Source organism: Micrasema longulum, unplaced genomic scaffold (genome assembly GCF_059751315.1).
Source record: "Micrasema longulum isolate JH-2025_06_02 unplaced genomic scaffold, ASM5975131v1 h1tg000469l, whole genome shotgun sequence".
Classification (NCBI taxonomy): domain Eukaryota; kingdom Metazoa; phylum Arthropoda; class Insecta; order Trichoptera; family Brachycentridae; genus Micrasema; species Micrasema longulum.
The window spans coordinates 706,709-1,277,235 of record NW_028277667.1 but is presented as its reverse complement, the minus strand read 5'-3'; the positions used below and the strand labels follow the sequence as shown (position 1 = coordinate 1,277,235).

Sequence of the window (570,527 nt, the reverse complement as noted above, 5' to 3'; positions counted from 1 at the left end):
TTAGCCTGCATAAAATACCCGGTATACGACTTAACCTTAAATTTATTTTGAAAACTACAGATATATGAAATTTAATATGATTTATAAAAATAGTGAAATTTTGTCAGTTTGTAGAGCGTTAAAAACTTTACGAAACTGCATCATTAAGTAAAATCCGCATATTTTCAAGTTAACGTTTTTTGCCAGTATACCCACGATATTATGTTAAAGTTTTGAGGGCTGGAGCTCCTACCCTAGTTGGAGATTGACAGAAGACACGAGGTTGCTGTTTAATGTGTATTTATTACATGGCAAATAAGATACAGAACTTGGTTGTGTAGTGCGAGCGTAGCCGCAATGATGGGTTGAAGAGACTGCACTTGAACTATATGCTGGAACTGAGTGACTGCGTTGAGCTGGACGTGTTGGGCTGAGTGATGCTGAACTGAACTGGGCATTACTACGCTCCGTTCTCTCTTTATAGACTGCGTTCTTTTTTGTTCTCCATGGTAGGGACGATGTTAGTGTACTGCAGGACAATGCTCTATCTTAAAATGCAATACTGTTAAAGTTGCATAAATTGTTGTATTGGATTCTACAGAAACTGATGACTTGCTTCATCGGTTGTTGCGCTATAATTTCAGGTAAACTTATTTAGCCCATGTGGGTGTCGCGTGGGTGTCGTGTGGGTGTTGTTGTAATGTATTTTATAAAAAAATAGTTATACAAATAACACATTAACTTTAAGAGAACTTAAACTTAACGTGTTATTATTTGAATACGTAAAATAAAAACACAATGCTAAATGATACAAATAGTTTTTTTTTAATATTCACTTTCTTCTGTTGATACTCTACATACCGAAATAGGGTTACCACCTTCAAAGAGGTGTGTTTAACTGGGGTGTTCTAGCCAGTGTCCAATTTAATATTACATACACTTTACAAAATATATAACTTATTTACAACTTGATACCATTTATAACTACACATTTACATAATTTTTTTAATATATGTTTATTGGGTGAGGACAAGAGAGTTAAAATATGAGTAGGAAATGGGACACTGATATCAGAGAGGTCGGAGGTCTGATGAATCTTATCCTATTTTATTTTAACAGTGTGTACTTATTATTAAATGTAAACACGAAGGTATTATTTGCAAGCCTGGCGAAATCCAATTTTCTTTATTTTGAGCAAATCACAGAAAACTGATACTCAAAAAGTGACAATTCACAAAAAAAAAAACTTTGATGTTTGAAAGCGCCTTTACACGCTGCCCAATACATTGGCCAAAGAATTTAGGTCGACTATTTGAGGCAGGCAGAGTTGGCACACAACAAAAGGCGCTGGTTGAGCCCTGGCCATCACATCCACACGTTGGTCCAGCTTTTAGTACGCAACGAACTACCGGAGAGGCAAGCTTTTTTTACAATCAACATCAATAGGCACAAACCTACGTACAAAAATAATTTTGTGACAAATGACAGAAAGGCATCGACATAACGCTAGCCCACAGCAACAGTGAGATATCTCTGAAGAACCTATTCTCAGATAGTCGGACTTTGAGGTGTGCGAAGGGTCTGATGGAATTAAATTATTTTGTAGACAAAGAATACTATATTTTCACATAGGTTAACTATCTAACTTCAATATTTTATTATTTTAAAACATTAATTTATTTAAGTTATTGACATATCTGCATGTGTAACTCAAAATCGGAAATTTCAGGTTTATCTCACTGTTGCTTTGGGCTAGTGATATTAATACACATAGAACATGCCCCGAGCCCTAAAAAATGATGACACTAAACTCATGCCCAAACGCTCAGTCACGCCCAACGCGTATTTAGTCGTTCTTCGACCGCCAATCACGTGAGATATCTGTAGTCTGTGATCACGTGTGACATTTAGAACCGAACCAAAAATTAAATATGCCCGCCAGTGCCATAAAAGCGTGTAAAGTGTAAACGTCAAACTACGCCTAGCGGCACAATTGTGAAGCTCTTGTTCAGTGTAGCCACTTTGTCATTTACATTTCCGCTAAAATTTTCAAAAAATCCATCAAATTCCCCAATTCCTGTTAAAACTTACTTGGATTTCCGCTGAATTTGATAACTTTTTTTTTACAAACTAAAACAACTACACGACTTTTCCAAAATCCAGTGTAAATAAATAAATAAATGGACCGAAATTATAAGGTGTTGAAGGAAAGAACCTCATTGGGATCCATAAAAAACTAATATCCTCTCCTATCAAAAATGAGTATCCTCCGATGTTTGGTAGCATATGCACGATAGTTGAAAGGATAAACAAGAACATTTAGCAACTGTGGGTGGGTTTTATTGTCACAACTTTTAGTATTTTACTCTATTGGCCGCGTTAATTTGTCAATGCAAAAAGGTAGATAACTTTTCATGCCAATGTGTGAAAACTATCAAAATGGTATCCCTGGCAACCAGAACTGTTTTTTTACACTGGATAGAAAACAAGACCATCCGTGTGGCATTGTGTGGCATGCTAAAAATCTAAGTTAAAATCATTGTAATAATGATAATATTTTTATATCAAATGTAAAATATTTACATATGTTTTAATATTTCGTTCAACTGGTACAAAGGTATTGTTTTTACCACATTTTCTTTTTATGCAAAAGGTGTTCATTTTATTATATTTTAATACAACTTTTATATTATAATGATTGCAAAATCGACTATTATTAAAAAACGACATCTACCGTCATGATAATGTAATTATTGTGTCCAAAATTTTCATAATAAATATCTCAAAACATGTCAACATCTGTTGCAACAAATTTTAATCTCAAATCTCAATAACTTCCCTAGGGAATGAAATACAGCCTTGTCTACAAACATTAGGACATAGTTTAAAAAAATAAACTTGTTTTTTGATTTTGGTTGGAGTAAATTAATCTTGAATATTGTGTCTATTTGAATGAACACCTGGGCCCCGATTACAATGGGAAGTTAACAGAGTTATCTTCGACTGTCTATAAAGAAAAACCGATATTTGTGTACGAAAATGAGTATATTTGAATGAACATTTAAAGTATATTCGTCGGTAACCTATAATTTATAAGACATCAATTTATATTTATTTGTATAACATGTTTAGAAGGAAAAATTGTATGTGTATTCTAACTTTTCATACAGAAAACTTAATTTTACTTTGTATATAAAATTTAAGATAAATGTTAACTTGCCACTGTAATGGAGACCCTGGGGTAGTATTCTCAACCGCTCTCGCGACTGTAGAAAACACTTTTATCTTGTGTATTTTGTATGTAAATACATGAGATAAAAGTGTTTTCTATGGCTGCGAGAGCGTTTGGAGTGGCACCCCTGGACTGGAAGGATTAACATGTTCGCGGTTGTGGCAGATTAAAGCTAGTGATGGGATTCAAAAATTTCAAGAACCGGTTCGCTCTCTCCTACCCCTACGCCCCCTCAAAAAAAAAAAGGTTTTTTATTTATTTGTTTTTTATTCTGCACATAAGCAAATTTCAAAGTTAATTAGCAATAATGTTACAGAGTTGTACAGAGCAACTAGGTTTCTTAAATGAGCTATGAAAAAGGCACTAGATTTTCAATTGCATTTTTTTAGGTATTTAATTTTTCTATCTCATTCTGGCCCTGTGAGCCTGCCCGGGGGACCGGGCAAGTTATGGAAAGGAAAACATTATTTACTTGTACATTTTTTGAAGCGTACATCTTTCACTTTATTGTTTTTACTAAGTGCAATTACTTAACTAAATTTTTCCACTTATTTTTTTCATCTTTTCAATAATTTTTCCGCTTCGTAAGGTTAAACTATTTTTACAACTACCCTGCCTGCAAGTTCCGGGAAGATTAGGTCATCCTGCATGAGTCAAGTCCCCCTATAACGTTCCCCCCGATAACGTGGTACCCATATCAAAGTTATAGGGGGGTTTACTGTAGTTCTTTTTAATGAATTTTTTCATGCATTTTCCATAAACTTCGCCCTAAAATTAAATGCTCTAATGTTTACTGCTTGTAAGAAAACATTTTTATATCAAATTTCCCATAGCACTGAACTTCCTCATTATCAGCTGTAATCAAGGCTTATAGAATGTTTTTTATTTTTTTATTTGACAGAATAAAACTTAAAGATGGAGGATAGCGGTTCTGAAAATGACGACCAATCAGAGCTATCGGCTAGAAGTGGTAGTTCAATGTTTCATGGAGTAAGAAAATATTGTATTTTAATTTTTTTACTGTTTCCCTAACAAAAATTAATATTTTTTTTATCGAGTTAGCGTTTATTTTGCAGAACCTAAACCCATATTCCTGCCATTGGTCAAATAACACGCCCATGTTGTGGGCTTATAAATTTGAATGGTTTCAAATAAAAAATAAAGGGAGTTATAATTTATATGTTCCGATAATAAATTATTAATTTGAACGCCTAATACTTTTTGCTTCAAAAAATATATGCGTAACAAGTAGTTTGAATTAATATTGTAAAATCAAAGAAATTATTATTACATATTTATTTATCTTAAAAATAATGCTTCACAAAAATCGCACTTTTCCCTCTTTCCAATTGTTCCAAGAAGCCTAACTTTTAGATAGGTATAAGACAAATATATTGTTTTCAATGTTTAAAATATATTATATTTAAGAACCAAAATGTATTTACAAGTAATTTAAATAGATCAAGTCAAAGAAGGAATCGTGTGTTAAAAATACCGCACTGTAAAATGAGGCTAGCACGGACATATATATTTTATAGGCCCAAATTTTTTTATTTTTTTTTTACTGATAATATTTCGTTGATCCCAAACTTTCAAAATTTTCCTTCTTTTAAAAAACACGCACTATCCTGGATTCAAACTAAAGATATTGACTCTTTTTTTCTATGATATATTTTGTTGCCCTTTGATAAATAAGGAATACTTTTATGTTTTTAAAATATTTTTTATTTCCTTTTTCAATTATTATAAAATAAAAAAAGTACCTTCTAATCTTTAACAGAATATTTTCTTTTCTCTTTCTTATATTACACAAAAATATTATACCTGTCTATTTATTATAGGAGCAAATATTCAAAAACATATCTTGTATACCCACGAACAGGCCATGCCTTAGTGGGATTTTTGTTTACTATTTTTACTGTTAATATGTATTTTATTGCTATGTAATTATCCTTTATTTTTTGAATACTCTGTTTTACCTCTTATGTATATTGTAAAAATAAAACAAACATAAATTGTTTCATAATTAATCCGAATCATATTACATTAAATTAAATGTGTTATCTCAGAGTAATAATTAACTAGAGAAGTCCTTTAGCTCTATTGCATTGCATACAACCAAAGCGTTAAAAATTTTTTGTTAGGTTTTTAGTTTAACAACAGATATGTAACGGCCGGTTTTGGTTTTTGCTTGCAATTCTCAACTCGAGTACCTGCAGCCCATTGTATTTATTTGTTATTTATTTATTGACGGACTTATACAGTCCATTCTAACAACGGTAAATACGATTTCTTATGATATATACAGGTACCTACTAATCAAATAAAATACAACTAAATAAAATTAAAGCTTTGACAAAAAAAACAAAATTACTACTTCAAGACAAGATCCGGTCTATCTTAGTGATTTTTTAAATCTATAAAGACTTACACCAAAAAAGTCCAGATCTTGTCTCGGGTTTACAATACGACACAATCGGTACATTGGTGCATGCAAGCCATAGTTTGTGCTGCGCTGATCAAGGAACAGCACATTATTATTTCGCATCCGGTGGATTGAAACATTGAATGCCACTTGTTCCAGTAACGATGGTACATCAATTAAGCCATTCAGTATATTAAACATAAATATGGAGTCAATGTTATTTCTACGTTTTTGTAGACTTGAGATTTTTAACATTGACTTCATTTCTCCGTAAGTGTAGTCTCCTCTCTCAAGGCCAATCATCTATGCTACTTTTCTTAGCAAACGATGTTCCACCGATTCGATATGATTTAAAACAGGACGAACAAGTTAGCAATATAGTGTTTTAACTGTGTATTGCTGTAATATGTAGCTAACTTCGTAGTTAATAATCATATAATGTTTTTTCTTGGGCGACTCTAGCCAGCGGGGTGTTATTACTCTAACAACGTATCACAAGAACTTTCGTATTCCGAAGTAATTATTAAATTTAAAAATTGTTTGTTGATAATGCACCGATGATTGTTTTTAGTCGGAGTTTAATGGAGATCAAAGTGAATGTAGTTCTGTTCACCGCGATTCTGGTGTCAGGGCAGAACTTTACAAGTTATCAAGGGAAATAAAGTAAGTATTTTTAATTTATTAAGTATAGTGTAACAATGAAAGCACCCTCCCTTTTTCCAAAACTCTTCATAAAGACTTGTGTCTTTCTTCAGTTATTTTTATTGTAATAAATAATTAAAATATCAGAGCATAACATTGTTTCTTCTATTACATTCAGCTGGTGTAGGAGATCCTTGCAAAAACAAAAAAAAAATGCTATCTCAAGGCAACAGTGAGATATCTCTGAAGAACATATTCTGAGATAATCGGACTTTGAGGTGTGCACAGGGTCTGACTGAATTAAATTATTTGAAGTAGATTATGAATACTATATTTTCACATAGGTCAACTATTCAACTTGAATATTATATTATTTGGAAAACATTAATTTACTAACATATCTGCATGTGTATTTCGGGTTCACGTGACTGTTGCTTTAGGCTAGCGATGTGTTTTAAATTGACACCAATTAAATCTTTTCTGTATGACTACTGTTCCATGGAAGTAAATTTCTGTTTTACTGCACAAATTTTTCAGATAAAAAGAAGTAAACATAAATTAATATAATACATAAAATTCTCTGATTTATTTGTTGTTGTTCTTTTTTTATGAGAACAGTATTGATAAATAAAGTAAATACATAATATTCTAAATACCTACCTTCTAATAACATACAAAATGATAAATCAAACCATACACGCGTTTGTCTAATATTAATACGTCTACGGCGAGAGGAAAAGTTATTATACCTCTACGCAAACAGCGCACTAAATTTGGTGAGCGCGCATTTGCGGTCGCAGGCCCTATGGCATAGAATGCTCTCCCAGCAGAGGTGCGAGGCTGTGAAAGTGAAGTGATGTTTCGGAAAAAACTTAAAACCCACTTGTTCTCTAAATCATTTGAATAAATCCGTAGCACGTGACAACAAAATAAATTATTTTAATTAAATTACAAATTTAAAAGCTTCAATTAAATTAACTTAACAATAGAATCACCATGTAAAGCGCCCTTGAGGTATTTTATTACGAAAATGGCGCTATATAAGTTATCCACAATAATATATAAAAGTGAATTGAATAGGAATGTTGCGTCTCATAAAACGAAACAATACGGACCAAAATGGACACCAAGTCGTTAGAACAATAGACATCATCCCTCCAGAATGCCCTTCCAGGAAATATCAAGCAGCCAGTAGGCCACATGGCGGTGGTATTTACCTACTATCTACAAAAGCTACTCTTCGGAGACCTATCTTTATTTTGTTAATAATGTTGAAATAGTGCTTTATTTATTTAGTATTTTTATTGCTTACTTTTTGGCATGAACACTTGACAAATATTCTACTATGCTGTATGTTTGCATTTATTGAAAAAAAATAAATTATATCAGTTGCTAGAATTCATTTGTAAATGTTATCAACTATAAAACACCTAAATTTTGTAAATGGAGTCTAGAGTTTCAACCATCCATGCGCTTAGTAGCTGCAAGTTGTGCTCTAATCTTACTCAGTTTTATTATTATTATTTACTTTTTTTTAAATTTCATTAAAACATGAAATTTCTTTGTCAATTTTGAAAAATGTGTAAATGGGGGCAAAATTTCTTACCGTCTATGCGCTCTGTAGCTACAAGACATGCTGGGATATTCATTGTACAGCGCCCTTGAGGTGATTTTCACAAAAATGGCTCTTTGTAAATTATCCTTCTATATGTATATATAAATATAAGTAAATATTCATTTTTTTATTACAGATTGTCAGCTAAACAGAGCCTCTATCTTGCTGCAGTTCTCCAGGATACTGTTTGTCAAATTGTCATTTTGAGTAAGTCATCATTTGAAGCATTTCTCAATAGTCTCAATATATCAAGTGTCTGGTGCTCTGTGCCAACTGAATCCACAATATCTCTGATTATTTTTGATTGATTTCTTAATTACAGTGTTTTCTTTCCATTCAACCTATAGATAATTGCAACAGGGAACTGTTGGAAGACATGCTAAATAGAGCGAATGTCAAAAAATGGACTCCACAGGGAGACAATGTCCCTCCGGAAGATCGGCTGGAGAAAGTGGATTTGCAAGAGCTTGCTAGTGATAGTCACAAATTAGCTAAAATGGAAAGTGATAGGTAAGAGTTTGTTTCTGCTGTAAAATACAGTCCTGTGGGATGCTGATACAACTAGGACTGTGCTTCCTTCCGAGCGGAACGCACACATTCTCCTGTTTTGTCCTCCCTTTACGGAGGTGGTATTTGGATCCTCTGACTCTGATCACCCAAGGAGCCATAGCCAAGAGCCATTCATAGTAAATATCCGTGTTGTTTATTATGTTTGTTGTGTTAGTAATGTTTGCTGTGTTACTGTACTTTTAAAGTCATTATTTTTGTATACGTTTATTTGTGTAAATTGTTTGTAGATATAGATATTTTTGAATAAAAAAAACAGAGACATTGAAGGGATCCTGAGGGGTGGGGACGGCGTGTTGGCCTCTGTCCATACACCCTCCTCCCCCCTCCTTAATCTGCATAGAGTTTGTATTCCTTAGGAATATTTATAATAACTTTCCTCTATGCGCAGCTGACTGAGAGTCCCCCAGGACTTGATAACAGCTGCGGGTGGATTGTGGGCTTCAGGATCCCCCTTAAGTATAATACAAAGGTTTTTGTATGTCTTAGAAGTGTTTCTTAGAACATTTTTAAATGTGACATTCCTTTCACTTTTTTTTAATTCTGTACAATACACATTCCGTGCATATGTAGATTGGAGGGCTTATTGCTTCAAGCAATATCTCCCAACCAACCAAAATGTAAGTTAGTCAAGGTTTGTGCTTATTATTGCGTCAGTAATTTATACATCAGTTTGATAGTTATTTGTTTACATTCCCCACGGCAATCAAATATAATTGAACACGTGACAAGTATGAAGTCGAAGGCATAATTGCCTTCATTCACTAATGGACTTTTGTTGTGATCAGACATGGTGCTATGTTGAAAAATGCCATCGTGTGTAATGAAAAAATGCTTTAAATACGTTGCAATTATGATTAATATTTAAACTGATTCTACACTTACACTTAAGCTATTCTTCATATGAAAATGAACAGTTAATTAATAAATATGAATGCTAAAACATATGCTAAATAGTAAATGTTAATCAGTGTGCAAAATGATAATTTAAACCAGCCATAAATAAATTCCCTGCTTCTCAATTTATGCTAATACATCTGTTTATTTTTTATGTATATTTTTTATTATCTCTTGTATAATTCCGATACTCCTATGTGGTTGCTAATCCTGGGACCTTAGTAAAACACTAAACATGAAACACCGTCCTTAAAGTCTGTCGATGGCATCTTTCGGCTTTATTCGGTGGAATTAAGGGACGCAAGAGTTCAGGCTAGCAAAAGGGTCTCCTAGAGGCGTCTGGTGATGTCCACACGCTCCATTTAGGAGCGGATGTGGATAGATGAGAGGGAGAAATTTCTTATTGTACATTAATGGAATGATACATTTACAGGAAATACATAATGGAAACAATTATTTCCATATACTTGGATCTTAAGAACAACGGCAGCTTCCCAACACTTCTAGTCCAGCTGTCTGATCTCGCAGCCAAAGCCTACCAAGCAATCACGAGAGAACTGCAGTACAATAATTTCCGAACGTATGTAATAAACTTGGAGTAACAACGCACTACAGCTATAGAGATAATATTGCGCTCTATTGCATAGATCATAATCATATGAGGATCGCTTAAGGGAGCTCGGGTTAAGTTCACTGGAAGAGCGGAGGCAGCGTGGTGACTCGATTGAAACGTTCTAAATCTTAACTGAGCAATATAATGTACCCAAGTTGAAATCAATGTTCACTTTGAATGAAAATCACCATCTCAGAGGTCATTCATTGAAACTAAACACTACCTCCTTCTCATCCAACCCCGGGAAGAACTTCCTGACAAACCGAGTCGTGGAGAAATGGAATGGCCTTCCTGAGAAAGTGATTGGTGCTAGTTCAGTTAATGTATTCAAAAACTGCCTAGATGCACATATCAATTTATAATGTTTAATAATCATGTACACTCGATATACATGCATTAGCTTAATAGCTGCTAGTGTATTATTAATAATAATAATAATAGAACAAAAGTGTTCCAAATTTTTGGTTTAACAACAGACGTATAACGGACGGTTTCATCGTTGTGTTTGCGATTCTTGACCCTAGTATCTACGGCCCTGCTGTAAACTATAGTTAACTTCGTGATTGATAATCCTAGAATGATTTTTGTCCGTATGGGCGGCTCTGTAGCGGTAGCGCGTTATTACTTTGAGGAAATAAATTATTTCAAAGACATTCACATAAAAAATAACTATTGGGGTCTCTATTCATTAACCCCTGTCCACACTTGGTCGTGTATAGGGCGCTGTCTTGGTATACTGAATGCAGCGTACATCGGTTATATATTGCATGAAAGTAAGGTTCAGGTGCCAGCCCAGGAACATGCCAACCACTACACTACGAGGCGGACTTATCTCCATTGAATGTATTCATCCAGGATTCTAATTCTATTTTACACACAGAACTGTATTTTTCATCCGCCCGGACACAGAGACTCTATTAAGCACTATTTTTTTGTTTCTATGTTAATTGAGTTGCGGATTTTTTTATTTTAAGATCTTTCTTGCAGATAATGGTCTCTGGAAATTATCGAAGAATTGTTGAATGACACAATTTAATGTTTGTCCTCCAAAGTAGTTTGTTATTCAAAGAACGACCAGAGAACCTGCAGATGTAAATCTAGCATTATGAGTGCGTTCATATTTTTACCAGCTTTGAGTTTTCATAGTCTATCACCTCATATTAATCTATCTTTATTTATGTAAAATAGTTTTTCCATTTATAACTATGATGTTTTTTGTTTCTTCTGAATATTTTCAAAGGCGCAACAATGACTAATTATGTCTTACGATGCTGAAAATCTGCAGATATGAAAGATACTATCCTCTGTACAATACATATAGTTGATTAAAGGGAGCAGATAACAATAAAGACAAAGTGTATTAATATTAATTTTGTAAGCAATACTCGATGAGTTTTTTTTTAGTAAACTGAAAGAATTCCAAATGAAAATTCGGAAAGATGCAAGTGTTCATAAGAAGATCTTGAATAAATGTGAAGTTGAAATTTATAGGCTGTTGGATGAAATTGATGTAAGTACCTATCAAAAAAATATTTTAATAAATCCTCCGAAAAAAAATGTAGGCACAATTCTTCCAGTCAGACGCATTGGGGTGTAACTTGGTTTTTTCTAGTTTTTAGGACAGTGAAATTTTTTTTTCATTATATTTCGTGTCAAAGGCCATTAACTAATATAGATATTATATATCTTGTTTTTTTATTATTTTTAGTATCTTATGCAAATTTTTCTCTCTTTATAATTTCTATACCAACTTTATTTCTAAACACTGTAGAATCTTTTATTTCTTTATATTATATTTAAAAAAAAAATTATTGTTTATATACTCGTGTTTTATATAACTTTCGTCATAGTCATCGCCCTTTCCACACCCAATGTAGCATAGGTACACCAATTGCAGTGTATCATTTTTGTTACATGTAGGTAAGATGATCAGTCTAACGCTTCAGGTACTAGGCCAGGGACTATAAAATATTTTTGTGTGAAAACACCTTTTTAAATCAATATTTCGTATCAATCATGTCGGGTATCAAACCCGAGACCTCTTGCATGGTATGCAAACGCTCTGACCATTACACCACAAGGCCAACCCTTATATAACTTTTATGTATGTCAAAGTCTTATGGGCGTGAAAAATGAATTTAAAAAAATATATATGTATATACAGGTGTTCTTTAATCACAACCATCACATCCGAAACCACGATGATCTGTATGAGCAAGAAGACATATCGGCACATTAAAATACATTTTTAGAACGACTAAAATCTTAAAATATAGAAAAAAGCAAATGGTTGCTTTCTTCTGCAGAGGAGAAACGGGGAGGGGGGAGCGGGGAGTCTGATACACCGTCAACCGCACGGCCGCGCCCCCCTCGCTACTCCCCTGCAGAAGTAAGCAACCATTTGTTTAATTAAATATTTTATTTTATTTTATTTTTTTAAATATGCTAATATGTCTTCTTGCCTATACTGATCATCGTGGTTTCGGATGTGACAGGGTTTATAGAACATTCTGTTTAATAAAACAAACAAAATAAACAAACCATCACGTTGTTTCCGCGTAAAGGTAGGCAGAGAGGATTGAACACCATATCACTCTGTCTTTACATACTGATCTCGCTCCCTCTACATTCATACATCTTCTCATGCACGCCTATTATTCCGACTTTCAACATGTTCATCTTCAAGTATTTGTTCGATTTGGCCATGCCATATTTTTCTCGGTCTTCCTCCATATCTGCATCCATCAACATTTGCATAGAAAATATTTTTAGCCGTTCTTTCGCTGTAGAAGAGAAGGGAGATGTTCCTTCAGGCGTGATTTAAACAAAGTTTTGCCAGTTTATGCCAGTATTGTGGAGTCCATTTCATTCTTGTTCGCAGGATAGCACTTGGAACAGTGAGATAAAGACGCGCTACATAGAAGGATGGGAGAACGCTCAGATTGAGCAACATTCCTTGGCCATACAGCAGACGGAGGGTGTTCTAGAAGGCAGCGTAACGGGAACGGAACTGCGCATAGAGCAGGAAAATAGAATCAACAATGAAATAGAGAGCTTTATCAAACACACGATCCAGGTAATAAATAGGTACCAGCGATGAGAATACACCGTGTCTAGTGATATTGTCTATTACTGTCCAATTCTAGGATTTTAATCTTTTATTGAGTCGAAAATACTCATCCAGGGTTCTAATTCTATTCCACACCCAGGACTGTATTATTCATTCGGCCGGACACAGACTAAACATAATAAACTGAGGTATATAACAATATCAAGTGAGGGTTATCACTAAAGCCTTTACAGGGGTAATTGGCTACTTTAGTATGTGTAATGTAATGTAAATTCTTCAGTAATGTGATGCTGAATCAGTTTACAGGCCAGCAATGTTGAAAATGAACATCATTTTTTAAACTCTGCAGAGTTATGTATCTGTGTGTAAGTAATTATTTTAAGCTAAATTCAGACTATTCAACTCTTGTATTTTAATTTTTTTTTAAATTTTACCTTTTATTTTTATTTTATTCAGAAAACATACAGTCATACATAGTAAGTATTAAAAACAGATTTTTTTTAACATGAAAAGACCAATTAAGTTTTCATAAATTATGCAAAAGAATTAAATGTGACAAAAAAATAAATAAATAAGAAATTCAATCGAGAAAATAATAATACCGAATGCCCACTCCGTGCCATCCATGCACACACACATGAATGCACATATAAAACATACACAAACATATACATTACATGCGGCACATATACATAGCATAAACCACTTAAGATGCACATTCAGAAACTATCCCAAATAATCGACCCCATGAAGAAATTTTCTGTATAAATGCAACGTGCAGTTAAAAGTGTCTACATCAATACTGAGTCCATTATAATTTGTATAATGCCATTACTCCTGTATGGATGCAAATCCGAACACCTAACCAAAATTCATCTCACTGAACTGTTGAGTTTTGAGAGTGTATGTCTGAGGAAGAAATTAGGTATAAGGTGCATTGTTTTAAAAACAAAATTGAACTCTGAGAATGGACGCACCAGCCTCTAATAATGAGCATCTTGAAGGTGCGGCGGTGGGCTTGACTTGGACACGTATTGCGGTTGCCCCAGGAAAGCCTTAACCAAAGTTGCGTCTTCTTCACACCCGCCGTCCTGGAAGGTCGTCGGTGACAACTTTTCAGCTGTATTGGGTGGAATTCAGGGACGCGGGATTGATGTAGGAGGAGGCAGAGTGTTGGATGGCGTTAGGGTCTCCTGGAGGCGTCTGGTGATGTTTAAAAAAATATGTAATTATACTGTTGGGATTTCAGGATTATTCTGACCAAATTGAGTATTGGATGAAAAATTATGACGATGAACTGGAGCAGCTGGATATTGACATCAGAGTGATGAAAGAGAAGAGAGAGACACAGTTGGAGGCCACTGCGGCACTTGAAAAAATGGTAAGGAAACATAATGACAGATATTTGGACGAAGATAAAAAATCTCTTTGAAAGGGGTTTATTAAAATCTATGTATTTATGAATCTCATGACCTGTAATGCCCATATTCAGACAATATTTCAGATTTGAACAATATTGATTTCGGGATATTGTGTCGCTGAGAGTACCCCTTGTTTATTGAAATCTTAGAGTAATAACACGCCACTGGCTAATAGAGTCACCCATATGGACGAAAATCGTTCTACGATTATGGTCCTTTACTTGTTTGTTGTTAAACTAAAAACCAGTGTCAAGTTGCTTGAGGAATTCAATATACTATATATTAGATATAAAGGCAATTCTATATGTCTAGAATAATTATGTTTGTGAAAGCAAATTATTCTACCGAACCCCAAAAGGAACACTTCCACTCTCAGAAGTCAAACTAGAGGATGGGTCATGGGGTCTACCACAAACTCTGAATTCGGGCAAAGAAATTTCAGGTTTCTGGGCCCCAAAATATTCAATTTGTTACCCGAACATTACAAAACCATGACCTGAATTCAATGAACTAAATTTGTAAAAAAATGGTTACTGAATTTAGGTAGAGAAAAATCTGAAAACTTACTCAAAAATATTTTAAAATAATAAATGGTATATTTGAATATTGTATAACTCTATAATAAATTAACTGGTACGTAGTCATGCTATTGTTTATTTTTGCATAAAAATGTCTGCCTTAAAACAGGTTGTACCTAGTTAGCCTGACTAGACTAGATTAGATCCAGAGAAATCTATTACCTAAGTTTGTATGTAGTAGGTAAAGAAATTGTAATTTTTTTGTTAACAAACCATGACTACTATTATTATCAAACTAAAATTTCTTTGGTTCTATGCAATAAGGCTAAAAGGCTTCTATAGCGAATTATTACACCGAGGTTAAAATAAATGATTCCAGAAAGCCGATCACAAGCGGGAGATGGATGAATGGGTTGCCTTTATTACGGAGAGAGCGCGTTTAAAGGCGTTGGAAGAATTGAGGTTGCGCAGCGCCATTCGCATACAGGCGTGGTGGAGGGGGATCATAATCAGGAGAATGTTTGCCAAACTGAAGAAGAAGATGAAGTAAAAGCCTTTTTCTAATGTCACAAATCATGTATAACTTTATGAAGTAAGGTCCAATCCTGTGAAATCTTTGCCCTGAGTCCTTATTACTCTAGCGCAAGTGATCACAATAAGGTTCCTTATCTTCTTATATTAATTCTCCTTTCCGGTGATTTGTAGCTAGTACACATTGCAACTAATAACTTTAATATCTATATGAAAATAATAAATACTGGGTCAAAGTTTTCGGTATTAATCTGCCACACATTCACATATCAGTTAAAATAATTCATTATTAAATAGTAAATGCTTATAGGGCACAGAAAAAGCATTAAATATCAGTAATCTAAGATAAATCACCAATATAACCAATGTGTCGCAAGTCACGGTGTATGAAATAAAAGAGTATTGAGTATACAATTGTCTCGCTCACTCTTTACGTCTTGCTTTCGATGGTACAGGTATATTTGCGAGGGAGAGAGACAACTTCTCAGGCTGACAGCCAGTGCTATTGCTTGTTGACGGGTTTGATTCCCGGGGTGCAATTTAACGTGGTTATGTAGTCCACAATTTTGAAAAAGTTAGACATTGATGCCAGACCGCTTCCATACAAAAAACTGTATTGTGTAAAAACCTTCTGAAAATGGTGTCGATCACAAAAACAGCATTTCTCAATTTGCAGAAAACACTCACAGCACTAGAAAAATCTTACGGTACTATAAAAATCATTAAAACTGGTCAAATACACAAATAAATTCTTGCTTGTTAGGTAAAAAAAAAACTAATGTATTCATTGTTTATCATTTGTTAAAGTCAAAAACATTCTAAATGTTGTGTGGATTTGATGATTCACAAAGGTGCTATTATCTCAATTTCACTTTTCTATGGCTGGCTGTTTTCTGCATAGCTACGTTCAATTATAAATCTTCGATATCCCCTAGAAAGCGGTTAATTTGGGTATGTTTATTTTTTCCATGCGGCTAATTTTTGCTTCATATATGGCCACATTGATGATTAAACGTCAAAAAATATGAACTCGTGAAATCAAACATGATGATTTTCATTTAGAGCATTTTTGCGACCTTAAGTATTATCCAAAACACTTGATTAGGTTGAATTGACGTATCGTATTAGTTTTATTTCTGTTTTTGAAGCAGTTTTATACACCATTTGACGTTTAATCATTAGTGTGGCCATTATATGAAGCAAAGTGTCATCGCATTAAAAAAATAAAAATCTTTAAATTAATCACTCTCTAGGGGGTGGAAAAGATTCAGAAGCAAGATTGACCGGAAAAATTGGTTGAATAGTTTGCAATATTTCGCTGTTCCTGGAATGGTGTCGGAAGCGTAAGACTGATCACCTTGCCTTCATGTAACAGATGATTAGGAAATGCTGCATTTAGTGTCGATGATGATTGTCCTGTTTATATTTTATTGAATAACTTTGTTTTTCTATCATGCATATCAGGAAACCTTAAACTGTGAGGTGAGTACGAATCATTATATTTTTTAATCTACCTGTGTACGTTATAATAAGAAAGTTCAGTGCTATGGGAAATTGGATATAAACAATGTTTTTTTACACGGGGGAAAAAATTAGAACATTTAATTATAAAGTAAATTTTTTTGTTTTTTTGATCGTGCGGACATTAGTAAAATCAGAGGATATTCTGTTAATGAAACTAAGTAATTTCAGTGATTTTTTATTTTTAATATATTTGGACCCCTGTATTTAGTAGCCTTACTTGTCATGTACAAGGCTAAGGTACTTGGGAAAAATCGTTTTTGTTTGTCTTGGAAATGGGATGTTCGATCACGGATTTTGGCTTTTTACCTTTGTGAGTCCAATCACCATTGTTGCAAAGTCCAAGAACAATGGCGCGTAGTAACTACTATGATTTATTAACTATATTATCTTATAATTGACATATTGTAGAAACTTTCTCTGGACTCTCTCTAAGTTATGAATATTTACATAAGTTGGTGACTAGATTTGAGATGCATGTTTTACTTAATAATGCATGTTAAAATCAAGATCAGTTCTGACATATTTTAAGAACGCCCCCTGGTATATTATAATTCTATGCGTACACAATTAAAAATTAATATCTTTTTACAGGAAATTGGCAAAGAAAGCTGCAGCGGAAGCAAAGAAGAAAAAGAAATAATAGAATCTGCGAGATGTCATAATGGTTATTTGATAAACTTAATTGATGTGGGTTTCATTGCAATAAAATGCGTCAATACATTGTACAAATTGTTATTTTGTTTTGTTATATTCATACATGCTGTGTCCGGGTGGATGAAGAATAAACTTCTCCGTATTAAAGATCTAATCAATGTTCCAGCAAGAATTTCAAATAGTACATCCATATTCATACTAATATTCGGGTTGCCGTGCCGTGGCTAGTATCTCGGACTCACGTGGTTCGAATCCCATTCTGTCATCAGCCATACAGTGCCTCTAACTCATGATTAAACCGCCTCCTCCACACTCCGTTTTGGTTGGCAGCACCAAATATCTTCCTTAATATTTTTCTTTCAAATACTAATACCATGCTCTTATTTTTTTTGGTCATAACCCAGCATTCGACACCATATTACCGGTCTGAGAAGAGTTTTGTAAATAATGGTCTTAGTTTTTCTAGTGAGCAATTTAGATCCCAGATGTTTAAACAAGCCATAATAACATATGTTTGCTGCCGATAGCCGTGCTCTAATCTCGGTACTATAATTGTTATCATTAGTCATTTCAGTACCTAAATATTTAAAAGAGTTGACATTGTCTTTGTGGTGACCCAACAATAAAAATTGTCTGCTGTGCATAATTTATTTGTGACTTTCTTGTTAACAGGCTTGATTGACAGGCGCCGTGGCGCAGTTGGTGAGACGGCTATCTGTGAAACTGGCGTCGCGGGTTCGATTCCCGCTAGTTGCAAGAAAAAAAATCCAAGAAAGATTTTTTTCTCAATTGGTCTGGGTGTTGTGGTGTATTTTTCATTACCTTCTTCCATATCCCCTTTATCCAACCTGCTGACAAGCCTCAAAATAGAGGCTTAGCGGGTTATTCCTTTAAAAAAAAAAAAAACATATTTAGTCTTTTTTTCCTTTTTTTTTTTTTGCACCACAACAGGCCAGGAGGCCTAATTACAGTGGTGAATTACATCACAGAGCACCCAGGCTTGAGAAAAATCACATTTTAATTTTTGTGTTCTCACCGGGAATCGAACCCGGAACCTTCCGTGCGTGAGTCAAGCGTCTTGACCACTACACCACGGAGGCCGCCAGTAGTCTTAGATGTATTTATTCTAGCTTTAAGAAATCACAATCAAAAATACCTATTTAAAATGCTCAACTCATTCTTTGATGCGTCTGAACTACTGAGTTCAATAAAATTAAATATCCCAACTAGAAACCTCAGACAAAACTTACTCTTTCATACCGATAACCATAGAACTAACTATGGTTTTCATTTCCCTATGCCCCAGTTTTTAGGTCTGCCAACAAACATACCAGTCTTGATTTCTTTGATAGCAAGTTGTCTTCTTTCAAACGATCACTGAATCAAATTCAATTATAAACACCTCTCTCCCGCTTCCACTCCCACCGAGTCTACTATGTACCATTGTGTCGTTCTACTTTTTTTTTAAATAATTTTCTTTGTATACATACGTCCTTAAAAATATCATTGGGCGTATATATAAATAAATAAATAAGAGTTATAGATTCCCAATATGAAAATGGAATTTTTGTCAAAATTGTAGATTGGCGGTAATGCACACCGACTGACGAAATATAAAACAATGAAACAAGCAGAATACCAAAAATAACACAACAAACCATCACGCCGTTTCCCGGTAGGCAGATGATAGAATGCCAAATCACACTGCCAAAGATCTCGCTTCCTCCACATTCATACATCTTCTCATGCACGCGCGCTGATTATTCCGACTTTTGACAAGTCCATCTTCAAGTATTTGTTGGATTTGGTCATGCCATGTCTTTTTGGTCTTCCTCTATTTCTGCATCCATCAACATTCGCATTGTAAATATTCTTAGCCGTTCTTTCGCTGTCCATTCGCTCTACATGTCCAAACCAGCGCAGAGCTCCTTTCTTGATTTTGTCAATAACGCTTGTCTCAGCCTTACATAATGTACGGATCTCAACATTTGTGCATCTATCGTCCATAGTTTTACCATACATTCGCCTGAGAGATCGCATTTCGACAGCATTCAGCCTACTTTCATCCCTGTTTTTCCAAGTCCATACTTCGCCCCCATACATCAGGGTCGGGACCAGGACTCTGTTGTGAACTGATAATTTTGCTTCTTGCGACAAACATATTTAAACAATGAAACAAACGGAATCTCAATAATAAATATGTATTTTTAAAATGTTAAATATGTAGTTAAGTATGTACAATTTGATTGATTTGAGTAGTAGATATGTTTTAAGTCAAATCCCAGAGTTTGCAAGCATTATCGATCACTTCCTCCATAGGAGAATTCTTGTGGAACATAAAGTAGCCTTGAACCTGCGCCGGACTAACTGCTCTGTTGAATGCCGTCACCCTGGAAAATGTTCATAAGATGAGTTATTTCTAATGAAATTCAAATTCTTCAGAAAAATTTTTTCAGAACAAACTTACTTTTCAGCAAACCTCTTGGCTTGTATTGCGGACTGCTCTCCTCTGTAGAACCTCAGGAACATGGATTGCAACTGATGATGCGAACAGTGACCGACATGTTCCTTCAGATCCACTCGACCTGGCCTTATCAGAGCGGGGTCCAACCTAAAACACGATAGATCAGTATGAGAATGAGGAATTAAGTTGCTTCCCTAAATTATATTTCAATGTTTTCCTGGGAGCCATTTCACAACATGAAACGATGCTTCCCTAAAAAAATTGACTCAATCAATACCTAATTTTTTATCTAATTAAACCAGATATAAGCAACCAAACCTAAACGTACGCGCAACCTTTTTCCTGCGCAGTTTCGCGTGAACTGGAGACTAAGAAAAGTCAAAATCACAACGCTCCGTCTATTGAGGAAGTTCAGTGGTTAAAAAAAATATACACTAAAAAAACTAAGCAACAAAACTTTATTTTCTAGTAGCCAAGCATACCCTGGAGAAACTTGGTCGGGTAGAGCCAAGGATAAAACTCGCACTCTCTCATGTAGAGATATCTCAGAAACTTCTTTTGGATTTTTTCAATCATAAGTACTTCAGTTCATGTGGCCCCAAATCATCGAGCCACTTTCGAGTCTACTCAGCACCAAGAAGTTGTAAAGAGTTCTCAGTACGCGGGTATTTTCGAAAACCCTGGCACTACGCAGAATGAATCCTAAAATCTTCAATGATTTACAACTGATTGCCTCTATATGATCATAAAATGTCAGGGTGCTCACAAATCTCCCACAAACACCCAGATCCTTAACATTTGATGTTCATATCAGATTCTGGTCATTCATTTAGGCGACAATAACAATAAATAAATAGCAGTAACCATTCTATTCGAGTAAGCTAACCTTTCTAGATAGTTGGTGGTCATAAAAACAATCCTGGCCTCCGTGGAAGCCACCCCGTCCAAGCAGTTTAGGAGTCCACTAAAGGTGACTCTGTTGAGACCCTCGTACGCGGACTTCTGTTGAGGAGTGTCTTCACGAGATATAAAGGCCGCATCTATATCTTCAAGGAGGATTATAGACTGCTGGGGGGCAACACTGAAATATACACAATATTTTATTTTACAAATTCACAGAGAGAATCATAAAAATAAACTAGTATTTTAAAAAAACATTATTATCATTTTCTTATCCACACCCAGTGGTCTATGGCGCAACGCTTTGAAACCCTCAATCAGCGAGTCTTAATAACTGAATTCATAAGGATTAGACTGGATTCTTTTTATTACTGATCGAACGAAGTTTTTCGTTTCGGTTTCGGCCAGTTTCAAAGGTTATGCGAATTTCAAAAAACCTGCAAATTTCATGTACAGGTTTACCCTTTTTCACCCACGATCAAGTGTTAATTAAACAGTCTACCTTAAGAGATGGTTCAGCCGGTCGTCACTGAGGCCTTTGTCAGAGAGATTCAGGACACAAATCGCAAACTCCAACTCTCCGGCGAGGGCTGTGATGAAGGAAGACTTTCCACATCCAGGCGGGCCATAGAGAAGGTACCCTAAATAGAAATATATCATACATCTATCTGTACTCAATGGTGTATCAGGCACTATATCGGTCAACTAAATACAGTGCATCCAGATCAATATTATCGATTGTTAAATAAAAAAAGGGTGGTTAGTCTCACCCTTCAGATGCCGATCCGGAGACAGCGATAAATTACAGTGTAAAACCATCATTTCGTATTAACCTTGCCAGGAATCCAATCCGGGATCTCAAATGAATGGGACTAAAGCAGGGTTCACACGAGGACAATATAGTAGACAGGACAATATTGTCGCACTGCGCTGCGCTGTATCCTGCCATGATCCCACGTTGGTATTTTGTGTATGGAATACTAGTCAACTTAGTAGCAAAGAAGCTTATTTGTTTTAAGGGGGTAACTTATTATTTCTATGATGTTTGACATTTTTACAAGTGGGCATTTTAAATTTGAATAACAGCAAAATTACGTATTACACTATTTATTATTTTATTTGGTAAACAGTAGACAGGACAATATTGTCCTATCCCAGCTCCGCGAACAACCTTAACCGTGCGGGACAGGAAAATAGACAATTCGACCGTAGATCACTAGCAGAATTCTGTGAAAATAAATACACGACGACGCGCAGTCGGCAAATATTTGGAATATTATTGGAATTGTTGGAGGACAAACTAAATAATGAAAATGCACTTTTTCTGCGACATTTTCGCCAGGAAAAATACGCAGGAGTGACACGCACGCGTGGCGATAGCCTACCTGGACAGTGTCCATTGTCTTGTCCTCAACAGATTAGGCAAATGCCCCAACCTACAAGATGGACTTTTCTCCTCTCAATTTCTTTTTTCAGGATTTTCACCCGAGTGTAGCCACTGAGTCGAAAACATCCGTTGATGATTTTTATTCTATTTCACACGCAGGTCTGTCTTCTATTGGGTCTTAACATAAGTTCTGTAACTTAAAGCTGAAATGCTGGAAGTCACATTTGGTAAAATGTTCAGGAGAGCGGTTTGAAGTTGTAAAACTGTTTCAAATGTATCTCTTCAGGTAAAAACACAGTTTATTGCTGTTTTTTTTTGGATTTGTAGGCTTTTGATAAGAATATTTAAGAAAAAAAACATTTTAAGTATGGACTATCAAATAATCATATATATATATATATATATATATATATATACACACTATGGTGATGGTGAAGGTAGAGGTGTAATTTAGTATTTTTTTTTTAAATATATATTTGGACCCATGTATTTAGTAGCCTTACGTGTCGTGTACAAGGCTAAGGTACTCGGAAAAATTCGTTTTGGTTTGTCTTGGAAATGGGATGTTCGATCACTGATTTTGGTTTATTACCTTTATGAGTCCAATCACCACTGTTGCAAAGTTCAAGAACAATGGCGCTTGATAACTACTTTTAACTGCAGTGTGGATATCTGTTAAGGATATTCCATCTTTCCTGCATTCTGCTTCAAGATTATGGCGTTGTAAACTGAAAAATGGGCACTGAAATAACAGATGTTCGATACTCTGTGAAGAAATATCATCGCATGAACAATAGTCATCATTCCGTAGTATTTGCATCATAATTTAGTATTTGCATGTTGGTGTAGTGAGTGTCCTGACGAAGAGACTAATATTTACTAACATTAATTAAAATGTTTGACCACAAAGTTAATGCTTTTAAACATAAATAATAAATCATTGCATCTTCACAGCATGCTAATAAGCTTAATCAAATAACAGAATATATGTAGCGTAAAAGTAAATACGTCGTGGTGTAATGGTCAGCGTGTTGGCATACCGTGCAAGAAGTTCGGGTTCGTTTCCCGACATGGTTGATATGAAATATTTATTTAAAAAGGGTGTTTTCACGCTAGAATATTTCATAGTCCCTGGACTGGTACCTGAAGCGTAAGACTGATCATCTTACCTTCATGTAACAAAAAAAATATCAAAATATGCTGCGATTGGTGTACCAATGCAGTTACCTATGCACAATAAGGTGCGGAAAGGGAATGGTGATGATGATGAAAAGCAAACACTATATCTTGTAGAGCAAAATAAAATTTATGAAAAATAGCTTACCTCTTCTATACGGTATTCCTCTATCCGTATACCATGTGGGGTTATTGATAAACTCTCTGCAGTCGTTCAAGATCCTCTCAGCCACACCACTATCCAGCACCACGCTGTCTATCGGTCGCCGCCTGCGTGGGTGTCCCAAGGGCCTCCACTCACTGCCCATGGCGGTATACATGATGGTCTTACCCTCGTGCTGCTTTAACGCTAGATGCCTGGCTGAAAGATGATGCCGTTAGACGGAGTAAGAAGGCACTGGCCTTTGTATAATGTGAAATCATTATAACTTTTAAAGAGACCTATTGAAATAAACCATTATTGCAATAATGAGTACGAGAGAAGATGAGAATTACGAGTAAGATGAGAATTATTACATGTAGCATTGGAGCAAGGGCAGACAGTCAGGACTGAACAAGTATTGAGGACTACCGAGATGAAGACAAGCTTGATAAGTTGGAACGATTGCATAATTTTTGTGTACGTTATATCTTTAATCTTCGCAAATTTGACCACATAACTGAATCCGCACGCAACTACACTGGCTCAGTATCAGGCATAGAAGGAACATTCACATTTTATCCCAATTCGCCTGTTTATCTGAGAAAGCTCTTCCAACCTCTATCACAACGCGGACTATCTCTTCGCTCTAGTAACGAGAGAACCCTTTTAATACCCCTTCACTGCTCTAATATTCTTGCCTTCTCTTCCGCGATTGTGGAATAATCTACCAACTAATGTTAGAGATGCCCACTTCTTTATTTACATTTAAATCAAGACTGAAAAGTCACTATCTAAATGTTAGTTTTTGTTTAAAATTTTTCAAATGTAAGGAAGTGAGGAAGTAAATATATTTTTTTACAGCATGCATCATCGACCTATTAATAGGTGAACTTATGTTTGCTAGTGATTTTGGCCTACATTTTGAATAAAAACATTTTTTGTTTTGCAATCTGGTTTTATTATTAATTATTGTTTTGTTTATTGTGGAAATAATGATAGAATTACTTTTTGCAGAAATTTCTGAATGTGAGAGAGTCTCCCCCTGTATGTTGTAACCGCATTTAAACAAGTAAAGTGCTAAAATAGGACACAATAGTATTTTAATACTAAAGATATAGATCATTTGTGCTGGATTTAGGGAGCTTCGGAAAAATGAATAATCATACTGACCTTCTTCTAATATATTGAAGTAGACGGATTTATCTCTGCCAAATGCCGTTAGAGTCACAGTTTCCCAAGGAATACCCATGTGAAGATCTAATGTGTGCTGCTCTCTTGTGCGTTCCACTTTGATCCACGTACTTTTATATCTAAAACAAAATATTATTTTAATTAAACCAAACAAGCTTTTCAACCAATGTTTAAAGGAGAAATTCACTCCTCTATATTGCAGGAGGGATGTTGTTATGCCTCTATATAAGAGAAAAGGCTCTACGGCAGAATGCGGAAATTATAGAGTTATCAACCTTTTAAGCGCTGCTGGCAAAATGTATGATAGAATACTGATTGAGAGAGGAAGAAAAGTGACTAAAGATAGAGTGCGGGATATACAAAGTGGCTTTATGAATGAAAGAAGATGTATGGATCAAATGTTTGCTCTATGCTCTGCGAAATATGACTGAAATGAGAAAAATTCCTGGCTAAACACTAAAAGCTTTTCTGCAAATTTGTCAATCTGCAAAAAGCGTTTGATAGAGTTGTTAGAGAAAAATTGTGGAAGGTTTTATCGGAGTGTGGAGTGAACGGTAACCTGATACGGGCTATTGCATCACTGTATAAGGACAGCACAGCTTATGTGAGGGTAAATGGGTGATTCACATCATGGTTTGACATTCCCAAAGGAGTCAAACAGGGATGTGTAATGTCACCAAGGCTGTTCAACGTATACATCGATAACAAATGAATGAAAGGACTGGAAGATTTAAGAATGGGAGTAAAAATGGGTGATTTAACTGTCAATTTTCTTTTGTATGCTGATGATGCCGTGCTTCTTGCTAGCAACAAAGAAGACCCGCAATTATTGGTTACAAAAGTCTTCGGTGTATGCAAGTGTTACTGTATATAAAAACTGATCAAAATGCAGATTTGCGACATTCTATTGGCATTACAAATTACAGTAAGCATGCTGGTTCCACAAGCTGGAAAATAAAATATTCCTAATCTGCTTATAATTAGCTGTTATTTGACCTAATGCCTGCACAGTAGTTAAGTATGTAAGCTGTATAATGTTGTTTTCTTTTTCTTCTCCTTTCTTCTTTTTTTTTTCTTACTATTATTTATGTATCTGTGTGGATTTAAGCATGAATATGTAATATTTTATATGTATTCTACATATATTTTTTAGACACCATAAGTATAATATATTAAATCATGTAAATGAATGCCTCGACACGGGTTGTGCCCAGTGAGGTATTCAAATTAAAAAAAAGTGTTATCTAAAACGTGAAATTAAAAAAAAACGTTAGGTGAGGGGGTCAAATGCAAAACCGCCACTGTCCATGATCACTATTTATAGGAAGATCAACAAAACCAGTAGCCAAATGACTATTTCTTTTAAGTTCAATGTGCAGATTCAACTTAAAATGAATAGTTCTTTCGCTACCTATTATTCCACGGACAAGTTGCACAATGAACTAAAAATAAAAATTCTTTTTGTTGCGGGTTTTGTTAGCCTTCCCAAAAACAGTGATCATGGACAGTGGCGGTTTTGCATTTAACCCCCTCAAGTATACTAATCAAGTGACGTTGATGGTATAATCTTTGAGTGTACACTCTACAGTCTACACTATGCGAGTTAATACATTGTGAAGCAGATATAAAACATTACCTGAAGAAATGTGTCCCAATACTCGGAATAAAATCATATTTTGTATTGACATGACCGGTTTCCTTAAGAGTAAAGGAAGTTTCAACGCTCAAGTGTTGCGTCGACTTAGCGCCTTTGACCGTCATCCAATGCAGAAGCCACTGGTAGGATTTATCTCTACACGGGACCTCTAAAGTTATCATTAATTTACGTCTGAGCACAACCAAAGCGCCGTGAAGACCATGCCTGGCGAGTGCAGCGGAGGCTCCCAAGGCAAATAAACCGGATCCGGCCCCGAAATACGGATTGTCAGCGAGTGTTGAAATATATTCACTAATAGTCATCTTTGTAAACTTAAATTATCCTACTTTTAAGTTATGACAAATGTTTTTACGCTAGATTACATCACTTCATAACTGGTAACTTGCTAAAATTTTGAAATTAAATTTTAGGTTAGGTTCATCTGTCATTTAAAAACAGTACAATACGCATGACCATAAAAATGGTACGCGATGCGCATGCGCGGATATGTTTATTATTTTTTGTTTTCCCGCGATATTTAAATTTGACAGATGTGCTTGACCATGCTGTTGACTCTTCTACCTCCACCTTCATAAAAGCATTGAAATTTATGTACCGTACAAAATGCCAAGAACCACTAAATTCCCATTATGGTATTCTAAGGCTATTATTAAGGTTATAAGAGAAAAAAATAAATACCATAAAAAATCCAAAAACTACAACAATGTAGCTGACAAACACACTTTCAATCTTTTACGATCTCGTCAAATCGTTTGAGTAAAGAAGATTTTTATAATTACATACGAAACACAGAAACAAATATAATCAGTGCCCCAAAATGCTTCTGGACTTATGTTAAAAGTAAAAGAAAAAATAATTATATTCCAAAAACAATTCGTTATGGGGGAGAAATTATTAAAGAAGGTATAAATAATGTGAAAAATTCTCCGAATACTTTCATTCCACATTCAATAATTATAATCAAAATCATATAACAAACAATACTAGAGCAGTAAATGACTTACAGTGTATAAATAATGCTAATGTTTGTGAAAAAATTGTGATTAAACACCTTAGTAAACTTGATGTCAGTAAAGATGCTGGAAGTGATAAAATTCCCACTATCTTCGCCAAAAACTGCGCTAAATCTTTGGCTTTGCCACTAACAATATTGTTTAAATGACCTATTCGTAAAGACATATTCCCGAAACAATGAAAAGAGGCTTTAATAATCCCTATATACAAGTCAGAATGTAAAAATAAAATAAATAACTATAGGCCTAAATTCATTCTCTTGGTATTTAGTAAAATGTTTGAATCTATCGTTTACAATCAGATTTATCCTACGATTAAACAATATTTAAACATTAACCAACATGTTTTTGTTCGTGAAAGATCTGTTTTAACCAATCTAGTGCATTTTACTGACTACGTTCATAAAAATATGGACAAAAAAACACAGTTTGACGTTTTATACACGGATTTTTCCAAAGCATTCGACAAAGTTTGTCACACTACATATAAAAAAAAACTTCAAGCCGTAGTTGTGGCTGGGTTTGTATCTTTATTTAAATTTGCCCCTCAAGAGTTCCCCAGGAATCAATTCTAGATCCTCTTTTTTTTATATTTACACAATGATATTTTTTACTGCTTTGAATTTACCATTTTTTTCTTGTACGCTGACGATATGATTTTTTTTGCCAAAATCGAATCTTTAGAAGATATTAAAAACCTCTAAAGAGACCTAGATAGGGTCGTTAAATACTGCAAAGATAATTTCCTTTATTTAAATGTCTCCAAATGCTACAAAGTGACATTTACCAGAAATAAGATAATAATGCCATCCCTTTACCTCATAAATGCATGCAAAATTACTGAAGTAGACTGTATTTGTGACCTTGGTGTATATTTGGATGAAAAACATACAGAGAAGACAGTAAGCAAAGCTTACAAATCATTGGGCTTTATAATAAGAGTCTGTAAGCCTTTTAACAATCCACAGACACCAAAAACATTATATTTTGCACATGTACGCAGTATCCTTGAATATTGCTCCACTGTCTAGTCTCCTCAATATTCCAAATATATTTCAAGAATTCAAAAAATTCAAAAAAAAATTTTGAATCACCTAAACTATCGTCAATATTTATATTTCAATAACTATAAAGAAGCTGCAGTACATCACAAAATCAATACCTTGCAATCTAAAAGAATCATCAATGGATCAATGATACCGTGTTCCTTTACAAAATATGCAATAACAACTTAGATTGCCCTCAACTGCTTGAGAAAATTAAAATTCGTATCCCTCAACGTACAACTCGGCTGCAACAATTATTTCATGTTGATATTTCAAGCACGAATAAAAATAAGAATGCATCTTTGCCCAGAATTGTAAATAATTATAACACGTTTTTTAGAACCCTAATTAAAAATAAAAATTATAATTTAATCCAACTGTACCTACCTAATATTTGTTTTTTTTTTTTACACTTTAATATTGTAATTATTTTATCTTGTATGAAAGAAGAAAGAAGGGAGGACTGATAGCTCCGTATGGATCCGCCAGCGAAAGAATTTTTAAGTCCGAGTAAACAAAAGACTATTTCTTTTTTTAAAAAAATATTTCATTATTATTGTAATATTTTATTTGATTTTTACGCGTGGAATGATGCGGGGTGGCTTTTTAAAGCTACGCCTTTTTTCTTCTTTTTTAACATTGTATTTAGTAATGTATAGAAAATTATAATTGACCTATAATTTTTGTTTATTTGTAAATATTTTTCCGTCATAATGTTGTTTTCTTTTAATAAATAAAATAAAAATAAATAAATAAAATTATTATATTCTATTCGGTATTATACTGTTAATGATAATGTTTTTAACATCTTTTATAAAGGTTGTATGAGTCTTTTGTTTACATTGTTTTATCTGGTAGTTTATTGTATAATTTCAGTCCATGGTTTATTAGTCTCCACTGTCTTTGTCTTGTTTTAGAAGGTTGTGTGTGATATTTTTTTTATATTCTCGTATTGTGTCCATGTTTACTACATTTTTTTAAAAAGTTTTAGTTCTTCGTCTACAATTACATCAGTGGTTAATTTATGGAAAACTTTTTAAGGATTCTAGTTTAAAGAGTTCAGTTATATTTCATTGCTTAGTTTGTTTAAAGAGTTCTTTAGTTTCTGTTAGAAAAAGGAGATCATAAACTAACTTTAATATGTTATTTTGCTCTTTGTAGTCTGTTTATGTCATTAAGATTACCTTTTCCCCATAGTAGTTGCATAGAACATATTTTAGTTTTTACATAGGCTTCGTACATTAGATTTTTTCCGTTTTTGGAACAAAGTTTTAGATTATATCGAGCTATAACCAGCAGGACAACGGAAGCGACACTTTTGGTGAATCGTTTTTTTTTTAAAGGAATCCTTATTGCCCCTGCACAAGTTTTAATAACATCATAGCTCTATAAAATTAACCTGCCACATTTAAGGATATTTATCAAAAGAAAACAACAGCCATTATAACCAAAAAAACAATATTTACAAATAAATCTAAATTATACGCCTATTATTGTTGTCTATTTATGACTCCGCTTCATTCCACTCTTTTAAAAAATGTGACTTTTAGCGTTTAAATTTGTTGACATATTATTTTAAAGCTAAGCAAAACAACGTAACCGACGACAATGTAGGCGGTAGTGTATTTACACTTATTTCTATTTTTATATATCTGTGGCTTTTTTATTTTCTATTGAATATGTTTTGTAGTTTGAATTGTAAAAATATTTTTTTTATTTTATTGGTTGGTTGGAAGAAATCGCCATTTGGCAATAAGCCCGCCAATGTACAATTACCATTTCGTACGAAAAATTAAATAAATAAATAATTATTTTGCATAAGAATCACATAAAAGACGTCTACTGAATATAGTGTGTCTACAATCTACTTATGCAAGGAAATGCAATGTCAATATAGAAACTAATTGAATCCAAGAATTGACTGTTGAAGCAAATGAACTATGAATTTCTGATGGATGTGATTGGATATAAACTCATGGGAATCCCGCATACCGCATGAAATATTTGGGGGCAACTCCCTCAATATTTCGTGGGTAAATTCTGTTGGAAACAGGGAAAAGATTTATACGTAAAGCTGTATGCGGGTTGTGAAAGCTTTATTAACTGTATTTTAAATAACAATGTTTTGAGTTTTCTAAACCTCTGCAGACGATGACTGGATTCAACCCCCCCAGGAGCTGTTAATATTAACATATTACAACAGAGATGAAGACGAAGAAGGGAAAAAAGAAGTCTAGCCTAGAAGATGGAAGAAACGTTGTCTAGTAAGTATGTGGAATAAGTCAGTCAGATGAATCTCACTCGTATCAACAATGGTTTCCGCTCTTTAACTTCAAAAACATCAACAGACCGCCCGTCTGAAGGAATACAGACGTTCAAATATTGGCAGAATGATGAAGTGCGTAAAGTGGCCACCTTAACCAGGCCATAAGCCCTATAAATGGTAAAATCACTAAACTGTTCTTTCCAACGCTGGCTGATGCAGCAAACTTCCGTCGTCATCACCAAAGTACTTTCGAAACGACCCAAATTTTTACCGGACACGGAGCTATGCGAAGTCACCCTTATAGGTTTATATTAAGGAATGATGACTATTGTTCATGCGATGATATTTATTCACAGAGCATCGAACATCTGTTATTTCAGTGCACATTTTTCAGTTTACAACGCCATAATCTTGAAGCAGAATGCAGGAAAGATGGAATATCTTTAACAGATATCCACACTGTCGTTAAAAGTAGTTATCACGCGCCATTGTTCTTGGACTTAGCAACAATGGTGATTAGACTCATAAAGGTAATAAACCAAAATCAGTTATCGAACATCCCATTTCCAAGACAAAGAAAAATGATTTTTCCGACTACCTTAGCCTTGTACGTGACACGTAAGGCAAGGGTCCAAATATATATAAAAAATAAAAATTTTAAAAAGCCCTGTAAATGTCTAGACAGCTAAAATACTCTACTCCTATTTGGTCACCTTGCTATAATGTTAGTATTAATAGACTAGAAAGGGTTCTACAATAATTAAAAGAGGTTGACTACCGGGTTAAATCTTAACTTCTCTAACTATGCTCGAAGTATGCAATACCATGGAATAAACTCGCTTAAAAAATAAATAATAATGTTTAACCAGTTATTTATATACAAATTAATAAATTAAAATTAAAAAAATAAAATTTTTATTATTTATGGCAAAATACAAGGTTTTTTAAACTTTTCATATTACATTTTATTACATATTTTATTTGTACAAAATATTCCCAATCAGCAAAAGTGCTGGTATGAGGGGATATATAATAACACAATAGTTTAAATAAAAAATCAATAAAATAACATCACATAGCACTCGTCACACGGGCTGTAAGAACTGTTTTATTTAGGTGTTTTTTAAGTACGTACATGTTTTGTATATTTTTTAGATCATTAGAAAGTGAATTGTAAAAATTTATTGCATTAAGCCGGCGGTTGGCAAGCCAATTGTCAAGAAAAGCAGTCGCCATAGTAATTGTAATTTAATTTTCACTTTTTTGTATTTGGTACTCCTTACTATTTTTCAAATGCAATATATTGTATTATTAACATATCGTCGTTGCACATCAAATATGGGTCATGTGACTCGGAGTACATTCTGAGAAAATCGATAAAAACGATTAAAAAAAAAAAAAACTTAACCGAAAATAACACTTCTGTGTATGGACGGCGTAGGAAAGAGAAGAGAAGAGTAAGAAAAAAATATTTATTTAAAATATTAATTACTTTATGCCAAAAAGTCGCATTTTGATGATTTTCTCAGAATGTGCTCCGAGTCACATTTGATCTGCAACGATGATGTAACAAAGAGATGAAGAACATTTTAAAGAAGGTTATATAGAACTCTAGGCATCTACAGGGCTTATGACCTGTCATTGGCTGGTTTAAGTGGCCACTTTACACACTGTGTAACATTCACCATTCTGCTCATATTTGAACTTCTATATTCCATCAGTCGGTGTTTGTAAAGTTAAAGAGCTGAAACCTTTATTTACGTGGGTAAGATTCATCTAATTAAATTATTTTATGTTAACAGCTCCCAGGGAGTTGAATCCAGTCCTTGTCTACAAAAAATTGGACAAACTCAAAATATTATTGATATTGTATTATTTTTTATAGTAAACGCCGATTTTTCGCTAGTGAACTGTATTTATTTATCGAGGAAAATAAAAAACAAACCGACACGAGCGTTGACTTGCGATAACTTAAGTATGTTCATTATTGGTCATTGTGATCGCTAAAATGCTTAGCATGTTTTTAGTTATTTCATGTCGATAGTTATTTGTGATTGAGCTACAGAGCTGATGCCAATAATCCAAGAACGGAAAAAATATACACATTTCAAAAAAAGAATGAACGTGTATTTTGTCGGAAATTTCTTTATTACTTTATCGATACATAGAGAGACGCTGTAGGTTTTTCTATCTGGGATTCCCAGTTTATTCTCGCGAATGTATATTTTGAAATATTAAACATATACGCACATAGGATACACACATAAAGAGTACATAAACACGAAAAGTTGCGGCATGATAATTTATGACTAGATGTTGTGTCAAAGGATCAACATGTGGGTTGATGGAACACTGCGCCGATCATTATCATGATTTTTTAAACATTTTTAAATGCGTTTTGTTTTCATCATCATTCCCCTTTCCACACCTAATGGTGCATAGGGCACTACATCGGTACACCAATCGCTGCTTATTTTGGTCATATTTTGTTCCACGAAAGTAAGACGATTAGTCCTACGCTTCAGGAGCAAGTCCAGGGACTATGAAATATTGTAATGTAAAAACAACATTAAAAAAAAAAAAAATTCATCTCAAACATGCCGGTAATTGAACCCGAGACCTCTTTCGTGGTAGGCAAACGCGCAGACCACTACAACACGAGACATTTTTTAAAATTATTATTTAAATCATTAACTTTGTGGTCAAAAATTTCAATAAATGTTCGTAAATATTAGTATATAACCACTTATCAACCTTTTTATGTCTACCGGTTTCGAGACGTATCCGTCTCTTTGCCTAAGGCGCTATTCTGAACCACTCTCGCGGCCGTAGAAAACACTTTATCGCATGTATTTTGTATATAAATCATCATCATCAGTGGCGCTACAGCCCGTTGTGGGCCCTGGCCTCCTCCAGAATTTGTCTCCATTCGTCCCTGCACCCCGCGGCTCTTCTCCAGTTCGTCAGGCCAATAGCTCTAATGCCACTTTCCACATTATCCAGCCATCTTAATTTTGGTCTGCCTCTGCTTCGTCTGCCTTCCGGAGTGAGATAAAGAATCTTTTTTGGGGCGCGGTTATTATTCATTCTGTGCACATGGCCCAACCATTGTAATCTTTTTATTTTGATGAATTGTGCAATGTTGGGTTCGCCATACAGTGCCTCTAATTCACGATTAAACCTCCACACTCCGTTTTGGTTGACAGCACCAAATATCTTCCTTAATATTTTTCTTTCGAACATAAATACACGAGATAAATGGTTTTTCTACGGCCGCGAGAGCGTTAGGAATACCATCCCTAGGTTCCGATTACAATAGGAAGTTAGCAGACACAGAAAGGCTTCACGGTTTATTCCTTTTAATTTTAAATAAGTAATAAATAGTTAAAATATTACAACTAAAAAAAAAATTAAAACAAACTACCGATTTTCCGATTTTCTAATAGAACATTCTTATTTACTTTGTACTATCTCGATAAAAAAATAATCATAACTGTTTATGAGTCGGCGCGCAAGTATTTCAATTGATCCATTTAACTCCAATTAATGAACCAGCAGTTTTCATCTCAGAGGGGTTTTCTCATCAATTGGACTCAATTGGTAATGATGGCCGGAGTGACGCATTCCTCCGCCTCTCTACTAGAAACCAGGGCTTCTCAATGGGGACTATTTCAATATAATGATAATATTTTTTAGAACTACTCCAGTACCTCAATCAAAAATAACTATCGACGTGCTAATAAACGACGTGATAACAATTTCTCACCACGGTTGTTAATCGTATTCGCCATCACAATGGAGCATACGTGAACTTCTTCTTCTTCTTCAGCATTGTTCTCTCCACTGCTGGATGGTGGCTTCTTCCAAACGTCTCCATTCCTTCCTATCACCCGCTTTCATCATCCACGTTTTACCGGCAATAGAGGCAATGTCGTCGACCCATATTTTCTGTGGCCTTCCAACACTTCTTTTGTTTGCCCACGGTCTCCACTTTATTATTATGGGTGTCCACCTGCCATCATTTTGCCTCGCCAAGTGTCCTGCCCACTGCCATTTCAATTTCGCTGCACGATCCATGATATCCACGACTCCGGTTCGGCGCCTTTTTTCTTCATTTCTTACTGTCTCTTAAGCTAGGGTTTCCTAGGACAGCGGTGCCCGTATTTTAACGGCCGTAGTGAACGGTGATGCAGTGGACAGCCGTCGTAAAGGTGACTAGAGTGTGGTTTTCTAGGAAAACGGTGTTATCAACACCATTTAACACCGTTTTCCTAGGAAACCACTCTCTAATCACCTTTACGACGGCTGTCCACTGCATCACCGTTCACTACGGCCGTTAAAATACGGGCACCGCTGTCCTAGGAAACCCTAGCTTTAGACATACACCGAGCTTCTGTCTTTCCATGGATCGTTGCGTGCATTTTAATTTCTGGCTACTTTTTTGTGTTACAGACATGGTTTCTAGTCCGTATGTTGAACATACGTGAACACCTAATATTAAATGTCAAAATATTTACGTTTCGCGACGGATAATCCTTCTAATAAATTACGAAAATATTGAAAACTGCTATTTTTATTTATTATTTATCATGATATTTATTGCATTTAGCCGGCGGTTGACAAGCCAAATGTCAAAAAAAGCAGTGGCCATAATAATTGTAATTTAATTTTCACTTTTTTGTATTAGATACTCCTTACTATTTTTCAAATGCAATATATTGTATTATTTTCATAGTAAACGCCGATTTTTCACCAATGAACTATTTTTATTTATTTTTATTTGTTTGACGTTTAATCATTAGTGTGGCCATAAATGAAGCAAAGTTTAGGTGCACGCAAAAAATAAAAATCCCCAAATTAATCGCTTTCCAGGGGAAAGAAAAGATTCAGAATACCATCACCGGTATCAATAACAACTCTATCTTTATACCATTTAACAATGTCTTTATATACATACTTTTAAATATATTGAGAATCACTGTATGATATAATTCTATGAAACAAAAAAACATTTATGTGAATATTCGAGAGAAAAGTAATATTAGGTAGGTATTATAAAGCAATTTGTTTTCTGAATACGGCTTTCGGTCAAAGTACAGAAACATGTTTTGTTAATTAACTGAATAATAAAAGAAAGAAAGAACTTGAAAATAGGGATATATCACACACGAAGAATACCTATAAAAACATATAAAATGGATTAAGAATGGTGAATTGTATTTGCGAAATAAAAATGGAAATTGGGGAGAAATGTTTTTATACATAAATGTAAAAAATAAATTTAATAAAAATACGTTGCGAGAAAAACGCGACGTGTTTGGCCTTGGTTTTTGTGACGTCAAGATTCGTGATAATGTTCTAAATAAAATTTAATGGCCAGGAACAAATAAACATGAATCGTGACGTATTAGGGGCGTGGCCAATGGAATGAACGTTTTTGCTGGAATTCAAAATTACAAGTTTACAAGTATTTTTTTGCTATGTAGTAATAATCAGAAATTTTTTTTTTTTACTTGACAGTACTTCATAGACCTTTATTACTTAAAAAAATGAAAAAAAAGTGATATTTCCCTGTTAAGGTTAGAAACTTTTTAGTACACAGACTATGGGATGGGGTGGTGCGAGTGACACAGTTTTAAATAGTGTATTTGTTGCACAAACTTCCATAATTAAAATAATACTCAAGAGTACCGATACATACATCTACTAAAGAAATATTCTACAAATCACAACTTATGACACCAAAGCAATTATACGCTCAAACAATGCTCACTTACAGATACAAAACCATTCTTACTAAAATGAAAGACAAAACCCCTACAATCCATCACATACAAATAATATAATTACTTTATCCTCAACACAAAGATAACTTTAAAAAATACAAACTAATACCACTTTCGAACAAAGGGATTTTGAGAACTATTCAATTAAAATCTATAACCTACTTCCACTATCTATTAAAACAATTAGTTATGGGAAAATGCTGAATAAAGCTATAAAAAAATGGATAGTGGAGCTAGGTAGAAATAAAATGGATTGTCTCATTTGCCTAAACCAATATTGAATCAACTGCTCCACAAATGTATAGCTTATGTTATGTTTTTGTTATTTTATTGTGCGTTTTGTAATATAAACAATATAGATGTAAATAAATGATAAACACAAATACGTAGTGTTTAAGACTGTTTGAAAATTTTGTTTACTATCTCTGTTTATTAAGTCTTCTTTGTTTATTCTCACATGTAAAAATATTTTTTTTAAAAAGTACATTGTTAAGTGCCCTCGACACGTGTGTAACCCCAGTGAGGTCACATTATTTTTTTAATTAATGAATTAATTTATTTAACTTTTTAAGATGGCAATTTTTTCCAACCAACCAATAAAATAAAAGTTTTATTTTAATAATTAAAGTTACGGAACTTATTCAAAAGAAAATAAAGATAAAAAAGCAAAAAATATATAAGCATAAAAATAAACGTATTTGTTTATAAATTACCTTAAATCAAAACTATTACTCAATGGGAAAAAAGAGGAAAGTCAGACGTGATTTAAACATAGATATTGTAAATAGGTGCGAAGGTTTTCACGGTCACTGTTATCAATATTATGTATCTTTTTTGGGTGATAATGTAGATAATGTAGTAACATCTTTGATGGTGGATGGGAGATGATTCCACAGTCGAGCCGCATGGACACTATATGAGTTAGAGAAGAAAGAGGAATTGTGGATGGGTACTAAGAGAGTGCCTTGAGAATTAGAACGAAGAGCCGTGAACCGTGAACTGATAAGCGTTGAAATTTTTCAAGCAGGTACATAGGAGCGTTAGGACTATGTAGTACATTGAATAGAAGTGAGAGGGAGTGATAGTCTCTCCGCTGTCTAATTTTGAGCCATTTCAGTTACCTACGATAATCAGAAACGTGGTCATATTTCCTAAGACCAAAAATGTACCTTATGCGTGTATTCCTGAAGTCGTTCAAGTTTATCGAGTTGCTCACAGCTTAAATCAGTCATGGAAACATCAGCGTAATCTAGAATGGGTAGTAGTAATGCTTGTACAAGAGTGCATTTAGTATTAACACTTTGTATCCCGGAGCCGTGTAAACACGTGATTATATAACCACGCGTTGCGTCCCGGTCCCGTGTTTTCACGTGGTTTACCAGCTGTCTAAAAAAGTGCATTTTATTGACATCTAGTGACTTTTATTAGAACTTTTTCGCAGCTGGTAAATTACGTGACCGGGTCACAACGCAAGGTTATAAAAATCACGTGTTTACACGGCTCAAGGATACAAAGCACAAAAAAAGAGTGTGACACTGTATATGTGCGAACATTGCAATGTGCTCTCTATAAAAGCCAATGTTGGCAAAACTATCAAACAAAAATGATTTATTTAATTGTTTTAAATAAATATGAGAAGTTTCAATCGATTTAATCCAGTATTTTCATAATTACGTCACTTTTAAGAAACCCTTCACAAAGCATGATTTTCACAAAAGTGGGCCGGGCACGGGGTAAATTCTATGCGTATTCTGCCGATACTCAAAGTGTTAATGGGTAAAAAAAATTGCAACCTTCTAAGTGAGTGTAGACTGAAAAATATTGTGCGGCTTAGGTCATTAGTAGTTAATCATAGTTTATAATGGAAAAAAATAGGATTGAATGTATCATTTTATTCAAAATTGTGAACTGTCTGCTTTCTGTATAACTGCGTTCAGTTGTGGGTATCATTAATGGACGGACATGACCGTCGCGACGCGTTGGCCGACTTCCTTATTAAAGTCAATTGAAAAAATGATGCTTATGTACTTCAGTGTCTAGTATTTTTAGCTTACGCGTAAATAATACGATCTACTGCTAACGTTGTATTGGGCGAATCCTTTGAATGTTTAGGGGCATTGTGTCATTGTTTATTTTGTTAGAATTACTGAGTTCTGCTTCCTTTCGTATTTGATACAAGTCTTCGCAAACCAAGTTTTGTAAAATTTCCATTGAAAATAAACGTTGAAATTGCATTTTTCGATGATAAAAACGCCATCTAGGAATATTTAGTTTCACATTTTCGTTTAGAATCACCTTAAAGAAGGGATTGTGGAAGTTTAGGCATTTAAAGTGTGAAAAAGTGGTCGCTTAAACCAGCCAGTGACAGGTCATAAGTCCTGTAAATGCCTAGACTTCCATTTTCCTTATTTAAGGCATTCTCTATCCCTGTTATAATTTGTTAATCATATTGACTCCCTGGGGGGTGAAATTCAATCTTTTGTCTACAAATATTTGTAAAACTTAAATATTGGAATAATTATTTTTATTTATTAAAAGAAAACATTATCATTCTATCATTGTCATTTCCCTTTCCGCACCGTATGGTGCATAGGGCGCCGCATAAGTACACCAACCGCAGCGTATCTTGATCATTTTTTTTACATGAAGGTAAGATGATCAGTCTTACGCTTCAGGTACCAGTCCAGGGACTATGAAATATGCTAGTGTAAAAACACCCTTTTAATCGGGTTGTGGTCCCGTGGCTAGTGTCTCGGACTCACGGATCAAAGGCCCGTGGTTCGAATCCCACTCTACCCCAACTTGATTCCCATTTTCTAGTAGTGAGTTATTTGCAACTCGTTGAAAATGGCCCTCAAAATTAAATATTTGGGTAAATTTATAAAAAAAAAAAAAAGTTTTTTTTTTTTTTCATATAAACCATATCGGGAATAGAACCTATTATATATATATGTATATACTACCGACCCCCCGCCTTCAAGTTTTGGGTAGGTACATCTATATGAAACAAGGGGAAGCATACGTCACGGTACACATATCTACGCTCTAAAATGACATAGCTTCAGTATGACGTCATAGTTGAAGATAAAAGTCTTCCGACCGACTATAAAGGTACACTATCGATACCCCATCAAGTTTTGATGTAAAAATTTGTTCCGCCGAGCAATTTTTCCTTTAATTATGATTTATCAAAATTTTTAATCGTTTTGAGGTTGGAACTTTTTTTCTTAAGAGCCTATTAAAAATATAAGAGAGAAATAAGTAAGTTTTGAAGTCGAATTATATTCCGACATAACTGTCACTTTAATAAAACGAACGCCTAGATGTGGAAATAATGTCGCTAGGTTCTCTCCTATTAACAAATAAGAGTACCTAGGCGCCAGACACAGATTATATGCGTCAGAAAGTTACCACTCTAAAAAAATAATTTAGTTATTATATTTTTCCATATGTTTTACTATCTTTCAGAGTGCATGTATCGAGACGTTATAAGAGCCGGCTTTGTAGTCGATTGGTAGATACATACAGACGATCGTTAAGCGTACCGTCTAGGTGATTTCCAAAAGTCATGCAAAATTCATGTTCAATCGAGCATTTTTTGCTTGAATTGGGATTTATCAAAATTTATAATCGCTTTGAAGTGAGCACTTTTTATTACAGAAGCCTATTTAAAATATAAACGAGAACTATTTTAAGTGTTATTGACGTAAGGAACGCGGACTAATTGTTTGCGGTCATTCCATTGGCTTGTTTCGATCATATGATGTCGATATGGCAAGTAGGTAGAACATACCGAGGTAAGATACAGATAGTACAGAAGTTAAGTATACCGTCTCGATATTTACAGGTGAAGATAGCGTTCATAATCGAGGCACAGGTCAAGTGAACTTATACACAAAATGATCAATACTTTGGTTTACTTAGTTTGAGTCTGTGAGCTTTTTCTGATAATTTATTCATTGTCCTGATATTTTTAAGTTTAGGACATAAAGAACCAAGAAAAAAACGGTTTTGAATTTTAGATTACAGAAATGTTGGTTAGTTCACATTACCTACTATCGGCTTACATTATGGTTGAGTGCATTTTTACTGTTTTATTTATCTTGGGAAAATAAAGGTAATTTTTACATAAATTGAATACAGAATATAAAAACATTGGAAACATAAAAAGGTGTGAAGGTTTTTAGGGTCACTGTTATCAATATGTTTCTTTTTTGGGTGATACCGTGTGTGTTGGATTTGTTCCGACGTTTCGGCTACCATTACAGGAGCCATCTTCCAGGTAAACTGTGTACAAACATAATCCGTACAATCAGTCTATACACATTCTCCATCAGAGTACTCGTAATATTATTTATTTATTTATTATACGGCACAAGTGCCTTTTACAATATAAAATATACAAAATAATGAGTTAGTTAGATACACAAAAGTTTAAAAACAATATGAAAACATGGGTATTAAAAGAAAAATAACAAGAAATATTTATATATAAACATGTATGCATCGAATTAAGAATAGTCCAGAAGGAGCGTAGAATCATATTTGAATACATTGAACTGTGTCCAATAATTCCCCCACTTAGACACACTTTCGCCGCGCGCATACTTGAAGTCACCGGGTTATATTACCAGATCGCAAAGAATATAACCATAACACAAATGTAAGGTAAAAAAAAGCAATTTGTTAATTTCTCTAAAATTTTATTGTGCACGCGGAAACATTGAATGACTCAACAGAGTAGATAAGTAAAGGGGCATTTAATAAGAGTAATTGAATTAATTAACCTTGAACTTAAAATATAAAACAAATTTTATTTGACGTGAAACGGATATTTTTATATCATGTCAAATAATATTTGATGTTTTGAAGATAATGTCGGTCAAACGTCCACCACAGAGTTGTTTAATTCGAGATTAAATTTTCATTGATTCTCTCATTAGATGAGCAAAGTAGGGTAAAAAAAATTACTACCCTGGCAACACTAACGAAGTTTCCATTTTGTTTTTTTGACAATCTGACAGATGGAAAAATAATTTTCATTTTTAAGTAATGCATTTGTTATATACACATTCATTAGCTAATTACACATGAAATGTGATTGCATCCTGTTTCTTTAAGATCCTAGCAGTATTTCTTCACTTTAAAAGGACACAACACGGCATAGTTGATTTCAAATCAGGAGTTGCGTACTGAGCGACGTCTACAAAGAAGAAGAAACGTAAACCTACTCATTTATGAGTAGTTGAGTCGCCTTCTGTTTGATGTGCGTATGCGGTTTCTGGACTATTCTTTATTCTATGCATGTATGTATGTCAGCATACAAAAGATATACAAAATATAAAATAAATAGTTTAAAAATTATTAAACAGTAAGTGTGCATATAAATATATTTTATTCTTCATTTATTATTAACTACTTATAAATTGCTTATAACTTACTTATAATTTTTTTTTAAAAGTAATATAACCCGCAGACAAGCTTCGGCTTTGCGGGAGCAAAAATACAATTATGTATGTTACCAATTTGTTAAAATGAATAAAACTTTTAAAAAAATAAAAAATAAAAATGAACACCAGATTATTAGCATGAGTAGCTTTTGCAAATAATTATATATAATTACTATAGAAAATCATAAAATATTTACAAAACGATGATTTGAATTCACAGAGACTCGAGTTAAAAATGTCGATATGAGAGGTACATTCGTTTCCTAGTCTGTGTATACGCGGTATTGGCGAGTGACAAAGATAGTTGGTTTGAGAAGGGTGACAATAATATTGACCATTTTGTCTAGTTCTACGTATTGGTATATTAATGTTTTTTTAATCCAGGAGTTCGCAACAATCGAAATATGTTAATTAAATTAAGTGAATATTCATAAAATTAGCATGCTGTGATTTAGTCATCATTATTCTCTTTATTAGAGGAAAAAAAATGAATAGTGAAATATTAAATAGGTGCGTGGATTTTCACGGTTGCTGTTATTTTTTAATTTTGTTTTTTTTTCCATACACATATTATTTACAAAGATATATAATTAAAAAAATACACTTTAGAAAAATACATCTTAAAATTAAGCTATAACATGAATTGGAAAAAATACCCACAAACCACAAAGACTTCAGCGTTTGAGCGTAAGCCATTCCTTTTTTAATTATTAAAAAGTTAATAGCATAAATATATATATGGTATGACATGAACATGAAAAAAAAGTAAAGGAAAACTAAATTAACATATGCTTATATTACGAAAACATGATTTATTTACCGAATGCATTTTTAAATATTTTTTTAATAATGTGTATATCTGTTCTTTCCATGCTTTTTACTAAAGGGTACGCGCAGAGTTTTGCTTTTGATCTAATGAAGCTCAGGCGAAATCAAGTGAGGGTTATCACTAGAGCCCGCCCAGGGCACTGCAGATTGAACAAACACCGCGCTAGAACGAACCTTTCCGTAACTTCTAGATGTAGGTTCTGCAGTGCAGATAAGGAAACACCTATGCATATTATATGTGAATGTGATGATTTACATCATAAAAGGAGCCTCATCCTCGGGGGACCACTGGTAAAACCTGAGAATGTTAACACTTTGTATCCCGGAGCCGTGTAAACACGTAATTATATAACCACCCGTTGCGTCCCGGTCCCGTATTTTCACGTGGTTTACCAGCTGTCTAAAAAGTGCATTTTATTGACATTTAGTGACTTTTATTTGTACTTTTTCGCTGCTGGTAAACCACGTGAAAACACGGGACCGGGATACAAAGCACAATAAATGGAGTGAGACCCTGAATATTTATTATTCATACTTTTACGATGTTTGTTTTTTTTTATACAGAATAATGTTCCCTCACTGGGGTGTTCCGTGCCGAGGGAAACATTTTACAATAAGCATGCCTGAAATTAGTTATTTAACAAAGCTAACATAATAACAAAATAAAAACGTAATTTATCTAATGAACCTAATTATCATTAACATTATAAGCAATATAAACTAAAATAATCATAAAAAACATAACCAATTGTGCGAACATTGCAATGTGGCTCTCCATAAAGACCAATAGTGGCAAAACTGTCATACAAAAATGACTCATTAAATTGTTTACAATAAATATGAGAAGATTCGATTGATTTAACCCAGTATTTTCATAATTGGACGTATATATGCAGAAAAGATCCAACTGTCAAATTACAGTGTTGAGATATTTTTAAGGAAATATAAGATCACCCTAGTATAAAATCACAGATAACTACTTGATCTGAAAAATTATTGTTAATGATGGAAATAGTATTTTTCTTGCTAATGGTGTTTCGTTTGTTCTAAATTAACATTTCATTTACGAGTTATATGCCTATTTATGGAACTGGATCATTTTTGCTTAAACAGATTTTAAAATTTTTAAATGCAAAAAAAGTTCAAACTACATTTTGTAAAATAGGTGCGAAGGTTTTCACGGTCACTGTTATCAATATTATGTATCTTTTTTGGGTGATACCGTGTATGTTGGATTTGATCCGACGTTATCACAAAAAACGAATAGAAATGTGCCTACTGCCGGCTGCGACACAGTACAAATTACTAGTACATAAACATAATTATTCTTTCCTACAAAACTAGAAATGTGCCTACTGCTGACTGTGACACGGTACAAATTACTAGTAGGTACATAAACACATACATTTCTCTATAAAACACACAGTTTTCCCTGAAGATGGCTCCTGCAATGGTAGCCGAAACGTCGGATCAAATCCAACATACACGGTATCACCCAAAAAAGATACATAATATTGATTACATTTTGTAAAATTTGGCTACTCGGTTTGTATAGATAAAAATCGGAAAATTTACTCAAAAACCGTCTAAAATAATGAATAGTATAAATCAATATTGTACAGCTCTATATTAAATTAACTAATAGGTAGTAGGTAGTAGGTAGTAGGTAGTAGGTAGTAGGTAGTAGGTAGTAGGTAGTAGGTAGTCATGTTATTGTTTATTTTGCATAAAAATGCCTGCCTTAATACAGGTTGTACCTAGTTAGGCAGACTAGACAAAATCCAGAAAAATCTATTACCTAAGTATGTATGTAGAAATTGTATTTTTTTGTTAAAAAAACAATATTTTTATTATTATATTGGATTTATTATGAATAATTAGTTAATAGACACGTCATTATATCCATGAAATATGCATTTTTTTTTATTTATTTGTCCGTCTATGCAGACATACAAATGTATTTGTAATTTATCATCTTATATCATTAATTTACACACCTAATTGGGCATAGAGCACTTCATTGGAAGCGCATCCAGGGATAATTAAGAATTATAAGCAAATCTTGATCATTTTTGTTATATTTATTTTATTTTATTTATTCATATTTTTCGCTTACAAACTATAAATTAATAATAAAAATAATGTGACCTCACTGGGGTTTCCCGTGCCGAGGACACTTAACAATTTAGTTTTTTTTTATTACATTTGAGAATAAACAAAGAAGACTCACTTAAAAAACAAACATAATTAACAAATATTCAGACAGTTTTAAAAACAAGGTATTTACATATATACGTCTATATTATTTATATTACAAAACACACAATGAAAACCACAAAAACCTAACATAAGCCATACAGTTGTGGAGCAGTTGATTCAGCATTGGTATGGGCGAATGAGACAATCCATTTTACTTCTACCTAGCTCCACTATCCATATATGAAGGTAAGATGATCAGTTTTATGTAATTATATGAAGTAGACGTTGATGCAAAAACTTATTTTACATATCTTTTATACGAAAACATTTTTCAACTACATTAAGACCAAATATCATTGGAATTTTTGTGAAAAATGTAAAATTCTAGTATTGCACTGTAGACCATGTTTTAAAATTGAATTACTACGTAAGTGTTTGTCTAACCGGATGAATTTTTTTTGTTTAAATATAAATAAGATATTCTCTATCGATTTTTACAATAAATTCAAAAGAGATCCAAAGTGAGTTGGATCTTTTCTGCATGTATACGTCCAATTATGACACTTTTAAGAAACCCTTCACAAAGCATGAAATTTCTCAAAAATAGGCCGGGCATAGGGTAAATTCCAAGTGTATTCGGCCGGTGCTCAAAGTGTTAAAGACCTCGCCCCCTACCTACCCGATACTTTACGGATTTGATCTTGGAGGGGGAGATTTAGCAAAACGTAAACTCTCGCCTTCCACACAGTAGCCAGGCTCTTAATTGACCTGGGCTTGGAGGGCGAGAACTATTCACGGAGACACGTCACAATAGATCTTTACAGGTCGCAGTGACGTCAGGAGCTTGCATAGCACTGACCCTCACCACTAAGAATAAGATGTGGCGTTCTGTCTTCTCTAAATTTTTGCATATGCTAGCCCTTAGGGGAAACGGCGTGATGGTTTGTTTTAGATTCGGGAATTTGTGAAGGGGTGTCGCGGGTTGTAGTGGCTGTTCACCCTCTCGAGTCTGGAAGAAAAGTGCGACCAAATGGAGTTGTGAGCTCCTAATATAATGAACGGGCTGATTGTCTCTTGTTTAGCTTCATTAGACACATTTAGGACAGGATCAAATTGGACCGGGGCAGGGACGTTGTGTGGTGTGCCGTGTCGGAAATTTTCTTACCAATAAAATAAACCTTCGTTTAAAAAAAAAACTATTGTTCAAACAAACCATCACGCCGTTTCTCCGTAGGGGTAGGCAGAGAGGATAGAACGCCATAACACTCTATCTTGGCATACAGACCTCGCTTCCTCTACATTCATACATCTTCTCATGCACGCACGTCGATTATTCCTACTTTTGACATGTCCATCTTCAAGTGTTTGATGGACTTGATCGTGCCATGTCTTTCTCGGTCTTCCTCGTTTTCTGCCTCCATCATAATATAAAATATAAATTATTGCCTAACTTTAATAGAATTCCATCAAGAATTGTCAATAGCGAGAGATGAAGAAGATTAAAAATAATTTAAGAATGGTTTAAAGATGTTTAAAAAATAAAAATTAGATTCAACAAATATTTTTGACTAGCAACAATTTAATACGCAATGATAAAAATATTTAAAAAATAATAATAGAGATTTGAATTTTCGATGCACCAACTTATTATTACATTTGATTTAGTTATGACAAAATTCATCGTTTTTTTAACTTTACATATTACATTACATTACATATTTTATTTGTACGAAATATTCCCAATCAGCAAAAGTGTTGGTATGAGGGGATATAATATATTATAACACAATAGTTTCAATGAAAAGTTGATAAAAAAAAACATCACATAGCACTCGTCACACGGGCTGTAAGAACTGTTTTATTTTTTTTAACGTGTATTTTTATATTGTAATTGTAAAAATTTATTGCTGTATACACAAAACTGTTTATTTTTCTATTAGTTCTAGGTTGTTCGCAAGTTAAATTATTTGACGCTCTTGTATTTATTTTATGTGTATTGTAGTTAAAATCAAATTTAATATTTGTCTTCATTTTATTATTTTTCATCTTAAATATCATCTTTACCCTTTTTGTGTAAATTAATTAATCTAAATTAAGCATTTTTGTTATTCTATATAAATCTGTGGTTCTAGTATATTTATATTATTGAAATTTAATGTTACTTTAAGTGCTTTATTCATTGTTTTTTATATTGATTCTTGCATTTGTTTACAACATTGCGACCATATTATTAATCCATGTACAAAGTGTGAAAGTATGAAAGCAATATTTCAAAACAATATGAATGCAGGACCTCTATAACGCGCCGCAGCCCGACGTTTGATCCCAATCAATCTAGGGCATTAACAATTTGTACAATTACTATTAAAACTGCATATAGTCCCAAACAAGTACCTATCCCCAACAGCGCCTTCCACCAGCCACCAGCCATCAGCCACCAGCCAACAGTGCCTCCTACACGAAGAGCCAATCTAGCTCCGCGTCCCTCCATCAGCCACTCCGTTATTCGACCACTTAAGCCATTATTGGTAAATCGAAACTCCTTTTTTATTATTAATAATAATTCCCACTGTTTACAGTTGATTACAATTAAGGTCCGCCTCGGTGTAGACTACTAGTTTGTATTGTCCTGCATTCGAACGTCAAACACTGACAGATGTGCGCGCGGGAAAACACGGAAAATGGCGGCAGAGTGACAGTGAGAAAATTGGGAAATTAAAAACTTCGATTTGGATGCGTTCGCTTAAAATTGTTAATTGACGTTTTTGACACAGATAATCTACGTCGCCGTCGACGCACGTAACCTAAAATATTACATAAATCTAATTTACGGAAAATTACTTTTGCGATAAATTCGCGTGAGCAATTCGTGAAAAAGTGCGTCCGCTAAAACATCAAAATGGTGAACTGTGATTTGTTGATTTTAGTGAAATGTTTTGTGGTTGTGCAGTTTGAAAACGGATAACCTCCACAGTGCTCTAAAACATATCTATGGATTACCTTGAAAAATATATGGTGAGTCATTAATCATTTAAAACTTTATTTTGTGTCATTTTTTACAAGTTTTGATAATTTATTGATTAAAATATTGTGTTTCATCAATAATAATCGTTATTGACATATATTATTTAAGTAATCAGATTGAAATATTAACTTCTTATTAAATATATTCTTTCAACCTAACAGGCAATTACAACGTAAAATATTTATTTAGACAGCGTTTTTTCATTAAAATATTTCATAATTTAATTTGACAAGTATTTAATACTGGTCATAATTTTATACAACAAATGCTTTAAGCGATGGCGTAATATAAATTGGCGTAGTTTAGGGCACTGCATTTGTAGGTACCTAGTTAGGTATTACCAGTATGGATAAGGGTAAATATGATCGAACATCTTTCGGTTGAGAAGGAATCGAACCTCGGATTTCAAAACCAGAGCCATAACATTACTTACGGTATAACCTCTGACTCGGATGATATAATCCATAATATGTTTTTTTTTTTTAATATATAAAAGAAATATATGCGTTCTTATGATTTACCCGAATATTTAATTTTGAGGGCCATTTTCAACGAGTTATAAATAACTCACTATTAGAAAATGGGATTCAAGTTGGGGAGAGTGGGATTCGAACTACGAACCTTTGATCCGTGAGTCTGAGACACTAGCCACGGGACCCAATCACAGTTTATTTACACGGTGTAGCAGTTTAAACTTCGGCCTATTTGCGTACTAAACTTATTCTGTAAATAAAAATTACACGGACCTCATAAACGCCATAGACAATAATTTCTAAAACAATGCGTAACTTTTATTTTTGCGTAGGTACCAAATCCAATTTCGTCGGGTTAATTATTTTACAATACACAAAAGTAAATTCAAACAGGATAATTCCGTGGTCATGTTACATACAGGGCCAAGGAGTAAATACATTTATACATTTGACAACCAATCTATTGTTTTAGTATTATTTTCTTAATTATTATTATTATCTTTATCTATGCATGTCGCCATGATGATTAAAATGAAATCATTGTAATTTAGATTTTTAAATATTATTGTGGTTTGTGACGGCGTTCCCTTTTTTGGTTATCGGATTTGAATACGCTAAATTAAAAGATGGTAAATATTATAAGGTTTAATCGAACTTATCAAAGCCCTTCACTCAAGTAGCGAATGCCAAATCAGAAAAAAACGATGTTATCACAGATTGGTTTGATGTCACCACCGGAGTTCGTCAAGGTTGCGTCTTTAATTCTTATGGACTTCACCCCAAGGAAGTCAATTCCACTAGATCGAGGAATATCCATTTCTACCTCTCAAAAACTCTGCGACCTAAAGTATGCAAATGAAACTGAATGAAATATTATAAGCAATCCCTGTATTATGATGTTGTCGGTACCTACAGTCCTTAAAATGTAGCTTGATGAACATGACAGCTGCCAAACTAATGTCACTAGTGATGGGAAATTACTGATCACTGATCATGTACTGATCAAATCGATTTAATCAGTTTTTTCATGCAAACATGAAACTCTGTTTCCGAAAATTGATATAAAAAAACGGAAAAACAAGCCTATTATTGTGTTATTAAGACAATTATTTACTAAAAAATAAGACATTAAATACTTTTTTTCACGAACAAGAACAAATGAATAATTTTTTATTCGATCGATTTACATTGATCAATTTGTCTTATCTCTAACATTTTTGCAAAATGACGTAACCTTGTAAGAACGTCGTTAATAATTAGGTTAGGTTAATAAATAGGTTTATTTTAGTTTTAAAGCTGATTTTATATAATTATGTTGATTCATATGTCAAGCATTGTAATAAAAAAATAAATTAACATGCCAGATACGAATAATTTTTAGTGTGTCAATATAAATCACTCCTTAGACGTTACTACAAAGTTAAGTCGTCACAAAAGTTCTTTAAAAGGCAAAAGTAAAAAAAAAGCAAAAGCTTACAACTGTCATTCTAATCAAGCTTTTTTTAAAGGACTATACCTATTTAAAAAATGATAATATTGATAAGGGGTTGATTCAAGCATCTAAAATACGATTTTCCCATCCCGCATTCTGTACCCACATGGTCCCACAGTATCCGCCACGCGACCACCCTTATGAAAACACAATTAGGGTCGTATGTTCCTGAAGCCACCTGAAAAAAATCATATCAACGTGTCGAGGACGCCCCGCGCTCTCATTGGATAAGCGGATCGAGATATCTCCAATTTGAAAGGCCGTAAGCGGAAGCGGCCGTGATTTGAAAAGCGACACCCCGCGACTGACGGTTGGGGCTAGAGTCCCCTGCGCGGAGCCCGACCGCAGCCGCCTCGCTCGGAGCGGCGACTCCCCATTGGTCGAGCCGCCCGCGCGGGCCTCCCTCGCCGCAAATATAAATTGACTAACTAAAGAATGATTTCGTTTAGTTGACCGCTGATTAAAGTCATTTAACGCGGGCCGTCTCTGGACGTGGAGTGCGCGCTTCGTCAATAGCCACGGACTAAATGAACCCAAATTGTTTTATATTGAAGTTAATAAATTGGGTTTAAGCTCGCGGCCCTGATAGGGTGTTATAGCAATTTTACTCAATCAACCACAAATTTAATCAACGCCAGTTGACTTATTTGCACTAATCAACTGGACTAAATAATGTACCTCGCGGGGATGTTGATAGATCGTCTCAATTGCCAGTGATTACTATTGATCCGATTCAATTATTGAGATGCTAATGCCGAGTTTGATTAAGGAAAACGATTAATTGAAGTGAATTAACGCGCCACTATCGCAAAACGCACTACTATCAACAATTAGCTATCGGATTAATCGAACGAAATAAATAAACTGATTTGTACGTAAATAAATAAAAAAAGTTTACGCCTTACTATCTAAAAGTTAACGACAAGGACAATTTGCAGTTATCGAAAGGAACCATTTTTAAATTTTAAAGCTAACGAAAATAATAGTTTTTAAAATTTAACACATCAAAAAAACAGTTTTGAAATTGTGAAGTAATCGAGATTGAACGTATTCAAATTTATAAGCCGCAGAAAAGCACGGTTTGTTATTTTATAAGCCACCGAACTGGACAGTTTTTAAAACGAAGATTTAAAATCAAATCAAAATGGAATCAAACGGCTTCGACGACCAGATGTTTCAAGACTTCCCCGGCCAGAGCATGACTGCCCTGCAGAATGCCAACGGGGGCGCCATGCTGGGCGGGAAGGGCCCCATGCACCACGCGGACCGCAGCCCGAGCGGGATGCACTCCATCCAGGTCATGCTGGGCATGCAGCACCACCAGGACCTGATGCTGGGCGTGTCCCCCATGAGCGGCAGCCCGCCGCACAAGCTGGACTGCCAGGGGCACGACCTGAACGTGATCTTCCACAGCCAGGCCCTGGACAGCCCCAAGAGGAAGGACGAGGGCGTGATGCTGCAGCCGGTGGTGGTGAGCGCGGAGGGCGCGCCCGTCGCCGCGACCAAGAAGTCGGAGTCCAAAAAGAAAGGCGACAGCAACGGCGTCAAAAAGAAAAAGACGAGGTATTTGCACTATTTATCGCTTATTACAATTCCATTCCTGTATTGGTACATTAAGATAATTTACTTGCAACATTTCATATTTGCGGAATTTTCGTCTTTAAGATAATGTGCAAAATAGTTCGTAAAATTTATACAGCTAGGCAGACTGTTATCCAAACGGAATAGGCGGCTAAGAAAGGCCATTGCCGACTCGATCAGCCCCAATAACCTGGATTTGGCCTCACTGTTTATTTTCACTGCAGTTTTGTTTTTGTGTTCATTCATTTTAGAAATTTAAAGCCGTTATTTTATACCGTCTTGAAAATTGACAAAAGTCATTAAAAAATCATGTTCAAGCGAGCATTTTTTTCTTGAATTTGGATTCATTAGAGTTAATAAGGGCTTAAAAGGGGTCACTTTTTATCACAGAAGCCTGTTCAAAATATGAATGAGAACTATTATAAATTTTAACTATAGTCCTTAAAATTTAGCTTGATTAAAATGACAGCTGCCAAACCAATGCCAATAGCGATGGGAAATTACTGATCATTAATCATGTACCGATCAAATCGATTTTATCAGTTTTATCAAACATGAAACTCTGTTTCCGAAAATTGATATAAAAACGCAAAAACAAACCTATTATAGTGTGTTTAAGACAATTATTTACCAACAAATAAGACATTTATACTTTTTCATAAACAACATTAAATAAAATATTTTTTTATTCGATCAATTTGTCCCGTCTATAACGTTTTTGCAAAATGATGTAACCTTGTAAGAACGTCGTTAATAAATAGGTTTCTTTGAGGTTTTTTTAAAATTTAAAGCTGATTTAATATATTTATGTTGATTTATATGTCAAGCATTGTATTCAAAAAATAAATTATCATGCTGGATACGAATGATTTTTCGTGTGTCAATATAAATAAATCACTCCTTAGACGTCACTACAAAGTTATGTCGTCACTATTGCTGACAACTGTCACTCTAATCAAGCTATATTTTAAGGACTATAAGTTAGGAACGTGGACTAAACTTTTGGCGTCATTTATTGGTTGGATTCGATCACATGACGTCCAGGGCCCCGATTACAATGGGAAGTAAACAGAGTTATCTTCGACTGTCTATAAAGAAAAACCGATATTTGTGTACGAAAATGAACTTATTTGCACGAACATTTAAAGTACCTTTGTCGGTAGCCTATAATTGAACATTTCAAGAAAAAAAATGTATGCATATTCTGCTTTTTATACAGAAAACTTAATTTTACTTGTGATAAAATTGAAGATAAATGTTAACTTCCCATTGTAATCGGGGCCCAGGTAACACGTCGGGAGAACATACCGAGGTAGATAAAGATAGTACAGAAGTTAAGTATATCGTCTCGGTATGTACCGATAAAGATAGTCTTTTGGCTAGTGTCTCGGACTGACAGATCAAAGGTCCATGGTTCGAATCCCACATCCCACCCTATCCCAACTTGATTCCCATTTTCTAATATTGAGTTATTTGCAACTCGTTGAAAATGGCCCTCAAAATGAAATATTTGGGTAAATCAAAAGAACGCAAATATTTTTTTTTTTCAAAAATAAAATAAATTGAAGCGGTATAAACTATTATTGATGATTATGTACGAAAATGTGCAATTTTTATGAATTTTTACGGACCCAGAACTATGAAAAAAATATTGTAGTAAATATAGCTTTTGTAAATAATTATTTTTAATAACTTTGCGGTATTTTCTGTTTATCAAACATGTTTCTAATATTAACAACTGGTGTAAATATTAAAGGTGTGTTAAGAGAAAAATATATTTAATACGGTAAATTAATAAAAAGTTACATCCCCTACCCCTCATCTCATATCCGTGTCAAATTGATTGTTATTAGAACTCTTCTTTGACAATAAGCTGTTATAAACCGTCTTCATATCGAGGGTTAAAAAATAATTTAGGGGTGAAGTAAATAATGTTTCAGACTATGATAAAAAATACACAAATGGTGTAAACAAAATAATAACCTTACCCTTATTCGTGCCTAATGGTGCATTGGGAACTAAATTGAACGTTCTTTGAAAAAATGTTTCCCTCTCCTGTATTCATAATAAATTAATGCGAAATATTTAATGAATAATAATAATAATCATAGTTTAATAACAAAAATAACAATTACTTTATCTGCTTCGTACACACTAAGGTAATAGATTTTTCTGGATCATGTCTAGTCTGCCTAACTAGGTTCAACCTGTTTTAAGGCAGACATTTTTATGCAAAAATAAATAATAACATTACTACCTACTAGATAATTTACTATACAGTTACAATATTAATTTATACCATTTATTATTTAAGAATGTTTTTTGAGTAAATTTTCCGATTTTTCTCGACCTAAACCCAGTAACCAATTTTTTACTTTAAAAAAAAAATTAAATCCGGGTCATGGTTTTACAATGAAATAAATATTAAATATTTTGGGGCCCAGAAACCTGAAATTTCTTTGCCCGTATTCAGAGTTCGTGCTAGACCCCATGACCCATCCTCTAGTTTGACTTCTGGTAGTGTGGGAGTGTTCCTTTTGGGATTTGGTAGAATAATTTGCTTTCACAATCATTATTATTCTAAAAATATATCTAAGATCTCTAATTCTTCAAATAACTTAGTCGTACTTTTTAAAATTCTTCTCTTGTACCTTGAATTTATAAAAAAAAATGATTTCCTTAATTTACTAAGGAAATAAATCTTTATCGATTTATCAACATTCCTCAGCTAATTGCGCTTCCGTGTGAGTAAAATAGTATCCAATATAAACAGCCCTCATGGTTGTACGAATGTTACCAGTTATTAAAACTAAATATTCATCGCCAGCACATTTTTGAAGTGTCCACCCTCGCGAATAAAAGATAAAAATAAGTACCTAGCACAAAATACAATAGATAACATATGGTCGGCACGCGCCCCCTATAATTTCATTGAAAACTATTTTGAATGTTAAAGTGTGTCGAAAAAATTAATTCATAAAGCTATTGTGAGTACATGATTGCAAAATGAAAAAAAAATACCAACATAGATACACGTGACTATACAGAAAGTTTTTACATTTATTTGATTAATTAATTAATTTATTAACGGACACTGTCCATTTATACAATTTATCGGATTTAAATATTACAATAAAAGAATAGTTAAAAACATTTTTAAAAAAAGAAAAGAAGCATTGACAAACATAAGGGTCATCGAGACAAGATCTGGACTATTTATTAAGTGCTTATTTAAATCGCCGTAAACTTAAACCAAAAAAGTCCAGATCTTGTCTTGAGTTAACAAAACGACAAAGACGGGTCATTGGAGAATTAGTTCTATGCTGATAGATGAACAGTATTTAATTGTTCCTCAACCTACGAGTCGGAATATTGAATTCGACTTGTCCCAGTAATGATAGAACATAGATTATACCATTTACTGTGCCGAACACATATATGGAATCAATATTAGTTCTGTGTTTTTGTAGACTAGAAATATTTAACATTGACTCTATATCAGCATAAGAATAACTTAACTCTATCTAGTCCAAGCATCCACGCTACTTTTCAAACAAGCTATGTTCGACTGATTCAATGCGATTTATGCGATTGACATAGAATGGAGACCAGACCACGGAGGCATAATTTAGAAGAGGGCGAACTGTTTAGCAATAAAGAGTTTTTAATTAATTGACTTTTAAATTATTGAATAATTAAAAACTACAATAAAAAATTACAAAAGGGATGGAGAACATTTTAAAGAAGGGAATATGGAATTCTAGGCATTTACAGATCTTATGACCTATCATCGGCTGGTTTTAATGGCTACTTTACATACTGTGTGACACTCACAATTTTAAATCGTTAATATTAAATACTCCCTAGAGGTAAAATCCAATATGACGAATTTTCGTTTTAATTAAAAAAATTGTTACAGACCATAAAACTGTACAATTTTTTTTTTTTGAATTGTATTATCATCCCTATCGAACTCAGGCAAAATTACCTCTCGTCATGACATTGATCTCTCGCAAAACCCCTAATTGTCCTAATACCAACAGTGGGAACAATCCTGTGCGAAGACCCTAATCGTCCTAACAGCCCCCCAGACCTTAAAGTAGACGAAACGGGTCCTAGAGCATGGCCAGCGCGCGGCTCTCTTGAGTTAGTCTACTATTTAGATTTGTAATTTACCACTTCCCTTCTATGGGACAAGAACAACACAGACGGACAAGAGTATTAATTTATATGACGCCATTTTTGTGAAAATTATCTCAAGGGTCATGTGGCCTAGCCATTGGGCTCGCCTCTCTGAGATGGTTTGGATTAGCTCTCCCTTCTTCGATTCTGCTGAGAACCTCGTCATCAGTGATTTGGTCTCTCCAGGAAATTCCTAATATTCTTCTGTAGCGCCAAATCTCAAAGGCCTCTAGTATTTTTCTATCCCATTTTGGTAAGACACCATGTCTCACAACCAAACATTAATATGCTCCATACATTGGTCTTGGCAAGTTGCTTGCGGAGTTTTAGGTTTACGAGTATAATATTTTACTTAAAAATCTTTGATTTTTGTTAAACGCACGTCTCGCTTGATGTATGGAGGCAGTCTACTGAAAAGAAATTTTTGTTCTACCATCCCAGTAGCTCAATCACAAATAACTATCGACATGCTTAAAAACATGCTATGCAAATGCTCAAATGAGCGACCACAATGAACAATAATGAACATGCTTAAGTTATCGCAGTCATAAGTCAACGCGTGTGTAATCTCTAAGTCAACGCTCGTGTCGGTTTGTTTTTTGTATCTTCGTTAATAAATACAGTTCATTGGCGAAAAATCGGCGTTTACAATACAATATAATACAATGTATTGCATTTGCAAAATAGTAAGAAGTGTCTAATACAAAAAAGTGAAAATTAAATTACAATTACTATGGCGACTGCTTTTCTTGACATTTGGCTTGCCAACCGCCGGCTAAATGCAAGAAATAGCGTGATAAATAACAAATAAAAAAGCAGTTTTGGAATATTTTCCATATTTACACCGGCGAAATTCAAAATTGTGATTGCGCAGCAGGATTATTCGTCGCGAAACGTAAATATTTTGACATTCAATATTAGGTGTTCGCGAATACGATAAACAACCGTTGTGAGAAATTGTTATCACTTGCTTATTATCACGTCGATGGTTATTTGTGATTGAGCTACGGTGATCCTGCTTCCAAGGTACACAAAATCTTTCGCGTTTTTTAGAGCTGCTACTGACATTAGTTGACAATTCGCTTTATTATTTCAAAACAATGAAAAAGTGACCTTAGAGTCGATTTTACGTTTTCATTCAAAACATTGCCTTAATTAAAAGGATAATTCTACAATCCGGATTCCCGCATATCCGAATATCGTGTGGCACTCATTAATGAATAATTCGAGTTTTACTATGTGTAAAATTTTACTCCGAGGTTCGCACCCCGCTCTACTGCAACTCGAGTTATTTACACCCGATTTTCCTTTTCAGGATTTTTACTTGAGAGTAGTCATCGAGTCAAAAGCACTCGGCCAGAGTTCTGGTTCTATTTCACAGATGGACTTATATTATTCACAGACACAGGACACAGACAAGTCATGATACATAATATAACATTACTGTTTTTTTTTAAAAACTCGATATTGTTAATCTTTGGAAGGTAAAATTCAATAAACAGAATGAATTATGTGAGAAAACGCAATATTTTCTGGCAGGGTTGTCAGTTCCCCACAAAAATTACCCCTATGGATCATTAGTCCGTATATCGTTTGATTTAGATAACCCATAGATGGGATGATAGCAACACTGATCTTTTTAGTATCATAAGGGTACTTACATTTATTAGTATTTAGGGGCGAAGGGCTCCAACCTATGTTTACTGTCTGTATGTACAATTTGTTATTAAGTGGATTCCCGTAGAGTAAAAAGACCATTGAGTAGGTCCCTACGTTTTTTATTGTTTTCCTGGCGGCGAATATCAAGGGGCAACTCCATAAGAAATAATTGTGCCTAATCTTTTATGGAATCACCCCATATTTATTTTTTTCTATTGAATCTTGGAAATAAATGTTTGTCGCAGGTGGCGAAAGTGATGCAGACCCTTGCATGAATGGAATCGGTGAAATAAGGATGAATGTGGGCTGAATGCTATCGAAATGCGAACTCCCAGATAAACATAACATTAGTTTAGAACGCGCCTGAAAATACAAACTGCAGAACTACAGTAACTAACTTTAGTTTCGTAAGGAAAATTTGTTAAACGTAAAGTGTGCAACAGGCGCATAAGAAAATTAATTTATTATTATTCGATTATAAAACTACGTTCTTTCGAATATTCAAATGCACTTTCGACACTTTATCAACCCTCACGTGCATGATTTATGAAATATAATCATAAAAAATTGTTTAAGGATGCTTTCGGTAGTAAAATGGGTATAGAAATTAAAAAAATATTACTTTTTTTACCTATATTACAAAATTGTTAAATCTATGTGATCAAGGGGTACAATGTTGAAAAAAACAGTGGAGAGACTATCACTCCCTCTCACTTCTGTTTAATGTACTTCATAGTCCTAACGCTCTTATATATCCGCGTGAAAATGCTTGAAAACTTCAACGCTTCTCAGTTCATGGTTTACCTCTTCATTCTAATTCTCAAGGCACTCTCTTAATACCCACCCAAAATTTCTCTGTCTTTTCTAACTCATATAGTGTCCATGTGGCTCAACTGAGAAATCATCTCCCATCCACCATCAAAGATGTTACTACATTGTCTCTGTTTAAATCACGTCTGACGAAACATCTCCTTTCTCTTCATTAATATCCCCTCCTTTCCTCTTTCCTCTTTTTTCCCTTTTCCCATTGAGTAATAGTTTTGATTTAAGGTAATTTATAAACGAATTCGTTTATTATCTTTTTAATCTTTATTTTCAAAGAAAGATGAAAGCCGAGTAACGCGGTTGAAATGTGATCTTTGAGACGAATGTGTGGAAAATCAATGTATAACAGGGTTACGATCGGTACAATCAGGCGAGAGTGTACATCTGAGTCAAGTATAATTGATAAGATTAAGAAAGGGTCTCTGAGATGGTTTGGTCACGTAGAACGAATGAACGACGAAAGTATGGTAAAACAAGTATGCATGACAAAAATGAACGGTAACGTGAGACGAGGACGACCAAGAAAGACGTGGCATGATCAGATAAATCAAAATCTTAAGTCTGGTCATGTCAAAAGCAGACAGAACCGAAGGGCATGTATGACAAGATGTATGAATGTGGAAGAGGCTAGGATTGTATGCCAGGATAGACGTGTGTGGCGGTCCACTCTCTCTGCCTTCCCCTACGGGGAAATGGCGTGATGGCAGTAGTAGTCGAAAAAATAATCATTTTCGTTCTTATGATTTACCCAAATATTTCATTTCGAGGGCCATTTTCAACAAGTTGTAAATAACTCACAATTAGAAAATGAGAATCAAGTTGGGGTAGAGTGGTATTTGAACCGCGGACCTTTGATCACAACCAGATTTGTTTTCGGTTCGGTTCAGTTTCACGTGTGACGTTTAATTATCAGAAATGTATGCCAGGATAGACGTGTGTGGCGGTCCAATCTCTCTGCCTACCCCTACGGGGAAATGCCGTGATGGTAGTAGTAGTATTAGCACAAATTAACCACCAGTAGAGAAGATTCAGAATTATAAATTTTGTCCGTCTCGTGGCGTGGTTAGAGCCGCCCCGATAAAGCAGTGAATCATGTTAATATGCAGGATTCGGTACGCAGTAGAGGTGTTTGAGTGTGACAGGCAGAAGGGTAGTTATTGGGGACCTACCCCCCGCGTTCTGTGCAACGATGAATACGGTAGGCACTTACAGCATGTGACGGAATGTGTCGAAACATATCGACCGTGAAATTATATGCAACCAACCCTCTTATTAGGGGTTGGGCGTCACTTATAGATAAGCGTGCCGGCTCAAAAGCTCTCAACATGTTCATGTATTCAATTTCTATTCACGCAATGAAGAAGTTCAGTGCTAAGGAAAATTTGATATGTGTACACGGTTTTTAAGAGCCAGACCGCGAAACTTCAGAGAAATATTCCTCATGGTAAGCTTTAAAAAAACTTATTTTCTTTTTCCAAAAAGTAATTTAACCTTTCTCATATTGTCCTAGAAACACCCGCGCGTTACGGTGCTGTGTAGTCACTACACATGCAAAAAATGAGAGATTTTAAATCGTAAAAGTGTAATATTCATCGGCAATTGCTTCAATTATTTATAGTTGAAGTCTCACTTTTCATCATGCAAACGTATTCCCGTATTTTCTCCCTGGATTATTGCACAAGAGCAATAGTTTTTTCACACACTATAGATATTTACCATTGGCGTGTCTTTGTAGTTTTTCTTTTTTGATAAATTGTTTTTTACGGGAGCTAAGCAAAAACCCGCTAAATTTTATCTGCCGTCTTCGGACGGTATACAAATATGGTAAACAATAGTAAAAAACAGAAAAGTTACCGACACAGAAAGTTTCATTTTAATACACTTTCTTAAAAAATAATATAGTCATAAGTTCTGCTTTGGGGCGCGGAAACGAAAATACGAGACCTCGATTTTGTCGATTTTAGCTAGCCATAATCAGTCCTATTTGCAAGTTATCTTTTTTGCACAGTATGCGGCGAGGCATCTGAGATAGTGACAGAAAAATATATTTAATTACCTATTCATCAAAGCTGATCGGTGTATTTTTTTATTTTATTTATTGGGGATATCAACAGTAATACATTTAACAAAAATACAACAAATAAAATATACAGAGAATAAAACCAATGACAGATATCCACAGAAATACATTAAATACACGTACAATACATACTAGTGTGTTTGTGTGAGTGTAAGTAAGTGAGAGGGTGGGTGTTATATTGGAATGAGGGTGAACATGTGTGTAAATATTGCACAAGTGTCAAGTGTCGAAAATATAAATATATTTAAAATATTAAGAATTAGAGATAAAATAAAATAAAATAAAATAAAATAAGATAAAATAAGACTTTATTATTGAAACTAAGTATAAGACAAAAAAATATGTTTTAAGACGCGCATTTTAAATGTTATTTTTTTACAATCAAATGGATCAATAGGGGAAAGTTCAAATTATATTCACTAACAAAACGTATAAGTGGAGAGTTCTGGGCATAGTTCGTACGAACTGCTGGCAGATGAAATAGAGAGCTCGACGTGTGACGGGTGCGGTAGCTGGGGACATTTAATGATAACTCCGACAAAAGAGCCGGACTATCAAGGCGTCCACTAAGTATGTCATGAAGCACCCCCATGTCCAACAGTAGACGGCGATCTTCTAAAGTAAGCAAGTGGTGTATTGGCAAATAAATATCGCCGATCGCAATAATATGTCGATACCGGATGCGTTCCTGCGGTGTTATTCTGAACCGCTCTCGCGGCCGTAAAAGACACTTTATCTCCTGTATTTTGTAAGTAAATACACGAGATAAATGGTTTTTCTACGGCCGCGAGAGCGATTGGAATACCAGCCCTGGTAAAAACAAAACACGATATTTTTTATTTAAAAATAGTAGGAACACGTAAATTAAAACAACCTTTCTAAAATAAGGTAGCAAATCGTATCCCCAAGTTGAGAACATTTTATAAATAAGTAACAGATGACAGGTCGCGTATTCGTAATTATTAATTTAATGCCCCCCCCTCCATACATATGAATACCCCTATTTCAGCTTCTGACGTTTTGTTACTAACACATACAATTGAGATGATAGACATCTACTCGTATATAGGTATTGAAAAATATATATTTGTTAAAGTTTAATCATAATGGAAGTATATATGCGGAAAAATCATGTCTAAATCATGACTGCTAAACAACGATAAATCGTTGTTGTTAATCCGGACAGTAAAAGTCTTACCAGATTGTTGCTGACGTCATAATCCTCTAAAGGGTAAATACATTTAGGAATCTGTTGCACTTTACCGTAAGTGGTATAAAACATTTGCAAAAAATAAAAATAAATTATTACATTATTGATTTGATTTCGCTCGTTACTGTTTTTTTAACAATGTTTGACTATGTCCAAATGCTTGCAGACTGGCTGGAGAGAGAATCCAGCCAGTCTGCAAGCAGTTGGACATACTCAAACATTGTTGAATTACTACCCGGTAAAAGAAGAAGTATAAAAATTGGAAAATTGTTTTCAGGCATTGCCTAGTAGGTGATTTGGTTCAGCCGGATGAATCTCACCAACATCATAAAGGTTTCAGCTTCTTTACTTCACAAAAGTCAACAGATGGAAGAGTTGAGGAAATTTTGATGTTCAAACATGGGCAGAATGGTGAATGTTACACAGTGTGTAAAGTGGCCACTTAAACCAGCCAATGACAGGTCATAAGCCCTGTAAATGCCTAGACTTCCATATTCCCTTCTCAAAAGCGTTTTCCCTCTCTGTTGAAATAAATTAAAACTGTTTTTTTAATTTAGTGCGGTCTTGATAATTTTTAGTTCGTGAAGTTGTTGAATAAGTTAATTCCTTCAAATGTATTTTAAAAATATTATTTTATGTTTCTTTACAGAACAACATTCACGGCGTACCAGCTGGAGGAGTTGGAGCGAGCATTCGAGAGAGCGCCGTATCCAGACGTATTTGCTCGGGAGGAACTTGCACTCAAACTTAACCTCAGCGAGTCCAGAGTTCAGGTAAACAGAGCAAACACATATTGTAACGGTAGATATTCTCAGACGAGAACACAAAAATATTCAACCTAACCAATAATTGTTGATTTTTTTATGTTGTACTCTCATAGAAAAAGAACAAAACTGATTTCTGTTGTCTTCCTCAATGCAGTTGATATTTTGTCATACATTAAAATGGTTAAATTAACCATTTAATGTCTATGGAATCCTATCACTGCTTGCCCACACTTCAGGTATAATAAATGAAAAAATGTATTGTACAGGAAATTCTTTAAACCCTGTCACATCCGAAACCACAATGATCAGTATGAACAATAAGACATGTTAATTTAAGTTAAGTTAAGACAATAATGAAGTTTCTGAGATATCTCTACATGAGAGAGTGCGCGTATTATCCTTGGCTCTACCCGACCGAGTTTCTCCAGGGTATGCTTGGCTACAACAGTTTAAAGACTAGAAGGAATGTGTATTTGACCACACATTTTTATCGATTGTTGCGCGGTATGATCGATAATTCTGAAATTATGATGAGCATTGGTTTGTATGTTCCTGATAATTACCTAAGACAGCGTCAGCATAGATTGTTTCATATTCCGATATTCAGGACCAACCTGCCTATGGTTATGCCTGTTGGAAGGGCTACCGCTATGCTGAACAACATCGCTCTGGATATTGATCTGTTCCATGTATCCGAAGGGGTTTTATGGAGCAGGATTCTTCGACTACTTTGACATGAGTCTCTTTCCTGTATTTTTTTTTTCTTTTTTATAATATGTACGTATTGAATATATTTTTGTAATGTATATGTTATATTTAAAATAAATAAATTGAATTGAATTGAAATTGAATTGAATTGAATTGACATATTGGCACATTAAAAATAATTTTTTAGAACGACTAAAATTTACAAAAATAAAATATCAAATAAAACAACTGGTTGCTTACTTCTGCAGAAAAGAAACAAGGAGGGGGGAGGAGGGAGTCTGATACACTGTCAACCGCGCGGTCACGCCCCCCTCGCTTCTCCCCTGCAGAAGTCAGCAACCATTTGTTTTTTTAAATATTTTATTTAAAAATTTTTTCTTCATTCTAAATATTTTTTTTAAATATGCTAATATATCTTCTTGCCCATACTGATCATCGTGGTTTAGGATGTGACAGGGTTAAAAGAACACCTGTATAATAAAACAAACAAAATAAACAAACCATCACGCTGTTTCGTAAGGGTAGGCGGAGAGGATTGAACACCATATCACTCTGTCTTTGTATACTGATCTCACTTCCTCTACATTCATACATCTTCTCATGCACGCGCGCTGATTATTCCGACTTTTGATATGTCCATCTTCAAGTGTATGTTTAATTGGGCTTTCCATATCTTTCGCCGTCTTCCTCTATTTCTGCATCCATCAACATTTGCATTGAAAATATTTTTAGCCGTTCTTTCGGTGTCCATTCGCTCAACATGTCCAAACCAACGCAGAGCGCCTTTCTTGATTTTGTCAATAATAATGTACAGATCTTGACATTTGTGCATCTATCGTTCATAGTTTTACCACACATTCGCCTGAGAGATCACATTTCGACAGCATTCAGCCTACTTTCATCCCTGTTTTTCCATGTCCATACTTCACTCCCGTATATCAGGGTCGGGATCAGGACTATATTATAAAATAAGACAAATAAATATGATGTATTTTTATTTATAGGTGTGGTTCCAAAACAGGCGTGCAAAATGGCGAAAACGCGAGCCTCCTCGCAAGACGGGGTACATTGGATCGAACTCTCCCAGTTCCACTACCCTTTCAAACAGCTTCACCAACCTCAACACGAACCTCGGAGGATTCTCCCAGAACAACGTCATGAACACAACAGCGCCCATCGACAGCTGGTCCTACCAATCTCCCTACGATTCACATATAAGTCTGATGTCCCCCTCTGGTAGTCCGTACACAGGTTTCAATGCCTCGGCTTCCGGGCCGTATTCATCTTACACCACGATGCTGAATGGCCACGAGTCTCAAATGTTCGCTGCGCCTATGAGAGGACACAACTTCACAGAATACGGATTAGTAAATACTAACAGTCCTCCACCGTTAGGTGTACGGGATTACCCAATAATGGCGTCGCATTCCCCGACTCATCTTGGCGGCAGCAATGTCAACTCTCTTTCCAGCGATGAAGCGGGTAAAATCGATTCCTACTCTCATCTAGAAGATAAATATGTCGGCCAAATGGGCGAAGAAAAATACGTGACATGTGGACTAGCAGAAGACAAATACGTCTCTAACCTCTCACCTAAATACAATTCGCATATGAGTCCGATAAGTACGAAAGTGACACTTCTATGATGAACGGCGATTGCACAGGGTCCCCGGTGAGAAACCACGGAAACATCATTCAAATATCCAATAAAGACGGGACCATCAAAATGGAACCGAACGTCAACCAAACATATGTGACACTCCCCCCTTTTTTGAATTGAAAAACTCTTTTTTGAAATATTCATGAGCGCGGGCGCTCGGTACATTTCAGAGAAGAGTTCTGCTTTAGATTAGATATTTACTTATAACGAGCTTGTACATAATCAAAGAAAATGGTTTCTTTAAGCTTGCCCGAATCTCGCCTCCAATCTAAAATTGTAAAAAGAGTAACATTGCATACATTATTAATTGTACTCATGTTTATTTTGTAGTACTACACATAAATTTATAAGCTTCGTCAAACAGCTTTTTAATAAACATCTCATTTATTGGGTCGTGACAATCGTTTTATCTTCGCAAGAGCATTTTTAACAATGTATTATAATGACATTATACTTATTGATTTTTATGCTGACAACACCAAATTATGAGTGGTTATCATGTGACATTCTGTTTCAGTACTACTGTTTTTAAAATGTTACCATAAGAGGAAACCCACCCCTCCGCTCAAAGAATTATCCTTTATGTATTTATTTTTGTAAGAACCTTTAGACAGCATTAGTCAAAATGATTTAGCCATGATTCAATAAAATATGCACAAGACTTTATATCTCTGTATAAAATTATTTATAAAAGTTTCATATTATGTATGTATCTGCATAACTATATGCTTGCATTCGTTTGTGCCTTATAGCCTAAGTAACATTATTGTGTTATACTTTGTAATGTTTTTTTTGCAACTGTGTAGAATATATTACAAATTACTAAATCTTATTTATGGCAAATAAACGGTAGGGGTATTGCATTATATTTAAATAAAAATAATTGTATTTGAATTCTATTCGTATTTTGTAAATTGCTGCAATTTTGTTCTCTCATTGGATGTAAACGTTATTGTCGAAATACTGGATAATTGTGCTAATATAATAAAATATAACTAATGATAGAACAGAATAACTTATTGAATCTGACACTTAAGCAAAACTTTGAACATGTTTTTCACACATCGTAAATAAATAAAACTAAAAAAGTCGAAATTAATCAATAAAAAAGCAGTATATTCTCAATAATAATGAATATTGATGACTTTTTAGTGAACACATTTCATAAATATATTTTACAATATGTACCTACAGTTACCGTTACTACCATAGAGAAAATAGAAAAGATAGATCCTCTCTTCATTCTGTATAATTTAATTATAGCTTTTTTATGTATCTTAAGAAATAAACGTATTTACTTAAGGCAGGTCAGATGTACATAATTTGAAATAGAAAAATTACTTAGTTGATTAGTTTTAGCGATCGTCAAAGAAAATTAAAAATGGTTGTAAATGTGACCATTATAAAATGTACTTTGCGATTATTAATTAGAAATATATATTATCTTTTGAATACAAAGATTCTTTCTAATTTATAATAAAATGATGAGAATGTCTTGCCTCCAGTAGCTTTATGGTTGTCGACCGTCATTTTGTCAAAAAGTTATATGTTTGAAATAACAAATAAAATATATATTTATGTACATGCCATTTTTGTGTCTTTGAAATGTAGAATTTGTCAGAAAATAGTTGATATTATAAATAAATATTATATCATATTTTTATAGTTAATGTACATAAAAGTAAGTATAAATATGGAGTTTAAAAAGCTTCTAAAATGCAACGAAATCAGAACTGAGCTTCCATTAATTAGTTATTGTAAATATGATTTTTTTAGCATCAAAAAACATTCATGTATGTTTTACATGAAAGAATCCCATTGCAATTTTTTTGTTAGTACCTAACCTAATACCAAAGAGATCCACAAAAAAATCTAATTGTATGTTTTTTTAGTAGATAGTTCTCGATAAAATACCACAGTTAATAATTTTGATACAATTTATAAATCAATCTTCTTGGTTTCATTATCATAATCTTGACAGTCCTGGTTGGGCCTTGGCTGAATCCAGAAGTCTCCTCCGTTTCTCGTCTATCTGCTGCCTTTGTCTTCCAATTTGTTATCCAGTGATGTATCATCGCTGACAGAATCCATCCATCGCATTTTGGGCCTTCCTGGTCTTCTATGTCCCTGTGGCGCAGCGAGCGTGAAGCGTTTTATGGGATCGTCATAGTCTATTCTGATTGTGACTAGCCCATCTCAAGTGGCTCACCTTGATAAAATTGATCAAATCAGGCTCTCCATAGGTATGAGGTGTGTAAAAACAAAGACGGCATTCTCCATTTTATTTTGTTGTGAGTAACATGCAATAAATGTTTTTTTGGTCCTTTATCAGACTGCAAGGATAATGAGGAAATTGGATACAAAAAAGTTTTCTTGCGGGCAGTAAAAATTAAAGCATTAAATTGTACAGCAAAGTTTCTTGAAAATGCACAAAAAAAGAAAAACATTTTAATAAAAGCAAACTACTTCGAACAACGTTACTAGTTCATATGAGCCGTGAAAGATATCCGGTTTACTTACCGTCAACAGACCAATTGACAGAACTGACTGAGAATAAGCGGAAGAGAACCTCTGACGCCACATGCGGAGTAATTTCAGAAATACAATACTTTAAAAAATAATAGCACTGATAATACGATACATAATTTTTTTCTGTTTTTTAAAAAACCACTGAACTTCATAATTATTCCCAGAAGTTAATCTCTGTGTATCAGTAAATTATTAGCTAATTTTAAATTAATGAAGGGTTTTGGTTTGCTTTTTATTCTGTAACGTAAAGAAGACTGCAGTTGTAGCGGAACTAAATACATTGAGCCAAAAATGTTTAAGATACTGCCATTTATGGCCCGAAACCTACGCAGCAGTCAACATTATTTTTGTTTCTCTATCCGTCGCCATATCTATCTCATTTCAGACCGATGGTGGATTGACGTCTTTGTTTTAACACGTTCCATATAAAGGCATATAACTTCCTATTGTATCGACAATGCCAACTGTTTACGAACTTTCACAGGGCCATAGACTGCTCCGAGGATCCTTCTCTCAAATGCTCTAATAGATCTTCCAATGTACTTTGTCGTCACCCAGGTTTCCGAAGCATACTTAAGAGACTGGCTTGAGGCCTGTATTGAAATGAGTAGAACTAAATCCAAGAAGTGTGTCTCAAAATTATGAACAGTTTACTTTACTAAGATTGACAGACGTAATCAATAATAGTAGAATTAACACCTCAGTGTGATTTACATGTGAAATAAATTAATTTGACCGCAATTTATGTTTGTGTTATGAATTTTGAAATGCTGGGATGAACAAATGGCCAGTTCCACCAATTTATAAATAAAAAAATAAAGTACATATATTATTCTTAGGTAAACTTGAACATGAAAATGAATGTCTCTGAATTCACGAGATGGTACTATAATTATAATTTAATATGTAAAATAGTTTTATAACGAGTGCGTAGTTATTAAAAGAAAAAAATACTTCAGAAAATATTTTATTGAGTAATAAAATTATATACTTTTTATAACAGTCTTGAGTTTTATTTACAATTTACATGGAGATTAAATTGTTTTTATTTTATACACAGATAAGAATAGGTCCCACAATGATTTAATTATATCTCGAGCGAATATTGTAATTACGAATTGAAAAACAATTAAATTAATATTTGAAGCTTTAAATTTGTGATTATCCATCTTAAGTCATTTAAAAACTTCTTTAGTTTGTGAAAAATCACTATGTTTGCCTCATGGTCAAATGGTCGGTGCATTTGCCTACAATGCAAGGGGTCTTGGGTTCGATACCTGACATGGCGACATAATATAGATAATTAATTTGAAATGTGTTTACATTAAAATATATCACGGTCTCTGCACTGGTATTTGAAGCGTAAGATTGATCATCTTACCACCATAAGTTGCTGAAAGGGAATAAGAAGAAAATCACTAAAATAAATTTAATGTGCCGACTGGTTTCAGAAAACGACAGTAATTCCATTTTCAAGGCTAAATATTTGCTAGAAATATTCATTTTATTTTTCTAACGAGTACTGCTTACAAAGCAAACACTTACAAAAAACGAAAATATTTTAGTGTTAGTTTATTTTTAAGTCTCGACGAAGCAACAGTTATGTTTTGAATAATGTCAGCCTACTAAATTTATTTTACTGATTATCTTTTATTTTCCATATCTGCTTCTAAGTGAGCACGTAGACCAGGGCCCCGATTGCAATGGGAAGTTAACAGAGTTATCTTCGACCGTCTATAAAGAAAAACCGATATTTCTGCACGAAAATGAGTATATTTGCATGAACATTTAAAGTATTTTTGTCCGTAACCTATAATTGAACATGTTTAGAAGAAAAAATTGTATGCATATTCTTCTTTTCATACAGAAAACTTAATTATACTTTGTAGATAAAAAATGAAAGATAAATGATAACTTTCCATTCTAATCAGAGCCCAGACACTTCGAGGAGAACTTTTCGCTAGGCACCACTCTGGCCTCCTACTGCGTCCCTTATTTCCTGTTAAATAAAGCCGAAAGATTGTCATCAGCAGCCTTCCAGGACGGCGGGATCCCGCAACTTGAATTAAGGTTCTTCTGAGGAATCTGTCCAAGCCAGGTCAACCGCCGCACTCTCAAAACGCTGGTTATAGGAGGCTGCTGCGTCCGTTCTCGGACTTCAATGTTAGGCCTAATATTCTCCTCGGGCACTTACTGTCAAGACTCAGAAGTTTGGTTTTCTGAATTTCGGTAAGGTGCCAGGATTCGCACAGGAGTACAGGCATTATACAAAAGTTTTTTTGACATTTCGTTTAAAGACTAGAGTTGATTTTACACACTACGTATTTTGTCACCCATTATTTCTTAGCATTTGTCGATCCGTACTCCAAATTCCGTCGCCATTGAAACAATAGGGCTTTTCAATAAGATACAGAGTCAACGCTAAAACTTGAGAATCGTTTAACTTAGAATAGTCAATATTTGGCAGTTCCTCTATGTCTATAGCGGGAGACACATCAATTGAGTTCCTCAATTCTAATTCCTTATCGGCCAAATCAGAAATGTCTTCGTTACTGTCGGAAATTTCACCCAACTCATCGAGATCCGTAATGGCGTCCGTGTCTAGGCTGCTGTGAGTTGAAACGTATTTAGAGTTCCGTAACTTTGAAATGGCATTTGTGTACTTCTGTATTATTTCACTGAAAATATATTTAGGTACTATAGGTTTCTTATTTGAGTAAGTTCACATTTTGTAAATGAATATAATCATAATTTGAATATATGTTGGAAGTTAGGAGTGGGCTTTATATCGATGCTGGAATGGAAAAATTTACCAAGCGACATGTAGCAACTTTACAGAGGAGCCAATCGAAGTTTTTTTTGTGAATAAAAAAATATTTTTAATAATATAATTAATAAAAATCTCATGCGTATTATTTTGGCGTGATTCCAACATGGTTTAAATAAAATACGACATTCTTTATTAATCAACAATATTTTGAGTTTGTCCAAATTTTTGTAGACAAGGACTGGATTCAACTCCCTGGGGAGCTGTTTATATTAACATATTACAACGCAATGTAATATGTTAATATAAACAGCTCCCCAGGGAGTTGAATCCAGTCCTTGTCTACAAAAATTTGGACAAACTCAAAATATTGTTGATAAATTACCTGGTCCATGAAGAAGTATAGAAATTGAAAAAATAACATTTTCAGGCGTTGCCTAGTATGTAGGTGAAATAATTCAATTAGATGAATCTCACCTGCATAAATAAAGGTTTCAGCTCTTTAACTTCACAAACATCAACAGATGAAAGAATTGAAGGATTATAGATGTTTAAATATAGGCAGAATGGTGAATGTTAACACAGTGTGTAAAGTGGCCACTTAAACCAGCCATTGACAGGTCATAAGCCCTGTAGATGCCTAGACTTCTATATTATCTTTTCTTAAATGTTCTTCATCTCTGTTGTAATTCTTTATTAATTATAAAAAAATAAAAATTAATTGGCTTACAGTTGCTATATGTCGCTAGGTAACTTTTTTCTTTACAGTGTCTTTGTTTCCAGTGATTGTTGCAACAGAGAGGGAAAACATTAAACTAGCTGGTATAAGAAGTAATTGTTTTCAGGCGTTGTCTAGTAGGTGAAATGGTCAGCTGGATAAATCTCACCCGCATGATAAGGTTTCAGCTCTTTTACTTCACAAAAGTCAGCAGATAAAAGAGTTGAGGAAATGTGGATGTTTACATAGGCAGAATGGTGAATGTTACAGTGGGTAAAGTGGCCACTTAAACCAGCTAATGACAGGTCAGATGCCTAGAGTATAATGACTTTTTGACTGGCAGATTACGCCACTAGAAATTTAGACCAGACTTAGGTAAAGCGGGATTTGTTCTGATGATAAAAAAAGAAATAAAAGCATCACACAAATTATGTGGCATTGTTGAATTACTACAACAACAAACCATCACGCTGTTTCACTGTAGGGGTAGGCAGAGAGGATAGAACGCCATATCACTCTATCTTTGCATACAGACCCCGCTTCCGCTACATTCATACATCTTCTCATGCACACACGCTGATTATTCCTACTTTTGACATGTCCATCTTCAAGTATTTGATGGGCTTGATCGTGCCATGTCTTTCTCGGTCTTCCTCGTTTCCTGCATCCATCAAAATTCGCATCGTAGATCCTTTTAGCCGCTCTCTTGCTGTCCATTCGCTCTACATGTGCAAACCAACGCGGCAACCCTTTCTTGATTCTGTCGATAATGCATGTCTCAGCCTTACACAGTTTACGGATCTCGACATTCATTTTACCACACATTCGTCTGAGAGATCGCATTTCGACAGCACTTAACCTACTTTCATCACCATTTTTCCAATTCCACACTTCGCTCCCACACAAATTACTATTATTATTTTTATTCCCGAATTACTACAAGTTAATATATTTTAGTTTACATCATTTTTATGGCATTATCTTTTTTTATTTCATTTCAGAAGTATATTTTATTTGCAAATATTCATTTTCTATATTTTCTAATTTTGATTTTTTTATCACCATACCGGCCTAACAACGGCCGCAAATAGATGTGGATTATGTACACTAGATTTCAATATGTTTTTATAAGGAGGAAATTTTATTGGGTTGAATGAGGACACATCACATTCGTAAAAACATGCCAATTAATATTTTGGATCAAATCAAAGAGTTAGGAGCATGACTGGGAAATGTGAGTAAACTTACGAAAGGACTATATTGAAAAATAAAACTAAATTTGACAAAGAAATACTTGTTTCTGTACGAGGCTGGAAACTTTTTAAACTTAGCAATAAATAACCTACCTAGAATACAAGACTAAGTGACAGTTGTCAAATACTTCCTCCCTTGTAAAGCCTTTCAGTAGGAAATCAGTCGTGTTGGCAACAGAAACTGTGGGTATGTTTCTGTAGTAGTTGTGTTTTTTTATCTGACCTTTAACCAGATGAAAAGGATGCGAAAGACGAGTCTCGATCGCAACAATTATATCGGAAATTGTATTCATGTCCCCCATTTTCGAAACCGAACTAAAACAAGGAAAAACAATTTTTAATATTAGACACGAAGATATAAATAATATGTTTGCGGATTAATTTCTGAGCAAGAAATCGGTTACAAGAACACCTTTCTCATTCGTTCCAAGAAAAATTACCGACAAGAACTGTTGTAGGTTATTTTTTCTGTCATATAACTGCTGCCGTGAACCAGCTCACATTTGGCCATTATGATTTCTCCTTTTAAAAACAAACAATACTGTTTTATTAAATTCTTAAAATAGTTTAATTTTTCGTGTTTACTTGATTTCTTGTGATAATTTCCTATTTTTTTCATTTGTATTAGAAAAGAGCCGAAAAACTTTTATTTATTATTAGTTTGGCGCGATCTAGATACTGTAAACTTTTATTTATACATGTTAACAATATTTTGAGTTTGTCCAAATTCCCAACAAGGACTGGATTCAACTCCCGTCTACAAAATCAGTCCGTGTCTACAAAAAAAAAATTTGGACAAACTCAAAATATTGTTGATAAATCCACCTGGTCCATGAAGAAGTATAGAAAAAAAAAAAAAAAAAATTTTCAGGCGTTGCCTAGTGTGTAGGTGAAATAATTCAATTAGATGAATTTCACCCGCATAAATAAAGGTTTCAGCTCTTTAACTCCACAAACATCAACAGATGAAAGAATTTAAGGAATGTAGATGTTCAAATATGGGCAGAATGGTGAATTTTACACAGTGTGTAAAGTGGCCACTTAAACCAGCCAATGACAGGTCATAAGCCCTGTAGATGCCTAGACTTGTATATTACCTTCTCTAAAATGTTCTTCATCTTTGTTGTAATATGTTAATTATACATATTAATTAATAATAATAATAAAAACACATGAATAATGCTTACTGTTCGTAATTCGCTTTACAAGTAGTAAGACTTTCAATGCTGGCACATTGCCTGTTCAGACTGTTCAAATGTTTTAACCGTTTCATTACTTTACTTTTATACTGCACGAGCTGAACAATCTGAAAAAAAAAAGAAATTAATTTTACTATACTTATTTATTAAATGCCCAGAGGGCATGTAAGAGCTGTAAGTTAAACTGTAAAGTTTAATTGATACATTATTTTTATTATTAATAATACACTAGCAGTCATTAAGCTAATGCGTGTATATCAAATGTACATGGTTATTAAACATTATACATTGATGTGTGCATCTAGGCGGTTTTTGAACACATTAACTAAACTAGCACCAATCACTTTCTCAGGAAGGCCATTCCATGCCAAAAAAATAAAAAACTTCATACATCATCGGCCCATAGCTTATGGATAGTCAAATATAATGGTAAGCTGCGCACAATCGCATATTTAGAAGATTCGCCCCTGCATACTAGTGACGAATAGTGATTTTATTTACAGGTAAGCTATAAAAAAATATCATATATTTGTACCTACGTAGGAGGTACATAATATAATGTAAGTAGTATGTACTATAAATTGATCTTTTTCTGTGGTTCTGTGTGATACAACAACTCTAATCCATGAAATCAACTCAAACAATGTAACTTCGTGATTATTATATTATATAAATATATTATTAATTACTTTAACATATAATTCATTAAAAAATACCATTACGAATTCAGTCTATATTAGGTATTCAATTGAAATGTCAACTGCCCGCATTGTTCTAGTAATTAATAGTGCTAAAAACGCCCGCGTGGAGCGCTTTATGTCCTGCAATATGACGCATGAAAGTAATTATGGTCTTATGTCAAAAGTATCATCTCAAAGAAAAATAGTCCTTAAGAAACAATGTTTGAAATACTATTTTCCAAATCAAGAATATTCAAATAATTTGTGTAATCTGCAAGTTTAATCTAGGAGAAAAAACCCGCACTGGGGTTAATACATTCAAAATATAGTATACTTATTTGTATGAAAAAATAAGCTGGAATAATCGGCTAGTTTCTTGGCTCACCGCAGGCGCTGGGCGCGCTTTATTCAAATTTATATTTATATTAGGATAAAAATACAAACGGGGGAAATGATTTAAATTAAATGTTATTTATTTATTTGTTTTTCTGTAAATAAAGTTACAATAAAACATTATTATAGTTAGCCGAATAAAATGGTAAGCTGCGCATAATCGCTTCTATACACGGTTCGCCTCTGCAGGATACATAGGCGTATGTCATTGTGAAACCTAGGTTTTGTAGGTACAGTTATTTTCAGCGATAAAGAAAGTCTTTGAAAAGTATTAAAAAAGCAATAGTAAATTAAAAAGTAATAAAAGTAAACGTAAGAAATTCAAGCCCCTACCCGAGTATTGTTACTTATTATCGTATTGTTTCGCTGTATAGTCGACAATCCTGAGATTATGGTGAGCATTGGTTTGTATGTTCCTAACCTAAGACAGCGTCAGCATAGATCGCTTCATATTCCAATATACAGGATCAACCTACCGATGGTTATGCCTGTTGGAAAATGGAAGGTCTACTGCTATGCTGACAATATCACTCAGGATGTTGATCTGTTCCATGTCTCCGAAGGGATTTTGGGAGCAGGATTTTCCAACCACTTTGACAAGAGTTTCTCTTAAGTATTTTAAATATTTTTTAAAAATCAATGTACACCTTAAACTTAGGTTTGTAATGTTATTGAATATACCACTGATTTTCTCAAATTGAACGGTTTAGGTAGGTAGGAAGAAAATGCCTTAATACAATTACTAAACTTCTTTTCTTATATATTATGTGTCATTATATTTACAGTGGATTTTTTTAATTGGCTTTAGCATTGTTAAGATTTTTCTACTTATTTTGTTTATGTAATAGCTGTAAAAATCCCAAATAAAATAAAATAAAATAAAACAAAATAAAATAAATATGCCCGCCCATATGGATATGTATGTAAACTGTATATATGTAAATAAAGTGTTTAAATAAATAAAATAATGACAATGAAACATTTTTTACAAATGATGGAGTACGTCCATACTTCTTTATGTATAAATTATTTGAGACATGCACGATACAGCCATACTCGCTTAGAGGTTAAAATATCATCACTTGAGTAAACCCGCCCATTTAGTAAGAATACTGACCCGATCGTTGCCAATCAAGGCTTGGTACTCTGGGAGCGCTTCTAACTCTACCAATCTTTCTTTCAAGTTTTTTGGATTCATCAGATACAGGGGAAATAGCCTCTTCCCAGCAGTCTCGGGCATATTGTGATCCTGGGAAAGAGAACAGACTATGGCAAAAATTTTTGAATGGAAAATAATCATATTTCTACCAAATAAACATGAAACAAAATGGTTAAGGGTATAGTGACAGGCCGAAGTTTTGGTTTCGGTTTTGGCCGAAAGTTGGCTAAACCTCGGCTCAGCAGAAACCTGCGGTCGGATTGCGTGCTGTACTCGGGCGCATCTTATGGTTCGTGACTCTGAGTTCTAAGATCTTCTATATTTATGTTTTTATAATTCCTTTACAGTTAATAAGTGAAAGTTCCCATGGCGAACATTGAAGAACTGAAGAAAACATATAAGTTTTAAAAAAAAAAAAATATTTAGACCCCAGTATTTAGTAGCCTTACGTGTCATGTTTAAGAATAAGGTACTCGGAAATAATCGTTTTTGTTTATCTTAGAAATGGGATGTTCGATCACTGATTTTGTTTTATTACCTTTATGAGTCCAATCACCATTGTTGCAAAGTTCAAGAACAATGGCGCGTGATAACTACTTTTAACTACATTGTGGATATCTGTTAAGGATATTCCATCTTTCCTGCATTCTGTTTCAAGATTATGGCATTGTAAATTGAAAAATGGGCACTGAAATAACAGATGTTCGATACTCTGTGAAGAAATATCATCGCATGGACAATAGTCATCATTCCTTAATTTAAACCTGTATAGGTATTTCTCATAGCTCCGTGTCCGGTAAAAATTTGGGTCATTTCAAAAGTACTTTGGTGATGACGACGGAAGTTTGCTGCATCAGCCAGCGTTGGGAAAAACATTTTAGTGATTTTACCTGCAGAAGAAGCGCGGTAATGATCCCCCCAACGCTGCTGCGTATTTTGTTTTATGCAGCGTTTAGCAAAGCTAAGGGGAAATTCTGAGAAGAAAGATGCCGTTCTTTTACAAGTTGCCGCTCTTGCTCGTTCATCCGCTCTCTCATTTCCTCATTACCAGCATGTCCTCTTATCCAGCATATTTGAATAATCATCCCTCTGATTTTTACTGTGAATATCTAAAATTAATGGATTTAGCGACCGAGTATCAGTTATAGCTTGAATAATTATGTAGTATGATATATGTATAAACGAAATATGTACGTAAGTTTATAAATGCTTTACGAGTGACCCGACTCAACACAGATTTTCAAGCGAGTCGAGCACGTTCATAGGCACGGGTCGTTCCTGATTGTCACAATAAACTGGGTCTCAGTCCCTAATAAATGTATGTATAATGTTATTAGTGAATAAAAATATTACATTCAAAGCTTTACTACCTTTAATATTTCTTTTATCTTCATCAATGCTCGATAGTTTGTCTTTATTATCGCTGGTTGATAATGAAACGCATCTTTGGCAGTAATCCCGTGGAAATCCTTCATGTTTTTCAAAATCATCAGGGTATTGTGGGGATCGGCGCAAATGACAAAAGGGTTTTTTCTGATCTTGTCATCTGACATCTGTAATTTTGTTTGTGCGATTGTGATGGACTCTTCGATACACGCGAGAGGGATGTGGCGGTATCTATTGTACAATGCCATAATCTTGTCAAATTTTTCTTTGTTAATACAGAGTCTCCAATCCAAGTATTTTTGGAGAACGATAAACCTTAATTCACCTGAAATAATGCGAAGGCTAATCAATATTTGGATTTGGGTACCTGAACACTTAAACATCGACTGAAACGAGGCAGATGATGAATGAGGACGTTCAGTGCTACAGGAAATTGGATAGAAAAAATGTTTTCTTACGCATGGTAAAAATTAGAGCAATAAATTGTAGGGTGTAGTTTCTTGAAATTGCAACAACATCACTAGTTCTTCCGAATCAACCAATGATAGTGTTGTGATAGATTTCCGGTTTACAGAAATCTAATTCACCAATCAGCAGAATTCACCGAAGAGAACTTGTGACCTTACACGCAGAGTAATTTCAAAACCACAACACTTAAAAAAAATCAGCGCTGATAATATGATACATTAAAATCAATTGGCTTCGTTTGAATCTATTGACAAATAAAAATAATTAAATAAATCACTGAACTTCCTCATTGGCGGGGTAGGCCCAGAGCCCTACTGTGGGTTTCCTAAATGTGCTCCTCGCAATGAACTTAGGTTGTGGGCCCAGGAGCAGAGTATAATGCTCTGTCAAAAAGCACCAGTGGCTCAATCACAAATAACTATCAACGTGCTTAAAAACATGCTAAGCATTTGAGCGATCACAATGAACAATAATGAACATGCTTAAGTTATCGCGGTCATAAGTCAACGCGTGTGTCGGTTTGTTTTTTGTTTTCCTCGTAAATAAATACAGTTCATTGGCTAAAACAGGGCGTTTACTATAAAAAATAATACAATATATTGTATTTGCAAAATAGTAAGGAGTATCTAATACAAAAAAGTGAAAATTAAATTACAATTACTATGGCGACTGCTTTTCTTGACATTTGATTTGTCAACCGCCGGCTAAATGCAATAAATAACATGGTAAATAATAAATAAAAATAGCAGTTTTGGAATATTTTCCATATTTACACCGGTGAAATTCAAATATGTGATTGTGCAGCAGTATTGTACGTTGCGAAATGTAAATATTTTGACATTTAATATTAGGTAATATTGTTTATAATTTGTCCATTTACGCTAATGCCATCTGTTAGTTCATTTAGCGTGTCTCTAATTAATTATTATTAATATTAATTATGATTTTAATTGTACTTACGCAAAGTTCTGTTTTCATCATTTATGTCAGAAGGAGGATAAACTTCTTGTGGCCAAAGACTAAAGCACTGGGATAATCTATATCGGACATCTAAATTTGTCGGTAAGCAGCCACACTCTTTCAGCGTTGCAATACTCTTGTTCTTCATTAATGCAAAGTATCTAAATAAAAAACAACTTTTAGAACAGTTTGTATATTTTTTTTTCTGATTGGTTTGTTTTGTTTTCTGTAATGCTATTTTGCTCCCAAAATGTTCAGCAAATATTTAGACAAGACAGCATTGACATATTAATACACTTAGACGCGCCCAATAGAGAAACATATTGAAAACAGTAGTGAAATGAAAACGAAGGCATAGTTAAGAGTTTGTTTATTTTTACCATGGGTAGACCGATCAGAGCGCTGGCGCTGACAGGACAGACATTCAAGGAGAATGCATATTCTGCCAAAAAAGAGTACGCTCCCATTTTTAGCAGTATAAAAAAAATTGTACTGAAATGTTTACAACAAATTACATTTACATATTTTTTATGGATACTAATAAATTTTTTCCTTAAATTCCTTTTAGATTCTTTCCTTTTTATTGGATCTCGGAAATGCTAATATAATATAAACTCATATTTTATTTTATCATATTAAGAAAATTTAAAAAGAATTATTCATAGAAGGGCACTTTTATAATGTTTTTACGTTTATTTTCAATGGAAATTTTACAAAACTTGGTATGCACACTATGTTGATTGTATCAAATACAATAACAATATCATTTTGGTCCTTTTCACAAAATGGTATACAGAAAAAAAAATAACATTCCATATAATTTTTCTAGTATGAGTGCCTGGAACCAAGTTAAGTTTAATTTCAGCCCGTCATCTTTGCATGTGTTATCTATTTTTATTTGTGTACACAGCACGAATGCCTTTCATAAACAAAAGCATAAACACATTTTAAATTTAAATTTCTATTACAAAATTGTGAAATAATACAAAAACACATATTTTCACTACCAAACACGCAGTTTACCCTGAAGATGGCTCTTGAAATGGTAGCTGAAACGTCGGAATGAATCCAACTTACGCGGGATCGCCCAAAAAAGATACATTTTGATAACAGTGACCGAGAAAACCTGCGCACTTAGCGGTTTTTACATGCTTTCACGACAAAATCTGGCATTTTGGTGTTTATTCTAAACCTCAAGCTCACGTCACACCTGGCTGGCGGTTAAAGAACGACTCAACTAAATACGCGTTGGACATGACTGAGCGTCGAACGGGAGCGGTTATCATTCATGAGGGCTAAAGGCGAGTTTATGTGTACTAATAGGCCAATGCAAGACAGTAAAGGCCACAATGGGTGAAAAAAAATGTATCGTGGTAGTGTCACGGAGTCCCCGTGAATTACACCAAATTAAAAAAAGAAAAGAAATTAAAATAGTATTTTAAAAACTTACAACGTAAGGTTAAGTTTGGTTATTTCTTTGAAGCCACATTCTAGCATCACTTTCCCGCGTTTTAAGAGCGAAGCGCCGCTAAAAACCAGAACTCTGGGAGTTTCAATCGCAGAATTTTTATCAATACCAAATGATTCCAGTGCTTTAAGATTATCAGTCAAATGACTTTCCGTCATTTTCGTAAGACCATATCTACGAGCAATTTTTCTGGCGGAAGCATTTTCTATACCTGGAAACAAAATATCGGTCACCCACGAAACAACCATTACTTAAAATGTTTCAATTCAAGTTTTTTTTTTAGGTTAACCAACCGAATGTAGAATGGAGTAAATTAACGATTTGAGGATTGTCTGTTTTTAGGTATCGATGCATTATTTGGCAAATATTATAGCTAGAACTGATTGCTCGCCAGTTAAAAAGTTTTCCGGCAAAAACTGACATTATCATTTATCGAATTATGTTTTGACAGTACGAAATTTCTTTCAAGTTTCAATAACTGACATAAGACATAATTCATAGATTATACCGCGGTTTTTATTTCTTCCTTCAAATTTAGTGCTGTCACTAAAAAAAACCACAAGGAAATTTCAAAATTCCCCACATTTTGAAGTAAAAAAATAAATGGATCTATAAATATTTTTATAAATGTAAAAATCGTTTTGGTAAAATACAAATAGTTTGAGTCCAAGCGGATGAAGAGATCATTTTAGGCTGTGTGAAAGGGAATTAGAATCTTGGACTAGTGTTTTCGACCCAATGAGGTAAAATTCTTAAAAAAGAAATTTAATGGAGATAAGTTTGCAAAGAAGTTTAGTGGTTAGCACGTTCGCCAATCATGCTGAGGTTCCAGATTCGATTCCTGGCAGGGTCAAAGTGAAATATTTATTTTGAAGGTGGTTCACTGCAATATATCACTATTTATGAACTGGCACCTGAAGCGTAAGATTGATCACTTAACCTTTACGTAACCAATGATCGATATACACAGCATTATTATTATTGCAGTACCCTGTGCACCAGTGCGAACAGAAAGGGAAATAATGATGATGATGGTAAATACTAATTTTCGCTGTACAATATTTTTTCTAATATTTATATTTATTTATATATACGCCTAATGGGCATTTTTAAGGACATATTTATACATAGAAAATGATTATAAAAGAAAGTAGAAAGACAAAATGGTATATGGTGGGAGTGGGAGCGGGAGAGAGGTGTTTATAATTTAATTTTATTCAGTGATCGTATAAAAGAAGACAACTTGTTATTAAAAAAATCAAGACTGGCATGTTTGCTGGCAGACCTAACAAAACAAGAAATATTTTTTTATTATTAATAAAACATATAATACAAATAGTACATATTATACTCCCAGGAGTTATTAAAAAAAAACTCGTTTGGGACCGAACAAATAAAGAAAACAGTTTTGTGACAATACATCAGAAATAGTAATAAAACATAATATAAAAAACATAAAACACAGTACTTTACACCATCTATATAAATTACATTAATAACTATCACTATCAAAAAGATTTAAGTAATATTTTTGAATTGCAACACTTTTGGATTTTTTATTCGACTTTTTGTGTTTTAGCTCATTAGGCAGTTTATTAAATTTAGAATAGCGAATATTTTCCAGAGACCTTCTGCCGAACTTCTTTGAGCGAAACTTAGACGCATGAAGATTCCCTGAGTAATGCGTATTGTAATTGTGAATATCATGACCAAATGTGTATTTTAAATTTGTGTGAGCAGAAAAGTTAATGACATTCAAAATTGTATTGGTTATGTCATGCAGTGGCATCACCCTGAAAGGAAGTATTTTTGTCTGTCGGTAGATATCCTTGACATAGGAATCCCATTTTAGTCCAATAATGTTTCTCAGAGCTAAAAACTTGTATTTCCGAGATCTGATTTTGCTGGCGAAATCCCATATACATGATAGAAAGGATAGGGGGGAATGTATCATAGCGTAGTAGACAGCTTATTAACTTTTTTTCCTCTCTTTAACTTTGAATAACTTATATTTTCTCCCTTACCGCATTTAAATTTTCTGCTAATGACTTTATATTGTGAAGAATGTAAATGAAACAACATAAAAATGAACATTTTTAACAATTATTTATTAAATAAAGTTACACTATTAACAATGTTGATACATTCGATGATTCGAATGATGATATCCATGAAACATAATCATTCAGATGCTACCTTGACATCTTTATCCAAATGTTTTTGCCAAATACCGGAACAGGAAAAATGGTGGTCTTTCTCCAAGAAATAAGTCACTAGACCCAATAATTGGGCGTTATTCAAGGAGTGCAGCTGTATGCCCTGAAGATCTTTACTGATATTGTGATACAGGGGCTGAGAAGCTAAATCTAAGCCATTCATCATGTGTGCTCGAGTTTCTAGCAGGTTTTCCGTACATTTTATTACCTCAGCCCTAGAAAAAAGGTTTAAATCAAAATAGCTTTAAAACATTGGAGAAACGAGAATGGGCAGAAATGTATGAATAATTACCCCACAGTAAAACAGTAATTAGTTATGATGTACCAAGAAAGATATTTTAAAGGAAAACATAAAATATTTCTTTACAATAATAAATTGCAGATAAAACAGTTCTACGTCGTCTATAACGGCCATATCAGATACAAACAGCTAATGACGAAGTTCAGTAATACAGGAAATTTGATATGATATATTTTTTTTATAGGCGGTAAAAATTAGAGCGTTTAATTTTACGGTGAAGTTTTTTGAAAATCTATGAAAAATAAACAAATAATGCTTATATAATAATTGTGGATTGAAAAGGTTTCTCTTTCTTCTTTTTTCTCTACTCTTCAATATATATAAATATGTATGTATGTGTGTAAATGTAAATCTTAATCAATAAATAAATAAATTGTTTAACATGTCTGACTACATTTCAAATATAAAAAAAAAGAAATACATAAATTGTAGAAGAACAAATAATATTTATTGATTCAGTTCATATATTATACACAGCACAAGCAATAGGCAATGAAACAAATACAATATTGTTAGTTACACGGGTTGACAAGCACTGACTTTACAGATTGGGAGGCGGTGGATTTATTGTTTCACGACATGGAGTTAATTTATGGTTCTGTGTGGCCAAAACACTACGTACTTTGGAGAGCGGAACTATCTCTTTCTGGTAACTGATGTCTCGTACCATATTCAGAAGTTAGCAAAAGGGCCTAACAGCCAGCATTCATACTTAACTGAGTAGGTACCAGGGATCAACTACTGGGATTCGAGAAAACAGATTATATGTCTGGCCAAAGTACTCGGTTGAAGCAAATAAGGTAAGCGACTAGATGGCAGAGGCAGATCAGTATAACATGATCTTACGGGGTGAGAGTAGTACCAGAATGTTCCACACAAAGAAAGCAGACTGATTAAGCTAAGGGGAACCCTGAGTAGGTGTCTGTACCAGAGAGAACCAAGAAGACAGGTAAGCAAAATGGTAGAAGACGACCCGGATTACTCTGATTTCTAGAGCTAGGAATCTGCCTTATAAAGGTCAAAATTAAGGGAGGATGACATTAGGAGGTGGAGCTTAGGGTAAGCGTGGGTAGCTGACGGAATGTCAGAAGAGTATTGCCTTAGAATGCGATAGAATATGCATGTGTAAGAGAAGTCATTAATACGTAACTCTGTTCAGAGTAGAATAGCAATATGCGAAAAAATGAATGGGTTTAAAGCGGGTTATAATTGTCAAAAGATACTAAAATCGAGAAACGATTGATAATTTTCCTTACGGAGTATAAAGTATCAGTTGAATGTTGGTAAATATTTCTGCAAGGGTAAAGTCATTCATCAGATATTCAATAACTGTTATGATTGAGGGTAATGGCGCGTACGTCCAATAAGGATGTTTGATTAATTCCTTCCTGATGGACTCTTTATTGAAATCGGGTGTGAATATTTTCTTCAGAGCTCGCAATACGTCCACTCCTTTTGTTTTGTCACCAAAGTCTTGTGCATATCTAGAATAAATCAACAACTTACTAAATATTGATATATATTTCAACATACATGGAGAATCTCTTTAAAAAAGTAGTAGTTGGTTTTATTCAATAAGCAAATATAAAAATCACAAAAAATCAAGAAATAAGTGCTGCGTTGGTTTGGACATGCGGAGTGAATGGATAGTTTGCCCGCCACAGACTGCACACAACATCTGAGGACTTAAGTATCCTTGGCATACAAGGAACATTTTCTCACTGCTAAACGAGTAAAGCTGCCCGAGGGAGCTCTCTATAATCTGGTAGCCTTGCCATTTTTGTGGTGAAAGCTGGTAATCCAGAAGCACATAATATCAAACATACTTCATTGAATTGAGGAAAAGAGGAAAGAGAATTCTCCACTCACTGAGAGCAAATGGATAGAATAAAAAAGGTAAAATCACTAAAATGTTTTTCCCAACGCTGGCTGATGCAGTGAACTTCCGTCATCATCACCAAAGTACTTTCGAAACGACCCAAATTTTTACCGGACACGGAGCTATGAGAAGTTACCTATATAGGTTTAAATTAAGGAATGATGACTATTGTCCATGCGATGATATTTCTTCACAGAGTATCGAACATCTGTTATTTCAGTGCCCATTTTTCAATTTACAATGCCATAATCTTGAAACAGAATGCAGGAAAGATGGAATATCCTTAACAGATATCCACACTGTAGTTAAAAGTAGTTATCACGCGCCATTGTTCTTGAACTTTGCAACAATGGTGATTGGACTCATAAAGGTAATAAACCAAAATCAGTGATCGAACATCCTATTTCCAAGCCAAACAAAAACGATTTTTTCCAAATACCTTAGCCTTGTGCATGACACATAAGGCTACTAAATACAGGGGTCCAAACATGTAAAAAAAAAAAAGATAGAATAAAAACAGTTTCTATTTATCTTCTCTGCTTACCCCTACGGTGAAACGGCATCATGTTTTGTTGTTGTTAAAAACATGTACCTATGTCGTCATAACTAACTATTCAATTTTGCCAGATTTCGACAGATTGACAGATTTCGAAGAACGAGGCAATGATGACTATTAAAAAATATTAATGTTTAAATACCATAATGGCATCAAAGTAACACAAAAAAGTATTCTGTTTTGATTAAGCAGCACATAATAATTATTTTTTAAATCTAAGCTTACTCATTCTGAAAAATGAAAGAAAGGAAGATTTGGAAAATATTAATTTTTAAATACAAGCAAAATTGTGAATGTTACACAGTGTGGGAATCATTAAGTCAAACTGCTGGAATTACAGTTTTGTTAGTTGACAGTCGAAGAAGAGGTACTTGGGACGTTTTTAATATAGATTTGATAAAAGTAACCTTTCAAATTCCTTTTGGCTGCTGATTAATTTATGTAGACTTGTGCACTTTTTATTAATCTTCGCTAGTACTTGTACCCTGTCATGGACTTTACTTCTACTGTATATAAAGTGACAAATCTGTAAAAAAAAAGCAATTTGGATTGTATTAAATCATTATTTGTGATTTTTTGAAGATATCAATGAAATTGCTTTGTTAGGTTTTATAAATTTTAACACATAATTAAATATCACAAGAAAACCACTGCATGGTTCAAGATCCGAACCTCGGTTTGTAGTTCAATCACAATGGGCCACCACAATTGTTTATTGTTTTACCGATTCTAATGGAACATCAGCTTAAATTTATAAATCGGGGATTGTTATATTTTAAATATTGCCACACTCGAAAAGAAATCTCGCAAAGTGCAAAACAAATGACAAATAGACGAACTTAAACTCGTCTCGCATTGATTTTGACATTTGGCCACGGAATGATGATAAACTAATCTATCCAATGAGCATGCGCGAGCTTATTATCACGGTCCACTTCCATCGTTATCGGTCAAGTTGTTTATGAACTTTTAATAAAGTATTAAAATAAAATAAAGTAAAAAACGGGAAATAAGTTTTGGTACAGCAGGATTCATAACTTGGAGCTCTGAAAGCTTGGAGTTATGAACAAAAACACAAGTAAAACAGCATTCAGTTAAAACTGATATAACATGTTTTTCATTCTTAATTACACTATCACAATTCATAATAAACATTTTTGCTAGGGATTCTGAAGCCCTTTTTAACCATCAAATGTGTGTAATAATATTTTTTCCTTCTGCAAATATAAGGGTTAATTTATTGACGTTGATTGAATGAATCCTACGTAAAAAAATGAATAAATTATTGTTACCAGTGATCAGGATAACACAAGGAGGCTAAATGCTGATGGATTGAGTTGATAAAACGTAGGTTCCCTCCCTGAAGGGACATTCTGTAAACAGAGGGCATTTTGACTTTGAAGACAATAAAAACTACCGCAAGAAATAAATCCGCCTTTTCCTTCCACCTTTCAGGATCATCCAAGTCCAAGTTTAAGGTCACACAATAGTTATTTTGTTAAGTGAAGAAAAAAATACACAGAAAAGTTTTATACCCTTGGATTTTCTCGAAGTCCAGTGTACACATTGGATGTTTTAAACTCTCGTATTCTATTTTGTACTGTTTCAGAATTCAGTGAGTAAACTAGGATGTTTCTTCTCTGTTCAGCTTCATCGATTTTCTCATCCTGTAAAATAATACTAATTTTGTCTAAAATGATCAAATTTCAAACAGGCAACATGCACAATACAAACAAATTCTCATGATCTATGATGGGTTCATGAGCTACCTGCACCGGTTTAGACTTTCCGAGATCAATGACTGATGTGATGTTGAAACTCCTCAAGATGTCTCCACTTGTTGATGCATTGCCCCCATTTCAGCGTTGAAAGCAGTGGCGGCTTTCCCTTATGTTCATTGGGTCATGGACCCACCAAAATTTAGTGCAATTAGGTTTTATAATATTTTAAAAAAAATATTCATTCAAATATGTAAGGACCTATTAATCTTCACATTTTTATAGATGTTATCTAGAATACTATTAAGCATGTGCGCCGTCAAATATCCGTCCATTATATTTGATTCATCCTCGTATAATCAACGTTGGGATAAACAAACTGAGAAAAGTGTGATGAGCTATGACAGCCCGTGTATGAAGTTGGCACATAGGATGGATTGAAGTTAGGTTCGTACCAGGGATGCCAATAGACGAGCACTTCAGTGTTGGCCACCTGACAGTATTTGGTGGGGTGTGTTCGGTCCTCCACAGTATCTTTCATGGTTAGAATAGCACAGGTAATAAAAACAATAAATTAACAATGACAAAAAGTACTTTGTGAAGATGCTTTAAAATTTATATCACATCAGACAGGTGGGCAACTAAGAATGGATGCGGTCGACGCTTTGGCCATCAATGCCTTATACCATTGATATAATTTATTACTAACCTTCAATATTTTTTTGATCATCAATAAATCTTGGTAATTCTTTTTCAAGAGGACGGGATTTCTAAAGATGATGTCTTTGATATTTAATCCGGCAAGTTCTTTAACTTCAGCCAGAATCATTTTTACATTGGGTGGATCGAGTAAGAAGAGGAAGCCTTGGGTAATGAATTTGTCCGTGTCAAAATTCACCTGTGTCTTGAGCAGGTAAACAATTTCACTTATGTTGGCAAAAGACTTGTGTTTGATAGATATGTAAGTGTTCAAGTGGCTCTCAAATACTTCCTTGGGCAAGCCAACACACAGGTTGAGAAAAATTCCCAATATCTTCATACGCACATCACCTGCAAATTGAAATACTTAGATAAACATCACGAGTCTTCTCGGTACTTTTTTGTGTGTTTTAGGAACTTTTTTACGGCTTTTACTTAACTTAATAATTTAACGTTGTAATACGTTAATTTATTTGCATTTAAGTAGAAAATTAATGCCCCTTGACAGGCTTAGCGCAAAAAGCAATATCTTCCTACTAACTAAAAATGGAATGGTGTAAGTACTGTAAATTGCTAATGATTTGTACTTTTTATTTTTATTTGATATGCATCCATCCGCATTCAATGGTGATAGTGCATTGCATTGCCACACCAATGTTTTGTATGAAATTAATTCAGAACTGGAAGAAATAAACAACACAAGAAAGAAAATGCTTTTTATATTAATGATTTTGATAAAAACAAAATTGGTTAAATTTTATTATTTTGTTTATTGATTAAAGCGTTTTTTCATCTATGTAGGCATCTTCAAGACTGATAAATTGTTGATAACGTTTTAAACATAGATGGTATTTTTTTACAGGTAGTAGATTGTGCCGGGCAGTCACTTGGCAAAACAAAATACCGGGAGTACGACTACTGCTCCTGTTTCTGGCCTCGGGTTGAGACCAAAACGGCCGTAGCTAGCGACAGCGGGACCCGGTGATCCGTGACGAGACAAATTCAGAGACCGTACGCCTGGCTTTGGCCTTTCCTTTTGGTGTTTCAGCCCTGCAAGAAGGGGGACTACCGTTTTTAGGGTGCTATTGCACAAACATTGCCGTTCATTCTGAAGGCCGATCGCTCAGTATCCTGCTTCAGCTGAGAGGTCTGCGGCGCAGACCCTCCTCATTTAGCCCTCCAAAACACTTAACATCTAGAGCATGACTTACACCTTTGACTGATGACTTGGCCCTTTGGCAAGGCCTAGATAGGTCTATAAAAAAAACATTTTTACAAAACCGTTCATTTGACAGTTTGCAAGACATTTCATTGATATTTTTAAATTTTTGTTTAGTTTTGGTGCTCATTTTTTAATTTGGAAAAAAAACTAACACAATTTATTTTATTTTATTTATTTATATATACGCCCAATGGGCATTTTAAAGGACATATTTATACATAGAAAATTATTGTAAAGGAAAGTAAAAGACACAATGGTATTTAGTAGACTTAGTGGGAGTGAAAGCCTGAGAGAGATGTTTATAATTGAATTTGATTCAGTGATCGTTTGAAAGAAGACAAATTGTTATCAAAGAAATCAAGACTGGTATGTTTGTTGGCAGACCTAAGAATTCTGGGCATAGGGGAATGAAAACCATAGTTAGTTCTATGGTTATCGGAATGAAAGATTGAGTTTTGTCTGAGGTTTCAAGTTGGGATATTTAATTTTATTGAGCTCAGTAGTTCAGGCGCATCAAAGAGGGAGTTGAGAATTTTAAATAGGACTAGAAGGTCGGATTTATTTCGACAGTCTTGAAGAGAAGATATATTTAAGGTAGTTACTCATTATACGTATATTGGTCTCTGGATAAGCCCAACCTCCAGCCTATCTTTCTTAAAATTCGATGTTGAACTGATTCAATATTTTTGATGTGAACATCATAATATGGAGACCAGATAACAGAGGAATACTCTAGGTGCGGGCGAACTAGGGAACAGAAGAGAGTTTTAAGGGTATTGATATTTTTGAAGTCAGTTGAGCTTCTGTTAATAAATCCAAGTAGTTTTACGGATTTATTGATAACATGTTCAATATGAATTGTAAAAGAAAGTTTAGTGTCAAGTATAATACTTAAATCTCCTATACTAGACACAGATAATATTTCATCGTTCAGTGAGTAGTCATATATGATTGGATTTTCCAGATGAAAAAATATCATAAACCTTACACTTACTTAAGTAAGTATTTATAATGATTTAAACTTACATAGGTTATCGTGGGGACTTATATCAAACCGGTGATTTTCCATCTGAAGCTGTACATCAGGCCACAAAGAAAATCCTTTAAGCAAATTATCCCAAATGTTACACTCCACTGGAAGAAGTTTTTTTGTCTGAAGCTCCGAGATAGAAAATTTTCTACTTATGGAGACATATCTGAAAAAAATATTGATAAAACTAACAATCTTTATATTTTGGTTTCCAAAAAGTTTTCTTTATTTATTTAAGTTCTTGTAAATACGCATTTGTACATTGGGGAGCTTATTGATTTCATTCAATCAACCAATTAAATGAAGGGTGTTATTTATGTAAGTTTATAATTTGTGTTGTAAATAAAAATATGAGTATATAAATGAATTATTGTCAATACTAGTCTTCAATGGGAAAAGCGAATAAACAGAGAGGAAAAGAAGGGGGATTAAGGAAGAGAAAGGAGATGTTCCTTCAGGTGATTTAAACAGAGGTACTGTAGAAACATCTTTGTGATCTTTTATGGGAGATGATTCCATAGTCGAGTCCCACGGACACTATATGAGTAAGAAGAAGGAGAAATTGTGGATGGGTATTGAGAATAAGAAAGAATAGGTAAATCATGAAATGATAAGCGTTGAAATTTTTGACGGAGGTATATAGGAGCATTAGGACTATGAAGTACAATGAAAGTGAGAGGGTGTGATAGTCTCTCCGCTGTCTAATTTTGAGCTGAGTTGCCTACGATAATCAGATTATTATTTTAAGACCAAATGTATACCAATACATTACATACACTGAAGTCGTTTAAGTTTTAGCAGTACGTTTCATTCTTCATCTTCTTCTTCTTCAGCCTTGTTCTCTCCACTGCTGGATAAAGGCCTCTTCCAAACGTCTCCATTCCTTCCTATCACCTGCTTTCATCATCCATGTTTTACCAGCAATAGAGGCGATGTTGTCGACCCATCTTTTCTGTGACCTTCCAACACTTCTTTTGTTTGCCCATGGTCTCCACTTTATTATTCTGCCATCATTTTGCCTTGCCAAGTGTCCTGCCTACTGCCATTTCAATTTTGCTGCACGATCCATGATATCCACGACTCTGGTTCAGCGCGTTATTTCTTCATTTCTTACTCTGTCTCTTAGACATAAACCGAGCATCTGTATTTCCATGGATTGTTGCGCGCATTTTAATTTCTGGCTACTTTAGGTTAGGTTTCATTATTTTCATGCACTACGTTTCTGTCAAAAATGTTTTGAATATGTCCAAATGTTTGTAGACAGGCTGAATTTCCTCCCTAGGGAGTTATTTAGATCTAAATTTGTTGCTACAGAGAGGGAAAACATTTTTGGGAAGGAAATACAGAGGCTTAGGCATTTACAGGGCTTATGACATGTCATTGGCTGGTTTAAGTAGCCCTATGCACCCCTACACACTATGTAACATTCATCATTCTGCCTAAATTTCATCATCCACATTTCCTCAACTCTTCCATCTGATGATTTTTGTTAAGCAAAAACCGGGGAACCAAGTTTGGTCCCGTGGTAGCATTGTGACTCACGGATCAAAGGTCCCGGGTTCGGATCCCTCTCTACCACAACCCGATTTCCAGTTTTCCCACACAAATTATTTAAGACTTTTAGGAAATGATCTTAAAATTGGAATATTTGAGTAAACAATTGTCACTTTTAAAAAAAAAGATAAATAGAATAAACTCAAAGGAACAATAACGAAGTTATAAATTCTTATATAAAACAAAAAATGTAAGAAAAGCCAATGGCATAAAATAAAATTAAAAAATTCCATGTTTTTTCAATGAAACAAATATGGCAAATCGTGACAAAACCGTTTGAATATAAAAAAATAAAAACAGATAAATTATTATGAAAATAAAACTTTGTTATTAGTGTTACACAATTTTATTATTTTACAAGAACACAACTATAGTTTCGGGAAAGCACTCCTCAACTGATTAATTTCACTGATTAATTTGTTTATTTTTTGTTTAAATTCTATGACATTGTGAACAATATTCTGTGTTTACTATATTAGTTTTATATCACCCGCCGAAGGGAGGGGTGCTCTCCAGAAACTATAGTTGTGTTCTTGTAAAAGAATAAAATTGTGTAACACTAATAACAAAGTTTTATTTTCATAATAATTTATTATGAAGTGTTACGAAGTGAATGCCGATTCAATTGAAAATATAAACAGAATTGATATATCTACGTAATTATTATTTTATTTGATAAAAAAACTTGAAAAACATAAAACAAATAAATAAAAATTCATTTTGATAACTTTTTGTGACGCTAATATTATTAGGTACACACCCCTATCAATATTGTTGAAAGATGAAAGGTTTGCAGAGGGATTTTTTAGCAGTCTTTTAAGAGTATAAAAACATAAATATTATTCAAGGCCATAAAAACGAAGAAGATAAATATTATTCAAATATCAATTGAATTTATGCACTTACTTTGTAAGAATATTAAGATTAATATCCTGGAATCCAATTTCTGTTAAAATTTGCCATCGACTTCCAATTGTTATCGGATGAACATTTAACACGGAAGGATATTTTAATATGCTCTTTTTACTAACGCCAAATGTATCAAGAAGACTGACAACATTTTTTACTCGAGCTTCTTCGATACCTTGGAGTTTTGGATACTGTAACATCATGGACTGGATTTGATATTGAGGAACATCTAAAAAAAAAACACAATTTAAGGTTATTTTTTAGATGACTTGTCAGTATTTTTCATCGGAAACTTTAGGTGATTTTTAAAATCAAAACATTTAATATTATGGGCCTATAAAATATTTAAACCCACCAAAAGTAGTCTGGCAAAATTTGACGAGCGAAGGGGATGCATTGAAAATTACATTTATGCATCTGAAATGTAAGAAATAGCTGGCAAAACCACCACTATTTGATTTAGCGAACAAATTAAAAACTATTTTATTTTTTCGAAACATTTTTATTTTTGCATTAATTTATTCATGTGTAACAAAACAAATAAACTATGTAATAATACCACAATAATACATATTAAATTCTGACATCTGTCAACCACAGATTACTAATACCAGAGATTATACTAATATTGTCAACCATAGAATTTTATTATTATATCCGTCAGCTGTCAAAATATACCGTAGACACGAATATAACGCACCAAAACACACGAGGTATTTGTGAAACGTGATGTTTTTTTTATACTATTAACAAATTTATTATAAAACACGAAGAAAAAAAACGGAGCATCAAACCAACTTTAAGAGCATTCTGACATATCACACCATTTTTCAAATTAAATTTACCACGAAATGATTATTATTGTATATATTTTTTTCATACAAAACGCGTGTTTCATATTTCCTTCGGTGCGTCTTATAGTATTTTTTGAGTATACATAACATTTTGTTGCATTAATTCATTTTTTTTAAATAGTGTATAAACAGTAAAGATAACATATTTCTGAAAAATTCCAAAAGATCGTAAAAAATTATTGTTTTGACTCGGAAAAATACTAAGTTGATATGTTTCAAAATGATAATGAAGACGACCCGAATGAATTATTTTAAAAAAAAAACAGTCTCCAAACTTTTACGATTCTGCATATTAATTACTAAATTACGTATTCATGAATTATTTCAGATTTTAGTATATGCCTTTTATTTAATAATTATTCCAAATAAATTTTAATGTTTGAAAATATTGATAGGGGCGTGTACTTAATAATATTACCGTCGCAAAAAGTTATCAAATTGAATTTTTATTAATTTGTTTTATGTTTTTAAAGTTTTGTTTTCAAATGAAATAATACTTACGTTGATATGCCAATTCTATTTAAATATATTTTATATTGAAACGGTTTTGTCATAATTTGCCACATTTGTTTCATTGAAAAAACATGGATTCCATTTTTTTATTTTATTTTATGCTATTGGCTTTTCTTACATTTTTTGTTTTATATAAGAATTTATAACTTCGTTATTGTTCCTTTGAGTTTATTCTATTTATCTTTTTTTTAAAAAGTGACAAGTGTTTATTCAAATATTCCAATTTTAAGACCATTTCCTAAAAGTCGTAAATAATTTGTGCGGGAAAAATGGAAATCGAGTTGTGGTGGAATGAGATTTGAACTTCGGACTTTTGGTCCGCGAGTCTGCAACACTACCACGGGACCACAACCCGGTTAAAGTAAGATTATGTTTATATAATACTTTGTTGTAATATTTTAGACATGTTGTTTTATCTATGTACTTTTTATATATATTTTACTATAAGAATCCCTTTTCTTTGCTTAGAATTCACTCTCAAGTTTTATAAATACATTTTATGTTATTCTTGTGCATTTTTATACGACTTGTAAATAAAAAAATATATGATACATGTAGCTTGTTTTCAACTGATATTATTGTGTTTTGGTAAAAGGCCATAGTAAAAGGAAATTATTTTATGTTTGTAGTTCCTTACTCCATAAACGTAGGAAAATTGACGCCCGCAAAGTAACAAACATTTGCGTAATGCGGGTTGCTGCGTTTTCAGCGCAGGCGCCAAGGTTTGACGTTTCTTTACTGAGTTGCATTTTCGACAAACCTAAATGATTTCAACATGACTTTTAAGTGCTCAAAAAACTCCCGTGACTATAAAACTGTTGTTTTAATCAAAGTCCTATCCGTGATATTATAATAAATATAGTTATTTGCAATGTTTTCAATTGACATCGCATAAATAATATTGATTCTCTTATCCTGTCCATAAATGTTATTAGAGATTAGTGAAAATCTACGTACGGGTATATTATAAATAAGATCTTTTACTAGCGTCTGATTTTAATGTGCCAAATAAATACAGAAGTTTCGTTGAATACAAGCGTTGTTGTATTAAATTAGAAAATGAAGTCTGTCGCTTTGAGTGTGTGGATTTTTATTAATTTAGTTTGCTTCGGCATGTGCGGATATTTTTATCTGATCTGGTCTCAATACTGGATAAATTTAGAAAGACAGCGTCTGTTTTCTAAGACTCCTACAAAATCTGAGCGTGAAAGATCCCCGGAGGTTTTGTATTATGGAGCGAATCTCAATGGAAAAAAACCCACGAGGTTGAATGTTACTGTGACAGAATCATTTTTACAAAGTATTTACAATAGAAATAAGACTGTTAATAAAAGCGCTTTTTTAAAACCGCTAGAAAGAAGTAAAAAACAAATCAATGTGTTCAAACGGAATGAGGGAAGACCGAGGTTTCCAAATTTAGGAAGGCCGTTTGTCGAACTTGACACGAAGAAATATCAGTGTGAAGTTACTAAACCAGAAAACTGTATAGCCAAGGTTGAACAGTACAAAACACTTATAATGAAGGAATTTAAGAGAATTATTATGACAGAAGGTAATATTTTAAAAGACGGCGCCATCAATCCCTACAATGTGTTATTTGATCCGGCGAAACATGGAAACTATAAAGAAAAGAGCAGTAAAGAGTTGATGTGTGAATTAAAAAATAAACATATTAGGACAATCACGGCTCTTGATGCTCCGTTTGCGGCGCTTGGGTTTGGAAAAAGAATACCCAATCAGCCATTGTTGAGAAATAATTTTTATAACAGCTGCGCCATTGTAGCGAGCTCGGGATCTTTGCTCGGTTCGAATTTGGGAGGATTTATAGGTGAGTTGATTAAGCGTTTATATTCATTAAATGCGGAGGCAAAAATCAAACACAAATTGTTATAAATTATTGAGTTGTAAGTCAGAATTCTTGCCTCCTGAAAGACTAGTGAATTCAGTATCCTTAAGAGGTAACGCGGTCTGACTTTTCTTAATACAAACGTATTGGCATATTTTCTTCCTGAATTATTTTTAATTTATTGAAATAAACGGCACTTAGTGCCTTTTACATATTAGTTGCATATACAATAAAATACACACATGTACGTGGAATAATAAGCAAAATATGGTATTTAAAACAAATTGTTACTAAACAGTTATTTACAAATTAAGGAGCCAGTAAAAAGATACACAGTTTTAAAATTATATTACCAATTACAAAAATATTTTTTAATGAAAATATTTGGTCATAGAAATATTTTGAGCCTGTAAAAAAATTACTTAAAAAAGCAACACATATTAATAAAAAAAAAAAAACAATTTTGAATAACACTAAACGTTAAAAAAAAGAAAACATGTATTATTATTTTAAAAAACTACTATTTGGGTTACTAGTATAAATATACATATAAATACATACTGATATAAAAAAAAATTAGGATGTTTTTTAAAGCTTACCATGAGAAATGTTTCTCTGAAGTTTCACGGTCTGGCTCTAAAAAACCGTTTATAGGTCTTAATTAGTTGCAACAGAGAGGGAAGCCATTTTTGAGAAGGGAATTTAAAACCAGGTTGTGGTCCCGTGGTAGTATTGTGGACTCACGGACCAAAGGTCCACGGTTCAAATCCCACTCTACCACAACTCGATTTCCATTTTTCTAGCACAAGTTATTTAAGACTTTCAGGAAATGGGCTAACAATTTAATTAAAAATATGGAAGTCTAGACATTTAAAGAGCTTAAAATCTGTCATTGGCAGGTTAAAGTGGCCACTTTACACACAATGTAACATTCACCATTCTGCCTGTGTGGATGAGACAGGTCATAAGTCTTTTGAATGCATAGACTTCCGTTTCCCCTTCTCAAAAATGGCTTCCCTCTCTGTTGCGACTGATTTAGTTCAAAAATATTTTTTTTCTCCTAGCTGTAATTTTATTTAGTTGTATTTTATTTGATTAGAACCCGTATTTAGTATAAGGAATTGATGATGATAAGTACCTGTATTTATTATAAGAAATTGTATTTGCCATTGTTGGAATGTATTGCATAAGTCTGTCAATAAATAAATAAAATGAATTTCATTTACATTTTCCAGATTCTCATGACCTGGTGCTTCGCTTCAACCACGCCCCAACGTCTGACTTCAGCCAGGATGTTGGAGCCAAGACGACCATAAGGATAGTCAACTCCCAGGTGGTGACGAAGAAAGAGTTTAAGTTCCTGTCATCTCCTCTGTACCGGAACATCTCTCTCCTGGCCTGGGATCCCAGTAACTACACCGCCACCCTGGCGCAGTGGTACAACAGGCCGGACTTCAACATGTTCCCGGACTATAAGAGGTTCATGAGGAAGACCCCGAAGGCAGATTTTCACATGCTAAATCCACGGAGCTTGTGGGAATTGTGGGATTTCGTTCAAGCCAATACGCCCAACAGGCTGCGGAAAAACCCGCCTTCGTCCGGATTTTTAGGTACGTTTTTTTAAACTGATTTTCACGAAATAGCCTTAAATCGTAAAAGAAAACAAAATAAACCCATAAAACTAATATACAACTAATTTAATTGAGCTCTACGACTGAACTGTACGAAAAAACATGCTATTTTGTAATGACCGACCGAAAAAAATTTCATAAATGTTTTGAGTATATTCAAACATTTGCGGACAGGCTGAATTTCCTCCCCAGGGAGTTATTCAGACCTAAACTTGTTGCAACTGAGAGGGAAAACATTTTTGAGAAGGGAATATGAAAGTCTAGGCATTTACAGGGCTTATGACCTGTCATTGGCTGGTTCAAGTGGCCACTTTACACACTGTGTAACATTCACCATTCTGTTCATGTTTAAACATCCACATTCCCTCAACTCTTTCATCTGTTGACTTTTGTGAAGTAAAGGAGCTGAAACCTAAAGGTTTCAGCTCTCTGAAGCTCATGAATCTCACTCACATGATAAATCATGTGAGTGAGATTCATCCGGCGGCACCGTAAAAGAAGAAGTACAAAAATTGGAAAATGGTTTTCGGCGAATTGAAGAAGAACCTTAAGAATCAATATTTAATATTTGAATGCTTGGCTACAATAGTTTGGAGAAAAGAAGAAATGCATACTTGCTTATGTATTTTTTCCGATTGATCCGTGGTATGACGATCAACATAGGTGTAAAGTAGAGTATTTTTCTTTATGTTCCTAATGACTACCTTAGACATAGACGGCTTAAACTGTTTTATCTTCCTGCTTGCAGAACCAACCTGCCGATGGTAATGCCAGTAGGAAGAGCAATGTCTTTACTCAACCGTATCTCTTCGGATATTGACATCTTTCATATTAGTGAAAAAAAGTTCAGAGAGGATAGCATTCTTTCTCTATAATTGCTGGGTATTTTTATTTTACCATTTAAATTAAAGTATTAATTTTTTCGTTTTATGTATGCATTGAACTTTTTTGTAATGTACATAAACGTTTATAAAATAAATAAATTGAAATTGAAATATTTACCCAGCCGGGAATCGAACACAGGATCTCAAAAATGGTATACGAACGCGCAATATACTACGAGGTGAATTATCTCCACTCGATTAGCATGTTTACGATTTTTTTGCCCAGGGTTTTGGTTCAACTTGACCCACATAACTGTATTCTTGATCCAACAGGACGTTTATGGAACGTATTTTCTCTCTTTCTAGGTCTTGCTCTCCTCCTTCCACGATGTTCATTCGTGGATGTTTTCGAGTACATTCCTTCCGCGCGTTTGACCTCACGCTGTCACTACTACGGGCCGGAAGATGACGCGGCTTGCACCTTCGGCGTGTGGCACCCCCTAGCCGCCGAGAAGGTGCTGGCCTACAGTATGAACGGCGCTACTGACTTCACCGTCTTCCAGGCCGGGTACCTGCGCGTGCAGGGGTACCAACATCTTGACTGCTAGGTGCTGGTGTACAGTGTAAATGTTACCGCGGGCTTGACCGTCCTCCAGGCCGGCTAACAACCTCTTGACGTTAGCATGGGTTTCATAGTCTTTCAGGCCGGCTAGCATATTCGTAAATAACCGACGCGTTATCCGTTCGGGATGCTTCGGTATGACTCGGAAATACGTCTCCCGTTCACGATGTTTCGGAATCGCTTAGGTACTCGTAAATATTATTTCTTCCTTTTCCACACCTAATGGTGGCACTGCATTGCTACACCAATCGCAGTGGACCAGTCCGGGAACTGTAAATCATTCTAGTTTAAAAACATTTAAAAACAAATATTTCGTGTTAACCTTATCAAAAATCGAACCCGAGATCTCTTGCATGGTAGGCAATGCGCTAACCATTATACTATGATGCGGACAAAATTATTAATTAGCACTTAAATTCCGTAAAGCCAAAATATCGCTACCGAATAGCGCCTGCTAATGCCATTCAACGTAAAAATTATAGTTTTCATTGAAGTATCTTGGCTGCGCCATAAAAGTCTTATAAAAAGGGTTGGTTTGTTTCGGTTACAACTGGGGTGGATAACGTGTCAGGTATTTTCATCCGACACATGTGCTATTTACGAAGCCACTTCGGGTGGATTCCGAAACATCCCGAACGAATAACGCGTCGGGTATTTTCGAACATGCGGCCGGCTACCAACGTCTAGACTGCCCGATGCTGCAATAAAATGTAAACATTACCACAAGCTTCATCGTCTTCCAGGCCGGCTAGGAACATCTAAACTGGTAGGTTACAGTATAAACCTTCACACGGGCTTTATAATCTTCCAGACAATAACGTATAATTAAATAGACACGTTACAAGCGCGTAATAAATGACATTTCAATTCGTGCGTAATGCGTTCCTTGCCTCCATTCTCTGACGGAATTTTATCGTGACCAGACGTGATGCTACGCCGAAAAATTCCATCGTGTGTGACGAGGAAATGATTGAATTACACCTCAACTGTAAAAAACAGAACAGAAATTTCGTTTTATTTCAAAATAAAATCAAATTTATTTAAAATCATGTAATGAATTGTGTTTTATATATATACAATTTTAAAGGATGAAATTTTGGGTAAAAATGTTTCCTACGTTGTTATGCCGATTATGGCTCGATAAACCAAAGATTAACCTAACTACATCAAATATTGTCTCTTTTTAAAACAAATATTTGCTTTATCATTATTTTTAATTTTATTATTGATGGCAACGCAAAATTAGCTAAATATGCCATGTGGCTCGTAAAGGAATAACGTGTCTATTTATTTAACGTATATTACTTGCGCATGTAGGGGTCCTACCAATATCTAGACTGCTAAAAAAAATTACTTCGTAAGAGCCAGTTGCAAGGAAAAACGTAAAATTCAAAATATTTTTTTATGATCCTTATAGATAATCATTAATTTGTGCCCGTATTGGCTGGTTCAAGTGGCCATCTTGCACAATGTATAACATTCACGATTTCGACTCGGTTTGAATATCTATATTTCTTCAATTCTTCCACCTGTTGATTGCTGGTGCCCAAGTTAGTGGACATCTTTTGCTGAGGACTTCCCCGAGCACGGAATATACGTCTCCTTTATTGCTTTCGCTTGACGAGGTAAAATTCTCCAATAATTACAGTTTGAGTAGGTATGAGTGGTGGCAAAGTTGGTTTGCAACCAGTTGTCTTTGGGTGAGTCTGCTGCTTTTGGGTGCGCTGCCGGTGACTGGCCTTGAGTGTCACCCGGGAGCGTTCTGGTGCTCCAGAGAGTAGTAACTAACGTTTCCTATCACTGTCGACATAAAGGGGTTTGAACTGGGTGAAGAATTTATTTATTTTATTTTTACTTCCCCTTGTCCCTACCTTGTAGACGATGAGGGGTAGTTTTAGAGCGACAGTAAAAGAGACATTGAAATTTGTAAAGGTGAATATTTGTTCGCGCTTTTTCTTACTGAATTTGGTTAGTAGAGAAAAAAATTAATATAATCAATTCGCAATGAAAAAAATTTTTCTTGCTTGTATGAGTGAATCCGAAGAAAGACATTTAGTCTTTAAAACGGACTCTGGTATGTGGTGGATGCTTTCAATGTTGAATTTAGTGAAATTATTGAATTTATGAAATTAAATGAACATGAGCTATTTTGATACAAGTAAATACAATTTTTGCTACCATTCGTGTTTGCAATATGTGAAGGTTAAATGCAAAACTGCCACTGTGCATGATCACTATTTACGGGATTATCAACAAAACCAGTAGCCAAATGACAATTTCTTTTAAGTTCAATGCGCACATTCAACTTAAAATGAACAGTCTTTTCGCTACCTGTTATACCACGCACAAGTTGCCTACTGAACTTAAAAGAAATAGTCTTTTTGCTGCTGGTTTAGTTAGTCTTCCCAAAAACAGTGATCATGCGCAGAGGCGGTTTTGCATTCAACCCTCAAATATGGTCACGGGGATGAATGACAATATCCGACAAGGCCCTTCATATACTTTACCAAACTCGCAGTGAAATTAGTAGAGAATAATTCAATTAAAATCGCGATATATGAAATATTAAATTTTAAAAGAGAAACTCGTTTTTTGATATATATTTTTTTAATTTTTAGTTTAAGGGAAACTAACAGGAGGACCCGCGGTCTTTAAAATGGCTTTAGATATGTTGAGAAATATACTTTCACCGATGATTTTATTTAAAAAGCTAAAATCTTTTTTGATGTAGATAATGTTATATATCTCTGGTGCAATTTTTTAATCTATTCAGATTAACAGCTGTGGTGTAGTCCTAAATAAAAAAGTACCGGAGCGCACCGCCACCACAATGGTGAAGTTGCATGAAGTGGTCGGAGGGAGGGGAGGGGGGGGACACATGTTCAGACTTTTGCCAGTTATCGGCAATAAATACGTTTGTTGTTATTTAGAATTGTTTGAAGACACTTAAGTAGATGTTTTTTTGAAACGTAATATTTGTTCCTGACCAGAGCCGGAACGCCGCTCCGCTCAGATAAAAAGTGCCGGAGCGCCGCTCCGGCGCGCTCCGGCCCGACTACACCACTGAATAACAGGACATTGGACAAACTCAAAATATCATATTTCACATTTTTTCTGTGCAACTGGCCCTTACAGATATTTGTACAATTTACCTTTTCTGGCAATGTTAGTTTTTAGGATCATCTCGAACCTAAAAATTGAATTAGAAAAAACATTTTTCGCAATATAGATTTTTTTTTGCCTTTAATTTTTTTAACAATTAACCTTCATTATTAATGTTTTTTTTCATGACAACTACCGTGTTTTAGCATTTTGAAAATGCATAACACGTTATAAAGTAAGAAACTTCATAATAAATCAATCACTGTTTTTATTTACTCGTTTAAAAATGCCCTCTTAAGGCAACACAAGTATCTATTTTTTTTTAAAAACCTACCACGAGACTCAAATCAGTGTTTGATTTAATATTGAGTTAAATATTGAATTTAAGATCTATTAAATAAAATGTTCAGAAAATCAGAAAAAAAACCAATTAATTACGACTTATTTACGTGTATTTATCATAACAGATTATAATAATTTTTAGATCAATTTATTGTAATTCAGTTTCTATACTTTTTAGTAATTTTAAACAAAAATGTGCCATTGAAATTAATTATGGTAAAAGGCGTTTATTACAGGTGGTATTATTAAGTAATTAATTTTTAAATATTTAATAGGAATTGTGAAAAATGTATAGGTTATCTAGAAATTGAAATTAAATTTCATGAAATAAAATTAGTGTTAATAAAATTACGGGTTGTGAAATAAATTAGTTTTTGCAAAAAAAACTTGTTTCATTTAATTTTGAAAGCGCGATATTAATTTAAAAAAAAACTATGATTAAAAATCTCCTTGGAAAGGGTGTTATAACGTTGTATAACAAGATGTAAATAATAATAACATCGAGATAGGTATACTGTTATACGGTATACTGTTTAGAATAATCAATTTTTCATCTTTATGTATATAATTCCTCTGTACGTGTGATGTCACCGTACTCTTCCTAAACGGCTTAACCGATTTACTTGCGGTTTTCAGAGAAATATAGATCTTTGCGCTGTGCGTGTTCGTAGATTTTAAAATCTTCAATCGAATATGTAAACAATAAGTTAGGAGCATAAATGTTTTATTCATCGATCTACCAGAGTTGCATTCGAGGAGAAAGCATTTGCAAAAAAATGAAAGATGTCGTTTTTTTTTGTATGTAAAAAAAGTTTGTTTTTGAATGTTTACAAACATGTACGTGTGCATTTGTTTTTTGTGGATCTCAATCAGATTATTTCCTTAAATTCCTTATAATTTCTACCCATTTATTTCTTTTTATTGGATTTTTGGTAACGCTAAAATAATATTGAATTCAATTCATTTTTAAAAATCGAATTCCAACATAAGTACACCCCTTTGTTGGTGAGACGACCGGAATTTGACGTTTGCAAAAAGAATGCCATATTTGAAAAAAATATTTATTTTACGTTTTGGAATTCAATAATAAACAAGTACCTAGGTACCTACTTGAATTCAATATAAATAATTTTTAGTTTTGGAATTCAATCACAAACAAGTACCTAGGTACCTACTTATCAATGAAATTTTGCCAACGTTCGGGCAGAACAGCGTCTGTCGGGTCCGCCAGTAGTTTAAAAAAGTAATCATATCGCATATCCGATAAAAGAGTCATAACTCAAAGAAATCAAATTTTTATTTAACCCTAGGATCGGGCACCGTAGATTAAACAAATGCCTTGTTAGAATGAACCTTTCCGTAACTTCTAGGTGTAGGTTCTGCTGTGCATATGAGGAAACACCTATGCACATTCGATGCGAATTTGATGCATTACATTATAAAAGAAGCCCCATTCTCGGGGGACCACTAGTTAAACTTGAGGATGCCAAAGAGTAACATTTTGCACCGGTTCGTACACTCTATAAAAGTGAGTAGTTATACGTCAGTTGCAAAAACACATTTATGGTTGATGAATTTCTTTAATAGGGTCTGTAAGAAAAAAAGGTTTTTAGGGACCTCTGCTTTAAAAAATGAATAGAAAAAGAAATACATGGTTGTAAGATAACAGCTTTACTTAAGCTCTCCTGGAAATTCAGCTTTTTTAGTTATTTAAAAAATGTATATCAGTGCGGAGAAAGGTCACATTCCTTTTTTAATTTTATTAATTGTGTATGCCGACAATCGGTAGAATTTTGTATTAAAATTTGGTAAGGTATCCAAAATAAAACAGTTTTACTGGATTTGATTTTTCTCTCGTTGTTATTTTAAATATATGTGACGCGTTTCGTCTTGTTAGGACATTATCAAACTGACTAAAATGTTTACAAAGTATCCTTACATACTAACAATAATTTCTGTTCAATTATATAGGTGTATAATAGTGCAATTTATAGGGGTATTTAACAAGTACTGAGGATTTTTATATGGACCAAGAAAGGTAAAGTAAGTATTATTATTGTAAATATTTAAGTAAGTTTGATAATGTTTTAACAAGACAAAACGCGTCACATATATTTAAAAAAAATCTTAAAGTAGAATCAAATCCATAGAAAGTGTTTTTTTTTTAAATACTTGTTATAAATATAAATGGAAATGCTCACTTTGTCTACTTGACATTCTATTATAAAAGGGCTAGTAATCAAATAAAATAATTCCTGTAACGTAAACATACTATATCTTGTATAAAATAAAAATTCCTTTCGAATGACGTATTATTTTTTTACACATATATATATTTTAGGTGCTTATTTTCAATATTGAAAAAAAACGGACACAACTTATGTTAACACCAATATTTATCGTTTATTTTGGAATTGACAGTTGCAGGTTAAAATTAACCAACCGGATCCCACTGGTTGAATGTTATAATTAAAATTTATCCCGTTTTTTTGCATTTATTCCAGACTCCTGAATTTCAGGATGGGAAAATTCTGGAAATTTCTTGAAACAGATTTCCATTCAAGATCACAGATGGCTCTAGTGGTCTTAAAAACATGGCCGGTTTGACATTTCAGCTGATCGGGTATAATGTACGTACGTATATGCAGGTCAAGATTCGCCTACGTGCATTCTGATGTTATAGAGTAAATTTCTTCAAAACTACACCCCTAAATTTCATCAACTGGGCGTGAAAAGTCTTAAATTCAAATAAAACTTAAAAGTGCAGATTTGTTTACTGTTTTACGTGATCACGAGCTGTCAAAAGCAGCCGTGTTGTTGTTTTTGAACCAAAACCAGATGTTTTAGTTTTTTTCTCATTAAATAAATATTTCTCGCATGCGTTTGACAATGTTTTGATTTGTTGACGCATTTACGCGATCTTTAATTTATCTTTGTCGTTAATTTAGTATACTTCAATCAAAAACTCTTCAGTTATAATAGTTTTTGCTGGTTATCGATTCCGCGGTTGAACTTACTATTTGTGGGTGTGTGTCAATAATCATCTGGTATGAAAAATGTAAATATTTTTCAAGCAACAGGAAAATACGCGAATTAACTTTTTTGCTGAGAACATGAAAGTGTCTTTCGCCCTGTGAATTTGGATTCAAACGCAAACATCAGTTGATAACTAAAAATGTAAGTACTTATTATTTATGCATGCATGCATTTGCAATAATTATATAAGTGTATTGTCACAAATTAACGTGAGAAGGCTTTGGCTTGAGCGATAAGGAGATTGAAAGCAATAATTATTACAAACAAGACGGTTAACGAAATTGTTTAGCTAACTGGGTCAGCAACTTTATAAATCGTATTGATACAATAATAATAACATATTTCATACCTATTAAAAATGTTTGAATAGACGTTCGTGCACATAATTACTTGATATTTTGGACTGAGTATTTTTTGGAATTTTAATACACCTACCTTGATTGATGCGTATTTTTTTTCACCGATCAATAATTATGTTCTCATGCCATACGCTTTACGACAGAACTCGTGTTTATTGTTATTGATGTAAGACTGATAACTTTCTGTTTTTATATTACGATTTTTATAAACGAAAATATTTAATTAACATATTACAACAGAGATGAAGAACATTTAAGAGAAGGTAATATAGAAGTCTAGATGGCTGGTTTAAGTGGCCACTTTACACACTGTGTAACATTCACCATTCTGCCTATATTTGAACATCTCTATTCCTTCAATTCTTTCATCTGTTGATGTTTGTGAAGTTAAAGAGCTGAAACCTTTATTTATGCGAGTGAGATTCATCTAATTAAACCAGCCATTGACAGGTCATAAGCCCTGTAGATGCCTAGACTTCTATATTACCTTCTCTTAAATGTTCTTCATCTCTGTTGTAATATGTTAATATAAACAGCTCCCCAGGGAGTTGAATCCAGTTCATGTCTACAAAAATTTGGATAAACTCAAACTATTGTTGAAAATATTTAAGTTTATAAGTGAAAATTCTTGATGGAAGTTCATTGTAATTTATTATATAAATAAAACACGAGTGATACTTTAATCCACAAATTTGGAATATCCAGTGACCGGTTTCATCGCTTTCGTGACATCTTCGAGACTGGTATCTTTATTAAAGAGTTAAATGTTTTTATATACAGTTTTAATAAATAATCTAAAAATAAATAAATTTTACTTATATATAACTTTGAATTATCTATCCTTACCTCTGTTTTATATAAAAACATTTAACTCTTTAATAAAGATACCAGTCTCGAAGATGTCGCGAAAACGATGAAACCGGTCACTGGATATTCCAAATTTGTGGATTAAAGTATCACTCGTGTTTTATTTATATAATAAAACGAAAATATTTTAAAGTCACTGACTTGTAATAAATAGACACGTTATTTCCCTACTAAATAACAATGAGCATAGTTTAAAAAAAAAAAAAACAGTTTCTTTATCTACTACATTCATACATAGGTTATAGAGTTCTCTGGATTGTGTCTAGTCTGGCTAACTAGGTATAACCTGTTTTAAGGCAGACATTTTTATGCAAAAATAAACAATAACATTACTACCTACTAGATAATTTACTATACAGCTATACTATAGAATTAAAAATAGTCCAGAAACCGCATACGCACATCAAACAGAAGGCGACTCAACTACTCATAAATGAGTAGGTTTACGTTTTGACCCATTAGTTTCTTTGTATTTTTTAATTTTTTTATTTAACTTTGTACATAATGTTATTTGTACATTGGCGGGCTTATTGCCAAATGGCAATTACTTCCGACCAACCAATAAAATAAAAGTTTTATTTTTATAATTCAAGTTACAGAACATATTCAATAGAAAAAAAAAATTAAAAAGCTAAAAGTATATAAAAATAGAAATAAACGTATTTGTTTATAAATTACCTTAAATCAAAACTATTACTCAATAGGAAAAAGGAAAAAAGAGGAAAGAGGAAAAAGGAAAGGAGGAGAGATTAAGGAAGAGAAAGAGGTTTTTTCAGACGTGATTTAAACAGAGATAATGTAGTAACATCTTTGATGATGGGTGGGAGATGATTCCACAGTCGAGCCGCACGCACACTATATGAGTTAGAGAAGAAAGAGGAATTGCGGATGGGTATTAAGAGACTTTGTTGACGTCGCTCAGTACGCAACTCCTGATTTGAATTCAACTATGCCGTGTTGTGTACTTTTAAAGTAAAGAAATACTGCTAGGATCTTAAAGAAACAGGATGCAATCACATTTCACGTGTAATTAGCCAATGAATGTGTTTATAACAAATGCATTACATAAAAATTAAAATATTTTTCCATCTGTCAGATTTGTCGAAAAAACAAAATGGAAATTTCGTAAGTGTTGCCAGGGTAATATTTTTTTTTACCCTACTTTGCTCATCTAATGAGAGAATCAATGAAAATTGAATCTCGAATTAAACAACTACGTGGTGGACGTTTGACCGACATTATCTTCAAAACATCAAATATTATTTGACATGATATAAAAATATCCGTTTCATGTCAAATAAAATTTATTTTATTTTTTAAGTTCAAAGTCCATTAATTCAATTACTCTTATTAAATGACCCTTTACTTATCTACTCTGTTGTGTCAATCAATGCTTCCGCGTGCACAATAAATTTTAGAGAAATTAACAGATTGCTTTTTTTTTACCTTACATTTGTGTTATGGTTGTATTCTTCGCGATCTGGCAATATTACCCGGTGACTTCAAGTATGCGCGCGGCGAAAGTGTGTTTAAGTTGGGGAATTATTGGACACAGTCCGATGTATTCAAATATGGTTCTACGCTCCTTCTGGACTATTCTTAATTCTATGAGTTATACAATATTTGTAAATACCATTTATTATTTAATAATGTTTTTGAGCAAAAGTCCCGTAACCATTTTTTTTACAAATTTATTTAATCGAATGCGGGTCATGGTTTCGCAATGTTCGGATAACATATTGAATATTTTGGGGTCCAGAAACCTGAATTTTTTGAGCCCGAATTCTGAGTTTGTGGTACTCATCCTCTAGTTTAAATTGGTTAAGACTTACAAGGAGAATGTAGTGTTTCACTAAAACACCTTATAGAACACTGCTACGTGCCAAAAATTGTAATTAGATATTTTGTCTTTGTGTACTTTGCAATATATTACGTGATAAAGAATGATAACGCAGTATTTAATTAGTATTTTGATAAGTGTCTTTAGAACAGTCTCAATGGGGTAATTTAACATAAGTCGTAGCGGCTCGAATTAAATCGACAACAGTAGTAGCTGCTCGATTGTGGAATAATCTACCCACTTATGTCAGAGACGCCCTTTCTTTATGTACATTCAAATCACGTGTGAAATGCCACTTCCTGAACATTGGACTTTTTATACAGAATAATTACATCGTTCGATCGGAAAAAATTCTTGTTATTAAACGAAATTGCCAATTAATTAGCTAATTTCTCCCTAATACCACGCGGGCAAAGCCGCGGGTAAATGTTAATCTATTATACACGGTTTTTCAGGGCCAGACCGTTAAACTTCAGAGGATCATTCCTCATGGAACCGTTTAAAAAAATCCTAATAAAATTAAAAATTTACAGGACTTATGACCTGTCATTGGCTTGTTTAAGTGACCATTTTACACACCGTGTAACATTCATCATTCTGCCTATGTTTGAACATCCACCAACTCTTTCATCTGTTGACTTTTGTGAAGTAAAATAGCTGAAACCTTTATCATGTGGGCGAGATTTATCCGGCTGAACCAATTCACCTACTATGCAATGCCTGAAACATAAAAGAAAATCAAGCCAGTCTGCAAGCATTTGGACATACTCAAAACATTGTTGAATTAATTACCTGGTAAAAGAAGAAGTATAAGAAATTGGAAAATTGTTTTCAGGGATTGCCTAGTGGGTGAATTGGTTCAGCCGGATGAATCTCACCCACATGATAAAGGTTTCAGCTCTTTTACTTCACAAAAGTCAACAGATGGAAGAGTTGAAGAAGTGTGGATGTTGGATGGAGGGAAAGGGCCACTTGACACGGTGTGTCATGTGGCCCTTTCCCTTCTCAAAAATATTCTCCCTCTCTGTTGCAACGAATTCAAATTTTATTAATATATTATCTTCTTCTCTGGTCTCAATCCTGGGATTGGCTGGCAGCAATTACATTCATTCTTCTCCTCCATTCCTCCCTGTCTTGTGCGGCTCTTTTAAAGTCAACATATGATGAGCAGCGCACGTCCCCTAATAGGTCCTCCAGGTACTCTCAGCGTGGGCGTCCCCTAGAATTTGTCCCCTCGGTTATCCCCTCCATTATGACATGCAGGAGGCTTTCTTGACGTATTACATGGCCGATCCATCTCGCTCGCCTTTTGGAGAAGGTCCTGAGCAGGTGCCTTCCACCTTCGATTCTTTGGAGAACCTCCTCATTTGTAATGTAGTCTCTCCAGGAAATTCCTAGTAGTCTTCTATAGGACCACATCTCAAAAGCCTCTAGTCTCCGTTTATCTCTTTCGGATAGGCACCATGTCTCGCAGCCATACATCAAGATACTCCACACATAGGTCTTGATTAGGAGTATTCTTAGTTTTAGGTCTATATTATTTGATTCTATTATTTTTGTCCTTTTATTAAATGCAAGTCTAGCTTGATGTATACGGCTGTCGACCTCGCTCTTAGACCGACCGTCCCACGTTATTTTGCTCCCGAGGTAGACAAACTCCTTGGTGTTCTTTAGTGGTATTTCCGACATCACTACTCTCATCTGGTGTTGCATTCGGCCTACAGTCAGTAGTTAATATATTAAACATACATATAATGTATGTTATCTTTACATTGTTGTATTAAAATGAAATATATTTTTGTTTTATATGGTACAATTGACTCTGCACTATTTAGCTATTTTGCTGAGATAAAAAATATTATTGATATTATTAGTAATTACTCGTGAAATAACTAGTTTTCTTTGGTGAGTTCTCCTGATCGGTAGGTTGGCTTCCATGTCGTAAAAAAAACATGATATAATTCTCGTTTTATACATAATGCATCAATAATACTATCTCGCCTATATATAATATACGTTATGTATTTAATTAACCATCGACTGATCTAATTGATGATTATGTTGTCAAAGGTTGACCAATTGGCTAAAGGTCTGAAGATATGTCTGACATTAATTTCTCCCTTGACATGATTAGGATCTAAATACATACATTCGGTATTTTTATTACGAGAGTACGAGTGTACATTCGGTATTTTTATTTATTTTAATTTATTACCTCCTTGGAAAACGCAAATGTCAAAAATTATTCTTTTCTCACGTAAAATTCTTATTTATTTTTTATTTTTTTGTCACATTTAATATTTATATCTTTTTAATTTATGAAAACTTAATTAATTTTTTTATGTTAAAAAATTGTTGTTTTTAATACTTATTTTGTATGAATGACTGCATGTTTTCTGAATAAAAAAAAAAATAAATAAAAAAAAATTTTTAAAAAAATGTGCCCATCTTTTTATATATAATTCCTCTGTACATGTGATGTCACCGTACTCATCCTAAACTTCTTAACCAATTTACGTGCGGTTTTCAGAGAAATATAGATCTATGCGCTGTGCGTGTTCGTAGATATTAAAATCTCCAATCGAATATGCAAAAAAAAGTTAGGAGCATAAATAATTTATTCATCGATCTACCAGGGTTACATTCGAGGAGAATGCATTTGCAAAAATTGAAAGATGTTGGTTTTTTGTGTATAAAAAAAGTTTGTTTTTGAATGTTTACAAACAGCGTTTGTTTTTTGTGGATCTCAATCGGATTCTTTCCTTAAATTCCTTATAACTTCTACAAATTTATTGATTTTTATTGGATTTTTGGTAACACTAAAATAATATTAAATTCAATACATTTTTAAAAATCGTATTCCTACATAAGTTCACCCCTTTGTTGGCGAGACGACCGGAGTTTGACGTTTGCAAAAAGAATGCCATATTGGAATAAATATTTATTTTGTGTTTTGGAATTCAACCATAAACAAGTACCTCGTATTTATCAATGAAAGGTTTTTTTAAAATCTAATAGCAGGTAAGCCAGCGTTCGGAAAGGATAACGTCTGTCGAGTCCGCTAGTAGAATTATAAATCATAATTTATTCACTAAATATTGTTAAACAATTGACATAACCACTTACCGACTTTTCTGTGTCTACCGGTTTCGAGACGTACCCGTCTCTTCATCAGGACACCAATTAAAAATAAAGAAAGAAAATCCCACTGTACACCTTCAACATAGTTGTTGCACAGAAATATAAAACCGACATACTGATTTGAAATTTCATATTTTTAGTAGGCAGCCCACAGATAATACTACATTTTGATTGATATCTTTCGGAATTTTCTATTTAAATGATCATTTCTCACAATTTGGTGAGATAGGTCAGTAATGGAATGAAATACCACAGCGAAAAATATTAAAACGGGACCTATCTGAATGTCCATGGATTCAACAGCCATAAAACTTTAAATTATAATAATAATACACTATTGTCTATGTGAAAACCTGAATATTTAAATAATGAACGGAATGTGAAATTTTTAGATTCTTATTTTACACAGGAAAAGAGAAACGCATCAAATTAATTTTGCCATGTTACAAATAAACTGATTACGATATTTTTTAATTTGTAAAAAAATAAAATCAATTTCTCTTCTATACATTTTATTAATACATAACAGTAATTTTAAGAAATATAAATATATTCCCTTCTCAAAAATGTTTTCCGTCTCTGTTGCAACAAATTTAGGTCTAAATAACTCGATAAATGATTAATCGCAAATAACTGATTTTAAATCGGTCACAAAATTTTCAATGGATTTGAACAACTGTTTTACTAAGTAAACAAATTAAAACGACGCTTTAAAAAATGTTTTTTCAGTCGACCGTGACAGGACTCGAACCTGCAATCTTCGGATTCGAAGTCCGACGCCTTATCCATTAGGCCACACGGTCATCTGAAGGAGGCTCCATAAATTACCGTTACAAGGGTAACTTTTATATAGAGGCCTTCGGATCGGTGAAAATGGAAAAACTTTTGCAATATAGACTTTTTAGAGAGATAGAATGGATAATTGCATAAGACTGCTGCCAGACATTGTATAAATTTATTTATTTTAGATGTTAAAATACGAGTAATACGCATAAAGAAATAATAATAACTTAATCGTACAAAGATGAAAAACATTAAAGAGAAGGGATTTTAGAAGTCTAGGCATCATAGCACATTTTAGTGGTCACTTTGCACACATTTTGCCTATATTTAAACACCTGTGTTCCTTCAATTCTTTCATCTGTTGATGTTTGTGAAGTTAGAGCTGAAACCTTTATTATTCTTTGTTCTTTGTCTCTGTTGTAGTATGTTAATATTAGCAGCTCCCTAGGGAGTTGAATCCAGTCCTTATTTACAAAAAAATGGACAAACTCAAAACATTGTTGATGTTATTTGTTAAGTACTGAATTACATTTTTTAAACTGGTAACTCATTTAAGACTAAATATTTCGAATCTACCGACATCCTTCTTAATTCAAATTGTCGCTGTCCTACCGTCCTGTGAGCAAGTGTTATTTTGATAAGTCTTTATCAGATACCTGCATCTGGCCCTGGGGCGAATCGTTCATGTAATCGATTATGCGCAGCTTACTATTATATTTGATTACAATAATAGCGTTTTATAGTGGTTTTAACTATGGTAAAATAAATAAAATAGTTTTTATGGAAGCCCTGCCCTAACAGATTGGAATTAATAAGTATGTATAAATAACACTTAATCTAAACAATCAAAATCTATTTAAATTTACAAAAGGTATAATTATGGCATAATCTAGAAGTCATATAATACATCGCGAGTCAGGAGTGACAACACCGCTTGCTTCTTGAATGCTTACCTTTGCTGTAGGAACCCATCGACATTATCGTTTAAAGAGATTTTGTTTACTGTTCTGAGGACCCTTGGCAGAGAGAAAAAGAATCCGATGTTGGTTTTATAATTTCCCACAGCAATGACAGCATTGGTACGCAAGTTACGATGAGGTACACTATGATTAATCTGAGCAAGATTATCATGGGCATTTATACACTTAGATATTAATTTGTGCAGGAATATCTATCCAGCCAAAATCCTTCTGAATTTTAAACTGAAGTTATGAGAGTACTACAACTATTTTTTAAATGGGAGTTGCATTATATTTTACCTTGCTTATAATATACAAGGTTTTTATTTCAAAAAGAGGATTTTTCTTCTATTATATTACTTTATTTTAGCTAAACTGTTGAAATCAGGAAGGATATTGTGGGGCAATCAGGTACTTCTCAGCATTTGCTCATGTGGAGAGTAAACCACTTAAAATTCTTCAAGAGAAATTGGCTTGTTGACAGTTTACAACAGGCCTTCCGTTCCACAAGAAAAGTGTTCGGCATTTTGTTCCCTACTTTGGTTTATTTTACCAATTGCCTGCAGTATATTGATCATGTATGATACTAGCTCTCGTGTGAGTTCTGTATTACCTTTCACCGATGGGATGTCGCAAAGATCTTCACCCAGACTTCTGCATCGCGCCTCTAGCTGTTGTATTTGAAAGCTGAATAAGGAGCAATGCATCAACAGGTGGGGGACATCTTGAGGAGTTTCATCAGTTTGAAGCGATGCAGGTAGCTCACGAACCTACCGTGACCCGTGAGAATCTGGGTGAGCTCGTAGCCAGCTTTCTGTATTCTCCTGAAATCATAGGCATGGAAAATTGTAGGAAAAAACATTTTTGAAATACTTCTGGTAGGTTCACTCAAATAACGATCGTTCCAGAGCTGAAGGGGCCAGCTTCTTATTTTTCTTTTAGCAAAGCTGAGCGGGAAATAGGCAAAATCGGGGGCTATCTTCTTGAGCGTAGCTTCCTGAGCCTTTTCGTTGCTAAGGATTCCGCAGTGTCCCCGTATCCAGCCGATGTACACGTCCTGGTGTCTGCATCGTAGCTTCTTGATATCTGAGTACTACAGCTTACCCACCATATACCGCACGCCGCATTTGAGGACACAAGTCTCCTTGGCGGTGCCCACGTACACGGAAAATTTGCTCGTTTTCAAACGAGAAAAACTGCCCGAAGGAGCTCTCTGTAATCTAGTCTTTGTGCTGAAAGAAAGTAATCCAGAAGTATATAATATGTACTTTATTGGATTAAGAAAAGAAGAAAGTGAATTCTTCACTGACTGGGATTAAATAGATTGGACATGATCAATTCGCCGAAATGATTACAAAATTGATTTTAGTACGATCATACTAGTTGATTATGAAAGTATATGATTCAATTCTAAATATTAACGATTTAAAAAATTTACATTGCACCGATTCAATCCGCGTTATATGAATATTATAACTAGGGGACCATATTATAGAATTGAATTCAAGCACAAGCTACAAACAAATGATGCATACAATGTAATTGCAATTTTTGGGCATTTGAATAGCTTAGATATTCGCAAAATAAATCCACCGATTTTGGACGCTTTCTTGGAAATGTGATCAATGCGATGGTTGAATTTAAGTTTGTTATCAAAAAGTATCCCAAGATCTCGAATTGTCCTGACATTAATTTAAATTGTGTTGTGGATTGAATAATTGAAAACGATTTTATTTATGTTTCTCGTAAATTTAACAGACATACATTTATTTATATCAAAAAATAAGTCGAACATTGCTAGAATGAACCATTCTAAAACTTCTAGATGTAGGTTCTACAGTACAGACGAGGAAACACCTATACACATTCTATGTAAATGTGATGCTTTACATCATAAAAGGAGCCTCATTCTAGGAGGACCACTGTTTAAACCCGAGGATGTTAAAAAACTCGCCTCCTACCTAATAGTTTATTGCTTTACGAAACTTGGCTTGGAGGGGGATATTTGGCAAAATGTAAACTCTCCACACTGTAACCAGGCTTGTTACAGACCTGGGCTTGGAGGGTGAGAACTATTCACGGAGACCCATCACGATAGATCTTTACACGTCGCAGTGACGTCAGGAGCTCGCATAGCACTGACCCCCACCACTGAGAATAAGAATAGGGAGGAAATCCAGCATGTCTGCAAACATTTGGACGTACTCAAAATGTTTTTAAATTACCTAAAATTCGCTTATATTTTTAACAACGATGGCGAATTGACTTGAAGCGGGAAATATAATATTTTAACTTTCCAAATAAAACCGAATTTTAATAAGTCACAAGTATAACCAAATGCTAATTTGAATTTGGGACGCCCCAGTAAACAAAAGAGTGAAATAAAATTAAAATCAGGACGGTAATGATTGGAGGAAATTGTCGATACCAAAGAATCGCGTGACAGCTTCAACCCGTTGAATCCCGCTATTAACTCTTGTGTGGCTGTGGTATAAAATGAGTCTACGTAGGATACAAGACTTGATATATTTTATCTTCAAATGGAGATTTTCACACCAGATTTCGAAAATTAAATTTGAATAAATATGATGGATTTTAATAAAAACAAAATTTAACCTTACTATGCATAGTATCAGGCATATAAGAAACATTCACATTCTATCACTTCTTCACAATATTTTAAATAATCCCACTTCGCCTGTTTATCTGAGAGAGCTCATTCAACCTCTTTCACAACACGGACTATCTCTTCGTTCTAGTAACGAGAGAACCTTTAATACCCTGTCATCGCTCTAATTTCATCATTTTGCCTCCTCTTTCACAGTAGTAGCCGCTCGATTGTGGAATAATCTACCCACTAATGTTAGAGACGCCCCTTCATTATTTACATTTAAGTCAAGATTGAAATGTCACTATCTAAATATTTAAATTGTTCCTTTATCCTTCTCCTTTCCTTCCCATCCCCTCTCCTCTCTTCATAGTATAGTGTTATTTTTTTTTTATAAATATATTTATTTTTGTTAATCTTTGCTTTTAATTTTTGCATAAAATTGTAAGATTCAATATGTCCATGTATTTATAATTTTCTCAAACTGCACGGTTTGGTAGGTAGGAAGAAATTGCCTTAAGGCAATATGCCCGCCCTTATATGTATATTTATTGTATATGTATATAAAGTGTCAAATAAATAAATAAATAAATATGCGAAGGATGAATGTGAGGCCAATATAAATTAAATTGCTCGGATTACAAAGGGGTTATTATTCCTATTTTGAAATAGAGCAATCTCTTACTCGGTCTTCATTGGAGAAACGCAGAATGGATCTTATATGCATTTTCAAAATACAAAATGCCATAAGTGATGTCCCATCTCTGTTGCAATCAATTTCTTTTCATGTTCCCAACCGTTTCACCAGAAGTCAAAATCTACTATTTATTAAATCTTCTAAGAGCAACTTTTGTTTTTAGGCCCCAATGTCCAGAATGTGTAGATTAGTCATTCATCACACGACTTGGAATTCTTTGGGATAGAACTTTCGGCTTTTCGTAGACCTCTTCGCGACTAAAACAGTGTGGGATGAAGTTGGATTGGCATGGTTTAGATCGAAGTTTTATGTCTTTTGTTTTTATGATCATATTGTATTGCCCTTGTTTGTCTTTGCTACATAGTTTTATGTTATTTTTGTTCAGTTTCTTGTATTCATGTTTATTCATGTGACTGTTGTAATTAGCTTAGGCTTAGGGTCTTATATTTAATAAATAAGTATCAATCAATCTGTATAAGAGAGAGTACGAATATAGAACTCATAACAAGGAAGACATGGACGCTGGTCTGTGGGCGATTTTTGTGTGAAAGAGATTCAGTCGGGTATTGGCTGTGAGCGGGGGTACACGTATGTGAGATGAATTATAAATTATTATTAATCTATGATTTTCAATTAATTTTGCTATAACAGAGACAAATCATAAATTATGGGTAAGGAATTATTTAACAGAACAAGTATGTCTCTATGTTTTTTTTTTCAAATGTCTGAACTTCAGAATATTCCGTCGTTTGCTTGAGTTAGCACGATGCTACATCACCGCGCACAAAGGATTTTTTACCACAGCCTTAAAAGAGTTAGTCAATAAACAATATATACAAATATATTTTCATAAAAACCAAGACATTTTTGGTTCAAATGGAGATTTTCACACCAGATTTGAAAAGTTAAATTTAAATAAATATGCTGGATTTCAGTATAAAAAAAACACTTTTCTTTCCTTTTGCTGTGCGAAAAATAGTCGGTTTCGTGGCAAAATGGACTGCGCGTTCGTCTGCCATGCGAAAGGTCTCGGGTTCGATTCCCGACATTATTGATATAAAATATTTATTCAAAAGGGTGTTTTCACGCCAAAATATTTCATAGTCCCTGGACTGGTATCTGAAGCTTAATATTGATCATATTATCTTAGTGTTATGATGTAGATACGCTGTGATTGGTCTACTAATGCAGTGCCCTATGCACTATTAGGCGTGAAAGGGAATGATGGTGAATCATGATGTGATTAATAATAATAATTATTATCATTTTATTTTGAATCTTGAAATAGGACACATAAATATGTTCTTGTAGAAACGGCTATACTAACAATGTACCTGGGGCGAATCGTCAAAATAAGCGATTATCATTACCATTATGTTTGACTTTCGATAATATTTTTTATGGTAAATATGTTTATAGGGGAAAAAATCAATTAATTGTTGTTCAATAGATTTAGTTTTTCTACTGACGTTTCTTGGTGGAACTGCATTTTAATTATAATAATAAAAATACGGAAATAGTTTAATTCCACTTTTGTTTATAATATTTTACCAGTGACCGGGTTTCGTCGTGACCGACATCACTAGTCTGACGATGTCGGCCACGACAAAACCCTTATAAATTTTACCTTAATAAGTTGTATAAAAAAATCATTAATTAATTATTTTTTTAAAGTAACGGTTTACAAGCTCGCTTTACATCCTTGAGGTTCTAGATTCGATTCTTGGGCCGCAATTATTATCGGCTATATTCATCGGTATATACTGAGACGGTTTAAAATAAAATCGATATTTTTGAACGAAAGTGTGTATATTTGTATAAAAATTCAAAATATTCTTCGCCAGTAACCGGTAATTGAACATGTTGAGAAAAACTAATTATAAAAATATAATATTTTATGTTAAAGAAAACTTAGAAAATAAAAAATATTATGCAGAAAACTTAGTTTTACTTTATAGATACAATTGAAGATAAATTTTAACTTCCCATCAAAATACGTACCCTGGCCAGTTCGCCAATTTTGTCACATAGCTGGTTTAACACTGTAATATTTGTATCCAGGCGGATGAAGAATAAAGTTCTGTGTGTAAAAAAAAAAACATAATCCTGGACGAGTGTCTCCGACTTGATAGCTGCTCTCAAATAAAAATCAAGCAAAAGGACATCGAATGGAAAAAGTCCGCTACCTTGTATTGTCGTTGACACTTTAGTCTTCCATTCTTGAGATCCTGGGTTCGATTCCCGGTAAGGGGACATGGAATATTGATGTTAAAGGTTTTTCTAATTGCAATCAACTTAATAGATGATTGAAGTAAACTATGTTCAGTTTAATAATCCAGTACCCTACGCGCCAATGATGATGACGATATTTTACTGACCAAAGACTGGCATCAACAAAAATAAATATATTTTTTTTTAATTAAAAAAACAATTTAAAATTTATGTTTTCTATTGGGTTGATAGAGGTTAAAATCAGATGTTTTTATCATAAAATAGCATGTTAAACAATACTATCTTATTCAAATAAATAATCCAGTATGTGACTAGTAGTAAAAAGGGTGCAAGTAAACATTAAGAACGCTTAAACAAATAATATTAAAAAGTTACTCCTTATTTTGGTTCTTGTATTTTTTTTAATGTAATATTGTAAGCGCAGATATTTGCCACGACATTAAATGTCACGGAACGATTTTTCTGTTAATTTATGTAAATATTGACCATGTTTTCTGTCGTATTATGGAGTAATTACATTTTTTCGACATGTAGGTGTACTAGTGAGCAAACTAGATTTTAGATATTTAACGGATAAGAAGTAGACTTACGGTTAGCTGACTTAATGAGGAAGTTCAGCCCCACGGGAAATTGGATACAAAAAATGTTTTCGTATAGGGATGGAATGACTGAGAAAGATATTGAAAGGAGGGTGAGTACCGGGAACAGAGTGAACGGTGCACTTAAATCGACCTTGGCAAATAAATGCTTGTCACAGGAGGCAAAATTGGCAGTTCACAACGGAGTCCTGGTCCCGTCCCTGATGTATGGGAGCGAAGTATGGACTTGGAAAAACAGGGATGAAAGTAGGCTGAATGCTGTCGAAATGCGATCTCTCAGGGAAATGTGTGGTAAAACTATGTACGATAGATGCACAAATGTTGAGATCCGTACATTATGTAAGGCTGAGACAAGCATTATCGACAAAATCAAGAAAGGAGCTCTGCGCTGGTTTGGACATGTATAACGAATGGCCAGCGAGAGAACGGCTAAGAATATTTACAATGCGAATGTTGATGGATGCAGAAATAGAGGAAGACCGAGAAAGACATGGCATGATCAAATCCAACAAATACTTGAAGATGGACATGTCAAAAGTCGGAATAATCGGCGCGCGTGCATGAGAAGATGTATGAATGTAGAGGAAGCGAGATCTGTATGCAAAGATATAGTGTTGTGGCGTTCTATACTCTCTGCCTACCCTTACGGGGAAACAGCGTGATGGTTTGTTTGTTTGTTTGGTAAAAATAAGAGCATTAAATTGTACGAATAAAACATGGAACTCGTAGAGGAAGGATGAAAACTTAGTGAAAGCGGTTAAATACAATCTGTAAAAGAAAAATAAAAAAAATAAAAAAAGTTTGAAAATTACATATATGTATATATACTCGGCAATAGTTATTCCCACGTATCTGATATATTTAGTGTAGGGTATTGTTCCTATAGAACAAACCTTTTGTACTTTTTTAACGATGGTGAATGGTAATTATATTTATTTATTCATGCACTTCATATACAATTTTTTGTTCACTTTGCCTAGCTGTGTGAAACAGTACTTATGATTTTCTTGTTGTTTTACTGTAGAATGTTTTATTATTTAAACTTTCTACTGAATATGCTGTATAATTTTTAGGTTATTGTTTTTAAATATAAATCTTGTATAATTTTTGGTCTGATTTAAAAAAAAAAAAAAACTTTTTTTTAATATTCATGTTTTTGAAAAAAATAAAATATTAAGCCAAATATGTTAATATTATAAATATTTGTAAAAGGCATATTTGCCGTTTATGTTAATAAAATAGAATAAAATAAATAAAATATACTCAGCTGAACGAGTACGAGAGTGCAAATGTTAAAAAATTACAAGAATAAAAAAGTTTTTAAAATTAACAAAATATATGTACCCAATACAGGGGGGTATTGTTGATACGTATCAAAAAAGGGTCACTGGGATGGTTTGGTCGTGTGGAACCAATGGATAAAGAAATAATGGCAATACAGATATAAATGACGAGAAATAAATTTAATTTATTTTCAATATTTTGAGTTTGTCCAAATTTTTGTAGACAAGGACTGGATTCAACTCCCTGGGGAGCTGTTTATATCAACATATTACAACAGAGATGAAGAACATTTAAGAGAAGGTAATATAGAAGTCCAGGCATCTACAGGGCTTATGACCTGATAAAGGTTTCAGCTCTTTAACTTCACAAACATCAACAGATGAAAGGATTGAAGGAATATAGATGTTCAAATATAGGCAGAATAGTGAATTTTACACGGTGTGTAAAGTGGCCACTTAAACCAGCCATTGACAGGTCTAAGCCCTGTAGATGCCTGGACTTCTATATTACCTTCTCTAAAATGTTCTTCATCTCTGTTGTAATATGTGAATTTATTTTTATTGAACTAAAATAACAAAACAAATGATGTAAAATATTGAAGGCGTCAAATTAGGACAACATACTCTTAGGCAATGGCTCGACATTATATCTTAAACATAGTTTTACTGATGTGAAAGATGTCAGGTGTCTGACTGCTCTTCCTATTGGCTTGACCTGTGCCTCGATTATGAACGCTATCTTCATCTGTATATATCGAGACGGTATACTTAACTTTGTACCATCTGTATCTTACCTCGGTATGTTCTACCTACTTGTCATATCGACATTATATGATCGAAACAAGCCAATGGAATGACCGCAAACAATTACTCCGCGTTTCTTACATCATTAATATTTTAAAAAGTTCTTATTTATAGTTTAAATAGGCTTCTGTGATAGAAAATGCTCACTTCAAAGCGATTATAAACTTCAATAAATCCCAATCAAAGCAAAAAAATATCGCTTAAATATGATTTTTATATGACTTTTAACCATTGCCAAAACGATATGCTTAACGATCGTCTGTATTTATATACTGAGGTAGTATGGAACGATTACAAAGCCGGCTATCGATACGTTCTCTCAGAAAGAGTGGTAACTTTCTAACGCCTAGAAACTCTTATTTGTTAATAGGACAGAACCTAGCGACATTATTTTCACAACAAGACGTTCGTTTTATTAAAGTGATAGTTATGTCGGAATTAAATTCGACTTTGAAATTGACTTGTTTCTCTCTCATATTTTTAATGGGCTTTTAAGAAAAAAATTGCCAGCCTCAAAATGATTTAAAATTTCAATAAATCATAATTAAAGGAAACATTGCTAAGTGGAACAAAATTTTAGACACTTTTGATGCGTAGATAAACGTATCAAAGGGTTCTAGACCCAACGGTATAAACCGATGTATTTACATCAAAACTTGATGGTGGGGGTATCGGTAGTATACCTTTGTAGTCGGTCGGGAGACTTTTATCTTCAACTATAAGTCATACTAAAGTTGTCATTTTAAAGCGTAGATATTTGTACCGTGACGTACGCTTCCCTTTGTTTCATATCGATGTACCTACCCAAAACTTGAAGTTGGGGGGTCGGTAGTATATCTTCGTAATCGCTAGAGGGAATTTGTCTTCAGCTATACCATCAAAGTGAACGTATGACGTCATTATCTTCCCATGATAATCGAGGCCCAGGAACTCTTAAGCAATGGCTCGACATTATGTCTTAAACATAGTTTTACTGATGTGAAAGATGTCAGCTGTCTGACTGGTCTTCATATCGGCTTGACCAGAGGCATGTTGGTTTTGGAAGCCGGGGGTAGAACAGTCTGTGCCGACGCTGAGAATGGCGTGAGAACGGATGGTAACGAGGACGAAGATTATGAAAGACATAAAAAAAAGAAGACAAGATGTAAAAATGTGGAAGTAATTTCAGCATAGACGCGTGTGACGTTCCATCATCCCTGTCTACGATGTCGCTGAAGTGGTCTCTCGTATGAGTTCGCCCCAAGACGCAAGCACGTGACTAAAATAACGCGGGGAATAATATATTATGTATGTTTATAATTAATACCCAGTTAAGCTGGTAAATCTTTTAATTGGAACAAAACACAAATGTAAATAAGTGCTGAAAGGCGGATATGACGTCATACATGTGGTAACAAACTGGATGGATGCATAAATTATGATTAATTATTTTGCTAAAGTAAATCTGTTGAAGACGAAACAAAGACACAACAAATTTCAATACTACACAGAGTGATTCTAATCTCATTAAAAAATTACCAAACAATATGCATTTGCAATAACAAATACCCGACTCGTTATCCGTTCGGGATGTTTCGGAATCTACCCGAAGTGGCTTTGTGAATAGCAGACGGGTCGGTTGGAGATACCTGTAGCTCAATCACGAATAACTATCTACGTGCTAATAAGCGATAGGATAATAAGCGATAAGATATAATATTTTTCACCATGGATGTTTATCGTATTTGCAATCACAATGGAACATCCGTGAACACCTCATATTAAATTTCAAAATATTTACGTTTCGCGACGTATAATTTTGCTGCGCATTCACATTTTTGAATTTCACCAGTGTAAATATGGAATATATTCCAAAACTGCTTTTTGAATTTATTTATTTATTATTTGTCATTCTATTGATTGCATTTAGCCGGCGGTTGGCGAACCAAACGTCAAGAAAAGCAGTCGCCATAGTAATTGTAATTTAAGTGGATCCGACAAACGTTGTCCTACCCGAACGTTGGCTTGCCTGCTTTTACTTTGGAAAAAGACTTTTCATTGATAAGTAGGTACCTAGGTACTTGTTTATGGTTGAATTTTAAAACATAAAATAATTAGTTTTCAAATATAGAATTCTTTTTGCAAAAAAAAAAAAAAAAAACAGGGGTGCACTTTATTCATGAATGCGATTTTCAAAATTTTAGTATTACCAAAAATCCAGTATGAAGAAATAAATGGGAAGAAATTACAAGGAATGTAAGGAAATAATCTAATTGGGATCCATAAAAAGCGAATGTTGTTTGTAAACTTTTTTAAACACAAAAAAAACAACATCCTTCCATTTTTTTTTTGTATTTGCATTCTCGTCGAATGCAACCCTGGTAGGTCGACGAAAAAAAGATTTATGCTTCTAACTTCTTTTTAAAGATTCGATTAAAATTTTTAATATTTACTTACACGCGCAGCGCAAAGATCTACCTTCACTGAAAACCGCACGTAAATCGGTTTACCCGGTAAGGAGTTCAGTGAAATCACACGTACAGAATAATTATATGTATAAATATTATATTGGTTTGTGTTGGGTAAGAATTTGTATATCTGGGTAGTATGTTTACTAGAGATGGAAATATGGACAAGGATATTGAAAGGAGGGTTAGTGCCGGTAACAGAGTTAATGGTGCCTTAAAGTCTGTCGTAGCAAATAAGTGTCTATCGCAAGAGGCTAAATTAGCAGTTCATAATGGAGTTCTGGTACCAACCCTAATGTATGGAAGCAAAGCATGGAGTTGGAAAAAAAGGGACGAAAGTAGACTGAATGCTGTTGAAATGCGATCCCTCAGGCGAATGTGCGGAAAAACAATGTATGATAGGTGCCCTAATGTCGAAATTAGAGCAGAATGCAAGGCTGAGTTAAGCATTATCGACAAAATTAAGAAAGGTCTTTTGCGATGGTTCGGTCATGTGGAGCGAATGAATGATGAAAGAACGGCTAAAAAGATTTATGATGCGAATGTGTCTGGTTGTAGAAGTCGAGGAAGGCCGAGAAAGACATGGCATGATCAAGTACAACAAATTCTTGAAAGTGGTCATGTGAAAAGTCGGAATAATCGACGTGCGTGCATGAGAAGATGTATGAATGTGAAGGAAGCAAAGGAAGTGTGCCAGGACAGAGTGGTGTGGCGTTCTATCCTCTCTGCCTACCCCTCTGGGGAAATGGCGTGATGGTTAGTTAGTTAGTTAGTTAGTTTGAGTTACACCACAGTATTTCAGTATCCCAGTTCTGAAAAATCCCAGATTTTACTGGGAAAGTAGAATAAGGTGAATGTATTGGCCAACGGCGTAGATAAGAAGGATGTGTTTAGGATGTTCAAACCCCCCCCCCCCGAACGCACCCTTCCCATCAAACCATTGTGTTACTCTAGACCACCCCCCGCGGGCAAGCTATAAATACGCCCGTGGATTGACCATGTGTATTCGGTGACCATACTGCAGTGAGGTGTACAATGAAAGCATTTTAATTTTTTATGGTTACTAAGATCTACAGTATCTATATATAGGTAATTAAGTAGAACTGCCTTTTTTCAGAGGCATTTTGCAGTATTGGGCCCTAGGTTGTTTAACATGTTGGACCCTGACATAAAGGCGTCTGTCAGTTACAATGTTTTTTTTTTTTTTAGAGTCTTTATTCAATAAAATATACATATTATTACATTATAATACATTATAAAGAAAACAAAGTATTAAGATATATTTTGTCCCGATAAACTATTCAATAATAGTTTGTCATCGGGTGCTCAGACATTAGTTTTAATTAATAATCAAATAAGAAGAGTACAGACATAATACTGTATACGTATAAAATAATAAACATAAAAATAGTTAAAAGATTTTTTTTTTTTTTTAAGTAAGAAAATAGAGTAAAATAATACAATTACAATTAAAGAATAGTAATTTACTTAAATCTATTTTAAATATAAGAAAAAAAAATAATAGACACATTAGACACGTTAATAAGAAGAAGGTGAGAAAGTGGATAAGGGGTAGACCTTTTTATATTCTGTAATTATTTTCATGACTAAAAATTGTGCTGCTTTTAATTGCCAAATATCTCCTTATTGTTTTTATGTATATTTTATTTTTACTTTTTGTGTTTATTCATTTACATATGTTTTATTTTTGTAATTAATACTAGTATTTACACGTATCTTTAATTTTCTAATTATGAATGGTATATTCTCTAATTTATCTTTGTTCTTCAATTTTTAATTATTAACGATATATTTTCAAATTTATATTTATGCTTCAATTTTTTTTATTGTCGGTATGTTTTCAAATTTATATTTTTGTTTAATTTCTTTATAACTAATGTTACATTTTATAATGTGTATTTATGCTTCAATTTTTATTATTATCGGTATGTTTTATAATTTATAATAATTATGTCTCATTTCTTTACTATTAATGGCATATTTTCTAATTTATTATTATGATTCAATTTTTATTATTATTACGTGCATGTTTTCTTATTTACATTTATATTGATTTTTTCTAATGTTATTATTATTTTTATAAAATTATTAAGTATTATTTAATGAAATAAAAAAAACACATGTAAAAATGAGGTCCTTCCTAAACACAGGAATTTCCTAGCTAGTCGGGACCTGAAAAAAAGAAATTCTGTACATTTAAAAACTGTGAAATACATAAATAAATAAATAAATTCAGGGAAGAGTTATTTGGAGCCTAGGAAGTATTGTTAACAGAGTATACAGAAGAAAAATGATCAGCAAAAAGATCTGCAACATCTTGACTAGCAGTAATGTGAGTAGCATTAGATATCATACTTGAAGGAATATCACTTTCACAACGTTTTTTTGCGACAATTTGCCAGAACTCTTTGGGATTATGGGTTAGTTTTAATTCCTTTTTTTCAATACATGTCTTGTAATTTTTGCCACATAAATTATTGCACAATTCTCTAAGGTGAGTATTGACGATAGTGTAATAAATTAGCTGTCTCTTTAGATAGATTATGAATTCTTTTTTTGTTAAAAATCAATTGTTTCATTTACGAAACTGACTCAAATTTTAAAAATATTATTTAAAAACAACACATTTAGCTATCTTCAGCACTCCCTTTTCCTTATTTAACGGTGCATAGGGGACTGTATTGGTATACCAATCGCATCTTATCTTAAAGTATATTTGAAATGATTAGTCTTATACTTCAGGTGCAGGGCTTATGAAACTTTAGTGTAAAAACACTCTTTAAAATAAAAAAATCATGTCAGCCATGCCGGAAATCGGACCCGAGACCTCTTTCATGGTAGGCAAACGCGCTGACCACGTCATCACGAAGCTGATGCTATCTTATGTATGCTTTATTATTTAAAAGAAAATAAATAAATAAAGAATATAATTAAAACGCCCCGTATAAAACGATAAAGACATATGCATTATGTCCTTACCTACCTGCTTTTATTCGTTAAGTTGGGTCTCAAGGTAACAAATTAAACAATATTTTTCCACTTAACATAACTAAAATGTACGGTATCGAAATAACATGCATTGTTGGGTCCGTGTTAATTGGTCTCAACCTTAAGTAAGATTGAAAATATTATTATATTTATTTAGATGAGATGCATACCACCCTTATTTTAAATTAAATTCTTTACGCTGTATTTGTTCGTAGTTTAGTGGAGTATTGTACTCATCTTGAACTCGTACGTGTCCCCTGCTCTTTTAACATATGTAGGGTCCATAGTTCATAGTCGATGACACACGTGTTAAATTAGTTCACCTGTAGCTCAATCACAAATAACTATCGACGTGCTTAAAAACATGATAAGCATTTGAGCGATCACAATGAACAATAATGAGCATGCTTAAGTTATTGCAGTCATAAGTCAGCGCGTGTGTAATCTCTAAGTCAACGCTCGTGTCGGTTTATTTTTTGTTTTCCTCGTAAATAAATACAGTTCACTGGCAAAAAATCAACGTTTACTATAAAAAATATTATAATATATTGCACTTGCAAAATAGTAAGGAAATACAAAAAAGTGAAAATTAAATTACAATTACTATGGCGACTGCTTTTCTTGACATTTGGCTTGCCAACCGCCGGCTAAATGCAATAAATAGCATGATAAATAATAAATAAAAATAGCAGTTTTGGAATTTTTTCCATATTTACACCGGTGAAATTCAAATATGTGATTGCGCAGCAGGATTATACGTTGCGGAACGTAAGTATTTTGACATTTAATATTAGGTGTTCACGGATGTTGCATTGTGATCGCGAATACGATAAACAACCCTGGTGAGAAATTGTTATCACGTCGCTTATTAGCACCTCGATAGTTATTTGTGATTGAGCTACTGAAGTAGACTAATGACCGACGATGCAATGTTAAACCGAGAGCATTGTTCTGCAGTACATTCACATCGTCTCTATCGTGAAGAAATTCCCTCGACTGTGGAATCATCTCCAATCCACCATAAAAGATGTTACTACATTATCTCTGTTCAAATCACGTCTGAAGAAACATCTCCTTTCTCTTCCTTAATCTCTCCTCCTTTCCCTTTTCCTCTTTTTTCCTTTTTTCCCATTAAGTAAAAGTTTTGATTTAAGGTAATTTAAAAACAAATACGTTTATTTCAATTTTTATATATCTTTAGTTTTTTAATCTTTTTTTTTTTATTGAATATGTTCTGTAACTTGAATTATAAAAATAAAACTTTTATTTTATTGGTTAGTTGGAAGAAATTGCCACTTGGCAATAAGCCCGCCAATGTACAAATAACATTATGTAAATTAATTTTAATAAAAAAAAGAAGAAATGAACTACAAAGGAACGTCGTCTATAAAGAGACCACAGGACGCAACGCCAGTCAGTCAGCCCGTTCAGTTGGTCAGCCCAACAAGTTCAGTTCAGTTCGCACAGTTCCAGCATGTAGTTCAAGTGCAGTCTCTTCAACCCATCATCGACGTAACACTCGCCCGACATAAATAATTAATAATTCGCTATGTAATAAATAAACATGAAACAGCAACCTCGTGTCTTCTCTGTCAATCTCTAACTGAAGTAGGAACTCTAACCAACCCTCAAATTCCTAACCCTACACATATAAGAGCATCTAGCCGTGAAAACATTGCCACCATAATTTTATTTTTGTTAGTATAATTTTTCCACATTTTTTACTATCTTCTGAGTGTATAAAAATGTCAAAAGAGCCGGCTCTGTAATACCTCGGTAGATAAATACAGACAGAAGTTAAGCACATCGTCTTGGTAATTGTCAAAAATCATATAAAAATCATTTTCAAGCTAACTTTTTTGGTTTTAATTGGGACAAAAGCCAATTTAAAATATGAATGAGAAATATTTTTAATTTGAATTAAGTAAAGAAAGCGGGGTAAATTTTCGGCGTCATTTATCGGTTGAATTCGATCATATGACGTCGAGATGGCAAGTCGGTAGAACATACCGCGATAGATAGAGATAGTACAGAAGTTAACCTAGCCGGACCAGAGGGGGGGATTCGAATCCCCCATAGACCGATTTTGATTCGAGAACTCAAGTATTATTAAAGCTATTTGCCGTTTATTTTTTGTAATTGAGAAATTAATAGAAAGAAGCATTTCCCTGTTTTTGTTTTTAGATTTTGAAATAGTGTTTTTTTTTTTAAATATAAAAACAAAAAAGACGTGAAATATACAAGGGTCAATATCATTTTATGTACATAGGCATTCAGAAAACGAACATAAATAAATAAAATACAAGAATGAGTAAAATATGTGTAAGCGAAAACACGAATAAATTATTGCACGGTCATAAACACTTCCAACGTTTTATTCTCCTGACGCCATATACAAGTAGGAGTTGGGGTCGTTTGGTCCCCCCGTTAGGATCATGAGTAGTTTTTGGATGCTTAATGAGGAAAACGTTAAGTATACCGTCTCGGTATGTACCGATGAAGATAGCCTTTGTAATTGCCTCCCTAGGCCCCGATTACAATAGGAAGTTAACAGAGTTATCTTCGACTGTCTATAAAGAAAACCGATATTTGTGTACGAAAATGAGTATATTTGCATGATAATTATAAGTATCTTCGTCAGTAACCTATAATTGAACATATTTAGAAGGAATAATTGTACGGAAATTCTAATTTTAATACAGAAAACTTAACATATTACAACAGAGATGAAGAACATTTTAGAGAAGGTAATATAGAAGTCTAGGCGTCTCAAGGGCTTATGACCTGTCATTGGCTGGTTTTAAGTGGCCACTTTACACACTGGGTAACATTCACCATTCTGCCCATGTTTAAACATCCACATTTCCTCAAATCTTCCATCTGTTAACTTTTATGAAGTAAAGGAACTAAAACCTGTATTATCTGGATGAGATTCATCCAGCTGAACCAAATCACATACCAGGCAACGCTTTTTAAAATTTTTCTTACTTACGTAATTTCACATTATTTTCTGTATATTTTGTGTTTTATTTTTAAGTATGTTAGCACGTATTTTTTATTGTAAATGCCCCTTGGGCGTTAACGAGCAAAATAAATAAATACAACGTTATGCATATAAAAAATGTAAGCTCAAGAAATATCCTCGAGAAAGATCAAATTCAAACTATACAAAATACTAATTAGCCGAGCTTGAACGCCTAGAACGTTATATGTTAATAGGGAAGAACCTAGCGACATTATTTTTTGTATCTAGGCGTTCGTTTTACCGCACTGACAGTTATGTTGTAGTGTAATGGTAAGTACTCGTGGTGTAATTGTGAGTGCGTTTGCCTACCATGCCGGAGGTCTCGGATCCGCTTCCCGAGATGGTTGATTTGAAATATTTATTTAAAATGGCGTTTTCACACTAGAATATTTCATAGTCCCTGGACTGGGATTAGGTTTTTTTTTAAATATGTGAGTTGCATTATTCTTTTACCTTGCTTGTAATGTACAAGGTTTATATTTACTTCAAAGCGATAGTTATTTATTTGTTTACTTTAAAAAAATCATTATTCTGTTAAATTTACTTCAATGAAAAACTTTGTTTAGTTATTTAGTTGATATATTATGCAAGGATCGGTGGGATGTTTTGGCTGTGGCCTGTTTCAGGAGCTTCTCCGCATTTGCTCTTGTGACGAGGAAACCACAGAAAACTCGTCAGGAGAAGGCGGACCGTTGTAATTCAAAAACAGATCTTCCGATCCACTTGAAGAGTGTTCGGCATTTGTGTCCTGCTATCATTGATACCTTTTATTGCCTTTACTATATACTGGTATTAGGTACGAAAGTGAATTATTTATTTATTTATTAACGGACACTGTCCATGTATACAATTTATAAGGTTTAAATATTACAATAAAAGAATAGTTTAAAACATTTTTAAAAAAGAAAAGAAGCATTGACAAACATAAGGGACATCGAGACAAGATCTGGACTATTTATTTAGTGCTCGTTTAAATCGTTGTAAACTTAAACCAAAAAAGTCCAGATCTTGTCTTGAGTTAACAATACGACAAAAACAAGTCATTGGAGAATTTAGGCCATAGTTTGTTCTATGCTGATCGATGAATAGTATTTCATTGTTTCTCAATCTACGAGTCGGAATATTGAATTTTACTTGTCCCAGTAATGATGGAACATCGATTATACCATTTAGTATGCCAAACATATATATGGAGTCAATATTAGTTCTACGTTTTTGTAGACTAGAAATATTTAACATTGACTCTATTTCAGCATAAGAATAATTATCTCTGTCTAGTCCAAGCATCCACGCTATTTTTCGAAGCAAGCGATGTTGGACTTATTCAATGTGATTTATGCGATTGACATAGAATGGAGACCAGACCACGGAGGCATATTCTAGAAGAGGGCGAACAGTTGAGCAATAAAGAAGAATTGAGAATTATGATGATTTAAAAAAAAACTGAAATTTAAATACGTACTAATTCAGTGCCCTTCGCACCACTGGGTGGAAATAGGGAAACGGTGATGATGATGGAACATAAATAAATGTATTTATTAGACGGGTGTATTTTTCGTTCTTTATTGTTACCAAGTGGGGCAGGTGTCGCCTAATTCGGAGGAAAATTTGGGCGCAATATTAATAATCCACCGTTTAGCTCCATAAAGATGAGATATTTTACGTTCCAGTTTGGTTTTATTCAGAACTGTATTGGTTATGGGTATTTGTTATTTGTGAGCGCTCCATAACAAACGGCACGTCTTCTTCTAAGGTCTCCCGCGCACCTACACATCGGTACAAGTCTTTAACGTCCCTTCCAAGCCAGGGTTGGGAAAAGTTTCCATCACTAGTCTTACTGTTATACCCTGTTTTTTTTCTGACGTGAACAATACCATTTTTGGACAATGACATAATTTTTCAGCAATAAGGAAATTTATAGACTTTTTTATAATTATTAATAAAATATATATTACACTAATTTGTTCATAAATTTGTACAAACCACTTAAACAAATTTATAAACAAATAAGTGTAAAATGTCATACCACAACGTAAAAAATGTTTTTGATAACAAAATATATAATACACCGATTATTACATATGGTGCCGAATGCTGGGTTATGACCAAAAGATATGAAAATATGGTATTAGTATTCGGAAGAAAAATATTAAGGAAGATATTTGGTGCTGTCAACCAAAACGGAGTGTGGAGGAGACGGTTTCATTATGAATTAGAGGCACTGCATGGCGAACCCAACATTCCACAACTCATCGAAATAAGAAGATTACAGTGGTTGGGCCATGTGCACAGAATGAATGATAACCGCACCCCAAAAAAGATTCTTTATACCCCTCCGGAAGGCACGCGAAGCAGAGGCAGACCAAAATTAAGATGGCTGGATAATGTGGAAAGTGACATTAGAGCGATTGGCCTGACGAACTGGAGAAGAGCCGCGGGTGCAGGGACAGATGGCGACAAATTCTGGAGGAGGCCAGGGCCCACAACGGGCTGTAGCGCCACTGATGATGATAATACAAAAAGTACATATTATACTCCCAGGAGTTATTAAAGAAACTCATTTGGATGCATTAATTATTCACATAAGAAAAATCTTTTTTTCGACAGTACATAATGGTGCCTTAAAGTCTGTCGTAGCAAATAAGTGTCTATCGCAAGAGGCTAAATTAGCAGTTCATAATGGAGTTCTGGTACCAACCCTAATGTATGGAAGCGAAGCATGGAGTTGGAAAAAAAGGGACGAAAGTAGACTGAATGCTGTTGAAATGCGATCCCTCAGGCGAATGTGCCTAGGTACTTGTTTATGGTTGAATTCCAAAACATAAAATAATTAGTTTTCAAATATAGAATTCTTTTTGCAAAAAAAAAAAACAGAGGTGCACTTTATTCATGAATGCGATTTTCAAAAATGTATTCAATGTCAGTTAATATTATTTTAGTATTACCAAAAATCCAGTATAAAGAAATAAATGGGAAGAAATTATAAGGAATGTAAGGAAATAATCTAATTGGGATCCATAAAAAGCGAATGTTGTTTGTAAACTTTTTTAAACAAAAAAAACAACATCCTTCCATTTTTTTTTGTATTTGCATTCTCGTCGAATGCAACCCTGGTAGGTCGACGAAAAAAAGATTTATGCTTCTAACTTTTTTTTAAAGATTCGATTAAAATTTTTAATATTTACTAACACGCGCAGCGCAAAGATCTACATTTCATTGAAAACCGCACGTAAATCGGTTTACCCGGTAAGGAGTTCAGTGAAATCACACGTACATAATAATTATATGTATAAATATTATATTGGTTTGTGTTGGGTAAGAATTTGTATATCTGGGTAGTATGTTTACTAGAGATGGAAATATGGACAAGGATATTGAAAGGAGGGTTAGTGCCGGTAACAGAGTTAATGGTGCCTTAAAGTCTGTCGTAGCAAATAAGTGTCTATCGCAAGAGGCTAAATTAGCAGTTCATAATGGAGTTCTGGTACCAACCCTAATTTATGGAAGCAAAGCATGGAGTTGGAAAAAAAGGGACGAAAGTAGACTGAATGCTGTTGAAATGCGATCCCTCAGGCGAATGTGCGGAAAAACAATGTATGATAGGTGCCCTAATGTCGAAATTAGAGCGGAATGCAAGGCTGAGTTAAGCATTATCGACAAAATTAAGAAAGGTCTTTTGCGATGGTTCGGTCATGTGGAGCGAATGAATGATGGAAGAACGGCTAAAAAGATTTATGATGCGAATGTGTCTGGTTGTAGAAGTCGAGGAAGGCCGAGAAAGACATGGCATGATCAAGTACAACAAATTCTTGAAAGTGGTCATGTGAAAAGTCGGAATAATCGACGTGCGTGCATGAGAAGATGTATGAATGTGAAGGAAGCAAAGGAAGTGTGCCAGGACAGAGTGGTGTGGCGTTCTATCCTCTCTGCCTACCCCTTTGGGGAAATGGCGTGATGGTTAGTTAGTTAGTTAGTTACATAATATTATACATATTAATACATCCGAAATAGAAAGAAAACATTATTGTATAAGAAACATAAAACGCCATCTATATAAATTACATTTATAATTATCACTTTCAAAAAGATTTAAGAAATATTTTTTAATTGCGACACTTCTGGATTTTTATTCAATTTTTCGTGTTTTAGCTCATCGGGCAGATTATTAATGAGGGTCGATGAAATACTGTTAAACAAAATTCCAATATAGTCCTTTATACGATGTTGCACTGTAATGGTCGCCCTATTAAACCTATAAAGCTTACCCCCTCCCTCCATCCCCTCTACTTTTTTCATTAATTCTCAAACAACATAATATTTTCATAATTTAATCAGTGCACGTTTTTATTAAAATGCACGTCGTGTTGGTTTTATATTTTTGTGCAACAAATATGGAGAAGGTGTATAGAGGGTTTTGCATGTTGGTTTGCATGTTGGTTTAATTGGTGTCCTGACGAAGAGACGGGTGCGTCTCGAAACCGGTAGACATAGAAAAGTCAGTAAGAAGTTATACACAAATATTTAATAACATTTAGTAAAATCAACAATATTTCGAGTTTGTCCAAATTTTTGTAGACAAGGACTGGATTTAACAAGCTGTTTATATTAACGTATTACAACAGAGATGAAGAACATTGGCTGATGAAGAACAAGAAGATGAAGAACAAGTGGCCACTTAAACCAGCCATTGACAGGTCATAAGCCCTGTAGATGCCTAGACTTCTATATTACCTTCTCTTAAATGTTCTTTATCTCTGTTGTAATATGTTAATTTAGTAAAATGTTTCACCACAAAGTTGATGCTTTAAATATTAATAATATTCTGTAATCTGCTTTGAATTTTCTCAACCCTGTCAAGGAATAAAGTTTTGTTTGACGTAAAAAGCCTTCGTACCTCTCCTCCGACCCCCCCCTCACACCATATAGCATCCACAAAACCTACACATTACTACCTCACCGCGCCCGATTTATAAGCGATGGCAACACTCGCGCCCGAGCCAAAAAGAAAAATTAAACCCCGCCGGCGAAAATATATCAGCGCGGTGACTTCGCACATTTTGGCTAGCTGCTTTCTTTTGCCCGTGTAATAAATTGACAGATGTGTGTGTTTGTATTACATTTTTCCACTTTGTATCCGCTTTACTTAGAGATGTGGGGAAAATATTTAATTTATTTTTTGTTAAACGTACGCGCATGTTTTGGACGTTGCTTCGGTACGAATTTCGATACGACTAATCTAATGTGCTTTTGACGGCGTACAATTATAATATAATTGAACTTGAAAAGTAAAGCGAACAATTTCCTCAATGATAAGCAAAATTAATTAATGCAATAAATACTTTTTTGATTATATTTAAATTTGTTGCAACAGAGAGGGAAAACATTTTTGAAAAGGGAATTTGGAAGTCTAGGCATTTACAGGGCATAAGACCTGTCATTTTACACAGTGTGTAAAGTGGCCATTTAAACTAGCCAATCATTTTTTTAAATTTCCCCGCTATGTATTTGTTTTTCAACTCCAAATTAAAGTGGTTTGTATTATAGCTTCCATTCCTGACTAAGTAAACTTAATTAATTAGTTTGACTCTTTATAAAGGACACTTTTTGTGTCGATTTACGTTTTGCAAACCTAATAAAGTATTAAAATTTGTTGCAACAGAGGAAAATGAGGTATTTACAGGGCTTATGACCTGTCGTTGGCTGGTTTAAGTGGCCACTTTACAAAGCGTTTAACATTCACCATTCTGCCTATGTTTGAACATCCACATTTCCTCATCTCTTCCATATGTTGGCTTTTGTGAAGTGAAAAAGCTAAAACCTTTTTTTTACACTTTATATACATAAACAATTATACATATAAGGGCGGGCATTTTGCTTTAAGGGAATTTCTTCCTACCCACCCAAACCGTTCAGTTTGAGAAAATTATAAGTACATGTACAAATTTTAACAGAATACAAATTTATATAACAAATTGAAACAAAAATTAACAAAAAAATTTTCAATGTTTGAGTATGACCAAATGCGTGTAGACTGGCTTATTCGTATTTAAATTTATTGCAACAGAAAGGGAAAACATTTTTGAGATGGTAATATAGAAGTCTAGGCATTTACTGGGCTTAGGACCTGTAATTGGCTGGTTTAAGTGGCCACTTTACACACTGTGTAACATCCACTATTCTGCCCACTTTTAAACATCCACATTTCCGCACCTCTTCTAATTGTTGGCTTTTGTAAAGTAAAAGAGCTAAAACCTTTATCGTGTGAGTGAGATTCATCCGGCTGAACCAATTTATCTACTTAGTACGGCTTAAAAAAAAAAACAATTGGAATCTCACCCACGTGATAAAGGTTTCAGCTCTTTTTCCAGAGGAAATGTGGATGTTTAAACATAAGCAGAATGGTGAATGTTACATAGTGTGTAAAGTGACCACTAAAACTAGCCAATGATATGTCATAAGCCCTGTAAATGTCTAGGCCTCCGTATTCCCTTCCCAAAAATGTTTTCCCTCTCTGTCGCAACAAATTTAAATATGAATAACTCTCTAGGGAGGAAATCCAGCCAGTCTGCAAGCATTTGGACATAATCAAAACATTGTTAAATATTTTTTCACCATAATTTTCCCAACGATTTCCTTATCCGGGCGAATAAAAAAATACAGTTATGTGTGTGGAAAAGCCACAACCCTAGACCGGCGTTTTTGACTCGACGGCTACTCTCAGGTAATAATCCTGAAAGCGGAAATCGAGTGGAGATAAGTCTACCTCATAGTGCAGTAGTTGTAGTAGCGCCTTTGCTTACCACTCTGGGGGTCTTGTGTTGGATTCCCGGAAGGGTGGAGGTGAAATACTAGTTAAAAAGGTGTTTGAAGTACTAGTTTGAAGCGTAAGACGGATCACCTTACCTTCATGTAACCAGGTACAATGTATTTATTTTCTAATGCACGTGTGGGCGCGGAAAAGGAGACGATGATGATAATAATTAGCTCAATGTTTATTTATGTTTAATTTCTTAATTACTAATGATATATTTTATAATTTGTATTTATGCTTTAATTTTTATTATTATCGGTATGTTTTCTAATTTTTTATAATAATTATGTCTCATTTCTTAACTATTAATGGTATATTTTCTAATTTATATTTACGATTAAATTTTTATTATTATTCTTTGAATTTATTAAGCATCATTTAATGAAATAAAACAAACACATGTAAAAAAAGGTCCTTCCTAAACACAGGAATTTCCTAGCTAGTCAGGACCTGAAACAAAGAAACTCTGTACATTTTATAACTGTGATATACATAAATAAAATTAATAAATAAAAATTACTTGTTCTCCAAAAATCTTGGATTTTGTCTAAGGGAAGAGACCATTGCAGGAGACAGCAGCGAAACATTGCATAGACTTATATACTATTGAGCGTGCTGTCCAGATGTTTTTTAAAATTTATGTTTAAGTAATAATTTTTATTTTAAGTATTCGTTAAATATGCGTTCTTCCACTTTCCATTATGTTATAAACCAACTCAACACAGGGCTTTTGGCGTCATAAAGTTAGGGATATGTTATTATTTGTTTTTAATATGTATATTTGTATGAATAAATAAACGTATACAGCTAGTGCACAGTGGACACAGCGGAGTTTTAGTACCAACAATTATGTATTACACTTATGTATGATTGAAATGTCACTATCTAAATATTTAAATTGTTCCTTTATCCTTCTTTTTTCCTTCCCACCCCCTCTCCTCTCTTCATAGTATAGTGTTATTTTTTTATATATATATTTATTTTTGTTAATCTTTGCTTTTAATTTTTGTATAAAATTGTAAGATTCAATATGTCCATGTATTTATAATTTTCTCAAACTGAACGGTTTGGGTAGGTAGGAAGAAATTGCCTTAAGGCAATATGCCCGCCCTTATATGTATATTTATTGTATATGTATATAAAGTGTCAAATGAATAAATATGAAACTGAAACATGGAACTAGCAGAGGAAGGATGAAAGCAGAGCGAACGCGGTTGATATACGATCTTTTAGACGAATGTGTTGCAAATCAATGTATGACAGGGTTACGAATGATGAAATCAGGCGAGAGTGCAAATTTGAAACAGGTATAATTAATAAGATTTACAAAAAGGGTCACCGAGATGGTTTAGTCGTGAAGAAATAATGGACTACGAAAGGTTAAACAGATATATATGGCGATAACGAATGATAAAATGGGACGAGGACGACCAAGGAAGATGTGGCACGATCAGATAAATCTGACAAAATGTATACATGTGGAAGAAGCCAGGAATATAAACCAGGATAGACGTCTGTGGCGGTCCATCCTCTATGCCTACTCCTACGGGGAAACGGCCATCCAATAAAAGTTTATTTATCATTAACTAGCTAAATCTCTAAAATTACTACTATTACTAATGTTTAGAAAGGAAAACTTGCGCAAACACAGGAATAATGCGAAATGAAAGTATCAATTATTTTATCAAGAGGAAATACGGTTAAAGAGCGATTCGAAAAATACTGTGCCAGCCTCCCGGAATACTGTGCGAAAAAGACAACTGCATATGATCGGGTTGTGGTCCTGTGGCTAGTGTCTCGGACTCACGGACCAAAGGTCTGTGGTTCGAATCCCACTCTACCCCAACTCGATTCCCATTTTCTAATAGTAAGTTATTTACAACTCGTTGAAAATGGCCCTCAAAATTAAATATTTGGGTAAATCACAAGAACGCAAATATTTCCTTTTTCTTTAAAAAAATAAAAAAATATCGGACTGATTATGCCTAGCTGAAATTGTCAAAATCGAGGTCTAGTAGTTTCGTTATCCGCACCCGAAAACTGAAATATCTGAGTAGAGAAGAGCATCTGAAATAATTTTTCCATCAATGCGTTTTACTTTTTTCAAAAATAGCTATATTTTTTTATTTTAATATTTTTTTTTATTTAAATCTTAAAGTAGGGCACACATATCATACATATTGTTATGTGTGTTCTAATAAAAAAATTGCAAATATATTTAATTTATATACTGTTTATCACATATGTCTTGACCATTATTTTAAATTTTGATGTGTTTTTTTCTTCATAAATATTTTTTTCCATTTCGTAATACTTTTTGATTGCTTTAAATAAAATTGAATTTTGTGACTTTGCCTTTTTCCTAAATGTTTGTTCTTTTCTCTAGTATTGTGATCGTGTTCATGCTGGTTCCGATCAATTTTTTTCCAAAATTCTGTTTTTTTATTAGAGTTTATAATTTTATGAACAAATATCATTGTATTGTAAAATATTCTTTGTTTATATGTTAATAATTTCATTTCATTTACCATCGACTTTACCCTCGTATATCTGTTTTTTTTCAAAATGATTCTAAAGGCTTTATTTTGTAATACAGTTAGTTGATCTATGTTTTCTTTGTTTGATAAAAATAAAATGCTACTACAGTAGTTAACGTGTGGTATTTGCCACTTGTTAGTAGCATACAATAGTATTTTAAAAATTGTAATTTTGAATTTCCGCAAAAACGGTCATTGCATTGGCCACGCCTCTAATACGTCACGATTCATGTTTTTTTTTTTTTAAGTTTGTTCCTAACCTTTTAAATGTTTATAGAACGACGTCACGAATATTTACGTTACAATTATCAATGCCAAGCCAAACATGTCGCGTTTTTCTAATGACACATTTTTTCATAATTTCTTTTTTAAAGTTATGCATGAAAACATTTCTCCACAATATCCATATTGATTTTCAAAACACAATGAATTATTCTGAATACATTTTGTATATTTTTATCGGTATTCGCAGTATGTGATATTTACCTGTTAAAGACAATTAAATTTAATCAATGTTTCAAATAATTGTAAATGTAAATTACAGAACCAACACTGGCTTCTTTTTACCAATGCCAAAAATGCTTAGGTTTCGCAATAAAGTGTCCAAAGACAGCTCGGTTGATGTATTCCTCCAGCAAAGAATCTTCACTAAAGATAAATAATTGGCTCACATGTCAAAAGATTAAACTTACCGACAGGTCAACGTCCTGTCTCTTGTCTCTCTGAGATAATAATGATTTATTTGTGTATATATTTTCTTACGTTATGTACTTTACATTAGGTAATTTATGTTGTTTCAAAAATACTTTTTATATCTTAATTTAATGAACTGTTTACAGACCAATCCATAAGGGTATGTTTAATAACCTGTCAAATGATAAGCCCTCACTCTTTGATGCGCCTGAACTACTGAGCTAAATAAAATTAAAAATCCCAACTAGAAACCTCAGACAAAACTAACTTTTTCATACCGATAACCATAGAATTAACTATGGGTTTCATTTTCCTGTGCCCAGAATTCTAAGGTCTGCCAACAAACATACCAGTCTTGATTTCTTTGATAACAAGTTGTCTTCTTTAAAACGATCACTGAATCAAATTAAATTAAAAACACATCTCTCCCGCTTCCACTCCCACCAAGTCTACTTCTATATACCATTGTGTCTTTCTACTTTCCTTTACAATAATTTTCTAGTTATACGTATGTCCGTAAAAATGCCCATTGGGCGTATATATAAATAAATAAATAAATGGTAATGGTTTAAACAAAAAAATAATTTTTAAAAACGAGGTCACGCCAATGGTGGATATCATCGCTGTAGTGTCATAATCCAGGGAGAAAATACGGGAATACGTTTGTATAAAAAAAGTCATACTTTGAAACATTTTAATCCAACAAAGAGCTGCATTTGATCACGTCTCTCAGGCCTAGACTTTCATATTCCCTTTTCAAATATGTTTTCCCTCTCAGTTGCGATAAATGTCAATTGTTACAATTCCCAAGGGTAGGAATTCTTGTCTACAAATATTTAGACTAACGTACTTGCAATATTGGCGTAGGTGTACGAGAAAATATTTATCGAAAATAGTTTTAATTCTCCCCGCTGCACAAAGTCATTACAACGTAAATTTTTATAATAAAATACGGTACATGGAATACAATACAGTATGCACGTCTTTTTACGTCTCCTTACGGGGGTGTACCACCCCCTTTCGGTACTTATTTGGCCACCCCATTTACGTAGGTTCTGCCTACAACCCCACTACACAACGAGAGAACCAGAAAATAATTCTAGCGTTCCTCAGTCGCCTCTCCGCCGTCGGACTGCTAACGTCGCCTGCTAACTGCGAGCTTCGGGGCCTGAAAACCTGAAAAATACTGAAAAAACCATTAAACAAATTGCTGTATCAATCGAAAAATCAATTACAATTTAACGTGGGTCAATTCTTTTACATTAATAGTAAAAACACACGTCAATTCAATATTATGTACGTTTTTAAACAACTGTTAAAGCAGTGAGTTGTATTATTGTTACATTTTAATAAATAATAAAGTTAAAACGTTTTGTTTTGTGTAATTAAATACTGTTTTTAAATAGTTAAAGTGAGTGTTGTTTGTTTTAAAATATAATGCCATATGTGTGATATTTAAGAAATAACAAGGCAAGGCTTATATTTTAATTGTTTGTAACATCGTTAAACACAGGTACGTTTTTAATTGTTATTGTTTTTTATACCAACGATACGTATCTTATTTCAAATATTATTTTCCGTAAGAAATTACACAGCAATGGCGTCAAAGTGCGAATGATTACAAAGATAAGGTAGCGGGAAAATAGTTTTTCTGTTTCGTTACAGAAGATTAAGAAAGATGTCGTATGTCGTCGAGAAAATACCTTAAATAAGAAAACAAACAAATATTTCGTTCGTTTTTGTTCTCAAATAATAACTCGGCCATTATTTATTTGATTTATTCGTGTATTTACTTTAAACTTTGTTTCGTTAACATAACACGAAAAATCATGGTTTCAATCATCACGTTTGTGCTTATTAAAAAATCGTCTGCTTTTGTTTTATGCCTTGTCATTATATAAGATTGGCGAAGTACTAGGTATCTTCAGATTTTTTTATTCTAACACAGTGATGCGTAAGGCACTACATTAGTAGTAATTGGTTCTAAACATGATTGCAAGATGATCAATTTTACGTTTTAAATCCAGTATCAGGAAGTATCCAATATGTTGACTTATGATTTAATTTGACATTGTTGTACTCGGTCTAATTTGACTTAATTTAATGTAATTAACGCCGGTTTTCAACTCTGTCATGAACTAAGCATTGGAGTCTGCTTAGAGAATTGAATACAACAATAAATATCATTGATATATTTGATTTATTTTTAATATTATTTTAATAAAATTTCTATAAAACCACTCACCGACTTATCTGTCTACCGGTTTCGAGACGTAACCCGTCTCTTCGTCAGGACAACAACACTACACCAACATGCAAATACCACTACACACCTTCACCATAGTAGATTTGCAAAAATATAAAATCGACATGCATGTTAGACACATGCTGCACATGACACATGAGGGTTAATATTATACAAATTTTATTAACGTAATATTAAAATGTTGGACCACAAAGTTAATGCTTTGAATATAATTAATGATTTATTTTTATTTATTCAATGCACAAAATACACAATTTTATTATAGGACAATTATATTTGTTTAATGTCCCGACTTGTAAGAGAATTCCGTGTTAAGTCCACTTCTACATATAAATCAAAAACATTTACAAACATATTAAACAATATACAAAATAATCAAAACAATATGCAAAATAATAGTAAAAAAATACAAATAATAAAAAATTATACAAGTCAAGAAATGGAATGTAGAAAAGTTATTTAATAGTACATGGCAATATGTTATAATTAATATACAGTTATTTTATAATTCGATTCGGTAATTAACTCATAGTAAAAAAAATACAAAATAAAACAATAAAGTAATAATAGTAGCACATCAATATGGTAGAACATGTAATTTGATAAACATAATGATAAATAATTTTATGCTTTGATTAGCAATAGTTAAAATATATATTTACAAATAATTAAGCACCACTTTTAAGTTTATTCAAATATGATATACATATTTATTTTTTTATTACTATTTTTTTATTTTCTTTTATTCAGGAAACATACAGTACAGTTACAAAGTTTAATATTTTACACAATTAGACTTAATTCTAATGGACCAGTGAAGTTTCCATATTATAAAGCAATTTTATGTAAGGTTAATTATGAAAGTATAAAAAAGAGAAGGAAAAAGAAAAACATAAATGAAAGTTGTTTAAAAATTAAAATTTCTACAAACATTTGGACAAACTCAAATATTGTAATGAAACCAACTGGTCCAAGAAGAAGTTTAAAAATTAAAAAATTGTTTTCAGGCGTTGCCTAGTATGCGAAATAATTCAGTCAGATAAATCTCTTTACAACAATAAAGGTTTCAGCTCTTTAACTTCACTAAAATCAACAAATGGAAGAATTAAAGAAATATAGATATTGAAACATAGGCAAATTGATGAATGTTACACAGTGTCTAAAGTGGCCACTTGAACCAGCCAATGGCAGGTCATAAGCCCTGTATTCTATTCTCCATCCCTGTTGTAATTTGTTAAATAAAGACGTTGTTTTGGAGAACTTAATATGTTCATCCAAGACGTTGAACACTCTTGGAGCTATATATGAAAAGTGTCTCCGAGCAAACATCGTACGTGTTCTCGGTATGAAGTAGTTTAGGTTACGCGAAAACCTCGCACGGACATTCTGTTGGGACCTCCTTCCGTAGTCGCCTGACCAGAAAATTGACAATACTTTCTTGATATACATTTGTCGGATATCAAAGTTATGCTTTTAATATAGAATGATTCAACATTAAAATAAAGTGGGAAGTATTCAACTAGGTAGTAATATGAAACCAAAATAATACAAATTAAAATACACAAGTAAATTCAGGCAATCTATAAATAATAATAATAATCAAAGTTTATTAACAAAAATAACAATAACTTTATCTTTTACATAAACACTTAGGTAATAGATTTCTCTGGATCATGTCGAGTCTGCCTAACTAGGTACAACCTGTTTTAAGGCAGACATTTTTATGCAAAAATAAACAATAACATTACTACCTACGTGTTAATATACTAAACAGTTATACAATATTAATTTATTAGGAATTTATTTTTGGTAAATTTTCCGATTTTTCTCGACCTAAATCCAGTAACCAATTTTTTACAAATTTGTTAAATAGAATCCGGGTCATGTTTTTGCAATCTTTGGGTAGCATATTAAATATTTTTGGGCCCAGAAACCTGAAATTTCTTTGCCCGAATTCAGAGTTTGTAATAGACCCCATGACCCATCCTCTAGTTTGACTTCTGGTAGTGCGGGAGTGTTCCTTTTGGGATTTAATAGAATAATTTACTTGCAATATATATAAATTTAAGTTCCAAACGTTTGTGGCCGTAAATCTCAGAAAGTAATCGATGGATTCATAATTTTTTTACAGAACTTCGCATTTTAGCAGAAAAGTGTTTTAATATACTTTTTATTCAGAGGTTCTAACGGAAACGGAAGATTCTATGCGTTTTAAAGTGGACCATTATGGTCATAGTTAACAAGTACTGATTAACAGTTCTACACAATGCTGCTGTTTTATAAAATTTTAGCCTTATGTTACAAAACTTTATTTTCCCCGCAATATAAATCGTTTGATTGTCTTTTTTGCATAGTAAGGATAAATATTGTTTTTATTAAAATCCTGCATATTTATAGAAATTTTACTTTCCAAATCCGTTGCGAAAATGTCCATTTGGCTTTAACAAAAAATATAACTTCACCATTTAAAAAAAAAAAGAGATATAATTGTTTGTACACTAGTATGACATCACAGCCACACAAGAATTAAGCCATTACTACTAGTTTAAATTTATATTTAATATATACAAGATAACATTAGCCTTGCGCTTCAGCTGACACTCTTTAGAATGCGAAATAAAATTATAATATTTTTTTAATTTTTGTTTTAAATTTTTAAATGTTGACAAAACATTTAAGAAAAAAATAACTTAATGGCTAATATGTAACAAGGCTTTAAATGGATTATTATTTTATGTTAAAATTCTACTATATAAATTTTTGTACATGAATTTTAGCATTTTGATTTTAAATTTTAAATTTGAGAAAATACCTATGCTTATCCTTTAGTTCTTAATAATGTTTATATAACTTTTAGAATTTATATGATATCTCTAACTTTTTCTTTATAAAGAAGAAAAAGAAACCCGCTGACAAGCCGGTTTCGCGATTTAGTGTGTTTCATTCACTTATTCAATTTCACAACGTCACATAATGGCCCCTGAGTAGCACCTGCTAACGTCACTCAACATAAACATTCCTGCCGACATGCCGGTTTCGCGGTTTAGTGGGTTACCATTCCATTTATATTTGCTGTTAATGTGTGTATCCTTCTTAAATAAATAAAGTATGTAAATTACGTGGAAATGTTGTAACTTGAAGATTTCGTGCGAAGGACGCATTACATGATATTTTTATTATTAAATTTGCCCTACTAAAGAGTAAAGTATTCTAGTAAATGAAAACGTGCATTACATAAACATCGATAAAAACACATGTAGACAATATTAATTGTAGAAAAACATGAACACGTGATGACAATATAATAATTTACCCTATTACAATATACATACGAGGTCTGAGTGATCGGCAAATTTTTAAGATTATTCCTGAGCAAAAATGACGTACGTCCGCTCGCGCCTTGCGGTTTGTTCATATTTTAGATCACTTTTAGACACGGTGTAACATTCACCATTTTTCCTAGGTTAAAACATCAATATTTCATCAATTCTTTCATCTGTCGATTTTAGTAAAATAAAATAGCTGAAACCTGTTACGAAGAGATTCATCTAAATGAATTTTACGTATTAGGCAACGTCTGAAAACAATTTTCCAATTTTTACACTTTTTTTAACTAGTTTTTTATTTTTATTTTTAATTTGTTTCTTTTTTCATACATACATTAATTTACAGAGAAATATAACTAAAATTTAGCTGTAATATGAATAGGAAAAAATGCTCACAAAGACTACAGCGTCTGAGCGTGGGCCATTCCCTTTTTAATTATTTAAAAGTTAATAGCACATATGTATATATGGTATGACGTGGCCATGAAAAGAAAGAAAATAAAAGAAAACTAAAAGTTGGTTTAATACAACAATCTCTGTTGTAGTTTTTTAATTTAGATAACTTCTTAGAAGGTGAAATCTAATATTTTGTTTGCAAACAATCGGACAAAATCAAAATATTATAAATAAACAACGCGTTTGTGCAACTTTAAGTCGCTTCTCTCAAGTTGTTTTACTTAGCAAAAAACCAGGTTTCGCTGTCGGATTTTCACACATCTCGTGCATATAACTGTACTGAATTATTCATGAATCTGTTAGAAGCAAAAAGTCAACACTTAGCAGGGAAGCTGACACCGGTTTTTTCTTGGCAAAGCAAGACTTGCAAGGCATTGTACTCAAGGGGATGAGATTACGTCTTGGATAGTGTTCACGTATTTTTAACAATCCGAGCGTTCCGTAAGAATAAATATATTCATTTAAAAAATGCCACGTTTAAGTCCCTTGAAAGAAAAATAACGTACCTATGAGTTACCAGGATATGGAGAGAGAAAAAAGTTTGAAGAAAATGTATTTTTAAAATAATTGTCACTCTCTCGCAAATGCAGTACGAAAAAACCACTTCAAAAAGATTTTTTTTTTTCAAAAGTATTAGCAGAATTATTTTTTTTGTGTTACAGATTCTTTCAGTTTTTCAAAATTATTTATCGTTTTTGTAACACGTACGTCCAAGTTTCCGTAAGAAACAATTTTTAAAAAAGCAAAATTAAAAAGACACGCCAACGGTGGATATCTGTAGTGTGTAAAAAAATCACTGCCCTAGTGCTTTAATCCATGGATAAAATACGGTAATACGTTTGTATTAAGACACGTCAGACCTCTTTACTTTTTAGCCTTTCCTACTGTTAAGGAAATCAAATAAAGAAAAAACATTACTTTCGAAATATTACCTTCTAGAGATTTAAAAAAAAAGTTTTTCATCATGGTTTTAAAGTTGCCAAATCATCATCAGGACCTCTACTAACGAAAAATGAATCATACGAATCGTAATGGGAGTATTTTTAAAAGACGAAGGACTCGAAGATAAACTTGATTGGTTATTTATTATTTGATGTTTTTTATTAATCATCATCAAACAAAAAGGCGGAATTTTCTTCTCTTGATTAAATTTTTTAGGATTTTTACCCAAAAGCAGTCATCCAGTCGAAAACACCTGTCCAGGATTCTGGTTCGATCTCATACACAGAACTGTATTCTTCGACCACCCGGTCACAGATATAGAGCTTTGGTAAATAGTTTTACTTATTTCTATAATTTTATTATTAGTTCTATATTTCAATTTTCAAGATTGTCTAAACGAAGACTATACAATGTTTACGTCCGTTTCACGGTGAAAATTGTGCCTCTTGTAAATGAATGATATGCTTTGTAATAGTAGTCAAATTACTAATGAAAAGCCTGACACACGAAAACACTTGAAAATTCTTCTCTTTTTTCTTCCTCAGCTTTCTGTCTTCCGCTGCTGGATATAGGCCTCTTCCATACCCTTTCATTTCTTTCGGGCGGTTGCTGATTGCGGCCAATTTTTTACCCCCTTAGAGGCTATGTCACCGGACCATCTTTTTTTAGGTCTTCCGACGCCTCTCTTATTCTCCCAAGGTCTCCATCTTAACATTTTTGGGGTCCATTTTGTGAGATCTTGTCTCGCAACATGTCCTGCCCATTGCCACTTCCGTCTTGCCACGCGGTCCATGACACCGGTATTCTGGTTCTGTTCCTAATTTCATCATTTCTTATTCTGTCCCTTAGGCTTATACCAAGCAGGGATTGCTGTATGCATTTGAGATTTTCTACATTTCTTTTTGTAAGGACCGTGGTCTCTAATGCGTTTGAAGTCATTGCCAGCATACACGATTCATGTGTTTTCCTTTTCAGACAAATCGGAATCTCTTGAAAATGAAAATGGTAGAAATCAATTTTTAAAATCTAGATTTAGTTCGCCAAACGAATAGGGGTTTTTGTGAAATCATGAATTTACGTCGTGACATGTTTGGCGACATCGTTATTTCTAAATCGAATTGAAATTGTCTTATTAATTGACTTCCATGATCCCGCGATTTGACGCCATTGGATTATTTCCTATTAAGCTTCGTTATGTCTATGAAAACAAGCTAATAACTCTTGAATCATTGAAAAACAATATGGCATGCATTATTTCAGCTTTAACGCAGGATTTGGTGGAAACTTGGCCAAAAATTTTATTTATTTATTTATTTAGTATTTCACAGTTTTAAAATGTACAGAGTTTATTTGTTTCAGGTCCCGACTAGCTAGGAAATTCCTGTGTTTAGGAAGGACCTTATTTTATTCATGTGTTTTTTTTATTTTTAATTTCATTAAATGATGCTTAATAAATTCAAAGAATAATAATAACATTATAAAAAATCAATATAAATTTAAATTAGAAAACATGCAAGTAATAATAATAAAAATTGAATCATAAAAATAGATTAGAAAATATGCCATTAATAGTAAATAAATGAGACACAATTATTATAAAACATACCGATAATAATAAAAATTGAACCACAAATACACATTATAATATGTAAAATGAGTAATTAAGAAATTAAACAAAAATATAAATTGGAAAACATACCGATAATAATAAAAATTGAAGAACAAAAATAAATTACAGAATATACCATTTATATTTTTTTTTAAAAATAAGATACGGTTAAAATACTAGTTTTAAAAAGAAAAAAAAAACATATGTAAATGAATAAACATAAAAAGTAAAAATGAAATATACATAAAAACAATAAGAGATTTTTTTCAATTAAATTATATTATTGTATTGTTATTATATATTAATTAGAATGACAGAATGCACTACGTAAATGCTAGTCGCGGACAGGCTACCATATGACAGGCGTTTGCCGTATCTGACCGGCATTTTAAGATTTTGACAGGCGTGCGGCCGGCATTGCTCTGAGACAGGCATTTTCATATGTGTCGCGAGTTTCAATTGTAGCGAACCCCCGGCTTCTCATGACCTCATGACCTTTAGGGGATTATTAAACACCCCCCTCCCCTCCGTTTACAGCATTTGAGTGGAGGATAATGAATGTTCCTAATTTATTTTCAGGATTATTTTTTTTAAGACGGGCATTATTCTGAAAAAATTAGCCTTTAAGCATCCTGTATAGACAACTCTTCATTTTAACCTTATTCGTGGAGGACATTTGCGGGAAATCATTTTTGAAAAAATGAAGTGAAAGTGTGTAAAAAGTTCTAAACCTTTTGAATACAATAAAAATCAACTTATTCCAAAAAATAATGGCTTCTTTTTTAAAAATAATTTGTTTACATAAACATATTATTAGGTCAGTCTAACATAAATTTTACTCAAACTTTGCAAAATTCTATGATCAAATTGCTCCTACATAAAGTTGTATACTGTCAGAGACACAATATGTCAATATCATTAATGTGTAAATCTGTAAATAAATTATCAGTTAGGGCTCTCGATTGTGGAATAATCTACCCACTAATGTTAGAGACGCCCCTTTTTTATTTACATTTAAGTTAAGATTGAAATGTCACTATCTAAATATTTAAGTTGTTCCTTTATCCTTCTCCTTTCCTTCTCATCCCCTCTTCTCTTTTCATATATAGTGTTATTTTTTATATTTATTTTTTTAGTTAATCTTTGTTTTTAATTTTGTATAAAATCATAAGTTTGAATATGTCCATGTACTTGTAATTTTCTCAAACTAAACGGTTTGGAAGAAATTGCTTTAAGGCAATATGCCCGCTTTTATATGTATAAATATTATATATGTACGTAAAGTGTTAAATAAATAAAAATTGAATTTCAAAGCAGTAAGGTAAGTTTTTGTGGTACAGAATTTTTGCTATTCTGTATTTTTGCGATTATTTTTTTAATATGGTTTTTGAAAATTTTCTATTTTCATTTATTCCTTAAAAAAACATCCTAAACTTCAATTATCCCTTCTTTGTCTTTTTTGACACTCCTCTCTTTCTCTCTCTCTTATGTGTGAAGTATTGTATCGGGAACTGAAGTTGCCACATCGATGATGTATTAATAATTTTGCGCTTTGATTAGCTTTGATGTTTACGCTCTTGACTGTAACATGCAAAGCTCAATCTGGCAACACTAATGTGCTTTTCAATTATTAATCTATGATATTGTAATTAGTAAGTGTCAATTAGTACACAAATACATGTATATGTGACTTGAGCTTAGATCTAAAGGGGCCATGCCAGATTTAGTCTTTTTTACAACATTTTGACAATAGTCTCTGAAAATGTATTATTATTACATATTTTATTGCAATGATTTTTTTTGTTTTTATAAATAAATGCAACTTTCATATTATGTGTTCATTTGGGTAGCTGTTAAATCAGGGTAAAAAAAAAACTTTATTTTCTTTGGGGCACTCTGCAATCTTAATCTACTCCGTGAAAAAGAATTACCATAATTTTTAAACTTAATTGTTTTTTAACTGACATTTAAATGAAATAATATGTTTTTTCTCACTTATTTCTAATGGTATTTCCTTATAATATAACTGTACAGCTCGGTGCATCAACGAGTTCTGTGTATTTGTTTTCTTACGAAATTATTCCAGTTTATTTTTCTATAATTCACCAATATTTATTTTATAAAACTGAAAATACAAGTGTATGTTTATTTATGTTTTCATTTTATTCACAATATACTTATGTAACATTAATTGAGACATAAATCCCACCTCCATGGAACTAAAGTCCTGTGTTGAGTTTGTTGGTTTGTCCGTCACATCTCCGAAACGGCGAGTCGTGGCGGCCTGAAATTTGGACACGTCATTTTAGATGTGGCATTGCTATTTTCAAGCAAAATTTTAATCGATCTCTACTCGATAAAAACTAAAACCTTATATATAAAGAAAGTTTTTAAGCAACATAATACACGTGTCGGGACAATAAATGCCAAAAATCAATGTAAATCATGGGAAAATATTAAAAATCAATTACCTGTGAAAACGGTCTCCTTTAACACATTTGACCCTCCTACTGCTGCAACCAAACATATTGCAATTAACCATAGTCGATTTTATTTATTATAACGTAAATATTACAAACAAGTTATTTACAAACAAAGCCAAGCACAGCTACAAAAGCATCCGATCGAACCGTTATGTTTATGTTGTCAAAAAAAACAAAGTGGTCACCAATTTTTTGCTAAGCTACAAACCAACATCGCTTGCGTTCTATGAAGCATAGTGTCAGAGCTTCTCTTTAAGTTCACGCATTATTACTCTGAGATTTATTCATGTTATTCCACAAAGTTAATGCTGATAAAAATATAAAGAATTTTGAGAAACCACTTCCTCATTAAGCATTTAATTACGTGGATTTTAAACTACGAAACTTCTTTGAGTTAGTTCTAATGACCTCATTTCCCGCGTTTATAAATTATTCTATTGTTAAAAAACAAATGTTTGTAAAGATAAAGTTTTCGTTTGGGGACGCCATTTTCCGAAGGAAATTGACCCAAAAGGAAAATAAGTTGACAAGTTTTTACCTGAGGCATAAAAGTTTGGTTATTTTTAAACAAAACAATGGCTGTGGGCAGTGTGGCTGTAGGCGAAGAAGTTAAGTGTCGTAGGATCTTTAAGTAAATAAATATAGTTGATATCTACTTTATACCAATGAGTCTTTCTACTTTTTTTATAATAATTTTCTAAGTATAAATATGTCCTTAAAAATGCCCATTGGGAGTATATATAAATATGTATTTTGAAAACTATTACATCTAGTTTTTGGTAAATTTTTTAAAGGGAAATAATAGACATGTCAAAGGTCGGAATGATTAGCGTGCGTGCATGTGAAGATGTATTTTTTATTTATTTGTTTTATTAACAATATAATGTAAAATTTATTTAGACACAAATCCCAACCCGAAGAAGGAATCGTGTGTTAGAAATACCACATTGTAAAACGAGACTCGCACAGAGACACTCATATTTTAAAATAATATTTCATTGATTCCAAACTTTCAAAATTTTCCTTCTTTTAAAAAACACGCTAGTGCGTATAAATAAAATATTCTTTAAAATATAATATGGTATTTTTTTATAGTTATTAAAAAAGGAAATAAAAAATATTGAAAAAATGAAAAATATTTCTTATTATTAAAGGGCAACAAAATATATCACAGAAAAAAAGTCTTTCATATCATTAATTTGAATCCAAGAACTATCTTGGATTCAAATTAATGATATGAAAGACTTTTTTTCTGTGATATATTTTGTTGCCCTTTAATAATAAGAAATATTTTTCATTTTTTCAATACCATATTATATTTTAAAGAATATTTTATTTTTTCTGTCTTATGTTACACAAAAATATTATAACTGTCTATTTATTATAGGAACAATAATTCATTTACATTTTCTTGTATACCCACGAACAGGCCATGCCTTTATGGGATTTTTTTGTTTACTTTTTTTACTATAATTATGTATTTCATTGCTATGTAATTATCCTTTATTTTTTTAATACTCTGTTTTACCTCTTATGTATTGTCCAAAAAAAAAAACTCCATGGAACCAAAGTCCTGTATCAAACTAGCATTAATGAATGTAGATTGTAGAGGCAGCGATATCAATGTAGATTATAGAGGAAACGACGTATGTGTGCAAAGACAGACTTATATTATGTTAAAAAAATATATATTTATATATTCATTTTAATTTTAATATTTATATAAATTCAATAAAAAAAATTATGTTCAAAACTCGTTTATTTATCGTAGCTGTTCCAAATTTAATTTACTTTGTCCCCATTAAAAAAAAAACTTTTTAAAACACTGTTAAATGAAACATTTGTCAGTGTGTAATAAATTTATGTTCCTTCAATTATGTTTATTTTATTATAATATCAAACTTTTTAATTGGTCAACTATATTATGAAAATTCTCTCATCCACTCCTCCACTCTATTTCCTCATCCCTTAACCTTCTTACGAGCTCTTTTTTTTCTCATGTCTTATATAATATATTATTTTTCTCTTTACTGTGTAACATGTTCTCTCATTATATTTGTGAAAAACTTTAACTGGATGTATGTACTATTTTTTTATATTTTGTATTCTTATATAACAACTGTTGTTTTTCATTAATAAATTTAAAAAAATAAAAAAATGAGGTTCTATCCTCTCTGCCTACCCTTACACAAAATGGCGTGACGGTTTTTTGTTTGAAAGTTATTTCTTTGACCTTTTGATCGCTTCGTAATTGTATATATGAAGTACCTTCATTAAATTTGTATAATTCCAGGAATCGTTGGGACGTATTAAAGTACCTACCTACATACTTAACTCTTTTCAAAGGACCTTTACGAATTTTACTCTCGTGAACAAATCAACAAAGTTTGCAAACTCGTTAAATATTCGGGAAAAGTTCTTACTTGCGTACTCGGGTAGGTGGATACATCATCGAAGTAATATTTTGCATACATTTCTCGCAGTATTATAAATTAATAACCGGTAATTTTATTTAATTAATTCACGCAAACGCCCGGAGGGTTTTTGCAAGTTGGGAACATAGAGAAAAAGATACAATATCTGATAAACCACCAGTATTGAAAAAAAGAATAACAATTTGGTTGACAGACATTGGAATACTGAGCCTACTCCTAGAGCAAGCTGAATTTATCAGAGTGCTTTTTATGCCATTTTTGTAAAAATGTATGTATAAACGAATAAATAAAAATAAAATAAATGTAAAGGGATAAAAAATAGCATTTGGCACATTTGAATACACATCGCACCCCCAGTATACTGCCGCACTTATTCTTAATTTTGCTGTTTTGAGCTATGAATGCAGTTTTACGACATTTTTTTTCTTTTTCTTAGAAAAAATATACTAACGTGTTTTTTTACGATTTTTTTTGCGAAATATTCCACAAACTTCAGTATACTTTTAATTTTGTTTTAAAAAAATATCTTTACATTTTATTACATTCATTATAACATATATCACTATATATAGACGATTTTGTCAATTTTTTAAAGTTCGAGATTAGCAATTAGCAACTTGACAAATCTGCTTTCCTTCCATATTTTTACTTTTATTTACTTTTTATATATCTTGATATTTTTATGTGTTCTTCATTACGTATTTTTGTATTATTTAATTTAGCACTCAATCGTATTTGGCATATTTTTTATTACTTCTATTTCTTACTACAATGTAGAGTGAGTTTACAAAAAAACCATATCTAAATTATTATTTCAATTATGTGTTTATATGTATATTCTTTTTCTATTGATTTCAATGATACTATTATTTTGTTTTTTTTTAAATACTACTATATTTTACTATTTTACTATTATTTTGATGATTTCAATGATACTGTTATTTTGTATATTTGACTATGTATGAATCTAAATTTGTATAATTTATAATTTATATTTTACATTTTAATATTTATGTCTGATTATCTTTTTTAAATTGTATTCTTTAGAATGTTATTATTTATAACTTATACATTTTTTCTGGATTGTTATTATATTGCATCACATGTCATTATATTTTAAACTAATTTATTTTACTATGTATTTTTATTGTCAATTATTATGGCTTGATACGGGTACAGCCTTAAAAGCCTTAGTAAGTTCACTTTTATTTAAACGATTGTAATTTTGAATGAATAAAAAAAATCATATTTCACTAAATCAGACATAGGCATGGCCTGTGCGTGGGTATACTAAAACTAAAATATATTATAAAATCCATGGCGTAAAAGTGAAATAGAGACGTAAATAATTTTTTTTTTATACTTAGACAGATTTTAGTGAAAAATAAGAACTAGAAAATAAAAAAAACATATGGAATGTCAGAAAATGGCGGCCTCCGTGATATAGTGGTCAAGACGCTTGACTCACGGACGGGAGGTTCCGGGTTCGATTCCCGGTGAGAACACAAAAATTAAAATGTGATTTTTCTCAAGCCTGAGTGCTCTGTGATGTAATTCACCACTGTAATTAGGCCTCCTGGCCTGTTGTGGTGCAAAAAAAAATGTAAAATGTAAAAAAAAAAAAAATTAAAGTGGATATTTTTTTTTTTTTAATATTTTATTTATTCATATTTTTCTCTTACAAACTATAATAAATAATAAAAACAATGTGTCCTCACTGGGGTTACCCGTGCCGAGGACACTTAACAATATACTTTCTTTAAAGGTGTTTTCATTAAAGAATAAACAAAGAAGACTAACTTAATAAACATAGATAATTAACAAAATATTCACAGTTTTAAAAACTAGGTATATTTTGTACATCTATATTATTTATATTACAAAACGCACAATGAAAATAACATAAACCTAACATAAGGCTAACATTTGGCGGCCTCCGTAGTGTAGTGGTCAAGACGCTTGACTCACGCACGGAAGGTTCCGGGTTCTATTCCCGGTGAGAACACAAAAATTAAAATGGGATTTTTCTCAAGCCTGGGTGTTCTGTGATGTAATTCACCACTGTAATTGGGCCTCCTGGCCTGTTGTGGTGCAAAAAAAAAAAAAAAAAAATAAGCTATACACTTCTGGAGCGGATGATTCAATATTGGTTTAGGCGAATGAGACAATCCATTTTACTTCTACCTAGCTCCACTATCCATTTTTTATAGCCTTTTTAAACATTTTCTGGTTACTAATTGTTTTAATAGACAGGGGAAGTAGGTTTTAGATTTTAATCGAATAATACTCAAAATCCCTTTGTCCGAAAGTGGTATTAGTTTGTATTTGTTCAAGTTGTCTTTGTGTTGAGGATCTAGTGATTACATTATTTGTCTGTGATGTATTGAAGACTTTGTTTTATAAATCTCAAATGTCACAAACTATCAATTTTTCAGTAGAGTTTTTAAATAGAATACCACGGTTTAACCGTGGTTTTTATATCTTTTAATGAAATAAAATCATTGATACACTTTTGGTTCACTGTATAAATTTGAAAATTGCATAAATAAAATATTTTTATGTATTTAAAAAAAAAAATCAACAGTCTTATGAAAGCTCTAATAGATTGGCATTAATTTTATTTATTTATTTTATTTTCTTAATTTTTCGCGTCCATAAGGCTTATACAAATATGAAAGTTATATAAATTATGAGTATATAAACAACATTAAATTTAAAAAATACAATTTAAAGCAACAAAAGAAAGAACAGTGTTTAGAAGTTAAGTTGGTTTTAAACAAATAATATATATATTAATGTTTTTCTATTTTTTATTTTTATATAAGCTAAATATTATTTTTATTTATTTTTAAATAAGAAATGCAGTTAAAGGTTTGAAGCAGCTAGGTACATAATGTTATAAAATAATGATATGTATATCCATGTAATCGGCTAATAACTATTTTATCGTTGCTGATATTTGAACATAGAGTATAGTTTATATAAATCAACTCAATCGAATTATTTCAAAGATGGTGAACGGTAACTTATATTTGTTAGGCCATATTTATGTACTTACAATATTTACTTTTAATTTAAATTTGCTTTTTATTTACTTTTTTTCTACTTTTTGTATATTTTTGTGAATAAATATTATATGCTTTTTAACTTTAAGAAAAAAGCATTTTTCTCTTTAACTTCATAAACTCTTCACAGTTCTATTTGTGTGTCGCCATTCTAATAAAACAAATTGATATTTACGATAATGTTATTAAGAACTTTAACGTGACTGTAAGATAGACATACGTTTCTGAGATGTAAAAGTTGTTTTTCTACAATAATTTTTGCGATCCGCATCATTTGTACTTGCTTGTAAATTAAATGATGAGCAATTGTGTCAAATTGGAAGAATTGAAGATTCTTCTTTATCCTAGGTCATCTGCAGCGTGGGAGTTTCCAATCGGAATGGATTACTAGAATGATCTGGAACACGCAGTAATAGGATGAATTAAACGTAATGTAAGAATATGTTGTCAAATTAAATTATGGAATACATTAATTTAATCTGAAAAAAACCTCAGTTTTTAGATTAAGTTTCAGTGCCGTAATAGAACGGCGTTTATTAACAAAAAATACAAAATCTACGGCTCGACAACTCACATCGACTCACTCGACATTCAATCCCGTGGGGAACAGGATATCAAAATGACATAAACAGACAACAAAGACAACAAAATAAAATATTAAAGTTAGTATATGATCTTCCCTATCTAAGTGCAACTAGAGAACTTTTTAAACAAACTAAGCAATTAAATATAACTGAACTCTATCAACTAGAATCATTAAAATTTATCCATAAATTAGCCACTAATGTTATTGTAGACGAAGAACTAAAACTTGTAAAAAATTGTAGTCAACATGGACATAATACGAGAATATCAGACAAATACCATATGCAACTTCCTAAAACAAGACAAGGACAATCGAGACTTATGAACCAGGGACTTAAATTATACAATAAACTACCAGACAAAACTAAACAAAAGACTCAGACAAACGTTATAAAAGATGTAAAAAATATTATTTTGAACAACAGAGTATGAATGAAAAATGTTTATATTATTTTTGTAAAATGAATGTAATAATCTGTAAATGTTTATAAATAAATTTTCAAATAAAAAAAAAAATATAATAACACAGCATAAATATCACTGACGCATATTAAATAGACATGTTTTTTGGAATGACTATATCACTGACGTTTGATAAATAGACCTGGGCCCCGATTACAACGGGAAGTTAACACTTATCTTCAATTTTATCTACCAAGTAAAATTGAGAGAATTCCTCTTTTTACTCACGTTGTGTCCACACGGCTCGACTGTGAAATCATCTTCCATCCACTATCAGAGATGTTACGGCAATATCTCTGTTTGAATCACGTCTGAAGAAACATCTCCTTCACTTCCTTAATCTCTACTCCTTTCTTTTTCCTCTTTATTCCCTTTTCCCATTGAGTGATAGTATTGATTTAAGGTAATTTATATACAAACACAGTTATTTCTATTTTTGTATATCTTTAGCTTTTTTTTTTCTTGGAATATGTTTTGCAACTTAAATTATAAAAATAAATCTTTTACTTTATTGGTTGGTTGTTGTAAAACTTGCCGTTTGACAATAAACCCGCCAATGCACACTATTAACATTATGTACAAAAAGTTACATAAATAAAATATCTAAAAAATAAGGACTCCGTATTAGGGAAAACACATGTCAATGAAAATCTATTCGCAGGTCAACATTTGATTCAGGCAGAGAAAAACTGGTAAAATCCTGCGTTGCCCAAACACTAGGTTCGGAGATCTTGCTTTTGTCGTTGCCGGCCCCTCTGCCTGGAGCCAATTGAATTCACACTTGCGAATCATCGACAGTCCGAGCCAGTTCAGATCTCAACTGAAATCTCATTTCTTTCGTTTACCATATCCTCAAATAAAAAAAATAAAATATTTGTAATCTTAGCTTAGTTAGAATGTAGGTTTGCGAGTAAAATTTAAATTCGCCCTCAGGCGATTTTCACAAAAACGGCGCTACATAAATCAGCCAAATATTACTATTAAAGCCCTCGCTTTTTACTTTTACGTGACCGCGACACTTGAAGCAAGGATCTGCGACCCCCCTGGCAGACACGACCCACTGGTAGCAAAACACCGATCTTTATGAAACTACTGAAAATGGCCTGGTTTCGATACAATAGTTACGTTAGCTTCTTGATGTGTTGCCTATGGAAGCGATACCTTACCTACACCCCACTGACCAACACACACATACGATTTGCATCTATTTTGGAACGGGTATACGGTATACCCACTCAGACAGATGTTATACAAACAAACATTCCTGTCACAATTTGAATTTTTCAACTAAGAATAAAAATATTTCTGAAATGTCTTTTCTGTTCTAAATTCAATTTTATAGAAATTAAAAATAATTTTATTTATTACAAGCTTGTACACCGCGGCTTTGCTCGCGTGGTATAAAAAGTTAGGTTATTAATTAGTTTTGTCGTTTATCAATAAGAATTTTTACCGACGAAACAACATATTTTTTCGACGAATAAAGTAGTTTGTTTTGATTGCCTTTCCTCTAACTGAGAAAAAAATATGATGATCCGTTTGTATATGACAACGTTGCATCAGTATTTAGTTCACAAATCCAAAATTAAACTGCAATAGCAAAACGAAAAGCAAACCAAATTAACCATAGATAAAGCAAGTGTCTCTTTCCCCTTTATTAGGGCCTTCTACCAAAACATGATAACCTCGGCCAAAAATAAGTTACATTGATTTACAATAAACATAAGAACAACACAAACAGAAAGAAACAACAATATAGATACAAAAAATAGACAACAAAAATATATGTACAAGAATAACATAAAATAATAATTGTAATTTTTACTACTATTATTATTAGTTATATGCTTTTTAGCATATAACTAAACTAACAAAATTTCAACATAAATAAATTATTAATAAATAAGACATATCTGGAAACGAATCCGAGACCTCTTGCATGAAAGATTAACGCAAAGAGAGTCGAAAATACTAAGATATTTTTTTTTTAAATAGAAAAATAATAATTGTAAAAGTATTTTTTTATCACTTTAAAGAATTGTAACAGTTACTTTCTTACAAATAAATTTAGGTACACTCACACTCAATCTGATACAAGTACAACAATATTATATTATATGGACACAACAGGTGTTTTTAAATCACGAAATCCCTGTTAATAACATTTCAAGTATAATTAATTAATATTCAAAGTAAATAATAAATTAATTTGAATAAATTATTTTTGTCATAGATGTACGAATAACACGTTCATCTAATCACATTACTTGGGCAAATCGGATTACTCGTTGTTTTATTAATTTGTTTATCAATTAACATGTTTTGCAAACTTTTGAGTTTTAAAAGTGGGTGCTTCGGGTTCTCCCCAAACACTTACTTACAAGGCATAAGGTGGTTTGATTTCGTAACTAACATTGAAGACAGAGAACGGACGCAGCAGCCTTCTATAACAAGCGCCATGAGGATGCGGCAGTGGACCTGGATTGGACACGTGCTGCGTATGCCTCAAGAGAACTTAAACCCAAGTTGCCTCTTCTTTACACCCGCGATCTTCCGCCGTCCTGGAAGGCCGTCGATGACGATCTTTCGACTTTATTCAGCGGAACGAAAGGACGCGGAATTAACGTGAGAAGAGGCTAGAGTGCTGGCCGACGATAAGGTCTCCTGGAGGGGTCTGGTGATGTCCACATGCTCCATTTAGGAGCGGACGTGGAAAAAAAAAGAAGAATTATTTAATGTTTTAGTCTCTGGGCTAAACTTTTTGGTTTATGACGATAATCTTCCTAGTTGTTTGTCGACATCTATGGATTTCTAGTATGGTCAAAATGATGTTTATGATTGGCGCCTAATTTCTGAACGATAACGGCGTAGAATATAGAGATGTGTTTCCGTATAATTAAATGTTTTGAGGCATAAAAGGTTGGCGTATTATGCAACTTAAATATATAACCTACTTCCACTGTCCATTAAAACAATCGGTAGCGAGAAAATGTTTAAAAAGGCTATAAAAATATGAACAGTGGGATATGATAGGGCTCATATTACAATGGGAAGTAAGCATTTATCTTTAATTTTACCTACTAAGTAAAATTAAGTTTTCTGTATGAAAAATAGAATACATGTACAAAAAAAATCTAAACACGTTCAATTACAGGTAACTGACGAAGATACTTTAAATTTTCATACACATTTTCGTTCATAAATATCGATTTTACTTCGTCTATAACGTCTCAAAATATACCGATGAAGATAGCGGCCCAAGTATTTCTTCTTACGTGTTTATGTAGACACTTTTGAGATATCATTTTTTTCTTCTCCAACCTTATGTTCAGATGCTCGTCTTGATACATATAAATGAAAAAAACCACCATATTATATTTATTTTACAAACATCTTGGTTTTATTCCTTCAACAATTTTATTTATTTCTTTAGCAAGATTAAAATTGATTTTCTGGTCAATAGACATACTTGTAATATCGAAAAGTTTTGTTACTGCCTCAACTTTCAGAGTGGAAGCTGCTTATTGTGGTCACAATAGGATCTGTAATGTTTGATAATATTAACCAATTTATGACATTAAGGAAATAAATAAAAAATCAGTATCACAAGGCTTTATTTTATTTAATTAAAAACAACTACATATCTTATTAACAATAGAGAATAACGTCGAAAATAGAACATTTGTTTAGGGCGAACTTTTAAGATTCTAAATATATAACTATTAATGTATTCAAAACATGATTTCTTTTATAATTTTTGGATTTAAATATGAGCACATATAAAGCGGCTTGCAGTTGGCATCTTGTCATTTTGATATCACGCGTTATGACCATCGACTGCGCTTCTGTTTATGTATAATATATATGTGTTAGTACGTTTAATCAATTTAACATCAAATTTACACTTGTGTATCGGGTTTTTTTCCAAATTATTATTAAAGCTTTGTTTTGTCTCTTGGTTTGATAAAAATAACATGCTGCTACAGTAGTTGATGTGTGGTTCAATAATTGTGTTATAAAAAAAATGCATTTACGACATCTGGGCCTCAATTATGAACGCTATCTTCATCTGTATATATCGAGACGGTATATTTAACTTATGTACTATCTGTATCTTCTTCGGTATGTTCTACCTACTTGCCATATCAACATCATATGATAGAAACAACCCAATTTATGACTGCAAAAATTAGTACGCGTGTCTTACTTCACTAACATTTAAAATAGTTCTCATTTATATTTTAAAATGGCTTCTGTGATAAAAAGTGCCCACTTCAAAGCAATTATAAACTCCAACAAATCCCAATTCAAGCAAAAAATGCCAGCGTGAACATGCTTTTTAAAAGACTTTTCACACTTGCCAAGACGGTACGTTTAACGATCGTCTGTATTTATCTACCGAGCGACTACAAAGTTGGCTCCTTTAAAGCCTCGATGCGTACACTCCGAAAGATAGTAAAACAGCCTGAAAAATAAAATAACTAATTAATTTATTATAGTGGCAACTTTCTTACGCATAGATACTCTGATATGTTAATAGGGCCGAATCTAGCGACATTATTTTTCGCATTAAGCCACTCGTTTCGAAAACTGACAGCTATGTCAGAATGTAATTCGACTTCAAAATTTACTTATTTCTCTTTTATATTTTGAATAGGCTTTAAGGAAAAGAAGTACCAACCTAAAAATGATCTTCTTCTCTTAGTGCCCTGTCAGGTATCCCCAATGTTCGCAATCACTCTGGCAAAAGTCTTATATTATCCAGTTTACCGTCGTAGAGGCTCCTCACATTCCATGTTCCTAGTCTTAAAGATGATTTCACTATTTCGAGCCGGGAGATTCTTCGCACCCCCTGCCCACTAAAGGGTTGCCCAGGACTAGGGGCCATTATTTGATTTCTCGCCATAGTGATTTCCTGGGAAAAGATTAACCAAAGTGGTTTCCCGTTGCCTTCTCTGGTGGATTTTGCCGGGGTTGCCTTCCCTTAGCTGCGGTGTCCTGGTTAAGAGGCGCCAGGGGCTCGCCTTTCACCCTCTCGTTACCTGTTATGGCCCCGAAGTGAAGCTACATTGTTTAGAGTTCGTGACGTGGACACTAATGAGTAGGATTTGCCAGTAGTGTTGCTGATGTTATGCAACAGAGCGTTACCGAGTATTTACGAGATTCAAACCTTACAGCAAGAAGTGAATCCCTGCGACTCCTACTGACCGTTTGAATCCCAAAATAAAAAAAATAATTAAATCGTAATTAAAGGATAAATCGCTCGGTGGAACAAAATTTTTGACACTTTTGATGCGTAGATAAACGTATCTAGGGGTTCTAGACCCGTCGGTATAAATCGATGTACTTACATCAAAACTTGATAGTTAGGGGATCGGTATCAAGGCCCTGCTTTGATTTTTTCCTCGCCATGCCCTAATGTTCGTATCACTAGTCCAAGAAACGTTTTTTAAAACACCATTTCCACCAGCACTAAGCTTCCCAATTCTACAATAATTACTTTTGAGACAACTCAATAAATAATTAGGGCTGCCGCCATCGATTGGCCGGAGTGGGCCGGTCCCAATACTCCCACACAAGTGATTGTCCACGTGTCGGGCCACGGGGGAGAAAGAACGAAATTGCGGCATTGTTACGGCCGGGGGGCGGCGGAGGAGCGCGCCCCATTTGTGGAACGTCCGCCCCCTTAAACTAACGTAGGAATAGGCGCTGTAGTTCGTGGGGTGATCAGCTGACCAAGGGTACGTTCGGTACATTCCAGGGGTGGATTGGAATACCTGTAACGATTATTTATTAAATACTAGATAATTATTATTAATATCTAAAGCATTAACTTTTTCATGGTGAATGTTACACAGCGAGTAAAGTGGCCACTTAAACCAGCCATTGACAGGTCATAAGCCCTGTAGATGCCTAGACTTCTATATTACCCTCTCTTAAATGTTCTTCATCTCTGTTGTAATATGTTAATATACATGATTTACATTTATTGTCCCGACACGTGTATTATGTTGCTTAAAAACTTTCCTTATATCATAATATTTACTTCAGATACTATATTTTCTCAATGTAGGGGATAAATTTGTGAATTAAAGTATGTTTACTGTTGATAATGACAGTTGAATACGGGCCATTTGTCGGGGGTGCACTAAGCATCCATATAAAGTTTGAATCTTTATCGAGTAGAGGTCGATTCAAATTTTACTCGAAAATAGCAACGTTAACCTTGAAATCGCATCTAAAATGACATGTCCCAATTTCAGGCCGCTACGACTCGCCGTTTCGGAGATGTGACAATCAAACAAACAAGTGTACTTTGTATCCATGGAGTTGGGATTTATTTCTCAATAAATGTAACATAAGTATATTATGAATAAAATGAATAAATAAATAAAAAATTAAACACACGTGTATTTTGAATTTTATAAAATAATATAGGCGAATTATAGAAAAATAAATTGGAATAACCCTGCAATAATAAATACACAGGTACATATTTAAGAGTATTTACAATGCAAATTGATATCCATTTGGCAATTCTCGACCTGAGTACGGCTCATTGTTTTGCTGCGAACTGAAGTTAACTTAATACCCAATAGTCGTAAAATGGTTTTCCTAGGTTTGGGCTCCTCTATAGTTTAGCGCATTATTACTCTGAGGTGACTTTCAATAAGTGAATACGAAATAAATCAACTAATGTAGAATAATCTAATTGTACGAATGGATGGTGTTTGCTTCAATTTATTGATCTCGTCATAGGGCCGATCCTCATTTAATGTTTATCCTCGATTCAACGAGTTCTACAGCATTTTCGTAAGTTTTTAAACATTTAGTTGTACCCCAGTGGACGACCCTCGCTCTCAACATCCAGTCTGACCCGGAGATTGCCATGTTAACCCGTAGCCCGGATATGCACCATTTAAACCCGCGGACTTCGGGTCAAACCCCGAGAGGTGGCAGCCCTAAATCCAATCAACAACAAATGTTATTCATTTTAGATGTGTTTCTTTGTTCAAAACAAAATCATCCAAGTTGTACTTAAAAATGAGTTAATATGACATTTTAGCACATTGCATTAATTGCCCTATCGCGTGATAACTACATACTTGCAATATAATGCACTCTTATTATTTAGAATTTTTGTGATTTATGGAGGTCACTTTGTCAGACTTTTTATCAGCCGCTATCTATCCGACTAATATTTATTTAAAAATGACGTTTTTCATCATTTTATTTATTTCATTTATTCATGGTAACATATTTACTACCGCAATTTACATTCCGATCGAGAATGAACGGTAACCTGGGTACATAGAATTAAGAATAGTCCAGAAAGAGCGTAGAATCATATTTGAATACATCGGCCTGTGTCCAATAATTCCCCCACTTAGACACACTTTCGCCGCGCGCATGCTTGAAGTCACCGGGTAATATTGCCAGATCGCGAAGAATATAACCATAACACAAATGTAAGGTAAAAAAAAGCAATTATTGACAAAACATTTATTGACACAACAAAGTAAATAAGTAAAGGGTCATTTAATAAGAGTAATTTAATTCACGAACTTTGAACTTAAAATGAACTTAAATATAAAAGAAATTTTATTTTACATGAAACGGATATTTTTATATCATGCCAAAGAATATTTGATGTTTTAAATATAATGTCGGTCAAATGTACACGATAGAGTTGTTTAATCCGAGATCCAATTTTCATGAAATTCTTTCATTATTTATTTATATATTTATGCTTTATTAAGTTAGTTTATAACATTTTAAGAACTCATATAAACTTTTAATAATATTACATTTTTTTTATCAAAATTTCTCAATTATATATTTTTTCAAATTAATTTTAAATATTTCAATTTTATCTATTTCTTTTATTTCTTCAGGTAACTCATTGAACAGCTTCAATCCCTTGTACAATGAGTTTTGAGATTCTGTTTTTTTCCTCATTGGTAATCTTATCTTTTTTTTACCCCTTGTTTCATATGTATGGCATTGTTGGTTAAATTTTATAATTGTTTTTATTTTATTTATCCCCTTAATTATTTTATGTATAAAAATTGCCACATTATATGAGCAAACTAGGGTAAAAAAAAATACCCCGGCAACACTAACGAAATGTTCATTTTCTTTCTTCGACAATCTGACAGATGGAAAAATAATTCAATTTTTAAGTAATTCGTTTGCTACTTAAACATTCGTTTGTTAATTACACATGAAATGTGATGCCATCCTGTTTCTTTAAGATCTTAGCAGTATTTCTACACATCAAAAGGACACAACACGGCATAGTTGAATTCAAATCAGGAGTTGCGTACTAGTTGAGTCGCCTTCTGTTTAATGTGCGTATGCGGTTTCTGGACTATTCTTAATTCTATGCCTGGGTATATTAATATATCTAAGTCAAACAAGTCGGGCAACAAAATGAACGGCGCATTAAGTACGTTAATCTTCTTTCTATATCTATAAAAATGAACCGCCGTGTTGTGTCTCGCAAAAACTCGAAAATGGCTTGACAGATTCACGTGCGTTTTTTTGCAAAATTTTCAAATTCACGTACTCAAGGTTTACAAACAATAACATCTTCAATATATTGAGTAGAAAAAAAGTTAGAAGCATTTATGTGTTTTCATCGATTTTCCAGGGTTGCATTAGACTGAAATGCATATTCCAAAAAATTTGGAGAACGTTATTTTTTTGTAAATTAAAAAAGTTTGTATTTTAATGTTACAAACATAAATTATTTTCAATGGATACTAAATTGATTAATTTCCTAACAATTTCTTGATTCCTACATGTTAACATATTTTTAATGGATTTTGAGTAATGTTTAAAAAAAAAATAACCGACTCTCGAGACATTTTTGAAAAGCGGACTCTTACACAGAATGCACCACTGCCGGTAAGTAGCGTAAAGTTTGACATTTGCAAAAAGAAATCTTTATTTGAAAAAATATTATTTCACATTTTGGAATTCAACCACAAACAAGTACCAAGGTACCTACGTTTGTAATTAAATCCAATATTTGAATATTTAGAATGTTTAGATTTGGAATTCAATCATAAACAAGTACTTAGGTACGTACATATCAATGAAAAGTATTTTTTCTTTTATTCGGAAAGTTTTTGCACGTTTTCACGATACAGTCATTTTTCTTTTATTATTATTTATTTATTCACGGACTTATACAGTCCATTCCAACAATGTTAAACACATTTTCTTATACTGAATACAGGTACAAATAAAATAAAATACAACGAAATAAAATTAAAGCTAGGACAAAAAAATATTAAAAAATACTTCCTCAAGACAAGATCTGGTCTATCTTAGTTCTTTCTTTTCTTTTGGTCCGAATTAAATGTCAAGGTCACGTCGAAACACGGCCGATGATCAAAGAATGACTAAATTCACGTTGGGCATGTGTTGAGTGTCATAATTTCAGAAGGCTCAGGGTAAAACGCTGTCTGACTTTTCTTTATCAACACGCATTCACGTATTTTCTCCATAGATTGTGGCACTAGAGTAGTGATTTTTGCACGATTCTTATTTGAGCACGATGAGACCTCTTAGCTAATCACAAATGGAGATAAAACAAACTATAAACCCTTATTACGAATAAATAAATAGCTTTAAAACGTCCAAAATTAATAACGTGTGTAATTAATTACGAAAAAAATGTTTGTACAACCAGCTAATAGCAGGCAAACTAACGTTCGGGCAGGACAACATCTGTCGGGTCCGCTTGTTGCTAATAAAAATATGTCAATCGAAGCTAAACTCGCAGTGCACAACGGAGTTTTAGTCCCAACACTTATGTATGAAAGTGAAACATGGAACTGTCAGAGAAATAATGAAAACCGAGTGAACGCGGTCAAAATGCGATCTGTTAGACGAATATGTGCGAAATCGATGTGCAACAGAGTTACGAATAATGAATTCAGGTGAGAGTGTAAATCAAAGTCAGGTATAAGATTAAGAAAGGGTCTCTGAGATGGTTTAGTCACGTAGAACGAATGGACGACGAAAGAATGGTAAAACAAGTATACGTATATAGCGAAAGAGACGAGGACGACCAAGGAAGACGTGGCATGATCAGATAAACCAAAATCTTAAGTCTGGTTATATCAAAAGCAGGCAGAGCTGAAGGGCATGTATGACAAGATGTATGAATGTGGAAGAAGCTTGAAATGTATGCCAGGATAGACGTGTGTGGTGGTTCATTCTCCCTGCATACCCCTACGGGGAAACGGCGCGATGGTAGTAGTACGATTTGTTTAGTTAGTAATAAAAGTATCCATATTTTTTGTTTTTTGCTGGTTAGTCATATAAACTGCTAACGAGGAATAGCTTCTCCGATCCTAGATAGTAAATACTTTTTTGTCATTTATTTTTATCGTAAATACTATGCATATGTTTTTATCCATTTTGGTAGTTTTCCCATTTTTAATCCTTAATTTAAAAAAAATATTTCTATTGAAAAAATAAATATTTACATTCTCATGATTTACTCAAACACTTAATTTTGAGGGCCATTTTTAACGAGTTGTAAATAACTCACTATTAGAAAATGGGCCTTTGAGCCGTGAGTCCGAGACACTAGCCATGGACCGCAACCCGAATTAGGTATGATTATTTAAAATCATAAATAGTGGAGTATTTTTAAGTCTGGTAATAAGTAATGTGTGTTCATCTATGGATTTAAGAGAAAAAAAAAATTGTCTGTGATATGTCAGATGAAATTTTGGCCACGCGTGTTTGTAATTTTTGGAGTTGTGCAAAGTTTAATATTTAATTTTTTCAGGTATTATAAATCTTTTCAAAGACGAAAAAATCAAAATGTGGAGCAAAAAACGTTAGTATTCATACAAAGATATTTTCTTATGTTAAAAATATCAAATTCAATGAACTATAGTCCTTAAAATATAGCTTGATTGATAGCTGTCAAACTAATTTCATTAGTGATGGGAAATTACTGATCACTGATCAAATCGATTTTATCAGTTATTTCATGCTATCATGAAACTCTGTTCCCGAAAATTGACATAAAAAACGCAAAATAATCCTATTAAAGTGTGTTTAACACAATGATTCACCAAAAAATGAGACATTTACACTTTTTTCATGAACAACATCAAATGAATTATTTATTTACTCGATCTATTTACATTGATCAATTTGTCCCTTCTCTAACGTTTTTGCAAAATGATGTAACCTTGTAAGAACGTCGTTAATAATTAGGTTTATTTTAGTTTTCTTTTAGTTTTAAAGCTGATTTTATATATTAATGTTGATTTATGTTTCAAGCATTGTATTAAAAAAATAAATTAACACGCCAGATACAAATGAGTTTTCGTGTGGCAAAATAAACTCTTTTGACATTACTACAAAGTTATGTCGTCACTTTTTCTGACAACTGTCATTCTAATCATGTTACATTTTTAGGACTATAATTGTGAATGTATCTTCATCATTCTCTTATCAGCACCTAAGGGTGCATAGGGGCACTGCATTGGTACACCAATCGCAGTGTATCTTGGTCATATTTTTTTGGTAACATGAAGGTAAGATGATCAGTCTTACGCTTTAGGTACCAGTCCAGGGACTATGAAATATTCTGGTGTGAAAAAACATTTTTAAATAATTATTTTACATCAAGCATGTCGGGAATCGAACCCGAGACCTCTTGAATGGTAGATAAATGCATTGACTATTACACCACGAGACCGAATGTATAGTATGATGTAAATTTACATCATAAAGCTATTTTAAAAAAATATTATACTTTTTATGATACAAGGATTTTGTTCCCTAAACTACATATTAAAATACATCATAAAACAAGTATTTTAATGCAATACTAAAAAATATGCATTGCAGGGTTAAATTTTATATTTAAAAGGAAATTAAATTAATTTATGAATGTAAAATAATAAATTAGATACACTGTTATAAATTTAAATAAAATTGTAAAGTAATAAATTAGATAAAAGGTTCATTCATATTATCATGTCAAAATAAAAATATTGAAACAATAACAAACAAAGCTTTGCAGTAAACAATATATTCAGTGTCGTACTTATTCCACTTTTTACGGTGCCACTCGACGGTGCTCAAGCGTTGATTTTTAAGAATTAGCCGGTCGTAAGTAAAATTTCAAAATAGACGTTAAAAATACCAAAAATCCCCACTCACGCACCTTTCACCGTGTGTGCGCACAGTTGGTTGAAACTTGGTCGTCTCGCGAAGTGCAGGTCGTCATTATTCTCAGCGCTCCGTGTAAACATTTAAACAAATATACACTTTGTGATGTCCACATAACTAGTTATTGTAATGGATTCGAATAATTCAGATGATAATTTATGTCTTGATACTTTTACACGATTTTAAACTTTATTTTATATTATTTGTAGAACTTCATAAAAAGGTTGTTTTGTAATGATTTTTTTATTTTCATTTTCATATTTATAAGACATTTTGTTATATTATCGCCTCTGATCGCGTAATGTTTGTTATTGTGCTGTATACTTCATATATTAGGCTAAATAATATGAGTGCGGATAGCTGCGGATGGCCAAGTTATAGGTTTTTTAAAGGATGAAAAAAAAAACTTTTGTTTAAAATGTAATAAACTGCGATTTTTTTTATTATTTTAGGTACACCTGATACCTCGGGTACAAAAACAGTGAGCCGTGAATATCCTTACTATGAAATACAACTGCAATATTTGCCTTATTTGGATGAAAAAAGTCAATACATATATGGAAAATCATATTTTGTCAAGTAACGGTGATACACCAGATAATTTACGCACTTTAAAACAAAGATGTGCGTACTTTAAAACAACAATAAAAGTTGTGAAAAAATGAAAAACTAAATCCCATAGAAAAGTAGCATTATTTCTCAAAACCAATAAAGCTTGGTTTGAAGGAATAATTGAAAATGCCTTATTACCCACACGTCAGTTGTCGGAAGAGGCAGAAGAAGCCTAAAATAAGCACTTTCTGTTATATCGTGAAAACTACACAAGAATGTTCTCGAAGGAGGAATGTAACCTCGATATACATACTCGACTACTGCTGAGTTTAGACTCATTTTTATTAAGTAGCATGAATAAAAAAAATAAACCAAGACCATTTTTTTTATTTTTTATTTATTCATATTTTTTGCTTACAAACTATAATTAATAATAAAAATAATGTGACCTCACTGGGGTTTCCCGTGCCGAGGACACTTAAAAATATACTTTTATAAAATTACATTTGAGAATAAACAAAAAAGACTAACTTTTAAAAAAAGATAATTAACAAATATTCAGACAGTTTTAAAAACAAAGAATTTATGTACATCTATATTATTTATATTACAAAACACACAATTAAAATAACAGAAACCTAACATAAGCTATACACCTGTGGAGCAGTTGATTCAATATTGGTATGGGCGAATGAGACAATCCATTTTACTTTTACCTAGCTCCACTATCCATTTTTTTATAGCCTTTTTAAACATTTTCTCGTTACTAATTGTTTTAATAGATAGTGGAAGTAGGTTATAGATTTTAATTGAACAATACTCAAAATCCCTTTATCCAAAAGTGGTTTTAGTTTGTATTTGTTTAAGTTGTCTATGTGTTGAGGATCTAGTGATTATATTATTTGTATGTGATGTATTGTGGGGGTTGTAATATTTTGCTCTGAAACAATCAATATGTTACTACAAGCTGACCCAAATATCAAATTTAATATTTCAGACACTGATCAAAAATTATATATTAATGAATAATCAAATCCAAAATATGTATTTGCATTCAAATTATTAGTTTGTGCCTAAAATATTTTTTGTTCGTGAAATTTGTCATTAAAAATCAATTTTATGTTTTTTAAGTTCACGTGTTTTTTTTCTCACTTTTTTGCGTTAAAATATTCTGATTTTACAAAGGGCAATACTTTACACATTTTTTTTTTATTCAAAGGCAAAATGCACTGTAAAATAATTTTAACCTCCGAAATCATTTAAATCATCGTACGTGCGTTGGAGGTTGGGCATCATCAGGGCAATTGTTATTTTATCCTCAGCCTCATAAGATTTTAAGCCAGGAGATACGTCTCCCCCCTACACTGGGGTGCCTTCAACTTTTCCTTGTAATGTTATACGAACCATTTCGTACTTCTCTCCTTGCTGAAATGTCCAACTGTAGATTAATTGTATTTTTTTTTATTTCTTTTGATTTTTTACGCGTCTTAAAACTTCTTCATTGCGAACGCTGTCTAGCCGGGACCTAATAATATTTCAATTTATTTACAGTTTTTTTTTAAAAGAAATATTAGCATTCTTATTATATTCCCAAACATTTCAATTTTGGCGGCCATTTTCAACGAGTTATAAATAACTTACTTTAAGGAAATGGAAACCAAGATGGGGCAGAGTGGGGTTCGAACCTCGGACCTCTGATCCGTGAGTCCGCAACACAAGCCACGGGGCCACAACCCGATTGATACCTTTGTATACGTTACAATGTATTCCAGGCTCAAGTGAACGGCCGTTGTCATATCGAGCCATAATCGGCAGAACAACGTAAGCGACAAATAGTGAATTGTGAAGGAGAATTTTTTTTTAAAATTGTTCCATATTATGGGATATTTTTTTCATGATTCGGTAAATGGGATTTATAATAGTTGGTTACTGCCAATACTGAAATGACAGCCAAAATATTTAAATACCTTCCGCTTTTAAGATAGTGGCGGTAACGCTGTTTTGCCTATAACTCTGACAGTGGTGCTAACTAGCGTAACCTCTTACATTGTCGTCGGTTACGTTGTTTTGCTTAGCTTAAAAATAATGTGTCAACATTTTTTTTTAATGGAATGATGCGAAGTTATACATAGAAAACTATAATTGACCTATAATTTTTAACATTTTTTAAAACGTATACATGTTAATATATTATTTTTTTTTGTTTAAATTCTTTACAAGTTCTTTACAAATTGCTTTTTAATTCAATCACTTTTCTTATATCCACATTTTTTTTCTTTTTTACCATGTAAAGTTTCACTATTTATTTTGCATAGCAGTATGCTTTTTATTGTTTCTACATGTATACAAAAAAGCGTTGTTAATTTTTAAATTATAACTTACTATGTTTGAACTTCCCTGTTTATTTTTTGTAAATGCCCTTTAGGTGTATTGTAAAATTAAACAAATAAATAAAATAAAAATAATTGTGGTTTATTTGTAAATCTTGTTTTTTTTTGTTATAACGGCTGTTGTTTTCTTTTAATAGAAAAAATAAATATCCTTAAATGTGGCAGGTAAATTTCAAAGAGTTATGATGTTATTAACACTTGTGCAGGGGGCAATAAGAAACACTTTTCCTTAAAAAAACGTGATTCGCCAAAAATGTCGCTTACGTTGTTCTGCCGATTATGGCTCGATATAAAAATAGATAAAAAAATATTGAATTTTTTTTTTTAAATTGGGGTCCTAAATCTTGTACGTAAAAAGTTATTGATAAAAGAAAAAAGTAAATCATTTTTCTGATAGCTCTTACACTAATTTTTTTAAGAAATCTTTTGATTTTAGAAGGCCGTGGTAGTGATCGAAATCTCGAATAATTGTTATTGTACTGTTTGAACTATTAGAAGAAAAAAAAATGATTTAAAATGTTTAAATGAAAATATCCAGTAATAAGAATAAAGGGCAAGCTATCTTATCTGAACAATAATATGAAAAAGTCAATATCCGAAGAGATACTCGTATTGTTTAGTAATTATTTAGCTTCTATTATTAAATTAAAATACATATCGCAAATAAATTCTGTTTTTGTAATAGCAGCATGTGTTAATCTTGTTTTTCTTTCTTTCCATGGTTATGTCCTACCATATTATACACGATAAACTTATAAATTATTAAAAAAGAAATGGCTCACGCTCAGACGCTGAAGTCTTTGTGGGCATTTTTTCCAAATTACGGTATAGCTTCATTTTAAGAAGTATTTTTTTAATGTATTTTTGTAATGAAAATTCTACGTAAAATTTGACCAAAAAATTATATATGTATATATATACAGAGATATATATATTCGGCCTCGAAGTGTAATGGTCAGCGCATTTGCCTACCATGCAAGAGGCCTCGGGTTCGATTCCCGACAGGGTTAATATGAAATATTTATTTAATAGGGTGTTTCACTCTAAAATATTTCATAGTCCCTGGACTGGTACCTGAAGCGTAAGACTGATCATCTTACCTTCATCTAACAAAAAATTATTAAGGTATGCAGTAGCATACCTTAATAATTTCACTTCACGGATCTCGACATTTGTGCACCTATCATACATCGTTTTACCACACATTCGCCTGAGGGATCGCATTTCGACAGCATTCAACCTACTCTCATAATTATTTTTCCAATTTCATACTTCGCTGCCATACATTAGAGTTGGAACTAGAACTCCGTTGTGAACTGCTAGTTTTGCCTCCTGCGATAAACATTTGTTTGCCAAAGTAGATTTTAGTGCACCGTTCACCCTGTTCCCGGCACTCACCCTCCTTTCAATATCTTTCTCGGCCTTTCCGTCCCTAGTAAACATACTTCCCAGGTACACAAATTCTTCTACCTGATTCAGAATATCTCCGTTCACGCTGATCTCACATTTAGTTATATTTATTTTTATCTAAGTACTGTAAATTAATGTTCATTATTTTTAATTATAATAAACCGAGCGATTTTTTTTTCCTTTAAAGTAATTTATAATGTATCTATTGGCCACTTGACCGTGTGGCCTAATGGATAAGGCGTCGGACTTCGAATCCGAAGATTGCAGGTTCGAGTCCTGTCACGGTCGGAAATTATTTTTTAATGTTTTTTAGACACCGTTTGCTCAGCAACGTTTGCACAAATATTAATAGTTATAACTAAAACAACACAAAAGTTCAAAACGATGTTTAGGTAAAAAAATATATTAAATAGAGACGAACAGCAAACAGCGAACAAATTATTGAAAAATGAACCATAGTACTCTATGGAACCACATTGAAATCGATTTTTTTAATGAATGAACATTTGATGTTCAAAACGTTGGAAATCGAACCTGAGATTTGTTAGGATTTCCGAGGTTTTATTAAAATTTTAAATCATTCACGATTTTTTTGCAAAACCAATTAAATTTTTGTATTTATCTTGGTCCTAAACACCAAAACACGACTAATTCTATATTTTAAGATTGATACAATACAACAGTGCGATCCAGGAAAAATGAAATATTGTAGTTTAAAAAACCCCTAAAATCAATGTTACACGTCCATTGTCAGGAATCGAATCCAGGACCTCGAGAATGGTAGGTGGAAGCGCCAACCAATACATAACAAGTCGGACTTATTTACACTCGATTTTCTTATTCAGGATTTTTACCTGAGAGCAGACATCGAGTATAAAACACTCGTTCAGGATTCTGATTGTATTTCACATACAGAACTGTATTATTATTCATCCGCCTAGATTCGTCGTAAAACTTACGTGAATAATAAATTAATAAACAAAAAAATTACAGTTTTTGCAATTGTTTAAAAAAAATAAAAACATATATTTTTACATTGTACCAGAAATTTTCCGAAATTACTGCCACCTGTCCAGAAAATGCGAAAGCTCAGAATTTTCTCCCCACCCTCTGCGCAAGCGCGCCTCACATAGGAATTCAGCGAACAGACATATAATTAATTTGATGTTTTCGTAAATACATTAAAATTTAAGCGTTGTTTGTAAAATAATGGTCCGTTTTGTTTACAAAATAAAAAAATGCGTTTAAAAAAAAATTTCGGTCGACCGTGACAGGACTCGAACCTGCAATCTTCGGATTCGAAGTCCGACGCCTTATCCATTAGGCCACACGGTCCTGTGAAAGCCTTCGGAAAATCTCTTGATATAAGGCAACGTACTGTAGGGGTTGTAAGGAAAATGCAAAAGCGAAAAGAGGTTGTATTTTATTTTATTAGTTATAATTTTTATTGATACATCATACATTCATTTACTATTTAATATGTTTATGTTATTCTTAAAATATGATAACTTATTATTTTCCTTTTTTTAAATTGTCTCGTTTCAACCACAATAATTTGGGTATGTACAACTGTTTGAAGACATGTAATGGCTCCCACTCCCAACAAAAGAAATATATTATTTAGATTAACATAAACATATTACAACAAACATCAGGAACATTTTGCAAAAGGGTATATAATTGTTTAATTATAATTGTTTTTTATTTTTTATTTTTTTATTTAACAGAAACAAACAGTCGTCAATGATATAATAACATAAAAGGATACGGTTTAACGACAGACCAGCGAATTTTCTAAATAAAAACCATACATATTATGGTATAAGAAAAGGGTGTGTTCATGTGTATTTGTATGAGAGTAAGTGTAGAAGTGTGTTTGTGTGTATTTGTGTGGGAGTAAGTGTTCAAGTGTGTGCAAGTATGAGCATCAATTAATAGAAAGTGGGATCGTATCGCAGCCACAAAAAATTAGTCTTAATTTATTTTTAAATAAGTTATTTTTAAATATTTAAGTTTAATTTTTGATTTTTATTTATTTTATTTTTTGATCTTAAACATATCAATAGATAATAAAAAGCATTATAGTTAGAGCAAGAACGATAGAAGAAATAAGGTTGTGCATAGTTAGTGCTACAGACTGGCAGAGGAACATTAAGATTAATTTTAGAGAGTAGGTTCAAAGAGTCTATTTTATTATTTAATAATTTATATAAATAGCATAACTCATATACAGTACGTCTATTTTCAAGGGTAAAAAATCCATTTTGTTTAGCTATTGTTTTTATAGTTATAGTTATTGTTTTTATAATCTAGGTATTTAAAAAAAAATTGTTGAACATTTTCAATTCTTTCTATGTTTGTTATACTTTGTTAAAGACGTAAGCCGTCGAAAAAAATCAACAATAACATAGGCATTTATAAGTCTATTATTGGCTTGATTAAGTGATGCACTCTGCAACGACTAAATAAATTGAACAGTAATTTTAGACGTTGCCTAAAATGTAAAACAAACCTCATCCACATAAATAAAGGTTTTAACTCTTTAAGAGGAAACGCGGTCTGACGTTTTCCCATATTTGCTCCCTGGACTATGGCACTACAGTAATGTTTTTTTTACACACTAAAGATATTTATTATTAGTGTGTACTTATCATTTCGTTTTTAGATAAATAGTTTATTATTAGAACAAGAACCATCCAAAAACTCTTAAAAGCGCCCAGTTTATCTGCCATCTTCGGACGTTCGGTAAACGAATACGATAAATTTGATAAACGGAAAATGTGCTGAAACAGACAATTTCATTATAATACTCTTTCTCAGAAAAAAAATAACATCTGTTTAGTTTTAGGGTGCAGAAAACGGACAACGTAACGTCGATTTTGTCGATTTTGTTGATTTTAGTTAGGCGTAATCAGTCCGACATCCAGTTGTCTTTTTCGCACAGTATCGGGGAGGCGTTTGCGAGAAAGTGACAGAAAAACAACGTTTAAATACCTATTTACTAAAATTGTCTAGTACCGCGTATTTATTTATATATTTTTTTCATATAATAAACTATGATTAATAATAAAAATAATGTGACCTCACTGGGGTTACCCGTGCCGATGACACTTAGCAATATATATATTTTTAAATATTTTTACATGTGATAGTATACAAAGAAGACTTAATATACAGAGATAATAAAAATAATAATAATCATAGTTTATTAACAAAAATACAAATTATTTTATTTACTACATACACACTTAGGTAGTAGATTTCTCTGGATCATGTCTAGTCTGCCTAACTAGGTACAACCTGTTTTAAGGCAGACATTTTTATGCAAATATAAACAATATCATTACTACCCACTAGTTAATTTATCATACATTTAAACAATATTAATTTATTATTTTAGAATATATTTTGAGTAAATTTTCCGATTTTTCTCGACCTACACCCAGTAACCAAATGTTTGGCAAATTTATTAAATCGAATCCGGGTCATGATTTTGCAATGTTTGGGTAACATATTAAATTAATATTTTGGGGCCCAGAAACCTGAAATTTTTTTCTCCAAATTTAGAGTTTGTGATAGACCCTATGACCCATCCTCTAGTTTGACTTTTGGTAGTGTGGGAGTGTTCCTTTTGGGATTTGGTAGGATTATTTGCTTTCACAAACATTATTATTCTAAAAATATATAATTGCCTTATATCTAAAATCTCAAATAACTTGACGCTGAGGTACCTAAAGGGCTTTTTAAAAATTATTTTAAGTATTGATTTTTGAGCAGATTCGAGAAGTTTCAATATCGATTTATTAGTGCCTCCCCATCCTATTATGCCATAATTGAGTTACATAAAAAAAATGTTTTTTTGAGTTTAAATATGGATAAGATGTTACGTATCGACTTGAAGATATGGGAAAGTGTTCTAATTTTTTGTGTTATGTATTATATGTGTTCTGTCCATTTAAAATATTTATCAATAATAATTCCCAAATATTTTAAATGGTATACTGATTCAAGTAATTCAGAGCATATTTCTAATTGCAGGTTTTGTTTAGGCTGTCCCACTGTGGTTTTACTAAATGTTGTATATTTTGTTTTGTCAATATTTAAAGTTAAAAAAGTTAAGTATACTTTTAAATCTCCAAAATCTTGGTAGAAAGTGTATATAAGTTAATGTTTTAATATGGAGAACATTAGCGAATGCTACACAGAATAATACGAATCGGATTGTGGTCCCGTGGCTAAAGTCACGAACTCGCGGATTCTATAATAATGTTTTATTTATTTATTTATTTTACTTTTTGTACATAACATAATATAATATTTGTTTTTCGAGCTTATTGCCAAATGGCAATTTCTTCCAACCATCTCAGATGGATGAATGAAAATATAATGGTTGGATGCTGTTAGCTCAGGATAGAGAGATGTAGAAACTTAAGGGGGATGCCTATATTCGCCATTGGCCACGAGAGAGCTGATGATAATGATGATCATCCAATATAACTCGTTAAAAATAGCATCCAAATATAAAATATTTAGGTCTATTAATATTGCAACAGAGAGGGAAAATATTTTTGAGAAGAGAATGTTAAAATGCTTTTCATCTGTTTTGTAATATATTTTTGTTTCTAAATTATATTTTTTTTTATTATTAAGCACTAAAATTATTTTAACAACAACAACAAAAAACCATCACGCCGTTTTCCATTAAGAGTAGACAGAGAGGATAAAACGCCATACTACTTTGTCTTTGAAAGTAAAAAAAGTGGAAAATTTGTTTTTTTTTATTTTTTCATTACAACAGGTGGCCGAATTATAGAAGTCAATTACAGGTACAGAACGCCAGGCTTGAGAAAAGTCAAATTATTATTTTGTTTTTTTTGTGTTCGGAACAAACCCATCAAATAAATGAAGCCGTATCTTTTATTTGTTAAATCATTTAAGTTGGCAATATTAACAGCTGTGTAAACATACTGCATAACACATTAAAAAAAGTTTAAATCGACCGTGACAGGACTCGAACCTGCAATCTTCGGATTCGAAGTCCGACGCCTTATCCATTAGGCCACACGGTCATACGAAGGAATCTCCACAAATTCATATTTAACAGTTTTTTCAAAAAATATAATGATATTTCTTAGGCGTCCAGGGCTGCGATTACGAATGCTATTTTCATCAATACATCGGTATTAAGTAAAATCGGTATTTACATTTATAAATTTACGAACATGTGTATATCATCTTAGAACATTTTAGAGAAGGTAATATAAAAGTCAAAGCATTTACAGGGCTTATGACCTGTCATTGGCTGGTTTAAGTGGCGACTTTACACACTGTGTAACATTCACCATTCTGCATATATATGTTCTAACATCTATATTCCTTCAATCTTTCATCTGTTGATGTTTGTGAAGTTAAAGAGTTGAAACCTTTATTTATGCGGGCGAGATTCATCTGATGAATTATTTCATCTACATACTAAGCAACGCCTGATTTTTTTTTCTTTTTTCAAGTTCTTTACTTCTTCATGAATCAGCGCCCCGATAATAATGGGAAGTTAACATTTATCTTAAATTTTATCTACAAAGTATAATTAAGTTTTTTATATGAAAACCAGAATATGCATACATTTTTTTCTTCTTAACATGCTCAATTATAGGTTACTGACGAAGATACTTTGAATTTTCATGAAAATATAATCATTTTCGTACCCAAATATCGTTTTATTTTTATTGACAGTTGAAGATCACTCTTTTAACTTCCCATTGTAATCGGGGCCCTGGTGGATTAATCAACAATATTTAGAATTTATAAGAATGCCCTGTAAGTGCCTAGACTTCCACTTAACCTTCTAAAAAATGTTTTCCCTCTCTGTTGCAACAAATAAAATAAAAATGAGCATTGAGTTAAAACACATGGCTTAGATTGAACATTATTTTGTGTGTTTTTCTTTTGATATTGATTCTGTTATTCTGGGTTCCAATTTAAAGTTGTTAGCAATGCTGGCCCAAATGCCGCACGTCAAAAGTTAATATTATTTTGTACCTGTTGGCCGCATGACCGTGTGGCCTAATGGATAAGGCGTCGGACTTCGAATCCGAAGATTGCAGGTTCGAGTCCTGTCACGGTCGACAAAAAATATTTTTTAAAGGTGTTCTTACAATGTTTGCATACCAACATCTGTTCAAATGGCGATAGCAATGACCGTCAAAACTGATGCCACCAATAATGCCTTTATTATGAATTTTAAAAATAGTCCATTATGACGATCGTAACACAGACGAAGAAATCGTGTGAAGGTGAACTATGGAGGAGTAAAAATAAATTATATAAAGCAGTTCTGCGATGGCTTGGACATTTAAAGCGAATGGACAGTGATAGAACGGTTGAAAAAAATATGATGCGAATATTGATGGATGCAGAAATTGGAGAAGACCTAAAAAGAAATAGCATAACTAAATTCAACAAATATAGATAGACATGTCGAAAGTAGGAATAAGGACTACACCCATAATAATTAAATTACAACAGTGCTACTAAAAGTGAACTGACATTTATTGATAAATACATAATATTTCAAATATCTGCCTTCTAATAACATACAAAATGATAAATCAAACTGCTCATACACGCGTTTGTGTAATATTCATGTAAAAAAGTGAATTGAACAGGAATGTTGCGTCTCATAAAATGAAATAATACGGACCAAAATGGACACCAAGTCGTTGGAACAATAGGCATAATCCCCCAGTCTACACGTGCGTTTCCAGAAATTCTCCAGCAGCCAGTGGACCACATGGTGACGGTATCTACCTACTGTCTACAAAAGATTCTCTTCGGACATCTATCTCCCTTTGTTAACCATGGAGTTGATACGGTGCTTTATTTATTTAGTTTTTTATTGCTTACTTCTTGGCATGCACACTCGACAAACTTACTACTATGCTCTATTTTTTGTAAATTTATTGATATCATTCTAACTTTGCTGGAATTCCACTCGTCCATGCGCTTTGTAGCTGCACGATGATTGGTTATCTTAGCTTTCATATATCAACTTTAAAATACCTAAATTTTGTAAATGGGGTCTAGAATTCCAATCGTCTATGCGCTTAGTAGCTGCAAGACGTGTTGTAATCTTACTTCTTTTTATTATTCACATTATTTTTTATTTTTTTTAGTATCATTAATACACTAAATTTATTTGTCAATTTTTAAAATGTGTAAATGGGGGCTAAATTTCTAACTGTCTATGCGATCTGTAGCTGCAAGACGTCCTGCAATCTAGCTCCTATCTGTAATAATTTTTTATTGATCTTAATTGAAAACGAGGAACTAGAATCCCAACCGTCCATGCGGTTTGTAGCTGCAAGACGTACTGGGATATTTATTAATTGTACAGCGCCCTTGAGGTGATTTTCACAAAAATGGCGCTATATAAATGATCCAACCATATATATAAGGAAGTTCAATGGTTTTTTTAAATTTGAAAAAAACGGTGTTTTTAATCACTTATATACAAAAAATAATTATAAATATAACTTTTCACTTCTTTCTTAATGTTGTATTCCTGGCTGCACTTTTTATTTTCTTTGTTCATTTCGATAATGAAAAATATTCCTCTGTAAGTATAAAGATCTTGGGCTGTAGTTGTTTTTATTTCGGAATAAGGATGTTACTACTTGCTCTAGGTTGCGTACTTAGTACTTACGTTCTATGACGTAGAAACACTACTATTTATTTTATCTTTATGTATTTGAAGCAAATAATTATTTTTATTCAACGATTTTACATCTTAAACTTAATTTTTTTTTAATAATTGACAGTGGAAAAAATGGACGGTTAATATAACTTTTTAACATATTACAACAGAGATGAAGAACATTTAAGAGAAGGTAATATAGAAGTCTAGGCATCTACAGGGCTTATGACCTGTCAATGGCTGGTTTAAGTGTCCGTTTTACACACTGTGTAACATTCACCGCATAAATAAAGGTTTCAGCTCTTTAACTTCACAAACATCAACGGATGAAAAAATTGAAGGAATATAGATGTTCAAATATAGGCAGAATGGTGAATGTTACACAGTGTGTAAAGTGGCCACTTAAACCAGCCATTGACAGGTCATAAGCCCTGTAGATGCCTAGACTTCTATATTACCTTCTCTTAAATGTTCTTCATCTCTGTTGTAATGTGTTAATGTAAACAGCTTCCCAGGGAGTTGAGTCCAGTCCTTGTCTACAAAAATTTGGACAAACTCAAAATATTGCATACAACTTTTTGTTTTTTTTTCGACCGATAAAATATATTTTTTAAAAGCACCACCCATCCGATTATTTTTTCGATAAAATATCATCATGTCACTAGTCACTGATGAGATGTTTAGGGTACTGCATTCGTACACCAAGTACAGCGTATATTTATTTATTTATTATTATTTATTTATAAATTTATTGCAAAAATATATAAATATACATACTTAATAACAGGGAATCTATATAAAACCAAATTATGTAAAATGAAAACGGAGTGTTCTTTGTTTATGATAGTCTTCATCTAACATGGCACAGCCTGTTCTAAGATGGAGTTTTTTTATCTTTAGAGCGTAAGTAGTCCTATACTAATAAAACAATAACATAAAAAAGAAAAACTAAAACTACTTAATTATAAATGCCTAGCTAATCAAATGTAAGAAATTAAAAATCATTATTATACAAATATAAAGTATACATGTTATTTAAACATAAATAATAAAGTATAATATATAATAAAACAAATATAAAGCAATGAAATACATCAAAATATAAAAAATATGTGTATGTATATAAATAATATGTGATTTACATATATTTTTCAAAAAAATCTCTCGCTACACTATTTATATGTGCAGTTATTTTTACTTTAAAATTTGTTTTACATTTTGAGTCTTTTATATTTGGCAATAAATCATTAAATATTTTTGGAGCAATTACATTGTACTGCTTTTTACCAAAGGCGGTTGATACAAATGAGACAATACTGTTAATTTGTGTTGCTGAACGAGAGTTTATATTCTGTTGGGTTTTTTTGACCTCACTTAATTTATCATACAATTTAGGTAGTAGGCACCTTACAAACAATTGTCTTACATCCAATATCTTTAACTCAGCGAATAGATCTTTCGTTGAATACCTCAAGGGTTTTTTGAGAATGATCTTCATGATCCATTTTTGTGCTATTTTTACTGGTTCAAGGATTGAACGAGAGCAACCTCCCCAAGCTAAATTGCAATATGATAGTTTGCTTTGGCAAAAAGCAAAGTAAATTTGTCTCATAAGTTGAGCATTCAAAATATTTCTTAGGCTTTTACAAATGTATGCTGATTTCCGTATTTGCTTGGATATTTCTATAATTTGATCTTTCCAGCTAAGTTAAGAATCTATTATGATCATATAACATGAAGGAAAGGCTAGTCTTACGCTTTAGTCACTTCAGCCAGTCCTGGGACAATGAAGTATTGCAGTGTTAAACCATTGACGAAACTTTCACGCACGTAAATTTTTTTTCTCAATTTTTTGGAGAAATAACTAGGATAAATGCGTTATTAAAGCGAAATCTCATTTCTGACTCGGAAAATTGACGCTACATTAAAGGTTTTCGAGATTTAATGTACATAGCTAAAAATCTATGGCTGTTAATACAACAGAGTGATATTTTTATTGTTTGTGTTTTTTACAAACGTTAACATTGATATTTTAAATAAAAACGGAAATATGTGAAATCATTTGAGAAAACGAAAAAAGTGCCGACGCAGAAAATTTTATTCTGATACTTTTTCTCAAAAATAAAAAAATATTGGTTAAGGTTTGGTGTGAAAAAAACGGGAAACAAAACATCAATTTTGAAGATTTTAGTCTGGCAAAATCAGTCCGACGCACAGTTGTAATAAATTATTTTATTTAGGTTTTTTATTTCAAGAAACATGTAATATATTATTTTTAAAAAAAAATTCCGTTTATAATTTTTGTATTTGATTGAATAAAAACAATAAATCGACAATTTTTGTAGTAAGTAAGGTCTATAAAATTAGTTAGATTTTGTGCCAATCCAGATAAGTCCACCATTTTCTTTTTAATCGTCAAAAACGTAATAAAATATGTTCTTAAGCCTGCATGTTGAACACAAAATTAAAAGTCAGTAACATATCGTCATTTATTTCACATAAACAAATATAATTAAATTATACTTGGAAATATAATCATATTATTTTGCCTCAAACTGCATTCGATTTTACAATAAGGTACCTCTTGAAATTCAGGCCTTGCCGACAAAAAAATTTGAAGATTTTGTCAAGCACAGCCTGTTTGAAAAAAGCTACTACTGAGTCGATGAAAATTTTCAGGACAAGACAGTTTGGTATTAGATTCTCGATAATTGATTTTAGTTTTTTTGTTTAAATTTAATTTACTAATTATTAATTATAGTTATAATTTCGTTAAATATTATAAGAGATTCGATGAATCCTATGTAAGGAATAATGACGTCGGAATTTTTTTAAACTTTGATTTTGCTGTCTTAAAATGACAATTTCGGACTTAACTGGGTGGGTACACATTCCGATTCGGGAATGATTTGTTCTTTCAATGTCTCCAAGTTGTTCATAATAATGCCTTTCTGTATTGTTAGGTAAAAAGTACAAACAAAATAATTAAATAATCCTACAAAGTTAATATTCAAATAGTAAATATTTTTTTAAATTTCGTTTTCCCTCGGTTTTCGTAGGGTCCCAGTTATGTTATATAACCCACTTAGAACGGAAAGGTCAAAAGGATTACCTTAAGTAGAGCATCAACAAGAACAGGCCAGATTATCGTATTAGGAGTTAACCTGTTTCATTATTTATATCGTTACATTGCTTAATGTCTTATGTGCGGGAAATTGAGTTATTTGCTGTGATTTTTCCAAATTTATTTTACAAGGCTGAAAACTGGTAAAACGCGCGCAAAATTAGGAAATCATACAATTTTGCTATTTAAAAACGAATGTTTTTTTTAATCATGTAATAATAAAAAAAGGTATTTAAATTTAAAAATATACTTACAAGTTTTATGTAACTAAAGTGTAATTACTTTTAAACCGGAAAATTATCCGAAAAAAAAAAAACCGAAAAAACCGCCATTTCAAATTTAGACTTAACTTAGGTATCTAGGATCTCAATAAAAACTAAGTATTGAACTAATTTTTTAAAAACAATTTAAAGATAATAAATTTAACATGAAAGTGGCTGCTGCAAAATCTTATTTTTTTGTTTTTGAAAAGAAATACGAGCATTTTAAATCACATACATTTTTGTGACATTTCACTTTATTTCTACGTAAAATTATGCCTTTATTTCTACGTAAAATACTTTTAAAAAAATATATTTATTGAAATATTTTAGTTAAATCCCCTTTTTATGGAATGGTATTTTTTTAAAAAGGATAATTCTTATTGCATTTTCAATTTATAACAACATCTTATTAACGATTTTATAACCTTCATACCTGCTCTTACCGCTATCAATAAGGTATCGTATAAATCACATTTAAAAAAACGAATAACCAGCTTAGCCTCTATTTTAAGGCTTGATATGGAAGGAGGTAATAAAAAAAACATTACAACACCCAGACCAATAGAGAATTTTTTTTTCTTCTGCAACTGGCGGGAATCGAACCCGTGACGCCAGTTTCATAGTTGGCTGTCTAACCAACTGTGCCACGGCGCCAATCAATTGAATCAGTCCAACATCGCTCGCGTCGAAAAGTAGCGTGGATGCATGAAGCAGACTAGAAAAAAAAATCATTCAGTAATCAAGTAAATCAATTCCGTTTAATATTATACTAAGACTTATTAATAGAAAGCCAGTTAAAAATTCGACTACCTTGGCAATACTGACAAAAAATCCACATTATTTTATTTAACAATCTGACAGGTGGTAAAATAATCGAATTGTTGAATAATATAATTTGTGAATTCGCTTCTCACACATGAAATGTGATCCCACCGTATTCTGATTTAATCCCAGCAGTATTTTGACACTTACGAACGACACAACACGGTATAGTTGAATTTAAATCGGCAGTTACGTACTAGGTGACGTCTACAGATTACCCAATTGCCAAAACGTAAAACTACTAATTTGTAAGTAGTTTAGTCGGCATCAGTTTGATGGGCGTACCTACGCGGTTTCTGGTCATTTATATTTCTTTGCCTAAAACTAACATAATGCTAAGAGTTCTGCCCAAAAAGTTGGGTCTTCTATATTTTGAACATTGGAGCATTCAACGAGAAAAAATAAATGATCTGATGCACATATAATATATCCAATAATGTATCCCATTAAAACATAGATCTTTCTTCAAAAACCTTGTATGGCTTTATGTGGCAAAAACCTAATATTTCAATTTTATGACTACATTTTTTTATATATTTTTTTTATTAATAACAAATGTAAATACAATATTACAACTAAATTTTGTTTCTTCGACAATCTGACGGATGAAAAAATAATTAAATTTTTAAGTAATGCATTTGTTACATACGCATTCATTTGTTTATTGCAGATGAAATGTGATTGCATCGTGTTTCTTTAAGATCCTAGCAGTATTTCTACACTTTAAAAGGACACAACACGGCATAGTTGAATTCAAATTAGGAGTTGCGTACTGAGCGACGTCTACAAAGAAACTAATGGGTCAAAACGTAAACCTACTCATTTATGAGTAGAGTAGTTTAGTCGCCTTCTGTTTGATGTGCGTATGCGGTTTCTGGACTATTCTTAATTTTATGGTTGGCACCCTTATAGAACTACCCGCATTAGTCAATAGTTAAGTAATTGCTTTATCGTTTTTACCAACTATATACTTGTTTAAAGTTAGATTTGCTAGCGTTTTAAATTATTCTTACTCGTAAATAAAATTTAAATACTTTCATTAAACTACAATGAAAATCCCCAACGAAAGAATACATTGGCGTAAAAATAAAGCTGAACAATTGCTGTTTTGTTAATTATTCTTGTATACCTAAATTCAACACTCAAACGCTTTACGCTTTGAATTATTGGGTAGTTTATTTGTATTTTGAATTTGTATTGTCGTCACTTCAATACAATAAATCGAAATGGGTCTTTGTGGCTAAAAAGGTTTCTGTCAAATAAAAAAACTCATTTGATAATGTTACCCTTCCGCAAAAGTAAAAAAATTGTCTCTTAAACTGACATTTTCAATCGAGAATGACTTCATGATGCAGACACAAATAGACTATTGCTTCTATCAGATATTGACGTTTGCTTAAGTTTAGTGCATGACGTGTATGATTTAATTATTTCGACCACTAAACTAACCGTTAAAGCCATCTTTAGGAAAACGGCGGAAGCAAAATTGTATACCAATACTAGCGGACCCGACAGACGTTATCCGGCCCGAACGTTGGCTTACCTACTATTAGATTGAAAAAAGACTTTTCATTGATAAGTAGGTTCCTAGGTAATTGTTGGTGGTTGAATTCCAAAACTAAAAAAATTTAATATTAAAAAAATATTGAATTTAAGTAGGTACCTAGGTTCTTGTTTATGGTTGAATTCCAAAACATAAAATAAATATTTTTTCAAATATGGAATTCTTTTTGAAAACGTCAAACTTCGGTCGTCCCACCAAAAAAGGGGTGTACTTATGTAGGAATACGACTTTTTAAAATGTATTGAATTTAATAGTATTTTAGAAAATTCCAATGAATAGAAATAAATAGGTAGAAATTATAAGGAATTTAAGGAAAGAATCTGATTGAGATCCACAAAAAACAAACGCTGTTTCATTCAAAAACAAACTTTTTTTATACACAAAAAAACAACATCTTTCCATTTTTTTGCAAAGCATTCTCCCTGAATTCAGCCCTGGAGCTCAATCACAGATGGCTATCGACATGCTAAAAAACGTGCTAAGTATTTGAGCGATCACCACGAACAATCATGAACACGCTGAAGTTATCGCGGTCGCGTTGCAAAACGCCATAGATAAGTTCCGTATCCGTAGTCCGTGGTCAAACGTCAAATCAAAAAAGTCAACACGCGTGTAATCTCGTGCCGGTTTGTTATTTCGTTTTCAAGTTACAAACAATTACTATGGCGACTGCTTTTCTTAACATTTGGCTTGCCGACCGCCGGCTAAATGCAATACGGCACTCGAGAAAAATTGAAAGAAGGCGTGTGCGAGATTCAACCAATCCTCTTGAACTGACCGAAGTTGAATTTCGTTTTGCAACGCGACCGCGATAACTTCAGCGTGTTCATGATTGTTCGTGGTGATCGCTCAAATACTTAGCACGTTTTTTAGCATGTCGATAGCCACTGTGATTGAGCTCCTGGTAGATCGATGAATAAAACATTTATGCTTCTAACTTTTTTTTTGCATATTAAATTGATGATTTTAATATCTACGAACACGCATAGCGCAAAGATCTATATTTCTCTGAAAACCGCACGTAAATCGGTTAAGCCGTTTAGGAGGAGTACGGTGACATCACACGTGCAGAGGAATTAAATATATAAAGATTATCTGTGTTCACGTATTTCATATAGAAATAATAGTTTGTTTATCGTTCATAGCGCAGATATTTAAAAAAATATTTTAGTACTTGACTACATTATTTGCCAGTAGTGACGTCCACAAAATACCTTGTTTGAATATTTCACGCCCTTAATAATTAAATGACATATCCCTCTCAAATTTACACTTTAACACTAGTAAGTGATTTTTTTTATTAGAGTACTTTGAATTTATGTTCGTAAATTTATAGCTTTCCAGATAAAATTTTGTTTTACTGTTGAGTTAGTTTAAAATTTTGACTTCACCTTTGAAGAAGCCCAAACCCTTTGGCGGGGCAGCTGGCTTAGGGCCCGAGGCCTGAGTTTAAGCTTTCAACCCTCCTCCTGAGTAATGTAGATCCGTAGGGGATGCTAGATTATTGTTAGGAGTGTTTTATGGGGTGTGTGACCTCCCTGCTCCTGTTTGGGAAGAGATAAAAGCTGATATAATACCAAAAAGCTTCTAATCGGAATTTAAAATCTCCTAAATAAGACTATTATCGAATATTTTGTTACGTAATACAAGTCTGATTTTCGTTTACAACAAAGTAATCATATTTATTCAGTATTATGAACTTAATGTCATGTTTTTCTTTTTTAAGACTTTGCAAAAATGCCTTACGAGGAAAAGCGGTCTGACTTTTCTTCATACAAAGGTATTGCCGTATTTTCTCCCTGAACTATGTCACTAGATAGATAGAGTATAGTTAGGCATTGGCGTATCCGTATTTTTTTTCCTTTATAAATTGCCTTTTATAGAAGCTAGGACTGTCCAAAAATCCTTCAAAGCACCTGGTTTTATCTGCTGTCTTCGGACGTACGGTATGCTATTACGATAGCTATTTTTGAAAAACATTAAGTGTCCAGACATAAAAAAAGTCTTTCTAATCTTTTTTTTTTTTAAAAACACAAAATTTGTTCAGTTTTAGGGTACGGAAAACGGGACTACGATTTTTCGACGCGACGTGCTGTTTTCTTTTTCGCACAGTGTTTGAAGAAGTTTCGGAGAGAGAGTGTCAGAAAAACTAGAGTATATGTATACTAGAGTATGCAATGTCAGGGCCTCTATGCTAGCGACACGCTTCTTTCAATGCAGTAACGAAGTGAAGAAAATTATATTTACTTCGTATTTGACGTCCATGTATACAGCGGAACTGTGGAACAACTATACCCAAGGAGCATGGAATAAATTAAGGGTCACGTATAACAATACTACAGACAATAATTCGGATTGCCTAGGTACTGCAGTGTCTCTAAAATGTTTACAGCTGGACGAATAAACACCTTCGCTGCCCTACTTCGCCAAAGAGCCTGGAGCCTATGGAAACACCTGAAAAACTCTAATAACGAATTTCTCCAAGCCACTGCAGGGTGGATCCATTCACCGTTGTTCGAGCGATGCGCGATATGCTAAGACCATATAAACTTTTATTTTATGTTTATTGTTATATTTATGTTTATTGTTATATTTTTGTTTATATTTATAATTATGTTTATGTTAATGTTTATATGGTAGAATTGGCTCTGCACTATATAGCCATTTTACTGGAATAAAATAAAATATAATAATAATATTAAAATATATTCTCCCAACCGCTCTATTTTCGTATATCCTCCTAAGTTTGGTTGCGTTTTATATTATTCCAATACATAAATAAAATTTAAATACCTTCTATTGAACTACAGTAAAAATCCCCAACAAAGGAATACATAGGCGTAAAAATAAAGCTGATAAATGGCTGTTTTGTTCATTATCACTGGGTAACAAAAAAAATTAATTATTTTGTTTCTGAAAGGAAAATGTGATTCTGATAGTATTTTTTCTCTCGAGTTCAAATGCGGTATCGGTTTTTACCCATCGCACAAAGTTACCAAGACACAGGCAATTATAATTCCGATTGTTCACTATTACAATCTGACTTATTGTCTTTTAGCACCTGGTGCTCATCCAATAATCTACATCTCAACTCAAGTAAGTGCAAGGTTATGAGATTTTTTCGTCTGGAAAATCCAATCATATACGACTACTCACTGAACGATGAAATATTATCATCTGTGTCTAGTATACGAGATTTGGGTATTATACTTGACACTAAACTTTATTTTAAAATTCATATTGAACATGTTATCAATAAATCCTTAAAACTTCTTGAATTTATTAACAGAAGCACAGCTGACTTCAAAAATATCAATACCCTTAAAACTCTCTTCTGTTCCCTAGTTCGCCCGCACCTAGAGTATTCCTCTGTTATCTGGTATCCATATTATGATGTTCACATCAAGAATATTGAATCAGTTCAACATCGATTTTTAAGAAAGATAGGCTGGAGGTTGGGCTTATCCAGAGACCTATATACGTATAACGAGTTAGAAACTACCTTGAATATATCTTCTCTTTAAGACCGTCGAAATAAATCCGACCTTATAGTCCTATTTAAAATTGTCAACTCACTCTTTGATGCACCTGAACTACTGAGCTCAATAAAATTACATATCCCATCTAGAAACCTCAGACAAAACTTACTCTTTCATACCGATAACCATAGAACTAACTATGGTTTTCATTCCCCTATGCCCAGAATTCTTAGGTCTGCCGACAAGCATACCAGTCTTGATTTCTTTGATAACAAGTTGTCTTCTTTCAAACGATTACTGAATCAAATTCAATTATAAACACCTCTCTCCCGCTTCCACTCCCACAAAGTCTACTATAAACCATTGAGTCTTTCTAATTTTTTTATAGTAATTTTCTATGTATAAATGTGTCCTTAAAAATGCCCATTGGGCGTATATATAAATTAATTAATTAATTAATAATCTTAAACATTTAATTACTTTTCTATTCTTAACTGCACGATAATCGAACTTTCTGACTTACCTAGAAACTGTAACATTTTGAATGCTTGCTAAGCTGCCTTCTCCAGCGGATTCAACAATTCCTCCAACTTTTTTTCGTGCATTAGTAAACCATTTTGTGGCCCACAAATATTATACCTCTTTAATTTTTCCATCACTAAATTTAAAAAACTTTTGTTTGTGGTACATGAAACTCAAAGTATTGTCCATGGCTTTGACGAAATTCTGTGGTTGATGTAGAAATTCCGAATATAGTTGCTGAATGAACATCTTGAGTGGTTTATGCTATGTATATGTGCCGCACGTAATGTATATGTTTGTGTATGTTTTATATGTGCGTTCATGTGTGTGCGTGGATGGCTCGGAGTGTACATTCGGTATTTTTATTTATTTTAATTTATTACCTCCATGGAAAACGCAAATGTCAACAATTATCCTTTTTTCACTTAAAATTCTTATTTATTTTTTATTTTTTGTCACATTTAATGTTTATATCTTTTTAATTTATGAAAACTTAATTGGTCTTTTTATGTTAAAAAATTGCTGTTTTTAGTACTTATTTTGTATGACTGTATGTTTTCTAAATAAAATTTAAAAATATATATATATATATTTGAAAACAGGATAAAAATCTGCATTAAGTGCGCCTATTGGTACTCGTGAAACAAAAATCACGTTGACCAGTGTTATTCTTGTGAACCCAACACTCAAACGCTTTAATTTATCTTTGAATTATTGTTAATTCATTTTTATTTGGTTTTGTATTGTTAATATTTTAGGTCAATTTAACACAATAAATTTGGCAGGGTCTTTGTGGCTAAAAAGGTTTTCGGTAAATAAAAACCCCTTTAAAAGGTTGTTTATTCTTCATTGCGCCTTTTACCTATCTCCTGTACAATATACGAATTCCCATTTGTTTTTTTTTGTTCAAGGCATTCGTATTTTAATTACAGAGGATCTTTTTTCTTTAATTTCTAACATTCTTTTTAACATTAAACGTCAAAATGTCTATATAATACCTACAGCGTCTCACTTCTTTTTTTGTGCTTTGTATCGCGGAGCAGTGTAAACACGTGATTATATAACCACGCGTTGTGTCCCGGTCCCGTGTTTTCTCGGTTTTTACTAGCTGTTAAAAAAAGTGCATTTTATTGACATCTAGTGACTTCTATTAGTAGTTTTTCGCTGCTGTTCAACTAAATAAAAACACGGGACCGAAACACAAAGCGTGGTTATTATAATCACGTGTTTACACGGCTCCGGGATACAAAGCACCAAAAAAAAGAGTGAGACGCTGTATATGTGCGAACATTGCAATGTGGCTCTCCATAAAGGCCGATGGTGGCAAAACTAACATACAAAAATGACTTATTAAATTGTTTCAAATAAATATAACAACCTAGAATTGATTTAATCCAGTATTTTCATAACTATGACACGTTTAAGAAACCCTTCACAAAGCATGAAATTTCACGAAAATGGGCCGGGCATAGGGTAAATTCTATTTGTATTCGGCCGGTGCTCAAAATGTTACACATAATTATTTTATTTGATCATTTATCGTAGTTAATACAAATAAGAAAATTAGCCGATTTTTAAATATATTTATTTTATAAACTTTTTTTACAAAATATCTGTACCTTTTAAGATAAAACACGTGAGTCTACTTTTTGTCATTTTAAAGTAAAAATTATAGTAATTATTGCAATAAGCTATTTTATTCAATAAGTCAACTTTGTTTTAATGCAAAAAAAAATCAGAAGTCCCAGATACGCTATTTAAATACGTACTTTTATTTTTGAAAAATGCATTATTTTACGTTAAAAGTTTATCGTAGATAAAAATGAGATAATTAATTTCAGCAAATATTTGTATTTAACCACTTACCGACTTTTTATGTCTACCGGTTTCGAGACGTACTCGTCTCTTCGTCAGCTCACGCACTACACCAACATGCAAATACTAAAATACACATTCACCTTTACCATCACCGTAGTATAAAAAGTATTTACGAAAAAAAATACATTTATGAATACATTTTAATAAATGCATTTTAAAATACATAAAAAAAATTACTAACATTTATCAAAAATGTTTGATCACCACGTTAATGCTTTGAACATGAATAATATAAAATTTGACAATTTATTTATTTATTTATTTATTTATTCACACTCTTTATCAAAATACAATTCCATATTCACTTTGCCCAGCTAACAAGGGTACATACCCCGTTCCAAGCTAGGCAATTACATTTTAATATATTATAATACTTAACAAATTAATATAGAGCACAGACAAACAAAATATAAACTTATTCGGATACACATTTTGATTCATATACATACAGACATACACATATATACACACATGTATATATAAATATACACATATATACACATGTACATACACACACACGTACATACACCCATGCGCATACACATACATACATTCATAAAAACATAGACAATTTATTTATGCGAAACTTCATAGTTGTCATCTATAAATATATATTTTTAAAATTATTCCTTATTTTTTATATTATATTTTTGACATCCAGTAAGGTTCTCCAATCCGTGGCATGTATCAACTTTTCTGACTCCCTACGACCAATGTCATGAAAGAGCGAGGTCAACACCTTCCGTAACTTGACAACACTCCCGTCTTTCCACGATTCTGGCAAAAGGTTATGGACCTTTTTGCCTACATTATAGTGTTGTCTCGATGCCAGAACAGTGTTGACCCCTTCACTTAGTATCAGATCCCTATTAGAGTATCTTGTATTATGGTTGTGGTTGACGCTTGGGTAAATGTCTCTCTTTATGTGTGTAACCACTACCGTTCTCAATATATACTGTTGAATAATATTCAGTACTCTGAATTCTTTGAAGAGCAAGTCACTTGGATAGCGAAATGTTTTTTTTAATTTGGTTCAAAAGTTATGATGCTTAAAAAATCGCTCAATCGCACAATCATGTTTTCTGAAAATTTCGTTTAATATGACTCCCATGGTTTATCCTTTAGGTATAAATTCTAGATCTTTCAATGCAAAATAGTGATTTTTTTTAAATAGTAAAAGTACACATTAAAATATTGTACGCTACTGATGTTTTTTGCATTAAAACAAAATGCACTTTAGATTTGGACTTTTAGACTTATTGTTTTATTCACGTATAAAAAAGCTTATTGTGATATTTTGTGCATTTTCCTATTTTTTTTTGGCTGTGCAACCCTAATTGATCTCCCCGTTTATGGGGAAACCCCAAATCAACAATAAAAACTGAGTTTGCAAAAATGTTATTTTTAAGATCCATTTTGAATTATAAATCTTAGTGCACCTATTTAATGTGGAGAATGAATTTTTATCACAGTTTTACTCATTAGAATTTGGTTTAAAGTCCGACAATAAAAAAAAGGAGATTTGGGATGGCATCCAGTGTAGTTCTGAACTTGTTTTTAGTGTAGTGTAGCTGAAAAGCCAGGAATCCCTCTCATGTCAACCTTCTTAATGACTGCAGGGTTCATCTTTAAGTCTCAGTCATCTTAAACTCTAAGTCATCTTAAACTCATTCACGTTTGAATCAGCTGATTCGATTTTTTGTTTTGGAGAAGATGAGTTCTCAATATCAATCATATTCTCATACTCCGACACAGTTAATATTGATGTTTTAGTCTTATTTGCGAATGAACTTTGTACGTGCGGGCGCATTTTTAATATGTAGAGCTATTATATTTATCGATAAAAGCGCCGGCGTCGCGACTCTGTTTTCTACGACAACACGCCCTTACCCCTGCGACCCTTCCACGGAACCCCAGAGTTCCACAAAACACCTTTTAGGAACCGCTGCTCTAAAGTAAAGATTATAAATACAGTATCTATTGTGGAAAGAAACTAATATGAATTCGACTAATATTTGAGAAGCTTATATTTAAACCTATAAAATATCCAATTTATTCACGCATCCTCGGTGATTCTGATCCTATACAAAGGTGACTTTTAACAGTTTTCCCTTTCAATGTACAAATTTATTTGGGGTTCTTGAGACTCGAGGCTTCCATACCCACGGATTCTTAAGGGGTTTAGTTAATAAACCTCCACACGACCTCCATATATCCTCATTTGACAATACAAGTCACTCACCGCCCTCACTGCTCACCGCACTAATGTACTCGTACTTACAATATATTTAACCGTTTGTCTATTATAAAGAAAATATTGAGGAGGTTGAATGTCGATCTTTGTAGATTTTAATTTCTTAATTCATTTCCAACAGCGAAATAAATCAATTCCACTTTGGTTACAAATTGCAATTTGGTAACCTTATTATGTGATTTATAAAAATATAATTGAAACTGTACATAAAAGTTTATTCGTTCTTTGTCATTTAAGTGCCTCTGGTTCAATTGACTGTCCTGAACTACTATGCAAACTTTCTATCAATGTTCCTTCCAAAATTTTAAAAAATAACCGTCTTCTCCACATACCTCTTGTTTTATCTAATTATAGGCAAAATTCATATTTATGGCGAACTTTTAATAATTTTAATGTAATAAATAAATCATTTAACATAGATTTATTTGCAAATAATCTTAATGACGTACGGCCTTTGCTTTCGAAATAATTCGTAGTATTTTTACTTTTCTTTTGAATTTACATTTAATTACTATTCATTTTATGTTCGAGAATCTTTTTTAACTCACTGTGATGCTACTTGTGAAAACCTGTAATTGGCTTATTTGTTATTTGTTTTGTAATATATATAAAAGATAATTATAGCTGTTGGTTTTCCAAATAAATAAAATAAAATAAAATAAATAAAGTGTAATATGTTAGATAGATAGATCAATTTGGAGGCTTGTCAGCAGGTGGGAAAGAGGGGATATGGAAGGAGGTTATGAAAAATACACCACAACACCCAGACCCATTGGCATATTAAGTTCTCCAAAACGAAAGTCATTTTCAGAAAGAGTGTACAAGTTTGGATTTTGTCTTAGGGGAGAGACCATTACAGGAGACTGCTGCGAGATATTGCATAGATTTAAAGACTTTTAAGCGTGTACCTTTGGTGCAATGTAAAATGGTTAATTCTGAGCGGTACACAACCATATGTTTGCCAGAATTCTTCGCAGAAATGAGAAAAACCAACCGCTTACGAAAGATCATTCTCCACCACGACAATGCGAGCTCTCGTTCATCGGCGCAAACAATCGAATATTTAACCGGTCAAAACATCGAATTTATGACTCAGCCGCCGTATAGTCCTGATTTGGCACCCAATGACTTTTTTTATTCCCGAACATCAAAAATAAATTGCGAGGTCAACGTTTATCGGCACCTGAAGAAACGAATGGCAAAAGTGCTTAGAAAATTGGTTCAAACGGATGCAAAGTGTATTAATCATCGTGGAGAATATTTCGAAAAACAGTGCAGCCATTTTCGATAGGAAATTTTTGTTTTTTTTTTACTATGATCCTGAAGTATAAAAGGCAACCCTCGAATACATAGGATTTTCTTTGATATTTCTCATTTGTTTATCATTATACCTGATGTTGTATTTATTATAACAGTTGATTCTATCACTTCTGCTTCGTGTTAATTGCTGCCATCAGCTAATGTTTTATGCAAATGATTCTTGTTCGTTTATTAGTTCTGCATAAAGAGTCTGACGGAACTTCTTTTACAGCGCCAGTTTCCTCAAAACAACTGTTCAATGATTCAAACTAGCATTCATTTCGATATCAAATATAATAATGACATTTTTGAATATCAAATATTGCCATGCGAATGAAGTTTGTTCGCTTGTGTGAAGGTTTATTTACGTATCTTCGTATCAAGATTATATACGGCGGAAAAAAAATGTGATGAATAGGTATTTTTTTGTGTATTTGTATGAGACATAGTTATATCTCATACAAATACACACAAACACACCTTTTTCTGGTACCACGATTTGATTTTATTTTTATTTTAATTTATGCTTTTACATTGTTTGTATTCTTTTTTTATACAGAATAATGTTCCCTCACTGCCGAGGGAATCATTTTACAAAATGTGAAACATGCCTAAGATTAGCTAATTAACAAAGTTAATATAATAATAACAATAAAAAAAACGTAATTAATCCAATTAACCTAATTGTAATAAACAATAAACAATAAAAAACTAAAATATGCATAAATACCATTACCAATTTATATGGACCAATAGAAAGAAAATCATAAACAGTGCACCCGTTTTACCTATTTGGCTTGATCCACTCATCGACCCGTGCGCAACCCACCTCCACTATCCATTTCTTGCCTAACCTAACCTAACCTAATTATAATTAACATAAATAACAATAAAAAACTAAAATATTCATAAAAACCATGACCAATTTATATAGACCAATAGAAAAAATTTCATAAACAGTGCACACATTTTACCTATTTGGCTTGATCCACTCATCGATCCGTGCGCAACCCACCTCCACTATCCATTTCTAAATAGCAATTTTATATTGTGAGAACTTACTAATTGACCATATGGATAATGGAAGCAGATTGTACACTTAACCCAGTAGTAGGCCAATCCTCTTTGACCTAATGTTGTATTTATTTTTTTGCAGCATCAGGGTAGAGTAACTCTTGTATTTGTAACGGAAGGTAGAGAATAATGTTTACGTGCGTATAGTAACAAAGTTTTTACGTAAAGTTGTTTTATAGATTTGAGATTAAGATTTTCAAATATACCGAGGGAGCTAGTTCTGATTGGGACTCTTAAGATAATTTTTATTAAAGCTTTTTGTGCAATTATTATTTGCTTGATCAGTGTGTCATTTGCACATCCCCATCCAATTATCCCATGTTCCAAAACTGATTGAGTTATTGCGTAATATATTTTTACAAGTTCTTTTAGGCTAATTATATTTCTTATAGTTTTAAAAAAGTAAATTTGCTTTTTCAATTTATTTTTAATATGATCAATTTGATTGGTCCATTTTAAATTCCCATCTATATGTATAATATTTATTTGGAAACTTCGCTGGAATGTCTGAAACTTTATTTTTATTATTTATTATATAAATAAAAGACGAGTGATACTTTAATACACAAATTTGGAATATCCAGTGACCGGTTTCATCGCTTTCGCGACATCTTCGAGACTGGTATCTTTATTAAGGAGTTCAATGTATTTGTACAAAACAAAGGTAAGGATAGATAATTAAAATTTATACGAAAGTAAATTGAAAAAAGTTAATTTTATCTTAAGGATCATTTTCAATTTTTTTTCTTGTTAACTAATGAGTTGATATAATGTTATTTTAATGAGTTCAAGTATATTATTTTTAGTGCCCCATCCTTCGCGAGTGTGATTTTTGTCAATTATGATTTCTGAAAAACAAAGGGTAAAAAGTCATTAGCAAAAATATATTACAATGGTTAAATTAATGGAGAATGCACGTGTGTTATCTGTTCATTAAGTAATTCTACGTCGGGTTTATTTTTAAATCTATTAATTTCGAGAATTTCTAGTTCGTAAAGTTTATGGCCTTTAGGTGCAATATGAATTATTTTGATTGGCAAAATTTGAATTATCTTTATTATTAAACCATGATCGCATGTGCTCTTTTATGCGTGTCTTAAAGTATCACTCGTCTTTTATTTATTATAATAAATAACAATAAACTTCATAATTAACCATCAAGAATTTTCACTTACAAACTTAAATGTTTTATCTTTATTATGTTATTTAATCAGAAAAACTATTTATTCTGTGAAATAAATAGTTTTTCTGGTGCTCTCTCACAGACGCCTCCCCGACATTGTGCGAAAAAGACAACTGCACGTCGGACTGATTATGTCTGGCTAAAATCGACAAAATCGAGGTTTCGCTGTCTCGTCTTCCGCACCATTTCCGTTTTTTTTTTAAAGAGTATCAAAATGAAATTTTCCGTCTCGGTACAAATAAACATTTTCAAATTAATTTATCGTTTTTGTATACTGTACGCCCGAAGACAGCAGATAAAACTATTTGTTTTATAGGTTTTTGGATTGTTCTAGCTCCCAAACAAAACAATTTATCACAAAACCAAAACGTTAGACACACGCAAGTAGTAAATTTCTAAAGTTTTTATTTATTTAATGCACAAAATACACAATTTTATCATAGAGCAAAATTTATTTTTTTATGTCCTGACTTGTTCGAAAATTCAGTGTTAAGTCGGGACTCTTCTATATATAAAACAAAAACACTTATTAACACATTAAACAATACACAAAATAATCAAAATAATATTCAAAATAATAATAGAAAAATATAAATAATAAAAATTTATACATTTCAAAAAATGGAATGCAGAAAAGTTATATAATAATACATGGCAATGTGTTATTAATAATTAATAGTAATTTTATCATTCAATTCGGTAATTAATTGTTATTAAAAATAAATACAAAAGAATACAATAAAGTCATAATAGTAACACCTCTACATTTATGGTAGAATATGTAATTTAAAAAACATAATAATGAAGTCAAAATAAATATTTTCAAATAATTCTGCATCACTATTAAGTTTATTCAAAGATGATATACAAATATACGTATATGGATAATAATGAAGAAAGCATCGATATTATATATTTATTCCCGAAGCAATCTTATACAGTGGTCTCTACCCCTCGATACAATCCAATTATGGAACTTCATCTTAAATAAAGACGTTATTTTGAAGAACTTAATATGTTCATCCAAGACGTTGAACACTCTTGGAGCCATATATGATAAGTGTGTCCGAGCAAACATCGTACGTCTTCTCGGTATTAAGAAGTTTAGGTCACGCGAAAACCTCGCACGGGCATTCTGTTGGGACCTCCTTCCGTAGTCGCCTGACCAGAAATTTGTAAATACTTTCTTGACATAAATTTGTCAGATATCAAGTACCTTTAATAATTGAAATAATGGTTCAGATAGGTATGTCAGAGGACACCGAAGCATAACTCTAAGAATTAGTTTTTGCGTCTTGATTAGGGGTTCATGAAAATTGTTGAGCAACCTCCCAAGCCAATTATGCCGTAGGCAGCCACCGATTGGAAAAGCGAAAAGTAGACATTTTTAAGAGTGCAGGATGTTTCTGAGTGAGTGAAGTATGTTCATTATTACAAGAATTTCCAAATATAAAAAAACCAGCCGCGTAATATCCGACGATATAATAGCCCATTTCACACATATCATCTTAATCTAAACGGCACGGTGAAATTATAATGGATTGACATTTATTAGATTAGTTTGTACTTTTTTTAATTATTATTACTTTTCTTCATTTTTTGTTTATTAAGATAAACAACAGCAATACAGAAAACATAATATATACAACATGATAAAAAAAACAATAATTGGAAATATTTGTATTTTTTTTTTCTATTAAAAATTCCATAGTTAATGATGTCAGTAAAAATATCAATAAAAACGCCTAGGTTAATATATTATTAGCGTTCAAAAAAAAAAAAAAAATTACTGTCTTTTAAATTTTGGTGACCATTTTCAACGAGTTGTAAATCGCCACACACGTCTATATCGGCGTACATTCCTAACTGCTTCCACATTCTTTCATTTTGTTATTGCCCTTCGGTTCAGCCTGCTTTTGATATGACCATGATCATACTATATCTTCCTTGGTCGTTCTCATCCCACTTTACCGTTTGTATATGATCAAACCATCTCAGAGACCCTTTCTTAGTCGTATTAAACATACCTGACTTAAATTTAAAATCTGGCTTGATGTCATCATTGATTTCCCACAAATTCGTCGAAGAGATCGCATTTTAACCGTGTTCGCTCTGCTTTCATCCTTCCTCTGCCATGTCCACGTTTCCATACATAATGTTGGGACTAAAACTCCGTTGTGCCAGTTTAGCTTCGACTGATATTTTTACTAGTAATACGGAATACGGTCCTGGTCTACAAAAATTTGAACATACTCAAAATACTGTTTGTGTTAAGAACTTTTTCCAATACGAAATTATATTGCGTCTGAGAAAAATCTACCAGGAGAACATAAGTTGAGTGTAGGTCGTTACTGAAATAAGCGGCGTTCTGATTTCACATTTTACATCAAACCACATCATTAGAAGGAGGTAAAGAGAGGGAAAACGAGAAAACCTTTTTTGGAATTCGACAAAGTTGTCAAGTTTAATATGACGTCATTCCCTTTAGAAAAATCTACCAGGAGCACATAAGTCGTTAGTGGTCTTTCTGTCACGCGCCCCGTCCCGAGTCGGTACAGATTGTCCATTCTGCTGCTCGAGTCTCCGCACACAAAGGGACGGGCTTGACCTTGGGCGCGCCGGTATCGACCTGTACCGACCCACCACCCCGTTTACCCCCGCCCCCGATTCCCACCCACTGGGGCGCTTGTTTACACGCCGCCAAGCTCGGCTACACTGTCGCTTCATTGGGTATTGGAGAAGGTTTGGCGGGCGGTGTTTGATCGCCAACTTATATTTTTGACAATCTTAAAAAAAATTTAGTGATGCGAGAAATCTATTACATTGATCGAATCTTTTGACTAACGTGTTTGGTAAAGGATCTTCGAATGCTATTATGTTGATTACCAATATTTTAGGTATGTCCAAATATATCACAATGTTCACAAATTCCGGATCACTCCTTGATGGAATTTAAATCAATATTACATATTTTTTCATTGTAGAAAATTGAAAGAAAATTTTTAAATAAAAGAAAATTTCATAAAAAATATACTACCTGTTTAAGAGCTAATGAATCTTCTGAACTTCTTGCAAATCAGCCAATCAAATACAGCGTTGTTATATGTTGTGATAGATTTCCGGTTTCCGGGAAGCCAACTCACTAGTCAGAACAACTCGCAGACGACAACTTGTGACGTCATGGGCGGAGTAATTTCAAAAATTTTAATGACTATACGATACATAAAAAATAAACTTTCTGGGCTTAGTTTGATAGTCGCTTGATAAATAAAAAAGTGAAAAAATATCTTAACACCCTTACATAAGAACCAATAAAAATATATAAATTTTTTTGTTGCTTTTTTGAAAAGTTATTGTTTTTAATTTATTTAAATGTATCTCGATATTCAATTGTATTTTTATTTTTCACACCTAATACACAATAATATCGTAAGTAAAAAAATGTCTTTAGTTTTGATAGATTGATTTTAATTTTAAAACTACTTTTATTTATGTTTTTTTCTTTTCTTTTTCGTACTTAAAAAAAAACAGTACCTTCATCTTAGGTATAATCAAAATAATATAGTATTGAAATTCACTGGTCCATTCGAACTAACTCTAACTTTGTATAGTATAAAACTATGTAATTGCACTGTATGTTTCCTGAATAAAAGAAAATAAAATTTAAAAAGTCACATGACTTGACATTTCTTGATTTTTCAATTTGAATATCTTTAAAATGCCAGACAACTGAAATTTTGGGTGACTTAAAAAAAAATACTTCATTTACGTTTATTCTAATGCATCATTATTGTTTTAATTAAAATAACTAACCGGTTACAATCGATTATTTAGGTAACCAGTTATTAATAATTAGATTATTTCTAACAATTGGTGATTCCCATCGCTTCATATTTCTAAAGTATATGAGCATTATTTATTTTATTTTATTGGGTAATTCAACAAATACTAGAAACATACTATTTAAAAGCATTCGTCAATACAATTTTACATGCATATATATCTTTAATTATAGAATAACACAAAATAGATTTATATATTAAGTTATAACACATATTTTTTTTATTTTTTTTATACAGGATACAATGCAATAAAAAAAATAAGTTGTACATGTGTACTTATTGAATAAGATTTATTCCTAAGAGATTTTTCGCAAAAGCTGAGAGAATATCATGAAAAATGTCAATTTGATTGTTTCGGCAGTATATATTATATTCCCGACACATGCGGGCCATGGGTGTGTGGTATGTAGCATTATTTGAAAACAAAGGCAGTCTAAATATTTCCCAACGTCTGAGTGTTCTCAATCCCGCATTTATTTGTATTTTATTTAGGAGGTTAGTATCTACTTTGTAGTTTAATATTTTATACAGAAATTTTCTATCGAAAACAACGCGGCGTTTTATTAGAGAATTAAAATGAAAAAGAGTTAGAAGTTGCTCGTAATTTGAATTTGAACGTGGGTTAGAAATTTGGAACTTATATAAAAGGAACTTTAAGAACTTTTTTGAACAGATTCTATTGAATTTATATGGTTTTGATATTGCGGACTCTATACGCATGAGGCATACTCAAGATTACAGATTATTAGAGTATACCTTCCCATTTGGTAATTCCCATATGTGTTGTATGGACCTAGGCACTATGCACTTAGAAAATTTTCTTTCGAGAGTTTCCCAAAGCGTAAAAAAAACACACATTATTCAAAAAACTTTTTTATTTTATGTACATTATTGAGATCTTAATTTAAAATAGGTAGGTAAATGTTTTTTTTTTTTCTAGGTGTAAATTGAAATTGTTGTTTTATTTTTATCTCTATCTAGTTTTGGTAGCATTTATAAACACCCGCAATTTTTTTTTAAAGTTTCTAAATCGTGATGTAAGTGTTTATTCTTAAATTTAATAGTATTTTTTTCTCTCCTTTTCATCTTTAAAAAAAATATTTTAAACCATTTTATCTATTTTTGTCGAGTTTTTTTATTTTCAAAGCATAAAAAAAGAAATATACATATGTTCATTATTTTACTTTTATTTGAATCTTAACTAAAACTAATGTCTGAGTATCCGATGACAAACTATTATTTAATATTATCAAATTGTTATTTTTTTTATTTTTCCGTACATATATTTACATAAAATTTTAATTACATAAATGCACTTAAAAAAAACATCTATAAATTAAGCTATAACATAATTTGTAAAAAATGCCCACAAAGACTTCAGCGTCTGAGCGTACGCCATTCCTTTTTTAATGATTAATAAGTTTATAGCATATAAATATGGTATGACATGACCATGAAAAGAAAAGAAAAGAAAAGAAGAAGAAAAAATACAAAATTAACATATGCTGATATTACGAAAACAGGATTTATTTGCAGTATGCATTTTATTTTAAATTTTAATTCATTTTTTTAAAAAGGTGTCTATCTGTTCCTTCCATGCTAATCCAAAAATTACAACAGGAATGGAAAACATTTAAGATAAAAAAATATGAAAGTCTAAGCATTTACAGGGTTTATGACCTGTCATTGGCTGGTTAAAGTGGCCATTTTACACACTGCGTAACATAAACCATTTTGCCTACGTTCGAACATACATATTTCTTTCATTCTTCCATCTGTTGATTTTAGTGAAATTAAAGAGCTAAAACCTTTACTGTTATGAAGAGATTCATCTGATCTAATTATTTCATATTCTAGGCGACGCCTGAAAACATTTATTTAATTTTTAAACATCTTATGACCTGTCATTGGCTGATTTCAGTGGCCACTTCAGACACTGTGTAACATTCACCATTCTATTCTGCCTATATTTGAACATCGGTTGACTTTTATGAAGTAAAAGAGCTGAAACCTTTATCATGCGGGTAAGATTCATCCGGCTGAACCAATTCACCACATACTAGGCAACGCCTGAAAACAATTTTCCAATTTTTATACATTTTCTTTTACCAGGTAGTTAATTCAAGAATGTTTTGAGTATGTCCAAATGCCTGCAGACTGGCTGGATTTCCTCCCTCTGTTGCAACAAATTTAAATATTGAGGAAATCCAGCCAGTCTGCAAGCATTTGGACATATTTAAAGCATTGTTGAACTATTTTGATCTTTATTATTGAGCAATAATTTAACAATATTGTTATTTGTATAAAAAGGCAGGTTTGATTTTATTCGGTAAAAACTTTGACACATTTGTGGATATAGTGTTTACGGAAAGAATTCTTCTTTGTTTATTATCTTTATTAGTATTTTTATATTTACTGTTGATATCACTAAGGATCTTAAGTTAGTAATTTTTATTTTTTATTTTTTTGTCCTAGCTTTAATTTTATTTAGATGTATTTTATTTGATTATTACTTGTATCTTTTATAATAAATTGTATTTACCATTGTTGGAATGGACTGCATAAGTATGTCAATAAATAAATAAATATCTTAAAGTTAGTTATTTCCAATTTCTCGTAGGGCTGAAATTCCTCATTGAGACATGTTGCTCATAAAATGTACGGTAAGCTGTAAGTAAATAAATAAATAAAAATTACATTTTAAAAATAGATAATAATTTACTTTATTCTTTAGCATAACACATTATAACATGAAGACCCATTATAACATGAAGACCCACAGGTGCATCAGAATTTTTAGATATTTTTTTTTTTTTTTAATTAAAATTTTTCATTTATGAACCCTTACGGGTTGCGTACATTTAACAAAGTATTTTTACTTTTAAAATTCACATTCTACTGTTAACAATAATATTTTTAACAACTTTTGCAAAGGTTGTCTGAGTCATTTGTTTATTTATGTCTGGTGTTTATTGTATAATTTTAGTCCATGGTTTATTAGTCTTGATTGTCCTTTTCTCGTTTTAGAAGGTTGTATATTATATTTTTCTGATATTCTCGTATTGTGTTCATGTTTACTACAGTTTCAAGTTTTAATTCTTCTTCTACAATTACATCAGTGGCTAATTTATGAATAAATTTGAAGGATTCTAGCTTAAAGAGTTCACTTACATTTATTTGTTTAATTTTAAGTTCTTTAGTTGTTGTTAGATGGGGTAGGTCATATACTAACTTTAATATTTTATTTTGCTGTCTTTGTAGTCTGTTTATGTCATTTTGTTTTCCTGTTCCCCATAGTAGTTGCATATAACATATTTTAGTTTTTGGAACAAAGTTTTTGATTTAATAAAAAGACTTGATAATATCGCCACTTTGCTAATTAAATTGTTGATATGAATTTTCCGTGTTAATTGTCTGTCTATTGTTAGTCCTAAGTATTTAACATATTCAATTTCAGTTATTCAATTATTTATGTAAGCATCTACTTTATGACATTTTTTTCTAGATTCAAAATGGATAATATTGCATTTTTTTTATTCAGTGTAAGTAAGTTTGTATTTGTCCATTTAGTGAACATTGAAAGGTCTTCGTTTATGTCATTGTTTGTTAATACGTCTGTTTGATTTTTATAGAATAGTCGAATGTCATCGGCATACATAATACTTTTTCCTTTAAAATTGTACAGTTGTTCTAAAGAATTCGGAACGGAGTTTCGAAGGAGAAAGAAATGAGATTTCTCTTTTGAATAAGATATTTATTGCTTCGATTTGTAATTTCGCCGCAGAGCGACGTGTGCTTTGTTTTTGCAATAAATCTTCACATAGACACAACATGTGATGTGCGGATTGGAACAAATGGAGAAAGGAAAGAGTAAAATCGCGATAAGAGTGATTGGGAACCAGATTCTATACATTGTACGCCCAGTATCTATCTTAACATCTTACAACCATCCTCTTGTATCAGTGGTAAAGAGAAATAACTGAAAAATGCCACTTTTGTAAGAACATAAAATTTATTTTCAAGTCTCTCTATCCACACCCAGTGATCCAATAGAGAAATAACTCATACTACAAATACCGGTAAAAATATATGAAATGGATTTAAAATAATTAATTGTATTTTCAAAATCAATACAATAAGGAAAAGTTTGCGTACATAATTTATTTTTTTAATACGTCTCTAGAAAAACGCGACATGTTCGGCCTTGATTGTTGTGAAGGCAAGATTCGTAACAATGTTCTAACTAAATTTGAATGGTTAGGAACAAATAAACAAGAACCGTGCCGTATTAGGGGCGTGGCCAATGGAAGGGCCGTTTTTGCGGGAATTCAAATATTAAAAAATAAAAAATATTTTTTATGCTACTAATAAATAACAATTATTTTTTAACGGGACCTTTATTTTTTTATAAACGTAAAAAAAAATATATTTTCTACACTTAATTTTACTTAATTGTACCCTTTTTCACTGTTTCGCAAACATTATATTTTGACAACTATATTTTGAGTATGTACAAATTATTGTAGACAAGGACTTAATTCAACCCCCTATTAAGCTGTTAATGTTGACATATTACAATAGACATGAATAACATTTTACAGAAGGGAATATAGAAGGTTAGGCATCCACAAGGCTTATGACCTGTCATTGGCTGGTTTTAGTGTCCACTTTACATTTCCTATCCCCATCTATATTCCCTTTTGTAAAATGTTCTTCATGTCTGTTGTAATATGTTAATATTGGCAGCTTCCTAGGGGGTTGAATCCAGTCCTTGTCTACAAAAATTCAGACAAACTCAAACATTGTCCAAGAAGAAGTATAAAAATTGAAAAATATTTTCTGGCATTGCCCTGTATGTAGGTGAAATAATTCAATCACATGAATCTCACCCGCAACAAAAAAGGTTTCAGCTCTTTAACATCACAAACGTCGAAAGATGGAAGAGTAGAAGGAATATAGATGATATAGGCGGAATGGTGAATGTTACACTGTGTCTAAGGTATTATGTTATGTTAAAATTTGACATGGGGGTCCTTCATGACATACTCAGTGGACGCCTTGAAGGCCTGGCTCTTATGTCGGAGTTATCATTAAATGTCCCTTGCTACCGCACCCGTCACACGTCGAGCTCTCTATTTCATGTGCCAGCAGTTCGTGCGAACTATGCTCAAAACTCTCCACTTATACGTTTAGCTCGTGAATATAATTTGAACTTTCCTTTTATCGATTTGTTTGATGGTAACAAATTAACATTTTAAATGCGCGTTTTAAAACACACTTTTTTGTCATATACTAAGTTTCTATAATAAAATCTTATTTTATCTCTAATTCTTAATATTTAATATATTTTCATATTTTTGACACTTGTGCAATAATATTTACACACAAATCCACCTTCATTCCATTATTATACCCACTTAACCACCCTCTCACACAATTACACTCACATAAACACACTAGCATGTATTGTACGAGTATTTAAAGTATTTCTGTGGATATCTGTCATTGGTTTTATTCTCTGTATATTTTATTTGTTATATTTTATTACATGTATTACTGTTGATATCCCCAATAAATAAATAAAAATTTTAAAAAAATACATTTTGTATAATTTACTATAATAAACAAGAATTTTCGGCACTGAACTGATTTCAAAAATCGTAGTATTCATAGTAATTAACATATTACAACAGAGATGAAGAACATTAAGGAGAAGGTAATATAAAAGTCTAGGCATGTACAGGGCTTATGACATGTTAATGGCTGGTTTAAGTGACCACTTTACACACTGTGTAACATTCACCATTCTGCCCATATTTGAACATCTATATTCCTTCGATTCTTTCATCTGTTGATGTTTGTGAAGTTAAAGAGCTGAAACATTTATTTATGCGGGTGTGATTCATCTAATTGAATAATTTCACCTACATACTAGGCAACGCCTGAAAATGTTATTTTTTCAATTTCTATATTTCTTCATGGACCATTGACGTTGACAGGTCATAAGCCCTGTAGATGCCTAGACTTCTATATTACCTTATCTTAAATGTTCTTCATCTCTGTTGTAATATGTTAATATAAACAGCTCCCCAGGGAGTTGAATCCAGTACTTGTCTAAAACCGAAATTCCTACCTGTGCAGTTACATTGTGTATGGATATGTACATGTACATGTGTATGTGAGTTTGATATTTGGTTAATTATTATAAACACGTTATTTTATTTTAGTTTTTTTTATTTTTTATAATTATTATTTTCTTCAATTAAGTTGTTCTTCTTATAAGGCTCAATAATTATCGCAAATGTTATACTCGCTGCATATGTATGTATACTTATTATTATGTTATCCGCACTGTAAAATGTACATACATATCTAAATTTAATATCTATTCTTAACTTCTTATTGGTAATATTTATCTTTTAGCTTAATTGGATCTTAATATATAATTAAACCTACACTGTAATTAATAAACATTGTAATCTGTTGGCTTTCCAAAATGAAATAAAATAAAAAATAAAATAATAAAATTTGGACAAACTCAAAATATTTTTCATAGTAATTGCCGAGATATTAATTGATTAAGAGAGTTTGGCGCCGCCGATTGCAGCACTGGAATGGATGGGTTAAAATGGTAATAAATTAACAAGTAATTTATTGTGGAAACAAAAGAATTCACATTATTGAAGTAACTGCACTTTACCTCTCGTAAACAGATCCATACTTTACATCCACCATACAATAAACCGACCCCTCACAAGCCCAGGGCTTTCTAACCTCACTCCTGACATTCAGTCTTGCAAACCCATCACATTTATGAAGGTTTTGTTAGCGACCCTGAAAAGGTTTACTTATTCCTATAATATATCAAACATCATAAAAGAAGTATTCACATTCTATCACTTCTTCAAAATATTTTAAATAATCCCACTTCAACAATATTTTGAGTTTGTCCAAATTTTTGTAGACAAGAACTGGATTCAACTCCCTGGGGAGCTGTTTATATTAACATATTACAACAGAGATGAAGAACATTTAAGAGAAGGTAATATAGAAGTCTAGGCATCTACAGGGCTTATGACCTGTCAATGGCTGGTTTAAGTGGCCACTTTACACACGGTGCAACATTCACCATTCTGCCTATATTTGCACATCTATATTCCTTCAATTCTTTCATCTGTTGATGTTTGTGATGTTAAAGAAACCAGCCATTGACAGGTCATAAGCCCTGTAGATGCCTAGACTTCTATATTACCTTCTCTTAAATGTTCTTAATCTCTGTTGTAATATTTATTTATTTATTTATTTCATTTTATTTGGGATTTTTACAGCTATTACATAAACAAAATAATTAGAAAAATCTTAACAATACTAAAGCCAATTAAAAAAATCCACTGTAAATATAATGACACATAATATATAAGAAAAGAAGTTTAGTAATTGTATTTGTGTGACGTTTGTATTCATGTGTATGTGAATGTGTGTATGCGTGAATGAATGAGAAAGAGGATACATGTGCGTGTGGGAATATGTTAATAATCCCACTTCACCTGTTTACCTGAGAGAGCTCTTCCAACCTCTATCACAGCATGGGCTAACTCTTCGTTCTAGTAACAAGAGAACCCTTTCAATACCCATTCACCGCTCTAATTTTTTTGCCTCTTCTTTCATAGTAATAGCTGCTCGGTTATGAAATAATCTACCCCCTAATGTCAGACACCCCTTCTTTATTTACATTAAAATCACGAATGAACTATCACATCCAGAATATTTAATCTTTTCCCTTTTCCTCGCTCTTTCCTTCCCCTTTTACCCCCTCATCTCTTCAGAGTATAGTGTAGATATTTAGTCAGTTTTTACTTCTTAAAAAATACATATATGTCTATTAATATTTTGTTCTCTAATTAAATTATTATTAAACCAACAATATGTTCACATACCACTAATTTTCTCAAATTGAACGGATTGGGTCGGTAGGAAGAAATTGTCTTAAAATTAATTAAAATTGTCTTATGCTATAAACTTTTAAATCATTAAAAAATGAATGGCCCACGCTTAGACGCTTAGGTCTTTGTGGGCATTTTTTCCAAATTATGTTATAGCTTAATTTTAAAATGTACGTTTAAAGCGTATTTTTTCAATTAAAATTCTATGTAAATATTTGTATGGAAAAATAAAAAAAATATTAAAAAACAAAAAAAGGCTATATGCCCGCCCCTTATGTATATACATGTTAACTGTATATGTATATAAAGTGTTTAAATAAATATACATCTCAAAGTTATAATAATGCATGTTTTTATATGGCATACATGCATATTTGTCCGCCTTGTAGTTTAGTGATGAGTGCGTTTGCCTACCGTACAATGCGTTCCGGGTTCATTTCCCGGGTTGTTTGTATAAAATATTTATTTAAAAAATGGGTTTTTACGTAAGTGTACTTTATAGTCCCTGGACTATCACCTTTGTGTAGCTAAAGTTGTTTTTTTTAAGGCTGCAGTTGGTGTACCAAATCAGTGTAAAATGGGATTTGAACCTCAGGCCTTCGACCCGTGAGTCCACAATACTACCTCGGGACCACAACCCGGATAAACAAATTGAATTGGACTTGCCAAAAGTTTTGTTACAAGGTTGCGCGTATTAAAATAAAATATTAAGTTACATTTATTTTGTGGAATTTTATGACTTAATTACTATTAAAAAGATTTCAATATAATGAACGAAAGATGTGGACAACATTGAATGAAATCTAACCGTGTTAAATGGACGCAAATTGAATTTACGTTTACAATGAATGTCGTTAGCTGTGTCGTGTCGGTCGACCGGTACCAGCGTTGAACAGAGAAAGTCTAATTTACGTTTCCGTTTCGCCGCAGTTGGTGCCTTGTTAGGCTTGTACATTGGTGGGTCTAGTGCTCGGTGTTGCCAGTGCCCATAATATTTTTAACTACATGGGTAATTAAAAAAAGGAATTATCATCGACGTGACATATTTGTTAACACAAGAGATAATAGGGCTAATTATAGACACCGCACGCGCCTGGCAGGTAGGTACATAAAATAATAAAATGACTAATCAGTGAAAAAGGTAAACGCGTCTCGATATACGACCTTAACCGTTTCCTCACTAAGCATCCAAAAATTACACATGATCTAAACGGGGTACCAAACGACCCCAGCGTCTACTTGTACTCGTAAATATCGTCACGAGAGTAAAAAGTTGGATGTTTTTATGATCGCTCATAATTTATTCGTGTTTTCACGTACACATATTTTAATCATTCCTGTATTTTATTCATTTTTGTTTGTTTGCCGAATGCTAATGTACATAAAGTGAAATCGACCCTTGTATTATTTGCGTTTTTTTGTTTTAGTTTTAAACGATTTGAAAATTTAAAAACAAAAAGGAGAAAATTCTTCTTTCTGTTATTTTCACGATTACAAAAAATATAGGACAAATAGCTTTAATAATACTCGAGTTATCGAATTAAAATCAGTCTATGGGGGATTCCAATCCTCCCCTTCGGTTCGGCTAGGTTAACAACTTTTCGAAATGGTATTTTTAAATTACTTTCCTTGAGCTAACCGGCTTTAAAGCTCGGAGCTTTTTTTAAACCTTTTTGGCCTACTGGCATTATCCATGGAAATCGCTATCAAGAATGATAGCAATTTAATAGTAAGAGTACTTACAAATCGTCCTTATTTGCATATTTCAGTTTATCGACTGTATTTTTATTATTACCCAATTTTTTAAACTTTTATTAGTATAGAACGCGAGGAATCATGCGTATCTAGTAACAGGTAAAATCACAAAGTAAATGCTTTAAATTTTATTGAAGCTTTTTTTATAGCGTAAAACTGTACGAACAGCTCTTGCCGCATTAAAATAGGCGGAATTTTCCTTTGAGGAGTTAAACAAACCCGCCCTTATTACTGGGGTTGTTATTTGTGTAACCATAGCAACCAGGAACAAATCGCTAATGTATCCGCCGCCGGAAGGTTCCCAGCGTTCCAGCTGCCGCCCAACTAGGTCAGGTCCGGTAATTCATTGTCCATTGACTACCTGATACAGCAATGTCCACTATTGTCCCCGCCCTGGGCTCGTGTCGTGTCGCAGTAACTGAACACGACACGTTGCGGAATTCCGATTGCCTAATCAAAGAAACGGTACAAATTGCTTATAATTAAACTGATAATGAGACAGTTTATTGCTTTATTATCATCATCACACCCCTGTCCACACCACTGCATTCACTGTGTAGTGAACTGTTTTTGTGTAAGGATGATTAATTGAATTAGATTGCGTGTATTAAATTAAACAATTACACATTACATGGAATTTTATTTACTTATTTTATGTCTTAATTACCATAGCGAAAATTCGAATATAATGCACGAGAGATGTAGAATATACGAATGAAATCTAACAGTGTTTAATTAACATTAAATTAATCGGGTTGTGGTCCTGTGGCTAGTGTCTCGGACTCACGGACCAAAGGTCTGTGGTTCGAATCCCACTCTACCCCAACTTGATTTCGTTTTCTAATAGTGAGTTATTTACAACTCGTTGAAAATGGCCCTCAAAATTAAATATTCGGGTAATAATAATAATAATAATGATTATGGATAACTTATATAGCGCCATTTTCGTAATATAATACCTCAAGGGCGCTTTACAAAGTGATTATATAAAGATATAAATTTAATTTTAACCTTAACTTTTTAATTTAAGAAAAATAATGTACTTTTTCATACTACTTTTCCACCACATGCTAAGAATTTATTCAAATGATTTTGAGAACAAGTGGGTTTTAAGTTTCTTCCGAAACATTACTTCACTCTCACAGTTTCGGATTTCTGCTGGGAGAGCATTCCATGCCGTAGGGCCTGCGACCGCAAATGCACGTTCGCCGAATTTAGAGCGCTGTTTGCGTAGAGGTATAATAACTTTTCCTTTCGACGTAGATGTAGCTGATCTAAGCGTAAGACGTGTGTCAGCTAGTTCATCTGGAATGCAGAGTTCCCTTAGATATTCTGGAGCAGAGTTGTGCAGTATCTTATACATAAGCCAACAGAGTTTGTATTCCACCCTCTGTGGAAAACGTAGCCAGTGCAATTCCCGAAGTAGTGAAGTGATATGACTGAACTTAGAGATTCCAAAAATAAGTCTCGCTGCGGCATTCAATACAGACTGTAGGCGAGTCATTTTATTAATTGGTAGACCTGCGTAGATACCATTACAATAATCGACTCTAGACACTACAAACGCATCTATTAATTGACGGGCGGCATCAACTGGCAAATTTTTGCGTATGCATTTAATTTGTCTCAGCTGGTAAAAGCATGAACTTATCGTTCTACTAATTTGAGCGTCAAGAGAAAGATCAGAATTAAGGATGACTCCCAGTAAGGATAATTAATTGAATTCAATTGCGTGTATTAAATGAAATAATTACATATTACATGGAATTTTATTTACTAATTTTATGTCTTAATTACCATAGCAAAAATTCGAATATAATGCACGAGAGATGTAGACTATACGAATGAAATCTAACAGTGTTAAATTAACACGAATTGAATTTACCTTAAATATGAATGCCGTTAGCTGTGTCGTGTCAGTCGACCGGTAGGTACTAGCGTTGAACGTAGGGAGTCTGATTTACGTTTCCGTTTCGCCGCAGTTGGTGCCTTGTTAAGTTGGTTTATTGGCGAGCCTGGTACTTAGTGTTGCTTATGCCCATAACTTCATTGCTTTGGCACACCTAAATTAATGGATCTCAAACATATTTAATAGAATGGCCCTTTTCGTACCATGGCAAAAATCGGCACAACACGATAAAATCACAAACAGCGATTAATATTTTCTGTATTATTATTATTTTTTAATATTTATTTGTTTAATTCCAGGCACACTATGAGGCCGACTAATTTTCATTCAATTTCCTTTTGAAGGGTTTTTCCTGATTTGGTTGAGCAGTATTTGTTTAAAAAGTTTAAGATCTTCGTCAGTGACATGTAATTAAACATATTTTAAATAAACAATGACATTTTCGCACAGAAAATTTGATTTTACTTTATACACTTGAAGATAAATCTGTTAACTTCCAATAGCAAGAGCGTTGAGATTCTGAACGATCTCTAGGGAGTAGAAAAAAACATTGCCAGCACATAATTAGTAAGAAAATTATGTGCTAGCAACGCTTTCTCTACGTTTAAAATCGCACTGAAGGTACCGGTTACAGAAGGATTATATTTTTATAAAACCTTTTTTACAGTATAGATTCTACGTTGGCGGGCTTATTTCAAAGTTTTTTTTATTTTTAATGCAAATAAAATAGCTACCCTAAAAAGAACTAGCAACATGTTAATATAAATTAGCGGCCTCCGTGGTGTAGAGGTCAAGACGCTTGATTCACGCACGGAAGGTTCCGGGTTCGATTCCCGGTGAGAACACAAAAAAATAAAATGTGATTTTTCTCAAGCCTGGGTGCTTTGTGATGTAATTCACCACTATAATTAGGCCTCCTGGCCTGTTGTGGTGAAAAAAGAAATAAACATTTTCATTAAAAATATATATATTTCGGAAACCCAACAGTAGGTACTACATATGAACAATTCATTATGTAATATATAGTATGAAATATAACTATATAATTCAACGGAATAATCAAAACTAAACAAATTAGTCAAAGTAATTTTTTTTTTTTAAAAACTGCAAAAAGTAAAAAAGAAACATAACATATCTAAGATGGCAAATAAAAGATAACAATGAAAGTGAGAAAATCTTATGTTCTAAATATAAATATAACAATTATATTATAATTATATCTAAGGTTATCAATACAACAATAACTGTTTTTAATTCAAAAATAATAAGTACAAAAAAGAGATGGAAAAAAAACTTAAATGGAAGTTGTTTAAAAATTAAAATCAAAGTATTTGAAAGTTTGTAGTTAGTATTTACAAATGGAAATAATATTAAAATGAAGAATTTTTTTGTAAAAGTAAATAAAAGGTAAGGTAAAGGTACAAATATACACACTTTTGTACATAAATATCGATATTATTTTATACCGTCACAGTATAATAAATACCGATAAAGTAGCGTTCATAATCGCGGTCCTGTGCATAAAACTTCATATCGTAAATGTGACGTAAGTTACCAAAGCGAAATAAATGTTGTACAAATATTTGTTTACTTTAATTGAATCATTGTTTTGACAATGAAGATGTTTCCATTATCGATGTTCATTGTACAGTGATATTTATAGTAAATGTTTTTAACATTATTTAGATAAAACACATTGAAAAACACTCAATTTTGGAGTTAAATGTAACGTGAGTTATAGAAGAATTACCCTTATAGTAAAATAGGACGGGATTAGGACAGGGAGGCATGAAGAGAGTATGCGGAGGGTAAACGAGAGTGTTTAAAAATATACATTTTTATTATTAGATATAGCATTTTATTTATTTATTTATTTAACTTTCTGTACTTATTGCCAAATGGCAATTTCTTCCAACCAACCAATAAAATAAAAGTTTTATTTTTATAATTCAAGTTACAGAACATATTCAATAGAAAATAAACATTAAAAAGCTAAAGATATATAAAAATAGAAATAAACGTATTTGTTTATAAATTACCTTAAATCAAAACTATTACTTAATGGGAAAAGGGAAAAAAGAGGGAAAAGGAAAGGAGGAGAGATTAAGGAAAAGAAAGGAGATGTTTCTTTAGACGTGATTTAAACAGAGATAATTTATTTTTATTTTTAAATAGGAGTTGCTTTATTATTTACCTTGCTTAGAATATACAAGGTTTATATTTCAAAAGTGGATTTTTCTGCAATTTTCTTTAAATTTATCTAAACTGTTGGGATCAGGAGGGATATACTAATGTGGACCAATCAGGAACTTCTCAGCATTTGCTCTTGTTGAGAGGAAACCACATAAAACTCTTCAGGAGAAGCCGGCCTATTGACAGTTGTCAACCGGCCTTCCGTTCCACTAGAAGAGTGTTCGGCATTTTGTTCCCTACTTTGGTTTATTTACCAATTTCCTGCACTATATTTATCATGTATGATACTACGTCTCGTGTGAGTTCTTTATTGCCCATCACCGGTGGGATGTCGCAAAGATTTTCACCCAGGCATCTGCATCGCGCCTACAGCTGTTGTCTTTGAAAGCTGAAATAGGGGCAATGCATCAACAGGTGAGGGATATCTTGAGGAGTTAAACAGATATAATGTAGTATAACATCTTTGATGGTGGATGTCAGATGATTCCACAGTCGAGCCGCATTGACACTATATGAGTTAAAGAAGAAAGAGGCATTGTGGATGGGTATTAAGAGAGTGCCTTGAGAATAAGAACGAAGAGGTAAACCATGAACTGATAAGCGTTGAAATTTTTCACGCAGGTATATAGGAGCGTTAGGACTATGAAGTAAATTAAACATAAGTGTCTCTCCGCTGCCTAATTTGGAGCCATTTCAGTTGCCTACGATAATCAGAATAATGTGGTCATATTTCCTAAGACCTAAAATGTACCTTATGCATGTATTCTGAAGTCGTTCAAGTTTATCAAGTTGCTCACAGCTTAAATCAGTCATGGAAACATCAGCGTTATCTAGAATGGGTGGTAGTAATGCTTGTACAAGGGTGCATTTAGTATGTATTTATCAAGCTACATAATGCATTTAAGTGTCAATTTTAATGCTGGCGTATTGAAATTTGTATAGTCTGTCATTAAATTAGGAAGGTAGAAACATTGAGGTATATAACTAGAGTAAACACGAGCGTTCGAAATATGCTCCCTTAACCTGCGGCCTATTGGCATATGTTTGATAAAACGGACTTTAGTCTGTTGCGAGCATTCTCCGGCTACTTTTGAACTTTTGTGGAGACAAATGTCGCAATTACAAAAATGCCTATAAATGTACGCCTTAGCGTAGTATCTTAATACTGCACAAATCGACCATGAAAACTGATGGAGTAACCTTTCACCGGTAAATAATGTTTTTATTTTAATTAATGCTTGTTTAAAATAGCTATTTTAATGTAAAAAAAAAAAGGTTTTGTTTTACTATTATTTCATTTTATTTTTCTCGTAAAAACAAAACACTTGATAAAAATCATACAATGGTTTCAATATGTCGGTTGAAATATATATATATAAAATGTATCTCATTTAGATTATGAGGATCACTTTTACTATGTTAGGGTGGGTGAGGATGTGTATACGAGTATGTGTATGGGTGTGTGAGTATTTTATGTATGTGACAATGTGTAGTGAATATAAGTGGACTTATTGAACAATGATTATCAAAAAATACCTGTTTTTTTTTTAAACCTTAAAGAGGAAACGTATCAACCACCTTATCGATCGATGAAAAATGGCTAAGGAAATTGTTATTGAAAATAGTTTATTAATATGTTACCAGTATTTATTAGTCGTAAGCTATCTCATGTCTCTGTCCTGCTCAGTTAGCCGGGTGTATGGTGAAACGATAAACAAAGGTAGGAAGGGAGCGACATTCTAAATAGAACTTAGAGTAGACCGATGTAAACAGCCCGTGCTTTTTACTGTATTACTTGTTTTGCTTGCTAAAGTCGACGGGATATGACGTGACGATACTCGCTTCCTCTACTGGTCATTCCCTTTCCTTTGGGGACGACTTTTTAGTTCAGATTTGTATGGATTGTCATCTCTACATATTATATCTCAATGGGTAGAAATAGGAAATTCTTCTGACATTTTTTTTGGTATTTCGACAGTAATGTAACATTTATATAAGTTATATTCCTTGCCAGGAATAAACTTATTTTGTGACAGTAATATCTCAGATAACAAGTGAACAAAATCAAGGTATTTAAGCCAATTTAGTTTTGCGCCGACACGAACAGTTTAATACGGCGGTTCTTAACTTTTCTGAAACTCAGAACCTTACAACAAGACAATTGTTCGATCGGCACAGAAAACTAAAAATTAAACATGCGTCATAAATATATCGTCGCGATTGTAGAACAAGAACGGATGTGCGAAAAATGCGATTTGACTTATTAAAATATTTGTACTTAAAAGGGTTTCATTTATTATGTTATTATAAATACCGCCTAAGCCAATTACAACAGTTATATGAAGAAACATATGAACAAGAAACTGAACAAAAATATCATAAAAATATGTAGCAGACAAACAAGGGCAAAAAAATGGTATACTAGTATATCGTGGGTATTCTGCGAAAAAGCACTAAAATTTTCTGTTTTGACTTAATGATAAGGTTACTATTGAAAAAAATACTCTACAATCTGCAAAAACGTATTAAGTTCTATCTACACTACAAGTCGATATCTTTTCTGTAATAAGTCAATAAAACTTAAATCCGTTCAGGGAAAAAGCACCAAAGGACAAGGGACGCCGCGCCGTACTGGTGGGCCATCTATAGCAATAGTTCGGATGTATTCAGCGGAGCTTATAGAGCAGTACTGATTTGAGAAAAGGTGAGACTATTGGTCGCCGACATGATATCCTGTAGATGTCTTGTAAGTGATGTCTGCATGCTTCACTCAGGAGCAAACGTGGCAATTATGATTTTCTCTCTTTTCTCTTTTTGCTAATTAATTATTATTTTGCCTAATGTAATAGGTACTGTACATTAGATAAAATGATTCCATAACTTTTTTAATTAAAGAAAAAAAAACATTTCTCACAAAGCGACTATAGTAGGTACAATGTGGCTTCAATTTAAATTCCTGAATGTGGTATTATGTATCATCGAAAATGCACTTAGTCGTGTCAATTCACTATTATTTTCAAAAAATGTTCTGAAAGTTCAGTTATTATTTACTAAACTATTTATTAAAATGTATTAAATAGATCAATTTACCATTTTTTCAAGTTGGCTTAGTAGTCAATATTATGTATCTTTTTTGGGTGATACCGTGTATGTTGGATTTGATCCGACGTTTCGGCTACCATTGCAGGAGCCATCTTCAGGGAAAACTGTGTGTTTTATAGAGAAATGTATGTGTTTAAGTACTAGTAATTTGTACCGTGTCACAGTCAGCAGTAGGCACATTTCTAGTTTTGTAGGAAAGAATAATTATGTTTATGTACTAGTAATTTGTACTGTGTCGCAGCCGGCAGTAGGCACATTTCTATTCGTTTTTGTCATATGTAGTGCTGGGAACCATGTTGAATTTAATTTAAGCCCGTCGTCTTTGTTTATATTATTTGGATGTCTGTGTATTTCAATTGCTTAGTAGTGTTTAGTATAAAAATAAAAATAAAATATTTCAGCCCAGGTCTATAAAGAGCCTGGCTACTGTGTGGAATGCGAGAGTTTACATTTTGCTAAATCTCCCCCTCCAAATCCAGATCCGTAAAGTATCGGGCTATTAGGTAGGGGGCGAGCACTTTAACATCCTCAGGTTTACCAGTGGTCCCCCGAGGATGAGGCTCCTTTTATGATGTAAAGAATCACATTCACATAGAATGTGTATTGGTGTTTCCTCATCTGCACTCCAGAACTTAGATGTTTGGGAAAGGTTCATTCTTTTTTTTATATATTTTATTTTTATATCGGAGTTGCATTATTTTTTCACAAGATTTATATTTTAAATAGAAGATTTTTCTGCTATTTTATTACCTTATTTTAGCTAAACTGTTGGAATCAGGAAGGATATTCTAATGTGGGCCAATCAGGTACTTCTCAGCATTTGCTCATGTGGAGAGGAAACCATTTAAAACTCTTCAGGAGAAGCCGGCATGTTGACAGTTGTCAACCGGCCTTCCGTTCCACTAGAAGAGTGTTCGGCATTTTGTTCAGACTTTGGTTTATTTTACCAATTGCCTGCACTATATTGATCATACTACCTCTCGTGTGAGTTCTTTATTACCTAACTCCGATAGGATGATGCAAAGATCTTCACCCTGGCTTCTGCATCGCGCCTCCAGCTGTTGTCTTTGAAAGCTGAAAAAAGGGCGATGCATCAACAGGTGAGGGACACCTTGAAGAGTTTCATCGTCGCATGGGCAGCTGTCGATCTCGGAGAGCTTGACGCGATGAAGGTAGCTCATGAACCCACCGTGACCCGTGAGAATCTGGGTGAGCTCGTACCCAGCTTTCTGAATTCTCCTGAAATCATAGGCATGGAAAATTACTCAAAACCGGATGTAGTACTAAAAAAAACATTTTAGTACTACTTCCGGTAGGTTCACTCAAATAACAATCGTTCCAGAGTTGAAGGGTTCTGCTTCTTATTTTCCTTTTGGCAAAGCTGAGCGGGAAATCGGCGTTCATTCATCAAAAAGGTTCATTCTAGCAAGGTGTTTGTTCAATCTGCAGTGCCCTGGGCGGGTTCTAGTGATAACCCTCACTCGATTTCGGCTGAGCATTATTAGGTCAAAAACAAAACTTTGCGAGTACCCTTTTATCAGTAGGGAGATCTTGCATATGCTAACTTTAATATTATTTTACTTTGCTCTTTTTGTAGTCTGTTTATGTCATTTTGGTGTTCTGTTCCTAATAGTTGTTGTATACTACATATTAAACATTTAACATTGGCTTCATACATGAATCAATCAGTCCGACATGCAGTTGCCTTTTTCGCGCAGTATCAGGAAGGCATCTGCGAGAAAATGATAAAAAATCTATGTTCAAATACTTATTTATCAAACGACGCTGTTACGCATATCCTCTCGAAGAGCCACGGAACACCGATTGATGAGTTCTGATAAAGTAGTACGAGGAAGACACGCTAAGAGACAATGGCGATGGCCTTTCTAAGGCTTCAGATTCCTGTCCACCAATCAATATACCTACTTTCCGTGCACAATCTCGCTTAAAGCTTAAAGTCTTATTTCTACTCTGAAACGCCATTTTAAATGCATATTTTAAAGCGATTTGCTTGGCAAATTTATTTTGTGTCACAAAGGCACAAGACTGTAAAATACAATATGAGAATGCGTCGGTGTTACACAAACAATCAAACAGACAATCACGCCGTTTCTCCGTACGGATGACAGAGAGGATAGAACGCCATATTACTCTGTCTTTCAGGTTCAGTGCCAAAATACGGCGTTTAACGTCAAAAAATAAAAGTTAATACATGGAATACAAAATAGAACAAAAATAAGTAATAGACATTGAATTAAGTAATTGAAGAAAGTAATCCGAGAAGTTTCACTAAATACAAAAATACCTCTTCTAAAGCTACATTTATAATATAATATATGTACTTTATAATATAAACACTATAATAATATATCATAATAACAATAATAACAGTAAATTGTAATAAAAATAAAGAAACAACAAAAATAAAATACTTAAAACAATTATGAACCAGTTAAAAAAAAAAACAAAGAAAAGAAAAAAAAAGAAAAAAAAATAATAATAATAATCTATATTTGTATACAGATCTCGCTTTCTCTTCATTCATACGTCTTCTCATGCACGCGCGCCGATTATTCCTTCATTTTGATTCGATTTGATCGTATCATGTCTTTCCCAGTCTTCACCTAATACGTCCTACCGAGATAAAGGAAATATCAGCAAATGTAGAAATCTGTGATCTTCACAGTCGGCCTCATAGCAAAATGTTTAGCATGAATGCCTACCAAGTAATAGCTTTCGGGTTAGATTTCCGACGTTGTTGACATGATTTAATAGTTCCTGGACTGACACCTGAAGCGTAAGACTGACTATCTTACCTTCATGTAAAAAAACAAAAAAAAACTATTCGCTGCGGTTGGTGTACCAAAGAAGTACCATATGCACCGTTACATTAGTAGGATTACGCTTTAGATGCCAGTTTCAAGACAATCAAATATTTCAGCGTAGAATTAGCATTGAAACCAATATTTCACATCCACCCTGCAAGGTATCGAATCCAAGACCTCTCACATGGTAGACGAACATATCCACTACTGCATAGTATTATAATACAGTACAGTATGCATAAAACAACTGTGTAATATATATTTTTTTAAAAACCTTACATTTGTGTTATGATTATATTTTTTCCCGTCTGGCAAATTTACGCGGCGACTTCACAAAGGCAATGTGGAGGGATTTTTGGACACAGTCCGATGTATTAAAATTTGATTCTACGCTCCTTCTGGATTATTCTTAATTCTATGGTAATATGTAAAACCACGAGTATATTGTTTTTGGATACTTTCATAATTTTATAATAGAACACTGTTATGTTTAAATTTATTTATGCTTGTGTTTATGAAAGGTACACTAATAAAAAAATAAATAAAATAATATTTAAGACGTGCAGTTGTCTTTTTCACACAGTATCGGGGTGGCGTTTGCGAGAGAGTGACTGAAAAACAATGTTCAAATACTTATTCATTGAACTTGTCTGGCGCCGCGTACTCTCAAAGAAGCACAGATTAAAGACCTCTGGTAACCTTTTGAGGTTCGCCAAGTGCGACGGTCAGCGAAAAGGAATTTTGCAGATGTTTACAGTAAAAGTGCGAAGCACAGTAAAATATAAGCCATCGCAATTAGTCACAAGTTCATTCACTTGTTTTTTGTATCTTTAGCATTCTGACCTACTCAACAAGATACTTATTTTGCATCGATTTTGTACAAAGTTGCTGTTACATAAATAAGCATTTTGTTCCACTTAACAAAGCGGCATGATTCAACATCAATACGTAATGGTTTCAGCTATTTCACATTGCACATGAGGGGTTTATTATCCCCTCGGGTTTACGTGTATTTTTCAAAACTTACTTCTTCTTCGTTGCTTATTCTGAATTACTTGATACTACTACTACCCATTCTAGATTACGCTGATGTTTCCATGACTGATTTAAGCTGTGAGCAACTCGATAAACTTGAACAACTTCAGGAATACACGCATAAGGTACATTTTTGGTCTTAGGAAATATGACCACATTTCTGATTATCGTAGGCAACTGAAATGGCTCAAAATTAGACAGCGGAGAAACTATCACTCCCTCTCACTTTTGTTTAATGAACTTTATAGTCCTAACGCCTATATACCTGCGTGAAAAATTTCAACACCTATCAGTTCATGGTTTACCTTTTCGTTCTTATTCTCAAGGCACTCTCTTAATACCCATCCACAATTTTTCTTTCTTCTCTAACTCATATGGTGTCCATGCGGCTCGACTGTGGAATCATCTCCCATCCAACATCAAAGATGTTACTACGTTATCTCTGTTTAAATCACGTCTGAAGAAACATTTCCTTTCTCTTCCTTAACCTTTCCTCCTTTCCTTTTTTCTCTTTTTTCCTTTTTCCCATTGAGTAATAGTTTTGAATTAAGTTTATTTATAAACAAATACGTTTATTTCTATTTTTATATATATTTAGCTATTTGATCTTTTTTTTTTCTTTTGAACATGTTCTGTAACTTGAATTATAAAAATACAACATTTATTTTATTGGTAGGTCGGAAGAAATTAAAATTAAAATTTGAAAAGAAAGAAGAAATAAGCCCGCCAATGTACAAATATTATTATGTACAATAAAGTTAAATAAATAAATAGGAACGATTTTAAGAAAAAAAAAATATATCTTAGGACCTCTGTATTTTGTACTTACTTGTCATGTACAAGGCTAAGGTACTTGGAAAAAAAACAGTTTTTGTTTATCTTGGAAATGGGATGTTCGACCACTGATTTTGGTTTATTACCTTTATGAGTCCAATCACCATTGTTGCTAAGTCCAAGAACAATGGCGCGTGATAACTACTTTTAACGACTGTGTGGATATCTGTTAAGGATATTCCATCTTTCCTGCATTCTGCTTCAAGATTATGGCGTTGTAAACTGAAAAATTGGCACTGAAATAACAGGTGTTCGATACTCTGTGAAGAAATGTCATCGCATGGACAATTGGACAATAGTCATCATTCCTTAATTTAAACCTATATAGGTTACTTCTCATAGCTCCGTGTCCGGTAAAAATTTGGGTCGTTTCAAAGGCACTTTGGTGATGACGACGAAAGTTTGCTGCATCAGCAAGCGTTGGGAAAAACATTTTGGTGATTTTACTTGTAGAAGACGCGCGGTAATGATCCTCTTTACGCTGCTGCGTATTTTGTTTTATACAGTGTTAAGCAAAGTTAAGAGGAAATCCTGATAAAAAAGGTGCCGTTCTTTTACAAGTTGCGGCTCTTGCTAGTTCATCAGCTCTCTCATTTCCAACGATACCAGCATGTCCTCTTATCCAACATATTTGAATAATCATCCCTCTGATATTTAGATGCTTGATTTTACTCTGAATATCTACAATTAATGGATTTACCGACCGAGTATCAGTTATAGCTTGAACGCCCGAACGACAATCTGATAATATTTTTGCAATAACCCACGTCTTTGGTGGTTTTTTTTAAATAACCATTCCAGTTAGAACGATTGCAGAGTGTTTGATTACGTTTTATCTTTAATCTTCGCAAATTTGACCACATAACCGAATACCGCCCGCAACTACACTGGCTCAGTATCAGGCATTGAAGAAACATTCACATTCTATCACTTCTTCAGAATATTTGGAATAATCCCACTTCGCATGTTAATCTGAGAGAGCTCTTCGAACCTCCATCACAGCATGGTATATCTCTTCGTTCTAGTAACGAAAGAACCCTTCAATGCCCGCTCTAATTGTTTTGTCTCCTCTTGCACAGTAGTAGCTGTTCGATTATGAAATAATCTACCCACTAATGTCAAAGACCCCTTTTTTATTCACATTCAAATCACGTTTGAAATGTCATTTCTCTCTCTTTCCTCCTCTTTCCTCTTTATGGTTTAGTGTAGATATTTAGTTAATTTCTTTTTCGATAAAAATAAACTATCTGTGTATGTTTTGGAATTAAAGTATTCTAATATACCTACAATATGTTCATGTACTACTTATTTTCTCAAATCGCACGATTTGGGTAGGTAGGGAGAAATTGCCTCGAGGCAATATTCCCGCCCTTATGCATATGTGTGTAAACTGTATATGTATATAATCATTATTCCTTTTTCGCATCTAATGGTGCATAGGGCACTGCATTGGTACTATGTATCTCAGGATAAGGGTGTACGGTGATCCATCCTCTGCCTATCCCGGAAATGGCGTGATTGTAGTACGTAGTAGTTGAAGCTGTGTTAACCCATATTTTTTGGTACATGTGTATATTGGAATACATTGGGTAGATACATATAATGTAATCATGTCGATATAATTCAAGGGAAGGGATAAACGTGGGTGTTAAGCAGTGGGTGGCTAATGAAATTTAGCACATTACCAGATTATTACGTCACGCGAAAATGGCTAGAAGGAAAATTTAAATTCAACTTTTTAAATGAAGATTTATGAACGCCATTGCTTCGTTGATCTGAACAAAATGGCTATTGTAATTAGATTATCAGGCGGGCGATCAACGTAATCGGTTGTAATCTTTTTACGAGTGTATAATTTCTTCTTCTTTTTCGCTCACGCACAGCCCGAATAAGCGACAATTTTAATCGGAAAAAAATTAAAAGTATATTTTAAATTACATAACAAAAATGATAAAATTGCATAACTACAACAATAGTAACAAGTAGATAAATACACACAAGTAAACAAAAATATTAATGAAATATATACATTAATATGAAAAAGCAAAAAGGAAAAACATTTAAAAAAAAAATTAAATCAGACTTGTTTTATAACTATCAAGTCCAGAACCAAATATATCAGCCTTGTCCTCATACTGATTACCATATCTGTGGAGCCCAGGCATAGGCGAGTGCATGTGATAGTCGGTCCTTAAACTTGCAGAACAAAAGGGAGATCTGTGACGGGTATGTCTACCAGGTACACGGAAACACACCAACTCCAGCAAATCTGGACAGTCAATGAATGAATTTATAACTTTTTAAAGTAATATTGGGTCTGTTAAAACTCTTCTATCGGAAAGTCTTAAAATATTTGCCAAAGATACAATTTATTATAATTTTAAAAAGCGGCTGGGAGTATGTAGTTTAAACTTAATATATATGAATAATATTTTAGAATTTTTTTCTGGATGCGCTATCAGAACGTACACTATAATGAGCCAACCGACTGGAGAAATTTATTCTGAATGACTTCGAACCTGGGAGCATATATATCTGACTAACAAAAACGTCGAATTTGTATCTTACAACAATTTCATGTAATTTATTTATAAAATGTGCGAAAAATGAGGAAGCGAAGAGAGAGTGACAGAAAAACAATGTACAATTACCAATTCATTAAATTTCTCTGATACCGCATTTCCCCTTAAAGTAGTTAGTAAACTTTTTCAATCTATCTATTCTATTTTTTCCTATTGTGTGGGTGTCGACCGCGACCTCTGTAAAATAAGCCACAGAAAGGAGTAGATGTAATACAGGTGTTTCGAAAGCGTAATTTCTTATATTATTTATAGTTAAATGATGTTTTTTGTTGACAACTCTTGATTGAATTCCGTTGTAATTATATAATTACTTATATTTAAATAAAGTTATGTTTTGTGTTATGACTACATATGTATGTAAAAGAACCGCCAGATTCTTAGATATGGCTCTTAGCCGTTAATATTGTTTGAACAATTGTGTAGTTCTATAAATAAACTGCTATTCATACTAAAAAAATAAATCTCTATCGACCGTGACAGGACTCGAACCTGCAATCTTCGGATTCGAAGTCCGACGCCTTATCCATTAGGCCACACGGTCCGCTGATGCGTCCGACAAAAAAAATGTTATAAGAAAAGCATTACCAAATATTTTAACAGTCATTATTATAATTTTCCTATTCACGCCCAGTGTTCTGTATCGTGGTAATTTAATACAAGGCAAGTCGGAACATTCCATTTCATAGGTAATTACCTTCCTTGCCTTTTTTCTTCAACGGGTTTTCGTCGTGATCGGACGCGGCTGGCGAGCACGTGTAGGTTATGTATTGTATTTTACACAGTGCACAAAAACACCTTTTTCGTAGGTAGATGTATTAACAATACATCAAGTCACGCGACGTCCGCCCGGCTCCAATGTTTATCTCAAACTATTTTTTTAAGGATTATGCTTGCGTTCGACAGCAAATAGTCATTCACTCGGCTCACTCTATACAAATTTATATGAAAATCGCGTACGGCAAAATCAATGAAAATTAATAATTTTTAAGTGAATGAAATTGTAAGCATACAACTCGTCAGCAGGTTCTTATATATTGCTTCAATTTTTCATACTTAATCACAATTAGTTATAATTAATCATAATTTTATTTAAAAAACATTACATATAATATTTTATTTATTTATTTATTTATTTATTTATTTATTTATTTATTTATTTATTTATTTATTTATTTATTTATTTATTTATTTATTTATTTATTTATTTATTTATTTATTTATTTATTTATTTATTTATTTATTTATTTATTTATTTATTTATTTATTTATTTATTTATTTATTTATTTATTTATTTATTTATTTATTTATTTATTTATTTATTTATTTATTTATTTATTTATTTATTTATTTATTTATTTATTTATTTATTTATTTATTTATTTATTTATTTATTTATTTATTTATTTATTTATTTATTTATTTATTTATTTATTTATTTATTTATTTATTTATTTATTTATTTATTTATTTATTTATTTATTTATTTATTTATTTATTTATTTATTTATTTATTTATTTATTTATTTATTTATTTATTTATTTATTTATTTATTTATTTATTTATTTATTTATTTATTTATTTATTTATTTATTTATTTATTTATTTATTTATTTATTTATTTATTTATTTATTTATTTATTTATTTATTTATTTATTTATTTATTTATTTATTTATTTATTTATTTATTTATTTATTTATTCATTTATTCATTTATTTATTTATTTATTTTATTTTTATTTTTCTTTCTGTTGACGCCCATGGGGCTTATTAAAGATTAAAGACTATCATAAATACAAAAAACTTTTTCCCATTGGCCATAATTTGAGCATACGTCTCACTCCTGTATTTAACTCACTATTTTTAATATTGTGTTGTAACATGTTAAATATTTTAGGTATACTGTATTGCAGTGTCCTTTTGCCATATTTATTGCAATATCTAGGAACAGCTAGACTTCCATACTAGTATACCTGGTGTTGTAATCATGTGCCAATTTGTGTTTATACTCGGAGTGCGACGCATGCTGACAAATTAAGTTGTTCCAAAGTAAAAATTATTAAGGAAACATTTTGAAGTTAAGATGTTTGTAAAACTTTTCATTGTGCCCACGTGAATTTTTTATCGTTTTCGATCGTATTTATATTTAGGTATGATTATCTGTGTTCACGTCTGTGAGACCTTTTGAGTTGTAGGCAAACGCGCTGACCATTACACTACGAAGCCGATATTGTATTATTAGCAACATTATTTGACAATAAGTAGGCGGTAAGGTGGGATGTCCAAAATAATTCTTTTGAAATTAATTCTTAAAATTTGTACAATTAACTTGTTTTATTTATTAAGGAAATCATATAGTCTTTATATAAATACAAGGTACAAAAGAACAATTAAAAAAGGTAAGACCATTTACAGATTTTACACTTATTTATTATGAATGCAGGAGGAGAGGGGAAAAATAATTAAATTCTAAAAAAGGAAAAAATAAATATTAAATAAAAAGTACATAAACGGGAGAAGAGATTGTATAGCTCCAACTTTACTTTCCTCCACCTCTCTCTGGTTCCATGAACATTTATATTTCTTAGTAAAAATACACAACCAAAGATAATTAATTAGATGCAGGTAGTAGATGTAGATATGAATAAGTTTAAATTAAGAGTTGAAATTGAATGTTAAAATTAAATTAAAAGTTTAAATTAAAAGTTAAAATTAAAAGTCAAAATTAAGAATTAAAACAAAAAAGTTAAAATTGAAAGATAAAATTAAAAGTCAAATTAAATGATAAAAGTCAAAAGTCAAGCTGGAGATAAATTTAAAATGTCTTTAAAAGATCTGATAAAAATATGGTATTTACAATGTAATATGTCGATGCCACTAAAACTGTCATTATAGGAAATCTGTATTTTTCGAAGAGTGCTATTTTTCATATAATTATTCATTGAGTTGGGAATGTCGAAGAGTTCTACGGACAGGGACTTATGGTTAGTTTGGTTTGCACTTTGTTTTGGCTTTGTTTTTAGTTTCGGTTTTGTAGTAGGATTTTGGATTTGTGAACTGAGTAACGATGCTACGTCACCACAGACCATAGAATTAAGAATAGTCCAGAAGCCGCATACGCGCATCAAACAGAAGGCGACTAAACTTCTCTTTAACGAGGAGTTTTATGTTTTGACCCATTAGTTTCTTTCTAGACGTCGCTCAGTACGCAACTCCCGATTTGAATTCAACTATGCCGTGTTACATCGTTGTCAAGCGTAGAAATGCTGCTGGGATAAAAAAGAAACAGGATGGGATCACATTTTATGCGGAAGTAGCAAATGCATTACTCAAAAAAAAAAAAATTTCCACCGGTCAGATTGTCAAAGAAAACAAAATGGAGATTTTGTTAGTGCTGATAGGGTAGTAATTTTTTTTACGCTACTTTTTTTAAATGAGAACATTAGTTTAATTGATTTAGTGGAAATTTAGCTTATTTTTTCTCATCCAATTAATGAAAATTGGACGTCTCAGATTAAACAACGCCGTGGTGGACATTTGACCGACATTATTTTTAAAACATAAAATATTATTTAATATGACATAAAAATATCCGTTTTACGTAAAATAAAATTTATTTTATTTTTTAAGCTTAAAGTTCATTAATTCAATTACTCTTATTAAATTAACCTTTACTTATCTACTCTGTTGTGTCAATCAATGTTTCCGCGTGTACAACAAAATTTTAGATAAATGTCTTTTTTTAAAATATAATTATCTTACATTTGCGTCATGGTTATATTTTTCGCGATCTGGTAACATTACGCGGTGACTTTAAGCATGCGCGTGGCGAAAGTGGGGCAAAGTGGGAGGATTTTTGGACACAGTCCGATGTATTCTAATATGATTCTACGCTCCTTCTGGACTATTCTTAATTCTATGCCATAGACTAACGGATCACCGTATTTCTTTCATGGCGAAAGTTGGAAGACCAAACTACTTTTAATCCTGATAAAATATATCATTCCGTCGGGAAAATTATTTTTCATAAACGACGCAACTAATCAATTACCTAAATAATTCCTCCCTAATACCACGCGAGCGAAGCCGCGGGCAAATGTCAATATTTTATATAATGCAAAAAATAATCAATACATCATTGGAATGAGCTAAGAAATAGGACCTTCTATTCAATACTGTGACATATTTTGTCTCGGAATGTTTTCGTATTCCCCGATTCAGTAATTGAATTCTTGACAAGTTGTGTTGGTGTCTTTGTGGCCATGGTAACCGCCATCTTGATGTTACGTGTCATGTGACCACGTCGATAACAATAAAAATGAATTGCGCTTTCTAAAATTCACCATTAATTTACTACGGGATGAGTCCATTACACACGCGATACCACAGTTTACCCGTATTTGTTATTTGTTATATGGCAGCACCTGCCTAACACTATAAAAAGTATTCTTGACTTAAATATGTCAAAGATTAAGGACAGTTGTAAGGGAGCATGTTTAGAATAAAATATTTTGTTCCAATAAAAACATTAAGACTTATAATAAAATAAATAAAACAACTTTGTTTTTAACCACTAATTTTTATTTTTCACCCACTGGTTTCAAAGCAAACAAGCTTCTTCTTCAAGGTTTACGTAACTAATGAATTGATTCCTTTTTTTAGTTCATGCAAAGAACACTTAAGATGCTTAAAACGCATTTCGTTTTAAAATTGTATAAAACTTTTACAATATTTGAGTTCGTCCAAATGTTCGTAGACAAAAGACTGGATTTCACCACCTCGGGAGTCATTAAGATTTTAAAAAATACAACAGGGATGAAGAATACCTTAAATAAAGGAATATGGAAGTCTAGGCATTTACAGGGCTTATGACCTGTCATTGTCTGGTTTAAGTGGCCACTTTACACACTGTGTAACATTCACCATTTTGCCTATGTTTGAACATCCATATTTCTTCAATTCTTCCATTTGTTAATTTTAGTGAAGTTAAAGAGCTGAAACCTTTATTGTTGTGAAGAGATTCTTCTGACTGAATTATTTCACATACTAGGCAACGCCTGAAAACAATTTTTTAATTTTTAAACTTAACTTCTTCTTGGACCAACTGGTCCATATTCCCTTATTTAAGGTATTTTCCATTCCTGTTGTAATTTTTTTATATAAAACTTTTATTTAATTGAAGCTTTTGATGTTCATAAATTAGGTTTAACGAGTCAAAGAACGACCAACGTTGGGCATGACAGTGTTTGGGCATGAGTTATGTGTCATTTTCATAATTTTTCAGGGTTCGGGGCATGTATATGTGTATGTTTGAGTATTAATATGTCTATACACAAGGGCCTATAAGAATTGAATGCCTCTGGGCGAACGAAATTTTCAACTGTAGAATATTCATTTTGCTATTTTTTTTTTATGAAAGTTCGTTAAAGAATAAACGCAAAGAAGGCAATTACCCACGAATTGAAATGCCATCTAGAACGCCCTTGTCTCATGTCTATTATTAAACGTCATTGCTTCGCATGGGTAAAAATTGATCCGACATGTTTCGTTGCCATTTTGTTTTCCATTTTCAATATGGCGATAACTAATACATCGGTCTGTGACAAACGACATCTTCCGCGCATTAAGCGTATTTGCATAACAAAATGGAGTAATTAGAATCGTATTAAGAATGTGGCTATCATTAGCTTCGGTTCCTCGCGTCAGTGCTCATTTTGATGAAATACGAAGATAAGAAAACGTGCAATAATTACGTCATTTTATCTTGTCAAAATATTTGCAAATGGTTGCCGCCATAAAATTTTCGCTAAATATCCAAGATGCCTTAAAATTTATAGTGAAATTTGTTTTGATAACAGCTGTGTATAAAGTAGCGTTCACACGAAGACAAAACGATATTGTCCTGTTCCAGCGTCGGACCTACCTCGTATTATCCTCGTGTAAACCGATTTTTTTTCTTCCAACCGCAGCAAAAAAAATCTGTCCTAATCGGTTCCATTGTCTTCTCTGTGCTATGCTAATAATATTTAATATCTTGACGCCAATACTAAACTCGTAGATAGATGGTCCTAGTTCCCATAATAAACTATTCATCAAATGGGACACGCCAATGTCAAATATCTATATATCTACCCAGGGAGAAAATTAGGGAATACGCTTGTATGAAGAAAAGTCAGACCGCGTTTCCTCTTAAGGCTCTGTTTGTCAAAGATATAAGGGTTGTTAAGTAATGGGTTTAAGCTCTGGACAGGGGAGAACTTAACTCTTCAAAGGTACAGTGATGAGGTTAACAGGATCCCGCAAAAGGATTTTTAAAGGTCGAGCCATCTTTAAGTCAGATAAATTCACTTCGCTTTGAGTGGAATTTATTGATTCTTGGACTAAGCTTAAGTTCTAAAATATTGCTTTGAAAATATAAGAATTGTTTTAGCCGAAATAACGATTTGATAAAAATATTACAATTTATTTTTTTTACAAAGATTTCATGGTACCTACCTTATTTATAACTTCGATTTAATCTTTATTTTATTTATTTAATAGCATAATTATAAATTTTTTTATTTATTTAATAGCATAATTATAAATTTAAAAAAAAAATCACTTCTTATATTTTTACTAAAACTAAAATCCCACCAAGCCACTTTTTGTAGCTTGTTGGTGAAGATTTTATTTATACGGACTTAATAATATTATTTACATTTATAAAAACAATGAATAACATATAAAAATTAACAGCCGGAAAGATCAGAATAAACATGTTTTTACAAATAATAAAATATAAATTTATTTTTTAAATCAAGAAAATATATGAAAAAAAAAAAATATATACACCTAAGTTACTATTCATATATAAACTCTTGATCTTATTTTGCTCTTGTTACAATGTGAGTTAAATTTAAGTTCTTTTGGTAATAAATTAAAAATTCTAGATTCTAAATATTTGAGAGTTCTATTTCCATATTTATTACATACTTTTGGTACTACCAAGCCATCATTAGACGTGAAGCGTGTATTATGGTTATGTTTGAGAGGAAACTTAAATGTATTACTATTAAATTGTTCCAAAATGATGCAAAATGACGCAATCTTCAAAGTCAAATTATGTTTTCTCTATGGAAAATAGAATATGTATACATTTTTTTTTCTTAACATGTTCAATTGCAGATAATCGACCAAGATAATTAAAAAAAATATACAAATATGAACATTTTCATGCTTAAATATCGTTTTTATTTTATTCCGTCACATGTCACTAAAATTGTGAAAATGATTTAGGTATGCAGTTCCAATCGGTAAAGTCTACGGAGGTTGAGTGAGGAGATAAAAATTAGGAAAAAAATATTCATTTTAATATTTTCGCGGTTGTGTCGTTGGACCATCTTTTTTGAGGTCTTCCGACGCCTCTCTGATAATCCCAAGGTCTCCATCTTAAAACTTTAGGGGTCCATCTTGTGGCGTCTTGTCTCGCACCATGTCCTGCCCATTGCCACTTCAGTCCTGCTACGCGATCCATGATATCCGCTATTCTGGTTTTGTTCCAAATTTCCTCATTTCTTACTCTGTCTCCTAGGCTTACACCAAGCGTGGATCTCTCCATGGATCGCTGTGGGCATTTGAGCTTTTCTACATTTCTTTGTGTAAGAGCCATGGGATTTAATGCGTATGTAGTCACTGGCAGAACACATGATGCATATGTTTTCCTTTTCAGACAAATCGGAATATCTTTATTTTCTAGTATATATCTAAGTTTTCCAAAAGCTCAACTCATTCCTATTTGTCTTCCGCCGTTTGATTTTCTTTGCCCAGTTTTATCTTATGTTCAAGATATGTGTATTCATCTACTATTTCGAGGTTTTTATTGTTAGCAGTTTTGTTTTCTGGAATTTGTTTTTGTAATGTTCATATTCAGCCTAATTTTACTAGAAGCCTCACGCAATTCGTTAATCGGTTGACTCAATTATTTCATGCTTTTTAAAAGCATTGATATTTTATGTAATTCATTTTTATATGTGAACCCATGTAAAAGCCCAATGGTCGGAAATGAATTCGAGAGGAATAAGTCGATCAGATACCAAAATAATATCAAAATTTCTTAATTCTACACTAGTCATGGTTGAAATAGTTGTGTTTTCAAGGGAATAAAAAAAATATAAAAATCTCCCTAATGAACTAAAAACTATTAAATAAATTGAAAGTAAATTGAAAATTTTTTTTTGAACCCGAATAAAAACAGCCTTTTATTTTAATTAGCATTTCTGTTATATTATTTTTTGTTTTTCTCTTTATTTCGTGTAAATATTTTTTTTATTTTCATGTATATTCGAAATTATATAACTTCAAATTACTAAATAACGATAACAGTACAAGTCACTCTTCAAGGACAAGAGCTAGTCTCTTTAATTAAAAAATAAAACAAGATTGTAAAATAAAAAAATAATGTATCATTTTATGTAACTATATTAATTAATAATAACAAAAAAAAACATTGTCTTGGTTTAAGTACACGCTATGTAAATGTACTATGTAAAACATTCATATTTTTGTAACATAATTATCTAACATTTAAAAAATATTTTTTATACTAACAAACCATCAATTGGCAATTTCATCAAATTGACCAATAACTGATTTGACATTTCGTGACATCTTCAGACTTACAATAATACTCGTATTTGACCAAATCCATTATTCAATCATATTCAACAATACAATATGTATGTCCAAATGTCATCAATCTTAGATTGTAATTTTTTTGCAAAATATTAACGAATTGTACCGATCGCGATCCTGTGAATTTCACATTATGATATTAATTCAACAATATTTTTTATTAATTACTTATCAAAAAATAATTTTTGAGAATGACTTTAGTAAATACTAATTATTTTCGGGATAGGGCATTTGAACGAAAAGGGTCTAAATGTTTATTCATCGGTGCTAAAAAGGCTTTTAGTTGAGTATTAAAAATAAAAACTGACACTACATTATTACTGGCACCCAGATCTCATTAACCTTTTCCGGTCAAGGGCGGCTGTGGCCTTCTGCGGTGTCCAGAATCCGTGATTTATGATCTAGAGCTGAAAGGAGCAGTGTTTTCTACGTTGGTAATTATCGCGCCGTTGTTTTTGCGTATGTTTATGTAGCGATATGCTCGACACACAATGGGGTACCCCAGGGCTCCAACTTATAACCCTTTGTGTTTATTAATTGTTGTTTATCAATATACCCCGAAATTATGACGTCATCTTAAAGCTAATCTGGGACTAAGCACGTGCGAAACTATTAACGATTAAATTATACATGTTTACGTACAAATTAGGGGAAGCTTAAGAAAACTTTTTTCTTTTGGTTCGTAAAATATCGTAATACAAATTAGTAAATAAATAAGAATGGACCGCTCAGAGTTTGCTAACATTTCTGCTGTAGAGACAAAAGATCTAAACATATGTACATAAAACATATAGGGTTGTATTACATGCTCACCGACAGATACTAAAACGTCGTTTACACATGAACAATACAATACAGTTCTTTCCTAGGGCTCGACCATTGCCCACGTGTAAACAGCAGTTTGTAGGACAGGACATTATTCCGAAACATTGTCACGGAGACAGACGGGCAGGCTACCTCCGCGGGACAATGATTATCCCACCACTACGCGTGACCGTATTGACCTCGTGTGAACTTATGACAACATCGATTTTGTCGACACGTGCGCCTCGCTCCGACGTATTTTTTCTGCAGAAAATGGGGGCAGAAAAAAACGTTTTTATTATTTAGTTCATTATTTAACAATTCTAATTCATCTCGGTACAAAATAAATAATATTTTTCGTGAATTCGCTCTGATACACGCCGTCGTGAATTCATTTTCGCAGCGCTCTCGTGTGAACTGTGGCCGTATTATCCCAGTGTTCTGTCCTGCGCGGTCGAGAATGTTGATGGAGCTGGGACAAGACAATATTGTCCTACCCATTGTATTGTCTACGTGTAAACAAAATTTAACACGTTCATATAGGCCATTTAATAAAAATAAATTTCTAAATTCCTAAATTTCAAGTGGCGGAATCTGCCAAACGAAAAGTAATTATATTTAAAACATTTAAGTTTGTAAGTGAAAATTCTTGATGGAAGTTCATTGTAATTTATTATATAAATAAAACACGAGTGATACTTTAATCCACAAATTTGGAATATGCAGTGACCGGTTTCATCGCTTTCGCGTAAAATAACATTATATCCATTCATTAGTTAACCCATAGAAAATTTGTCGATAATGATCCTTAAGATAAAAATAACTTTATTTAACTTACTTACATATAACTTTGAATTATGTATCCTTACCTCTGTTCTGTATAAATACATTTAACTTTTTAATAAAGATACCAGTTTCGAAGATGTCGCGAAAGCGATGAAACCGGTCACTGGATATTCCAAATTTGTGGATTAAAGTATCACTCGTGTTTTATTTATATAATAAATTATATTTAAGTTAGGTATTTAAAACTTTTAACTTAAGTTTTTTTTAAAAAACGGAAGAAAATGATTATTTTTATATAACATTTATTTATTTTATTTAAAAACTACGGCGTTTGAAAATGGCAAAATCGTATTATTTTCTTACTTTTTTATCAGACTACAGCTCCTTTCTGACTCATCTTATTAATACATGGACAGTAAAATTATGGCCAATGCCATAATTTGCCCGCTCAAAAAAGCGGTAACTTAACCATCTTCAAAACTGTCTTGACGAATGTTTTTTATTACGTTTTATTTAATACATTAAATCTCCTTTTTTTTGAAGCTGTGAAACATTAAAAGTAATATTTTGTCTTTAAGACATTTTGAGAACATTTTCTTTTATCCTAGATTATGATGGCATTCAGCTTTTTTGGCAATAAAGGATTATTTAAGTTCTCACAAAGGATTGTCTGTTTGCTAAAGCAGATACTTATCTACAGTCTCTAAGTGGAGTCATCTTATACAAGAATGTTTGATAATGTCACCAGATTGTAACTAATAGTGCTCGGGGTATTAATTATTATATCCAACATTGCTATGCTCAATGAGATACTGTTTCAAATTGCTCAACTATTTCCATTCATACCGCGTGGGAATTGCAAATTACTTCTGATAAATAAATGTATTCAAATTATGACAAAAATGTCTAAATTTTGTTTTTCAAAAGAAAGAATTTAAACAAATTGAAAAAAATAAATAGGATGTTTTGTTGATTGATTTGGTGTTTATTTTGTAGAACTCCATATTTAAACTTATAATTAGAAATCAAACACTGATTTGAGTCTACTGAACACTTTATTTTATTTTTACAAATATAAACATATAAAAATAAAAACTTCGTGACAATTGTTTCGCCTTATTAGGGTATTTTCAAACGAACATTTTCAAACGAACTTTCGAACATTTTTTTAAAAATTTTGGACCAGTTTGTTTTATTAAAATATTTTGAGTTTGTCCAAATGTATGTAGACAAAATATTAAATTCCTAGACTTCCATATTCCCTTTTCTAAAATGATCCTCTATCCCTGTTGTAATTTGTTAAACTTAATGTCTCCTTAGGGGGTGAAATCCATTCTTTTGACAAACTTATATATTTAAATAACCGTATTTGTTTATAAATTACCTTAAAGAATACTTTTACTCAATGAGAAAAGCAAATAAAGGGGAACGAGAAAAGATTAAGGAAGAAAAATATGTTTCTTCAGACGTGATTTAAACGGATACGTACTGAAGAAACATATTTGGTAGAAGATGGGAGATAGGAGATGATTCCACAGTCGAGTCACATGGACACTATTTGAGTTAGATAAGAAAGAGGAGTTATGGATGGGTATTATGAGGATGCTTTGAGAAATAAAACAAAGGTTAACCATAAACTGATAGACGTTGAAATTTTTCACGGAGGTGCATAGGTGTGTTAGGACTATGAAGTTAGTACAGTGAACAGAAAGAGGGAGTAATAGTCTCTCCGCTGTCTAATTTTGAGCCATTTCAGTTCGATAATCAGAAATGTGGTCATATTTCCCGAGGCCAAAAATATACCAAGTGTATTGTATTTTATTTATTTATACTTTTACAATGTTTGTATTTATTTTATACAGAGTAATGTGTGTTTGTGTGTCCTGTGCCGAGGGAAACATTTTACAATAAGTGAAACATGCCTTAAATTAGTAATTTCACAAAGTTAACATAATAATAAAATAAAAACATAATTAAACAAATAAACCTAATTATCATTAACATAATAAGCAATATAAACTAAAATAATCATAAAAAACATTACCAATTCATATAGACCAGAGGTTCCCAAAGTTTTTTGTGTCGTAGACCCCTTGCCATGTTTTTCGGTTTTTGGTAGACCGCCTACTTACCAGGTATTGATTTTTCATAAACTTGTACTGTAATGAAGTTTAGTGTTACAAACTTAAAGTTAAAACAAATGTTAAGTTTTATACATTTATTAATTAAATTTAAATTAAAACAACTAAAAATACAATTTTGTATCTGTTATATAAAATAAACGTAACATAAAATAAACTAAGCAATAAGTAAATGTTTTAGTGGGAAGGATGAACCTGATAATAAATTATCAACATTTGGCGTCAATTTTGTCAGGTTTAATCTTAAATCTCCTCGGCCAATGATGTCCAGTCTGTTTCTTTTTTTCGTTAGGAGATTGGTAACAGCGCTGAACCCCCTTTCCACTTGGTATGACGATGGAAAGGAAATTAAAAATTTACTCGCTATATTCCATAATTTATTTTATTTTATTTTATTTTATTTCATTTTATTTGGGATTTTTACAGCTATTACATAAACAAAATAATTAGAAAAATCTTAACAATACTAAAGCCAATTAAAAAAATCCACTGTAAATATAATGACACATAATATATAAGAAAAGAAGTTTAGTAATTTTATTTGTGTGACGTTTGTATTCATGTGTATGTGAATGTGTGTATGCGTGAATGAATGAGGGAGAGGATACATGTGCGTGTGGGAATGAAAGAGGGAGAGGGTGCGTTTGTATGGGTGCGTAAGTATGAAAATAATATATTTGCTTAAAACTTGTAAATTATATTAAAAATGGTACAATAAAGAGCTTAGTAAAAAGTTAGAAACCTTTTTGTTAAAATTCAAATGACGAAATGATATAAATTGTTTTTTTTTTTTTTTTTTAAGCATGTTAAATTTCATAACCGTATTATGAAGAAAAAAAAAGCATTTTATTTTTTAAATTTAACTGATACACATCGAATGAATAATGTGCGACGAGTCCTATACAATACAGTAGGTAATCACAAAATGCAGTAAATACGAAATAATGACAACAATAAAATAAGGATTGACAATACGCGAACGTTGATTCAAAACGAACACACAAATGCATATTATATGCACCTACATAATATATAAATAAGAATAACATATAAGTTTAATATAAATGATTCGGATTATAAAAATCAGGTGTCACAAACAGTTGGCCCGCAGTACGGGGATACATAATTATATTAAAAGATCTTCTCACTATAAAACTTATGTATGTTCAGGGATAGAGAGCAACGGAGAGGAGGATGCGGACAAAGACAATTTATTACCTATGGCAGTTTTGATAAATTTAATATTTTTGGTAAATATATCTATTTCGTTAAATTTCCTGTTATACGTATCCATAATACGGTTAATCGTAGCGTTTTTTGACGAATTTGTTCTGCATTTAGGTATGTGGAAAAGTTGTGTATAACGCGTTTGTCTCTGTGGTACCTTAAGATGAATGCGGTTAACCAACTCGGGGGAATCTATTTTATCAGATATTATGTTGGTGAGTAACACTATATCAGCTGTGGTTCGTCTATCAGCGAGAGTTTGGATATTATGAAAAACGCACGCTTGGCGATAATCTGGAAAATTGAGATGTAATCTACGGTTTAAATTTTTTATAAACATTTTTTGAATTCTTTCAATTTTGCAGGAATGAATTTTATAATAAGGAGACCAGACAGGTGAAGAAAATTCTAGTAAACTACGAACATAAGAAAAATATAATTTTTTAAGAGTATCGGTATTTTGAAACGGTTTGCCTGTGCGTAGTATAAATCCTAGTGTTCTAAAAGATTTTTCAGTAATACCAATACAGGATAAGTAACGGGTATGTTTTTTTGCAGCCAGAAGTACTATCAGTGTATGTTGAGACCCACTATCGTGGACCCCCATTTTCATTTCATAGACCCCCAATTTTTTTTTCGTTGACGTAGACCCCTTGCAGGTTATCATAGACCCCTGGGGGTCGATATAGACCACTTTTGGAATCAGTGATATAGACCTTTAGACCAAATTTCATAAACAGTACACAATTTTTTACCTATTTGGCTTGCTCCACTCATCGATCCTTGCGCGACCCACCTCCACTATCCATTCCTTGTAGCAATCTTATATTTTAAGTACTTACTAATTGTCTTTATGGATAACGGAAGTAGATTGTACACTTTAACCGAGTAGTAGGCCAATCCTTTTTGACCGAAGGTTGTATGAATTTTTTATTGTTTTTGCAGCATCAGGGTGGAGTATCTTGTAACTATTGTATTTGTGGAAGGAGTTATGGAAGGTAGAGAATAATGTTTGAGTGCGTACAGTAACAGAGCTTTTACATAAAGTTGTTTTAAAGACGTAACATTAAGATTTTCAAATGTACCGAGAGAGCTAGTTCTGATTGGGACTTTAGGATGATTTTTATTAAAACTTTTAATGCAATTATTATTTGTTTGATCAATGTGTCATTTGCACATCCCCATCCAATTATTTCATACTCCAAAACTGATTGACTTATTGCGCGTATTGTAAAGATGTGAAGTTGTTCAAGTTTTTTGAGTTGCTCACAGATTCAATTAATCATGGAAATATTAGCGTAATCTATAATGGGAACATAAATAAAAATGATAAATACTATGTAAAACATGCAACAATAATTTGATATTTATTTTATGGTTCAGTTGCATTTCCGTTAGAAATAATACAAGCGTCGGTAATTTATTTGGATTCTTCTATAGTTAAGTATTCATATAAATTGATGTCAAATTCGAAATATAAATTGCGTATTGTCTGAGAAAATATAAAAGTTATATTGTGTGAGATTATGATATTATCTGTGTACCTTCTATTGTTCCCGTATTTCATGTGAAAATCTATTTTCTCTCATAATATACTACGGTAATGTGTCTTATTATCGAGAGAAATTAATGATATTCATATTCAAACGATATTACAGTTGAATATGTTAATTTTTATTTAAACACTTTATATAGTGTATTTGTTGCACAAAAATCTATAATTAAAATAATTCTCAGAGTCCTGATACAGACATCTACTGAAGAAATATTCCACGAATCACAATTTATGACACCAAAGCAATTATACGCTAAAACAATACTCACTTACAGATTCAAAAAATATTCTTACTCTAATGAAAGAAATAAACACACATCACATAAAAATAATATAATCCTCAACACAAAGACAACTTAAACAAATACAAACTAATACCACTTTCGGACAAAGGGATTTTGAGTTCCTATGATTTAATTAAAATCTATAACCTACTTCCACTATCTATTAAAACAATTAATAACGAAAAAATGTTCGAAAGCAATTTTTGTAAAAAGAATTCTAAATTTGTGAATGAATTATTTTATATTTTGGAATTCAACCCTTAACAAATACCTAAGTACCTACTTAAATTTAAAAGTAGAATATTAATAATAATAATTTTTAATTTTGAAATCCAACCATAAACAAGTACCTAAGTACCTACTTATCCATTTATTTATTTATTTATTTACATACATTGAACATTATTTGGGACAATAAGTCCCAACTCTATGGGGCTTAAAGTCCTGTATTGAGATAGGACGAGCAATTATATGACACAGACACATGAGTATATCACCACAAATATAGGATTAGAAACATAAAAAATAATTTAAAAAAATATTTTTTTAAAACATACGTATGGCACATTAACATGGTAAACAGTAAACTCAAGCATTTGGAAAATCATCAAGGAGTTTCCTACTCAAATCCCTCCAACTAAGGAAAATCCAGTCCTTAACTCATTTTATAAAAATAATTTTTGTCCTTAGAGGTTAATACGTTCTTCCAAAATATTGAACACTCTCGGTGCGATAAATGATAGAGGTCTCTGAGCAAAAGTCGTACGGGTTTTGGGTATGACATAATTCATGCTCTGGGAAAACTTCTTACGGACATTTTGCTGAGACCTCTCCTTATTTTTAGGCCAGAAGTGTGTAAATGCTTCTTTTAAGTACAGTTGTCTCATATCCAGCACCTTCATGTATTGGAACAGCTGTTCTGACGGGTATGTTGGAGGGCGCCGGAACATTACTCTCAATAATAATTTCTATGAAATTATGAGCCGCTTGAAAATGGATGCCGCACAACCTCTCCAACCAGCTATTCCATAGGTTGCCGTGGATTGAAACAGAGCAAAGTATACACTTCTGAGAGTGTCAATATCCAGAATGTTTCTTATGAAAAGTATTTTTCCAAACTAATAACAGGCAAGCCAACGTTCCGGCAGGACGACGTCTGTTGTGTCCGCTATTTCAATATTATTATATTATATTTCATTTTTTTCATTTTTTTTATAATTCATTGCCCAAAACTCGTTTATTTATCGTAGCTGCTACAAATTTAATTTACTTTGTCCCCATTTAGATATTTTTAATACAAAATATTGTGACTTCAAAAAAAACCTTTTTGAAACACTGTAAAATGAAACATTTGTCAGTGTGTAATAAGTTTATGTTCCTTTAATTATGTTTATTTTATTATTACATCAAAATTCTGCATTGGTCAACTATATTATGAAAATCCCCCTCCTCCACTTCTCCACTCTATTTCCTCATTCCTTAATCTTCTTACGAGCTCTTGTTTTTTCTCATGTCTTATATAATATATTATTTCTAATAAAAATATGTCAATCGAAGCTAAACTGGCAGTGCACAACGGAGTTTTAGTCCCAACACTTATGTATGGAAGTGAAACATGGAACTGGCAGAGGAAGGATGAAAGCCGAGTGAACGCGGTTGAAATGCGATCTCTTAGACGAATGTGTGGGAAATCAATTAATGACAGGGTTACGAATGATGAAATCAGGCGAGAGTGTAAATCTGAGACAAGCATAATTGATAAGATTAAGAAAGGGTCTCTGAGATGGTTTGGTCACGTAGAACGAATGGACGACGAGAGAATGGTAAAACAATTATATATGGCAAAAATGAACGGCAACGTTAGACGAGGACGACCAAGGAAGACGTGGCATGATCAGATAAACCAAAATCTTAAGTCTGGTCATGTCAAAAGCAGACAGAACCGAAGGGCATGTATGACAAGATGTATGAATGTGGAAGAGGCTAGGATTGTATGCCAGGATAGACGTGTGTGGCGGTCCATTCTCTCTGCCTACCCCTACGGGAAAATGGCGTGATGGTAGTAGTAGTAGTAGTAGTAATTTTTCTCTTTATTGTGCAACACGTTCTCTCATTATATTTGTGAGAAACTTTAACTGGATGTATGTACTATTTTTTATGTTTCGTATTCTTATATAACAACTGTTGTTTTTCCTTAAAAAATAAAAATAAAATAAAAAATAAAATATTTAATATGTTCATATTTACTATCTACGTTTGCACTCTTTCGAATTAAACGGTTTGAGTACGAAGAAAGGAATTGCTAAGGCAATATAACCTTAGTGCCATTATTAGTCGTAAACAGCCATGTGAAAATAAGAAGCAAGTTGTTATAAAGTGGGGTTCAAACCTCGGACCTATTGATCCGGAGTCCGCGGCACTCCCCACAGGATTACATTTTTTAAATGTTTTTCGTAGATTATGTTGAATAGATAAATATGTTAAGAAGATAAATCTCACTTTGATAATTTTTAACTACCCAATGAAGATCTTCTTATGGTTTTAAGCTCCTTGAAAACGCGAGAAAAAATGATGAAAAAATATGACGATCTTAGTATTTCTATCTTCAAATTTTGCACAGAAATGTAACATATTTCCATTCCTTCTATGGAATCGTTTGCTTTGCTAGAAAATACGAGAACATTCGTTTTCTGCGAATGGAAAATGTTTATTTTCTTTTATAATGAAATTCCTTAGCTTAAACTTAATAATATTCCGTTCTTACTTTCAGGCATTCGGAATTTCGATTTTATAAAGCAAATATTTTGGCGCATAATTGTATACGTTTTAGCTTTTTCGTTTATTTCTAAATAACTATCAGATTACATTCATTGAAAATATGCTTTCTTATACAGAAATTTTTATCTTAAAATTAAAATTAAAATCGGTTTCGAAGCTATACGAGCTTTATTTTCATGGTATACTTTACTAATGCGTATTATCCTACTTTATGTTTAACAGTGTTATTAGGTACTTCTTCTTCTTCTTCCTATCAGCCCGTTTCTCTCCACTACTGGATAAATGCCTCTCCCAAATTTTTTTATGTTTTTATGTCCTGGGCACTCTTTTTCCATCCATGGCCCACGAGTTTGACGACGTTGTCAGTCCATCTCCTCTGCGGTCTCCCTACTTTCCTTTCACTTTCGTAGGGTCTCCAGTTTAGTATTCTGGGGGTCCACCTATTGACTTCTAGTCTCGCCACATGACCCATCCACTGCCATTTTTGTCTTCCCACTCTTTCTGCGATATCGGTCACCTTTTACGGCGTCTTATTTCCTCATTCGGTCTCTTAAGGAGACGCCCAACATTTGTCTTTCCATAGACCGCTGAGTGCACTAAATTTTGTGAACACTTCTAGCAGTGAGTGACATGGTTTCAAGACCGTATTTTGCCACCGGCAGAGCACAAGAGTTAAAGACTCTAGCCCTCAGATTATTTAGGAATTCTTTATTTCTAAAAATGTGTTTCAGCTTTCCAAACGCAGCCCAACTTAACTCGATTCCATTCCGCAGTTTAATTCAATCATCCCAATTTGATTTTGTGCTCAAGGTAAATGCACTCGTCAACAGCACTAATAGTTTTACTTCCAGTACATTTGTTGCTAGGTATTGGACTCAAAATCTTGGTTTTGTCTGTATTCATTTCCAGACCGATCTTTCTAGAGGTTTCGTATAATTCTTTTACCAAAGTTTCCAGTTCATTTACGTCTTCACTTATTATTTCTATATCTTCTGCAAAACGAAGGTGATTTAGATACTTACCATATATTTTTATGCCTTTGTTATTCCAATTTAGCATCTTGAAAACGCTTAATGTAAAAAGTTTTGGAGATATCGTGTCACCCTGTCTTACATCCTTTTAATCTTGCTTTTCTTCGTCTGTAGATTGTCGTTAACTTTTACATCCATGGTGGCATTTTCATATACATAATCGACTTCGTGTATTTAGAATCAATCCTGGCATTTTCAAGCGCATTTATGATTGCCAAGGTTTCCACAGAATCGAATGCTTTACGGTAATCTATAAAGACAATATGCATGTTAATGTTATATTCTGTGGTTTTCTCTATAATAATATTAGTTATTAGTTACTATTGAAGATTAAATCTAACCATATAAAGGTTATAATTCAAGTTTTTTTGTCATTTAGTGATTTGTCTATTTAGTTGTAATAAAACTGTTTCAAATAAAATAAGGCGATATGCATTAGTAAAACATACCATGAACAGTAAGCTTGTGTAGCTTTGAAATCGGTGGGTGAAAAAAAAAGTGGTGTACCTTTCCGAGCCTAAGGGAGGTGGGTACCAGGAATATCCCAAATAAAATGCCACATACGAATAAGAATATGAAAAAAACCTTTTAAAATTCATACATTTCTTCATAAAATACTGTTTAATGTATGGGAGCGAAGTAAAGACTTGGAAAAACAGGGATGAAAATAGGCTCAATGCTGTCCAAATGCGATCTCTCAGGCGAATGTGTGTTAAAACTATGTACGATAGATGCACAAATGTTGAGATCCGCTCATTATGTAAGGCTGAGATAATTACTATCGACAAAATCAAGCAAGGAGCTCTGTGCTGATTTGGACATGTAGAACGAATGGACAGCGAAAGAACGGCTAAGCATATTTACAATGCGAATGTTGATGGATGCAGAAATAGAGGAAGAGCGAGAATGACATTGCATGACCAAATTCAACAAATACTTGAAAATGAACATGTTGAAAGGCGCGCGAGCATGAGAAGATGTACGATTGTAGAGGAAGCGAGATCTGCATGAAAATATAGAGTGATTACGCGGAAACGGCGTGATAGTTTGTTGCTGTTGTTAGGATGCCAAACATCATCGCCGAATTGAACAGGAATGTTGCGTCTTCTAAAACGAAAAAATATGGACGAAAATGGACACCAAGTCGTTGGATCAATAGGCTTCTTCCACGAATTATCCAGCGGCCAGTAGGCCACGAGCAGCGGTATCTACCTACTATCTACAAAAGCTGCTCATCGGACATCTATCTTTATTTTTTGAACCATAATGCTGTATAAGTGTTTTATTTATTTAGTTTTTTTATTGCTTACCTTATGACATGAACACTTGACAAATTTTCTACTATGTTCTCTATTTACGTTAAATATTAAAAATAATATGATACGCAAGAGACACTAGATCTTCCTTAGGTCCGAAAAAGTTAAAAAGAAAGTGGTTTTTTTTTCCATTTTAGTAATAGTAAAAGTAACTGAGTAAGATTTGTGAAATATTTTATATTAATAATTATTTTTGAAGACAAAATTAGAACAAACAAAAGAGTTGTTTACTTTTTGCCTTGCTAATTATTTGTATAAACTGCACAAGGTATGTTGCTCCTAATTATTTCTACACTACAGTGTGAGGATCAGGGCCCCGATTACAATGGGAAATTAACTTTTTTTTTCAAAGTAAAATTAAGTTTTCTGTATTAAAAGCAGAATATCCGTATTTTTTTTTCTTTTAAATATGTTCAATTATAGGTTGCCGATGAAGATACTTTAAATTTTCATGCAAATATACTCATTTTCGTATACAAATATCAATTTTTCTTCAAAGACAATCGAAGATAACTCTGTTAACTTCCCATTGTAATCGGGGCCCTGGTGGAATAATCGGCTGTGGCCTTGTTAAAAACTTCTCCGCATTTGCTTTAAGAAGAGGAAACTACAGAAAACTCATTCAAACCCCTCTTAGCTTTAGAGTTAAGAGGAAACGCGGTCTGACTTATCTTTATACAAACGTTTTCCTGTATTTTCTCGCTGGAATATGGCACTAGATCAGCAATTTTACACAATATTTACCGCTAGCGTATCTCTATCGTTTTGCATTTTTTGATGAACTAGAACCATTCAAAAAAAGCGCCCCGTTTTATCTGCTGTCTTCAATGGTACGGCATACAAATATATGATAAACAATTTTGAAAAACGTAAAAAGAACACAGGCAATTTCGTTCTGATACTTTTCTCGAAAAAAAAAAACAAATAGATATCGGGTTGTGGTCCTGTGGCTAGTGTCTCGGACTCACGGATCACAGGTCTGTGGTTCGAATTCAATCTACCCCAACTTGATTCCCATTTTCTAATAGTTAGTTATTTAACACTCGTTGAAAATGGCTATTAAAACTGAATATTTGGGTAAATCATAAGAAAACAATTATATATTTTTCTAAAAAATCGATATATTTTTGGGGTGCGGAACACGGGACACCGAAACCTCGATTTTGTCGATTTTAGTTAGGCATAATCAGTCCCACGCAACGTGCAGTTGCCTTTTTCACACCAATATTTCATTTTTCTCCAATATCGGGGAGGCATCCGCGAGAAAGTGATAGAAAAACTATGTTAATATGATCCTTCTGAAGATATTCTCGATTTGAGATGAATTAATTACGGTTATTCTTCTCTGTGTCCAGGCAGATGAGTAATACAGTTCTGTGTCTGAAATAGAACCGGAACCCTATCCGACTGTTTTCGGCTCGATGGCTGCTCTTGATTAAAAATTTTAGTGAAGTGGTTGGCGCGTTCGCCATCAATTCTTGAGGTCCTGGGCTCGATTCCTGTCAGGGTGGACATGATTTATGGATTTTTAAAATTTACACTGCAATTTTTTATTGTTCCTCTACTGACGCGTAAGACTGATCACCTTACCTTACCTCTATATAGCAGATAGTAACCAAAGCTGTGCCCGGTGTGAGAACAATTACTAAAATATTCTGTTCTTTCAATTCGACAAATGTAAATACACGATTCAATCTCTTTTCAGTGATTTGTTTGAATTTTCGTGCAACTCTCCCCCGCTTTAAGAAACAAAGATTGAATTACGGGCAACCCTCGATAAGAGACAAAAGACCAGCCCCCAATTACCCTTGACCTATTTACTGGCAAGACCTTGCCATCAGCCCTTAAATATACCCTTCTACATGGAGTATTTACAATGTACAGTACAGTATTGTACAGCCTCGACTCGATACCTGAAAGCATAAAAAATACACGGTGTAATAAATAGTGTTATGTGTTTTTATAAAGTGTTTTCTACGGGCGCGAGAGCGTTTGGAATATCACCCGTGCCCCGCTATTCCGATAGTTCTCGCGGCCGTAGAAAACACTTTTATCTCGCGTATTTTGTATGTAAACACATGAAATAAAATCTTTTCCTACGGCGGTGAAAGCGCTTGGAAAAGCAGCCCTGGAATAACTAAACTCAGTAATTGTGGATACATTTTCATGTCACTACTTTAAAACATATTTTACTCTTTTGGTTTTAGCCAGTTTCGGCCAGTAAATCGAGTTTCGGCCGCGAAATCGGGTTCGACCAAAAATTGGCCTGAAGTCGGCTCATCCGTAACCTGCGGGAGATGGTGTTGGATTACATTTGGCTAAACTCGGGTGTATCTTATAGCACGTGACTATAAGTTCTAAGATCTTACATGCTTATATTTTTGTAATTCCTTTATAGTCAATAAGTTAAAGTTCTTCTAGCGTACATTAAAAAACTGTTACACATACGTTATATTGTCCGCTCAGCCGAAACCTGCGATCGGAATACATTTGGCTGTACTCGGGTGCATCTTATGGCTTGTGACTCGTAAGTTCTCGTGAGTTCTAAGATATTTTTTATTTATATTTTTTAATTCCTTTATAGTTAATAAGTTAAAGTTCCGATAGCGTACATTGATAAATTGTTACATATTAGGTATATGGAGTAGGTATATGGCGGCCTCCGTGGAGTAGTGGTCAAGACGCTTGACTCACAGACGGAAGGTTCCGGGTTTGATTCCCGGTGAGAACACAAAAATTAAATGTGATTTTTCTCAAGCCTGGGTGTTTTGTGATGTAATTCACAGCTGTAATTGGGCCTCCTGGCCTGTTGTGGTGCAAAAAAAATAAATAAATAAATAAATAAAAATAAAAAATAAAAATATGTATTATTAACAGTCTAGGCATCTACAGGGCTTATGATCTGTCAATGGCTGGTTTAAGTGGCCACTTGACACACTGTGTAACATTCACCATTCTGCCTATATTTGAACATCTATATTCCTTCAATTCTTTCATCTGTTGATTTTTGTGAAGTTAAAGAGCTAAAACCTTTATTTATGCGGGTGAGATTCATCTAATTAAATTATTTCACCTTCATACTAGGCAACGCTTGAAAATGTTATTTTTTCTATTTCTATACTTCTTCATTGACCAGGTGGATATATCAACAATATTTTGAGTTTGTCCACAAAAATTTGGACGAACTCAAAATATTGTTGTATATGTATAACCATTTTAATCATTTCATTTATTTATTTATTCATATATATGTACATTACAAAATAAAATATCTTAATTCATACATATATAAATAATTAGGTAAAATTAGGTATATGTAAAAAAAACACATTAGTATACATAATATCCAAAGAATAATATGTTAAAAAAGTAAGAGAATCTTGTAACGAAAAACTCCTTCAGAATCATGAAAAATGTCAATGTCCAAAGTGATATTGTTCAACATAGAGATAGCCCTTCCAACAGGCATAACCATTGGCAGGTTGGTCCTGTATATTGGAATGTGAAACAGTCTATGTTGACGCTGTCTAAGGTAATTATCAGGAACATAAAAGCTAATGCTCCGCATAATTTCAGGGTTGTCAATAATACCGCGCAACAATCGAAAGAAGTGCGTTGTTAAATACACATTCCTTCTAGTCTTCAAACTGCTGTAACCAAGCATACCCTGGAGAAACTCAGTGGGATAAAGCCATGGATAATATCCGCACTCCCTCATGTAAAGAAACCGAAGAAATTTCTTCTGAACCCTCTCCACCATAAGAGAGTACTTCAACTCACACGGTCCCCAAATCATCGAGCCACTCTCGAGTCTACTTCGCACCAACGAGTTATAAAGAATTCTCAGTACTCGTGTACTACCAAAAACCCTAGCAGTACGCAAGACGAATCCTAACATCTTCAATGAACTACTACAAACTGTTTCGATCTGATCATGAAATGTCAGGGAACTCACAAAAGTGATGCCTAGATCTTTAACCTTCGCAATCCGCATAAGATTCTGGTCATTCATTCTATAGCGGAAGAATAGCGTTTTGTGGGCCCTGGTGAAAGACATAACTGAGCATTTTGAAATATTGAACAATAATTTATTTCGTCTTCCCCATTCAGATACGTTTAATATATCCGTTTGGAGAGAACGAAAATCATCCAAAGTTTTAACCCTCAAAAATAGTTTCAAGTCATCCGCGAATAATAAAAAACGCGATTTGACTACAACTTTTTTAATATCATTGATAAAAATAGAGAACAGTAATGGACCCAAGTTGGATCCCTGGGGAACACCTGAGTAAGTATTAAAAATTTTTGATGCAAACAAGCCATGTGAAACGTATTGATTTCGGTTTCGGAGGTAGCTCGCCATCAATTTTAGCATTCCATCCGAGAAACCGATCTCACTCAGCTTGTTTAACATAACATCATGATCGACTGTATCAAAGGCTTTGGCAAAGTCATTATATAACATAACAGCGAACCAAAAATCGATAAAAATGAACAAATTTTCTCATTAAATTCATACATTTTATATATTTAACACTTATTTTAATGAACTCGTAAGGTTTAAACAATAAAAACACCTAATTTTGGGCGTTTTGTAGTGGCTTTTAATTTATTTGAATAAGTTTCTGTTTTGGCTGAATATCTTATTTCGGTCGGACACTATAGTCCTTAGAATGTACGATGATTAGAATGACAACTGTCAAACTCAAATTAATAGTGATGGGAAATTACTGATCACTGATCATGTACCGATCAAATCGATTTTATCAGTTTTTTTATGCAAACATGAAACTCTGTTTCCGAAAATTGATTTAAAAAAACGCAAAAAGCCTATTATAGTGTGTTGAATACAATTATTCACCAAAAATAAGACATTTATACTTTTTTCGTGAACATTATCAAACGAATTTTTTTTATTTGATCAATTTACATTTATCAATTTGTCCATCTTTAACGTTTTTGCAAAATGATGTAACCTTGTAAGAACTTCGTTAATAATTAGGTTTATTTTAGTTTTTTTTAGTTTTAAAGCTGATTTTATATATTTATGTTGATTTATATGTCAAGAATTGTATTAAAAAAATAAATTATCTTACCAAATACAAAGATTTTTCGTGTGTCAATATAAATCACTCCTTTGACGTTACTACAAAATTATGTCGTCAGTTTTTCTGACAACTGTCATTTTAATCATCTTACATTTTAAAAACTATGAACACTACATTTTTTTATCATTTACTATTACTTTACTCAAATCACACACAAATTTATTTCTAATATGCTATATATTTTCTCTTCTAACTTCAATGAGTGTTTAAAACATATTTTTTTAGTTTACTTTATTGGATTAATGTTTACAATAAATTATATAGCTGTTAAATAGGTGCGAAGGTTTTTACGGTCACTGTTATCAATATGTTTCTTTTTTGGGTGATACCGTGTGTGTTGGATTTGTTCCGACGTTTCGGCTACCATTGCAGGAGCCATCTTCAGAGTAAGCTGAGTGTTTACAAAAATGAATAGAAATGTGCCTACTGCCGACTGCGGCACGGTACAAATTACTAGTAATTCAACACACACTTTTTGTCTACAAAACACTCAGTGACTCGGCTTCGCCTGAAGATGGCTCCTGCAATGGTAGCTGAAACGTCGGAACAAATCCAACACACACGGTATCACCCAAAAAAGAAACATATAAAGCTGTTGTTTCCGTAATTTATTTATTTATTCACGGACATTGTCTATTTATACGAGTTAAACTCATAGGGTATTAATATTACAATAAAAGAATAGTCAAAAACATTTTAAAAATAAGAAAAAAGCATTGACAAACATAAGGGACATAAACAAAATATATGAACTATCAAATTCATTTAGTGCTCGTTTAAATCGTTGTGAATTTAAACCAAAAAAGTCCTTGAAATTCCTTGAAAAAAAAATCTTGTCTTCAGTTAGCAACACGACAAAGACGGGTCATTGAAGAATTAAGGCCATAGTTGGTTCTATGGGGATCGATAAACAGTACTTTATTGTTTCTCAACCTATTTCATTTATTTATTTTAAAGAAACAAACAGTCGACAATGATATCATTGATATTTTTTAATGTTACTATATAGTAACATTTAAAAAAATACAGTTTAAAGACAGACCAGCAAAGTTTCTAAAAAAGAATCATACATATTATTCAATTGTGTTACAACAAAAGGGTGTGTTTATGTGTATTTGTATGAGAGTAAGTGTAGATGTGTGTTTATGTGTATTAGTGTAGGAGTAAGTGTTCAGGTGTGTGTAAGTGTGAGCACCATTAAATAGTAAGTGGGGTCGTATCGCAGCCAGAAATGAGGGGTCTTAATATATTTTTAAATAAATTAAGGGCCATGTAAAATATATCAACAGATGAAAAAAATGTATTATAGTTAGAACAAGAACGATTGAGGAAAGAGTGTTGTGCATAGTTAGTGCTACAGACTGGCAGATGGAACAAATACTTACTTCTTGTCACTCAAAAGGGGACATTGAGATTAAGATTATGATGCATCATCATTATCATTCCCTTTTCGCACCTAATGGTGCATAGGGCACTGCATCAGTTCACGAATAGCAGCGTAACTTGATCATTTTTGTTGTCAACAAACTAAATAAAGAAAATAGTATTTGCTGATAGATACGACCGTAGGACATGTTCCTTCCTAATGTGATTGATCACCATAACCGTGAATTCCATAAGTATTACATTTTCAATTTCCTATTGTTATTCTATTCGACTACGTGCGAGGAGGAAACCGCCTTGTGCAATGCGCTTTGACATTAGTCCAAGATGGAGTCTACAATATATTATTATATCTATGTATATTATGTTGCAGTGTATATTTGCATTGGATCGCGGACATCGCGGTACAAGCCAAGATGCTGGCAAAGCAGGGGTAACGCACCAATTAAATCTGTACCTTAAATCTGAAAGTAATAATTGGTAAATTGTTCAGGAGAGCGGTTTGAAGTTGTAAAACTGTTTTAAATGTATCTATCGAAGAAAAAACACAATTTATTGCGGTTTTTTTTGGATTTATAGGCTTTTGATAAGAATATTTAAAGTATGGACCATCAAATAACTATGAGACTTCAATGTTTTTTGTTCTAACCGCCCGCGTTCGGCCCGCGCCCTAATGAGGAACATCAGCACTACGGAAAATTGGATACAAAAAATGTTTTCTTGCGCGCCGTAAAAATTAGAGCATTAAATTGTACTGTAAAATTTCTTAAAAATGTACGAAAAACAAAAAATATATATTTTAATAAAAACGCACTACTTTGAATGACGTCACTGGTTCATATGAACCATCCAATGATATAAGGGCTTTGAAGGATATCCGGTTTGGTCGCCGTAAACGAACCAATAGGAAGAACTCTCATATAACAACCTCTGACGTCACACGCGGAGTTATTTCGGAAATTCAATTTGGTATCGTTTAATATTCTATTGACAAATAAAAAAGAAAAAAAAACACTGAACTTCCTCATTCCACCTCGGACTTGAGTATAAAAAGTAATGTAGAAATATTGAATGAAAAACAATGTATTTTAAAACTTTCTTTAGGCAAAAACATTCAATAATTATTTATGAAAATAACAGGTAAATATAAATTTAATGATATGATATTAAGAAAAAAAGCAAAGCAAGATAATGAAATTAACGACAAAAAAATTACACAATGGTTAAGTATGGTTGATTATGACAATAAGACTTAATCATGTGCAAAATCCTTCGCTGCGTCAGAGGTAGTTTGTTATAAAAATTGTAGAATTTATTCGGTATCCACTGCTTTAATACCAGCTAACCATTGATTTTGTTGAAAGGATGAGTATTATTATTTCACTACTGGTGTTTTAGAACAAGCTATTTAACTAGTGGTATATCGGAGGACTCCAGCGTTTTTAGTATGAATAGAATCTGAATATATGAACAAAATGAGATTCATAATTCAATTTTGCAAAAAATGTGACTTCCAGCCTTTCAGCTTTAAGGTACAGAAATTAGCTTATGCTTCTGGACCGTAAATCTCACATTTTCATCCAAAGACTTCTTTTTCTTTCGTACTGAAACACTCCTGACTAACCGTAAAGGCATTTTTAAAATTTCATTTTTATTTGAAATTTATTTGTAAACCCTTACGGATAACATTCATTTATCAAAATAATTTATCTTTTTAAATTTATATTCTATTGGTAATTACAATATTAACATCTTTTGTAAAGGTTTCCCGAGTCTTTTGTTTAGTTTTGTCTGATAGTTTATTTTATGATTTCAGTCCCCGGTTTATTAGTCTCGACTTTCCACGTGTACATGTCTCATTTTAAAGTATTGTATGTGATATTTTATGAATGTGGAAGGGATGCTTGTCTAAGAAATTAAGAATTTAAAACACATAAAAAATTCGTTTTTCGAAAAAAATTACAAGGATTATTTTAAAGTTTACCATAAGGAATGTTTTTTGTTCGAAAAAGAATAACCTTAAGATATTAATTTAAATGAATCTTTATAAAATGAAGAATATTCACGAAATACCTTTAGGTCTTGTGATTTTAACTAAAATGAATTAAATTAAACTAAAATAAAACAACTAACATGTAGGTACTTACTCAAAACAAAATAACACTTAAATATTAGATATACGAGTATAACAAATCTCCTTGGGAATTTTATTTACAATTATGTATAATATATGTATATTATTGTATAAATAAATAAACGTCAAAACAGATGGACATAAAAACATAATAAAGATACCATTAGTGGATATATTATAAACAATAGCTGTACCAATCTGGAATTTAAAAAAAATAAACATGCGTTCGATTAAAATTTAATTCTTTATTCAATTAAATTCATACATTGTAGTAGATACAATTGTCGGCCTCGTGGTGTAATGGTCAGCGCGCTTGCCTACCATACAAGAGTCTCTAAAAGGGTGTTTATACACTAGAATATTTCATAGTCCCTTGACTGATACCTGAAGCGTAAGACTGATCATCTTACCTTCATGTAACAACAAATATCAAGATACTCTGCGATTGGTGTAGCAATGTAGTACCCTATGCACCATTAGGTGCAGAAAAGGAAACGATGACGATGATGAATAGATACAATAAAAAATATGAATAATGTAGAACGAAAGCAAACAAAAAGACAAAAGTATCGTAACATTTTTGGTTGATGTTTTTTAGCTTTGTAAATGAAAAATAAAACCCATTCGTAAATGCCATAAAAAAAGGATATGACATTTTTATTTTAGAGTGTTATCAATAAATACTTACTACAAATATCTTTATTTAATTTTCATTTTTGTGTCATTTTGAGATTATTTCAAATCTCTTTAAAATTTATTGACAAATTTGCTAATTAAGTTTCCCAAGTAGATTCTAACAAGATACATTATGGAATTCGATATTTTCGCATTGTTAAATAAACAAACTTCTTATCACAGTAATAAAACGTCAATGAAATGTTTTGAATTATATGCAACAATAATCTCTAGTTCAAAACTATAAAAATATATGTAAATAAACATAAATTGAATGATAAGACGGGAATAATAGCAATAAGCGGCACATTCTACATTTGTATGTCAGTAGTCAGTAGTTCCTGGGCAGTAGTTCCGCGGCGCGGTGTTTCGTTCGAAGACTTGCCTAGTCAACATTCTCACGAATTACCAAACAAAATACGGAAAACAAACAGGTTTACTTGTTTTTTTTAAATCTTTAGTTATATTTTTCTCATCCTGTGCCCTATGCAACGCGAGTACTCGGAACATCGGAAGATATTTTTCCTACTAAAGAGCGAGAACGCCATTCTCGCGCCTGCTCATCGTTAGTTCGTACTTTGTATCATTTTGTATTCATTCGCCTTGCCGTCAGCTGTTCCTGTGTTTTTTTTCTGTATTGATTGTGTACCACTGGCATAGACTCTCCTGTCAGTGACAATAGTGCCATTGCTGTGTTCGTTTGTTATTATTTTTCGGTCGTAAACATTTTTGACGGAGGAATCTACGGATAGGCCTAATTGAGGAGCTTTTGCGTGTACGCATCGCGTTTAGAATACAGAATGTCAAATAAAAGTGCGTCTGTTTTCTTTTTCCAAAAGTGAATTTGTTTTTCGAAGCCTGTTATCGTTTGTGATTAGCAAAATAACTTTTATGTCTTTAGCGCAATTATTTATTATTTCAGATTAGTTCTACAGTACGCGTTGAAAGAATATTTTTATTGGTTACAAGCGTAATTTCGATTCATTAGCTCTCACAGCTGGGGTTCTTTTACAGTAGATTTTGTAATAATTGCTTACTAAACCCTGTGTTTTGAAATATTATTAATATTTTTGTTATAAATAATAGTGCACGACAATGTTTTCAGTCAAATGACAGCTTCTTGCGAGTTTTGTGCCTTTGCCCAAGCGTAACTACGCGCAATTTATAGTAAATATGCAATGACATACGTCAATTTACAAAAAAATATTAAATTAATGTGATTTGTGTATCGACTTTGAATAAATTAATGTGATGTATCAATACGGTGTCGTAAAGTGCAAAATATCGTGAAACGAAGCATAGCCCACCGGCGACATGTCTTCTCCACAACGCCATGCGAGCTCTGCTTTATCGGCTGGCGTTATTGACAGCAGCGCCACGCGCTCTGCTTTACCGACAATGCTACCTACTATACCGGCCGGACAGGCCATGTTACCGACTGGGCCGGGACCTTCCAGACAGCGTTCACTGAAAGATCGGCTCAGAGAGGGCATTGCCGGCGGATTCCATTGGCAGTAAGTACAAATTTATCGATTTTATGTCACATGCTTTGCACAAGAATAATATTATTTTATCAACAACTTTGTATGAAAGATGGATGTTTTGATTTTTTCTGTCTTAAACTTGCACAGCTATCTGAATGTATAGTTACTCCTTGCAACTATGCATGATTTGATTTTTGTGTGGCTTTAGTTTTTTGCACAACAAAAACATAACTTAAGATTACAACAATTTGACATATTTTGAAAAAAATAAATTATTAATTTTAAAAAGAAACACATTATTCACGTACGGTTTTAATTTTTTTTATTTTAAAGCAGCATCGGTTCGTGAATTTTATGTTTATGATTTATAAATCAATATCAGTAATAAATTTTTAAACACTTGGAAATACGCATGTTCATAATAATAATTTATTAAATTTTATTTATTAAATCATACAATTTTTTTTGTATTCCCAGGAGTTACAACAAACTCATTTTGGGACAGAAAAATATTTACATATAGGTATGTTAACAATAATAATATAGCAACAAATAGTAATAAAGTAACAAGTAATAATATGTACATAAAAACTGAAATAAGATACGAGTAGCAAGCAAATATATGATATAAATCATACATCCGCTTGCCATTCTTTAAACAATCCATAATAAAAATAAAAAAATAAAATTGTTAAATTTACATATTGCAACTTCACTCTAAATAATTGAAATAGTGTTAGTATTTTACATTGGGCAAAAAAATATTCTTGAGCCTTTGCAAATCCAAATTTTCACCTTTAGATGGCTGGAAAATCATTATAAGCCGATCTTTATAAATCCGTTTTATCAATAACACTATAAATAAATATTTATTATTAATACATCATGATATTTAATATCCTTATCAAAGAAATCACTCATTATTAAAGCTTCGTATGCTCATTGCTCGGTTAAGCCGTAAAGACAACAGAACGTAGTACCTACGTAAGAATTTTTTTATCAATAAAACATGAATATATGACATGAATATAACAAGAAAAAAATATATGTATGTATTATTAGTGTATAAAAAAGTCAGTATCATAGAATTAAGAAGAAGGAGCGTATAATCATATTTGAATACATCGGACTGTGTCCAATAATTCCCCCACTATGCTATACTTTCGCCGCGCGCATTCGTGAGGCCGCAGTGTAATGTTGCTTGATGGTAAAAAAAAAACATAACACAAATGTAGGGTAAAAAAAGCAATATGTCGATTTCTCTAAAATTTTATTGTGCACGCGGAAATATTGATTGACACAACAGAGTAAATAAGTAAAGGGTCATTTAATAAGAGTAATTGAATTCTTAAAATATAAAACAAATTTTATTTTACATAAATCGTATATTTTTATATCATGTCAAATAATATTTGATGTTTTGAAGATAATGTCGGTCAAATGTCTACGGCAGAGTTGTTAAATCCGAGATCCAATTTTCATTCGTTCTCTCATTAGATGAGCAAAGTAGAGTAAAAAAAAATACTACCCTGGCAACACTAACGAAATTTCCATTTTGTTTCTTCGACAATCTGACAGATGGAAAAAAAATCAAATTTTAAGTACTGCATTTGTTATATACACATTTATTTGCTAATTACACATGAAATGTGATTGCATCCTGTTTCTTTAAGATCCTAGCAGTATTTCTACACTTTAAAAGGACACAACACGGCATAGTTGAATTCAAATCAGGAGTTGCGTACCGAGCAACGTCTTCAAAGAAACTGAAGGGTCAAAACGTAAACCTACTCATTTATGAGTAGTTTAGTCGCCTTCTGTTTGATGTGCGTATGCGGTTTCCGGACTATTCTTAATTCTATGGTCAGTATATTATGTGTATAAAATATTAGTTAATAGTAGTTCGTTATCACAAATGCCTTTTACAAATCGGTAGTGTACATATTATAGTACTCCATAAAATATTTATACAGAGATGATTAGAATCATCAGGGACTCAAGTTAAAAATGTCAATATGAAAAATGACGAAATTCGTACCTACGTAATATTATACTATGTATGTTGGTGTTTATTTTAGAAAATTATTTATTCTCAACGATGGAGTTATTTCTGGGCAAAGAGTTCTAAAACCTGTTAATTGCTGAACGTTTGTTGTTTTTTACTGATTTTAATGTTAGGCAGTGCATTTTTTCGGCAGTAAAACAATATTCTCACGTCTTAAATCTTCGACACTGCACTGATTCGAAAGCCCAGATAATCAAATATAAGCTGTACTGGACAGTATTCAAATCCCTTCATGAAATGGCTCTAAGATACTTATCGAACCTATATATTAGGGAAAATACATATCGAAGAAAATCTACTCCTTAGGTCAGCGTTTGATTCAGGCTGGGGAATACTCTTCGAACTCCGAACTTGTTAATAGACTATTTAAACTAAGCCAAAAATTAAATAAATAAAAAAAATACTAGCGGACCCGATAGACGTTGTACTGCCCGAACGTTGGCTTGCCTGCTATTACTTTGGAAAAATACTTTTCATTGACAAGTAGGTACCTAGGTACTTGTTCATGGTTGAATTCCAAAACATAAAATAATTCATTTTCAAATAACGAATTCTTTTTGCAAATGTCAAACTCCGCTTTTCTCACCAACAGGGTTGCGCTTTATTCAGGACCGCTATTTTCAAAAATGAATTAAATATAAATTAATATTATTTTAGCATTACCAAAAATTCAGTAAAAAGAAATAAATGGTTAGAAATAAAAGAAATGAAAGGAAATAATATGTTTGGGATTCATACAATGTGAGTGTTGATTGTAAACATTCAAAAACAAACTTTTTCAAAACAAGAAAACAACAGCCTTCCATTTTTTTGTACATGTATTCTCCTCGAATGCAATCCTCAGATTGATGAATAAAACATTTATGCTCCTAACACATTTTTCACATATTAGATTGAAGATTTTAATATCTACGAACACGAACAGCGCAAAGATCTATATTTCTCTGAAAACCGCACGGTTAAGCCGTTTAGGAGGAGTTCGGTGACATCACACGTACAGAGGAATTATATATATATAAAAGATATGTATGGCATTATCAGCAATGTGTTTTTTTTTTAAATTTTGTAATTTCTCCGCGTGTGACGTCACTGGTTCTCTTCGGTGAGTTCTGCTGATTGGCGAGTTGGCTTCCCGTTAACCGGATATCTACCAAAAAGCTATCATTGGTTGAATCGGAAGAACTAATGACATCGTTTAAAGTAGTTCGTTTTTATTTAATAATTTATTTATTTATTTTAATCCATTTTCTAGAAACTTCGCCATACGATTTCCCGTAGCACTGAACATACTCATTTTTTATTATTAATTATTATTATTATTATTTATTTATTAAGGAAATCATACAGTCTTTATACAAATACAAGGTACAAAAGAACAATTTTAAAAAGTAAGACCAATTACAGATTTCACATTAATTTATTTTGAATGCTGGAGGAGAAGGAAAAAAAATTATAAAAAAATTCAAATTAAAAATATTAAATAAAAACTACAGAAAAATAGGAAGACATTGTATCATTAGCGACATATCAACTGAAATCTAACTTCTTTCGTTTATAATACCCTCAAATTTAAAATCAGAAAGTTTAATATTATTTATTTATTTATAAGGGAAAAAAACAACAATTTTTACATATAATTTATATAGTAGATAAGGGTACATTGGGACTTAAATTGTAAAAATAGTCAATAATAATTTCCCACAGCTGTGTAAGTTATTAATCAAGTGTACAAATTATAATAACCCAGTAATAAAATAAAATTCATTAAAAAAATATATATTTGTTATTAATTCGGAAACTGCAAATGATATATGTATAAATAATAATAATAAAGTAAATAAAATACTATTTATTATATATAAATATACTATTTTAAATATCACAAACTTTTCTGTTCACACAAATTTAAAATACACATTTGGTCATGATATTCACAATTACAATACGCATTACTCGGTGAATCTTCATGTGTCTAATTTTCGCTCAACAAGGTTCGGCAGTAGGTCTTTGGAAAATATTAACCATTCCGAATATAATAAACTGTTCGATGAGCTAAAACACGAAAAATCGAATAAAAAATCCAGAAGTGACGCAGTTAAAAAATATTACTTAAATCTTTTTGATAGTGATAATTATTAATGTAATTTATAAAGATGGTGTAAAGTATTGTGTTTTATGTTTCTTATACAATAATGATTTCTCACTATTTCGGTTGTATTAACTATGTTTGATATTATGTATTGTCACCAAAGTTTATTTTTTTATGTAAGGTCCCAAATGAGTTTCTTTAATAACTCCTGGGAGTATAATATATACTGCTTTGTATTATATGTTTTATTAATAATAAAAAAAAATATTAAAAAAGTAAAAAAATAAATTATAAAAATAAATCAAAATAATATATATAAGCATAATAAATAATTACATTTATAAATATATTTTTTAAAATAAGAAAATAAATAAAAACTTTTGTAATAATATTGAAGATGGTACAAAACATGAACATGAACATACGTTTTTAATGACATAATCATATAATTCATTATACACGCGTATTATCAACGCCTTTAAGGAATCTTCTATATTCTGGTTAGAATGTATGTTTTAAAACAGAATTGTAAAGCGCCCTTGAGGTGATTTTTCCCTTTTCGGTGATAAATCACCATCACCATTCCCTTTGCGCACCTAATGGTGCATAAGGCACTGAATCAGTACACCAATCGCAGTGTATCTTGATAATTTTTTGTTAAATGAAGATAAGATGATCACGCTTCAATAAATATTTCATATCAACCATGGCGGGAATCGAACCCGAGACCTCTTGCTTGGCAGGCAAACGCGCTGACCACCACATTATGTACACCACGAGGCCGAATCAGCTAAATATATAATATATTTTAGAAATTATGAATATGGTATACCTACCTAAATAATCTTATTTTATTCGTTATAAACGCCAACGCAAATTTATCGTAATGGTTATAAACTAGGGCATGTATTTGTCAGTAATAAATCATTATTTAAGACAATTAATTAGGTATTTATGTAAATAAGAACGTTTGATTTATTTACCTATTTAAATTTACAGGTAAGTGCATTGGACTTGGTACATTTCATGTTCACCTACTAAATGTTACCTTGACTTGCTACGGTTAAATAATTTCAAAGGAAGACATTGACTGCTACTTGCATCCTGCTTTGGTACTTACTTACCAATCTGTCATCTATCTATTTGATTATGCACACAATATACGTGTAATATATTCAACTGATCGTAAATGCATTCCACGGACAAGCAACAACTTTGTGCCACCAAGGGGCAATAAGATCGAGACTAAATCATGTTTTTGGCCATAGAATTAGAATATTTCAGAAGCTCAATCACATATAACTATCGACGTACTAATAAGCGACATGATAACAATTTCTCACCATTGTTGTTTATCGTATTCGCGATCACAATGGAACATCCGTGAACGCCTAATATTAAAAATCAAAATATTTACGTTTTTTTTTTTTTTTTTTTTTTTTTATTTATTAATAAAACATATAAGACATGAATATCATGATATTATATTCCCAGGAGTTGTACGAGAAAACTCGTTTGGGACGGTACATAAAAAAAATAGTACATTTCTTGTAACAATACATAGTATACATTTAAACAATAAAAATTTAAACAAATTTTAACAATCTATGAACTTAATATTAAAAAAGGAAAGAAAACATTTAAGCAATCTGTGAACTTAATATTAAAGAAGAAAATAAAAACATTCAAACAATCTGTGAACTTAATATTAAAAAAGAAAAGAAAAACATTTAAACATTCTGTGAAATTAATATTAAAAAAGAAAATAAAAACATTTAAACATTCTGTGAACTTAATATTAAAAAAAAAAAGAAAAACATTTAAACCTAAAACCCAATATATAGACTATTCACAGAAACTGAGCTAAAAACTATCACTTTCAAAAAGATTCAAGAAATAGGTCTTCATTTCTGGTCTTTGAGATTTACCACTCGACATTTCATTTTTAAGGTCATCAGGCAGTTTATTAAATTGTACGCGACGTATAATCCTGCTACGCAATCACATATTAGAATTTCACCGGCGTAAATATGGAAAATATTTATCATGCTATTCATTGCATTTAGCCGGCGGTTGGCAAGCCAAATGTCAAGAAAAGCAGTCGCCATGGTAATTGTAATTTAATTTTCACTTTTTTGTATTAGATACTCCTTACTATTTTGCAAATGCAATATATTATATTATTTTTTATAGTAATCGCTGATTTTTCGCCAGTGAGCTGTATTCACATACAAGGAAAACGAAAAACAAAACGACACGAGCGTTGACCTAGAGATTACACGCTTTGATTTATGACTGCGATAACTTAAGCATTTTCATTTTGTTGATTGTGATCACTCAAATGCTTAGCAAGTTTTTAAGCACGTTGATATTTATTTGTGATTGAGCTACAGAAACCGCGTACGCGCATCAAACTGAATCCGACTAAACTACTCACAAATGAATGGTTTTACGATTTGGCTATTTAGGTACTCTGTAGACGTCGCTTAATACGCAACTGCCGATTTAAATTCAATTGTGCCGTGCTGTGTCGTTTGAAAGTGTCAAAATACTGCTGGGATTAAAAGGGAATACGGTAGGATCACATTTCATGTGTAAGAAGGGAATTGACAAGTAATGTTATTTACGAATTGGATTATTTTACCTCTGACAGATAGTTAATTAAAATTACGTGGATATTTTGATAGTATTACCAGGGTACTCGAATTTTTTTACCCAGCTTTTTATTAATAAGCCTTAGTGTAATATTAAACGGTATTAATTTACTTAATTACTAAATTATTAGTTAATGATTTTTTTACGTTTGCGCATTAAAAGTACCTTTTTTTTTCAAAGTCCAGTTAGTAAAATATTTTTTGTCCGTATATGTTAATAAAGCTTTTGATATATCAATTAAAAAATACTACAATTGTTTTTTTAAAGATCCAATGACGGAATATTCAGAAATTCAGATATGTGAAAAAAATACATTAAAACATATTGTTTAAAAATTCCTTTTCCATAATTTATAAAAATAAACATGTAATTTTTAGCCCTGTTATAGCTAAATAAATTAAATGTTATAAATACGCCGGTTATCTCACATGCGTGCGCCCCCCCATAATTGTCAATAACCGACTGAATCTGTTTTACACAAGCATCGGCCACAGAACAGCGTCTCTGTCATCCTTGTTATGAGTTCTATCTTCGTGTTCTTTCTTACACAGATTTATTGATGTATTGGCGTCACGTTCATTCTTAGCGTAGCAACGATAAATATTTTTTTTATCCAGCATAACTATACAAATTTTACTTTCTAAATCCGGTGTCAAAATGTCCATTTGAAGATTACAAAATATATAAATTTATCATTATGATAAATAAGAGAGATATATTATCAAGTCTTGTATCGTATGAAGACCAGTGTGACATCACAGCCACCCAAGCGTTAAGGGTTTTTGCATGATCCTAGCTTCCATAAGAAACAACTTATATAAATAATATATTAAATAAAAATAAATACTTATATATCGTGTGTAAAAAAGTCATTGTTCTAGTGCCATATAATTTTAATAAAATGAAATCCCTCTTCTGCAATGCTAATCTCAACTTGAAAATAAGGCAAAGATTGGTAAAATGTTATGTGTGGTCTGTATTATTATATGGGTGTGAGACTTGGGACTCTGAAGGTGAACACTAGGAACAGGCTGAAGGCTTTTGACATATGGTTGCATCGCAGAATGCTTGAGATATCTTGGACAAATCTGATAACGAATTCAGAAGTCTTAAGTCGAGCTAGAACAAACAAAGAACTCTGAACCACCATAAAAGTTCGTAAAATTTCGTATCTGGGGCATATAATGCGTGGAGAATAGTACCACTTGCTTCATTTAATTTTGAAAGGCAAGATTGAGGGTCACAGCGAGGCTGGAAGAAGACAGATGTCCTGGCTGCGAAATATACTAGACTGGACTGGCTTCAGGACTGTGGAGCAGATTTTCCGGGCAGCACAGGACAGAGAGACTTTTGCCAGAGTGATTGCCAACGTTGGAAATACCTGACAGAAGAAGAAGTGCCATAATCCAGGCAGAAAATAGGAGAATACGTTTGTATGAGAACGGTCAGACCGCATTTCCTCGTGGTCAAATAAACAAATATTTGAGCGATGATAATTATTAATGCTCCGTTTTGAGATGGGTCGGTTTATCATCTAGTATGATCAAACGGTGTAAATATTGTAATATTCCCGGCCCCAAATAATGGTCGATGTCTCTGGAGTCTGCAGTAGAAACGGGCCTGTTTACTGCGAATGTTGAGTAATTCGGTCCGTATAACTAATTTACCGTTGATCGTTAAGAATTCACAATAACAAACGAACCCAAAGTCAGTATTCAAGTCCCTAGTGCTTCTTTAGTAGAGCGTTAACACGCCATAAAACGGATACATTTTCTCTCAGTAAATATTATAAGCTCCAGAATAAACTAACGCTGGCGCTGTTATATTCCAACCGGTTTTGTAAAAAATGCAGGTAAATTTTTATTTATTTATTTTATTGGGTAAACAAACAGTAAGTGCCTAAATATTGTAAATTTCCTTGTATATTATTAGTCTAGGACACATAAAAAAAATATTTACACTCAAGAAAATAATTTAAATTATTTTTTTATTATTATTAATTTTTCACGCCCTTAAGGCTTTTACTTACATGGAAGTTATTTAAAACATAAAATTTAAAAATACAATTTAAAGCAATAAAAGATAAAACAGTGTTTAGAAGTAAAGTTGATATCAAGAAAGAAGATGAGTATATAATCAACATAAATTTAAAAAATACAATATAAAGAAATTAATGATAGGAACAGTGTTAAGAAGTATAGTTGGTATAAAAATAAAAAGATGAGTTTATAGACAACATAATTTTAAAAAAATACGAAATAAAGAAATAAAATACAAAACTGTGTTTAGAAGTACCTATAGTTTTAAAAAAGCTGTGGTATATTATTTTTTTGTTAAATATAACAAATAAATATACCAAATTAATAGACTCCAGAAACTTGACAATAGTTATTTCCATGTATTTGATATATTTAGTGTAGGGTATGGTTCTTACAGAACAAACCTATTGAACTTTTTCACCGATGGTGAATGGTAATTAAACCTCTTATATAATTATTATATTTATGAAACAATGCTTTATGATTTTCTCGTTATATTAATCCTTTAAAATATTTTATTATTTAATTTGATTTTTACTATTTTTATTTCTAAATCTTGGGTAAAAAGTATTGTACGCATTTATTGAGCCAAATATGTTTATATTATAATTTTTGCTAAAGACATTTTTGCCGTATATGTAAATAAAATAAATAAATAAATGTATAAGATAAGAAATGAAAATATATATATATAATAATAAACATAATTAAATATCTGCTTCTCTCAATATTTCTATGATTTTCGACTTAAATTTACGTACATTGTTATAAAAAATAACAGCCTCGGTAAATTTATTGTTATCTTGGTCGCATATTCTAGGTATTGTTGATTGTTTCAAAAAGTTTGCTGACGCGTTGTCTGTGTAAAACAGAAGATTTTTAATTTATATAACCTGTAACTTCGTATTATTGATAATTATTTGAGGCCATTGCAGGTAAAGTGAATAACTTTTTTTTTATTTATGAATTCAATCAACTGAATTTGTTTCGATTAAATTTTTTGTTGAAATTATGGATAATAAACGCAGATTTAAATAGTTTTTTTTTATTAAGGAATAGCATTTATTTATTACTATTTTCTCATTTTTATTGAAAAAACATTTGTATATGTTAACATTTAAAAAAAGAAAAAATATATCTATCGTATTCTTCCAGTATTTTATTGAAATTTTAAATAAAATGTATACCCCACATGGCTATGCCTTTGTGGGATTTTTTTGTGTTTATTTAAGTGTATTTTGAATTTTTTACCAATAGTAAAATTCAAATAAAAAATATAATAAATAAAAATATAAAAAAATAAAAACTGAAAACATGATCAAACTTTTGTATTCAAAGTTTTAACACTTCGAGCTTTTTGCCTATTTTTTTTACTTAACTGTTTTGATAATTTTCATTTACAGCTGGAGAAAAAAGGTCTTTAAATTATACTAATTACGGAAATTTTATATAAGTTATGAGTTTACTTCACCTTTAAAATGTCATTTCGTTCACTAAATGTTATTAAATATTTTTATATAACCACTTACTGACTTTTCTATGGCTACCGGTTTCGCAATGTACCCGTATTTTCGTCAGGACACCAATTAAACTGCGCTGACCATTATTTGTTAATAAATACTTTTTTGTTTATGTTTGTGAAATTTTAAATAAATTTTCGGACGTGCAAATTTCAAGAACAGCTCTTTCTCTATGTTTATAAGATAATATGTATGTATGCATATAAAATCTTTTAAAATAAAGATATATGGGCGTGCTTGGAAAATAATTTCACGTTGATACAATGACATGCCCGTTTATGTGGTTTTAGCGGGAATTAAACCCGGCACCCGGAAAATAACACCCAATTTGTTTGCTATTGGACCGCGCGAAAAAAAACGATCGAATGCATAGTATCTTCATTTTAATTTCTGGCCACAAGTAGCGACTTTTAATTTTAAAAATCGGTATAATTTCACACGTGGCAATGGCAACACAGAATTTCGAGAAAACTTTAGCGAGCAGTGAGGACGGCACAATGAAATTGTTATTCTGCCAAGAGAAAAAACTTATAAATGGTCTGGCCAACGTGTCCTAAATAGAAACGAGGGTAAAATAGGAAAATATACCGAATTGCTAACCATATAATATGTAACTGGGTATAAAGCGATACTGCAGTCTCTCGATGCGCCTACGTACGTACGATAAATTGCATTTTGAGATACTAAAACAGTATTGTATATTCAATTCGTGGAAGTTCAATTTCCGGGCGTACTGTGAGCATTTCCTACGTTATACTGCCCATAAATGAAGGAAACGTTTTCTGAAATAAAAATGGCGTAGGTACTGTGATGGAGTGCAATACGTTTAAAAGCCCGGTGAATGTATAAATAAACCATTTATACACAAGTCACAACAGTAAAATATATTATGTTTTTCATTCCGTACACAACCTCTTCGACTGTTTATCTGAGAGAGCTCTTCCAACCTCTTTCACAACACGGACTATCTCTTCGTTCTGGTAACGAGAGAACCCTTTTAATACCCTGTCATCGCTTTAATTTTCCTGCCTCCTCTTTCACAGTAGTAGCCGCTCGATTGTGGAATAATCTACCCACTAATGTTAGTTCTTTATTTACATTTAAGTTAAGATTGAAATGTCCCTATCTAAATATTTAAATTGTTCCTTTATCCTTCTTCTTTCCTTCCTATCCCCTCTCCTCTCTTCATAGTATAGTGTTTTTTTTATATATTCTTATTTTTTTATTTTTTGTTTTTGATTTTTGTATAAAATTGTGAGATTCAATATGTCCATGTATTTGTAATTTTCTCAAACTAAACGGTTTGGGTAGGTAGGAAGAAATTGCCTTTAGGCAAAATGCCCGCCCTTATATGTATATATATAGTATATGTATATAAAGTGTTAAATAAATAAATAAATAACCTCTTTTTACCACTAACTTATATTTATTAAACATTACACCTTACTTTTCATTAATTTTCATATTCTTACTTATAAAAATGAATTCCTATCAATAATATTTAAAATGTTGTGTGTCACTGGGTTGAATAGTGCCATGTTATACATCCATACTAAAAGAGAGTTTTCCCTAGTGTTTCTTATAAAGGTTGCTATGTATTATTTTCTACTAGCAGACCCGACAGACGTTGTCCTGCCCAAACGTTGGCTTGCTTGCTGTTAGCTGGTTGAATAAACGTTTTTTCGTAAATAATGTCACACGTTATTTATTTTTGCCTTTTTTAAGCTATTTATATATTCGTAATAAGGGTTAGTTTTTCGTTTTATCTCCTCATGTGATTGGCTAAGAGGCCTCGTCCTGCTCAAATCAAAATCGTGCAAAAATCACTTATGTAGTGCTATAATATATGGAAAAATACGGGAATACGTGCTAATGAAAAAAAAAAAAGTCAGACCGCGTTATCCGCGACCCTGCTGAGCATTCTAAAATTATGACACTCAACTCGTGATCAACGCAACTTTATTCATTATTTAACCGCCAGTCGGATTTTGACGTGACCTTGAATTTTAATTCGAAACCATAAGAAAAGAAAAATAACTATTTTGGAAGCGTGCAAAAACTGTCCGGATAAAAGAAAAACGACTTTTCATTGATCATTAGGTGCCTAGGTACTTGTTTATGGTTGAATTCCAAAACTGTAAATAATTCATTTTCAAATATAGAATTATTTTTGCAAATGTCAAACTCTGCTCTACTTACCAACAATGCGTTTTACCCGGCTGAGCATTCTAAAATTATGACACTCAACTCATGCTCAACGTGACTTTAGTCATTTTTTAACTGCCAGCCGGGTTTTGACGTGACCGTGACATTTAATTCCAAACCATAAAAAAATAAAAATTACTGTATGAGTGGAAACGTGCACAAACTGTCCAGATAAAAGGAAAACGACTTTTTAATGATAAAAAGGTACTTAGGTAGTTGTTTATGGTTGAATTTCAAAACCGTAAATAATTAATTTTCGAGTAAAGAACAACAAAATTGCAAATGTCAAACTCTGCTTTACTTGCCAACAATGGTTCATTTTGTGTAAGAATCCGTTTTTCAAAAATGCATCAAATGTCAATAAAAACTATTTAAGCATTACTAAAAATCCATTAAAAATAAGTTATGTTTGTAAACGTGAAAATACAAACTTTTTTTATACACAAAAAGACAACATCCTCCGATTTTTTTAGATATGCATTTTAGTCGAATGCAACCCTGGAAGTTTGATAAAAAAACACATATTCTCTCCGTAAATTAGATAGTTCTCTCATTAGATGGGCAAAGTAGGGTAAAAAAATACTACCCTGGCAACACTAACGAAATGTCCATTTTGTTTTTTTCGACAATCTGACAGATGGAAAAAAAATCAATTTTTAAGTAATGCTTTTGCTACTTACACATACATTCGCTAATTACAGATGAACTGCGATCCCATCCTGTTTCTTTAAGATCCCAGCCGTATTTCTACACTTTAAAACGACACAACACGGCATAGTTGAATTCAAATCGGGAATTGCGTACTGAGCGACGTCTACAAAGAAACTAATGGGTCAAAACTTACAACTTAAGAGTAGTTTGGTCGCCTTCTGTTTGACGCGCGTACGCGGTTTCTGGACTCTTCTTAATTATATGTTAAATATATTAATAATTTAGTTTCCGCCACTCTGGTTCTCTTCCAAAACACAAGCATCTATAAGTAAATAAATAATATTGATTGTGCACAATATTATGCATGTAATTGAAGCATTCCATTTAACACTTTGTGTGAGAAATTACGCCTCGAATATTGCTCCATTTACATGTGTACAAACAGTCGATTCACCTCGCGAATGAAAAACTAATATTAAAAAAAATAAATATCAACAATATACTAGAGTTGAAAAAACTTTTCGTATTACATTTTAAGAAAAATAAATACTTTACGTTTATCAATAATTATTTTTCTAATATTTTATTTGTCTTTTTAACTCTTGTGTGGCTGTGATGTCACACTAGTCTACATACGATACAAGACTTGATTTATCTCACTTATTATTAATATTTTTTTTTTACAACACAATTACAATTATATGGGCGAATTGGCAGCTAAATGGCAACTTCTAAATAACCTTTAAAATAAAAGGTGTTAACCCTTTTCTTAGCAATGTATCCTATAGGATACATAACATACCCATTCGTCCTCCTCTCTTCATAGTATAGTGTAGATTTTTAGTCAATTTTTGTTTCCGTACAATCATGTGTATAAACGTAATACGTACCTATATATATATATTTAATTTTATAATATTTTTTTTAGATTATATTTAAATATATCTACAATATGTCCATACCTAAATGCATGGACATATTGAATCTTACAATTTTATACAAAAAATAAAAACAAAGATTAACAAAATAACAGTTCACGCGTGATCGCTGCGAAAATAATAACACGAGGCGTTTATTTCGAGCGATCTCGCGAAAAATTCTATTTATGTCTCTATTTTCAGCAGAAAAAAGGCGAGGAAGCGACACGTTCATGTCGAGCAAATCGCTATTGTCACAAGGTCCAGTCCGTGCGTGGACCGTACGAGGACAATGCGGCCGTGCGCGGTGGCGGGGGTAATCATTGTTCCGCGGAGATTTTTTGTCCTACAAATTACTATTTACACGTGGATAATGGTCGAATTAAGATTTTTGAGTCAAATAATATCAAACTAAAACTCCGCCAGCAATTTGCCAAGACATATGTATGGAGCATATTGATGTACGGTTGTGAGACATGGTGCCTTACCGAAAGAGATAAAAAAAGACTAGAGGCCTTCGAGATGTGGTGCTATAGAAAAATATTAGGAATTTTCTGGAGAGACCACATCACTAATGACGAGGTTCTCAATAGAATCGAAGAAGGTAGGCACCTAATCAAAACCATCTCAGAGAGGCGAGCCCGGTGGATCGGCCATATTATGCGCCATGAGGGTCTCTTGCACGACATCATAGAGGGAATGTCTGAGGGGACAAATTATAGAGGGCGCCCCCGACGGAAATATTTAGAGCAAGTGTGCGAAGATTTTAACTGCGCCTCTTATGTGGAGCTGAAGAGGGCTGCAGAAAATAGAGACCAATGGAGGACGAGATGCAGGACTTTGCTGCAAACCAATCCCCAGGATTGAGACTGCAAAGAAGATTGGTCGAATCTTGGGACAAAATAATTTGGTGTTGTCCACGTGCAAACGGCTTTTAAGAATAAGAACAGATGCTGAAATTTAAATGAATATCGTCGTTTTTAGAAATGAATTTTTGCAACTCGATTTGCGTGCTTCCTACGTGGCAATCCTCACGTACAACTCGAATAGACTTCCGTCACGGAAAGTATACGAAAAATAATATTTACTATAGAAACAAAAATGAGAACAAGTCTGATAAAAATCAGTCTAACATAAGTTTTTTGCTTATCTGATGTAGTGTAACGTCATATTTATGTATTATTTTCCGTTGTTCTTATCAAAACTATTGTTTTTTCAAATCCTGACGGTTCGTACGTACATTATGTTAGCAGTAAAATAGGCGCAGTATAATGAGGAATTCCAGGCCAACCCGTAATTAAAATTTAAAAATGTTTTCGTGTACACGTGAATATTTAAAAATTTTAGAGTAGGATGAAATATCTCAAAAACGCACGCAAAAATAAATAAAAAATGTTGAAAATAGTATTCATTTTAAAATCGTAAATAATGACGTCACTCCTTACACCTACGTGTAATATTTCCGGTTTCCGCTTTAAAGCCCTTGCAACGTTTTGACCATAGAAAAAAAGAGTATAATTTGTATAATTTGACATTTCAACCAGAGATTATGTCAACTTTCTAGGTTTTTCTAAATCGAAACGTTCGTAAAAACAACCATAACATAGAAATGAGAAAATTACGATCGACTAAATGAAGTAATCAAAGCAATATTCCATAGATTCTTGTCAGGTCAGTGAAAGTAAGAACGCCAACCGTTTCATGACGTCACTACTGAAAAGTGACACACTGATTACAGTCATTTGGCGCGGTATTTGATAAATGTAACTTTAAAAAATCATATCTTTGTAAATAACGCACAAAAAATATATATATATAAATTAGAAAACAGTGGAATTCCTCATTATTGAATATCAAACTTAGTTTTTCCTTATTAGATGGATAAATAGACCTATTTATATCCCGCAAATTTATTTTTTCTACGACTAAAAATTGTGTCTGTTTTTAATTTTGAAATATCTTGTTGTTTTTATTTATTTAATTTAATTGAATTTTTTTGTTATAAATCGTATAACACAAAGTATTTTACAAGTATAATACGTTGAATTACATTCCCAGGAGTTACAACAACTTAATTCGGGGCATAAATAATATTAACATTTAGAAAATAACACATATTGAGAACAACAAAGAAACAAAGCAAGTTTAGCGCCTTTATAACTAAATATAGCACAACAATATATATACGCCTAAAACCTTTTCTCACACAAGCAGAGTAAATATATATAAAAAAAGCCTTTTAAGAACAAAAAGAAAGTAGTGAATCTACTAAGAGAGATAGGTGTTTATTTTTGTAATTTTCTCATTATTATTAGTATCGACATTTATGTTTCATTTAAAAATTATTAATGGTATATTTTCTAATTTATATTTATGCTTAAATTTTTATTGTATTCGGTATGATTTCTAATTAACACTTATTTTTCTTTTTTAAATATTATTATTAACATATTACAACAGAGATGAAGAACATTTTAGAGATTGTAACATATAAGTCTAGGCATCTACAGGGCTCATGACCTGTCATTGGCTGGTTTAAGTGGCCACTTTACACACTGTGTAACATTCACCACTTTGCCTATGTTTGAACATCCATGTTTCTTCAATTCTTCCATTTGTTGATTTGAGTGAAGTTAAAGAGCTGAAACCTTTATTGTTGTGAAGAGATTCATCTGACTGAATTATTTCACATACTAGGCAACGCCTGAAAACAATTTTCAAACTTCTTCTTGGACCAGTTGGTTTTATTACAATATTTCAGTTCGTCCAAATGTTTGTAGACAAAAGAGTGGATTTCACCCGAAACAGAAAGAGGTGTCGAAATTACTCACATTATTAATCTTTTTTTTCAAAGTTGTTGAGGGACACAGTATTTGATATTATTTCTTAGATGCTGCTTCTATAGGAATACCGTCTCTATTTATTAAACGTCGGTGCTGTGGAGTACTTAATTATACATTAGTAGGTACTTCATTCTCAATAAATAAGACGTCAGCGATCTCCAGATTCAGAATCCATAGAACCACCAACAATGCCGTTTCGCTACGCACGTATACGTGGGTACTATAAATAATACTCTTCCCATTGGCAATAATTTGCAAATTCGATACACCCACAATAACTTATAGTAAGCCTTACCTTGACTCAGATTCAAATCTACGCACCGACATCTCGCATTATTTAACTAACTTACAATTTGCGAGCAGTTATTCCATCGGCAGCTTAGTTCGCCGACGCTACGCTGCGCTGTGTGCTGTCTATGAAGGGGCCCACGTTCACGGCGCACGGAAGGGATGCGGCAGTGTAGTGATGCAGCCCGATTGAGACTCGATAAAAGTTGGAATGTCGATATTCATTAATATATCTGTAACTCACGCGATAAAACACGGGAGTTCATTGTTTGCCGTTTGAAATTATCGCATCGGAGTCCACATTCGTCATAAAAATGCTTTTCTAAGTTGAAATAAAAATCAAATATACACTTTGTTTTAATGCAAAAAACGTCAGTAGTCTCAAATATGCTTTTTTAATATTCTTATTTTTTTCACATCCGCTCCAAAGTGGAGCATGTGGACATCACCAGTTGCCTCCAGGAGACCCTATCTCCAGCCAGCGCTCTCGCCTCCTCCCACGTCAATCCAGCGCCCTAAGGGGCGTTCCATCGAATAAAGTCGAAAGATCGTCATCGACGGCCTTCCAAGACGGCGTGAGCCCGCAGGTTTAAAGAAAAGGCAACTTGGGTTTAGGTTCTTCTGAGGCATGCGCAGCACGTGTCCAAGCCAGGTCCACCGCCGCATCCTCAAGACGCTCGTTATTTTATTTATTTATTTTATTTTTATTTTATTTTATTTGGGATTTTCACAGCTATAACATAAACAAAATAATTAGATAAATCTTAACAATACTAAAGCCAATTAAAAAAATCCACTGTAAATATAATGACACATAATATATAAGAAAATAAGTTTAGTAATTGTATTTGTGTGACGTTTGTATTCATGTGTATGTGAATGTGTGTATGCGTGAATGAATGAGGGAGAGGATACATGTGCGTGTGGGAATGAATGAGGAGAGGGTGCGTGTGTATGGGTGCCGAAGTATGAAAATAATATATTTGCTTAAAACTTGTAAATTGTATTGAAAATGGTACAATAAAGAGCTTAGTAAAAAGTTAGAAACCTTTTTGTTAAAATTCAAATGACGAAACGATATAAATGGTTTTATTTTTTATTTTTTTTAAGTATGTTAAATTTCAAAACCGTTTTCTGAAAAAAAAAAAAAAAGCATTTTATTTTTCAAATTTAACTGATACACGTCGAATGAATAATGTGCGACGAGTCCTATACAATACAGTAGGTAACAACAAAATGCAGTAAATACGAAATAATGACAACAATAAAATAAGGTTTGACAATACGCGAACGTTGATTCAAAACGAACACACAAATGCATATTATATGCACCTACATAATATATAAATAAGAATAACATATAAGTTTAATAGAAATGATTCGGATTATAAAAAATCAGGTGTCACAAACAGTTGGCCCGCAGTACGGGGATACATAATTATATTAAAAGATCTTCTCACTATAAAACTTATATATGTTCAGGGATAGAGAGCAACGGAGAGGAGGATGCGGACAAAGACAATTTATTACCTATGGCAGTTTTGATAAATTTAATATTTTTGTTATAGGAGGCTACTGCGTCCGTTCTTAGGCCTTAATGTTAGTCATAAAATCGTACCACCTTATACCCAATATTCTCCTCAAGCACTTACTCTCAAAACTCAGAACTTTGGTGTTTTGAGCTTTGGTAAAACGCCAAAATTCGCTCTTATCCATATAGGAGTACTGGCATTATGCAATAGTTGAACAATCGGTATTTCGTTTTGACTGAGTATAGACTAAAGTTCCAGACAACTTTCTAGATCCTTTGTCCATTATTATAGAGAGGCTGGTCATTAGTTTACATTAAAAGTTATTTACAAATTGAAAATTTCTCATTTGGTTCAAAAGTTATGTTTTGGAAATCGTAAAATCACAAAATCTCGTTTCGTGAACATGTTGTTAAATATGACTCCCGTGCTGGTTTATCCTTTGAGGTACTGATTATATGCATATGATCTACGCAATGTAGTGATTATTGTACTGTGGATAATATTGACTTTTTTTATTTTTTATTCGAAGACATATTTATTTTTATATATTTTTTTACCGATTTAACTTTTTAAAAACTTATATAGCATTCACAAAATTTTGATTTTGTCCAAATTTTTTTAGACAAAGACAGGTCATAAGCCCCGTTAATGCCTAGACTTCTATATTCCCTTCTGTTGAATGTTCTTCATGTCTTAAAAATGTATGTAGGTGAAATTATTCAATCAAATGAATCTCACCCGCAACAATGAAGGTTTCAGCTCTTTAATTTCACAAACGTCAACAGATAAGAGAGCCGAAGGAATGTAGATGTTCAAATATAGGCAGAACGGTGAATGTTACACAGTGTAAAAAGTGGCCACTTAATCCATCCAATGATAGGCCATAAGCTCTGTGGATGCCTAGACTTCTACATTCCTTTCTGCAAAATGTTCTTCATGTCTGTTTTAATATGTTAATTATAAAGCATTATTTATTAAATTACCTACACCGTTAATTTTTACTTTTTAATCACCATCGACTCCATATTTAATTATTCTCAATATATTGGACTCAAAATATTGGACTCAATATATTGGACTCAATATATTGGACTTAATATATTGGACTCAATATATTGGACTCAATATTTTGGACTCAATATATTGGACTTAATATATTGGATTAAATTTTTGCTATTATTTAAACACGCACATGCTTCCACTTTCCATTATGTTGTATCCTGACTCAACACAGGGGTCTTGGTCTCATAGAATTTGTGATACGTTATTATTATTTTTTTGTAATATATATGTATGTATTTGTATAAATAAATTAAAAATTCTTACATACATAAAAACATTCGTGATGACAAAAGATAGCATCATATTTATAATTAGTTATTTATTTATTTATGTAAAAGCATAGCCACACCGTTAATGCTATGCTACCGTCATAAGCAAAGAGGCAGCTTTTTGTCAAAAATCACAAAATGAGTGAACTGCAATGAGCAGTAAAAAAAATACTTACGTACAAAAAACGTTATAACATTTTTGAAGCAATAACGCAATATCTAGAGATTTATACGCAAAAACTCATTTGGCAGACACAGGTTTTATGCTTCAAAAACAATTGACATACCGTCGCTTCAGTTCGTTTTTATCCAACAGACCAAAACACAAACCTGCAGAAATTGAGCTTTAAAGTTTTTGTTAACGAATTAAGCATAAATAATGACCACAACTTAAAACAACAATTTTTAAAATACATTTTTTTATTCGAGTTTTATAAATAATAGCTTCCTCAGAACTCTTATATACTGTAAATTTCGTTAAAAATAGACTGTGGGACAAAGACGAACTAAAGGGACGATACTGTGGTTTTACTTATGATTTTTTCAACAATATTTGAGTATGTCCAAATGCTTACAGACTGGCTAGATTTCCTCCCTAGGAAGTTATTCATATTTAAATTTATTTCAACAGAGAGGGAAAACATTTTTGAGAAGGGAATATGGAAGTCTAGACATTTACAGGGCTTATGACCTGTCATTGGCTGGTTTAAGTGGCCACTTTACACACTGTGTAACATTCACAATTCTGCCCATGTTTGAACATCCACATTTCCTCAGCTCTTCCTTCTATTGACTTTTGTAAAGTAAAAAAAACTTTTTTACAATAAATGTACAAAAAATTATCACATCTCAAAATACGACTTTTGCAAATAACTGCCTTTGTGCTCGTGACACTTATGACAGTATACCTGTTGTTCGGACCAAGTCTCAACCAAATCCATATCTACCTACCCGCCCTTCCCATTTCCTAGCGCACTCCATGCAACAATAATTCTGCGTTGAGTGCCGGAATAAAACGTTATATTATCAGTACACAAATAACATTCTACGAGTTAAGTGCGTTTTCTTTCATCACAATCATTCATCAAGCGAGCTGTGCCAGCGTCTCACGACCGCCAGCTTCACCAGCCAGGTTCCAGCACTCATCACGCCTCATCATCAGCAGGTTAGTGGAGTTGCGCAGCCCTCCTTCCCCAACAATACAGTACGCTTACTTAATTTTCTTTCTCCTAAGACGAGCTATTCTACGCACCTCGTCTACTCCTCAACGCCTATAAAAAAATATATGAATATATTTTTCAATACGTTATTTGTTTCCGCTGCCTTTGTCTCTTGTTTGCGTAATGAATCGATCATTGTTCATTGATCATTAAAAGAAAACAAATCTTGTATTTTATTCGAAATCGAAATATCGATCACGCGCATTAATCAGCGTGTGTGAGACGCCGGAGCGGGGAATTTCTACCCCGCCAGCAACTCTTACCGCTCACGCCATGAACGTGGGCCGCGTCTGTACTTCGCGAGATGATATTAATTTGTTAAGGGCAAAATTAATCAAATCAGCGATAAATTGGATGTGCGTGGGTTGAAATAAATTGTTTCCAAATTAATACAGTGCGAAATGTTTTGGCTGCGTGGGTGTTTCTAGATTGTCCTAGAATTAACGTCCTTTCTCTCATTTTCTTCAATTCGGCTGAATAAAATGAAGCCGTTTTGAGTGTTTCTTAAAAATATGTTAAGTCGTATTTGCTTTAGTGATAATCCGACTGGTTTAACATTAAATTTGATGCTGTCGTTTTAACGCGCATTAATTTGTTTTTTTGTACATTTTGAAGAATTTACGTAACACAGTTTAACTCATAATCAAAATAAGTTTAAGGTGTTTTTAGGGAAAAATATTGAGATGCTAAATTGCAAAATTTCGCGAAAAATCTTTTAAAATACGTAGTATTAAGAGGAAAATTTCTTACTCTCGAGCTGAATATTTTACGACCAAAATATTCTCAAATAAAACAAAAAAAAATAAGTAAATTAAAAAATATTTTAGAAAAAGCTTGTATTTTTAATTAAATAAAATATTTTACTATTTTTAATTTTTCAACGTTTATCAAAGGCATAATCAAACCTAGAATACAAGAAAATTACCTCAAAATTTGTGTGATTCAAAATATTTTTCAATTACTTTTCAAAATATGAAATTTATGATTTTGCTTATATATTTATAAAATATTTTTTTTTTTTAAATCGTTTTTGTTTTTACTGAAGTATTTAATCTTTATGAGTACCGATGAACGTACCTAAGTTTAATCTAAATTTTAAGGGGCGAAGGCCAAAAAGTAAATATTAAAAAAACGAATTTTCTTTTAAAATATATACCATTCTAATATTTAACCAATAAATCTGTGCTGTAGTTTTATTCAAAGTGAACACATCCAAACTCATGAGAACTTTTATAATTCCATCGCAATCTATCTTAACTACCTTAATAATCACGTTCTATGACCCAATTTGCATAAGTTAGTTCGATCAGCGTCCCACTTCTGCGTTCCTGGTAGCGACTATTTCACCTCGTTACTCGTTAATCTAGATAGAATGTTCAGAAAGCCTTCTACAACATTAGCATATTATAATATGCACGTACACTTAGTATACTCTAGCGTTTAATACTCTCTTAAATCAAGAAGATGTTTTCCTGGTAACAATTCCAGAATGTTTGCGCCCTTTCTAGGAAATACCCAGAAAACACTCAAAACTTGGCCGCCATTTTTTAAGTAGGTAGGTAGCGAACGCTGGCTCTGTAGCAAAAACGATAACAGTTTTCTTAGAACATAAAAAAAAATCGTAATAGTATCGAAACTTTTTTACGCTGCGTCTAAATTTTACCTGCTTTAGCTTCCTATTCAGAAATTTCCATGAAATTTTCTGAAAACTCTACCGCCATTTATGGTGATGGCGCTGTGACAAAGGTGACTAAAGTTCATTTTAACCTTGAGGATATTCTTGTAATGATTCTATAACTTTTTTGTTTTGTGTCTGAAGTTTGCTTGCCTCTAGTGGCGTGGTCAGTACCACATTTTGAAAATGTTTGCCCTATTCTGAGAACAATATAGCCGTGCCCCGTACCACTTTTCGTGCCTTATCTGTCTCGTGGGTTTGCGTCCCCGCTATAGGCTTTTCCCAGAATAACACGATTTTGCTACTAAACTCATTATTTCTCGCTGTTTAAAACGGTATGTATGGTCCACTGAATTTTGTATGGTATTGTTAAAATTAATTATGTTTTAGAATACTTTCCTTCTGCCACCTCATTCCTTTGTATATAGTGGCGCACTTAATGTGTGTTTATTCCTAGATTTTCTTGTGTCATCATTTTACATTTGATTGAACTCAATACCGTTAGTTCGGTAAATATCTAAGGTATTACTGCAATTAAAACCTCAAATTATTTTTTAAATTAAAATCCCATGATAAATGAACTCAGAAACTTAGGTAAAAATTCGCAAAAATGCCTTTCAAGCCTGCTCCGTACGCCTGTTACAGATAGTTTATAAAAAATAATTTCATAATTCTAGATCAAATAAATTTAAAAATACGAAATATGTTTTTTGATATTTTGAATTCATTAAAACCACATCAAAGCTATGAACTTTTCACTAATTCAATCAAATTTTAGAAATATTTCGGAACACTAGAGCCGCCCGTCTCCGTACAAATTTATGCTGGAGTTTAGACACACGGCCGGCTGCGGCGTCCTGAAATAATTCTAGCAAAATATTAATTTATTTGTCAATCCGAAGAAATACTTCGAGCTGGACGCACGTCAGTTTGAATTTTAAAATTTTTGACAAATATAAAGCGGGATTGTATGAGTACATAAAATATCGAGCGTCTGCGGCCGGCCAGTTTGTGTCTCGGACCTTAACAATTTTTATTTCTTTATTTTATTAATCTACATATATTTAATTTCTACGTTATTTAACACATATTTCTCAACCTTCTGTTTAAATAATGTTTTGTTTTTTTTCATAAATGCTTTGTTCCCATTTCATAATATTTTTTTACTGCGCTATATAAAATAGAATTTTGTGACTTCGCCTTTTTTCTAAACAGAAGTCTGATTTTAACTTTTCTCTGGTATTGTGATCATGTTCATGTTGGCTTTGATATTTTTTTCCAAAATTAATTAATTAATTGTGTTTAAAAAAAAAAGAAATATTGTACACAAACATCATCGTATTGTAAAATATTAATTAGTACTTTGAACTCATTTTGTCACACAATCTTGTATTATATACTAAATCGTTACATTATAATACGCTTTAAATAAAATATTTTTCTTTTTTGTGTAGGTATTATAAATTATAATATTTTTTACATACCTTTTAATTAGTGTGACAGCTCATTATAGTTGTTCTTACAACTAGTTATTAAAGTTGACAGTAAATAAATTTTCTGTAAAGGTCTCAGCGTGTTATGTTTATACTTAATAAGTCTCGTTTAATAGCTAGGCAGGTACTCAATGTCTATACTCCTAGTATATACATATGTACACACACACTTGAAATGGGTGTTTTGTTTATTTGTAAGATGTAGTAGTAATAGTCATCGTTTCACAAATTAATTTGATAAAAAAAATTGAAACTATTATTTTATAACCGTTATTCTCGCAAAATATGTTTTTTAATTTTTTTAATTTATTAAGGAAAAACAACAGTTGTTATATAAGAATACAATATATAAAAAATATGACATACATCCAGTTAAAGTTTTTTACAAATATAATGAGAGAACATGTTACACAGTAAAGAGAAAAATAATATATTATATAAGACACGAGAAAAAAAAAGAGCTCGTAAAAAGGTTAAGGGATGAGGAAATAGAGTGGAGGAGTGGAGGAGAGGGATTTTCATAATATAGTTGACCAATTCAAAATTTTGATATTATAATGCAATAAACTTAATCAAAGGAACATAAATAATGAAACAGTATTTATGTTGAGTATTTATGAACATACATAATGAAACAGTATCTCGAGAAATTAAACTATTATTGGGCAGAAAAAAACAAACTCTAATTATTCGGAAACAGCTGTAACAATCTCATAAGAAAAAATAGTCACTTAAAAGAAATCAAATTCAGGGTATTAAATGAAACTGTTTCTAATTTCCATTTAAAGCACTTTTTTTTCTACTCTTCCTCTTTTTAAAAAAAAAACGCTATTTTCTTGATGTACCTTTCTTTTATATAGGTCAATATTTAAATTTTGTTGCAGATGTAATATTTCTTTTTTTTTTTACAAATACTATTGTATACTTTTTTCGATGTTTTAGATCTATTTTAATATTATGGTATTTTTTATTGTGCTTTTTTTTAACTGGTTTTATTGTGATTATGTAAAAGGTTCATGGAACCGTTAATAAATACATAAATAAAAATAATAGTTTAGAGCAGCGTGGACAAAAAATCTCGTACATTTTTTAATTTTCATGGTCTCTGAACTGTTATTTTTACAGTTTCATTCGATGCCCCGACTTTAATTTAATTTTCTTATAAGATTGTTACGGCTATTTCCGATGTTTCATTTTATTTACCCAGTAACTGAAAAACTGTTTTAAAATAATAGTTTCAATTTTTTTAAACACTTCTCATCCACACAAATTTGCTACACATGCTTGTTTGAATAATGATTTGTGTTTGTATGGCAATCATCCAGAACTATAATAATTTTATCTGTCAGTGTCCAATTATGTGGGAAAATATTCGTGTAGGCGTGGCAGCTTGATTTAATGTTATACATAATAAAAAAGGAGTTTGGATTGAAATGTTTATTAATTTCGTTTGCGTTATTGATATTAAATATAAATAATATAATCAAGTAAAATGAACTATTCGAAGTAGTGATATGACGTAAACTCATGATATGCTAGAAATGCCTATGTCAAAAACGTCGATTTTTTTTTTCTTTTATTTATTTTACATCAATTAATTACTGAGAGATATGTATACACTAGATGCGGCACTAAGCACCCGACTTGTGTTCTATTCAACATAGGTTCCGGAGCTTATCTTGTATGTGCTAGAAAATAGTATTTTTCCTTGTATCCGCTAAGCAAATGTGAAGCAGTGCGAGAGGGCGTGACTTACGGTTTTGAATTTAGTGAGCGGCATAAACAGTGAGTTCTTTTTACTTTACTACGTTTTGCATGGCACAATGTTGTTCTATACTTTTAAGAACGCGATTTCAAATTCGCGTTATATGAAGCGTCATCTCTGATTGATCGTTTCTGCACCGATTTTTGTTAAAAAATTTACCCAAGCCAACAAAGGCATTTCTTTCGCTACTAACAATATATTTTTTGTTACATGTGCTAGCTAATTCACTATGCAATATACCAATATATCTCTATTAATGTCAACCAAGACGTTTCTGGCCATAAAATATGCCGTAGAACTATTTTGAAATATGCATAACAAACATATATTATAATATTTTTTTACAAGTTTCTCAAATTGACTGACTTTATGTGAACTGCAATGAATTATTTTAGTAAATAAAAATATATTATTTTCACGAAAACGGAAATAAAATGCACGTATTTATGAAATACATATCGACGCTCGAACAGATAAAGTTACTAAGCGACATGTGTGTCGCAACCAAAGAGTCAATGAAAGTGAAATTTAATTATTGAAAAAATCTTATTTATACGTATTATTTTGGCGTGATTCCTACAAAATTTGAAAAAAGATATTCTTTATTATATTTTTAAAAAAGTTTGATGGGCTCTTCCGTAAAAAAGCTACATGTCGCTTCGTAATTTTTTCCTTTGCTGCGTCGACATTTATAATATTTCTAATGTGTTTTTTTTTTTTTAAACGTACAATATCATGATCTACAATTATACATTTAGACATAATATTGTCGGGTTTCTGGAACAGGTTGGAAACTAACATTTTACTAGTTGTGAGATATTGGACTATTCTAAGTGGAAAGCTCATACCTAATTAACAATTCATATAACACCGCAAGTTGAATATAAAAGTACCGACTTAACACGGAATTTTCTATCAAGTCGGGACATGAAAATGACTAATTTTGCTATAGTAAAATTGTGCAATGTGACATGCTTTTATTTACATTTCAAACAAAGATTATTTGATGCCAGAATGAAAAAATCTCATTTTCTAAGATTTAAAGCTACCGACTTGTGGCAGAAACCCGACGAAATTTCTATAAAATATACATAATACTTGCAAAATATAAAAAAAACACTATCTAAGATTAAGTTTTTCTATTGATATTTTTTGGTAGAACTGCGTTTAATTTTGATAATGAAAATTCACATTTAGCTTAATTACACCTTTAATCATAATTGGGTGACTGACTGACGATGTCGATCACGACAAAACCCGGTCGCTGGGGAAAATTATAAATAAAATTTAAAATAAACAAGATACTTTTTACCGTCATGAGTAAAAAGGAAGTTATTTGACAAAAATAACTTGATATTAGTTGAATATGACTGCTTTAAAAAATTCAAACTATTTTATATACTATGGCAAATAACAGTAAAAAAATATTTCAGTACGTAAAACGATGTTACATTTTTAAAGTTTTTTAAGCAATAACGCAAAACTAGAGATTTATAACAAAAACTCAGTGTACACATGACACACACAGGTTTTATGCTATAGACAAAATAAGGAACTTCAGCACTACGGGAAATAGGATACAAAAAATGTTTTCTTACGCGCGGTAAAAATTATAGCATTACAGCAAAGTTTCTTAAAAATGTACAAAAAAAAAATTCAAAATATTTCAATAAAAATGAACTAATTTGAACGACGTCCCTAGTTCATATGAATCAACCAATGATGATAGAGTTGTGGAAGATTTCCGGTTTCCTTTCCGTCAACAGACCAATCGACGGGACAGACCGAGAAGAAGCGGAAGAGTGCTTGAGGCGTCATACGCGGAGTAATTTCAGAAATACAAAACTTTAAAAGATCATAGCGCAGATAATACGATCATCAAATTTAAAAAAAAAATGGCTTAGTTCAATAGTCTATTTACAAATAAAAAAAATAATAAAACACAGAACTTTCTCGTGTGTTTTTACTTGATTATTTACAGTTTTTTTTAATTTACGTAAAGTTAATACAATATTTGAGTTTGTCCAAATTGTCGCAGACAAAAGACTGGATTTCACCCCCTCGGGAGTCATTAAGATCAACAAATTACAACAGGGATAGAGAATACCTTGAATAAGGGAATATGGAAGTCTAGGCATTTACAGGGCTTATGACTTGTCATTGGCTGGTTTAAGTGGTCACTTTACACACTGTGACACCATTTTGCCTATGTTTGAACATATCCCTGTAAATGCCTAGACTTCCATATTCCCTTATTTAAGGTATTCTCCATACCTGTTGTAATTTGTAAAGTTAATAAATACTAAAACGTGTCCCATCTCAAAATATGACTTTTGCAAATAACTGCCCTTTTCTTATGAAGTATTGTAATTCAAACCCTATGAATTTGTAAATTTGAAAGTCGAGAAAGAAAAAAGTGAAATTAATAATAATCGTACGCACACATATGTGAGTATAACATACAAACTATGAACACCCTCAAATAGACGCATGAGTTTCGAAAATGATATTCTTTTCCTGTTTTTTCCTAAGAGCCTTGATATTCTGTTCACCGTGTGTAAATTCATTCATGAATACTGAATTGATGTTGATCACACGCAATAAAGTAGATTATTGCAGACCTGAATATTGAATTAGATTATTACAATAATGTGCTTCACTTTTCCAAGGCTACGATCGTAAAGCCTAACATTATCTGAATTCCTGGCTCCGTTGAACTTTTGCGTTATTTCTGAATATAACCGAGTTGAAAATAATTTTCCTAATCGCGACAGTATGGAAATCTTTAAAGGTGATCATTCTTATCCTGGTTTTACAGATATTTTACGTAAATAATAAATACAGTACGTACGTATTTAGAAAATTATGACGTGATTCATTTTCTTAAACACTCCCATGTTCCTATCCTTTTATTTCCTTGTTCCCTTTTGTGAGTTGGGTACTTCGTATAAAATTATTAGTGTAAATTTTTTATAAATTTTATGTTTGAAGCACTAACATTTTGGTTATTTATTTTAGTATTTTTTTTTTGTTTATTTTTGTTTTATTTTAAATTGTTTTTATGAAATTATAAGATTTTGTTAAAATATGTCCATGTACTTGTAATTTTCTCAAACTGAACAGTTTGGAAAGGTAGGAAGAAATTGCCTTAAGGCAATATGCCCGCCCTTATTTTCATATAAATATTTAAAAAATTAATAGTGAGTTATTTACAACTCGTTGAAAATGGCCCTCAAAATGAAATGTTTGTGTAAATGATAAGAACGCTAATATTTATTTTAAAAAAAAACAATAGATAAAAATATACACTTTGACTTTGAATTAAAAACCCCACGGCTGGTATTCTGATATTCAGAATCGTTCTACCCCCTAGACAATGGTTAATTTGTGGATTTTTTTATTTTTATGCGACTACTCTTTGCTTCATATATGGATTAGACGTCAAATAAATACGAAGACATTAAACCAAACGCATTAAGTATTGAGGAATTCGAGATCTTAGATATAAGACAATTATATATTTTTAGAATAATAATGTTTGTGCAAGTAAATTATTCTATGAAATCCCAAAAAGAACACTCCCACACTACCAGAAGTCAAACTAGAGGATGGGTCATGGGGTCTATCACAAACTCTGAATTCGGGCAAAGAAATTTCAGGTTTCTGGGCCCCAAAATATTCAATATGCTACCCAAAGATTGCTAAACCATGACCTGGATTCAATTTAACAAATTTCTAAAAAAATGGTTAATGGATTTAGGTCGAGAAAAATCGGAAAATTTACCAAAAATAAATTCCTAATAAATTAATATTGTACAACTGTTTAGTATATTAACAAGTAGGTAGTAATGTTATTGTTTATTTTTGCATAAAAATGTCTGCCTGAAAACAGGTTGTACCTAGTTAGGCAGACTAGACATGATCCAGAGAAATCTATTACCTAAGTGTTTATGTAGTAGATAAAGTTATTGTTATTTTTGTTAATAAACTTTGATTATTATCATATTATTATTGTTATTATTACCCAAAGCGCTAAATTAGCCACCGACCAAATCTTTTCAGTTTTTTTTTTCGTTTTTTAAACAGTTTTATATATCGTTTGACGTTTAATCGTCAGTGTGGCCATATATGTAGCGAAATCTAGTCGCGTGCAAAAGTGTGCCCGAGATTCTTTTAAGACATCTATTCTCGAAACTCAGATTTCGCTGTGTTGGGCCCTAGCGAGGTGCCACGATTCGCATCCGTAGATAATAGGTGTTATGCTGGCGTTATATTTCTCATGGACGGGTGATAGAATGAGTGTTCTTCCGAAACTAGTCGTGTAATTTTCAAAAAAATAACGTTTGTAACAGCCATCAATGTTTTGAGTACGTCCAAATGTTTTGTATACAGTATAGATTTCCTCCCTAGGGAGTTATAAAGATCTGAATTTGTTGAAACAAAAAATGGAAAACATTTCTGAGAAGGGAATATGGAAGTCTAGACCAGCCAATGACAGGTCATAAGCCCTGTAAATGCCTAGACTTCCATATTCCCTTCTCAAAAACGTAACCCTTTCTTTTACAGTAAATTCCAATTCAAAACGAAATATGTACAGTATAAGCGGAACATTTTTGTAAATCATATTAAATTAGTACATTGAAAAAGATATAATTTTACCTTTAAATCCACGCTATCATGTTTTTAACTTGTTGAAACCTAAATGTCGTGTTGGATAATCGATTTTTAGATGAATGCACACAATTTTTTATATTTTAAAATACACGTTTCAAAATATTTTTCAGTAAGTCGAAATAAAAAATCAAATGTATTTGAGGTGATCTTGATAAAGAAATGTTATATTTTTGAGTTTGCTATTTGAGCTCGGGGATCGCGGCCTACTTCGGGGCTGACTGGAGTATGCGGGGCAATTACGCCACCTTCGGGGAGCCCTAAGGAGCTTCTTCCAGGGTCTCTAGCACTGAGCACTGCACTCGACGAAGCGAATTTTCTCGACTCGATATCTCGTGAATAGCACGCCCTTAAAATCCATATATGAATAAACATTTCCTAAACTTTATGTAGTAACGTAGTGATAGTTCTTTACGCGTGAATAATTGAATAGGATATTTTTGAATAAGAAAAAAATTACGATAGTCACTTCGGAGACATGGTAGCGATACTTCTTCATATTTTTATTCTTTGATGTTGACCTATGCGGTTTCTCCAGAGGGTTGTTTCTCATGTGAGGTGGATTCCCAGCTGCCTTTAATTTTGCACTCTTCCGTCAGTTTGTCCAGACTTGGGTATCGCGTTGGGAGCTCCTCAGATACGCGGACGCCTAGGTGGGTAAAATATGGTGGGACAGGCAACTGTTCCTGTGGGATGCTCATTCAGTTGGGACTGTGCTTCCTTCCGAGCGGAACGCACACGTTCTTTTGTTTTGTTCTCCTCTTACGGGGGTGGTATTCGGATCCTCTGCCTCTGACCACCCAGGGAGTCCTTCTTTATCCAAAGTCGTTATCTTATTGTACATATCCGTGTTTTTACTTATGTTCTGTGTCAGTTATGTTTGTTATGTTACTATAGTTTTAAAAAATTGTTTTTGTATATTTGGATACGTTTATTTATGTAAATTGTTTGTTTACATATTTTTTGAATAAAAAAACAGAGGTATTGAGGGGATCCTGGGGGGTGGGGACGACGTGTTGGCCTCTGTCTATACGTCCTCCTCCCCCCTCCTTAATCTGCATAGAGTTTGTATTCCTTAGGAATATTTTTTATAACTTTCTTCTATGCGCAGCTGACAGAGAGTCCCCCAGGACTCTATAACAGCTGTGGGTGGACTGTGGGCTTCAGAATCCCCCTTAAGTATAATACAAAGGTTTTTGTATGTCTTAGAAGTGTTTCTTGGAACATTTCGAAATGTGACATTCCTTTCACTTTTTTTTTCGTTCTGTACAATACACATTCCGTTCATATGTAGATTGGAGGGCTTATTGCTTTAAGCAATATCTTCCAATCAACCAACATGTAAGTTAGTCAAGGTGGGCTTAAGGATCTCCCCTCAATGCCTTCAATTTTATGGGAGATCTTCCGCGAAGACGAGTCTTGTGAGGCTGCTATGCCGTGCAACAAAAGGGTCTCAAGTGGTGTTCATTTTTTAGACATGACCGTACTTTCCCTACTTCGCTGTCCACTCCATCTTACGTCGCGTTAGCATCAATTACGAATGGACTCTTGCGGTGTTTATTCTTTGGACGCTGTCTACTGCATCTTACGATGCGTTACCATCGATCACGAACGTTCGTAAGAACGGTCTTTCGATCGCTCGAAACGGACCACGATAGGTCTCCCGGTTCTAAGAACATCGCTACACGTGAAAATCGTCGTTCCCGGAATTCCTTCTCCCGGATATCCGTAGAGAATGTTCCGCTAGAAGCTAAGTACACCTCGCGTACCATAAATAGCCGAACTAGCATAAAATACCATTATTACTTCTTGCGCACTGTTCCTAGTCTAGAAGGTAATTACTATTTTATTTATTTATTCATATTTTTTCTCTTACAAAACTATTAGGACAAACTATCTGATAAGTGAAACATTATTATTATTACCTCCTTTGTGAAGCGCCGCTGCCACGTCGGGTATCATTTCTCTCTTTCAGAGAGTGAAAGAGAGAAAAGATTTATGACTGCGCAAGAATGAAAAAAAAATTCCTGCTTTGTGTAACCATCCCGGTAATAATCCGTTTCATTATTTTCACCTTTGCATTGATTAATTTCGCAAAACATTTTACTTTCCACATAAGTAGAATTTCGTCGAAAAGGTCCGGCTAGGTAAATAACAACGAATAACTCTGGTCCCAAAAAAGATATCAAAACAAACTACACACCGTTCGAAAGCTCATATTTTAGACGTGTTTTTGAAAAATCAAAAGTCTTCCATTACTTTTAGTTTTTTTTTAAATACAACGCGAAGTTGAGCTTTAAATTTTTTTCAAACAATTTTTTTATGTTTGAGGGTCCATAACTTTGTTTCTACCAATACCATGAAACAAGTATTAATTTTAAAAGGACCTGTCAACCATTAAGATTTTTTTTTAAATATAAAAAATCAGATCTGCCCATAGAAAAAAAGTTATAGGAGCTAAAGGTATGAAAGGTAAAAAAAAAGTTATAGGAGCTAAAGGTATATTTGGCGGCCTCCGTGGTGTAGTGGTCAAGACGCTTGACTCACGCACGGAAGGTTCCGGGTTCGATTCCCGGTGAGAACACAAAAATTAAAATGTGATTTTTCTCAAGCCTGGGTGCTCTGTGATGTAATTCACCACTGTAATTAGGCCTCCTGGCCTGTTGTGGTGCAAAAGAAAATGCAAAAGAAAAAGAAAATGAAAGTTACGAAATTCCAAATTTTAAAAAAATAATCTTGGGGCCTAGGTCAAATCTTTGGGGCTGAGTAGGTAGCAAACGGCCCCACCTACTCCCCATTTTCGTATGTTTAACGTTCTGCCGAACACCCTGTATAGTGTTGTGATAGATTTCCGGTTTCCAGGAAGCCTGCCCACCTATCAGGACAACTCACCTTGTAGGGAACTAGTGAGGTCATGCGCGAAGTAATAAAAAAAAAATTAAACCTGCAAAAAATCGTAGCGATGATAATACGATACATTAAAATAAAAAAAATGAATTAAATTCGCTTATTTTGATAGTCAAAACAAATAATCAAAATAAAAAAAAAACCACTGAACACAACAGAATATGCAAAAAAACTAACAAGGACAAGATTTAATGATGAGACGGCAAGCAAACCGGAAATCTTTCATAACTCTCTCATCATTGGTTGATTCATATGAACTAGTGACGACGTTCAAAGCAGTTCGTTTTTATTTAAATATTTTTTTCGTACATTTTCAAGAAACTTTGCTGAAAATAATGCTCCTATTTCAACCGCGCGCAAGAAAACATTTATTGTACATATCCAATATCCCGTAAGGCTGATGTTCCTCATTACAGGTTACCGACGAAGATATTTGAAATTTTCATACAAATATACACACTTTCGTTCATAAATATCGATTTTACTTTATACCGTCTCGATATGTACCGATGGAGATAACGTTTGTAATCGCGGCCCTGAATCTGTTATGGGTTATTGGCTGAAATGCTTTGTTTGTTTAAATTTTTGTTAACATTTAAAAAAAAACAAACAAAAAATAGATGAAAATAAGTCCGTTAACACTTTAAGCACCGGTCGAATGTACATAGAATTTACCCTGTGCCCGGCCATTTTTGTGAAATTTCCTGCTTTGTGAAGGGTTTCTTAAAAGTGTCATAATTATAAAAATACTAGATTAAATCAATTAAAACTTCTCATATTTATTTGAAACTATTTGAAACATTTTTGTATGATAGTTTTGTCAACATTGGTCTTTATGGAGAGCCACATTGAAATGTTCGCAGATATACAGGGTCTAACTCCTTTTTTTGCACTTTGTATCCCGGAGCCGTGTAAACACGTGATTATAATAACCACGCGTTGTGTCCCGGTCCCGTGTTTTTATGTAGTTTACCAGCAGCGAAAAAGTACTCATAAAAGTTACTAGATGTCAATAAAATGCACTTTTTTAGACAGCTGGTAAACCACGTGAAAACACGGGACCGGGACACAACGCGTGGTTATATAATCACGTGTTTTACATGGCTCCGGGATACAGAGTGTAAAGTGAAAACAAAATTCCGTAAATTGAAATAAAAACGCTCAAAGGGCGAACAGTCACATAGATCAACATGTTTACCAAAAACATGTGTTTGATTGGTTACTTACACATATTATATTTCTAAATCCATAGCACCTATCGTTTTTTTATATCTTTCAATATCAATTAACGGTATCTCGTTTAATTAATATGAACAAAATGAAATAATGTTTAATCACGAATCAACGAACAGTTTCTTTGCAAATTTGCCAATAATCACGTAAATAAATGCATCGATCATGGCAATGGCAAAAACTGGTCGCAACATCGATTACGCAATATTATTTGGCAATCCACGACCCAAATTCACAAATATTTCACTTTACTTTCAAAATACTTAATCAAAACAAAATGATCGCCGGTCAGTTGCTGTTTGATCTGTCGAGACATTTATGCGAGATAAATGTACAACATTACGTTTTGTTGGTGTTTGACAAATTTGAAACATTAAAAATAATTGGTTACAATGCACCTTACAGGGGTATTATCAGGCTGCAAGACGAAACAGCTATCACGATGTTATTAATATATAACGTGTATCAATTGTTTTTTTTAATGTTTTTATTTTATCTTACCCAGAGTCGTGGTTCCGGGCTTTATGATCTGTCATCGGCTGGTTTATGTGGACGCTTTGCACGCTGTGTAAAATTCGGTGTATTATTTTCATTGTTAATACTTTCTAGAATCTCATAATAATTTTTAATTCTTTACGCATAAAAAACCTTTAGTTTAAATAAGAAATAGTTGCGTTCTTATAATTTACGCAAATATTTAATTTTGAGGGCCATTTTCAACGAGTTGTAAATAACTCACTATTAGAAAATGGGAAACAAGTTGGGGTAGAGTGGGATTCGAACCACGGACCTTTGATCCGTGAGTTCGAGACACTAGCCACGGGACCACAACCTGATTCAGTTTGTTAGTGAGAATTCTTAAAGGAAAGTCAATGTAATTTATTATAGAAATAAAATTTATACTTATATCCACAAAACTTTTGTTTTTTGTTTACGTAATATTTTTATTTTTATCACTCGCAGAAATCTTATTATATCTTTATTTCTAGTTATAAAATTGGGTATGTTCATTTTTGATTCAATAAAAAACCTAGCCCTTCTGATTTCAAACCTTCGAATTGTATTTCGCTTTTTTAAATGTTTGGAATTGCCTTGAATTAACAAATAAACGAGTTTTATAACTTGACTTTTGGGTGTAAATAAGGCACCTACGGTACTTCTAAATGTGTGTCTCGTAGTCTTGTCTGTTCAGAAAATGTCAAGGGCTTAAGGTGGCCCTGAAGTTAATGCACCCGGTGTAGTTTCTTAATAAATACCCATTTATTTAATATTTCAAAACAAAAATGTGATGTTATAGCAAGCTCTTGCATGGGCATTATAAGTTCCCGTTGTAGCTTTTAAAAGCTGTGAAAAAAAAATTCGCTAGAGAAGAGGCGGTTTCGTCGTATTACATTAAGAAAAATACGTCATATTTTGAAATAGAGCTGATGAAAAACAAAAAACTAACGTATATTTATACGGTTAAATAAACTATTTTCCATAATTTGTAAAAATAATCACAGAATTTAAGCCTGTTATAGCAAAATACCTCTTCATTATTTAAAAAAAATTGCAATTTGGTTTTGTATTCTATGAAGACTCGTGTGACATCATTCGAACTGGATTGTGGTCACGTGACTAGTGTAGCTTACCCACGGAGCACAGGTTCGAACCCCACTCCACCCCAACTTGATTTCCATTTTGTAATAATGAGTTATTTGCTTGTTTAAAATGGTCACCAAAATTTAAATATTTGGTTAAATTATAAGAAAGCTAATATTTATTTAAAAAAAAAACTAATTAACACAAGAGAGCCTGCTTTACGTTTTCATAAAACACTACATATATTTATTTTTTAAAAGGTCATTTTTAATATTATTTACCGAATAACCTTAAAGTTGTATTATACTGTATCGCGTAATACAAAACAGTTACTTAAATTAAGCCATTTAAAACCATTAAGGTATATAACTAGAGAAAGCATAAGCGTTCGAAATATGGTCCCTCAACCTGCGGCCAATTGGCATGTTTGATAGAACAGACTTTAGTCTGTTGCAAGCTTTCCTCGGCTACTTTCGAACTTCTGTGTCTCCTCGAAATTACTAAAATGCCTACATGTACGCTGAGACACTGCACAAATTGTTCTGGAAAAAACAGAAAAAGAAATGGTAAAACCTTTCACCTTTCACCATTAATGTTTTCATATTAATTAATATTTGTTTAAAATAGATATTTAAAAAACGTTTTATTATTATGTTACCAGTACTAATGTCCCAATGATTTCGCCAATTACCCTACTCCTTCGTCCACAAGTGTACTTTTCAGTACATATATAGTAAAACGGTAAACAAATGTGATGCGTATGCGGAAGGGAGCAACATACTGAATAAAACTCACAGTAGACCGATATAAACAGTCCGTGTATTTTACTGTACTACGTGTTTTGCTTGCCAAAGTCGATATAATATGACGTGATGACACTTGCATCCCTCGCTAGCCATTCCTTTTCCTTTGGAGACGACTTTTTAGCTCGGATTTATATGGAGTGTTGTCTATATCGTCGTATCCAACGATATATATTATATCTCGTACTAATTTTGATCCCGTTTTTCTAAAAAGACTGAAAAGGATTTTCTTTTTAAGATACATTTTAAACTTTCAGACAAGGCTGGATTCCCATTGGATTTTTCGTCATGGATTGTACATTTTTGAGTGTCAAAATTTTGCGGAGTACCTTATTGGTTATTTACTGTTTTTTAAATGAATGTTTTTACGCAAGTCCTGGTTGTTTAGTGGCAATGAAGTTAAAACTATTCAATCGGGACTAAAGGAGCTTCTTTAATTTATGTCAGACTGTCAGTTGTTAATCTCGCACAATGGCCATTTTACATGCTAACCACAATAGAATGCGTATTTGAGTGTACAGTGTCTAAGGAGACAGAGGACAGGACTCGTGATTTTAGTGTCAAGATAATCGTTCATCGCTATTTAAATTATTTAAAAAAAAACTTCTGTGAAAAAATTTGATTAAAATCAAATTAGGAAGTTCGTTATAAGTCGTATAGCACGTTCTGATAAGGACTATACGAATCAAATTAAATTATAAACACCTCTCTTCCGCTTCCACTCCCACCAAGTCTGCTATATACCATTGTGTTTTTTTATACTTTCTTTTATAATAATTTTATATGTATACATATGTCCTTAAAAATGCCCATTGGGCGTATATATAAATAAAGAAAATAAAATAAATTGAAAAATAGAACTGAAAATCTACGTAGAAAACAAAAACATATATTTTATTTAATTCAGTACCTGCAATAATAATATTATAGGTATCGATTGATTGATTGATTTGGTGTTTATTTTGTAGAACTCCATATTTAAACTTATAATATTAGAAATCAAACACTGATTTGAGTCTACTGAACACTTTATTTTATTTTTACAAACACAAAAAAATATAAAAACAAAAATTTCGTGACAATGAGGAAGTTTAGTGGATTTTAATTCTTTTTTTATTTGTTAATAGACTATTAAACTAAGTCAAAAAATTATTTTTCAATTTTTATATATCGGATTACCAGAGCTACGATTTTTTAAAGTTTTGTATTTCTGAAATAACTCCGCGTGTAACGTCAGAGGTTCATTTCCGCTTATTCTCATTCAGGTCTTCCCATTGGTCCAGAAGCGACAAGCAGACCGGAAATCTTTCATAGCTCTCAGATCATAGGTTGATTCACATGAACCAGTGACGTCATTCAAAGTAGTGCGTTTTTATCAAAATATGTTTTATTATTTTTTCCGTACATTTTCAAGAAACTTTGCGATACAATTGAATGCTTTAATTTTTACCCTGCGCAAGAAAACATTTATCCAATTTCCCGTAGGGCTGAAGTTCCTCACTGTTTCATGGCATTCGTGACATTGTACATGCTATAGTTCATAAGATTATTTTTATTTTCTACTTAAGTACCTTGAATTATATAACTATATAAGGACATCCAATCCATCTAATCTTCACATTCGTTTGAAAATGCCCTAACAAGGCGAAACAGTTGTCACGAAATTTTTGTTTTTATATTTTTTATTATTTGTAAAAATAAAATTAGGTGTTCAGTAGACTCAAATCAGTGCTTGATTTCTAATATTATAAGTTAAAATATTATAGGTAACTGGATTTTTTTTCATATTTTAAAACAAAAGTTAAAAAAAAACAGATATAAGCATGTACAAATTATAAAAAACAAATTAAAAAACGGGAATACTTGAGGTAAAAAAGGTATACATAAGTTACACAGTTCAAGACCACAAATATAAAAGTTTGTGTTTTTTTCTTTACAAAATATTTCTGCTAATTTTAAAACATCGTAGTGATGTTATCGCCTTTGTGGTCAGACGAAACAAAAATATTCCTCAAATGAGCAAACTTTATTATGAACACGTGCTTCTCATTATGCTTTTCCCTCCTTTTGTTTTTGGCTATTGCCATGTTAAAAAATAAATTTGCGGATATCGACAACAATAATATATTTTTTAAATATGCAAACTAGGCTGCTCTTTAAGGAAAATGTTCTTAAGGTGGAAGTACTTAAATCTTTTTTTAAAAATCATACGTATTCCGGTTGTAGTCTTTTGCTTCATTATATGTATGGGACAGGGGCGAGCTCTCCCAATAACCGATTATTTGCAGCTTACCATATTTTTTTTACATCGAAAGTAATGTTTTATATTACATTATTATTAGGAAAAAATATACCACAAATATAGTAATAATAATAATACATTGCATTTCTTGGGTTAATCAATTTACATCATATTCCATACAGCGAGCAAGCTACACCTCTATCGGCCAAAATTATTACTACCGAATTACAGAAGCTTGCGTAGCCAAAGATAAAACGTGAATTTCATTACGTCTCCCAATTCCAAATTTCTATGTTATGTTTCTATGTCATTACGTCTCCCAACAAGATGTTATACGTGATGTTCTATCTCTGTTGCAATCAATTTCTCTTAATGTTCCTAACCGTGTTGCCAAAAGTCAAAATCTGCTTTTATCATATCTTCCAAGGGGAACTTTTGTTTTTATGCCCCAATGTCCAGAAAGTGTCGATTAGTCAATTCGTCGCACAACTTGAAATTCTTTACGATAAATCTTCCGACTTTCCGTAGATCTCTTTGCCACTAACACGGTGTGGGTTTTTTTATAAGCCAATCAACAGGCTTAAGTAAGCCCTAATAGATTGGCATTAATAAGTAATACTTAATCTAAACATTCTTAAAATCTACTTAAATTAACAAAGTGTATAATTAACAAACGGTATGTATATACGAGTAGAATAATCTAGGCGAAAATGACAAGTGTGACATCGCGAGTCAGAAGAGACAACACCGCTTGCTTCTTAAATGCCTGTCCTTGCTGTAGGAACACATCGACAGTACCGTTTAGTAAGATTTCGTTCACTGTTCTGAGGATCCTTGGCAGAGGGGAAAATAATCCGATGTTAGTTTTATAATTTCCCACAGCAAAGACAGGATCGGTACGCAAGTTACGGCGAGGTACATTAATGTTTATCTGAGCAAGGATATCATGGGCATCTATATAGTTAGATATTAATTTGTGCAAGAATATCAAACCAGCCAAAATCCTTCTAAATTCTAAGCTAAATATGTGAAAGTACGATCGATCGTAATAGACGATCATAATAGTTGATTATGAAAGTATTTGATCCGATTCTAAATATTAACGATTTTAAAAATTTACGTTGCATCGATTCAATCCGCGTTATATGAATATTATAATTAGGAGACTATATTTTAGAATTAAATTCAAACTACGAACAAATGATTTATACAATGTAATTGCAATTTTCGGGCTTTTGAATGGCTTAGATATTCGCAAAATAAATCCTCAGATTTTGGATTTTGGACGCTTTCTTTGAAATGTGGTCAATGTGATTGTTGAATTTAAGTTTGGTATCAAAAAGTATCCCAAGATCTTGAATTGTCTCGACGTTCATTAAAATTGTGTTGTCAATTGAATAATTGATGGGATTAAAATGGATTGGCATGGATTAGCTTGAAGTCTCGTATGTTGATCGTGTTTATTAATACATTGAATACCATTATTTTACTGCCCTTGTTTGTCTTTGCCATATGGTTTTATGTTCTTTTTTTTCAGTTTCTTATACGTATATTTCTTTATATATCTGTTGTAATTGGCTTAGGACGTATATATAATTTATAAATAAATAAATAAATTTACTCAAGATTATCGTTTTCCTTTTAAATAGCATGGAGAAAACAAATTAAATGCAGGACAGTTAAAATTACTTCGCGATGAACTTCAACATTACACTGATATAACTAATTACTTAAAGAATTTAACTTACTTTGACTTTAACCTTTTCATTGTTTGTTATTCTTTTAAATCCTGAAATAGCGCACACATAAAACATTTTACTGTGTGCTCTAAAAATAACATTAATATTTTGTTTAATTGTTTAGTTGTTTTCACACCACAGCAAAAAGCAACCTGTTCGATAAAATAATATAGGGTGTATTGACTTTTATCGTATAGTCCCTATTTTTTTAAATTACTTTATTTATTGATCAGCAGGTTAATCCACAAACCAGTACACCATGAGGCCGACTAATCTCCACTCGAATTTCTTTAGTATAATTTTGACCCGTGTGTAGAAACTATAGAAATAAAAGGGAAAAATAAATAAGTATCCATCCACCATTTTACAGGGCCGGGTGGATTGGCACGATGCATTTATTTAAGATTCTAAAACTGTGACGATGGTTTTGGTTAGAATTGTTTAGTTAAGATTAATAAATACACTATACATCATTAATGCCAATCCATAAGCCCGTTGATTGGCTTAAAAAATATAGATATTAATAAATAAAAAACAAAATATAAAGTATCATTCAAAAATGGATCAAGACATGTTTAGTAGAAATTTAGATTTTTTTTCTTCATATATGTTTTTTCGCAGTTGATTATAATTTTTACTGCCTTATACTTATAGAATTTAATTATTTGTCTTTACCTTCTTTCTGAGTGTGAGTCTGATCTTCACTTTTTCTCATACATTCGTCTAAGAGATCGCATTTTTCACTCGGCTTTCATCCTTCCCCTGCCAGTTCCATGTTTCACTTCCATACATAAATGTTGGGACTAAAACTCCGTTGTTCACTGCCAGTTTAGCTTCGATTGACATATTTTTATTAGCAATTACCGTATATCCAAAATAAATATTATGACTATGTCGAAGTTGACTTTGATTGATTTTAAAAAAATAATTGTTTTCTTTTTAAATTAATAATTTTATACATAAATATCATGGTATTATTAAATATTATCTGCCTATAATGTATTACGGTATGTATTTGTAATTCATTTTAACACCGACTTTACATTTTACCATATAAAAAAATATTATTACTATTAAAGCCAAAATTAAAATGTTTGTATACTGTCCACTTAATTGCAAAATAAATATTCTCTCCTCGTACGGCATACGAGTATATTGTCTTCTTGATGGTTAGATTTTTCTAAATATTTCCATTAGTGTACTCACGTCGAGAGAATACCAATCCTTCATTAAAATTAGTCTCTATTGCTTAAACACTATTATATTGTCATTCTCTTTTGAAATGGCCGTCTCCGTGCTGTAGCGGTTCAGACGCTTGACTTTAACACAGATGGTTCTGGGTTCGATTACCGGTACCAAAATTTGATGCGATGTCGAGCCTAAATGCTTTATTTTATTTTTATAATCTAATTATCTTAACATAAACGGCAAATTGCCTTTTACAAAACTTATAATATAAACATATTATTTGTTTTGTTTTTTGTTTTAAACATGTCAACCTTAACCATTTTGTTTTACTTTTGGTGGTCGTTTTTAAATTTGAAAAAAAAGGAAACTTGTTATGTTAACACTTATTTTGAGTCCAATAAGACTACAAAGAGTGAGTATATAAAAAAAACGCCAATGGTCAATTAACATTATGTACAAAAAGTTAAATACATTAAAAAACACATATTGAATTGCAAACACGATAAAATGGAATTAAAAGTGCATTGCTGTTGAAATGACACACGATTTGTAAAATTTGAAATCTTTAGATATTCATATATGTGAGACCTAATTGTTTTATACCGGCAGTACATGACTGCTTATAAATCATATTTTTTATCATTTACCTTTTTTGTGCGTACCTATTTCTGCAAAAGCGACTAATTAATTTTTTTGGCATATTATAAAGACGAGATCAAGATCTATTGGCAAAATTTCAAAACGTTAGTAATAGGCACCACTCAATATTCAAGCTAACACGTAGTTTATAAGTTTTAATGGCAGAAAAATACTTTTTGATCAAATTTTATAGTGGCAATTTTTAGTCAATGATATTTTAATATCATTGATTGCGCAAGTGGTTCGTAGGATTGAGTTGTTTGCGGATGGATGGATCGCCAATCGATAAAGGTCTACCTATCCTACATCTCACTCTATGATTTCCGATCTTCCAATCTCCAAATATTTATTTATTCTCGCCGCTATAGCCGTGGGTAGCTACGGTTTCCTATGAGAACAATAATTAGAAATAAAAGAGCTGAAACCTTCAACACGTGGGTGAGATTCATCCGGCTGAACCAAATCGTCCAAAAGTAAAAGAACTTCACAAAAGTCAACAGATGGAAGAGTTGAAGAAATGTGGATATTCAAACAGGGGCAGAATGGTGAATGTTACACAGTGTGTAAAGTGGCCACTTAAACCAGCCAATGACAAGTCATAAGCCCTGTAAATGCCTAGACTTCCATATTTCCTTCTCAAAAATGTTTTATCTCTCTGTTGAAATAAATTTAAATAAAAAAATCGTATCAGAAAAACCATCATTATTTACAGTAAAAAAGGCAATAATTTAAAACTAACGGCTCTTAATCTCTATAACAAAATTATTTCTGTAAAACATTTTCGTAAAAAAATAAATTACGCGGTATTGCAGTCTCACCGAAGATTGGTGCATTGGGTACCGCACACATACACCATAATTCTTTGTCATCGCTCTACTTTGGTCCCCACAATTAACAATGTAAAAAATAAAGTGCTCCCCATTTACTATGAATAATTAATGTTATCAATATTTGTTTCTTAAATCTATCGCACTGAAAATCATGTTTTCATCGTATCAATTTAATTAAAAGTTTTGATTCGAAAAATAGCTCTTATCAATAATGGAATTAGATAGCTACACGTTCATTAAATATTTAACCGTAATTAATCATGATTAATTCACTCTGTGTGTACATGGTACCTACGTGTATTGTAAATAAATATATTTTGATCAAAATCTTTACTCAAGAAATTATATAACGTTATAATTTATCGTATTGATCACAATAGTCTAATAATAATGCTGTATTAGCAGGTATATAAAATTTTATTGGTGATTAATTAAGGAAAAAAAGGTAGATAAAAATAACAACGCTTTTAGAAGATTCAAATGCTTTATAAGTAATAAATATATATGCAAGTGCCTGTACCTGTGGGTTAAATTTTCCACGTACTTTATTTTTAAATTTTAATTCTTACTTTAACAATGTTTTGAGTTTGTCTAAATTTTTGTAGACGAGGACTGGATTAAACCCCCTAGGGAGTTGTTAGTTTTAATATATTTCAACAAACACGAAGAACATTTTACAGAAGGGAATATAGAAGTCTAGGCATCCACAGGGCTTATGACTTTGTTTATATTTTTTCTTGGACCAAGAGCATTAAATTATACCGCAAAGTTTCATGTATGAAAAAATATTTAAAAACATTTTCCATAAAAACGCACTACTTTGATTGACGTCACTGGTTCATATGAATTAACCTATGATATGAGAGCTATGGAAGATTTCCGGTCTGCTTGCCGTTTCTGGACAAATGGGAAGAACCGCATGAGAATAAACTAAATTAACCTCTGACGTCACACGCGGAGTTATTTTAGAAATATAAAACTTAAAAAATCGTAGCAGTGATAATACGATATATAAAAATTGAAAAAAAAATTGTCTTTGTTTAATAGTGTATTTATTTATTTATTTTTGCGTTACCGCCCAAAAGGCATTTGCGAAAAATAAAAAATAAAATACATGCTAACATACTAAATAATACATAATATACAGAAAAAAAAGTGAAATTAGTCAGAAAGGATATAATAAAAAGTTTTACAAAGTAAAAAAAAAACACTGATAACAAAGGTATGCAAGAAAAAACAGTGAGCATATAAACTAAAAATGCAAAGATAAAAGCTTATGAAATAAATTCTGTAAAGCAAACACAGTAAATAAAGTGTTACGGTAAGCAAAAAAGACAAATTTAAGTTAAATTAATAAACAAGCAAGCATATATTATCGAGCAAAAAGAAGAAATGAAAATATGTATATATGAAATGCATATTTGCCAATACTACAATGCAATTTGATATAATAGTAAAAATAAAAAACAAGTATACGGTAATAAAAATAAACAAATAAGTATTTTTTTAATTTATGGAATTGAATTGTCAATAATAGTTTGACGAATTAAAAAATATTAACAAATAAAAAAATATTAAAAACCACTGAACTTCTTCATTGACCGATTCAGAGTTCTAGGAAGGACTGTAATTAGTAAAGGGTTGTCAGCTACCAGAGTTCGTGAATTTGAATTGGCCGGAATATGGAGACGCGATGGCGCCATTATATAAAACATGAGTCTGAAGGGTATTAAATTTTTATGAGTTTTTATTGTTTTTTCGACAAGTTTTGACGGACATACATTTAAATATTTGTATTGCTATCATGTCCTAGAAAACTATTTAAAACGAATTTCAAGTTGCACTTACTTCCTCATTATATAAATCCACCATTTCGTGAAAAAACAAGTCACGTTTCTGCTGCAAATAATGTTTATTGTAGTGTTCTAGAAACGCATGGAAAATTACTGACTCACTTATCTGTGGTCCCCTCGCCATACTTCATTTTCCCGCCCATTTAGCCTTCTCTGCGGACATTATCTCAATGATTGACTTGTATATAACACCTTACGGAAATATTTTGCGTTTTCAAAATGGAGCTTCCCGCGCGAGAGAATTCTCCTTCTGTGCAAATGATAATAATATGCTAAAAAATCTGTACAGTATGTACGTACAGGGGGTCATCAAAATAATGAATACAGAGTAAACTTCTAAATAAAATTCTCCAATGTCCTGTCGGTAAAACAACTTTGTGACTACAAATTGATTATAGATTACTTTGTTGATCCGGAATATAAAAAAGAGTTTCTCACACTCACAACACTAGATTAAAAACTAAGGGCTCCCTGTTTGTCCCCCGAATTACAAATTACTTCGGAGAGCGAACATTAACGTTAATAAAATCAATATATTGCTGCTCTTACTATAATGTGTCATTAATTTTGAAGATGTTTTTTAAATTGACCTAAATTTAAATTTACTGTCTTATATTTCACTTAAAGATTCTTCTCATTGTTTCTTTGAAGCCCTTAAAATAAATATGTGTTTATGTTTTCCCTTTTTAAAAAAAAAATGTTTTTACTATTTTATTTTATTTTTACATCTGAGCATGTTTTTCTTCTTTATTTCCATTCTTAATTCTTAATTACTCTTACAAATTTTCTTCATTTTTAATATTATTTCCATTTGTTAATACTCACTACAAACTACAAACCTTAAAATATATTTTTTTCACTTAAATTTTAATTTTTAAAGAACTTTCATTTATGTTTTCTTTTTCCTTCTCTTTTTTATACTTTCATAATTAACCTTACATTTAATTGCTTTTTAATATGGAAACTTCACTGGTCCATTAGAATTAAGTCCAATTGTGTAAAATATTAAACTTTGTAACTGTCCTGTATGTTTCCTGAATAAAAGAAAATAAAAATAAAAAAAATAAAAAAAAAAAAATTGCGTTGTTCCAAGATTGTTCAATGATCTCCCACAAACCATCATTAACATGAAAAATCTTCAAACGAAAAAAAAAGAACTGAAGAAATATCTTCTAGATACTTTAAAGTGCCTGTTTATAAATAAATCTGTAAAATATAAATAAAATAAATGTAATATAAACCAACAATGTTTGATTATGTCCAAATGCTTGCAGACTGGCTGGATTTCCTCCCTAGGGAGTTGTTCATATTTAAATTTATTTCAACAGAGAGGGAAAAATCTTTGAGAAGGGAATATGGAAGTCTAGGCATTTACAGGGCTTATGACCTGTCATTGGCTGGTTTAAGTGGCCACTTTACACACTGTGTAACATTCACCATTCTGCCCAAGTTTGAACATCCACATTTCCTCAACTCTTCCATCTGTTGACTTTTGTGAAGTAAAAGAGCTGAAACCTTTATCACGTGGGTGAGATTCATCCGGCTGAACCAAATCACCTACTAGGCAACGCCTGAAAACAATTTTTCAATTTTTATACTTCTTCTTTTACCAGGTAGTAATTCAACAATGTTTGATTATGTCCAAATGCTTGTAGACTGGCTGGATTTCCTCCCTAGGGAGTTGTTCATATTTAAATTTATTTCAACAGAGAGGGAAAAATCTTTGAGAAGGGAATATGGAAGTCTAGGCATTTACAGGGCTTATGACCTGTCATTGGCTGGTTTAAGTGGCCACTTTACACACTGTGTAACATTCACCATTCTGCCCAAGTTTGAACATCCACATTTCCTCAACTCTTCCATCTGTTGACTTTTGTGAAGTAAACTTGGTTCAGCCGGATGAATCTCACCCACGTGATAAAGGTTTCAGCTCTTTTACTTCACAAAAGTCAACAGATGGAAGAGTTGAGGAAATGTGGATGTTCAAACTTGGGCAGAATGGTGAATGTTACACAGTGTGTAAAGTGGCCACTTAAACCAGCCAATGACAGGTCATAAGCCCTGTAAATGCCTAGACTTCCATATTCCCTTCTCAAAGATTTTTCCCTCTCTGTTGAAATAAATTTAAGTAATATAAACCTGTCATAAAAAAATATAAAAAATGTGTCCCACCGAAAAGTCTTTAGACTAAGTGGGTAACAAATTCTTATATGTATTTTTTCATTATAAAATAAACGCTGATCTGCAGCACTGAAACTGAAAAACTACAATATAGGCCGTCTACCCAAACTGTATGATAGGTGCCCTAATGTCGAAATTAGAGCAGAATGCCAGGCTGAGTTAAGCATTATCGACAAAATTAAGAAAGGTCTTTTGCGATGGTTCGGTCATGTGGAGCGAATGAATGATGAAAGAACGACTAAAAAGATTTATGATGCGAATGTGTCAGGTTGTAGAAGTCGAGGAAGGCCGAGAAAGACATGGCATGATCAAGTACAACAAATTCTTGAAAGTGGTCATGTGAAAAGTCGGAATAATCGACGTGCGTGCATGAGAAGATGTATGAATGTGAAGGAAGCTAAGGAAGTGTGCCAGGACAGAGTGGTGTGGCGTTCTATCCTCTCTGCCTACCCCTCCGGGGAAATGGCGTGATGGTTAGTTAGTTAGTTACCCAAACTGTTTTTTTTCGTAGATAGACACAAATATTAGTGACCGGCCGATTTTTCAGTTTTGGTCAGTAAAAATAGTTTCTGCTAAAAATTGGCTGAAATTTCCGCTCAGCTGAAACTGCAGTCGGGTTACGTTCGGCTGTACGGCTGTACTCGGGTGCATCTTATGGCTCGTGACTCGTAAGTTTTAAGATCTTTTTTATTTACATATAAGTGCGTATATATTTTTTAAAGTAAAAGAGAAATACTTGAGTTCTTATTATTTACTCAAATATTAAATTTTTCAGACCGTTTCCTAAAAGTCGTAAATAACTTGTGCTGGGAAAATGAAAATCGAGTCGTGGTAGAGTGGGAATTGAACCTGGGACCTTTGATCCGTGAGTCCACAATACAATCGCGGGACCACAACCCGGTTCATTGTTTAAAATTACTTTATAGTTTATAAGTTATAGTTCCTATAACGTACATTGAAGAACTGCTACATATATGTTATATGTATACCATAACAACTAACCGAAAGGTGCTAAAAATATACAAATTGACAAATGTAATTTTATTAAATTTATGGCTTTTATTTCATTGCGTATTTTTTAAAAAATATTTTATTAACATAAACGGCAAATCTGCCTTTTACAAAAATTTATCATACTAACATATTTGGCATAATATATATATATATATATATATTAAACATAAATTTCCTTATACCCAAGATTTATAATAAAAAAAATTATATAATTCGTAAGATTCGATAGTAAAAACACCTAATTTTGGGCGTTTCGAAGTGACTATTAGCCTATTCAAACATGTTTATGTTTCGGTGTCAGTTTCGGCCTAAATTAAAACAGAAGCCGGAATTCGGTTTCGTCTGAAAATCTTGTTTCTGGCGGTCACTAAAAGATATACAAAACTAAATATAACTTTATTTATTTATTATCATGGCATATACACATTTATAATAATTGCTTTGACTGTCTAACTAGGGTTATTTTGCCCGTAAAAATGAAAATCAATGTTTTTAGAAAAAAATAGGAATTATATAATATAACACATTAAAATACACACATATATAAAGACACTGTAAAAAAACATCGTAAAAAAACATTGAATAAAATTGTAAAAAACGCAGTTAAAAGTAATGAGCATCTCCAAAATTCAATTAATATGAAAATAAAAAAAAATCCAATTCCAATAAGAACATGTTTTGGCTAACTAACTGGGTCAGTCATTCTTTATAACTGTCGACAGCATGTGGGTTAAAAAAATCATACATAATTTTGAAAAATGATGCAAAAAATTGTATAAAATACAAACAATATTGAGAAAGAGTATTTGCTACCAAATTTTAACAAAAATGAAAGCAAAAAGCGGTTATAAAATTATCTCGTACATAAATTATATTGATGGGGAACATCAACAGATGAAAGAAAGAGAAGGAATATAGATGTTCGAATATGGACAGACTTGTGAATGTTACACAGTGTGTAAAGTGGCCACTTAAACTAGCCATTGACAGGTCATAAGCCCTGTAGATGCCTAGACTTCCATATTACCTTCTCTTAAATGTTATTCGTCTTTGTTGTAATATGTTAATATAAACAGCTCCCCAGGGAGTTAAATCCAGTCCTTGTCTACAAAAATTTGGACAAACTCAAAATATTGTTGAAAAAAACTTTCGTTAACCCTTCTGTAAAGCTGCAGACTTATTCAGTTACAATTTCGTTTCGTAAGTCGTATTTCGCTGTCGTTTCCTCTCATACGACACGAATGAATTTACGAACCGAATTAGTTTCAGAAAAAGGCCACTGTTCTTTTCATCGTCGATATGTGCCGTTGTCTCGTAATCTTCCCTCCGTCTGTTGACAGGTTGCGAAAAATTATTTAAATATTATTTTTGATATCCGAGACATCTTAATCTTATCATAATATTTACATATTTTACTTTCACCATTACAACAAAAACGAGGAAAAAAGTTCACTAGCACACAGCGCGTCTGCGTCTATTTTTGGCGCGATACGAGAATAAATACATTTATCATTTTCTCTTTATAAATTAAATTGTTACATTCAAATAATTTATATTTTACGTTCTTTATCGTTTTATGCATCATCAACTGTCAACACTCGCATTGTAAATCGTTTAAAATAGGTCCTAATTACAAAGGGTAAATTTATCAGCATCGTCATTTTTCTATCCGTACCCAGTGGTGCATATGGAACTGCAGTGGTGCTCCAATTTTAGCGTACGTTTTATAATACGAAAATGAAGAGATACTTTGACACTGCACAGATGGCTTCTTCATATTTATAAAAATCCTTACTTTAGAGTCTTTATTCAAAAAAATACGTACATTATTGCAATATTAATACATTATCAGAAGAAAAGCATAAAGTATTAAAACATATTTGTCCCGATTAACTATTTAATCATATTTTATCATCGGGTGCTCAGATATTAGTTTTTACTAAGATTCAAATGAAAAAGTACAGACGTAATATTTTACGCATATACCTATAATAATGTTTTTTTTGTTTTTGATGCTCTGAAAAAAATGGAAATAGTGTTTAGATGATTGAAAAAACTCAATAAAACCAGACAAAATTGTTTGAAAAATATTTTTTAAATTAGAAAAAGAGAGCGAAAAAAATACAATTAAATTCAAGAATACACATATACTTACATGTATTTAAAATTCTAGAGAAAAAAAAAAGTGGTTGCTTATAAGTGCAACAAAAACAACATAAAAAATAAAAATAAAACAAAATACAGTGAAAATTAAAATTTATACTAAATATAAATAATAATAATAATAATAAGAGTTATTAATTTGCTGCTAAGGTTTCTGTACAGTTTTTAGTCGTACCCACTTATTTTCTTTAATTATTTGGATTGTTATTTAGTCTTCTATGCATTTTGTTCCGCTTGTGAATGCAGTTTACTCAACCTGGAGTAATCCACGGTTAATTATGAATATGTTCATTGCTACATTCGGGTATTTTTCTGTAAGTAATTTTGTCCAGGATTCCGTGTGTAGTAGGCTTTTGCAAAGTTCATCATAGTCAATGTACCGAGACATTGTCAATCTCAGCAGGATTAATGCCGTAATAAAAAAAATATAGAAAAATCTGCCTACCTCAGAACAAGTATTTGCAAATACCGAATGAAGATAGACAGTGTTTAATATGTTTCATTTCAAATTAATTTACTTTATTGTATTAGATACCTTTGTGACTGTTTGCAAACAGAACGTATAGATTATTCACCATAATAAACGCCGATTTTTGATACTGATCTGAACAGATAAACCATACCACAGCGCGCTGCCGTACGGACAGGACAGTAGGACAAAGGCCACTCGCTCGGCGCGTGCGGGTCGCTTCGCAATTTTTCTTTCAAAAATGTCGGCAGCAAAAAATGTATTTTTATTATTTAGTTCGTCCACCAACGATTCCAATACTTCTCGGTATAAAATATATAATATTTTTCGCGAACTCGTTCGTAACGCACGTCGCTAATTAATTTTCGCAGCGTTCCACAAGTGAACTACGGCTGAATTGAACGTAGTTATGCAGAAAGCAGCCAGCCATAGAAATGTAAAATTAAGATTATAGCGCTTTTGTGAAAAGGGTAAATAATCGGATCTACACAACAGTTGGAATGTTTTTTCCATTGACAAATTATAAATAATGCATGCATTTGTTTTTTTTATAATTTTAATGTGTAGGTATATGACAAGATTGAACGATTTTTTAAGTTTAATAAAATTTAAAGAATCGTTTAAAAATATGCATTTTGCACAAAACAGCCACATATAATATTTAATGAAACCTCATGCAAACTCTGAATGTATGCGATGACATTAATTTTCATGACATTTTTACGTCGTGGAATTTTCAAAGGGTGATAATCACAGTTTTTTGTAAGAAAGCGGCCTGCCTGTTTTTAGCAGAACATAGAATTAACCTTCTTAAACTTGATAACACCAATATCTAATTTTTCCAAAATTGTGAACTAGCTGCTCTTGGCATAACTAAGTTAAATTGTTGTTTATCCCCGCGGAATCGAGGCAGTTCACGGAATCGGGACAGGACAATATTTTCCCGTCTATAGTATTGTCCTCGTTTAAACCCAGCATTAATCACTGTGTCCCGGGCCATACAACATGACACTCCACACAAGTTTATCTCTAGCTTTAAAAATACGTTGTTTTTACGTCCACATGTAAAGACGCTGTCTATTTTGTTATGTTCGGGGCCATTACCGTTGTCAACGCAACATTTTTTTGTTTTGGCGTTGATTTACAAACAAATAATATGATTCAAACAGTTTATCGCCCGTCTCTCGTTAATGTATTGTACGCGATTTACCTCCCACTCGATCAAAAATAAATTATTTAATTTCGGATTAACATTGGAAGCGAATAGTACGATTTTCCTTATAAAAGAATTTCATGACTCATAATTTGGGTATATTTTAAAAACGGATTGTAATCCCGTGGGCGCGGGAAGTGTCGCGGACTACCGATCAGGAGGGCCGAGGTTCTAACCACACTTTACCACAACTTGTTTCCCGTTTTTTAACGAGGTTATTTATGACTACGGAAAATTTTTACAAAATTGTTTTTTTTCTCTTTTAAGACACTAAAATTAATTTCTCATAAACCGTGTAGACGTACCCCTGTAAAAACCCTATAGATTTCCATATTCTGTTCTCTAAAAATGTTCTTTATCTCTGTTGTAATATCTTTATCTTAATAACTCCCAAGGGGCGATATCCAGCCCTCGTCTACACAAATTTGGAAAAGCTCAAAACAGTGTTGGATATTTTTATTTAAAAAAATCGTTTTATATTATTTTTGGGAATTATTTTTATTATTATAATACAACAGAGATGATGTAACATTTACCATTCGGTCCATATTTGAACATCTATATTCCTTCGATTCTTCCATCTGTTGAAGTTTGTAAAGTTAATGAGCTGAAACCTTTATTTTTGCGGGTAAGATTCATATTTTTTTTTTATAAAAACAATACATTCAGTAAAAAAATGGAACACTTAAGGTTGAACTTGCCAAAAAAGAGTCTGGCTCTTTGTTTGGCAAGTTTACAAAATAACATAAAAAAGAAACAAAAAATGCAAAACAAAATAATAAAACAAATAATAAATTAAGCAATATAGAAAATTAAGATAAAATAACACTAAAATTTTTTAAATAAAAACACAAAATTTATTAATTTATAAACACAGGCACTTATTAAACACACATCTTTATTTTCAAAATACAGTTGATGTTAATTATGTCAATAAGCTTTTATATGATTGAGTTTTTTCACCTACATACTACGCAACGCCTGAAAATATTTTTCAATTTATATACTTCTGGGACCAGGTGAATTTATCAACAATGTTTTGAGTTTGTCCAAATTTTTGTAGACTTATGACCTGTCATTGGCTGGTTTAAGTGGCGACTTTACACACTGTGTAACATTCACCATTCTGCCTATACTTGAACATCTTTATTAGTATTATGTTTATATTTACAGCTCCCTGGGGGGTTGAATCCAGTCTTTGTTTATTATTTTTATGTTTGTGTATATATTGTTAATAATTTTATTTTCTCGTTTTGTTGTTTCTGTTTTCATTGTAATTGGTAAATATGTAACTTCCTTTTTTTTGGTCGATATTAACATGCCTTCGAAAAAGACCTCATTCAAGTTTTTTTTTTAATAAAACAATATTAAATCTACTGTACATATAAAATAAACAATACATTTTACACACATGTCTCCATACGCCACACTCCACACTTCACAACAATTCACAACAATGGAGATACCATCTTAAGTTTTTGAACCGGGTTGTGGTCCTGTGGTAGTATTGTGGACTCACGGACCAAAAGTCTCAGGGTCAAATCCAACTCTACCACAACTCGATTTCCATTTTTCCAGCACAATTTATTTACGACTTTTAGATAATGGTCTGAAAATTAAAATATTTTAGTAAAAAATGAGATTTCCAGTATTTCTCTTAAATTTAAAAAAAAAAAAATTAGAGTCCTGTTATTATTCTCGGTATATTTTATTTATTTATTTATTTTGTTGTCCTGTTAAGAAATTCGACTATTAAACAAAGCCATAACTTTTTTTTTCAACTTTTGTATATAGTATTATCGGCAAGATGACTTTTTAAAGTTGAATTTCTGAAATAACTCCGCGTGTGAAGTCAGAGGTTCTCTTCCGCGTATTCTCCAACAGTTCAGCCCATTGGTCCATTACGGCAAGCAAACCGAAAATCTTCCATAACTCCTTTACCATTGGTTGATTCATGAAGCAGTGACGTCATTCAAAGTAGTTCGTTTTTATAAAAAAAATAATTTTTTGTATGTTTTCAGGAAATTTTTCCGTTCAATTTAATGCTTCAATTTTTACCGCGCGCAAGAAAACATTTAGTATCCAATTTCCCGTAGGGCTGAAATTCCTCATTGGTGTTGTAGATTTATGTTTTTTTTTGTTATAATGCCATTGTAATACAGCAACTCGGCTTTTGCCTTTAAAAAGCTTTGTCGGCCTCGCGGTGTAATAGTCAGCGTGTTTGCCTACCTTGCAAGAGGTCTCGGGTTCGATTCCCGACATGGTTGATATGAAATATTTATTTGAAATAGTGTTTTTACACTAGAATACTTCATAGTCCCTGGACTGGTACCTGAAGCGTATGACTGATCATCTTACGATCTTAACATGATACGTTGCGATTGGTTACCAATGCAGTGCCCTATGCACCATTTGGTGCGGCAAGGGAATGATGATCACAGCAACACTGTCTGAACAATAATAAATATAAATATATTTTTTAAAAGTTTTTTAAAAACATATTACAACAGAGATGAAGAACATTTAAGAAAAGGTAATATAGAAGTCTAGGCATCTACAGGGCTTATGACCTGTCAATGGCTGGTTTAAGTGGCCACTTTACACACTGTGTAACATTCACCATTCTGCCTATATTCGAACATCTATATTCCTTCAATTCTTTCATCTGTTGATGTTTGTGAAGTTAAAGAGGAGGAAGGAGGAATTGTGAAGGAAAATTTGGACAAACTCAAAATATTGTTGATAAATTACCTGGTCCATGAAGAAGTATAGAAATTGAAAAAATAACATTTTCAGGCGTTGCCTAGTATGTAGGTGAAATAATTCAATTAGATGAATCTCACCCGCATAAATAAAGGTTTCAGCCCTTTAACTTCACAAACATCAACAGATGAAAGAATTGAAGGAATATAGATGTTCAAATATAGGCAGAATGGTGAATGTTACACAGTGTGTAAAGTGGCCACTTAAACCAGCCATTGACAGGTCATAAGCCCTGTAGATGCCTAGACTTCTATATTACCTTTTTTTAAATGTTCTTCATCTCTGTTGTAATATGTTAATAAAAACAGCTCCCCAGGGAGTTGAATCCAGTCCTTGTCTACAAAAATTTGGACAAACTCAAAATATTGTTGATTTAAAAAAAGAAAATATGTTTTTATTTTTGATTGTTTATTTTCGAATAAATGGTTCGATTTCCGCTTCGCGCGCTAAATGAGTTATTCGAACGCGCCTCACAAATGTCTCTTTCCCCGTGGAAAAGGCAAGGCGGTGTTAACGTCGAGTCCGATTCTCTACTCTACCTGCTACCAGTCGGCAGTCAGCAGTCAGTTTCCCGTTTCGCGCTAGTACCGAAACTGCGCGCGCCGAGCGAGCACGCTGCCGCACGACCAGCTCGCCACGTAGAGGCGCTTCGCGCGTGCGTTACCACGACATAAACATAAATAATAAACACGCGTACCGCGCTATCGGATCGCCCCTTGATCGGATCGATATTCGCTGTATCGCCAGTCGATAGTCGGTGCCGGTCGATAAACGTCGGTCCAGTGCGGCGCGCTCCCGCCACGAAAAACGAAAACTAGTGATATTTTTTATCGTTTTGAGTGATATAAGTGCTCCGTGCGAACCAGTACAAAAAGTAAATATTTAATAACAAAATTTATTATGAGTGATTTTTTTTAGGTTTTCGCAATTTTAAACTTTTTTTTTATCTGAGACACGTAATCGATTATATAATTTTTCTATTAAAATATTTCACTGCTTTTCTATAAAAAAATATGTGAGTACTTTTTGAATCACGTTTCTTTATTGTTGATTTTAGATTTAATTGTACGGAAGTTTGTGTTATATAATTTAATTAATTCCAGCGTTTTTTTATCATTGATTCCATGATGCATGATCATCAATTTTACGCTTCAAGTAATAAGTATGTCAGAGTAAAATAATATAAACAATTGCAGGTACGGTTAACCAACTGACAAAACAGTCAAACTTTTGTATTTAAACTTAAAGTTCAATGAGTTTTTTGCCTATTTTTTTTTTTTGACTGTTTCGGTGCTTTTAATTAACGTGGATGTTATGCACCTAAAAAAACAGGATTTTTTTTTTAGTTGAAATGTAATATAGAATAAAAAAAAGAATATAATGTAAAATAAAAAATATCTCGGACTCACGGATCAAAGGTCCGTGGTTCGAATCCCACTCTATCCCAACTTGATTCTCATTTTCTAAAAGTGAGTTATTTACAACTCGTTGAAAATTGCCCTCGAAATGTAATATTTGGGTAAATTGTAAGAACGCAAATATTTATTTTTATTTAATATATATATTTTTTTAATTATATTTTTTATTCCAGCTCGCCATACAACCATTACAAAGTATAAATAATAAAAAACAAAGAAAATGAAAATAATAATTTAAGAGTTTACTGTCGGCCTTGTGGTGTAATGGTCAGCGCATTTGCCTACCATGCAAGAGGTCTCGGGTTCGATTCCCGACATGGTTGATATGAAATATTATTTAAAAGGGTGTTTTTAAACTAAAATATGTTATAGTCCCTAGAGTGGTGCCTGAGGCGTAAGACTGATCAGCTTACCTTCATTTAACAAAAGTGATCAAGATACGCTGCGATTGGTGTACCAATGCAATGCCCTATGCACCATTAGAAAACTGAAAAAAAAATGTACAATAGACAAAATAATTAGGAAAAAAGGCACAAATATAAGCAATGAGATTACTTCAATTTTAAAATGTCTGTTAGTTCACATCGCCTGCAATGAATGGGCTCAATTATCGGGAAATAATACGTATTTTATAGAAATAAATTAATTACCCTTATTTCAGATTTGATTTTTTTTTTTATATTGCCTAGCGACTATGTCACCATCATTTGCCTAGTGGGAGGGTAAATATTTTTTCTTGTTCGATATACCTACAATAAATTGGAAAAGCGAGGACGTTCAGCCCTACGGGAAATTGAATATAAAAAATGTATTCTTACGCGCGGTAAAAATTAGAGCATTAAATTGTACGGCGAATTTTCTTATGAAAAAAAATTAAAAAACGATTTAAATAAAAACGAACTACTTTGCATGAAGTCACTAGTTCTTCCGTATCAACCCATGATAAGAGAGTTGTGATAGGTTTCCAGTTTACTTACCGTCAACGGACCAATCGGCAGATCTGACCGAAAAGAAGCGGAAGAGAGCTTGAGACGTCACACGCGGAGTAATTTCAAAAATACGAAACTTAAAAAAATTAAAGCGCCCATAGTACGATACATCAAAATAATAAATAAAAAAAATTGGCTTAGTTTAATAGTCTATTAACGAATATAAAAAACAATGAACTTCCTCATTCATAACCGGGTTGTGGTCCCGTGGTAGTATTGTGGAGTCACGGGCCAAAGGTCCGAGGTTCAAATCCCACTATGCCACAAATCGATTTCCATTTTTCCATCACAAGTTATTTACGACTTTTAGAAAATGGTCTGAAAATTTTAACATTTGAGTAAATAATGTGAACTGAAGTATTTCTCTTTGCAAAAAAATATCTTTAGCCTTTCGCCGGTCTGATGATGTCGGTAAAGATGAAACTCGGACGCTGGTCTATATAAAAAAGTACGCGTCAAAGCTAAAAATATTCTTAAGTTTATTGAATACGCTCTGCCGTTAAAATGCTAATTGAATTTAATCAAACTGATGATGGAAGCTTTATTGCGATCCGAAACGTCGGCATAGCGTAAACGAAACACGGTATAATAATAACTCATATGAACTCAATTTGAATCTACTAATGAAAAACAAAGCATCAACTTGGTTTTGAAAAATGTGCATTTCAATAAATGTTAATCAATATTTGTATTTAACCACTTTCCGACTATTACACGTTTTAAGACGTGCTGAAATCTGAAATCCCAAAGTTGAAAGTACAGTTAGTGTCCTGACAAAGATACAGATAGGTCCCAGAACCGAATGACATAGATAAGTGGTTTTATACAAATATTTGCGTACACTGCTTTCGAATATTTAGTCTAGATTAATGTGCAAGTGCTTATCTGTGAACCAAGTGAACATAAACATTTTGTTTATGCTAGAATACACGCTAAAATATTTCATTTGAAAACGTTATGTCACGCACACATTAGCAAATTATTGTTAATATTTTAATAGACTCTACTATTAAATTTATCTAAAAAATAATATGTTATTCATTTATAATACATACCTTCGAATTATTTCGAGTCGTAGTGACCAACCGAAACAAGATTTTCAGCGGAAACTGAAACCGAATTTTAGCTTCTGTTCTAGTTTCGGCCGAAACCAAGACTCATTTAAATCATATTATTAAATAAAATCACTTTGTTTTTATGTACCACTTATATTTTTATAATTTGACAACCAACTAGTTTTGGCAACACGGTGCCTTCAGGGTTAGTTACAAACTAACGTGGCATATAAAAAATTTTCACAGTAAGGGTATTTATTTATTAAACACTTTTGTTTTTGGTTTTTATCTAATACAAATGACGCAATCAAAATACCTGTTTTTGAAATACGCGTATCCCCTAACCTGCTACGTAACTTACGAAGATTATCATAAAATTGTGGAGCATACGATGTTAAATCATGGAAGAAGCCATTTAATTAATAAAAATGTCTCCATCCTGGAACCAGAATACTGCACGAGTAATTTGCTCTCGATGGCTGCTCTCAGGAAAGAATCCTGAAACATGAAATCAAATAGAGATACATCGAATACAGGCGAATAGTCAAAATAAGCGATTATGCGCAGCTTATCTATGTATTTGACTTTCGATTATAATGTTTTATAGGAACCATGTTTATTTATTTATTTGACACTTTATATACATGTACAATAAATATACGTATAAGGGCGGGCATATTGCCTTTAGGCAATTTCTTCCTACCTACTTAAACAGTTCAGTTTGAGAAAATTACATGTACATGGACATATTGAATCTTAAGATTTTATACAAAATTAAAAACAAAGATTAACAAAATGAAAAATATAAAAATTAACACTTTACTATGAAGAGGCGAGAGGGGATGGGAAGGAAAGCAGGATAAAAGAACAACTTAAATGTTCAGATAGTGACATTTTAATATTGACTTAAATGTAAATAAAGAAGAGGCGTCTCTAACATCAGTGGGGAGGTTATTCCACAATCGAGCAGCTATTACTGTGAAAGAGGAGGTAAGAAAATTAGAGCGATGAAAGGGTATTAAAAGGGTTCTCTCGTTACTAGAACGAAGAGATAGTCCATGCTGCGCTAGAGTTTGGAAGAGCTCTCTCAAATAAACAAGCGAAGTGGGATTATTGAAATATTCTGAAGAAGTGATAGAATGTGAACGTTTCTTCTATGCCGGATACGGAGACGGTGTAGTAGCGTGAGATATTCGGTTATGTGGTCGAATTTGCGAAGATCAAAGCTATAACGTATATGAACATTCTGCAATCGTTCCAACTTATCAAGTAATTCAGAGTTAGCGTCTGGATAACATACATCCGCATAGTCAAGGAGTGGAAGAAGTAAGCTCTGGACGAATATTTGCTTAACATTAATTGGCAAGAAATTTTGTAATCTTTTAAGTGAGTGCAAACTGTGAAAGAGAGGCTAGAGTGGGCGCGGCTACGGAAGTAGAGAGGAGAGTGGGTTTGTGTGCGGATTTTGGTAATATAAAAACAAAGTGGTTTTATTTTAATATATTAAATAATAATGTTCCACAAAGTAAGTGCTTTAAACATAAAAAAAAATAAAAACATCTTATTTAAATAAGCCAAAAGTCTCTTGAAAACGCCAGAAATTAGTCGTTTTTTTTGTTAAGCTTTACGAATTCATTAAAATAAATTTAAAATAAAATTCGCAATGTAAAGACATTAATTTAATGAGAAAATTCGTTTATTTTTAGCTCTGTTTGGTTCGTTATTTTATACATATAACTTATATGTAACAGTTCTTGAATGTACGCTATAGGAACTTTAACTTATTATCTATAAAGGAATTAAAAAATCCAAACAAAAAAGATCTTAGAAGTCACGAGAACTTACGAGTCACGAGCCATAAGATGCACCCGAGTTCAGCCAAACGTATTCCGATCGCAGGTTCCGGCTGAGCGGAAAATATAATGTATGTGTAACATATTACAATAGAAATGAAAAACATTTAAGAGAAGGTAATATAGAAGTCTAGGCATCTACAAGGCTTATGACCTGTCAATGGCTGGTTTAAGTGGTCACTTTACACACTGTGTAACATTCACCATTCTGCCCATATTAAAACATCTATATTCCTTCAAATAGTTCTTCAATGTACGCTCTAGCAACTTGAGCTTATTAACCTTTTGAAAATCTTACTTTTCAAATCGGATCATGATCCCGTGGCTAGAGTTGCGGACTCACGGATCAAAGATCTGAGGTTCGCATTTTTAATACTGAAATATTTAAATCTCGTTGAAAATTACCCCAAAATTGAAATATTTAATTAAATCACAAAAACGCATATATTTCTTAAAAAAAACCATACAGGAATTACAAAAATACAAATATGAAAGATCTGGGCTATAATTGCAGAAAGCCAAGGCTATAATTGCAGATAATAATCATTTAACTTAATCAGTACTATCTATTTAACATTTGTAATTTGTTATAAACTTGTACATTTGTATTTATGTCTAAGAGGAAAAGCTGATCTGAAGCTACTCCGTGGGGATCCGTAAAATGATTTTTTTTTAAAATTATTTAAAAATTATAATAATAAATTAAATTTTGTACTTTTAGTTATCATTAATTTTTTTATTTTTTGCAAGTGATATGATACGGAGTGGCTTAATACAGGTACGCCTTTTTTTAAATTTTTTACATTCTATTTAGTTTTTATATAGAAAACTATAATTGGCCTAAAATTTTGGTTGTAAAGGCTGTTGTTTTCTTTAAATAAATAAATAAAATAAATAAAAAAAAATCTTAGAACTACTAGCTTGCCCACCACATACCGCACACCACATCTAAGGACATGTCTCTTTGGCGGTGCCCACATTACACGGAAAAGTAACTCGTTGCCGAGCGAGAAAAGCTGCCCTAAGGAGCTCTCTGTAATCTGGTAGCCTTACCATATTTGTGCTGAAAGAAGGTAATCCAGAAGTACAAAATACTCACTTTATTAGATTCAGAAAAGAGAGAAGTGAATTTTTCACTGATTGGGATTAAACTGATTGGACATGATCAATTATCCAAAATGATTACAAAACTCCTCGAAATTCTTTTTGGAAGATCTGTATATCCGACAGAACCTATAACAGGGCTACGGATAGTAGCGAGAAGCTCCATTCGGTAATCGTCGATGGGGGAAAGGGACAAGACCACAGAATGTGTTCAGAATACTGATTATAATATCCGCAACAGCACAAAGGGGAATCAGCAATATTAAAAACAAATAATTTGTCATTAAATTTACCATTATCCGATAAAAACTGCGTAACTATTAACTATAGTCAACGAAATCAGTCTAGATTTTATTTTATGTTGGGCAATGGCAATTCAATAAATAACTGCTAATTTTCCACCCGAGTACGGCCGAACGTAATCCGGCACATCCCGACCGTAGGTCTCGGCTTAGCCGATGTTTCGGCCAAATTTTGGCCGAAACAGAAACCGCGGCCGAAATTCGTTTTATTGGCCGAGACCGCCCGAAACCGAAACGTCCGTCTGAGTGCCTTTTTATGTTCTTTATTTGTAAATTTAAACTTAATGAGCCAATTAAAAAACTTCCGTAAACTTTTTTACCGCGGTGTTTTTGTATAAGTCAAAGTTCTCAAAACAACGTACATGTAGTTACTTAGATTATTTTTTCATTCGAGGAAGTAAGTCGAGCGATTGGAAATATTCATGCAACTATTTTTTCAATTAAAATCTTTTATTTTTATAAGCGCGTATTTTGCTGTTCTATTTATATAAAATCGTGATGGAAAATACCTACAAGATTTAGATAAAAAAAATGATTGCACATTCCATTATCAAAGGCATATATTAAATTAAATATTTTTATTTTTTTAATATTATTTTTACCGATAATTTTTACATTAGTGTAACGCCATATTGTATTGACATTTCTCAAATGCGCTTTACGATGATTTCATGTGATTTTCAATTTTATTTTTATTCAAACTTGAGTGAATCTGAATCATCATCAACATCATCATCAAGGTTTCGAGTATGTCCAAATGTTTGCAGACATACTGGATTTCCTCCCTAGGGAGTTGTTCAGATCTAAATTTGTTGCAACAGAGAAGGAAAACATTTTTGAGAAGATAATATAGAAGTCTAGACAATTACAGGGCTTATGACCTGTCATTTATTTATTTATTTATTCAACAATTTATATACATATAAGGGCAGGCATATTGCCTTAAGGCAATTTCTTCCTACCTACCCAAACCGTTCAGTTTGAGAAAATTACAAATACATGAACATATTGAATCTTACAATTTTATTCAAAATTAAAAAAGAAGATTAACAAAATAAAAATATATAAAAAAATAACACTCTACTTTGAAGACAGGAGAGGGCGTGGGAAGGAAATAAAAAGGATAAAGGAACAACTATATTTAGATAGTGACATTTCAATCTTGACTAAAATGTAAATAAAGAAGGGGCGTCTCTAACATTAGTGGGTAGATTATTCCACAATCGAGCAGCTTCTACTGTGAAAGAAGAGGCAAGACAATTAGAGCGATTAAAGGATATCAAAAGGATTCTATCGTTACTAGAACGAAGAGATAGCCCGTGTTGTGATAGAGGTTGGAAGAGCTCTCTCAGATAAACAGGTGAAGTGGGATTATTTAAAATTTTGGTAAGAAGTGATAAAATGTGAATGTTTCTTTTATGCCTGATTCTGAGTCAGTGGAGTTGCGTGCAATATTCGGTTTTGTGGTCGAATTTGCGAATTTGCGAAGATCAAAGATATAACGTATACAAACAATCTGCAATCGTTATAACTTATCAATATGCCATTGGCTGGTTTGAGTGGCCACTTTACACACTGTGTAACATTCACCATTCTGTCTATGTTTAAACATGCACATTTCCTCAACTCTTAAGTGTGTACTCCATGTGTAAAGTGTAAAGTGGCCACTTAAAACAGCCAATGAAAGGTCATAAACCGTGTAATTGACTAGACTTCCATATTTTTATCATCACCATCATTAGCTTGACAGCCCTGGGTAGGCCTTGGCTGAACCAGGGAGTCTGCTGCCCTTTCTCTCCAATTCTTCACTTCCAACGTTGTCGTATCCGCACTGATGCAGTCCATCCATCACATGTTGGGCCTTACCGGTCTTCGTCGTCCTTGCGGCACAGCGAGAGTCAGGCCTTTTATAAAGTTTTCGTCGTCCATTCTAGTTATATGGCCAGACCACCTCAATGGAGTCGATCACATCGGGCGCTCCGTACATTTTATATAGCTCCCTATTGTAGTGACGACGCCGATGGTGGTTTCTCTCACAAGGCCATAGACAACTCTGAGGATTCTTCTTTTAAAAGAATTTGACTAAATCGGTGGTAGCAGAAGCATCATCATTCCATTTCCGCATCTAATGGTGCATAGGGCACTGCATTGGTACACCAATCGCAGCGTATCTTGATCATTTTTGTTATATTAAGGTAAGATGATCAGTTTTACGCTTCAGGTACCAGTCTAGGGACTATGAAATCTAGTCTAAAAACACCCCTTTAAATAAATATTTCTTATCATCTATGTTGGGAATTGAACCCTAGACCTCTTGCATGGTAGGCAAACGCGCTGACCATTAAAAAAAAATTAGACCCTTGTATTTAGTAGCATTACGTGTCATGTATTAGGTTAAGGTACTCGGAAAAAATCGTTATTGTTTATCTTGGAAATGGGATGTTCGATCACTGATTTTGGTGTATTACCTTTATGAGTCCAATCACCATTGTTGCAAAGTCCAAGAACAATAGCGCGTGATAACTACTTTTAACCACAATGTGAATACATGTTAAGGATATTCCATTTTTCCTGCATTCTGCTTCAAGATTATGGCGTTGTAAACTGAAAAATGGGCACTGAAATAACAGATGTTCGATACTCTGTGAAGAAATATCATCGCATGGACAATAGTCATAATTCCTTAATTTAAACCTATATAGGTGACTTCTCATAGCTTTGTTTCCGGTAAAAATTGTACTTTGGTGATGACGACGGAAGTTTGCTGCATCAGCCAGCGTTGGGAAAAACATTTTAGGGATTTTTCCTGTAGAAGAAGCGCGGTAATGATCCTTTCAAGGTTTTTTTTTTTTTAAAACAGCGCTGACACAACGAGGCCAAAACGGGTTTAAAAAAAAAACATAATCACAGGTCACATAGTTATTTTGACAAAAAAATATGAAAATGCATGTTTCTATAAACCGCTTTTTAGCCAATTTGTCATCGGATGATCAAACATAACTATATATGATACACTTGGAAGATCGATTTGACGAATACGAAATTTGAACATTGGTTTTCTGTCAATCTCTCGCAGATAGATGCCTCGCCGATACTGTGCGAATAATCTAAAATCGACAAAATCTCCGCACCCTAAAACTAAACCTCCCAAGAGATTTTTTTGAGAAAAAGTATCACAATGACTACATTTTTTCTTTTATGTGTCGGTACTTTTTGCCATCTTCAAAAATAGTTCGTATTTGTATACCGTCCGTCCGAAGAAGGCAGATAAAACTGGGCGCTTTTGAGGGTTTTTGGATGGTCCTAGCTACCGTAACAAACAATTTGTCAAAGAAACTAAACTACAAAGACACGCCAATGATAAATATATTATATAGTGTGCGAAAAAGGCATTTCTTTAGTGCGCTAATCCAGGGAGAAAATACGGGAATATATTTGTACGGAGAAAATTCAGACCGCGTTTCCTCTTGAAAATCAATAGAAGACACCTCTGAATTTTCCCAGTCGGCGATTAAGATCGTACAGTATATTTTATCTACCAACCTTCTCCAATAATATGACGCACTTCAATGGGTTATCTCGTTTGTTATTAATTATTAGATAAGATTATATAATTAATAATTATGTAAAATGTAATATTAATGTCGATGTTTTTAACGATTTTTTTAATCATAAAAGAAAAACCATTACCAAATTGATAAAATCAAATATTCCTTTACGTTAATTTTTATTATTTTAACATTTTGTACATACTGTAAATTGTACATTAGCAAGCTTATTGCGAGTAAAATGATGGTTTCTTCCAACCAACCAACAAAATATAAACAGTAAAAAATTACGTTTTTATGTTATAAAATGTATTCAATAGAAAATAAAATTAAAAGTTTAAGATACATAAAAATAGAAAAGACTGTATTATATATTATTTATTTACTTACCTTAAATCAGTATTATTACTAAACGGGAAAAGGGAATAAAGAGGAAAAAAAGGAGGAGAGATTAAGAAAGAGAATGGAGATGTTTCTTCAGACGTGATTTGAACAGAGATACTGCAGTAACATCTTTGATGGTGGATGGGAGATGATTCCTCAGTCGAGCCGCATGGACACTATATGAGTTAGTGAAGGAAGATGAATTGTAGATGGGTATTAAGAGAGTGCCTCGAGAATTAGAACGAAGAGGTAAACCATGAACTGATAAGCGTTGAAATTTTTCACGATGGTATATAGGAGCGTTAGGACTATGAAGTACTTTGAACAGAAGTGAGAGGGAGTTATAGTCTCTCCGCTGTCTAATTCTGAGCCATTTCAGTTGCCTACGATTGTCAGAATTTGGTTATATTTCCTAAAAATCATACCTCTGATGGTGCGATACATATTTTTTATCAAAAATCATTACATCATTTAAGAAATTGTAACGTTTTGCATTTATATCTATAAATAATTTACCGTCGCCTTTATGTAATGATTTATTGTCTGCTAGCAATATCAAAAGCCAATTACACGAATCAATAAAAAAAATGGTGAACATTTTATTGCGCTTTTTTATGGCCCAACCGTAAAACGTAGCTCCTATGTAGTTATCGCAATTTCAGTTATAAGAAGAGTAATAAACACGGACGTGTACTATTTTTGAGAAGGTAATATGGAAGTCTAGGCATTAACAGGGCTTGTGACCTGTCATATTATATTATTTATTGTTTCAGCATTTACTTTGTGTAAAAAATTTTTGAATTTAATTAAAATAAAACACTTTGTAAATTTACCACACAAGAGTTTAATACATTAAAACTCGACTAGTTTCGGGTAATCAGTATTACCCGTCCTCAGGTGTATTTACATTTATATTTACACCTGAGGATGGGTAATACTGATTACCCGAAACTAGTCGTGTTTTAATGTATTAAACTCTTGCGTGGTAAATTTACAAAGTGTTTTATTTTAATTAAATTCTTATGGCCTGTCGCTGGCTGGTTTGAGTGGCCGCTTTACATGCCGTCCAACATTCACCATTCTGTCCATGTTTAAACATCCACATTTCCTCAGCTCTTCCAACTGTTAACTTTTTAAACCAGTTAGTTTAATCAACAATGTTTGGAGCATGTCAAAATGTTTGTTGACAAGCTGGATTTTCTCCCTAGGGAATTGTTTAGATCTTAATTTGCTGCAACTGAAAGGGACGTGGCCACTTAAACTAGCCAATGATAGATCGTGAGTCCTGTAAATGCCTAGACTTCCATATTCCCCTCTCAAGAATGTTTTCCCTCTCTATTGCAACAAATTCAGAGTTACAGATAATATGTGCGCGTAAACCATCTGTATTATTTGTTTTGTAACTTTTACAATACTTGGCAACTGTGGAGATAAAAAAAAAGATTTGCTGATACTTATTTATAGGTTCAGAACGCAAATACAGTACGAGCAGATACGCCTGGACCCCGATAACAATGGGAAGTGGACGAAGTAACATATATTTCATCATCATCATTCCCTTTCCGCACCCAATGGTGCATAGGGCACTGCATTGGTACACCAATCGCAGCGTATCTTGATCATTTTTGTTACATGAAGGTAAGATGATCAGTCGTACGCTTCAGGTACCAGTCCAGGGACTACGAAATATTTTTAGTGTAAAAACACCCTTTAAGATAAATATTTCATATCAATCTTGTCGGTAATCGAACCCGAGACCTCTTACATGGTAGGCAAACGCGCTGACAATTATACCACGAGGCCGACATCAAATAAATATAAAACAATTTTGTTTTTAACCAGTTTCAAAGCCACACAAACTTTTTTATTAGAGAGTGATTAATTTAAAGATTTTTTTTTTTTGACGCGACGATACTTTGCTTCATATAATGGCCACACTGATGATTAAACGTCAAACGGTGTATAAAACTTCTTTAAAAACGGAAATAAAACTAATACGATACGTCAATTCAACCTAATTAAGTGTTTTGGGTAATGCTTAAGGTCGCAATAATGTTCTAAATGAAAATAATCCTAATAAATAAAATAAATTTAAAAAAATTGTTTTTAACCACTATTTTTTTTTTCACCGACCGGTTTCAAAGCAAACAAGCTTCTTCGTCAAGGTTTATTATAATGAATAACCACAAAGTTAGTGGTTCAAATATAAACTTTATATATAGAAAATCATCATGTTTGGTGTCACGTGTTTAACGTTTAACCCTCCTTCCCCGGTGCGCGGTGATGTGTAGCTAGTACACATTGCGTCTAATAACTATAATATCTTTATAAATATAATAAATATTGGGTTTAGGTTTACAGTATTCCATCATTACACATTTACGTATCGACTGAAATAATTTGTAATTAAATAATAAGTACTTAATAGGCACAAAAAAAAGCATTTTATCGGAAATCGGGGATAAATTACAAATATCATCAAAAGTATACTCACAGTATACCGATAACACCTGGCGTTACATGTCCACTACATGTCCAGTCACGTAGTTCAGTACTAGCTACTTAGTAGCTCTCGGGAAGTTGACGCGGGTGCACCTTAGATTTGAAATATTATCATCTTTGAATTAAATTATGGTTAATTAAAGCCATTCCCTATAAATATCCATTTTTTTCCTTTTTAAATCCCTTATTTTTTTAATGTGTAGTGACTACACAGCACCGTAACGCGCAGTTTTTTTTAGGACAGTAAAGGAAAGGTTAATCATCAGTGTGGCCATTTATGAAGCAAAAATTAATATCCCCAAATTAAACACTCTCTAGGGCAGCGGTCGGCAAACTCATTAGTCAAAAGAGCCAAAGATCAGCATACCGACGATTAAGTTTTTTTTTGAGAGCCAAATTTCTTTTCGTTAAAATGTTTCCTGTTCAAAGCCAACGAACCTCATTATGCAGTGAAGATCTCCGCATCTTTGTTATTGAGTAAACATTCTTTAAATTAGCGAGGTAATTTAACGACAATTGTGTTGACAATCATGATCACTGAATCCATAATATTTTTTAAATTTTGCCTCTTCTTGAATGATGCAATGGATCTCGTAATTAATTTTTGCTCCGTACGTTGAAATTGAAATAATATTATCAAGTTTAATATGATTTTAACAGAAGTAGCCGCTCGATTGTGGAATAATCTACCCACTAAACGCCCCTTCTTTATTTACATTTAAGTCAAGATTAAAATGTCACTATCTAAATATTTAAATCGTTCCTTTATTATTTTACATATTTCCTTCCCATCCCCTCTCTTCTCTTCATAGTGTAGTGTTATGTTAATTTTTATTTTGTTAATCTATGTTTTTAATTTTTGTATACATTGTAAGATTCAATATGTCCGTGTATTTATAATTTTCTCAAACTGAACGGTTTGGGTGGGTAGGAAGAAATTGCCTCAATGCAATATGCCCGCCCTTATATGTATATATATATACATATATTGTATATGTATATAAAGTGTCAAATAAATAAATGTTTCTTCATGCATTCAATTACTGTATTTGCTATATTTTCAATAATTCAAAAGGCTTCCTAGAAGTTCTTCTGTCTAAATAATTTGAACAAAAAGTTTAACTTGCGCTGAGCCGCACTCGAGTGGCTAAAGAGCCGCTTTGCCGATAACTGCTCTAGGGGAAAGAGGAGATTCATAATTGCACCCAGGACAAACTCGTACCGTCTGGGAGCAAAGGAGGTATAAGTACCTCGGGCTGTTGTCCCGCCGGGGAATGCAGTGGAGCGTGGTGCTTACCGCTTACCGTTTAGTGCTCTCGCTGCTTACGCGTACTGCTCGTAGCCCGCTGCTTACACAACGATAGCGAAAGGTTCGATTGGGTAACGAAATACCTCCGTGACGACCGTTGAATTCATTCCTGAAGTAAGAACTAACAGACTGATGTAAGTAGTAAAAATCTAGGTAATTAATTAGTCGTGTTTCAATGAGAGTTTTTTTTTCAACTACTGCTAATCCGAAATCCTACTATAAAACCAACACGAATAGCAAATCAAACTAACCGATGAACCAATTAAGTTTTCCAAAACGAAAGCCATTTACAGAAGTGAACAAATTGGATTTTGTCTAAGAAAAGAGACCATTGCAGGAGACTACTGCGAGTCATTGCATAGATTTTTATACGAATTTCATACTTATTGTTTTTTTGTAAGTATTATAAAAAAATTGAATGCAGAGGTAATCTGAAAGTATAATCAAGGTATTTGTAAAAAAAAACATTCTACAATCAGATTTGAAAAGAAAACACACATTGAACCAACAGAAAAATGTATTTGTATTTTTTAAACATTTTTAACAATTTTAACAATCAAAGACACATAAATCAAACAATATTGCAAATTTTATTTTAAATAAAAACAATTATCAACGACCACTTCTTTCAGTACGAAATTTGAGTTTCTTTTCTCTTACTGAATTTTTCTAAATCTATTTCAATAGTTGAAATTGCACACCTTTACTGGTTTTCCAGATTTACGTCTGTTATTGACGCCTTTTTAAAAATTTTATAAAAGGTTTCGTATGTAGATCCAAAGGCACTTATAATTTTTTGGGCAAAACATCTTATATTAGGAAATTTTGTTGTTGTTATGTACCTTCTATAAAATTATATTTTTAGAATCGTGGGGTATATATTTCTACACTTATATTTTATTTATTTTCTTTTATTTAGGAAACAAACAGTACAGTTACAAAGTTTAATATTTTACACAATTAGACTTAACTCTAATGGACCAGTGAAGTTTCCATATTATAAAGCAATTATATGTAGGGTTAATTATGAATGTATAAAAAAGAGAAGGAAAAGAAAACGAAGAAATTTATGTTTATAAATTTGTATAAACCACTTTAATTTTGAGTTACACTTCGACCGGTTTCGAGGTCACTACCCCATCGTTAGGAAATTAACTAACTTATAATTACACGCGTTGCTATTTACATTATAAAATATTGTATGAAAGAGACATCAAAATGAAAGAAAGAGAGAGAAAGAAGATAAAATTAATCATAACGGGAATATTTTTAAAAGAGGACTCGAAGTTAAATTTAATCGATTATTTATTATTTGAAGTTTTTGATTAATGGCTTTACTAATTTCTAATCGTTCTTAATTGTCTAAACGAAAACCATTTTTATTGACATGCAAAATTTCTACACCCGTTTCTTGATTAAAATCATGGTTTTTGAATATAAAATAATTTGCGAATTCTGAAAAATTATTATTACTGAGACATCTTGTATGTTCTTTGATTCGAACGTAAAATTTACGTGAAGTTTTTCCAGTAATTTGGACAATTTGGACAATTTGAACAATTTGATTTATTTTATTTTATGATTACGGGAAATACACTTCGACTTGGTTGATCATCCACCTTATAGTTCAGATTTTGGTCCTAGTGACTTTTTCCTGTTTCCAAACTTGAAAAAATGGCTCGCAGGAAAAAGATTCAGCTCAAACGAAGAAGTGATTACCGAAACTAACGCGTATTTTGAGAGGTTCCCGAAATCGTATTATTCAGATGGTATAAAAAACTTGGAATATCGTCTTACTTCGTGTGTCGAAGTAAAAGGAGACTTTGTTGAGAAATAAATGGTTTTTGAAAAAAAAAAGTTTTTTTCGTACTTAGAAAGCTTTATTTTCAATCCGCCCTCGTACATGACCGCGGGTCGCACGCAAGGGCGCCGAACATCCCCATGTGGAAGCTATAAATACGCCCGAGGTTTCTGCAAATACGTGTTTTCGATGAATCTACTGCTCGGTTTAATTTACCTTCTCTAATACGGCAGCTCTTATCTCCTTTTCTAATCAGTTCATTATTTGCTCTGCGAGTGGTTTGCGCAGACAGTAGTTGACGATGCACGTTTTCTCAAACAGCATAAAGCAGGTGTGAATTACTTTGGTCAACGCTATCAATCACGCTTACTCTATTTCAAACTGGTACTGACTCGATCCCATCACAACAATTTAGTTAAGCTCATTAATGATACTTTTTAGCGCCATTTTCTTTCGTGCGGGGTCCTCGCACCGGCCATTTCTCTTCGTGAGAAACTTATTTATGATCTACTGCGTTTAAAATCCGAACTCAACGGCGCGCGGTGCCGACGGTAGTGAGTCAAGGCCCGTTTCACACCATGGTAGAAATCCACACGGCACGATAAAATCACATCGTAGGGATATTTATTTATTTATTTCACAGTTTTTAAATGTACAGAGGTTCATTGTTTCAGGTCTCGGCTAGCTTTGAAATACCTGTGTTTTAGGTAGGACCTTTTTTTTACACGTTTTTTTTACCATTAAATTATGCTTAAAATTAAAAAAAAAAAAACAAGAATATCAAAAATTACTATAATTCAGAAAACATATCCATAATAATAAAAATTGAAACATAAATACAAATTAGAAAAAAAAATATTTTTTTATAAAATTTGATAATTTTTTTATGTATTCTTATTTTGTTAATCTTTGTTTTTAATTTTTGTATAAAATTGTAAGATTCAATATGCCCATGTATTTGTAATTTTCTCAAACTAAACGGTTTGGGTTGGTAGGGAGAAATTGCCTTAAGGCAATATGCCCGCCCTTTATACATATATTGTATATGTATATAAAGTGTTAAATTAATAAATATATACGAAGCACAAACTTTAACAACTTTGTTTTTATCCACTTATTTATTATTTTTTATATCGACCGGCTTCGAGCTATACAAGCTTCTTTATCAAGGTATAATAAACCAATTATACCTTGATAAAGAAGCTTGTGTTGCTTTGAAACCGGTCGGTAGAAAAAAAGGGGGTTAAAAACTAAGTTGTTTTTTTATATTTATTTTGTTATTTAGAATATTCACCATTAAAAATTAGAAAATGAAACATGAATGTAAATAAGAAAACATAATTATTGTGTAATATTGTTTTGTTTATTTGTTTAATTTCAGGCAACCGCAATTCAATTTTGTTTTATTTATTCATATATTACCGTATTTATTCATATATTACCAAATTTATTCATATATTACCAATAGCTGGTACAACATGACTAACCTCCAGTTGATTTTGTTTTGCAGTATTTGTACCCGAGGATAAGCGCTGAATATTTTTTACGTAAATACAAAATAATAAAATAAACGTCAATCCACCCTGACTTTACCGTGCCGTGTGGGTTTGAACGATGCTTGTGAAAAAGGCCACAGACGTAGAGCCGGTTGCACAAAATCAATTTGGTTGCCTGCGTTTACTAGACTAATCCAGAGCGCTGTAATAAAATAGACAAACAAAATGTGCAGTTATTCGGAAAACAAATATCACAATTTAAAATATAAAAACTCAATACGATTTCTACAGTTTATTTTATCAAATGAAACGCGTCAATTTTTTTTTGCTTTGCCACGGGACCACAACCCGGTTAATTTTATTTATTCGCTTTTAAAAACAGTTCACAAAAAACCTATACCGGATAATCATACATGAATGCTAGTTAAGAGTAGGTACTTACGTTATTATATATACATATATATACTAAATGTTATTAAATATTTGTTTATAACCACTTACCGACTTTTCTATGTCTGCCGGTTTCGTGACGTACCCGTCTCTTCGTCAGGACCCAATTAAAACAACATTCAAAACCCATTATACACTTTCATCATAGTTGTTGCACAAAAATATAAAACCAACACGACATTCATTTTAATAAGCAACCCTCACATGCGCTGATTAGGTTATGAAAATATTTTATGCTGTGGGAGAAATAGTTGAAAAAAGAGGGTTGGTATGAAAGATTTGCTTGGTGTCCTGACGAAGAGACGGATACGTGTAGAAACCGGTAGACAAAGAAAAGTCGGTATGTGGTTATATACAAATATTTAATAATATTGTGGCGGGGAAACGCCAACATCCGTGAGTTTGGCAGATCCGAACTCTGCTTTGGCCCGCAACGCGTAGTCCGCTGCAACGCCAGCCTGGATGAGGATACTAAACACCGTACATCGAAAGTACTCGACACATTTCATCTTGATAGTTCGTGTTGTCTGGCCACCAGCTCTCCCGCCAGCGCTCGCTATAATAAATTCCTTCTGTATGAAATAATAGGATATAACCCGTGTGTAACCACTTAATAAATAACTTCAATTGTAATCCATCTTTCTCATTTAACTTCAAATCAACTCACGCGCACCCATCCTTTAATATATATATATTTATTTTATTTTATCGTTGCCAGTCTAACTAGAGTAAGTGCCCCGCTTACTAGACAGGCAACTGTTTTTTTTTACATACCTCGGTATTTTCTTGAATTTTGTTACGGGAAAAGCATATTTTTTCTTTTAATAAGCTCAAACTTAATGTTTTTTTTTTAACACATAATGTTAGGTGTTTTTCCTGTGAGCCTCAATTATTTTTTCGGAGAAAAGAGCTTGTAAAGCATACAAAGATACTATCTTTTGCTTTCGTAAGAAAGACTTTTGGAGTTCACAATTCACAACAAAACCCATCGTAGTTAATTATTTTCTCCGCCGCAGTTCTGTCACGTCTATTTCCTCGACACTTATTGGTAATGAAAAGATCGGACTTTTTCCGTTATTGTGACCAACAGCTGTGGCCTTTATTGGTATTCCTAGTGCTATAAAAACACATATCCCACGTCTGATAAAATAGAGTCATAACTATTTTTATTAATAAATTTCAAAAATGGTACATGTTTATTTTTATTCTATACAAATCTACTTTTATACATCTGGTAAATGTTATAACTGTAACTCGCCAAAAAAAGAGACTAACTCTTGTGCTTGGAGAGTGACTTACACTGTTATAGTTGTTTAGTTATTAGAGTTTATATAATTTTGAATATATGAGTACATGAGAAAAAAAACTAAAACATTAAATAAAGAAAAACAGAAAATAATAATACATTCATACTAATTAAAATTTAATGCAGTTTTTACACTAGTTCAAAAAATCTCTTTTGATATACTTTGAATTTATTTATAGATATATTAGTTTTAATTTTTTTTTCTATTAATATTTTGTATCATCATCATCATCATCATCAGCCGTCTCTTGTCCAATGTTGAACATAGGCCTCCCCCTTTAGTCTCCATATTTCCCTATCCTGAGCCAACCGCATCCAACCACTTCCTGCAACTCGTCTTATGTCATCAGACCACCTTGTCTGAGGCCTGCCGACACTTCTTCTACCCGTTCTGGGTCGCCATTCCAGGACTTTTTTGGTCCATCTAGAGTCTGTGATTCTGGCTATATGACCAGCCCAGCTCCATTTCTGGTTGGCAGCCCTATGGACCACATCGGCGATCTTTGTTCTCGCTCTAATCCATGTATTGGTTTTTCTGTCTCTCAACGAAATACCCAGCATTCTCCTTTCCATGGCTCTCTGTGTCACTGATAATTTGTGTAAAATTTTTTTCGTGAACACAAAAGTTTCACAGCCATATGTCAGTACAGGGAGAACACAAGCATCAAAAAGTTTCTTCTTTAAGTAATGTGAATACTTCGGAGATTTCAGGATATATGAGAGCTTACCAAAGGCGGCCCATGCTAAACCTCGCCTTCTTTCTATTTCTACCTCTTGATTATCTTTGCCGAGCTTTATTTCATGTCCTAAGTATATATAACTATCAATCTTTTCAATTATTTCTCCATTTACTAAGATGTTACATGATTGGTTTGCATCACTCATAACTTTAGTTTTTGAAGCATTCATTTTCAAGCCTATTTTCAGGGATGCTGTATTAACTTCGTTTATCATGTTTTCGAGTTCTTTCTCATCTTTAGCAAATAGGACTATATCATCTGCGAATCTGAGATTGCTAATGAGTTCGCCGTTGATGTTAATACCCTTGTCGTTCCAGTCAAGAGTTTTGAAGACATCTTCCAGAGCTAGTGTAAATAATTTTGGGGATATTGTATCACCCTGTCTTACTCCTCTTCTTATGCGGAACTTTTCGCTTGGTTCATGGAGCTGTACAATAGAGGTGGCATTATTGTATATGTTTTTTAGGAGTTCTGAGTACCTGTGATCCACTCTACAATTATCTAAACCTTTCATTACTGCCCATATCTCTACAGAATCAAAAGCTTTCTCAAAATCAATGAATGCTAGTTGTAGTGACATATTATATTCATTATATTTCTGGATGATATTTTTCAGGGTCTGTATATGATCGTTCGTGCTGTAACCTCTCCTAAATCCTGCCTGTTCTACCGGTTGGTATGCGTCTAGTTTATTAGAGAGTCTATTATTAATTATTTTTGTGAACAGCTTGTACAAGTGAGATAACAAACTAATAGGTCGATAATTTTCCAACTTCCTATGGTCACTTTTTTTGTGAAGGAGAATTATCGTTGCGTTGTTCCATTCTTCTGGTATACGTTCTTCTTCCAGACATTTATTTAATAGAGTCACAACTGCTCGTTGAAGAATTTCTCCCCCAAATTTTATGGTTTCGATAGCTATACCATCAGAGCCAGGGGTTTTTTTGTTTTTCATCTGTCTCATGGCATGTTGGACTTCTTCCCATGTTATATCAGGAATGTCTTCTGATCCGATATTTTTAATTCCAATCTTATTTTGGTTCTCATTCTCAGGTATTTGTGAGGTATAAAGTTTTTCGTAGAACTCTTTTGCTATATTTAGTGTTTCAGATCTATTTCTGCTCTCACTACCATCCTCTTTACACAACGTCGTAATTTGTTTTCTGCCAATGCTAAGTTTTTTCTGTAAAATTTTAGTTCCTCCACTGTCTTTTATAATGTCATTGACCACACTTTCCTTGTACTTTGCCACATCTTTCCTTATGTTTTTACGAACTGTTTTATTCAATATTTTATATTCCGGTGTAATCTGTTTTCCTTCACCTCGCATATCATTTCTCTTCTTAACAAGTGATTTTGTAGCGTCAGTTAATTTGTCATTTTTCGAAACTGATTTAGGAGTTATTGTTTTAACAGATTTGCTTATTGTGTCTGTTATACACCGGTTCATTTCTTCGCATGTACCTGAATAAGGAAAGGGTGACTTTTTTAGTTCTGTTGCGAGGATTGCTTGGTATTCTAGGGTCTTAGAGGAGAGTATCTCGAACACATTATTATGTTTTGGCTTTTTGATTTTATTTTGTATATTGTGTTAATTATTTTGTATATCGTTTAATATGTTGAGATGTGTTTTTGTTTAATACATAGAAGAGTCCCGACTTAACACGGAATTTTCTACCAAGTCAGGACATGAAAAAATTATAATTGTGCTCTATGACAAAATTGTGTATTTTGTGCATTAAATAAAAGAAGTTAAATAAAATAAATAGTTTTTATAATAAAATAAATAAAACAACTTTGTTTTTAACCGCTAATATTAGTCCTTTCTTGTCTAGTTTTGAAAGTATTCATCTCAAATTACTACTCTTTTAGGGAAAAAAAATACTTTGTTTATTAGCTCCACGTGTAGTATTTAGTAAACACGGATAAAATAAAATAGGAATTAATTCATTAGTTACGTAAACCTTGACGAAGAAGCCTGTTTGCTTTGAAACCGGTCGGTGAAAAAAAAAAGGTTATGGTTAAAAACAAAGTCGTTTTATTAATTTTATTATATTGTGGGATTTTCTTTAGTGGGAAGGATTTGAGTAGGAAACTCCTTGATTATTTTCCGAATGCTTGAGTTTACTGTTTACCATATTGATGTGATATGTTTTTAAAAATATTTTTTATGTTTATAATCCTATATTTGTGGTGATATACTCATATGTCTTTGTTATATAATTGCTCGTCCCTTCTCAATACAGGACTTTTAGTCCCATGGAGTTCGGACTTATTGTCTAAAATAATGTGCAATAAGCTTATGTTTGTAAATAAACAAATAAATGAATAACCACAAACTTAGTGCTTCAAATATAAACATTAATATTATTTATTTTTGCGCTATTATTGTTTTGTGTATTCAGAATGTAGTATGTGGAGTGTGGTATGTGAAATGTGATGTGGGTGTTATCCCACCCACCAAGCAGGGCAGCTTACCGAAGAGAACTAGTAACGTGACACGAAGAGTAATTTTTTTAATTAGTGATTGTAATACAATACATAAAAATTTTAAAAAATAAAATTTAGCCTAATTTACTAGTCTAAAACAAATAAATTTAAAAAAACCACTTAATTTCCTCATTTTTAAGCATGAGAGTTTTTTTACTCTGCGTGCTTTATTAAATTATTTTTTTGATATTATGACTCTATTATATCGGATGTGCGATATATATAATATCACAAGTGAAGTCGATAGCTCCCCGGTCATTTTAATTTCAACTAATTTAAAACTTCGCTTCATACAAGATCGATCAATTATTGTGTCAGCAGAAGATAGTACCGATACATTGTCTATAAACGTTTTGCGACACGCTTTTTGTTTTTATTTTAATGAAAACCCGGAGGCCGTCGGGTTTTAAACTATGCATTTGAAATCGTTATCAAATAAACAGTAAACCTATATTTGAAGAACCCCTTTGGCAGGGAACGCGGAAACTAACATTTTGGACATAAATAAATTAATGCATTCTTAATTAATTTATGCACGCTCAATACGATGAAAATAAATTGCTTGAAAATGGCAAAACCATTGTGATGAATATGTTAAACTGTGCAATAATAAAGTCGAATGAGGACGCTCATTAAAAAAAAAACTTAGTAATAACAGCATTCTACTTTAATTAGTATAACTGTTCTATTATTTTATGTTTTTTATTCTCGTGTACTCGTATATTCGAAATAATATAACTTCAAATTACTGAATAACTTTGACATTGTGAGCCACTCTCCAAGCACAAGAGCTTGTCTCCTTTTTGGAAAGTGACAGTTTTAGTATTAACTCAATATATTTATTTATTTATTTATACTTTTACATTGTTTGTATTCTTTTTTTATACAGAATAATGTCCCCTTACTGGGGTGTCCCGTGCCGAGGGAAACATTTTACAAAATGTGAAACATGCCTTAAATTAGTTATTTCACAAAGTTAACATAATAATAATAAAAAAACGTAATTTATCTTATAAACCTAATTATCATTGACATATAAACTAAAACAATCATAAAAAACATACACTTTAACCGAGTAGCAGGCCAATCTTCTTTGTCCGAAGGTTGTATTATTTTTTTTGCAGCATTAGGGTGGAGTATCTAGTAACTCTTGTATTTGTAACGGAAGGTAGAGAATAATGTTTGCGTGCGTATAGTAAAGCTAGGGTTTCCTAGGACAGCGGTGCCCGTATTTTAACGGCCGTAGTGAACGGTGATGCAGTGGACAGCCATCGTAAAGGTGATTAGAGAGTGGTTTCCTAGGAAAACGTTGTTAAATGGTGTTGATAACACCGTTTTCCTAGAAAACCACACTCTAGTCACCTTCACGACGGCTGTCCACTGCATCACCGTTCACTACGGCCGTTAAAATACGGGCACCACTGTCCTAGGAAACCCTAGCTTAACAGAGCTTTTACATGTTGTTGTTATAGATTTTACATTAAGATTTTCGAATATACCGAGGGAGCTAGTTCTAATTGGGACTCTTAAGCTAATTTTTATTTAAGCTTTTTGTGCAATTATTATATATAAAAGTAATATTATTAATTGAAAAAAATGTTTTTTTGTAAATAAAAAATTTGGTTATTTTTTTTTTTCGCTTAGTATCGGCACAGCAGCTGATGGTACCATGACAGAAAAACTACTATGGTGACAGAACAATGGGTAGTGTAGTACCAAAACTGTACAATTTAATACCAGCTAAAAATCGTGAAGAAAAAACTCTAATTTTATTTTTAAAAATAGTCAAAAAAATATTAAACAACAAGTGAAACTTAAGTGTATAAATATATTTTATTCTTCAATTATTATTAAACTAGGTACTTACTTATATATATTTTTTTAAATGTAATGTAACCCGCAGACGAGCTTCGGCTTTGCGGGAACAAAAATACAATTATGTATGTTACTTATTCGTTAAAATGAATAAAACTTTAAAAAGTAATTGATTCCAAAAAATCCTTTTCCATCTGTTGAATTTTGAGTTGACAAAACGTGCATGTTTCAACGTGTGCAGAAGGGTAAATGTTACACAGTGTGTAAATTGGCCATTTAAACCAGCCAGTGACAGGTCGTAAGCCCTGTAAATGTCTGCACTTCCATATTCTCAGAATTGTATTTCCTCCATTTTGCAACAAATTAAGACCCAAATGATTCCCTAGGGGGAAAATCCAGCCTGCCTACAAATATTTGGACATACTCAAAACATTGTTGGATTAGTAAATATGTACGGTTATCGAATATCTGTGACAAAATTAAAACGCAAAACGATATTTTACGTTACGACTTTTTGTATTAGCAAGGCAGTGTGGTTATACCTATCAGCTCTCCGCCATTTTCTGGTTAGCTAGTTATTTATATTTTAATACATACTTTAGTGATCTCACTGGCCGTGACAGCTACTCCACTTGGGAAAGTGCATTTATCTTTTTGCCGTAATGGGACCGCGTTATGCGGATTCCACCCAACCCACAAATATGCAAGCTGAGATAATTGCATTTGAAGGTTTTCTGGAATTCAAAACAATATAGCGTCATCCTGTTAAATATTAGAAGTTATAGTCCTTAAAATGTAATATGATTAGAATGACAGTTGTCAGAAAAAGTGACGACATAACTTTGTAGAAACGTCAAAGGAGTTATTGATATTGACACACAAAAAGCCATTTGTATCTGGTGTGTCAATTTATTTTTTATTACAATAAAAGAGAACCCTTTTAATACCCCTTCACCGCTCTAATTTTCTTGTCTGTTTCTCAGTAAATTATAAGATTCTGCTTAATTACCTAGAATATGTCCATGTACTTGTAATTTTCTCAAACTGAACGGTTTGGGTAGGTAGGGAAAAAATTGCCTTAAGGCAATATGCCCGCCCTTTTATGTATATTAATATTATTTTATTTTATTTGGGAAATCAACAATTCTACAAACATATTTATAGTAAACAAATAGATATAGTGTATAAACTCAAAACTAATAACAGATTTCCACAAAGTATACAAAGTTAGTAAAGAAAATATCAAATAAATACATATAAGTTTGTGCATATAAAAATGTTATTTTCATGTACTCGTAAATATTTTTGAATAATCAAAGAATTTTTTTTATTTTTTAAGAACTGTCAGTTATTGTAAATTGGGCGGGATTAGGACAAGGATGCATGAAGAGAGGATAAGGAGGGGAAGGGAGATGTACATATTTATTATTATAATGTCTACCAAGTTACATAATGCATTTTTAGTGTAAATTTTAAATCTGACAGAGTGATGTTTGTGTAATCTATATATAAATTGTATAGGTGTATAAAGTGTCAAATAAATATTTGAGTGATTTTTTTAAATTTCTGTTTGTTATTATAGTATGCAGGAAATATAAAACACAATATATTTATATTATAAAAATCACCAAAATCTTTTTCTTTTGGGTTGAATTGTTTCTGCAATATTTTTATGTATGAAAATAATTTTAACGTGAAAAATGCTGACAGCTGTCTACCGAAATAAATGTTTCTTTCAAACATATTTTTTAAATATATTTATTGATTGTGTAAAATAGGTGCTTAGGTTTTTACGGCCACTTATCAATATGTATTTTTTTCGGGTGATCCCGTGAAGGTTGGATTCGTTCCGACGTTTCGGCTACCATTGCAAGAGCCATCTTGAGGGTAAACTGCCTACTAGTATTTTTTACCATGTGGCAGTAGGCTCATTCCGTGTCATTTTTGTAGTGTGTAGTGCCGGAATCCATGTTGAGTTTAATTTCAGCCCTGAAGATGGCTCCTGAAATGGTAGCCTAAACGTCGAAACGAATCCAACTTACAAGGAATCAACCATAAAATATGCATATTTATTGGATTACAAAATAATTCTCTAAAAAATATTGTGGTGATCTTTTGGGTTGGTTATCTTCGGCAAATTAAAAATTCACTATTATGAAGTACCAATTATCAAAAAGTAAAATTTCACAAATTGTGGGTTGGAAGGTTTCTCCATAAATAGTCGAATGTATTCATCCACATTTCTCTCGCGGTCATGTCACGTGTGTTCCCTCGACTGAGACAAGTTAGTATTAGACATGTTTTTTTCAAACAACCTATGTGTCAAAACCTCTTAAGTCTTAAATTTCAACGGAATTAAGTAGTGTTCAGAAATGCGAATCAAAAATGGTGTGTGTTTCAAACGTGATGCATCGCGACGTTTCTACTTTAATTAAATTATTCGCCAACTCCTGCATTAATACAAGAAGAAAATATCCCAAATAATATAACAATTGTAAAGCTACAATATTAAAGTTTGTCCAAATGTTCGCAGACAAAAGACTGGATTTCACCCCCTCGGGTGTCCTAAAGATTAACAAATTACAACAGGGATGGTGAATACCTTAAATAAGGGAATATGGAAGTCTAGGCATTTACAGGGCTTATGACCTGTCATTGGCTGGTTTAAGTGGCCACATTACACACTGTGTAACATTCACCATTTTGCCTATGTTTGAACATCCATATTTCTTCAATTCTTCCATTTTTTTTACTCGATGGCTGCTCTCAGAAAAAAACTTCGAACAACAAAATCGAGTGGAGATAAGTCCGCCTTGTTCTGAAGCATTCGGTACGTTCGCCTACCATACTTGAGGTCCTGGGTTCGATTCCTAGCAGGGTGGACGTGAAACTTTGATTTAAATGGTGGTTTTAACTGCAATTTATTATTATTCCTATACTGGGACCTGAAGCGTAAGTCTGATAACCTTACCTTCATGTAACAGATGATCAAGATACGCTGCATTTGGTTTACAAATGCAGCACCTCACTATGATGAGAAAAGTTGTTAAAGTTAGTTAAAAATTAATTTTTAAAAACAAATAAAATTGAAATACATAGAATATCGTGTCGGGTTGTAATCCTGTAACTAGTGTCTCGGACTCAAGCTCAAGGGTCCGTGATTCGAATTCCACTCTACCCCAACTTGATTCCCATTTTCTAATAGTGAGTAATTCTTGGAAGTAAAGGTCTACGATGTATCTAAAGGAAGCGATTTGCTGATGAATGTCGATAAATCGAATGTGATGGTTTTTGAAAGAAATGATATTATGACTAAATGTGAAATCACTGAACGGAGTTATACTAAAACAAGTAGAGGAATTTGTGTACCTGGTAAGTATGTTTACTAGGGATGGAATGACTTAGAAATATATTGAAAGGGGGGTAAGTGCCGGGAACAGAGTGAACGGTGCACTTAAATCAACCTTGGCAAATAAATGTTTGTCGCAAGAGGCAAAATTAGCAGTTCACAATAGAGTCCCGACCATGATGTATGGGAACAAAGTAGGGACTACTAAAAACAGGGATGAAAGTAAGCTGAATGCTGTCGAAATGCGATCTCTCAGGATAATGTGTGGTAAAACTATGTACGGATAGATGCACAAATGTTGCGATCCGTACATTATGTAAGGCTGAGATAAGCTTTATCGTCAAAATCAAGAAAGAAGCTCTGCGCTGGTTTGGAATTTAGTTTTTTGCTGGTTTGGAATGGATAGCGAAAAAACGGCTAGTAATATTTACAATGCGAATGTTGATGGATACAGAAATAGAGGAAGACCGAGAAAGACATATCAAAAGTCAGAATAATCGGCGCGCGTGCATGAGAAGATGTATGAATGTAGAGGAAGCGAGATCTGTATGCAAAGATAGAGTGATGTGGCGTTCTATCCTATCCGCCACCTTTACGGTTAAACGGCGTGATGGTTTGTTGAGTTATTTACAACTCGTTGAAAATGGCCCTCAAAGTTAAATATTTGGGTAAATCATAGGAACGCAAACATTTCATTTGAAATGAATGTCAATGCTTGTAAACTGTCACAGGGATCAACTTAATCGGTCGAGTGTACGCAGTTGTTTGGTAGGTAGGGTACCATGTTTGCTTCTATTATTGCCGAGTAGGGATAGCAGACCTCACAAGTCAATCAGAAAGCAATGTTGCAAGCCTTAAATAAGGCACATTTTTGACGTCGGCTTCGATTAATCTTGACCCATTTTCACAAGATGCCAACCTTCCTAATTACTCTTATTCAAGCACCTACTTTACTACAACTCGCAAACAGGTATTTTTGTAATAATTCCCATCAAAATGTTGAATATTCGAGACTTGTACCATAGTGATAAGCGCGGATGAGCGTGTTTTTAATAATACATAGGGTACATAAAACGACCGGAAAATTCAACTGACAAATCCAACCTTTTTATTTTATTTATTTCGAATAAAAACAGATTGATCGCAATATGCGGATTATGTTTATATTTATGTATTTGATGGACTTATGCAGTCCATTCTAGCGATGGTTAATACAATTTCTTATAATAAATGCAGGCACTCATAAAATAAAATAGAATTAAATTAAAATTAAAGAACAAAAACAAATTAAAATTACTACCTCGAGACAAGATCCGGCCTATCTAAGTGATTTTTTAAATCTATAAAGGGTTACATTAAAAAAGTCCAGATCTTGTCTCGAGTTTACAACACGACACAATCGGGACATTGGTGCATGCAAGCCATAGTTTGTGCTGTGTTGATCGAGGAACAGCACATTATTATTTCGCAATCGGATTGGAACATTGAATGCCACTTGTTCTAGTAACGATGGTACATCAATTAAGCCGTTCAATGAATTAAACATAAATATGGAGTCAATGTTATTTCTACGTTTTTGTAGACTTGAGATTTTCAACATTGACTCCATTTCTCCGTAAATGTAGTCTCCCTTTTCGAGGCTAATCATCCATGCTACTTTCCTTAGCAAACGATGTTGCACCGATTCGATATGATTTATCCAGCCTACATACAAGGGAGACCAAATCACTGATGCATAAAAATGTATATTTTATTATATTTACTACAATGACTTACCTTACTACTTTAATAATTATACTGGAGACAAATTAAAAATTAACTTTTAAAATTACATTATGACTACACTAACCAGACGAGACATTATATGACTTGACCTTATAATATGTTTATGTAACCCTAACGGGTTTTTAAAATTATGAATAAATGAAAATTATCATAGATGTGTGAACTGACTGATTGTCACAACAACTCGCGATTCTAATATCTAGATTTCACTATATTTATCGTCATTTTGATCCGGGTCTTAATAATGAAATTAAACGAAAACAGAAATTTTCTTGTCGGCAGTTTTTCGTCTTTCGTCTTTCGTTTTTCGTCGTGTTTTATCCAGTACGTTGTTATACTCGTATTTTTGTGTATGACTGGTATGTGTTTTCATTAGCAAAGCTTGGCGCTGTGTTTATACGCCAATAAAGTCACTATTGCGTTTTGAAATTGCTGAATTTATCCAAAACGGCGATGTTAATCCTTAAATAAAAAAGTTTTCCGTCGGCTTCGTTTTTTTGTCAAAAATGACGAACAGAAAATGTCGTTTTAAGTCAGAAAGTATTGTAGTGTACCGATAAGTAAAACATCGTATGTTAAAAATGCTTTTTTCGTAGGACATTTTCAGTGTACAATACAAAATTTAAAGACATAGATTACACAAACATCACTCTATAATCACACTTTAAAATTTACACTAAAATGCATTATGTAACTTGGTAGACATTATAATAATAAATATGTACATCTCCCTTCCCCTCCTTATCCTCTCTTTAAGCATTCTTGTCCTAATCCCGCTCAATTTACAATAACTTACTGTTCTTAAAATTAAAAAAAAAAATCCTTTTATTATTGAGAAATATTTACGAGTACACGAAAATAACATTTTTATATGTATAAACTTATATGTATTTATTTAATATGTAATATATTTTCTTTACTAACTTTGTGTACTTTGTGGAAATCTGTTATTAGTTCTGAGTTTATACACTATATCTGTTTGTTTACTATAAATATGTATTTGAGATTTACATGATTGTTTTAAGGTGTTTTTTATGTGTCTTGAATTCAGCGTAAATTTAATAAGCCGAGTGGCACTTTGTTTAATATTATACTGTCTTAATCAAACATTAAAAGAAACGCGATCATACTCTGCTGCGCACGATCTTGTAATAATTTCTGTAAAACCAAAGATGCATCTGATGTTTTTTTTGTGACTTTTTCCATGACGAAACTATTGCTGTAAATGAATTCTCTGAATTTTGTGTCTTTTTCTTTTAACGATAAATGAAAAAGGTTACGTTACATAAGTTTTTGAATATCATTACAGCCTGCCTTAATAATACTGAAAAACAAATATTAAAACAGACATCCAAGCGTATTGACGGTAAAGAATAAAAAATTTAATTAAGAAACAAAACAAATGCTTCATCGGCCTATATGCGGATGTTTTATCAGTACTCGATCAGTTTTTTTTTTATTGCAGTACTTTGCGGAATGCAGCGATTGTGTATATTTGCAGATCATCTTAGCGTATCGACTTTGCAGTTGCAAGGTATTGATTATCAATATAATGTACCTGGCTACCGCACCCGTCACACGAATCTATCTCTTTTCCATGTACCTACAGTTCGCACCAACTATGTACAGAACTCTCCTCTGATTCGCTTGACGCATAATTATAATCTATTTTTCAATAACATAGACATATTTAACTGCAGTAAACTCACTTTTAGAACCAAAATTAAAAAACTATTATATTAAAAAAATTATGTTTCTTTATAAAAAATATATATTTTTACATTATAAATTTAAGTTTTTTATATTCACTCATATCAAACACACATTCACCTTGTCCATAAACCTACCCTCACCCATATACAATCTCACACTTATTCACATACCTACCAAAGCCACACTCCACTTTTTTACACACGCATCCTCACACAAAAAATAACTCGCATACATGCACTTCTATGAATTTATATCTAACTGAACTGGACTTTTATAATTGTATTTATGTGAAAAACTAATTTGGCTTTATTTTATGTTTTTTTTTATAATGTTGTTTATATTTTTTTATATTGCTGTTGTTTTTCTGAATAAACAAAATTAAATTAAATTAAATTAAAATTAATTATTCTTCTGTTCAATATATTGGTCCGTTGTTGTTCGCAACAAATATTCCTGGTAGAATCATTTTGACTCACCTACAGTTTATTAGAGGCCAAAAGGTCTGAAAATTCTTGTATTCGTTTATTCTCTCTCTGTTCAAGCTATGGCAGACAATTGTGATGAATACATATTTGAACATTCTCTCTTTCGTAAATGCATCCCTGATACTGCGAAAGAGACAACTGCACGTCACGTCGTACTGATTTTGCCTAACTAAAATCGACGTTTCGCTGTTCCGTTTTCAGCACCCCAAAACTGAACCGATTTGTTTTTTTTTTTAAAAGAGTATCAGAAATTACAAATCAGATTTTAAAACAAATGTATGCAATAGTTTAACTAATGTATGCATACACAAATATTTAACACCTCCCATGACACCAAACACAATTACTCGAGTTAGGTACTAGACATTTATTTGACACTTTATATACATATACAATATATATACATATAAGGGCGGGCATATTGCCTTAAGGCAATTTCTTCCTACCTACCCAAACCGTTCAGTTTGAGAAAATTATAAATACATGGACATATTGAATCTTACAATTTTATACAAAAATTAAAAACAAAGATTAACAAAATAAAAATATCTAAAAAAAAATTTACACTATACTATGAAGAGAGGAGAGGGATGGGAAGGAAAGAAGGAGGATAAAGGAACAATTTAAATATTTATAAAGTGACATATCAATCTTGACTTAAATATAAATAAAGAAGGGGCGTCTCTAACATTAGTGGGTAGATTATTCCACAATCGAGCGGCTACTACTGTGAAAGAGGAGGCAAGAAAATTAGAGCGATGACAGGGTATTAAAAGGGTTCTCTCGTTACTCCGAGATAGTCCGTGTTGTGAAAGAGGTTGGATGAGCTCTCAGATAAACAGGCGAAGTGGGATTATTTAAAATATTGTGAAGAAGTGATAGAATGTGAATGTTTCTTCTATACCTGATACTGAGCCAGTGTAGTTGCGTGCGATACTCGGTTATGAGGTCAAATTTGCGAAGATCAAAGATATAACGTATACAAATATTCTGCAATCGTTCTAACTTATCAAGTAATTCAGAGTTAGCATCTGGATAGCATACATCCACATAGTCAAGGAGTGGAAGAAGTAAGCTCTGGACTAATGTTTGCTTAACATTAATTGGTAAGAAATTCTGTAATCTTTTAAGTGAGTGCGAACTGCGATAAAGTTTACGACATTCCACCCTGATGCTGCAAAAGTCGAAAATTAACTAAACTTTCGGTCAACAGAGATCGGAATCTAGGACGTGTGACGTTAGCAGTGGCCGTTTTTGGCATTATTCATTTTAAAAGGAATTGGCCAGTGCTCAGTGTTAACAGTTACTGCTAAATGTCATTGTGATCTTTATAAATAAACTTTTGAACAAGTATTGTATTAAAATACAGTAGCATAAAGCTACCTATATCGCGTGGTTAATAATAATTGTTGTTTGAGTTGATTTTCACAGAACCACAAAAAAAAGATATTTATAAATTATGTACTTATATATATGTATATGTAGAAATCAATGGTATATTTTTGAAGATTTCAAAAAAATAATCACGGCTCGCCACTGGTATGTGGGCACCGCCAAGGAAACTTAATTATGTCCTCAGTGCGGTGTGCTGTATGTGGCAGGCAAGCTGTCCCCACACGCTGCATTTGGTGTACAAATTCAGTGCCCTATGCACCACTGAGTGCTGAAAGGAAAATGATGATGGATGTATTTTTATACAAAGTACTTTCTTTGTTTTGAAGTAAGGTATCAAGACAATTGTTTCATGGTTATTCATCAGCTGTCTGTTGTGAACAAGTATTACATCGCAAACTTGTGTCGTCTTCGGGACGATTAATCATTACTTTCCAAGGGAGTTTTCCTTCCGACACCCTTTCCTTTACAATCTTGTAATTTATTCTCCTTTCTAAACTTTAGCGAACTTTCACGAAATGATAAAATGCTCCTTTCTGTATATAGCTATAATAAAAAATAAAAAGACACCAAACATAATAATGAACATACATAATATTTATTTATTGAAAAATGAACTGGAGACCATGATGCCTCTTTGATCGAATGTCGTATTTCTGTCAAGTGGTTTTTTTATCTCCATCTTTATTTTATCATTTTGCATAAAAGGCTTGAAGTTGTGTATAAAAAATTTAAAAAATGTATAATATATTTATTTTAGTGTACATTTTTTCAATCAGAATTTAATTATTGTAAGATACTTTGTCATATCAGAGACACCACTAATGTATGCGGGTTTTTTCTTCTAAAATACATTGAACAATTTTTCTCTCCATGTGTAAATTAATAACGCACACAATGAAACTCGCTTTATCAATTGTACAAACATTGAAAGAATAACAAATTGTTTTCTCTCAATTCGAGAAAAACAGTTTTTAACATATGTTTTATGTCCCGTCTTTAATTATCATTAACTTATTTATATTGTGAAAGGTACCTACTTAGGAAAAAATATAAACCGACGTTGTTGCTAAGAATACGCCTATCTAAAGTACAGGTATTCATTATTATTCTTAAATTTTGTACGCGTTTTGTTTTTAAGGTCAAACCGCCCTACAGCGTCGCGCAGTGTAGCGCAGCTGTAGTGCTGTTTATTTCGTACGAATCACTGAAAATATTATTTCGTGCTGCCGCGACGCGCCGCGCAGTGCCTCGCAGTCGCTCTATTTTTTAAATATTTTTTTTAATTTAATTTATATTCACTTTTTTACGATATATTTGCGTTCTTATGATTTACCCAAATATTTAATTTTTAGGGCCATTTTCAACGAGTTGTAAATAACTCACTATTACAAAATGGTAATCAAGTTAAGGTAGAGTGGGATTCGAACCACGGTCTTTTGATCCGTGAGTCCGAGACACCAGCCACAGGACCACAACCCGATTTTATTTTTTAATTTTTTTATATTATAAAGTAACGCCTAGTAGAAGACCCGTGCTAAGGCATACTAACATACATGTTTATGTTAGTATGCCTTAGCAATTTTTTCATTTTTTTTTTTAAATTTATTCATCTCCATATACTCAAACATACGCACACACGTGTGCACCCTTATAAACATTCATACACATACATACATACATAGAAACCCATACACACATATTTATTTATGCAATAAATAGCATGATAGATAATAAATAAATAAATAAAAATAGCAGTTTTGGAATATTTTCCATATTTATTCCGGTGAAATTCAAATATGTGATTGCGCAGCAGGATTATACGTCGCGAAACGTAAATATTCTTATCACGTCGCTTATAGCACGGCGATAGTTATTTGTGATTGAGCTACAGGTATAAATCAATAAAAGTATTCATTAAAATAGCGTATCTGGAACTACTGGTGTTTTTTTTGCATTAAAATGAAATGGACTTAAAGTTTTTTAATTTAATTTTTATGACGAAAGAGGACTTCGGTGTTTTATTTACGTATAAAATGCTTGATGTTATAATTTCTGCATTTTTAACTTGAAAACGGAAAAGGTGGACTCCTGTGTTTATTCCTCTAAGGTACAGAAATTAAAACACGTTTTTACCTCTTTGGCCTGATCCACTCAATTCGTGCGCAACCCACCTCCATTATCCACTTCTCGATAGCAATTTTATAATACAAGTACTGACTAATTGTCCTTATGGACAACGGAAGTACATGGGTTGTACACTTTAATCGAGAAGTAGACTAATCCCTTTGACCGAAAGTCGTGTTCATTCTTAATTGCTTTTGCAGAATTGGGGTAAAGTGCTCAGTGCTCACTCTAGTCTAGTATTATTTTGTTTTTTGTTTCATTCCTAAACAATTGTAATAAACTCCTGTTTAGTACAATTTTTTAATGCATTAAAAACCTTTACATAACTTAATTTTACACATATAGCATCAAAATAGTAATATATATTTAATCATAAAAATACGTTTTTTGTTAACCTTTACCTTACTGTCCTAAAAACACCCGCGCGTTACGGTGCTGTGTAGTCACTACACATTAAAAAAATAAGAAATTTAAAAAGGAAAAATGGAATATTTATAGGGAATGGCTTTAATTAACCATAATTTAATTCGAAGATAACATTTCAAATCGAACTGCTGAAAACATTAAAAAAAACATTGGGTATCGCTAACGACTCGGGCGAAACGTGCACCCGCGCCAACTTCCCGAGAGCTACTAACTAGCTATATAGTACTGAACTACGTGACTGAGAGTATACTTTTGATGATATTTGTAATTTATCTCAGATTTCCGATTAAATGCTTTTTTTGTGCCTTATAATTACTTATTATTTAATAACATTTTTTTTCAGTCGATACGTAAATGTGTGATGGAGGAATACTGAAAATCTAAACCCAATATTTATTATATTTATAAAGATATTATAGTTATTAGACGCAATGTGTACTAGCTACACATCACCGGGAAGGGGGGGTTAATGTTTAACTAAAGCTAGGGTTTCCTAGGACAGCGGTGCCCGTATTTTAACGGCCGTAGTGAACGGTGATGCGGTGGATAACCGTCGTAACGGTGACTAGAGTGTAGTTTCCTAGGAAAACGGTGTTATCAACACCATTTAACACCGTTTCACTAGGAAACCACTCTCTAGTCGACGTTAGGACGGCTGTATACCGCATCACCGTTCACTACGGCCGTTAAAATACGGGCACCGATGTCCTAGGAAACCCTGCTTAAGATGTCACTTATTACGCAAATGCCGATTTAAATTCAATTATGCCGTGTCGTTTGTAAAATAGTGCTGGGAATAAAGGGAATATAGTGGGATCATATTATTTCTTGTGTAAGTAGCAAATTCACGAATAATATTATTTAAGAATTGGATTATTTTACCATCTGTCAGATTGTTAAATAAAACAAGGTAGATACTTTGTTAGTATTGGCAGAGTGGTCAATTTTTTTATTCGTCTTTCATTTCATTAATTTACTTGATTACTAAATTTTTTTTTTTTTTTTTTACGTTTGTCTAATAAAAGTACCTGTTTTTTTTAGTCCTGTCAGTCATTTGTTGTGGTAAAACATAACATATCAATACACAAAATTATGTTATGATAATTCATTTTCCGTAGTCTGGTAACATCACGCGGCCACTTCACGCATGCGCGCAGGCGGGATGTCAGATTTTTGGACGCAGCGCGATGTATGCAAACATGGTTCTATGCGCCTGCTGGTATATTATAATTATGTGCATTGTACCGTAGTCTCTCGTCTCTAGGTTGCAGACTACGAACTGTAGAATACCAAACAGGTTTTAATACTATTGCATACGACGGACGCGCGTAATGGCGCCTCGCGATTGCTTACAATGCTCATTATAGCTTTCCCCATGTACTCAGCCACGGCGCGTATAACCAGTTGCTCTTTTCTACTAGCCAAGACAGTATTGGATGTTAACGCAATCTCTTTCCAAATGAAGAGAATAAGATGTCGCGACAATAAAACATCAAATTAGTTAATACTTACCCACACTTAAAAAGTACCTACTGTAAACATTGATATAATATTTCGTAAGTGGCCAAAGTTCAACCACTGCGGGCGACCTGCTTTTGAACATTTTTGGCGGTGGTCTACTAACACGGAAAGTAGTCATTTAAAACCCATACATAAATAGAAAAAATCTTCTGTTTGTTCTAATATACAAAGAAATTTACTATATTGCTGTACAAACCTACTATTTGTTTACGCAATAAAATAAATAAATATTGAGGGTGAGGTTTATCCAGCTGAACGAATTCGTCTCTCACTTCACTCAAAAGTCAGTAGCTCAATCACAAATAACTATTGACGTACTTAAAAACATGCTAAGCATTTGAGCGATCACAAGGAACAATAATGAACATGCTTAAGTTATCGCAGTCATAAGTCAACGCGTGTGTAATTTTCAAGTTGTGTCGTTTTCTTTTTTTTTTTCCTTGTAAATAAATACAGTTCACTGGTGAAAAATCGGCGATGAAAGAATATCAACAGATGAAAGAATTGAAGAAATATAGATGTTAAAATATGGGCAGAATGGTGAATGTTACACAGTGTGTAAAGTGGCCACTTAAACCAGCCATTGACAGGTCATAAGCTCTGTAGATGCCTAGACATCTATATTACCTTCTCTTAACTGTTCTTCATCTCTGTTGTAATATGTTAAATAATATTGTTCCACAATGTAATTTACTATAGAAATAAAAGACAAGTGATACTTTAATCCAGAAATTTGGAATATCCAGTGACCGGTTTCATCGCTTTCGCGACATCTTCGAGACTGGTGCTTCAAACATCAAAAATAGTTGATAATTATTCGTTTATGGTACGAATTTGGATCTGACATAATTATTTCTCTATTCTCTATCACCAGTCTGCCGGCCCGGGTCTGGGTCGCTTGTCACCCGGCGTGAGATGCTCCACAAGACACCTGACCCAAGTGGGTCGCGTCGGCTCGTGACTCCGCTTGTGACGTTTCGCAAAAGCGCCGTAATTGGCCGGAATCGAACAGTCGGAAACACTTTCAATAACTGGAGGAACCGGAGAGAGCATACCGGAGCATATCGGAGTATCCCCGCAACGGACGGAGCGCGTTTGCCTTGCGAATTAGAATGTCGGCCGTATCGATTAATCGAATGACGACTATCAATGAGAACACGAAAATATTTTCACTTGATTTACAAAGTTTATCTTAAATATTTCACCATTCGAGTTTTCTAATTTTCATCTTAAGTGCTTTTTGCTTTCTTTGTCAACAATCGTTTTGTGCAGTTTCATACATCTTAAAACAAATATACCCTGGGCTTGGTTTACACCGTGGATGCTTAAGTCCATGAGGTTTTTTGCGTCAGCTTGTGTGGCACCCAAACATCTAGCTTTTTTAAAATCCAGTCTTATGCAAATGTATCGAAACGGTTTTATGATCGATAGTCACCTACTGGGTGATGGGTATAAAGTGGCCACTTAAGTCAAAGCCAATGACTGGTTATAAGCCCTGTAAATGCCTAGACTTCGGTGTTCCCTTCTCAAAAAGGTTTTCCCTCTCTGGTCCAACGAATCTAGATTTTAATAACTCCCTAGGGAGGACATCCAGCCTGTCTGCAAACATTTGGACATAATTAAAACATTTTTGATTCAATTTTTATACCTCATTCTTGGAGGTAGGCGTTAGTGCTAAACAAGCTCCTAACGTCACTGCGATCTGTAAAGATCTATTGTGACGGGTCTCCGTAAAAAGTTCTCGCCCTCCAAGCCCAGGTCTATAAAGAGCCTGGCTACTGTGTGAAAGGCGAGAGTTTACATTTTGATAAATCTCCCCCCCCCAAGCCCAGATCCGTAAAGCATCGGGCTATTAGGTAGGGGGCGAGCTCTTTAACATCCTCAGGCTTAACCAGTGGTTACCCCCGAGGATGAGGCTTCTTTAATGATGTAAAGCATCACATTCATTCATAATGTGTATAGGTGTTTCATCATCTGCACTGCAGAACCTACATCTAGAAGTTTTGGAAGTCCCTTATGATACAGATTGTTGATTTTGAATTGCCCAGTAATGACTTTTTATAATTTTAAATTCCTCTGAAAACGCTTCATTGCATTGGCTACGCCCCTAATACGTCACGATTCGGTTAAGCTATGACCGCCGTTTATGACCATTTGAATAGACCGTCGCGCGTCGTATATTATTCTTCGCGTCTCACTACCAAAAGTGACAAGTGCAAAATAATACACTGGCTATTCGATCAGGGGTTTATATATTAAAAAAATAGAATATTTGTAGATATAGATATACATAAAATAGAATTTATAACTAAGTAATATTCTCATGGATGTTTATGTGTGTATATGTATGTTCATATGTATGTATGTATGTATGTATGTATGTGTATATATGTGCATATATGTATGTGTGGATATGTATGTGTGCATGTACGGGTATAAATATGTATGGATATGGATGAGGATGATATATATATATATATAGACTTACATATAGATAGATATAGATATGGATATGTTAATAAAGAATGTTTTTAATAAAATGCTTTGTGCCTATTAAATATGTACACACTTCTGTTTAAAATTTTGGTACTCCGGTTCTGTATTTATTTATTTTTTACCTTAAAATTGCGTTATCATTCACATATTTTTTGCTTTTTTTTTTCATCTTCTAAATATTTTTTTTGAAAGCATAGATTACATGTACTTTTTTTCGCTCCCTCAGTAGTACTTATTATTATAAAACCATGTAGGACTATAATATGATTAATTGTAAAGATCTTTACCGACAAGCCATATTGACAAGATTTATTGATAAGGACTCCTGCAAAACTATTTACAAAGCAATTATTGAACCACACGTTAACTACTGTAGTAGCATTTTATTTTTATCAAACAAAGAAAACATAAATAAACTAACTGTATTACAAAATAAAGCCTTTAGAATCATTTTGAAAAAAAACAGATATACGAGGGTAAAGTCGATGGTAAATGAAATAAAATTATTAACATATAAACAAAGAATATTTTACAATACAATGATATTTGTTCATAAAATTATAAACTCTAATAAAAAAACAGAATTTTGGAAAAAAATTGATCGGAACCAGCATGAACACGATCACAATACTAGAGAAAAGAACAAAATTAGACTTCCATTTAGGAAAAAGGCAAAGTCACAAAATTCAATTTTATTTAAAGCAATTAAAAAGTATTACGAAATGGAAAAAAATATTTATGAAGAAAAAAACATATCAAAATTTAAAATAATGGTCAAGACATATGTGATAAACAATTTATAAATTAAATAAACTTGTAATTTTATTATTAGAACACACATAACAATATGTATGATATGTGTGCCCTACTTTAAGATTTAAATAAATAAATAAATATTCATTGGCTTGGTGAGTCCTGTAAAAAAAAAAAAATTTTAAAAATGTTTTAAAATAACTAAAATGTAATATTGTATGTAAATAATAAATAAATAAATAAAATAAAAATAAATAAACGTCACGATTGTCAAGGCCAATCGTGTCGCGTTTTCGTGTAGGCGTATTGATTTTGAAAATACAATGTTTTTCTAAATCCATTTCACATATTTTTATCGGCATTCGTAGTGTGTGACATTTCCCTATTGTACGCATATTTCAAGCAGAATAAAAATGCGCAGTTTGTTAATGATAAAATTTGTTTATAGGTTAAGGCTTCTATTGTGCTTGGCATTCCTCTCTCCTTCCAGTGCGGTTATCCGGTCGAGGTTCCGTCTGCTCTGGCTATTCGGCTACCTTCGGTTTCGTAACTGGCCCTTTGTGATTGTGTTTCGATTAATTTCTATCGGGTATACGTATTGTTGCGCTGGGATTCCATTGACCAATCACCGGCCGAGAATGCCACGAACGCAATAAAGGCAGTCAAATCGCGTTACTATTCGGTATAACGTCCGCCTTGGATAGAACCGAAGGTTTAATCTGTTTCACCCTTTCGGTGCCTGAATATCTCAGCCAATTAAAGTTTTGCATTTCTTAATTACGCTTTAAAAAAAACATTAAACTTCCGATGTCTGGGTTATTATTCAGCGTGTTGTTCGTCTTTATTTCGTTTAAAGAGCGGCATTGTCTCCATCATCTGGATTGATGTGATAGGATAAGACTACCACTTAAGAAAAAAACAAAATCACAAAATAGCTTAATGTATAAAGGGTTAAAACTGTATGATGAGATGCCTGAAAGTATGAAGAATGAAAGAAAACTTACGGATTTAAAAAAAAATGTTATGTTTATTGTAATAATGTAGTTATATAAGAAATATTTAATAAGTATTTGTTATAATTGTAAATATATTAGTTAATATACAATGTAATATTAACTAACTTAAGTAAATAAATAAAAATAAATAATGACATTATTTCTTGCCCTTGTTATATATTCATGTCCCTGAGCAAGGGAATGACGATGTTCATTTCGAAACTCCTCTTGCTGAATAGTTTTAGTGCATCTAAGGCACATCAAAGGCTTTAAAGATTTCTGTAGATGGGGTTCTTATTTATATCTTGAGAGTTACTGTTATGATGCTTTTTTTAAGGTTTTAAGCTGCAGCAGATCCCCTTTCCTAATAGTTCGTATCCTAACTGAGATTGGCAATGCGTATAGTATGTTTTTTTTCATTTTTTCATATGATGTTTCTAATGGTCTTAAAGAAATACAATAACTTTTTGTTTTTTTTTTGTTTAGATTTATTTCCCCGCCAAGTTTTTTATGACCTTACGCAAATTCAATTCTTTACAGCAGTATTTTTGGTTTGTTCAAATGTCTGTAGACAAAGACTGGATTTGACTCCCTGGGAAATTATTGAGATAAACAGCAAATTAAACAAATAGATAATGTTAAGTAATTGGGTCTAGAAGTAGATGACAAATCAGCATTGAAAAAACAAATCAAAGCAGTTTTAAAAAACTAGGTTCAATTATTGGGGTAGTGAGAAGAACAAAAGTCTTTGATAAAATGACAAAATTAATAATATACAGTGCTGTAATACTTCCACACATTGTATATTGATTAAAAATATGGTCGCAGTGTAGTTAACAAATGAAAGAATTCGAAAAGAACATTTAATTTTAATAAATGTACTAGAACTACAGTTTTATATAAAATAACAAAAATGCTCAATTTAGATTAATGAATTTACACAAAAAAGGTAAAAATGATATTTATGACGAATAATAATGACAAATATTTAATTAAATTTTAACTCCAATATAGATCCAAGAAATACAAAAGTTTCAAATAATTTAACTTGCGAACAACCTAGGGCTAACGGAAAAAGAAACAGTGTTGTGCATACAGCGATAAAGTTCTACAATTCACTTTGTAATGATTTAAAAGAAATACAAAACATATATATACGCACTTTTAAAACACCTTAAAAAAACTGTTCTTTCAGCCCATGTGACGAGTAATATGTGATGTTATTTTATTGGCTTTTATCAGTGTCATAATATATTATATCCCCTCATACCAGCACTTTGGCTGATTGGGAGTATTTTGTACAAATAAAATATTTAATGTAATGTAATATGTAAAGTAAAACGATGTATTTTGTCATAAATAAATAAATCTAAATAATAATAATCTAAATAACAAATAACATATTTCAATAAATATGGAGAAAATTTTAGAGAAAGAAATACGAAAGTACGATGACAGGTCATAAGTTCTGTTGATTCCCAAAGGTCAATATTTCTCTCTCTAAAAACGTTCTACGTCTCTGTTATTCTTAAGGTGAATTTTTGTTGGCGTTTTAGTAATTTGTAATATTTCCTAGGAATATTAACAAACAGAACGAAAACACACAAAAAATCATCATACAACTTTTTTTTCTTTGCCGGAATTAAGTTTACTTTTTCTGTTTGTGGTTTATTTATCTTTATTGTTTAAGTTCTATGATGTATCCACTACTGCGATTTTGAGCCCTTGTAACTTATAAAAAGCAAACTTCTTCTTCTTTCCCCCGACGTTGGCGATCACTGCAGCGAAAGCATTTTGGCACCGCGCTACTTTTATACTCTGCAGCCAGGACGACTGCTTACTGATGTACTCGATGCAGCGATTCCTGGGAAAATATGACCTGAGTGGTTGACAAAGCAAACTAATTGACTTTAATTATTTATTAATATCTGAATATCGTGGATATGACCAACATTTATTATTTCTGTGAGCTAACGAACCGGGGCAATAAAGGGTCACCTCATCGCTCTAACGGTTGTTGAAGAATTAGAATTCCCAAACAGATAGTATTTACATGAAACAGCTAGGCTAATGTGAAACAACTGTAAAATTAGTCCATGAATTCTGATTACGCACATCAAAAGGAATTCTGTATCAATTTCAATCCAACAAATAGTTAATTTTTCATCAGTCAATAATATAACATCGATTCCCGTGTTTACTGTGAATAAATGAGGAAGTTTAGTGGTTCTTCGTCAAACTAAGCAAATTTTAAAAATATATTCATTTATTTTACTAACATTTACTTTAATATTCTTGCACAAATTAATATCTAACTGTATATATGCCCATGATATCCTTGCTCAGAAAAACCTAAATGTTCCTCGCCGTAACTTGCGTACCAATCCTGTCTTTGCTGTGGGAAATTATAAAACTAACATCGGATTCTTTTCCCCTCTGCCAAGGATCCTCAGAACAGTGAACGAAATCTCACTAAACGGTACTGTCGATGTGTTTCTACGGCAAGGGCAGGCATTAAAGAAGCAAGCGGTGTTGTCTCTCCTGACTCGCGATGTCACACTTGCCATTTCCGCCTAGATTATGCTTATATACATACCGTTTATTAATTAATAATTTAAGTAGATTTCAAGAATGTTTAAATTAAGTATTACTCATTAATGCCAATGTATTAGAGCTTACTAAAGCCGGTTAATTGGCTTAAAAAATAAAAAAAAAACATCTACGGCAAAATTGCCTTTTATAAAACTTATAATAATATATAAACGCATTTTGTTTAATTATTTTTAAAAAAAACATACATTACTAAGATTGAGAAACAAAAATTAAATCTAAAAATTATATAGCACATTCAGTAGAAGTTTTAAACAATTTAAAATAAATGTAAAATTCAAATTAAATATTTAAATATTTTTAAGGGTAAATATAACAGGAAAATCATAAAGCACTGTTTCATATAACAGTTATACTCGAGGATTAATTACCATTCTTTGAAAAAGTGCAATAGGTTTGGTTCATAAGAACAATATTCTACACTAAATATATCCGATACGTGGGAATACCAATTGCCGAGTTCCTGGGTGGTATTCCGAACGTAATTATTGCGCGGTAAAGCGCGTTTTTACGTACCAGCATTACACGTATACTCTCCGTGAATTATTGCTATAAAACGGTGGTCTAGTATTTCTTCCAAGCACCCTGAAGTTGATAAGAGATAACAGTTCTGGGCCATCCCATATTGAATTTACAATTTAAAATAAGTTTAATAGGTCTATAATTTTTCTTCGATCGTTCAGTTTTAACAAATTTGGTGTATAATAAAAAATCATAATATATAAGACTTAAACTCTAGAAATATCATAATTTTTATTTGAAATGTGGAGTCCGACAAGGAGGTTGTCTGTCTCCGGCACTTTTTAATTTATATATGGATGATCTCACCGTGCTTCTTAATTTATCCAAAGTCGGATGTCATGTTAACGGCGTCTGCGCTAACAATATTAGTTATGCAGATGATATGGTATTATTGACTCCATCTATTAATAGTATGAGATTGTTGCTCAATATTTGCGAAAAATATGCAATTGACCACAATATTATTTACAATGCAAAAAAATCTGCCATACTTACATTTAAACACAAGATTTCTGAGTTCGTGCACCCATCACCACCTGTATTCCTAGACAACAACAGTTTAACGGTAACTGCAAAAGTCAAATATCTAGGGCACATACTGACTGATAATTGTAAAGACGATCAGGACATAGAGAGACAGAGAAGAGCCATTAATGTCAGGGCCTCTATGCTAGCGAGACGCTTCTTTCAATGCAGTAACGAAGTGAAGAAAATCATATTTACTTCGTATTTGACGTCCATGTATACAGCAGAACTTTGGAACAACTATACGCAAGGAGCGTGGAATAAATTAAGGATCACGTATAACAACTCATACCGACAATTATTCGGATTGCCTAGGTACTGCAGTGCCTCTGAAATGTTTACAGCTGGACGAATAAACACCTTCGCTGCCCTGCTTCGCCAAAGAGCCTGGAGCCTATATAATAACGAAATTCTCCAAGCCACTGCAGAGTGGATCCAATCACCGTTGTTCAAGCGATGGCGCGATATGTTAAGACCACCATAAGTGCTGCAATATAAAATTTTATTTTATCTTTATATTTTTGTTTATTGTTATATTTATGTTTATTGTTATATTTTTGTTTATATTCATATTTATGTTCATGTTTATATGTTTATATGGTAGAATTGGCTCTGCACTTTATAGCCATTTTACTGGAATAAAAAAAAAATTATAATAATAATAAAATCAACTCATTAGTTAACCCGAAACACTCTGTTAATGATCCTTAAGACAAAAAAAATCAATTTAATTTAATCTCATTTAATTTTGAATTCTCTATCCTTACCTCTGTTTTCTATAAATACATTGAATTTCTTAATAAAGATACCAGTATCGAAGATGTCGCGAAAGCGATGAAAACGGTCACTGGTTATTCCAAATTTGTGGATCACTCGTCTTTTATTTCTATAATTAACAAAATAAAATTTTTTAAATTTAAATTTTGTGAAGGTTGTCTTGAGTCTCGTTTTAAGGTTTGTCTGGTGGTTTATTGTATAATTTCACTCCCCGGTTTATTAGTCTCGACTGTCCTTGTCTGATATTCGCGTATTGTGCCCATGTTTACTTTTTTTTTCAAGCTTTAGTTCTTCGTCCTCAATAATCATTATTTTACATTAGAGGTTCTTTTTAGATTAAAACTATCTCTTTTGGTTCAAGAGTTATCATGTTTTGGAAATCGCAGTCACGAAATTTTTCTTACTGAACATTTCATTCAATGTGACTCCCGTGGATCCAATTAGTCACGTAAATCTCCGCTCATGACAATACTTTTTCCATCTCACTCTTCTTCCTGGTGTTTTTCTTGCCCAGCTTCGAGTCTAATCCTTTGACAATTAGTTCCACTTGGCCATTATTGTTCTTGGCTTTATGACTTCCGTGCACATTCTCCTAATTATAGCTGCCATTTTGTCTTGCTGCTTTTTTCTTATTGTGTATTTTTTAAATTGATTACGGCGCCCGAGTCTTAGGCGTTGTTGTTATTACTTCACTCGGTCCGCTGTGGAATTTTTCAGAAATTTCTTTTAAAAATACTTTAAATTCTTTGAGTAAATTATAAATCATATTATTTTTTTGTTGCCCTCTACCTCCGGTGTAGATTTATTTAGAAATTATTTGAATGCAATAAAATTCGATATGACACATACTGCATTAGGACTATAGTGTTTTTTTATTTTTTATTTATTTAGTCTTAAAATAGTTCAAACATAATATATGAATGTCCTGATATTAACTTATATCCTATTATTATTAAAATATATACTAATTATCAACATTTCTAAACAATATACGTACATATCACAACAGAGATGAAGAACATTTAAGATAAGGTAATATAGAATTCCAGGCATCTACAGGGCTTATGACATGTCAATGGCTGGTTTAAGTGGCCACTTTACTTCACCATTCTGCCCATATTCGAACACCTATATTCCTTCTCTTTCTTTCATCCGTTGATGTTTGTGAAGTTAAAGAGCTGAGCTTGTCCACAAAAATTTGGACAAACTCAAAATATTGTTGATAAATCCACCTGGTCCATGAAGAAGTGCAGAAATTGAAAAAATAAGATTTTCAGGTGTTGCCTAGTATGAAGGTGAAATAATTCAATTAGATGAATCTCACCCACATAGATAAAGGTTTCAGTGTTTGCGTCGGAATTGACAAAATGGGTTGAACGAAAAAAATACGTTAAAACATCTCATTTAGCACATTTAGAAAACGCAACAGTAATTTAACTATAAACTGTTTTAACCTCACTTTTTTGGTGCAACTGGCCTTTAGTCATTTTTGACAAATGATGGACAACGAAATATTGTTTTACGAGTATCACGAGCGGATAATTTGAGGTTAATAATTATTAAATCAGGATACATATCCGCACAGAGAAAGCCACCGTTTCAATAACACACGTTATTCGACACAATGAGACGGTGAAACTATTAAAAATGTGACAATTAAGGACGTTCATTGTTCTCTCGGCAATGGGCTCCTTCTGGCACAAAGATGTCGAAATACTGACTAACGCGAGAGTAAGGCCAAGGTTTACGGCCGTTTGGTCTAATGCCGGTATGTAAATGCAATATGCAAACAGCACATTCTACCGATGACTGTCTCTAAATAACTTCATACATTGTAGGCGTTCCTCGCGATCTTGCGTATTGCTGGCAAATAACAAATGCCAAAAATTACTCAGAGCTGTCTAGCCAATGCCGTGTAATTAAATAAACACGTCACATGGGGGTAAAATATGACATTTCAATGAGGAAATTTAGCCCCACGGGAAATTGGATAGAAAAAAATGTTTTACATTTTACATATTTTACTTTTTTTTTTTTGCACCACAACAGGCCAGGAGGCCTAATTACAGTGGTGAATTACATCACAAAGCACCCAGGCTTGAGAAAAATCACATTTTAATTTTTGTGTTCTCACCGGGAATCGAACCCGGAACCTTCCGTGCGTGAGTCAAGCGTCTTGACCACTACACCACGGAGGCCGCCTGTTTTCTTACACGCGTTGAAAATAAGATCATTATACGGCAAAGTTTCTTGAAAACACACGAAAAAAGTTAAAAATATTTTGATAAAAACGAACTACTTTGAACGACGTCACTAGTTCGTATGAATCAACCAATGATAAGAGATTTGTAGAAGATTTTCGGTTTACTTTCCGTCAACGGACTAACCGGCCGAACTGACAGATACGCGATATTTAAACGCGTTTTTGTATATGAAGCAATTTCGCAACATTTTGCGAAACATGAAATCATGTTTGGACTCTATTTAATATAGTCCATGACTGATTTAGTCGGCTATTAGTAAAAGCCGAATCATTATGCGAAACGGGAATATGTGTGTTTATACTACATTTTTGAATGAGTAAGTTCAGCTGTACGGAATATAGGATACAAAAAATGTATTCTTACGTGCGGAAAAGAATAGATCAATAAATTGTACGGCGAAGTTTCTCGAAAATGTATGAAAAAAATAATGTAAACGAATTTAATAAAAACGACCTACTTTGCATGATGGCACTAGTTCTTCTGAATCAACCAATTATACGAGTGTTGTGATAGGTTTCCGGTTTACGGCGAGTCAACCGACGAATCAGCTGAACTCATCAATAAGAAAGGGAAGAGAACTTGACGCGTCACACGCGAAGAAATTTCAAAAATCATAGCGCTGATAATACGATTTAAAAAAAATTTTTTTTTTTGGTTTTGTTTAGTAGTAAGTATATTATTAACAAATAATAAAACTAAAATTAAAAATAAAAAAAAAACATTTTCCTCATTGTTTTATATCAACATATACCACACTTATTGATATCAGTTCGTTTCATTGCAATATGGTTATAAGGGTGACAATATCCGACACGAACCTTTAATGTCTTTTTGGGGTGTGCATGAGTGCCCTACACTAATATACAAAGAAATTGACAATATTTGTGTACATATTGTTTGTTTACCCAATAAAATAAATAAAAACATATAAATCTCCAAATTCTAGATTGGGAAAAAAAGGCAGAGGAGTAATTCAATTAAACTTGTGGTGTTATGAAATAGACATCGAAAAAATTAACCTGTCTATTTAAGTAAGCGTCATTGAGCGATACCGATAGGAAGACCCTTCGCCTTTAAAACAGTTTACGAGTATGTAGATAATAATAATATTTGGCTGATTTATATAGCGCTATTTTTGTGAAAAATCACCTCAAGGGCGCTTTACAATTGTATAAACTTACATTCTCACTAAGCTAAAGTGATCTATTATAATTTCTGATTTTAAATTGAGGGTATGATAAACTAAAGGAGTGAGAGTTGGGATCTGAACTGACTGGGATCGTTGATGATTCGTAATCGGTTCCCGGCAGAGGGACCGGCAACGGCAAAAGCGCGATCTCCGGATCTACTCGTAGAGTTTGCGGAGCGCCGGATTTCAACAAGCTTTTCTCAGCCTGAATCAAATGCTGACCTAAGATTAGATTTTCTTTGGCATTCATTTTCCCTAATACATAGGTCCGATAGGTATCTCGGAGCCATTTCATGAAAGGATTTGTATACTGTCCAGCAAAGCTTGTGTTTTATTTCCTCTGGGCTTTTTAAACAGTGCAAATCTCGACTATGTTGTGAGATGTGAGAATTTTATTTTACTCCCGTAATAAGCCTCGTTGCTGCATTGAAAATAGAATAGATAGAGTGCTTTCACTGATTGAAATATTCTTGGTATAGTGGGTTCCTCATTTCCTCTCGTGCCATATACCTACATAAGCGAGATACGTAGCCACTTTTGTGTCAGTTATATTCTAACCGTTGTGGTGTGAGGAGGCTTCGCCAATATTCCCTCCAACAAATGGCCAATGACAGCCGTGAAATGTAATGTGACTGGGACTGGGGTGACATGTTGAACCTAATGCACGTTAAAATGGCGGCCGTGACACTTGCTAACGTTTCGCGTCGTTATTCCAAATCGTCGCGGTCGATTTTCATTTCAAAGGCGAGCACATGTCATATCTCCTCTCCGTGTCTACACTTCCTCGGGGAATATTCATTTGAAAATCTTTCGGTTATAAAAGATGCTGTGTATGTCACGTTGATGTTTCAATTTAATGGAATAGCGATTCACTAACTTGTATTAGTTTATCGACAGCCTATATATATTCTCCACCAAATGGGCGCTTCGCCTTCGTTTGACAACGGTATATGAGGCCTTCAGTATCAAAGATGGCCAAACGCTAAAAATAGTATTAAAAGCGGCCAACTTCATATTAATTACATAGTAAAAATAGCGTTTCTTGTTATGTAAACCTTTAGGTTAATTGTTCAAAGTGTTAATGGCACCAAATATTTATTTTTTTGTGAATATTTAAATTAAAAAGCGTTATTACAGATTTTCGGAATTTTCAAGAAAATAGGTGTGGGATTGTTTGGCCATCTTTGATATTGAAGGCCTCATATATTTATTCATAAAAAGTTTCTGACGCCATGGCTCTAAGACTTTGAAATAAAAAAAGCAATATATGTCTGGAATTAACACAATAAAAATTAAACTCTGTCAGAAACCATGAAAATTTTTTTTTAGTTAATTATTTTCTCTGTAGAAAGTAGTTCCTAAGAATATTAAAATCGATCCAAAAAACGTCAGGTTTTGGTTGACTAAGGTCCAGTTGTAGAAAAAAAGTTAAAAGTGGAATAATTTTTGCTTTTGAAAAAAGGTTGCATGAAAAAACAATATAAAACAACCCAATTATTTATAAATACTTTTTGCTGTGCAACTGACCATAACTTGTGGTTTATTGGAGATATCAACAACCCCCATTATTGTTCCTTTTGTTATATTTTATAAAGTACACAAAAAAAGTATTTACTCATTAAAAAACTCAAAGTGATACTTACCAAGTTTTACTATTACTTATATTATGTTAATAACTTTGTAAGCGTCCAGTTGAGGACAAAAAGACGTGTCCTCTAGACTCAGATGTCCTTATTCAATATAAAATTTATTTTTTTAGCAGTCGTAACTTTTATTGGGGATCAGTTATCCGGAGATCTTCTTGTGCTGATTTCATTGTATCGATTGCAACACTGTCTTTTGCTCATGTCTGGTTCGTATATCATCTGTCTCAGGCCTCAGGCCTCAAGCCTGGAGGGTCCAATGCCAAAATATAGCGCGACCTTTAGTCGCCGCTTTGCTAAACCGGTAATCGTCCGACAACCCGTTTCGTGAGAAGGTCTGAATTGGACAATACCATGTCACACCTGGAGACTGCGCACATTAATCTATCCATTTGTTCAATGCTTCTTCTTCTTTTTCGTCTTTTAAGAGATACTAAGATATGTATTACAGAAAACTGGTTGTTCTGATATGATGAGGTTTATCTCTTGGGTAGTTTTCCGGGCGGATGTTGTTCAGATGAGATTTCATTGTCTGCAGCGTACACAAGTCTGTTACGGCTCATCTTGTCCACATAGCCCCTCCAGTATCTTCGTCTGGATCTACTCCATCGCAAGGCACCCTCTATTTCACGTGTGTCCAATTAAAGTTTTATGGATCTGGTCATGTATTATTTTTGTCGATTTATTCTATGCATCTTCTTAATGTATTTTATAACGTTAAGTCATTTAATGCAATGCAGACAATTCATACTTCCATACTAATATTAGAAATGCGAACGTCTGTTTTTTGTTTGTGTTTTCTACTCGTCGCAACGGAGCAACCGATCAACGCTTTTTATTCACGTAAGGATAGTCGGAGAGCGGAGAAGCGACTATCCTTACGTGAGCGTTCTGTGTTGTAATTTATTTATTTATTTAGTTCTATGTAGCATAGTCTAATATATATTTACAACACAATATTTACATCTATACTTATTCTAACATTATTTATCACTATTATACACTTAATATCCTAATTTATAATATCAACTGTTTCATATGTACCATTTCATTAATTTCTTTACTATTTACACTATATACTACCTAATATTTTTCGCATATATACTTTTTACATTTAATTTGAAATATATTTACATTAATTTCATTTTTTATGCTTTCTGGCATTTCTTCAAATAGTTGTATTCCCTTGTACATGCGGCAGTTCTGGGACATTGCTTTTGATTTCTTTTCCAGTCTTATATTTTTAGATCCTCTTGTTGCATAGTTTCTATGAAAGAACTCATTATTTTTTTGTTTATTTTGAAAATATCTCGGAACTATTACTTTAATAATTTTGTTTATTTCATTGGCAACATTGAATTTGATTATTTTATCAATTCATCACTGTAATTAGGCCTCTTGGCCTGTTGTGGTGTAAAAAAAACATTTCTGCACTTAAACAGGCCAAGAGACCCAGTTACAATGGTGAATTACAGCACAGGACACCCAGGCTTGAGAAGTATCCCATTATTTTTTTGTGAACTCACCGGGAATCAAACTCGAGATAAAGGAGTATAGTAATAAATTGTATTGGAGGAAAAATGATCAACTCTGAATACATTCGGATTCTTCTTCTTATTTTCCACATCCGCTCTTAAGTGGAGCATGTGGAAATCAGACGCCTCCAGGAGACCCTATCACCAGCCAGCACTCTCATCTTCTTCCGCGTCCCTCGGTTCCGCCGAATAAAGTCGAAAGATCGTCATCGACGGCCTTCCGGGACGGCGGGAGCCCGCAGGTGTAAAGAAGGGGCAATTTGTGTTAAGGTTCTGCCGAGGCATGCGCAGCACTTGGCCAAGCCAAGCTCACCGCCGCATCCTCAAGACGCTCGTTATAGGAAGCTGCTGCGTCCGTTCTCGGACTTCAATGTTAGTCATGAAATCAAACCGCCTTATGCCTAATATTCTTTTCAAGTTCTTACTCTTAAAACTCAGGAGGTTCGTGTTTTGAGTTTTGGTAAGGTGTTAAGATAGGAGTACTGGCATTATTCAAGAGTTGAATAGTTGGCATTTCGTTTTGACCGATAATAGACTAGACTTCCAGACATTTTTCAGACAACTCGGATTACGAATTCGTAAACTGCATTCGTTTTAAGTTATGAAATATAAGGAAGCGGAGTTTGTGCGTAAAAAGTATCGTTTTATTCACTCTGCCTAGTTCTGCGGAAAACGGCGTCATCGTTAGTTAGTAAGATTACTACTACTACTACTACTACCATCACGCCATTTCCCCGTCGGGGTAGACACAGAGAATGGACCGCCACACACGTCTATCCTGGCATACAATCCTAGCCTCTTCCACATTCATACATCTTGTCATACATGCCTTTCGGTTCTGTCTGCTTTTGACATGACCAGACTTAAGATTTTGGTTTATCTGATCATGCCACGTCTTCCTTGGTCGTCCTCGTCTCACGGTGCCGTTCATTTTCGCCATATATATACTTGTTTTACCATTCTTTCGTCGTCCATTCGTTCTACGTGACCAAACCATCTCAGAGACCCTTTCTTAATCTTATCAATTATACTTGACTCAGATTCACACTCTCGCCTGATTTCATCATTCGTAACCCTGTCATACATTGATTTCCCACACATTCGTTAGAGAGAGATCGCATTTCAACCGCGTTCACTCGGCTTTCATCCTTCCTCTGCCAGTTCCATGTTTCGCTTCCATACATAAGTGTTGGGACTAAAACTCCGTTGTGCACGATTGTGTAAGATAATATTGTGTAAACTATTAATTTGATTGCCTCTATAATACCTCTTGACGATGATTGAGCATATCATTTGAGAGTCACTCTACAAATGGGTCAGTGGTACATTCGAAGAGACTCCATCGAAGTAATGATCGGCCTCAAGTTGAGTACACTATTATTACCTGGCATTATGTTTATCTAATGTTGTTATTAAAATTACATCTTTTGTTTTGAAAGTGTCATCTCTCGGGCGATGCTCACGAGTGTAATATTTAGAATCTAATTACCGTTTTTTCTCACAGCGTCATATTATTTCATTTACAATTCTAAAGTGGTGTCATTTTTTGACATTGAATCAGATACTTTATCTGGTTTTATAATTTATTTTTATATTTTTATTTATTAATAACAAATAAAAATACAATATTACAACTAAATACAATTTTACATTAATCAAATACATATATTTACATTAACGTTTCCCATTACGTAAAATAAATAAATAATTATTGTGTACATAATGGGGAGTGACGTCTTACAATAGATTATTTTATTTTGATCAATAATATTTTTAGAACAACATACATAAATTACAAAAAAGATACAAACGATGTTTTCAATCAGTGTTACATAAAGAAGAATTATAGATGTAATTTTTTACTTCTCTCTTAAATATATTGTATTCCTGACTGTACTTTTTATTATCGTTGTTCATTTCGTTAATGAAAAATATTCCTCTTTAAGTATAATGATGTTGTGCAGTAGTTATTTTTAATTTAGGAATTAAGATATTACCACCTGTTCTAGGTCGCGTACTTACGTTTTGAGACCTAGAAATACTACTTTTTATTTTATCTTTATGTATTTGAAGCAAACAATTCTTTTTATATAGCAATTTTTTATCTAAAAATTGAACAGTGGGAAAAGTAGACGGTTTTTTCAAAATAACTTTTGTAATTAATTTTTGTATTTTTTCAACCGGTAAAGTATTCATGTTTATCATATAACTTCTTCATTTATGAAGTGGTCTTCTTCAAGTAAGGTCGTTATTCATTTTCTAACTGTATCAAAGTCTAATTCTTAAGATTTAAGCGATTATGTTCTTCATCGAAAGTAACTTTGTAACTTCTGTCTTTCTTCGAAACGCCATTTTTTTTTTGTGAATTGATGAATCAATTATTTTATCAAACGTTCTCTGGTGTGTTATTGCCAATTTGATTTTCTGTGTTATTGACTTTTTGCAGCTCATATTTTTCTGACCTCACGCGTTCATCAAGTTTTTTATGCAATATTTTTGTTTACCATCTTCTTTTATGTTTTTGTCTGTTTTTTTGTTTATTTTTTGCCTTTAATTTTTTTACTGTAGGGGAGACCGGGGGTAGTGGACCTACTTTTAACTTAGTGATTATAAAAAGGAGGGAAAAAGCCTCTTACCGATGAAATATTAATCGAATATTGTAAGGTATATAATGATTATTGATGTTTCTTGATAAAACTCCAAAGTTAATGATTATGATAAAATTATAAATAAACTTATTAATGAAACTTCTTGGTTTAGTTTTACTTTTTATTATTTTGACCAACAAGCGCTTTCGCCTAATTAGGCTTCTTTATAATTTTATCATAATCATTAACTATGAAGTTTTATCAAGAAATATCAACAAAAAACATCAATATTAGTAAGATATATATTTATTAATGTGATCATACAATAAAAAAAGTTATATTATGTTTACAGAAAACCTCATCCGGTGGGTTGGGGCTATTAGACTCGTATAGTATTGGGTTAGTTGACTCATTCCAAAATAAAAGGATAATATTAGAAAAATCAAGTTAAAAATATTAAAAGGCATGATTTATATTTAGATTTTATAACAATTTTGTACTTACAGAGTGACTGTATAATGAAACAAAACAATTATTGTAAACGTAAATAATTGAAAAACAAACCTCCTTTTTGGATTGATGGAAAATGGTTTTCGTTAAAATTTTATATTATTTTTTTTTTACTTTTGTAAACATCAGATATAGGTTGGTAAAGGATATATCAATTAGTAATTATTGTAATTATGCATTGGTTGTAAATAGCGTTCCCAAATTAGGTGAGTCGAGTAACTCCAATGCCGCTGAGTCGACTAGCCCAAGTCGTCAGTTTTCATTTGAAGACATTATTTCCAGTAAGCGACTGGTCCGACAAGAAAAACAACTACCGCTATTCACTCACGAAAGATGCAAAATTAGCATTCGCTATACGTATTTATGATTTTGTTTACTTAAGGGATAATAAAAAACGATGAAAGAGAAGTAAAAAAGTTACTCAACGGAGTAAAATATTGAAAGTCAGCTCTAAGTTAACCGATTCATGCGTTGCGATCCAAAGGAACACAAACTCTTATCGCACCGGCCACGATCCAGACGGAAAAGACTTAGAACGCAACAACAACAACAACAAACCATCACGCCGTTTCCCCGTAGGGGTAGGCAGAGAGGACAGAACGCCATTACACTCTATCTTGGCATACAGACCTCGATTCCTCTACATTCATACATCTTCTCATGCACGCACGCCGATTATTCCTACTTTTGACATGTCCATCTTCAAGTATTTGATGGACTTGATCGTGTCATGTCTTTCTCGGTCTTCCTCGTTTTCTGCATCCATCAACATTTGCATCGTAGATCCTTTTAGCCGTTCTTTAGCTGTCCATTCGCTCTACATGTCCAAACCAACGCAGCACCCCTTTCTTGATTCTGTCAATAATGCATGTCTCAGCCTTACACACTTCACGGATCTCGACATTTGTGCACCTATCATACATCGTTTTAACACACATTCGCCTGAAGGATCGCATTTCGACAGCATTCAACCTTCTAGAACTCAGTTGTGACTAGCTAGTTTAGCCTCCTGCGATAAACATTTGTTTGCCAAAGTAGATTTTAGTGCACCGTTCACCCTGTTCCCGGCACTCACCCTCCTTTCAATATCTTTCTCGGCCTTTCCGTCCCTAGTAAACATACTTCCCAGGTACACAAATTCTTCTACCTGATTCAGAATATCTTAGAACGCCCTCTGTTGAGAACCAGAAGAGCTATCACCGATGAGTCTACTAAGGCCTTTAGTCTACTAACCCCGGTCTACCCTACTCAACATCGTCTTAACGTTAAAATAATGTCGATTCTATTCTTCATTGATGCTTAATTAAGTATTGAAAAGTGCACGTCAATCCTCGTGTTTGTTTTAATGAAAGGTATTCGACACAAAAACTTATATGTGGAAGTGAAACATGGAACTGCAGAGAAAGGGTGAAAGCCGAGTGAATGCGGTCAAAATGCGATCTCTTAAACAAATGTGTAGGAAGTCAATGTACGAAAGGGTTACGAATGATGATATCAGGCCAAAGTGCCAATCTGAGTCAAGTATAATTGATAAGATTAAGAAAGGGTCTCTGAGATAGTCTGGTCATGTAGAACGAATGGACGAATGTAGAATTAATGAAATGAATTTCTACATGAATGAAAGAATGGTAAACCAAGTATATATGGTGAAAATGAACGGCAACGTGAGACGAGGACGACCAAGGAAGACGTGGCATCATCAGATAAACCAAAATCTTAAGTTCGGTCTTGTCAAAAGCAAACAGAACCGAAGGGCATGTATGAATGTGGAAGAAGCTAGGAATGTATGCCAGGATATACGTGTGTGGCGGTCCATTCTCTCTGCCTACCCCTACGGAAAATGGCGTGATGGTAGTAGTAGTAATAAAAAATTGTTAATAATAACGTTAAAACAATAGCATCATGTTTGATAATTTTTGTGAAATTAAATAGCTGAAACCTTTATTGATGCGGGTGAGATTCACCTGACTGAAATATTTCACGTGCATAGCTAGGAAACGCACCGCCTGAAAATACTTTTCAATTTTAATACTTCTTATTGGACCGGTTGGTTTGATCGACTATATTTTAAATCTTGATAACTTAGATACTATGCCTACAATTTTTTTAAATATAAAATATATTGTAAAATATAAAAATAAGAGAAACCAATATCTTATGTCTGGTCATGTCAAAAGCAGGCAGAACCGAAGGGCATGTATGACAAGATGTATCAATATGGAAGAAGCTAGAATTGTATGCCAGGAAAGACGTGTGTGGCGGTCTTTTCTCTCTGCCACCACTACGGGGATATGGCGCGATGGTAGAAGTAGTAGTTTTTATTTTTAAAAATGTTTGTTTTTTTAATCTTTTTTTTTTAAATTGTACCTAAGGTCAATTGAGTCACCATATTGGTTGTTTTTGTAGATAGTTGCCTCAAAACAAACTATTTACAAAGCTTACTAATATTATACATGTGAAATTGTGTTTGTCTGTTGGTTTGTGTTTCTTTCACGTCCCAACGGAGCCACGGACTGTAGCGATTTTTGCATAGGGATAGCCGGAAAGATGAGAAGTAAAATAAGCTACTTATTTTTCATTCCGAAAGTACAATAAAGAATTAACAATACATCATCAATGATCAACACTATTTTGAAAGTGAGTAGGCGGTAAGATGGGATGTCAAACTGAATTGATTAGAAATGAATTCTTTAAATTTCTATAATTGACTTGCTTTATCTATGGTTAGTTTGGTTTGCTTTTAGTTTTAGTTTTGTAGTAGGATTTTGAATTTGTGAACAGAATAACGATGCTACGTCGCGTGGCTATAAACTAACTAAATGTCGTATTTTTATCATAGCGATAGTTGGAGAACTGGCAATCGATACTAGCTACTTTCTATTCCGAAAAAATATATAATTTCATCGGGAAAATTCTAATTAATTACCTAAAAGCTAGTTATAATTATAAATTGTTGTTTATGTTTGTTGTCTAATATGTCTTTTAATAAAAAAAACAATTAGAATGTGTTTACTTATTTATTTATTTTCAGTTTATCCGATATTTACTTTACTTTGAGTTCTATTCTGCGTTCTTTTTATGTTTAATTAGTTGTGAATCCAACTGTGTCGAATGAAAGGTTATATAGTAAAATATTTCGTGTATTGATATTTAATATATTTATTAATTTTTCAAAATTACACTCGTTTAAACATTAATGAACTTATTAAGGCTTTAGGCTGTGCCCGTATCAAACCATAATAATTAACAATAAAAAACTACATAGTAAAATCAATCAAATTAAATTATAATGAAATGTGATGCAATACAATAACAATCCATAAAAATTAAAGTATACATTTTTAATAATAAAATTCCAAGGAAAACAATGTAAAAAAATAATTAGATATAAATATTAAAATACAAATTATACATAATCAAATATACAAAATAATAGTATCATTGGAATCGATGGATAAAAATGTAAAAACATAATTGAAGTGATAATTGAAATATGGTTTCTAGAAACTCACTCTATACCTATATTTTTAATACACTCATCTCTTTATTTTTATTTTTATACTAACTATACTTCTTAACACTGTTCTTATATTTTATTTATTTATATATATATTTTTTTAAATTTATGTTGTTTATGTACTCATCTTCTTTTTTGTATACCAACTTTACTTCTAAACACTGTTCTATCTTTTGTTGCTTTATATTGTATTTTTTTAATTTAATGTTGTTAATATATTCATATTTTATATAACTTTCATGTATGTAAAAGCCGTATGGGCGTGAAAAATTAATAAAATATTTTTTTTTTAATACTGCAGTAAGAAATAAGAGTAATAAATAAAATGATACAAAAATACATATGAAAAAAACATAAAAATATCAAGATATATAAAAAGCAAATAAAAGTATGGAAGGAAAGCAGATATTACGTTCGTCATTCTTACCAAAACACGGGAAAGTGGTTACTTAGCATTTTCAAGATAATATGTAAATTTTACGATAACCCTGTTAATAAAAAAACACAGATAAAATGCCTCCGACATTTGTATTTCATCGATTAAAATGAGTAATGACTGCGCATAGCTGTTTTTTAATAAGTTAAATATTTTAATCTTGTTCTCAGTTCTACAAAATGGTGACAGGTCGGTGTACATTATGCTAGTGTTGTTATTTCGCAATCCTAACGGAAACTTGTTTAGTTGTTTGAACGATTCAATCTGCTCTTTGCCATGTTCCTAACCAGCTACGACACCGGGATAAGGTCTCGTGATTTTTTAAAGTACTATTTTAAATATCGCCGTTTCTCTCTGTGTTCTACTTTGAACAATATAATTCGATAGTGTTGCAATATGCGTGATAAGTAGTTTCATTCAATGATCGAATCGGACTTTTACCGTTTCGCTACAGTCTGAGACTGAGATCAGGTTTGTGTATTTGTGGACCATTTCTCGCTACCGAGCGATTACCATAAATTGAATGCAGTGATTTATCAATGTAAATGAATGTAATTAATATTAATTCGCGTATTATTTATGTACGTTTAATAGTTATGTTGAAATGACTACTGTTCGATATTCGTCTAAAGTCAATAGAATATTTACTAGCGACATATCGAAATCTTATCTTTCAATCTTAATCTTCTGTTCTGGCATTGTTAAAAATATGTTTTCTCGTTTTTTTTATCATTAGATAATCGGATTATAACTTGTAATTTTCCACCGTTTATATTCGTATAAAGACCCGATAATCAGAAAGCATTTTTTAATAAACGTCTAGGAAAGAAAGTAATCGTCGCGTGTCTCAGATTCCGTATTCCAAATTGATTATCGACGCGCTTAAATGGTCAGAAGACGAAATCGATTTCGATCCTAATAAGGTTACAATTTATTATTTACATTCTTTTCAGTCGCGAGTTCGTTGAAATAAAATCGTCTTCACTCTTTCAATAGACGTACCGCTTAATTGTTATCGTAGTTCTACGTTCCCGATAAATTAAACCGAGTGATTTGTGAAGTGATGGCGTCCAAAGGTTGGCTTTTTAAAATGTGCACGCCGTAACAATTCAGTGAGAAAAAAATACCAGCGTAAATAAAAGAGAATGATAAAAGTGTTCACCGGTTTCGAATAAGTGAAGTTCGCAAGATGGATACAGATACTATGGTGTCGAACAACCTCGCTCTGTCGAGCGGGTTGTACAAGTACAAGAAGAGCGCCCAGAAGAAGGGGTTCGGCTCGATCCCCACTCTCGTGGAGAGCGTAGTCTTCGAGCACCCGGTCGAGGATCTGGAGGGGGAAGGTGACCACGTCCACGAGTATGAGGATATCGTGACGACGCGGCCGCCGGAAACCAAAGGCAGGAGAAACTCCCTCGGGGTTTTGCCCAAAACGAGGAGGGGCTCTCTGGGCCTGTCCTCGTTCCTCGGCCTGAAGAACCGGCCCGACCCCAGTCCGGGAAGAGACGGGAGCTACGTCAAGAACGAGGATATCGACGTCCCCGCCTTGCCCCCGAGGAGGTCGTCCATCGCCGTTCTTCCCAGCGAAAACAAGGGACGCAGGAAGTCTTGGGCCACCCGTCTCCAGGTGGAGAGAAAGAGGCTGCACTCGGGGGAAGACGACGACGCGATTCCCATCAACAAGTCGAACGGGAGAAGGCCCTCCTGGTGGAACATTCTGGTACCGGAAAACATCCTGAAATCTAGGTGAGAATACATTCATGATTCGACTGTTTGATTGAGCTTTTGTTTTTGGTTTGATTAATCGAGTGTGTGAATGCTTACTAAGAGGTATTTGAGACTTATTGTTGTAGCGTTCAAACAAGGAAGAGATTTTTTTCAATTCGTAATAATGTATCTGTACAGGTACTTATGTACTTTACTTATTCAATTCGAATACTTAATAATATTGCCTATAATTTAACCTTCAGGAACAAAAGCAACGGATGTACCAATTTGCAATTTAAATTATAGACCACATACACTACAAATCCGATGTATATCGTACATATGTACATAGCACGTAGAAATATGAGTATTTTACTCACGTCATATTAATATTCAATACGTGTGATTGCTTTTTTGGGTTTTTCGTAAATTAACCGATGTTCGTATGTATTGTACTCAGATGAAATTAATCGATACACCACATGAGTGCTAATTAGTAACCTTGTACGTTCTTTAAAATTGGATAATAAATATTCGAATCGAATCTCAGTTTTTATAATATTATGATACCAATTACTCAATCAGTTTATTTATTATGTTCAAGTCGCACTATGATAAGATTTGAATGTGATAAGGTGTATTTCTTTAACCGTGACAAGGCATCGGAACTAATAAATTAAGCTTAGGTTTTCTTTGGCTCCGGAGTCTCTCGCTTCATTTAGACCGAATAATTAGTTGGAAATGAGGAAACGATTCCGATTATTGACGGTTGAGTAAATATGTAACTAATATCGTCGAGTCGCGTCGGCTTACTGCATGAAATCGCCAAGTGATCATTCGGTGAAAATTGAGTTTTGTACTTATCGATTGGGAAAATTTAAATCACCAAGTGTCTAAAATCAGTGTTGTAATATGGCACACACAAAATTTACTATTTTGTATACAATAGGCAATGAAAAAAAAAAGTAGTAAGCGTGGACATAATACGAGAATATCAGTAAAATATCATAGACAACTTTCTAAAACAAGACAATGACAGTCGAGACTAATAAACCAGGGACTTAAATTATACAATAAACTACCAGACAAAATTAAATAAAAGACTCAGACAAACTTTTCAAAAGATGTAAACAATATTATTTTGAACAACAGAGTATGAATAAAAAATTTGTATATTATTTTTGAAAAATGAATATAATAATCCGTAAGGGTTAATAAATAAATTTTCAAATAAAAAAAATAAAAAATTAAATATTTTCGGATTTGATAAAAAAATATATAATTATAATGAATAAGGTGTCTCTCGACATTGCAATTAAAAATAATTTTATATTTAATCTTATTAGTATATTCTACATATTTCTCAAAGTTAAAAGGTCGTCCACCCTCTTTTTTCCCCTCTATAAATAAATATTGTTATTTGCTTATCCCTAAATGAGTTTTTCCAAAAACACCAAGGGAATCTGTACTAATATTATAAATGCGAAAGTGTGTTTGTCTGTTTGTGTTTCTTTCACGTCGCAATGGAGGGTCCGATCGACGTGATTTTTTGCATAGGGATAGCCGAAGCGCTGACAAGAGTCATGGACTTTTTTTCCATTCCGAAAAAAATCTTACTCACTCGGGAAAATCGTAAGTTAAAAAATGAATTATTATTAAAACAGAAAAACGATGCTACTTCGCCATAGACTATCGGATCGTCGTGTTTTTTCCATAGCAATAGTTGGTTTGCAATCAAAACAGGCTACTTTTTATCTCGAAAGTAGATACTAACCTCCTAAATAAAATACAAATAAATGCGGGATTGAGAACACTCAGACATCGGGAAATATTTAAACCGCCTTCGTTTTCAAATAATGCTACACACCACACACCTATAGCCCGCATGTGTCGGGAATATAATATATACCGCTGAAACAATAAAATTGACATTTTTCATGATACTCTCTCAGCTTTTTCGAATAATCTCTTAGGAATAAATCTTATTTATTAAGTACACACGTACAACTTATTTTTTATTGCGTTGTATCCTGAAAAAAAAAAATTTAAAAAAATATTCAAAAATATGTATTACATCTTAATATATAAATCTATTTTGTGTAATTCCATAATTGAAGATATATGTGCTGAGGAATGCTTTCAAATTGTATGTTTTCTAGTACGTATCTTTGTTGAATTACCTAATAAAATAAAATAAAAAATGAAAGAATGTACAATATCATAAAACAAATTCTTAGTCTGCCTCGTGGTGTAATCGTCAGCGCGTTTTCCTACCATGCAAGAGATCATCGGTTCGATTCTTGGCATAGTTGACATGAAATATTTATTTCAAAGGGTGTTTTTACACCATAATACTTGACAATCCCTGGACTGGGACCTGAAGCGTAAGATTTATCTTCATGTAGCAAAAAATGATCAGTAGGAGCTGCGATTGGTGTACCAATGCAGTGTCCTATGCACCTATGATCATGATGACGATAAAATTCTTTGTTAAACGACAAAACTAATTAGTTAGCTAATTTCTCCCTGATACCAGGCAAACGAAGACGGGTAAAATCTAATATTTATATGTATAATTCCTCTGTACGTGTGATGTCACTGAACTTCTTCTAAACGGGTTAACCGATTTACGTGCGGTTTTCAGAGAAATGTAGATCTTTGCGCTGTGCGTGTTCGTGGGTATTAAAATCTTCAATCTTATTTGTAAAAAAATAAGTAAGGAGCATTAATGTTGTATTCATCGATCTACCTGGGTTGCATTCGATGAGAATGCATTGACAAAAAAATTGAAAGATAGTGCTTTTTTTTCTGTGTAAAAAAAGTTTGTTTTTGAATGTTTACAAACAACATTTGTTTTTTGTGGATCTCAATCAGATTCTTTCCTTAAATTCCTTATAATTTCTACCCATTTTTTTCTTTTTACTGGATTTTTGGTAATACTAAATAATATTAACTCGCATCAAATACATTTTTGAAAATCGCATTCATGAATAAAGTAAAACCCTGTTCTAGAGAAGAGCCGAGTTTGACGTTTACAAAAATAATTAAATATTTGAAAATGAATTATTTTATGTTTTGGAATTCAACCATAAACAAGAACCTAGGTACCTACTTATCAATGAAAAGTCTTTTTCCAAACTAATAGCAGGCAAGCTAACGTTCGGGCAGGACAACGTCTGTTGGGTCCGCTAGTATTGTATAAAATTCTGAATAGTTTGTTTACTAAATAAATAACAATTATAATAATGTACAATAAAATTAGTATTTATTACTTGAGTTGGGAGCGTCTTTCAGCAATCCCTGACTGCGATAGTACCGTTTAACAAACACAGTAATTAATTAATAACAATTAGACTATATCTGTCCTGTAACAGCTGGTCTTTACTTCACAAGATCGCTCGCAATTGTTCCATTAGACTATTTCCATTTAACCTTAAGCCTCTTGTTTTTCCCTGCTAATTATTTCTACTGGTACCGACTGGATACCTACTACGTAAATACTAGATACCGACTACTGACACACATAATATATACTCCTAATAATAGCTGCCATCCGACTTAAATACTTCTTTAAGGGCCTTACCTAATAGATTTCCTTATACCAGGTTTACATTAAGAAATAACTAAACTCGGTTTATTTATTTATTTAATGCAAAAAATACACAATTTTACATAGACACAATTGTATGTTTTTTATGTCCCGACTTGTTGGAAAATTCCGTGTTAAGTCGTGACTCTTCGATATATAAATCAAAAATATTTATTTGCATATTAAAACAATATACAAGTAATCAAAACAATATGCAAAATAATCAAAACAACATACAAAATAATAATAGAAAAATATAAGGCGTATAATAAAAATATATAGGCGGCCTCCGTGGTGTAGTGGTCAAGACGCTTGACTCATACACGAAAGGTTCCGGGTTCGATTCCCGGTGAGAACACAAAAATTAAAATGTGATTTTTCTCAAACCTGGGTGTTCTGTGATGTAATTCACCACTGAATTTGGGCCTCCTGGCCTGTTGTGTAGAAAATTGAGAAAATGTAGAAAATTTATATAATAATACGTATGACAGTGATGATATACACATATACGATATACGTATATGGATAATAATGAAAACAGCAGCGATGTTATGTATTTATTCCCGAAGCAATCTCATACAGTGGTTTGTACCCCTCGATTCAATCCAATTATGGATCTTCATCTTAAATATAGACGTTGTTTTGGAGAACTTAATATGTTCGTCCAAGACGTTGAACACTCTTGGAGCTATATATGAAAAGTGTCTCCGAGCAAACATCGTACGTGTTCTTGGTATTAAGAAGTTTAGGTTCCGCGAAAACCTCGTACGGGCATTCTGTTGGCAGTTGGGACCTCCTTTCGTAGTCGCCTGACCGGAAAATTGTCAATACATTCTTGATATAGATTTGACGAATATCAAGAACTTTTAACAATTGAAATAATGGTTCAGATGGGTAGGTCGGAGGGCACCGAAGCATAACTCTAAGAATAAGTTTTTGCGTCTTGATTAGGGTTCATGACAATTGTCGAGTAACCTCCCCAGCCAATTATGCCATAAGCAGCCACCGATTGGAAAAGCGCAAAGTAGACATTTTTGATAGTGCAGGGTGTTTCTGAGTGAGCTAAAGACATGACACAGTGTTCTTAATCTAGATACCAGGGACTGAACCTGTGTCTCCCATCGCAAATTTCTGTCAATTACAATGTTTACAATGTTCAATGTACAAGGTTAAACTATTTATAACCGATATAAAAAAAATGTTACTTACAAAAATATTTAATTCCTAAAATAACAATTCACAGGTTATTTTATGCTTCATTTTTTTAAACAGTCAACACTGATATGTGCGCGTGCGCAGTAACTTTTATAATAACACAAACAAACGTCAAAGTCAAATCGAGACTACTGCTAGTGTAATGGAGAACACGGAGAAAACCGTTAGAAAAAGAAATTGTGTCAGGAAGAAGAGAAGAACGTAAACACAAGTTCTTAAGTTTATTTATCTCAATTAATTAAAACACATACAAACATATAACATTTCAGAAGTTGTTTAAAATTGAAAAAGAATCTGATAAACTATCCATTTTGATTACCGAAAAATATGACTTTTGACAGATCGCGTGCTTATTCCAGCGTTATACCACATAATGTGCAGGTATAAGTTTCCTATGGTCGCTATCCCAGATTTAAACAGAGTTTAACTCTATGCGAGGTTTATAAGTAATACTTTTTGCTATCCCATCATTATTCTACCACCATTCTGAAGCTTTACTTTATACCCGATTTATAAGTAAGGCCCTAATTGTTATTACCGTTGAATTTGGAAAACGATCTAATAGCGAAATATCACATTTTTTTTAGATTTTTAAAGTAATAAAGACCTATAAAATAGTGTCCAGTAAAAAAATTTTTTTTTGCTAATTATTAGTAGCATAAAAAATACTTTTAAATTGTTAATTTTTAATTCCCGCAAAAACGGTCATTTCATTGGCCAGGCCCCTAATACGTCATGATTTATGTTTATTTGTTCGTGGCCATTGAAATTTCTGTAGAACAATATCACGAATCTTGACGTCACAACAGCGAAGGTCAAACACATCGCGTTTTTCTACGAACGTGTTTTTATCAATTTCTTTTTTACATTTATGTATGAAAACATCTCTCCACAATATCCACTTTGATTTTGTAAATACAATTAATTATTCTAAATCCATTTCATATATTTTTATCGGTATTCGTAGTATGAGATATTTCCCTATTCTCGTAAAAATGGTCATTCCATTGGCCACACTTCTAACACGTCACGATTCGTGCTAATTTTGAACTTTGTTCCCAACCGTTTATTTTTTTATAGAACATCGTCACCACAATTATCAAACATGTCGCATTTTTCTAGTGATTTTTATTTTTTATAGTTTTAAATGAAAATATTTCTTCACAATATCCGTATTGATTTTGAAAATACAACAAATTGAGGGCATTGGAAGCAAAGATATCAAACTCCTCTTTTTTTCAAAAATAACAAAAACTGCTACACTAATGCCAAAGAGAATATTCATGTAAGAAATGATATTTTCACTGAATTTTAACTTTAAGATACTAATAAATTAGCTTTAATAGAAACATCAATTCAAAAAAACTTTCTTAATATTCGTATGGCACGGAAAATTTGAAAATTTAAATCTCAAGCCTGTCATTGGTTGAATAAAATGGCTGATGGATATTGCTATGGTTGCTTGCAAACACTATTTTCAAACCATCACTCTGATTAAACAGGGGTGAGTGGGTCTACCTATGGATGTAAAATTACGTAATTTTACCAAAAGGCGCGGTAAAATACCGTAAATTACGGTATTTTACCGTATTTTACGGTATTTTTCGGTAAGAAACGAATTTGACGTACTAATTTTTATTTTTTAAAGATATTACAAATACGAGTAGCTTTGTTTTAAGACACTTTACATGACTGTGAAAACCAGGTCGTAATTATACACAAAAAACTGATTTTAAGCACCTTTTTTTCAAAATCGCGGCATGACCGGTTGTCGTTCAAGGTCACAAACTTAAGGTTTTACTTAAGACTATGTCCACTGATCCTGTTAAGTTTCAAAACACAATAACTTTTTATAAAAAAAAGTGAAAAAAGTACATACCGAATTTATTTATTTTTTATTTATTTTATATAAACGGCATAAACTGCCTTTAACATATATTGAACATAAATATAAAAAAAAAATACATGCATTAAAACATAACAAAAAATTATAAAATTGCATAACTATACCAATAGTAACAAGTAGGTAAATACACATAAGCAACCAAAAATATTAACGAAATAAATACATAAATATGAAAAAACAAAAAAAGAAAAAACATTTTTCAATATAAAGAAAAGTTGAAGAATAATATTGCGAGAGAGAAAAAGAAATCAGACTCGTATAATAACTATCAAGTCCAGAACCAAATATATCAGCCTTGTCCTCATACTGATTGCCATATCTATGGAGCCTAGGGATAGGCGAGTGCATCTAAACCTGGTTATCGCAGTCATGTAAAGTGCCCTAAAACAAAGCTACTTGTATTTGTTAAATCTTTGGAAAATAAAAAATAGTACGACAAATTCGTTTCTTACCGAAAAATACCGTAGTTTACCAAAATCTGGTCAAATTCCCGTAAAATACCGCGGTAATTTTACCGCCTTGCATCTCTAGGTCTACCTCGGACACTTGCAGTGGCTTGCAAAATAGTATTTCTGAAGTTATTTGATATTAAAATAAAGTAGAATGCAATAACTTTAAAAAAAAATTAAAAAAATTATGTCGACTCTATGATGGTGTTATCAGTAACTGTTATTGTTAGTTATCTCTAATATATTCGTATTACGCGCTGTCATTTAATATCCCCAGTGAACATTTTTATTTGTTTTTGTAGCAAACATCATAAATTTTTATTACCGTAATTAACTATGATTACATACTCATTATTTTATTGATAGCTTGTTGCAAGAGGAAAGCATAGCGTGCCCATTTTCTACTTTTTAAATTTTTTATTTCAATGAGGATGTGGTTTAAAAAAAATGTATTTTTTAATAGATTATCATTACCCTTTTTTTAAATACAAATATTATTTTTACTAAAAACATTAAATTTGTTAAAACTTAACGATTGAAGAAAAATTACTGACCTTTTAAATTTATTCAAAATTGTAAATTCAATATGGGATTGCCCTGAACTATTATCTCTCATCAACTTCAGGGTGCCTAGAAGAATGACTAGACAGGTGCCACCGTTTTATAGCAACAATTCACGGACAGTGTATACTTGAATTGCCGTATTAAACAGACTTCATGAACTCGGCAATAGTTATTCCCGCGTATCTGATATATTTAGTGTAGGGGTATTGTTCCCATAGAACAAACTTTTTGAACTTTTTCAAAGATGGTGAATGGTAATTATATTTATTTATTCATGCATTTCACATACAATTTTTTGTTCACTTTGCCCAGCTGTATGAAACAGTACTTATGATTTTCTTGCTGTATTACTGTAGAATGTTTTGTTTTTTAATTTTGTTTTTTACATTTATTCTTGAATTATTTAAACTTTCTGCTGAATGCAGTGCACAACGGAGTTCTAGTCCCAACACTTATGTATGGAAGTGAAACATGGAACTGGCAGAAGAAGGATGAAAGCCGAGTGAACGCGGTTGAAATGCGATCTCTTAGACGAATGTGTGGGATCAATGTATGACATGGTTACAAATGATGAAATCAGGCGAGAGTGTAAATCTGAGTCAAGTATGATTGATAAGATTAAGAAAGGATCTCTGAGATGGTTTGGTCACGTAGAACGAATGGACGACGAAAGAATGGTAAAACAAGTATATATGGCGAAAAAAAATAATTATATCTTTCATTTCTTTCTTATTTTATTTACATCTTTTAGATCATAATTTTAATTGGTACTTTTAATTTTCTTATTATTATTTCTTTCTGTAGATATGAATTGGAATTTTCGATTTACTGTGTTTTATTTTTTATCTTGTTTTGATTACATTTATGAGCACACACTATTTATATGTGTGTTTAATTTTTTCTTATATTTAAAATATATTCTAGTAAATTGCTATTCTTTAATTTTAATTGTATTATTTTACTCTATTTTCTTACTTTCAAAAAAAAATATATTTCTTTAAACTATTTTTATCTTTTCATTATTTTATACGTATACAGTATTATATCTGTACTCTTTTTATTTGATTATTAATTAAAACTCATGTCTGAGCACCCGATGACAAACTATTATTGAATAGTTTATCGGGACAAAATATATATTAATACTTTGTTTTCTTCAAAATATATTATATTGTAATAATGTGTGTATTTTATTGAATAAAGACTCTATAGTTTTCCATACACAAGTATTACTCCGCATCATTCCACCCTAAAAAAAATCAATATGTGGCTTTTAAGCTAAGCAAAACAACGTAACCGACGACAATGTTGGCGGTTACGCTAGCTCGCACCACTGTCAGTTGTAGGCAAAACAGCGTTACTGCTAATATCTTAAATGCGGAAGGTATTTAAACAATTTGGCTGTCATTTCAGTATTGGCCATTATAAATCCCATTTTCCGAATTATTAAAAAATATATACAGAGTATTCTTTAAACCCTGTCACATCCAAAACCACGATGATCAGTATGACCAAGAAGACATATTGGCACATTAAAATATTTTTTTAGAACGAATAAAATTTTTAAACATAAAATATCAAAAAAGCAAATGGTTACTTACTTTTGCAGGGGCGAAACGAGGAGAGGGGAGGGGGAGTCTGATACACCGTCAACCACGTGGCCACGCCCCCCTCGCTTTTCCCCTGCAGAAATAAGCAACCATTTGTTTTTTTTTTATGTTTAATTCTGCATTCTAAATATTGTTTTCAATAAGCTAATATGTCTTCTTGCTCTTACTGATCATCGTGGTTTCGGATGTGACAGGGTTTAAAGAACACCCTGTATGTTGGTTTTTTTTTATGGAAAAACCCCCATAAGCCTCTATTTTGAGGCTTGTCAGCAGGTGGGATAGAGGGGATTTGGAAGGGGGTAATGAAAAATACACCATAACACGCGGACCAATTGAGAAAAAAATCTTTCTTGGATTTTTCTCTGGCAACTGGCGGGAATCGAACCCGCGACGCCAGTTTCACAGTCGGCCGTCTAATCAACGGCGCCACTACGGAACTAAAATAATTTTAAAAAATTATCCTGCACAATTCACCATTTGTCGCTTACGTTGTTCTGCCGATTATTGCTCGATATGTGTAATATTAATTGAATAGACTGTAGAGTGTCTAGAGTATTGAATACTATGCGGACTAAGCGGCATTTCTTACTCGTATGAACAATTACTCTAAAAATACCGTCTGCGCGATGTTCTATTGTATTATTGTATATCTAGTTATTATTTAGCTTACGTCACTTATATATTTTTTTATTAAAACCAATAGTCATACAGAATTAAACAATACATGCAAAGCAGCAGCGTTTGTTTTCAGCTGGAAACAAATTTCTATTTTTTCAATGTTTTATTTTTGTAAATTGAAAACATATTATCATCATCATTCCCTTTCCGCACCCAATGGTATTTAAGGCACTGCATTGGTACACCAATTGCAGCGTACCTTGAATTTTTTTACATGACTGTAAGATGGTCAGTCTTACGCTTCAGGTACCAGTCCAGGGACTATGAAATATTTTCATTTTTACAACCCGTCTTTATTTACATTTAAGTCAAGATTGAAATGTCACAATCTAAATATTTAAATTGTTCCTTTATCCTTCTTCTTTCCTTCCCATCCCCTCGCCTCTCTTCATAGTATAGTGTTCATTTTTATATTTTTTAAAAATATTTTTATTTTTGTTAATCTTTGCTTTAAATTTTTGTATAAAATTGTAAGATTCAGTAGGTCCATGTATTTATAATTTTCTTAAACTGAACGGTTTGGGTAGGTAGGAAGAAATTGCCTTAAGGCAATATGCCCGCCCTTATATGTATATAAATCGTTGAATAAATAAATAAATAAATGACAGGTCATAAGCCCTGTAAATGTCTAGACTTCCATATTATCTTCTTAAAAATGTTTTCCTTCTCTGTTGCAACAAATTTAGATCTGAACAACTCCCTAGGGAGGAAATCCAGTCTGTCTGCAAACATTTGGACATACTCAAAACCTCGATGATGATGTTGATGATGATTATATATTGTATATGTATATAAAGTGTCAAATAAATAAATAAATATTCCAGTTTAAAAACACCCTTTCAAATAAATATTTCACATCGACCATGTCCGGAATCGAACCCGAGACCTCTTGCATGGTAGCCAAACGCGCTGACCATAACACAACCGAAATAATATAGGAGTTTAATATAATATTCCCAAGGAGTTTTTGTAAAAAAACTAATTTAAAGATTTGCAGATAACAGTATTTATTTACAGAGGTATTTTAAAACTATGATATTATTTTCAAAGGCAGAATAGAAATTAAGATACACTGCAAATTAAAAGAGTAAGAAAAAGTTCAAATAGTTACAAAATAAACATTATACAAGGCAATAAAGTAAGGAAATGAATTTAGCATTATGTATACGAAATATATAATATATAAAAGAATAAACAAGAAACAATAATTAAAGAGTTTAAAAGTTACGTGTATGTACATAATGCCCACATAACGGCCCCGTGGTGGAATGGTCGGCGCGTTTGCTACCATGCAAGAGGTCTCGGGTTTGATTCCCGACATGGTTGATACGAAATATTGATTTAAAAGGGTGTTTTCACACTAGAATATTTCATAGTCCCCGGACTGGAACCTGAAGCGTAAGACTGATCATCTTACCTTCATGCAACAAAAATGATAAAGAAAAGCATATAGCTTATTTTCTATGTCCCTTACATAAAAACAAAGGCCAGTAATTAAGACGTTGTCAACGCTTGGTGTATTAATTTTACCGACGCCATTTGCAGTGATTGCAAATGGCCACAGTGCAATACTTCATTTTGTTATGCTGTTAACTGTGTTTACATAACTCAAGAATAGCTTTTGTGGGTCTGCAGTATGATCAACGCGATTTTCGATTACATAATAAATTAATTTACTTTTCACTTTCGTATTTCCAATAGTGTATCGATTACAGATATCAAAAAACTATATTCGATAACTGACTGATAAAAGGCGTCATCTATCATAATTATACTATGTAAAGTATTGGTACAGTATCTCTATCAGTATTCTAGTCTTTTTTTTATAAAGATATGGCTCTGTCATTTGTAATATAAACGTTTTTTATGATGTATTAATAAATAAGTAGGTAGAGAAAAAATCGTCTGAAATTATTATATTATTTAACTTGAAAAATAATTTCTAAAAGTGTTAGAGTTAAGGATATGTGTTAATCTATTAGAGGAATTCATAACGCATGTATTAAATATAAAAAGTTTAAAAAAAAAATATGATACATTAATTTTAAACTTGTATTCAGTCTTAGAGTATATACATCTTGAGTCCGTACTATTCCAAAGTTTGTAAGAATTTTTGAAAAGGGGGCGTGTAGTCGTATGTTTAGTGAAGACGTGTTTCGTTTCCAGATCTTTATAAAACAAGGTTGTCACAAATGCACGACTTTAGGCGAATTTTTACAGAGATTGGTAGGGAGTAGGGAGTACAATAAAAACGTTTATTTTAATTTAGTTACAAGTTTACTAAAAACTTTTTATATAAATAAAAGTAAGCAATAATAAACATTGTAGATGACATTGTTGGGTAAAAAAAATAAATTTAATAAACAAATTTGCAATTATGATAAAAAAGTAAAAATGCAATAAAGTCAATTTTATTGATTTTGAAAATTAACCAATTTGTTGGAAAAACATTATATTTATTCAAACTGAGCGATAGAAGAAAACTTATAGACTTATCAAATTTATTCAAAATTCTAAATTCAATATGGGATTGCCCAGAACTGTCTTTCATCAACATACATGATGATTACATGATTACGTATACAATGATTTAAATTTCCATTTGGATTTTTTTAAATCCCATGAGAAATATATGCAGAAACTCAACGCCCTACTTGTCTCGCTTCGTGCGCTTTTTCAGACATACATGTAAAAATTCTTTGATAATCCCAGATCAAATAAGTCAAATAATACCCTTAATGAATAAAACCACTTCAAAGTAATTCAATTTTCTCTGTAATGCAATCAAACTTGTAAAAATACATAAGGCAGGATGTGGGACTGTGTAAGTACATAGAGTTGCATCGGCGGCCAGCTAGTTTGTGTTTTCGCCCTTAATGCATAAATTTTATTGTTAAGAACTTCATTTACCTTTCTGATTTATAAAGAAACGTAAATGTGCAGAAAGCATAGAAAAATATAGAAAACCATAGAAAAAAAGAACTGAGATAATAGCACGTTTGTGAAAAGAGTGAATAACCAAATCTACACAACAGTTGGAATGTTTTTGACTTTGACAAATGATGAACAATGAATAGGTTAGTTTTTTAAATATTACAAACAAGAATCTTATTACGTATTTACAAGTTTTAATGATTTCTAAAAAACCGTAAGATTTATCTAGTGCTGTGGGTGTTTTCTGCAAATTGAGAAATGCCGTTTTTGTGATCGGCACTATTTTCAGAAGGTGATTTTTACAGTTTTTTGTATCAAAGCGGCCTGGCTTTTTTTAGCATAACATAGAATTGACCTGTTCTACTAAAAACATTGATAGAGTGCACCTGATAACATCAATATCTCATTTTTCGAAATTGTAGACTGGCTACTTTCTCCATAACTACGTTCAAATAGTAGTCTATCGCTTTTCTCAGGAGAGAGCACTTTCCGTTCTTCTGAATACATCATTCTTAAGCAATTTTTAAGAAAATAAACGTACCTGATTAATAACCATAAATCATAAATAAAATGGTTATTTTTGTCATTGGAGGCCCTTTGGCTGTCCTAATAGTGACGCGTATTCAAAATATGTTTTTTTTTCTAGGGTTTTTACATTTTAAGCATTGATATGCTGACCCGAAGCTTATTATTTTCTACGTAATTTGACGCCGGTAAGCTGAGGGATGATAGTACCATAAATTATTTTTAGCTTTTGAATATCAGCGTTTTGAGGTATGACGCGTGGCTTCGCATGTAGATGTGTGCGATTGTCTGTGCGCCGTAATTTCAATTAACAACCAAACAAATCAATCAATGATTTCTCATTTCTTGTCTCTATTCATGTATCTGGTTTTCTTCATTGAATAAAGTCACGTGGCTTCGTACATAGATATGCTCGTACCACTTTCGCGATCATTTCTTTTCTAGCGCGCATTGATACATATCGAGCCGTGATCGCCAAAACATCGTAACCGACAAAAACATTATTCTCCCGTAAATTAGTGTTTTTGTCGATTACGATGTCTTGGCGATCACGAGTCGATAAACGTTCATAATATCTGTACAAAAATATTATTCACTCGTCGGTTTGTTAATTATATATTCCTTCATGAAAAATTTCTGCCTTAAAACATGTTTCACTTAGCCAGACAATTTGTATTCTAAATAATCCTAATAATATCGCAATTAAAAAATATTTCTTAAATCTTTTTGATAGTGATAATTATTAATGAAGTTTATATAAGATGGTGTTTTATGTTTCTTATACAATAATGTTTTCTTTTTATTTCGGATGTATTAATTTGTATGATATTATGTATTGTCAAAAAAATGTTTTTGCTTATGTACGGTCCCAAATGAGTTTCTAATAACTCCTGGGAGTATAATATGTAATTTTTATATTATATGTTTTATTAATAATAAAAAAAATCATTTAAAAAAACATTTACATTGTAGACTCACATTCTCAAAAAAACCGTTTCATTATTTTTTATGTGTTTTAAACCAATTGCATAAGTCTTGTACACATTCTGGCAAAACGATTTAAGTCAATATTCGTTTGCAGTATAATATCTACTCAATGAGGAACTTCAGCCCTACGGGAAATCGGATTAAAAAAATGTTTTCTTACGCGCGGTAAAAATTATACGGCAAAGTTTCTTGAAAATGTACGAAAAAAATATTGAAAAATATTTTCATAAAAACGAACAACCAAGATTTCCGGTTTACTTACCGTCAACGGACCAATCCGCAGAACTGCCCGAGAAGAAGCGGAAGAGAACTTGAGACGTAACACGCAGAGTAATTTCAGAAATACAAAACTTTAAAAATTCAATAAAAATTCGTGGTGTAGTGGTCAAGACTCACACACGGAAGGTTCTGGGTTTGATTCCCGGTGAGAATACAAAAATTAAATGTGATTTTTCTCGAGCCTGGGTGTTCTGTGATGTAATTCATCACTGTAATTGGGCTCCTGGCCTGTTGTGGTGCAATAAAAAAAAAAAAAATCATAGCGCTTATAGTACGATATGTACATAAAAATTTTAAAATGTATTCCTGGCTTGGTTCAAAAGTCTTTTAACAAATGAAAAAAAAAAAAAACTACCGAACTTTCTCATTGGTTTAAAACTCATTTGAAAAAGTGAAACCGAATTTTCTAGAATTGTGGTTTAATTAATATTATAATTAATGAACTAAACAGGGTCGATGTTCGATGTATTTAAATAGAAGTAAAATAGACTGTATACTTTCTTGTACTAAGATAAATAATATTACTATCAATAATACTATGTTTACATCAAAATTAAAACTAAATAAACTATCGGATAATAACTGAAATATAAATATTAGTTACCAATTAAAATACTTGGTACACTTTCACTTATTTATTTGGCCAATTAGCGCTTTCCGCTAATGGGCATCTTTTTCTTCAATCAATGGAATTAAAACATAATTTTGACAAATCAAAAAACATGAAAATTATACATGTAGAACACAAAGGTCCAAAGTTAGATAGATTCGAAATTTAAAAAATAAATCGGATGAAAAATAACAACGATAGAATTTTAATCAATAGACTGATAGAACTTGAAAACTCACCCTTATTAACAACAATGGAATTCCATCGAGAATAAGGAATAAGGGTCTATGAAATACAGTCCAGTCAAAGTTATGTATGAAAACATTTCTCCACAATATCCATATTGATTTTGAAAATACAATTAATTATTCTGAATCCATTTCATATATTTTTATCGGTATTCGTAGCAGTGGCGAATGGTGATTTTATTTACAGGTAAGCTATGAAAAAATATCATATATTTGTACCTACATAGAAGCTACATAATTTAATGTAGGTAATATATACTATAAATTGATATTTCTCTTCTTGATATATTATATTATATAGATATATTATCCATTCCTTTAATACAAAACTCATTTAAAAATAAATAAAAAATAGCATTATTAATTCAGTCGATATTAGATATTCAATTGAAATGTCAACTGACCGAATTGTTCTAGAAATAATTAGTGCTAAAAACGGCCGCGTCGAGCGCATATGTCCTGCAAAATGACGCATGAAAGTACTGATCGTCTTATGTCAAAAGTACCATCTCAAAGAAAAATAGCCCTTAAGAAATAATGTTTGAAATACTATTTTCCAAATCAAGAAGCTTCTAATAATTTGTGTAATCTGCAAGTTTAATCTAGCAGAAAAAACCCGCACTGGGATTAAGACATTTTAATTACAGTATACTTATTGGTATGAAAAATAAGCTTGAATAATCGGCCAGTTTTTTAGCTCACCGCAGGCGCTGGGCGCGCTTTATTAATATTAGGATAAAATACAAACGGTGGAAATCATTTAAAATAAAAAGTCATTATTAACTTGTTTTTCTGTAAATAAAGTTACAGTAAAACATTATTATGGTCAGTCAAATATAATGGTAAGCTGCGCATAATCGCTTTTATACACGGTTCGCCCCTGATTCGTAGTACATAATAGTTTCATATTGACAATAAATAACTTAAATCAAACTAAATATAAAGTATAAAAATTCGAAATTTTGCACCAACGCTTAACACAAATAATCATGTTATATTATTTTATTTATTTTTAGAACATAGATTGTTTTATTTATCATTGTAGATTGTAGCATCGCTCAACCATCTCGAATTGCGAGAGTTCGTTCGTTTTGTACTCTGAGCAAACACCTACTGTCTTATCTGCGTGTGCCTTTAGCCTAAACCTACACTAGGATGGGCCAATATTTTTTTTTTCGGATTTACATAGATATGAAAGGGGTCTAAAAAGATGCCTCTTGGATTATTTAGAATGCAAAAAATATTTTAAAAAATATTCGATATTCCTTTTGGCCCTCAACCAGAGCTTCGAGTTTTCGAAAAAGTCGATTTTTTGCTCTAAGCCGGCTGTCATTTCGAATTTGAGTAAGTAAATCAGTCCAATTAAATTTTATAATGAGCAGTAAATCTTATTAAATAAGCATCTAAGGGCGTGAGTTGCACTTTGTTTCGTAATAAATGGGTAGCATTGTTTTAATGGGCCGTTGTTTTCGTCAATATTAGTCGGGCGCTCGACGGAATCAGTTCCGTGGAGTGTAAACTTTTTGCATTTCGGTAGTTTTAAAGCGTGTTCGAATTTGTAATGTAATTAAGTTATTTATTTACCGACAAAAAATAATTTTATCAATATAGATAATTAACAAAATGTTCAGACAGTGATAAACTTCAAACCTCGGTTGAGGGCCAAAAGTAGTATGGAATATTTTTTTAAATAATTTTTCAGTTCAATGTGATTTAAAATGCAACTTTTTAGACCCCTTTCACTTTGATGTCTAAAAAAATAAAAAACCTCATACTTCATCGGCCCACTCTAACCTACACCTACACGTCTACTGTTGCTTAATGTGGCAAATGGCAAACAATCTTCTGCTTCGGTCAATATTTACTTTTTCCATTCATCAACAGAGGTGTCTGACCCAGCTGGCTAACCTACAAACCTGCGCTTTATTGATAGCAAATGTTTTTGATACATTCTAGTATGTTAGTGAAAATTCTATATAGTAATAATATAATTATAAAATTCTATATAGTAATAATATAATAGTAATTTATTATAGAAATAAAAGACAAGTGAAACTTAAATCTACAAATTTAGAATAACCAGTAACCGGCTCCATCGCTTTCGCGACATCTTCGAGACTGGTATATTTATATTACAATTTAATACATTTATTAGTGTCGAAACGGACAGTGGTTTGGCCGGATACCGGATATACGGCGAGCCTCTAAGCCGGATAGCCGGATATCCGGCCCATTGTCTCTGACTTTTGGCGACGTGTTTTATAGATCCTAACGTTTTTATGCAAAAAAGATTATTTAAAAAAAAAAATGAGGGTCACTTTGTTTTTCCTAAACTCGGCAGACATCAATAGATCAATTGTGTTGGAATTTTCGTAGTTAAATGAATATAAGGTATCCGCTAGTGATTAAGCTACTATTCGGTATCCGGTGAGACAGTAAAACTAGGCCGGATAGACCGGATACCGAATAATTACCGGATATCCGTTTCATCTCTATTATTTATTTTATTTATTTAAATCTTAAAGTAGGGCACACATATCATACAAATTGTTATGTGTGTTCTAATAATAACATTGAAAATATATTTAATTTATAAATTGTTTATCACATATGTCTTGACCATTATTTTAAATTTTGATATGTTTTTTTCTTCATAAATATTTTTTTCCATTTCGTAATTCTTTTTAATTGCTTTAAATAAAATTGAATTTTGTGACTTTGCCTTTTTCCTAAATGGAAGTCTAATTTTGTTCTTTTCTCTAGTATTGTGATCGTGTTCATGCTGGTTCCGATCAATTTTTTTCCAAAATTCTGTTTTTTTATTAGAGTTTATAATTTTATGAACAAATATCATTGTATTGTAAAATATTCTTTGTTTATATGTTAATAATTTCATTTCATTTACCATCGACTTTACCCTCGTATATCTGTTTTTTTTCAAAATGATTCTAAAGGCTTTATTTATACAAAACATTAAGATAATAGTCAAAATATTTACGTTTCGCGACGTATGATCCTGCTGCGCAATCACATATTAGAATTTCACCGGTGTAAATATGGAAAATGTTCCAAAACTGCTGTTTTTATTTATTTATTATTTATCATGCTATTCATTGCATTTAGCCGGCGGCGGCGGTTGGCAAACCAAATGTCAAGAAAAGCAGTCGCCATAGTAACTCTAATTTAATTTCCACTTTTTTGTATTAGATACTCCTTACTATTTTGCAAATGCAATTTGTTGAATTATTTTTTATGGTAAACGCTGATTTTTCGCCTATGAACTGTATTTATTTACGAGGAAAACAAAAAACAAACAGACAGGAACGTTGAATTATGACTGCGATAACTTAACCATGTTCATTATTGTTCGTTGTGATCGCTGAAATGCTTAGCATCTTTTCAAGCACGTCGATAGTTATTTGTGATCGAGCTACTGAACGGGAGACGTATATAATGTGTTTACCGAGCTATACCGAAGCATCCCGAACGGAGAACGCTCGGGGTATTTATGAATATGCATGGAGGCTGTTTACGGACGGTGAAAACTTCCCGTATACTATGAAAGCTGCCACGAGATGCTCACATATGCACAGATGAGTGGTTGGTTTTACTCAAGAATCTCTTATGACTAAATCGACATTGAAAGTTATAAAGTTTGACATGTCAAGGTGGCCCTGTGTTATGCTGACCTTACTTCAGCGAACAGAGAGTCTCTTCTGGTGCTAAAACATCGTTGATCTTCTGGTCAACTTTAAGTTCTTAGACTCTTCTTATTGAGTTATTTTTTAAACGTATTTATTATGTAATTGTGTAATTGTGTAATTGTACACTAATGTAATTGTAGACGAAGAACTTAAACTAATAAAAAATTGTAGTCAACATGGACATAATACGAGAATATCAGACAAATACCATATACAACTTTTTAAAACAAGACAAGGACAATCAAGACTAATGAACCAGGGACTGAAATTATACAATAAACTACCAGACAAAACTAAACAAAAGACTCAGACAAACTTTACAAAAGATGTAAAAAATATTATTTTAAACAACAGAGTATAAATGAAAAATGTATGTATTATTTTATGTAAAATGAATGTTATAATCCGTAAGGGTTTATAAATAAATTTTCAAATAAAAAAAAAAAAAAAAAAAAATGAATAATTATTAACCCATTAAATCTCAATCATTTTAACCTTTTTTAACGTTGCACGAGAGGCATCGCTCTCTTTATAAGGACTTTTCTATGTCTAAAAACCTTTTAATCAGGATTCCAGTGCGTAGTATGAGGAGTTTAACAAAAAAACAGTTTTACCAAATATAGTATTTAAGCGTTATTTCATTTTCGCAACTGTCTTAATGTATATAACATATTTTTATAAAATTTTGTTATTTTTACATATCGCTAGCCCAAAGCAACAGTGAGATAAACCCGAAACTTCTGATTTGTATATACACATGTAGATATGTTAATAACTTAAATAAATAAATAATAATAAGAACTTATAAAATAAACTTCCAGCCAAAATGAAAGAAAATGAAATGCGTAAATTGCAAAGCGTGGCTCTCAAGGCCTTCTACTTAAACCCTTTCTTAAAAGATCTGAGTGAAAATTATTTATGAAAGCTTATTCTTCTTCTTCTTCTCGGTTAAGATCGATCAATCTGGTATCAGCTGAAAGCTAACTCCCGGGACTTTGAGTTTCAGCTGCTCCCTTTCCTTGGTGGTCTTCCGGGCAGACGGCAAACGGCCGGGATTTCGTGGGCAATGGTATAGGGGACTTTATTTATTTTTTTTTTCATTTTTTTGCACCACAACAGGCCAGGAGGCCCAATTACAGTGGTGAATTACATTACAAAACAACCAGGCTTGAGAAAAATCAAATTTTAAAATTTTTGTGTTCTCACCGGAAATCGAACCCGGAACCTTCCGTGCGTGAGTCAAGCGTCTTGACCACTACACCAAGGAGGCCGCCAAGAGAGCTGTCTGTTTAGAGCTGTCCATTGATAGAATTATTGACGTAATCTCTCCATACTCTATCTACTTTGCACTGGGTATCGCAATTCCGTCTAACTTCTTGACTCTGAATTCTGCCTCTCTTGGGTTTCCCTACGATTGCCTTTAGTACTTTCATCTCTGGCGTTCTGAGCAGTTATTTGGTTTTTCTATTTAGTTTTTCTACTTGGTTTTGTATTTTCTCTCTATCTATCCTCGCCTCTATTGTATACACCATGATCGGTCTGACACACGTTCTGTATATCAGAATTATGTTTCCAATAATCATGTGTTCATCGTACTATACGACATTTATTGGGCATCCAGATGTTTACTAACTGAAATAAATATATTCTCATCATCACTATGGCTGCATCATCTGCGTGGCATGTGATATTAATGACCTTATCTCCCTTAGTAGATTTACTACTTTTTTCATTCTTAAAAGCGTTTTTTTGTAATATTTATTCTGCTTGTGTAAGAAAAGGTTTTGGGCGCATAAATTGTTGTGCCATATTTAGTTATAAAGGTGTTAAACTTACTTTGTTTCTTTGTTGTTCTCAATATGTGTTATTTTTTTAATTTCAATATTATTTAAGTCCCGAATTGAATTGTTGTAACTCCTGGGAATGTAATTCAACGTATTATACTTGTAAAATACTTTGTGTTTTATGATTTATAAATAAATAAAAAATAATAATTTTACTTAACTAAATCACATGAATTCTTACCGATATTCTGCCGATATGCATGTTCAAAGTGATGTTACAATCGAAATACACATACTAAACGTGACAACGACTTTACATAAAATATGGTAATAAACTTGACTTTTCTTGGTCCATATGGCTCTAGGTTTATGTGTAAAAATAAAATAAATTACGAATTGTGCCATACTCTAGTTCGTAACTATACAGTACGGCGCATGAAGTATGGAGTATTGTCGCATTACCTGTCCGTCCACCTCCTGTGGAATCTGACCTCGCGATGGGAGCATTTTCCTTTCTCTTTACTTCACACACTCGCCTAGGCTGACGAACATTGGACTACGTTTTTTTTTTATCGAATGTAATTTATTTTATGATTTTCAATTTAATTTTAAATCAGATATAACTATAATGACACATGTCATGTACTATTATTTTATAATTGGGATGCCTGACTAGAGATACTCCGTTCTACGACAGTCAAAAACTAGGTATGTACCCTAAGGGATAAAGCTCCGGAGTCCACTTTATGCCCTTTTGAAGTTAAAAAATCGCAATAAGCTTTTTTATACGTGAATAGAGCACCACACTCGTCATGAAAATGCTTTTTTAAGTTGAAATAAAAATATAATTTGTTTTAATGCAAAAAACATAAGAAGCCCCAGATACACTGTTTTAATATTTATGTATTTATTTATACATCAACGGTTCGAAGAACCTTTTACAAAAAAAAAATAATTTACATAAATAATCACAGCAGTGCACAATTATCATGTAGTACATAGTATAAAATAATAGAATAATTAAAACTAAACAATTGAGTAAACATATAATACAAAAAGTTCAAAAAAAAAACATTACTACTTCTACTACTACTACCATCACGCCATTTCCATCACCCGTAGGGGTAGGCAGAGAGAATGGACCGACACACACGTCTATCCTGCCATACAATCCTAGCCTCTTCCACATTCATACATGCCCTTCGGTTCTGTCTGCTTTTGACATGACCAGACTTAAGATTTTGGTTTATCTAATCATGCCACGTCTTCCTTGGTCGTCCTCGTCTAACGTTGCCGTTCATTTTCGCCATATATAATTGTTTTACCATTCATTCGTCGTCCATTCGTTCTACGTAACCAAACCATCTCAGAGACCCTTTCTTAATCTTATCAATTATACTTGACTCAGATTTACACTCTCGCCCGATTTCATCATTCGTAACCCTGTCATACATTGATTTCCCACACATTCGTTAGAGAGAGATCGCATTTCAACCGCGTTCACTCGGCTTTCATCCTTCCTCTGCCAGTTCCATGTTTCACTTCCATACATAAGTGTTGGGACTAAAATCTTATGTACTAAATTTAAATATAACACAGTAAAGTTGGAAATAACTAGATAATAATAATTAATACAATATACTTGTGTTGTGGTAAGTACTTACTTTAAAAAAAAAAAGTTTTTTGAACAATAAAACAAACAAAAAAAGTTAAATTTCTAAATAATACCTCTATTTAGTGATATCATCATCATCAGTTGGTTGGAAGAAGTTGCCATTTGGCAATAAATCCACCAATGTACAATTTAAAATTATGTCTAACATGTTAAATAAAGAAATAAAAAAATATGTATTCTAGGAAACAAAGTTAAATTTAATAATATATTTTTAAATAAATCCATTATTTTTCCTAAAAATAACGAGTGAGAATTCGTTTTAATTCATGAACAGAATTTGTATTGAAGATATCGAATATTTGTTCTAATTCATTCCCATACCTATGTATCCTGGGTACTGGATATAGGAGAGTACATTTCAAAGTTGGTCCGTGAATCGTTGCAAAAAAATAATTCCTTTTATTATCAAAATAATCATAATTTTACAATGAAAATTATTTTTAGGTTAAAATTAACTCTTTAAATTTATTTCAACAGAGAGGGAAAAATTTTTGAGAAGGGAATATGGAAGTCTAGGCATTTCTAGGGCTTATGACCTGTCATTGGCTGGTTTAAGTGGCCACTTTACACACTGTGTAACATTCACCATCCTGCCCAAGTTTGAACATCCACATTTCCTCAACGGTTCCATCTGTTGACTTTTGTGAAGTAAAAGAGCTGAAACCTTTTCTGCAAGCATTTGGACATAATCAAACATTGTTGAATTACTACCTGGTAAAAGAAGAAGTATAAAAATTGAAAAATTGTTTTCAGGCGTTGCCTAGTAGGTGATTTGGTTCAGCCGGATGAATCTCACCCACGTGATAAAGGTTTCAGCTCTTTTACTTCACAAAAGTCAACAGATGGAACCGTTGAGGAAATGTGGATGTTCAAACTTGGGCAGAATGGTGAATGTTACACAATGTGTAAAGTGGCCACTTAAACCAGCCAATGACAGGTCATAAGCCCTGTAAATGCCTAGACTTCCATATTCCCTTCTCAAAAATTTTTCCCTCTCTGTTGAAATAAATTTTAATATGAACAACTCCCTAGGGAGGAAATTCAGCCAGTCTGCAAGCATTTGGACATAATCAAACATTGTTAAAATTAACTCAGTTGGTTCAAAAGTTATGTCGTTTTGGAAATCGCACGATCACAAAATCTTGTTTTCTGAACATTTTGTTCAATGTGACTCCCAGGGTTTATCCTTTGAGGTAGATATATTATAAAGTTAACACCGTGCGTTTTATTTCTCATTTGATAAACCATGTTTTTGAACATTTAAAAAATAAAATATTTACATATTTTTACTCAAATCTCAAATATGTTGCATCTCTTTTCTAACGTTTCGGGGTGGAACTGCTTCTTTATTTATTATTTTATTACAACAGTAAATACCTATTAATATAACATTCAATAGTTCTTTATTTGATTAAATAAATATAAATTAAAAAATAAAATAAAATTAGGTGTTTTAGTGCCAACTTTTATGTATGGGAGCGAAGTATGGAATTGGAAAAATTATATTAAAGTAGGTTAAATGCTGTCGAAATGCGATCTCTCTGGCAAAAGTGTGGTAAAACGATGTATGATAGGTGCACAAATGTCGAGATCCGTGAAATGTGTCAGGCTGAGACATGCATTATCGACAGCATCAAGAAAGGGTTTTTTTTTTTTTTTTTTGAAGTTGCAAATTATTTGTTCCTTGCTTTTGTTATGTGCAAGGTTTTATCGAATATATTTACCTTTTTATTAATTTCCGTTGACTTCAACATTTTTCACCGTAGACTTACAATAATAAAAATAAAGCAGAATCAGAATAAACAAAATAATTCTAGAAATATTATACTAACAAATAATAAAAAATAAAAAAATCGTAAAAGTTGGACACATAGAAACAAAAGGAGCTGGATACCACCAAGAAAGGGGTGCTGCGTTGGTTCGGACATGTTAAGCGAACGGACAGCAAAAGAACGGCTAAAAGGATCTACGATGCGAATGTTGATGGATGCAGAAAACGAGGAAGACCGAGAAGTCCATTAAATACTTGAAGATAGACATGTCAAGAGTAGGAATAATCGGCGTGCGTGCATGAGAAGATGTATGAATGTAGAGGAAGCGAGGTATGTATGCAAAGATAGAGTGATTTGGCGTTCTATCCTCTCTGCCTACCCCTACGGGGAAACGGCGTGATGGTTTGTTTGTTGTTTGTTTGTTTGTGTAAAAAGTAACGTTTTCCTAACGAGACCAAAGAGGAGATCAAAAGCCCTGTGTTGATTTGGGGTACAAAATAATGAAAAATTGAAGGATACATGAGGGTACTCGTATTACAAGCGAACTTAGAAATCTCCATTGAAGAAGTTACTGAGATATTTGCAAAAAACTTTGAAAAAATAATTGTGAGATTTCTAATTATGCTTCACTGACTCAATGGAGAATGCTAAGTTTGCGGTGTCAAGTAGTATAATTGAACTTTGCTTTTGCAAGATTAAGAAACGGTTTTGAATTACGCTATTGTTGTGGTAGGTAGGTTTTTATTTATAGTTTATTTTGGCATCAATAACTAAGTTTCCGTTTTTGGTGGAGATTTCTAAGTCTTCTTTTAATACCCCCACATATTTTAAATGACTAAAATAAAAATTATAACATGAATATATCGTGGGTATACTGGCAAAAAACATTAACTCGAAAATATGCGAATTTGACTTAATGATGCAGTTTTGTAAAATTTTTAACGCTCTACAAACTGGCAAAATACACTCAGTCATATTAAATTTCATATATCTGTAGTTTTCAAAATAAATTTAAGGTTAAGTCGTATACCGGGTATTTTATTCAGGCTAAAAGCTAAAAACTAACTTAATATAATGCATTATGTAACTTAGTAGACATTATAATAATAAATATGTTCATCTCCCTTCCCCTCCTTATCCTCTCTTCAAGCATTTTTGTCCTAATCCCGCCCAATTTACAATAACTTACTGTTCTTAAAAAAATATAAAAAAATCTTTGATTATAAAAAAATATTTACGAGTGCATGAAAATATCATTTTTATATGTATAAACTTATATGTATTTATTTAATATGTAATATATTTTCTTTACGAAATCCGTTATTAGTTCTGAGTTTATAAACTATATCTATTTGTTTACTATAAATATGTATGTAGAACTGTTGATTTCCCATATAAAATTAAATAAAATTAAGAAACGGAAAAATAAAAAACATGTTCTTAAATAACCAATAAACATCTTACTATATTTAAATAAGACATAAAAGAGTAAAATTGGAACAAAACTTAAATGCTTGATTTCTCAAAACAGGAATTTGAGAGTTAAAGCATTTTGCCAGTATACCCACGATATAAATCCATATCGTCATCTAAGCGACGCGCCGCTCTATTTGTGCACCATATCAAATTTTGATATGGTTAATTGATGTCTCGATGCAGTCTCGTGCAATTAATGAAAATCCTTGTTTATATGGAATTCAAATTCTTGTGAGGTTTTTCTGGGTTATTGTGTCGTGTGTTATTAATATTCTTCTCGCTGACATTTCAGACAGCGCTACAGCGTCAATCATCTGGTATGATATAGTGTCTTAGTGTATTGTGGGCGTATGAGGAATTTGCACCGTGCCGCAGTCGGCAGGTTTGTGTTGCATCGGTTAATGTGTTTATATTTAATGCCGGGGCCATGATGTTTTGAGGCGTATTCCTTCATCTTTATTGTTACGAATGTAATTGAGATGACGGAACGGAAAAGTTTTTTATTTATTTTATTTTTGTTTATTAAAACAACCATTTTTTTACCTCCAGGAGTTACAACACACTCATTTTGGGACAGAATAATATTTACAAAAAGGTAATAATAATAATATTAATATAGAAACAAGTAATAATATATACATAAAACTGAAATAAGATAGCAAGCAAGTATACCAAGTATTAGTACCTCGATAGTCCGGCTATTTTGTCGGGTATATCATTAAATGTCCCTGGCTACCGCACCCGTCACACGTCGAGATCTCTATTTCATGTGCCAGCAGTTCGTATGAACTATGCCCAGAACTCTCCACTTATACGTTTTGCTCGTGAATATAATTTGAACTTTCACCTCATTGATCCATTTGATTGTAAAAAAAATAACATCTAAAATGCGCGTCTTAAAACATAATTTTTTGTCTTATACTTAGTTTCAATTATAAAGTCTTTTTTTATCTTATTTTATTTTATTTTATTTTATCTCTAATTCTTAATATTTTATATATATTTATATTTTCGATACTTGTGCAATAATATTTACACACATGTCCACCCTCATTCCAATATAACACCCACTCACCACCCTCTCACACACTTACACTCACACAAACACGTATTTTATACAGGTTTTATTCTCTGTATATTTTATTTGTTATATTTTATTACGTGTATTACTGTTGATATCCCCAATAAATAAAATTAAAAATATAATACAAAGAAACTAAAACAATTCGTAATAAAAATTCATATTAAACATTTACATATAGTAAGAAAGAAATATCCGAGGAAAAAAAAGAACTTAAAACTAAATTTCACCTTCCACGTACCTCCTCTCAAGTGGTAATTTTTTTAATGAATATAGTCATTTTTTGGCGTTCTATAGAACTCCGGTAGCCTGTTGTACTCACTACAAGCAGCAGAGACCTTAGACCATACTTTGTCGCGCGTGATCCAGGTACGTGAATATTTTGACTCTGTCGCCTATTATACTGGCGGACGTCACGATTGAAGGTATAGCCAATATTAGTGAGAGAGTAAGTTATTTTTTAAAGTATTTTCAATTAGTTGTGAAATTCCCTTCTTTAATTCCTTATCTCTAATTAATTCAAACACGTATGACCGCAGGCGCGAAGCAGTATAGGTAGCAGGGGCGAACCGTGTGTAGAAACGATTATGTGCAGCTTACCATTATATTTGACTAACCATAATAATGTTTTATTGTAACTTTATTTACGGAAAAACAAATAAATAATTAACATTTATTTTAAATCATTTCCACTGTTTGTATTTGTATCAGCGCCCAGCGCCTGCGGTGAGCCAAGAAACTAGCCAATTATTCCATCTTATTTTTTCATACAAATAAGTGTACTATATTTTGAATGTATTAACCCCAGTGCGTGTTTTTTTCTCCTAGATTACACAATCTATTTGAAGATTTTTGATTTGGAAAACAGTATTTCAAACATTGTTTTTTAAGGACTATTTTTCTTTGAGGTGGTACTTTTGACATAAGACCATAATTACTTTCATGCGTCATATTGCAGGACATATAGCGCTCCACGCGGCCGTTTTTAGCACTATTAATTACACGAACAATGCGGCCAGTTGACATTTCAATTGAACACCTTATATCGGCTGAATTCGAAGTGGTATTTTTTATTTATTTTTAATGAATTATATGTTAAAGTATTGGATAATATATCACGAAGTTATATTGTTTGAGTTGATTTCATGGATCAGAGTTGTTGTATCACACAGAACCACAGAAAAATATCTATTTGTAGTATATATTACTTACATTATATTATGTACCTCTTATGTTGGTACAAATATATGATTATTTTTTACAGCTTACCTGTAAATAATATCACCATTCGCCACTGGTATGTAGTATGTAGTAGTAGTAAAAGATATCTACATTCCTTTTATTTGTTTTGTGTCCGAGACGTATTAGGTATCCGGTTAAGGAAGTTACTCAACTGGACGAATGCGCGGTCGGTCACGACGTCACAACGTCACGACACGAACTCGAACAAAACGACCTCGGTCCGTTTTTTCATTCACCGAGACTTCGTTACCTTACTCTAAAAAAGTACTATCCAACAATTCTGTCTAGCCGTAAATTATTTATACAGGGTGTTCTTTAAACCCTGTCACATCCATAACCACGATGATCAGTTTAAGAAAGAAGACATATTAGCAAATTGAAATATTTTTTTAGAATGAATAAAATTTAAAAAAATAAAAAATTTAAAAAAACAAATGGTTGCTAACTTCTGCAGGGGAGAAACGAGGAGTCTGACACACCATTAACCGCGCGGCCGCGCCCCTCTTGCGTCTCCTCTGCAGAAGTAAGCAACCATTTGTACTTTTTAATATTTTATTTTTACAAATTTTCTTTGTTCTAAATATTTTTTTGAATATGCTATGTCTTCTTGCCCATACTGATCATCGTGGTTTCCAAGTCAGTCCCTCATTGTTGAGGATCTTGATTACCATGGACACTTCTGATTAGTCTGTTCCACTCCAGTCTGTCCCCAGCCCGACGAATTGACTCATCAAATTTTAGCCCCGTAGCCACCTTTATTTGGTCAGCCCATCTATATGGGATTCTACCCCGGCTTCTCCTACTTTCAACTCGGCCAGACATTCTTGCCTTTTCTAGATTGTCTGGCTCACGTCTAGCAATATGTCTAAAGAAAGATAGTATCCTTTTCAAACACACCACTGATAGACGAGTTGTAATATGGAGCTCTTCCAGTATCGATGCACTCGTCCTTCTGGCTGTCCAAGGCACACGCAGCAGCCTTCTCCAACACCACATATTGAATGCATCGATCCTCTTCCTCTCGTAGGCACACATTGTCCATGTTTCAGCCCCATATCGGAAAACGGAGAATACCAGGGCTTCCATCAACCGCTTTTTTGTGTTTATTGATATACCTCGATCTCGCCGAATCTTCTCCAAACGGCTCATTGCTTCTTTGGCCATTTGAATCTTGCGACAAATCTCAGGTCTGCAACTGCCGTTGTCGGAGATAATCGAGCCGAGGTACACAAAGTCATCTATCAGTTCAAGGTCTTGCATCTGTCTTGTCATTAGGAGACTGCCAGCTCTGTCTACAATCATTAGCTTTGTCTTACTTTTATTTATTTTCAGACCCAGAGCCTCACTCTCCAACTCTATCCGTCTGAAGGCTTCTGCTAGCTCGGTTTCATCTCTGGCAATCAGTGTCGTGTCGTCTGCATATCTCAGATTTGATATTTGTTGACTTCCCACTTTGACGCCACCATTCCATCCATCCAGCGCTCTTCTCATAATATAACATATAATATGTTTTGTACATTTTCAGATTATAACATTGCACCTTCTATTGTCTTAGCTAACGTGCAATGCAAACCAAACTATCGTAAAGTACCACTAATTATTCATTATACAGATACAACTTTATCGTGGTTTTCTCCTGCAGTTGCAATTTAAAGCGCAAAAAGTTGAACTTCATTTCTTGCAACGCATTTTGCCTATTTTGACAAAAACGTATCTGTTATAAATTCTTACTGTTTTTTTTATTCAACTGGCTCTTAGGCAATCGTTGTACTAACATATTATGTTCTCAGTTTAATCTGACAATTATTTGCAAATCAAACTCGGAATTTTTCTTCCTAAGGCGAGAATGTATTTCGCAGCTCTATCTTCTTATAAGATTTGAGTTTAATAAACATACCGCTTTATGTTTTAGCGTAATTGAACGTAAATAGAACCTTTTTGACGTAAGACAATGACTTGTCAAACATTTTTTCTGCATCACGCCACAAGTCTGCACTTTACAGCGGATGAATGAACTACATAAATATATTCTTTCTTCCACCGCCAGCTACTTTTAACACTTAACGAAAGTGATTATGGAGATTTTGCATATTTCATCTTTCTCTTCTTGTCTTTATACTGTCATGCCATTATGTGTTTAAAAAACAAATTGCATCGCTAAACTCCAAAACCAACTTATCTGTGATCGGGATTTTTTCTCCATAAAAGTCTAACATGGCTTGCACAAAGCAACAGTGAGATAAACCCGAAATTTCCGATTTTGAGATTCACGTGGATACGTTAATAAATAAGAGAAACTAATGCTTTCAAATAATAAAATATTAATGTTGGGTAGTTGACGAAGTTCGGAAAAAAGTTTCTGGAAAATATTGGTCGTTTCCAAATTAACAAACTGCCTGATGAACTAAACATCAAAAAGTCATATTGTTCGAGCGTTATGCGACGTTTACCTGAAGCTATTCGCAAAAAGAGACCAGAATTATGAGCAAGCAATCCATGTTTTTTGCACCATGATAATGCACCATCTCACATTGCATTTTGCCAACAATTCAACTCATATCGTTCCACAACCATCGTATTCGCCTGATTTAACGCCGTGTGACTTCTGGCTATTCTCTAAGCAAAACCACTCCAGAGACACCGTTTTGACATGATTGAAGAGATAAAAGCCGAATCGCTGTGCGCTTTGAAGGCCATTCCGAAAATCTACTTTAACAATTGTTTTGAGAATTGGAAAAAACGTTGGCATAAGTATCTTGTATCGGGAGGGGAGTACTTTGAAGGCGATGAAATAGATTAAAAAGAATAAATAAAGACTACAAGTTATACCCAATTTCGCCTTCTTTTTTATCAGAGTGATATATCAAGTCTTGTATCCTATGTAGACTCGTGTTATACCACAGCCACACAAGAGTTAAAATACCCATTAGTTTTTTCTTCATCGAATTATCAGTTTTGTAATTAAATATGCACATTATTTTATTATCTTTATCGTTTCTTTGAGTGGATTTCAATCTTCCGTATAAATAAAAGCGTAAATAATAATCGATCAATATTTTAAGCTCTGACAAGACTCGGAGTCTCAATCAGATATGCCGATTTCTTTTCTTGTTTATCAACCAATTCTCATCTTTTAAGTTAAAAATGAATTTTCTTAAATACGTTTCAAAAGATAACAAATTGTCGTTTCATTAATAGATATAGGTATTTCAATATAATATCTGGTACTTATTCAAAATGAAGTAGCCGTGTGGGGGTCATGATCCATGATTTAACCTGAAATATTGAGCGATGACTGCAAGAAGAAACTCAGCGTTTTCTATTGAATACATTAGATTTGAATCGGCTTGTGGTCCTCTGGCTAGTATCGTGGACTCTCGGATAAAAGGTCCGATGTTCGCACCCGGCTCTCAAAATTAAATATTTATGTTTTGTTTTTTTATCGGGCGTGTTATTACAATAAATATAAACTTAAAATTCGTGTTGTTTAAAATTGTCTGAACGTTTTGTGAATTGAGGGTATTGGAAGCAAAGATAGCAATCTCCCGTTTTGGTGTTTTCAAGAAAAATAACAAAAACTGCTACACTAATGCCAAAGAGAGCTTTTTTGTTAGAAATATTATTTTCACTGAACCTTAACTTTAAGATACCAATAAATTAGTTTTAATAGAAACACGAATTCAAAAAACTTATTTAATATTTGTATGGCACGGCTATTTTGAAGTTTTAAATCTCAAGCCAACATCAAAACCAAAAAAAATTTTTTTTTGGAGGTTGCTATCTTTGCTTCCAATGCCCTCAATTATCTCTGTAAATTAAATCTCATTCTCACATGCAATTTTTTTTAAAAAAAAAAGTATATTTGTTAAGTGTTCTCGGCATGGGTAACCCCTAGTGAGGTTACATTATTTTTATTATTAATCTTTGTTTATAATGGGGAAAAATATAATGAATAAATAAAATTTGGGAAAATCGTAAGAACGCAAATATTTATTTTACTTAAAAAAAAAAAAAAAAAAAGAAAATATTTTTTCCATCCACCCTTATTTTACCGTGCCGTGTTGATTAGGACGATAAATGTTAAATTTGCCAAAGTGCTACTAAATAACGATAAAAAAAATATTTTTTCAAAATATTTTATGTGTTTTTAACTCGTTAGACAGGCAACCATACCTACCGCTATAGTTTTTCTCAAAGGTAACTTGTATTTTAATTAAAATTTTACTGGTGGACGCTTTGTTTCCGTGTTCCTTATTGTTGATCTTGCATTTAATGTTTTCCTACACCTAATCCGGAAATTCGCCCACTCGTTAAAATTAATCAAAATCATACTTAATAATAATAGAATAATAATAATACAATATGAGACGTATTTATAGCATGAACACTTGACAAATTATCTGCTCTACTGAATGTAATTTTTTTGTAAAACGATATAATTTTAAGTTGCTAGAATTTCACTCGTCCATGCGCTTTGTAGCTGCAAGACGATTGGTAATACTGATTCAATATGTCAATGTTATCAACTATAAAATACTTAAATTTTGTAAATGGGGTCTAGAATTTCAACGGTCCATGCGCCCAGTAGCTGCAAGACTTGTTGTGATCTAACTCCTATGTTGATTTTTTTTTAATTTTTTTATTTCGTTGTCAAATTAAAACAAAATATAAATGGAGGCTATATTACTTACCATCCATGCGCTATGTAGCTGAAAGACGTGCTGTAATATTTATTTATTTTACAGCGCCCTTGAGGTGATTCTCACAAAAATGGCACTGTATAAATTATCCAGCCATGATAATAATAATTAGTAATAAATAATAATCAGTCGGCTTCATGGTGTAATGGTCAGCACGTTTGTCTACCGTTCGAATTCGCAACACTAGCTGGGCCGCGATTATGAACGGCTGTCTTCATCGGTATATACTGAGACGGTATAAACTAATGTCGATATTTATGTACGAAACAAACTATATTTGTATGAAAATTCAAAGTATCTTCGTCAGTAACCGGTAATTAAACATGTTTAGAAAAAAAATGGAAACATATTACTATTTTTCATGCAGTAAATTTAATTTTACTTTGTAGATGAAATTGAAGATAAACGTTATCTTCCCATCATAATTGAGGCCCTGGTCACCACAACCCGTATCTTTATACGTATACAGGGTGTTCTTTAAACCCTGTCACATCCGAAACCACAATGATCGGTATGGGCAAGAAGACATATTAGCATATTTAAAAAAATATTTAGAACTAAGATTTTTTTAAAAAATAAAATATTTAAAAAATCAAATGGTTGCTTACTTCTGCAGGGGAGATTTATTCGGCGGAACTAAGGGACGCGGGATTGGCGTGGGAGAACTGACTGTTACTAAAAAACTAGAAAAAAAATCAGTATTACCACAATTATAACTGTACAAGAAAGAGCTTGGTAAAAAAAGTTTGAAACCTTTTTGTTAAAATTTAAATCAAGAAATGTTATAAATTGTATTTTTTAAAAGTATGTTAGATTTCAAAACCGTATTCTGAAAAATTAGAATTTTATTTTAAAATTGAACTGATACACACTGAATGAATAATGTGCGACGAGTCCCATACAATACGAGTTCGGTAGGTAACCACAAAATGCAGTAAATACGATATAATGTCAATAATAAAACAAGGCTTGACAATACACGAACGTTGATTCGTTTGGGTTATGTACGGTTGTTTTTTGTCCTGATAGAACTTTCGATCGGTAATACGGTATCTTGTCAAACTAGTGATGACAGTAAAATAAAAAATAAATAAATTATCTTCTTTATCAAAGAAATTCGAAGTTGATGCTATTGACCATGTTCAGGGGATGAAAAACTTAATTTCGACATACTAGTAATTAATTACTTAATTTCATCATATTTGGAGTTCCCGTAGTTTACTTCTTGCATACGCAAAAAAATGACCGCTGTATTTTTTTGTCGTTTTTTTTACTATATACATAAGAGGTAAAACAGAGTATACAAAAAATAAAGGATAATTACATTGCAATGAAGTACATATTAACAGTAAAAATAGTAAACAAAAAAATCCCACAAAGGCATGGCCTGTTCGTGGGTATTATATAAGAAATGTTTATGAATTTTTACTCCTATAATAAATAGACAGATATAATATTTTATTTTATTTTTATTTATTCATATTTTTCTCTTACAAACTATAATTAGAAATAAAAATAATGTGTCCTCCCTAATGTGTCCCTAAGGACACTTTACAATATACCTTTTTCAAATGTTTTTACATTAGAGAATAAACAAAGAAGACTAACTTAATGATTAGAGATAATTAACAAAATATTCACAGTTTTAAAAACAAGGTATATATGTAAATCTTTATTATTTATATTACAAAACGCACAATGAAAATAACAAAAACCTAACATAAGCCACACATTTGTGGAGCAGTTGATTCAATGTCGGTTTGGGCGAATGAGACAATCCATTTTACTTCTACATAGCTCCACTATCCATTTTTTGTAGCCTTTTAGAAAGAGAAAAGAAAATACTATGTAAAAGATTATAAGGTACTTTTTATTTTATAGTAATTAAAAAAGAAAAGGAAAAATAAAAAAATAAAAAAACATAAAAAAATTATTTATTATTAAAGGACAACAAAATATATCATAGAAAAAAAGAGTTAATATCTTCAGCTTGAATCCAGGATAGTGCGTGTTTTTTAAAAGAAGGAAAAATTTTGAAAGTTTAGGATCAATAAAATATTATCAGTAAAAAACGAATTTAAAAAAATTGGGCCTATAAAAAAGGCATGTCTCTGTGCTAGCCTCGTTTTACAATGTGGTATTTCTAACACACGATTCTTTCTTTGACTTATGTTCTCATATGAAATAAATATTTAAACCTATATGACAGAGTCGTTCGAATTGTTTGCCAATTAATTCAATACAAAAATGCTCTCAAATCCTTCTTAAGTAGTAATTTTGGCGATGTGTTTTTTTTGTATCCGTCCCGATTCTTTAATTCTACGCTCCATTGTATCGCACTTCCTTTTCTGGGTTGCCTTTGGCCGAAATGGTTGTTGACATTCTTCATGTTCAATAATTATTCTATGTCCATCGCGTATCTGTAGTCACGTCACGAGGCTAGACACACATGACAAGACACGAGACACACCTTCCTACCACTCTCAATAGAAACGAGAAACAAGTCTATTTTGGCTGATTTCGTGTCTACGTGCCGTTTTCAATCACGCCATGGTCTCGGCAAATACTGCTAGTTCCAGCCGGCGATCAGGTTTGTCGGTTAAGGAAATAAGAAGGCAATCGAATCATTTATAGCAACATCAATTTAAGTATATCCGAATGACTTAAAATACTAAATTTAATTGTTACAATATGGTATTGTTGAATGGGGTGGTGCATAAATATTACTAAGATTAATTATTAAAGAAATTTTAAAGAATCCCTCAACAATCAATACGGAAAGCCTACATAAATTAGTTAAAGTTCATACAGTAGGCACTATTTATAAAATAAATTCTATTTTACAAATTTATAAAGAAGAAGAAATAAAAGAATTTCAGATGAATAAGTCACTCAGATACCAAAATAATATTCAAATCCCTAAATTCCACACAAGTCACAGTCAAAATAGCTTTGTCTTCAAAGGTGTAAAAAATTTCAATAATCTCCCCAATGAACTAAAAACTATTAAAACTAATATATATATTAATAAATTCAAAGTGAATCTAAAGAAATTTATTGGACAAGTGTAAAAACTGCATTAAATTTTAATTATTATGAATGTATTATTATTATTTTCTGTTTTTCTTTATATAATTTTTTTTTTTTTCATGTACTCTTATATTCAAAATTATATAAACTCTAATAAATAAACAACTATAACAGTGCAAGTCACTCTCCAACCAAGAGTTAGTTACTTTTTTTGGAGAGTTACAGCTATAATATTTACTAGATTTATAAAAGTAGATTGTATAGAATAAAAAAAAAACATGTGCCATTTATGAAATTTATTAATAAAAACAGTGAAATTCAAATGTTTACAACTGAAAAAGAGAATCTCTGGAAGAAGGCAATACGGGAATTTAGGTATTTACTAGACTTAACTTGCCAATTGCTGATTATTATTATTAATTGATTATTATTTACGCTGTTTACTGGAGGTTTCAGGTTTATGAAAATGAAATCATCTAAGAAACATGCTTTTTTAAACATAGTCGTTATAGGCATTTAGGTAGATTTTACAGTGTCTAAAGTATCACCTAAATCTGCCAATAAAGAGTCATAGTAACAAACACACCATTACCCGTTTTACACTATTTCTCTCGTCTCCTCTACATTCGGCCATCTTGTAATGCACGCGCGCCGATTATTCAGACTTGTGACAATTCCATCTTTAAGTATTTGTTAGATTTGGTCACGCCATGTCTCTCTCGGTCTTTCTCGTTTTCTGTATTCATCAACACTCGCATCCTAAAACTTTTAAGCCGTTTTGTCGCTGTCAATGCACTTTAGATGTCCAAACCAACGCCGACCCTCTATCGTGATTTTGTCGATAAAGCTAATCTCAGCCTTGCATGGATAACCACCGCGCGCATCTTGACATTTTGAACTCAGACAGTGCATAGTAGAATTATACTATCTGCATCCTTCAATATTTGCACCGTGAATATTTTTAGCCGTTCTTTCTATATTAGTAGATATATTTACCACATGTACCGAGGTTATCCACCCCCCTTGAAATATGTATCAGTATCCTATTAAAACAATTTCCAGCATATCAACAGAACAAGATACCGACGAAACATTGCCTTTATCTAGTCCGATCAGTTCTCTATATATGCATTGTCTCGTAAAATTAATAAATTGTTCTTACTCAAATGAAAGACATACAAAAACACAACATATACACCGCAAGACAAAAAAAATTACGAGTTTACCTGCTACCGCGCCCCTTGACTTTACTGAACCCTTTTTCTAAGAAATCCTTCATCGATACCTCTTTCTTTTGTTTAATAAATTAAGGACACTATGTGTCACCTTTCTACAATATTTACATTTTAAAATGTCTCAACAGTCTTGTTTTACCCGCGTTTGAGTGAACATAACACAACAATCATGGAAAGTGCAAAGCAAATGTCGATTGCGATAAAATCCAAAATAATCACATTGTCGCAAGAAAACATATCTAATTGTGAAATATCTCGTCGAGTTGGGTATTCAGAAGGTGCAGTGAGGTTTTTATTAAAAAAAATCCAAGAAACTGGATCCATAGAACGGAAAAAAGGAAGCGGACGGGGGCGCGTGACATCTGCCCGAGATGATCGCTTAATAAAAAAAATTGTTATGCGCGATCGATTTTTAACGGCACCTGAAATATACGCAGAGGTGCAGTCTACCAGCACATCAACATTTTCAGTAAAAACAGTGTCCAGGCGGCTGTTGGAGCATGGTTTCCAAGCACGGAGTCCCGCAAAGAAACCATTACTCACGGACAAAATGAAGAAGGCTAGACTGGATTGGGCGAAAGAGCACCAGAATTGGACCTTGGAGGATTGGCAAAATGTTGTTTTCTCTGATGAATCAAAATTCAACCTTTTTGGTCCAGACGGCAGAAAGATAGTTCGACGAAAACGTGGGGAAAGATATCATCCGTCGTGCGTCACTCGAACCGTTAAACATTCACCCTACGTGATGATTTGGGGGTGCATGACAGCATACGGTTTAGGACCTCTAAATTTTGTACAGGGTACGATGAATGCCATTCAGTACAAAAAAGTGTTAAAAAAACATATTATTCCAACAATCGAGGACATTACGCAGTATACCGCGGACCCAATATTTCAGGACGATTCTGCGCCGTGCCATAGAGCCCGCACTGTGAGTACAAATATATATATTTTTAAATGCATTTTGTGACCACATGATAAATAATTTATTGTTTTTTTATAGATCAATGAATTCAAGGAGAAAATTGGCTTAAAATCGTTGACGTGGCCCGGGAATAGCCCTGATTTGAACCCGATAGAAAATTTATGGGCGATTATGAAAAAAAAAGTCGGGAAAAAAAAATCAAAAAACATTGAGGAATTAAAAAAAAACTTAATTCAAGTTTGGGAAGAAGAAATAACATCAGAAATTTTAGATTCGCTTTACGCTTCTCTAAATAATAGAATTTTACATGTTATAAAAAATAAAGGTGAATTCACTAAGTACTAAATATTTTTAAATGTTATAAATATGTTTAAATGTAAAATACTTTAATTTAAAATAAAGCGATAAGAACCTACTTCTTAAATATGAATTAAAAAATAACATGTCTTTTATTATTCCATCACAAACACTCGACCATAAATGAACCGTTATGGGTCTCTAAGGTTTGGGTAATCTGATACCTGATATATAATGGCAATTTCTAAGTACAATTCATGAGTAAGATTTTTTATTTTAACCTTGAAATAACGAGTAGTCATCACATATGTCAAACAATATAAAAAAAACTAATTAAATATCAAGAATAATTCATTATATGTCAATTTTAGTTTTTTTTGAGAACTCGTAAATTTATTTGTCTTGCGGTGTACAAATAATACAATATTGTGAACTGCTGGAAATCTGTAGATTAAGTCAGGACACAGCAAAATATCTAAACGCGATCAGCGGGAAGGATTAATTACCTTGGCCCTACCACTCACTCAAAGCTGGCCCGAAGAAACTTTACCTTTCTGGCTCCTAATTTTTTTAATCAACTCCTGCAGCCATAAAAAACTCCACAAGTGCCAATGTATTTAAGAAAAATGTTTGCAATTGGTTGCTGCACATCGATAGGGACGAGGTTGTCAATTTTTTTAAAGTTCGAGATTAGCAATTAGCAAAAATTGACAAATCTGCTTTCCTTCCATACTTTTACTCTTATTTGCTTTGTATATATTTGGATATTTTTATGTTTTTTTCATTATATATACATTTTTTTTTCAGTATGTATTTTTGTATTATTTAATTTAGCACTCAATCTTATTTGGCATATTATTTATTACTCCTATTTCTTACTACAGTGTATTGTGAGTTAATAGAAACCATATCTCAATTACCATTTCAATGATGTTTTTATAAATATATTCTTTTTCTATTGATTTCAATGATACTGTTATTTTGTATATTTGATTATGTATGAATCTAAATTTATATAATTTATAATTTACATTTTTATATTTATGCCTGATTATCTTTTTTAAATTGTATTCTTTAGAATTTTATTATTTATTACTTATTCCTTTTTTTCTGGATTTTTATTATATTGCATCACATTTTAATTCAATCAATTTTACTTTGTATTTTTTATTGTTATTTATTATGGCTTGACACGGGCGTAGCCTAAAAAGTCTTAATGAGTTCATTTATATTTGAATGAGTGTAATTTTGAATGAATAAATAAATAAACAACTAGATCCTCAACACAAAGACAACTTAAACAAATGCAAACTAATACCGCTTTCGGACAAAAAGATTTGAAGTATTACTAAATTAAAATCCATAACCAACTTCCACTGTCTATTAAAACAATTAGAAATGAGGAAATGTTCAAAAAGGCTATAAAAATAGATAGTGGAGCAGAAGTAAAATGGATTGTCTCATTCGCCCAAACCAATATTTAATAAACTGCTCCACAAGTAATGCTATTTTATTGTACGTTTTATAGTATAAATAATATCATCATCATTATTTCCTTTCCGCGCTTAATGGTGCATAGGGCACTGCATTAGTACACCAATCGCAGCGTGTCTTGTTGATTTTTGACACATGAAGGTAAGATAATCAGTCTTACGCTTCGGGTGCCATTCCAGGGACTATGAAATATTCTAGTGAGAAAACACCCTTTTTAAATAAATATTTCATATCAACCATTTCGGGAATCGAACCCGAGACCTCTTGATTGGTAGTGGAAGGCAAACGCGTTGACCATTACACCACGAGGCCATGTAATAATAATATAGGTGTACATAAATTAAATATAAACTTATATTATGTAATTATATCTGTACATTAAGTTTTCTTTGATTATTTTCACATGTAAAAATATTTATGAAAAAGTATTTTGTTAAGTTTCTTCGGCACGGGTAACCCCAGTGAGGTCACATTATTTTCATTATTAATCTAATGGATGAAAATGAATAAATAAATTTTAAAAATTACACGGCGATTGTTTTTGTATAAAGTGCGTATTCTCACGAGACTTGAAGTGATCTTCGCGTGGGATAATCTTCAAATCTGATAACCGGTCCTAAGACAAGGAGAGGTTATGGAGCGCCCATTCACCTTGAGCTAATGAGGCCCGCGCCCGTCTGCGCTTTCAGCTTTAGCCACGTGCCCACGTGGCTCCGTACGAGAAGTTTTGTAAACAAACGCACATTTACAACTCGGACCATTGAATGAATCTCTCCAGTCCACTCGTTCGCCAAAATCATCAATCACTATTACGTATGAAATTAAATAATTAATTTAACAAATTATAAATTGTTTTATGTGTGGCTATCAGCTAACCTACACGACTTTATGTGATTGTTTCTCGACCAGACAATCGTGTTTTTTTTTTTTATTGAAAAAGGTCACATTTACGATTTCATGCACCTACTTCACTCGTGTGTGGCTGTGGGGTAACACGAGTCTACATGGGATACAAGACTCGTATGTTAATATTTATTTATTCAAATGATGAAGTTGTATTTTTTCTTATCTTCAAATTGAAATTTTCACACCGGATTTGGAAAATAAAGTTTGTATACATGCGCAGGATTTTAATACAAAAATATTTATCCTTGCTATGCAAAGAATAATTATACGAATGAAAGTGATGCCAATACCACAATAAATCTATTTAACCTAACATGGAAGACAGAGACACTGTTCTGTGGCCCGTGTTTTTGTGAAAGAGACTTTTTTTTGTTTTTGTGTTTATTTGATATTTTGTGATAGTTAACTATTTAAAAATAATTTTTTTAAAAGATTTTAAAAGATAAGGTCATTAGCATCACATGCCATACAGATGACGCTGCCATAGTGATGATGAGAACATATCCATCTCAGTTATTAAACATGTGAATGCCTAAGAAATGTCGTATAGTACAATGAACACATGATTATTGGAAACATAATTCGGATATACAAAACGTGTGTCAGAGCATTTTTGTATGTTTTTCATTTTTCGGAAAATGTTCAAATTTATATCGAAATTTTTGTAAGATATTTTTTTCTCTTTCGGTCTGACTGTTTTTGCTTCATGAAGAGTAGTATTATTATTACTGTGGATTACTTATGTTGCCTTGTAGTTGAAACGGTTTAATTTTGTTAATTAATGTTACATGCACATTGATGTATGTTCAATAAAATGTCAAATTACCGCAACTAAATAAAAAACAGAAACAAAACAAATTACGCAAGAAATGTTTGATTTGATTTGATTGTCCGAAATTACTTTCACTTCTGCACCTAAAATGATGAGGTAAGACCAATATGAACCAATCTTTAATATTTTCATTAAATCTTTGGGTAATTTCATAATAAAATGTTGAATTTGTTTGTCCTGTTTCGATATTGAGTCCTCGCATATCACAGAATTAACAATCGGCCGATAGTTCTGTTGGATCGGGCCGTATCCTCACACTTATTTTATTTTATTTTATTTGGGAAATCAACAGTTCTACATACATATTTTTAGTAAACAAACTGATATAGTGTATAAACTCAGAACTAATAACAGATTTCCACATAGTATACAAAGTTAGTTAAGAAAATATATTACATATCAAATAAATACATACAATTTATACATATAAAAATATTATTTTCATGTACTCAATAATCAAGGATTTTTTAAATATTTATTTTAAGAACATTAAGTTACTGTAAATTGGGCGGGATAAGGACAAAAATGCTTGAAGAGAGGATAAAGAGGGGAGGGGAGATGTACATATTTATTATTATAATGTCTACTAAGTTACATAATACATTTTTAGTGTAAATTTTAAATCTGACAGAGTGATGTTTATGTAATCTATATTTTTATATTTTGCATTGTACATTGAAAAAGTCCTACGAAAAAAAGCATTTTTAACATACGATGTTTTACTTATTGGCACATGAAACAGGTGGTACCGTCTACAAATCCTGGCTGGCACATGTATTGTTATTAAACCAAGCAGCTCTGTACAGTCAACCATTCCTGTCATAATTTTGTAAAGCAGTAGTTGGTCCGCACACACTCTGCGGTATTGTAGAGAAATGATTCCATGGATGGTGGATGCAGTGAGAGTAGATACATAAGAAATACCGGTTTATGGCAATAGTGACTGACCAACGTTTCGGTTTCGGCCAGTTTCGGCCAATAAAACGAGTTACAACCGCAGTTTCGCTTTCGGCCGAAAATTGGTCGAAACTTTGGCTCAGCCGAAACCTGCGGTCGGGGTGTGTCGGATTACGTTTGGCTGTAAAATTAATATATACAACTCTGTAATCTGTAGTTTTTTGAGAGTCTTAGAGTTTTTTAATGGCTGTTGTTTTGGTAAAAATATTTTTGTTTTCTTAAAATAATTCAAATAAATTACTTTAGGAGAGTTAGTAGGCTAGTAACCACACGTAAGTTAGGTACATGTATATGGTGCACAAAAATATGTTTTTGTAGGTAGATGTATCAACGATACCTCAAGCGATACGACGTCCATCCGTCTCAAATATTTATCTTTTTTTTTTTAATACTGTGTTTACGTTCGACAGGTTTAATTCATTCATTAGGTTCACTCCACACAAATTTATATGAAAATCGCGCACGATGAAATCGATAAAAATTAATCATGTTTAAGTAAATAAGAGAACAAAAATACTGACATATTTATTGGCTGTTTAATGTTCTTCATATTATTAGCTTTAGTATTGAGGAAAAACGTTAAGTTTAACATCCTTGTATTTAAATGTGTCTTTATATTTTTGCATTCATATTTTTTTAAATAATTGGTAGTTAAGCCTGCATCCACCTTGTTTGCCTATTTCGCGCCCTTAATTTAGAATAACTACTGCCCTTAACCGTCAACTCTGTCCCAGTGGCGAGCCGTGAATTATTTAATAGGCAATCTACAAAAAATGTTGATTAATTTGTACCTGCATATAAATTCGTAATATGTTGGTAATATAATTATAAATGACTATTTTTTCTGTGGTTCTATGAAAATCAACCCAAACAACAATTTTGAATAACTACGCGATATACGTAGCTTTATTCTACACTATTTTAATAAAATATTTGCACATAAGTTAATTAACATATACCACAATGACATTCAGCAGTAACTGTCAACACTGAGCATTGGCCGATTCCTTGTCAAATGAAAAATGCCATAAACGGTCACTACAAACGCCACATGTACTATGTGATACAAAATATGTCAACAGCAGGCTTATTCTGTCACAATTTCATTTCGTAAGTTTGTTCGTTCGTCATATATCCATCTCATTCTTACGCAATCGAAACCATATTCGCTCTCGTTGCCTCTCGTACGATACGAATGAATTTACGAAACGAATCAGTTACAGCATAAGGCCACAGTATCATATCAACAATAAAATAGTCCTTCGGAAATAATGTTCGAAATATTAGTTACCAAATAGAGAATCTTCAAATAATATTTGTAATTCGCAAGCTTGTTTTTGTACTAAACAAGCTAACTTGGGTTAAAGATGTAAAACATAGTATACTTTTTTGTATGGAGAAATAAGCTGAGGTAATCGGCTAGTTTCATCGTTCACTGAGAACGGACTGGGCGCTGGGCGCACTTCATAGATATTTTTTTGTAGGTGGTGAAGATTTATAATAAATAAAAAATATTTTATTTATTTTCCAATAAACATGGTTACTATAAAACATTATTATCGAAAGTCAAATATAATGGTAAACATAATCGCTTATTTTGACGATTCGCCTCTGCCCTGTCGTGTTCTTATTTTGCACTGATCAATAAACATAATCGTGCGATCAAATGGCCAAAAATATAATGTTAATTTCGTTTGCCTCGACGAAGTGTAATTTTTTTTATTCATAACTACGGCGTAATTAAATCAGTTTATGTTAATAAAAAAAAAACTGTTTATGTCTTCCGGATTCCGTGTGCGTGGGTCGCCGCCATGTTGGATTCTTAAACTCGATAAAGAGAGAGTTTTTGTTGCAATATTATTTTTTGATGAATCAACCCATTTTTTGTTTCTGGTCTATTTTCATGCATTCTTTGTTGTTTTACTTTGTAGTTTAAAATGTATTATTTCTTTGTAATAAACGCCAGTCATTATTAGTTGTCTGTTTTTCATTGAGGCAGTTTTTATATTATGCTCACATTTCAATATTCGCATTAATATCGAATAACTGTAATTTATTGCTTCGTCTTTCTATTTATTTATTGCCATACGGCAATTCTTTCGACCAACCAATAATAAGCTAACAATGAGGATGGTCAGTTTTTTTAATATGTTTATTATTTGTTAATAGACTATTGAACTGAGACATTTTTTTAATTTTTTTATTTTGATTGTATCGTATTATCAGCGCTGTGATGTTTTTAAGTTTTATATATTTTTTAATTACTCGGCGTACGACGTCTCGGGTTCTCTTCTTCTCGGTGAGTTCTGCTGATTGGTCAGTTGACTTTCCGTAAACCGGAAATTTTCCACAACTCTCTTATCATTGGTTGATTAATTTGAACTAATGACATTCAAAGTAGTTCGTTTTTATTAAAATATTTTTCTCGTACCTTTTCATGAAACCTTAGTCGTACAATTTTCACCACGCGTAGGAATACTTTTTTCATATCCTATTTCCAGTAGGACTGAACTTATTATTTATATGTTTCACATAAAAATCTCAAGGTATTTTGAAAATTGGGCAAACACATAGATTTTTGTTTGTAATATAAAAAAAAACTAATGTATTCATTGTTTATCATTTGTCAAAGTCAAAAACAAAGTGTTTAAATCGGGTTGTTGTCCCGTGACTAGTGTCTCAGACTCACGGCTCAAAGGTCCGTGGTTCGAATCCCACTCTACCCCTACTTGATTCCCATTTCCTACTAGTGAGTTGTTTGCAACTCGTCGAAAATGGCCCTCAAAATTTAATATTTTGATAAATCATAAGAACGCAAATATTTCTTTTTTTTTTAATAAAACAATAAATAATTTCGTTCTTATGATTAACCCAAATATTTCGGTTTTGGGGCCACTTTCAACGAGTTGTAAATAATAACTCACTATTATAAAATGAGAATCATGTTGGGGAAGAGTGGGGTTCGAACCTCGGACCTTTGATCCGTGAGTCCGCAACACTAGCCACGGGACCACAACCCGATTCAAATATTTTTCTTTAAAAAAAAAAAACATTCCAACTGTTGTATATATTTGATTATTCACTCTTTTCATAGTTTTTTTTCTCAATTGGTCTGGGTGTTGTGATGTGTTTTCCATAACCTCATTCCATATTCCCTCTTTCACCTGCTGACAAGCCCCTAAATAGAGGCTTAGCGGGTTAATCCTTTAAAAAAAAAACTCAGTTTTACTTTTCTATGGCTGGCTACTCTCTTCATAACTACGCTCAATTAACGTATTAGTTATTAAACTTTACCCGCTGTACACTTAATTTCGAAATCTACATAGTGCCGTACTCAACTCAAAACATCATTGTTTACTCGTATTCTTGGCGGGGCCGGGGTGTGGGATATGCGATTATAGCGCGTGTAACTAATTTGACGCTTTGAAACGTTCCCGGAAACGTCGTGTCGTGTTGTGTTTCTTTTTATGATGAAAGGCTTGCAATGCTGTTGATTGGCCGTAAACCAACGACGCACTGTTATGTGCCAAATTGCGAAGCTCGAAGCTGCCCGTCTTTCATCAAATGTACTATCACAAGATGCACAGCAGGCTTATTTTGTCACAATTTCGTTTCGTAATTCGTATTCGTAATCGTATTCGTTCGATCGTCATACGAAGCATATCCAGAAAGTAAGAGTACTAATTTTTGTATTAAAAAAAAAAATTACAGTAAGTACATTGTTTCTATACACGGTTTTTCAGGGCTAGACCGCGAAACTTCAGAGGAACATTCCTCATGGTAAGCCTTAAAAAAAATCCTAAATAAAATTTCCCAAAAGGTCATTTAAAAGAAAAAGAAAAATAATGATCTCAAAATGAAGTAAACCCTTAATTTCTCGGACAAGCAGTCCCTCCGCAAACCCCTACCCCTCTCCTACCCAGCCACTTCACTTTTTCACGTCTAGTGCGTATCGCTTCATTCGTCAAATACGTTTTTATCTCATTTTTTTTATTGAGGAGTAGTCCTTCCTGGCTTTTTTGGGTCCATCTCTGGATATATCCTATGTGGGAGTAGCTGACATTTAGTATAACTATAATGTAATATTCGTAAACAAAAATATTAGCCCGTTGCCAATGTTCGGATCGGGCGAGTAATCACTGTCTGATCGACTTTATATCGGAACTGTCTGGCCAATGTTTATTTTCTCAGCTTCAAGATGGAAATCGGCATACCTGACTATCTTATATTTACATAAATATTTTTAGATGCTTTAGCGGATCTTGATTCGCATCAATCATGGAAAAAACTATGTGGGCGTAGGAAGATCGCGTGTACATTATATATTATGCCGTCTTTATGCGAGATACATTAATTTGATTAGTGAATCAAAGAGGAATATAAACATGGAATAATATGTTAAAAAACACGATCAAAACTTGTTTAAAATCTTTGTCGATCTATTGATTTATATGTCGCGTCGTGGGACTATCCTGTTTGTCCTAACCCTCACGAATAAAGATGGTTGAAATTGAGTGATCTTGTTTGTATTTCAATTTAAAATATGTAGCGTCTGTTGATTATTTTCTTTTTTCTGCACTGTTTATCAATGTTTTCGCATTATATGTAATGCTTCTTGCAATCTCACCGAAATATCAAATTGTTCGTTGTAGACTATGTTGATATAGATAGAAAACAAAAACTCTTAAGCTGTAGTTTTCTGATGATTGAGTTTTATTGTTTTTTTTTTTTTGTTCTTTTTTTATAAGTATATTTTTTAATAATTGACAGAGAAGAACCTCAGGAGATATTTCAGAAATACAAAACTTTAAAAAATCATATCGCTTATTAAAAAAATATATCGATGTTTAAAAAACAAATGACAAAAAATTGGCTTAGATTAAGAGTCTATTAACAAAAAAAAAATATTTTAAAACTACCGAACTTCCTCATTCGAATCAAGTCGTCTCTATTTCTGCTTAGGTTATTTTTCTCTGATGGAGGTATTGCACGTAAATTATTTATTAAAAAAATATCGGTCTACTAGTCTATTTACATTCATTTAAACTTAATAGATTAGTTCCAATGCCTTCAGTTGTCTTTTTTTAAACAAAAAAATCAAATTTCGTGTTGAATAAATTAAAGTAAAATATTAAAATTAGTATTTTTGATGTTTGAAGCACTTAGTGGAAAATTATTATTTAATATATTAAAATAAAATCACTTTGTTTCTATGTACCACTTGTATTTTTATAATTTGACAACCAACTAGTTTCGGCAATACTATGCCTTCGTCGGGGTTAATTACAAACTAACATAACATATAATATAAAAACATAACATATATACAGGATGTTCTTTAAACCCTGTCACATCCGAAACCACGATGATCAGTATGAGCAAGAAGACATATTGGCACATTTAAATAATTTTTTAGAACGAATAAAATCTTAAATAAATAAAAGATAAATAAAAAACAAATGGTTGCTTACTTCTGAAGGGGAGAAACTAGGAGGAGGGAGGAGGACGTCTGATACACCGTCAACTGCACGGTCGCGCCCCCCTCGCTTCTCCCCTGCAGAAGTAATCAACCATTTGCTTTTTAAAAATATTTTATACTAAAAAAAATTCTTCTTTCTAAATATTTTTTTAAATATGCTAATATGTCTTCTTGCCCATACTGATCATCGTGGTTTCGGATGTGACGGGGTTTAAAGAACATCCTGTATAACTAGTTGGTTGTCAAATTATAAAAATTTTAGTGGTACATAAAATCAAAGTGATTTTATTTTAAAATATTACTAAAATTAGATTTAGTACGCAAATAAACGTATTTGGGTCACTTATGTACATCGAGCATCTTCTAAGACTACTTCAATGGTATATCTGAGTTGGAAATCAACTATTGCCTGTATTCTATAAGCTAGAATGATTTGATTCTTTCTTCTGTTAATCATCACATTGAATTCCACTGCACCAAACCTTTAGTCTGAAACAGTCCATGCATTCTTTCTTCTATTCACTTCCATTCATTTCACTATCCTCCGCTTCGTCACGTTTTCAATCTCCCCGGGTGGTAATGCAGCGGCTCACCTCTGTGGCATTTCAATGCAAATTCCCCAATGAACAAAAGAGATAAACTGCACAATTATTTGTTTATTTATATTCATGTATTCTCAATAACTTCTGCACTGGAGTCGACGACCCGTCCGCCATTGGGCTCGCGTTCAATGAAGCCCATGGCAGTTTCTCGACCTCGGGTATAGAAATATTATTCCGAACATGATTTGCGCTATTTCATTTTCAATGCCTCGAAAATATATACAAATATTACTTTTCGAGTTCCCGCGTTTTGATGTTGCCCATACAGTTAAACAGCAAGCATAAAATAATCGGTAACTATTTTGTTTTTTTGAGGACTGGTAAAAAATGCTTTCCCTCTTAATAAATATTTTTATGTAAAATGGCATGGTTGCTTGGATTACAAGGGGGTAATTATTTCTATTTTAAAATATAGCAATCTCTTAATCTGTCTTCATTGGAGAAACGTAGAACTGAGATGGACCTTATATGCATTTTCAAAATACTTAATGCTGTAAGTGATGTCCCATCTCTGTTGCAATCAATATCTCTTCATGTTCCCAACCATGACACCAGAGTCAAAATTTGCTATTTATTAAATCTTGTAAGAGAAACTCTTGTTTTTATGCCCCAATGTCCAGAATGTATAGATTAGTCAATCGGTCACACGACTTGGGATTCTTTGAGATAGATCTTTTGGTTTTTCGTAGATCTTTTTACCACTAAAACAGTGCGGGATTCAAACAGTATTTTTTACCATTATTATATTGCCCTTGTTTGTCTTTGCTGCATAATTTTATGTTGTTTTTGTTTAGTTTCTTGTATTTATGTTTCTTCATGTAACTATTGTTATTGGCTTAAGCCGTATATATGCTGAATAAAATGAATATACCTGCACGTAAAAATCATGGATTGTTTATAAAGTACCTATATGATCTATTTTGTTTATTTTCTATGTTGTTGGCAATTGACAGATTGCAGATATCGCCTGCCATTAGTTTTGATCAATTAGCGCAAAATTATTTTTTGTATACCCAATTTGTTAATATGATTATTACTCCATTTCTGAGAACAACATTATTATTCTTTCTGCCTGTTTCCGTCCACTCCTGGACAAAGGCCTCCTCCATTCGACTCCATGTCCCCTGTCCTGAACAGACTGCATCCAGGTCACACCCACATGCCGGTCTAGGTCAACTCGCCATTTTAGTAGTGGTCGCCCCGCACTTCTTTTCGTTGTTCGAGGTCTCCAAGTCAAAAGACTTTTTGCCCATTTCTCACCCGAGCTTCTGGCCACGGAGCCTGCACATTACCATTATTTTAGAGTCGCTATGCGATAACTACAAGTGACTACAGTCCTATGACGAATGTTTTACTTGACCACCAAATTTTACACTAAACGCATTGCTTCTATTTAATACCGCACTGAATCCAGAGTATTTTATACTGATATTTATCGCTACCCTTTCTTCTGTTTCGATTTTCCTCGTGATAACGGCGTCCCCCGGAACCTGCAATTGTAAATGGCCCGGGCCCATGTAAATACACATACATTCATTTTATTATCAATTGAATAGATGCTTGCCTTTGACATCGTTATCCATTATCTTTATGCCTTCATCTGAGGCATAAAAGGCGAAATTGAAAAACGATTCGTTTGCGTAGCTTACAATTTCCAATACGCATTTATCCTTGAATTTGTTTTTCTAACCTTTTGACAGGCTTGTTTATCTTGGCTACCAGATATCGTTCACTGATTTGTGAACACTGTTGTACTATGATATCATTCACATAACTGTATGTTATAAAGATAAAAAAATGATTATTTAATGTTCGCCAATTACATTAAGTTTTTTCGAACTATAGTTGTATATATTTATATTTATTTCAAATTAATAAAATCAACACACGGACGTAAAAATAACAAAAAAACGAATACAAAAATAATACAACTCTTAATTAAACTAAATAACTCACTTGTACTATAAATGATTTTATAATGGTGTGTTTACGATTTCCGGATAATAAAGTTTCCAAATATATATTATTCGTTTCATAGGTCAAAATACCAACAGCAAAAAAGAGAACTGAATAATAATTATCACAAATCGTCGGCTCAATGTTTTGCCCTGTAAAAAAATATAATTAGTATATAAATCAGTATGCAAAAAATACTTTTTAATTTTGTCCAACTAAATATTGTTATTTATTCGATCTGAAACGTTCACTATCAAAGCTTCAAAAGCTCTGTGTAATAAAAAGCAATATACTGCCACAGATGAATACGATAAATTAGAAAATTAACATAAATACACAATATACGTATCGCATCCCCCGTCTAGAGTTCAACAAATTTTAATTTATACTAAGAAAACAACTTTTAAGATTCGACATTCGCAACTTCTAACACAGATTAATATTATACAACGATCTACTCAATATAAAATTATACTGTAATATACATTCAATAACAACAATTATTTATTTAAAAATATCTTTAATTGTTAATGTTTACACTTAATAAATATTTTATGACTGCCACATTCCATGTTATGGTAGTCTTGATGATTATAAACGATTATCGATAAATATTATGTCACAGTGCCATTATGCACTCCGTAAGCAGAACTTTTTAGTTATGGCAGTATGGCACAGTGTACTACATAAGCATATTTTTATGTGTGCCCTATTGCAAGATTAAAAATAAAATAAATAAGTAAAATTGATTTCCCTATCCGAGGGATGTTTATGGCACTGCAATAGCACTCCAATCCTAGCGTATCTGGATCAGTTTGACGTTTCATGTGCCAGTCCAAGGACAATAAAATATAAGTACTTCAGTGAAGAACCGCCTAAAGAATCACTATTTCACGTCCACCCTGCCAGGAATCGAATCTTAAACCTCAAGAATAGGGAAATATCACATTTTTAAAGTAATAAGAGATGAAATACTGTCCAGTGAAAATGCCACTTATAAGTATCATAAAATGTAATTTTAAATTTGTTATTTTGAATTCCCGCTACTAAGGTCATTGCATTAATTGGGCACGCCCCTAAAACGTAACGATTCATGTTTATTTTCAAGTTAGTTCCTAACTATTCAAATTTTTATGGAACACAATTTTTTCTGGAACATTGTCACGAATCTTGACGTCACAACTATGAATCCCAAACATGTCGCGTTTTTCTAGTGACATATTTTTTTACATTTTTAAAAAAAAATTAAAAGGATTTTTTTTTCCACAATATCCATATTGATTTTGAAAATAGGATTAATTATTCTAAATTCATTTCACATATTTTTATCGGTATTCTTAGTATTCTTCCACCAAGTCTACTATATACCATTGTGTATTTCTACTTTTCTTTACAATAATTTTCTATGTAAAAGTATCTCCTTAAAAATGCCCATTGGGCGTAAATATAAGTAAATAAATAAATGTGATATTTCCCTGCTGTAGGCGAAGTCGCCAATCCGCCGTGTTTCCTGTTTTAGGACTTTTACCGGAATTCGGCCATCGAATCGAAACTGTTTCAACTAAACGAGGCCATTATAGGCGAAGTTGACTAACTGATATTGTAAAGGTGAAGTAAACGCATTTTATTTTTTATTCATTTATTAGTTTATACATACAATGTTACAAAATGGCACAAAAAACACTCTGGCAAATTCTACTAGTACTAGGAGTAGGCTCAGTATATGAAGGGTCGGCAAGCCAGAAATATTAATACGCCTAATGTTGCAATCGGTTCCTATATGGGCAAATGCCTGTTCTAAGAAACCGATTTGTTGCGGTAAATATGGTTTACGAATATGTTTCCTATAAATAAAAAACAATATTGAAGAAATTGCTTATATTACATTTATTTTATCAGTATAATCCAAAAACCTTTCTTCCCGGTTCATTACAAAACATTCATGTTAATTAAAAACATTAAAACAGTTTAGTAAAATAAAAAAGTTTCACTATATTGTCAGTGTGTTCACTTCTCGAGCAATGGGCTCATTTTAACTCTGTAATATGTTTATTAATGATAAATGTCTTCACTCCTTCGACTCGGGCTGGCGGGTGAAATATTTAGTATTTCAATCGTGAATATATTATGTATTTTTTAAGGCGATACTCAAGGCGTTAGCCGAATAGACTACTAAAATATTTCATTGATGATGTATGATAGTTCCGTTGACTAGTGTATTTGCGGTCGCATTGACCCCCGCTTCCTTATGAGATCCGAATATCCGAATACACATCTAATTCGTCCTTCGGCATTCAAGAGCTTCCAACCCTCTCAGTACCGGCGTCATTCCTCGGGTACACGAAGAAAAATAATCATATCTCGTTATTTTCTAAACCAATCTGCCCCATTTTTTGCATACATCTAGCCAATATATTCTTTACAAAGCAATGTAATTTTTATGCTGGTTTGTGTTTTGTAACGATTATTTTCATAATACTAATACTCCTAAATTCCACACAAGTTATGGTCAAAATAGCTTTGTCTTCAAAGGTGTAAAAAATTACAATAATCTCCCCAGTCAACTATTAACTATTAAAAATAATATAACAACAAATAAATTTAAAGTAAATCTAAAGAAATTTTTTGAACGCGTGTAAAACCTCCATCAAATTTCAATTAGTATGAATGTATTATTGTTTTATGTTTTTTTCTTTATATATCCTACGTTATTTTTTTTCTCATGTACTCGTATATTTAAAATTATACAAACTCTTATAAATAAACAACTACTACAGTATAAGTCATTCTCCAAGCACAAGAGTTAGTCTCTTTTTCTGGAAAGTTACAGTGATAACATTTACTAGATGTATTAAAGTAGATCTGTAGAGAATTTTTTAAAAACATGTACCTTTTATGAAATTTACTAATAAAAACAAAAAAGAAATATATAATTTAAAAAAACTTCACAATAATTAAGTTTTTTTTATTTTTATACTTTTAAATATATAAAATTTAAAATAAATTCTTATATTTTTATTGATTTTATATGTTTTTTTTTTATATAAACATATAAAAAAGTAATTTATGAATTTTGTACCCTATACCTTTATTTTACACCCCCTAAGCCCCAATGTCATTCCTGAAGTACATGTTTTTTTGTAAACTATGCAAGCTAAAAAAAAATTGTGAAAATATTTGGAAAAATAGAATTTATAAACGCAAAAAAACATTTTTTTTACTCTGGTACTAAGGGGTTAAAAATGACACGCCAACGCGCGTCGTACGGAAATTTATTTATCTCAGATAGATTTTAAAATTGAACTTTAAAATTTGTCAATACAACTTTTTTCTCATTTAGTCGTCTATACGCCCTATGTTTTATTATATTATCTTATATTATTACCACGAACCTTTCTATTGTGCTGTGTCGCGATTCACTTGGTAACATTGAAAGTAAACATTTTGAAACTGTTCACGGCAACTATTTATTTATTTTGATTGATTTATTTATACAAATACGCATATATATAACAAAAACAAAATAACGTATCTAAAACTCAATTAGGCCAAAAGCCCTGTGTCGAGCTGGGATACAACATAATGAAAAATGGAAGCATGTACATTATTAAAACATAGCAAAAAAAAAAAAAATATTCCTACATAAACATGTATTTCAATTAATATCTGGACAACATGCTTAATGGTATATAAATCTTTGCAATATCTCACAGCAATCTCCTGAAATTGTCTTTTCCCTTAGAAAAAATCCAAACTTGTACACTCTTTCTAAAAATGGCTTTCGTTTTAGAGAGCTTAATATGTTCATCCAGGACATTGAACACTCTTGGGACCACAAAAGAGAAATTTCTCTGAGCAAACGCCGTACGTAATTTTGGAATTAAATCATTCAAATTACAGGAAAACCTCGTACGAGAATTCTGCTGGGATCTACTCTTGTAACCGCATGATCAGAAATGGGTCAATGACTCTTTTAAAAAAAATGTCTAATGTGCAGTACCTTCATGAATTGGAACAATGTCTCAGATAGGAAAGTGGGGGACATCGCAGCATCACTCTTAGTAATATTTTTTGTACATTGTGCAACCTCCCCAGCCCACTATACCATAAGTTGCCACTGACTGAAAAAGAGCAAAATGCATAGTTCTGAAAGTGGCAATGTCCAAGATGTTCCTAAGTGAGCAGAATACATGGCACAGCTTTCTTAATCTGGAAACCAGCGATTGACCTGAACCTCCCGTTGTAGATTTTTGACAATAATTGTTCCCAGATATTTAATGTTCTAATCTGGTTTTAAACATTAGTGGGTAGATTATTCCATAATCGAGCAGCTACTACTGTGAAAAAGGAGTTAAAATAGACCGGTGAATGGGTATTGAAAGGGTTCTCTCTTTACTAGAACGATGAGTTAGCCCAAGAATGTGAATGTTTCTTCTATGCCTGATTCTGAGCCAGTGTAGTTGCGTGCGATTTTACCACTAGAGCGACATTTTTTTATTTATTTCTTTATTTATTTAATCCAATATAAAATACAAATACATAGTTTACAAATGAAAATGTTTATACAATAGGTACATTAAATAAAATTTTAATTTTATTTATGGATGTAGTCACTCCACTGGCCCACAGGCACGTTCCGGAGTGTCAGTATATTATTTATTTGATACATAATTGTACATACTTTCACATCAATTGTTGTGGAAAAATTCAAAAGAAATCAAAAAAATTCAAACATACGTACATCAATAAAACGAGAAAGGGCTTTCAAGAAACTAAAATTATATTCTGGTATTATATATATATATATATTATGATATATATATTTTATATAGGTAGGTAGGAAGAAATTTCTTTATGGCAAGGATACGGGAATACGTTTGTATGAAGCAAAATCTTTAATTTTTAATTTTTGTATAAAATTGTAAGATTCAATATGTCCATGTATTTGTAATTTTCTCAAACTGAACGGTTTGGGTAGGTAGGAAGAAATTGCCTTAAAGCAATATGCCCGCCCTTAAATGTATATATATATTGTAAACGTTTATTAAATAAATAAATAAAATCAGACCGCGCATCCTTTTAAGATTCAGTACCGGTTTCCTTTAAGATATTATGTATAGTATATTAATGTTAATTATATGTCAATTTTACAAAACAGCAGATTACATTATTTAATTGTCTTTGTTCGCTAGATGTCAAAGTAAATATTAATATTACAAATGACAAACCATGTGATAAAATGCTGGAAGTTATGAGACTTGAAATGATAATCTCCAGAGAATTGATTATGTTTGTTTCCGCGTTCAGGAGGCTTAGAGTTGTGACTTGTGACCTAGACCGACGTTGGTGACCCAAAAGGCACCCACGCTCTCAGAAAACTACTCATTAGATTATGTACAAACTATTATACGTGGTATTTCGCTACGCTCTTCTCAGAAGAGAAGGCTTTCCATTCCTTGACATAGCACATCATTTTTCAGCTATTCCTTTTCTGTTCAAGGTCCCAGACTTTGGAATGAGCTACCTCTTCATATGAAAAAATCACCTTCCCTAGTCATCTTCAAGAAACGCCTGAAACATCAACATAATAATAATATTTTGCTAATTTAAATAGCGCCGTTTTTGTGAAAAATCGCCTCAAGGGCGCTTTACAATTTAACGTAGTTATGCAGAAAACAGCCAGCCTTAGAAAAGTTAAACCGAGATAAAAGCACTTTTGTGAAAAGAGTGAATAATAAAATCTACACAATAGTTGGAATGTTTTGTACTTTGGCAAATGATTGCACGCATTCGTTTTTTTATAATGCAAAAAAGAATTTAACCATGTATTTGACCAGATTTAATAATTTTAATGACAGACAGATCTAATTTTGAAAGAAACCTCATAAATACTTTGAATGCATGAGGTGACATTCATTTTCATGACATTTTGACATCACGAAATTTCCAGAAGGTGATTATTACAGTTTTTTGTATGAAAGTGCCCTGGCTGTTTTAAACAGAACCTAGAATTATTGGCCTTCCTGAATGCGATAACACCAATATCTAATTTTTTCGAAATTGTGGACTGGCTGCTTTCTGCATAATTACGTTCAATTGTATAACTATAGCTTAAATTCTAACTACGCCAGAGTTACAAATTATACGTGTATTTTCTGATTTAAATTTGAGGGTATGAAAAACTAAAGAAGTGAGATTTTAGTTGGGATCTGAACTGACTGGGACTGTCGATGATTCGTAAGTTTGAAGGCAATTGGTTTCAGGCAGAGGGGCCGGCAACGGCAAAAGCACGTATCCTTAGAATGTATGTTTTTTTATTTTTTTTATTTCCTTGGTTCCTCTTTCTCCCTCCTGTCAAACTCGTTATCTGATTCCAAATTCCCCATCCTTTAAAATGTATAACATAGTATATTTATTTTTAAGTAGTATGTGCAAGTCTTATCTCCCCATTTACAAACAGCTGTTATTTTTAATTAATAATGTTTTTTTTCTTTTGATCTATAGTTTCGTTTTTTGCTACAAATTTTTGACCAACTCTGTTTTTTGATTGGCTGGTTTCGTTATTTCACAATAAATGCCCAATTTTTTTAATAAAACGGCGCAAACTTATTTGTACATCTAATACATAAAAATAATAATACTTCATGTTTACAAGACTCACATCCAACAAAACATGCATGGCATGACGGAAGAGATTTTTTTCGAAAAACATATTAATTACACTTTTTTACTATCTAAATCGTGTTAAAATTAATAACGATAATCATCTTGTTGATAGCGTTATTTTGGTAATTATTTTTTAACATGTTACTCTGACTTTTTGCGTTAGCGATGACGCAATTCTTATTTAATTCGCTATATTTTACAATTATAAGCGTTAATTTGCTGATAAACTAAGTGGATAAAACACCATCATCATTAAACCTTTATCCGCACCCGATTGTGCATAGGTAACTGCACTGTTAAATCAAATGCAGTGCGTCGATCAATTAAAAAACACCCGTCCGAGATTTTGGTACCATACTCAGTCAGGCAAAAATCAGTTTGGAGTTCCATCAGCAAGCCAAAAAAGAGCCGTGGTGGAATTTTAGTTGTTTAAAATTTAAAGATTTTAAAAGTGTAATGAATGTATCAATAAATATCATAGTAGGTATAAATAAATAAGAAAATAAAATTAAAACATTAGGTAGTAGATTAAATACCCGACAATAAATTAATTAGAAGGACCTAAGATGGAATCCTGGAGCACGCAGCTATTTTTTCCTCTGACATGTGACTCGTATTGTAACAAGTTTTCTTTTGTTTTCTTGAAATATTTCTTGACTTAAATCGCAATCAAAGCGAACAAGATGACGGGTGTTTTTTGCCGTGGTTAATTTTCATTGGCAATGATATCTCTTGTCAAACTAGTGAGGACAGTTTTTTTTTAATTTGTGCTTTGCAATAACACTCAAATTGACAATAGAACGCCTTACACGCAAACAACGCTTGTAAATTGCAGAAATTAAAAATCCGTGTTCAGTTCGCCAAAACGTTCAGGGCCTCGTGACAAGTTTGGCGACAAAATTGTTTACAGGTTTTAACGAAAAGGTGGACGAATGATAAACGAATTTTATTCAGTTTTGTGATTTGGAAATATTTGAGAAAGGATAGGAACGTGGAATGGATACCTACCTTTAATATGATCTGAATGTTCTTCAATTTCTGACACTGGATGACAAAATGAAAACTATAAAATGTAGCAATGTTTTCCACGACGCGAGACGATTCCAACCACTTTTTATCCGATTTTATGTGAAGTCAAAAATGTTGTTTGGTTTTTGTTCTAAATCCGAATCTTCTAATTTTGAATTTCTTCTATCTCGATGTTAGGTAGGTACCATAAGGGTGGGTCAAAGGAAGGATAGGAACGAAAGATAATCAGCCAGGAATAGTATCGATAAACGCTGTTATTTACTTAACAACAGAGTTCCGATAAAAATGGGACGTTAACGAAGTTAACTTCATTCTACACTAATCTACAATATATCTATACTAATATTAAAAAAATATTATTTAACATGATGCGTGTTGTCTGGAGCTCAAGTCTATAATGCCAGTACTCCTATATGGGTGCGAATCTTGGCACCTTACCAAAGCTCAAAACACCAAACTTCTGAGTTTTGAGAGTAAGTGCTTGAGAAGAATATAAGTTATAAAGTGGTTCGATTTTATAACTAACATTGAAGTCCGAGAATTAATATTTAATATTATATAATTATGACATATAGTAACAATGAACCACTTCCCGCACTCTTTCAACAGTCTCGAAACGTTGTCCTCCCAAGTATTGCTTTAATTTTGGAAACAAGTGGAAGTCACTCGGTGCAAGATCAGGGCTGTAGGGAACCTGTTCAAAGAGATCCCAGCCAAAATTTTCGATTAAACCCTTGGTTTGGGCGCGCATTGTCGTGGTGCAGTCTAACGCCTTTCGTCAGTCTTCCTCTCCGGCGATTTTGGATGGCTCTTCTGAGTTTTTTCAAGGTCTCGCAATAATTTTCCGTATTTGTTGTGGTCCCTCGAGTCATAAACTCAACAAGCAGGACGGTCACCAAATTCCTCCACGGACTGGCGGCGGACTTCTTTGAAGCTGGATTCCAAAAGTTAGCCGTCAACAAAAATGCGTTGAAAAATCTGGTGATTATGTTGAAAAATAGTCAAGAAATGAAGCTTTCCAATGATGTATTTTTCAGTTCAAATAAAAAATGCCTTAAACCTGAAAAAAATTTAGAACCTTATTTTTTACACAACCCTCGTATATAGATGTAAATACATTTTCGTTCAGAAAATTCTGTTTTATCTTATAGATAGTTGAAGAAAACTCGTAATCGGGGCCCAGAAATGGTCCCGTTAATTTGCCTCGAATATTATATGATTTGACACCATTGGATCATTTCATATTGGGCTATGTTAAGTCCATGGTCTATGAAAACAAACTAAGAATTCTTTAAAAATTGGAGTCAATGTAACACGCACCATTTTAGAAATAACGCCGGATTTATTCAAAATGAACCGATAGAACTGACAGTCGTGTAAGGTATTATTTAAAAAAAATAAAAACAAACTCTCCGGCTTCTTTTATTTCAATTTTAGCTTACTCCGCGCTAAGAAAAACACCCAATTTATCAAATCACCGAGTTGTTTGTTGTCGTATTGTAAAATCACTCAAATGTTGTAATTTTTTGTGTGCATATTGAACACGTATTCAAAATAAAATATTATTCGAAGCCGCTCGTTAAAAGCACTAATGAGCTACATTATACTAAAATCTTAAGAAATCAGAATGAATTATGTGTACATACGGGCATAATTATTTCTTCACGTTTATTTTTCTGCCAATGTTTTTGTTTTTATGAACGTACTTCATAACATATATTAATCAATCTAAGTATTCAGTATAAGGCCAACATCACGCTTCTAATATGTTTATGTAATTTTGTCATATTTTATTTATTTTATTTTTGCCGTATTTTTATTGTTATTCTTGCAGATTGGGATTAGTGCGAAATAAGCTCCCGATGTCACTACGACTTGATAGATCTATCGTGACGGGTCCCTGTGAACTAGTTCTCGCTCTCCAAACCTAGGTCTTTAAAAGAGCCTGGCTGCTGAGTGAAGGGCAAATGTTCACATATTCCTAAATCTCCCCCTCCCAGCCCAAACCATTAAAGTAACGGGCTATTAAGTAGGGGCCGAGGCTCTTACATCGGCTTCTTATGCACTGTAGAGTAGAGTGGGCCGATGATGTATGAAGTTTTTTATTTTTTTAGACACCAAAGTGAAAGGGGTCTAAAAAGTTGCGTTTTGAATCACATTGAACGTAAAAATTATTTTAAAAAATATTTCATACTTTTTTTGGCCCTCAACCGAGGTTTGAAGTTTATCAGTGTCTGAACATTTTGTAATTTATCTATATTGATAAAAATATTTTTTAGTTAGTAAAGATATAACTTAATCTCATTACAAATTCGAACACGCTTTAAAACTACCGAAATGCAAAAAGTTTACACTCCCCGGAACTGATTCCGTCGAGCGCCTGACTAATATTGACGAAAACAATGGCTCATTAAAACAATGCTACCCGTTTATCACAAAACAAAGTGCAACTCACGCCCTTAGATGCTTATTTAATAAGGTTTAATGCACATTATAAAATTTAATTGGACTGATTTTCTTACCTTAATACGAAATGACAGCCGGCTTAGAGCAAAAAATCGACTTTTTCGAAAACTTGAAGCTCTGGTTGAGGGCCAAAAGTAGTATCGAAAATTTTTTTGAAATTTTTTTTATTCCAAGTAATCTAAAAGGCAACTTTTTAGACCCCTTTCATTTCAATATTCGGAAAAAACAGTACCGGCCCACCCTATGTAGAGTATCACATTCACATATAATGTGTATTATAGGTTTTTCGTCATCTGCACTGCAGAACCTACATCTGAAAATATCAGAAAGGTGCGTTCTAGCAAGGTGTTTATTCAATATGCAGTGCCCTGAAAGGGCTGTGATAACCCTCACTTGATTACGGCTAGGTTTCATTTGGTCGAAAACGAATCTTTGCGAGTATCTACCCCTTGTTTGGGAACGTAATATTATTTTTTATTTTAATAAATCATTACGCAGTTTTTTTTGCAAAATAGCATTTATTTTCTTCACAATAAATCTCAAAACAGCCGTCGTCCATTTGCATTTTCTCGTAGCATTGCCCAATTTTTCTAAATCTATAATATTCGTCATTTTGTAGCTGTTTAAACATCATGATTTGATATATCACAAGAAGAAATGATGAGCATTTTAGAAAAACAAATATAGAAGTCCATGCATCTACGAGGCTTTTTTAGAAGGAAATAACCGCAACTGGGTTTAAGATATTAAAAATATAGCACTCATATTTGTATGAAGAAACAAACTGGAATAATGGGATAGTTTCTTGGCTCGGCGCTGGGCGCGCTATACAAATATTTTTTTTTTTTTTTTTGTAGAAAAATACAAACGGTGGCAAAGATTTATAAGAAATAACAATTATTTGTTTTTTTTGTTGCAAAGAAAGTTACTGTAAATATTATATGGATAATCGAATATCATGGTAAGCTGCGCATAATCGCTTATATCTACGATTCGCCCCTAGAGTTTTGTGATTTGGTATCTCTTTTTTTCAAATTGTTGAGGTCAACACAATATATCAAAGATGTAGGAATAACGTGTCTATTGTCTGTTTATCGTCTGTCATCGATGTGTTTATGGTTTAATCTGCATTCGAACGATGCAGGCTTGCAAATGTGAAACTATGGCTTGTCCCCTGTATGCTAATAAATTGCATGGATATACATGTAATTACGATCAGCACTTATCTCTGAACTTGACCGGCTGACTGCCCCATGTTCGACGTTGTGTGAAAACACTATTAACATATCCCCCGACTAAAGTTTAGCATATTGCTCGAGTCAACGGTGTCATTGGTCGCGAATCGCGAAATATTGCGCACACAGTTCACTCTCCTTTGAAATAATAATCAAAACATAAATAATTATTCTTTTTAAATAAAATCTCGTTTTGTTCGTTCATTCGTAAATGATAATGTGATTAGGACTGGATTTGTTGCCCATAATCTGAGTCTTTTCGGCATCAGTATTAAGAAGATATGCGGTGTCAGAGAAATTTTATAAAAAGGTATTTGAACATTTTTCTGTCACTCTCTCGCAGACGGTTCCCCGATATTGTGCGAAACAGACAACTGTATGTCGTACTTGTTACGCCTGAGTAAAATCGGCAAAACCGAGGTTCGTTGTCCCGTTTAACGCACTACAAAACTGAACCGATTAGAAAGAGTGTTAGAATGAAATTTTTTGTGTCTGTATCTTTTCCGTTTTTCAAAATTGTTTATCATATTTGTAAACTGTACGTCCGAAGACGGCAGATTAAACTTTGCGCTTTTTTGCGTTTTTGTGTGTTTCTAGCTCCCATAAGAACCTATTTATCAAAAAAGCAAAACGATATAGGCACGCTCATGGTAAATATCTGTAGTGTGTAAAAAATCGTTGCTCTAGTGCTATCTATAGAGAAAATACGTTTTTATGAAGAAAAGTCAGATCGCGTTTCCTTTTAAGACCCAGACGAAGCGGGGTTTTCCTGAAGTCTGTCAATAGACCTGCCTGCGGGCGATGACGATTTTTCGATTTTATTTGACGGAACTAAGGGCGGCGAGGTTGACGCGGGACGTGGGAGGCGGCGAGGGCGCTGTCTGGCAATAGACTCACCCCCTAGGAAGCAGGGGCGAATCGTGTATAGAAGCGATTATGCGCAGCTTACCATTATATTTGATTATCCATAATAATGTTTTACGGTAACTTTATTTAATAAAGCGCGCCCAGCGCCAGCAACGAGCCAAGAAACTAGCCTATTTCTTCATAAAAATAAGTGTACTATATTTTGAACATCTTAAACTCAGAGGCGAGATTTTTCATCTAAAGTAAACATACAGATTACCAAATTCTTTTAAAATTCTCTATTTGAAAAACAGTATTTCAAACATTATCTCTTAAGGACTATTTTTCTTTGAGATGATACTTTTGACATATGACTCACAACACATGTAGCGCTCGACGCGGCCGTTTTTGGCATTATTCATTTCTTGAACAAATCGGTCAGTTGACATTTAAATCGTAATGAGAATACCTAATACTGACTGAATTCATTGTGCTATTTTTTAAAAACTTTTATTTAAGTTGTGTGTTAAAATAATGGATAATATAGCTACACAATTTTACACAAGTTTTATTCCACTTTTATTTATATTTTTTTTACCAGTGACCGGGTTTCGTCGTGACCAACATCGTTAGACACCAGTCATAACACAGGACCCTGGACAGGTCATAACACCAGTCTGACGATGTCGGTCACGACGAAACCCGGTCACTGGTAAAATATTATAAATAAAAGTGGAATAGAACTATATACGTATTATGTATAACTATAAAGTATTTTTATTATTATTATTAAAATGCAGTTTCACCAAGAAATGTCAGTAGAAAAACTCAATATATTAACAATATTATATATCACGAAGTTACGTCGTTTGAGTTAATTTCATTGATAAGAGTTGTTGTATCACACAGAACCACAGAAAAAATAGCAATTTAAAAAGTATATTACTTACATTATATAACGTACCCCTCATGCAGGTACAAATATTTTATTTTTTTGTAGCTAACCTGTAAATAAAATCACCGTTCGCTACTGCTGAGGGCGTCTGGTGATGTAAAATGTTTCACTTGGAGTGAATGTGGAAAAGGACGGAAATTTTTCAGTGTCCAAGATTTCAACTAACCGAGGCCCAGATTCAGCCCAGCCTGTTCACCGCTAGTTAAATATAAAATAGCGCTAGAGTGTTAACTGTTGGAAAGGCGATAATTCGTTGATTCAACACACCTTAGCTAATTAATAACACTTAGCCAACTGCAATCAATTATTATTATTTGCTCATAAGTTTATGTTCTACTAAATCTTAGTACAACATAAACTTATGTGCAATACATAAAACGTACTGAAATAATCCAATTCATTGTCAACAATATTTTAAGTTTGTCCAAATTTTTGTAGACAAGGACTGGATTCAACTCCCTGGGGAGCTGTTTATATTAACATATTACAACAGAGATGAAGAACATTTATCCACCTGGTCCTTGAAGAAGTATAGAAATTGAAAAAAAAAACATTTTCAGGCGTTGCCTAGTATGTAGGTGAAATAATTCAATTAGACGAATCTCACCCGCATAAATAAAAGTTCCAGCTCTTTAACTTCACAAACATCAACAGATGAAAGAATTGAAGGAATAAAGATGTTCAAATATGGGCAGAATGGTGAATGTTACACAGTGTGTAAATTGGCCATCTAAACCAGCCATTGACATGTCATAAGCCCTGTAGATGCCTGGACTTCTGTATTACCTTCTCTTAAATGTTCTTCATCTCTGTTGTAATATGTTAACCAATTCATTGTCATAAATAAAAATATTGCACTAACAGTCAAATCTTGTTCATAAATGTAAACATCGGATGTTTATCTCAGTCTTTAGATCTGAATCCATGGGTAAATAAATAACTAACTTGTATATTTTACGACATTTTGATGTTTCAATGACGCCGAACTGATGTAATTTATTGTTAGTAAAATTGTTTCAGAAAAACAAAACTTTGAAAAAACATTTACCAAATTATTAAAAAATATGTATATGGAACAAAAATTTAAGAAAACCTTCTCCTTCACAATTCACTATTTGTCGCTTTCGTTGTTCTGCCGATTATGGCTCTATATATTTATGGAGATATTAAAGTTATTAGATGCAATGTGTACTAGCTACACATCACCGGGAAGGAAAAGTAAATGGAGACCCGTCTTAATAGATCTACACAGGTCGCAGTGACGTCATGAGCTTATACAGCACTGGCTCCCATTTTTTAGAATAAGAATATACATTAACGTTTCGGACGTTATTTAAAAAAAGATTCTAAACTATAAATATGAATTAAAATGTCTGTTATTATTATATTTTATTGTTCGTTGTAATCTCGCGAGCCTTTACGCGATTACAGCATACAAAACAGCAAACTGCATTAATAAAAGCACAGTACGTTAAAAACATCGTATGTTACAAAAAGTATTATATTTTTGGAATTGTGAATTGTGACGTAACTAATACATTGAATCAAAATTCCAAGATCGTGTTAAAATACATAATATTCACATATTACAACAGAGATGAAGAATATTTTTAGTGAAGCTTATGACCTAACATTGGCTGGTTTGAGTGGCCACTTTTCACACTGTGTAACATTCAACACACTGCTTACATTTTTGTGTTCACGAAACAAATTTTACACATATTATCAGTGACACAGAGAGCCGTGGAAAGGAGAATGCTTGATATTTCGTTGAGAGACAGAAAAACCAATACATGAATTAGAGCGAGAACAAAGGTCACCGATGTGGTTCATAGGGCTGCTAACCAGAAATGGAGCTGGGCTGGTCATGTAGCCAAAACCACAGACTCTAGATGGACCAAAACAGTCGTGGAATGGCGACCCAGAACGGGTAGAAGTAGTGTCGGCAGGCCTAGGACAAGGTGGTCTGATGACATAAGACGAGTTGCAGGAAGTGGTTGGATGCGGTTGGCTCAGGATAGGGAGATGGAGGCGAAAAGAGGGAGGCCTACGTTCACCAATGGACAAGAGACGGCTGATGATGATGATGATTTCAAGCTTGGGTGGCGAGAAATAAGTTACGGGGGTCCGTCACAATACAGGGCTCTGTGACGTCAGGGGCTACGAGAATAACATCAAAGTGCCGAGACTGCCATATCCGTAATAATATCTTCGTCTCTGCGTTTTGTATAAAATTTCTAGATACTTCGCTTTGCATACAAGAGCCAATTTAATGTTCACTGTTACGTATGTATTGCGTAAGAACATTGAATGCTCGAGAGTTCATAAAAATACATATTACATTCATTATTTTAGCACTGCAAATAAATAATTGTAATGATGATGGTATTTTAATGATGAAGCTCATGTTACCTGTTACCAGCGTTCCATTGATAAAGGTGATTTACCTACCGACCTGCCATACATTGTAATATATCATACTATTTTTATTTTTAAAATATTATTTTGTGCCGTATTACACTGTTTTTTACTGCGGGTAGCAAAGCTAAAAAATTAGAGAGTTAAAATTAAAGTTTTAGTTCGTTCACTACAGTCAAAATATAATACAGATTGAGTTCCTCTACTGGCATTTATTGATGCAACTGCATTTTGTTTATAGGTATAAAATGACTTGATGTAGTTTTTTCACTTTATTTATTTTTATTGTATTTATTTTTTGTATTTATTTTTATTTAAGAACGAACAGAAAATATAAAAGGAAATATAATGAAACCCACTAAACCGCGAAACCGGCTTGTTAGCAGGTTTCTTGTGTTTTCTTTACAAAGAAAAACGTTAAAGAAATTATATAAATTCAAAAAGTAAAATAAACATTATTAAGAACTAAAAGCATACGTATTTCTACACGAAATTTATTTACAAAAATTTAAATAGATGAATTTTAACATAAAATAATAACCAAAATAAAGCTTAATATATTTTTTTTTTCTTAAAGGTTTTGTCAACATTTTCTTTTAAGATCAACTTAGGAATCTTATTGAAAATTATAGTGATTGTCTAATAAAGTGTTCTTTGGCCATACTCGTTTACAAACCTCGGTACTGACAAGCTTTCACGTTGTGCTAGCCTTGTATTATGTGTATGTACATATATTTTCTGGTAGTTACTATCAAAACGATATCTAGTAACAAATTTGAGCCATAAAATAGCATTTACGGACAGGCACCCTTGCTTTTTAAAAAGTTCGGGTACCTTTTCTTTGTCAATTCTAGCTGATCTGTCAATTAATTTAAGAGCCGAGTTTTGTAAAGATTGATTTTTTTTAATGTTGGTTTTACAAGAAAGGCCCCAACTGGTAATTTATTTTAGATAGTTGTACAAATAATATTTCAACATATAGTTATACCTTAACTAATAAACAATATATATATATATATATATACATTAATAATTTCAAATAAAATAAAATCCAGACACTTTCCGATTTCCGATGACACTCTTATCCATGCGGATGTTTGTTTTTAACAAAAGTCATCGCTATCCCACGGAACGATGCTATAGACCCGCATCCCTAATCTCTTTTGGCAACTCATTAAACATCTTAAGTCCTTATTACTTTATTTATAACTCTTTTGTGAGACTTTATTTTATTTATTTATTTATTCTTATTTTTTCTCTTATAAACCATAATTAATAATAAAAATAATGTGACCTCACAGGGGTTACCCGTGCCGAGGACACTTAACAATATACTTTTTTTTAAATATTTTTACATTTGAGAATAAACAAAGAAGACTAACTTCATAAACATAAATAATTAACAAAATGTTCCTACAGTTTTAAACACTACGTATTTATGTTACAAAACGCATAATGAAAGAACAAAAACCTAACATAAGCTATACACTTGTGGAGCAGTTAATTCAATATTGGTTTGGGCGAATGAGACAATCCATTTTACTTTTACCTAGCTCCGCTATCTATTTTTTTATAGCCTTTTTGAACATTTTCTCGTTACTTATGGTTTTTATAGATTGTGGAAGTAGGTTATAGATTTTAATTGAATAATACTCAAAATCTCTTTGTCCGAAAGTGATATTAGTTTGTATTTGTTGAAGTTGTCTTTGTGTTGAGGATCTAGTGATTGTATTATTTGTATTGTAGGGGATTATAACTGCATTTTTGTTCATTTTGCGATTTATATGAGAAAATGTTCCTAGTGTACGCCTGCGTCAATAGTATTAACAGTAAACTTATACGACAACCCAAAACATAAATAAACAACTTTTTGCTTATTAAACTTTGATTTTAATCGAATAAGTATGCGCGTTTGTATCATGCGCAGTGGCACAAATAGTACAATATGGCCCCAGTAATAAAAGTAGACTCATTTTTATCATTCATTGAGTGGTACAGATAGTATAAGTTAGTTATTTGCAGTAGTTGCAACAGATGGAAAACATTTTTGAGAAGGGAATTTCGCATTTTTACAGCATTTAACCCACTGTTATGTGCCGTGTACGGTGATGAGGGGCACTTTGTAATGAGTAATTGAATCGCCCTCCAGTCGTCAATAAAAGACAGCTTTGAAGATGGTATTGTTTTATTTAGTTCACTTTTAAAGATAACAAGATGTCTCCAACTACACTCGATGGGTTTACTGTACTTATAATTAATAATATTCAAGTTTACATTTAATTATAAATTGTCGTAGTCACGACGTACTAAGTTAGGAATCTAATTTCAATGTGTCCCCCCTGGAACCAATGTATTGGGTTATAAAGTGTATCTTTACATTAAATGGAGGGGATAATAATAGCTTAAGTTAAGAAAGGTGCAACTTGGAGAAATCGCAAGATAACCAATATCTAACAATCGGAATTTAAGTATTGTATTAAATGAATGCAAACTTCTTAAAGCTTAAAGATATGATCCTTTTACCAAAAGACACCTGCTCTTTTAGGCATAAAATATAATTTTAAACAATATTACGTAAACGGATTAAGACAATAAATTATGCATATTAAATAAATAAAATAAATTATGCAATAATTAGCGTGTACAAGTAAATGACCACCAGAGATGACCACCGGAAAAGATGAAGAAGAAGAAGGTGAAAGAAATAGGAAACAATACAAATTAGGAAAACTGTGTGTGGTCAAAAAACAAAAGATGGCCCTCATATTGAATAAAACCAGGGATTGCGATAGTTTTCAACATGACAAAAGGCAAAAAGGGTTTGAAACGAGGTTGGCACACAACACCACTTTCATCATTATTTTTCTAATTCAATACTTCGCTCGTATATATTAGAGTTGGCACTAGAACTCCATTGTGAACTGCTAGTTTTGCCTCCTGTGACTAACATTTGTTTGCCAAAGTAGATTTCAGTGCACCGTTCCCCCTGTTCCCGGCACTCACCCTCCTTTCAATATATGTATATTAATTATACCAGCGTATTGATCGTAAATAACAATATCAAATATCAAGGTTAGCACAGGACAAAAACTGCCCTGATTTCGCCAAAAGCCATAATTCTTAATAACACATTAACTCGAACACATTCGGAATACTTAACCGTCCAATGGCGCCGTAAATTAAACAAAAAAATCAAATAAATAACGTTTTTGGGTTCGATTCGCGGGAAACGACATTGGGAACTTGAATTAAAATGAGCAGTTAAACGTTTTGATACGTTTATTTATAAGTTTGTTAAATGTACCCAAATATTTCGCGGTAATAAAGAAATGGGTCAACTATACTAGACCGTGGCGACTCGGTGTCTGGCTGGTCGTGTTCACAAAATAAATTATTAATGTATTTTAAAATAGATGGAGAAATTTAAATTAAACATATTCCTTTGGAGAAGGGATTATGACCATTTTTTTTTTTTAAACTTGGTTTAGTACCTATATAAATAGTAATTAATTAAAAGGACTTTTTTTTTTAATAAAAAAGAAATATTTGCGTTCTTATGATTAACCCAAATATTTTAATTTTGAGGGCTATTTTCAACGAGTTGTAAATAACTCACTATTAGAAAATGGGAATCAAGTCGGGGTAGAGTGGGATTCGAACCACGGACCTCTGAGCCGTGAGTCCGAGACACTAGCCGCGGGACCACAACTCGACTCAAATAAAAAATGTAATCAATAGAACATTAAACTTTAAACAACCAAAATACAGTAATAGTGAAATATCACATACTACGAATACCGATAAAAATATATAAAATGTATTTAGAATAATTAATTGTATTTTCAAAATCAATATGGATATTGTGGAGAAATGTTTTCATACATAAATTTAAAAAAGAACTTCAAATTAATGTGAATATATGAATTTAATTAATGTAAAAAAATATATTTAGTTGTAATATTGTATTTTTATTTTTTATTAATAAAAAAAATACGTCGCTAGAAAATATGTTTGGCCTTGACCGATGTGACATCAAGATTCATGACAATGTTCTTAACAAATTTCAATGGTCAGAACAAATAAACATGAGTCGTGGCGTATTAGGGGCGTAGCCAATAGAATGACAGTTTTTGCGAGAAATCAAAATTACAAATTTAAAAATATTTAAATATATAAAAAATATAAAAAAATTTTTTCTACCGGACAGTATTTCATAGACCTTTTTTACTAAATGTGATATTTTCCTATTTTTCCAGTAACAATACCATAACCTTTTCGGTAAGTTTTATCTTTCGAAAAGTGAGCTAATTATTTAGTACTGCTACTACTACCATCACGTGATTTCCCCGTATGGGTGACAGAGAGGATTGATCCCAACACATCTATCTGACTTACATACATTCTCAGCTTATTCCACATTCATACATCTTGTCGTTCATGCCCTTCGGTTGTGTCAGCTTTTGACATGACCAAATTTGAGATTTTGGTTTATCTTATCATGCCAAGTCTTTCTTGGTCGTCCTCGTCCGTTACCATTTATTCTCGACATAAATATTTGTTTTACCTATCTTTTCTCATGCGTTCGTTCTGTATGATTAAACCACCTCAGTGACTCTTTCTGAATCTTATCAAGTATATGTCTCAGATTTGCACTCCGTCTGATTGCATCGTTCGTAACTCTGTCGTACATCGATTTCCCCTTCATTTAGACCGTTTAATCTGCTTTCATCTTTATGAAAAGGTAATGCAGAATATTGGATGAAATACAATGAATTTACAAAACTTTCTTAAGGGAAAAACATTAAATTACGTGCCATTAATTAAAACATTAAAAACTGACTACCGGTGTTTTAGAACAAGCTATTTTAGTAGTGGTATACCGGAGGACTCCAATGTTTTTAGCATTAATAGAATCTGAATACATGAACAAAATGACATTCCTAACTCAATTTTACAAAAAATGTGACTTCCAGCGTTTCAGCTTTAAGGTACAGAGTAAGCCATCATAATGGCCAGCTTATTGTTTGATTTTCATACGATTGCATAGTTTGGTATGCAACATCACATTATTCATCTATGTAAAAAAGTTTTTTTTTTTTTTTTAATTGTGACAAAACGCCTTTATCGGATAATGCCTTCAACTCACCGTAGAGAATTTGAGACGTCACATGCGGAGTAATTTCAAAATTACAAAATTTTAACATATCATAGCGCTGATATTGCCGTACATAAAAACATTTGGAAATGATTGTGGCTTAGCTTGATAGTCCAACAAATAAAAAATAAATATAAAAACTACTGAACTCACTCGTTATTCAACGTTACATAATCAATGATGCGCATCGCTATTCCCAAGCGATCGATTTGTTTTGTGGTAACATGTGAAGGGAAATGAAAAACGCATATAGCTATAATTGTGTGTATGGGAAAATGGTAATTTATTCATACATGGCCAATACTGGTGTAATTACTCAATCATTGCCTGCATTGTTGAAGTCTCGTGTGCCAAGTTTAATTAACTCTAATTAACTTTCAACTCTATGTAGGTCTTCAAAGGTTTTAATCATTTTTAGCGCGACGAACATCGGTTAGATTTGCATCGCTTACGATTTGCGGTGGAGGATGTTTTATGTTTTAATGTTATTTATATATTTTACGTATTTCTTTTATTTATCACTTTTTTGCACGCAGTAAACGTTTTGCTGAATTTTAAAAAAATACATTTTTTGTAATTGCATAAATTACATATTTTAAAAATCACATCATGTATAGTATTATTATCTCTCGCCGAAAGTGTTTATTTTTGCAAGATCAAAAGCAATCTTATGTGGAAAATTCAATTTCCTTTTTTGCCGAAAAAAACAAAACGATGATACTTTGCTCTGCATTTTTAAATATCAACACGTTGTTTTTATCAATAAATAATTTCACAATTTATTTATTTATTCATTTAAAATTACACGCGTTTTAATATTAATGAACTAATAAAGGCTTTTTAGGCTATGCCCGTGTCAAGCCACAATAATTAACAATAAAAATTACATAGTAAAATTAATAAGATTAAATTATAATGACATGTGATGCAATAGAATAACGACCCAGAAAAACAAGGTATCATCTTCATTCCCTTTCTGCGCCTAATGGTGCATAGGGCATTGCATTGTTACACCTATCGCAGTGTATCTTGATCATTTTTGTTGCATCAGTTTTACACTTCAGGTACCAGTCCAGGGACTATGAAATATTCTGCTGTGAAAACACCCTTTTAAATAAATATTTCATATCAACCATGTCAGGAATCGATCCCGAGACCTCTTGCATGGTAGGCAAACGCGCCGACCATTGCACCACGAGGCCGACAAGATATAACAATAATAAAATTCCGAAGAATACAATGAAAAAGATAATCAGGTATAAATATTAAAATGGATTTTATAAAAATTTAGATTCATACATTTTTTTTTATATATTTTTTTTTATTTATTTCTTAAGTTAGCTTATATTAAAACTAATATAAACTATTATGTACATTTACATCATCTATATATATTTACATTTCCTTACAGTAACTTATACATTTATTTTTAAATTCTTTCAGACACTTTTCATTCTTCATACATTCAGGCATCTCATCATACATTTTTAAACCCTTATACATCAAACAATTTTGCGACTCAGCTCTTTTCAATAATGGTAGTCTTATTTTATCCTTTTGTCTAGTAGCATATTCATGACAATTTTTGTTTAAGACAACTTTATCCTTAAAATATTTTGGTAATTTATCGTGAAAAAATGTATGTATAAATATCAACATATTAAATTTAAGTCTCCTTCTTACAGATAACCATTTTAGTTCATCTCTCATTTTTTTTACATTGCTATATTTATTTTTCTTAAGAACTATTCTCATCGCTTTATTTTGTGAAATTTCTAGTTTATTTAAATTTCCTTCGTTTGCTAAAAATAATATTGTTGAGCAGTAATCTATATGTGGAAGAATGATTGTTTTGTAAATTAGTTCTGCAGTATCTTTATTTAATTTATTTCTCAATCTACTAAGGAATAATATTTTTTTTGATATTTTTTTATTAACGTGTTCAAAATTTGCATTTAATGTCAATTTTGAATCAAGTATTATCCCCAAATATTTCATTTCATTAACCTTTTCTATGGTTTCATTATCAATAAGTACATTCATCCTTGGGTTTGGCTTTTTCCTTCCTAACTCCATGTATTTTGTTTTTCCAACATTAAGCTGAAGTTTACATACATACATAATCAAGTATACAAAATAACAGTATTATCGAAATCAACAAAATAATAGTATATTTGTTAAATATAGTAGTATTGAAAAAAAAACAAAATAATAGTATCATTGAAATCAATAGAAAAAGAATATATGTATAAAAACATAATTGAATTTATAATTGAGATATGATTTCTAAAAAACTCACTCTATACTATATGTAGTAAGAAATAGGAGTAATAAATTATATGCCAAATAAGAGTGAGTACTAAATTAAATAATACAAAAATACGTAATGAGAAAACATAAAAATATCTAGATATCGTCGTGTTGGGGAAACAAGATTCTATGTAGATTCATAATTTTTTTGAAACATGAAAGTTTGAAATGAAGACCTTATATTATTATCTAATATTTTCGTACACTTAATAATAATTAAAAATTGATTTCGTTTTTCTTAAAATGATGCAGATAGAACCGATATTTAAATATAAATATAAATTTAATAAAAGTTCAGTGTTAAAAAACATGATTTATTATTATTTTATTTATTTATTTTTTTATTTTATTTATTCTATTCATTCTATTAATTTTATTAATTTTATATATTTTATTAATTATATTTATTTCATTTATTTAATTTATTTAATTTATTTCATTTATTTCGTTTATTTCGTTTATTTCGTTTATTTTATTTATATTATTTATATTATTTATTTTAATTATTTTATTTATTTTATTTATTTTATTTATCTTGTTTATTTTATTTATTTTGTTTATTTTATTTATTTTATTTTATTGATTTATTTTATTTATTTTATTTATTTTATTTATTTTATTTATTTTATTTATTTTATTTATTTTATTTATTTTATTTATTTTATTTATTTTATTTATTTTATTTATTTTATTTATTTTATTTATTTTATTTATTTTATTTATTTTATTTATTTTATTTATTTTATTTATTTTATTTATATTATTTATATTATTTATTTTATTTATTTTATTTATTTTATTTATTTCATTTATTTCATTTATTTTATTTATTTTATTTATTTTATTTATTTTATTTATTTTATTTATTTTATTTATTTTATTTATTTTATTTATTTTATTTATTTTATTTATTTTATTTATTTTATTTATTTTATTTATTTTATTTATTTTATTTATTTTATTTATTTTATTTATTTTATTTATTTTATTTATTTTATTTATTTTATTTATTTTATTTATTTTATTTATTTTATTTATTTTATTTATTTTATTTATTTTATTTTTGCACGACAACAGGCCAGGAGGCCCAATTACAGTGGTGAATTACATCACAAAACATCCAGGCTTGAGAAAAATCGCCGGATTCGAATCCGGAACCTTCCGCAAGTAAGTCAAGCATCTTGACCACTACACCACGGAGGCCGCCAGATTTATAAAAAGCAAACAAAAGTAAAAGTATGCAAGGAATACAGATTTGTCAATTTTCGCTAATTGCTAATCTAGAACTTGAAATAAATTGACAACCTCGTCCCTATCGATGTGCAGCGACCAATAACATTTTTTATTTAAGTATTAGAGCATAATATGGTATTTTTACATTTTATACTAATGGAACAGGATGCTCGATGCTCGTGTTTAAAGAGGAAGTTTGTTTTTCGGTTTATATTACAGATTCAAAAAAAAAGTTTTTACAACATTTTATTGCTTTTTTAGTCTATGAGAGGAGAATAAATTGACCGTCTGGTGTTTTTCCATTGCCGCTTACGAATCGCACCATCTCTAGGCACCGGGCTTTAGACATTAGACACTTGATCACCGGAGCTTGCTATAATACTCTATAAAACTTGTCTACGCCATATTGTACGAGAGTTACCGGTTCTGTATACACTGTACAGTGTACAGTGGAAATAGAGCAGATGCGTTTTAATAACGCGTTACACCATGGACTTACGTCTACACAACTAGATTTGATTTACTATTTACTAACTATTATATTTTATTCGAATCTACAAGGTAAACAAAGATACACACTTAGAAAACAGACAATTTTTAGATTTTCAAAAATTCAATTCCTCATGCATATCCTAATGAATAAATAAGTGCGCGGGTTTTTAAATTTCTTCAATTCGTCAATAGATCAATTATGAAACTAAGCAAAAAATAATATTTTCAATTTTTATACATCGTATTTTTTTTGCACCACAATAGGCCTGAAGGCCCAATAACAGTGGTGAATTACATCACAGAACACCCAGGCTTGAGAAAAATCACATTTTTAATTTTTATGTTCTCACCGGAGTCGAACCCGGAACCTTCCGTGTGTGAGTCAAGCGTCTTTACCACTATACCACGGAGGCTGTATTATCAGCGCTACGATTTTTTTACGTTTTGTATTTTTGAAAAACTCCGCGTGTGACGTCAGAGGTTCTCTTCCGCTTATTCTCGATCAGTTCTGCGCATTGGTCCATTCACGGCAAGCCAACCGGAAATCTTCCATAACTCTCTTATCATAGGTTGATTAATATAAACTAGCTACGTCGTTCAAAGTAGTTAATTTTTATTAAAATGTTTTTTATTACTTTTTTCGTACATTTTCGGGAAACTGCCGTAAAATGTAACGCTCCAATTTTTATCGCGCGCAAGAAAACATTTATAATAAGTGCCTAATTTCCCGTAGGGCTGAAGTTCCTTATTACAGAATTACACAGAATTGATAGAATTACATTTGGAATTTTAACATTTAAAAGAATAGGCGGTCTGCTCTGACTTTTCTTCATACAGACGTATTCCCGTCTTTTCTCCCTGGATTATAACACTAGAGCAGTGATTTTTTTGCGCAGTATAGATATCTACCGTTAGCGTGACTCTATAGTTTTGCTTTATTGGTCAATTGTTTCTTATGGAAGCTAGGACCATCCAAAAACTCATAAAAGCGCTCAGTTCTACCCCCGTCTCCGGATGTAGGGTATGCAAATATAATTTTAAAACGGAAATGGTACCGACGCAGTATATTTCCTTCAAAGCAACCAAATCGATTAAGTTTTGACGTGCGGAAAACAGGACAGCGGAACGTCGATTTAAATTAGGCAAAATCAGTCGTCGACGTGCTGATGTCTTTTTTGCACAGTACCGACGAGGCATTTGTGAAAAACTGACAGCGAAATAACAATGTTCAAATATCTATCTTTTGTTCGTTTTTGTCTAACAGACCATTTTTAACGAAATTATGTTTACAGGAATACTGAGAAAGCCTTTATTTTATAAAATTCAACTAAAAAAAAAAGTAAGTTTTTAAATGTTTAAAGAGTTTTTGGACAAATTTTGTCTAACATTGTGGTCATTATTTATACCTATTCTGTAAAAAAAAAAAACTTTAACGCTTTATTTCTGTAGATTTGTATTTTGGTCTGTTGGACAAAAACGAACTGAAGCGACGACATAACATGAGTTGTCATATATTTTAATACAATCCTGTCGGTTTAAAAAAAAAAAAAAAAATGGAATCGTAAACTTGAAACGGATTTTCTTCCTAATGGGTGATACTTACTCAGCGCTGCGCTGCTTTTAAATACGATGCCGACAGACGTACAAATGTTAAAAATTGGATTAATTGAAATTATTCCTTCGGATTTCGAAATCCCATACTGAAAACGATTTTTTATCTTTTTTTATTTCCCATTATTAGAGTCTTCTACTAAAACATGATAACATTGGCCAAAAACAAGTTACATTAATTTATTATAAACATAAGAACAACATAAACATCAATATGTTTTTGTATAACTATACTATGTTTTTATTGATTATGTTTTTACTACAATTTTACTATGTTTTTATTACATTTTACTAAGTTTTTACTTCATTTTTTACTTTATTTTTCACTTTGTCCTGTATCTTTATAACTGTTTCTATTGATTACTGTTTTATATATTTTTTTGACTGTCTTAGAACGGGGTAAATAACCCTAGTTAGACAGTCAAAGCAACTTTACATAAATTATAATTGTGTCTGTAATATAATGATAATAAATAAAATAAAATAAAATAAATAAAATAGACATGAAAAATATAAGTGCAAGTATAACATAAAACATTAATTAAAATAATTAACATTTAACTAAATGAACAAAATTCCAAGATATATTGAAAGAGGCACTAACAGAAAAAACCTACCAAAAACCTGATCGCGCCTATTTTACAGAAAAGAGAAACTTACAGTTTTATATATAAAGGAAGATAAAACTTAATAACTAGAAAAATCAAATCAAATCAAATTATATCAAAATAATCAAAATAATAACAAACATAATCTTATAATAGTGAGAATTTTGTACAATTTTAAAAAATAAACGCAAAGAAGCAATAATGAAGTTAACGTATTTTTTATAACCCTAGAAATGAAAGAGAAATTTATTTTTTAAAATAAAGAATTAATTTAAACGTATTATTTTAATGAAACAAATATTACAAATCATAAAAATGAACAGTTTGAACCTTAAACATTTATAAACAAAATTGATTAATAAACAATTTGTAATTGTAATAAAATACAACAAAAAAAAAATTCAATAAGAATACACTCGAATATGCTCCTATTTTAAATTTCGAATTCTCATTTTGAAAAATGAGAAAATTCTTTTATTTTCCGCGGGGACAGCAATAATTGCGATTTTAATTTAGCTTCTCTCTTCTTCCGTTTCGCTTCAAAGAATTTTCATGTCACTTCATACTGCTCCAGTTCCTTGTGTGAACTAGGATCGCTCGGAGCTAGGGGTCACCGAGCTTTACTGTATATAAAAATATATTAAATTCTTGGAAATGTAGACATACCTATTTATTTCTCATGTATATATTTTTTACATTTCATAAGATGAACCAAGATGTCTCAAATTATGACATACGGTTTGGCCTAAAAATCATAAAGCTTCTATTTTCTAATAATATTTTTTAGCATTTGAAATGCGGTGGAAAAAATATTGTCATATAAAGGTAAGGTGACCAATCTTACGCTTCAAGTGCCAGTCCAGAAACTATGAAATATTCTAGTGTAAAAACACAATTTTACATAAATATTTTAGCAAATTACAACACAGTTGAATAAAATTTTACAGAACGAAATATAAAAGCCTGGCAACTACGGGGCTTATGACCTGTCATTGGCTGGTTTAGGTGGTCACTTTACACGTTGTGTAACATACGCCGTTCTGCCTATATTTGAACATATTTTATATTTTTATTCGTGTTTTATACATACGTAACATACATATTTTATATTATAATTGAACACATTCCGCCAAGATAGGCAGAATGGTGAATGCCATTAGTATGTAAAGTGGCTATTTAAACCGGCCAATGACAGGTCATAAACCCTGTAGATGCCAAGATTTCTATTTTTCCCTCACCAAAAATATTTATAATCTGTATTGTAATATGTGAATATCATGTAAATATTTCAGGCGTTGCCTATTGTGTAGGTAAATAATTCAATCGATGAATCTCACCCGTATCAATAAAGGTTTCAGCTCTTACATTTACAAACACCCACAGATGGTGAAGAACTGAAGGAATATATAAAATGTTCAAATGTGGGCAGAATGGTGAATGTTACACAGTGTGTAAAGCGGCCACTTAAACCAGCCAATGACAGATCCTAAGCCCTGAAGATGCCTAGACTTATATAGATTTTTCTCTAAAATGTTATTCACCTCTGTTTTAATTTGTTAATATTAACAGCTCTCTAGGGGGTTGAATCCAATCGTAGTCTACAAACATTTGGACAAACTCAAAACGTTGTTGATAAATATTTCATTCCAACCATGTCGGGAATCGAACCTGAGACTTCTTGCGTGGTAGGCATACACGCTAATCATTAGACTACGAGTCAGACAATATGACGAAAAATTTGTCATGTTCTATAGAATTGTAGTGTCCTTAGAAAGGACGTCTTCCTAAATTAAAATTCTTTAAGTTATTAAATTTGTCAGTATGTTATTCGAAAATCAATTTTAAATAGGTAAATATTACTTTTTTTACAATTTTCTATGAAATACTGTCGAGTAAAAAAATTTTTTTTTTGAGCTTATTTGTAGCATAAAAAATATTTTTTAATTTATGATTTTAATTCCCGCGGAAACAGTTCATTGCATTAGCAACGCTCCTAATACGTCACGATTCGATTGAATTTTGAACATTATTTGTGACCGTTTAAATTTAAATAGAACATCGTCACAAATCTTGACGTTACAATTGTCAAGGCCAAACATGTCGCGCTTTTGTGGAGACATTATATTCTTAACAATTTTATTTTAAAACCTATGTATGAAAACATTTATCCACAATATACATATTGATTTTGAAAATGCAATTAATTTTTCCAAATCCATTTCACATATTTTTATCGGTATTCGTTGTATATGATATTATCTTATTTTCGTAGATTTTATTGCAAGCCACAGAAATCTGTCAAAATACCCCAATTAGCATGTCTGATGCATGAATGTTGATATCTTTTGCCTAGATAAAATTTAGACACTTAATCACGTGACCTTTCGTGTTTTGGTTCAAGATAAAAATAATTGGCTTCAACAAAATTTTATTATCTTCCGACTGTGAAAGAGAATTTTATAGCCGACTATGCAAAAGCTCAAAATTGTAAAAAAATCTTAAAGGTATTGCGATAATCAAGAACGACTCTGTACTTTATTTTATCCCAAAAAAATGTAAAACATTTTATTTATATTTTCGTCTTTTATCTTTATCTTGAACTAGTAGCACTTTTTCAATATGATGTTTTGTTGCTATTGTATGAATGCATTTAGAAAACGATGTATGTATTTTTATTTTTAGTTATAAATGTTAGTTTTATAAACTGTTTTATTCAATTTCGAAAAGCTACAACAATAATATTTTTGCAATAATAATAAATATATACTGGATAATAATTTCCAATCAATGCAATAACGGTGGCGTCATCTGCAAAGCAAAAACAAATTTATTCATTATTTAGCGAGCCACTGAAATTATATATATTTTTTTTTTACATATTTCATTCGTGTGTTTTGATTTGAAATGTCCAGTCCGAGTGAGTTTTACAAAGCTTCTGGGTTCTCCTGAAACTAACATCGATGGCAATCTCGGAATTTATATTTGGCCTACTGAAATACTCGCAAAATAATCGCTTTGATTTGCCAAGAGCCAATTAATTAACAGTGAGAAAATAGTCGTATTATTATGCACACTATATTATGTCCTAAATGGAAAAATAGTCAAGCGCCATTTTGGATGGAGGGTTTAAAATTCGCACGAAAATTTAAATTTGAGTATTTATAATTCTAGCTTTGCAACTATCGTTGATGGGAGGAACTCTTTCCTGAAACGATAATCATGTTCTTTAAATATGTACTATTAATTAAATATCATATTAAAACTAGGCCCCGATTTCAATAGGAAGTTAATAGAGTTATCTTCGACAATAATCTAAATCAAAATAATGATCTTCGTAAAATAAAAATTGTTGCGTTTTTATCAAATGGACGGAATGGAATCTTTGAGGTTTTCTAATTTATTTTTAAAATAAGCAGTTGGGTTCTTATGATTTACCCGAATATTTTAATTTTAGTGGTTGTTTTTGACGAGCTGTAAATAACTAACTATTAGAAAATGGTTATCAAGCTGTGGTAGAGGTGTGAACCTCGGACCTTTGATCCGTGAGTCTACGACACTAACCACGGGGAACAAAACAATTATATTTGTTATTTTAATGCAACCTTTTTATCAATTTTGACGAAAGTATAACTATTGTTTAATCCGGCACCGGTAACGTAGAAAAAAGGAACATTTCTACTCGGTACGTTGAATGCTTCAAAAACCCAATATTTTATTATTACAATCTCTTTTTTATTAGCAGTAAATATATTATTTTATTATTCGAAAAACATCGATTTCAGGGTCCGTGTTACAATGGGAAGTAAACAGAGTTATATTCACATATTACAACAGAGATGAAGAACATTTAAGAGAAGGTAATATAGAAGTCTGATGATGTATGCAGGTGAAATAATTCAATTAGACGAATCTCACTCGCATAAATAAAGGTTTCAGCTCTTTAACTTCACAAACATCAACAGATGAAAGAATTGAAGGAATATAGATGTTCAAATATGGGCAGAATGGTGAGTGTTACACAGTGAGTAAAGTGGCTACTTAAACCAGCCATTGACAGGTCATAAGCCCTGTAGATGCCTGGACTTCTATATTACCTTCTCTTAAATGTTCTTCATTTCTATTGTAATATGTTAATATAAACAGCTGCCTAGGGAGTTGAAACCAGTCCATGTCTACAAAAATTTGGACAAACTCAAAATATTGTAGAGTTATATTCGACTGTCTGTAAAGTAAAATCGAAATTTGTGTACGAAAATGTGTATAATTATATGAAAAATTATAGAATCTTTGTCTGTAACCTGTAATTGCATGTTTAGAAAAAAAACTGTATATGTATTCTATTTTTCATACAGAAAATTCAATTTAACTTCACGTTCACTTCTAATTATAATACGGGTCTTTGAATCGATATTTTTCGAATAATAAATTATTAGAAATAAAATAAAAAAAATATTAAAATATTCGGTTAGTCACGCACTCTCTACCGAGTCGGTATGTTATTTTTCTGCGTTACCGGTGCCGGATTAAACAATAGTTATACTCTCTTCAAAATTGATAAAAAGATTGTATTAAAATAACAAATAAAATCGTCTTGTGGTCCCATGGCTAGTGTCGAAGACTCACGGATCAAAGTTCGGAGGTTCGCACCCCGCCCTACCACAGTTTGAAAACTATTTTCTAATAGTGAGTTATTTACAGCTCGTTGGAAACAACCACCAAAATTCAATTTTACGGGTAAATCATATAGACCCAAAAGTTTCTATTAAAAAACTAAATAAATTACAAATCATTTGTTTCCTTTCCGTTCATTTGATGATTAAGTAAGAATTTTTATTTTATCTTTACTTTTTTCAATACAATTGCCCTTACACTGCGTTTCATAATCTTGTGTGTATTTATAATACGAATATAACGTCACTGCGGGTGTAGCTTTTGGATTTTGTGTTCCGATTTGATTTTGTTTTATTTTTTTAGTGTTTTACTAGTTGCATGTGTATGTTGTGCATCACGCTTGTGTTTTCTTGTTCTGCACTCAGGTCCAGGCGTTCTTCCCAACAACTCTCTAGAAGTGATGAGAGCATAACCCAGCAGCCGTACAGGAGGTAAGATCCAACCGAACCGAACATGACCTAATTTTATCTTATTCCCTTCCTCGCCCTGTCTAACCTGACCAAATAAAAAATAAACGAACCCCTTGCCTAACCTCACCAAACTTTACATTATTTAATCATGTACCTAACCTAACCAAACCAGATATTTGATTTTATTAAAATGAACCGCGCTTAGTGTATTTTACATATTAGTTGCTAATAAAATAATATACATATATGTTAGTAGAATTATAAGTAATATATAGCATTAAAAACAAATTAATACAAAACAGTTGTTTACAAATTAAGAAGTGTGAAAATAATAGATACTATTTATTATTTAATAGCATAATTATACATTTTTACAATTTAAAAAAAAAATTCACTTGTTATATTTTTTTACTAAAACTAGAACCCCACCAAGCCACTTTTTGTAGCTTGTTGGTGAAGATTATATTTATACTGACTTAATAATATTATTTACATTTATAAAAACAATGAATAACAGATAAAAATTAACAGCCGGAAAGATCAGAATAAACATGTTTATACAAATAATAATATATAAATTTATTTTTTTAAATACAAGAAAATATATGAAAAATTAAAATATTTACACCTAAGCTACTATTCATATTTAAACTCTCGATCGAGTAGCCACTCTCTTATTTTGCTCTTGTTATAATGTGAGTTGAATTTAAGTTCTTTTGGTAATGAATTAAACATTCTAAGTACCAAATATTTGAGAGTTCTATTTCCATATTTATTACATACTTTTGGTACTACCAAGACTTCAAAAAAGAATTAAGAAGACAATGCATATTAATAAAGAAATTTTAAATTATAAATAACCTTTTCGAATAACACTAAACGATGTTTAAAAAATACATTTATTATTATTTAAAACTATTACTTAGACATATTTCAATCAAACCAAATGTAGACGAATCCCTTGCCTAACCTAACCAACAAACTTTACATCATTTAATCCTCTACCTAACCCAACCGAACCAAATAATTAAAAAACGTTATTCAATTTATTTATTATTTTAGGTAGGTACCAATCAAAATTAAATTAACTTTACAATATTCCCTAACTAACATAACACAACCTTATATTATATCTTAATTATATCCAATCTAACCAAACCTTACACAGAAAATTTTATATATTATGACTAGTAAACAATTAAAAATAAAATCCTATGATAATTACATTGACCCCTTATCATTGGCGATTTGAACATGGTGGCCATTTAATTTATGGATAACTTAGAAGAATTTAATCACATTTTCTTGATATTCGTGAAAGCTTTTTGGATACAAAAGGCGAAAAAATGGTTTCATTTTAGGCAATATCGAAGGCGAATAACAATGTTGAAATCATGCTTTATTATTTTCCATGAATTATTTCTTCCACTTTACGACTTTTTCCTATATTATTCTGCGCGGCGTCAACTTTTTTCATCTCTATTTGTATTAGTACTAAACGAGCACTTAATGAACGAATAGTTTGTGTCGGGATATCAATTCGTCCCTTGTATACATTTCGCCCCTTACACAATCATCCCCTCTATTGGTTCCGGGAAAGTTTTATCCAATTTTCTATCCTATTTCTCTCGTTCTGTCATCTTTTCCCTGCTTAATTATTACCCTCCGCCCCTCCCTTTGCCCTGTCTCGGGTGATAGATGGATTATTCTGCCCCCCCCCCCCATCCCACTCCCGCACTCCGCCACTGTCCTTTGTCGTACACTTCCACAGCTAAATATTACAGAAATTCATTTTTCATCAACTTTTCTTCGATTATAAATGGCTCGCATTTTCTCCTTTACGTAAAAAACGGTTTACTGTAATGCGTTTTTTCTATTTAGAAAGCCGGGCTATGTATCTAACTATCGTTTGGAGAATTTATAATGAACCAGCAGGCAACGCTAGGGAATTTGGCCCTCCGGGCCTTGTTTTATCGGCGCTGTGGGCCTCAGTTTTTTTTTTTTTTACATAAACGTTATAGATTGCCTTTTACATATATTGAACAAATATATGTTTTTTTTTTACATATATACAAAAATATTGACATAGCGAAAAATGAAAAAATTGCATAACTATAGCAATAGTAACAAGTTGGTAAATACACATAAGCAACCAAAAATATTGACTAAATATATAATTACCACCACACCACGGTGGCCTCCGTGGTTTAGCGGTCAAGACACTTGCCTCACTCACGGAAGGTTCCGAGTTCGATTCCCGGTGAGAACACAAAAAAAAATTCATGTGATTTTTCTCAAGCCTGGGTGTTTTGTGATGTAATTTACCACTGTAATTGCCTCCTGGCCTGTTGTGGTGCAAAAAAAAAATAGTAATTAAATATAAAAAAACCAACAAAAAAAACATTTTTGAACATAAATAAATGTTTAAGAATTATATTACCAGAGAAAAAAGAAATCAGACTCATTTGATAACTCTCAAGTCCAGAACCAAATATATCAGCCTTTTTCTCATACTGATTACCATATCTGTGGATCCTAGGGATAGGCGAGTACATGTGATAGTTGGTCCTAGAACTTGCAAAACAAAAAGGAGATCTGTGGCGGGTATGTCTACCAGGTACACAGAAACACACCAACTCCAGCAAATCTAGACAGTCAATGTGATCACTTTATAAAGTAATATCAGGTCAGTTAGAATTCTTCTATGTTTTAAAAGATTTTAGAGTTTTAGTCTCTTCGTGAAGTATTCCTAGAAGTATCGTCCCTTTGGGTCTCACTTTAATTTTATGTTCGGAGTAATCTAAATGTAATGAAGAATAATCCCTCACTTAAAACAATGCTTGTAAGCGATAAAAATTAAACAGAATTGAATTAATAATTTAAAAAGGTCAGCTGTGACTGCCTGTTACTTAACAATTTCAACAGACGAATATGAACCTACAAATTCATGTGCTCGAGTATAAGGGACAGACGCAATCAACAAATTCTAGAGTATTAGCATAATATATATTATTTTAAAAAGGGGGAATTTATTTGTGTGCTAATGCCTCAAGCATTTTACGCTTGACGCATTGGCTACAAAATATTTTACTTCGGGCATTATAGCAAGTAAATAAAATCTTCATCAATTTAATATATGATTACGCTTGAGGCATTGACACTTATAATATAAATATTTTTAGGCTCGAAGCATTGAAGAACTCGAATTACAGATTATTCTATTCGAGTCGGAGTGCTTTACTTGAACTATAGAACTTTACAGTACGAGATCAACAAAATAAAATATGAATCAATCTTCATTTTTCAGGATCTTAAAAAGTATTAATGAAACAACAGACACTGCGCTAGTCATTGACATATTAATACATCGACGCGCCCAATAGAGTAAAATATTTTTAAAAGTAGTGACACAAAAACGTACCCATAGTTAGTAAGTTTAATTATTAACACCAGGGCTGCATTCAACTCATCATGCATATACTACCAAAAATAAGGAGGATACTAATTTTTTATTCATCCAATTTTTTGTTTTAACGTTAACAATCAACATTCGTTTTTGTTAGATCCTAATCAGATTCTTTCCTTAAATTCCTTATAATTTTGACTTATTTATTTATTTTCACTGGATTTTCGGGAGGAAAAAATAATATCACCTCACGTTTATTATATTTTAAAAACGTATTCTTATCGGTGCACCCCTGTAACTAAAAAAACTTCGCAATTGCGCCGCTAGGCGTAGTTTGACGTTTACAAAAAATAATATTGAAATAATAATAATTTTAATATTTGTTTATTGTGTACAAATAATTACCAATGAAAAGTTACACAATCCTTTTACAATGTTTATCCGAAAGGTTTCACGACGCATGCAAGCATTTTGGTTTGGATTCAAAACGTCACGCCTGGCTGGCGGTTGAAAAACGACTAAATCTAAATACGCGTTGGGCATGAGGCATGACTGAGCGTTTGGGCATGAGTTAAGCGTCATCATATTTGAGGGCTCGGGGTATATCTATCATCCGCGGTTCGTCCATAGATTGGATGGAACCAATGCTTCCCTAAAAAGTTAAACTTTAAACAATCAGTATATAATTATTTTTTATTTAATGATATCGGCTATAAGTTAACAAATATTTTAAATGAATACAGCAAATATTTTAAAATTAGTTTGTTATTTTAATCGTAGCGATCTTAGATGGGTTTGAGGTTCATTAATCAACCCTACTTCGCCAAAGAGCCTGGAGCCTATGGGAACTCCTGAAAAACTCTAATAAAAAAATTCTCCAAGCCACTGCAGGATGGATCCATTCACCGTTGTTCGAGCAATGGCGCGATATGCTAAGACCACCATAAGTGCTGCAAATATAAACCTTTATTTTATGTTTATATTTATGTTTATATTTATGTTTATTTTTATATTTATGTTTATTGTTATATTTATGTTTATTGTTGAATTTATGTTTATATTTATATTTATGTTTATGGTTATGTTTATAATTATGTTCATGTTTATATGGTAGAATTGGCTCTGCACTATATAGCCATTTTACTGGAATAAAATAAAATAAATAAAAATATCGACAAACCTACGCGCAACCTTCCGACTGCGCAGCTATGTGCGGACCTGTGTAAAATACACTGCGCTCAGTCTGATTCTGGAATATGGAACTGCACAAGTGTTTGAGTTCCTTTTAGGCGGTCTTCCAGTAATGAATTTCACAAGTCTGCGCATGCGCAGCTCTGAAAATAATTCTAACATACCAATCCCGGTTTATTTTCCATATATTATGACAGTTTTATAACAAATTTAGCACTTTAATCGGTTTACAAGATGGTATTTTAATATTATATTATGAAATATAATTCCTTTATGTCCAAATTATGACAAAAATTGCTTTTTACTTTATTTTAAAGCAATACTTTCAAATTTCTGTGTTTTATTTATTATTTATTTGACACTTTATATACATATACAATAAATATACATATAAGGGCGGGCATATTGCCTTAAGGCAATTTTTTCCTACCTACCCCGTTCAGTTTGAGAAAATTGTAAATACATGGACATATTGAATCTTACAATTTTATACAAAAATTAAAAGCAAAGATTAACAAAAATAAATATATATATATAAAAAAAAAATTACACTATACTATGAAGAGGGGAGAGGGGATGGGAAGGAAGGAAAATGGATAAAGGAACAATTTAAATATTTAGATAGTGACATTTCAATCTTGACTTAAATGTAAATAATGAAGGGGCGTCTCTAACATTAGTGGGTAGATTATTCCACAATCGAGCGGCTACTACTGCGAAAGAGGAGGCAAAAAAATTAGAGCTATGACAGGGTATTAAAAGGGTTCTCTCGTTACTAGAACGAGTGTGTTAGTAGTACCTAGAGACTGTTTCCCTAAACGAAAACCTCACCGCACGCTCCTGATGTCTATGTGTATTAATATGTCAATGGCGCTGGTTGTGTCTATATGTTAGTGTGTATTATAGAGAATAAAAATTAAATGTACACACGCATTATCTTTAATCTTACATGTTGTACGTATTACTCGTATTCGAGTACCACGTTTATTTGTGAACAATGGCTCAAGTGGATGTAGTAATAATTGAAAATAAAACGATTGCGTGCTCATGTTACAAGTTAGTTATGACACCACAACATAGAGGCCCGCAGATAACGATAATTAGTGAAATTAGCCATTAATCTAGAATCTAGACATCATCTTTCTGGCCCATTCTGTTTTCTCCCGCGCCCGCAGAATACGCCATTTTGCAATGCGTAATTTATTTATTTTGTTCATTTTTTTTTCAATTTACATGAGTTCACCATCACCGACGTGTATTTTTACCGTCGTTGTTTAGGATAATTTATATACCGCTAGCCCAAAGCAACAGTGAGATATCTTGTTTCATTAGCACACAGAAGAGATATGTTTGATCAGATCCTGCTTTATAAAATTGTCAATAATAAATTCGATTCCCCGGAACTCATTAATCTACTTGCTTACCGTGTCCCCTCCAGGCCAACTAGACTCTCCGATATTTTCTATATTCGTAAATTTAAAACTAATCATAGGAAACATTCTACACTCCCTCGTATATGTGAAACATTCAACAAAAAATTTAATAGTCTTGATATATTTAACACTCCATACAATATGTACAGAAGAGAATTAATAGGCTTGATTCATGCTCTTCATTCATAATTCGTTTAATCAATAAATCAAATGCAATTTTCCACTCTCACTTTCCTTCAATCATCCTTTACCACTCCTTATCAATTTCCTTCTTTTCCTTTCCACTATCTCCTTGTTTTGTCCATATTTATCTTATTTTAATATATAGTATATTTATTATTTATATAGTTTAAACTTCAAGCCGTCGTCGCTTTATTACAGTATTATTTAGTGAATACATATAATTGGATGGCAGGCTCTATACTATGTATACATTTCATATATATATATATACATTTAACCTGTACATCTGTTTGTATTCGAAATAAATAAAAATAAAAAATAAAATAAAATAAAATCTCTGAAAAACATATTCTGAGATATTCGGACGTTGAGGTGTGCAAAGGGTCTGACTGAATCAAATTATTTGAAGTAGATTATGAATAATTATGTCGGCCTCGTGGTGTAATGGTCAGCGCGTCTGCCTGCCATGCAAGAGGTCTCGGGTTCGACTCCCGACATGGTTGATAATATTGATTTAAAAGGGTGTTTTTTCACTAGAATATTTCTTAGTCCCTGGACTGGTACCTGAAGCGTAAAACTGATCATCTTAATTTAATTTTATGTAACTAAAATGATCGAGGCATGCTGCGTTTGGTGTACCCAATGCAGTTCCATATGCACCATTCGGTGCGGAAAGGGAATGATGATGATGATGAGATTATAAAGACTATATTTTCTCATATGTTAACTATACTTCAAAATACTCTAAACGTTGAACGAAATGGCTACCCGGAAACCGGAAATCTCTCACAATACATAACAACGCTGTTATTGATTGGTTGATTCACGAGAATTTGTGACGTAGTTCAAATTAGTTCATTTTTATTAATTTTTTCATACATTTTCCAGAAGCTTCGCCGTACAATTAAATGCTCTAATTTTTACCGCGTGTAAGAAAACATCTTTTGTATCCGATTTCTCGTAGCACTGAGCTTCCTCATTATTAACTTAAACAATAAATTATCCTTGCAATCTAGGAAAAGTAATAAAAAGGATTTATTGAATGTTACCTAAAACAAAAAAAAGTGGAGAATGCGTCTTTGTTTTGGCACGTCTCAAATGTAGAATCTGAACGAAATTGATATATTTAAAAAAAATATATAAATCTATCGAAATTCTCGATCGCATTATAAGAGATTTAATCTATCCCCGTATTAAAATATTGTACATAATATTCTGTACATTGTGAATGTAACTGTACATTTTTATTGTACAAGGTTCTTTGAACCGTTGATATTTAAATAAATATTTAATAAAAATAAAAAAACATTCTGCCAGAAATGTCCAAATATACGGAAATTGTTTTTTACATGATTAACTGCCAGAAATGCACCATTTCTTTTCAGCATTTATTTTTTTTACAAACGATGGTGTTAAGTTTTCGCGCAAATAATCAGACAGGCACTTTTCGCTTCCGTGTGAAAATTAAAATTGTACAGATTTACAACGTACCCTTCTCAGAAAGGTCGCGAATCTGCAACTCTCATCTAATGTTACCCCCATCAGCGGTCCGAACTCGTCTCTATTACCCCTTTTTGTTAATAAGCAGACGTCCGTTTTGCCCATCGCTGAACTGTAGCGACTTGCCCCGTCCCCTCGCGGGGGATGATGGATTACTCCGGCAGCCTCGGCCCATTGTTGCTCTTACCCCCGTTCTGCTTCCTCACAGTGGCGAACTTTCGTATCTGCTCCTCATTATGATTCCGCCGCCCATTGTGTCACAGTACACTTTGGGTGATTTAAGCAAACATTTATTATGATAGTTTCAGACTGGTAATTCGAGATAGACTCGAGATAACATCAGACATCCCTCTGTCCGAAGGGTATGATAAAACAATTTGTCTGTAAGTTGTTTATTTATTTATACCTCCGCGGGTTTTTACATTTATTAGCAATATATTCAAGTGCAACAGTATGACATAAGTATATAAATGAAGTTAAAAGTACGAATAATAAAAGAAAGACTAAAAGAAACAATTATAAGTTAAAATAAGGAAATGTACCCACATTGTTACAGTAAGATATTAAATACATTTACATAACGATATACAATTTATATATCACAACTAGATAAAATACAGAATAGATTCCTTAAACTTCTGGATCGTAAATCTCTTACATATTTTGACTCGTATGAAGACTCTTCTTCCTTTCATAGTTTAACTTCCCTTACTAAACGTAGAAGCATTTCTGATCTGTCTTTCCTCTTCAAAATTTTAAACAATTTTATCGATAGTCCATATCTCTTGGAGCGTATTTCAATCAATTGTCCCGTAAAGTCAACACTACAAGTTATTTTTTTAAATAATTTATTGCCAACAAAGAAAAATGTTCAAAAATCGTTTATTTATCGTAGCTGCTCCAAATTTAATTTACTTTGTTTTAGATTTAGATATTTTTAATACAAAATTTTATGACTTCAAAAAAATGCTTTTTGAAACACTGTAAAATAAAACATTTGTCAGTGTGTAATAAGTTTATGTTCCTTTAATTATGTTTATTTTATTATAATATCAAAATTTTGAATCGGTCAACTATATTATGAAAATCCCTCTCCTCATTTACTCATCCCTTAACCTTCTTAAGAGCTCTTTTTTTTTCTCTCATGTCTTATATAATATATTATTTTTCTCTTTACTGTATAACATGTTCTCTCATTAAATTTGTAAAAAACTATAACTGGATGTATGTACTATTTTTTATATTCTGTATTCTTATATAACAACTGTTGTTTTTCCTTAATAAATAAAAAAAAATTAAAAAAATACACACACATTCACATGCATATGCATACATACACACACACACATATATATATATATAATGATATATATGTTTATAGTTTATACTCACAAATACACATAAATATATATATTATTATAGAGATACATAAAAATTACGTTAGCTGCAGAGTATTTTGAACAGGTACTTTTATATTTAAATTTGTTGCAACAGAGAGGGAAAACATAATTGAGAAGGGAATATGGAAGTCTAGGCATTTACATGGCTTATGACCTATCATTGGCTGGTTTAAGTGGCCACTTTACACACTGTGTAACATTCACCATTCTGCCCATGTTTAAACATCAACATTTCCTCAACTCTTCCATCCGTCGACTTTTGCGAAGTAAAGGAGCTGAAACCTTTATCACGCGGGTGAGCCAAAAAGCCAAAAAGTGAACCAAATCACCTACTAGGCAACGCCTGAAAACAGTTTTCCAATTTTTATACAACTTTGTAATGGTGAATGTTACACAGTGTTAGAAGTTAGAAGGTTATATTTACTACCCACATTAATATTTTTTCCTTATTCCTTTCCCTAAACTTCTTTATTCTCACCCTTGTGTACTTAAATGTATTAATGTACATATATATGTGTATATATTTTCATGATCGTTTTTGTCCATGTGTAATATACCCGACAATTGTAAGTACAATGTAATAAAAGTGATAAATAACCACTATTGTGTTATTTTTTTTCTTTCCTGAAATGTTGATAAATACTGTGATGTATATTCTCATTCTGTTGACTACAGTTAATATCAATTTGTTAGATATGTTACCCCAAAAGAGCCGTAGAAGTTACATAAATGGAGAAAGTAAGCTATACTTCCAAGTATTGAAATAGCGTATAGCATATCATTGACCGGTTTTCAGTGATCACCATTCTGCGCACAGAAGACTATTCACATTTCTTACTTTAGTTTTGTCCGTTTTGTTTATTGACAAAGTAATATGCGAGATTCTACCACTATAATAAAGCAAACCTCTTTTTATATAGGTGAGATTACCTACCCCAATTGAGGACCGTCTTTTCAAAACAAAAATAAACAAAATTATTAAAGGAATAGTTCCGAGATATTTTCAAAATAAACAAAAAAATAATGAGTTCTTTCATAACTATGCAACAAGAGGATCTAAAAATATATGACTGGAAAAGAAATCAAAAGCAATGTCCCAGAACTGCCGTATGTACAAGGGAATACAACTATTTGAGGAAATGCCAGAAAGCATAAAAAATGAAATAAATGTAAATATATTTAAAATTAAATGTAAAAAGTATATGTGTGAAAAATATTAGGTAGTATATAGTGTAAATAGTGAATATAATTAATGAAAATGTACTTATGAAACAGTTAATATTATAATAGTGATAAATAATGTTAGAAAAAAAATTCCGTTATAATTGCCCATTCATCTACGGGGGGACTAGATCTATACAGGTCGCAGGGACGTTAGGGGGTTTTTTTAGCACTGACCCCCATCTTTTAGAATAAGAATAGCAATATAGCAAATGCGAATATCCTGTATTATTTGTCCGCGACTTTTTACTATTGATTTTTTTTTTTTGTAATAAAAGGATGTTTTTTTGGTGTCAAGACTATTTACTTTTTTTAAACTATTTGTTTTTTCACTTATCTTAAACTTTTTTGTAATTATTTTTGGGTTTAGATCAGAAAACGTTTAATTATTTAACAATATTTAGGTAGAGTAAAATTTTCTTTTCAAAAACAGTAAAACCACCTGTTCATAGGACCAAAAGTCTTTAACAGCTTGCCGCGTAAATTCTGGAAAATAAAAAATCTTATTATGAAAAATAGATTTTGAACCTATCGGAGCGGTGAGCAGAAGATTTGATTGACAATATTTTTCTCCTCTAGCCCTCATCTCTCCACTGCTGGATACAGGCCTGTTACAACTCCTTCCACTCGTCTCTGTCTTGTTCCCTTGTTCCCTTGTCTAGCTATTACTCTTATGTCCAGCCAATAGCCACATTAGGTTAGCCACACGGTTCATGATATCAGCAACTTTAGATCTCCGTCTAATCTCGTCGTTTATGTCTTCTATCTCAAAGACTCACACCAAGCATCTGATCCGAGAATGATATAATTTTTCTGTAATGGTGAATTACAATGTATTGTGCTAAATACCCACTAAACAAAAAAGTTAATATGTTATAAATATGCTAAAAAATAAAGAATTTGCGTTGCCTATATCCTGCTCTCGTCTACGTTCCAATAATTGGCACCTATTATTGCAAATACGTGTTCAATGTTGTGTCTTATTATTAGTGATCCTCCATCCACCTTTGCTAATGTATCTGTTTTCTAAATTTCCAGGTCTAAGAGTCGATCGGTTGACCACGGCTTCGCAGCTCCCTTTGATCTTGATTCGCTTCGCTCCAAAGTCGAGGGCAGATTTGACTCAGTCCAAAAAGGTGAGTTCTTGTTTACAGTCCACACATCTGTGGCATTTAGGTCAAGAGTTACAGGTCACTAAAATTGAGAAAATTAGTTCAGGGGTGGTATCCTAAACCACTCTCGTGGCACGAGAAGGTGGTTTTCTTACAGTTTTCTTAGAGAGTGGTTCCGGATACCACCCCAGTATGCAGTTCTACTCTATAAGGTCTAAGGAGATTGGGTGAAGTGATACAAGTGAAGTGATATGGTCGTAGGTTAGGTAGAAGATTAAATCATGTAAAGTTGAATCAAGTAGAGGATTAAATCACGTCGGCCTCGTGGTGTAATGGTCAGCGCGTTTGCCTACCATCCAAGAGCTCTCGGGTTCGATTCCCGGCATGGTCGATATGAAATATTTATTTAAAAAGGTGTTTTCACACTAGAATATTTCATATAAATTATATACATAAAAACGTAGTGTTTAAAACTGTCTGAAAATGTTGTTAATTATCTCAGTTTATTAAGTCTTCTTTGTTTATTCTCAAATGTAAAAATATTTTTTCAAAATATATTGTTAAGTGTCCTTGACACGGGTAACTCCAGTGAAGTCACATCATTTTTATTTTTAATCATAGTTAATAATGGGAAAAAATATGAATAAATAAATAAAATTAATATTCCCTGGACTGGTACCTGAAGCGTAAGACTGATCATTTTACCTTCATGTAACATTTAAAAAAAAATTAAGATATGCTTCGATTGGTGTACCAATTCAGTGCCCTATGCACCATTAGGTGCGGAAAGGGAATGAAGATGAAGATGATACAGGTTAAGAAAAAAATATTTATTTTAATAATAAAATTTGTTAATGTCTTATAATGAAAAAATTCAATGGAATTTTTTTGTTTTTTTATTTTTTAATAGACTATTAAAGTAAGTTTTTTTTTTTTTTCAATTTTTATATACCCTATTATCAGCGCTGTGATTTTTTAAAGTCCGTAGCTCTCAATATCATGGGTTGATCATTATGAACCAGTAACGTCATTCAAAGTAGTCCGTTTTTATTAAAATGGTTTTTTTTTCGTACATTTTCAGGAAACTTCGCCGTACATTTAATGCTCCAATTTATACCGCGCACAAGAAAACATTTACTGTATCCAATTTCCCGTAGGGCTGAATTTCCTCATTCTAAATTACTATTTGGTAAACAAATACATGTTACTTGTATCAAATTTACCTTGAACAACGTGGAAATGGCAAATATGAGAAGAAACCCCATAAAACTTGTACTGCTTCATTTAATTTTACCTTAAGCATTTAAAGTTTATCTTAAGATAGCATCCAAAACTGTTTGTTAACGAATCAACTCAAGAAGGAACTTAAATGATTCTCTTTCACAATCAGCTAATAGTTATTTTTTAATAAATGATGTTTCAAAGTAATAGATAATATATCTATATAATATAATATATCACGAAGTTACATCGTTTGAGTTGATTTCATGGATGAGAGTTGTTGTATCACACAGAACCATAGAAAAATATTAATTTATAGTATATATTACTTACATTATATTATGTACCTCCTAGGTAGGTACAAATATATGATATTTTTTTATAGCTAACCTGTAAATAAAATCAACATGCGCCACTGTTACAAACCCGGTGTTTTTTTAGCGATAACTAGCGCCATCTCTTGTCGAATATTGCAACTACCAATAAAAAAATATAATAATTCTTGAGCTGTGTTGTGCGATAAACATTTTTCAATGTTTTGTTTAAATAGTACTATTTATAAACTCACTGATAAAATTGAAATGCCGGCATTGGAATGTGTTTGTTTTCAACGGCAATAAATAATATTAGTGATGTGTTAAGGTACCTGCCTTGTTTTGTCAAGATTTTTTTTCTACGTCATACATCTAACCTCTGATATGTCTAGTGACAAAACTAAGTAAATTGTTGAATGAAGTTTGCTTTATTTAGCTTATTTATTATACATACATACATTAACATGCAGCAGTTACTTATTTGTGAAAGATAACAACAATAGATAATATTAATATTAAAAATATGTAATTAAAAACAATATGATTCAATATCATATTTGTATTAATTGCATTGAAAAATACATTTGTGGAGTAATTACTGGAAATTTTATCCTTCTCAATAATTCCACTATGGTCAACAAATGAATCGATCCATGTTGAAGGGCATGAATCGCACTTTTGGTGATTTCGACATTTTTATGTGAGATTATTTAAAAAATACATATCTTTTAGTCCTCATGCAATATCTAACAAAAAGCCTCTACTCTAACACAATTTATTTATTTATACTTTTACATTTTGTATTTTTTTTTTTAATACATAATAATCCCTCACTGGGGTGTCCCGTGCCGAGGTAAACATTTTACAATAAGTATAATGAAACATGCCTTAAATAAGTCATTTAATATAGTTAATATAATAATAAAATAAAAACTTAATTTACCTAATTATCATCGTAAACATAATAAGCAAAATAAACTCAAAGAATCATAAAAAACACAATAAATTCATATAAACTTGCAGACAAAATTTCATAACCCGGAAACAATTTTTTACCTATTTGGCTTGATCCACTCATCCATCCGTGCGCAACCCACCTCCACTATCCATTTCTTAACAGCAATTTCATATTGAGAGAACTTACTTATTGTCCTTATGGATATGGACAATAACTTGTAGAAAATTGTTACAGCGATTTTAGTTCCATGTTAAAAGAAGACTAGTCCATTGACAAGTTCCCTTTTAACATGGAATAGGAATGAAACATTTTATTTAGTGGCAATACTTTATGAGTGTCCTGGCAATACGACAGCTGTCGGTTAAGTAGTTTTACCTTGACAATCCAACGTGATACGCTGCAGAATATTTAAGTCAATTCAACATGTATAAAGAAGAGAATCCGACGAGAAAGCGAGAACAAAATTGTGCTAACCTAGACCATAGAATGTGATCACGATGTCGACGAGATGGTAGAAAATAAATGAGAACTGTAAATCATTCTTACTGTAGGAAGTAGACTTAAAAATAGTGTAACCACCGAATTAATAATAACAATGATAGTCACGGTTTATTAACAAAAAATAACCATTTCTTTATCTACTACATACACACTTAGGTAATAGATTTCTATAGATCATCTCTAGTCTGTCTAACTAGGAACAACCTATTTTAAGGCAGACATTTTTATGCGAAATAAACAATAACATGACTAACAAATTACAACAGGGATGGAGAATACCTTAAATAAGGGAAAATGGAAGTCAAGGCATTTACAGGGCTTATGACCTGTCATTGGCTGGTTTAAGTGGCCACTTTACACACTGTGTAACATTCACCATTTTGCCTATGTTTGAACATCCATATTTCTTCAATTCTTCCATTTGTTGATTTTAGTGAAGTTAAAGGGCTGAAACCTTAGACAAAATTCTGGATTTCACCCCCTCGGGTGTCATTAAGATTAACTTAATCTTGATGTTAATCTTAATGACTCCCGAGGGGGTGAAATCCAGTCTTTTGTCTACGAACATTTGGATAAACTCAAATATTGTAATGAAACCAACTGGTCCAAGAAGAAGTTTAAAAATTGAACAATTGTTTTCAGGCGTTGCCTAGTATGTGAAATAATTCAGTCAAATGAATCTATTTACAACAATAAAGGTTTCAGCTCTTTAACTTCACTAAAATCAACAAATGGAAGAATTGAAGAAATATGGATGTTCAAACATAGGCAAAATGGTGAATGTTACACAGTGTGTAAAGTGGCCACTTAAACCAGCCAATGATAGGTCATAAGCCCTGTAAATGCCTTGACTTCCGTATTTCCTTATTTAAGGTATTCTCCATCCCTGTTGTAATTTGTTAATCTGAATGACTCCCGAGGGGATGAAATCCAGTCTTTTGTCTACGAACATTTGGACAAACTCAAATATTCTAATAACATGACTACCTACTAGTTAATTTATTTTACAGTTATACAATATTAATTTATACCATTTATTTTTTAAGAATGTTTTTAAGTTAATTTTCCGATTTTTCTCTACCTTAACCCAGTAACCAATTTTTTACAAATTTATTTAATTGAATCTGGGTCATGGTTTTGCAATGTTCAGGTAACATATTAAATATTTTAGGGCCCAGAAAACTTAAATTTCTTTGCCCGAATTCAAAGTTTGTGGTAGACCCCATAAACCCCTCCTCTAGTTTGACTTCTGGTAGTGTGGGAGTGTTCCTTTTGGGATTTTGTAATAATTTGCTCTCACAAACATTATAATTCTAAAAATATATAATTGCCTTATATCTATGATCCTTAATTCCTCAAATAACTTGACGCTGGGGTACCTGAAGGGCTTTTTTAAAATTATTTATATTATTGATGTTTTAGCAGATTCAAATGTGGCATTTGCAGTGGTCGTTTTTGGTATTATCTATTTTAGAATGACAGTGTTGACATTTAAATCATAATGCTGAATGTCATTGTGGTATTTTTTAATAAACTTTTGTGCAAGTATTGTATTAAAATAGTATAGAATTAAGCTACGTACATCGCGTGATTAATAATAATCATTGTTGTCTGAGTTGATTGTCACAGAAAAAATATAAATTTGTAATTATATCACTTACATATTATGTACTCATAGGTAGGTACAAATTAATTATCATTTTTTGTAGATTACCTATAAAATAAATCACGGCTCGCCACTGGTGCTGCCCCGCGACATGCAGATGCTGTCAGGATACATCATGTCGGTTTTCCACTCTACTACACAGTTTGTGTTATGTTTTATTTAATAATTTATTTATTGATTTTCAGATGAAGAGGAAGCAGTCAAAAGGATTCCTGTACCACCTATCAAAACTACTTCTTACAATGTAAGTAATTTACTTTTTTTAAATTCTCATCACCGTCATCAAACACTAATCCGCATCTGTGGGTGCATAGGGCACTGCTTTTGAAAATGACTGCAAAACACCATGAATTGTCAGAAAACGAACGCCTAGATACACAGATAATGTGGCTATATTCTGACCTATTTTATAAAGATTTTTAAAAGATAGAAGACATTTAACATAAAAGGAAAATGTCAGAAAAATGTATGTGATTTAAAATGCTTGTATTTTTTTTCAAAAACAAAAAATCAAAATTTGGCCACGGCCACTTTTATGTTAAATGCAGTCTTTAAATTATTATGACAAATTTTTGTTCAATACTTAGTCTCTATTGAGATCCCAGATACCTAAGTTAAGTCTAAATTTGAAATGGCGTAATCTGCCGGTCTAAAAGTAATTATATTTTAGTTACATACAACTTTTAAGTATATTTTTAAACAGAAATACCTGTAAAACATGTTGTTTTTATCTTTTTTTTTGTTTTTTTTTTCATTGCCCGATTAAAAAAAACATTCGTTTTAAAATGGAAAAATCGTATGCTTTCCTAATTTTGCGTTCGTTTTTCCCGACTACAGCTTTAATGCCAATCTGTTAGAGCTTTCATAGGCCTGTTGATAGGCTTAAAAAAAAACTAGGGATGGGACGTGGAATGAATATAATGGTGATGACTTAGCTATTGTTTACTAGTATTTTATATAAATCTAGTACAAACTCCGTAGGTATCTATGTATTAACAAAAATTTTCAGTGTTTTTGTGCCAATAAAAGTAATCTACATAATTATTCACTTCAATTTCGGCAATTGATATTTTTCTCTGTTTTATTACTAATATTGTACTTATGTTAATGTGTTTGTCGAATGCAATTCAATCTATTTATTTATGTATTCTTACTGTAAACAAATGCATCGAGACTGCGAATTCTTCGTGAATTATTCATGACATTTTAAAAATTCGACTGCAGTTTTGTTGTGTTTAAAGTGTATTGTTTTCTATTCCTGTATCATGGGTGGTTAAAGATTTGCCACTGCGGGCGACCTGCTTTTGAAATTTTTGACGGTGGTCTACTTACAATGAAAGTAGTAATTTAACGCTAAAAATAATTTTTAATTAAATAAAAACATAGGTAAATACCTTAGACTAATAATTCGCTCCCACTTAAAGAGAAGCCCTTTATTTTATTTTTTATTTTTTATTTATTTAACTTTCTGTACATTATGTTAATTGTACGTTGGCGGGCTTATTACCAAATGGCAATTTCTTCCAACCAACCAATAAAATAAAAGTTTCATTTTTATCATTCAAGTTAAAACATATTCAATAGAAAATAAAGATAAAAAAGCTTAAGATATTTAAAAATAGAATTAAATGTATTTGTGTATAAATTACCTTATTTTTTTATTTTAATTTCAATTTTAATTACCATTACTGAATGGGAAACACGAAAAAAGAGGAAAGATGAAAGGAGGAGAGATTAAGGAAGAGAAAGGAGATGTTTCTTCAGACGTGATTTAAGCGGGCATGGCACTTTAGTTATATTGCACTGAACAAATGTGTTCAAACTTTTTTGGTTTGGTTTTTAATTTAAAAACAAACGTGTAACAGACGATTTCGGTTTGCGCTTGCAATTATTGACCTGCGTACCTACGGCCCGTTTTTTTATTTTTTTTATTTTTTTATATGGGGAGATGCTTTATTATATACCTTGCTTATAATATACCAGGTTTATATATAAAAAGGTGGATTTTTCTGCAATTTAATTTCTTTAAATGTATCTAAACTGTTAGGATCAGGAGGGATATACTTATGTGGACCAATCGGGAACTTCTCAGCATTTGCTCATGTGGAGAGGAAACCACTTAAAACTCTTCAGGAGAAGCCGGCCTGTTGGCAGTAGTCAACAGGCCTTCCGTTCCACTAGAAGAGTGTTCGGCATTTTCTTCCCTACTTTGGTTTATTTTACCAATTGCCTGCACTATATTGACCATGTATGATACTACCTCTCGTGTGAGTTCTTTATTACCTATCACCGATGGGATGTTGCGTAGATCCTTACCCAGGCTTCTGCATCGTGCCTCCAGCTGTTGCCTTTGAAAGCTGAAAAAGGGGCAATGCAACAGGTGAGGAACATCTTGAGGAGTTTCATCGTCGCATGGGCAGCTGTCTATCTCGGGGAGCTTGAATTGGCTTGAATCGGCCCGTTGTATTGCTGAAAATCGTAGCTAACTTCGTAGTTGATAATCATAGAATGGGTTTTATCCGTATGGGTGACTATTAGCCGATGGCGTATTATTACTTCAAGGATAATACCAATACCGATTCAATATCAAACAATTTTAATAACATCAATATAATTTATTTATTTTTAGATTACAGAATACCGGGAATGAATATGCATCATATTTTGATATATTTAGTTTATCTCTGCCTAACTTAAAAATTAAGCGACCAACATATTTTTATCAAAAAGAGCAAATCAACTTCAGGAGATTGGGTTAGAATAGTTATTATTTGATTGATTAATGTGTTTTGTTATTTTATATTTACTTTAAAATATGTATATATTTCAAGTTATTTAAAATATATATTATACGAGTATATTAATATATCATACTTTAGTTTTTTATATTTTTATTTTTAAGCTCTCTTTAAACCACATATATGTAAATGGCAGAAATGCCGTATATAAATAAATAAATAAATAATGATAACTTCGCACAAACATAAACATAGGATGTAAATAAAACAAAATGGTGTTTTAATTTAGTTTTATTAACGTAATTATTATGCTTATTGTTTATTAGCTTCACAATTCGTAAATATTGACTATTTATTTAGTATCAGACGGCGCGCTGGAAACATGACATATTTTCAGCAAACTTATCATAATTTAGCTCGTGGCTACTTATAGCTATTCGTAAACATGCTGCCAAACAGTCATCTGTCAAACGGGAGCGTTGTTTTGTTTTGATTACAATCATTGTAGAAAATGTAGATTCGCAGAGGAAATTGATTTTTAAAAAGGCGGCGGGCAATTGGGAATGAAAACGCGGTCGGCGCTTTGGCCACCCATGCTGTAGAATATAAGATTTGGCAAGAATGCAATTTGAGCCTTGACTCTGAAAATGTTGTTGATGCAGATATTATTACACTTTACGAATATGCCAACTTGGCACTGTTCAGAATTCCGCATTTTTTATTTTACTTCTAGCTAATATTTTTTTTTCTAATTCAGAATCCGTATTATTAAATTACGATAATAAATTGACTTATCAGTATTGTAAATCTTTTTTTTTTAAAACCAGGGAATTGGAAAAATAAGACTGAAAGCAGGCTGAATGCTGTCAAAGTGCGATATCTCAGGCGAATATGAAGTAATTTATTATGTAAATAAAAAACGAGTGATACTTTAATCCACAAATTTGGAATATCCAGTGACCGATTTCATCGCTTTCGCGACATCTTCGAGACTGGTATCTTTATTAAGGAGTTCAATGTATTTATACAAAACAGAGGTAAGGATAGAGAATTCAAAATTATATGAAAGTAAATTAAATAAAGTTATTTTTATCTTAAGGATCATTATCAAAAAAAATTCCGGTTAACTAATGAGTTGATATAACGATATATTAATAAGTTTAAGTATTTTATTTTTAGTGTCCCATCCTTCGTGAGTGCGTTTTTGTCAATTATGATTTCTGAAAAACAAAGGGTAAAAAGTCATTAGTAAAAATATATTACAATGGGTATAGTAATGGAGAATGCACGTGTGTTATCTGTTCATTAAGTAATTCTACGTCGGGTTTATTTTTATTTCTATTAATTTCGACAATTTCTAGTTGGTCAAGTTTATGGCCTTTAGGTGCAATATGAATTATTTTTACATTATTTTTCAAATCAAAGTAATGTTTATTTTCTATTAAATGATTGGCAAAAATCTATATTATTCGACCAGAATGTGCTCTTTTATGCGTGTTTTAAAGGCTTTACCCGTTTGGCCTACGTAGCATGTATTTATTTATACATCAACGGTTCAAAGAACCTTTTACAAAAAAAAAATAATTTACAGAAATAATCACAGCGGTGCACAATAATCGTGTAGTACATAGTATGAAATAATAGAATAATTAAAACTAAACAATTTAGTAAACATATAATACAAAAAGCTAAAAAGAAACTAAATAACATTTCTAAATAAAGATAGCAATAACCATGAGAAAATCTTACGTACTAAATATAAATATAACACAGTAAAGTTGAGAATAACTAGATAATAATAATTAAAAAATTAATACAACATTAGTACTTAAAAATAAAAGTTTTTTGAGCAATAAAACAAAAATAAAAAATAAAAAAAGTTATATTACTAAATAATAATACTTCTATTTAGTGAAATCATCATCATCACTTGGTTGAAAGAAGTTGCCATTTGGCAATAAATCCACCAATGTACAATTAAAAATTATGTTTAACATGTTAAATAAAGAAATAAAAAATCACGTCTTCCAGGAAACATTACATTACATTTTTACAGTCATTACAATTAAGGAGGTAAGTTCCTGAGTTGGAAAACTTATCTTTAAAATTTAAACTTATCTTAATTTAAATTTTCACTTACAAACTTAAATGTTTTGAATATGTAGTAAGTTTGCGGGACAGAAAGAGCATTGCCTCGCTTATAATGGCCTTCAAACTTCTGAACGGGATAATTTATAATCCCAACATTTTGGAGCGACTATTTAAGAGCTAGGCAACAAGACCAATTGTTCTTCCCAAATGCAGGACAAGTTTACCGTTGATGGTGCCTGTGGCGAGGATGATTGGTATGTTGAACAGTCTACCGAGAGAGGTGGATCTTTTCCATGCTGGGATTACCAGTTTCAGACTCTTCTTCTCTTACTTTTTATCACAATATGTTTGATTAACATGTTTTTATTTATTTATTTATTAACGGACATTGTCCATGTATACAATTTATAGGGTTTAAATATTACAATAAAAGAATATTTTCGAAGATAAAAAAAAAAGAAACGAAGCATTGACAAACATAAGGGACATCGAGACAAGATCTGGACTATTTATTTAGTGCTCGTTTAAATCGTTGTAAACTTAAACCAAAATAGTCCAGATCTTGTCTTGAGTTAACAATACGACAAAGGCGGGTCATTGGAGAATTTAGGCCATAGTTTGTTCTATGCTGATCGATGAACAGTACTTCATTGTTTCTCAATCTACGAGTCGGAATATTGAATTTTACTTGTCCCGGTAATGATGGAACATCGATTATACAATTTAGTATGTCGGACATATATATGGAATCAATATTAGTTCTACGTTTTTGTAGACTAGAAATATTTAACATTGACTCTATTTCAGCATAAGAATAATTATCTCTCTCTAGTCCAAGCATCCGTGTGATTTATGCGATTGACATAGAATGGGGACCAGACCACGGAGGCATATTCTAGAAGAGGGCGAACAGTTGAGCAATAAAGAGTTTTGATTGTACGGACATTAGTATTTTTTTGTAAATACCTAATCATATATCGTCGCCGTTCAATCAAAAGTCACTAACCCAAAAAACATCATTTTTAGAAATCGCAATTTGAAAGTTTGGATACCAATAAAAAATCAGATCTTCATGATTTGGAGGCTTTTCGTAAACAACATAATTCGTTCGTGTCTTTTTGATCAATTCCATTGGTCATTTTTTTCCATCTGATGCATTAAAAAATATCTGTACGGTTTTCAATTTTCAATGAGGCGAGGTGGCTAAAATTTGGTTAAGTGACCTTTGCTTGTTTACAATCTTGAGAATACACGCCTATAAGAGTTAGTGAAATGGAAGAAATATATTATTTATTGTTTCAGCATTTACTTTGTGGAAAGACATTTGGAATTTATTTAAAATAAAACACTTTGTAAATTTACCACACAAGAATTTATTACATTAAATACACGACTAGTTTCGGGTAATCAGTATTACCTATCCTCAGGTGTAAATATAAACTAAACTAAAATACATACACAGATTAATATTAGGTACTGATAGTGTTGGGTGGAAGGGGGAAGGTAATGTGAGGTGGTGTAATACTGATTACCCGAAACTAGTCGTGTATTTAATGTAATAAACTCTTGTGTGGTAAATTTACAAAGTGTTTTATTTTAAATAAATTCAAAATGGAAGAAATGTTACAAATAATTATTTTAATGTGGTTAAAAATTATTTTTTATTTAAAGAAATATTTTTCGAAATTATTGTCCTATCTTCTGTTGTAAGGGGGTGAAGCGGAGGAATAAAGTTGTTTTCACACAAAAACATAGAAAAAGAAGCCGCGTATCTGATGAGTAAGACTGATCACCTTGTGTCAAAAAAATTACACAAATACGCAGCAATTGGATTACTTTCTTTCTTCGGACCTTATATTTTTAACTCCTATTATCGCATATATATGAAACAATTAATTATTAGCGCTTCTGGGTCTAATAGGGTATCTGTCTGTCGGTCTTTTTTGAAGGAAGCTTTTTTTTTAAATAACTTTTTGTAAATCATCATATTGTTTGAATTTTTTGCGTAATTCTACCTAGTAATGTTAAGAATATATTGAAATGATTAAATTATTTTTCTGCTGAATTTTTTTCAATAATGAATCGCATTTGCTATTGCTTTTCTCCCATGCAAACATTGCAATATATTCAATGCGTTAGTCAGTTCGCACGTGTGCTTCTTGCTATTTGGTTATTTCTCTTGTCGCTCATTTCCAGCAACACCACAAAAAATCCGGATTTCGCGCGTTAGATTTTATTTATCGATTACTTATATGTACATGCAGGTACAAATTATGAAAAAAAAAAAAAGCTTACCGATTTAAAAAGTCAGCGTTCGCCACTGCTATATTATGGGCCTTGAAAAGTGAAGTAAAATATAATCTATAAATACAAACATACGTATGAGCTTACTTACATTACTTTAAGAAAACACACGTATTTGATTTAATTGCTTTTTAATGTTTTTCTCGCGTAACAATTTGTTATCTGAACTAATGCAATAATATTTGCGAGGTTGCAATGACAATTGAAATTATTTATCAAATTTTCGATGCATATCCATCGCTCGGTTGAATTAATAAGCGATAATTTAAAACGTGCGCCATTCCCCGTTTGCACAGGTGTATTTTTACACCTAAATAATTTAAGTCGGAGTAAACAATTAATATTCAAAACCGTCGACAGATGGCCCGAGTCTTTAGTTTGTTGATTGTGCAAAATTAAAATATTCGCCTGCGACAAAACGTCCCTGGTAAAACTTGCGAGACGTCGTGCCGTAATGGCATACGGTTTCTTGAATTTTTTTAATTTACAGGGTTTTTCAAAATGATGCATTCATTTTACCAAAGACAAATACAAATTATGGACAGACACTACACTAAACTTTATATTTTTTGAGTAAAATTAATAACGAGGCCTTTAAAACATTGGTCTACAAATCGTCGCTTTAGTTCGTTTTTGTCCAACAGAATATTTTTAACGAAATCGAGTCAACTGTACAGGAGGTCTGAGAAAGTCCTTGTTAATTAAAATGAAAGAAATTAAATTGTTTAAGGTGTTTTTAACGAATTTCGTCTTAAGTTGTGGTCATTATTTATCCCATTTTCGTAAAAAAAACTTTAAAGCTTTATTTCTGCAGATATGTGTTTTGGTTTGTTAGACAAAAACGAACTGAATCGACGAAATTAATAACTTTAACTACTAGAAAGGAAGCTGAGGAATATGTCTCTTAGGCAGAGCATAATTTACATTCAAATTGAGTGGAGATAAGTTCGTGTTGTAGTTTAGTGACTGTTGCGCTTGCCTGCGATTTTTGAGGTCCCGGATTTGATTATTGGCAGGAAATAAGGACCTCGGAATTATCATGAACTGTAAACTTACCTTTAATGAACATATTGATACTATGATTAACAAGTCACTAAAACTCGTGGGTTTTGTTAGCCGGACATCTAGTGACTTTACTAAGATGTTCACGGTCACTATATTGCTCACTTGTTCGTCCTCTTTTTGAATATGCATCCGTGATTTGGTCTCCTTTCTATGTAGGCCGGATATATAATATCGAATCGGTGCAACATCGTTTGCTAAGAAAAGTAGCATGGATGATTGGCCTCGAGAGGGGAGACTACGCTAACGGAGAAATGGAGTCAATGTTCAAAATCTCAAGTCTACAAAAACGTAGAAATAACATTGACTCCATATTTATGTTTAATTTACTGAACGGCTTAATTGATGTACCATCGTTACTGGAACAAGTGGCATTCAATGTTACAATCCGCCGGTTGCGAAATAATAATGTGCTGTTCCTCGATCAACACAGCACAAACTATGGCTTGCATGCACATGAATGTCCCGATTGTGTCGCATTGTAAACTCGAGACAAGATCTGTACTTTTTTGGTGTAAGTCTTTATAGATTTAAAAATCTTCTTGATCTTGTCTTGAGGTAGTAATTTTTATTTTTTTGTCCTAGCTTTTAATTTATTTAGTTGTATTTTATTTTATTAGTTCCTGTATTTATTATAAGAAATTGTATTTACCATTTTTATAATGGACTGCATAAATCCGTTAATTAAACAAGTAAATAAATAAATAACAATGAACTAGAACATGTGACTTACCTAGGACTTACAATGGACAGACAATTAAAATGGACAAAACACGTAGACGGACTCACTAAAGTAATGGCATCACTACATAGCCTCTTCTACAAAATTAAAGATTTTATATCAAGAAAAGAAAAAATTATGATGTACGAAGCCTATGTCAAAAGTAAATTGAGTTACATGATCGCCTTCTGGGGAACTGGTAACAAGACAGACATAACAAGAATACAAAGACAACAAAATAAAATTCTTAAACTAACATACAACCTACCCTACCTGACCTCTACGACTGAACTGTACAAAAAAACACACCAGTTTGACATAAACTACTTGACTAAAATTGAGACCTTAAAAATTGTGCACAAAATAACACTGGGAAACATACAAGACGACGACATAATATTAGTCAAAAATGCTGACATACATAAATATAACACCAGACAACAAAAACACTATCATATTGAAAAAGCAAAGACAAACACAGGACAGTCAAAAATACTACATAATGGACTTAAACACTACAACGACCTACCTTACTACTTGAAAACTTTTAATGGAGACAAATTTAAAATCAATCTGAAAAAGCACATGATGACTGAACTAACTAGACTAGACGAGACATAAAATGACTAGACAATATTAAATTTCTAATGTAACCCTAACGGGTTTTTTAAAATTGTAAATAAATCAAAATAAAAAAAATATTGGTTTTAAAGGTGGTTCTACACTAAAATATATCATTGTTCCTGGACTACCACCTGATGAGTAAGACTGATCACCTTGTGTAAAAAAAAATTACAAATACGCAGCAATTGGATCACTTTCTTTCTTCCGACCTTATATTTTTAGCTCCTATTATCGCATATATAGGCGGCCTCCGTGGTGCAGTGCTCAAGACGCTTGACTTACACATGGAAGGTTCCGGGTTCGATTCCCGGTGAGAAAACAAAAATTTAATGTGATTTTTCTCAAGCCCGGGTGTTCTGTGATGTAATTCACCATTGCAATTGGGCCTCTTGGCCTGTTGTGGTGCAAAAATTAAATAAATAAATAAAAAATAATAATAATAATAAAATAATATATATGAAACAATTCATTATTAGCGCTTCCGGGTCTAATGTGGTATTTGTCTGTCGGTCCTCCAGGAAGCTTTTTTTTTAAAATAACTTTTTTGTAAATCATCATATTGTTTGAATTTTTTGCTCAATTCTACCTCGTAATGTTAAGAATATATTGAAATGATTAAAATATTTTTCTGCTGAATTTTTTTCAACAATGATTCGCATTTACTTTTGCTTTTCTCCCGTTCAAACATTACAATATATTCGATGCGTTAGTCAGTTCGCACGCGTGCTTCTTGCTATTTGGTTATTTCTCTTGTCGCGTATTTCCAGCAACACCACGAAAATCCGGATTTCGTGCGTTAGATTTTACATCCATGCCGCTCCCAACACCACGTAGTACCTTTAAACTAACAGGTTGCGTGACTTGAGATCAGTGTTATTCAAAGTGTAGCGTGATGTCATAATGGCGTCCTTTTATGATAGTATTTTATGAAAAAATGTTTTCGAATTTCGCAGCACTTCCATGACAGTCATAATGAAGTATTTTCTTTGAATTTTAAAGTCGTATTTAGAACATTTTAGCTGGGGTATTCACACTCGGGGTGGTTAATTTGTTTGCATTGTGATTTAGTTAAGGTAATTTTTAAAAAAAGTGAAAATGCCCGAGTCAGGAAATATGGCGGTATGAAATTGAGTCCGTTATTCCGAACGACCCGGTATTGTGTGATCGCTATTTGCTTATCTGAACAGCTGGTGTGAGGAATGAAATGCTGCCGTGCTGTTGTTATAACTGCCAATCTATGGGATGAATCATTGCTAAGCAATCTAAGTCTTCCATCATTTGTATTTTTAACAAGAGAGAACGACACCTCTGTAGAATTTGAAAAAAAAATTGTACGAAATATATAGAAATCTAGATACCTATTCAAAAAATATTTTAAAATTTTCATTCTTACGATTTACCCAATTTAACATTATTATATAAACATAAAATTATCACAGTAATATAAAGTTGCATTGACTGTTTAACATGGGTGAGTAACCCTGTTTTAAGACAGTAATTATTTTACTAGCCAACATCACAATCTTTTTCTTCAGGCTTCTGTCCTCCACTGCTGGATAAAGGACTCTTCCATACCCTTCCATGTCTTTCGTTCGGTTGCTGCTTGCAGCCAATTTTTACCCCCCACAGCGGCTATGTCGTCGAACCATCTTTTTTGGGGTCTTCCGACGCCTCTCTTATTCTCCCGAAGTCTCCATTTTAACAGTTTTGGGGTCCATGTCTTGTCTCGCAACGTGTCCTATAGCCCAATCTCAAATAACTATCGACGTGCTTAAAAACATGCCAAGCATTTGAGCGATCACAATGAACATGCTCAAGTTATCGCAGTCATAAGTCGCGTGTAATCTCTAAGTCAACGCTCGTGTCGGTTTGTTTTTTGTTTTCCTCGTAAATAAATACAGTTTATTGGCGAAAAATCGGCGTTTACTAGAAAAAAATAATACAATATATTGCATTTGCAAAATAGTCAGGAGAATCTAATACAAAAAAGGGAAAATTAAATTACAATTACTATAGCGACTGCTTTTCTTGACATTTGGCTTGCCAACCTCCAGCTAAATGCAATGAATAGCATGATAAATTATAAATATAAATAGCAGTTTTGTAATATTTTCCATATTTACACCAGTGAAATTCAAATTTGTGATTGCGCAGCAGGATTATACGTCGCGAAACGTACATATTTTAACATTTAAAATTAGGTGTTCACGGATGTTCCATTGTGATCGCGAATACGATAAACAACCATGCTGAGAAATTGTTATCACGTCGCTTATTAGCACGTCGGTAGTTATTTGTGATTGAGCACCTGCCCATTGCCACTTCAGTCTTGCTACGCGATCCATGATATCCGCTATTCTGGTTCTGTTCCTAATTTCTTATTCTGTCTCTTAGCTTATACCAAGCATGGATCTTTCCATGGATCGCTGTGCGAATTTAAGCTTTTCTACATTTCTTAGAGCCCTTACATCACAATGAGTAATATTATATCGCGGGGCAATTATTACAACTATGTAGGTAACTTCAAAATCAGCGTTTTTGAGTTACCACTAAAAACACATATTTGTAAATTCCTCCACAGAGCCTCACCCTGGGGGACCACTGGTTCTTTTTTAAAAAATATTCGTTTATTTTTCCATACATATATTTACATAGAATTTTCTTTACAAAAATACACTTTAAAAAATACATCTTAAAATTAAGCTATACTGTAATTTGGAAAAATGCTCACAGAGACTTCAGCGTCTGAGCGTGGGCCATTCCTTTTTTAATAATTTTTATAAGAAGATGTCGCCAAAGCGATGAAACCGGTCACTGGATATTCCAAATTTGTGGATTAAAGTATCACTCGTCAAAAAACGAAACAAAGAAAGAAGAAAATAAAAATTTATATAATAAATTTATAAATTTATAGTATGTAAATATGGTATGACATAACCATGAAAATAAAAACAAGATTAAAATATGCTGCTATTACAAAAACAGGATTTATTTGCAGTATATATTTTATTTTTAATTTGGGGGAATTTATTATTATTCTTAGTGGTGGGGGTCAGTGCTATGCAAGCTCCTGACGTCACTGCGACCTGTGAAGATCTATTGTGACGGGTCCCCGTGAGTTGTTCTCGCCATCCAAGGGGGCAAAGAGCTCGCCCCCACCTAATAGCCCTATACTTTACGGATCTGTGCTTGGAGGAGGAGATTGAGCAAAATGTAAACTCTCGCCTTCCACACAGTAGCCAGGCTCTTTATAGACCCGGGCTTGGAGGGCGAGAACTATTCACGGGGACCCGTCACAATAGATCTTCACTGGTCGCAGTGACGTCGGGAGCTTGCATAGTACTGACCCCCACCTCTAAGAATAAAACTAAATTCCTCCATGACAGCTACAAATAGGCAAGTTGTGATACATTAAAATCATATTACGATGGTTTGAATGCATGACTTGTCTATTTGTAGCATTCGTGGTGAAGAAACAATTTTTTAATTTTGATACACCTTTTTATACCGGTTAGTTAATTCAACAATGTTTTGAGTATGTTCAAATGTTTGCAGACAGGCTGAATTTCCTCTCTAGGGAGTTATTTTTTATTGTTTATGTTTTTATTTATTTATTTACACCTTTTATCAAAAATACAATTTTACGTTCACTTTGCCCAGCTAACAAGGGTACATACCCCGTTCCAAGCTAGGCAATTACATTCTCATATATATAATAATAGTTAACAAATTAATAGAGAGCACAGACTAATAAAATATAAACTAACACGTATACACATTTTGATACATATACATACATACATATATACACATACCCATGCGCATACACATACATACATTCATAAAACATAGACAATTTATTTATAATGCGAAACATCATGATTGCTATTAGTATATATATATTTTTTAATTATTCTTTATCTTCATATTTTATTTTCGACATCCAGATTAGATTTAAATCCATTTATATCTAAATTTGTCGCAACAGAGAGGGTAAACATTTTTGAGAAGGGAATATGAAAGTCTAGGCATTTACAGGGCTTACGAACAGACCGTGGAATTTAAGAGGTTAATCCAGCCTGTCTGCAAACATTTGGACATACTCAATACGTTGATGTTTAAGTCAGTTTTTAATGTGATTTCAATTCGCTGTATAATTTTAAAAGCACTAAATGCTGGCACTCGTTAATCCAGATAATTGGATTTTTACTGTTATAATATTTTTACTCTTTGATGCTCATCTGCCTTAATGAAAATAATTTAAAATGAGCACAAAGTTCATAGAAGATGGATTGAATATAAAGACCCACGCGAACGAGTCCTTTGAATTTTCAATGTTCCGGTCACGTCAAAAAATTCGGCAAAAATAATGTTATTTGAAATATATAGCCAAAGCGTAGGGAGAAATCCCTATCAATACACTTTGAAAATAATATACCTTAAACCATAGAATTAAAATAACTTTTATAATTCTATGCCTCAAACGATTGAGGAACTTCAGCCCTACGGGAAATTGGATACAAAAAATGTTTTCTTACGCGGGGTAAAAATAAGAGCATTAAATTGTACGGCAAAGTTTCTTGAAAATGTACAGAAAAAATAATAATAAATATTTTGATAAAAACGCACTACTTTAAATGACGTCACTGGTTCATGTGAATCAACCTATAATCTAAGAGCTATGGAAGATTTCCGGTATGCTTGTCGCTTCTGGACCAATGGGAAGAACTGAATGAGAATAAGCGGAAATGAACCTCTGACGTTACACGCGGAGTTATTTCAGAAATACAAAACTTTGAAAAATCGTAGCGCCGATAATACGATACATAAAAATTTTTAAAAAATAATTTCGACTTAGTTTAACAGTCTATTAACAAATAAAATTTTTTTTAAAACCACTGAACTTCCTCATTATGGGGATACCTCTGGTACAGGGGAAAGGAGGTCTGCGGTCTATTCCTAAAGTATTTTAAAACATCTTATGAATTACTTAGCAATAATACATAACAAATTTATAAAGTACCTAAAACACAAAACCACTTCTCTACAATACCGCAGAGTGTGTGCGGGCCAACTACTGCTTCGCAAAATTGTGACAGGAATAGTTGACTGTGCAGAATTACTTAGTTTTATAACAATACATGTACCAGCCAGGATTTGTAGACGGTACTAACTGTTTTATGTACCAATAAGTAAAACATCGTATGTTAAAAATGCTTTTTTTCGTAAGACTTTTTCAGTGTGCAATACGTAATTTAAAGACAAAGACTACACAAAATCACTCTGTCAGATTAAAAATTTACACTAAAAATTTATTATTTGACTGAACAGACATTTTAATAATAAATATGGTCATCTCCCTTTCCCTCCTTATAATAATAATAATAATAATAATAATGTTTGGATAATTTATATAGCGCCATTTTTGTGAAAATCACCTCAAGGGCGCTGTACAGTAAATAAATATCCCAAAACGTCTTGCAGCTACAGAGCACAGGGACGGTTGGGATTCTAGTTCCTCGTCTCTAATTATGATATATTACAATTATGATATATATGAGCTAGATAACAGAACGTCTTGCAGCTACGGAGCGCATGGACAATAAGAAATCTAGCCCCTATTTACACTTTTATTTTTTTATTTGACAATGAAGTTTAGAGTTTAAGTGATATTTTAAAAACGAAATAAAAAGCAAATTTATAAAATTAGAAGTTAGATAACAACAAGTCTTGCAGCTACTGAGCGCATGGACGGTTGAAATTCTAGACCCCATTTACTAAATTTAGATATTTTATAGTTGATAACATTTACATAATATGATAAAAATAATATGATAGCTAACATCACAAAAAGTCTTTCAGCTTCAAAACGCATCGCCAAATGGAATTTCAACAACATAAGAATGATTTATCTTATCCTCCCTTCAAGCATCCTTGTCCTAATCCCGCCCAATTTAAATTGAACTGGTTTTTTAAATATTTTTTTATGTATTTTCTTTGATTATTCAAAATATGTACATGAGAATAACATTTTTATATGTAAAAACTTATATGTATTATATTTTCTTTACTAACTTTTTACACTTTGTGTAAATCTGTTATTGGTTCTGAGTTAATACACAATTTCTTTTTGTTTATTTATTTATTTATTCACACTCTTTATCAAAATACAATTCCATATTCACTTTGCCCAGCTAACAAGGGTACATACCCCGTTCCAAGCTAGGCAATTACATTTTAATATATTATAATACTTAACAAATTAATATAGAGCACAGACAAACAAAATATAAACTTATTCGGATACACATTTTGATTCATATACATACAGACATACACATATATACACACATGTATATATAAATATACACATACATATATACACATGTACATACACACACACGTACATACACCCATGCGCATACACATACATACATTCATAAAAACATAGACAATTTATTTATACTATAAATATATATGTAGAACTGTTGGTTTCCCAAATTTTTTTATTTTTTTTATTTCTAATGATCAACTTTTTATAATGCCACTTTTGAGGTAGAAGAGGTTCCAAAATATCTGCTCAACATGAACCCAAACAAGGGAAGTGGAAAAAATGAGATCGCTCCTTTTGTTTTGCAATGCGCGAACTCCCCGTCACCACCCTTGACTAATATTTTTAATAGATCAATAAAAAAAAACACCTCCCCTAAAAAAATAAAAAGCAATAAAAGTGCCGATTTTTAAATCTGGATCTAAAAATAATATTCACAATTACCGTCCCATATCGATTCTTTCAGTTTTTTCAAAATTATTTAAGTTTATGGTTTACGATAAAATCTATCCAAAAATTCTTTAAAATATTCATAATTTTCAACGCGGTTTTCTGGAAAGGCGCTCTGTATTTACGAATACGATTAATTTCGCCGAATACGTCACATCCAATATGGATAACTGAACGCAAGTTGACGTCATTTACACAGATAAAGCGTTTGATAAGGTGGATTACCGAATTTTACCGTAAATTAGAATATCTGGGAATACGCGGTGACTTATACAAATGGTTCATGTCTTGCTTAAATAATAGACTTCGGTCAATTATGGTTGAAGGATATAAATCTGATTTCAGCTCCATTCCGTCTGGTGTACCACAGGGTTCGCACTTTGGGCCACTTTTATTTAATGCCTTTATTTATGACATTCAATTATGTTTCGAAAATACCCTTTACCTTTATTGAACTGACGGTATTTTTTTTTACTTAAAAGTTAGGTGTAGAAATGACTGTGCAAAATTACAGCAAGACTTATATGCATTATCAAATTTATCAGTTTTGTGCGTAGACATTCAAAACATTTAATGCTTTCAATTTTTTTTAAATGGAGAGTGAATAAGCAAATCTTCTGCTACATAATAAGGTTCGTTGGCTTTCAAGAGGAAATGTTTCAAAACGAAAATAAATTTGGCCCTCGAAAGAATTCCTAATTGTTGTACTGCTGATCTTTTTGATGAGTTTACCGACCACTGTCATAATGGAACAAGACGCTCGGGTAATTTTAGAAACGGACGTAATAAAATACATAATACGATTCGATCATTGATAAAGTAACAGTGTGTTATCAGAATGAGTGTCGAATTGTTCCAATCAGGAATAACCACAGTCTGATATGCCGACATTACAGCCGCACTTAATCAGCCGACTGTTATCTGCAACGAATGTAATGAGTAGTGAGTACTGCAGTACTGTGGGACTGTGGGCTCCCTCACCTCGTCACCTTGAGGCGTGTGTTGGGAAAATGAGTTAACTCAGTTGCCGGTGTGGCTCACAACATCGCATCGCCGCTAACTAATGTTATTGGCAAATAAACCTGATCAAACAGTGTCTCTTTATTCTGGGCGATTTCAATACATCTATTTATTTCTCATTCTTAGTGTCGCGTCGCCCATGCGTAGTGATATACGTTTTAATTCGCGTCGTTTTGCATAATTTATTCGGTGAAATTTATTAATATTCTCCAAGTCTTGGTACTTATAAACGTTTTGTTATCTATCGGTTCGTATGATGACGATTCCTACATGATTTTCAATTATTCAAATTGGTGTATAGTTGTATCTCGAACACTTATCCAAATTTGTGATGTTAAATATATGTATATATGACTGGATGACACATTCATTTGTTTATCACCTCTTCGCTCTAATTCTCAAAGCACCCTCTTAATTACCATCCACAATTTATCTTTCTTCTATAACTCATATAGTGTCCATACGGTTCCATTATGGAATCAGCTCTCATCCACTATTAAAGATGTGTCTACAGTATCTCTGTTTAAATCACGTCCAAAGAAACATCTCCTTTCTCTTCCTTAATCTATCCTCTTTATTCCCTTTTCCCGTCGAGTATTAGTTCCATTGTGGAATCATCTCTCATCCACTATCAAAGATGTTTCTACAGTATCTCTGTTTAAATCACGTCCAAAGAAACATCTCCTTTCTCTTCCTTAATCTATCCTCTTTATTCCCTTTTCCCATCGAGTATTAGTTCCATTGTGGAATCATCTCTCATTTACTATCAAAGATGTTTCTACAGTATCTCTGTTTAAATCACGTCCAAAGAAACATCTCCTTTCTCTTCCTTGATCTATCCTCTTTATTCCTTTTTCCCATCGAGTATTAGTTCCATTATGGAACCATCTCTCATCCACTATCAAAGATGTTTCTACAGTATCTCTTTTTAAATCACGTCCAAAGAAACATCTCCTTTCTCTTCCTTAATCTATCTTTTTTATTCTCTTTTCCCATCGAGTAATAGTACTGATTAAGGGTCATTCATATACAAATACAGTTATTTAATTTTTTGTTTATCTATTGAATGCGTTTTGTAATTTAAATTAGATAAACAAAACTTTTGTCTTATCGGTTGGTTGGAAGAAATTCCCATTTGGCAATAAGCCCGCTAATTTACAATTTGCATTAGTACAAATAGCTAAATACATTATATCATCAAACATGTTTTACTCGAAAGAGTTAACAATTACAGTGCGTAGTAATCAATTGTTTACTGAAAGGTTTCTGTGCAATTAAGTGCATTCAAAACATAAAACTTGCTGATAAAATCCATGACTTTTCTTTTGCCAGTTTATTGTGTTCGCGAGTCGTTTCTTTCTAAGTGAATTACCTCAAGGTATGTCACTCTCTCTGTGCAGCACGCTCCGTTAGATCGGAAAATGTTCTATCAGTTGTTACAAGACATTTGACATGTTTCAGCAGTGGTGGTGGTCAAAGGTTCGTAAATCTGTTCACCTGTTTATTTACATTCTAAACACAACATTAAAAAATAACATACCATGGTCGAAATGTTTTTTTATTTGGAATAATAACAAATTACTAGCAACACACACATCGACGCATACAAAACAATATATATTGTGACTGGGCCGGTAATCTGTTATTACTAGAATCATAAATAGTTATTAAATAATGTTCTTGACAGTCCCGAACTTTCAAATTGTGTGAATTTTTATGTGGGACAGCGTGGGATGAGACAAAATACTTCTTTTGCTGTTGATTTGCATAGTTCAAACTGTGTCAAATACCCACCTATTCCACGGTTCTACATGTTAGCAAACAATCATGGAAACTTAGATTTATTTTATTTATCTTTATACCAATTAAAATCATTACTTTTTAATCACTTCTTTTCTAAATTATAAAAACGTACTAAGTGTTTTACTTGTTTTACTGTTTGTGCTATGATACAACGCCTCTGTTACTTCAATACTTTTTATATTTAAACCCTTTATTTATTGTTAATTTGCTGCATGTTATAATTTTTTTATATTTTATTATTTCCTTATTTTCTGCTGATTTTATTTCACGTATCTATATTTTTATACTGTATTCAGGTGTTTTGTTTCATTATAATTTTTTTTAAATATTATTTTATACTTTGTCAAAGGCGTAAGCCGTCGAAATAAATAAATAACATTTAGAAAAAAATAAACCAAAAGATTTCATATCTATACAGGTGTCCCATAATTCAAGGTATTCCTTTTAAGGGGTGTTAGGCCAGCTCATGACTCACCAAAAAATGCAAATATGGCCTCAGTAAAAGTTCCTTAGTTTTTGAGATATTTCCACTTTTATGAATTACCCGAACATGCCTTAGATCAATTTCTCGAGTGCCACTTCTTCAAATTGTCATATTTTAGGATTCCAATTTATGTTTCACAATTCTGAATAACTCTTCTGTTGATCACAGTCCAAAATATATGATATGTGATGTTATTTTATTGAATTCTTATTTAAACTATTGTGTTATTATATATAATATCCCCTCATACCCCAGCACTTTTGCTGATTGGGAATATTTCATACTAATAAAATGTGTAATAAAATGTAATATGTAAAGTTTAAAAACCTTGTATTTTGTCATTTTTATTTTGTCAAATATTACAAATACTAGTTTGCTTTGGCAGAAAAAAAAAATAATGCCATGTCAATGAATTTAAAATAAATATTTAGGTAACTTTGACTATTCACACTGAAAAAAATATATGACGCTAACCTGGCAACCATAGAATTCAGAATAGTCCAGAAGGAGCGTAGTATCATATTTGAGTACATCGGACTGTGTCCAATAATTCCCCCACTATGCCTCGCTTTCGCCGCGCGCATTCGTGATGCCGCTGCGTAATGTTGCACGATGGGAAAAAATATGACAGATGGAAAAATAATTAAATTTTTAAGTAATGCATTTGTTACATTCACATTCATTTGCTAATTACACATGAAATGTGATAGCATCTTGTTTCTTTGAGATCCTAGCAGTATTTCTACACTTTAAAAGGACACAACACAGCATAGTTGAATTCAAATCAGGAGTTGCTTACTGAGCGACGTCTACAAAAAAAAAATGCAATGGGTCAAAACGTAAACCTATTCATTTATGAGTAGTTTATTTGCCTCCTGTTTGATCTGCGTATGCGGTTTCTGGACTATTCTTAATTCTATGCTAGCAACTTTTTTTTTCAATTTATGTCGTTTTTAAAATGGTTTAATATTTACTGTTGCAAAATGAGAATGAGCTGATGGTATTTTTTTTTCATTTATTAGGAATTCCGATGTTAACAATTGCTTTGGTTTATTAAAGTGAAAAGTGTTTATGTTAAACTAAATGAAACACAAAAATAATCTTAAAGCTAGCTAGTGTTTAAAACGTAATAAATTGGCATCGCTTGAACAAACTGATCTAAGGCGTAGATGTTTGGGAAATTCATAAAAGTGTAAATATCTCGAAAACTTAGGCACTTTTACTGAGGTCGTATTTGCATTTTTTGGTGAGTCATGAGCTGGCCTTACTCCCCTTAAAATGAATACCTTGGCTTATGGGACACCCTGTATATTAATTGACATTTTAAATAATCGAATAAATATTGAGAAAGAAACTTAACAAATTAAAGCAAAAGGAAGGTATATACTCGGGAGAATCACTTGCAAATGAAAACAGTGTGTGCCCGAATGAGGCTCGGTCTTCCTAATAGCCCGTTACTTTAAAGTCTTTGGCTTGGAGGAGGAGATTCAACAATATTAGAACACTCTCCGTCGTCCACTCAGTAGCCAGGCTCCTTAAAGACCTAGGCTCGGAGGGCGAGGACTCTTCATAATAGATCATGGAGCTTATTTAGCACTGACCTCCGTCTACAAGAATAAGAAGCTCAGTCTCATCACCCAACAAACTTTGTGCGCGAGTCACGCTCGGGCAAAACTGTCAAAGTCTAAACGTTTGCCACATTCTTTGATTAAATGTCTGTTTTTTTATGTTTCCAGGTTCGGGACAGGGATACGTTGACTTCTGTTGCCGCCAGATTCGACACAACTCCCTCGGAACTGACCAAAATAAATCGCCTCGCCACCAACTTCATATTCCCCGGGCAGAGTCTCCTGGTCCCCGATAAGGGTTAGTAATATAAATAGCCATCTATTTCAAATGAACGCGGTGATAAATCTATGGTCTGAATGTGGTCTGGACCTCGAGACACCAAACCGCACATGTTTTGTCGCCTCGCTTTAGTTACCCAATTATTGTCTATCATTCATTAAAATTAAACACTACCTCCTTCACATCCAACCCCAGCAAGAACTTCCTGACAAACCGAGTTGTGGAGCGATGGAATGCCATTCCCAGGAATGGTCGGTTCTCGCTCGGTCAAGGCTATGTGTTCGAAAACTGCCTGGACGAATACATAAATATATAATGGTTTCTATATTTAAAACACAATGCGTTAGATGTAAACACATCAGCTTAAGATGAAGGGCGGTCTGACTTTTGTTCATACAAATTTATTCCCGTATTTTCTCCCTGGATAGAGCAATGATTTTTTTAACAACTGTGGGTGGCTTCAGCCAGACGACAGAATTTGATCCAGGATACGGCTCTACCTAATGTAGGGAGTACCGCTTTATGACCTATCTCTTGACGCTCAAATTAGTAGAACGATAAGTTCATGTTTCTACCAGCTGAGACAAATTAAATGCATACGCAAAAATTTGCCGGTTGATGCCGCCCGTCAATTAATAAATGCGTTTGTAGTGTCTAGAGTCGATTATTGTAATGGTATCTATGCAGGTCTACCAATGAACAAAATGACTCGCCTACAATCTGTATTGAATGCCGCAGCGAGACTTATTTTCGGAATCTCTAAGTTCAGTCATATCACTCCACTAATTCGGGAACTACACTGGCTACGTTTTCCACAGAGGGTCGAATACAAACTCTGTTGGCTTATGTATAAGTCACTGCACAACTCGGCTCCGGAATATCTAAGGGAACTATGCATTCCAGATGAACTAGCTGACAGGCGTCTCACGCTTAGATCAGCTACGTCTACGGCGAGAGGAAAAGTATACCTATACCTCTACGCAAACAGCGCACTAAATTTGGTGAACGCGCATTTGCGGTCGCAGGCCCTATGGCATGGAATGCTCTCCCAGCAGAGGTGCGAGGCTGTGAAAGTGAAGTGATGTTTCGGAAAAAACTTAAAACCCACTTGTTCTCTAAATCATTTGAATAAATCCGTAGCACGTGACAACAAAATAAATTATTTTTATTAAATTACAAATTTAAAAGCTTCAATTAATTTAACTTAACAATATAATCACCATGTAAAGCGCCCTTGAGGTATTTTATTACGAAATGGCGCCATATAAGTTATCCATAATGAATTAATCAATTAATTTATAGATATTTGCTATTTGCGTGTCCTTATCGTTTTGCTTTTATTAATTGTTTCTAATGAGAGCTTAAACCCAGTGGTGTAGTCCTAAATAAAAAAAAGTACCGGAGCACACCGCCACTACTTTGGTGAAGTGGGTGAGTTTTGGGGTGAGAAAGTGGGGGCTGAAGGAGGTATCATCAGCTCGTCATTTATAATTTTGTGAATGATTTTTACACCTTTGTTTCTATGTATTATTATCTACCGTACATTTGACAACAAAAAACTGCTTTGTGAGTACCTACGGGAATTAGAATTCTAATTATTAGGTACTTTATTTATTTATTTATTTTATTAGGTAAACAAACAGTATGTACACATATATTGCCAATTTCTTTGTATATTAGTGTAAGAAACTCATGCACACACCAAAAAAATTGTTTACACTTAATTCAATAATTTTAATTATGTTCAATATAATAAATGTAAAAGAAACTAAATGAAAAAATATTTATATAATAATAATAATAATAAAGTTAAATGTCTGCTTCTCTCAAAATTTCTATATTTTTTTACCTAAATTTACATGCATTGTCACAAAAAATATCAGCCTCGGTAAATATATTGTTATATTGGTCGCATATTCTAGGTATTGTAGATTGTTTAAAATAGTTTGTTGACGCGTTTTCAGTGTAAAACAAAAGATTTTGTCTTGTCGGTCTAGATGGCACACGGAATGAAAGTCTTTGTAGTAGGTTAGGAGAATCAATTTTATTATTTATTAATTTGAATAAAAATAACTGGTCCAACATTATTCTTCGATACCCACGAATAGGCACTTAAGTACATATGAGTATATTAATATCCTTTCAAGTTTATCACAAACAAAATTTCCCAGTCATCTGCAGCCAATATTCAATATTCCGCGTGTGCTTTGTTTTTGCATTCCGCCGCAATAAACAAATGAAATTTTAAATATATGTATATTGCTAAAAAAACACGATCTATTGTTCTGCAAAAATTACAATTTGTAAAAGAGTCACTCTTAAAAACCACGCGACGCGACGAGATCTTTATATGACCAGGCAGCATGAAAGTTTTCGAAATACTAAATAACATAAAATCTGTGTTTTGTAAAAACGTGTACTAAAAATAGGATGTCATGCATAACAAAATGTTACGAATAAAGTCGGTATTTTCAAAAGACAGCTTTTTCACATAATCGGTAGGTTAATCAAACACTTAAAAGCAGTAGAAACTCCGACCTTTTATCGCTGGCAGAAATCTTTCAAAATAATCATAAAATTAGGTGGTACCTAGTTTAAATTCTTCCCTTCCTGTTTTGAATGGTTGGGGTGGCAACACGTGCAATGTGCAATGTGCAATGACGCACTTTAGACTTTTGTCGGTAATGGTCAATAAATACGTTTGTTATTATTTCGAATGGTTTGAAGAGACATAAGAAGATATTTTTTTGAAACGTAATATTTGTTCCTGACCAGAGACTCGCGCTCCGGCCCGACTACACCACTGCTAATTATTATTATTATTATTATGGATAACTTATACAGCGCCATTTTCGTAACAAAATACCTCAAGGGTACTTTACATAGTGATTCTTTTAAATTTGTAATTTAATTAAAATAATTTATTTTGTTGTCACATGCTACGGATTTATTCAAATGATTTAGAGAACAAGTGGGTTTTAAATTTTTTCCGAAACATCACTTCACTTTCACAGCCCCGCACCTCTGCTGGGAGAGCATTCCATGCCATAGGGCCTGCGACCGCAAATGCGCGTTCACTAAATTTAGTGCGCTGTTTGCGTAGAGGTAAAATAACTTTTCCTCTCGCCGTAGACGTAGCTGATCTAAGCGTTAGACGCCTAAGACCATAGAAAACCCCTTAAAAGCATCCAGTTTTCTCTGCCATCTTCGGGCGTACCGTATACAAATATGATAAAGATTTTTGAAAAATGCAAAAACACCTACTCAGAAAATTTCGTTTTGATACTTCTCTTTTAAAAAAAACATTTAGGCATAATCAGTCCTACGTGCAGTTGTATTTTTCGCACAGTATGGGGCAGGCATTTATTCATTTGTTCTTTTACAATTTATGTACTACTTTTTTTACATTAAAGATAATGTTCCCTCACTGGGGTGTCCCGTGCCGAGGGAGACATTCTATATAATTTTGAAACATGCTTTATTAAACGTAATCAAATCGTAATCTCAAATACATATAAAACATAATAAAAATACATTAAACACACAAATGAAATCACTATATTTAAACTAAAGAATTAAGAATAGTCTAGAAACCGCATACGCACATCAAACAGAAGGCGACTAAACTACTCTTAAATGAGTAGGTTTACGTTTTGACCCATTTGTTTCTTTGTAGACTTTGCTCAGTACGCAACTCCTGATTTGAATTCAACTATGCCGTGTTTTTTTCATTTTTTATATACTTTTTTTTAAATTGGTGTTGTGTTTTTTTAAAGTGTAGAAATACTGCTAGGATCTTAAAGAAACGTGATTGTATCACATTTCATGTGTAATTAGCAAACGAATGTTTAAATAGCAAATGCATTACTTAAAAAATGAATTATTTTTCCATCTGTCAGATTGTCGAAGAAACAAAATAGAAATTTCGTTTGTGTTGCCAGGGTAGTCAATTTTTTTACCCTACTTTACTCATTTAATGAAAATACGACCTCGGATTAAACAACGCCGCGGGGGACATTTGAACGACCATTTTCTTTAAAACATCAAATATTATTTAACCTGATATAAAAATATCCGTTTCAAGTCAAATAAAATTTGTTTTATATTTTAAGTTCAAAGTTCATTAATTCAATTACTCTTATTAAATTACCCTTTACTCATCTACTCTGTTGTGTCAATCAATGTTTCCGCAGGCACAATAAAATTTTAGAAAAATTAACAGATTGCTTTTTTTTACCTTACATTTATGTAATGATTATTTTTTTTTTTCCATCAAGCAACATTACGCGGCGACATCACGAATGCGCGCGGCAAAAATAGGGCATGGTGGGGGGATTATTGGACACAGTCCGATGTATTCAAATATGATTCTACACTCCTTCTAGACTATTCTTAATTCTATTATATAAACACATATTTCAAAATTTTTGGCCTAATCCACTCATCAATCCGTGCGCATCCCACCTCCATTATCCATTTCTTAATAGCGATTTTATAGTGATAGTGTCTACTTACTGTCCTTATGGACAATGAAAGTAGGTTGTGCACTTTAATGAAGAAGTAGACTGATCCTCTTCGACCGAAAGTTGTGTTAATTTTCGACTTTAGCAGCATCGGGGTGGAACGTCTAGTAACTCTAGTAATTGTGTTTGGTGTCATGGGAGGTATTGATTATTTTTGTATGCATACATTAGTAAAACTTTTGCATAAATTGGTTTTATAGTCATAACATCAAGTTTTTAGTATATGTCGAGAGAGCGCATTCTGACCATTTCCGGATAATTTTTATTAAAGCTTCTTGTGCAATGATTAGTTGTTTGTGTGACGCGTCATTTGCACATCCCCATCTAAGTTGCGAGAGAGGACAGATATAATATATAATATTAATAATAATAATCATATATTATATTTGTATTTTTGTTTATTTCAGATGGCGGAAAAGAAGGCGATACCCCATCAGAGGGTGGCGAAGGATCTGATACCTCCTCGCAGAATGCACCCTCGCAAGAAAAAGGTAATAATTAATTTTGATTTTCCAAATACTTAATGCCATACGTGATGTCCCATCTCTGTTGCAATCAATTTCTTTCCATGTTTCCAACTTTTCTTCAGTCAATCTTCTGAGAGCAACTTTTGTTTTTATGCCCCGATCTCCAGAATGAGTGGATAAATCTTTTTTTTATTTTACAATATACATGTATACTTTTATATATATGTACTTATTTTTGCACCACAACAGGCCAGGAGGCCCGATTACAGTGGTGAATTACATCACAGAACACCCAGGCTTGAGAAAAATCACATTTTATTTTTTGTGTTCTCACCGGGAATCGAACCCGGAACCTTCCGTGCGTGAGTCAAGCGTCTTGACCACTACACCACGGAGGTCGCCTATATCGCCTATACATAAGAGGTAAAACAGAGTATTAAAAAAATAAAGGACAATTACATAGCAATGAAATACATATTAATATTACACAAAAAATCCCACAAAGGCATGGCCTATACGTGGGTATACAAGAAAATGATAATGAATTTTTTCTCCTACAATAAACAGACAGTTATAATATTTTTGTGTAACATAAGAGAGAGAAAATAAAATATTCTGTAAAAGATTATATGTTTTTTTTTATAGTAATTAAAAAAGGAAATAAAAAATATTAAAAAAACATAAAAATTTTCCTTATTATTAAAGGACAAAAAAATATATCATAGAAAAAAGAGTCAATATCTTTAGTTTGAATCCAGGATAGTGCGTGTTTTTTTAAAAGAAGGAAAATTTTGAATGTTTGGGATCAATGAAATATTATCAACAAAAAAAAAGAATTAAATGATTTTTAGGCCTATAAAATATGCATGTCTCTGTGCGAGCCTCGTTTTACAATGTGGTATTTCTAACACACGATTCCTTCTTTGACTTGATCTATTTGAATTACTTGTAAATAAATTCGCCACACAAATTGAAGTTCTTTGGGATATACCTTCCGGCGTTTCGTAGATCTCTTCGCCACTAACACAGAGTGGGATGAAGATACATTGGCATGGTCAGCTCGAAATCTTGTACGTTGATCGTGTTTACGAATATATTGAGGTAAGGACTGGATTTTCCTTAGTGGGAGGAATTTGAGTGGGAAACTCCTCAATGATTTTCCGAATGTTTGAGTTTGCTGTTTACCAAATTGATGTGCCATATATTTATTTATTTTTAATTATTATTATATTTCTGATCCTATATAATATCTGTGGTGATGTACTTGTATGTCTGTATTAACTAATTACTCATCCCAACTCAACACTGGACTTTAGTACCATGGGGTTGTTACTTATGTCTAAAAAAATGTGCTGTTTATAAGTAAATAAATAAAATGAATACCATTATTGTATTGCCCTTGTTTGTCTTTGCTACATAGATGTTTTAAGTTATACTATTTATTACATTAAAAAAAACATACTTTTTCAATTCTGCAAAGATGTAACTCTTTAAAACTGTTGATTTTCTCACAAAAGACAAATGTTTTCATATGGAAATAAATGAACTAGACAATCTCTCAGCTCCATAACTAATTATAACGTTGTGATATTTTGTATTACATCTTTAATCCTAAAACGAGTAACCATTGCCTACATATTTTACGTAAATATACAAAAACCAAAAATGTCACCGATATGGATATTCGCTAATAAGCGGAATGGGGAATGTTGTAGTATCTACATAAAAGTGGCCACTTGAACCCAACCTATGACAGGTCATAAGCCCTGTAAACGCTCGAATATCCATAATCTTGAAACAAAAATTCTACCCATCTCTGTAGTGATATAAAATATAAATATATTCATATATACTACACTTAAGGTGATGTAAATAATTATTTGTTACAAATCAATTTAGGTCTGTCAAAATTTCGGTCAGCCATTACTCAAAACAAGCTGTTTCCAGTTATCTCTGCATGGAACTGGGCCATCGATATGTTCTTTTTGTTCAGTCTCTTGTACATATGATTCTTTTTTAAATTTGTTTTTATGTTTTTAATGTTTTCCCTCTCTGTTGCAATAAATTTAAATATGAATAACTCCATAGGGAGGTAATCCAGCCGGTCTGCAAGCATTTGGACATACTCAAACATTGTTAAAAGATTGAATAGTTTGCTTGAAACCCCTTATTGCAAATCCAGACTCGGGCAGACACTCATGTTTCATAGCTTCAAAACTGTTCAATGCATTTCATAAAGACAATATGATATTTTTTGTTGAAATTATGGATAAAAAAACAGATTTAAATAGATTATTTTTTTAATCAGTGATAATTTTCTCTCTTTTTAGTGACAAAAAAATTTAATTCAAATATCAGCACTCATTTTTCAACTTTTTGAATCGCATTCTTCCAGTAGCCTTTATTACAATTGAAAATAAAATGTATAGCCACACACAGGCCATGCTTTTGTGGGTTTTTTTTGTGATAGGGTCATAGTTTATCAGTATTTGTAACTTATGTTTACCTATTGTAAAATTCAAAGAATTTTTTGTAACATAAAAAAATGTCTTTAAATCCCACAAATGAAAAAACACCCTTAGACTGTGTAAAAAACCTTTCCTTTTATCTACTGTATTTCTCATATGTTATACACGAACAGTGTTATTTAAAAAAAAAAAAACGAAGTCATAACTTTGTCACAATGAAAACATATTAAACTGTTTACTGGAACTAACCCATCTGTTCTAGTTAATGCAACCTTCACGTTGTTACCTCCGAGTTTAATATGCATATTGTTAATGTACGTACGAATGTGGCCACAAAGACCCCAGCATTGTTTTGTATTTATTTTATTATCCAACCAAAGCGTAATTAAACACAATTTTAATGTAACGTTTAACAGTAATAATTTTATCGGTATATTTTTATGGTCATTTGTTGATAGATTATTGTTTTTATAATATGGTATGGTACTGCGTTTGTTTTAGAGATGGGCGTTTCGATATTTTAAAGAGAATAGCAGTAGCAGTAGCAGTTACAGTTTCGCAAATTATTTTTTTTTGTGGAACAGTTTCTAAATAACAGATTAAAGCAGCGTGGACAAAACCTTATATGTTACAAATAGCTGCTGAAACAGTTTCACAAAAAGATATTAAACTGTTACTTGTAACAATATTTAATCTAAATCAAAACTATTTAACCCAAATATTAACATTTTTTTAACCATTTTCATCGAGTTATAAACAACTCGCTATTCGAAAATGAGAATCAAGTTTAAGTAGATAAAGGTTTGAACCTCGGGCCGTCCTTTAGTTCACGACATTAGCCATGGGATCTTAACACAATACTTTTCTTGTCTTTTCACGTTTTTTTTCAAATATTTTTAAATAAGTAAAAACTTACGATAATAACGGTACTAATATTTTTTTCGTGCGACGTCGGATAAATTTTCTACAAAGGTTTAAAATATGCATATTTTGAAATACCCGAAAACGAGAAGTTTCGCTCCCAGATGGACAAAGTGTGAAACTGTTTCTTAAATAAAAGTTTATAGCAGGGTGGCTCGTTACAAGTAACGATATTTTTTGTCAAACTGTTCCAGCAGTTGCTTCTACCAGATTTTTTCTCGCGCTGCTCTAAACTGTTATTTAAAAACAGTTTCACAAAACAGTATAATTAATTTGTGAAACGGTAACTGTTACTACTATTCATTTTAAATAACTGAAGCGCCTATCTCTAGTTTATTTATTTATTTATTCATCAACAGTTCAAAGAACTTTTTACAGAAATAATCACAGCACTGAATAATTCATAATGCAATTAATAATATGGAGTGTAATAGAATAATTAAAACCAAACAATTTATTACAAATAAAATCTTAAAAATAAAATTAAAAAAAACAACCAAAGAAGAAACATAACGTCTCCAAATAAAAATTATCAGTTAGGATGAGAAAATCTTATGTTCTAAATATAAATAAAACAATGTAAAATTAAGAACGATTTAACATAAAAATAAAGTTTTTATTTAACTAGATAATAATAAAAAAAATAATACTTTTTAGAGCAACATGAAAATTTAAATGATCTAAATAACGCCTTTATTAGTTGCTTGGAAGAAATTGCTGTTTGGCAATAAATCCGCCGATGTTATGAACAAGTCAAAATATAAAATATGTATTGTTTTTTTAACATTACTTTTGTAAAAAATACTGAGCGGGGGACTACTTAAATTGAACGTAGTTATGCAGAAAGAAGCCAGCATAGAAAAGTGAAACTGAGGTAATAGCACCTTTGGGAGAAGAGTGAATAATCAAATCCACACAACAGTTGGAATGTTTTTAAATTTTACAAATGTTAAACAATGCATACATTAGTTTTTTTATTTTAAAAAAACAAGAAATTTATTATGTATTTGACAATTTTAATGATATTTAGAATACCGTAAGACTTTTCTAGTCCTGTGAGTGTTTTCTGCAAATTGAGAAATGCCGTTTTTGTGATCGACACTATTTTCAGAAGGTGATTATTGCAATTTTTTGCATGAAAACGGTCTGACTGTTTTTAGCAAAACATAGAATTGACCTTACTGTATCCGATAACATCAAAATCTCATTTTTTCAAAACTTTGGACTGGCTGCTTTCTGCAAAACTACTTTCAATTGAAACATGTAATTGATGAAAAATATGTGGTGTCTATTTTTTAGAATATTTCTGTATTAATATTATGTATATTATTTTTCATTGTCTATACCAAATAAATAAAAAAAAAATTCAAATCTACTGTTTTTCGATAAGCTGCTGTTTTTTTATAATTTAATAAATATTAGGATAATAATTTGTTCCTTTATTGCAGATTTTCTCGACACACTGAGGCCAGTGTCTCCTGAGCCGCCAACTTCTCCCGCTGCTCCTCAGCGGTTCCTTAAAATCAATGTCAGACATATCACTGATGGACAGGTACTTTAATACTTTACATATCGTGGGTTTACAAGGAAAACCGGTTAACTACGTTTTTGGCATATTTGAGTTATGAATACAATTAACTTCAAATTTGTATCCTCCATCTACAGGTATAATCGGTTAAATGATACTACCGCCATTAACTGAGTTTCAGAGAATTGTACCCTGTCACATCCGAAACAACGATGATCAGTATCATTGGCTGGTTTGAGTGGCCACTTTGCACACTGTGTAACATTGTTTTCATAATTTTCTTGTCTCCTGTTTCACAGTAGTAGCCGCTCGATTGTGGAATAATCTACCCACTAATGTTTGAGACGCCCCTTCTTTATTTACATTTAAGTCAAGATTGAAATGTCACTATCTAAATATTTAAATTGTTCCTTTATCCTTCTTCTTTACTTCCCATCCCCTCTCCTCTCTTCATAGTATAGTCTTCATTTTTTATATTCATAGGATAGTGTTATTTTTTTATATATTTTTATTTTGTTGATCTTCGTTTTTAATTTTTGTATAAAATTGTAAGATTCAATATGTCCATGTACTTGTAATTTTCTCAAACTGAACGCTTTGGGTAGGTAGGAAGAAATTGCCTTATGGCAATATGCCCGCCCTTATATGCATATAAATTGTAAATGTATATAATGTGTTAAATAAAATAAATAAAAATAACAATACAGTGCTAGTATGATAATTCTATTGATATTTGTACATCCAGGGCGTAGTGTCAGGTGTGCTGCTGGTGACCCCTAATGCGGTGATGTTCGATCCCAACGTGTCCGACACGCTGGTGTTGGAGCACGGGCCCGAGTCGTATGGGGTCATCGCCCCCATGGAGTTTGTGGTCAATGCCGCCATTTACTACGACATCGCTCACATGAGGACGCATGACGCCAACCCTAACCTCACCAGGTACTATTTACTTCAATTTATGTTTGGATATTAAAGCCTAACCTAACCTCATCCAATATAAGGGTATTTGTAACATAAACCAATCTAACCCTACGTAATCTCACTTTTTTTAATATTTAAAAATAACCCCAACTAACCTACCAAACATGTTATGCCTAGAGTGTGGGTCCCAACTTAAGCTGTTTCAATATTTACTCATTAGCTACCACGACAATTTTGTGCCTTATGACAATTTTGTGTCTTTTGATAATTTTATGTCATGTCAATTTTGTGTCTTATGCCAATTTTGTGTCTTATGACAATTTAGTGTCTCATGACAATAAATTTCAAGTCTTATGATAATTTTGTGCCTTAGGATAATTTTGTTTTATGATAATTTTGTGTCTTATGACAATTTTGTGTTTTATAACAATTTTGTGTCTCATGACAGTAAATTTCAAGCCTAATGATAATTTTATGCTTATTATAATTTTGTGTCTTATGATAATTTTAGTTTTATGTCAATTTCGTGTTTTATGACAATTTCATTTTTTATGACAATTTTGTGACTTAGGACAGTAAATTTCAAGTCTAATAATAATTTTATGTCTTATGACAATGACAATCTTGTGTCTTATGATATTGTTTTCTTTTATGACAATTTTGTGTCTTATGATACTGGTTAACGATCCGTAAATAAGATATTAGTCAACAATTTGTAAATAGGAATTGAAGTTTGTGTATTAATGTTTACTATAATAATGATTTGTATTTTTCAGGGGCGAAAAACCAGAAATTTACTATATGAATAAACCAAATTCTCCTGATAAGGATTCTCTAGTCAAGGTAAAACTATTTTTCACTTAACACATGCTGATTGTTTCAACTCCTAAATAAGCAGATGTGGTTTCTCCACACCGGAAACAGAGCTATGTCACATATCAAATTCTTTTTTATAAGTAAAATACATAATGAATATTCAAATATCCGAAAGGATCCAATGTATATCGTGCAACAGCGGCGGTTTTGGTACTAAATTTATAATGAGGCTACAATATAAAATTTTATACTCCAATACTGCTAGACTTCAATAATCAATATTGATTAAAAAATTAAAAAGAAAAAATGATATTTAAGAGTAAGCGTGGGGATATCTTTTTGCATTTTGATAAAATTACAAAGTTATTAATCACTAGGTACATACATACTCAATGCCAAAACACGCGGAAGCGACTAAAGGCGACAAACAACTAACTTATAACGTAATACTCACTCACACCGTGACGTCCGGCGAGTATGTTTTCTCTTAACGTTTGAGGCTCGTTTACTTAGTGCCTAACCGATATTAATGTACTCCAAATTCAACCTTAAGTACATTAAAATAAATATGTTTTTTGCTTGCAGCACGTCTGAAGGAGTGCGACTAAATTGATAGACTCAAAATGTCATGTGCATTGCCCTTGCATTGCAAAAAACTGTATTTTGGACAAGGGAATAGAGTTGTTTTTACGTTGATATATTTTTGTATTAAAGCTTTTATTTAACACTTGTGGCGTGTGGAGTATGATTTTTTAGTGGAACAGAATCTAAACTGTAAAATTGTCTCTGTTGTGCATTTTAAGTATGTGACACTAAACTCGTACTATGTATCATTCGGCAAAAACAATTTTTAATTTAAATTTATTAAAAAAAATATATATTTTGACATATTTATATTTTTGATATTTTAATATGAGGTTATTAAAACAAACCGGACTATAAAAATATTTTTTAAAGTGTCATCGACACAGGTCACCCAGTGAGAACACGTGATTTAAAAAATAAGTTTCATATCAAAATAAATAATATCACACATATCATTTTTTGTCCATTACAGCATTTCCAATTTCGGCGACAATTGTTTATTTATTTGTAATTAAAAAACCCCATTAGGGTCATATGAACATATTCTATGTCAAGTCATATCGTCTATATAAGTTTAATACTGCTGAAGAACCATTAGTCAAAATGTTCAGGACAGACAAAAAACCTTGAGGTTTTGTAAATATAGATGATAGAAAATAAATTTAAACGCAGTTTATTTTGTGTTGTTGATTTATATTAGAAAATCTATTTTTACTATCGTATGCGTCTATGCGAAGTTAGTTGTGGAAGTTAAACTGGCAGTTACACATGGCATATTTGCAGTAGTGCTTTCACAGAAATTTATTAAGTCTCATCTGCTGTATTGGATTTAGGGATATACACGGTATTGCGCGCTCCTTTAGTGGGGATGATTCATTAGCGGTATTGAATTTGATCGAATGCAAGCTGTCTATTGGTCAATTTCGAATTTTAAATACACCAATCAATGCGGCTTATCCCATTCAACTAAAAAAAGGCCAAAAAATACATGTTTTTTTTTGGTTCAAACGTGGGTTTTTTACACAGATGATATTATTATTATATGCACTAAATTCAAATCAATTTATATTTCCAAAATAGCATTACAAATAACTAAATATTTGCGGCATTATATTGGGACAGCATATCAAACCAGGAACTCTTGAGCAATAGTTTTACATTATTAAGGTATAATACTCTCCAATAGCGAGAGTATTTGCCTCTTAAACATATTTTCACTGATGTGAAAGATGTCGATCTCCAAAGTGATAGGCAGGTTGGTTCTGGAAGCCGGGAGGTAAAACAGTCTATGCTGACGAAGCCGGGAGATAAAACAGTATGTGCTGACGCTGTCGGAGATAACCGGAGGCTGAGTTCTCAATAAAACCTCTTAACATCTTGATAAAATGTGTCAGTGTGAACCCACATTACTATGTACCTGTGTAAAATTATAACAAAGGAATATAAAAGAAAATAAATAGGCCAGACTATATATTCCATGAGATTCCTAGATATTCCATGTAGAGAGTATCACTAATACTCTGCACTTAGAATTATATCGCACTGTGATTCAAGCATCCGTCTGACTTGAAGCTTAAGAGAAGAACACTTGCTATTCATTAGCTTATACAATTCTTAGCGTCTATCCGTGCGAAATAATCATTTTGTTTTTGCATCCAGGACGAGACATTCCCCGAACTGGGCACGACTGGCGACAATGACTCGTCGGATGCCACCGGCGAGAAGGAGGACGATGAGGAGGTGGAGGGAGAGAGGGAGGAGGGGGTCGCGGTGCCCCCCAAGGAGCGCCACTGCTCGGAGCCCCCGGGCGGCGAGAGGGGGGGAGATGCCTTTCCTAAGGCGTTCGACAGGGAGAGGGTCACCCCTACCAGCGCACAGGTCAGCCATAGCTAGAGAACGTAGCCTCATTATCTGGTAGGCGGAATAATTCACAGTCAAAAATACTTATTTTTCTATTAAAAAAAAAATACGTAGAATCTCCTACAAACGTTAATGAATGATAACTATATAATTCAAATCAGCAATTTATACTGTAAAAACACAAACCTATGCTGAGCTGTTTTGTTTTCCGAACAGTCTACGATTCTATAATAGCTCTTTCCAAAAGGCTTGTGCTTGACAAAACCTTAAAAAAAAGACATTATTATTGTCATAATACTGTTTATAAAACTGTTTCATAATATTTTGTGTTTTCTATAAAATTCATACATTTTATCATAAAACACTGTTACGAGAGGTTGCTATTTGATATCATGCTGCTTTCACTGCGACACGCTGAACAGCAGTGAGACTTGGGAGGGGGAATGCATGTAAAATGTAAACCATGAAATCCGGATGTTTGTGGTTATGGCTGGAAAAAAGTCACCAAATAACAAAAAGCGCATACGCAAACTTACCAATATATCAAAGATTATTGAACTATAGAGCGATGAATTGTAATGGTTGCTGTTTGCACGGGGGAAAGCAAAAACAAATATCAATTTGGGAGAAAAATATTTTAATAATTTTGATATATTTTTAACATTACGGGGCAGATTGTGTAAAAAATGAAACCAATATGATAAATAATAAAAATGTTATTGAAAAAATATGCTACCTGGGGGACCCTAGGGGCATATCCCCCATAAACCCAAAAAGGTTATTCATGTGATGATCGAGATCTGTATGTTATCTCACATTTCAACATCTGTCGCTATAAAATATACAGGAATTAATGGATCCACCCTGCAGTAGCTTGGTACAGCCGTAAAAAAACACCTTTGCCAATATGCTTATATTTATTTTTTTATCTCACAAGGAATTGAATACTAGGCCTAGAAGAATTTAAAAAATAGGTTTGTTTATGTACTTAAGAAAAAAATAAAGTATGAAATTGATTTTGAATTATTCCGTTGCCTCATTGACATCTCATTTTATGGTATAAGATAATTTAAGCTACATAGATTCATACTTTATTTAGCTGTTAATAGGAACCTTAAGCTCTCTATAAATATGTAATTGTATCTATCTCTCTAAAATAATAGGAGGGAAACAGTTTTAGTGATGTTAGCTTTATGTTGATTTTAAATTATGTTCTTGTGATTTTTCATCCATAATTCACATGTGTGATTGTGGTAGAGATAGCAGCTGTATTTGAGGCTTTCGCAGAGGATCACTAGAGTTTGTAGGAGAATTGTGTTTATGTATTTATTATATTATTTTGCTAGTTGAATAGCCAGAAAATACATTTTATTTTGCATTGTTCACACAAGGCACAAAAGACACAGCACAAAAAACACCTGAGCTTCTGTTTTATTTAGTGAATACTTGCTCTATTTTATTTTAAATAAGTTTTTTCACAGCATAATGTTATCAGAAAAACCGACGCATATTTGTTTAAAATCTTTTTCCTTTATTTGGTATTATGTTTGATTTATTTTCTACATATTTTTTTTCGATTTTGAAGCAATAAATGTTGATATTTAAATATGATTCCAGAAGTAAATATTCAGCAATACTTTCAATTCAAATTAGTGACAATGACTATTCATTTAGGATATAATTTTCATTACCTTTATATTATAATAGTTTTAAAAACATAATATGTACAACAGAATAACAATAACATATGATTTAAAATGGGAATGTCATATACTCGTGTATACCAAACAGAATAATAAAAAACAAATTAATTATCTACTTGATAAAAAAAGCCTTCACATATATAATACGGAATATGCTACTGAAAATCTACAAATTCTATACCAGACCAACTCTCAATTATGAGTTTCAGATACGGAATCCATATTTTATTAAAGATATAAATTTTTTGGAAAGAGTCCAAAGACGAGCCACAAAGCTGTCGCCAAGATTGAAACGGCTTCCGTATGTGCGGAGACTGGAAACTCTCAGTCTCACGACGCTGTGGGAACGGTGACAAAGAGGTGACTTGATAGAGACACATAAAACACTCAACAGTCGCTATAGCTGCCCAAATTTGAATTCCGCGTTCAAACTAAAATAAGATGCTCGACTTTGGAGCCACAGTCGGAAGCATTTCCCGAGCAATAGGGTTGTTGATGGTTGGAATAAGCTGCCACAAGGGCTTGTCTCAACGATTAGTCACAATAACTTTAAAAATAGACTGGATTTGTTTTGGAAAAGTTAAAACATACCAACTACTAATTTTCATTAAAATAGATTTGAGCAAATCAGCTTTAAACTGCTCGCTTAAAATATAAATAATAATGATGGTTTGAGCCCTACTGTGGTTTGCCCAAATGTGCTCCTCATAATGAGCTTAGATCATGAGCCAGGAAGCAGAGTATAATGCTCTGGAAAAAAGTACCTGGTCAGCACTAAGTGCTGATAAAGGGGTACTAGCAAAGGTTTGCTTTCGACTTAGAAAACTCAGCCGAGATCAAATGAGGGTTATCACTAGAGCCCTAACAGGGCACTGCAGATTGAACAGACACCTTGCTAGAATAAACCTTTCTGAAACTTCTAGATGTAGGTTCTGTGGTGCTGATTAGGAAACACTTATACACATTCTATGTGAATGTGATGCTGTATATCATAAAAGAAGCGGCATCCTCGGGGGACCACTCGTTAAACCCGAGAATGTTAAAGACCTCGCCCCCTATCTAATAGCCAGATACTTTACGGATCTAGGCTTGAGGGGGAGATTTAGCAAAATAAAAACCTTTGCTTTCTACACAGTAGCCAGGCTCTTTAAAGACCTGGGCTCGGAGGGCGATAACTATTCACGGGAACCCAACACAATAGATTTTCACAGGTCACAGTGACGTCAGGAGCTTATATAGCACTGACTCCCAACTTAAATAAAGAAAGAAATAATGGTTTGAATCATCATGAATTGAATTTAAGATGGTGGTTTTCAAACATCTGTTCAATATGCAAAATGGTTTTTTGATTACTTGGGATCATGTTTATTTAATAATGTTCTGTCAAATATTAATTACTACATTTTTTTTTCATTTATAACACAATTACTTAAAATTATCGACACAATTTTTTCTCTTATGTTTAAAAATTATGATTGGCTTTCACACAATCACACGTGACACGCGAACACAATACTGTTGGGCCGTAGCAACGTAGTTTAGATGATATTGTATCTCTGCAGCAAGTCAATGAAGAACGGAGAAAATCTTTGCTGGACCATCACTGGGCGGTGCCGATCAAGGAACGGATGTCCGTAGACCTAACTCAGGAGGTAAAACAAACAGTTATTTCATTTACTTACTCAACTTTTCTTCTCTTCAGTAATTTGAATGTTTTTATCGCCGGAGGACCTAGTGTATCTTCATACATTTACATTTGTTGCAAAATAAATCTTTATTTCTTTCTTTTATATGTTTTCCATCTCTGTTGTAATATGTCCTTGCTACAAACATTTGGACAAACTTGAAATATTGTTAGTAAAACCAACTGGTCCAAGAAGAAGTTGAAGTTTGGTATAAATATTCGAAAATATTTGCAGGCATTGCCTAATAGGCAGGTTAAATAATGAGGAAGTTCAGAGGTTTGTTTTTTTTTTATTAATTTAATAATAGACTATCAAACTAAGCCAAAGTTTTTATTTTATCTCTATGTATCGTATTTTCATCGTAACAATTTTTTCATGGTTTTGTAATTTTGAAATTTCCCGCGACGTCACGAGTTGTCGTCGCCGAGTTAAGCTGACATTTAAAAAGACCCCGTATTAATGAAAACACACCAAACATGGCTTCCCAGAAACTAGAAATCTATCGCAACACATAATTGATTGGCTATTCTAAACAGCGGTCACCAGTACCTATGACATTTTAAAGTACATAGTTCATTTTTATTAAACTCTTTTTTTTTATGTGTTCTTGAGAAACTTCGCTACACAATTAAATGTTCTAATTTTTACCGCGTGTAAAAAAACATTTTTTATATCCAATTTCTTATACCACTAAACTTCCTAATTCAGCCAGACAAATCTCACCTGCATCAATAAAAGTTTCAGCTCTCTAACTTCATTATTCTTGCATTGAGGAAAAAAAACATGCGATTCACAAAAATAATCACTAAACTGATTTTTTTGACACCGAAAGTGTTGTTTGTATTATATTCAACTTCTAAGAATAAATAATTAAACAAAACAAATATGATAAAATTAAGGCAGAGTCCGATTCCCAATGAGATCACAATTATTAAAAATGTATTTTCTTAAACCTTGATGTTTTGTACAGTGATTCACCACTCTAATTGGGCCTCTTGGCTTGTTGCGGTGCATAAAAATGATAATAATCGGCGGAGCTACAATGGCGAGTCTAATGGTGTTCTTTCTTGGGAACCTGGTCATCGTAGAGCTGAAGGATGTACCCCCAAATTCGTGGACTCGTAGGATGAGTCTAGTTGCTATATCTAGGCTCGAAGGACCAATTTGTAAAGGTTCCTTCTCAAAGTACTGTAGCTCTGGACTGTAATTAAAAGCGTTGCTTCTCGGTAGAGATTTGTTTTGAGAGCCAGGCAAGCAAGGTAGGACCAGGAAAGAGGAAGAGAGCCAATTTCACAGCCTTATATTGCGGGATAATTACTACAACTAAGTAACTTCAAAATCAGCATTTGTGAGTTACCCACTTCTTCAACGCATTTCTTATCCTCTTCCGCAAATGCTTCAAATAGACAAGTCATGCATTCAGATTATCTTAATATGGTTTTCATGTATCACGACTAGTCTATTCACAACATTCGTGGAGGAAGATACAAATGATTTTTAGTGGAAAACTCGAAAATGCTCATTTAGAAGTTACCGGGTTGTAGTAAATATCCCCACAATATAGCTATTTCTGTAGGTAGCTTCACATAAAAACCAAAATATGCATCTAATGCACTGGAACCTATCCACAGAAGAACACCAAATTTAAACAATAACAGAAGGAACCGAATTCCACTAAGCCACTTTTTGTGGCTTTTTGACCGAAAGCTATTTATATAAAAAATATGTGATTTGTTTTGGAGATACGCTATGTCCTTTATTCAATTATTTCATTTTAAGCAATTGAGTTTTTTTAGTTTATTTTGAAATATCAATAAAACATTCAAGTTATGTTTGGACTTTCCAACTCTCTCAAGGTATGTGCTATTTTGTGTCCGATTATGCACAATCTCTTCAATATTTCAAAGGTAAATTTGTCATAATTTTCTTGCATATTTTAATTTAAGCTGCTTTTCCAATTTACCAATATTTGTTTCAACTTTATTATTGTTTCTATTGGGGTCATTACAATGCTCAAAATTGGCTTTACCCAAGATTTTATATCGCGCTTTTGATAAAAAATATTCACTTCATTTATTTTAAACTTTTATAAATAGAATTATTTCGGTTTTCATTGCTATCAATTGGTTTTCAGCATGTTTACACAGCTGTTTTTTCTAATTTTATTTTGGCATGAAAGCATACTAAAATCATTCACTGAACGGTCATAAATTATTCCTAAATTTATCGTTTAAATGGGTTTTGGTTTTAAATAAATTTGAATGCAACGTTTCCTGGTTTGATGTTTTATCAATTTTTCAAGAGCACTCGTATCCTATTTATATTCATAAAAATGTCTGGGGCTGATCTGCTCAAAATGGAATAAATTTTCCAATTATTTTCACAATATAATGATACTGAAAAACGTATTTTGAAAAAAAGTTGTCTAATTACCCGCTTAGTAATAATTTAATCATTAACTTGACGTGTTATATTTTACTAATTTATTAAATTAAATAGATAAAAGGTATTCATTTTAGTGCCTATTGAATATTATATTTATTCCTAATCAATATTGTTCTCGTGTACCTTATTAAGAATAAAATAATCGAATTTATTATTTTAGTAATCGTATGAACTAGACTAAAAATTAAATTAAAATTTTGTCGAAACCAATTGAGGGTTATCACTAGAGCCCTTACAGGCCAATGCAGATTGAATAAACCTTTCTGAAACTTCTAGATGTAGGTTCTGTAGTGCAGATAATGAAACACTTATATGTCACAAAAAAAGCCGCGCCTACGGGGGACCACTGAGGTGTGAAAACACTTGCCCTCTGCCTAATAGCCCGATACTTCAAGGATCTGGACTTGGAGGAAGTATATATAATCCAAATATCCTGAAAGAGATCAGTTCGTATGTTCCCAATAAGAGATAAATGCTTAAAAACACACCCATAAGCCATATATATACAGGTTAGAATTCACCCATTAACAGGGCAATTGCTGCTGAATTCGGCTTCAGCACATAATATGGACATATTTTTCCGTACTTATGGGCAGTTTTGCAGCTATTTCCTTTCTAGTTTTTAACTTTTCATTCTTAATGCTATTCTGCCTGATATTCAGTCATTTCATAATGGGTTTAAATACCCCGCAAACTAATCCTGACTCCAATAATTGTTTAATAAAAAATATGAGAGCACCCGCCCTCCACTCAGTAGCCGGAAGGCCTAGACTTGGGTGGGTGAGCATCAAGGTACCAGGACCTGTCATAATGGATCTACACAGGTCGCAGTGACTCCCATTATTAAGAATAAGAATTGTTCCAAACAGATAATGCTTTAAAAATTGTTAAAACATCGGAACAAAATTTATGTTTCCCTTATTTTGTTTATTTTATTTTATCGCTGGCTTGTCACTGTAGAGTTAATAACGAATTAGAAATCACATCACATCGTCAGCACTGTATGGTGTTACCGTACACGAAGTCTCCCTCACGGTGCACAGACTACCCTAAACCAGACCGCACAGAATTATCCCAGACTGGTCACAGTATAAAGTATACCAGTCTGGTCCCGCACATGGCACTCTCCCACAGGTGTCGGAAGGGCTGGACGACGACGGAGCCCGCGAGGATCCGGAGCCCGAGGACGACGACGGAGTCCCGCGGCAGCTGCCGACGATCCGGCACGGCGCGGACTTGCCGGCGCTGCACCTCGTGAAGCTGTCTTGCCACGACTCCGGCATCGACATCCGGGACCCTCTTCCCGTCATCACGCCAAATAACACCAAAAAGGTGCCCAGAACAAGGGTATAAACATTTCAAATGAGTTTTTTCATAAGGATTTTTTTCGCAAAGGTGGGATTCGACTAAAATAATCGGAAACATTCAAGTTTGTCGGTGAAAATTCTCGGTGGAAGTTATTTATAATTTATTATTGAAATACAAGATGAGTGATACTCAAATCCACAAATTAGGATAGACCAGTGCTCGGTTTTGTCGCTATTTTTGACTACTCTAAAGTTTCGATTGCTTTTTCAATTGATCGCATGATATCAATCTGAGATTCCTGCCTTAGGCACTTGTTGCGTTGATATGTATTTTTTTAAACTTACAAAGAAACGATTTTCCCACACTCAAGCTATTTCAAAATCCTAAAAAAGGAAATCGGGTAGAGAAAAGTCCGCCTTCTAGTGTAGCGGTTGGCGCATTCGCCTTCCATATTTAAGTTCCTGGGTTCGATTCCTGGGAGGGTCGACATGAAATGCTTATTATGAAGGTGGTTTGCACTGAAATATTTCGTTGTCCGTGGACTGGCACCTGAAGCTTAAGACTGATTACCTTACATACTGTGATGGATGATCGCAAAAGCGATGAAACTGATCACTGGTTATTACAAATTTGTGGATTGAAGTATAATTCGTCGTTTATTTCTATAATAAATTAAAATATTCAGCTTTATTCAATACTAACATAGTTTAAGGTCTGATCTCATTCATCATCATTCATACATTTAAACAAGGATTCTACCACCGTTTTTGTGTTATTTTTCGCCCCATTCAATCAGTTATGAAATTTACCATGTGATATTTATTTTCTACGGAAAAAAAAATTCCATTGAAAAATGTTGGCATTCTTACGCTTTTCCAAAATATTTCAAATAAGGGAGCATTTTCTTTTAGTCGTAAATAACCGCGTTAGAAAATGGGAAACAAGTTGTGATAGAGCGGGGTTCAAACCGGGGACCCCCGACCTCCTTATCCGGATCCGCGACACTACCCACGGGACCACAATGTCTCAAATTTATTTATTTCTTTTGTATGTCATGAAATTTATTGATTTGTTCATCTTACTTTATATTTGATTGCAATTGCCTAAAAAGCTTTAAAAATAAAAATAAATATTTTTAAGTGTATTTTAAATATGTTTTTGTTCTTTTTGCAAAAATGTTCTATGTATGGAAATATGACTTATATTTACATGAGTTATAGTTTCATACGGCATTTTAAAAAAATACAACACTTGAATTCCGACACTTATATTTCAATTTTATAGCATGATGTATAAACATAAAAATTCAATTATGGATCTGTAAAATTGACTAATTAAAGACTTTACTGTTACAATAAAATATTGTAGGTAAATGTGCATTACTGTCAATCTACAATAGGGAAATATAACTTTTTTTAAAACATTTTTTAAGGTCTATGAAATACTGTCCAGTTAAAAAAAAAATTTTGCTTATTATTAGTAGCATAAAAAATGTTTTTAAATTTGTAATTTTGAATTCCCGCAAAAACGGTCATTCCATTGGCCACGCCCCCAATACGTCACGATTCATGTTCATTTGTTCCTGCCATTTCAAATTTGTTTAGAACACTGTCACGAATCTTGACATCACAACTTGTTGTGGCCAAACATGTTGCGTTTTTCTAGCAACGTATTTTTACTAAATTTATTTTTTACATTTATGTATGAAAACACTTCTCCACAATGTCCATATTGATTTTGAAAATACAATTAATTATTCTAAATCCATTTAATGTATTTTTATCGGTATTCGTAGTTTGTGATATTTCCCTATTTTGGCAAAAACAAGACTTTCATATTGGGGGATTTATAGCTCTTATTGGATGTTTCCTAATCGCATGGGACCAATAGGAGGCGAGCTTTCTGAAGAAGAACGGTACCGTGGATCGGAGTTAATAATATGTTAGATTTCATTTTAAAAACAGTTTTTACTGCCTCTTGGAAAAAGTTGATTTAGTAGATTGGCGGTAATGCACGCTGACCGAAGATATATCATCACCATTACTATTTCCCTTATCCGCACTTTATGGTCCATACGGCACTGAATCAGTACATTAAATGCAGGGCATCTTGATCATTTGTTGAAGTAAAACAGTCAGTCTCATGCCCAAAAACTATAATCTTTGATACTTGTGTATGAATATTTTGTCTTATTAATAAAGCGCTAAAAATACAGATTCACCATGAACAAAAAATGGTGGTCAGTTTAGAAAGAGTACTTGCTTAGAAAATAATGTAAATGTTCCTGTTCTTTCAATAGAACACTCGTGTGACAAATGGTTGGATTGAAATGGTTTTCAAGCCAGTTGTGATATTCATCTACTTTAGATGACAAAACTCACTGATAACGATGAAGAAATTTCTCTCAGCGGGTTAACGTTTCAACTTAACATTTAAACTTGGAACTGTTAGGCCGATGACAATGTCGCTCATCTGCATTTTGGTCAGTTTTATATACGCGGGTTGATTGATTCGTTCCACCCCTGACCCATTTCAAAGTGGACGAAAAAATGTTTGTGCTCCTTATTTTTCGACAGTCCCCTGGACTTGTATACACGTCTTTCAGCAATGCTCCAACATTTCTATAGCTTCCTGGTAGAACATTCGACCGACCCCTGCCAACCACCAATCTACACTACACTGCACATGACCTCGTTGTTCAAAAATTTCTTTCTATGGGAAGTGTTCAACCAATTCAGCCCCAGCTTCCTGAATAGCAGCCGTTGACACTAACGCCTCGTGCGCTGGATCATCGTCCTGATGAAACAGCTGCAGCTGTTGTAACTAAACCACTATCCATTATAAAGGTTTCAGCCATATTAGGCTACATACATACACATCAACTCGACTGGTCAACTCGAAGCGGGTCAGAGGTGGAGCATATCAATTAACCATCATATATTATATGGTAAAGAAAACAATATAAAATGTTACAAGTGATTCTTTGCTAGCACAATCCCGTAGATCTATTTTCATGTACTAACTTTCTTTCTTTGTAAAATATTTCAGCTGTACCAAAGAACCCACTTTTAACACCTTATCACATAGTCTCTGCACCCTCCGATCATTATTGCCAGAGATGAAATGGTATAAAAAATATGGGAAAACTCATTTGCAAATGGTACCTGGTTTATTTGATCACAAGATCACATTTACTTTTATACTTTTTACTATTTTGCTAATGCATTTAGTCATCTTGGTGGGAAAAAGAACTGAGACACAATATCGTAATTTGAATAAAAAAACTCAACTTGACTAGTTCACGAACAGGTGCATTTTTCCGCTGTTCTACCAATATTTACTCAAGCTGGGTTAATGCAAAATTCAGGAAATTTAATTACCGGATTTACCGTAAATTTTAAAAGAAAATATTAGTAAAAAAATAGATTTGAGATATTTTGTGCTTGGATCTTTTTAACATCAAAATGGCGACTTATTTACAAACCTCTAAACACATTTCCCTGTTGAAACCATTCCGTTGCATTCTTGAATTAATTCAATCTTAATTACATATTTCACATAAATAGATTTTCTGCAGACAGCGAAATGTGTTTTAACTGTGCACCTTGTAATGAAAATTTGTTTTGAATTTTAGTTTTGAAAGCTTTCGCCTCATGGAATGATAAAATTTGCACTACGCAAGTAAATTTATAATATGCGACAACTTGTTATGTGTATCTGTAGTGTTACTATTTTTTTATTGATTTTTTCGTAAACCGCCTGCAAATTAGAAAAATTTCACTAGAAAAGTATTGAATTGATATACTCTCATCACTTTTGTTTTTTTTTCTATCTGCATTCTAATTTTGAATGATTCAAATATGTTTTTTGCATCTCTACTATCTTTTGAACTATGTATGTTTCCGGAGCTTTGTAAAATTCATTTTGTTTCGAGATCTATTTTAAATTAATGCACTCTTTAAAAAGTCATTTTCTTCTTGCCATAATTTTATTACTAAGGAATCGGTATTATTTTCAAGCTATGTACATATATATCAACATGATATCATCTGCTCAAACCCATTTTCATTTCATGGTGTATTTTGGTCAACAGGATAATTGAATAAATAGTACTTATTAAATTGTTTACAAAATCATAAATTTAAAAATACTGATTTGGTGTTTATAAGTACACTGAACATCTCCATTTTCGTTTTTCAATACAGTGCTCATGTACAAAGAAATATTTCCACTCAACTAAATGTGACACGAAAACATAACAAATTTGCCCAACATTCAATTCAAATACATATTAATACAAGAGATGAAACGGATATCCCATATCCGGCCTAATTTTACGTCATCATACTACATCTCAAATGTCACCGCACACATCTCACATGTCACCATACGCAACGCCACTCGCCCGGTGCGTACTGAGCGTATTTCTCCGCCCGCAGGTGTACAGCGACGCGGACATAGTCCTGTCGCAGGACTGGGTGCCCCCGGTGTCCATCGTGAGTGCCGCAGAGCCCCCCCTGTCCGCCCCCCCAGCCCCCTCGGACGAGAGAGTATCGCGTAAGCACGCGGTGTCCTTCTCCTTGGACACGACCGCTGCCAACGTCCCCACCACGCCAGATAAAAAGAATAAGGTGAGATATCATTGTCAACATTTTAGAAATTTCATTTATTGAAAGAATTTAAAGAAACTTTGATGGTTTCATAAGTATCATGTCCAAAATACATTGAAAAGTGTTGTTGAGTAAAACTAAATGATTTTACTCAGTATAGTCAATAATGCATTTAGAGCAATGTTTCCCACGGTGGGGCGTACGCCCCTTTTTACTTATTTTTCAAGGAATTAAAAAATATATATTTTTAGCAAGTGTTTTAAATATTTGTCTTAGATCTTTGTTAATTTTTACCTTATTTTATTTTTGTTTAACTTTAAAATTGAAAAATCTCAATCAATGAATTTTAGCTGTCAGGTGGCCCATCCCTGCAGCTTTCTCTTTCTATCGCACTGATATTTGAGAGAAAGCGATATCCCCCCCACTTGTCCCCACTTACCCCCTCCTCCAGAAAAATGGCATTTAGTGGGCCATTGTCAAGATGGAGCAATAGATACATCTTAAACCATTGACAAGTAAAATTCATTTAGTGACTTTTACCTGCAAAATTTGTATCGATTTCAACAAGTAAAATTCATTATTAATTTTACTTCTCACAAAAATTTTAAATAATGTAATTAATGATTTTTGTGTGATTTTATTTTATTGTAAGGCCACTTTAGGCAGATTATGACTTTTACATATTACACATTGAATGTAGATAATGAATTTTGTACACTCAACTCAATTTTGCTAAATATTGCAAATAATGAGTTTTACCTCTAAGCAGACGATATGTAAGTTCTGCAGTGCAGATAATGGTACACCAATACAAATTCTATGTGAATGTGATGCTTTATATCACAAAAGAAGCCGCATCTTTGGGGGGCCACTGGTTAAACCTGAGGATGTTAGAGCGGTCGCTTCCTACCTTATAGTCCGATACTCGAAACCCGAGCTTGGAGAGATTTAACAATATGAGAACACTCGCCCTTCACTCAATAGCCCGGCTCTTTGAAGACCTGGGCTTGGAGGGCGAGTACTAATTAATGATAGATCTACACAGGCCGCCCTGATATCAGGAGCTTATATAGCACTGACCCGTATTTTTTAGAATAAGAATAAAAAGGCTTTCATTTAATTACCTTATTTTTATTTATTTATTTAATAGCATAATTATACTTTTTTACAATTTAAAAAAATAAATTTACTTGTCATATTTTTACTAAAACTAAAATCCCACCAAGGCATTTATTTAATAGCATAATTATACATTTTTACAATTAAAAAAAAAAATCACTTGTTATATTTTTACTAAAACTAAAATCCCACCAAGCCACTTTTTGTAGCTTGTTGGTGAAGATTATATTTATACTGACTTAATAATATTATTTACATTTATAAAAACAATGAATAACATATAAAAATTAAAAATTAACAGCCGGAAAGATCAGAATAAACATGTTTATACAAATAATAATATATAAATTTATTTTTTAAGAAAATTTTTAGAAAATATATGAAAAAATAAAATGTTTACACCTAAGCTACTATTCATATATAAACTCTTGATCGAGTAGCCACTCTCTTATTTTGCTCTTGTTACAATGTGAGTTAAATTTAAGTTCTTTTGGTAATAAATTTAAAGTTCTAGGTACTAAATATTTGAGAGTTCTATTTCCATATTTATTACATACTTTTGGTACTACCAAGCCATCGTTAGACGTGAAGCGTGTATTATGGTTATGTTTGAGAGGAAACTTGAATGTATTACTATGAAATTGTTCCAAAATGATGCAAAGCCACAGTAGTCCTCGAACAGGCAGAGTTTTGATTGTTTTGACAATATTCATATTGACAATACTTTTTCATGTGTCTAGATGCTCAAGAGGCTTTCGTACCCCCTGTCCTGGATGGAGGGGCTGGCAGGAGACAGCGGGGGTAACAGCTCGGGAGGCTCTCAAGGGGACTCCCTGCCCACCTCAGCCGACAGCCACAACTCCGGCAGTGTCTTCTCCAAAGTGTTCAACAGGTACGCAGCGAGCCTTGTACATAATGTCTACATAAGCAAAGCAAAAAATATAGCAACTCGCATCTAAATAAAGCTATTGTAGGCTCTATTAACGACTGGACAAAATAAAATTAAACATGTCTGTTAATTATTACAATTAAGCGTGTTAAAACGAAGACGGCATTCTCCAATTTTTTTAAGGTTTTTTTTTTTTTTACTTTTACTCAAATTTTAAGTGTTGGTAGTTTTTTTATTTTAGATTTTTATTGTTATTGTTGCGAAATCAAATACGTCGAAGTCAAAAATGTCAAATATACTGCTCTGCCATTTATGCTCCAAAACCTTTGCAGTTGTCAATAGAATTTTTGTGTCTCTGCCCATCGCCACATTTAACTCATTTCTGACCAATTGCGGAGATTGCCGTCTTTGTTTTAACAGGCCTCATTTTTTTATTGTGAATTTAACAAGTAATACTACATCCTATGAAATTTACACTACCCGGGGTAAACATTTTAACACAGCGAGCAGCGTGTGTAAAAGCTTAACTGCCAAATAATGATTACAGGTTCGATTCCTGACAGTTTTAGGAAGGTAGTTTTTGTTAAATTGACACTAAAATGCCTTCATAAATATACCGTCGGAGAAAATTTAAACTGCTTTAAGGGACAATGTGAAAATCGTTCAAAAAAGGCAAAAAATAAAAATCATTTTTCTTGTTTTTATTAATACCTAAATACTAATTTTAGCTGTACATTACAAAAATTAAAAACAATTGCAACATTCTTTTTCAAAGGGATATATCTGTAATTTTTTCCAAAACATTCATTTTTGCATAAAACATTCTAAAATCTGATACACTTTCATATGACAAAAGGATATATATTGCCTATGTTAGTTCAACACCACGGATGAACCATTCATTTGTCAAAACGTTCAAGGATCCCGATTACAGTGGGAAGTTAACATTTATCTTCAATTTTATCTACAAAGTAAAATTAAGTTTTCTGTATGAAAAGCAGAATATGCATAGAATTTTTTCTTCTAAACATGTTCAATTATAGGTTGCCGACGAAGATACTTTAAATGTTCATGCAAATATACTAATTTTTGTACACAAAAATCTGTTTTTCTTTATAGACAGTCGAAGATAACTCTGTTAACTTCCCACTTTAATCGGGGCCCAGGGAGGCAAAAAACCTTGCAATTTCTCAGTTGATTTATATTGAAAATCTATTTTTACAGTCGTACGCGTCTATGCGAAGTTAATTGTGGCAGCCAAACTGGCAGTTACGTATGGCTTATTCGCTGTATTTCCTTTACGCAAATCGAGTACGTCTCCTCCGCTGTAAGGGATTGAGGGATATAAGCGGTATTGCTTTGCTTCTTTAGGAGGGAGGATTCATTCGCAGTACTGAATTTAATCAAATGCAAGCAGTCTATTGGTCAGTTTTGAAATTCAAATATACCAATCAACGCGGCTTGTCCCATTCAATTGAATTTTGGTTCATACGCGGTAGATTGAACTTACATAGACAATATCTCTCTAGCGGTTCTTTCATGTTTAGTTCATTTGTTATTTTCATTGATGTAAATATTAATTATTTTTCCTATCTTGTACAGTTTAAAAAATGACAGATAAACCCTTTTTCCAGCCCACTGCCGAATTATTCACACTTTGTCCCTTGCAACATTTCAAATGTCTAAGAAAGTTCTATTGATTGTTCATTTGTTTTGAAGTCAAAATATCACATTTAACAATAATAACCCCACAATTATTTTGCTTGATATTATGTAGTAATGGTTATAAGACTGTGTATGTCAGAATACTAACAAATAAAATACTAGCAACTTGCATTCAACTTTCAAACATCATATTATATCGTTATATTTGTAACGGCAGCACAACAAATCATACTGAAAATTCCGAATGTTCAAACACCGCATTACAAATAAAAAATTATCCATTTTAGTAAACTACATGTCGACATGTTCACACATACCATTACGATTTATCGTGCGATCCTTAATGATAGAACATCCTAACTGTGTCCCGGAAGGACAGCCCGGGGGGAACGGGTCCTGCCAGCAGGACTCATTTTATGGTACGATTTGTATGACTGAATGACGGTCATCCTGCTGGCAGTATCTATGCCCCATGCAAACTCCGCATGTTTTCGCCATTTTGTTTTTAAAAAAATGTAACTTTTGTCACCACATCTTATATTCACAGCCGTTTCGGCTAAACTGATGGTAGAAACATGATTCAAAAGCTCGCTAAGAGAAAAAGAGACGCACTACATTTTTTTTTAATGCATCATGCTAACAGGTCTAGAAATGCTCGCAATATAACAAAGAAATGTGCGTTTTACCGGTAAGTCGTAAAGTCCTGCTGGTAGGTCTCTGGATGTTCTATCGTTAAATCGCATCGAAAACATTATTCATAAGTGCAATTTGATTTTGCATATTACATATTTTTATGACACGATAGAAAATGTACGACGATTCACTTGGCTGTTTATTTTCTCTTTTACGCTTACCACCCAACCATGGATTGGATTTAATTTTAAATGGGAATAATGAATTCCTAACCTTTTCAAAATCGCACCAACCCCCGCGCCGTGTTCCCGGTCATCGTGACATTCGAACAATTTTGTAATGGAATTGGGTAATAATTACAAAATTGCAATGTGAACCGTCAGTTCTCCGATGAATCTAGTGGAACTGGGCACGGGGTTGTTCCTTAGCAAAACTCCATCTGAAGAAGGTCCTCACGAGAGCATATTCCCGTATGGGTACGTTCCGATGAAAATATTCCTGCATTTTGTTATCTAATTGGTGTCTAATCGATGTCTATTCTTAGTGCAAAGTTTCATTTGGATTCTGGTTGTTCTACGCAATATCAATTTCAAATATTGACCACTTATCGAGTCATTTTAAAGACTCAATTTCTCTTTCAAATTCCCAATTGTAGTTTTATAAGGATTACCGTCAGCCGGACTGGACCTACCATAGATTCAGTTGGCACAAAGAACCAGACACTCGCTGACAAAGGATGGGAGAATAACACGCTTGTATTAGTTTACAAATGTGTATATTCTCGTCCCTTTTCAGTAAGTGGCGGGGAGCTGGATCCCATTAGATCGGGCTCTGATTACTGTTTTCTTCCAACTGCGTAGTATCATTTGTTACATACGGACAGTATAATCTGTCTCTGTTGTGAGAATATTTTAGGAATAATTTTATTTTAAAAAAAGGATATGCAAAATTATGCCATCAGTTATTGCGTGTTGAAATTTGATAATAAACGGTGTTTTATATAACACGGTACCTATATTTAAAAGCGTACAAACCTTAGAGTAATAACACGCCACTGGCTAATAGAGTCGCCCATCTGGAGAAACCAAAAATTTGATTGTGACTATGCAAAAGAGCTACTCTAGTAAATTATTAATTTGAATGTGACTATGCAAAAGAGCTAAAGTGCTTCTCTAGTAAATTATTACTCTGAAGTACAAACAGTATGAATAATACTATTCGTATTCAGTAGTGGAACTTTATTTCTGCTGTGCTTCAAATACAAAGTAATTAAAATATATATTTATGTCAAAATCGAATAAATGAAATAATTATCACATATTTCTTACCTGTTGCTCAATCACAGATGTTTATCAAAGTGGTTTAAAAGTCCTTAAGCAACATAAGCGATCACGGTGGAATATGATTCATTTATCGCATGACAATTACAACTTTATAAAACTAATTTATTTTACTTCACCAACAGTTTTGGAGTATTTTCCATCTATAATTAATTTAATAATTCAACGGTGCCAAATGATATTCAAATACGTAAAACCAGAGATTGTCCACGTCGCAAAATGTAAATATTTTGAATGATGAGAAATATTAGGTGTTGCCACGCAACAGGTTAAAGTGTGGCAATATTAAAAAATCCCGATTGATAATTTTTATTAATATGGAAGTCTAGAGATTTACAGAGCTTGACTTGTCATTGGCGGGTTTAAGTGGCCACTTTACCACCATTCTCCCTATGTTTAAATACCATTTTTCTTCAACTCTTCCGTCTGTTGACTTTTGTGAAGTAAAGGTAATATTATAACTGTCTATTTATTATAGGAGCAAAAATTCATTAACATTTTCTTGTATACCCACGAACAGGCCATGCCTTTGTGGGATTTTTGTTTACTATTTTTACTATTAATATGTATTTCATTGCTATGTAATTATCCTTTATTTTTTGTTTAACCTCTTATGTATATTGTAAAAAAAACAAAAAAATATTTTAAAAAAGATCTGAAACCTTTATTGACATGTCAATGACAGGTCATAAGCCCTGTAAATGCCTAGATTTCCATATTTCCTTCTCAAAAATATTTTCTCTCTCTGTTACACAAAATTAATATGATTTTATTATTATTAGAACATAGAACAACCAGAGTCTAGAATCCAATATGTGTCTTAGTTTGTCGTGTAACCTTCTCTTGACTAGAATATTTCTACTTTAGTGTACATAATTATATACGTATCTATGTGTCTCTAGTGTCTCTATGTGCTTGACAATGTCCTTTGACAATTGCACTACTTCTTATCAAAAGCATTTCCATTTCAGAAATCTTCATCACCATCAAATATAAATAAATTACATGGAGTATAATTAATGTGTAGTCGTTCATTAGCACTGTTCACAAGAAGATAGATGAATTCTTGGAGAGTTAAACTGTTTATTATTATTGGCACGAATGTATCAATCATTTGATTTGGTGTAAAAAAATTGTGACTTTGCGTCGTCTATCGAATTTTGTGTGAAAAAAGATGACGGCTGTTTTGACGCAATGAAATCATTGACCCATTTTTGCATCTCTTCAATTGTTCGGAACTGTATACCTGTCAGGACATTTTGCATCGATCTGAACAAGCAATAGTCGGAAGAGGCAAGGTCTGGACTATAGGCCGGATGCTTTAGAACTTCCCGACCAAGCTGCAGAATAGTGTCCTTTGCCAGCGGTCAATGGTCCTGTAAATGGCCATTTCTCTTCGATCACATCTCTCAAACTGATTAGGTGACCACTGTAGCGATTTTCAGTAATCGTTTGGTTTAGTTTGAGCAGCTCATAGTTCCGTACGCCTTTCCAGTCTCACCCGATGCTCAGCATTACCTTCTTTCCGTGAATTTGTTTCGGCTGCGATGTAAATGGCTCACCAGGAGTAACCTGGGAGTGTTTACATTTAGGATTGTCATAGTGAATCCACTTCTCATCTCCTCGTGATTTTCCACAAAAAAGACTTTCTTTGATGATTTGCAGAGATGAAGCCACGTTTTACTAGGACCCTTTTTTTGTTTTGGGTTAGGTTATGTGGGACCCATCGTAAACAATTGTAAATGTTTTCGTATAGGAGATTTTAATTCTTGCTATTTTTTTTCAACGTCTCTCGGCTTCAATTCCTTGCTTTAGAGTCATTCCTAAAGCTTTTAAACATTTGGAAATTGTTGTGTGATTAACTTCTAACGATTCTACAAGTTAATTTTGCATCTGACATGGGTCTTTATCGAGTATTGCTTCCAATCCTTCGTCTTCAAACTTTTTCTTTGCAGCAAAGCACTTTTATCTTCGATATCAGATAGAGCATGGCCGCCGTAAGTCTCCACAAGAATTCTATGTGCTTCAGCGGCAAATTAAAAAAAAAAGCTATGTGGTCAAATTCCCCGCAAATACTCTTTTTTTTGGCACAAAATTTGACATGTTTATCTATGTGAAAAAATATATTGCTTACACTTTGGCGGAATAACATACATTGTCATTTCAAGCCTAATGGTGAGCTTCACGATGAAGTTGGCTATAGTATTTCCCGATGTAAAAAGGCTAAGATTACACTGTCTGTCGGGGAACAGCGAGTCCCTATTATTCATGTAAAGTATATTGTTTCACTAATCAATGGTTTTCAAGTAGATTAGAATTCTGATGGTTAAATTCAAATTTAATCAGTCTATTATAATAATTATTCTACTGACAAACTACAAAATCGACTCATAAGCTCGAAAGCCCCTGGTAAACCTTGGCTGAATCCAGGGGTTAAAGAGGTCGCTCCCTATCCAATAGCTCGATACTTTACGGATCTGGGCTTGGAGGGGGAGATTTAGCAAAATGTAAACTCTCGCCTTCCACAGGCTCTTTGTAGACCTGGGCTTGGAGGGCGAGAACTATTCACGGGGACCCGTCACAATAGATTTTCACAGGTCGCAGTGACGTCAGGAGCTTGCATAGCACTGACCCCCACCACTAAGAATAAGAGTATACGATCGAAGAATTCATCTATTTTCTTTTTCATTGAGTATTTTTTTCTCGAGAAATATATCACAGATTCATTGAATTCCTCAATTTATATCGTATTTTTCTCCGCATGGTCTTAAATGAACAGTTTTGTTACAAACACAATGCACTATCACTGTCGATGTTATATGTATGAAAACTCTTATATTGCAACAAATTCATGTATTTTCATCATTTCATATATCATGAAAATCTTTTCATTGTGATTTGTGATCATTCTTTCTATGTACCGAAGACATGCAATATGAAAGAAAGCACGGAGCATTATGTAGTCTGGGCCATTATTTAAAATCACATATTGATAATGTACCATTAAAACTTCCTATTTGTTCATCTTTCAACTGGCAGCCATTCTTTTCTTAAATTGTGTTCAAGATATATTATTTTTCTAAATCAAATATTGTTATGATTTTGTATTTATGGCATGTCTTTAAATGAACGTCAGTCTGAGCCGGATCTACCATAGGGTCAGTTGGCACAAAGAACCAGACACTTGCTCACAAGGGAGGGGAGAATAATACGCTTGTGTTAATTTACATACCTCTATACTCCCGTCCCTTTTCAGTAAGTGTCGGGGCGCTAGATCCAGCGCTGCTTGCAGATGCCTATATACAGACAGAAACTAATTCACAATAAATTTTGACAATATTATGAGGTAAACTAAAAGTTAATTAGTTCATTAACATATTATAAATATATGTGAACTAAGGTAATAAAAAATCATAAAATACGCTTGGGTTTTAACATTGGTTGTGTCTGTTTTTTTTACAAATGAAGAAAACAAGAGGAACATAAAAAAATAACAAATGAGTCAATAATGTATTCTTCTTCATTATTTTACAACAAATCAGTCAATAATTCATCATTCAAATATCGCAAGCAGCTCTGGCAGCCTTGTAGTAGTAATTTCCTTGAAGCTGGTGTAGAAAATGCTCACTTTTGTCTACTTGAAATCAAATAAAATAACGTAAAAGCAAACAAAATATCCTGTTGAGCAGAAAATTTTCTTTCGAATGTACTTGACCATTTTGTTTTACTTTTGGTGCTCATCAAAAAGAAAAACAAAAACAGAGACAACTTATGTTAACACCTAATACATACTATTTGTTTTGTTCTAAATAAGTTAATAAGACAATTGTTTGTACATGTGAATAGGCGAAGCTCGTACGGTGGTTTTGGCAAGTCGGATAGTGTGAAGAAGTCCACGATACCGCCCCCTCGCCTGGACTACCGCAGTATGGTGTCTGTGGATGACATGCCGGAACTCTTTGCTTCATTTGACAGTAAGTTCTTATATCTTCTAGGATGTTTTAAATACCCTTTATAATAGTTATTGTGCTTTTGAGTTGTGTCTATCGAAACTCTAGTGATCTCTATCGAAAACGACACAGAGAAGAATATGGGCACTTGCAATACTGGACATGTGAAACTCCAGTGTCAGGCCTGCCAACACAGAGGCGCGACCGGAAGCTTAAACCAAACACTCTCCGACCACCATTGATTTCGGTTGCCTTCAAAACGATGTCTCACTTTTTTTATTTATTTTTTTGAAACCAACACAGTCATAGTTATAAACAATACATAAAGAAAAACGACAAATAACAAGACCAATTACGGGTTTCATATAGGTGCAAAAATATTTTTAAAAAAACAAAACGTACAGTTCACTAGGGGTGAAAGGAAGTGGGATGGGAAAATAGAGAAGGAAGAGAAGAAGAAGAAATAGTAAGTCAATATAAAACAATGAAATAAGAAATAAACATGTATATAAATGTACACATACAACATACATACATATACATACACACACACACACATCCATATATATATATATATACATACATGTAAAGTTTCACTTTTTATTTTGCATGGCAGTATGCTTTTTATTGTTTCTACATGTATACAAAAAAGCGTTATTTATCTTTTAAATTATTACTTACTATGTTTGTACTTACCTGTATATTTTTTGTAAATGCCCCTTGGGCGTATTGTAAAATTAAATACATAAATAAATATATATACGTACATGAACATGCATAATATATATATATATACACATACATACACACATGAACATATACGCATACACAAATGCACATACATACGCGTACATATATATATAATGAACAATAAAATAATTAAAACTAATAAATAAAGCGTTTAAAAAATAGTATTTAAAAATTTTGCTCTTGTGACGTCTTTATCGCAATTTCGATATATTTTGGCAAATTAATTAGCTGGTTTAAATGGCCACTTTACACACACTGTGTAATATTAATTATTCTGGCTATGTTCAAACATAACATTCGCAAATGAAGTAATGGGTTAACTGAGCACCAATCACCAATCACTTTCTGAAGAAGGCTATTTCATTCCTCCACAACTCGGTTTGTCGGGAAGGTCTTCCGGAGGTCGGCGTGGCCAAGGGATGGCCTCTGAGATGGCGATTTTTATTCACAGGGAACATTGATTTCAATACCTTTTGTTTTTCTTTTCAGAGCTGATACCCCGGCCCGCCCGCTCGTGTGACGACCCCCCCCTGTACCTGCGCCTGCGCATGGGTCGCCCCACCAACCGGGCCGTCCCGCGCTCCACCCCCCTCATGAGCTACGGCAGGAAGAGAATGCGCCCGGAATACTGGTTCAGTGTGCCTAGAAATAGGTAAGCAACACCATCAATATGTTAATTTTTTGTTAATTAATTAATTTATTTTTGTTTTTTACAATATACATAAGGGGTGAAACTGAGTATTCAAAAAATAAAGGATAATTACATAGCAATAAAATATATATTAACAGTGAAAATAATAAACTAAAAATCCCACAAAGGCATGGCCTGTTCGTGGGTATACAAGAAATGTTAATGAATTTTGGCTCCTATAATAAATAGACAGGTATAATATTTTTGTGTAATATAAGAAAGAGAAAATAAAATATTCTGTAAAAGATTATAAGGTACTTTTTCATTTTATAGTAATTAAAAAAGGAAATAAAAAATATTTTTAAAATCATAAAATATTCCTTATTATTAAAGGGCAACAAAATATATCATATAAAAATAGAGTTGATATCTTTAGTTTGAATCCAGGATAGTGCGTGTTATTTAAAAGAAGGAAAATGTTGAAAGTTTGGAATCAATGAAATATTATCAGTAAAAAAAGAATAAAAAATTTTGGGCCTATAATATATGCATGTTTCTGTGCTAGCCTCGTGTTACAATGTGGTATTTCTAGCGCACGATTCCTTCTTTGACTTGATCTATTTGAATTACTTGTAAATACATTTTGGTTCTTAAATATATATTTTAAAAAAAATTTATATATTTAAAAATATATTTCGAAAATGGTCAGCAGATTGATGTTCTTTACACAGATTTTTCCAAGGTATTTGACAAAGTAGATCATAAAATTCTCATGTATAAATTACATGCCTTGGGAATAAGAGATCCATTACTATCATTTATTAAATCGTATCTAACTAATAGGACACAAAATGTTCGGATAAATAACTATTTATCAACCAGTATTGATGTTACATCGGGTGTACCTCAGGGTGCTCATTTGGCACCCCTGCTTTTCAATTTGTTTATTAATGATGTTGCTAAATCATTCTCTTACTCTCGTTTTTGGCTCTTCGCGGACGACAACAAAATTCTCTTAATAATTTAAACTTTACAAGACTGCTTTCTTCTTCAATCAGACATTAACTCTTTTAACCGATGGTGTAAAGTCAATAAATTAGAACTAAATATTAAAAAATGCAAAATAATGTCATTTCATAGAACAAAACAACCAATTTCCTTCGAGTACCTATTAGAAAACTCCAAAATTGATGTAGTTAAGTCCATCAGAGATTTAGGAGTTGTTTTGGACTATAAACTGACATACAACAAGCATATAGATAATACAGTAAATAAATCACTGAAATTACTTGGCTTCATTAACAGAATATCCTCTGATTTTACTAATGTCCGTACAATCAAAACTCTTTATTGCTCAACTGTTCGCCCTCTTCTTGAATATGCCTCAGTGGTCTGGTCTCCATTCTATGTCAATTGCATAAATCACATTGAATCAGTCCAACATCGCTTGCTTTGAAAAATAGCGTGGATGCTTGGACTAGAGAGAGATAATTATTCTTATGCTGAAATAGAGTCGATGTTAAATATTTCTAGTCTACAAAAACGTAGAACTAATATTGACTCCATATATATGTTCGGCATACTAAATGGTATAATCGATGTTCCATCATTACTGGGACAAGTAAAATTCAATATTCCGACTCGTAGATTGAGAAACAATGAAGTACTGTTCATCGATCAGCATAGAACAAACTATGGCCTAAATTCTCCAATGACCCGCCTTTGTCGTATTGTTAACTCAAGACAGGATCTGGACTTTTTTGGTTTAAGTTTACAACGATTTAAACGAGCACTAAATAAATAGTCCAGATCTTGTCTCAATGTCCCTTATGTTTGTCAATGCTTCTTTCTTTTTCCTTTAAATGTTTTTAACTACTCTTTTATTGTAATATTTAAACCTTATAAATTGTAAACATGGACAATGTCCGTTAATAAATAAATAAACATTGAAAACAGTATATCTGTCTTAGATCTAAAAGTTTAGCTAACAACATAACAAGCTGTCTTCTTTCAAACGATCACTGAATCAAATTCAATAGTAAACACCTCTCTCCCGCTTCCACTCCCACAAAGTCTACTGTATACCATTGAGTCTTTCTGCTTTTTTCATAATAATTTTCTATGCGTAAATATGTCCTTGAAAATTCTCATTGGGCGTATATATAAATCTAAAAGTTTAATGATGGGATATGAGGGACTATAGCTTTTGACAGCATCGCATTTACATAAAATGTTTATAGGTTTTTTAGCCATCGAGCCGAAAACACTCACCCAGGGTTCTGGTTCTGTTTTACACACAGAACTGTACTGCCGTCATAAGCCAGCTTTTTGTAAAAATCACCATATAAGTTAAATATGAGGTAGTGTTCCACAAAAAATTCCAAACCATTTGATGTATTGCAATGAACAGTAAAAAAAAATATTTTACAGTACGAAAAACAATATATTGTTTTAAGTTTTTGAGTTTTTCAAGCAATGACACAATATCTAGAGATTTATAAGCAAAAACTCAGTGTAGATTGACATGCACAGGTTTTGTGCTTTAGAAACAATGAGGAACTTTAGCCCTGCGTGAAATTGTAAACAAAAATGTTTTCTTGCGCACGGTAAAGGTACACAAACAAGATTAATGCTAAATCTCTTGTTACAATATTTTCAATATACGGAATACTTGTAAGCTACTGAATTAAATACTTAACCCTTCCCTTACTGAGCCAAAAAAGTTCTCGCGTTCCGGTGCTGTGTAGTCAATACACAGGCAAAAAATGAGAGTGTGTGAATAATAAAAGAGGCAATTGAAATACACAGACACCCAAACAACATAAACAAAGATGACAGGCTTAAATTAAACTCAACGTGGTTCCCAGCACTACATACTACAAAAACGAATAGAAATGTGCCAACTGCGACACGGTACAAATTACTAGTACTCAAACACATACTTTTGTCCACAAAACACACAGTTTACAAAGATGGGTCCTGCAATGGTAGCCGAAACGTCGGGACAAATCCAACACATACGGTATCACCCAAAAAATAAATATGTTGATAGCAGTTTTAGTTCGGTTTCAATTTCTTTGTGTGCAAAGGTCATAAATGTTACAAAAAAAAAAAAAAATCTCTGTTCTGTTCGTCTTATCCCCATTAAGAGGCAAACACGTCGCACTTTTCTAGCAACGTATTTTTATTCAATTTCATTTTCATATTTATGTATGAAATCATTTCTCCGCAATATCCATATTGATTTTGAAAATACAATTAATTATTCTAAATCCATTTAATATATTTTTATCGGTATTCATAGTATGTGATATTTCCATATTACGTGTTTAGATGACCTTATTTAATATGGTTTCATTTAGCGCCGAAATATATTGGAACGTATCCCCCTAGGTTAATCGTGGTTTTACTATATACAATATATCGGCGGCCTCCGTGGTGTAGCGGTCAAGACGCTTGACTCACGCACGGAAGGTTCCGGGTTCGATTCCCGGTGAGAACACAAAAAATAAAAATGTGATTTTTCTCAAGCCTGGGTGTTCTGTGATATGTAATTAGCCACTGTAATTGGGCCTCCTGGCCTGTTGTGGTGCAAAAATAAATGTAAATGTAAATATAATTTTGAGGAGCTCAGTTGGCTTATTTTTTGTTTGTAATTTTTTAACAGGGTGGATGACTTGTACAAGTTCATAAACCACTGGGTACCGGAATTGTACGGGGAACTGGGAGATGTGACACAGCGCGGCTACACTCTGGTGGACAGCGATACAGAACTGTGGGACGAGGAAACAACCACCCCTGGAGATAAGGTACGCAAACAGTATTGATGCTAAATCTCTTCATACAACATTTTTATTTTTTTTATTCCTCGCGTTCCGGTGCTGTGTAGTCAATACACGGGCAAAAAACGAGATTTAAAATTGGAAAAATTGAATATTCATAGGCAATTGTTTCAATCAACTATAGTTGATGTCAAAAGTAATAATATTTTTAATCTAATTGCTAAAAACATGAAAATGACCATTTTCTGATGCTCACAGGCGAGCAAAAGCACCTCCCCTGACGAAGGCCTAAGAGCTACTGACAGTAGTACTGGCTGGCTACTTTCTCTCGCGAATATACCTATAAAATCGAAAGTGACAATCGTATACTCGGTACTCTTTTACTTCATACGCCTAGACAATGCAATACATTGGTAAACTTTTTATTGCATTAGTGATTTATCTCGGATTTCTGATAGTAAGAACATTTTAGAGAAGGGAATGTGGAAGTCTAGGCGTTTACAGGGCTTATGACCTGTCATTGGCTGGTTTAAGTGGCCACTTTACACACTGTGTAACATACACCATTTTGCCTACATTCGAACATCCATCATACTAGGCGACGCGGGAAAATAATTTTTGAATTTTTAAACTTCTAAAAATTGAAGAAATATGAATGTTTAACCATAGGCAAAATGGTGAATGTGACAGTGTGTAAAGCGGCCACTTAAACCAGCCAATGACTGGTCATAAGCCCTGTAAATTGCCTAGACTTCCATATTCCCTCCTCTAAAATGTTCTCCATCAATGTTGTAATTTGTTAATCTTAATGACTCTCTAGGGGGTAAAATCCAGTCTTTTGTCTACAAACATTGAACAAACTCATAATATTGTAATGAAACCTTTACCATTTTGTTTTACCTCTGGTGCTCATTTTTTAAATTTGGAAAAAGATGGACACAACTTATGTTAATTATTTGTTTTTTGTTTCATTAACAGGGTGAACGATCTGACAGCCAGGGAGATATGGGAGATCTCACTAGAGAATCCTGGGAGGTATGTTTTCTGTTCTATTTATTATCTTTACGTAAAACCTGTGTTCCTTTTACAAAATATTTTACTGTGCCTCTTTTTCTTCTCTTGCTTTGATTTAGGTAGATCTTACGACCGTCTATCACTAAAAATCTGTGTATTAAGACTTATATGAATCTATGTGAAATAAAATCAACTCAGAATATTTTTTAAATATACGATGAAAATATCGCACCTGAGTAATAACAGTGGCACAAGTCTAAAATTCTCTTTTTTGAGTTAAATAAACAGAAATGTTCCTAAATATATTTTTTACCCACTAAAATATTAATGTGGCCTTAAAAGAAAACGCGATTTGACTTTTCTTCATACAATTTTTTTTTAAATGATAAATAATTTTGTGAAACAGAAAATATTCCGACACAGAAAATGTCATTGTGATGCTCTTTCTCAAAAAAAATAAATCAAAATCAGTTCAATTTTGAGGTAAGAAAAACAGGACTACACAACCTTGATTTTGTTGATTTTAGCTTAAGCATAATCAGTCCGACGTGCAGTTATCTTTTTTACACAATATTGGGAAGGCATATCCGAGTGAGTGACTGAAAAACTGTTCAAATACCTATTCACCGGATATCTTAAAAACAAAAATGACAATATTATATTGTTCTTTTTTATACTCACATTCAAGAAATAATTCAATAATATAATAAATACATAAATATATAAATAAATATAATAATAATACCTAAATAATAAACTAAACCTTCCCGTTCCCCTAAATTCATCCCATATCTTGTCAATCTTATCTCCAGAAGTAGTTTTGCACTTATCCAAATTTATTGTTCTAAATGATGTAAATTTGTTAATTGAAAAAATATTATTTACTATACGGCACAAATCATCCTTGTAAAGATGGGTTGCCTTAACATAAAAAAAAGAAAAAAAAAGAGTAATGGCACAAAAAATATTATGCCATTGTTATTTCTGAAAACATTTAAACTATGTTTTTGCAAATGAACGTTACTTTACTGATAGTGCTGACGTGTTTTTTTAGTTGTGCCACTAGTATTCCCAAGGTGCGATATCATAAACAATAAACATGAATAGATTTTATTAGACTGATGCAAATTGAACTATTCGACCCACTTTTTAAATACGTATGTAACATTATAATATGTGTATATTAAATATGTTTGTTTAATTAACTGGTTTTTCAACAAATGGTTATCATTAAAATGAAATGATAAATCGATTTTAATATCATTGGTAACATCTAGAGAAGCAATTCGGAACATCTATCATGACACGACATGCAAATGTGTTTGTAGTAAGTAGAAATCTTTCTCAAGAATCACTTAATCAGTTCGCCTGCAAATTTTTCCAACTCAGCACAGGGAAAAATCCCCAGGAATTTTATAAATAATTTTGCAGTTGTAAAATTATTAATTAATGTGTAGAATTTGGAAGTTCAGTAGTTTTTTATTATTTTATTTGTTAATAGATTATCAAACTAAGCAAAAATTAAAAAAAAATACAATACAACTGATTGAAAGAGTATAACAACACTGACAGCTAGTGTCGTATATATGGTAACGAGAAATGAATATGAACTAAGGAATGAATTGGGTTGTGGTCCTGTGGCTAGTTCTCGGACTCACGGATCAAAGGTCCGTGGTTCGAATCCCACTTTACCCCAACTTGACTCCCATTTTCTAATAGTGAGTTATTTACAACTCGTTGAAAATGCCCCTTAAAATTAAATATTTGCGTAAATTATAAGAACGAAAATATTTCTTTATAAAAAAAGAAAAAAAAAAGGAAATATGTTTATCTCTTTCTTACATGCATAGTGTATTGAGATTTACAATCTCTTTTTTTTTATTGTTGAGGGCAACCCAATATTTGCTCTATCTTAGATGCAGCTAGTATAGGAATAATGTGTCTGTTTATTATACGTCAGTGGAAATACCAGCCAATTATTACCAAATTAAATTTGAAGAGATGTCAGCTTTTAGATGTCTATTCAAACTGTCACAGTGTCAACTTTTTGATAACATAACCACAAAAAGTTACCAAAATTAAAAAAATTCCACGAAATTTTCAATATCAGAACATGATCGGCCGTTTACAGCTGTCTGTCAAATAAAAAGGTATTGCGATAATTTCAGTTACTGTTGCCAATTTTAGTTTTTCTTTAGGTGTTACCAATAAACTTGTTTTATTTATTATTAATGTTGTCATAATCTAATCATTGATTTATTCAATGTTTGAACAACCAACCAACCCATAAATAAATATTTAGAAACACACATAATATTTTGATTATGTACAGCAAATACAAATATACATACAAATTTAATACAGCATAGTTCAGTTCGGAGCAGTCACCGTAAAAAAAATACATACATTACTGTTTTTTTAGTCTTTAAGAATATAAGTCCAAAATTTGAACAATCCTGAGTAATACTCTAAAATAGTTATGTTTCCAATCTGTTTTGTGTTTTTGACAAATTTTCATATATTATTTCACATCCAGTGTATCAATCTTGATGTCTCATTTTCTATTATTTTACTGTTGTACTTTCCCAGCTACCCGATCTTTATTATCGTATATCATTTCTCATAAATGTTCCTTCATTTTCATCATTTATTCTTAATTCATGGTATTTCACTCTACACAAAACGCCTACTCTCGTGTACAACATATACATTGATGTTTTTGAAACACAAAATGTAATAATGGTGTTTTATTTGTAAAGATAATGAGAACTTAGAATTCTGGTTTCTCGTGTAGAGAATGACAGATATTTAGATCTTAATCTATTTTTCAATGTATTACATTTGTATTTTGCAATATAGTAAGCGTTGACAGAACATATTTGAAGAAAACTATTCGAATCACAGTAATTAAAATAATCAAGTTAATGTCTCATTAATTTGTGTAATTATTATTTGATAACATCTTGTGTGTAATATTATAATCAATTTGTATGAATGATAAAAACATAACTGGTTATTAATTTGTATTTCTAGAATATTAATTAATAAACCTTGAACTCTATATTATACTCAAACAATATGAACTTCACATTGGTCACACATTCATTGAAATCTACTTTACCTGTTGTATGATTCAAATGAAATAGTATCTACTTAACAATTGTTATAAATCAAATGTGGTAATTTTTATAAGAAACGTTAACGGAGCTGTTGACCTTTGTTCTACATTTAACCGATAACGAAATTAAATCATGATTACGTAAAAGAAAATATTTGTAATCTATTGAATTCATTTTTCTTTATATTTACGATTACCAAAATGATAAAACAAAACCTGAAAATCATTTATCATCACTTTTAATAACGCATATCGTCAGCCTAACTTTTCTAAAACTCGTAAATCTCCAACTTAACTTATTTCATGAAAGAGCTGTAACAGTTTTTACTTTAGTAGCGAAGATTTTTAAATCAGTGTTTTTCAACCCTGGGGGGTCACGAAGCCTTGCCAGTGGGGTCGCGGGCCCAAGCATGACAAAGGCAAAACGTAAGAGATGAAAAACTGTCATCCTTCTGGCGCTACCCTCCCCACCCCCCCCCCCCCCTCCCAGGATCTTTACCTTTTGTATTGCTCATGACAGCGATCCCCAAACGAGGCAAAAGCTGATCCCAGGGGGGATAGCCCGCTATTTTTCTACTCGTAACGGGGTCGCGTATTTAAAAAAATAATGCAACACTGTTTGGACATACAAGTTGATTATTTGAAGTCCCAACAGAAAACACCAAAATATATTATTTTAGCATTTGCGGATTTGCATGTTTTACAAGTTAGGGTGACGATATAGGAAGCCACATTTGATTTTTAATCTCACGTTTGTTTCTTCACAAAATCTGTTTCTTACATAAGTCCCAGTGGAAGTATTTGGTGTAAAAGTGCATGCGTTTTCATTCCGCCAAAGTCCTGCCACTCTTCATGTCCCCTTCCCCGTGGTCATATTGTCACATCGGGTATCATTCGCAGGGTCACCCTCATGAGTATTTGGAAGGCATATGTGGAACAAAGCGGACAATGTCATATCTGTACCCGCTCGAATGCTAGTGTCATCAAACCATCGAGAAAACAACTGAATCTAAACGACGCCATTAGTCTGAAAGTCACTCATTTCCATCATCAAATCACCACCATTGGATATCAAACACTAAAATTCAGCAAATAAAATATATATTTAATGATCGGGCAGTTGTTGAAGGCGCCCTACGTGAAAATCTACTCCATTTTGAAGAGTCAAGGGCTGTCTGGAGACTCTGACGAACAAGCCCGCGATGAGGTACAATATGTGCGATAGTCGTCCCTTAGTGCCTGTCCTTACCCTGATTCCACTGTTCACCCGTCTTAGACCATTTCTGGCTTCTCGGTGGCAATGCCACATTTCAGACAGTCGAATAATTTAATATCAAAGTTATCGAAGCATTCTTACTTCAAAAGGCTAGCTTGCGAGCTATAAAGGCAAACTTATAATGAAAATACACAATCAAACTAGGTACAAAAAATTGTTTTAAGAATACTTTTTAAGAAGTGTTTTACAATAATTTTGATCTAACAAAACAGCCTCATTTATTATAGAATCGTCAAACTATTTTAAAACTAGCGAAGCTTTTGGATTATTGATGACCAAGTTTGTTTTTTTTTCCCTTTAATTTTTGGTTCCAATATCCTTTTGTCATTATTAATTCTTAACAAACTAAAGCTTAAACTATTTTAACAATAAGCTACCTCGTGTTTTTAAATAGGTGTTTTTTTTTGTTTTCTTTCCGAATGTGTACATGCTTCAATCAAACCTTTAACTATAAACAATTCCTTTTACCTTCACTACAAACCTAAAATAATAATGTCTGAAGTGTGACAGGATGCCATGACGAGGAAATGTTTAGGGGCGATATCCCAGCATGTTTCGCTGAAGATGTTTTGTCTAGACGCAGAAACAACACTTAAATCTTCCGAATCAATAGTTAGCGATACGATAGCTGTTTATTGTGCCTTAGCCAATTCATCAAACCATTTAATTAATCGTTTACTTGTTTTACAGAAACAAAATGAACGAATATGCTTGTATTTGATCTCATTAAGTATTGGAATGAATTGGCCAAGGCGTTTGTGTTAGTTTTGTAGTATCCTTTATTCCTCACGAATCTCTGCAGTGTAATAAATTCACATTCCGTCGTGTTTATATTTTCACAGAAGAGTAAATACTTTCACGAAGATATTGTGCAAATGTCGATCGCTGTTTAGCAACCGACATTTGCTTGAAAATGTATTTTAAAGTATGTGTTATATTATTCCAAACATTTATTGTATTCTTGAATGCAATATAAACAAATATTGGCTGTTTATAATCACAGTTTGCCATACCACAAATGTTTGTACACTCTGTCACATATTGACATTTGTAATTTTTTCAAACACAGTAGGTATGCACATTTTTAATGAATCGGCGTTTGTGAATCTTTTATATTTAATATTCTTTTACAAAATCTTTTCACACGATTTCCTAATTACATACATTAAATCAAAAACATGTTTTCTAATTGAAAATATATTGTTTTTTGTGTATGTGCGTAGGCAACTGCGCATACATGTTTCCATTTGTCATAACCTTGCCTGTGAAGATATGAATATCGAAATTAGAGACACTCTTTAGATGTTTAGGCAACAAGTTGGAAAAATCTTTGGATTTGCACCTGTTAATTGTTGGTGAGTGTTGAATGTGAATGATTCTTAGATAAAGCACTGCCTTATTACTTGTTAGATATCTCTGTGACACATCTGTCAAAACACACGGCCATCTTGTTATACAAAGCGCCACATTATCCCTTAACCGCCAAGTTGTTAGTGTGACTGGTAACACTCCATTTTAAATCAATCTTCCATTTTCACCTCGGTTTTTTTACATGTCATCATTCCATACTCGAGCCAATGAAAGATCAATTATTATTTTTTCAATAGACGCATCATTGTCTAGCCTCCGTGGTGTAATGGCTAAGACGCTTGACTCACACACGAAAGGTTCCAGGTTCAACTCCCGGTGAGAAGACAAAAATTGAAATCTGATTTTTCTCAAGCCCGGGTGGTCTGGGCTGTAATTCACCTGTTGTGGTGCAAAACATAACTTTTTTAAATTCAAAGATGATGTATATGTCGCCGCCAAATAGTTGAATCAGCCATTCAATAGGACGGCTAGACTGTTTATTAAATGCCGGTATTCAATTGAATTGGGTGTAAGTAACGAAATGGCTGAACGTCGCTTAGCCTCTTTAATTTATTACAACAATAATAACTGTTTTATTTTTAAATTTGTTTTGTTATGTGAACTTAGGTTAGGTTAGGACAGGTTGGGTTAAGTTTAATAATAATATAAAAAATGAGTTATTTTACATAACTTAATCCAACCTATCCCAACCTAACATGGCGGCTTTTGGTTCAACCGTTTCTAAAGAGCTAGTTTTCAACTAGCCAACACGTTGAACGTTGAGCTATCTTAATTTAACGAATGGCCAAGCCATTCAACTAAACGCCGGCATTTAATGAACAGCCTAGCCGTTCAATTGAGTGGATGATTTAACGATTGGACAGCAACACACACATCGCCTTATTATCACATGAATATATAAAGTATTTGCCATCAATTGGTTTTGAGGTTATGTCTGTTTTTTTTCCATCGCTTACATTCGAACAATCTTCAATTAACAGCTAAAATATTTTTTACTGCTCGAATTACGTTGTGGAAATGTCCCCGTTGTGGAATTTATACATGTCGATAAAACTTTTAATGGCTAAGTCGAAATATTGTACATAAGAGATGTCTTATTCAATTCGGATCAGGATTGAGAAGCAAATGGGACTCGACCGATTTGCAGAAACTTGATATGAATGCAGCAAAATAAAATCTTTCATTAGCTCGAGTACACGGAACAAAAGACAGAATTTGTTTTTCATGCATAATTCATACATAACCGGTTTGAGCCACATTACATTAAGTGTGAAGAACACACCAAAATATTATTGTCACACGCATATTGTCTGTATTGTCAGGTGTTAAATCAAACGAACAAGGCCTCTCCGAACACTTCCACGTTAAATACAACTTAGTCTAATCTTCCCTGTTATTGTTGTGTACATGTCTAGTCTAAATGTTTTCCTTAGTTGATGTTAGATTTATGATAATTCATCGTACTGACTTTTCTTCAGTCTAGTCTTAATGGTTTTTGTATATAATTAGATAAAGAAGTCGCACTTTTCAAATATTTTTATGCCTTCTAGAGGAACATTTGTATGTCTAGACTCGCAGTTTTACCTTTTTTATCCAATATTTTTAAAAATAAATTAAATGATGCATTGTTAACCATTATGTATAATATTTTTACAAAGTATGGAATAGAGATGCACCACATTGGCTGTGTGTTAATATGTCAAATTGCCACTATTCGGTATTCGGCTACTTTTTTTAAATATTCGGTATTCGGCCAAGATATTGTTGTTACACAGCAAACACACAGCCAGTTAATTATTTTCACTACAAATCTCATAATATTCCCAAATAGGTGATTTTTAATTAAATGGTGCCGTGATGTACAATGATATAATAATTACTAATAAGGACTTAATAATGAACAAACAAATATATATATGACCAATAACGCGTGTCTCGACATGATCTACTCACTAATGAGACAAACATGCCCGCCCCATCACCCCTGCACGCGTCGCAATAAGACAGGTCGTAACCTGCCGTGTGCGAAATGCAAGCATCTTTTTCTGAACATTCAGCGCTTCGGTCGAGAGCGTGGCCGAATATTCGGTATTTAGCCAAACAACTATTTGTGGCATATTAGTATGGAAGCTTACACTTTTCTTTTTTACACTACGAAATGCATTTATTGATATAACACTTTGTTTCCTGAAATATTCTAAATTAGCACTGATTTAAAGGTGTTTTTTTTTTTACCACATAACAAATAATATCAAGAACAAACTTTTCTTTTAAAAGACTGGTAAAAAAACCCTCTGCAAATGGTGCTGTAACGTCGTCATGCAGGTATTTTAATACAAAAATTGATGTATAAATATACATGGTGTTTAATAATCAATTTTCCATTGTTTGAAAAATAAACATAATTTAGGCCTGCTTTCTTGGGGACTTGAATAAGTTATCGCTGTTTTGGTTCGAAGTCTCTTGGCTTCAATTCGTACGGCACCCAATTTCCTTGCTTTTAAATCATTCTCAATGCTTTTAAACATTTGGCTATTGTTAGCTGTTGTTGATCAACTCCTAATGATTCTTCAAGTTTATTTTGCGTCTGACATGGGCATTCGTTGAGAAATGCATCAAGTTCTTTGTCTTCTAACTTTTTCGTTGCGCTAGACCGTTCTTTATCTTCAACATCTAAATCGTTACTTTTAAAGCGTCAAAACCAATATCTGCATGTTGTTTCCGACAGAGCATGGTCGCGGTAAGTCTCCACGAGAATTCGAGAAAGCTTTTGTTTGCCCATGGTCTCCACATTATTATTCTGGGTGTCCACCTACTATCATTTTGCCTCGCCGAGTGTCCTGCCCACTGCCATTTCAATTTCACTGCACGATGCATGATATCCACGACTCCGGTTTGGCGCCTTATTTCTTCATTTCTTACTCTGACTCTAAAACATACACTGAGCATCTGTCTTTCCGTGGATCGTTTTGTGCATTTTAATTTCTGACAACTTTTTTGTATGGCAATTGTGATGATTTATTGACAGATAAACAATCGTATGCCTTTTTCGATAGCTATGATTAACCGATTAATTATTATAAGCACGTTAACGCGCTCTCTGTTTATGTGCTCGGATGGCCGGCCATATGAAAATAGCGCAAAGAGTTGTACGCTTATGATTTTAGATTTCGTACGCTCGGAGACATCTGTTAGAATCTTGATGAAACACTAGGACTCGAGGAATAATTAAATGTTTTTAAAATAATTACAGTAGGTTTTTTTTTTACAATTGCCTAAAATTTTGCGGCCTATTAGGAACTGCCATAAAAGGTTACATCAGACACTGTTTATGCAAACATGTTATATTATAGTTTACTATCGTAATTACATTTGTACATTGGGATCAAATACAATATTGCTTACAATGCCATTGCAGACCTGTGAATGCATTTGACATGAGTTGATCTTATTGTCTGATTTTAATTTCGAACCAATTTGCGGAGTACAATTGCAAAGGTTCACCCAGTTTTTTGACATCTATGTGACCTTCCTTCCAATGGTCAATTGTTGTTTTTTTTATCAATTTATATTAACTCGTTCAAAAAGATAATGAAACCTTTGGTATCATCAATATAGTTATCATCTTCCCTGACCCGCACCTAGTGGTGCATAGGGCCTTTGGTATCATCAATATAGTTATCATCTTTCCTGACCCGCACCTAGTGGTGCATAGGGCACAGAATCGGAATTCCAATGAATCATTTTTACATTGGGTGATAACATAAGTTTTGTTCAGTTTTTTCCTTCTTCTTCTTCTTATGGTTCCTCTCCCCGATGGAGGTTGGAAATCATCATTGCGATTCTTACTTTATTGGCAGCTGCCCTGAACAAGGACTGAGTGCTGCAATGGAACCAGTCACGCAAGTTCTTAAGCCAAGAGATGCGATGAAATGAAGAAAATAAGAGGACACAACAAAAAAATTACAACTAATTAGTCAATAATTAATAGCATCGTCATAGTACACTGAGCAGCTTTTGCAGCTTGCTTCCCTCAATTTAAATATAATATGAAAGGCTTCTTTCTCTCTTTTTCACTCTCCGCCTTCCCAGGGGAACATAATAATACAGCCAGCCACGTCTGATGCATCGCAAATGGTAAATAATTCACATATAGATTTTTTTACATATTTGAATATATTGATCGGATTTAAGGTATTTGACAAATTTCTTTTGTATATTTTCAATACGTGATATCTGCACATTGTACATAGAATTCCATATTTGTGATACATATTCTAAGTTGCTTCGCATAAATGTACAAAAAAGTATTTTGAGTGCTGTTGCCGTGGTTTACGATTTTTTTCATCCCCTTATTATTTTTCCGAGAATTTGTAATCTTGAGCTTTGCTCTTGAATCTAAACTACTACAAAAACATTTTTTTAAATATGGGTGTTGCAGTTTTATTGACCTTGATAATAACGAACAAGGTTTATATTTTACAAGTGGATATTGTTTCCTGCCTATCTTTATCTGAGAAGTATTGGGAAAGTGGGGAAATTTCGACTAGATGCGGAGTGGAAATTATGATTATGAAGAAAATGGGAAAAAACATTTATAGAGAAAAAAAACTATATGTAAACATAAGGTTAAGACATATGAAAGGTACAATTTTAAACTAATAATGGCATCTGATGGCAGTTCACATGATCTACATTTCTGTTTAATAAAATTTGACGCAAAGGCTGTACTTTCCAAGCTGAACAAGAAAAAAAAATTCAGGGGATAAAGGATGGATGTCAGTGAAATACTGGAAATAAAGCGATAATTTAATATTAATGAAAACCATTTTAGATCATGTAAAACAGTATAGGTGTGGGGTTGATGGTCCATGATTCATGACACACGTGTGCTAAATAATTTCCCCTGAAATATAGTCATGACTCCAAGAAGCAAGTCAGTGTTTTCTATTGAATTCCATATATTGCGTTCTGCGAAACACGAAATCAATGTCCTGCAGTACATTAACATCGTCCCTACCATGGAGATATGAAGAACAAAGGAACGTGGCCTATAAAGAGACCACAAGGCGCAGTCAACGCCCAGTAAGCCCAACAAATTCAATCCAGTAAAATTCAGTCAGTCAGTCACTTGGTTCCAGCATGTAGTTCAAGTGCAGTCTCTTCAACCCATCATCGCCGTAACACTCGCGCAACACAATTCACTATTTATTCACCATATAATAAATACCCATTAAACAGCAACCAAGTGTCTTCTGTGAATCTCTCACTGGGGTAGGAGCTCCACTAACCCACGGAAACCTAATCCTAGATAGGCTATTTATATTAACCAGGTTCCTTTATATTTGTAAGATTATTTAAATGTCCAAGAGGTTTGAAAACTTAAAACCGTTCTATCTCAAAACTTCATTATTTGACATTCATCTACCGTTCCCTTGTGATAAACGATTGATAAATCAAATATGTATACAATTTTGTTATTAGGGTACACATAAGAATAATTTAATGTGTGCACTATTTGAAAATTAAAAATAAAATAAATAAGTCAGTAAATTTTTCTTTAAGAAAGTACGACAATGTGCCAAGCATAAGGAATAATAAATTATTTCTAATTGATTGCGTATAATTTATTCATATCGGCTGTGTTTAATAATTACATGTATTTATGTAGATAACTGTGTTGTAAGTTTTTGCATATAAATTGATGTAAACGTAATGATTAATGATATATGATAATTTTATGTTCACAGTACAGGAAATAATTGAAGATGCATGCGTTACAATCTAGGGCACTTTAGCAAACAGAGAAGACACACTCGGTCTTAATTCATGAATTATGTGTTTCCACTAATTTAAAATAAAAGAATATTAGGTGCTTACCTATGAAATGACGAAGTTCAGTGTTTTTTTATATTTATTATGTATACGGCCTAAGCCAATTACAACAGTTATATGAAAAAACACACGTACAAGAAACTGAACAAAACAATGTAGCAATGACAAACAAGGGCAATAAAATAATGGTATAAAATATATTCATAAACATGATCATCGTATGAGACTTCCCATGCTAATCCATCTTCATCCCCCACTGTGTCAATGACAAAGAGATCTGCGAAAATCCGGAAGATCTATCGCAAAGGATTCCAAGTTGCGTGACGAATCAACTAATCTACACATTCTGGACATTGGGACATAAGAACAAAAGTTTCTCTTAGAAGATTTTGACTTCTGGTGACACGGTTGGGAACATGAAAAGAAATTGATTGCAACAGAGATGGGACATCGCTTATAGCATTAAGTATTTTAAAAATGCATATAAGGTCCATCTCCGTTCTATTTTTCTCCAATAAAGACAGATTGCTCTATTTTAAAATAGGAATAATATGGTGCGAAGGTTTTCACGGTCACTGTTATCAATATGCTTCTTTTTTGGGTGATACCGTGTGTGTTGGATTTGTTCCGACGTTTCGGCTACCATTGCAGGACCCATCTTCAGGGTAAACCAAGGGTTTTGTAGAAAAAAGTATGTGTTTAAGTACTAGTAATTTGTACTGTGTCGCAGTCCGCAGTAGGCACATTTCTATTCGTTTTTGTAGTATGTAGTGCTGGGAACCATGTTGAGTTTAATTTAAGCCCGTCGTCTTTGTTTATGTTATTTGGGTGTCTGTGTATTTCAATTGCCTCTTTTATTTTTCGTGCACTGTAATTACTGGGTTTATGTAAAATGTTTGAATCTGCAATAGCGGAACGCTTTATAGACACCGGATATTTTTTCGCCTTCGAACCAGTACTGGACGACCGCCACATAGAAACTAATAGACTTACGCAGTTCCTTATTTCAGAATTAGATGGAGCGCAGTGAATTTTATTTGTGTAATAACGAACACATAGCGAATCGGGATGTGGTCCCGTGGCTAGTGTTGCGGACTCACGGATCAGAGGTCCGAGGTTCGAACCCCACTCTACCCCAGCGAGATTTCCATTTTCTAATAAAAAAAAATATTCGAATAGACTATCAAACTAAGCCAAATAAAAATGAGTAAAAACAATTTTTTTTAAATTTTGCCTTGTGCCACTGTTATTTTCGAGGTGCGACACGTTTTAATGTTTTTTAGAACACAATATAATAAAACATTAGGAAAATATCAATTTTAATTAATTCATTAATTAGTAGTTTTGGTCTAGACGAGCGTCTTTAGAGAAAAATCTTCAATCTCCAATCTGAAAGTGCTCATCTAAAGCAAAAGTACCAATTTTTTAATAAACTGAAAATGAAATTGTTCCCAAGTATTTTGTTATTATATGTTTTAAAAAAAGCATTTAATTATGTGCGCCCGAAAATAACAGTGGCATAACTAAAAAAAAGTTAAAATGTCCAAATGTTTGCAAACTGCCTGGATTTCCTCCTCGAGGAATTATTCAAATCTTGATTTGTTGCAACAGAGGGGAAAATATTTTTGCAAACAACAAAAATTGGAAAATTGTTTTTAGGCGTTGCCTGGAGGGTGAATTGGTTCAGCCAAGTGAATCTCACCTACATGATAAAGGTTTCAGCTTTTGTTAATCACAAAAGCCAACAGAAGATGGAAGAGTTGAGGATGTTGATGTTATAACATAGGCAGAATGGTGAATATTACACAGTGTGTAAAGTGGCCACTTAAACCTGCTTATGTCAGATAATAAGCCATGTATCTCTGTGTTATATACTAATTTGTTGTAATTTTTAGAAAAAAAACAGACACAAATTATTAACATATTACAACAGAGATGAATAACATTTTAAAAGGAAGCAATATAGAAGTCTAGGCATCTACAGGGCTTATGACCTGTCATTGGCTGGTTTAAGTGGCCACTTTACACACTGTGTAACATTCATCATTCTGCCCATATTTTGAAGTTGAATCTAGTCCTCGTCTACAAAAATTTGGACAAACTCAAAATATTGTTGACAAATCCACCTGGTCCATGAAGAAGTATAGAAATTGAAAAAATAAAAATTTCAGGCGTTGCCTAGTATGTAGGGGAAATAATTCAATTAGATGAATCTCACTCGCAATAATAAAGGTTTCAGCTCTTTAACTTCACAAACATCAACAGATGAAAGAATTGAAGTAATATAGATGTTCAAATATGGGCAGAATGGTGAATGTTACACAGTGTGTAAAGTGGCCACTTAAACCAGCCAATAACAGGTCATAAGCCCCGTGGATGCCTAGACTTCTATATTGCCTTCTTTAAAATGTTCTTCATCTCTGTTGTAATATGCTAATGTTAACAGCTCCCCAGGGAGTTGAATCCAGTCCTTGCCTACAAAAATTTGGACAAACTCTTTTTTTGACACAAATTATGTTAAAACCCAATATACAACGCTGAACTTCCCACTGCAGTAAGACGGTGCTTTTCAAAGTATACAAGTCCTTTGGCTTTTGCGTAGTTTGGAAAACGCTGTTTTTATTTATTATCCAGATAATTGCGTCCATACATAATGAGGATCCGTAACAGAGATGTTCCATTGTAGACATATTTGAACTCCCGGCTTGACAGATTAATGCCACGGTACCAATCAGCCGTGCACATTGTACGCCCGTCACATTGTTTTGTTCCCAAAAGGCCTTTGTTTGCCGAGAAAAACTAATCTGCTGGCATTTTTGTCAGTTTTGCGCGCTGTCAAATTTTTACTTTTCATTACGTAATTGTGTTCCGACGGCCATGAATTAAAATTGAAGAACTTACAATAGAGTAACGAAAACTCACTCTTCCCCGCAGACTAAAGATAAATACTGAAACTCTGGACAAATTTTAAAATAGTTAAGCGTATAATTTATTAATGGTTGTTAAAACGTGCAAAATAACGTATTACATTACAAAATAATTAACCGACAATGTTTTGAGTTTGTCCAAATTTTATAGACAAGGACTGGATTTAAATAAAGGGAGTTATTAAGATTAACAGCCTCCGTGGTGTAGTGGCTAAGACGCTTGACTCAAGCACACAAGGTTCTGCAGACTGCAAAAAAGCAGGTTTTTTTATATTTATAAATTTATTAAATTCCAAGAGGTTTGAAAACTCAAAAACGTTTTATCTCAAAACATAATTTTTCACATTCACCCTTTATATCATATAACCTTCATTTTATTTATTTTATTGCAAAAAATTAGTATACATACTTAATAACAGGGAATCTATATAAAACTAATTAATGTAAAATGAAAACGGAGTGTTCTCTGTTTATGATAGTCTCCATCTTACATATGGCTCAACCTGTTCTAAGATGGAGATTTTTTATCTTTAGAGCATAAGTAGTCCTATACTAATAAAACAATAATATTTAAAAAAAACTAAAACTACTTAATTATAAATGCCTAGCTAATCAAATGTTAGAAATTAAAAATCGTTATCATCCAAATATAAAGTATATATATGTGCCAAGAATTCATGTTACTTAAACATAAATAATATGGTATAATATATTATAAAATAAATATAAAGCAATGAAATACATAAAAATATAAATAATATGCGTGTACCAATTATGTAAAGTGCTACATGTTTTGATTTACATATATTTTTCAAAAAAATCTCTCGCTACATCATTTATATGTGCAGTTATTTTTATTTTAAAATTTGTTTTACATTTTGAGTCTTTTATATTTGGCAATAAATCATTAAATATTTTTGGAGCAATTACATTATATTGCTTTTTACCAAAGGCGGTTGATTATATATATATATATATTGCGTATTGTGTTTTTGACTAGAAAAATTATATATTTTTTACAGTTTTAGATCATCGTTACTTACCCTTGTTAGAGAGTCAAAGAAATTTTATATTATCGTTATAATTTTACTATTATTATTTTTATTGCCATAAACCCACCTTACAAGCAATTATTTAATATCAACCTTGCTTGGAATCGAACCCGGTATTACAAGAATTATAGGTGAACGAGCCACAATTAGATTAACTTTAAAAATTGTTAGTAAATAATTCAATTCATCTTATGGAATAGCAAAGTTTGTTATGTTCACGGATGCAATGATGAGCCAATACAATGCTTACGTAAATTTCTGTATTTTTTAGCTTAATAGTAGTTAATTAATTATATTCAATATAAAACAGGAAATCAAATAGACAGAATCACCTTGCCAAAAACATATTGACTCTAGTGCAGGGGTGGCCAGCCTTTGCGGCAACCTAAACAATTTTTTTAAATGAGATTTTCTGCCAACCCTCACAACTATTATGGTTCGACAACTCGGTAGTCAGACGGCAGAAAGGACCATCTGTAATTCTACAAAATGTTTAGGAGAGCCGAAATAAGACCCGATTTCAAGACTTTATTCCATAAACTAAAAAAAAAATTGATCCTATTCAGCAATTATTAATTTCCATTTTAACTCTTTAATGACTGCGGTAAATAATCCCTTTGCGCGCGGTGATGTAACATCGTGTTAACACTAGTAAAAGATGGAATATTCTAAAGTTCAGACATTTAAAAAGAAAAACATGAAGACATACTGTTTCATAATTCCTTTTCCATTTTTTATGCATATAAACATACAATTTAGCCCTGTTGTAGCAAAATAAATTAAAAATCATAAATACGCCGCTCATCGTTTTCCTTGTTATGAGTTCTATCTTCATGCTCTCTCTTGTACAGATGTGTTGCTGAATTAGCGGACATTTATTATTCGCATAGCAAGGATAAATATTTTTTGTATTATTATCCAGCATAGACATACAAATTTTACTTTTCGAATCCGGTGTAAAAATGTCCATTTGAAGATTACATTAAATAGGAGTTCATAATTTAAAAAAATATGGTAGATATATCAAGTCTTGTATCCTATGTCGACTCGTGTGACATCACAGCCACACAAGAGTTAAATTGTGCTGTTTTTTGTTTTTTTTATTGTGTTATGTACTAAAACTGTTGAAAACAAAAAAAAAAACAAAAATACAGATTTAGGTACCTTCTGCCTGCCAAACTGTCATATTAAAAATTATATCCTAAACTTACCATATTTAGATTTTGAACAAAAGAATGTCTCACCTCAATTTATTAGATACTAATAAATTATTGTAATTTAAATTTACTTTGGATTTATGATCAATCAACTCCATTTGTGAACCTAATATGAATTTAATACATCCTGTTTTCATATTGCGGGGTAATTACTACAACTAGATAACTCCAAAATCAGCATTTGTGAGTTACCCACTAAAAACGCATTTTCATATCTTCATCCGTGGATGCTACAAATAGACAAGTCGTTATTTATTCAAATCATATTATGATAGTTTGCATTTTTACTATTTTTTTCCGTGCAACATCGGATAAATTTTCGACAAAGGTTTGAAATATTATTGTTCATTATCTAAAAATGAGATGTTTTACGCTCTATGAGACAAACGGCACGTATTTCATTACTGGGCCATAATCGTACGTTTGTTAGAAGCGAATTCAGCAGGGTTGACGTGTGACACCAAAATTATGTGACGTCAACTGCGAGCCGTTTTGTATGCGTATTTGTTAACCCAAAAAAATATAAATGAAAACTTGTTTTTCATACTTTGATATTTGTATCACTAGAATCGTAAAAATCCACTCTAAATATTCAATATGTTTTGAAAATTTTGACCTGATTTGATTGCACCAAAAAAATTAAGTCATAAAATATTTTTTTTATTTATTTAATCCAATACTTATAAAAATATAAATACATAGTTAACAAAAATGTTTATACAATAGGTAGGTACATTCAATATATATATATTTTTTTACGGATATAGCCACTCCACTGGCCCACAGGCACGTTCCGGAGTGTCAGTGTATTATTTATTTATACATAATTGTACATAATTTCACATCAATTGTGTAAAAATTCAAAAGAAATAAAAAATTAAAACATACCTACATCAATCAAACGAAAAAGAATTTTCAAGGATTTTCAAATATTATTAATTTAAAAGCGTTAACTTTGCCAGCCTCGTAGTGTAATGGTCAGCGCGTTTGCCTACCATGTAAGAGGTCTCGGGTTCGATTCCCCACATGGTTGATATGAAATATTTATTTAAGAGTGTTTTCACACTAAAATATTTCACAGTCCCTGGACCGGTACCTGAAGCGTAAGACTGATCACCTCACCTTCATGTAATAAAATTGATCAAGATACACTGCGATTGGTGTACCAGTCCAGTGCCCAACGCACCATTAGGTGCGGAAAGGGAATGATGATGATGATAAGCTTTGTGGTCAAACATTTTACTAAATGTTGTTAAACATTTGTATATAACCATTTACCGTTTTTTAAATGTCTACCGGTTTCGAGACATACCCGTCTCTTCGTCAGGACAACAACCAAACTAACATGCAAATTCGACTATACACCTTCAAGCACGTGGTTTCAAATCAGCGTGTTGGTTTTATATGTTTGTGCAACAACAATGGTGAAGGTGTATAGTGGGATTTGCATGATAGTTTAATTGGTGTCCTGACGAAGAGACGGGTACGTCTCGACACCAGTAAACATAGAAAGGTCGGTTAGTGTTTATGTACAAATATTTCATAACATTTAGTTGGTTAAAAAAGTTAAATGATAATTGCTCTTTTGTCAAAATGGACAAAATAGTTTGTTGTATCTTATTTTTTAATACACGTCGTTTTATCAATTTCGACGAAAACGCAACAATTATTTAGCTTCCTTTTTTACTTGACTTTTTTTGGTGCAACTGAATAATGCGTTTATAATGATGGTTTAAAAAAATCTATTGAGAAATGGCTCAAGACCATTTCGAGTTTTGTAATTTCGTGCTTGATGGGGAATTTTAACCATAGAATTAAGACTTAATTCTATGATTTTGACGCACGAAATTTAAAGTGTATTTTCACACAAATATAATATTTTGTTTTCGGCGAACGTACATACATTATCAAATAACATAATTTACGAGTATATTATTACAGCGCCTTGCGGCTGCTAAAGCTACTGCTCTTGTGGCCATTGTGGCTTTAAATTTTCAATTATTTTGTTAAATAGGTCAAATATAGAAAACTACCTATAAAAAATACGTATTTACTTACATAGATTATCCACTTGGCAGTTTTTGTAAATTATATTTGCGTTTAATGACTATGTATTATTATAAAACTTGTTTCTGCTGCAGTTTTTAAACGGGTTAAACCAGTTGATGTTTCATTTTACGGTTATGATGTTTATATTTAGCAAACCGTAATGATTAATTCAAATTTAATAATCCATATATCAAATTTACTGATTCGCGGATTATAAAAAAACTGGCAACTCCGTATTCTGTGATTAAACGAAATTTAAAAAAAAAATAAGTGGGTGCCTAATTTCTACGTATTTTATACCATTTCGTTTTTAGATAGTGTGTTTTTTTTTCTCTTTTTTTATTCAGAATCAAATAATACTGTAATAGGTTACTTTCTGTTTTTTTCATTATTTATTTTGTTTGCTGTGCAAAAGTCGTGATTTTTTTTTGAGCTAAATATTTTTTTTATATAACTGTTTTTTATCAGTGTAAATTGGCATATTAAGTAAAAAAAATACCTCGATAATACTTTTTTGCACCACAACAGGCCCAATTACAATGGAGAATTACACCACAGAACACCCAGGCTTGAGAAAAATCACTTTTTTTTTTGTGTTCTCACAGGAATCAAACCCGGGATCTTCCGTGCGTGAGTCAAGCGTCTTGACCACTACACCACGGAGACTGCCAATATGTTAAATGTAATATAAATTTCAATCAAAGCTATGTTTGTGGTCCTATGGATAGTATCGCGGACTCGCGGATCAGAGGTCCGAAGTTCGTACCGTACTATACCCCAACTTGATTCCCATTTTCTAATTCTGAGTTACCTATTTACGATTCGTTAAAAATGCCCCCCGCAATTTAAATATCTGGGACGCAAATATTTCTTTGAATATATATTTAGTAGATTTCAAGCTCGCGTCATTTCTATGAAAAAATAAAGTAATGGTATAAGAGAATCGTGTTTATTGGGGTCAAAATATATTATATTTACAGATACCGGTACGCGGCGATTTCCTGGAATTAGTTTTTTTTGTGTTCCCGTTTGTCTAAATTCTAATTGTTAAAGATAGGTACAAAACTTCAGAGGGGATTTAAAATGTACGAAGTCGCCGTTAGTCAAGCAGTTAGGCACTAAGCAGACGGGCAGACGCAGCGGGACCTCCCTTTCTATTTGTGTTTTGAACTTGACACACAGCAGACAGAGGCTGACCGGGATTACTAGAGATACCTGTCTCCTATAAACGAGAAATAATAAAATATCGGGCACCCATGTAGAAGAGACGTCGGCCTTGCCACTCAATTCAAACTGATATAAAACATTCGTCCGTTCGATTTTCATTCGGCGCGCGGCCGACACAGAACATCTACCATTTAAGATTCCTCCGACTCGTGCTGCTGCAGTGTTATTTTTACTTTCGTTGACGCTCGTACGTGTCCGCTGCGCGCTTTCGCTTGCTAAAAATATTATTTTATGACATTTCGCCCTAGGTGCCTGCTCGCGCACCAGTGCGCGCTTCCGAGTGTTGACAGCCATAAAATAAATAAGAAATCACTGTTATGGAATAAACGTCAAATTTGAATCCATTCGGTGCTTCGTTTGTTATTATTTTTTTAAGTTATAGCCTTAGTGATTGAAATTTAAAATGCTTATTTTGTGAGGTCGTCGAGATTCCAGATGTCGCTGATATATTCTAGGTCGCGCCCCGAGGTGGGTTTCATATTATATTTTAACAACTTTTTATTATGCTTACACGATACATTAATTAAAGTATATTGCGTGTGTGTGCTGCGCGTATGTCACCGCTCACCGCCATTATCATTGTTGCGTAGGTCATACTGAAATATGCATTTAATATCTATTATTCGCCAAAGTATTTTTAAACGCGCTATTTTAAAACAGGAGTTTATGCATGGCACGAATGCCAAGTATTTTACACCCAGTCCGACGAGAAAAGAAAACGTTAAAAAATAATTTCACACAGTAATATGAACAATCGAATAATTTTATTTATATTGTGTTTTTGATCTCGCGTGTCAACGTAGGTAATATTTTTCCAGGATGTGGCACAATGCACTGTCTCGGTCGCTCATTACACCGCCACTACTAGCAAAACAAATTTAAAATTAAGACTAATCATATACAAAAACTTTTTTTTTTCACTTGACATCGCTACTGAGATTTGTATTCGTAAAACGTAGGTTTGCGAGGAAAAATAACAAAACTGACGGCGAATACAATGCCCTTTCCTCACACATAGGTATTTGTTTATATTTTAGATTTGAAAGAGCTCTTTACTTTAAGTCATAATTGCTTATGTATTTCGCTACGACTTTTCACATTTGCGTGGATTTATGAAAATCTAGACGATTTGTTTGTTGTTTTGTTTATGTTCCGATATTGTACATAAACAACTGATGTAAAAAAAATTTACAGGTGCATAATTAATTTATTTACATACTATGCAAACATAGGCTATGGCCTGTATATGTATTATGTACATGTCGATGTTTTTGTGCGTCATCGTAAATAAATTAGGTACCTACATAGTTTGATACAAGATACAAAGTGCACGTCACAATACCTAGTACATTTATAAATATTGGAGTATTTAGGTATAAACTGAGTTTTATTTTACCGGCTTTCTATAAATAATTCATAGCCGAATCTTAGTAGAAACATATCAGAACAGGCGTATTTTTATTGCAGTATTATTATTTTTTCGTACGTATCAAACTTTATTTTTTTTAAATTTAAATATCTGCACTTAAAATTATTACAGCATTAATATACGAACACTTATACGTACTCAATAACTTGTTTTTTTCCTCAAAAATATTTGAGGGTACTATTTGCAAACTTGGCAAAATCCATCTTTAACAAATTACAAAATATAACTTTTTTAACCGATACAACTTTTTTTTGTATTTAATTTTTTTATTTTATTCAGATAATATTTTATACAAAACTATAGCCCTTAAAATATAGCTTGATTTGAATGACAGCTGTCAAACTAATTTCATTAGTGATGGGAAATTACTGATCACTGATCAAATCGATTTTATCGAAACTGTTTCCGAAAATTGATATAAAAAACGCAAAAACAAGCCTATTATAGTGTGTTTAACACAATTATTCACCAAAAAATGAGACATTTACACTTTTTTCATGAACAACATCAAATGAATTATTTTTTTATTCGATCAATTTGTCCCATCTTTAACGTTTTTGCAAAATGATGTAACCTTGTAAGAACGTCGTTAATAACTAGGTTTATTTTAGTTTTAAAGCTGATTTTATATATTAATGTTGATTTATGTTTCAAGCATTGTATTAAAAAAATTAATTAACACGCCAGATACAAATGATTTTTCGTGTATATCAATATAAATAACTCCTTTGACGTTACTACAAAGTTATGTCGTCACTTTTTCTGACAACTGTCATTCTAATCATGTTACATTTTAAGGACTATAGTAGTCGCTTCAGTTCGTTTTTGTCCAACAGACCAAAACACAAATCTGCAGTAATTGAGTTTTATAATATTTTTTTTATGAAATAGGCATAAATAATGACAAAATTTATGACAAAATTTGTTAAAAAACACCTCAAACAATTTTTTCATAAATAAATTTTATAAATGAAGGCTTTCTCAGAACTCCTGTACACTTAACTCAATTTCGTTAAAAATGGTATGTCGGGCAAAAACTAGCTAGGGATTATAGAAGTCTAGGCATTCACAGGATTTATGACCTGTCATAGGCTGATTTAAGTGGCCACTTTACACACCGTGTAACATTCACCATTCTGCCCATATTTAAATTCCTTCAAATCTTCCATCTGTTGACGTTTGTGAAGTTAAAGAGCTTAAACCTTTATTTATAACCGTTATTATTTCACCTACATATTAGGCAACGCCTGAAAATATTTTTAAATTTTTGTACTTCTTCTTAGACTAGGTGGATTTATCAATAATGTTTTGAGTCTGTCCAAATTTTTGTAGACAAGGACTGGATTTAACCCCCTAGGGAGCTGTTAATATTAACGTATTACAACAGAGATGAAGAATATTTTAAAGAAGACAATATAGAAATCTAAGCATCCACAGGACTCATGAATAACTTTTTTTCCTTCTCTAAAAAGTTATTTATATCTGTTGTAATATGTTAATATCAACAGCTCCTTAGGGGGTTGAATCTAGTACTTGTCTACAAAAATTTGAATAAACTCTTTGTTCACTAACTAAAGCGACATACTAGTGACAGGCCGAAACAAGATTTTCAACTTAAACTGCAACTTATTTAAATAAGTTAAAAGTCTCTTCAAAATTCCCAAAATTAGTCATTTTTTTTTATAAAACTTACGATAATATTGTGTCAAAAAAAATTCATTGGTCAGCACGTTTTCCTACCATGCAAGAGGTCTCGCGTTCGATTCCCAACATGGTTGATATGAAATATTTATGTAAATAGGTGTTTTCACTAATAATATTTCATAGTCCCTGGACTGGTACCTGAAGCGTAAGACTGATTATCTTACCTTCATATAACAAAAATAATCTATATACGCTGCGATTGGTGTACCAATGCAGTGCTCTATACACTATTAGGTGCGGAAAGGGAAGCACACAAAAAAAAAAAAAATAACTATAAATTTAATGAGTAATTTTTTTTATTTTTAGCCCTTTTTTGTTCATTGTTATGGTATACTCGTACATATAACTTATATGTTATAGTTCTTGATTAGAGGAACATTACAAAACAGTAAATTTAAAGAAAACGTTGCTTGCGTGTAAATCAAATAATGATAATAATAAAGAATCTTTTTTTTTTATTCTGATGTAAGATCGCATTGGGCCCATTCTGTAAATTTTTAGACTCGAAGCAAAAACATCTCTCAAATAATATTTGTTAGCGACACAACTGGCATATCGTATATCGTAATGCTTAATTGGCATTATATTATTACGCCTTTTATACAAGTGTTTATGGTTACCGTGCAGGTCCCCTACTTGTACTGATGGTCCCATTATCTTCAATCTGTCCAATGCCGGTTGAAATTAAAACATTGCGTCAATTTAAATGGGAGTTACAATAAGCTTTATTTATGTTCCTGGGTTTTTCATATAGCAAATAAATTGGTAATCTGCTAAGCAAAAATAATTATGTATTGTGAGCTATATGAAACGGCATGATGGTTTGTTCGTTTAAAAAAAACATACTTGAATTATCGTCTTTTATTGATTATTTAATTAGAAGTTTTTACTCGATGATTATCCAAAAATGGTTCTATTTTTTTTAACCCAGGATTTTGATGCCAGTTTTTTTTTTTTTAAATCGATAACTTTAATCACAAACAAATCAATTTGCATTCTTTAATGTTTCCGCAACGTTTTGTAATTTTAATTATTCCAATATTTAAGAAATTACTGCGAGAGTTATAAGTGTGATTTGGTTGATGGTTGTTATTTTATATTTTATTGATGGCTTACTGGTAATTTCTTCCAACCAACTTGTAGTGTAAAAAATATATTGTTTATTGAGTGTCAAATAAAAGAAGGCAAAAAAAAATGTTACAGTAGAACGATTATGATAAAATTATAAATAAACTTATCAATGAAACTTCTTGGTTTAGTTTTACTTTTTATTATTTTGACCAACGAGCGCTTTCGCCTAAGTAGGAATCTTCAATACTGGTGAATTGTTTACAACATTTTCAGTTTTTATACTTTTCTTAACATATTTTGGAGATAAGATCAAATAAGTATTTTAACAGGGGACAGAAACATAAATATTTACAACTAGTTTGCTAAACAGTTCTGAACTGTTTAGCATTGATGATTTTTTTTTTTAATACTGTGAACCTGAGGCTTATTTATTAAATTATGTTTTTATGCAAAGCATTTGCATAATCATCTTTGAGGGAATAATGGACCAAAACAAAATTCTTACTCTCAATCATGTAAATCGTATTTTCTTTCAACACTTTTTAAAATAAGTTTTAATCCGTTTTTCTGTATTATGTACCTACGTTGACATATCAAAATAAATAGGCTGACGATATTTCTCTATTGTATAATTTATCCGCACCGCTACGCTCAAAATAATATTAAAACATTATAAAAAAACAATACAACGATTCAAAATAGTGCAGTGTACTGTGAACTGTGAAAATATTTTCACGTCAACCATTATTGACCGAGTTGGTATGTGCAGGTGCTGTCGATGAGCGATGAACTTCGCCGAGCCCTCTACTCTTCCGGGGCCTCTGTTGACCTGGAATTCTGCCCCCCGGACCTTATCGGAGCCACCGAGATTCTCACTATGGAACACAGGTATACTTTTCCTCTATTTCTATCCACTTCCGAGAGCTAAAATCGTTGCTAGAAGTCATTACCACTTTGTGCAATCAACTTTTCAAGCGCAGGTACCCTTTTTTTAAACTCATTTAAATATTGCATAGAATGTTTGAAATAGATCCAGAACCCTGGGCGAGTGTTTTACACTCGATGACCACTCTCAGATAATAATCCTGAATAAGGAAATCAAGTGCGGATAAGTCCGGGCATTCTTGAGGTGCTCCTCGCAGGTTAGCAGTCTAATGTCTGTGTATGAATTATCGTTATTACTTTTCCATTTCCTCAGAGAGAAGATATGCAGCCACCTGCCGGCGCGAGCTCAGGGGTACATGTGGTCTCTGGTGTTCTCCAGCAGCGTGCATGGGTTCTCCCTCAACTCTCTCTACCGCAAGATGCAACGTGTGGACAGCCCCGTGCTGCTCATCATACAGGACACGGAGAACAACGTGAGTACACTGGCCGATGATAAAACGCCTACACACATTTTATGTAAATCCGCAAGAAGACGCCTCTTCTGAAGGCCACCGGCTAAACCTGAAGATGTGAGAGCGGACGCTCCATACCTATTAGTGAGATATTTTGTATTATTATGGAGAAATGCTTAACTGAAAGAAAAGTTACTTTTTTATATATAATGCTCAACTTTCGTTCACTTTTCGTATAAATTTTTAAGAGCTAATTATGTATAAAAAGTGCAATTAATGTGTATTGGAGAAATGTACTTAGTTTTGTAACTTATATTATGTACTGGGCCTTATTTTTAAAACTAGCACTATATCAATATATTGTTTTAACACCTTTGCGGACACTTTTTTCTCATAGAAATCACTCATACGAACACATATTATATATTTTTTGTAATATTTCACTTCCGATTGGACCTTAGTTGACGGTTTGAATAAATCTTTTTTGACTAACATACTGGGACACTTTTGATGAAAACCATTTTTGATAGGGACACAATAATCTCCTCCTATCATATTATTACTTCAGTTTCACTTGGCTAAAGCTGTCTTTTCACTACAATTGTCTTTTGAACTGATGGCTATGGAGACCTTTTCCTAATAAATTAAAGACACAATTTTGACAGCTATACTGTGCCGTCATCAGCAAAAAAGCAGTTATTTAAAAAAGTTGTACATTGAGATACGACATTTTTTAGTGTGTAACTTTATGCAAATTAAAAAAAAACTGTAATTAATCATTAGTAAAACCACTGTGTGTCAATTGTTTCTAAAGTATATAACCTATGTACGCCATATCGACACTGAGTTTTTGCTGATAAATCTCGTGATATTGTGTTGCTTAAAAAACATAATAAACATTACATTGTTTTTTGTACTGAAATAATTTTTTTACTGCTCATTGGCATATATTGTAGAACATAACCTCTAATTCACTCATTTTGTGATTTTTGTCAAAAAGCTGCCTTTTCTACTAACGATGGCAGTATAGTCTTAAAATAAATAACGGTTTGGGATACGTAATACTAATATTTTATTTTCCAGGTGTTTGGAGCGCTCACATCATGCGCCCTCCACCCGTCGGAGCACTTCTACGGCACGGGCGAGTCCTTCCTGTACTCGTTCTGCGCTCTGCCACCGCCGCCCCCCGCGGGCCGCGCGCCCCCCGCGCCCCCGCCGCCCTCCGAGGGCTGCCCGGAGGGGGATGAGCCCCCCAAGGAGGAGAGGGGCTTCCGCGTCTGGCAGTGGACAGGAGACAACCTCTACTTCATCAGGGGCAGTAACGACAACATCTCCATTGGCGCCGGAGAGTAAGTATTCATTTATTTATTTGTGCGTTTTTTTTAAATAAAAAATTATGTACCCTCTCTGGGATGTCCCGTGCCGAGAAAAACATTTTATATCATTTTGAAACATGCTCTAAATAAGTTTTTTTTTTATTAATAAATAAAAGGTACATGTTTTTTTAAAATTCTATACATATCTACTTTTACACATCTAGTAAACGTTATCACTATAACTCTACAAAAAAAGAGACTTACTCTTTTGCTTGGAGAGTGACTTACACTGTTGTAGTTGTTTATTTAAAAGAGTTTATATAATTTCAAATACGAAATATGAAACTAAATTTTACTTTTAACATTTATCCTATAAGTAAGTAACATTATAAATGAATAATAACACTTTTTTGCCCATTTGGCCTAATCCGTTCATCAATCCGTGCGCTTCTCACCTCCGTTACCCACTTATTGATAACAATTTTGATTGATAACAAGTGAGCGTATTTACTAACTGTCTTAATGGACAATGGAAGTAGGTTATACACTTTAATGGAGAAGTAGATCAATCCTTTTTGCCCGAATGTTGTCTAGATTAGTGCAATAATATTTACACACATGTCCACCCTCATTCCATAATAACACCCACTCACCCACCCTCTCACACACTTACACAAACACACTAGCATGTATAGTACGAGTATTTTATGTATTTCTGTGAATATCTGTCATTGGTTTTATTCTCTGTATATTTTATTTGTTATATTTTTTTTAACATGTATTACTGTTGATATTCCTAATAAATTAAAATAAAAAAAAGAACTTTGTTATAATTGTAATTGCGGTCCAGATAATCGAGGTTCTACTGTACAATGAAAATTTTATGAAGAATATAGAATTTTCGTTAGTAAAGAAAGGGCACATTTGAATCAATCAGAGTGTCGTTATGTGGTTAAGATCCTCCTCGTCTTGAAGATGCGTCGGGGAGTAAAGTTAACTTTTACCCATCTTACTAAATGTGATCTTGTATAACAGTGCCTTATTGTATCCAACGATTGAATTTTACTTTACTTACATTCTGTTGAAGAATCTATTATTATTAACATATTACAAAATGATATATATTGATGAATGGATTTGTTTCCAGCGGCAAGTTTGGGCTGTGGCTAGACGGTGACCTGTACCAGGGTAGAACCCAATCCTGTACCACGTACGGTAACGAGCCCCTATCCACGCAAGATGACTTCATAGTCAAGATCCTAGAGTGCTGGGCCTTCATATAGGGCCGCCTGCGCGCACACCGACCCGGCTAATGTAACACTAGAGGACGTTTCCCGCAAATATTCCTACTCCCCGGGACATGGACGTCCCCGGTAACAAGTATCAGTGAGAGGAACGCTCCGCTTCAATAGTACAGTGACGAGAAGATCTAACCGCTTGTACGAGTGGAATTTGGTCAGCATCCGATGCAAGTTTGGGAGATAAAACAACACCTTTTTATCCAACTGCCAGTAGGATCGTGATTCCGTCACTATAAACCTGCTCCCTTTAGAGAATCGGCTGGTTCCGCAGATTGGTGTTTGGGCTTGTCCGTTGTTTCTACGGCGCGTTGTTACGTAGTAAAAATATTTTTTTATGTTGATAGCGCATCGCGGCAAGCGGCGAGAGAGATTCTCTCGCATAATATCGAAACTCCGATACGTGCGGTAATCGAACGTCTATTGCGATTGAAACACACTTTGTTATTACGTTTTACTGTTGACTGCATTCTCTGTGGAGAACTTCCCTGGATTGTGTGACAGGGTTTGCTCACGATACAAGTTGTTGTTTCGGTAAATCGCAACCAATTTTCAACTTGAAGATGCGAACAATCTTAACGTAGGTATTTTTATACCGGGACGCGGTACCCTACACCTACTAATAATATTTGACCAAGTTCAGTATATCGGCATTTCGTCTTTTGGTAAAAAAAAACGCTCCATCACATTGTATTATTCAAGGTGTATGGATAATGTTTATTGTAGCAAAAAATATATATCAGTAATGATTAGGATTTCACAATTTATACAAACTGCCGAGTGTTGCTAATATTTATAGCGTTGCCTTTCTGTTACATTCTAGTTCGGTTCCGTAATAAGCGATCTTGGGCCGTCGGATCTTAGTCACGCACAACTCCGAGATCTATCATTGCCGTCTTGAATTATTCGATTAAAGGATATCGATCCATATCACCGCTGTTTGTATTTTATAGAAACATCACCGATATTCCATGTATTGGGTAAATTTTGTGACTGTCGTTAGCCTTATTCATTTGACTCCGGTAGTCGGACGTTCCGTGCGGTGGTCATATTGTGGAATCCGAGTAGCGTTTGGTCAGAATCTATTCTTTTAAAAAAATGTTTTAGTCATATTGTTAGCCAAAAAGAGATATTGCATAAAATAAATATTTGTTATCGGTAGTTTTACGTGATAAGTGTAATATAAACTACGCCGCATCCTCCGTAACATGCAACCAAATGCGCTTCGATGTTATTCAATACACAGCTCAAGCGCGTGGTCGATGTGAAATTACCAATGTTCTGCGCGAGGATCAAGTTTGTAGCCGCTTTGGATTTGCGGAATTAGCTCGGTCGGAGCCGTCACCGCGGCGCGCCGGCCGAATTTGCGGACATTTGATATTTGTAATTCCGGTTGTCAGCAATTTGCCTTGTAATAAAACATTGTCAATTTTAGTCACGTTAATTATTATACCGTAGAGTGTAAGATCACATGTTTGGTAATCGTAACTGTGGGCCGTTTCTCTCGACCTTTTATCGTACTTAGCTCGGTATATGATTTCCTCTGCGCCGGCCACTCACCGCTGTAGTCTCCCGCATATGATGGCTGCGCTGTTAGCATTGCAACTGCGGAGCGATACTTACCATCTTTCCCTAGTAACGAATAATACGTTGTATCCCCTATAGAGTTTTTAACTATTTTTAATAAATGAATATTTGTGCCATTCTGTCCCTACCAAATGTGTTCATTTAGATTGTTTTTTTCATTTCACGCATATTAACTTCCAATCGATTCTCCCGTTTTGAAAATGTCAATCCCTTCAGTCTGGTTGTTAAATTTCGGATCAATTTCCTTTTTCCTTTGGTTTACGGACACTTTGTGATATACATATCTCACCATATCCGTTTCTTGCACGAGAATCCATCGCTTCTACGAGTCTTTGTGAAAAAAAATGTTTAACAACAAAAACTAAATGTTATATTTGATGGTTTGAAAGATATTATTAATGTAATTTATTACCTAGTGTTATTTTATTTGTAAGTTCTCTTGAATATTCCCTGATTTGCACCCTCGAGAAAATCATCTAATTATGTTAGCTGTAGGGCACTCGTTCTCATTCACTCTGTTGGCAATAACCCATCGGTCGGTGAGCGGGTGAGCGAGTGAGCGAGTGAGCAGCCTAGCATTGTCCGGCGCCTAACTTCACCCGTCTCATTCGGAGAGTGTTGTTTGTCGATATGAATTATACTGAGCACATTGTCATATAAAGTAAAAGGTATCTAATAATGATAATTGTGTAGTCGTAGAGCTGTAGGAATGTAAAGAGTCATTTGGTTGGACAAATTTAATATATTGAACTAAGTTATCGGCTGCGTGATATATACATTGAATATAAGTGTTTTGTAGAATTCAGCAGGTAGTGGGCACAACTCGCGCCTTTCCGGAACACTCCGTGCCGCCGAACCCGACCCGACCCGACCCGTGTTTTATTTGGGAGAAAATAAAGTTGTGTATATATTCCCCATTCCTCGCTTGTACATACCGGTGTATATAAGTTCTGCGGCGGCGCTGGGCGTGTCCAGATAGAGCGCGAGACATTTATGTCTAATAGTGAAATAACATTAGCCAACCACATTACGCTTCTTATAGAGAGACTCATATTGTTATTATGAATTAGTCGTTAAAGTGTATAACTGTTTTATGTATTAAATTATGATTAAGAATTTACCATAACACTATTACGTATATTATATTTGTTACTAACACAAGTTTTGGGATGTGCCAAATATTAGCTGTGCCATCTCGTCACGCGGCCGCCCCTCTCCCCACCTCTCCTACCGCCGGCCGCGTCGTGTAATAAGCGCCTTTCCGGAATACACTCACGCAGAGACAACGATTAATGCTTAATATTGGATAATTTAATGTTATAAAGAATAATAATGCGCTTGTTATTACGTGTGGAAACCTAACTGTACTGTGTATGTAGATGATGTGTAGGACCCATGTCGGCATCTCGGTGTTAGGTGTTGTCGAAACGCAAACATGCGCTTGTATACATTAGTAGCTTCATCGTGCCCTCCCCCGAGCAAGCCACGCATTCACTTCTCGTATACAGACCCCTCCCCTTTCGATCATCCGAGCTACGGCGACTGACCAACGCATGTTTCAAATCACATATTTTTAATAATGTACTCTAAATATAATCTATTCTCAGAATGTTTAATTTGTCAAAGTAATTTAAAAGAGTAATGAAATAAAATTAAAAAATACATTTATTTATATTAAAAGGAATAAGTATTTATGGTATTGTTTCTTGTCTCACCATTTAGTTGTTGTCTAACAGGCATATCTCGAGCGAAGGAAACCTAATGTAAATGTTACAATTGTGGCTCGCACTCGTGTCAATTAGTAGTCAGACTGTTAGAGGACGGAATAATGAAACAGAGCATCGCAAGCGAGACACTACACACTGCGGGAGAGAGAGAGCCAGATTTTGTCGCTATTAAACCAAAGATACTTAGTTACTTAGTACCATTTACTCCGCTTAGTCTGTGGGTACATTCCTCCATTATTCATCATAATCACCTTTCCCTGGCGCTATAGCGCTGCATTGGTTCACCAACTTGCATGAAAAATCTGTCTTACACCCCCCCTCAGGTGCCAATCAGATTACTATGAAATATTGTAGACTAAAAACATCTGTTTTACTCAAAATTTGTCATCAATCCTATCAGGAATTCGATTGCTCGACTTGCAAGTCTGTAGGAACTCGAGACTCCATACACCATTAGAACACAGATAGATAAAACCCAATAAATTCCAAGCAAAAAGGCATTATCTAGCAAACATTAAAAAATGTGATTTTTTAATGCCATTTGATAAATAATTGTATCTTTCTAAACAAATACATGACAAAAAAAACCAATGTGCATCTGAACAGTTGTGAAAATCTAAGACCTTCAATTACGCTCACCAGCAACTTGAAGCTGATGTGCTTATTAGGTTTTTGCTTCCGGTCATCTAATTGATTTTAAATGCCTTGGTTTCTTCCCGAGGAAGACTGTTTCAATGGTCGAGTGCTTTCTGGGGTTGGGGATATAAAGGAAGCTATGCTCTATTTTAATGAGTGGCTTGACACCTGTGTCTTACTTTAATTTCTGCAAACATTGGTTTTAATGAGAGATGAATTATTCTAATGCATTTAATTATTCCATCGCAATTGAATGATTGTCTGAATGCGGAAATTCATTCCAATCAATTATTAATCATACAGAGCTAATGGAAATGACGCCGAATGAGTCCATTCGTAATGAAAATAGTAGCTTGACAACAATTATTTGAAATGCAAATCGGTAGTGTGATGGCAAACGTTTATGTCTGACACTTTTTACAAAACAGACATTTTTGTATGTTTTTATGAAATATGCTAAATTCTGTCATTTTTCATACGACAAAAGAACTCTCTGGAGCTTCTTTCTAAATGGGCATTTTCAAAATGGGGTTCATCAGTTTTTTTCTCACTTTAAGCTGTGACAAAACAAATTATTCGCTTGTCCCGTACAGTTTAGAAAATCGCAGATGTACCCTTTTGTCATCATACTACCGAATTAGACTATTGATATGTCTAATGCTAATTCGGTGGTTTATAAATCTTATTAAAATGATTTAAATATTAATAATTTGGGTTGGATTTTTTCAAACCCCGCACTACCACAATGGTTTCCCATTAGAAAGCACAAAATGGTTCTGGAATTGAAATATTTGGGTTAATCATTCTTACGCAAATATTTGTTTTCATCAAATAATAGTAATGAAAACATCGAGTACATTGAATGAATTCACCTCTAGTATCATATCCTATTATTGTATCGCATCTTCCGTACCTACGCATTGTACCCACTGATGAAAGCGAGCCACGAAACGTCTTCGCAATATATTATTGTAACCATC

At 32.7% G+C, this 570,527-nt stretch overlaps 7 protein-coding genes and 6 non-coding genes across 50 annotated transcripts; 6 read left to right on the top strand and 7 right to left on the bottom strand.

The window, feature by feature from the left end:
- The first annotated feature begins 1,823 nt into the window (after positions 1-1,823).
- LOC148281370 (dynein regulatory complex protein 9-like) lies at positions 1,824-17,763 on the top strand. 2 transcript variants are annotated; one of them, XM_088226821.1, is made up of 11 exons: positions 1,824-2,311; positions 4,113-4,201; positions 6,208-6,299; positions 8,030-8,100; positions 8,241-8,403; positions 9,791-9,937; positions 11,375-11,480; positions 12,852-13,046; positions 14,290-14,421; positions 15,359-15,525; positions 17,626-17,763. In XM_088226821.1, exons 2-11 carry the CDS (start codon positions 4,127-4,129, stop codon positions 17,672-17,674), a joined length of 1,197 nt encoding a protein of 398 aa, XP_088082947.1. In that variant the 5' UTR covers positions 1,824-2,311; positions 4,113-4,126; the 3' UTR covers positions 17,675-17,763. The 2 variants fall into 2 exon arrangements, with proteins under 2 accessions (XP_088082947.1, XP_088082948.1); XM_088226822.1 differs by lacking the exon at positions 1,824-2,311 and adding an exon at positions 2,321-2,596.
- A 2,110-nt stretch (positions 17,764-19,873) lies between these two features.
- Positions 19,874-27,070, bottom strand: Bcs1 (mitochondrial chaperone BCS1). Its single transcript, XM_088226764.1, has 7 exons — positions 26,585-27,070; positions 24,928-25,067; positions 23,764-23,976; positions 21,555-21,693; positions 21,039-21,233; positions 20,156-20,299; positions 19,874-20,078 (listed from the first exon to the last, which is right to left on the bottom strand). The coding sequence occupies exons 1-7, from the start codon at positions 26,905-26,907 to the stop codon at positions 19,958-19,960; spliced, it is 1,275 nt and encodes a 424-aa protein (XP_088082890.1). The 5' UTR covers positions 26,908-27,070; the 3' UTR covers positions 19,874-19,957.
- Positions 27,071-49,448: 22,378 nt separating this feature from the next.
- repo (homeobox domain-containing protein reversed polarity) lies at positions 49,449-65,213 on the top strand. Its single transcript, XM_088226819.1, is given in 4 exon segments — positions 49,449-51,746; positions 62,370-62,493; positions 64,200-64,812; positions 64,815-65,213. Coding segments are annotated over 4 exon segments (1,317 nt in total). The 5' UTR covers positions 49,449-51,327; the 3' UTR covers positions 64,976-65,213.
- Positions 65,214-68,335: 3,122 nt separating this feature from the next.
- LOC148281367 (transcription termination factor 5, mitochondrial-like) lies at positions 68,336-80,332 on the bottom strand. 6 transcript variants are annotated; one of them, XM_088226815.1, is made up of 8 exons: positions 80,129-80,318; positions 79,818-80,046; positions 78,368-78,528; positions 76,924-77,264; positions 75,512-75,643; positions 73,310-73,428; positions 72,216-72,437; positions 68,336-70,062 (listed from the first exon to the last, which is right to left on the bottom strand). In XM_088226815.1, the coding sequence occupies exons 1-8, from the start codon at positions 80,262-80,264 to the stop codon at positions 69,714-69,716; spliced, it is 1,689 nt and encodes a 562-aa protein (XP_088082941.1). In that variant the 5' UTR covers positions 80,265-80,318; the 3' UTR covers positions 68,336-69,713. The 6 variants fall into 6 exon arrangements, 4 of the variants coding, with proteins under 4 accessions (XP_088082941.1, XP_088082942.1, XP_088082943.1 ...); XM_088226816.1 differs by having other exon boundaries at positions 68,619-68,777; positions 80,129-80,332; XR_015822380.1 differs by lacking the exon at positions 68,336-70,062 and adding an exon at positions 76,444-76,662 and having other exon boundaries at positions 72,148-72,437; positions 80,129-80,308.
- Positions 80,333-81,922: 1,590 nt separating this feature from the next.
- mTerf5 (mitochondrial transcription termination factor 5) lies at positions 81,923-92,520 on the bottom strand. Of its 3 annotated transcripts, XM_088226813.1 has the most exons (8): positions 92,275-92,520; positions 91,917-92,148; positions 89,453-89,622; positions 87,215-87,555; positions 86,323-86,454; positions 85,195-85,313; positions 83,609-83,836; positions 81,923-82,266 (listed from the first exon to the last, which is right to left on the bottom strand). In XM_088226813.1, the coding sequence occupies exons 1-8, from the start codon at positions 92,417-92,419 to the stop codon at positions 82,017-82,019; spliced, it is 1,617 nt and encodes a 538-aa protein (XP_088082939.1). In that variant the 5' UTR covers positions 92,420-92,520; the 3' UTR covers positions 81,923-82,016. The 3 variants fall into 3 exon arrangements, 2 of the variants coding, with proteins under 2 accessions (XP_088082939.1, XP_088082940.1); XR_015822379.1 differs by lacking the exon at positions 85,195-85,313; XM_088226814.1 differs by lacking the exon at positions 83,609-83,836.
- Positions 92,521-94,234: 1,714 nt separating this feature from the next.
- SiaT (beta-galactoside-a-2,6-sialyltransferase) lies at positions 94,235-98,431 on the top strand. Its single transcript, XM_088226763.1, has 3 exons — positions 94,235-95,114; positions 96,368-96,742; positions 97,954-98,431. The coding sequence occupies exons 1-3, from the start codon at positions 94,346-94,348 to the stop codon at positions 98,193-98,195; spliced, it is 1,386 nt and encodes a 461-aa protein (XP_088082889.1). The 5' UTR covers positions 94,235-94,345; the 3' UTR covers positions 98,196-98,431.
- Positions 98,432-111,626: 13,195 nt separating this feature from the next.
- On the bottom strand, positions 111,627-111,699 carry TRNAR-UCG (transfer RNA arginine (anticodon UCG)). The gene has a single exon. It is a non-coding gene; the product is annotated as a tRNA-Arg (tRNA).
- A 28,795-nt stretch (positions 111,700-140,494) lies between these two features.
- Positions 140,495-566,723, top strand: mtd (TLD domain-containing protein mustard). Of its 30 annotated transcripts, XM_088226866.1 has the most exons (24): positions 314,486-314,776; positions 374,576-375,368; positions 458,131-458,196; positions 469,548-469,645; positions 474,467-474,525; positions 495,646-495,775; positions 500,688-500,771; positions 505,585-505,688; positions 506,410-506,603; positions 507,362-507,428; positions 509,646-509,864; positions 513,112-513,201; positions 516,814-517,011; positions 521,427-521,618; positions 523,457-523,608; positions 526,287-526,379; positions 531,090-531,217; positions 532,433-532,595; positions 536,242-536,383; positions 537,335-537,391; positions 562,416-562,534; positions 562,845-563,004; positions 564,067-564,332; positions 565,447-566,723. In XM_088226866.1, the coding sequence occupies exons 2-24, from the start codon at positions 374,812-374,814 to the stop codon at positions 565,580-565,582; spliced, it is 3,474 nt and encodes a 1,157-aa protein (XP_088082992.1). In that variant the 5' UTR covers positions 314,486-314,776; positions 374,576-374,811; the 3' UTR covers positions 565,583-566,723. The 30 variants fall into 30 exon arrangements, with proteins under 30 accessions (XP_088082973.1, XP_088082969.1, XP_088082972.1 ...); XM_088226843.1 differs by lacking the exons at positions 314,486-314,776; positions 374,576-375,368; positions 526,287-526,379 and adding exons at positions 256,961-257,075; positions 257,747-258,155 and having other exon boundaries at positions 516,814-517,026; XM_088226837.1 differs by lacking the exon at positions 526,287-526,379 and having other exon boundaries at positions 314,421-314,776.
- On the top strand, positions 173,790-173,862 carry TRNAR-UCG (transfer RNA arginine (anticodon UCG)). Its single transcript has one exon. It is a non-coding gene; the product is annotated as a tRNA-Arg (tRNA).
- On the bottom strand, positions 174,837-174,909 carry TRNAR-UCG (transfer RNA arginine (anticodon UCG)). Its single transcript has one exon. It is a non-coding gene; the product is annotated as a tRNA-Arg (tRNA).
- TRNAR-UCG (transfer RNA arginine (anticodon UCG)) lies at positions 178,571-178,643 on the bottom strand. Its single transcript has one exon. It is a non-coding gene; the product is annotated as a tRNA-Arg (tRNA).
- TRNAR-UCG (transfer RNA arginine (anticodon UCG)) lies at positions 179,627-179,699 on the top strand. Its single transcript has one exon. It is a non-coding gene; the product is annotated as a tRNA-Arg (tRNA).
- Positions 227,218-227,290, bottom strand: TRNAR-UCG (transfer RNA arginine (anticodon UCG)). Its single transcript has one exon. It is a non-coding gene; the product is annotated as a tRNA-Arg (tRNA).
- Positions 566,724-570,527: the final 3,804 nt, after the last annotated feature.

What these genes read in the sequence shown, in the direction of transcription:
- LOC148281370 (XM_088226821.1), top strand. Translation starts at nt 4,127, where the DNA reads ATGGAGGATAGCGGTTCTGAAAATGACGACCAATCAGAGCTATCGGCT. An exon ending in AAGTTATCAAGGGAAATAAA is followed by an intron (nt 6,300 to 8,029) that starts GTAAGTATTTTT and finishes TTTTTATTACAG; the next exon opens with ATTGTCAGCTAAACAGAGCC. An exon ending in GCTAAAATGGAAAGTGATAG is followed by an intron (nt 8,404 to 9,790) that starts GTAAGAGTTTGT and finishes ATACATTTACAG; the next exon opens with GAAATACATAATGGAAACAA.
- Bcs1 (XM_088226764.1), bottom strand. Translation starts at nt 26,907, where the DNA reads ATGACTATTAGTGAATATATTTCAACACTCGCTGACAATCCGTATTTC. An exon ending in ACCACCAACTATCTAGAAAG is followed by an intron (nt 20,300 to 21,038) that starts GTTAGCTTACTC and finishes ATCGTGTTTTAG; the next exon opens with GTTGGACCCCGCTCTGATAA. An exon ending in GCCAAGAGGTTTGCTGAAAA is followed by an intron (nt 20,079 to 20,155) that starts GTAAGTTTGTTC and finishes AACATTTTCCAG; the next exon opens with GGTGACGGCATTCAACAGAG.
- LOC148281367 (XM_088226815.1), bottom strand. Translation starts at nt 80,264, where the DNA reads ATGATAATGTCAGTTTTTGCCGGAAAACTTTTTAACTGGCGAGCAATC. An exon ending in TTTACTCCATTCTACATTCG is followed by an intron (nt 80,047 to 80,128) that starts GTTGGTTAACCT and finishes TTTTGTTTCCAG; the next exon opens with GTATAGAAAATGCTTCCGCC. An exon ending in TGTAAAGCGAATTACGAACA is followed by an intron (nt 72,438 to 73,309) that starts GTAAGCATTATT and finishes TCCTTGTTTTAG; the next exon opens with TTCGGTTTCGAAAATGGGGG.
- mTerf5 (XM_088226813.1), bottom strand. Translation starts at nt 92,419, where the DNA reads ATGTTTCGAAAAAATAAAATAGTTTTTAATTTGTTCGCTAAATCAAAT. An exon ending in TGATCAAAAAAATATTGAAG is followed by an intron (nt 86,455 to 87,214) that starts GTTAGTAATAAA and finishes ATTATTTTACAG; the next exon opens with GATGAGAAAATCGATGAAGC. An exon ending in GACTTCGAGAAAATCCAAGG is followed by an intron (nt 85,314 to 86,322) that starts GTATAAAACTTT and finishes TTTTTTTTACAG; the next exon opens with ATTTGTCACTTTATATACAG.
- SiaT (XM_088226763.1), top strand. Translation starts at nt 94,346, where the DNA reads ATGAAGTCTGTCGCTTTGAGTGTGTGGATTTTTATTAATTTAGTTTGC. An exon ending in GAATTTGGGAGGATTTATAG is followed by an intron (nt 95,115 to 96,367) that starts GTGAGTTGATTA and finishes TACATTTTCCAG; the next exon opens with ATTCTCATGACCTGGTGCTT. An exon ending in GCCTTCGTCCGGATTTTTAG is followed by an intron (nt 96,743 to 97,953) that starts GTACGTTTTTTT and finishes CTCTCTTTCTAG; the next exon opens with GTCTTGCTCTCCTCCTTCCA.
- mtd (XM_088226866.1), top strand. Translation starts at nt 374,812, where the DNA reads ATGGATACAGATACTATGGTGTCGAACAACCTCGCTCTGTCGAGCGGG. An exon ending in TCACCCCTACCAGCGCACAG is followed by an intron (nt 509,865 to 513,111) that starts GTCAGCCATAGC and finishes GTATCTCTGCAG; the next exon opens with CAAGTCAATGAAGAACGGAG. An exon ending in CCGTAGACCTAACTCAGGAG is followed by an intron (nt 513,202 to 516,813) that starts GTAAAACAAACA and finishes ACTCTCCCACAG; the next exon opens with GTGTCGGAAGGGCTGGACGA.